Source organism: Lygodium microphyllum, chromosome 15 (assembly GCF_053477565.2).
Source record: "Lygodium microphyllum isolate KBCC chromosome 15, Lygodium_microphyllum_v1.1.10, whole genome shotgun sequence".
In the NCBI taxonomy this organism is placed as follows: Eukaryota; Viridiplantae; Streptophyta; class Polypodiopsida; order Schizaeales; family Lygodiaceae; genus Lygodium; species Lygodium microphyllum.
In genome coordinates this window covers 101062693-101639408 of record NC_141149.1, presented here as the reverse complement: position 1 = coordinate 101639408, position 576716 = coordinate 101062693, and the positions used below count along the sequence as shown (strand labels likewise).

At 42.7% G+C, this 576716-nt stretch overlaps 5 protein-coding genes across 17 annotated transcripts; 2 read left to right on the top strand and 3 right to left on the bottom strand.

Annotated features, from left to right (window-relative positions):
- Nucleotides 1-49522: 49522 nt before the first annotated feature.
- Nucleotides 49523-52998, bottom strand: LOC148024834 (protein ROOT PRIMORDIUM DEFECTIVE 1-like). 3 transcript variants are annotated; one of them, XM_087694498.1, is made up of 2 exons: nt 50788-52998; nt 49523-50703 (listed from the first exon to the last, which is right to left on the bottom strand). In XM_087694498.1, the coding sequence occupies exon 1, from the start codon at nt 52429-52431 to the stop codon at nt 51007-51009; it is 1425 nt and encodes a 474-aa protein (XP_087550624.1). In that variant the 5' UTR covers nt 52432-52998; the 3' UTR covers nt 49523-50703; nt 50788-51006. The 3 variants fall into 3 exon arrangements, with proteins under 3 accessions (XP_087550624.1, XP_087550625.1, XP_087550623.1); XM_087694499.1 differs by having other exon boundaries at nt 49524-50191; XM_087694497.1 differs by having other exon boundaries at nt 49525-50191; nt 50552-52998.
- A 25933-nt stretch (nt 52999-78931) lies between these two features.
- LOC148024833 (beta-glucosidase 25-like) lies at nt 78932-154688 on the top strand. Of its 3 annotated transcripts, none has more exons than XM_087694494.1 (14): nt 78932-79191; nt 79370-79467; nt 79572-79638; nt 92011-92069; nt 92155-92230; nt 92330-92401; nt 152474-152567; nt 152654-152912; nt 153007-153122; nt 153197-153417; nt 153517-153554; nt 153661-153784; nt 153877-153982; nt 154108-154688. In XM_087694494.1, exons 1-14 carry the CDS (start codon nt 79110-79112, stop codon nt 154454-154456), a joined length of 1761 nt encoding a protein of 586 aa, XP_087550620.1. In that variant the 5' UTR covers nt 78932-79109; the 3' UTR covers nt 154457-154688. The 3 variants fall into 3 exon arrangements, with proteins under 3 accessions (XP_087550620.1, XP_087550622.1, XP_087550621.1); XM_087694495.1 differs by having other exon boundaries at nt 78933-79191; nt 79287-79467; XM_087694496.1 differs by lacking the exon at nt 92330-92401.
- A 30220-nt stretch (nt 154689-184908) lies between these two features.
- On the bottom strand, nt 184909-230792 carry AMY2 (alpha-amylase-like 2). Of its 3 annotated transcripts, none has more exons than XM_087694491.1 (11): nt 211980-214645; nt 211758-211798; nt 187737-187863; nt 187426-187652; nt 187162-187307; nt 186925-187037; nt 186732-186820; nt 186105-186230; nt 185986-186021; nt 185657-185755; nt 184913-185542 (listed from the first exon to the last, which is right to left on the bottom strand). In XM_087694491.1, the coding sequence occupies exons 1-11, from the start codon at nt 211987-211989 to the stop codon at nt 185342-185344; spliced, it is 1215 nt and encodes a 404-aa protein (XP_087550617.1). In that variant the 5' UTR covers nt 211990-214645; the 3' UTR covers nt 184913-185341. The 3 variants fall into 3 exon arrangements, with proteins under 3 accessions (XP_087550619.1, XP_087550617.1, XP_087550618.1); XM_087694492.1 differs by lacking the exon at nt 211980-214645 and adding an exon at nt 230495-230792 and having other exon boundaries at nt 184914-185542; XM_087694493.1 differs by lacking the exon at nt 185657-185755 and having other exon boundaries at nt 184909-185542; nt 211980-214654.
- A 14325-nt stretch (nt 230793-245117) lies between these two features.
- LOC148024831 (uncharacterized) lies at nt 245118-539583 on the bottom strand. Of its 7 annotated transcripts, none has more exons than XM_087694487.1 (12): nt 538914-539391; nt 503170-503289; nt 502589-502667; nt 403330-403433; nt 402929-402991; nt 387842-387971; nt 387602-387727; nt 313502-313650; nt 312732-312809; nt 312593-312649; nt 245813-245893; nt 245118-245711 (listed from the first exon to the last, which is right to left on the bottom strand). In XM_087694487.1, the coding sequence occupies exons 1-12, from the start codon at nt 539358-539360 to the stop codon at nt 245679-245681; spliced, it is 1467 nt and encodes a 488-aa protein (XP_087550613.1). In that variant the 5' UTR covers nt 539361-539391; the 3' UTR covers nt 245118-245678. The 7 variants fall into 7 exon arrangements, 5 of the variants coding, with proteins under 5 accessions (XP_087550613.1, XP_087550612.1, XP_087550614.1 ...); XM_087694486.1 differs by having other exon boundaries at nt 245119-245715; XM_087694485.1 differs by having other exon boundaries at nt 245122-245721; nt 538914-539389.
- A 32292-nt stretch (nt 539584-571875) lies between these two features.
- Nucleotides 571876-572325, top strand: LOC148024830 (uncharacterized). The gene has a single exon (XM_087693618.1). The coding sequence runs from the start codon at nt 571876-571878 to the stop codon at nt 572323-572325; it is 450 nt and encodes a 149-aa protein (XP_087549744.1).
- Nucleotides 572326-576716: the final 4391 nt, after the last annotated feature.

The window sequence follows — 576716 nt, the reverse complement described above, 5'->3', positions numbered from 1 at the left end:
ATGGCATGGCCTATCAATGAAGACTAGGTCTATAGTTTGTATTTTGACAAAGCTTCTAGAGGGCCCACTAAGAATGCGAGTGTTGGTGTGGTCATTAAAGATCCCCAATGTAGAGTTGTTATGAAAATGGGAACATATCTTGGCATTGCTTTTACGGGGCATAATACAAGGCCTTAATTATGGGACTGGATCTAGCCCGATATGGTGATATCCATCAATTATTGGTAAAAGGTGACTCGTAGCAACTGATCAATCAATTGAATGGGACCTAAAGTGTGAGGGATCCTATTCTACGGATGTTCCACCATGTAGCCTTGGATATGATGCATCTTTTTGAGGAAGTGAATCGCCAACTTATTCCTTGATAGTGGAATCACTTTGTAGATTCCCTGGCCAATTATGCTTGTGTTAAGGATATCTTTTTCAATTGTGGTCCTAGGGTGCTCTTACAATTTCCTCCTAATATTAGCTTAGGGCTACTTTGGGGATTTCTTACTGATACATCATATTTTGACCGCCACTAGTTTGTATGGATTATGAGTCAAGTGGCAGTTGATCACCTTTCTATTTTGTCATGGATGCATAGGATTGTTTATCATCATATTCGTCAGACACCCCTTGCTGTTTATGTAGAAGGATTAGCCAATAACCTGATGCACTTAATGTAGGGCTAGAGGAGCCCTCAGCCTTGGTCAGCTTTATGCTTTAGTAGAGTTACATTGGGACCAAGGGTTTGTTTCAATAGTACATTGTTGAATGGTCTTTTCATAAATTATTTTGTTAGGCCAAGAGGGCTAGTTATTCTATAGTGAAGTGCTATATTTCGTTAGGACAAAAGGGCCATCTGTCTATCTAATGCAAGTACGGTTAATGGTTTTGTTTTAGTGATGTGCTATACAAATTCAATGAAACCTGAGGGAGCCTTTTGTTGCATAGAAGTTCTTATGGCCAAATCCACGTGATATTTTTCCTTTACGAGTACTTTCTTTCTATTCTATGTGTTTATGTACTTGTGGGGGATTTTTCTTTTATTGGGGATTGTCAATCAATGCATGAAGTCCCAGGGTTAGGTTAGGTGTATCTTAGGGAGGTCTGAGTAGTTGTCTGGCATCAAGACATTATCATGCATTCTAAGAATTGTTAGGTGTGCCTGAGGGAGGTCTGAGCAACATCAAGACATTGTCATGCATTCTAAGAATTGTTTAAGAAGATAGTCCTAGTGACCCTATTCTGCTAGCCTACTCACTAGGCAGTCGTTTCTATTTTATTAGTAGTGAGATAGTTAGAGAATCTTGCCAAGTAAAAAGAAGAAAATTTTTAATATACTTAAAATACCAAAAAAACAAAGGTGTGTAAAAAGGGGTTCTAACCCCCTAAAAATAAGAAAAAAGAAACGAAAATAAGAAAATTCATAAGAGCAATTGATCATCACCTTGTGAAGGCCTAGTAGGTGCTTGGGGATGAGTCAAGACCTAGGGCCAATGCCTTGTCTTCCCAGGGGTGGCATCTAGCTAGAAAAATACTAAGAAAGATTGAAGAAAAAATAAAAGTGAGAATAAGAAAAGGATTAAGTGTCACCTTGCAAGGGCTTGCTAGGTTCTTGGATACCAAGTCAGGACTTGAGGCCAATGCCTTGTTCTCCTTGGGTCACTATGCTCATCTCCCTCCTTTTTACATACCCAAGTCCTCACCTAGTAGAAGTTCCTAGTCTAGTTGTCCTAAGTTGGATAGGTAGTTCAAACCACCACCTAGGATGACTTCTTCGATGGCTCTTTTTAGCCAGTCTATATTGGAGCACTTGCTCTAGATTTCTATCAAGCTATGCTAGGCCTATCTCTTGGGGTTTCATGCCTTGATCTTGTTGAAAGGGAAGTGGAACCCGAGAGGAAGAAGCTTGGTGATGAGAGCTATGGCAGATGGAGAGCAAGAGCCAAGAGAAAGAGAGACTCAAAAGTGGGAACTCCAACAACCACAATGTGTGGCTGAGCCTTCCTTTATTCAAACTGTCACTAAAAGAATAAAAAATAAGTGACTATGACGGCCGCCTGCCACCTACAGTGTACAATGGCGGGTACAATCAGTGTAGTAATACACGGATGACTAGGCGGAGGTGCCTTTACCCCCAACAACCTCCCACTTAAAGGTGAATATGCCCTAGGAAGAGAGAAAAAGAAAAGACAATACAACATGCACACATGTACAAGAGGATGAGGAAAAAGACATTATCCCATCCAGTGCCCATCAATCTCCTGAGGAAGGCAAAGCGCTCGGTAGTGAGGCTTTTTGTGAGCAAGTCTATAGGATTCTGCTCAGTCGGAATCTTGACAAGGTCAACAGACCTGTCCTCAACGACCTCGCGAATGAAGTGATACCTCACCTCAATATGTTTCATCTTCGCATGGAAGACCGGATTCTTGGCCCGGGGATTCTTGGCCAACTGAATGGCACTCATGGAATCCGAATGCAGTGTAGGCATAACATCTGTCATACCAAGTTCTGCAATCAATCGGCCTAACCAGAGAGCCTCCTTGCAAGCCTTTGTGGCTACAATATACTCAACCTTTGTAGTAGAAAGAGCCGTACACTTCTACGCCTTGGACATCCAAGAGATAGCCCCTCCAAAATAAGTAACACATAGCCAAAAGTGGACTTCCTACTATCTGCATGTCCTGCATAATCAGAGTCAGTATACCCCACGACTCCTATATCCTGGCTGCCATACCAAAGGCACATATTTGATGTGCCCTTCAGGTACCTCGTGATACCCTTTACGGCATCCCAATGTTTCTTGCCAGGTGTAGCCATATAACGTGCCAGAATCCCAACTACAAAAGCTATATCTGGACGGGTGGCTATCATGGCATACATAAGACTGCCCACGGCTGATGCATAGCGAATCTTGGCCATCTCGACCCTCTGCTCATCTGTCTACCGACAATAGGCCTGTGAAACCTTCACATGAGAAGGTAATGGACAGCCAATAGGCTTAACATCCTGCATGCGGAAGTGCTCAAGGACTTTATGAATGTACTTCCTCTAGGACACATAGAGTAGTCTCTAAGATTGATCGTGTGTAATGTGCATACCAAGTATATGAGAGGCATGTCCCAGATCTTTCATCTCAAAGCACTTCTTGAGGTGAGCCTTAAGAGCATCTAGCTCCTCATGAGCTGTCCCTGCTAAAAGCATGTCATCCACATAAAGTACCAAAATCAGTAAAGAACCGTCACCGGCTTTCTTCGTGTACAAGCATGGATCCATAGCACTGTGGCTGTAAGCTTGTGACTATGAATGCATCAAACTTATGGTACCATTTCCTAGATGCCTGCTTCAAGCCATATAGACTCTTCTTTAGCTTGCACACTAGGTGTTCCTGCTTCAAGCCATATAGACTCTTCTTTAGCTTTCACACTAGGTGTTCCTTGCCAGGGTCTACAAAGCCCTTAAGTTGCTCCATGTAAATCTCATCATGCAAGTCCTCATGTAGAAAAGCCGTCTTGGCATCCATATGGTACAAGTTGAGGTCAAGCTGTGCAACCAAGGCCAAGACTAAGCATAGGGTGGTCATCTTGACCACAGGAGAAACGACTTCATCAAAGTCAACACCATGCTCCTGCTTAAAACCCTTAGCAACCAATCAAGCCTTGTATGCCGGCTTGGGGTGTCCAAGGGTACTTTTCAACTTGTACACCCACTTGCATGGCAAAACCTTCTTACCCTGAGGCAAGGAAACCAAATCCCAAGTCTGATTCTTATGCAATGAGTCAAGCTCAGACTACATAGCCCTCTCCCAAGAGTGACAATCACCCCTGCACATAGCCTCATCATAAGTGAGAGGCTCTCTTGCATCTCTAACCAGTACATAATCCATAGAGGGTGCAAAATGGTCAGGAGGTTGTCTACCTCTAGTAGAACGCCTTAATCCAGGCTCTACTACTTGACCGACATCCTGTCTAACATCAGCATGTCTAGCATTTGGGCCATGAGCATCAGGTGATGCTGCGCGCTGTCTAGCTGGCCATGGAGCGGGCTGAACGGGAGCAAGTGGCTCCTCCTCTTGAAAGATCACTCTGCGTACCTCAACCACTTTCTCAAGCTGCATATGCATTTTGTCCTCATGAAAGATGACATCATGGCTGTGGATCACTTTCCGCACCTGCGGATCCCATAGACGGTAACCCATCTCTCCTGCATCTCCATAGCCAATGAAAATTCATTTGACACTTTTAGGATCTAGCTTATTGCATTTGTCCTTGGGCACATGTTAGAATGCCTCACATTCAAAGACATGCAAATGATCATAAGAGGGGGGCTTGCCTGCCCATACCTCCTCTGCAACCTGAAAGTCAATGCCACTGCTAGGCGACCTGTTAATGAGATGCACTGCAGTAGTAACTGCCTTAGCCCAAAAGTGTTGCGATAAGCCAGCCTAGCTAAGCATGCTACGGACCCTTTCCTAATGGTCCTATTCATGCGTTCAGTCACACCATTCTGGGGTGGGGTGTAAGGGGCGGTCAACCGATGCTTAATACCCCACTCATCACAAAACTACTCAAAAGCATGTGATACATACTCACCCCCATTATCTGACCTTAGGCATTTGAGCTTTTTCCCAGATTGGTTCTCTACCAATGCAAGCCAACGCTGAAATGTATCTAAGACATCGTATTTTCTCTTTATGGGATAAGCCCAAACCTTACGTGAGTAATCATCTATGAAAGTAACAAAGTACTTTGCCCCACCAAGTGACTGATAGGGCATGGGCCCATATACATCTCAATGCACAAGAGCCAAGGGTTCACCCATGCGTTTCTTACTAGACTTTTTATGCGTATTTCTAGTCGCCTGCCATACAAACAATGATCACAACAATCAAAATGCGAAGAGTCAAAGGCGGAAGATACTACAAAGCACTGAGCATTTTCATTCCTTTAAGAGACATATACCCCAAACGAGCATGCCAAAGGGATACATGGGGAATAGAACCCACAGACAAAACATGATCTAGTGTAGCTCCAGATACAAGTAAGGGATAGAGACTGCCAAACTTGGCACCTCTTGCAAGTACAAGCCTCCCACGAGTAATCTTCCATACAGAGTCTTCAAAAGACACAAAATATCCTGCATCATCGAGCTATCTAGCTGACATAAGGCTGCGAGTCAACGTAGGTACATGGCGTACATCATGCAAAACAAAAGGACTGCCAGAAGGAAACTGCCGCCGCCTAACATCTCCAATGCCCACAATGTCAAGAGACGTGTCATCACCAAGACGCACAGAACTAGACATGGTAAGATAGGTATGAAACCAATCTCTACAGGGTGTCACATGAAAGGACGCACCCAAATCCAAGATCTAGCACTGCACATACATAGAATGTATCTCAGAAGCTTGTAAGGCATCGCATGAAGAAGCTGCAAGTATGTAATCATCATCTGAATCAATGACCTACATGACATTAACCTCTTTGATCTTCACACTGGACTTTATAGGTACAATACTGTGCTCAAAAGACTTTTCCTGCACTTTTTCTTTTCCCTTTTCCTTGCGCTTATCATTGCGCATTTTATGACACTGCGGCCTAATATGTCATGCTTTCCCACAATAATGACAGGTAAGATCAAACTTCCATCCACAGGACTTACTACGACCACGTGACTTGGACTTGGACTTTTGAGAGTCCCTACCCTTATGATCATTATCATGCCTGCCATTTCTGCCACCTCTAACGGTCAATGCATGTGAAGAGCGGGAAGCATCATTGTTTCTCTTGTTGATTTCCTCAGTCAATAAAGCACTCTCAATATCTTTGATTTTCAGCCCATCAAGCTTGTTCCTGCATATGGCAATACGGAATACATCCCATGATTCAGGCAAGGTGCCAAGCAAAAACAATGGGTGCAAGTTGTCTTTGAACTCAATACCCTGTGACAACAGACTCTTCATGATAGCATGAAACTGATTGAAATGAGATGAAAGGGAGGTCCCCTCCTTCATGCAAAGATCCATTAACTGCTTCAGCCAATACATTTGTGACGCAGGGCTCTGCTGCGCATAGAGCTCCTAAATCTTCTCCCATAAATCCCATGCACTCTTATTCTCATCTTCAACAACGTTATGATGGACTTCTTCTGAGAGTGACACAATAATGGTAGACTTGCATAGCTCATCAACTTCCATCCAAATATCATCATCCATATCCTCAGGTTTAACACCCTTGAAACGTAAGGGTTTAATCTACAACTTTTGCACCAAAACTTGCCATATTTGGGACTTCCAATACCCATAGTTGATACCATCCAACTTGGCAATGTTAAAGAGAGCTATATCTTTCAGATGACCAATCATACTGTCCCAGATCCAAGCAAAAAAGCAAAATTGTAGGTTGTTGTAATTAGCAAAAAATGCACTAAAACCGTTGCTAAAACTGGGTGAAAGGATGGATTTCACCAAGAGAACCACCTGTCCACCAAATATGAGCAAGATAACATCAAATAGTAAGCATTACTCTCATAGAAGTGCTCAAAATCTGCTGATTTCAGCTTGCTATAATAAATGACGACAGTATGTAAAACTGTCCCAAAATGAAGCAATCACTGATACATATATCACTGCAACTGCCAGGTAGCAAGATACATCCAACAGTGAGTTTCCAAGGGCAAGAAGGTACCAAGAAATGTCAAACCAATAACCTATTAGGCAAGAGACATCTCATAGGTCCAAAAGTCATGAATGTAATGGGTCTCAGGGTAAGAGAAGAGACCAGGCACAAGCACAATTGATAGAGCAAGAAGCTCAATACATAACCATCCAAGATGCATGCAAAACTGACAAACCTATGACAAAGATAGGTGCTTGCCCCAATAGGCATATCAAATCATCCCACTACAGACAAACTGCAGACATAAAGCTCTCAAGAGAGCAAATGCATGTAACTGTCTCACAAGCTCAAGCTCATCTGTAAATAAGACTATGTGTACATCCGAATATACCAAGGGGCTCCCACTGGAAGTAAAGTTAGATGCAAAGAGAGCAAGCAATGCTCTAATACATTGAATACATAACATCAAACATGCCAAATCCTAGTAGGGTACATCCGAAGCATAAATCTCAAGCTATCTCAGACATGTAAAGCATAAGCCTGAAAGCATTCAAAGAGCATGTAACTGACAATCAAATGTAATGCCCAGTAGATCCAAAATGCTTAAATATATCTGAAGATGAAGCTCCAAGTAATTGTCAAGCATGGGCAAACCAAGTGGCATCCATATCTGACCAAAGCATAAATACAAGAGGCCTAAATGTCAAGCAGTGACAATAGGCATAGACCGGTCCAAAGCATCCCATACACCAAGTAAATGAGCTTCAACCCACTATATTAAAACAAGTAATTTATTGTTAAATGAAACTCAAACGGTGCTCAAATTTGCTCCAAATCAGTCCCAAAGCATAGACATAGCATCCCATAACATCCTGGCATCACCGAGCATCTATAGGCATCAAACGGGCAATGCCAAGAAGCATCAAACAATAAATGTCAAGTGCTGCCATGTTTTGACAGTCCTGGGACTGTGTATACAGCAAAGGGCTGAAGGGGGAAGCACTCGAATCAATCACCGAGAGTCAAGCACTAATGCCAGGGAGTCAAGCAATGCTCGAGAGGGTTGCCAAGAGTGTTGGGAAGCCTAGGAGAAGCAGGGAAATACCGGGAGCATATTAGCCCAACCCCCTAAAAATTCACCGAAAGTTACACTGGCTATTCTTGGGGGCTGGGGGATCTTCAACAACCCTCGAGGGCACTTGGCAATGTCAAGGAGACTCCAATGCAGCCTGAGAAGAAGCCGATGAAGGTCCGGAAGCTTAGGGAGGAGGCAGGAGATCAAAATATACCTGCAAATGAAGGTGCCATGGCTGCCATTGAAGCTCGGGTTGAAGCTCTTCAAATTTGGGCTGAAGAGAATTCCGGGCAAGCTCCAATGCCTTTGCTCTGATACCAGTTGAAAGAGAAGTGGAACCCAGGAGGAAGAAGCTTGGCGATGAGAGCTTTGGCGGATGGAGAGCAAGAGTCAAGAGAGAGAGACTCAAAAGTGGAAACTCCAACAACCACAATGTGTGGCCGATGGGCCTTCCTTTATTCAAACTGTCATTAAAAGAATAAAGAATAAGTGACTGTGACGGGCCCCCGCCACACCTGTAGTGTGCAGTGGCGGGTACTGTTAGTGTAGTAATACACGGGTGGCTAGGTGGAGGCACCTTTACCCCCAACACTTGTTAGGGGGTAGGGTGAGAGTTGTGGTCGTGCTTTATTGTGTATTTTGTTTTGTGGCAGCTCGATACTTTTTGTCATTGTTTTGTGTAGATCACTTCATGGATTCGACAAGCTGAGTCGCCCTATCCCATGGTCGCCAATGAGAGCGTAATTTAATTTCCAAGACATGTTAGAAAGGTGCAAAATTATACAAATTTTACACGAAATTCAAAGCCTGACGAAAGTGGAAGACACGAATTCGACGATTTTAAGTGATTGTGGAAGACGATAATGCAAATTTTGACCGTTGTAATGATTGCACATTTTTCATAGTTTTTTTGACTATCAGATCCAAGTAAAACTTCAAGCATTGGACACGAAGGATTTTTCAAATCTCAAATCGATTGCCAAAAGAAGGAATTGTGGTAGGAGGCTAGACATCTGAAGGGCTAAAATTTGGCCAAGATTGCAAAGGGCATGGCCTTTGGGCCTTTGGGCCTTTGGGGGGCCTTAGGCGTTGCCCCCTCCTTCATGACAATTTATAGGAAGAGTAGAGAGGTTGAGAACAAGTGATCAATCCGATCAGGGCAATGGGATCTTTGAATTTTTCACTCCCAATCACCAATTGTCTTGCATAAAATGGTTGCCCAAACAGAAACTTCAAAAATCAGTCTTTCTCTCTCCTCCCTCTCTCCTCTTGATGCATATTTCCATGATTCGATTTGTGAGAGAAGGGGGTGGGCTAATTGGAGAGATTCTGATTTGGAGATGATGCTGAGACATGATGGAGCATAGATCGATATTTGGAGGAGTGTTAGCGGCTATTAATAAGCACCAGTGACCTTCCAATGTAGATGTGTGTGAAATAAAGAGTGATTTCATAAGTGTTAAATTTCATTGTTTTATAAGAAATATTGGTTGCAAATGGTTAAAAATGGTCGTTCTTGATTGTCAATGATCTGTTTAATGAGAACCATTAAGAAAATCAACAAGAATATGTCGTCTATTAATTTTTCTCCATATACATGAAACTCGTAAATTACGATTTTAAGGCAAATTATGGATTTTGGGGGTTTTTATGTGTTAATAGTATTTGCATGGAATGAAATGAGGAATTAAAATATTATCAACAAGTCTAATCAAGTCACATCAAAAAATAAAAAATATTACTATTTATTGACAAATAAATTGAAAAAATAGAAAATAAAATAAAATAGGGTTTTTGCCCTTGAAAAATAGAAAAAATAATATATGTGTCTGTGGATGTATGATATGGCTAAAGCATGAGGTTAGTCTCAATTTAGCTTTATCTTTATGTTAAAGTGAGCATTTATCACTTCTTATGAAGAAAAATACATCAAAACGCTCTCTAAACCTACCACCTAATGCACAAACTTAAGCAATAGGGAGAGGACAGGGTAATAAGTGTTGATTACATGTTGAATCTGATTTTTTCTTATGTATGTTGCATATAGGACACGTGTTTTGAGAATTAAAGGGTTCAATAGCACGAGCATGCTTGGTGTTGATCCTATGCAACATGGCAATTATGTTTAGAATGAAAGCATAAAAAGAAATGGTTTTTCACTATCACAATGTTGTTTTAGATTAATAAAAATGGTTGAGCACTATGAATCATTCACAGTTGCATTGCATTCAACACATGGTATCATCCTGAATGCATGGCAATTGTCTTCTCATAAACATTGACCCATGCTAAGGGTGAGGTATCCCAAGCCGTAGAGCTAGATATTTGATTCCTTTGGGGAGTATTTAGTGAGGACTATATTTTATATCCTAGAACAATTGTTTAAATGAGAGGACTATGTATCATACGTACTTTATGTGTTCACGGTACATCTCGAGGCCAATCCTCCCTGAGGTGTAGGAGAGCCATAGGAGGGGCCATGGAAATTAGCTGAGGGGTACTCCATGTGTTTGTTTTCCATCATCTATAAGACCAATATGTGTAGGGACTCCCTATGAGAAGTTTGGGAAAGGTTAATAGTTGGATTACAAGCCATATAAATGCTTATTTGGTTAGACCAGTGTGTAGCCTCCGGATGCTCCTAGCTACAAGTCCGTGGGGTGTTTTGGTGAAGCATAAAGGCCTAGCTAGAGCCTTAGAGTGAGTGTTGGGCCCATTTTAGGTCTCGACATTGTAGCAAACTCTCCACTCGCAATTGTGGCCATCACCCTACTCTGGCACTCTGCAATTGACTATTCTTGCATTCTCTAGCATTTTGTGGTCTTGAACCAAAACCTCAAAGCCCCTAATAAGTTTCTCAACAAAAATTTTTTAGTAAAGGAAAACAACGTTAGTACCTCTCTTTCTCCCCCTCTCTCTCTCCCTCTCAAGAGCTTAAGGAACTTACTTCTTCATGTTACCATGGTACCCATTTGTTGCTCCTTGTCTAGATGTCATACACTATCAAGCTCTAGTGAGATCTACAAGGTAAGGAGGAGAACAAAATTATGGAAAAAAATATTTAACATAACTTAAAAGAAACACACCAAAGAGTTCCTTACCTCTCATTATATGACATCACAAGATACTTTACGAAATCCAAATTACAATCAGTATAAGATGGGCACATGTCCAAAAGGGATCTCTCTTAGATAAACACTGCAAATAGGAGAGAATCTATGAGAAAACATTCTCTTGTACATGAAAAGGAAGGTTTACAAGAATTAAGCTACAAAAGCAAATAAATAGTAAGTTTCAAGCCCATCTGCTTATAAGAAAATCATGTAAAATTTTCAAAGTTTACTATTTCACACTATACCTTAAAACAACATTCATCACATGATCGTTGACCTCCTTATGAAGGTATGCAAGGACAAGATTATCCTCATCATCACTAAAGTCAAAGGCACAAAGCTGCTCATGTTGTTGGTGTGGCCTTCTAAGAGGTAGCATAATATCAAAGCATGGGCTACTACAAGCATCTCTAGCGGCCTCACAATTCTTTTCGTGCATGCTAACATGTCTTTCTCTAATCTCTGAGGCCTCTCCCTCCCATGCCTCTCTCTCGTGGGCCTCTGTCTCCCCCACCTCTATCTCCTTGGCCTCTGTCTCACCTGTCTCCCTTTGGTTTTGGGTTATCCTCTGAGAATTTAGCCTTGTATTGTGGGGATCTAAGGGTCTTGTGACATCAATCACCTTCACCTTATTTCTCTATTTTAGGGGAGGGATCTCCAAAATTCCCTTCATTTTTCTATCATTGATGCCATCTAAGCTCAACAATTTATCTTATTTGAACATGCAAGCAATTTAATGCTATTGAGGAATGCCTATGGAAGTTCAAATTTCTCCTTTTTTATATATCTTTTACAATCCTAGTGGACAAAATCTCAGCAATGGCAGGCTTATGGACATTCAAAATCCTCCTTAGCTCCTTAAGGACAGAGGTGTCCTGCTATTATCGCTTCCATTCAGCTCTGGCCTACAATGCAAACATGCTCTTCCCAATACTCAGTTCTTGCTACAGGCTCGGTCTAGAGATCAATCATTGATTTGCAATGTGCAAGTCTCTGGAAGATACACACCTCATAGTCTACTTTTTTGTAGCCATGTCTATGAAAATGTAGAAAGATAGTATAAGAAATCCAAATGGAGGAAAGGGTGAAAAAGTAGAAAAATGGAATAAAAGAAGCTGAACCAACATGACGCAAGGGGGGTTCCAGAATTAGGAAACCCCCCCCCCCCCACCCCTCGCATTGTGTACCAAGGGGAAGGGAGACCACACAATGCAAGAGGGGGGTTTCAAAACTAGGAAGCCCCCTTTCCCTCACGTTATGCGGCTCTTGCCTGGGGGGAGGGGGGACCAAACAACACGAGGGGTGGGCCTCCTAATTTTGGAAACCCTCTCCCCCATGTTGTGTAGCTCCTTCTGGGGGGACTGCACAATAGGAGGGGGCCTCCTAATTTTTGGATCCCCCCTCTCATTGTGTGGTCGCTCCCCCCCCTCGACGAGAGCCGCACAATGTGAGGAAGGGGGTCCAAAACTTAGGAGCCCCTCCCCCCACATTGTTTGATTCCCCCTTGCTTTCCTGGTGGGAGACCACCCAACACAAGAGGGGGGGTTTCCAAACTTAGGAACCCCCCCCCCTCGCCGCCACCCCTCTTGCATTGTGTGGGTTACCACTTGGGGGGGGGGAGGAGGACTACACAACACAAGGAGAGGGGGTTCCAAAATCTCAAGGCTCCACCCTCACTTTGTGTGGCTTCCCACGGGGGGGGGGGGGGGGGGGGGGGTCTACACAATGTGAGAAGGGAGAGCTTGAGATTTTGGGACTCCCCTCCTTGCATTCTACAGGTCCCAAGGGGATCCCTCAAGCCCAAACAACATAAGGGGGGGAGGTCCAAAATGTAAAAATTCCCCCTTGCATTGTGCAGGGCTTCGCTAATGGGAGAGACTCAACATAGATTAGCAACGAGAATGTTTGGCATGATGTTGTTATGGAGGTGTGAGACACATGCAACATGTGAAATGAAATTTTGACTTTCAATTCGGGCTATATAAGGCCATTGCATATGCTAATATCAATCGATGCCACATCAATAAGAAACATTCACCCACACATGTGAAGATTAATGGTTCATGTACGTGCCATGTGTCCACCATTGAGGTCCCTTTGCACATGTGGAAATAATTGCGTACGTACCCACCACCATGGGTGTAATACCCAAGGCTATAAAGGCTCGAGTGTGGGGCACATCTATCCCCCATTTTCTCTCTCTCTCTCATTCTACTCTCGCGCTCTCTCTTTCTCTCTCTCCGCTTTGGCTCGTGTTGTGCACCTGCCCTCTTCTCTTCCTCTTTCTATCAAAGGCTCTCCCTCTTGCTATCAATTGTCCATCCTCTTTCTCTTCTTAGGCAAGGCCCTTGGTCCATTCTCTTTTGGACTCTTATTATTGTTTTGGTATTGTCTTTTTTTTCATCCTTTGGGATATTCATCTCCCCCTTGTGAGGGACCTAGACAATGTAAGGGTGAAGGAGGGGAAGGACCTATGCAATACGAGGGGAGGTCTCAAAATTTTTCACCCCTACACTCTCACATTGTGTGGGTCTTCCTCCTGTCCCCATTTGAGAAACCGCCACAATGTGAGGGGGGGCCTCGAGATTTGGGCGCCCCTTACTGGGTCTCCCCCGGCGGGGAAGGGGAGAGCTGCACAACACAAGGGGGGCCTCAAAATTTTGCACCCCCTCACATTATGTAGGCCCCCCCTCCCCCCTTGCATTGTGCAGATCCACCCTTGAGACCCCCTTTTCTAATTGGAGTTTCTCATATAGTTGTGTTTACATATGGATGCTACCGAGGTGCAACATGTGGAGGGATCTCAAGAGCTTGCAAGGAGTGATGGCACTCCTAACGCTCATGCACAAGAGCCTAGGAGTAATGGAGGAAATCCTAAGGATATGCTTTTAGATTCCCTTTCTCGAGTGGAACAAGAGTATTTGCTACCACAAGTATTGTAGGTGTTTTCTATCACTACCACTTTGGAGGAATGGATCAGGCCTCACGAGTCTACCTCAAGGATTAAGAGGCCACTTTTATAGAGCAACATCTACTAAAGAGGTTCATATTGAGGACCTTCGGTATGTTCATATGATTGATGTCTTAATTGAAAATCCCCTAAGGAAAAGGTTTAATAGGATAGTGGTGAGGGTTCCTAAGGGCATGAAGAAGACATATCTACAGTGCCATGCATACAATTAGAAGCGTAATGTCATCGAGTACTTTTATGGGTTTGTTTGCTTTTTGAATGTGTTGCTAGGGGATGAAGGAAACGAGCTTGTCCAAGACCCAGAAGATACACGATAGCTTGTTGAAGTGGAGACTAATGAGGTGCAAGAGGTCTCCCATCTAGTAGATGTGGCTAGTGAGAGGGAACAAAGTGCTCAACTTGATGTTGAAGTGTTGAGAAGGGAGAACATAGAGGTGGGTTCTGTTGATGGAAGAGACTAAGGAGGAGGATGGTGATGTTCCTACAACTTTACTCCCCACCTTCCCTATTGGCAAAAGGCAATATGTTCTCTTGACTGATATCCAAGCCCTTTTCAACATTAGGGAGGACTACTGCTTGGCCATTAGTGCACAAAATCTTGGAACATATTCTGACTTTATTATTCCAGATTGGGATAAGTATTTGCTTGTGGATTCAAATATCAAGGAAACAAAATACTACTCTGCAACAAAGACTTTGACCATGATATACAAGGATGTACTCCAATATGAGTCATCCCTTCCTTCTAAGGAAGAGTTTGAAGTAACACAAAAAAATTGAATATATTTCACTTGGGCATATCAAACAAGGACTTGACTCCTAAATCTTTCCAAATCGGCCAATCAAGCATTTAGATATGGAGTGAGGAGTTATCGGTTTCGAATGAAAATTAGAAATGGCTATGTTCATTTGGATACTATATTGATTTCCGTAAGAATTTTGCAATAATTTACTAGGTATGTTTGTTATTTTTCAGCTTGTTGTATACGAGCATGGGCTCGTTAGTCATGCAGGTGGCAAACAGAAGGGAGGTTTAGGCAAGGACTCTGCCTTGGGCCATTATATCAAAGACCTCACCTTTCCAAGTTTGTTATTTTTCATCACAAGTTCTCGAGGGACAATGCAAAGTTCCCTCTTTTTACATTGAAGACCCTATTAAGATATCTAGGAGGGTATCCTATTAGGTGGAACATAGAGAAGATAATGCTTTTGGAGAAACAATAAGCTCTATGAATTCTTGGTCAAGGCCTTGGTATGCATGTGACGTGGTAAATACCACTTAGCGTATGCATCATTTGGCCTAATGAGTGGGATCAAGGATCCAAATGTGCTTGTAGAATATGGAAAAAGGTGCCTACTTAGAACTAGATCAATTTCAAAAATTAATCAACAATCTTTTAAAGAACTAGAGCAATAATTACAAGATGAAGTTGGGCCATCTCAAAGAGGCCACGAGTAGAGGAGTGAGCTTTGAGCATTGATTGTATTGTCACTTTACTCAGAAACAATGGTTTTTCAAGAAAAAAATGAGATGTATTTTTATTATGTAAAAATATCATTCCAAAAATTGGTAAGTGTTTCTTTGTGTCAAGATTTCTCCAAAACTCCCCTTGTATTTATTTCATTGTGTATGGGCTTATGAGGAACTGTTGTTTATGGGTATCCAAGCCTTTCCTTGTCTTTGTCTAGTTTTTCTCCACATGCTATGTCTCATTTTGCTACATTAGAATTCTCCCATGATTTCTTTCTTCTTTGTCTCTCCAAATATTGCATTGCTTTATTAATTTCATATTTTCTTAGTGCTTCTTTTCTATTAGCTCTATGGACAAGTGCTCTATAGGTCCATTGGTGTAATTCTTCTAAACTATTAGATTTCTCTACTCCTCCACCGTGTCTTGTATGGTTGAAATAGTTGATACGAGCTTGATAATGGGTTTTCTCCATACCTTGAGTTGGCCATACTGATAGACTACCATATTCCTTAGCAAACCAAGGGGTGTGATTATATATAATGTGCTATCAAAGCATAAGAAAGGATGCTAGATTAGTACTACACTTTCAATTAAGCGATTATACTTTATCAAACATTATGAAAACAATGTACCATATAGTGGGTAATGTGTTGATTAACAATTGACTTTTAAACTCGTCCAATGCTATTTCAAAGCCTTGATAGTCGCATGAGTTCCATACCCACATGTCACAAAACTTAAAAATTATATCTAAAGATTTCCAAGTGTTGGCCTTGTGTAATCATGCTTCATCACTACCATCATGGTCTACAAGCGCATTATGGATACACTTCCACCTATTGAATTGAACTTTGAGTGGACTGTATTGCTTGACAAGGATTATTTGAGGTTGGTATAGGTTTAAAAACTTCATGCTTTCACACCCCATTAGAAAGTTTCTTTGGCATGTTTCCACTATCCTTTGACCTTTTGTCATCCTTTTCAATATTTACATTTCCACCATGCAAACCACCACCCCAACCATCTTCGTTTTTTATATTGATTTGGCCCCAACCATCCCTATTTGTGATGTTTGTGAAGTTGCTTCCAAAAAATGAGAAAGAATACATGGAATGTTTCAAAACGTAGTGTGGTGGGCACAACTCAAGGCTTCATTTTGTCTTTGGCTTATCTTTTGATAAAAAGAGACTACATCGTTAATCCCAATCAATCTATATATGAGCCGTCAAGTTCTTAGCATCGAGCACTAAATTCCAAGAATTGACCTCTAGACTCTTAATTAGGGTTGATTGAGAGCTTAAAGGCTATGGGCTAATTTATGTATTTTGGAAAAAAAAAGATAATATTTTGAATTTTGTATCATTTTTAATGATTTTTGAAAGGTGGAATTTCTTACAGGGCCCAAACTTGAGTCCAAATCTCTCCTAGTATTTATGGCTATTAGAAGCCTTTGAATGATACATTGATATCGTTAGCACTTGGTGATGGAGGTGTGGATGACCACAATGCAAGTAATACTTGTACACCTCATAATGAATTTCTCATTTTTGTTTCACTCTTTCAACATTTCTTATTTTTCCCATATAGATAAAACAAAAGAAAGTACCAATTGAAGCAACCTTCAAATCACCATTTGACAGTGTTGGTAATACTCTAAAATTCTATTCAACATTCTTCTCATGAAGTGTTCAGAGAACTCAATATTGAGTATCATTTTTTTGTGGATTTTTGAGTGCACTCCCAAGTTGGATCTTAATGAAAGTCCAACATTCATAGTGCATGAAATGGAGGAGAGGATAAAAGCACATCCCAGTAACAAGAATGGAGTTATCAAATGACAGGTGGAAACTACTTCAGAGGTCTTCACAAACATTTTGAGGAGCAAGAAGAAGAGGAAACCATTGAGTAGCATGCTACTCTAAAGAAGAAGGCTAAGATTGCCACAAAGTTGGTAGTGTTTGATTCAAAAGGTAAAAGGACGAGTGAGTGTTCGCTTGATTTCTTTGAAGAAGTTTGTTAGCATTATCTTCTAAGGGTAAGTTGCCTACCATTATTTACATATATATTAGCTTCTTGTTGCTTCTTTCTTCTTCTTTTATTTTTTCATCTTTTTCCTTGTTTTTTTTCTCCTTCCTTATTTCTCTTCTAGAAATGAAAATGGAGTCAAAGTCAATTGTCCTTAGATTAAAGTTAAGAGTAAGTTACATTAAAGAACAATTTTACTAGTTAGCATATGTCATTTGAAGCCATCCTAATGTCTTTTGGATTAGCGAATGCTTTGGCAACTTAAAATTACCTTATGAAAGACATTTTTGTCATTACCTAGACCATATAGATATTGTATTTTATATTTTTTAATCCTTGTATCTCTATTCTTAGGTATGTGGACCAACAATGGAATTATCTTTGGCAAAGCCTTGTCAACATCACCATCTTAAACTTCCATCTAGCAAGAAAGGCAAAGTAGATTCCTCACCTTCCATAACATAAGCTTTATGACCATGACCAACAACCATTGTTCCTCCACCAAACTCCACTACTAAAGTCCATGGCTATGATGCCTTCCATGATGGCATACCTTGATAGCAAGTGCCAAGGGACTGGCACTCATCTAGAAGGGAAAAAATGTCAACTAATTTCAAAGATTGACCAACAATTCTTAAAAATAGTAATTACCAAAAAGAGTAGTTGTTAAAGTCCAAATTTGAGAAGGAAGCTACCAAAGATACCAAGAGTTACTACAGCACTATTTTCAAACCTTGATATCACTAAAACCTTGTGAAACCATTCAAAAATAGTACGTGAAAGTTAGTCCTCGGATTTAGCAAGAAGAGACCAAAGCATGAGCCCAAAACCAATGGATAAATTTTTGGATATATTTAAGGTAACAATGTCTCTTTACATCAGTTCTCCATTCAAGTTTAAGTCCCATGACTAAGCCACAACATGTGAGAGTTAATATTCAAAATTCCCATAGCACATGGAGAATTTTTATTTTTAAATCCAAGTGCTTAGAAGTTGTATAAATATGTGGGTAAAAGTAAAATGTCCACCAAACTTGTGTACAATAAAAATCTCCCACATGCTAGATATGAGAATCCCATGCATGGATTTTCAAATCCCATGAAATGTATCCATTATATGGTTACAATTGCTTGATCAATGATTTCTCATCTATACAACTAAGCATGCATACATAAAAAATACAAGTAGAACTAACCGTGCAAATCCTCTAGGAGAGAGGCAAGCAAGGAACAAGCATATATGGGTACCCTATTCCCTTTGTAATTGTGCTCAATGGCTCCCCTTTGCTTCTCCACCAAGGAAAACCTTACCAACAATCTACCACACATCAATGAAGTACATTTGGTTCTTCCCCAACACCAACATTATGATCAAGCTCTCTAACACTAAAGGTATTAATTAGTGACCTTAACCTTGGATCACATTAGTGACTAATGTGGTCAATTTGGATGTCATTTACTTATGTATTTGCATGTGCTTGTACTAAACTTGAGAACCAATTACATCACCTCTATTGGAATTTACTTCAATCTCCATATAAAAAAGCATAAGGCATGACATAATGGTACGCAAAAAGAAAAGAATAAGCATGCATATTTACTACATTGCACATTGTGGTCCTCAAGTTAGTGATGCCCGATGGCCTTGATTGCCCAACTCTATGTCTAACCACCTAGTTCCTTTGCTCTACTCCCCCACATATGCTTGATATACTTAGAGATTTTTTGGGCACATCAAGAGTTACATATGCTTGGAAAGTTTTTGATTTCCTAGTGTTAGGCCCAACTCCTTGATTCACGTGCACGTTTCTTTCCCACCACTTCTCGCACCTACCCTAGTGCCAAAGGAACAAAATTGCACGTAACAAGGTGTGAAAAGCACTTCACAAACAAGAAGATTTCTCAACTGACATCTCAATTGGGGTTGAGTCACCACGTGAACCTATGTGTAAAACTACCAAGTGGATAGAACTCAAATGTGGCTCCATCCAAACTCGTCTCCTTACATTTTCTCTTTTATTCCTTTTTCCTTTTTATCACCAACATTTCCTATCCCTCAACCATAGAGAATGCCCTTACCACATGACCACCCATCAAACGAAGGACATCAAGGACCTATTCTTCTAGCTAATATATTAACTCGTGTAAGAATGTACACTCACTTATTGATTGCATTCAAACTTAAACATAGGTTGGGTGCTAGTGTGGGACATTACTTGGGATGATACTAAAAAATATTTAACATCCCAATCCAACAACCTAGTTTGCCTTATGCACGAGAAGATAGACTATCCTTAGGAAGTATTTGCACATTAAGGCTAATTTTAAGGCCAAACAAGCCATGAGATAATTTAATTTAATTTAATTTCTAAATCACATCCTTGCTGGATAAAATTTGGGGCAAATGATACTTTATTAATCGCTCATTCTTATTTAAATTTAGGTCTACATTTAGTGTTAAGTAATACTAGCACATAACTCTTTTTCTCTCTTTCCTACCCTTTTGTGATTAATAGTCTCATTCCTTAAAATTTTAATTAGGACTTCAAAAAAGTGTCCCATTCCCATAAAATTTTGACTACAACCTTAAAATTACAGTAATAAACTTTTATTGCTTTTTACTTTTGAGATTTAATATTTTCAATATGTTTCCTTTCCTACATCTTCTTTTGTTTGTTCTTTCTTCTTCTTTGTCTTCTTTCTTTTCTTGCCATGGTTGGAGTCTCACCCACCACAACTAAGTCTTTGTACGTATTTATATGCACCTTTGGAAAAAGATTAAGGTACCATGTGGATTGTAAGAAGCAAAAAACTAGTCAATGTATTCTTTGGAATGTGAAGAGCAAAATTTCTCTTTGTGTTTGCATTTATAATAGTTTTAAAAGTGCTAATAAGCATATATCTGATTGTTAAAGTCCTTTCTCTCTCCTTGATCTCTCTCATGAATTATTAAGCACTTGAACATACCATAAAGAGGTTCTCATTTAGCTCCAATTTTTTTACTTTTTTCTTTATGTTTGTAATATATTTAAGAAATGTTGAATGTTGAAACCCTTTCTCTTATTTTTAGGAGACATGAATAAAGCTCTTATGAAATGTAAGAGTCATATTTGCATACTAGCAAAAGAATCATATTCCACATGGAAAGGAAAAAACCACATAAGTTGAAGCCAAAAGGTCAAAAAATGAAGGCAAGAAGCACATTGATGTTGAGGTGGATGAAAGGTTGTATCCAATAAATCTATTAATAGGTAAGCCACCCAAATTATGTACACCTCATGATACAATTCAATTTCTTACATGAAGTAGTGGATTACTAGGATATTGTTAATTTTTGCACTCTCAACATGAAATCGAGGTTCATAATATGAGACAATGGTTTTATCAAAACCATTGTGATTATGAGGCAACATAGACAACTAGCAAGTAGGTTCGCTAAGGTAGAGATATAATTGTGGTCCTTGAAGATGCAATTGGAGAAGCTCAAATAGGAGAATTTTAAAAAAAATTGGATGTTTAGGATCTTATGAGAAGTAGCAACAACAAATCCATGCTTGTAAGATATGGAAAAAAATGAACTCCTAATAGCCCTAACATGTTTTTCCCCATGCATCAAATGTTATCAAGGCATGAACATCCCTTGTTAACAATTATGGACCATTCTCAATATGGAGTATCCTTTGTTGATATTTACAAACCATTGGAAATATGGAACATCTAAGGCATAGAGAAATCCTACTAGTCACGCAATATAGTTTTACTTTAAATCCATAAGACTTGGTAGTAGGTAAATAAAAGAAAATTCCTTATATGAGATGTTCAATACTTTCTAAAGAAGACAAATTTGATGCAAATGTTCATCAAGCACTCCACAAAACATTGAAAAAAATGTGGAAGAATATCCAAATGTTTCTCATTATGAAGTTTCTCATTAGTATGATGAGAGTTTGTACAATACATGTGATTTAAATCGCTTTAAGTTGTAGAGAATTCAATCAAACACTCTTCCCTTTTTGCTAGTTTAATCTTTCTTTTTTTGTTCTAGAAAGGGAGAATTTCCTTTGTATGCACAAGATATCTTTGTCTCTTGTAGCCTTTCAATGGAAGATTAGTTGCACAATTAGGAACCAAGGCATAAGTCCTATACTTCTTAACCTTTGAAGCTTGAAGCATAGCCAAAAATTCTAGTTGCAAAAAAATTTTCAGTAAGTATAATCTTGTCTCTATTTGGAGTTATGTGGGAAAAACCCAAAAATCTATACAATTTTTTAGCACATATAGTGGCAAGATTGCAATGGAGGATTAGTTGCATGATTAGTAGCCAAGGGATAAGCAATATAGCATAGGAAATGTCTACTTTTTAGACCTTTGAAGCTTGAAGCATAGCCACAAATTCTCATGGCATAAACTTTTTAATAAATATAATATTCTCTCTATTTGGAGACATGTGGGAAAAACACGATAGTTTAGACAATTTTTTAGTGCATATAGGCAAGTAGTTGGCAATGTAGAATTCACCCCAATCTTAGATATTGTGCCATAGAACTAATACATTTAAAATGAATGAAAGTTCAAGTTGGTATTTTCCAATGGATTACTTCTCAACAACTAGACAATTCATTCCATAAAGTAGTTTTTTAGTTTAGACAATTTTTTAGTGCATATAGGCAAGTAATGGGCAATGGACAATCCAACCCAATCTTCACCCTTATGCCAATACAACTAATACATTTAAAATGAATGAAAGTTCAAGTTAGTGATTTTCCAATGGTAGAGACTATAAAAAGTAATTATAAAGGAAGAAAGATAACTTCTCAACTAGGGATTCCTCTCCGTTAACAATTTATTCTCCAAACTAGTTATCCTCTATTGTAGCCTCCTCTTATGCTTCTACATCAACTCCTATTTCTCTCTAATATTGGGAACTTCAAAGGACTCTATATGACCAACTTCTTTGACCTCCATGCGTACATAAAGGAGAAAAACCATCCAAGAATAGGGTAAATTACAAAAACTTGGATTCTAAAGCTAATTCAAACTCTATGATGTAATGAGAGGCATTGTCGAATTGCCTCTAGCACACTATAGATTATAGGTGCACATAAATATTATTTCTTTATGTTTTGTATGTTTGAAGACTTACATGTATGTATTAATGTTATTTTGAATGTTGTACACTAATAAACAATTTCTCGACTAGGGATTCCTCTCAACTAACATGACAATCAAGCTAAAAATATCACTATTTCTTTATATTTGTTTTTTAAAGACTTGCCACTATGTACTAATGTAACAATCAAGTGGAAAATATCACTATTTCTTTATTGATTTTTAAAGACTTGCCATTGTGTATTGATCTAATTTTTGATATTGTATACTAATAAATAAAACAATATTGTGATAAAAATATGAGGAAACATAACAATGCACATAAAAATTTCCAAATTCAATGCTCCATCCAAAAAAAGATATGCTTAAAATCAAGTGGCAACTACAATGGAACCTCTAAAAATTGGAGTTTAGGTCCAAAGGTGTCTGGTCTCCCAGCATCCGTACTTAAGTATGCACTCTTCCATGGTTGATACTGCACAAAGCAAAATGGAATGGTGAAACTGCTCTCAAACTAGGAATAGTTGTAGGCATATGTTCCAAATGTAACTATGCTTAAGAATCTATTTCTCATAGGAGAACGATGGTAGTATGGAAAGAAAAATTGCAAAAGACATCGAATGAGTACCTACCATCCACTAGATGTTGCTGTCTATATAATATAACCAAGGAATAAATTATGGGTCACCCACAACCTACATTTGCCTATCAGCTATCCTCTCAAATGGATGTTATTTTCCCATATAATCTTGTAAAAGTTTGTGTAGCACAAGTTAGTGTTTTGAAACAAAATTTGAGATAGAAGCAATACACTAGTAGAAATTTCAAAATTCTTGATGTTAAATTTATCTTTAGGATTTTGAACATTTTAGGGTCATAGATTCCTATTTTTTTGAACAAAACATGACCCCATTAAGCTATCAAGTGAAAATATAGCATTATCTTTAGGATTTTGATCATTTTAGGGTTATAGATTCCTATTGTTTTGAACAAAACATGACCCCATTTAATTGGCTATGGAGTGAAAATTTAGCATTTTTTGGGATCAATTTGGTCCTTAGCACATCGTAGGGTATGGCCACACTACACCAAAATAAAGGCTATCCTGAGAACTCAAAATGGAATCATGTTTCTAAACAAGCTTTTTCAACTCATCCTATGGCCTTAAATAATTAAGATCCTTGCCAAAAAAATCTTGCATTAAGAATTTCTATGTTTTACTAGCATTTGTCTTAATCTCAAATTTTGGCTCAAATTTTGTATTTTTCTCCATGTAAATGTTCTTATCATGCCTATTAAAAAATATTATTTAAACATAACTACCTTCTTCTCCATGTAATTGAGGTCACAAGTATCTACAAATATATCATCTTCATGTCAAGAAGAGGACTAAGAGGTGAGAGAAGAGAGTGGAATAGGGAGAGAAAAGAGGAGAGAGAATGAGTGAAGAGGAGAGAGAAACACTAGAAAAATAGGAGAGAGGTGAGAGAAGCCATCAAAACTATGAACAAGAAGGTAAGGTAAAGCGATTATGATGAAAAATTACATGCCCAAACGTTGAAGTCTTCATTGATCAGCCATTTTAACTTGAAATGGTGCTGCAACAAGTCATTGCAATTTATATGCCACATATAGTTCTTCATGCAGAATATTAACCCCTGGACCTCCATCTAGTAGTACATCATCAAAATTACTACCCAAGTATTCAACTTGAATAGTTGGAACCTTATAATCTACCACCTCCGACTGTGTGGGAATTACTACTTGACACTCTGAGATCAATCCACTATCACCATCATGATGGTTCCATGCCCTATCCTGATTAGACATAATCTTTGTAATGAACTTTTCCTTAAATCCTAGAATCAAATCAAGAATTTGTTCCAAATTTAGCTATAAAGAATATTTAACTAATGCAACAAATAACTCATGGGAACCATGAAAGGACTCATATGGGTCAAAGCTTTAATGTTGGCCACTGGTTTGCTCTGCTATCAAAACCCTATCCTACTGTTTGTCCTCATGGGGCACTTGAGGTTGTTGAACCCCATGGGGCAATTCTGCATCATTTCACTGATTTGAGTCCTGCTTCTTCTACAACTTCATAACCTCCTTAGAGACCACTTCTCTAGCCTTTTCTTGATCCTCCCAATTAATCTTTTTTTTCTTAGCTTTTGCCCTAGTAATGGCCAAAATTGTTGTCTCATCCGAACAATCTTCCATAACTATGCAATTTGAACAATCACAACCCAATTGCGGTTCTAACCCATGATTGGGTACATCTAAAACATCCTTATTCAGCACCTCTTTATAATTGCGGTTCTAACCCCATTGTTTAGGTGGCTGACTCCCAAAACCTCTAAATCCTCTTTGTTGTACCATTTCTGGTACAATTTGAATTATCAGTGCCACTGGGGGGTGTTGTATGTTGTCTTGTATTCCGCACTATTGGGTTGTACTAGCATTCTCTAGCTTCATGGCCAACTTTCTGACATATACTACATGACTTTCCCTTTCTTGAAGAGGTCATAACTCCCATATCCAAGAGCTATTTCTTTATCTTCTTTTCCAAACTCTTTTCCAATGTTGTATTTTATCCTTTCTCTTTCCCCTTCTGCTTCTCCCTAGAAGAACTCTTATCCTTCTTAGATTTCTTTTTATATCGTCTTTGCCTCCTATTACTTCTTTCATAATCTGAAAACACCATATTGGGGAATATGGGAATTTCCCATAAGTTTGGAACACATGGTCAAATCTTTGGATTTGTCATAACTTGAACATTATAACTCCAAATCGAGTGCTCTATAGCTCAATAGATTCCATTTTTCAAGTGCTTTCCAATGATAGGTCATATTCATATGGTTTTGAGAAACTCATGAGCATGTTATACAGGTGCCACCTTTTTAGTATTCAAAAAATGGAAATCGGGAGATTCCCAAACTCACTAATATTGTGTTTGAATCACTTGATTCAAAATCTGTCTCAGAACCTGATGAGGTATCTTCATCAAAATCAGAATCATTAGAATCAAAATTTGAAGAATCCCTATTACTCTTCTTCTTAGGCTTGCTCATACCTAGCCTTTTTTCCACTTTTTGTGCCACTTTAGCCAATGCATCAATGGTATTATTATTTCCCACCTTTGCATTAGTAATAGCTCTTGCAATACCCTTATTCAACCCCTTAACAAAGTATGAGTATTGTAAATCCAATAAGGGCCTATCCTATTGATTCAATCTATTCACTAGGTTCTTGAATTTTTGGGCATAATCTTGAACTAACATATCCTTTTGCTTGATTTTCCTTAACTTTTTTAAAACATATTGAACAGTCTTATATTTTCTAAATCTACTTAGAAAAGCATTCTTAAGATTATCATATGTTGTGAAATGTCCAGTATCATGGGTATTGTACCAATCCATGGCTTTACCCTTGAAGGTTGTTGCAAACTGTTGTAATTTGACCTAATCCCCAAACATATTATTAAGACCATTGGCCACCCATCTTGTTTGAAACTGTGCAACATGGCAATCACGATCTTCTTTCTTTTTGCCAAAGAACTTAGATGCCCTAACCTTAGGGTTAAGTGGTGGATTAGGATTCATAGCTCTTGGCTTCTTCTTCTTTATTGGAGGTAAGGGATCAAAAGTAAGAGACTTCTTTGCTGTAGTTACTCTACTCCTCAATAAGATGATACTCCCTAACACCAAATGTTGCAGTCTTTCTACTGCTCTATCAAGAGGAGTTGAAAAAAAAATCCAATTTAGGTATTCCATTTTCATCTTCAATGGGACTTGGAGGAGATTCATTAGATGTGGCACAAGAATGATATGCTGTAATGGTACCAACAGAGGTACCAATATCCTAGGCCTCCTCTCTAAACAAGGAAAGCACTTCTTCATCCAGGATGGGATTTCCTCCTGTTTCCCCAACATCATTTTTCAATAACCCTTGTCAGTGTCCTGCCAATAACTCTCTGAATTCTCTAGATTTGCTGCGAGTTAAAATAACATTTGATGGGTATGGGCAATTCTCTGACATATATGTAGAAATGCAAAGTTAAACCTTTAATCTACATCATGATGCTTCAAGCAATCTACCACTCCTACTTCAAGAATCAACCAAATTCTCAATTTTATATCATCAAAGAATATTATTTTGATTATGCTTTAACATCCAAAATAGAGAGCAATAGAATAAGGTCAATTCCCCTGGCTATGATACTGCATAGTTGCTTCTTGCAACAATTCTGCTTCATATACGGAAAACTACTTCATGCAAGAAACTGCTTCAAACAAAAAATTCACTTCATGTAGAAATTGCACTTCATACAGGGATCCTACTCCATACAATAGTTTTGAATTTCTGGCCTCAACCTTTGCCATTTTTAATGGTGTTTGAACACAGAGGCACAGAGAATCAATTGTAGCATATACCAATAGAAAACCCTTCAAAATCCATACAAAAAATACATTTTTCATCCATAAAACAAAGTCGTTTTTCACAAATCTCAAGTATTTCTTCAGATCTCTGCACAAATTGTGCACCTAGAAAACCTTTCAAATTGCATATAGGAAATTAGGTTCTCTTCCCCAAAACAGGGTCATTTTTGACAAAGCTTCAAATTTATGGCATCAACAGAAGTCATTTTGCTATTAAACTTCCACACAAGAAATTCAGGAAAGCATGGCAGGATCGCCAAAGTGTTGTTGCCATATCTATACAAAATACATAACAAGACAATAGAGAATGCTTTCATGGGGTAAATCCAAAATCTCATAACCAAAACTCATAGAAACTCAAAACTAACCACATAGAGACATAGAATTATCAAATCCTCAATATATCTAGATAAATCCATCATACATCAAGCATAGACATCATAAATGATCATATTCACAAAAATGACACACAGAAATGCCTCTTTAGGTCACATTTTTTAACTGCGTCAAAAATGCACTTCATGATGCACTAAACTTCATAAGACAAATAAAGACTGCCTCACACATAAGACTAACATAACTAAGGTCAACCATGCTAAGGATATAATACATGATCCATAAAGTGTGAGACCATGACCATGGCTAACAAGTTGGCTGAAAATTATGAAGCAAAGGTAAACTTGATTGCCTTGGAAATGGGACCCATAGGTATAGTACTTTGGGTGTGATTGGCTAATGAATTTAGGAAGGATTGCTATGAATTTTTCACAGTTGTACATGAATTTTTCCATTGATGGATAGCATGTCCATCTATAGGGAATCCATAGTAAGTCTGATTTATAGCTTATCACCATTGAGTAGCTCAAGAAGGAGTATAAGAAGCAATCTTAGATTTTTGTTTTACACTTGAATAAAGACGTAGAAGATTAGTCCAAGGAATCAGTTTTTGATAATCCAGTATTGAAAGCTCTACTTAAGAAGTACACGGACTCCAAGTCAGTCAATAAGGCACCCTACATATTGTCTAAATGTAAATGCAAAGAAGTGGCCAAGAAAATTAAGAATCTTTTAGATATAGGTTTAATTGAGTTTACCATGTATTGTGATACTAGTGGCAGAGGCATAGGGGTTGTATTGTTACATGAGCATGGTGTCATTGCCTTTGAGAGTTGCAAGCTCACAGTGGCACCATTATTTGTATGGAATGTGGTTTAGGGTCAAGAGTGATCATAGGGTCTTAAAGCACTTCCTTACAAAGTCAAATCTCATTCTTAAGTAGTGCAGGTGGGTGGCTACCCTACAAAGTTATGATTTTGACATCACACACACTCAGGGAAAGGATAATATAGTGCCTCATTCTCTTTCTAGGATGTGGGCATATAAAGTTTTAGCCATGATTGAGCTACATAAAGATTGGGTTGAAGAGAAGCTCAACCATACATTTTAGAAAATTACAACAATGATTGATGCAAGAAAACTCACATTTTCATCTTAAGAATGGCTCCTATCTTAATGGTAGGATTGCTATTCCCTCTACTTCTCCATCCAAGCTGAAATTTATAGAGGAGATGCATTCTTCACCTACAATTGGAAATTTTGGTGTGTTGAAAACCTATGATAAAATTAGCAAAATCTTTCATATGAAGGGATTGTGGAAGATGCAAAAAATTATGTCATGATGTGTATTTCATGCCAATAGAATAAGGATAGCACTCATAAGCCAAGTGATTTATTGCAACCATTGCGCATTCCTAAAGGAAAGTCGATGTATATAACCATGGATTTTATTACCGGATTTCCTATGACTAAAAAGGGATGGGATGATATCTATGTGGTGGTGGATAGACTCATCAAGGCAGTCCATTTTATTCCCATGAAGTTGCAGTTCATCGTATCATAGGTGGCTAGTCAATTCATGGAGCGTGTCTTCAAATGACATGGATTACCACATGTGATTGTGCATGACATGGATACAAAGTTCATGAGTAACTTTGTAGAGTTATTTAGCTCCATGGATACTAATTTGACTCCTACATCCTATCATTTTTGTAGACTAATGGAGCTAGACAAAAAGGGTTAATAAGTGCTTACTAGAGACCTACCTTCGCCATTTCTGTCATGATGTGTAACATGCATGGGATTCTTGGTTACACTTGGCTGAGTTTGCTTATAATAACTCTACCCATGCTAATATTAGAGTTTCTCCCTTTGAGGCTTTGTATTGCTATAAAGTGCCCCTTTCCATATTTAGTTTTAGTCAAAAGATAAACCCTCATGGGAAGGAGGAATTAGAGAGGATGTAGATCCTTCTTCATCAGTAGTGCAAGGTGAATATTAAGAAATCCCAAGAGCAGATGGAGATGTATGCTGATGAGAAGGCGCCCTATGGAGTTCCAAGAAGGAGAGTTGGTTTTAGCGAAAGTACCCAAGTCTCGATACTCTACCTTGAAAGATGGTTCCAACTACAAACTTAATCATAGCTTTTATGGACTATACATGATATTGAAGTGTATAGGAGACTTGGCATATAGACTGGAACTACCCTCTTCCACTAAAATTCATAATGTGTTTCATGTCAATCAGATCAAGTGGATACAATAGATGAGCTCCCTCCCATTCACGAACTCATACAATACATTCCCAAAGAGATAATATGACAACATGAGAGGAAGCTTTGCTTGAGATTTATCATTGAGTACTTGAGTAAGTGGAGAGGTTTGACACTTGAAGAAGCTTCTTGGATGATTGATTCTATATTGGATTAGTTTTGGTACTTGTGGGATGCATTAGTGACTAAAGTATAGCTCTAGATGGGCCAGCTTTGGATTCTACCTAATTTTTAATAAAGTGACACCTACATAAGGCCAAAGTACTCTTTGAGAGCTATTTTTTTATGTGTGGCATGCCCCATTGTCGGACTACTCTCTACGAGGAGTTATAACAGTTGTTTGTCCAACATGGTCTATTTTTTCTAGCAAGCTATCTACTAATTACAGGTACCTTTTCTTGAATATTTGAAAGTTGAATTTCTCTTTTGAAGACATCTAGATGGTGTACATGGTAGAGACTTTTATTTTTTTCTTCATTCTAATCAAAAGATTTGATTTTTCTCATTCATTTCCTATTATTTGTAGGTTGAAGCTTCGAATTGCATTGCGTGTACTATAACAGCTCAATATCATCATCAGCATACTCTTGTCCTAGCATGATCAATGCAGAATCAACTCATTCGAGTAGCAAGATTGAAGTTCAAGGTCAGCTTTGTAGTTCTCCGTATGGAAGGCTTAGGAGATTCCTATAGTATGTTGTTGGGAAGACCTTGGTTCAGATTAGCCAAGTTGAAACAAGATTGAAGTTCTAATACATTAATTATCCTTCATGGGGGGAGGGAGGTCAATTTATCTACTGAGAATCAAGTGGTATTGAAGTCTAAATACCATCCATTAGTTGCTCAAACAATCAAAGTTCCCCTTGAGATTGAAGATGATTAGGATGAACTTTTTCTACAGGCTAATCCTACTGTTATACCAGTGTTTGAAGTGGATGTTGAAAATATTTTGTCTCAATATGATGTTTTTCCAACAATATCACCTTTAGAACACAATAACTCTATGCAGCAAAATAGTGACTCCATAGAGCAAAACAATTACTCTATAGAGCAGAGCAATGATTTCATACAGCAAAACAGTACTATGGTTGTGAAAAGCAATGTTACTCTTAGGGAGAGTAAAGAATCTGATCTAGAAACTCTTAAAGAGCAAAAGAAGTCTTCATTAAAGATAGAGGAGGATCTAGACAGAGCAAGTCAGCAAGCTATTATTGATGTAGAGTTGAAATATGAGCACACTATGAATAAGTCAGCTAGGGTGTTTGAGGATGATGTTCAGGAACATGAGCAACATACACTTAGCTAGGAATCCAATGTTCCATACTAGGACAAAACACATTGAGGTGCATTACCATTTTGTGAGAGAGAAGGTGCTTGTAGGAGAGATTGACTTGTGGCATTTTTTCAAAGGCATTGGGTGCAAAGAGGCTTCAAAAATTTCAAAGCTTACTTGGAGTTATACAGATTTGAGGGGGAGTATTGAGATGGCTAGCTCAACATGTACGAACATTCACAATCGACCACTTGGTTAGATGGGTCCACACATCTACACTTAGCACATGAGTGGTCATTATAATTCTCGCATGGCCACTAACTTATCACTTATTATATTTGGTTTGTTGCACCTACCTACAACTGGCATAGTTATAGAGCCGGTTGATTAGTATAGCCAGTTATGCATTGTTTGACTTAGAGGGCTACTTTCTTTTATGTTGTACCTTATCTATACTTTTTGTACATTATATTGTGTGTGAAAGAAGAAGAAGAAGAAGAAGAAACTAGCAAGAAAATGTTCTGGCCTCCATCTCTCTTTTTGTGTTCTTGATTGAGCTTCCTCGTGTGTATGGTGTGTGTTTGGTGTGATAGCTCAAGCAAGACCCCCACCATGCAATTCATGACATGGCAAGGGAGATTGAATCTTGATCAAGAACAAGAGCAACCTGAAAATAGAAGTTCAAGAAAGTTGCAACATGAGACTCAGAGGAGTTATTTTAGGCTTTAGTAAGATGTTCTTTCCAATTAACCTTAGACCAAATCTAGACTTGATACTTGGCTTTAAGGATAAGCTTCTCTTGAAAATTAGACAAAAGCAATAGGATGTTCTAGAAGGGAAATTTTTATAAGTTCAGGAAGTTTCTGATTGTCAAATAGTTATAGCTACACAAAGGAAGGTTGTGGACTACTAGGTCCCTACCATTCAAGTGGAATATACAAGAGAAAAGTATGATGATGTTCTTTTAGATGGGGAATCTGGAGTTAATATTCCTCCTGAATAGACATATGTGTCCACAAGTAGGATGAACTATTACCTACACCATTTTAGGTCAAGATGGTAGATCAAAGAAGATTAAAGCCACTAGGTATTCTCACGAATCAACAAATTAAGGTGGCTAGTTTGAAATTTAAAGTAAGTTTTGTGGTCCTAAGAATGTCAAAGATAGGGGAATCCTATCATAAAGAAGGACATGGTTCAAACTTGCCAAGTTGAGGCAAGATTGGTGGTGGCTGATTATGTATGCATTCCCAAAGCACCTAAGGAGATCAAATTATCTATAGTCAATCAAGTAATCATGAAGAATATGTCTCAACCTATAGTAGCTAAGACTATCAACTTAGTGGATGAATTTGAAAATGATGAAGACGAGTTATTTCTATAGAGAAACACTTCAATGGCACCACTATTTGAAATAGATGTGGATAACATCATTCAAGGATATCAAGATTAGCCCCAGCAATGCTAGAAATGGAATTCCTAAACACCAAGCTATTCAACTTGTGGTTTGATAGCATCCTGAAGAGTGTTTGGAAAATTGAGAGCAATTTGAATTTTAGTAAAGGTTAGAAGTGAGAAATATAAAGCATTTCAAGACCTTGGAACTATTCATCCTAAATTAACATAGCAAGGAAATTTTGAAAATCAAGGAATTGAGAAAGTACATTGTATGGATAGTTTAGATGTGTAGAATGAAGAAGGGTAGAAGGCTATTATTCAAGCTAGCAAAGATATGAGCATATAATGAGGAAGTCTACAAGAGTTGTGGAGGATGAAGTTCAAGAAGTGAACTTGAATGAATCAAGAGAGCCTAAACTAATCAAAGTAATTAGCTATGTGGAGGAAGAATTCAAGAAAGACCTCATTGAGTTTTGTAAGGAGTTTTAGGACGTATTTTCTTGGGATTACACAGATATGAGAGGGTTTGATCCAGTAGTATGTGTAGTGTGTTAGCGTAAGATTAACTTGAAAAAGGATGCTAAGCCTATTATCCAAAGAGGTATAGAATGAACCCTAATTATGCTAAGCAGGCTAAGGAGGAAATTGACAAGCTCTTGAGGGTTGGTTTTATAAAACCAATGAATGAAGTGACATGGTTTTCTCTTATTATAGTGGTACCTAATAGGAATGGGAAGATTAGGGCTTGTGTTGACTAATTCTTTTTTTAATGTGATGTAGCAAGACATGATATGCATAGCTTCTTAGATGGATTTTCTAGTTATAATTAGATTAGGATGCATCCACATGATATGGACAAGACTATATGTATTATAGAATGGTGAGCTTATGTCAATATACTAATGAATTTTGACTTGAGAATGGACCTCTAGAGTTTCAAGGAGCTTCGCAAATGATCTTTGATCTGTACTTGACAACCTTTATGAGACTATCCATTGATGACTTCTATGTGTTTGATAGCAAGGGGGACCATCTGAAGTATTTGAGATTACGTTTTGAGAGGTGTATGAAATTTGGCATGTTCTTAAATCCATTCAAGTATGTGTTTGCGGCTACGAGGGGAGTGTTGTTGGATCATATTTTGTCAGAAGAAGGTATGGTCAATTGATCCAAGGAAGATATCTATTGTCCAGAAAGCTAAGGCACAAACAAATGTTTAGGAAGCTATGAGATTTATAGGCCAATTCAAATGGCACAATAAGTACTTGAGGTATTTGTCTCATATTTGCTTTTCCCTCACTACTCTTACTGAGAAAAGTGCACAATTTGTTGGATATACCATTTCATGTATTTGTAGATGCATCTGACATTGCGGTGGGTGCAGTTTTAATGCAGGAAAGAGTGGCTGGTTGGTTTAGGCATGTTTACTATGCAAATAGAAGGCTTACATCAGCTAAAAAGAATTATACAATAACTGAAAGAGAGGCTCTTGGGATGATATTTGCATTGCAAAAAATTTCAGCATTATCTATTGGGAAATCAAGACATTTTTCATGTTGATCATTAAACTTTATTGTATCTCATTAACAAGCCACAGCTTACGAGAAGATTGGCAAGGTGGATGTTACTTTTACAAGATCTTGACTACAAAATAATACATAGACCAGGTAAAGAGCATGGGTAGCTGATTTTCTGAGCAGACTTGAGTCACTGGACCTTGCATTGGGGGTAAATGATCAGTTGCCTGATGGAGAGTTGTTCAGTGTGCAAGTAAGTCAATTCAATTCCTTCTATGATCAAATGTTGAATTTTTTGCTTCATGGAGTGATGCTTGCAAACTTAGCAAGAGACCATCGTAGAAGGTTGGCATTACAGAGCAAAAACTTTCAGGTTATTATGGGAGTGCTCTATAGGAGGGGCATTGATAATGTGTTAAGGAGATGTGTAATTGTGCAAGAATAGCCTGTTATTCTACATGACGCACATGCAGGACTCACTGGAGGTCATTTTTCGGGAGAACTTACAAGTAAGAAGATTCTTCAAGTTGGTTTGCGGTGGCCTACTGTACTTAAGAATGCTTATCAATATGCAAAGGAGTGAATTATATGTATGAACGAAGGTCAACCACAATCTAGGGATCGAATGCAAGATCATCTAGTTTTACCTTTAGAACCTTTTCAAAAGTGGGGTATTGCTTTTGTGGGTCCTATCAAGCCAACTTCTTGTCAAAGTAAAAATCAATATATTTTGGTTTGTATTGATTATTGTACTAAGTGGGTTGAAGCTAAAGCTTTGCGAGACAATAAGGTAGCAAGTGTGGCACAGTTTCTCTACTCTAACATAATGACTTAGTTTTGATGCCCCATAGAGTTGGTAAGTGATCGGGGTAAGCTTTTTCTGAATGAAGTGATTAAGGAACTAACTTCTAAACATATGATTCTACATAAGAAATATACCCCTTACCACCCTCAAGCAAATGGGCAAGCTGAAAGTTCTAATAAGATTTTGCTTCGGATTCTTAAGAAGATAGTTGCCAATAAGCGTAAGGATTGGGATCCTAAATTGGCCTCAACATTGTGGTCTTTCCACATAGCATATAAGGCGTCTACTGGTTTAACTTCATTCAAGTTGGTTTATGGCCTTGAGGTAGTTGTCCCCATGGAGTTCTTGGTTCCTAGTTTGAGAGTGGCAGTTACTTATAGGTTGTATCTTGAAGAATCAGTAAATGAGAGGTTGTAGAAGTTAATGCACCTGTTGCTGGAAGAAGATCGAATTATAGCTCATTATCTTTCAGCAATGATGCAATCAAGAAGACAGGCATGGGTAAATAGACACATCAAGAAAAAGATAATTAAGGAGGGAGATCTTGTTATGGTGTATAATTCAAGGCTTGGAAAGCATCCAGGAAAGCTCAAGTTGAGGAATACTGGCCCTTATGAGGTTGTAAAAGATGTGGATCAAGGTACTTTTGTATTGGCTACTTTGCAGGGTGAAATAATCAAGTCAGCAGTAAATGGGTTCAGATTAAGGAAGCTATTACAACCAATTTATGATGAATTGCCTCTTGAAGTTCAAAAGAAATCCAAATTTACACTTAATTTGATTCAACTTTCTACAACTTTGCCTCATAGAGCAGGCAGTGTAGTTTTGCCTCATAGAGCAGGCAATGTAGTTTTGCCTCATAGAGCAGGCAGTGCAGTTTTGTCTCATAGAATAGGCAATGCATTTTTACCCCATAGAGCAATTTTTGATTCCTTACACCTTATGATTATTTTTAGGGTTGCTTGGATTGATTCTTTATAAACATAACCATCATTTTATTGTCAGATGTTGGCAAATGTTGTTATCTTTTCTATTACTTGTGGTCTTCATAATAAGGAAGCTATGCAAATTTCAATGTTGCTTTGTGAAGTGCAGGATACTTTAGAGTTGTTATTTGTATTGGTACAAGAGTAAAGGAGGTTCATGAAGTGGTGGCACTTTATTATATTAGAAGTGGGCTATGGGAATTTGCATTATGGTGGTTATATTTTTAAAGCCTTCTAACAAGATATTATGACTTGGCAAAGTCATATCATGGCATGGAGGGAATGTGCATTGAAAGGCCTTTTACCTTTTAATTTTGGACTTGTGCATGATGGTTTAGTAGAGAAACTGATTTCAATTCAAGTTCTTGTGAGAATGGAACTGTGTGAAGACATTGAGTTTTAGTTGCATGAGGCTTATTTGAAGAGACTTCAGACACGTGTCAAACTCCTAGTAAGTACATTTTGTCATCACTCTGTGATACACTCTCTCTTTTCTAGGAGTGTAACTCATTGGGAAGTAGGGCAAGAAGAAAAAGGGCAAAGCATGGGAAAGAAGACACGTGTGTTGATGCCTGCGCCCATCCAATAGCATCATCCTACAACTCCATGCCATCTTCTTTCTTTGTATTCTTCATCTATTTACCTCTCTGGTTCTCATCAAGTTGTGGTAGCAGCTACCATGGTAAAAACGAGGCAAATAAAGGTTTCTAAACTTCATGTATAGAGAGGAAGACAACATCCGCAAGAGTTGTTCCTAATCATGATGAGGGTTGAAGTGATAGTCCTCCACATGTTACTCCTTCCAAAGCCAAGGATTCAACACCAAAGACATTGTCTACCATGTCTAGTGATGACGACGGTGAGCTATCCACACCAATGATTGATTGTTCTATTCTTATGGATACAAATGATCCCAATGCCAGGGGCTGGTTGAAGCAAATTGGTTTGCTTAATTTTTATGAGTTGCCTTGGGATGCTTGGGGTAAAAATGTACATGCCCAGTAGCAGTTGTTGATGATCCGAGAGAGTGGCAAAATTGGTGGTCAATTGGAATTTACTCATTCTCTTTTGGTTCAAGTATTCTCTGTTGAAATCAATGATGGACCAAAGCATTGAAGGTGTACCGATGAAGTCATGCAACATGAATTTGGATCTGCTAATAGTGCTCGAAATCAATATGTCTTGAGACATGCTGACCCAAAAAAGAAGATTCTTTATAAAGTGGTTTATGCAAAGGTTTTTATTGTTCATTAAGGCAGATGTCATTAAAAAGGATACATTCGGTATTTTATGATAGGCTGAAAATGTTGGAGTTCCTAATTGGCCTCGAACCTTGTATGATAAGTTGATGCAAGAAGTTCATGTACCAACTATTCAAAAACAACAGGTAGCAAAGTAGGATTGGATCTATGTTGGCAGCCTTGTATGCTCATATGCAGGTTGTGTGCCGAACCATGCATCCATCTCTTTGGGAATCTCCAAAAATGGATAAGGTTAGTGCATTTAAGAGGCAAAAATTGGTGGATGATATACGTGTTGATCTCTATGACAAAGATTTGTCTTGTGCTAATGCTTCGGTTGGATGCTAGAAATGATAAGGCAAAAGACTTGGTGGATCCTTTGTTCATGAATCTTTCCTCTCATGAAATCTCACATATTAATGCTTTGGCAACTTCTATGCCTTTGGACGTTTCAGATTGGTTGAATGATGATGTCAAAAATGCAAATGTTCATGAAGATGTATTGATTACAGGGGTAAAGAAAAAGGTAAGATTCTCCAAGATCAAGATGGAGAATATGCCTTTGTTTTGATTGTCTCTTGAGGGGATTATGCAACCATTCAGAAGACCATAAGTATCCTACTGGAGAGGCTCTACTTATGGTTTTTCTTTGTGGCTTACTTCATGGTGCAAGGATATGGTAGGTAAGGCATAATTCTTCTCATTAGATATGTCAAGTTTTGGATAAGGCATTTTGACTTTAGGGATTGTGCAAGGGTTCGTGTCATGGCTGTACCAGCCATCCACCAAGTTGTGCCAAGTGTTAGCCATGTTCATGGTCTCACACTTTATGGATCATGTATTATACCCTTAGCATGGTTAGACCTTAGTTATGTTAGTCTTATGTGTGAAGCAGCCTTTATTTGTCTTATGAAGTTTAGTGCCTCGTGAAGTGCAGTTTTGAGGTGGGCCATACTAGGTGGGCCCCACAAGGCATCCAAAAGTGGGAGATAAAAATTGAAAATTTTCCCTCCTCTCCCAAAAGGCCCCTTCTCTCTTAACTCATTTCATACTGTGCATAGTCCATTGTTTGGTGTGTTTCTCTTAGAACTATTACTTCTTTTGGCATTCTTCCTCTCCATTCCAGTAATCCATCCATCAAATCTTTCCATTACCTCCTTCCTTTCACATCCATAGCCAAAGCCCAAGGGCATCATTGTCTGTTGGTACTCAAGAGCCACCATTTCTCCCTTTCTTGCAATCATCTCCTCGTCTTCCTCACAAGAACTACAAGTTCCTTCTTACTGAATGATTCTAATGGCATCTACAAGTCATCAAGATGTCCTCAAGATTCCATCGAGGCTGTCTATGTTCGTAATACAAAGGATGAGCATGGACAATGGATAGGAGCAACATTCAAGAAAGATTCATGGATGTACATGCAACCAAGTGCAACAAGCCTTCACCGAGTAAGACGTCGTGATTTATTAAAGAATCACTAGAAAGGTAGATTGTTTGAGTTTAAGGAGGTTTAAGAGGGAGGTTTAGTTGCAATATTGCAACATATTGCACTACAAAGGATTTGAAATTTGGCCCCTCTAATTCACATCATATCTTCCCATCTAATTGTAAGTCTCCATGGTAATACCCTTTGTCTTGTTTTAGATGCTTTTTAGTCATGGATTTCATCTACTTACATGCATACTCTCTCCTTGCATATATTTTTTCATCGAATTTATAGAGGAACAACCTTTTGAGGAGCCGCCTAATCGGAACCTATGAAGCCTTGGGCTGATGAAGCCTAGGAGGTAAATCTAATAGCTTTGTGTGTCTTTATTTATTTTAGCGTATTTATCTAATGAATTTTCTTATGGTTCTAGGCTATGCTAGATATTTATGAGTTTGCTAGTAGACAGGGGGCCGAGGGGATTTCGAAAGAGATGCCGCCTAGCTCAATATATAGGGCACATCCCCTCTCATTATATTATTATGATACATGCTGGCTTTACCCCTATCACTTGTGCCCAACTTACCATCCTCAAAGCGCTTTTGAAGGTGCTCTGTGTCTCCAGTATCACTGCACATGCAAACAAGATCATGATTGTGAAGAAGGAGTTGGTGAGACACGTATTTGGCACATGCTTACATGGAAGAATGGACATCTCAATCACATTGAGGAGTGCATTCGAGGCTTCAAAAGTGGAGATGGTGGTTGGTGTGGGGGAGGGATGATTATCTGCAACTAAGAGATGATGGAAATAAGTGGGTGAAGCCATCAAAAAGTTGCCACTTCAGAGCAAGTAATGTATTGAAACTTATTGCCTTGTACTTCTTATGGTTATACACCAGTTTCAAAAGCTACTCATTGTAAAAACAAGTTATATATTAATACATTTTCCTTTTCATATGACTTATGTCGAAAACATGGTGTCATGTTATTGTTCCAATTCAATCGTATACATGCAATACGGTAGAAATTTGTTACCAAACTCATTGCGTAGCACTCAAAGAGCCCAAATAGTGATACTTTACAATGCAAGAAAATAGTTCTTTGCAAATTAGAAGGTCTGTGTTCTTTTGATATTTCCTTATCTCTTTAAGCACCTTCAAGTTGTAGTTTCTCCTCCTCCTCCTCTATTGCCCTAGCATTCGTGTTGTCGAAGTTCTTCTTTGGCATCATTGGGGAGGTGATGGATTTGGTGAAACCATTAGGGCTAGTTGTTGCTAAGGGGGTTGTTGATGTGGTGTGGGAAGTCCTGCACGTTCCTGCACAGGACCAGGACTTCACCACTAAGGATTCTCTCCATAAGACCTTTTTGTCATAAACATGGTGCAAGTTTTCATCTCCTTGCTCCTAATTAGCGTGTGTCTCCTCACTTGCAGAACCCTCCTCTTGATCTTGTTGCTACTCTTCATGCTCCTTATCTTCTTCTTACTAATCTTCGTGCTCTTCATCCCCACTCTCGTTGGATGGCTTGCATGTTTCATCCTCAGTAAAGGTGTCATCGTCGTCATCCTCCCACAGCCTTTTTCCCTTGTACTTTTTGTGCACAATCTTTCCTACGGTTAATGCATGACTATGCCCACATGAGGCTGAGGATGAGCCTTCATGGCATGAGAAGTTTGGAAAATCTCATCCATGCCATGGTGGTAGCTTTTGATTTTACCCAAGAAGTGGATGGTGTCACGTGGTTTGCTTTGTATGAGCCATCCTATTAACGTCAATTCGAGATAGCAGAAAAATGAAGGAAAAAGTGAAAAAATGATGGAAAAAGAGCAAAGGCGTAGAGGCAGCCCCTAAAGCTAAGCTGAGGCAAAAAGTGTAATTTTAAATGAAAGGCGCCTCAAAAAACTCTAAAAACTCTTGTAATAGAGCGCTAGGCTCCCTCCTATGCCATTTGTAAAAAAATAGATGGGTATAGGCTCAGGGCATGAAGCAAGAAGAGGAAATTAGAAAAAGGGACCTTGCAACAATGGTCAGTCATGTAAAAAGAGATAGGTGCCCATGGGATTTTAGGGCTTGTATATAAAGTTCAACAGGTAAATGGAAGCTCATTCTTTGGTGTGTGGCTAACAAGAGTCCTCTCTTCTTCTCTTCACCTTGCTTATGTGTGTGCTCTTGAGAGAGGGAGTGTGAGAGTGTGAGAGAGTGAGTGTGTGTGTGGGAGTGAGGGAGTGAGGGATCAAGAGGGTGAAGCTCTTCACCATCTCCTCTTCTCTCTTCTTCTCTCTTCTCTTCTCTTCTCTTTTCTCGCGTGGGCGGCTAGGGTGGATGGAGCTTCGAGATGGAGGAGGCTTGAGGATGCTTAAGCCAGCATCTAGGATCGTGGAGCTACCGGCGTGTGCGAGAGAGGAGGCAACTCATTTCGGCATCAAGGTAAACTCACTACATCCCGAGAGGATCGACGATGCGTCAGCTAGGTGAGAGATGGCCATGAGAGCTCACTTAAAACGCTTGAAACAATAAGCAATCTATGGGTCTTGGCAGTTGAGCGTGAGCTCCCACTACACATCCCTATGAAGAAAGGAAGTTTAAAGGGCTACAAGTGAATAAGTGTGAAGTATAAGAATGAACATCGTACTCTCCATTTAAAGGGAAAGTTAGTTTGGGGGGGGGCGGGGGAGGGGGGGTAGGGGTAGGGGTAGGGGTGTAGGGATGGTAATATATAGGATTTAGGGACAAGCCCATTTAGAGCCACGTCATCTTCTACTATGCCATGCAGCATGTGTATTTGCTACATTACTGGTCCACTATCTTTCACTATTGCAAGTTCATATTTCATTTCTAATAGATTTTGCTAGAGTAATAGCCCTTGCATTTTCTAATGTGATTGAACAATTGAATGTGTATCTATAGAACCAATTGAAAATAAAGTACAAAATAAAGTACAACAAAATTGAATGTGTATCTATAGAACCAAATTATACTCACAAAATAAAGTACAACAAGGGAAGTCGATTTGGTACCATGTAATGGGTGATGTTCATTTTTCCCCATGCGTTGATAATAGATTTTGTGAAATCATTAACTACATGATGAAATTTTGATCATATTGAAGGATTTGTTGAGGGATTCAACATGATAGACACAATCTTATCAAAGAAATGTCAAACTTTGGATCAAGTATTCCTAATGTTGGGATTCTTTTTTAAGTTTGTACTATATTGATGACAAAGAACTTTCCAAAGCTCCCACTTCAGCATTGATGACTTGCCACGGTCATATTACTTAGGAATCTTTTGGCCTTTGCCCCACTCATAAATATCATTTGGGCTAAGTCATGAGTTAGCCCTAATGCCTTTTAGTCTTTTTGGATCTTGACCTTGCCTTCACGTGCACCTATGGAGTTCAGTAACTCCTCAATTTTCTCCATAGCTTCTTGGCATCTAAGTGGAGGTTTCATTGTGTATACATAATTGATGTGCAACTTTAAGAGCTTGTCAAATATGCACATGAGACAATGTAAATTGCAAAAATGAATGTCAACAAGGAATATGGGTTTCCAATTCTTGTCTAAGAACGACCTATTGGGAAGTGCCTTTCTATTGCATGCCAAAGCTCCATCATTCTACGATGTATGTTCCAAGGACTTAGAACACTTGTTTGTTCTCATGCAGAGCATGGACATGGTAGTGATGCCATTGCCTTAGTGTCACAATTCAACATACACTTGAGTGTTTTGAGATCACCACCCAAGTGTCAATTGATATTAAATTCTCTTATGCCTTCCACACAAATCTTCTCACCATTTGTTTACCTAGCAATTAGGTTAGGATAAAGGGTTCACCGAAAAATCTATGGTAGGACGTTGTGTGAATCCTTAGGTACTTCGATTGCTGCTAGCCACCAAATTTCCTTTTCTGACTATACACTAAATGGAGAAACAAGTGTTTCATCATTAGCATAGACCATTGCATAATTCATAAGTGTAAGGCCTACTCTTTTCAACTTGCATCCCTTTACAATTTGGCATTCGTCCTTGGCATTTGTCCATTGACATTCGTCTAGCTTCACAAGGGACTCCAAAGTTGAACCATTGCATGTGATAAACATACTATATAATAAGCATATTACAATATAAGTGCATTTGATCATATTATTAATATTATATTACAAGTCCATACCTTTTGTGCATTGCATCTTGTTAAAACAAGCCATTGCACACTACAACTTAATTAGTTCAATAAAAATATTGATGAACTCATCATACTCAAAGGGAATAATTTTTTTGGGTTTGTTGCCTTCTACTTCTATCCACTCCATAATAAAAAAGTATTCCATGAATGAATCTCCAATTGATGCATTTCTTGTTCCTCACATGGATCTAAGTTGAAATGGATGAGACATATGTTTTATATCTTGTTGTGAGCTAGTGCACTTGCTATCATGTTGTATATGGCCTCGTAACCTTATCGACTAACCCCAGTTGTATCACATGCAATTTGAACTTCTTCCACTGATAAGCTATTAAGAATATTATTAAGAACCTCATTCAAAGTAGCAAGGCATTGGGTGTAATATCGAGGGCCTCTCAAGATTGCAATCAGACACTTACATTCTAAGAACACCTTTAGAAGCTCCAACTATTGGCCCTCACTTTGGCCTTCGGGATTATCAAAAATTTTCCTTTAAAAAAGATACAAATTATTAAGGAATGTAGTTATCTCTAAATTGAATTTTATTCAACAAGAGATCACAAACCTTAATGCTTGCACACATCTTTTTTGCACTCCACTGTTAATGAATAGTGATAACATTGGTGCTACTCGACGTTCTCTTTCCTTGTAATCCATAGAAGTTTACTTTCTCCTTTGCAACTTTGCTTCTATAATGTTCTTATCCTTCTCCATTTGCTCCAAACATGATTTCAATGAAGCATTATCCTCTTCCAAGATCGAAGTTTGTTGCATATCCTTTGCCATCTCTTGTTCCTTGTCTTTGCATTGCTTCAATTCTTCTTCAAGTTTTTACACTTTGTTTTCCTAATCTTGAAGGCTATTTGCAACACATTTAGAGAACCTTGGTATTGTAACAAAAATTGATGAGTGTTATATAATATTAATTGATAATATTGATGCAATTGAAGATTATCACCCAAGCATTTGCAATAGCCTAGTAGACCTTGTTTACCATCCCCAATAAAAGTGAGCAACAAAGAAGTGAACAACGAAGAAGTTGTTAGAATACAAGGAACCATCTATCCAAGTATTTATATTTTTCTTTTCCTTTGAACAATATTGGAAAGTGGTTGTTGCATCTAGGGCACGCTTGTTACAAGGGGTATTTGTAAGAGCATCGTCTTCATCCACTCAAACATGCAAATGCACTTTCCTCTTACAATTACCTATATCCCTAAGTTGTTCCCTTAGGAAATTCAAGTTAGATGGCATAATGGAGTAGAGTAAGTTTGTCATAATAATAATGATTTAGAATGATTAGATAGCAAAACAATGCATGAAAAATGCTTAGATGTATATATAATATAGTCAGGCACCATTAGAGGTGAAAAATACCACATTTTGAGAGGAAAAGAAAAAAATCAATTTTGGGGATCATAATCAATCCGCCCTTTTAATGTGGCACTTAGAAGGAGTAGTGGGTATAAAGAGGGTATGTAACTACCTCGGCAAGGTCCTAGGAACTACTTATAAGGATATAAAAAAGTATAATTTGATTTGGAGATTATTCAATGCAAAAATGTGTCCTAAAAATATTTTAACTTGCAATATGATTGAGCACTTTTGAGGGGGAAAAAATCTACTTTCTATGAGATTTTTTTTAAATCATTTTTTGGGCCAAAAATAAATCCAAGTTGCTAATGTGGCACTTTTGGAAGAGTGGTCAAAGCATGAAAAAGGCTAGTTGCTAGGGTAAAAAGAAAAGAAGACCCCCTCCTTTCTAAGTGGGATCTATAATAAAAAGTAGGGTCAAGCCTAGGAATGTTGGGGGGGTAAGGAATAAAAAAGCATGCAATGATGACCATGGAAGAGAGACTAATTCAAGATTAAGGATTCCTAATCAATTTCTTATGAGGCTTTTTTTGAGTCTATATTTCCCCTACTAATAAGACTGATTCTACTTAAGATCCTCGCATCATGATCCTAAAATTCAACTTGTGCACCTGTTGATTCTCTCTTTTTATGTACCTCCACCATGTATGAGCAAAGCCCTCAAGGAGAAGCCTAGTAAAATGGATATTCTGATCATTAGACCTAAGGAAGATGTCAAAGTAAAACTCTAATTTTGATGTCCACTCTTCCAATCTTCAACACAAATCTTCACATATTTAATAACTTCACTCCCAGTACCCATGTGAGGGATAAAGTGGTGGGAAGGGCTCCCTAAACTAGCTCAAAATCACTCAAAGGTGGGCAAAGTCCCCCGTGGGGGTGGGTTGGTTGCACCCCTTCGAGATCTTCAATAGTGAGGGAGGGTCACCTCTCTTTTGTCCCACTATCTCCCGAGACATCCACCTTTTTCCTCAATGGGTATATCCATGGCAAAAGCATTCTACTCTATGAAAACAAGGATGAAATGCATTTTTGAAATAATTCTTTCAACCTTTAATGGGATGCATAGATTAATCAATAAAATAGGATTGAAAATTGGAATTTCCTAATGGTATTACAACTACAAATCAATGACTCATTGATTGCAATACTTACCCTTTGCAATTTATTTCATGGGTACATGAGAATCAAAGGCACAAATCAAGGTTATGTATTAAAGTATGAAAAATTGAAGCAACGATTGAAAATGAAATGGAATCAATGCTAAAATTTGTTTTAGAATCTCTAATTAAAGAGGTAATGATCTCTAATGTATGGTTTATTAAAGAACTCAATAAACCTTTATCTCTCATTAAGAAGTGGATAAGCTTGAGCAAGTGAATAAAGCGAGATTTCAAAGATTAAAAGATGATGAAATACCTCTTTAAAGCTTGAAGAAGACGCATGATTCAAAGGGAATCAAGCTTTAACCCCGCTGATTGAAGAATAATTTCCCATTCAATCCATAATGCTCCATAATCCATAATCTTCATGAATCGGCCAATACATTGCTTAAAGACCATAAAGCCTTTGAAATAGAAGTTCCTTAAACCTCCTTGAATGCTTGAAGTTAAGAAATCCAAGCTCTTTACTCAAAATCCCCAAAATGTAGCTCCATTATGCTTGAAGTGCTGGAATCTTCTTGAATGTCTTCAATCTTGATGCTAATGTTGGATGATAATGGCAGTAGGAAAGCCTTGAAGGTTGGGAAGTAACAAAACTTGAAGAAATTTAGATATTCAAGGTTGAAGCTATGGCTTCCCTACTATGTATTAGGGTTTCTAATGAAAAAGATGAAGATCAAAGCTCAAATCTTGCCAAATCTTACTTAGAAGGCTTGTAACTAAGTGCTCAATGATTGATTGAACCATAGAGAATAGATCAAAGACAATAGTGAGCTAAAATTTTATGCAAAAAAATTAGCTCAAATCACAATGCAAAATTCAAGACTAATCCTAGAGACTACTGAGTGATGTGGTTGATGGTTGGTGGTTGTAATGATCAATAGAAGATGAAGAACCTTTGCCCCATGATCAAAGAATGAAATTTGGCTTCAAGAGAGCAAGAGATCATGACTAATGGATGGCCTCCATGAAAGCTTCAAGAGAGCAAGAGATCATGACTGATGGATGGCCTCCATGAAAGCTTCAAAAATCTTGAAGGGAAGAAGAGAGAGAAAGCCTTTCTTCAAAAAGTAATTGGATTTCTAACCTTAGCTAACACATATTGCCCTTTCATTAACCATTTTACCTCCAGAATGGCTTATTTCTTGACCGTGACGACCTGCTATTTTGTGCATTGTGCCTCTATCTTGGTCTCCATGTCCTGTATTTAGTACGTGAAAGCTCCTTGGTCTTTGCACATGTCCACTTCAAGAGTTGGACACCTTGTCCTTGTGAGAAACTAGAATGTAACTAATCTGATAGATAAATCTATGGTAAGATTGAAAATTTGGAATGTAGCTGATCTGAGAGAGAAATCTATGGTTAGATTGTGACCAAATGGATCAAAGACCAATGCTTTGATATAACTTGTCAAGAAGAGGACAGAGAGGTGAGAAAAGAGAGTGCAAAAGAGAGAGAAAAGACAAGACAGAATGAATTGATGAGGAGAGAGAAATACTAGAAAGATAGGAGAGAGGTGAGAGAAGCCATCAAAGCTATGAATAAGAAGGTAAGATGAAGAGACGGTTATTGTAATCATGTAAAGTGATGAAAATTTACAAGTCTTAGCATAATGTCTCTTCCTAGCTTCTTACATTTCATCTCCAAGATCACTATCCCAATAAGATAATCACCCATAATTTTCAAGACTTATGGAGTCTTTGGAAGTTTTTATGAATTTTTTGGAGCAAAAAAGTTAGACCCTACACCGCTTTGGGAGACAATCTAGAAGCATTAGATTGCCTCCCATTGTGTCATAGGTTACAACCAATTTTTTAAGAGTTTCTTATCCTCCTTGCATGAAATATCATTACAAATTTTGTCTCTCTTGCTTTTGCTATCATTGCTTCTTATTGGATACGATTTGGAGCTTTCTTAAACAAGGTAACTTGTTATATTCTTGGTCTCTTTAGGGATTAGAAATGCTTTCCATATTTATACCTACTTAATCTTTTGTAATATTGTCAATAATAGATATTTGAAGTCTCAATAAGCAACATGCACTTTCTCTTACAAGAAATAGATGTGAATGAAGTCTATTATGTTATACTACATTATCATGGGGAGTAAGATTTTGCAATGTGCAAATATGCTTTGGAAGAGTATTTCCACTATCCAATGGATCCTTATAAATTACTAAATCAAATTTCTCACCAACAAGATAGCATCATCCATGGAGAGAGTAATAGCAAATGCTTTCGAATGAATATTTATCCTTATAAAGAGGAGGATGGTTGCAAGTAATCTTAGTAGTTGTGGAAATTTGTTTTATTATTTTTAACATCCATGCTCTCATTTGCATAGTTTACATTAAATTGCTTCAAAGGTGATAATGTTTGACTTGTAAGATCCAAAGTAATCATGATTGTTACACTTACATGGATATTGCTAACAATTCGAATTCTACACACTTGGACCTTATAGAGGGAAGGTAACTTCCAAGACAATAAAGGCACAAAAGAATGCCAAGGTGGAGAGGTCAAGAGGAGCCAAAGAGAGTGCAAACACCAAAAAAGAACCCATAAAATTTCACTTGTCAATGACTTCAACAATTGCCATTCCACATTTTTGGATGGAAACACATTTATATAAATTTTTTGTGGTTTCTTCTAAATTTCATTTAAGATAATAATAGACAATTATTCTTGTAAAAGAGATTTAAAAATACTATGGCATAAAAGGCAATAGATGAGGATCCTTGGTAGTATATACATGCTTAATGTTTAGAAAGCTTTTTTTTATCTTGTAATTTGAAGCCCACAATCCATCCTTTCCAATGAAAGTTGATAATTTCTCTTTTTCATTTGTCAATTTTGTGGGAACCTTTGCAAGAGGGAAGCAATGTTTTCCAATCATAGAGCTCACTACTTGTTGGATCCTTTAAAGCATCCCTTCATGTGTTGTAAGATGTACATGCATGTATAGAGTTAGATGGTTGCCTAGAAGAATCCATGAAAGAATTATAGAGATTAAAAAGATTAATGAGATTGAAATAGAGTGAAGGCGTTCAAAAATGATATTAAATTGGAGTTGAAGTGCCAAAACAATGTACCTATGAGATGAATGCACACGAAAGGGTGCAAATAACAAAACATTCAAATGTCTCTTAAATGGAGTCAAAATTTTCTATTTTTGGTACTAAAAAGAGAAAAGAGTAAGGCAAAAAACATCACATCTTGTACAAAGCTTTTGTTGTAAGTGCCTCAAGAGGATTAAAAGCTCTTTATTACCTATATGCTAAAGGTAGGTGAAATTTGGCTAAAGTAGTAGAGAGTCATATTAGCTAAAGTAATAGAAAGTCAAATTTTACATTTGATCACATGTGACATTTTCCCATTTATCTACTCACTATTGTCACCATTGTTGAAAATTAATCAAATGGCTTGTTTGACCTCAAAATTAGCCCTAATATGAAAGGGGAATTTCCTAGATAAAAGCCTCTATTTGAATAAGTAAAGCCTATAGGATGGGGTGGCCACCCAAATTTTCTTAGCCCTACATTACCAAGTGGATGTATAGCATGGGGGCAACACTTCTATTTCATCATGAGGCTGAGGGTGGCAAGAGAGCAAGGTTCAAAGTCATCTCTATTATTGCACTTAATTAGTTGTTTCCATGTTGGGCTAGCCAATGCAATCATTTGGGAGGAGAGATCGTGAGCAATAGAAGACGTGGGCCAATCTTGCAATTGTTTGTTGTTACACTATTACTAACCCATAGTACCTTGTATAACTAGGGAGCATAGCCAAATATAATGATTGGCCAAGAAGACAAAGACTTGGAATAAACCATTAGAATGTAATCACAAACTAGGATGCTAATTTTGAGATAAACTCCCTCACATGAGGTGTCAAGGGTTATGCTACTAAACATACAAAAGACACCATACAAAAGAAGTTTAATCTAACAGAGGGTTGGTTCACTAAGACACCATACAAAAGAAGTTTAATCTATTGGTGATGATGACATGGTCATGCAAGTAGCCTTGGCAATCATAAGGGACAACAACATTACATATTGATACCTCTAAGGCGTAAGTGATTGTGAGTGGTGAATAGATTTAAGTTGCCTAAGCAATAGCCCATGGGATCCACCCATGACTAGCCATTGATCTAGGGTAGAAATGCCATTTAAAAATAACATAAAAGAAGACACTCTTCCCAAAGTTTCTAACAAATACCACTCTATGGGATGTCAATAAAAGTCAAAGAATGAGAACTTAGTCCAAACTTGGAACACATTGACTTAACTAGTGATCCTAATATTGGTTGATTTTTTTAAAACATGATATTATTTCAATTTATGAATTTAGAATTATAAACTTCAGACATTTAAATTATGTGATGACACCAACAAGCTCAAAACAAGTGTATGCTTGATCTCTACCTCACATCTTCATAAAAAGATCACCTTTTGTAGTATCAACCTCCTAAGTCTAGTCACACTACAATGGGCGAAATCATCTCCTCTGGATCCTCCTTTGATGAAGAGGGGTCACAAAAAGTCTAGTATGAACATTTAGAAGGCAAGAAAGTAATGGAATGAATATCCAAGCTTTGATGTATGCTCATTTTCAGATAATCAGGATTGTGAACATCAAATAACTCTTAGACATTGTGATAATCTGAATATAAATTAGAATCGTCACAAAACCCCATATACTCTAACCTACATTGAATCAATGAATGAACACTCCATGAACTTGATGTATGAATGTAGCACGTGTGCAGGAGGTGTGTAACTATAAATCATCTTCAAAATAATGGCATCTGTGTATAACACTACGTACATGTGTATCTCCATATAGATGAATGCATGTAAACACGCATGTGTCCAATGGCAGTCATGTATGCATGAACCTTTACAAATATGCATGCAGATGTGTGTAGGTGGGTGTGTGGCTATGAGTGGGCCTTTGTCTGGATGTGTGTGTGTGTGTGTGTGTGTGTGTGTGTGTGTGTGTAGTGAGACAAATCATTATGTAGATTGAAGCCTGCTTTGTTGTATATGGCAAACCTTTGTTTCAGTCAACGCCAGAGCTCCGGGCTTAACCAATACAATATGTACAGAAGGGCTCATCATTGGGTTGCTGCTCAGAATCAGACAGATCCATGGCTTTTCATGATCTTCACATAACAGACCAAAAACATCATTGTAATTTCAGACCTTTTCTGAGGTCGTACTTTTGAAGTTCACTAAAAACTTGCAGCAATTGGAGTTCCCAAAATCTGTCAGCCTTTAAACCATGTTTCAACATCTGCCTGGTTGATTCTGTCAGAGGCTGCAAATAGCACCCTCATCTGCTGCATGTTAGTTCTACAACTGATGCTTGGCATCCAGACGCCACCAACTAGCTCCATCTCCTGTATAAAATGTTCAACATTATCATATCTGCATGCGCAAGAGCAACAATACATCACCTTGATTACACCTGCAAAAAAGATATTTGCATGTGCTACGACCAACATCCCACATGCAATGTTCATTTAGAGAGTGTGTAACTGTGCCACTATGAACACAATCGAAACATAGCCTGCAAAGTTTTGGTTATTCTTCTCAGTAGAACCTATGCCCAAATGTTCTTGCAGGATTCACACAATGACATCGTGTGACCTGAGCAGTTAGGCAAGACAGCAAACAGACCAATAAACAGGTTTAACATCAACCATTTTAGATAAGACAACGATATCCATATTGAAAAGGAGGATATCCAAGCTGCTTGCCTTTATTGACATGCAAAGTAAGGCTGCTGTGCGGATATATTGAAAAATGGTTAAGATGATTAAGCTGGCTGTCATAACAGCGTCGTAGAATCATCAAAAATGCAGGGCACCCTGCTGTTTTCCATGCCCGTAGCGATATATGCAACAGTAATCTAGCCACATTCAGATGTAAAGGTTACTTGACTTACTCAATGAGATGTTCTCCATATGCAACAGAAAGTGATGATTCAACTCACCTCAATGCCTCTTCGTACTCTGGCTTTGCTAAACTGCAAGCTCGGGCACATCTTGCTGAATGAAAACAATTGCCCCAAAAAACTGAGTGCAACAGTCCACCTTACCTCTTGCATTGCTGGATGCAAGCATTGTGAACACTGACCAATTAAAGCAATATCCTGCATAGAAAGTCTCCATCTGCTACCAAGAGTCAACAAATTGAACTGATAAACCCCATTTCATGCATCAGTCACAGCCTCATCTCCACTGTCTGAAAACTCTAGTTCATTAAGAAATTCTTCAAGATCTGAAGGCGCTTCATCATCAATTAGTGTCTCATCATGAGCCTCCAACTCATCTTGAGAAGCATTAACATGTCCATGCATCTCATCACAAGTTTTGTCTTCCCCAGTGGCTGCATTTGGCATTCTAGCTGAATGCTTAGCTTTATAGTTCATAGACCGCAATCGAGGCCCATTTATCAGCATTCTGAAATACTTCATTTTCAAATTAATAAGAGGATGATCTACAATTAGCTGTTTCTTCGCATATCCCTCCCGTAGAAAAATAGTATGAATGTTACCCTTAAGACTAATGTAGAATACACCTGGGAAACGATTGAATGTTTTTGCCACTTTCAAAGGCAACTTAAAGTCTTCCTGGAAGTTAATCATGACCTCGAGTGTAATTTTTTTCTCAACAGTCAGGCTTACAATTTCATGTAGCAAAGCAACCATCTTTCTATCTGCAAGAGGTGTTCCCTCCTGAACCCAGGAGTTGTCCTGATACGGGGAGATATATGGAAGCCTTTGCCACTCATCAATTCGCTTTTTTACATGCTTTCGTAACTGTGTTCCTGGAGAATACCGTAGTGGAAAAGCAAGAGGCTGCCCATTTGTTACAATATCTCCCAAGCCATCCTCCCTTGCTTTTGCTTTTGCTTTCTTCTCGAATTCAGTGATGGCCAGGTTCTGGTCCCAGGCTACTAATCGTAAAGCTTGACTGCGCTTACCTTTACGTAACAGTCTGAAATGCTGAAGATACTTGGGAACAATGCTCTCCACAAAATCTTCAGGTATACCGAAAAATCTAGCAGCAAGTACAAGCTTCACTGTTGCAATTTCATGGTCCTTAGATAGCATCAGCAACTTTTGCAGCTTCTCCACAACAACTGGCTCTTGTTGCTTGTGGATCAGTCTCTCTTCCTCCAAGAGTTCAAATACTTCTTCGGTTAGCCTACAATACTGTTCTTCCTCGTCAGGATGTACAAAGAAGTCGAATATATTAGGGTACCTCTTCATCTTGGCAACAATTTTCTCGTCACTAACTTTCAGGCCCAATCGTCTGCGCAGCTGAAGAAGAACCTTCAAAGGTGCGGCTGCTTTCTTGAACCTCAGTAGTGCATCCCTAAGTACAATAATAGGCTTTAATTCCTTTTCCTTGGATGCAACAGTATCTAAAGGGCGGTCCTTCCGAATCCTGACCTTTGTCACAGGTCTATACGACTCAGGTCTATATGAACGTAGAAAACGAAGCAATGGCACAAGAGGCTGATGCTGCTGCTCATGAAAACTCGGCACAACCTGATGTATCAGCTGGTGTCCACGAACACGCCATACAATCAAGTTTGACACTCGCAAACCTAACCATCTGGCCACCATCATCACGCTACTTCTAGAAGCTAGCTAGCTCTCAGAAGTAGCTCTGCCGGATGCTTGAGATGCTGCTCCAAAAGACTCGGCACACCATAATGGGTCATCTCATGTGCATAACCATGCCGAATAATCGATTTGTCATCTCATGTGTATAGCCATGCCGTACAATCAAACCTGAAACTCGAAACCCTGATAGCCTGACCACCACGATCCTGACTGACTTCCCTCGCTGAAGCTAGCCACCAATCGGCATGATGAGGGCCGAGCATGTCAGAAAGGTCCGATGGAGCTCATTGCCATTTCAGGACATGCCGGAAGAGACTTGACAGCATTCGAGAGACTGCATCTGTCCGATATTGAGAGCATCTTTAGAGACTTGACACTACCAAGTAGACAGCATGGAGAATCCGCATCTGGCCGCCATTCAGACCATCCATGTCGAAGCTATGGAAGATAAATGTAAGCAACCCAATGATCTCTGCTCCACAAATTGACGATGGAACCCTAGCTGTCATCAACATTTAAATTTGAAAGTTGAAACTAGCCTTCGTTTTGGTAGGAGATAAGTATTTCCTCTTGTAGTTTGTGTCCGTCCTTAGGACACCTATCGCCCACATCATGGATCACAAAGAAGTTTAAACACATTCCCATTGTAATTCCCACATTGTGAATTGCGACACTATTATGACTCATGAGCTTCTTCAAGGAAGGAACCACATGCCTAACTTGTGATTGGGAGCAAGGGAGCTACCGATTGTGACCCACAACAACATTATCAACTTGCGTAAGAGGGAGGCACCACATACACCTTGGTGGTTGGCAGCACCCTTCCCCCAACTGCGCCTAGCTAGGTATGTGATGTACCATGGGGGTTAGCAACTCCTTGCCCTCAACAACATCTAGCTAGGTATGTGATGCCTCCTAAGCAAAAGCTCATGATGTTAAACACTATGGGGATAAACAAGGGAAAAGAGCCCCTTTTTCCACATTGTAGAGGCAAGCACAAGCTCAATCACCAGGACCCACAAACCGCTTATTATTCAAGCGTTTCAAATGAGCACTAATGGCTACCTCCCACATAGCCAACGCGTTATCCTTCTCTACGAGTGTAGTGAGCTTACCTTGATGCCTGATCGAGTTGCTTCCTCTCTCAAGTACTCCGATAGCTTCACGATCCTTGATGCAAGCTCAAGCATCCTCAAGCCTCCACCTCCAAGCTCTATCCTCCATAGTCGCACGCGAGGCAAGAGAAGATAAGAGAATAGGAGAGAAGAAGAAGAGAGGAGATGATGGAGAGCTTTACCTCCTTGATCCCTCACACTCTTACACTCCCTCCCTCAAGCACACACAAGCAAGCAAAAGAAGATAAGAAGATAAGAAAGTGAGTGTATTGTTGCCACACACCAAAAGAATGAGCTCTCATTCACTTTTTGAGCTTTATATACAAAACCCTAAATCCCTTTTGGGCAGTCATCCCCTTATCCCCTTTTTTACATGGCAAGCAACCCTTTTTCCCATTGTTCTCTTGTCTTCCTGACTTCCTCCCTACTGCCCATCTACCTATACAATTTGCATGGGTCAGAGCTCAGTGCTTTTAAAATAAATCATGGTGTGCCTTGCACTCTTTTACAAAAGTTTTAACTTGCGCTTTTCCATGTGCGTCTCTCCTTGATTTAGGGCTTTTTCACACTTCTTATGTTTCCCGATTTTTCTTGGTATGCCTTTGTCCTCCATTCCGCTTTTGCCTTGGCCTTGTCTTTTGCTTTAAATTTTTTGGATTTTCCACCTTATTCGTTTGAGGGTTAACACACATGAAAAAATGTTAAATACTTCATAACGATGATACCATTGTAAGATGGGATTTTATTCTTACAATCCTTAATAGCCTAAGTTTTAGTTTTGATTTTGGGTAAGATGGGTATTACAAGGGTAATCTCTCATGTAAGCTTTTGACTTAAGAGATCAATTGTGCAGGGTTGTCCCACACCTCCTTTCCTATTTGTTATGGTCACATAGCCTATACTAAGGGATCTTGATGTCAAGCCTAGATATTAGTCTTTAAAGGGTGCGAGGATGCCCAATGGAGAACTCTTTCATGCTCAACTCATTATGTATGACAGCTTGCATGCAATAGAAGCTATTAAACATTTTGTAGATCTTTTAATGGCTAGCTATATGCAATTTGTCATACTCTTAGAATCTATAATCATAAAATTATCAATTGAAAACAATGTCTCTGTGAGCATGACTTCAAGGTAATAGGAGGAAAAATCTTCAAAAACTTCGGTTGCCCTCTTCAGCGGCTAGGAACACCGCAAACCAATGTTTTCATTGGCTTTTAGACAATCTAAAAGTCAAGTTCCCAAAATGGGTTGGTCTTAGCCATGGTTTTAGCATGCAAGGTGGTCGTAACAAAAATAGTTATATCATTTGTGGTCATCTCTGTATTTGCAACCTTTTCCATTTTCTCAAAGCAATGGGCAAAAGATAGAATAGCTAATTAGAAGCTAGTGCAACCATATTGAATTCCAAGAGTTGGCCATGCTAGACCCTTATTCTCCTCCTTGAATGCATCGAAATACCCCTTCTAAAAAGAGCATGTTTTTCCAAGAGGAGAGAGAGGGGAGGGTCTTAAGACGTCACTTGAGTAGTTATTCCCAAACAACAATTGATAATTTTGGAAGGACGAGACTAAGCGAGGGTTTAGGGAATCGACCACATGGTCACCCTCCCCGTGCAAGCTTGGAGAGCAAGGGGGGAAAAGGGAGGGGGAGGGCCAAGGGTTCTATTTTGGGGACATCTGCTACCACCTTTAGTAGTGAGAGAGAGAGAGTGTGTGTGTGTGTGTGTGCGTGCATGCGTTGTGTGTGTGTGAAGAGATCAGCCAAGCACATGGGCAACTAACCTTCTTTGTTGAGTCTTGAATGCAACCAAAGCAAGGCCACCCCCAATGTTGCTACTCTAGCTAGTTGTACACCTTCTCATCCCCCAAATTGCAATGATGGTTGAGATATTGCTATAGCCACCTTCATTGCGTCACCATGTCATTGTCTAAAAGAGTTGCTTCTTCACCATTCTTTCATCACCAATCAAACATTACCTTTTGCTCCTCAACCTTACATCATCTTTATCCTTCTATAATGCAAGAGGTATTACCTTAGCTGTAATAACACTTATCTCACCCTTATAACCCTTTTACCTCTCCCCCCCCCCCCACCAAAAAAAAAGAAATGGGTTAATCATCTCCACTATCATGCCATTCTATCTTGATCAATCACTCCATTATCTTTATTATTGTTACCTTACGCATAAGAACCCTTGTCTCAACCTCATAAGCCTTATAACTCCACCCCCTCCAAAAAAAAGAGTTAATCATCTTCATTATTATGCCATTCTATATTGTTCAATAATTCCATCGTCTCTATTACTAACATCAAGATCTTGTAACACTCTTCATAATCCTGTATCATTATCTTCCAACATCTTGAATTGTCATTGTTTTTTATTCATAAAGGCTTGTTATCTCCCCTTTTTATAATATATGAAGGGTATACTTGTGAAACCTTTGATAAAAATAGTTGTGCAATGGTATTAAAATTTCCAATTCCCACCATTGGAATGATCCTTGGTATGTGCATCAAGATGGATACATTGCTTTATGTGTCATAAGGTGCAAATAAAGTATTTATCAGACATAGCAAGGCAAGCAATTGATAATCAATGTTGTGGACATCTTCTTGGTACACACAGGGCTTGCTCATTTGAGAGCATGAGAATTCCCTCGTGAAGATGTACATGTAGTATGTGATGTCATAGGAAGCCCCTCTAAGTTAGAATATATCTCTAAGTATCCTTGTGTGAACTTTAAGGCACATAAGAGACCATAGAGAAAGATTGCTCCAATGATAAATTAAACCAATAGACAAGCCTCCATCTAAAAGGGGAGTAGAACGTGGAAGCACAAACCAAAGCAAGAAGGGAGCTAGGGCTATGGAGGTTCAAGCAAGAAGAGAGAGATCGGTGTGTGGCAACTTCAACAATCACAATGTGTGACCTGCCTTCGCTTATTCTACTTAACACTTGTAGGTGGCTAGGCCAACCCTTAACCTCGAATAATCTCCTACTTAAAGGCAAATGTGCCTTAATGAGGAGTAAAAGAAAAAGAGAAAAGTACAACATGTACATAGAGTTCAACAAGATGAGAAAAGACGTCATCTTATTCTATGTTCATCATCTTCCTAATGAAGACATACCATTCCACTAGGAAACTTGTCGTAAGTAGATTTGTAGGATTCATATCTATAGAGATCTTGACAACTTTATGGATTTGTCCTCTACCACCTCTCTGATGAAGTGATAGTGCACCTCAATGTGCTTTGTCTTTGCATGGAAGACCGGATTACAAGCCAACTAAATGTCACTCGTTAAATGTGAATGCAATGTAGGGGATATAGTCATACCAATATTAGCAACTAAATGGCCTAACCGTAGAACCTCCTTGTAAGCCTCGATGGCAATGTACTCAACCTCGATAGTAGACAACATCATGCATTTTTGCACTATGAACATCCAAGAGATAGCATCTCGAGTATAGGTAAAGACATATCCAAAGGTGGACTTTCTATCGTTTGCATGTCCTACATAATCTTAGTCTATGTAACTCACAACTCCTATATCATGGACTTTCTATCCAAAGGTGGACTTTCTATCATTTGCATGTCCTACATAATCTAAGTCTATGTAACTCACAACTCCTATATCATGGCTAACATAGCAAATGCACATATTTATAGCTAGGGCTATGGAGATTCAAGCAAGAAGAGAGAGATCGGTGTGTGGCAACTTCAACAATCACAATGTGTGACATGCCTTCGCTTATTCTACTTGTCACTAAAAGAATAAAGAATAAAGTGACAATGATGGGTATCCGCCACTTGCAGTATACAAGTATGTGGATTTGTATACCAATGAATGTAGGTGGCTAGGTCAGCAATTAACCTTGAATAATCTCCTACTTAAAAGAAAATGTGCCTTTATGAGGAGTTATAAAAAAAAAGAGAAAAGTACAACATGTACATAGAGTTCAACAAGATGAGAAAGTATGTCATCTTATTCTGTGCTCATTATCTTCCTAATAAAGACATACCATTCCACTGGGAAATTTTAAGTAAGTAGATCTGTAGGATTCATATCCATAGGGATCTTAACAACTTAATGTCCTACATAATCTAAGTCTATGTAACCCACAACTCCTATATCCTAGCTACCATAGTAAATGCACATATCTATATTGTCTTTAAGGAATCTCATGATACTCTTCAAGGTGTCCCAATGTCACCTACCACATGTAGTCATATAATATACCACCACTCCCACTGCAAATGCTATATCACAACGAGGTAGTATCATGACATACATGAAGCTACCCACTGTGAATTCATATGGAACCCTGGCCATCTCAGCCCTCTCATCATTTGGCTGCAAATAATCAGCCTAGCTTACCTTCACATGAGAAGTTAAAGGGCAACTAATAGGCTTACTATCCTGCATATGGAATCGCTCAGGTACTCTATGTATGTACTTCTTCTGGGACAAGTAAAGAAGTCCCTTAGAGTGATTGTGCATAATGTGCATGCCAAGTATGTATGAGGCCCATCCCATGTCTTTTATCTCAAAGCTCTTCTTGAGTTGAGTCTTTAAAGCATCCAACTCACCATGAGCACTCCCAGCTATAAGCACGAGTCCCATGTCCTTCATCTCAAAGCTCTTCTTGAGTTAATTCTTTAAATGTATAGACACAAATTCATATCACTATGGGAATACCCCAGTGAATGTATGAAAGCGTCAAACTTATGGTACCATTCTCTAGGTGCATGCTTAATCCCATAAATAATATTGTTCAATTTGCACACTATATGTTCCTTGTCTTTCTCCACAAAGCTCTTAGGCTGCTACATATAAATGTCCTCATACAAGACCCATGTAGAAAAGTCATCCTCATATCCATCTCATAAAGATCCAAATCTAACTAAGCAACCAAGGCTAAGACCTAGCATAGGGTAGTCATATTGACCACGTGAGAGAATATCTCATGAGAATCAACTCCCTTTTCATACTTAAAGCCCTTTTAGTAACCAATTTGGCCTTATATGTTGGCTTCAGGTGACCACGGGTACCCTTCAACTTGTACACCCACTTGTATGGCAATGCACAATTTTCAATAAGCAAGGAAACTAAGTCCCATGTACAATTGTTCTATAGTGAGTCAAACTTAGACCTCATATCCATCTCCCAAGAATGAGAATCCCCTTTGTGCATAGCCTCCACATAGGTAACTGGCTCAATAGAGCCTATCACATAGCCTCCACATAGGTAACTGGCTCAGTAGAGCCTATCACCATGGCATGATCCATAGAGAGCTCATAACAATCAGGAGGACACGAAGCTTTAGCAGAGCATCTCAAAGCTGGATATGGGGCAGGTATGACATGTCCTCTCTGTCAAAAATCATGATTCTGCATAAAGGCAAATCCTGGGCCACTACATCATCAACAACTATAGCAAGTTGTCTCTCTGGGGCTAGCTGTACTGTAAAAGGAGGCTCCTCCTAAAAGATTACCTATGTATCTCAAACACCTGCTTTGGTCTCATATGCATCTTATCCTCATGGAAAATAACATCATGGCTATGGATAATCCTCCAAGTCTACAAATCCCAAAGATGATAGCCTATCTTACCTGCATTCCCATATCCAAGAAAGATGCATTTGATAGACTTTGAATCTAATATTCAGTGTGTGCCCAATCAATTAAGAATGTAGTTAGGACAATCACCAAACTAGCATGTTTGCTATTCCAATAGTGTTAAACCCAAATATGGCTAACAATAGCTCACTTGATAGATTCACAATGTTAGATTTTGAGAACGTGTAAACATGCAATACCATTTAGGAAAAATAGTTGTTTATGTGACAATTCAATGTCGTAAACATCATTATGAAAATATTGTTGTTTATGTGACAATGTAGTATTATAAACATCGAGCATAATTTAAAAAATATGCCAATGATATAATCAAATCATGGTTTTTTGTGTAGCAATGCAATGGTAACTTATCATGCTTGTATTTGGGAATATGGCAAAAAGCCTTACATCCAAACACTTGCAAGTGTGCATATGAGGGAGGGTTACCAAACCATACCTCCTCTATAATTCTACCACCAAGAGTAGTGAATGGGGATCTATTAATGAGATGCACAATAGCAATAACTACATCAACCCAAAAGTGATGCAATAAGCTTGCCTAAATAAGCATACTATGAACTCTTTTATGAATAGTCATGTTCATATGCTCTGTAGTAATACCATTATGGAGTGGGGTATATGGAACGGTCAATTGATACTTAATACCCCTCTCAACACATAGATGCTCAAAGGCCTTAGATACATATTCACCCCCATTGTTAGACCATAGGAATTTCAGCCTATACCCAAACTAGCTCTCAATGATGGCGAGAAAGCATTGAAACATAGGCAAAACATCTAATTTCTGCTTAATGGGATAGGCCTAAATCTTATGCAACAATCATCTATGAATGTAACGAAATAGTTTCGCCACCCAAGGAAGGACTAATAGGGCATGGGCCACAAATATCTAAATGCACAAGAGCTAAATGCTCATCCATACACATAAAACTATACTTTTTATGTGAATTACGAGCTAGCCAGCCATACAGACAATGATCACAAATCAAAACAATAGTAATCCAAGGACAAGAAATACTGCAAACGAGTCAATACTTTTATTTCTTTCAAAAATATATACCTAAGGCAATGATGCCATAAATATACATCTAGAAGATCAGTCATAGCCAATACATGGTCAAAGTGACCCAAAAACAAGCAAATGATAGAGGTTACCAACCTTAGTACATCTAGCGAAAACTAAGACTACCACATGTGATTTGCCCTGAGAAGTCTCTAAAAGATACATAGTACTATTATCATCCAACTGTCCAACTAAAATAAGACTTTTTGTCAAAGCTAGGACATGACGTACATCATGAAGCACAAAGGGAGCACCAACACCAAACTGCAGTCTAACATCACTTATGCCAATGATATCCAATGCAATGCCATATCCTGGTCTAACTAAACGTGTAACAGTATGGTAGCTATAAAACCAATGATGATGCGTATAACATGAAAGGAAACCTCTAAATCAAGAAGCCAACACTGAGAGTAAGCAAATAATGCATCAGACAACTGAGTAGCATCAAGAGATGAAGCTACAAGAATGTAGGCATTAGAACTATGCTCCAATGCATTTATCTCCTCTATCTTTACACTGGACTTAGATACAAACTTAGTGGACTGTTTATTTTCATGTACTTTCCCCTTACATTTATCATTGCATTTTATGGCTTTGCAACCTAATGTGATCCTACCATCCACAATAATGACAAATCAAAGAGGACTTATAACTATGGGACTTACTACAGGATGGCCCAAGAGACTAAGACTTGCCCCTATTAGGCCACGGGTCTCTACCATAGTTGTTATTACCATTTCTACCTCTAATAATAAGTGCAGACACCCTTTGGGAGATTAGCACTTGTAATAGTATGAAATGTATCCCATGATTCAAGTAGTGTGACAAGCAAGAATAAAGACTTTTATGTTATCTTCAAACTTGATGTCTTGCAAGATAAGCTGGCTCAAAATAGAGTGGAACTCATTCAAATGAGTAGATTTAGGAGTGCCCTCCTTCATAAGAAGGTCCTCAAGCTTTTTCAACCAATACAATTGAGATACAAGACTCTGCTTGTCATAAAGATCAAGGATCTTCATCCATAACTCGTGTGGACCACCCTCAGTAGAGATAACATGGAAGTACACCTACTTAGACAAAATGATAGTGGACTTGCATAACTCATCAAGCTCATCAAGTTGTTAGCTTTTCAATATTGAAAACATTACTATCAGCTAATGCATGAGAAGTACCTACCATAATGAATGCAAATGACCACAGAGGACAAGAGTATGGGCTGCTATAATTACAACAAAATAACCCCAAATAAACTAAGCCAAAAGGGTGGGAACAAAAGAGGGTATAGCTATCCACAAATTGCAATTAAGAAAGTGCCAAATTAAAGTGTCTACTCCAAAAAGAATTCTAAAAACATTAATTATAGCATTGTTGTAGTAAATGCAACAATGTATTCAATCCAATCACATGCAAATTGACAAAATAGCAAGCTCCCATTGCTAGGAATCTCCAAATAGCAATCGATATATAAAGAATGAAACTAGCAATTAATCATCATAAACCATCGGTACCAAAGACCGTCAAGAACTCAAAAGTGTCAGTAAACCATACATCCCATAAGCATATATACATCGTGCATGCAAAATATCTCAGGAGCAACTTGAGGGATCCACCAAATGCACAACAAATGGGTCAAAGAGTAATGACACTCAATACATAAGCAATATGTGTGTATACATAATTGATAAACTACAATTAGAGGTAAGTGTGAATGTCCAAAACATACAGAGTCAAATCAACCACAAGCGAAGGTAACTGCATCAAATAGCATACATGAGAGCATAGACATAAGTCAAAAGAGTTCCATAGTCTCAAAGAACCGAGATCTATCAAGTAAATACAAGTGTCTCCCACTGGAAGAAATTTTGGATTGCAAAGTGAGCAAGCAAAGCTCAAGTCATAAATGGTATAGCACCCGGGAAGCCCAAGTACATCATAAATACATTCAAGAGTATATGCATCCAATATGCCTTCAACCTATAAGTGAATAATCACTAAAGCAACTATGTAAAGCTCAAGTACATCAAGTGTGGCTCAAATCCAAGCCTCAAAGCATGCCATAAGCATATCCATACATGTAGATCAATGCTAAGCCTCACTATAGCCAAGTAGCATACCCGAAGCACATGTAGACATAATAAGTATAAACCTTCTTAAATAAAATGCTCGTTGTCCACACTATATACAATAGTAAAACCCTATCAAAGCTTAGCTATGCAAGCTCAATACATCCCAAATAGCACCTCAATACATCCACTAATGATCCCAACACCAATACATGAGCATATGAGCATTAATGAAGCTCAAATAGTGAATAGATTTTTGTCCTAGACTTGTATATAGCATGTTTGCTATGTATTACAACAATGACAGACCAATACCACTTAAAACTAGGGCTCAAGACCAATCCACCAATGTTGGGAGAAGTGCCAAAGTATTTACCTAATAATTAGAAGTAATAGGGAGTGATCTAGATTAGTAGGAGTGTAAAGCATAGGAGTCTACCCATTAGGCACAAATTATGTTGAGCAGCCTAGGGGCTATGGTAGCAGCTACTAACCACACTAGGGCTTCAAGCAATGCTTGAAAAACTTGTTTGAAGTTCTAAAATAAGCCTTGGAAGCCCTAAATCAAACCGAGACCTAATGCATTCCTTAGGAAGAAGAGACAATGGCTGCCATGAAACCTTTAATTGAAGCTTCTTCATAAGTTGAAGCAAGTGATGATGAAGCTCCTCCAATGCCCACTCTAATACGAGTTGAAAGGGGAGTGGAAGGTGGAAGCATGAGCGAAAGCAATGAGGGAGCAAGAGCTATGGAGGTTTAAGCAAGAAGAGAGAGACCGATGTGCGTGAATTTCAACAATCACAATGTGTGACCTACCTTCCCTTATTCTATTTCTCACTACAAAATAAAGAATAAAGTGACAGTGATGGGTGCCCACAACATGCAATGTATAGGTGTGTGGGTTTGTATATAAGTAAATGTAGGTGGCTAGGCACATGCGGCCTTTAACCCCCAACACTATCTAAACACAGAATATAAATACACATGCAACTTCAATTAAACTTCATAACAATACTCGATTGGGCATACTAAAATGTTATTTTTATGATTTACTATGCATGGTAGTTTAACAAGAAAACCATATGATAATAATGAGCATATTACATACCTCACATAAATAAGATGATGAGATCAAATACCTTTGTCACGTGAATTGATCAAAAAATGTGTTGTGTGCAATCTTTCTTCTTAATAAATAAGTGCTTAATATTGAAGGCACATTATCTTTAAGTGCATAATGTAGGCATGGTCTCATTGTAGGTGTAGGCATAGGCTAAGCTAGGCCTAGGGATTGGTGTAGGGTAGGGTAGGGTAGGATAGGTAAGCACAAGATAGGCATACACTTAGGTGTAGGCTAGGCTAGTAAGCATAGAATAGACATATGCTTTTGTAGGCTAGGAGCAAGCTCTATAGACATAGGTTGTTCTATACTATAAATGCTTAGGCTATGCTAATCTAGCCTAGATTTTTCTAAGTATAAGCTAATAAGCTAAGTATAGGTTGGGCTAAGTGTATGCTTAGGTGTAGGCTAGGCATAGGCTTAAGCATATGTGCCCCCCTTTTCATAACAATAACATGCAATGGGGTTAGAGGTTTCCCTTTATTAGGTGACTTGTCCCTCTCTCCTCTAATGGACATACATATAGGGGGTTGGATGTGAGCTATGGACACTTTGGAGCATCTTGAACATTATTGATACTAGAAGGTAAGGGCATACCTCTAGTAGTTTGTTTACCCTTGCTCCATTAGGGCTATAGGGGGCATTTAGGACTCAATGGAAGGGTCTCTCTCTCTCTCTCTCTCTCTCTCTCTCTCTCTCTCTCTCTCTCTCTCTCTCTCTCTCTCTCTCTCTCTCTCTCTCTCTCTCTCTCTCTCTCCTTTTTGGCCTACTCCTCTTATGCCTTAACAATAGGAAAATTTGATGTAAATGCCATTGTTGGTTACAAGAGGAAAACATTTCTATCATATAGAGGAAAGCTTCATAAGGATGAAAAGGGCATGTATACTTTAGAATAGTAACTTTGTATACATATATTATGAATGCAGTGGACATTTGGGTTCTCCATTTGTCTATCTTGTGGGTTGCCTTCTAAAAAACTAGTTGAATAACTCTACAAGAGCATTGCTTTTTCTTGATATTGTGACTTTTTCATACCTAGGCTACTATATGTTGTCAAGGGGCCTTGCTCCTCCACAAAATAAGGCCCATAAACATGAAGCCTACAAGAAAACAAATTTTAAGAGTATAGTAGTTGCATTAATTATGTAATAATTTACAAATGTAAATAATTCTATCTTTCCAAATAAAACCAAAAAAGTATACTTAACAAACGACTTGTGTAGAGGTCATTATAATGATTGGAAACTCATTAAAAGGAGAGGCAAAAGCCCTTCCATCAATTGCTCTCAAGAAGCATTTGGGATACTTGTAAGTAACTTGGGACAAGAGTGACACAAAATACCAAATCTTGTAGCCAAAGCACAATGGCCTATTGGTGCGCAAAACAAATATTGTATGCATACGTAGCGAGCACCAGAAGGTCCCCAAGAACAAAGAACTCTACTTTAAGCTCAAAATTCAAGAGAATAGACTTGCATGACATGAGGCAAAAAGACCAATTGGGTACAATCTTCCCCCATATTGCCTTGTGTGAGTGCTCCACAAAGCATGTATTTAATAATTTATTCATCTCCAAGCTAAAAAACATCCCAATTTTTACAATTACCATGCTTTAACTTTTGTGTTTGCTTTTGTCCAAATAAATAATAAAGCGGTTGGGCGGCCCAAGAGTCGAGGAGTGCCCAAATACAATGTCCAATAATGAATATTTAAACCGTGCGTCCATGTGCATACAAAATAATAAATATATATCAAGCGCGCCTAAATAAATATTAGTGCCACGCCTAAGACGTGCGCCCATCAAAAATGATAATTTCTTCTAAATAACTTTAATACACGCTATCGTCCAGTGCTTCCCAGCGTCACCGCCGCTTGCTCTATACATCAACTGAAGCATTCACAATTGTTAGAAAATAATAAAATTAAATCGACAAAAGTGAATACCTAGCAGTCTTCAGCTGCTACAAATAAATAAATAGGTTGGAGCTCTGTCCTAACCTTAATTTAATACGAGTGCGCACTATAAACTCATAAATGTCCAATTAATTTAAATATGTATTTTGCAGAATCACCCGCTATGGAATCACCCACTTGCACATTAAATTAACGTGATGCCCGAAAAGGACAGATGTCCCTGCCAACGTTTCGCACAAAGAATCAACCTTGTGTAGGAGCCTCCTAGCATCATACCCCTGGCGTGGGATAGCAATTGTCCTCAATTGCTATTAGCTCAATGTGGAGCGAGCAGTGAAGGGTAAGTACTTAGGTCACGAGCGTGCATCCATTGGGCCTCTTCAATAGGATGATTTTTAAATTTTACCAAATATCTAGAATATCTACGGTCAGTTCTAGTGGTCATATAATCCGTATTTAAAATAGTTTCGAGTTCAAGGATTTCAGTTTCTTCTTCTAACAAATGAGGATTTTCATAGACAGGGTGGATAGGTAATTGGCCTTTGAAAGGTCGTAACAAACTGATATAAAAAGTATTGTGGATTTGCCAATGTTGGGGTAGTTCTAATTTAAATGCATTGTCATTGATTTTGTGAAAGATTTTGAAAGGTCCATAAAATCTAGGAGCTAACTTTACAAGAGGGTGTTTCTCAACACTTTGTAGTCTTCTCTTTTCAATGTGTAACCAAACATAATCATCAACTGTAAAACTCATAGCTTTTCTTTTCTTGCTAGCTTGTTTTGTGTACGATTACTGGGCTTTTGCAATCATGTCTTTGACTTCAACAAAAATAGTAGCATGCATATTGGCAATATCATCAGCAGCTTTAATTTTGTCTGACAATGATGTAACATGTGTAGGTAATCTATATCCATAAATGATTTCAAAAGGTGCTTTCCATGTAGCTGTATATGGGGTGTTATTGTATGCAAACTGAAGTAAATGCAAGTGTGTATCCCATGTTTGTGGTTTTGAAATTGTGTATGTATGCAAAAGATCCAAAATTGTACTGTTTGTAGCTTCTGTTTGCCCATTTGTTTCAGGATGAAATGTAGATGAAAAATCAATATTTGTACCTAAATTAGCAAACAAAGTAGTCCAAAAATTATTGCAAAATCTAGAATCACGATCAGAAATAATAACCTTTGGCAAGCCATGGTTTTAGTGAAAACAATTTTTATAAACAATTGAGCAGCTTGAGATGCAGTTAACGTTTTCTTACATGGAATGAAATATGCTTGTTTGCTAAACCAATCTACAATAGTCCAAATCATATCATGATTAGCTTGAGTGTTAGGCAAACCAATAATAAAATCCATTGAAATATGTTCCCATGGTTGTTTTGGAATTGGTAAAGGCATTAACAAACCATATTGCTTACCATGGTGTCGTTTAACTCTTTGACAAATTAAACATTCAGATACAAAGTTAGAAACATCAGATTCCATCTGTGGCTAGTAAAAATCTTCAACCACTATACGTAAAGTGGAAATAATACCTCTATGGCCTTGATATGGGGGACAATGAATTTCGTGCAACACAAATGATCTGAATGGAACCGTTATACATAACCTTTTCTCATAAAACATAAATCCATCAGCATAAGGCAATGAATCAATTGAAATCCAATTATTTGCAATTAATTTATTCCAATCAGCTTGAAAACTAGGGTCTTGATCATAGGTACCTTTCATAGGGATAAGGGAATCAAAAGATATCACAGAGATATTATGAATAGTTGGTCTTCTACTCAAGGCATCTGCAACAACATTTTCTTTTCCGAGTTGATATTGGATAAGTGGATGAAAACTTTAAATAAAAGCAGCCCATTTAATATGACAGTCAGAGATTTATGGCTAACTAAGGAGATCTTTGATACTTTGTTGGTAAGTTTTGATCATGAATTTAGATCCCATTAAATAGTGTTTCCATTGTCGTAAAGCCTGTACTACTGCTAGCAATTCCTTATCATAGGTAGAATACTTAAGTCCAGAGGGTTTAAGTTTGCAGCTAGAGTAGGCTATGGGATGTGAATCTTGCATAAGGACAGCTCGTATTCCAGATCCACTAGCGTCAGTGACTACTAGGAAGAAAGGTCTATTAAAGTCAGGGAGTTGCAATACATGAGTATGTGTTAAGGCATGTTTCAATAAATCAAAAGACTTTTGCTAATTTTCAAACCAATGATACAAAATACATTTTTTAAATAATTTTGTCAAAGGTAATGCAAGCAATGAAAAAATTCTCATAAATTTACTGTAAAAGCTAGCAAGACCTAAGAAAGAATGTAATTCATGTACATTTTTGGGTATCGGCCAATTCAAAATTGCTTCTATCTTTTTAGGATCAACTTTAATACATTCACATGAAACAATATGTCTTAAGTATTCAATGTGGGTTTGGAAAAATTCATTCTTTTCAAGATTAGCATATAATTGATTCTCTTTCAATAATTTGAAAACCAAGGGTAAATGTTTATAATGCTCATTCTTGTTTTTACTAAAAATCAATATGTCATCAAAGAAAACAATGACACAATACTAATGCTTCAAAAATATGCAATTCATCATATGACTGAATGTGGCTATTGCATTAGTTAAACCAAAAGGCATAACAAGGAATTCATAATGTCCAAATTGAGTCCTAAATGCAGCTTTGAAAATATCAGATGTGTCCAGTTGTACTTGATAGTATCCAGATTTAAGATCTATTTTACTAAATATTGTAGCCCCTTGTAGTTTATCCATGAGGTCGTCTACCCTAGGGATCGGATATCTATTCTTGACAGTGATTTTATTTAGGGCACGATAATCAATGCACATCCTATAGGTGTTCTTTTTCTTATTGACTAACAGGACAGGTGTACCAAAAGGAGAACTACTAGATCTAATGAGTCCTCGGGTTAACAATTCTTCAACTTGGTTTTGAATTTCTTTCTATCCAATTTGATTATGTTGATAAGGTGCTTTACATGGTGGTTGAGAACCTGGAATTAAGTCTATTTTATGATCTTCAGGACGTGTAGGTGGTAAACCAGGTGGTAAGTCAGCAGCAAAATAATCTTTAAATTGTGAAAGAAATTGTGCATGCCTAGGATAAATCTAATTTTCCTTAACTTCAATTTCATTCACCCATATTAAGTAGGATTTACTATCTTTTCTTAATGCACGTTTAGCCTATGTATGACTAAGCAATGGAAATTTATCAAAAGTGTGCCATGAAATGTGATTTATTTTTCATTAAATGAATCTTCATTGAATGCGTGGAATAATCTATATCGAGATTATATTGATGTCGCCAAGGCATTCCTAAGATAATGTTACTAAATTGCAAAGGCACAACTAAGAAATTTCTACGCTCGACATATCACCAATTTTAATTTCTAAGTCATGCACTTATTGTGTTCCATTGTATCTAGTGCCTAAGAATGCAGCCTGGATGCAGTAATGAGTCAAAATAGTATGTAAATTCAATTCTTTGACCAATTTTGCAGAAATAAAATCATGTGTGCTCCCGTCATCATGTAAAATAGTCTTTTCTCTACCATGCACAAGACATTCCATCGTTAATAAAGAATGGAGATTTAGCATACCTGGTAAAGTATTTGAAGTAGTACCGATATCGTTGTCGTCTTCTGTGAAATATGGCATTTCTTCATGGTCTTCATCTCCAGTTGCTCCCAAATAGTTGATGTGAACAGTTGGCTTTTTGGATTGACAATTCACCGCTAGATGTCCAAGTTGATGGCACTTATAATAGACTATGGATTTGGCTTTAGAAACATTGTTGGTAATAGCGGGAAGTTTAGGAATGTTGGGATTTGGCTGGAAAGATGGCCTATCATTTGTGTTTGTTGGTAAAGCAGGGGGTCGTATCCAAGATTTATGGAATGAAGATGGAACAAAGCGGCTTTGATTGAATCTTCAAAAGTTAGAATTGAATTGCTTTGTACCGAAGTTATCGTTATTTGGAAATTGTTGTGGTCACTTCTCTTGTCCTCGAATTTTGTCTTCAGCATCATGGGCCAAGGAAATCGCATCCTCGAGAGTCGTTGGCTTGAACATGTTCACTTCCACATAGAAGTGACTAAGCAAGCCTAACATAAACTGGCACTTATGGGTCACCGCAGGTACATCTTCAAGCATTTGAAGTTGCAATAAGGCATTCCAGAAACGCTCGGTATATTGTGAAATAGGCTCGCGATCTCTTTGTTACAGAAGATCCCAGTGTTTGATTGCTTTTTCGTGGAATTGAACTGGAATAAAATTGTGCAAAATTTTCATTTGAAAAGTTTCCCAAGTAGTAGGACAATCAATGCTTTTGCGGACAACAGTCCACCAAAGCGATGCTCTGTCCACTAAATGATAAATGACACACTTGAGTTTGTCTTTTTCAGCATACTGTTCTTCATGAAAATAATCATCAAACTGACTGATAAAAGCGAGAACATCCTTTCCATCGCGTAACCCATTAAAAGTACGGAATTTGAAATTTCTTTTACTTATGTTGGCTTCTTTTCAGATAGATTGTGCTTCAATGTTGCATCGATCGTATGTCATATCTTCAAGTTGCGGTCCATCTTGATCGGCAGTAGATCATTGAAGAGTGGCCAATTGAGCTTGCAAAGTTTGACGTGCTCTTTGTTCCTCTTGAAGTTGCATCATAATTAGGTCCAATTTTTGCTCCATCGTTGGTTCCGGTAAATCACCTTCAGCCATAAAATCTTTTATATTTTGATCGGTCATCCTGCAAAATTTCAAACAACCTCACACACTCGAAATCTTGTTACCGGGATGAGCGTAGCTTAAAGTCGGGTTTATAAGGCTTGCTCTCTCTTTTTTTTATAAATGGCTTTTAGCGATATTTCTTCTTTGTGGATACAAAAGTTGCTGAAATCCTTCTTTAATGAATTCTTTGCCTGTGAAGACTACGTATAGCAATCTACTTGTTGAAAATTATCTATGTCACATCACGAGTGTGAACAGAGGCTTGCATGGAAGTATAAAATCGATTCGGGAGTATGGCAATAAGAACAGCTATTGAGGAAGAGATTTAGAGAAGTAAGGTCTTTAAGCTTTAATAAAGCTTAGCCTTTAACTTAAGCTTTTTAATTAAAAGCTTCAACTAATCGTTTGAAAATGTGCACATCGAGAGGATGTACTCGTCAAATTTGATACCGTATAGAACGTGCTGCCGTCGTGATTACTTGAATTGATAGGATTAAGCTTTTTAATAAACTTATTAATCTTTGTAACCTCCAAACTAATGAAAATTGACTTATCTTCTTCTCTAAGAAAAAACAACTTGATGAAGGAGCTTGGAAAGTGGTCCTCCGCTGCCAGAGACTGGTCCTTCACGATCTAACAATACGGCAAGGGGGTTCTTCACTGCCAGGAACACGCTGGTATTGATGGATTGTAGTGAGACTAACTATAGAGTCTGTTCGTTCCAGGAGCTTCGCCTTTGCGCGAGATGGTAAGCAATTGGAAACCCTTGATCTCAGCTTCGCTCTGATACCATTGGTGTGCAAATAGGATGTTGTATGCGCACATAGCAAGCATCGAAAGGTCCCCAAAAACAAAGAACTCTACTTTAAGCTCAAAATTCAAGAGAATAGACTTGCACGACATAAGGCAAAAAGACCAATTGGGTACAATCTTTTTCATGCCATATGTGAGCACTCCACAAAGCATGTATTTAATAATTTATTCATCTCCAAGCTAAAAAATAGCCTAATTTTTACAATTACCATGCTTTAGCTTTTGTGTTTGCTTTTTTTCAAATAAAGAATAAAGCGATTGGGCGGCCTAAGAGTCGAGCAGTGCCCAAATACAATGTCTAATAATAAATATTTAAATTGTGCACCATATGGATACAAAATATATATGTCAAGCGCTTCAATAAATAAGTACACTTAAATAAATATTTGTGCCACGCCTAAGACGTGCGCCCATCAAAAATGATAATTTCTTCTAAATAACTTGAATACACACTATCACCCAGTGCTTCCCAGTGCCATTGCCGCCTGCTCTACACATTAACTGATGCATTCACAATTGTTAGAAAATAATAAAATAAAACTGACAAAAGTGAATACCTCGCAGTCTTCAGCTACAAAATAAATAAATAGGTTGGAACTCTGTCCTAACCTTAATTTAATACGCATGCACACTCTAAACTCATAAATGTCCATTAATTTAAATATGTATTTTGCGAAATCACCCACTTGCACATTAAATTAATGTGACACCCGAAAAGGATAGGCGTCTCCGTCAGCTTTTTGCACAAAGAATCCACCTTGTGTACGAGCCCCGGCAAATAAATATAATTTTATGGAATCCACCGCAAAACCTCACGGAATTCATCGTGGAATATGCCTCCTAGCATCACCTATTGCCTCGACAAGGGCTAAGAAGGCACGTATCTTTTCACCCAAAGTAAAATTAACATTCAACCACCCAAAGATAGCCTTCAATGATGCTATCTTCCCAAGGGATTGCTTCCTTGAAGTAACCTCCATCCCATCCTTGATTTATTTAATAAAAAATCTCATCAACTAAGAATCTTCTCTCTCTCTCTCTCTCTCTGTGCACGCATTCTTGTGTGTGTTTGAGTACTAAGAATATAGAATCCATATTGGTCTTAGCAATGGAACACAAATGTTGGCCTCTATGAGCTCAATACAACAATGCTAAGATAAACACTTGTTCTTTCAAGTGCTTCTGCTCTCTAAGCTTAAGCTACCTCTCATATAGTTAAATTATACTCTAGCTCTGAACCAATCGTGACCTCTCTCTACTCAATCCCATGAAAACAAGAAAATAAGGAGGTGGAGAAATCAAGTTTAGTAGACTCATTGTATTCTACCTCTCTCATTGTGGTTTGATCCATCAAGAGGAAGCTCCAATGGTCTCATGATTCTCTCATGTGCTTCTTTAATTGCATGTAGCTATCTCTTCCACTCTCTTGCCCTTGCAACACCACCATGCAAAGAAATGGAAGAATTGATTGTAATAAAATCATTGTATTCTACCTCTCTCATTGTAGTTTGGTCCATCGAGAGGAAGTTCTAATGGTCTCGTGATTCTCTCATGTGCTCCTCTGAATGCATGTAGTCGTCTCTTCAACTCTCTTATGTGTGCAACACTACCATGTGGAGAAATGAAGAAGGAGGGATAAATGAAGCAAACTAGAAAAACCATTTGTTCCTTCAAGTGATTATCCACACTCGACGTTTGACCTACCTCTCACATGGCTTCCTCAAATCCTACTCTATCTCTCTTACTTCTCCTACTCTATTTCCTAAAACATGCAAAAAAAAAAGATCAAGAGAGCAAGGAAAGACTCATCATTATTGCAACATTTGCTATTGTACTCAAGGTGGGTTGGAAATTGCGCTTATGGTCTTCCATGTCAAATGGAAATGTTGATCAATGATCTCATTTGAATGTAGGATCTTCCCAATTCCTAATCATACAATAAGTAAGCATGTCTCATCCATGGACATCCAATAATGATTCATAATTGACATACTTAAGAAGTGTTTATGAATCTTAAGGTGTTAATTTTAACTAGTTAGCCATAAAATATTGAAATGGGCTATAATCAAGAATCATTAGCAACTCTGGTGATTTCTCTAAGTGCAACTTTTTTCACACCATAAATACCCTATCACTAAGGACATCATCCCTTGCTCTTGTCTACATAATGGCTTGTGCCTAGCACAACCATGTAGGCATTCTTTGTTTCCCACCAAGTTATCTTGATAGGAATGGATACCCATCAACCCCCCTCCCTTTCAATGAGCTTGGCTTCTATAAGTCTGCTAAATGTGTCCCTCAACTCAATATCTATTAAAATGCATATATAGGTAATTTTAATTGTGTTTAAGTTTGATACAAGGCCTTTTAGACATCTCTTAAAGGCTTGCCATAGAGAGAGATTATGCTTAAGAAGGGTCCCTATGGGCAATGACACACTAATTGAAGTGATTGCTACCTATTAAAGATGGATCCACACCTCTAAGTTATTCTCTTAGCTTTGGAAGGTCAAAATTCTTAGGAGTTCCCATTTCCATTGGTTATTCTGAGCTACACAAAAGAGGTATCTCAACTCACTATTGGTATCTCTCTAAACTCCAAGACACTTACATTTCTTGGCCTCCCCCTTGCTATTAGTTGTTCAAAAGAGGTTTCTTGGTTTGCCTAGTATCTACATTGCTTCGAATGGCTTTGTTGATGGCTTAAGCTCTCTTTGAACTTGCTCCAACCAATCACTAGTTTACATGGTTAATCTAACCTTCTCATCTATGCTGGGGTATTCCGTAGATAGGTGTCTAGTTCAAGATATCTTCATGGTCGGTTCATTGTTTTGGGACTATTTGGCTTGCTCTTGGTTACCAAGGTAGAGGCTATCTTAGGATTTGTCTACTCTCCTTGGCTCTATTCCACCTCTTTTTTCTAATATTGGCTACATATCAAGGGTATGTGGCTCTAAATGGTGGCTATTTGGGGCTCTTGTCATTATATGTAGGTATCCCTCTTTTCTTTGGACTCTTTTGTCTTTGGAAAACTTGTGGTAAATTTTCTAGTTTATTGAAATCGGTTTAGTAGTTTAGATATGCGTAATGAACAACCTATTTGTTGACCATTTTTCTTTGCTTGCAAAAATTAATTATACACTATTGTATTTCAATTATCCCACACCAACCAAGCTATACAAATCAATTTGTACACAAAATAAAACCTCCTAGATGTCAAAAACCTACAACTCAAAGGAGAAGTTGAAACATGAAAACTGAAGTACAATCATCGAGTTTAAAAATAGAAAAATCTAGCCAAAGTTAAGTAACCATGGATAAGCATCTTGAAAAAGGCAAAAGGGATTAACCCCATCACGGAAGCATTTGAGGATGAAAACGTGTTTTTTTCATGGAAACTTGACCCACCTTTAGCTTTTTGAGAGCATGTTCCACAAATGGAAGAGGCCTAAACTTGGCTAAGCTAGCATACAACAAATTTGGGGTCTTGTTGCATCATAATAACTCTACAATTAAAGCTTGAGTTGGTTAGAATAGGAGCTAACCTATCTAGCTCTCACAATTTGTGTTGGGATTGTGTGGCCTTGAAATGTCGCAACTTGCATTTTTCTTGAGCTTCAATAGACATGTTTTTACACCTAGAGTGAAACTTTGGCGGCATTAGGCAATAAAACAATCAAGAATATATGATAAGCCAACAAATATGTCCAAACATTACAAAGATTGGGAGGCAGATTTATTTTAGGATATTCTTAAAATTTGATTTGAAAAGATTTGGACTCTAAAGTTCCCTCTCAAAGATAGACTCTTCTTATGGAAGGTAGTGGTTGTCATGCTCTTTACTCGAGAAAAGTGAAATAAAAATATGCCTATTTGATGGAAAATACCGATGTAGCCAAGAGGAAATTCTTATCCATCTATTCTAGAATGGATATTTGGTAGAGGGTATCTAGGATCAAGTAGAGGAGCATATAAGCAGTCAAGGAGATGAGTTTTAATGCTTGATTTTGGAAATTTTGGAGATATGCATTGTAGTAGTAAACACAAGTATCTTGCCGTCCAACCACTTAGGCTATTTACTCTGTAGTCAAATTGGGAAGCCAAAATTAGAATTGTCTTTTAAGGAGGAAAGTAGGATGGTATCTTGGTCCAAAAAATAACCTTCAAGATTCTATGCTATTGGGAAGTTTTCTGTGAGATTGGTGAATTAGGAGATTGAGCTAAAATAGCATGCCTCTGAAATAGACGGATCTCTTTTGTAATTATATACATTATTTAATATAATATCCTTTTGTGTCTAAAGTACACCTCTTGCAAATTAGATGAAGCTCTCTCTCTCTCTCTCTCTCTCTCTCAATGTCGTGGGGTGCAAATTGTGTGCAAATTTCACTCAAACCTTGTTGTAAGCACACATTTTTGCCTCTTGAGATTGGTTGGTGTTTGGACATCATTGTGTGAAGTGCATTATCATATCAAGTTTAAACACTCCCACTTTCATTTATCATGAAAAATGGGAAGCAGCTGTATGATATGTGAAATGGTCAACATGTAGCATCTAGAGCTTCACAATCATGCAAAATCATGCCACAAGGATAGCTAATTATTATTGAGGTTGCTTTTGCTCCATAAAGAATAGAAATTATATGCATATCTGAAGAGGATTTTGATGTGTCTCAAATATCTCTATTGAAGGGTTTAAGACATCCCCATGGCATCTACATGTTGGTTCAGTGTTCATGAAAAACCAAAGTTTAATATAAAATGAGATACAAAATTTTCAAAAAAACCTTCAAATTTTTAAAGAAAGTTCAAATCCATGAATTTTACAAAATTTTCTACCTTCTATCAATATTAATAGGAGGTTTGAGGGGGGGAGTCCCATGTGGCACTCAGCTAGCCTCGCCCCAAACCTCCTCCCCCTCTCTCTCTCTCTATCTCTCTCTCTCTCTCTCTCTCTTTATGTGTGTACAGATTGCACTCCCTTTCTCTTCTTGGTCTCGCATGTGGAATTTCCCTCCCATTCTCTTCCCAGTCTTGCACGCATGCACACACACACACACACACACACACACACACACACACACACACACACACTCTCTCTCTCTCTCTCTCTCTCTCTCTCTCTCTCTCTCTCTCTCTCTCTCTCTCTCTCTCTCTCTCTCTCTCTCTCTCTCTCTCTCTCTCTCTCTCTCTCTCTCTCTCTCTCTCTCTTTTGTGTCGTGGTATGAGGCGATAGGGCTTGTATAAGGCACAAGATGAGAGCCCGACTCTCTCCTCTCCCCTCCCTCTCACAAAAGTGGCATATAAGGCGTGAGAGCGTAGGACTTGCTTGATGGTAGTCTAGGTAGGCATAGGTGCATAGAGAGCCTCTCTCTCTCTCTCTCTCTTAGTGTGGAGGTGCCGTGCTACAAGTATGCAAGCTCAGAAGGAGCTCTTAGAAGGAGCTGGCCTTGTAAATAATCTTCACAACATAGAGCTCCCTTGAGTGAGAAACATCATCAATTTGCCATTCTTTGAGAGTATGAACAGTAAATTGCAAGCTTCTCCACACTAGAATGCCCTAATTGGAATAGAGTAAATCCTACTCTTCTCTCTATAAACTATGTTCTAGATCAACTATACAAGATGCCAAGCCCTACAACTATCTAAGCATCGATGATTAGGACCCTCAAGAAGGTGAATCATCAATGAATCTCCAAGTCTCCTACTTCTTCTTCTTCCTTCATCGTGTTGTCTGCTTATCTATACATTACTATTTATAGTCTCTTCTTCTTTTGCACATTTGCTTTTGTTGTTGTAAATAATCGATGAATCTAGACTAGACGAATAGTATGGGCCACAAACACCAGTGATACCATGGAAACATCAACACACTTATGGCTATACTCTTTGAATTGTCTTTAGCTGGATGGAACAACTACATACAAAATATTTGCAAGGCTCAACTTTGCCTAATAGGCTTCAAGGTACTACACGAGACTTTCGAGGTAATGTATAAATAACGTGTATACATATGAACTCCCTATGGTACATCTATGTTTGATAATGTATAAAGAGTGTACATGTTTAGAGATTCTTAAACCTATCCTTGCCCAAACCCCCACCACAAAAAAGACAATTAATATCTCACCTCTAATTCTTTTCACTCTCTCATATATGAAATCCTCAATCCTCTACCTAAAACCCTTGCATAACCTTTAAAAAACCCTTGTTGCTTAGAAATCCTTAAAGCAATTAGGTGACTACCAATAAGGGATGGAACTGATAAGCTTTGAAGTTTAAAGAATGTGATGAGGCCATGTAATCCATGAAAATGGAATCAAATTCCAAACATACTAAATCGATTTTTATGTGGGTGGAAATGAGAGAGAGAGAGAGAGAGAGAGAGAGAGAGAGAGAGAGAGAGAGAGAGAGAGAGAGAGAGAGAGAGAGAGAGAGAGAGAGAGAGAGAGAGAGAGAGAGAGAGAGAGAGAGAGAGAGAGAGAGAGAGAGAGAGAGAGAGAGAGAGAGAGAGAGAGAGAGAGGGGGGGGAGGATGTGAGAGTAAGCGAATCAATATGTGTGTTTGTGTGTGTGAATATACACATAATAAACACATTGATTATTAGTGCATATATGCATGTGCGTGTGCATACATGTGCAAACATGGATTGCTTGGAGGGAATGGAGGAAGAAAAGGATTGTATGCATTTGTTACTATGGAGAGTGTGCACACGAGTGTGCGCAACCTACACAAAGGGGTAAGTTTGGAGAACACGACAAGGAGGATCAATTTAAGCATATATTGAGAAAGTGTCCATTGGAGAAACATTTGCAAGGCTATAATACTATTCTCTTAGATGAGTGCTTTCAAGTTGAATTCTTAACCTTACCTCTCTTCTTTTGAGGGCTCGAATTCTAGTTATTACATCCTTAATTCATAAAGCTAAACACTTCTATCACTCTTAGTCACACACACACACACACACACACACTCTCTCTCTCTCTCTCTCTCTCTCTCATAGGTAATTGTGATGCTACATACAAAATACATTGAAGTTGTTAGAGTGTAAATAAGCGGGGGAAAATAATTTGATTATATTAAGCCCATTATATTCAAGTGTAATATATTAGTTTGCATAGTGATCAGAGATATGGTAAGGAGATGGCGCCTACATGTGGTTACTCATTTTACTTTTAAGCTTCACATGAAAAATTGAATCCTCAAAAGAAAGGTTATGTTCTACATAATCCATGTTCAGGCGATAGAATGAGTGTTATGGATGTTCAAGAATCTAGGTGTGGATTTGAATTTTCACGTGTTACACAATCCATGTTCAAGTGTAATGTGCTAGTTTGTATGTTGAGTAGAGATATTGAACTCTCTCTCTCTCTCTCTCTCTCTCTCTCTCTCTCTCTCTCTGCTCTCACATACACACATGCTAATAGAACACCTTCCAACTTATGCATGCAAAGAAAACTTCACTTTTATGGTCTATTATACTATGATATTAGTCTCAACTTCTTACTATAGTGAAAAAAATTGAAGATTATAATGAGTATTCCAAATTTGCCTTCAATATAAAGGGTAGATATTTTTGCCCACATTAAGAATTGATACAGAGTTACATGCTTCACACATGATGTCTAATACTCAATAAGCTTATACCTTACACTTTCATGATTAAAACCACATTTTGATACATGTGTAGCAAGGGTACCAATCATTTGTCTTTAAATTTGTAATGACCAAGAGAGAATATGGCATGGTTTTGTATGCAAGCCATAGAACCAAAATAAGATGCCTTTGCAAGAACCCTTTTGCCACATGAAATATGCATTGGGCCCACAAAATGCCCTCATGGTTACTAACATTGATGCAAAGCATTAGCCTAAAACTTGATACGATCGGAGAATATAAGCATGTAACTCTAGTTATAAAAACAGTATAAAATGTAATTGGACTCATTAATCCTCTCCCACAAACAGTGCTATGAAAAATGTTTATTATTATGAGCACTGTGTCAGTCGTATTCACCTCACGACAAATTTGGGACGGGATCGGGGTAGATTACGAGGGAAGTGGGAGATCTGTCATGTCAGCTGTGCCTGGTAAGGGCAAGGGAAGCAGAATACAGAAAAGATTCGCAAGGTCGCAGTCCCTTCAGCTAAGCACAATTTTTGCAGCTTCAGCTTGTGCACGATGGCTGCAGGCTTGTCTGTGGTCATTACCGATGCATCAGGTCACTCTACGGCATGGCAAAGCATCACAAATCTTATCAATGGTGATGAACAATCTAGTCGACCTGTATAATCTCTCTTGATTTTTGTCTTTGCAAGAGCATAGTTGAGAAAATTTTCATTTTTCTCGTGTTTCCAGATGCAACTCGTAGAACTTGAATATTCTGACCATGGCCACACCGTTCGCAACTATGTTGTCTTCATTGTGGACCAACTATGCAGGCAAATACTCACATATTTTACACTCAGAAGACGAGGAGCTGACTCGAAACGACTTCCCGTCTGGATTCAGATTTGGAGTTGCCAGTGCTGCTTATCAGGTTCTCCTTATGATGTTAGGGTTTATGGAGTTGGTCGTGCAGACATTTATCAGTACGGATCCTTGTTGTGCCAATGTTAAATCAAATATGTCTGTGAACTGTAGATTGAGGGAGCAGCTCTAGAAGATGGGAGAGGCTTAAGTATTTGGGATGTTTTTTCACACATTTCAGGTATCTGCAATGAATGCATATGTCAACTGTGACTTTGTTAAATTTCAGATGAAACACCAGCAGAGTTTTCCTGGCAGAGTTTAATAGTAAGAAGCCAATGACATTCAGTTTTTGTTGCTCATAGATGTCCCCTTCTAGGATATGAGACTGGTCAAGGAAGAGGGCCTTTTAAATTGCTAAGCTACATTGAATAGCCAAGGTCCTGATGGAGTAAGGCACTCTGTTGATGCGATCATACTGAAAAATAGCATGAATTAACTCATTATATTTGACACGGACCTCTCTCTGTCCCCTTGTCCTCGAAATTGCATGGTCTTTACGTAATTCCAGAGGAAGTCACTAGGCTTTCAACCTACAGCCCTAGGTTCAAATCCTCCTTTGTACTCCTTTTTCTAGACAGCTGGATGGACATACAAATTGAACCCAGTCTACTGATCACCATGCATTCAACCTACCAACTGAACTACACCGCTTTGGTCTCTGGTCTCTCTCATGCCCTCTACGTGCAGAACCACCATAGACTACCCCCCACCCTTGACAAAATAGAGTTCGGCTTCCAACATGAATATGAGCAGGAAGAAGAAAAAGCAAGCCTTTTTCTTGGCTTTGTGGTTAAAAGAGCATCACAATTTATATGTATTGCATAACAAATCAATCTCGACTCTTTTGCATGAAAAATGTGTGTTTGATTACTTTCTCAACATCAAAGAAGTACAAGGGTTCAAGAGTGAAATTGGAGCTAAAGGTACATCAAAAGATTATAACTCCTCTCAAGGCGGTTTGGGAGGGTTGGGAGAGGGAAGTTGTAACCAGCCTTCCTTTCGTAGATGGGTGGTAATTCCCTAATTACAACCTAGTTAAAGCAGTAACATTTATTACAAAACTGAGAAATGCAAATTAACTTACAATCTTGGACAATGGATACCTTGTTGGCCCAAAATTAGCGCCGCTTTCGGTATTTATTTAACTTAATTGAAGGAGAAGTTGATGTACAATGGGATTCTCCCAATCCCTTTCGGTATTCCAACTCCCCTTGCTGTCCAAAATGACTAATAAGTCTTCAATCTGATTTGCCCCTTGATTCGGACAATCAATTGGCCTTCACCTGCTTTGATGGAGATGGAAAATGTCCCAAATTCATTGATTTGTTAGTCCCTCCACTCGAATTTAACTAAAAATAGCTTCAGCCTTGTTGAATCTAAGTCTTGGAGCTTTCAATTTCTGACATGTTTCTTCGAGGCTGCTACTAAATCCTAATTTTTGTTGTAGATTAGGATTTACAGTAGAGAAATCTGAAATTTCTCAACCTCTAGTGATCTCAATGTTGTAATCTTTGGAGCAAGGCTGTAGAAAGGCTAGAAGACGAGAGAGAATGTTGAGGAGAAAGGAAATTCAGACTTTGTGCGCACGAAGAACTGAAGAAATTTTGTCATTTATTACTGTTGACTTGTCTCAATACCCTGTATATGCTGTCACCTATTGTTGATTGGTCTTCTACTGTCCGTGACTGCATCAGAAGGTTCTCCAATGACTGCAAATTAGACTAGCAATATCTCCTTCCTCTCTCTTGTAGACTAAATACACTAAAATGCCTCTCTCCAACCTCTAAAGATGTTTTTCAGTCTTGCATGGGTGTTTTTGACAAGTGGTAGCCTCCCAAATGGTTTTTTCAGCATATCCATAATTAAATATTAATTTTCAGTCTTTAAATATTAAAAATTAATCTAATAATTATTTCAGTGACTTGAAAAATAATTAGGCCAGCAACTGGTACTAGATACCACCAAGTACTTGTGCGGCATAACTTATAGCAACTTTTGCCTTTGACATCCTGGGATTTCCTTAGATCTCGGGCTCGTAAATTTACTCTAACTCCTATTATACCTCATATATGCAACATTTACTTAACCATGTGATAAAAAATTAATCCATATGTTAAGTGAGGTTTCAAAAATACACATCTTCCCCTTAAAATCCTTGCAATCGTCCTCGATTGCACTAACAACATCAAAAGCAAAATAGTGGATTGGAATTTCCATAAGGCATCATAGTTAACACAACATTGCGCACTGTTGCTCAATCATTCCATATGTCCAACACATGCTAAAAAGTACTAACGAATCATAACATAACATAAGACTCACAAAGAATCTTAAAAACATTGTCAGATTATCATGTCACATGTCTATTTCTCATGAGCTCAACTCATTTGGTAAAACCAAACCATAGCATAGCATAAGCAAGCATAAACCATGGCTAAAACATCAATGGTATCATAACATATGCTGTTGTTTATGGAACTCGATGTAAACCATTAAAAATTGAGCATAATCTTATCATAAACTGATGACTGATCTGAGAACTCATCACAAGTTGCAGCAAATGTGACCCCAAACTAATTACAAACTCGTTGCAAAAACTAACCAGTAATCAATGCAAAAACTGATGCAAAACTGATCCCAAAAATCCATAAATGGTTCTCGGGCTGATCAAAAGCTGAGCTGAAACTGATCAGAATTTTTGTCTCAAAATTGAGGCAAATTTCACGCCAAATTGATCATAAGCTAATGTAAAAGTATAGTTCCAATGCTCGGGTGAAACTCGTACTCATTTGCATGCATCTCACAGTGACTAGTACACTAAGTAGTGACCTCATGGCAAACATAAAGTCAGTGCAATACCTTGGATGCATGCTGAATACATCTGAGATCCACTACATACGAGAGTTGTCCATAACTGGAGGAGTGGAAGTGCTATTTTCCCCTTGAGCATCACGTAATACTTCGGACCCTTGCTCTACTGAACCTGATGGAGGCCAAACTAAAGTCGGCTCTAATTGAAAGGCATCTAGGTAAAGTTGCAACAATTGAGGATGGTCTGCCAAGTCATCCTCTTCCATCCATTTGGCATCCATTCGTGAATAATTCTAAAATTTTACGAAGTATCTCTTGGAAACTTTACCTTTGATCTTTCTTTCCTTATGTGTCAAAATCTGCCTCGGGTACCAAAATTTCATTCAGCTCCTGAACCTCATGCTGAATTTCAGCAGAGATATCCTCTAGCACATCGCCATGAAAAGGCCTCAACAAGTTGACATAAAAGGCATTGTGTATCCCCCAATGTGGAGGTAATTTCAGTTGATATGCCACATCGCTGATCTTCTCCAATACTTGGAGGGGCCCATAGTTGCAATGATAAAATATGCACTTCAGAGGTCACAAGAAAAGCAAAAGAAGGCAACTGATTGCCACAGATGTGATTTGCAGCTTGTAGAGGGTGATTATGTATTGCTGCATTTTGAAAATGCGAGGCTCAAAAAGCTCAAAGGAAGAGAAAGATTGTATCTCAAGTTGAGTATGAGATACTATGGGCCCTTCCAGGTGTTGGAGAAGATCAGCGATGTGGCATATCAGCTGAAATTATCTCCACATTGGGGGATGCACAATGCCTTTCATGTCAGCTTGTTGAGGCCTTTTCATGGCGATGTGCCAGAGGATATCTCTGCTGAAATTAAGCATGAGGTTCAGGAGTTGGATGAAATTTTGATACCCGAGGCAGATTTTGGCACATAAGGAAAGAAAGATCAAAGGTAAAGTTTCCAAGAGATACTTCGTAAAATTTTAGAATTATTCACCAATGGATGCCAAATGGATGGAAGAGGATGACTTGGCAGACCATCCTCAATTGTTGCAACTTTATGTAGATGCCTTTCAATTAGAGCCGACTTTAGTTTGGCCTCCATCAAGTTCAGTAGAGCAAGGGTCCAAAGTATTACGTGATGCTCAAGGGGGAAGTAGCACTTCCACTCCTCCAGTTATGGACAACTCTCATATGTAGTGGATCTCAGATGTATTTAGCATGCATCCAAGGTATTGTGCTGACAATATGTTTGCCATGAGGTTACTACTTAGTGTACTAGTCACTGTGAGATGCATGCAAATGAGTGCGAGTTTCACTCCGGCATTGGAACTATACTTTTGCATCAGCTTATGATCAATTTGGCGTGAAATTTGCCTCAATTTTGAGACAAAAATTCTGATCAGTTTCAGCTCAGCTTTTGATCAGCCTGAGAACCATTTATGGATTTTTGGGATCAGTTTTGCATCAGTTTTTGCATTGATTACTGGTCAGTTTTTGCAACGAGTTTGTGAATAGTTTGGGGTCACATTTGCTGCAGCTTGCGATGAGTTCTCAGATCAGTTAGTGATCAGTTTATGATGAGATTATGCTCAATTTTCAATGGTTTACATCTGGTTCCATAAACAACAGCATATGTTATGATGCCATTGATGTTTTAGCGATGGTTTATGCTTGCTTATGCTATGCTATGGTTTGGTTTTATCAAATGAGTTGAGATCATGAGAAATAGACATGTCACATGATAATCTGGCAATGTTTTTAAGATTCTTTGTGAGTCTTATGTCATGTTATGATTGGTAAGTAATTTTCAGCATGTGTTGGGCATATGGAATGGTTGAGCAACAATGCACAATGTTGTGTTAACTATGATGCCTTGTGGAAATTCCAATCCACTATTTTGCTTTTGATGCATCTGGTAGTGCAATCGAGGATGATTGCAAGGATTTTAAGGGGAAGGGCTGCCCACAAGGATATGTATCTTTGAAACCTCACTTAACATGTGGATTAATTTTTAATTACATGTTTAAATGTTGCACATGTGAGGTGTAATAGGGGTTAAAGTAAATTTACGAGCCCGGGACCTAAGGAAATCACGGGATGTCAAAGGTAAAAGTTGCTGTAAGTTATGCCGCACAGGTACTTGGTGGTATCTAGTGTTAGTTGCAGGCCTAGGTCATTCATTTGGCCATAAGTGTCAGTTGGTGACACTAGAGAAGTGACATTTAATGATACCTAACACCAATCTGTGTCAGAATCTGTGTCAGAGTGCAGCGATGTAGAAGCGTAGAACAAAGATTGAGAGAGAGTAAGCACAGAGAGGAGGGAGAGAGAAAAGGAGAGAGTGAAATGCAGGAAATCTGCAATGTAGTATGCTGTATAGGAGTGCAGAAATATACACGGGGGCAGAGGAAATATCTGCGTGTGTCTCCGCCTTGAAGACCTCGACCTCCGTTAGCCTGAGCGCAGTTAGTCTTAGTAGACCAACTTTGACAGATCTCAAGATTAGAATAATGACCAAGAGTGTGCCACAATCTGACTATAAATAGTCAGGCAAGGAAATAATGCCAGCAGCAGGTTTAATGCAGCCGATTGAATAAAATAATTCAAAACACTGACCGACTGCATAAGGGACTTGGACTTGAAGACCGACTTGACACCATTCACCTTCTTGTGAGAGGGACGAGGCACAAGAGACCAAGTACCATTCCTCTCAAGAGTCTTTAGCTCGCCTTCCATAGCCTTTCGCCAATCAGACTGCCTCCTTCACTGAAGTGGGCTCACGATCCTCCATAACACGGGTCATCAAATAATAGTTAGAGCAAACAAGCTCCGTAGAATGTGCCTGGTTCCTCCGTGACCTCCGCGGTCCATCCTGCGGTTCCCACTCTGTAGGGACCCCCTCGATCCTTGAATCTCGAAGGTTGTCACGGGCCCAACGAGGAGGAGGCCGGACCTCTTCCCGTCGCTCTCTATCTGCTGAAGACTTGGGAATATCCACTGGCGGAAGCTCTATTGCGGTGGCCAGTGGAAGAGAAGACTCTGAATTAGAAGAAGAATCTCCATCAAGAGGCTCGGGCTCCAAAGGAACTGTCTCGAGAGCTCAACTCTCGCCTGGATCTCCAAGGACGGGGTGTTCCTCACCTCCTTTATAGTCGGAACTTCCACGAGAACCGCACATCTCGGCTCGTGTAGACATCCCGCTTAACGGGATCAAATAGACGATAACCTTGGGATTGAGAGTTGTAGCCAACAAAAACCTATCATAAGAAAGCCGCCTTGAACTTGTCATGTTGTGGCTTCAGGATGTGCACATAGGCGTCACACCCAAAGATCCTGAAATATGAGACATCAGGCTTGGTCCCAAAGTAAGCCTCAAAAGGTGTCATCCAGTCAATGGCCGAAGTGGGAGATCAATTGAGGATGTGAACTGTGGTAGCCATTGCCTCGGCCCACAGAAACTAAGGTGTCTGTCGGTGCTCCATCATGGTGTGCGCCATCTCGATCACACTTTGGTTCTTCCGCTCCAAAATGCCATTCTCTTGAGGAGTGTTGGTGTTAGCAAACTCCTGGTGAATGCCTCTATTTGCACAAAAACGAGAAAAATTATACATAAATTCACCGCCCTTGTCTGAACGCAAGGTCTTCAGTCGCCTGCCAGATCGGTTCTCCTCAAAGAGAAGCCAATCCTTGAAGTGAGAGAAAGCCCCTGACTTCAATGGCAAGAAATAGGCCCATGTCATCCTACTGTAGTCATCTACGATCAACATTAAGCTCCCCTTCAAGGACTTGGTCCTCATCGGGCCACATAGATCCGTAGATACAAGCTCCATAGGTGAAGTAGACCACCTCGAAGCTTTGGTGGGAATCGCATCCCAATGCTGTTTCCCATGAATGCAGGAGACACATGGCTGATGGCTTACCACTATATCCGGCAAACCTCGGATACAAACGATCCTCATGACTCCTTCCGAAGGTACTCATAGTTCAGGTGGCCAAACCGAGCATGCCATAGCTCGGACTATGGCTGAGAGATAAGAAGAAGAGAGGTAAGAGCTGTAGAAGACTTCAATTTGTAGATGCCATTCTCCTCATACCCTGCAGAGAGAACCTTCCTCAATCCACGATCAAGAACTCGAACAGTATCACTGTCAAACTTCACAAAGAGGCCAAGAGCACAAATCTTATGGACCGAAAGTAAATGATACCCCAAGCCTGGCACATGCAACACCTCGGAAGTGTGGGTACCACCACGTCCATTTGGAATAAGTTGCATCTCATCCTGTGCAGCAATAGACACAGAAAAGCTCTCTCCAATGAGAATCTTCCCATGCGAAGGTCGCAAATGGGCAACACCAACGAGAGGAGTCATGTGCCATGAGGCTCCATTGTCCATGATCCATTCTCGAGCCTGGGGAGCTATCATCGCAGCATCAGAAGTCTTCGGTGTAGAGTCCTCAATGACTGCTAAGTGTAGTAAAGTAGTTGATGAGGGTACAGCCACCGCTCTAGAATCCTTTGTGTCCTCTTCTTGGTGTCCTTTTTGTCTTTGTCGGGGCAATCCTTCTTCCAATGACCGGTCTTAATACAAATATGGCAAGTTGATTCCTTCTCCTTGTCCTTCTTGGATTTGTTGTCCTCCTCCTTCTTTTGGTTCTTCCCCTTCTTGTGAGAGGTGTGACCAACCAGTGCCTCCGATTTGGAAGCATTCTGTCCCTTCAACTGTTCCTCTTGGTCCAAGACCATAGGAACCAACTCTTCCCACCGAAGAGTCGACTCCTACCTTGATGCAATAAGAGCGGAATAAAAGGTACCGAATCGTGGTGGGAACTGGGACAACAATGGGTCTTTGGAGGAAATAGACTTCCCCGCATTTTGAACCTGCATTTGAAGCTGCCGAAGCGAAGAAGACTTATTCACAGATAAGGTCTGCATCTGCACCTCCAAAGAAACTCTCTTCATCAGGGTCATCCGGTTATATATCTGGTCGAGCTCCAGCTATATCTCTTGAGCCACTGTCAAGTGCTCGATGTGGGCTATCACAACTGTAGTGTAAGACAGAAAAAGAAAATAATGAATCTTGGCATTCAGTTTGTCCCAATGAGACCGAGCTTTGGTCAACTCTGCGCACGAGCACTGGAAGAGAGGTTGGACTCATCTATCACCGACGACCAATTGATCTCCTCCATCACAAGCTCCGCCAAATCATAAGACTCCAGAATGGCCAACATCATCACGCGCCAAATGCAGTAATTGTCACCATCAAGCTTCCGATCTGATGGAAGAGCCGGTAGAATAGGCACCTTCGTGTCCATGATCGCCTGGAACTCCAAGTCAGTCTTTGAAGACATGTTCACCTGCAGTGCTTGCACAAACACAAAATCAGCCCCCTCTGACTGTGTAAACGCAGCCTATTAGGGCTGTTTCCTCTGCTGCCCGAACCTTCTTCACCCGCCAGAGGCAATGAAAAGATAAAATCTGCAATGGAAGACCTAAAACACAGTCTTCCTCCCCTTCAAATAGCAACAACCTGCAGCAAATTCACCAGTTGGACTCCTTTCCCGCACGCCCACGCTTGCTTCAGCCTTGTTCCGATGCGCAGCCCTCCTGCTCGCCCTTGAACGCTGAAAACGCAGCCTTGTGTCCCTCTGAAATCTCTTCTTCAGGTAGGTTCTTCAATCAGCCAGTTTGTTTTCACCGCTCTGATTCCATGTCAGAGTGCAGCGATGCGAAAGCGTAGGACAAAGACTGAGAGAGAGTGAACACAGAGAGACGAGGGAGAGAGAAAAGGAGACAGTGAAATCCAGGAAATTTGCAGTGTAGTATGCTATATAGGAGTGCAGAAATGTACATGGGGACAGAGGAAATATCTGCGTGTGTTTCTGCCTTCAAGACCTTGATCTCTGTCAGTCTGAGGGCGGTCAGTCTCAGTAGACCAACTCTGACAGATCTCAAGATCAGAATAATGACCAAGAGTATGCCACAATCTGACTATAAATAGTCAGTCAAGAAAATAATGCCAGCAGCAGGTCAGCTGCATTAAATGCAGCCGACTGAATAAAATAATGCAAAAAACTGACCGACTACATAACTGCAATGTCCGACTACTGACGTGTCCTCTGCGCTGATGTGGCACTGTACTGCCTGCTGACGTGTCACTTTGTTGTACTCTGTTGACGTGGCATTGTGGCTGTACGACTGTCTAGGAAATGACTGTCTAACAATCTGATGGTCAAAGATGGTGCAGAGACGCTCAGGAATGGAAGTTGCCTAGCCAATTTAATTATTGGCCAGTTTGATATTTCATGGCATCGAAATAATTATTAGATTAATTTTCAGTATTTAAGGATTGAAAATTAAAATTTAATCATAGATAATGCTGGGAAAACCATTTGGAAGGTTGCCACTTATAAAAAATGCCCATGCAAGATTGAAAAACGTTTGTAGAGGCTGGAGAGATGCATTTAAGTGTATTTAGCCTGTAAGAGAGAGGGAGGAGATGCAGTTGGTTTGATTTGCAGCCATTGGAGGACCTTCTGAGGTAGCCAGGGGTAGTTAAGACCAATCAACAACAAATAACATCTACAGGCTGTTGAGATAGGGCAGTAGCAGTAAGCGACTGATTTTCTTCAATTCTTTGCGTCTACAAGCTATTGAGACAAGGCAGCAGCAGTAAATGATAGATTTTCTTCAGTTCTTCGTGAAGAAAGTCTGAATTTTCTCTCTCTTCAGCATTCTCTCTCATCTCCCAACCTTTCTACAGCCTTGCTCCAAAGATTAGGCCATTGAGATCACTAGAGGCTGAGAAATTTTGGATTTCTTTGCTGTAAACCCTAATTTACAGGCAGAAATTAGGGTTTAACAGCAAACTCGAGAGGCGTACCAGAAATTGGAGTCTCCAAGACTTGGATTCAATAGGACTAAAGCCGTTTTCAGTCAAATTCAAGTGGAGGGACCAACAAATCAATGAATTTGGAGAATATTCCATCTCTATCAAAGCGGGTGATGGTCAATTGATTGCCCGAATGAAGGGGAAAATCAGATTGAAGACTTGCTAGTCATTTTGGACAGCAAGGAAGTTGGAATACTGAAAGGGATTGGGAGAATCTCATTGTACATCTTCTCCTTCAATTAAGTTAAATAAATACCGAAAGGGGTATCCGTTTTGGGGCCAACAGGGTGTCCAATGTCCAAGATAAAATGGTAAAGCGTGCATTTCAGTTTTGTGGATTTGTTCATTGTTGTAAATAGTGCTTAATCAGGTTATTTACCACCCTATCTGAAGCAGAAGGCCGGTTTCAGTTTGAGAGAGAGAGTGGAATGGATTAAGGGGTTAGTGGTGGAGAGCCATTGGAATGATTGCTTCTTGATTTGGGACACAAAGTGGTATTAAATTACTGCCGTAACATTTAATGTATAGTAGGCAATGCCTACATATGGAATATATTTCCACAAATGGGCTTTCAATGTATCCGGGTTCGGAATGTAGTCGAATAATTGTGGTGTGAAGGCTAGTGCGTATTCGTAAATCAAGCATGTTGTTTGAAACTTGCTGTAAATAGTAGTTTGTCCAGTTTGGGCAGCCACTTTAGTAATTTAAAGAAATACCAAAAGGGGTGCCAAGCTTGGGTTCAATAGGTGCCACTTGCTTGTATAGGAGCATTCTAGCTTCCTTTTATGAGTATTATTATTTTATTTGATTACTATTATGTTGCCATGTGTTTGCAAATCTAGGGTTTATTGTCCTTTGGGTTCCTAATGGCCAGTTTCAAGAGGCATATACAATAATTTCTGTGCTATTGTATTGTGGATTGCAAATTTGCAAGGGACCATGAGATCAAGAGTTCACAGTTTTTGGATGTGTCATCTAGTTGTAGGGAGTAAAAAGGAAATATGTGTTGAACTTGGGTCTGTAGGTTACTAGCTCAGCAAGCTTACTATTGGGAGCATGCACTATAGTATGCTAAAAAGGCAATGTTTATCTTGCAAAGAAAAGTTAGGAAAGTGGGAAGTGACTTTATATATGAGATAAATGGGAGTCCATGTCAAAAAGTGAGTGCTGAGTGTGTACAACAAACACTCAGAGAAAAGAGAAACTCAAAAAACACAAAAGAAGAAGATCAATGATGAATTACTGAAGCATGCTAAGTAAATCAAGCTGACATAGTCGAGCCGAAGCTTTGAAGTTAATGCATTGTCCTGTCTGAATTAGGCAGTAGCATCTGTAGGGAATATGCACAATGAAGGGAGCGAAAAGTAGTCCTCTAGTAGTAGGATATCGAGGGTGAATGCTGAAGGGTGAAAGATAGGACAGCCAGCTGTAGAGGGAGCGAAACACAGTCCTTAGGAGCTGTTAGAGATGAAGGATATGCTGAAATCTCTTTGAGATGATGGCTACTATAGGTGACTATTGGGCAGCCAACTAGAGAAGAAAATACAAGAATATCTGATGAAGATCTCTCTATGTAAGTGGTTGCAGATGGGCGATAATTGGGCAGCCCTTTAGGAGTGAAGAAAGCACAAAAACGTAGGTATCTGATGAAGGGTTGATAAAGAGGGTGTAACCTGCTGTAGACTGCCTGGAACTGCTGCAAGTGCAAGCCTAATGATGAGGCCAGGTGAGATGGGTAGAGGTTAGAGGATGTAGACTGCAAAACACGAAGTGAAGATGGATGCAGAAGCCACGAACCGTAATGTTCCCTTTGCAAGGTATGAACAGTAGTGGAGAGGATGGAGAGAAGTAAATGGAAGAGAGTGACAGTGTCAAAAGGAATGAATGTGTGGGATGAAGAATGAGGGAAGTTAGTGCCACATTTATAGGCATAGACTGTCTTGAGTGGTGCCCACTGAAGTCTATCAGTGGCTCCTAGACTCTCGAGAGTGGTGACCCGACACTAAATAATGATCCACATAAAGCCCTTTTGGGGCTATAAATGGAAACCCAAATAGGAATGAAGTAGGGGAAATGTATTGAATGACTTGGTTTTTGAGCAGCCACCACTTGTCGCAAGAAGCAGGAATCGACAATGGAAGGACTACCTAAGAATGCAAATAAAATGTGTACCAAAGGTTTGTGAGGAGAGGAACCTAAGAATGAACTTAATGTGTGTACCGGAGGTTGGTGAGGAGAGAAAAGTTTGGATCAATAAGCCAAATAAATTAAAATTTCCAAAAGGGTTCGTCCCCATCCCTCAAAATCGTACATGCCCAGAGGAAGGCGGTTACAAGTGCTGTTAGAGTAGCATTTAACTATTTGGGTAGATGAAGCTAAATTGATGACATCAATGGGACACAAAGTACTGTTTTCATAAATTCCTTGAGGTTGGTTCATTTCTTCCCATCCCTTAAAATCCTATGTGCCTTGAGGAAGGCCGTTACGACTGCTGTTAGAGTAACATTTAACTATTTGAACAGATAGAGCTTCAGCACACGTATCTAATTGATGACACCAATGGGACATGAAGTACTGTTTTCTTAAATTTCTTGAGGTTGGTTCTACTAGGTCTTAATTGTGGTTAGATGATATTAAGGCAGGGAGATTGTTATATGTCTACTTTAATGAATCACTAATGTTTGCTCTTACAATTCTTACAATGTATGAGACTATCTCAAAATCATCGTTCTTACATTCGCTTGATAGCGATAATATTTTTGTGCTGCTTTCTTGGATGGATGTTCCTGTCATAACCAAAAAAAATCAGTTCTGACATGAAGGTAGATTGAGTTATGATGCAGGAAACATATACGATGGAAGTACAGGAGATATTGCATGCAATCACTACCATCTTTATAAGGTCATGACAGCTAAACAAAGTTCTCTGTCTTTTTCCTATTTTTGTTTGTGCAATGCTTATGTGTTTTCTCTGTTTCATGTTACAGGAAGATATTCGACTGATGAAACAGTTGGGAGTTGATGCGTATCGTTTTTCTATCGCCTGGCCTCGTTTATTTCCAGGTCAAGCTTAATTTCATATCAGGTTCACTGAAAATATTGCACGCAGACAATTAAAATCCTTGGACAGTATCCTCACAAATGCGTCTGGGCCTGTCATAGATGGAAGTGAAGAATTGAATTTGGATGGTGTGTCATTTTACAATAGTTTAATTGATCACCTACTTGAAAATGGTAAGAGAGCATTGTTTTTTGCAGATTTCAAATTTGCAAAATGTGAAACGGTTCCTTTTTGTTTTCCTCCTTTCTCAACGGTCAGTTGAATAATTTGAAGTGATGCATAACTTTCTTCTCTGTGCAAAACTTGTATTCAAACATGCAACTCATAAGCTAAATATGTAAGTTTCTCAAATGGAAAATGACAGAGAGTCAAATCAATATAGGAGTTGACCATTTTTACATGTATCCAAATAGAGGTGCTCAATAAGGTAAAGACTGTAAAGATCCTCTTTCTCTGGACTGCTTTTGCTCCCTCCCACCTTCTCATTGCAAGTTTGCCACACTGGTGCTATGGCTTCTCTTCCATAGTATGCAGCACCAAACACTAGGTGCACCTACTGTGGCAAGACATCTCACTCCACCTCAGATTGTCGTCATCAATCATTGCTCCTTACACCACTAGTTGTGAGCTCTGTCAAAGTTTGACAAAGACAGAGGAGCTCTGACTGTTTGGCATTGCATTTCTCAGTGCATCAGCCTGATTGTATTTATGGCAGCCTGTTCACACTGTTCGTGCAGGCAGCATTTTGCTTTTGCCTCCACTTTCTTGCTTTCAGCCTGCTTTTGCAGCAGTCACTGCCCATTCCAGTGTCCTCATGGATGCATACCGGCAGCGAGCAGGGGCTGATCAGCACAGTCTCATATTCAGCCTCCTTTTTCAGGACAGTGCAGTTTCTTTATATCATTCTCTGCATTTATTTCATCTTCATCTTCCCTTCTTTCTCTGTGTTCACAATCTTCTACCATTCTGCACTCTCACATGGTATTGTTGCCAAATGAGAAGAGCTGGAGCAGGTTTGAAGGGGAGTTCACATCAAATTGCTGTTATAACACCAGGTTTGTTGTGTTTGCAGCCCTATGAGGTCTTTGTACAGCAAGGTGATATCAAAGTGCAAGCCTTCCAGTGACGATTTTTTCATCTCTGGAGCTGATAACCCTTCTACACTCAGCTGCCCTCTTTCCTTAGCCTTTGTAGCAAGCCTTTTCATCTTCCAGAGTCATCGGAATGCAGCAATTATTTGTGTTTCTCTTGTATTTTTGTTTGCTTGCTCTTTGAAGGACAATGAAATATGGCTGACCGGTACGATTGGCAAGGTTGAGTGGACCATCAATCCAACAGAGACGGTGAGGACTGATGTAGCAACGATTGAGATCATGAAGGGTAGCGTGACAATTATTGAGATCAAGACGATTGTAGTGAAGACCATCACGATCAAGAAGATTGAGAGGATTGCCTCAAAGATCAAAGAGTTCAGAAATTGGATGGAGTATCAGATTGTCTCCACTCCATTCACTTTGTGTTTCTACCCTCGGTGGTAAGGAGGGACCTGGCCTAGCTATCATGGGACCATTTGTACAGGTGTGTGCACTTTCTTCTGTTCCCAGGATAGCCTTGTGGTCTTGCAAGGTGGAGTGCATCCAAGATACTTTTGCGTTATCGTACTTCGTCAACACTCCAATTTACCAATCAAGCCACCCTCTAGGATGGCTCAACTCTAGAGCTGAGTCTTCTCCATAGATGAGCTGTCATGATTCAGCCCTTGTGCATGTGAGAAGAATTCAGTCCATGGCTGATGTGTGGACCCGACTTGCATCCCTTTACCATGTTTGCAGCCTTGCCCATTGCATGACTCTTGGGATGTGGTTACATCAAATGTCAGTTGCCAACTCGCCAACTATGAAGGATCACATCAATAAGATGGAGGAGATATGGTATGAGTTAGCATCCCTTGGCAAGATGACCTTTAACATCTTCCATGTGTAAAGTATGATCTCTTCTATATTAGCCTTCATCCCTATAGTATAGAACACTAGCATATGGGAGGAGCTTGTGCCCATGATATTGGAGTAGGACGCATGCCATAAGGAGACTAGTGCTTGCAGTGCTAGGATTGCTAGTTGGGCTTTCATCTTTTCTTTGAGAGAAATATTTAAGCACTTTTGTAGTCAGTATATCATTAAGTGGTAGCAATCAAAAGTAGAAGAAAGGTAAGAAATATAAAGGAGAACTGAAGAAGTAGGACAATAATTCCAATGATTATCCTAAGTGTTTGCACTGTGGGAAGACAACCTCGTTAGTAGTTGGTTAAACATGTCATAGTTTCTAAAGAGCTACTTTTTTCTTCATCCTCTAGGTTCTACTATGACTGATCTACATTGGCCATGACAACGGAGTAGGTCTTTATCAATCTCTAACAAACATTTTCCCCTCTGTCATGAAGGTCCTTGATTCAATCTCACCGATAGGTCATATGTGAAGACATGTCGTGATTCACAAGGCAAGGCTTCTTCAATGAAAAAGCAAAAGGCAATGTTATCTACTTGGTGTTATCCATCTCATAGAGATGGACAAAGACCTACTCCGTTGTCATGGCCAATGCAGATCAATCATAGTAGAATCTAGAGGATGAAGAAAAAAGTAGCTTTTTAGGAACTATGACATGTTTAACCAACTATTGACGAGGTTGTCTTCCCACAATGCAAACACTTAGGATAATCATTGGAATTATTGTCTTGCTTCTTAAGTTCTTCCTTATATTTCTTACCTTTCTTCTACTTTTGATTGCTACCACTTGATGATATACTAACTACAAAAGTGCTTAAAATTTCCTCTCAAAGAAAAGATGAAAGCCCAACTAGCAATCCTGGCACTGCAAGCACTAGTCTCCTTATAGCATGCGTCGTACTCCACTATCATGGGCACAAGCTTCTCCCATGTGCTAGTGTTCCACACTATAGGGATGAAGGCTAATATAGAAGAGATCATACTTTACACATGGAAGATGTTAAAGGTCATCTTGTCAAGGGATGCTAACTCATACCAGGTAGATAACATTGCCTTTTGTTTCTTCATTAAATAAGCGTTAGCTTGTGAATCACGACATGTCTTCACATATGACCTATCGGTGAGATTGGATCAAGGACCTTCATGACAGAGGGGGAAATGTTTGTTAGAGAGCAATGGGGTAGTGGATGTACATGCTGAGTGAAAGAGATGAACGCACGTGCACACACACACACACACATAAAAGTTCCACTAAAGACCAAATCGGCCTATGAGATATATCCATGTACAAATGAATATTCTCACGATCTCATGAAAGTGAAAAATGAAAAATGAAAAGTCCTATTTAAATGTGCAATAAGTGTAGGCATCATCATCTAGGCAAAGCCACAATGTACACAAATATATCCTTTTTGAGACGTGAAGCCATGTGGATGTGAGATACAACGATGCTATGCAAATCTAATACCATCCAGTGATTATAGGGGTCTGCCCACCTATTGGTTGCCCATCCAATAGGTGCTATGGGCAACACCCCTTCTCAAATCATGGATATGGCATAAGGCTCTAGGATTTGGAATGTTGAAGAGATCCACCAAGTTATAGCACTCCATAGTGATTGTGCCGTCCAAGATCTTCTCATGAGTGTAGTGATACTAAATCTCAATGTGCTTCGTGTGTGCATGAAACATTGGGCTCCATGCAGTGTCTATTCAACTCAAGTTATCGCATAAGAGAGGAGTGGTATGGCTTTCAGGACAACCAAGCTCTCTTAATGATCTTAGAAACCATATGGCCTCACATGTGGTAGTTGATGCCACCCTATATATGTTAGAATTTGCCAATTCTATGGGTAGTGCCCAACGTTTTAGTCTTTAGTTCTTTTTTAGTTCTTAGTGTGAACACAACTAGAGTTATAAGTTGTGTCACCACTATTAGAGGAGTTAGGGTCAATTAACTCTAGTTGGCTAGAGCTAGGTCTATCTTAGACCTATCTTGTACCTTTCATTCTCTTTCTTTCAGCTTAGCAAGTACACTTGAGGCTTTTGTCAAATTTCGCTCTCCAAGTTAAAATTGACAACCAATTTGAAGAAATTTCACAATTTCTTTGACATTTTCACAAAAAATTTGGGGCTTTTGCCCAATTTGCAGTCTCATGTGTGAATCTTCATTGAAAACACTGACATTGCACAATTTCATCGACATTTGTGCAAGAAATTTTGGGCTTTTTGTCCTAGAGGCTTCCACAAATATCACGAGGCAGATTCCAGCTGCTATTTGCTGTTGGCATGCACCTTGAGATGACATTACTGCAGAAATTCAAGCTGTAAGGTACAAATTTATTCAATTTCTTTGAAATTTTAGGAAGAAATTTGGAGCGCTTACTTGACACGCATTCCAAGGTAGCAAATAGTAGTATAGCAAAATTTAATTGCTGTTACAGTCAAATTGATCAGAAAATTTTGGAAAAATTCAGTAAATTTTGGTAAAAATCGGTATTAAGTTGCTGTAATTTGTATTTCTGAGGGTATGCAGTACGTGGCAGGTGTGGTACAGTAGTGCATTCGCTATTATGGCTGAGTGTTGATTTGGGTCAAATGGGGCACACTTTGACATTTGTGTGATAGTTTGGTACTTGTTGCATAACCTCGAGGGGATTTTTGGTACTCTGAGGAATACAATCTATACTTCAGCAAAGAAGTATTTGGCTACATATTTTTGTCCATTACGGACAACATGGCACATCAAGGGATTAATGATCAGGGCAACATCCTTGGTGTTCTCACTCAGGAGGACAAACTTGATGGATCAAACTACCCGTTGTGGAGTTTTATGGTCTGCAACCTTCTTGTAGCAAAGGACTTGTGGGACTATGAGCTGGTGATTTACAACAACTAGGAGGTCTTGCGTCTCTAACACCTCAGCGTAATACTAGAGGATAGGTTGCTGGTGCTGCTGCCCCTCCTCCCCCTCCTATTGCGGATTAGAGGAGATGGGACTTAAAAGATGCACATGCACTTTCTTTGATTGCCTTGTCATTGAAAAGATTTATCATTCCACACATTTGGTCTGGTAAGACCTTAAAATCAGCATGGGATGTACTTGAGCGTATGTTTGTAGCACGTAACGAGGCCAAAATATCTTATCTCCATAGAGAGTTGGCCAATGTAAACATGGATGATGGTGATAGCATGATAGATCATCTTACTCACATTGAGGATTTGCGCAAGCAGTTGCTCAATGTGGATGAGATAATTCAGGATGCTAAATTTGTAAACATCACATTGAACTCTCTTCAAGAGTCGTATCTTGGTTTCCACACCTCTTTGATGTTGTCTTTGGGGGGGGGGGGGGGGGGGGGGCGCCGGGGGGGAAGGAGACAACAACTCCTTACATTTGTGGAGTTGGAAGGCCTCTTGTTGCAAGAGGAACAGACTTAGAAGACTGTTGCGTGGCATTCGGGGGATGTGGCTATGCTTTCCAAGTTCAAAGGTGAAGGAAAAGTCAAGTAAAATGCAGAAAAAGGGTGATGCTGGACAGCCATCAAATAAGGCTGTCCAAGACATAGAAAAGTCTAAGAAGAAGGGGAAATGTCATTATTGCAAGAAGCCAGGTCACTGTATTGATGAATGCCATAAGAGGTTAGACAAAGAGAAGAAAAATGACTTTGGTTTGATTGTTCAAGACACATTAGACAACAAATCTATTGATGGTGATGCTTCAGCCAACTTTGTGGAGGACTATGCATTTTTGACTTGCAGTTATGATTCTTCAATGGCTGATTCAGCATTTAATGCTTTTGAAACATAGCAAACATGGTATTTTGATAGTGGAGCTTCAAAGAGGATCACTTGGATACCTTTGCTTTTAACAAGCATGGCTTTTAGGTCATCTTTGAGGATGACAACATTGTTAGAGACATGGAAATGGATTATGCACTCAAGCTATCTGGGACCCTATATAAGGGTTTGTTTTTGTTGGATATCTATGATGCATAGTCTCATGATGCTCTAATAGTCACTACTTTATTGTCCACTATGCGGAATGCAGAGCTATGGCATGCGTGCAATGGACATATGAGTTTTAGGAGTTTGATGACCCTTCAGAGGTGTCATATAGTAGATGCATTGCCTCTAGTGGAGACTCCACCTCATGCACGCGAGGGATGTATCTTGGGCAAGATACATAGATTTGCCTTAAAAAAGGATGGTGCAATGCGTGTTGTCCGAAAATTACGGCTTATTCACTCTGATGTTTGTAGTCTCTTGAGGACATGTGTACTTGGAGGTCATCTTTACTTTGTTACATTTATTGATGATTACTCTCAGTATACATGGGTGTATGGGCTAAAAGGAAAATCTAATGCGTGTATGCATTTTAAACATCTTGTTGCGAAGCTTGAGCTAAAACTGGCTTGAAAGTGCACACTTTGCACGGATAGAGGGGGGGAGGGAGTACATGTCTCCTGCTTTTGAGACATATTTACTTGATCATGGCATTATGCATCAAGCCATTGTTAGAATGACTCCTTAGCAGAATGGTGTTGTTGAAAGGAAGAATCACACTCTTATGGAGATGACTCGTTGTATGCTCAAAAGCAAGGGGCTGCCTCATAAATTTTGGTTAGAAGGCCTTCTGTGTACAAAACATGTGTTGAATCGCGCACCCACTAAGGCACTAAAGACGATCACCCCGTTTGAAGCTCGGCAAGAAACCCAAGGTTGACTACTTCTGGGTGTTTGGCTGCATAGCCTATGCACATGTTCTGAAAAAGCTTCATGGGAAGCTTGATGACAAGGTTGTACAATGCATATTTACTGGCTACAGTTCGGAAAGCAAGGACTATCGCTTGTATGACCCACACAGAAAGAAATTTTTTGTCAGCAGGGATGTCATATTTGATGAAAATGCTGCATTTTCACATGATTAGTTTCAAATGCCAGCCATCATGACATTGGTGATGTCTTTGAGAGTCTCTTGCCACTTTCTTTGGAGTCTGTGCCTGCTGTAAATGGCCGAATAGACATAATATAGCAAGCTGTTGCTGCACCATATAGGCCTGAACAGTAGGGTATTGATGATGGTTTGCCACATGGAGTGGAAGATGCAGTGCAACATGAAAAGGTTGCTGTAAATGCAGCAAAAAACAGTCCTGAGATGGCTGTTACAAACTCTCTAGGAGAGTAAAATGGATGCTCCTTTCGCTCAACACATGATAAGGGTTGCTAGGTATGCAACACATGATGCAAGGGGACCCCATTTGGCTGATTTTACGGAAGTAGATGATTGTGATGAGCATGTATTTATGAGCTCACTGTTGGATGATGATGAGCCTAGTTCCTTTGATGAAGCTCAACAATATGTACATTGGATGCATGCCATGTAGGATGAGTTAGACTCTATTGCCACTAACTCTACATGGGATATTGTGGATTTACCACTTGGCAAGAAGGCCATTGACACAAAATGGGTTTTTAAACTCAAACGCAAGGCTGATGGTACCATTGATATGTACAAAGCATGGTTGGTAGCAAAAGGCTATGCATAGAAGAAGGGCATAGATTATGAAGAGACTTTTGCTCCTACACCCCTTATGAGTATGGTGAGATGTGTAATTGTTATGGCTGCAAATTATGGTTGGAAGGTGTTAGAAGTGGATGTAGTGATGGAAGTGTGTGGAAAATTATTGTAATAGATTGTTGTACACAAGAGAGAGAAAAGAAAAAGAGAAAGAGAAACACTGCAAAAGAAAAAAATAATGCACAAGGAACTCAGAAACAAAGAGATACTTGGGAAATGGAATCCATATACCAAGATATAAGACAATACAGAACCAATGTGAGTCATTGACTGTGAAGGCACTGGCACTAGCACCTGCTCCTCTCCCTCCACCAAAATCAGTTAGGTGATGAATGATCATGATGTGGAGGAGAAGCCTAAATAAATAGACAAAAATATGCCATAAATAATGTCAGGTTGGCCAACATTTAAAGCTGGTCGACCAACAATAAATACTAAAATGAACATCATAAAATGCCAAGAAAAATGCCTAAATAATTTGACATGCATAGACTCACCCATGATCTGAGAGAGGGTGTTAGCAGATATGTCAGTTCATGGCTGAGTTTGTGCATGTCAGTGGGCTAGGGCACCACAAACTCACCCATGATCTGAGAGAGGGTGTTAGTAGGTATGTCAGTTCATGGCTGAGTCTGTACATCTTAGTGGGCTAGGGCACCAGGATATTATCCTGATTATTTAGGCATTTTTCTTGGCATTTTATGATGGTCATTTTAGCATTTTTTGCTGGCCGATCAGCATTAAATGTTGGCAGACCTGACATTATTTATGGCAAATTTTTGCCTATTTATTGAAGCTTCTTCTCCACATTATGATCATTCATCACCTGATTGATTCTAGTGGAGGGAGAGGAGTAGGTGCTAGTGCCTTCACAGCCAGTGACTCACATTGGTTCTGTACTGTCTTATATTTTGGTTTATGGATTCCATTTCCTGAGTATCTCTTTGCTTTTGAGTTCCTTGTGTAGTTGTTCTTTTCTTTTATGCAATGTTTCTCTCTCTCTCTCTCTCTCTCTCTCTCTTTTCTTTGTCTCTTGTGTACAACAGACTATTACAGTAGTTTTTCACACACTTCCATCACTGCATCCACTTTTGACATCGAGAGAGTCGTCACCCATCATCACCGTCCACACTTGCTCTTGGCGTAAAGCTACTAATGTCTTGTAGTCCTTTTGGAGGACTTCTTGCCACAATAATAGCAGTGAGACTTTTTCTTCGGCCGTAATGCACCCCTCTCTGAAATTGGAACCTTTGAAGTACCTAGAGATAGCATCCTCATAGAAACCTAAAGTTGAACATAGCAAGTCTCCAACATAACACGTGTAGATGAAGAAGTAATGTCAGCATGTTGACCATTGGGAGGAGATGCTGGAGGAGCCATGATGAGGGAGATACAGAGAAGATGAAGAAAGACAAAGGATCTGTAGGGAGAAAAGTATCCAAAAATACAAACTCACAAGGGTTACATGAGTTCCAAGCAACAAAGAAAGCACATAGAGAAAAGATCAACAATAACCAGAGCGTAGGGATGAGGTCACGACAATCGGATTCACATGATCTTATCTAAAGTTGAGTAGTGTATCTCAAAGTGAGAAGACGTACCAAAAAGAACCAAAATCAGCTTGAAAATACTGTCGCCCAGGTTTGCACAGGAGCAAACAACCAAAACACAGGTGTTGATCAGTAAAATGCAGGCAGTAGACACCAAAACGCAGATTGGGAAGGGTCAATAACAGGTCCCTAGCCTTGAAACAAGCCCAAAAAACTGAAGATGAAAATGGCAGTCAACAGAACGTTGAGGAGACAAGCTGAAAATGATCAAAAGATGGTCGCCCAGGCTGGAAATCAGTTGTAGTAGTCAAAACAGGTCCAATCAGCAGACAAAAAGTCAAAATTTTGACCCTGAAACAATGGACATGCACAGACTCAACCATGAACTGACGTATCTGCTAACAGAAGGCACATTAATTGGACATTAAGACAACATTCTTGAATGGGGATTTGCATGAGGATGTTTATGTGTCACAACCTCTTGGATTTGTGGTGAAGGGGAAAGAGCACATGGTATGCGAGCTAAACAAAGCTCTTTATGGTCTCAAATAGGCTCCTTGTGTGTGGTACTCTAAAATTGATGCGTATTTGGCCAACAAAGGGTTCAAAAACAGTCCAACTGCTCCCACTCTATACATAAAGAATGAAGGGGGGGACTTGCTAACTATCATTCTTTATGTAGATGACATGCTACTCACTGGACCTTTAGAAGCAAAAATTGCAGATTTCAAGGCTGAATTAAAACATGCATTTGCTATGTCAGATATGGGCTGTCTACACTATTATTTGGGGATTCAATTCGTTCAAAATCAGCATGGTATCATCATGTCACAGTCACAATATGCGGATAAGTTGTTACATAGGTTTAATATGCAAGATTACAAAGCTATGTGCACTCCTATGGAGCCAGGCTCAAAGCTATCTATGCATGATGGTGAAGAGATGTCTGTTGTTGCAATTTATAGCTAGGCTGTTGGCTGTTTGATTTATCTTTGCAACATACGCCTTGACATTTAGTATGCAGTAACTCAGGTGAGCATGCATATGCATAGCCCACAGACTATACATTGGCAAGCTGTTAAGTGGGTCTTCAGATACTTACAAGGTACTTAGTCATATGCATTATTATTTCCTGGGGGGGAGACTTACAATTACAGGCTTACACTGATTCAGACTGGGGTGGTGATGCAGACACTAGGCAGTCTACTAACAGACAGTTTCTTTCTGGGCCGTTCATGCATTTCATGGCTAAGCAAGAAATAGCCTACAGTGTTTACCTCTACTTGTGAGGCTGAGTACAGGGCAGCCTTCACGGCAACAATGGAATGTGTATGGTTGCATAGATTGTTGGTTGACCTACATTTACCATTGGAGGGTCCTACACCCATTTTTTCTGACAGTCGGAGTGCTATTGCAATGGCATGAAATCTTGTGTTTCATGCTCACATGAAACATATTGAGTTGCATTGCCATTATGTCATAGAGAGATGCTATGCGGAGAGATCAGCTTGATGTATGTTCCTACATAGGAAAATGTTGTAGATGTTTTCACCAAGGCACTATCTCGTGAGAAGTTTGAGACTTTTCGCAAGTCCTTAAACTTGCTATCCTTTGATGATTGATCATTCCTGTACTTTACCACATTGGCATTGCAAGGGGGTGTTAGAATTTGCCAATTCTATGGGCAATGCCCAATGTTTTAGTCTTTAGTTCTTTTTTCAGTTATTAGTGTAAACACAACTAAAGTTAGAAGTTGTGTCACTACTCTTAGAGTTAAGAGTTAGAGTCAATTAACTCTAGTTGAGTTAGAGCTAGGTCTATCTTAGACCTATCTTGTACCTTTCATTCTCATTCTTTCAAGTCAACAAGTATGCTCTACTCTTTTGCTTCAACACACTCTCATTGTCTCTCTTTTCTCTCCTCCATAGTTGGTTGTCATTTTCCAACAGTATTGTGCTTGTGAGAACGCATGACGGAAGAAATAGAAACACAAAGACAAAGGAACAGAGAGAGACTACAAGAAAAGAAGAATGAAATGTGCACTGAACAAGAAAGAATGTTGATACAAATGGGAAAGTAGAAGGAGACTGATCAATCCATGCATGTAGCTCGCATATTCAGTGAGGGCATCGGATCAGGCTAATGACAATGGTAGCACCAAGCATGGAGGAGATCGATCAGTCCATGCATGTAGCTCATAGCGTCAGTGAGGGCACCAGATTAGGTTGATGACGATGGCGGCACCAAGCACGGAGGAGACGGAGTGTGGGAGTGTGCACTTGCTAAGGAGGACAAAAGACTGGAGAGAATGAATGACTGCCAAGTGGGGACGGTTGGCTGTAAATAGCCATAAATGCCCAAAATTTGCCAACCTGCCCTTGAGAGATCCATAAATGTTGGCCCACCAGCATTTAATACCAGTTACACTGAATAAAATGCTAGAAAAATATCAAGAGGCCACAAAAAAATCCCAGTAAGTAAAATGTCCGGTAGGTGGAGGCTAGATTGGAAAAAGCAGAAGTTGACCTAGAAATGCACACAAAAAGCTGACAACTAAAGAAAATGCACAAAAGGGCAGGCTCTAATAGAGGCGACTTCTCCATCAAAACACATGACAGACATGTCAGAGCTCCTAATGTGTTCGTCTGACTTAGATGGAGACTCACAAGTAGGAGATGACAAGGCATGACAATCATGATTGCTAACACCTTCTCTCAAATACTGGATGTGGCGAAAGGCCAAAGAAGACATAGATTCAAGGGTGGTGAGTATGCCAATGTTGCAGCATCACCAAGATCGTCCCCCCTTTGAAAGCGATGGGGGATATGAGGGTGTCAGAATAATAGGTTTGCTCTGATACCATATCAAAATATGTGATGGTGCAGAGATACAGTAGGGTTTGTGGGGAGAAACATAGTGTATACAGTCAACACTGAGAGAGAAGAAAAACTTAGAAACACAAGAAGAATATGGTGATGATGCACTGAATCATGCTATGAGAAGCGAAGTTGATACAACGGAGCCAAAGCTCAAAAGATGATTGCATTGTCTTGTTTGAATCAAGCGGTAGCACTTGCACAAATTTGCACAGTGAATTGAGCAAAACGCAAGTCCTTTGATGTCATCAAGGATGAAAAAGATCATCACTAGCTATTGAGGGAGCGAACTGCAGTCCTTTGATATTGGGGAGTGGCCTCCGCAACAAAATGCAAATCCTAGAAACCTAAGTGGTGAAAATGCAAATGTCTGATGGAGATGAGCTGCAAGCGTAGATGAAATCACTGACATCAGGTTGTGGATGTTATCATTAGGCGAAGACAAGTGACTCCAAGTTGTAGAAGATGATGCTAGCTGGAGGAAGGACTCCAAATTGCAAAACGCAAATGCCAGATAGATGGAAGTTGATGCCTACTAGTGAAGAGCCTCTAGATGATGAAAATGAAAAGTGGATGATGGCGTCAATTGGAGAAGATCGATGCTTGTGTGAAAGAATTTGACGCGGAGTTGGAGAAACCTGTTGCCAAGATGGGGGAAGCTTCCAAATATAGACTTGATAATGAGGAAACAGGGCGCTCGAAGGAGAAGCGGAAGGGTGACCACGAACTATGATGTCCTCCAGTAGGGGTATGGGCAATAGTGGAGAGAAGAGGGAAGAGTGTCGGAGTGACGGAGGAAGAGGGGTGAAGAATGACTGAAGTGGTAGAATGAATGAAGTGATAGTCCTTTTTGGGGCTGTTAGTGCGAAACCCTAACTAAAGTGTGTAAATTGAAGAAATGGTTTCTTGACAAAGAGAACCATTGGAGGAGAGAGTGGCGGATGGGAACCTATGGAATAGATGGTGCACAAGTGGGAATGGGTGTAGCAATAGACCGCCTCGGAGGACCTTGCATCATAGAAGGGAAGTGGAGCCTGTAAAGCCCTCTTGTATTATTCCCATGCTCCCCATAGGAAACCCCCCCCTCCCCCCCCCCCCCCCCCTAGACGGCGGGAGCGCCATCTTTCCCCATACATCCTCCCTCTATAAAGCCCCCCTCCCCCTCCCCAGGCTACGACGGGAGGAGGGAGCTCTCCCCCACCGCTTGCAGCATGCGCCACCCCCCTGGGCTCGTCGATCTGCTCAGTAGCCCAGCAGGCATCACCCCGCGTTTCAGTAGGCAGTTCGCCTTTTTCCCCTCCGTTGTAGCACGGCGACTCCCTCTCCAGCCTGATGTAGAGGCAACGGCCCCTCCAGCGTCCCCTCCTCTCGGCGTCAGACAGAGGTCCCCCCCATCTTCTGTGCAGGCGGCCCCCCTGCTAGCCGTGAGCAACAGCGGCCTCCCTTCGGTTCTGCAGCGAGCCCCCCCCCCCTCCCCAAAACCCCATCGCTTGCAGCAGGCGTCACCCCCTGCCCCGTCAACCTGTCTAGCGGCCTAGCAGTACGGCCCCCCCTTTTTTCCGTGAACAGAAAAGAGAGGGAAGGAGAGAGAGGAGAAGAAGAAGAGGAAGGGGAAAAAAGAAGAGAGAGAAGAGGGAAAGAGGAGGAGAAGAAGAAGAGAAGGAGAAGAAGAGGGTGAGAGAGAAGGAGAGGAAGGAGAAGAGAGAGAGAGAGAGAGAGAGAGAGAGAGAGAGAGAGAGAGAGAGAGGAGGGGGGAGATCTAAAATGATTGTTGACCCAAGTTATGCTTGGTTGTTTGAAAAGGTTGTAAATCCCTTGAGCAAGTGTTTTGATACGTCCAAGTTAAATTTTGACTGTGCATGCAATGGGATTGCGATGCCTTGAAGCAAGAAGTTGTGCATTCAACCGTTTGTTAATGTGGTTTTGGATGTTAACCCAAGTGGGGTGTGTTTGATGATTGCATGATCGGGTTTGAGATGACTGATTGCCATGGAAACAAAAGGGATGTTTTCCCTAGTGATTGTCTTTTTAGCTGGGTGCTTCAGCTGTGGTTGATTTCCTAAAGGGATAATTAAGGAAGGATGGCGCTAGTTACCCCCTGCGAACCGCCAAACCCTATCCAAGGGGGTTGTGAATCCGTGTCGGGAATGTGGAACGAACCCGCCGTGAGAGGTCTCTCCGTGGAAATTACTTGGCGTAGGAGGACGCTTGGGTGCCAGTGGGGGGCTCTGGCCGTAAATCCCAATGCCTCCGGGCCCTACACAAGTGTTCTACGTGACTCGAGATGGGATCTTGAGGCCTTGATACTAGTTACAATGCAGAATCTTGGTAGGATAATCCTTCGGGGTTTGTTGCCGGAAGACGGAAGGATTTTTCTGTGGAGGCAAAAAGGAACACTTAATTCTCCTGTATGGGCGGGAGATAAACATTAATCTGAAGATAAGTTAAGGAAGTGTTTGATCTTGTTTTATCTTGTCTTCGTGTCTGTGCTCTAAGTTACGTAAAAGAACCTGTGATTAATGGGTTAATTAAGGAAGCTGCTTTTATGTGTCAAACATAATGTGGTAGGTAATTAGATAACTAAAACAACCCCCGAGGGAAGCGTGGTGGATGTGACCAATGGGTCTATCCTACGGAAGGGTGGTCTCGGTTAGCCGAGAGCTTTCCTCAAAGGAAATGTTAACGGGAAATGTTAGGAAAAAGTCGTTCTATGACCTTAGACAATGTTGGCTAGGAACCCGGACTTCAGGTCGATCCTAGTGGGAACGGCCGGATAAGTTCCGTTGGGGGGCAGACTCGAGAGATCCTAGTTGGCAAACCCCGTGTCATTCCTTGGGAGTGCCGGCGGCGACTTCTAGATATGTCTCTCGATGGACTGCTAAGACGTGTCCCGCGATTTGAGGAACGGGGGGCACGTTACAGTTGGTATCAGAGTAAAACTTCTTAATGATACTTGATTGATTAATGTTCAGTTCATAGACATATTGTAAACAGAAATAACCTAAGTGGTATGGCTTGATTGGCAGGTACCTTCTGCAACCACGAATGCTGACATGCAAGAGAAGAAGTTCCTTCTCAAGCAAATTAAGCCACCGGAGTTTGATGGCAAGGGAATGACTGTTCAAGATGACGCCGAGATCTGGATTGAGTCCATGGAGGACTATTTTGAGGCAGCAGGAACGGCACCTGCTAACCAAGCCATGCCTGCCAAACTTAAGCTTACAGGCGAAGCGAGACTTTGGTGGAACAGTGATGCAGAGACCAAGCGATCTCGGAGGGGACAGTCACTTGGAATAAGCTTAAGGAAGCTGTGCGAGGGAGGTATCTGCCACCTGCCTACCGCACACAAAAGATGAATGAATTCTACGACTTGAAGCAGCTAGGATTATCCCTTGAATTATATTATTCAAAGTTTGTTTCACTCCTAAAGTATGCACCCCCAATGGATATGACACAACAGGTGTCAAAGTTTTGTGCTGGGTTGAATCCACCCATAAATACTCGATTGGAATCAATGCGCCCAATGGACTTGCAAGACGCATTACTCCGAGCGAATCCAATCGTCCAAGAACTTAAATCAGGCAACTATGATGAAGATGACTCACGAGATTAAGACAAGAGGTGCCACAAGTGCGGAGAGATAGGACACATCCGTAAGAGATGCCCTAACCGCCGATGTTTCCACTGCAATGGACTAGGACACATCCAAGCAGATTGTCCTGAGTTGGACCTTGAGAATCAGGAACGTGCGGTCAAACAAAGCCGTCTAAACTCTACTTTTGGCTCATATTATGAACCACATGATGATGAAGGCTTGGAGCCTTTTGTAACCTTTGAGGATGACTAGATATCCTAGGAAAATCTTCTTGAGGTAATAAGTCTTGTACTTGGAATAAATCCTATTGAATCCTATGAGTTGTGGTAAGTTGTTATTTTAAGTTGAGAATTTGAGTATTCAGAGTTGTGTAGTGGAAGCATGATGGGTCCTAACCCACAGGTTTTAGAACCCAATGATAACTTGTTATCAGTGAATCACATGATGATGAAGGCTTGGAGCCTTTTGTAACCTTTGGCTCATATTATGAACCACATGATGATGAAGGCTTGGAGCCTTTTGTAACCTTTGAGGATGACTAGATACCCTAGGAAAATCTTCTTGAGGTAATAAGTCTTGTACTTGGAGTAAATCCTATTGAATCCTATGAGTTGTGGCAAGTTGTTATTTTAAGTTGAGAATTTGAGTATTCAGAGTTGTGTAGTGGAAGCATGATGGGTCCTAACCCACAGGTTTTAGAACCCAATGATAACTTGTTATCAATGAACCCTAAGCGCATTCGAGATGAGGACATCTCGATTTCTCTAAGGTGGAGAGGATGTAATATTCCCGTGCTCCCCGTAGGAACCACCCCCCCTTCCCCCCCCCCCCCCCCCCCTCTGCTGGCCGTGAGCAATAGCAGCCTCCCTCCAGTTCTGCAGCGGGCTTCCTCCCCTCGCCGCTTGTAGCAGGTGCCACCCCCCTGCCTCGTCAACCTGTCCAGCGGCCCAGCAGTATGGCCTTCTCTTTTTTTCCGTGAACAGAAAAGAGACGGAAGGAGAGAAAGAGGAGAAGAGGAGAAGAAGAAGAGGAAGGGAGAAAAAAAAGAGAGAGAAGAGGGAAAGAGGAGGAGAAGAAGAAGAGAAGGAGAAGGAGAGAGAGAGAGAGAGAGAGAGAGAGAGAGAGAGAGAGAGAGAGAGAGAGAGAGAGAGGAAGGGATTATGTAAACTTGTACCTTTTTTTCGTAATTAATACAATTACCTTTTATGAAAAAAAAAGGAGAGGAAGGAGAGAGAGAGAGAGAGAGAGAGAGAGAGAGAGAGAGAGGAGGAAGAGAGGGGAAGAGAGTTGGATAGTGAAGACGGTTTGAGGAGCCATACTCAAGCCACCCCCTCATCAGCAAAGGATCCTTCCTCCTGAACCGGTCACCTTGAAGGCCGCTAAGGCTCGGACTATCCAAATCCCGAGTAGAAATGGCTCCCAAGAAGAAAATCGCGGGAAGCGTAGGAGCCAAAGCTACCGTTGGTACCGGAAATGTGGGAGAGGCGAGCGGAGTGACCAACGCAATAAATGCCCCTACGAATACGAATCAAACCCAGGTTCTTTAAGCGTTATAATTAATTTATTTCTCGTGGAAGAGATAAAAGGGTTAGCTACGTGCATGGAACAAGGACGAGTCGTAGGATTTTTGTTTACTCTAAGCGCTCGGTTGCATGCATGAAATGGTAGGGTATGAAGTTCGCATAAGTTTAGACGCATGAAATGATAGCTTTTACACACATAAAATGATAAGGTTTTCACATTATTTCACATAGAATAATAGCCTTTAAACCAGTTCAGTGCATGAATAGTCATTTAGAATTCATGCTTCGCGATCATGACTAAAAGAAACACATGAAATGATAGTTTCCGATGGATAGAAACCTAGACCTTCATGGGATCCGGTGCATTAGGAATAAGTATAATTGCCTGCGAATTGTTTTATCGATCATGCTGTGGACTATCGCAAATGGATACGCTCCTAGCTAAATTGAAGCTGGTGACCTAACCCTAAAAGGATTGTTGACCCAAGTTATGCTTGGTTGTTTGAAAAGGTTGTAAATCCCTTGAGCAAGTGTTTTGATACATCCAAGTTAAATTCTGACTATGCATGCAATGGGATTGTGATGCCTTGAAGCAAGAGGTTGTGCATTCAACCGTTTGTTAATGTGGTTTTGGATGTTAACCCAAGTGGGGTGTGTTTGATGATTGCATGACCGGGTCTAAGATGACTGATTGCCATGGAAACAAAAGGGATGTTTTTCCTAGTGATTGTTTTTTTAGCTGGGTGCTTCAGCTGTGGTTGATTTCCTAAAGGGATAATTAAGGAAGGATGGCGCTAGCTACCCCCCGCGAACCGCCAAACCCTATCCAAGGGGGTTGTGAATCTGTGTCGGGAATGTGGACCGAACCCGCCGCGAGAGGTCTCTCCGTGGAAATTACTTGGCGTAGGAGGACGCTTGGGTGCCAGTGGGGGCTCTGGCCGTAAATCCCAATGCCTCTGGGCTCTACACAAGTGTTCTACGTGACTCGAAATGGGATCTTGAGGCCTTGATACTAGTTACAAGGTGGAATCTTGGTAGGATAAACCTTCGGGGTTTGTTGCCGGAAGACGGAAGGATTTTTCTGCGGAGGCATAAAGGAACACTTAATTCTCCTGTATGGGCGGAAGATAAATATTAATCTGAAGATAAGTTAAGGAAGTGTTTGATCTTGTTTTATCTTGTCTTCGTGTCTGTGCTCTAAGTTACGTAAAAGAACCTGTGATTAACGGGTCAATTAAGGAAGCTGCTTTTATGTGTCAAACATAATGTGGTATGTAATTAGATAACTAAAACAATCCCCGAGGAAAGCGTGGTGGATGTGACCAATGGGTCTATCCTATGGAAGGGTGGTCTTGGTTCGTCGAGAGCTTTTCTCAAAGGAGTGGAAAGGGCCAGATAAGTTCCGTTGCGGGGCAGACTCGAGAGACCCTAGTTGGCAAACCTCGTGTCATTCCTTGGGAGTGCCGGCGGCGACTTCTAGATATATCTCTCGATGGACTGCTAAGACATGTCCCGCGATTTGAGGAACGGGCACGTTACATCTCTCTTCTCCTAACCTGTTGTTAAGATAGCTCTTGTAAAGGAATCCTCAATAACAATGGTATGCTCGACGTGTGGTCCTGCAATAACGGCAAAGTGCCAATACCTCTAATAGGCATTGATACAATGTCACCAATAGTAATTGATCCCTCGGATGGATATAGATCCTGTAAGAAATCACCTTGTGGAGTCATATGACTCGAAGGACCATTGTCCACCAACCAAGGTTACTCAAAAGATGTGGTAGCCGCCGTTGAAGAAGACTCCTCCTTCAAAGCATGAATGTGAAGGAACACCGTGTCATGAGGACATGTATTTTTGAAACCTCACTTAACATGCGGATTAATTTTTAATCACATGGTTAAGTAAATGTTACACATGTGAAGTGTAATTGGGGTTAGAGTAAATTTATGATCCCTAGACTCGAGGAAATCACGGGATGTCAAAGGAAAAAGTTGCTATAAGTTATGCTGCACAGGTACTTGGTGGTATTTGGTGTTAGTGGTTGGCCTAGGTCATTCATTTAGCCATAAGTGTCAGTTGGTGACACTAGGGAAGTGCCGTTTAATGGTACCTAATGCCAATCTGATGGTAAAAGATGACGCAAAGACACTCGGGAATGAAAGTTGCCTAGTCAATTTAATTATTGGCCAGTTATATTATTTTTCAAGGCACCAAAATAATTATTAGATTAATTTTCAGTATTTAAAGATTGATAATTAATATTTAATTATGGATAATGCTGGAAAAACCATTTGGAAAGGTTGCCACTTGTCAAAAATGCCCATGCAAGACTGAAAAACGTCTTTAGAGACTGGAGAGAGGCATTTTTAGTGTATTCAGTCTGCAAGAGAGAGGGAGGAGAGGCTGCTGGTGTGATTTGCAGCCATTGGAGAACCTTCTGAGGCAACCAAGGGTGGGTAGGAGAAGACCAATCAACAGCTGGTGACAACATCTACAGACTGTTGAGACAGGGCAACAGCAGTAAATGACTATTTTCTTGAGTTCTTTGCATCTACAAGCTATTGAGATAGGACAGTAACAGTAAATGACAGATTTTCTTCAGTTCTTCGTGAAGAAAGTTTGAATTCTCTCTCTCCTCAGCATTCTCTCTCATCTCCCAGCCTTTTTACAGCCTTGCTCCAAAGATTAGACCATTGAGATCATCAGAGGCCGAGAAAGTTCGGATTCTTTATTGTAAATCCTAATCTACAGTAGAAATTAGGGTTAAGCAGCAACATTGTGAAGTGTGCCAAAAATTCGAAGCTCCAAGACTTGGATTCAACAGGGCTTTAAGCTATTTTTAGTCAAATTTAGGTGGAGGGGTAAAAAAAATCAATGAATTTGGGGAATTTTCCATCTCCATCAAAGCGAGTGACGGCCAATTGTCTGCCCGAATCAAGGGGAAAATCAGATTGAAGACTTGCTAGTTATTTTGGACAGCAAGGGAAGTTGGAATACCAAAAGGGATTGGGAGAATCCCATTGTACATCTACTTTTTCAATTAAGTTAAATAAATACCAAAAGGGGCACCGGTTTTGGGGCAAACAAGGTGTCCAATGTCCGAGATAAAATGGTAAAGTGTGCATTTCAATTTTGTTGGTTACACACAGACTCGTGTGATAGTGGGGGTAGAAGTAGTAGAAGGTTACGATGGAGATCCGCCCTTCTCTCTCTGATGAAGCTGAGGGCACTTCTTCCAGCATTTCTCCTCAAGATATGCTCCCTTTCCACAATGTGGGCACTTTGGCTTCTCTAAATGCGAGTCAGAGCTCGAAGAACTTTTGTGCTTCTTTACCTTTGACTTTTTCTTTTTCTTCTTTCCTCCTCCCGAACCTGCAACAAAGGCTTTAATGGAGTTGGCTACACTAGCATTGACCTCTTTGAGGCACTCATCATGCTTCAAGACAAGCAGTGATAACTCCTCCCATAGAAGTGCCTCGCGGGTTCTAGATGTGGTAAGGCTTGTGTAGAAGACATTGAATCGAGAAGATGGCAATTGAGTCAAAAGGATCATAGCCATGCCTTCAGAAGATATCATCTGACCAAGAGAGGCAAGCTCACCCCTCATATCCTCCATCTTAGTGATGCGCTTCTTCATGGAAGAGGAGTCATTAATATTGAGTATCCACAATTGCTTTTGAAGGGAAATCTTGTGGGCAAATGTCTTCTATTGATAGAGAGATGCAAGCTTACCCCACACTTTTGCTGTGATCTTCAACTTGTGAACATAAACAAGGACAGAATCTTGCAAACTAATAAAGATGAAGGGTTGGCCCCAAAATTGAGCCTATTCCATAAGGTTGTGCAATCCATAGATGTCCCATATGCGGGATCCTCCTTAGGGTGAGGGATAGGTTCAGAAACAAGCTCCCAAAGATTGAAGGAGTCCAAAACGCACTCCACCTTAGAGGACCATAGAGGATAGTTGAGAGAGCCATAAATGTTGGCCAACCAGCATTTAATGCTGGTCACAATGAATAAAATGCCAGAAAAGTATTAGGAGGATAGAAAAATCTCGACTCGCAAGGACAATGTCCGATAAGTGGAGGGAGAATGGGAAAAGTAGAAACTGACCTAGAAATATGTTAGCAGAGTATTTGTCAGCTCATGTGTGAGTCTGAGCTTGATCTGGGCTGGGCATTTTTATTCGGTATTTTAGGTTTTTTCTGGTGTGGCATTTTATGCCATTGGGGCATTTTTATACACCAGTCGGCCAGCATTAATGCTGTTCGACCAGCATTAATGCTGTCCGACCAGCATTATTGCTGTTCGACCAGCATTAATGCTGTCCGACCAGCATTATTGCTCCCCACTTTTTCAGCCTATTTATACTCAGTGCTCCTCCTCAGTCAGTATCATCATTATCATCATCTTCACCATCTGCAGACTCTGTGGAGAGAGGAGCCAGAGCCAGTGCCAGTGCCCACGCAGCCAGTGACTCACTGTTGTATGTGACTGTCTCGTGTTCAGATATATGGATTCCATTTCCCGTGCATACATCTGAGTTCTCATCTGTATCATGTTCTTTCTTTCTTTTCTCTTTTTGTCTTGTGTTTCAGCAGTTTATTTCAGCACATGTTTATGCTTCCACCGCTGCTCCACTTCTGACATGGTATTAGTTTTCAGGATGTGTGTTTCTGCTGTGTTTTATTGCTGATTTCCAGATTGTTTTGTACCCCTGCTGATCAGGCGACTGCTGTAGCAGCCAAGCGACCTGTTTTGGGGCTGTTTTCAGCCTGCGTTTTTTGCCGTTTTGCAATCGTCTGCTGCCTACGCACCCTTTGTTGCCTGCATTTTTCATCTGCAGCTGCTGGTGACAGTTTTCTACCTGCTTTTCTCCAGTTTACAGCCTGCGTTTTGCTGATTGAGCGTCTCTCGTGGCTGGGTGACTGTTACTTCAGGCCGTTTTTGCTGTTTTTGACTGATTTTTTGACTTTCTGCAGCAGATTTTGTCTTCTATTGATCAGATTTTGGGTTATATTGCATGTGAACTCTCATTTTCTGTAGTCTGTGCTTGTGTTTTGACTGTGTTTCCTCTCTACATTCCATCTCTTCTCTACTTCTCTTCTTATCCTCTCCATATGGCTCCTCCGTGCACTTCCACTGATGATAAGTTACATGGATCTGATTATCTCACATGGAGTGCTGTCATGAAAGCTTGGTTTGTGCAGAAGCGGTTATGGTACATCGTTTGTGGAGCTATTGCTCGACCTCTCCGTCCTTTTCCTCTTCCTGAAGACTTTGATGAGGACAACCATGAGGAAGCGGTGCTCACATGGGACTCGGACGATGCCCGTGCTTACTCGGCGTTGCTTCGGTGTATTTCTAAAGCGGTCTTACTGGTGGTTACCTCCTGTAGGACATCTCCTGAAGTATGGCAGAAGTTGCAGCAGATGTACGAGGCACCTTCCACCATGCGGGCAGTCACACTTTATGGCCAGCTCCAGCAGATGAAGTTTGAGCTGAAAGATACTATTCAGTCTTTTCTTCTTCGTGTTACGTAGGTACAGGACCAGCTTCGGCACATGCAATCTGCTCTTCCCGAGGCACATCTCGTTGGGACGGTCCTCTACAAGCTCCCCCTGGAGTTCGATGGAGTGGCCAATGCTTTGCGGGCGCAGACATCATCGACTCCTGTCAGTTTTACATATATGACCTCGATGCTTCTTGAGCATGAGACATCCTTGAGATTACAGGGGCGACTTCCGGCACATTATGGAGGCGAGGCTTATGTAGCTTTAGAGAGGGGTGACGGGAAGAAGAAGTTGAAGGCCCAGTGTTACCACTGTGGCAAGAAGGGACATTTGCGGAAGGACTGCAAGACGTTAGCGGCTTCCAGGAAGAAGGAGCAGAAGAAGAAGCGGGATGTTGACTCTACCGATGAGTTATCTCCTTCATCAGACTCCGACTCAGATCCTCCGACCAAGGTGAAGTCCAAGGCACGGAAGGGATCCTCTTCTTCGGATCGTGGGAAGGGCTTGGTGGCCCCTTCCTCGGCTGCTTTCTAGTGGTGGTGATGAGGTCATCCCTCACAACTCTCTTGTGCCAGAGAGGAAGTGTGAGCAGGTGTTCAGATGGGGCAGCCGCGCCTCATCTATACTTTTATACAGGTGCACAGGTTCCAGAGAGGGACGTCCCTGACGCATCGACTTCAGTCTGGCGGACTCAAATCCTGGAGCTGGGATTGAGATCCAGGTTCATGATGAGCTGGTTATCTGACAGAGAGCGGGAGGCTTTTGTCTGGAGCTCACATGAGGGGACACTTTGGTGGTCTGGCCAAAGGCGGGGAATCCATGGTCACCTCTGTTCAGGGGCATTTTTTGACAGGATGGTCTTGTATGCTCCTGCGAGACATTGATGATGGATATAGAGACATTCTATGATCTTCTCTATTTTCAGGTGTTTGGTACGATCGACATCGACATCAGGTTCTCTCCGAGGCACCTTGGTGGTGGCTTGATGACCCACTGCTTGGGTATCCATGGTTCTACTTGGTGGTTCTATGTTGTATAGTTTCTGATCCCTTTTCATTATCCTATTGTATTGTATCAGATCACCCATGATCTGAGAGAGGGTGTTAGCAGAGTATTTGTCAGCTCATGTGTGAGTCTGAGCTTGATCTGGGCTGGGCATTTTTATTCGGTATTTTAGGTTTTTTCTGGTGTGGCATTTTATGCCATTGGGGCATTTTTATGCACCAGTCGGCCAGCATTAATGCTGTCCGACCAGCATTATTGCTCCCCACTTTTTCAGCCTCTTTATACTCAGTGCTCCTTCTCAGTCAGTATCATCATCATCATCATCTTCACCATCTGCAGACTCTGTGGGGAGAGGAGCCAGAGCCAGTGCCAATGCCCACGCAGCCAGTGACTCATTGTTGTATGCGACTGTCTCGTGTTCAGATATATGGATTCCATTTCCCGTGCATACATCTGAGTTCTCATCTGTATCGTGTTCTTTCTTTCTTTTCTCTTTTTGTCTTGTGTTTCAGCAGTTTATTTCAGCACATGTTTATGCTTCCACCGCTGCTCCACTTCTGACAAAATATACACAGGAAGTCGACAACAAAAGAAAATGCACATAAAGGCATGCTCAAATAGAGCTGCCTTCATCAAAACATCTGATAGACATGTCAGAGCACCTAATGTCCTTGTTTGACTTAGACTGAGGCTTAAGAGGTAGGAGATGACAAGGCATGACAATCATGATTGCTAATAGTGCCTTCATAGAAGATGACGCTAGTTAGAGAAAGGACTCCAAACTGCAAAATGTAGATGTCAGGGTGATGCAAGGCAGATGGAAGTTGACGTCTACTAGTGGAGAGCCTTCAGATGGTGAAAATGCAAAGTGGATGATGACGTCAACTAGAGAAGGCTGACACCTGCGTGGAAGAAACCGATTCCAAGTTGGAGAAACTTGTTGCCAAGATTAGGGAAGCCTCCAAATGCAAACATGATAATGAGAAAATAGGGCGCTTGAAGAAGTGGAAGGGTGACCACTAATTGCGATGTCCTTTAGCAAGGGTATGGACAGTAGTGGAGATAAGAGAGAAGAGTATTGGAGTGACAAAGGAAGAGGGGTGAAGAATGATTGAAGTGGTAGAATCAATGAAGTGACTATCTATTTGTAGGCATAAGTTGTTTAGGGTGGCGCACCATTGTGCGGGCGCCCACTAAAAAAGTGGCCAAAATACGGACACCAACCCTTTTTGGGGTTGTCAGTGTGAAACCTAAACTGAAGCGTGTAAACTGAAGAAGTGGTTTCTCAAGACCCCCTTTGAGGCCCAAAAAGGGATGAAAAAAGAGGAGCGAAGAGAGATATGAAGAAATGGAGAGGATCCTGAAGATCCAAGATTTCCACTTGAAAGGTAACATGTAGTAAGGAACAATAGACAAGATGAATTGGAGAAGTGATTCCATCTGGGAGAGAAGTCATCAGCTCTATAAGTCCATGTTGGAAGGAATTTGAAGACCTCGTCACCAATTCACGGTTGAACCTCCAAGGCCCTAAGCTAGGCGATACTTGAAGATCTTGGGTATTAATAGGAGAAATGACTGCTTGAAGACAACTATCTGCAAGGAGTAAATGGTGGGTGACAAACTTCATGATGAGTAGGTGCCCTCCCTGAGGCTGGAGATTCAAGGACCTCCTCTAGAGCCGAAGAAGAAATAGGAGTCCCCTCAGAGGGCAAAAAGAGTACATCCCCCTTTGAATCCCCCTCTATGAGAGAGAGGGAATCTAAAATCTCATACTCCTAATCATCGAATGATGAAGGAAGTGCTGTTGGTCGTGCCGAAGAAGGTATTTGGGGTATAGAAGACGTCGAAGAACTCCTAGAGGTGGCTTCTCGAACTTGAGTAGTCGAGGGTGGGGAAAGGTGAGGCTTATGCCCACTACCCACATTTGGAACATCATGCTGTTGTATTGGCTCTTCCTTCAATGCATCTTGTTGTCTTGAAGCTCTTCTAGATGGTTTCCTCTTCTTGCTTTTGTTGCCCTCTTTTAAGGGGTACAAAAAGTGCATGAATTGAGAATCATTTGCCAATTGCATAAATATTTCAGCTGCTGTCTTCAGCTGATCTTCAAACTCATCATCACAATCCTCTTTCTCTTGCTTATCATCAACATCTAGAGACCTAGAAGGACCCATTTCTTGTCCAATTGTCTAAGTTCATGCATTGCATTTTGCCCAATACTTTGGGAATTGTCAGATTAAGAGGCATCATCCCTGCTTGATCCCATCTCACTATCTGAAGACATTCTTGCTGTAATGCGCTGCTGAATATAATTTCAGTACTAGAGCAATGCTTGTGATCTTTAATTAGGTGCCCTGGCCCTCCAATTCAAAGGAATTAATGATATCCTAGTGATCGAACCTTGAATCCAACCTTCCTCCTTGGATAGAGTGGTAAATAACTTGATTTAACATTAATTATAGTAAGCATAAAATTCACATAAATTGAAATGCACACATTACTACTTTAATCTTGAACAACGGACAACTTATTGGCTCCAAAATTGGTGCCCCTTATGGTATTCCTTTTTCTTTTATTGCAAATGGTTGGAGTATAATTGAGATCCTCTAACCTCCTCCGCTAATTCAACTGCCACTTGCTGTCAAAATTGACCAGGAAGCCTCCAAACCAATTTGTCCCTTGGTTTGCTTAAGGATTGGCCTTCATCTTGCTCCTTGAGAGACAAATTCAGCTCCAAATTTGACATTGGCTAGCTAGCCTCTTGAATCTCCTTGAAATTCCTCAATTTCAGCTGCTTGAATTTAAGTCCTAGGCCCTCAATTTTGAGCACGCATCTTGAGGTGGCTGCCAAACCCTAGTTTTTTCTGTAAATTAGGGTTTACAATGGAGATCTCAAATGACTAGATTTTGTTGAGAAAACTCGAGAGATGGCCGACGGTTGAGAGAGAATGCTATAGAGAGAGAAATTTTAGAGTTTCATTGGGAGAAATGTTGAAAAATTGCTGTTGCCATGCTCAAACAGCTCTAAAAGTTGCCACCTATAGCTTAGGAGTACTAGAAAGATTGATGTCCCCTCTTGTATGGTGTCACTTGCACCAAAAGGACATTGGGCTATTGTCACCTGTCCTTGGAGAGCTTAAAATTGCTGTCACCTGATGTAGGTATGTTCCCTGGTGGCTGCAAATCACATCAGTAGTAACTCCTTGTGCTTTGACAATCTCCTTTTCTCTCACAATGGTTGGAATAGACTTCCACGAGCCCCAAAAGTGTTTTTCCCACTTGCATGGGCAAGTTTTGCCAAGTGGCAATCTTCTAATCCCATTTTTCAGTATTATCTGGCTTTTTAAATTAATTTTTAAAATATTAATTTTTAAAATTAATTTAACAATTATTCTAGTGCACAAAAAAAAATCCCACAAGCCAATAATTAAATTGGCTAGGCCAATTTGTCTTTCACATTTCTCAGAGCAGTTATTGACGTGTAGACTAGCATTAATTAATTAATTAATGCCTAGTCTCTAATGTAACCACTGATATAACTGGCCACTAAATTGGTCCAGACTTAAATTTGACATTAGTACCACGTGGTACATGTTAGACATAACTTATTACAACTTTTGCCTTTGGCACCAATTGATATCTTGGGGTTATGGGTCCTATGTTGTAAAATAATTGACGTGCACCTCACATGTATAAGTCACATTTGCACATTTGATTAACTTTCAATCAAATGCTAAGCAAAGCAATAAAATTTCACGTCCTCGTGATAGAGTGCTTGTGTCCATAAGCTCAAGGCTAATTTGGGAGGATCCACTCATCTATAAATAGACATGTTGCTTGCTAATCAGCCCCAATCTTGTTTTGTAGATTGTTGGGGCCTGTTCTTTGGAGCCCACACCTCTTTGGGCAGATATCTCAGTTTGAGCTTGCTGGCCATTAGGTGGCACCTGCATCTAGCCCGTCTTCATCAGCTGGTGATCAGTCCTTAGACTTCTAGACCCTATATTTGCTGTTGGGTGACAGTCTACAGGAAAATGTTGATGGAAAGGAAGGGATAATCCAGCCAACTGCTGAGTCTCAAGTAGATGTGTTGACATGGAGAGAATCGGATGGATAGCAAGGGCAAAAAACAGAGAATTTAAGAGCCCTGTTTGATCGATTGTGCAAGAGTAAAGGATTCACGGCACCGCTATTCAACATAACACTGGAAGAAGCATAATTGCTAATGGTGTATATCAATTGGGACATAGATGGCCTAAAACCCATGGCTTGCATAAGCTTTGCAAGAAGAGACCATTCCAAGTAATCATGACCAGTCAGAATTCTACTTGCTTCATGTGACTTTTATGTTTAACAACACATAATACATCCCAACTATTCTCATGCAAAATGCATCACATGTCATGTTGCTTGCTTTCAGAACAGATTCCACAAACATTCCAAGTGGCGATCTTCATATATTGATAAAAGAAAATCAGGTTCAAGATTGATCCTACCTTGATTTAATGCTCTCTACCAATGCCTCAAATACCCCATCATCCAAAATGTCCACGAACCTTGCAAATACATTTTGTTTGTGACGATTAGACTTAGAAGTAGAGGGATTATCCCAAGCCTTAAGTGCTAATCTTGGATAGCAATGATCCCAAGGAGTGATCACCTTTCTTGTCACATGCAAGATGGGCTGACAGATCCCTAGGATGATTAGTAGACACTTTAGCATTTCTTGACCTCCATTGACCATAAGGAATCACTTCAAAAACAATATGATCAAAAGAAGGCTTATTCTTTCTTTGCACATATGTATGTAAGGGCTCTTGAGAACTTGTATGCATAGCAGCTAGCAACTCAACATCAACCTTTTTCCTTTTTTTGACATCTACCCAACCAAGTTCAGATCGATCCAAGGTTTGCATGGGCTGTTTACTTTTATCCATATTTCTATGCACAAGGGGCTCTTCATTAAGTCCCTCAACCATCATATTTGCAGAAGTGACATGAGCAACCTTGACATCCAATTTTTCTATACACTTAGACATAGAATGACCCAATTTTCTAGAATAAAAGTAGTGGCTTGTGAAAGTGTCCCATTTGTGATGAAAGAGCAGTGGATGCATATCCATTCAAACACAACCAATTGGGCCTTTTATGAGAAGTATCCCACAACATGCACATGCGATTTTGATTTGCTCATAGTGGGGGAAACCAAAACTGTGCCAACAACCGCCATGGCATCTTTTGAGAAAGGCCAATAGATTGTGAGAGAGCCTTCAACTTCTATCCAAATTAGGCATTCCTATTGAATCGGGCACTGGAAATCCGCCATAGGTGATAGGCCTCCATGGCACAACATGCACTACTTGGGGATTGAAAAGCAAAGGCAACCTTGTTAAGAGGGCATCATGATTCTTAGATGATTTGAGTGGCACCTCATAGGAACCCCTTGGTCCCATAAGAATTTCATCTGTACATTCTTCATGCAATGGTGAATGCAACTACTGACATATCCAAGAAAGCATAGGGATCTTGCCTTTGAAAAAGAGAATAATACCTCTTTATAAAATCATGAAAAAGAATGTAGTGCTACCTTCGTATCCACATGAGCATCCAAAATATGATCCTTATGAGTGTCAAGAAAAGCATTATGATTATGCCAAACATAATCGCTAAACAAAGTATTGGCGAATTTCAACGAGTGCTCCCAATCCAAATTGTGAGATTCGTCGGAGCTAGTGGTGACTTGGGCAGATGAGGGTGACAGCATGATGGATCACCTTACTCATATACATGATTTTGCGTGAGCAGTAGCTCAGTATTGATGAGATTATTGAGGATGCTGAATTGGTGAACATTACCTTGAACTCTCTTCTAGAGTCATATCTTGGTTTTGACATCCCTTTGATGTTGCCATTGGTGTGGGGGGGGGGGGGGGACAGTAGCCCCATTTGTGGAGTCAGAAGGCCTCTTGTTGCAAGAGGAGCAGACTCGGAAGAATGTTGCATTGTGTTCATGTGATATGGCTATACTTTCCAAGTTTAAGGGCAAGGTTATAGCTAGGCAAAATGCAAAAAACTAGCAAAAGGTTGATATTGGACAGCCATCAAACAAGGCTATCCAAGACTCAGATAAGCCTAAAAAGAAGGGAAAATGCCATTATTGCAAGAAGCCAAGTCATTATATTGATGAGTGCTGAAAGAGATTGGCCAAGGAGAAGAAGAAAGCTGTCCAAGAGGCATCAACCGGCAAATTAGTAGATGGTGATTCTTCAGCCAACTTGGTAGAGAAGGATTATGCTTTTCTCACATGTAGTTATGATTTTTCTTTGGCTGATTCAGCATTAAATGCTGCTGAAATGCAGCAAACATGGTATTTTGACAGTGGTGCTTCAAAGCACATCACTTCTAGGAAATGTTTGTTTATTCTTTGCATTAGCACTTATTAGGAAGCATGTCACATGTGCAAACAACAACAATTATTATGTTTGAGGCATACTATTGCAGATGGTTCAGAGTTCATGCTTCTAGATGTATTGTTTGTGCTTGACATTACAAAAAATTTGTTGTCTATTTCTGTCTTCAATAATCATGACTTTCAGGTAATCTTTGAGGATGACAAATGTATTGTCAGGGATAGAGAGATGAAGTATGCACTCAAGCTGCTCGGTACCTTGTACAAGAGTTTATTCTTGTTAGACCCTTATGACCGACTTTGGTAGTCTCTAGTCTTTTGCCTGCTATGTAAAATGAGGAGATTTGGCATCCCCGTTATGGACATATGAGCTTTGGGAGTTGATCATCCTTCAGAGGTGTCATATGGTAGATGCATTGCCTCTAGTGGAGACTTCACCTCCTCATGCATGCAAGGGATGTATTTGGGCAAGATGTACAGGTTTGCCTTAAAAAAGGATGGTGTTGTCCGAAAAATGCAGCTTATTCACTCTGATATTTATGGTCCCATGAGGACATGTGCACTTGGGGGTCACCTTTATTTTGTTACATTTTTTGATGATTACTCGAGGTATACATGCGTGTATGGGCTGAAGGCTAAGTTTGATGTTCATGCATTTTAAACATCTTGTTGCAAGGCTTGAGGCTGAAATTGGTTTAAAAGTGCAGGCAATTCGCACAAATAAAGGGGAGGGGGGGGAGTACATGTCTTGTTCATTTGAGATGTATTTGTTGGATTGTGGCAGTATGCATCAAGCCACTGTGAGAACGACTCCTTAGCAAAACGGAGTTGCTAAAAGGAAAAATCAGACTCTCATGGAAATGACTTGTTGTATGTTAAAAAAGCAAGGGGCTACCACATAAATTTTGTTTAGACGGACTTAAGTGTGCCAATCACATATTGAATCAGGTACTTATGAAGGCTTTGAAGACGATCACTCCGTTTGAGGCGTGGCATGGCAAGAAACCCAAAGTTGACTACATTTGGGTGTTTGGTTGCATAGCCTAGGCACATGTTCCGAAAGAGCTTCGTAGGAACTTGAAGCTCGATGATAAGGTTGTAAACTGCATTTTTATTGGCTATAGTTCTGAAAGTAAAGGCTATCGCATGTATGATCCACACACGAAGAAGGTGTTTGTCAGTAGGGATGTCATATTTTCTGAAAATGTAGCATTTTCTCATGACCAGTTTCAAATGCTAGCCACAGATTATATTGGTTATGTTTTTGAAGGCCTTTTACCACTTCTGTTGGAGTCCGTTCTTACTGTAAATGGCAGGACAGATCTGTTACAAGGAGTTGTTGTTGCTCCATATGCTCTTGAACAACAAGGTATTGAAGAGGGTTTGGCACATAGAGTGGAGACAGCGGTTTAGCATGAAAGGGCTGCTGTAAATGCAGCAAAAACAGTCTTGAGATGGCTGTTACAAACTCTCCAAGAGAGTAAAAGGGATGCCCCATTACCTCAGTGTATTAGAAGGGTTGCTAAGCATGCAACACATGATGTAGGGGGGGGACACATTTGGCTGATATAATGGAAGTAGATGATTGTGATGAGCATGTGTTTATGAGCTGACTGTTGGATGATGATGAGCCTACTTCCTTGGATGAAGCTCAGCAAGATGTACATTGAATATAGGCCATGCACGATGAGTTAGACTCCATTGCAACTAACTCTACATGGGATCTTGTGGATCTACCACCTGGCAAGAAGACCATTGATACTAAGTGGGTTTTCAAACTCAAACGTAAAGCTAATGGTACAGTTGAGGGGTACAAGGAGGTTGGTAGCAAAAGGCTATGCGCAGAAGAAAGGCATAGACTATGAGGAAACTTTTTCTCCTACATTCCATATGAGTACGATGAGATGTGTGATTGTGATGGTTGCACATTATGGTTGGAAAGTACATCAATTGGATATTAAAACAACATTCTTGAATGGGGATTTGTATGAGGATATTTATTTGTCCCAACCTCCAGGGTTTGAGATTAAAAGGAAAGAGCACATGGTATGCAAGTTACACAAAGCTCTTTATGGTCTAAAACAGCCTCCTTGTGCATGGTACTAAAAAAATTGGCTAGTAAAGGGTTCAAAAAGAGTCCAATTGCTCCCACTCTATACATTAAGAATGGGGGGAGCGGGGGGGACTTGCTGATTATCATTTTTTATGTGGATGACATGTTGCTCATTGGATCTACAGAGGGAAAAATTGCAGATTTTAAAGCTGATTTAAAACATGCATTTGCTATATTAGATATGGGATGTTTAAACTATTATTTGGGGATTTAGTTGTTGGTTTTGGAAATGGAAGCAATCGGCTCAGCTCAGTGTGTGTAGATAGTAGAGAGAGTGTGTGTGTAGTCACAGCTCGACACATGATTAGTTGAGAAGTGTGTAACTCCAAGTACAAAGTACAACCCTTAGGCTTTAGGGTCGTGTAAGTGCCTTAAGGTGCGCTCACGCACGAAAGTGTATAATGTGTGGTAAGTGATTGAACTGTGTAACATAAATACACATAAAGAATAATATGACTGGGGAAAAAAAATCTCTTATGAAGAGTAAAAAGTGATTCAGTGTCCTACGTGTAGATCATCGACACTCCTGTGTGAGTGTAGGTATGAGTAAAATCCAACAATCCCCTCTGGAGTGAAAAGTGATCAGCATATAAGGATCATCCACCAAAGGAGATCAAATTTAAAGCATTGTGAAATGCTTCAAATTTATCGCGAGAAAGAGCTTTGGTGAAGACATCTGCCACATTGTTCTTGGTAGGACATTAGACAAGGCTGATATCCCTTGCATGTAGCCTCTCTCTGACAAAGTGATAATGTTTCTCAATGTGTTTTGTGCGTGCATGAAACCTTGGGTTTCGTGCCACTGCAATGGCACTCTGACTATCAGTAAACAAAGGACTAGGCTTCATGATAGATACATCAAGATCAGCCAACAAACGTCTTAGCCATACACATTAGACTGTAGTAGTGAAAGCTGCCTTGTATTTAGCTTCACAAGATGATGTGGCAACAATGGATTGTTCCTTGCTAAGCCAAGAAATGCAAGAAGAGCCAAGAAAGAAACAATTTCCACTTATAGAGTGATGAGAATTAAAATCTCAAGCCTAATCAAAATGCACATATCTATAGCGTCCCCCCCTTGGTATAAGTAATCCAAGAGTCCTAGTGTCTTGCAAGTAACGAAAAACACGCTTCACAGCTTGCCAATGTGACATACATGGGCTATGCATATATGTGTTCAGGGCTAAAACTGCAAATTGAATATTTGGCCTTGTGTTGCATAAATAAATGAGACATCTAATTGCTGGAGCATATGTATGAATGCCAAACATGTCATTGTTATCATGTAAAGACAACTTAAATTCAGTCTCTATCGGTGTACTTATTGGCTTGCAATCCTGGAAGCCAAATCTCTCAAGGAGTTTACCAATATATCTGGAGTGTCACAATCCAATGCCTCTAGTATCATGAATAAATTGAATGCCCAAATAGTAATGCAAAGCCCCAAATTTTGACATTTCAAAAGTTTGCTGCAATTTTTTTAAAAATGCTGAAGTCTTGTTTGTCAAAAGGTGACGTACCAGCGAGACAGTAGGGTTTGCGGAGAGGAACACGGAGTGAACTCGACAAACATGGAGAAGAGAAGAGAAGAGAGAAAAAACTCTGATGAATGGAATGATGAAGTTCTGAATACTGGAGTGAATGTGATACAAGGGAACAAGGGTGCTGTAGCACAAGGAAGATGATGAAGACAGCCACAAACCACAAACCACATTGTCCTCCTGAAGGGGTGTGAGGGTAGTGGAGAGGCTGGAGAGAGGAGGTGACGGACTGAATGAATCAGCCGTAAGGAATGAATGAGAGAGTGGCCTATAAATAGGCAAAGTTAGTCTAGGATGGCGCCCCTTTTTGGGGCTGCAAACCCTAAACACAAAACGCAGAAACGCAAAAACGCAAACTGCGGATGAAGGGTTTCTCAACACCCCCTCTCAGGCCCAAAAATGGGAACAAGAGGAGTAAGGTGGAGATGCAATGCTACATGTTGAAGAATGCTCATGCAGTAGGTATCGCTTGGATAGTGTTCCTTGTGGGGAAATTGTTCACTTGCCCGAGCACCCCAATACAAAGATGATGAAAACATGCAATGCATAGGAGGAATGTCGGACTTTGTGTGGTGTCGAGAACCATAAGGATATGCCCGTACTCGATCTTGGGAGGTGGCTCCATGCTGACCAAGTGACGAAGAAGATTCACCCTGTAATCTGAGAATACCACCTGAAAGGAGACCTTTGAAGATAGTCAGGAGATTGGATGAGCTGTAGAACCCAAAACTCAACCTCGGGAGAGAAGCCACTAGCTTTGTGACTCCATGCTGGAAGGAATACGAAGGCCTATCTACCAAGTCGCTGCCGAAGACCCAAGGGCCCTGATCTAGGTAGACCCTCTAGATCCTGGGTATCAATAGAAGAGATGATTGGTCGAAGACAGCTACCCCAAGAAAGTAGAGGATGGGTGAAGAACTTCATGTGGAGTAGGTTCCCCCTCTGAGGTGGGAGGTGGAGGGGCCCCTACTAAAGTTGAAGAAGTAGATGCTCCCCTGAGGGCAAAGAAATAACATCCCCCTCAGAATCCCCCTTTGAAGTAGATAGGGAATCCAAAACCTCATGGATCACAGACTTCAAAATGTCTGATGACGAAGGAAGTGCCGCTGGTCGTGTTGAAGAAGATATCTGGGGTGCCGAAGAGCTCCCAGAGGTAGCCTCTCGAACCTAAGTAGTGGAGGGTGGGGAAGGGTGGGGCTCAGAATAAGCAAGAGGTAGGCAACAGTCGCTATCTCTCAGTGGAGCGGATTGGGTAGCTGAAGAAGAGGAAGGAGTCGAGCAGCCATTGTCTCTCGAAGGAGTAGATTGACGAGGAGACGGTATCAAACAATCACTGTCTCTCGATGGAGCGATTGCAGATCCGTAGGTCGTGGAAGCCACTATACCTGAAAATAAGTGGGAGAAGATTGCCGTTGGCATTGCGACGATCTCCAGGAGGTCGTACGCCAATCGATCCTCCATGTGCTCGAAAGGACTTAGTGCGCATTGGATGCATCTTATTGCCTTGAGCATAGTACTCTGATAGGCGATGCAGAACGATCTCTGTGGCCTGGAAAGGAGAGGTGGCACAAGGAGTGCCTGGTGGAAGACGCATGTACTCCGGGGGGTGGGGGAGCAAAGGTCAAAGTCGGCAAGCATCGGTGGTGTGTCTGGTGATGTCACAATAGGAGCATCCAATAGTCTGGTCATTTGTTGGTAAAGAAGCCATGGATACCAGTGTGCCTTGCTAAAGAAGAAAGAGGTCAGTCACCATGAACTAGGAACCGTAATGTTCGTCTCAAGGGGTGTGAGGGCAGTGTGAAGCACAAACCGCAATGTCCGCCTCAAGGGGTGGGAGGGTAGTGCAAGGGCTAGAATTGAGCTGCCAAAGGGAGGAGGATGTGACCAGCAGTAAGAGGTTGCAACCAGTAGAAAAACGCAGGTGAGGAGAGAGAAAGACTAAAAACGTAGGCAGGACAGCCTGCAGGAGAGAGAAATCTAAAAACCTAGGCAACAGGTGAGAGAAAGACTAAAAAACGCAGCAAAAAGCAGCAGCTGCAGTCAATATGCTGAAATCAGCTCCGAACAGTGTGTGATAGGCTGGAAACAGGCGCCAGGCTGTTGTAGACAGCAATGGCCAGCTTGGACCGCAATGTCCTCTATGTTTGGGGTGTGGGCAGCAAGCTGAAATACATGAAATCTGCAAAAACGAGATTGTTTTCTGAATGGAGAGTGATCAGCAACAGTTGTTCTGCTGTAAACAGCTGCAAACTGCGGGTGGAAGGCTGAAAACAGGCGCCAGACTGTAGATAACAGCAAGGAACAGCTGAGACTGCGATGTCCTCCACGAAAGGGGTGTGGGCAGCAAGCTGAAAACACCTGAAATCTGCAAAAACGAGATTTTGATGCAGCCAAAGAAGAAGAGAAGTGGATGCTGAACCCGCCACCGGTCTTTGCCTTCATTGGAGTGGAGGATCTTTACCGTTGTTTGAGTAGATCCGGCTCTGATACCATGTCAAAAGATGACGTACCAGCGAGACAGTAGGGTTTGCGGGGAAGAACATGGAGTGAACTCAGCAAACATGGAGAACAGAAGAGAAGAGAGAAGAAACTCTGATGAATGGAATGATGAAGTTCTGAATCATGGAGTGAATGTGATACAAGGGAACAAGGAAGAAGGGGTGTGAGGGTAGTGGAGAGGCTGGAGAGAAGAGGTAACGGACTAAATGAATCAGCCGTAAGTAATGAATGAGAGAGTGGCCTATAAATAGGCAAAGTTAGTCTAGGATGGCGCCCCTTTTTGGGGCTGTAAACCCTAAATGCAAACTGCGGGTGAAGGGTGAAGGGTTTCTCAACATTGTCAACTTGTATTCCTATGAGCCGAAGGTTATCCACATAAAGACAAATGACTAGCAAGGATCCCCCCTCTTTGCATACGTAAAGAGTAGACTCTGATGGGCTGTTAATAAACCCTTGGTTGAGTAAGAAGGCATGAATTTTGTCATATCAAGCTCGTGGAGCTTGCTTCAAACCATAGAAAGCCTTTTTCAGCTTGCATACCAAGTGTTCGGATCCTTCAATTGTAAAACCCATGGGTTGCTAAACATACACTTCTTCCTGAAGTTCCGATGTAAAAATGCAATTTTAATATCAAGCTGGTGCACAATCCAACCATAATGGGCAACCAATGCAACCATACACCTAATAGTGGTCATATGGGACGTAGGAGCAAATGTCTCCTCATAATCAATGCCTTTCTTTTGCAAATAGCATTTTGCCACAAGCCTGGCTTTGTGCTTATCAATGGATCCATTCGCTTTTTGTTTCAGCTTATAGACCCATTTAGTACCAATGGCTTTCTTTTCAACAGGCAATGGAACTAAATTCCATATTTGATTCTTCATGATAGAATTAAACTCAGTTGTATTGTTGCCATCCAATGCACACGTTGTTGTGTATCCTCGAAAGAATCAGGCTTATCATCATTAAGTGTGTTTGCTGCCATAACGAACTCCATAGCATTAGTATGATCATGCAGACGTGTTTGTCTTTAAGTGCAACCGGCAAGAGGAGTATCCAAATGACTGTCTTTTTGTAAAGTTTGCGAATACCATCTAGGTATTTGTCTAGCCTTCTGATTATGTGCATGCTCTTGATGAACCTTAAGTTCAGCATCTTGCTGAATATTCAGATCAGCCATAGGCTGAATTCCTACATTATCTAATGGAGTAGCTAGTTGAACATTTTGTTTATCTAATGAAGCTCCAGCTATATCACCAAAAGAAATAGGTAGCAGCCCTTTAAACACATCATTTGCAGCCTGATATGTGTCATAACTAGCAAGAGATAATTTTGATTTTCATCAAAAATCACATCTCTAGTGATGAAAAATTTCTTGAAAACAGGATCGTACAATGTGTATGCTTTGCTTTTACTACTATACCCCACAAATATATACTTGACAACCTTATTGTCCAACTTTTTTCTCAATACTTTGGAAATATGAGCACCCAAAAGTATGAAGAGACCATTTGAAGGTTTTCGGCTCTTCCAAGCCTCAAAAGGCGTTATATTTCTCAATGCCTTAGTAGGACACCTATTGAAAAGGTGACAAGCACACATATTTAGCTTTCAGCATACATCCGGCCATCTCCATGAGTGATCGATTCTTCCTTTCTGCAACCCCATTTTGCTGTGGAGTATATGGAGTAGTATACTAATGTGCAATGCCTTTTTACTTCAAAAAACTATTCAGTAAGGAAGACATGTATCCCCTCTCTTGGTCCGAATGGAGAGTTTTAATCTGATAGCCAGATTGATTTTCCACAAGTGTAGTAAAAGCCAAAAATGCATAAAAAATGAGTAAAGTCATCAATGAAGATGACAAAATAATAACATCCACCCAATGACTTTGTCTGCATGGGTCCACGTATATCTGAATGCACAATCTACAACTTGGCCGTAGCTTTAAAAGCAACATCACGAGGAAAAGAAAACCGATGCATTTTTTCCAAAATGCATCCCTCACAAATGTGCTCAGGAGGTCTCTCCAAGAGAGGTAAGCCTTCCAACATGTGAGTATACTACATAAGCATCAAATTGCCATAGTTCACATGCCCCATGCGAGCATGCTATAACTCTTCCTGTGACATAGTAGGAGTTATAGTAGATGCCAAATGTATTGACTTATCAGACGAATAAGCATCTAACTCATAAAGTCTATGATTTAATGTGCTAGTGAGTACCAAAGCAAGAATCCCTTATCCCTGACTATGCATTTATCATCATCAAATGTGACTTGCATTCCACATTTTGCTAAAGAAGAAATGAACATAAAATTTTTCTTTATCCTTGGCACATATAAAGCATCTTGCAAATGAAGAGTAGAGCCGTCAATGGCTTTCAAGACAATCTCTTCAACACCTCTAGTAGGATGAGATGCATTGTTGGCGTGTTGCATTGATTTGCCAACAGGAGCTCTAATAACAGAGGTAAACAAATCCTTGTGGGATGTAATATGCTTAGAAGCACCATTGTCAAAGAACCAAGTGCTAGCATCCTCCGTAGAGCTGAATGCTCTATCTTCCCAAGAAAAATCATAATTGCAATTGTAAAAAGAGTATTCATGGTCAATGACGAATGATGCGAACTTTATAGCAGTAGCAATAGAAGGTGCATTTGAAATACACATCCTAGGCTTCTTTTTCTCCTTGGCAATGCATTTTTTGCGTTTTGTGATATAATGATCTGGTTTTTTCAATAATGGCACTTGCTCTTCTTGGCTTGCATATCCCCCTTGCTTCTTCTTGTTATGTGAAATTCCTGAACTTCTAGAACTTGTGGAGCATTCTTGGACTGCCCTTGCCCTTCTATCTTGCCATAAAATTCTATTAAGAAGCTACAATATCCACTCCACTATTTTTCCTTGTTTGCTTTTCTTCTAGCAATAAACTAACCAATTGAAGAAATGTAAGTCGCTACGTGGAATTTCGCGTTGAAAGATTCAATGCTGTGTAAAAGGCCAAATAAGAAGGTGGCAGAGAATTCAAAGTGGTAAAGATCATCTGAGCATTAGAATAATACTCATCTATATTCATCAACTGCGCGTGCAATTCGTAAATTTTAGTAAGGTGATCTTGCGTAGCATCGTCTTCTTCCATCTTTACATTTCAAGTTTCTTCTTCTCAAGAAAGAAATGCGAGTATCATTTTTCCCAGTAAACATATCCTCAAGTGTAAGCCATGCTACTTGTGAAGTAGCAACAAATTGGATACATGGGATTATAGACCGTTGAATTGCTAATGTAATAAGTGACAATGCTTGGGTATCCCTTGTTGTGCTAAGAAATGCACTTAGCCACTTAAACAACCCAAAAACATGCTTATTTTAGACTTATTTTAGCCAAAACCCTAAAATGGAGAGCATATCGAGAGAGTTAAGTGGAAGAGGATCTAAAACCCTAATTTTCTATAAATAGGTAGCCAGCCCTCCACTCTTGTTCAATCTCGTTTTTACAGATTTCAGGTGTTTTAGCTTGCTGCCCATATCTCGTTCGCGAAGAACATCTCAGTCGAAGCTGTCCATTGCTGTCTTCATTAGTTGGCGCCTGATTTCTAGGCCTCTTCATGCAGTTTGGAGCTGATTCCAGTCAGGTGACTAGTGTTCCTATGCAGACCTACTACCGTATAGCTTGCCACAGCATCATAGTCTTGCTGCTTACGTTTATAGTCTTTCTCTCTCCTGCAAGCTATCCTGCCTACATTTTTAGTATTTCTCTCCTGCAAGCTATCTTGCTTGCGTTTTTAGTCTTTCTCTCATCTATTGCCTACGTTTTTAGTCTTTCTCTCTCTTGCAAGCTGTCCTATCTACGTTTTTAGTCTTTCTCTCTTCTGTAGGCTGTCCTACCTGCGTTTTTAGTCTTTCTCTCTCCTCACTCCTGTCTGCATCAGATTCAGCTTCTCACTGCTGTGTTTGCTAGTGTTCGACATTCGGAGGTTGTCTTGCTGCGATTTGGGATTTATTCAGAGTACAACACACTCTCCAGCTCATTACCTCTGCTCTGATCCTTGGGATACAAGAGTTCGAGGTTCAGTATTCATTCACTGCATAGTGTGTTTGCTGTTTGAGCATCGTATTATTCAGTAGTTATATCACTTCATTTATTCACTTTGTTCATTGTCTTTGAGTTACCCTAACCCTAACTATGTTCTTTTATCAGTTTGTGCTTTGTCGTACGGTTTCTGTTTATGTTTCTGTGTTAGGGTATTTCTTTACATGGTATCAAAGCCTAGTACTCTTTGAGAAACCTAGGCCTTTGATTTGAAAGCTCTACACAGGAAGCAAGAACAACAGTAGGTTCAAATAACTTCGAGCACAAATACACTGATTCAGTCTCCAGAATCAATTATGCCGAGAACTGAGCGAGAGTGGGCCGATCAGCTTGCTCCACAAAGTTCTGACATGGTGGAAGACACTTCTGATTACATGGAAGAAAAGCTAGGCAAGCTGACCTATGAAGAATACAAACTGATTATAGCTTATCGACGAAAGAAGATTGAGGAGCTCGATTGAAGGATTGCCCTTCAAGAAAAGCTTCTAAATGAAGGCATGCATGAATTTCTCTCTTCAGATGTTGCGCATAAATCTGATGATGTTGCAGGGCCATTGAGACCTCCATCAGGGACGGGCCCCTCTCTTGGAGAACAAGACTTGGAGTATATTCCTTTCTTTCATCCTCTTCCGTCCACTCCGGTGCAAGGTACTTTAGATTCGTCTTTTGTTTCTTCTTCTTTTATCTCTTCTGCTTTGCAATATTCTGGTAGAGATCTTATGGAAGAAAGAGTGTAGTCTGTTGACTAGCAAAATGCATTTGCACCTCACATATCACATTTTCAAAACCCACCCATCCCACCACATTCTTCCGCTACTTCTCGATTTTCATTCACACCATTTACATTTTCATTTCAGACACCTCATGTCGCATCGCACATCACACCGGGGGGTTATGGAAACATAGACACATCCTTTAAGACCTCATTCTTATCTCTGCTGGGTGGTGTTCCACCTACTTCACACACACTTTCGGAATCATGTAGCCTGGGTTTCCCCCCCAGTCTTCCTTGAGTGTGGATCAATTGACTCCACAGTTTGCCTCCATGGCTTTACCTAGTGGATCTTCTGGTCATATTGCTGTGCCCCGGCCTCACTTTGGACCGGGCTTCCGTGTCCGAGTGCCTCCACCTACATCGACACCTTATGGAAACATTCATGTTCCAGTGTCTCTGCCTCAATTGGCACTCATTGGACACTCACAACCTACTTCTGCCTACCCATCTTTTCCTCCTTCTCCTTATCAGACATATCCACCTCCACCATCTTACCCTCCATTATCTTATCCCCCACATCCATTTTACCCTACCTATCCAACACCTCATGGTTCTAGCTCATCTTCTGCCAAGCATGCATTTAATGACAAGACTCTTTTTAATGGGTCAAACTTTACTACTTGGTCGAACTTGATGTGACATATCCTTGACTCTAGAACCTATGGAATCTTGTACGAGGGTTGGAACCCCAACCTGATCTCGCACTTGTTCCCTACGAGGTTGTCCGCCCATGGAAGGCTAGGAATGCCTCCGCTATTGTCGAGTTGATGCAAGGCTTAATGCCTGAGTTTCATTCTCAGCTTCAGCATTTTGACTTAGCGTCAGAGCGATGGGCATGCTTGATTGACCGCTATGCGGCTCGAGATAGGACTCATCGTATTAATCTTGACCATGAGCTTCATCTTTTCAAAATCACTGACTGGGATGACTTGAAAGTCAAGTTGGCTAAGTATCGGTGTCTCCTCGCTGAATTCTCCACTACGGGGACTCCTAAGTTCTCTGACGATCAGGTCACATTGTTCCTAAACAAACTCCCTAGGAAATACTTCAATTTTGTGGAAGGCATAGTTTCAAAACCTACCATACCTACATTCTATGAATTTGAGTGTCAGCTGTTGCGTTACGTACGGTTGTTCGATCAATTTCATTCGAATTTCTCTTTAGAGAAGGCTCTTGTTGCTCATTCTCTGAAAGGGCAATAAGGGAAGGGCAAACAAAACCAAACCTCCACTCAAAATCAAAATCAAACTCAAAAGCAAAATCAATTCGGAGACTCACAAGGAATATCCCAATCCATTAAACCTGGGTGATAGAATGTACCTAAAAAGAATAGGTATTGTCAACATTGTCAAAAGGTTGGCCATTTTGATGACAAGTGTCGATCAAAGGCAAGAGACACAGTACCAAAACCTAAGTCTCAGACCTCTGCCCCTCAATCAGGCAACCCCTAGCAGGGGAGGCAGGGTGATGACAAGGGGCAGTTTAAACGTCAGACTCACATTGCCACCGCGTAGCCATCTTAGTCGACAACATTCTCAACTCCAGAGGGTTTGTTTGGCTGGTTTGTAAAGGCCCACATCGTCTCCATAGAGACATTAGATACGAGTCTTGTCCATATTTGTGAGTACCCTCCCGACGACGAGGTTATCGCAGAGGCCCACTCGACACAGCCAAGCACTTCAGCTCTTGTTTGGATTGTGGACAGTGGAGCTAACATTACATGACTTCTATAGAGGACATCTTTCGTACCCGAGTCCCTGCAGTCAGGCGGTTCTGCATAGTAAACAACTTCTCGATCAAGATTGAGGCACAAGGTTGCGTTAGTTTTGCCACTGACAAGGGTCCGGATTTGACTACGTTGGACAATGTATATCATGTCTCTCAGCTTGGGGTGTACTTATTATCTATTCAGCAGCTTTGCCGGTTGGGGCGAGCGGTTTTCTTTATAGCGACCACAGTCGAGATGCTTGACTCTCTGACTAGTTTAATGATTGCTCGCGGTGAGTCACAACCTAATGGCCTATACCATATGACACACTTTCTGACCGAGCCGACAGCCGACGACTTTGTGTTCCATAGCTTATAGGCCTTAGCAATATCTCGGGAGCCTACAAACAATGACCGTCTTTGGCATTTTCGCTTAGGGCATCTTGGTTATGTCTCACTTTATGAGTTGTCACGTCGTGAGTTGGTTGAGGGCCTTCCATGCGTGAAGCTCGCTCGAGATGCCTGTAAAGCTTGTCAGCTCGGGAAGCAACACCATATCCCATTTCCTCAGCAGATCTCACATAGAACTGAGGCGCCTCTTAGATTGATTCATGTTGATCTTTGTGGGCCGACATCCACTGCTGCCTTGAATGGCGCACTGTACTTCTTTTTTATAGTGGATGATCATTCTAGATACATGTGGATGTACTTCCTCAAGCATAAGTCCGATGCTTTCACATACTTTTATTCTTGGGTGCTGTTGGTTCATAACCAAATTGGTCGTCGTGTCGGTTGTATGAGGAGTGATAGCGATGGTGAGTTTATCTCCCACGAGTTCTCTGAGTTTCTACAGTAGTATGGCATTTCTCACTAGCTCACCTCTATCAACTTCTCTTATCAGAATGGAGTCGTAGAGTGTAGGAAAACCGGAGAGTCATGGAAATAGCATGCTCTATACTATTCGCAACAGAGCTTCCTGAGCGCTTTTGGGTTGAGACTGTTAACACTTCGGTGTATATCCTTAACCGGTACCCAACTGCGGCTCTTCCTCAGAAGACCCTATATGAGGCATTCTTTGGCTCTTGGTCTGTTATTTCCTGCTTCAGAGTCTTCGGGTGTTGTGCGTACACACACACACACTTGATAACAAGATAGGAAAGCTCACTCCTCGAGCTGATCTCCTTATTTTTGTGGGATAGGCGAAAGACTATCATTTGTTCGATCTTCGGACAAACAAGGTGATTGTTAGGTGGGATGTCGTCTTTGACGAGAGGGATATTGTGCAGTCTTCTGCAACGGATTTCGATCCGATTCCTTCTTCCACATCATTGGATATCATGCCTACTGAGCCTGGTCTACTTTCCACTGTTGACCTTCCCGCAGATTCTTTAGTTTCTAGGCCTTCCTTCTCGAGACCCGTTACCTCGTTGGTACCAGTAGACCATGCGAGATTCGGGGATCCTACCACTAGATTCCACTCCGGAGGAACCTAGAAGATCTACCCGGCTTGCTTCTCATGCATCATTTGCATCGCTGTTTACAGTTGATTATATAGCACATTCTGAGCCGGATATATGGTAGGAGGCTCTTCAATACCCTCAATGGCGAGCGGCCATGGAGAAGGAGCTCAAGAGTATTGACCGAAATGATACTTGGACATTGGAGAATCGTTCGAGCCACAAGAAAGTCATAGGGACAAAGTGGATTTTTAGGACTAAGCTAAAAGTTGATGGGACTTTAGACAAGTACAAGGCTCGCCTTGTAGTGCAAGGGTTTCGAGAGAAGCATGGCATTGATTATGAAGAGACCTTTGCTCCTACTGCACGGTTGACTTCCTTTCGATTGCTACTCGCGCTAGCCGCTCACCATGGTTGGCCGATACATCAGATGGATGTCAAGAGTGCCTTCCTAAATGGTTTTCTCAAGGACGAGGTCTATGTAGGGCAGCCACCAAACTTTCCTTTTGGAAACCCGAGGCATAAGGTATTCCGCTTGCATAAAGCTCTTTATGGGCTGAAGCAAGCGCCGCGGTCTTGGTTCCATAGGATGGATGAGTTCTTACAGACTCATGGATACCATTCTACCCCTTATGACCTGAACTTATATGTTCGATCTACTGTAGAGGGGGTTAGTTATATCTTGCTATACGTTGATGACTTACTCATCACAGGTTCAGATTCTGTTGTCATAGCGGAAATTAAGGCTAAGGCTTAAAGCTACATTTGAAATGATAGACCTTGGTTTGTTGTCCTATTTTTTGGGGATGGAGGTAGTTCATTTTGGGGGCTGTATTTTTGTGTCACAGCAGAAGTATGCACTTTAGCTCGTGGAACAATACACTACGGATTAGATACGGCCAGTGGCAACGCCTCTTGATCCTACTGTCCACTTGTTGAAGGATATCCTAGGACAGCCCTTCGATGATTATACCTATCGCTCTGTTGTAGGAAAACTTCTTTGGTTAATTCACACTAGGCCAGATTTAGCTTACTCAATTAGCATATTCAGTCAGTATTTCACAACACCTAGGATGTCACATTGGATTGCATGTCTTTGTATGTTGCGTTATTTGCGGTGTACTTATTCTTATGGCTTGACATATGGTTCTGGTTTATTATGTTTACACGGGTAGACTGATTCTGATTGGGCAGGAGATCTTGACACCCGGCGTTCCCATGGTGGCTACCTCTTTACTTTGAGCATGGCTCCCATTTCTTGGTCCAACCATAAGTAGGAGATGGTGGCGGCTTCCACTACCGAGGTTGAGTATTGGACTCTCTTTGATGGCACCATTGAGGCCATCTATCTGAGGAGTTTACTGGCGGCACTTCATTTTCCTTGTGTCTCTCCCACAGTCGTCTATTGCGACAACCAGAGTGTCATTGCCCTTGCGAGTAATCCGGTCATTACACCACAGACACAACATGTGGGAGTCCATTTTCACTTTTCTAGAGAGTAGGTTGAGCTAGACACTATTCACCTAGAGTTTGTGCCTTTATCAGATAATTTTGTAGACATTTTGGCCAAAGCGGTCAACTGGCCGGTTCTTCAGTACCTGCTACCCAGGATCGGCTTGGGTACACCCTTCCCTACTTCTTTCGATTGACGGGGAGAGGGTGCTTCCCTCTTGCTTTCCCTTCCAGTTTGAGAGGGGGCGGCTTCTACTCTTGATAGTGACAGTGATGATGCTTACAATTTTTAGACATTACATTCACATATTTTTTTGTATTGTATTATGGTTATTTGTAATTTCATCCGCAGTGTCAGGATGATATGATTGTAAAAGGGCACTTGAACAAGTGAACAATTTTCTTGTGAGAGCACTGTCCAAGTGGCACCGTTGCATAGAATATTACATGAGCATGACATATTGCATCTCCCTTTTGCATTACCCCATGCATTGACATTCTGTTCATATAAACATGCATTTGTGCGCATTTATCCCTCTTCAGTCTTTTGGAGTGGTCGACTCTAGGATCCACCATATTCGTGGCATAACACATTGCAATTCTCCTGAAGGCAGTTTCCCTATCCTTGCTTGCTTGCTTGTCTTTCTAAACCCACCATCATCTTTTTTGCCTCTCCACATATTCACCACATGATTGGCACAAAAACACACTTTTATCATCCTTAGGCACTTATCCTAGTCAGTGTGAGAGATTGGCTTTCTAGTTTTGTGAATGACTTGGTTTTAAAACTCTCTTTATCTTTTTCTATTTGTCACTTAATTAGCCGCTGTCTCTATATTACTTATGTATTTTCAAAACACTTAAAAAAAAAAAAAACCAAAACAAAACAAAACAAAACGAACAAGTTCATTGTTGTCTCCATCCACCTTTGTAGGACTTGGTGGGCCCTTGGGCAGCCGACGAGCACCCTTGGTCCGATGACCTGGCCTCTCTAGGGTGATCACTTGGGCTTCCTTGGTAAGATAACCATTGCCTCTGTAGTCTTGGTAGGCCACTGGGTAGCCGACATGCACCCTTTGTCCGATGCCCTAGCTGCTTTGGGGTGGGACGCCTTGGGGTCAATCAAAATATAGGATGGTCTACTTTTCTAGCCCTATTTTGGGCCTGAGAGTGAGTGTCGTGCTAAGAAATGCACTTAGCCACTTAAACAATCCGAAAACATACTTATTTTAGGCTTATTTTATCCAAAACTCTAAAACGGGGAGCAGATCGAGAGAGTTAAGTGGGAGAGGATCTAGAATCCTAATTTTCTATAAATATGCAGCCAACCCTCCATTCTTGTTCAATCTCTTTTTGTGGATTTCAGGTGTTTCAGCTTGCTTTCCACACCCCGTTCGCGGAGGACATCTCAGCCAAGAAGCTGTCCACTGCTGTCTCCATAGTTGGCGCCTGATTTTCAGCCCTCTTGACGTAGTTTGGAGTTGATTCCAGTCAGGTGATTGCTGTTCCTGTGCAGACCTGCTACCGTACAGTCTGCCACGTCATCACAGTCTTGCTGCCTACGTTTTTAGTCATTCTCTCTTCTGCAGGCTGTCCTGTCTGCGTTTTTAGTCTTTCTCTCACATGCTGCCTACGTTTTTAGTCTCTCTCACATCCTGCCTACGTTTTTAGCCTGTATTTTTAGTCTTTCTCTCACATGCTGCCTACGTTTTTAGTCTTTCTCTCTCCTGCAGGCTGTCCTGCCTGCGTTTTTAGTCTTTCTCTCACTTGTTGCTTGCGTTTTTAGTCTTTTTCTCTTCTCATTGCTGTTTGCATCAGATCCAGCTTCACACTACTGCGTTTGCTGGTGTTCGACATTCAAAGGCTGCCTTGCTGCGATTCGGGATCCGTTCGGAGTACGACACACTCTCCAGCTCATTACCCCTGCCCTGATCCTTGAGATACAGGAGTTTGAGGTTCAGTATTCATTCATTGTATAGTGTGTTTGCTGTTTGAGCATCGTATTATTCAGTAGTTATATCACTTCATTTATTTACTGTGTTCATTGTCTCTGAGTTACCCTAATCCTAATTGTGTTCTTTTATCAGTCTGTGCTTTGTCGTATGGTTTCTGTTTATGTTTATGTGTTAGGGTATTTCTTTATATCCCTAGTGTCCCAAGCCTTATGTGCAGCTGTTCTTTGGGGTGGCGGTTGCGAGCTTGCCTTTGACCCGACCTCCTTGTGGAGGAGTAGCAAAAGTCATATCTCTAGGACAAACTTATTCCCCATTGACATAATCCAAAAGATGTTTTACAACAAGTACATTCTTCATCATGAAGGACCATAGAGAATAGTTATTGCCATCCAATCTATTCTCTTTAGACACATAAGTGAAGACATCACTCTGTCCTTGATTTGCCATGATAAATGTCACTTTTCCAAATGCACAAGAGCAATAACAAAAGCTGGCCAGACCTGGAAATCTGCAAATTTCCAGAAATTACAGCAAATGCCAAGTTGTAATTAACTAAACTGTATCACACTTGACCACTACTGTCTCATGTGGTGAAACTTTTACAGATTTCAGTAAGCAACATGCTGTCCAATGCAAGAACAGTGCTCAACAGCACAAAAACACAAAAGCCGCAAAATTTGACTGTCCAATGTGCAAGATTTCAGTCAATTTCGGACTGAAACTACAGTATATATGCCAATGTTTGCCAAACATACAAAAGGCCCGAAATTTTTGACCCAAATTCCAACAAATTTCTGCAATTTGTGCACGTTACCACCTATTGTAGTAGAAATGGATCTTTCTTTGCAAAAGCCCCTTGCTTTGGCTTTGATATTTTGAATAAAACAATAATATATACTTGTGACAATTGAGGACAAGCCATATGAATGCTGATGTGGCAAAAGGAGCTTTCGGGCTACTCACGGGACAGGCAGAATGACTAGCGAGGCTTGCAAACAGGGCGTCTGAGGTGCAGTGCAGAAGGCAGGTGGATTGGGCGGAACTTGCGGCAAAGCTTGGTAGTGGTGGACAAGTTGCAGGTGGCCGGTGGACAAGGTGGCGGCGGTGCAGCTTGAACAAGCTGCAGGATAGGCGGTGCTGCTGGTGTTGCTTGGGAGGGTGGCACAGTGGGCTATGAAGGCGACGGGCCACGTGCAGCCTTTTGTGCTGCAGGGTAGGCGACGATCTGGATAGGATGACAGTGCAGTGTAGTTGTTGACTGGGTGGCATTGCAGCTATTGGTTAGTAGGGTGGCTAGTGTTGTTGAAGCAGACAGAGTGGCCTAGGGTGGGAGCTGTAGGGCATGTTGAAAAACCCTTCATCCTTCACCCGCAGCTTGCCTTTTTTGCGTTTCTACGTTTTGCGTTTAGGGTTTCCAGCCCAAAAAGGGGCGCCATCCTAGACTGACTGTGCCTATTTATAGGCCACTCTCTCATTCATTCCTCACGGCTGATTCATTCAGTCCATCAACTCTTCTCTCCAGCCTCTCCACTACCCTCATGCCCCTTCAGGAGGACATTGCGGTTCATGGTTCGTGGTTATCTTCATCATCTTCCTTGTGCTATGACACCCTTGTTCCCTTGTATCACTTTCAATTCATGATTGAGATCTTCATCATTCCATTCATTAGAGTTTCTTCTCTCTTCTCTTCTCTTCTGAGTGTTTACCGAGTTCACTCCATGTTCCTCCTCGCGAACCCTTCTACCTCGCTGATACGTCATCTTTTGACATGGTATCAGAGCTAGATCTGCTCAAAGAGTGGCAAATATCCTCCACTCCAACGAAGGCAAAGGCCGGTGGCGGGTTCGGCATCCACTTCTCTTCTTTTGCTACTGTGTTTTACTTCCGTGTTTTACTGTTGCGTTCTACTGCGACATTCTATTGCGGTGTTTTGTTGTTGCGTTCTATTGTGGCGTTCTACTGTGATGCTCTACTATTGCGTTCTACTGTGGCATTTTCTTACGGTATTCTACTGCTACGTTTTATTGTTGTGCATTGGGAGATATCCTTTTTCTCCCCCCACCCTCCCTTATCCAGTTTACCACACCGGTACCATGGCGTCTCCACCGACAGATTGCTCTTCTACTGGGTGCTCCTACTGCGGCATGAACGGTCATCCCACCGAAGATTGTTGATATCGACCTTTGCTCCCCACCCCTTCGGAGTATATGCGTCTTCCACCAGGCACTCCTTGTGCCACCTCTCCTTTCTGGGCCACAGAGATTGTTCTACATTGGCTATTAGAGTATTATGCTCAAGACAATAAGCTATACCCGACGGGCACTAAGTCCTTTCGAGCACACGGAGACTCTAAGACCTTACGAGGCAATAAGCTCTCCTAGAGACCACCCCACTGCGCGGAGGTTTCCCCCACCTACTTTTGGGTATAGTGGCTTTCACGGCCCACATCTCCTCCACAGTCCACTCTCTTGAGAGTCCGCAATTGTTCCCCGCCCTTGGCTCATATTGAACCTCCTTCTTCTCCACCCTCTTTCACTCAAGTTCGAGAGGCCACTTCTGGGTGCTTTTCGACTGCTTCTTCCGAGCCCCAATTACCTTCTTTGACACAACCGGTGGCACTTTCTTCGTCATTAGATGCTTCACAATCGGTGAGGCATGAGTGGTTGGATTCCCTCTCTCTCTCGGACTGGGATTCAGAGGGGGGTTTTCTTCCTTTGCCCTGAAAGGGGGCTCCTAGTTCTTCTTCGGCTTTAGAGGGGGCTTCTACTTCTACTCCTCCAGATTCAGAGAGGGACCCTATGTGCCATGAAGTTTTTCACACACCACCACCTTTCACTTTCGAGAAGTGGCTCTTCTTTGAGTAATCATTTCCTCTACTCATATCCAGGATCTAGAGGATCTACCTAGATCGGGGCCGTTGGGTCTTCAGCAGCAAACTTGGTGGCTAGGCCTTCGTATTCCTTTCAGCATGGAGTCACAGAGCTAGTTGCTTCTCTCCTGAGGTTGAGTTTCACATTCTACAGCTCATCCTGTCTCCTGACTATCTTCAAAGGTCTCCTTTTAGGTGGTATTCTCAAATTACAGGGTGGATCTTCTTTGTCCCTTGGTTAGCATGGAGCTAACTCCTGAGATCGAGTACGCGCATATCCTTATGGTTCTCGGTACCACACAAAGTCCGACATTCCTCCTATGCATTGTATGTTTTCGTCATCTTTGTACTAGGGGCGCTTGGGTAAGTGAACAAATTTTCCACGAGGGACACTGTATTTTTTGGGCTTGAGAGGGGGTATTGAAAAACCCTTCACCAGCAGTTTGCGTTTTTGCGTTTTTGTGTTTTGCATTTAGGGTTTGCAGCTCCAAAAAGGGGTATCATCCTAGACTAACTATGCCTATTTATAGGCCACTCTCTCATTCATTCCTCACGGCTGATTCATTCAGCCTGTCACCTCTTCTCTCTAGCCTTTTCACTACCCTCACGCCCCTTTAGGAGGACATTGTGGTTCATGGTTCGTGGCTGTCTTCATCATCTTCCTTGTGCTACGGCTTCCTTATTCCCTTGTATCACTTTCACTCCATGATTTGGATCTGCATCATTCCATTCATCAGAGTTTCTTCTCTCTTCTCTTCTCTTCTCAGTGTTTACTGCGTTCACTTCGTGTTCCTCCTCGCAAACCCTATTGTCTTGCTGGTACGCCGTCTTTTGACAGGGCAGGCGGTGATTGCTGCTACAATTGATGAGTGTGTTGAGTGGCTGCTGAGGTAAACTAGCTCTGATACGAGCTACTGCTGGTTTTGGGAATGGCAACAATCAGCTCAGTGCAGAGTGTGCAGACAATAGAGAGAGAGCAACTCGACACTTGATTAGTTTGGAAGTGTGTAACTCAGTACAAAGTACAACCTTGTTGTGTAAGTGCCTTAAGGTGTGTTCACACACGAAAGTGTGTAATGTGTGATAAGTGACCGAACTATGTAACATAAATACACAAATAAAGAATAATACGATTGGGGAGGGGGGAAACCTCTCTTACAGAGCTCTTACAGAGAGTAAAGAGTGTCCTAGTGTCCTACGTGCAGATCACCGATACTCCTGTGTGAGCGTAGGCGTGAGTAAAACCCAACATTAGTTCACCCAAAATCAGCATGGTCCTCATGTCATAGTCACATTATGTGGATAAGCTGTTACATAGGCTTAATATGCAAGATTGCAAACCTATGTGTACTCCTATGGAGCCAGGCTTAAAGTTGTCTATGCATGATGGTGAAGAGATGCATGATGTTGCAATTTACAGCCATGTTGTTGGCTGCCCATTGATCTTTGCATTACATGTCCTGACATTCAGTATATAGTATCTTAGGTGAGTAGATATATGCACAACTTATGGATAAGACATTGGCAAGTTGTTAAGCGGATCTTAAGATATTTGTAAGGTACTTAGTCACATGCATTATTATTTCCCGCGGGGGGAGGGGGGGGGAGAGAGAGAGAGACTTGTACTTATAGGCTTACAATGATTTAGATTGGACTGGTGATGTAAACACTAGGCAGGGACACTCTTTCTTTTTGGACTGCTCATGCATTTCATGGCTAAGTGAGAAACAACCTATTGTGGTATTGTAGTGGCACGGAATGCTGTGTTTTATGCTTGCACAAAACACATTGAGATACATTACCATTATGTCAGAGAGAGATGCTATGCAGGAGAGATCAGTTTGGTATATATCCTTACATAGAAGAATGTTGCAGACATTTTCACCAAAGCACTTCCTCGTGAGAAGTTTGAGGCTTTTCGAAAGTCCTTGAACTCGCTACCCTTTGGTGATTAATCTTCTTGTACTTCTACCATAGTGGCAATGTAGGAGGGTGTTAGAATTTGCCAGGTCTATGGGGAGTGCCCAATGTTTTAGTTAGTTGGTTTCTAGTGTGAACATAACTACATTAATAAGTTCACCATTTCTAGAGTTAGTTTTAGAGTTAAATGAACTCTAGTTGAGTTAGGGATAGGTCTAACTCACTTAAGACCTATTATACTTTCATTCTATCATTCTAGGACTTGGATATTTTTGAGTGTGGAACTGTTGTCCACTCTTGCTTACTGTCTTGGGTTCACACACTCTCTCTTCCTCCATTTCCAACAACAAGGGAGAATACCTTGGTGATTGCCATGAATATGGTGGATCCAGAGTTGACCACTCCAAAAGACCAAAAAGGGATGAATGCACATAGATGCATGTTTACAAGAACAGAATGCCAATGCATTGGAGCTATACAAGAGGCAATGCATGTGTGATCATGCTCATGCAAAATGCTATGCAACGGTGCGACTTGGATAGGGCCCTTGTAGGGGAATTGTTCACTTGCTCAAGCACTCTTTTAATCATGTCATCTTGATGATGGAGATGAAGATACAAAGTATAATATATATAAAATTTGAAAAAAAACCTGTAAACAATATTTTGTCACTACCAAGAGAAAAAACCCACTTTCTCTCAAATTGGAAGGGAAAGTTGGAGGGAAGCATCCTCTCCCTGTCAATGTGAAGAAGTAGAGGAGGTTATACCCAAGCCGATTTTGGATAGTAAGTATTGAAGCTCTGATTGATTGACCACCTTGGTCAATATGTCTACAAAATTATCTGAAGAAGGTATAAACTCTAGGTGGATGGTCTCGATGACTTTTTTGTGCCTTGGACGATTCATTGAGGTTCAAATCTCATTTTGGTAAATACTCTCTAGCTCCTTTTCCATGGCCTCTTGCCATTGGGGGTGTTGAAGAGCCTCTTGCTAACTATTAGACTTAGAATATACCATGTAATCAGCTAAATAGTGATGCAAATCATGCTTGAGGTGCAAACCAGACAAATCTTCTAGGGTCCTCTGGGATGGAATCCGGTGGAAGAATCCTTGAATTCTAGATGGTCTACTGGTATTAGTGAGGTAACGGGTCGCCTCGTAGAGGGGGCCTAGGAGCTGAAGAATTTGTGGATGGGTCAAGAGTGGGAAGTAGACCCGGCTTAGAAGGCACTATCTCCAAGGGAATAATGTGAGAAAAGGGCTTATAATCCGGTGCAGAAAACTGCACAATATCCCTCTTATCAAATATTTCATCTCTTCTAATGATCACCTTATTTGTCGGAGGGTTGAGCAGACAATAGGCTTTTGCTTTGGAGGAGTATTCTAAAAATATTAGAAGATCAGCTCGGGGAGTGAGCTTGCCTATCTTATCATCAGGAGTATGTGTGTAGACACGACTCCCAAAGACTCTAACGTGGGAAACTAAAGGCTGAGAAACTTTAAAGACCGAGAGGCAAAAACGCCTCATATGGAGTGTTTTGAGGGATAGCCACAATCAAGCATTGATTGAGGATGTACAACGAAGTGTTCATAGCCTTGACCCAAAGGTGCTTAGGAAGCTTTGTTGTGAATAGTATAGAGGGTGCCATGTTCATGATGGTCCGATTCCAATGCTCTACGACTCCATTCTGTGAAGGGGAGTTTGTAGAGGCAAGCTGGCTTGAGATTCCATGTGTCTGTAGAAACTCGAAAAACTTGTGGGAGGTGAACTCGCCTCCATTGTCACTCCTCATGTATCCTACACAATGACTAATCTGGTTATGCATCAGCAATACCCAAGCGGAGAAATATGTAAATGCATCGAACTTATGCTTGAGAGAGTACACCCACATGTATTTGGAATGATCATCCATAATAAAAAAGTAGTAAAGTGTATCGCTCAAGGCGGTAGTAGATGTCGGCTCACAAAGATCAGCATGAATCAATCTAAGAGGTGCCTCAAATCTATGTGAATACTGCTAAGGGAATGGGATACAGTGTTGCTTTCCGAGTTGACAAGCTTTACTCCCGTGATAGCTTCAAGCTTGGAAGACCATTAACCATTTGCCAATGCGGCAACTCATAAAAAGAGTCGTATCCGAGATGTCCTAATCGAAAATTTCAAAGACGCTCGATGCTCTTAGACTTGTGTAGTGGCTAAAGCCCAGAAGTGGTGGAACTTAAGAGTCCTCGGTTGTTAGCTCGGAAAGAAATTGTCATGTTGTAATAGCCCCGAAACAACGTAGTATGCTTAACAATTATGATATTCGCTTGTTTTCGAGATTTAATATTAAAGAGAATGAACACTTAAAGCTGAAAATGAAAATTACTCACAAAATTACAGCCATGAAAATGTAAAAGTAATGGAGACAAGATTGAGGGTTGAAGATGGGCAACCCCCCCTCCCGAAGGAATATATTTCTGCTCAACCCAAGTCCCTTAGGGAAGAGCTTAGTTACAATCAACCTGAGAGTGAGGAGAAGTAATTCTCACTCTCACAAGATCATGCAAAGATGTCAAACACACATGTATTATCTATTATGCAATGATAAGAACTGATTTCTTTACAATATGAGAGAAGAAAGAGGGAAAATCAGCCTTTCTTCATTGTTGATCAGGAGTACATGGATAGGGCTTGCTTCTTGTTGCTAAAATGGAAGAAAGAGCTCGAGAAAGAGGTGCTGTAAAGAATTTACAGGCTTGCTGTCTTGTAAAACAACAGTGATAGAAGAGGGAATATGGAGGAATTTGATAATGGAGAAGTGGGGGATGATGATGGGGATGGATGGGGCCAGTTTCTGGCCATCTGTGGGTGCTGTACATGAGTTTACAGCAAAGAAAAATGATGCTGAATGAAGAAAAACGAGCTCTTATTTATAGGAGAGGGAAGAGCTAGTACAAAAGGGGAAAGTGGAGTAGCACAAGACAAGTGTCCAGCCACATGTCATGAGATGTGACAAGTGGTGGGACACTTGGAAACTTGTGTGACGAGTGTCTTGACACTTGTCTCTTCTCTATGGCCTTTCTTTTTGGGCTGAATACTGTCAAGAATAGAAACAACCAAATTTAGTAAGCATAGCCAGAGTACAGAATTTACTATTTTTAGAATGACATCCCTATTTTTTAGGACTAGCATTTTAGGCTAATTCGAGGCTCCTAAAATTTAGGGACCTCTTAAAAGTTAGGGACTCCCCCAATATGGGTGTCATATGAAAGCTTTTTCCGTGTACATCGCAAAAACGGTATCAGAATCTTCATGTGACTTTTCTATGCAAAGAAATGTGCATTTCAAGCTTTCAGCCCACACATGCACATTGTACAAGCATTTCATGATCATGCCATCTTGTTGATTGTAACTGTCTGTTCTGGCGGATCTAGCCCACACTTCAAGGCATCAATCCTTTCTGTGTGCGAGTCTTAACCCTGATATGCGTGAGTTTTGGTCACAGGCGCCCAATCGGGCCATATAGGTGGAAGTGTGAACTATCTTTTCTCTAACCCACCGCGTGGGTCCACCATAACCTGTGACCACTCATCAGTGGCCAGCTCCAATGCTTTTCTTTATATCTAATTAGTGCAAAGGAAACAAATTTAATAAATCATTATATAGACAAATTAATGAAAAAGGATACAAATTCTGTTTCTATAGAGTTGTGACACATGCAAGCCACTAGGCTATGTTTCATTGTGAACAATCACTAAACTAGTCTGAGAGTCTAGGACCTCGACTATGGTCACTACGAAGAAGACAACTTGACCTAATTGGCAAAGCTGTTGAACAGATAACAAGTTCATTGAGGACATAGTATACATCATCTAGCGTGGCGCAATTTGGACCCTAGTTAGTTGCAAAACAAACGCGATCATGAGCCTAAATTTCGACTAAGGAGATATTCCCAATACGGACTCTCCCGACTACAGGGGCTTGGAAAATGAAAATGTTCTCGATGGGATCATATGATGAGTATCTCCATTGTCCATAATCCAAGGAGTAGCTGAAGTACTTGGTTGTGATGGGTGGGCTTCTGCAGTCACCTCGTCAAGAGGCAACTAACAGATGTGGATGAGACTCGCATCCTCGAATGTCTCTAAGGAGATGATGTGGGCCTTTGTAGACCAGTCACATAAGCTCTTTGGTGTTGAGAATGTTATTGACTGTGATGGCTGAGGGCCTTGCCTCGCCATTGCCCCTGTTGAGGGTTGCCACCACCTTGTCTCCCTTATTGGGGATTGCCCGCCGACTAGGGGGTGGGGATTCAAGTCTTTGCTTTTGATGTTGCGCCTCTTGCCTTTGATCAAAACTCATCATCAAAGTGACCAGCCTTTTGACAATGTTGACAATATCGATTTTTCTTCAGTACATTTTACCATCCGGGTTTTAGAGATGACTGGGAGTTTCCTTGGGTCTCACTAGCTTGATTTTGATTTTGAATTTAGTTTAGTTTTTGATTTTGATTGGAGTTTTTATTTTGTTTACCCTTCCCTTGCTGGTCTTTCGAAGAAGAAGCAATGAGAGCCTCCTCGTAGAGGTGATAGTATGAAAGTGATTGAACAATAGAGTGTAACGTAGTAATTAACACTCAAATTCATAGAATCTGGGCATAGTGGGCTGTGAGATCACCTATTGCACAAAATGGAAGTATTTTCTCAGTAGCTTGTTGACCTGATTGTTTGAGGACTTATGAGTTCCCCTAGTAGAAAACTCGGCAAGAAGGTGCCGATACTCAGTCAACTTGACTTTTAAGTAATCTTGGTATGTGATTTTAAAGTTTTGAAGCTTATGATTCAAATTGATTCAATGGGTCCTATCTTGAGTTGCATGGCGGTCAGTCAAGTGTGTCCAATGCTCGGATGCTAAGTCAAAATGCTGAAGCCATGAATGAAATTCAAGTAATAGACCTTGCATCAGCCTGACAATAGCGGAGGCATTTCTAGCCTTCCATGAGCAGATAACCTCATATGGAACAAGTGTGGGATCAGGTTGCGGTTCCAATCCGTGCACAATATCCCATACGTTCTCTGAGTCAAGGACTTGCGTCATCAAGTTTAACCAAGTAGTGAAGTTCAACCCGTTAAAACGAGTCGTGTCCATAGTAGCTAAGAAACGCGTTTCTTTGAATTTGAAACTTACAAAACGTTTGTTTAAATACGAAACGTTTTTGATAGTAAAAAACATGGGCATTTAAAAAAAATAAATTATTTTTTTGGTGAGTTGAAACCCAAAACATGGTTTTTTGATAAAAACTATTGGGCAATGTTGAACATGATGATGATGATATGTAATGACTCGTGAGGACTCAAGATTTTGGACAAGAGATTGATTTTTTTGTGATTTTGTTTAGTTATTGAACTTTGTCAATCTAGTATCTATTCTTGTCTTGAGATTTAAATATTATACAACTTTAGTCTCATTTATGAGTTATTTATGATATATTATGATTCATTCTCGATTTTGACATTTTGTCAGTTTGTTTTGAAATGAGAATCATGATGTTGCAACTTGACTTAGTCCATATTATAGATAGGCTATTTACATGTTAATTTCAATTTTCTTTGTATGATATGCATGAATTATAATGTTTGAGTTCTAAACCATTGTATAGCTTGTCCAAAGACTAACTTTGACATAAGTGACAAGTCAATAATGAATCATGGATATATAACGTATAATGTATTATTCTCAATTGACTCTATTATCACTCGAGCTCAATTAGCCATTCTTTGTTTAAGAGAGAGTTCCATAGAGGTTTAGACCCTTTTTCCCTAGTCAAAACTATTAAGAATCCCTATATTAAAAAACCCGCGTTTCTTATTTTACCCCCTCTTGAAAGAAACTTAACGAAACAAGTTTTTGACGTTTTGTTTCTAAACGTTTCCGACGTTTTTGGCTGCTACGGTCTCGTCATTAAAGGCATGTTTGGCTGATGAGAAGGAAGAACCATGAGGTGTTGGATAAGTGGAATAAGATGGATAAGGAGGAGGTAGATTGGAATATGAAGGAGGTGGAGTAGATGGGTAGGCAGAATTAGGTTGAAAATATCCAATGGGTGCCGACTGATGTAGAGACACTGGAACATGAATGCTTTCATAAAGGGTGGAGGTATTGGGGCACGTAAGCCTTGTCCAACGGTCTGCTTGGGCACAATAAAATGACTAGAGGGTTCACTAGATAATGCCATTGAGGTAGATTGTGGTACCAATTGATCCACACTTGGTAATGGCTGGGTGGTATTCCGCCACGAAAAATGCGGAAGTATTAGCCAGCAGGTACAAACGTGGCAGTACAATGCCATGTGGAGCTGGCAACAGTAGATGGACAAATAGCAGCAATAGTTGGGGCTGGACAGCAGTTCTAGAAAGTGTAGACTGTGCAATGAAGGTGGGAAACAGGCCCCGGATGGGTGTAGACAAAGTCGGGCAGCCTCGGTTGAGATCTCCTCTACGAACGGGGTGTGGGCAGCAAAGCTAGAGGGCCTGAAAACTGCAAAAATGAGGTTGGCTTGAATGGAGGGCAGCCTACCTATTTATAGAAAATTTTGGGACCTCAAACCTCTCCCCGTTTAAACTCTCTTGAACCACTCCTGATTTTAGGGTTTTCATCAATTAAGCATGTTTAGGGCTGTTCAAGAGGCTAATTCAGCATGTAATGCATAATTTAGCTCAACAACTACTTGGTCAATAAAGGCCATGTTCATGCCAGTCATCTCTCTCACTTCTTGATGCACTTGTAGTGATGGTCTTGATGGCCTTTATCTGGACTGTAGGGCTGCACTGCAGTCAACCCAGGAACACACACCTGCTTGCAGTAAATCCCCAGGCCTCTGCTGCAGTAAATCCCTAGTTCTCTGCACTGTCTACAGACTCTGCACACTGACTTCTGAAGTACTGGCAGATTCTCTCTCTCTCTCTCTCTCTCTCTCTCTCTCTCTCTCTGTGTCACAGATCTGCAGGCCACACAGACTGCAGTTACACGGCCCTGCAATCACACTGGACTGCTTGCCAGGCAGTTGCTCAGCTGCAGAGAATCTGTGTGTGTGTGTCTGTGCATGCAGTCACACTGGTCTGTTGCTGCAGGTCCCACTGGACTGTCACCCAACAAGCCACATACCTGATGGTAATGTGAAGGCTCTCTCTCTCTCTCTCTCTCTCTCTCTCTCACACACACACACAGTTCCGTTTGCCATAGCTGCTGGTCGTCACGCAAACTCTTATACCCAACATTGAAAAGCACTCTCCTTATACTATCTGGTGAAAATGTTAGTATCTACAAAAGTGTCTATTTCTATTTGCATTTTAAGGTTCAAATCTTTTGGATTTAGCTGGTCACTGGTTCATGAGACCCACCACTATCAAATATGACAAATGGACCCTCTTGCAATTTATCCAAAGTCACCATGGGCTCTTTTATGGAGATTACTCAGAATTAATGTAGTATCTTGTTGAGTAGTATAGCACTTCTTTTATGGCATAAAGACAGGCTATCATATTACTTTGAAGGATCATGGCTTGGCAAATGTAAAATCGTTGTATGCCATGTTTATGAATAGAACATGGCATTTCTTAATAGACTTGATGGGGAGGCATGCATACACCTGCATAATGGTAGAATTTACATGAGTTCATTTGGCTACCGATTGAGTTTACTGAGAGGGGCATGCTTGCTGTAGCTGGAGTTTCACTTTCTATGGACAATTCTCAAACATGTTCAGGAAGTAAACCTTTATGTGCCCTATTCCAGCCACAGAAATTTTCTCCTTGAATTGGCTGTCCAGGCATCGAACCATATGCAACCTTATACCATTGGGACTTGCCACTATATCTTGAAAATGATGAAAAGATTAAAGGATGGCGAACCAAGGAAATAGTGTGAGTCATTTCTCCTGTTTAAACTTTTCTCTCTTGAAAGTTTTAAATCCAGAGTTAAGTTCTCTAAGTTTGCACTTGCATGCCAGGAAACACTTTGCTTACTATGCAGAAACCTGCTTCAAGCTCTTTGGCGACAGGGTTAAAAGTTGGATAACTTTTAATGAGATCAGAACTTTTGCATCAGAGGGTTATGGGAGTGGAACAAAAGCACCTGGTAGATGCTCAATTATCAGTAATGTGGCAGGAGAAAGGACTGGTGATTCTGGCACAGAACCATATATTGTAGCTCATAACGCCCTCCTTTCCCATCTGGCAGCTGTCCAAACATACAGGGAAAAATTCCAGGTCTCTTTTATGGTTTTACATTTTCTCATTATTATGTCAAATGGCAATTCAACACAGTTTGTCATCATCAATGTCTCACAGTGACAGCATGCAGGCTGAGCAAAAAGGTAGGATTGGCATGTCTGTTGATGGCAAATGGTTTGAACCTTATACTGATACTAACGAAGACATAGCTGCAGCTCAAAGATCCATTGAATTTGAAGTAGCCTGGTAAGGTATTTTAAGTTTGAACATCAGATCACTAGCTTCCAAGTGTAGCATCTAAGAGATGATGTCTATTTCAGGATTTTGGATCCTATTATCCTAGGGGATTATCCGGAATCAATGAGAAATGGAGCAGGAGATCGTCTTCCACACTTCACTGAAGATGAAAGTAGACAGTTACAGGGAAGTGTAGATTTCATCGGTTACAATTTCTATACAGCTTATTATGCTAAAAACGCTGAGGAAAAACCAGCACCCAGCCAGAGGTGGTACGGAAATGATCGTCTTGCCATCACAGAATGTAATCGTTGAACTCTGGCATTAGTTTCCCTTCGTAATCAGCATAATGTGATATTTATATTTTACTGAGACAAATTGTAAACCAATTATCTGTTTGCAGATTCCAATCCTGAGGGAAAACTCATAGGAGAACGAATTGTATGTTCTGCATGATCCCAAATGATAGTGCAACTTCTGATTGATTGTTTATATTCTCATCACAAAACTAATATGGTAAGTTGGAATTCCAATGCTTCGTATGCAGGGGCCACCTGAACTTGGCTGGGTGTATAATTGTCCATGGGCTCTTCCAAAAATGATAGCTTGGATTGAGCACCGATATGGCAAAGAACGGATTCGAAAAACACCAATCCTCATAACTGAGAATGGTACAATAGCACACGGCACATGGAACTTCATTTGTATTTCTCAATGGCAAGAAAGTGATGTACTGTTTGGACATGTAAACTTTTATATTCAGGTACAATGGATATGGATTGGAATCTATCAAGGGACCAAGCATGCAATGATCTAAAGCGTGTAGAATATCTTAGAGACACGCTTCAACAACTGGCATATGCTCTGAAGTTAGTTTTGATTTTCTTTGCAGAGACTTCACCTGCATGAACTTTTCTTTGCTAAACATGGTTTTTTGTATCAGCTTCCCGCTTGATGGACCCAGTTAAGCAAAGTTTTCCTTTCTGACATGCAGGGAATACGATTACAATGTACAAGGGTATTTTGCTTGGTCTATCCTGGACAATTTTGAATGGAGTTCAGGGTTGGCATGTAGATTTGGTCTGTATTATGTGGATTTTGAGAATCAACAAAAACGATATATGAAGTGCTCAGCTGAATGGTATCAGAAATTTCTGCAGAAGACCACATCACCAACTAAATCAGAGAAATCAAGGGGGTGCTTTATGGACTGTCAGTTTGACTGTTGGCTAGAATATCTTCTGCATTTTATCAGGCGCTCCTCAGCATTGTACAATCCCCTTGATTATCACAGGAGAAAACATGCTAGTAGGATGTTCTTCTTGCAAAGTGCACCACCTTGAGCGAGACGATTAGCAAAAACAAAAATGGTTGATGTGTATGTGATTGTAAAAAATGGTTCATTTTGTACAGTTATCTGGGGTCTGCATGACAGCAAAATATTGTGCAGTGTACTGTTTGCTTTTCAGTGCTTGTGACACAGTGCTGTAGCATAATGTGTATATACTGAGCTTAATCTGCATAGACCTTGTGTGACATGTATAATGAAGGTTGATGAAACACATCTCAGAGAAATTGTGGGTAGTTTGTATGAACATTCACTTCTCGTTGTAGTGGGCTGTATGCCCAAACAGTTTGTGTCAAAGTCCGGAAGTCTTGAAGTCACCACCTCTTGAGCTTGTATGCTCTCCTTTATCCATTGGAGAGGACATGGCCTGTTATTTACTTGCTAAACAAGTGAGGTCCTTGCCCACTTTCGAATGAGAAGTCTCTCTTGCCCACTTTACAAAGTGACAGGTATCAGTGCACTATTTTTTGTGCAGCCAATCTCTTTGTTTCTGCAAAGTGTCTCCTGGTGTTTAAAGGTGTCACACTTGTCTATGTTTGTCAGTGTGTAAGCACTTAATATTGGCCATACCTTGAGCCAAGGCTAATACTTGCTATGTAGGGTGACATTCTAGAGCAATGATGCAATTATTTTTGGGAGGCTCTTTTAATGTGCTTTTTTGCAGTTTGGAGGTTGCATGTGTGGACCGTGAGATTTGGAGCAGTAGCCATATATCTTGTACATAAAGTTTCTAGACTTAGAGATCTTTAGATGTTTAAATGTTAGCCTTATACTAGAACACTTTTCTTACACTTTACAATGAGATGACATTGGTCATAGATGTACTTTGGTCTCGTCGCATAGGAGATCTTTAGATGTTTAAATGTTAGCCTTATGCTAGTACATTTTTCTTTCACTTTATGATGAGATGACATTGGACATATATGTACTTTGGTCTTGTCTCGTAGGCCACATTGGTCTTTTGTAGATGTAAATATATATTTCCTTCTTCTTCTTCTTCTTCTTCTTCTTCTTCTCTCTCTCTCTCTCTCTCCCCGTCTTCCTCTCTCTCCTCTCTATCTACATATTTTATCGTGCAAGTCACCTTCATCGAGCCACCATAAACCACAACTCAATCTCTTTGCATAGGAGTTGGAAGTGATACATTGTTGGGCCACCTATTTAAGCGGTAGACCAAATGCACCATTGACTTGGATATGCAACACATTCACTTGGAAGTGTGCAATGTACAAATCATCACAACTTTCAGTAAGGGCTCATGTACTTCAATAAAAGCAGAGCCACCAATAAATAGCATGGTAGTTCCATCCAAAACGGCCTAAGTGAAGTGGATACCAAGGATCATGTGCAATGACATGGAGGTTTAGATTTTCACCCAACCACCACCACATAATTTTCAGGCTTCACAAGTAAGATCAAAATACCAATGGCATAGCCAAAAGCAGACTAGGTGGGTCCATAAAGATTTCTGAGAGCATAAGGCTACTATGAAGGCAAAACTTGGGTGTGGTTACTTAATCACCACATTCCAAACCCACAAGGCTACAATCACTTTTCACACCCAAACATTTCATACACAATGCTGGTCTCCTAAGTCACAAAGATACTCTAGAAAACAAAACACATGGGCTTTAGTAAAGCCTCAGAAACCCCAACTGGTCTACAAGAAAAAACTGAACTCGTTGACCCACACACTCTAGATGAGAGCCAATGCTCAGTAAGGAAATTCAATTGATACTAAGTATAGACCCTCTCTTATGCATGAAAGTTGGGTAGAAGGCTATGGAGAGGACCAATACATGAACCACCTTACCTCAAACCATCACTAAAATCTAATGAACAAGAGGTAAGACCCCTTGATGCTATTGTTCCTTTACGCCCCACTCTTTAAGAGGTCCAAGTTTCTCTTGTCACAAAACTTGACTCTAATCCTATCCATGCAATCACTTAGCCAATCACCTCAATGCAATTAGCTCGCCATATTAACCAAATCGCTTGCACCAAACCAAATCCACCTCTTGGCTTAAGAACCCCTTATAGAAGACCATCAATTTTGTTGTTAGCTACTAGCATGGCCTTAGAAACAAGATAAGATATCATCATGAGTATTTGAAAGTTAGACAACACCTTCACCTTGTTTGCCTACAGCTACATGAGGCTAGATATTGGTCTCTTAGATGAAACCACTATGGAAGATGTAACATGTCTACCGTGTTGATGGGAAGAATCTAAGCTCATCTTTACAAAAACCTCTTCCATTGTTGAAGAGTTGATCACAAATTAAAAATCATGAGAGGAAGCCCTTTAGAAATGGCTCGTCACCTCCTTTAAGCAGAGTTGCGTGGAAACTACTCCCGAGAATCTCATGGAATTGGATAGACTTATGAAATCTTAGTCTAGGTTCTTACAACAATGGTTCAGTCTACAAGCCTAATAGGAGTGCGTTGGTTGTCAGATCATGACCAATGCCAAAGAACATTGTTCGGTGAAAACCTCTGAATATGATCAAATTTATGTTACCCCATCATTTTGGGTCCTTGCGTTGACCCATAATAAGGCCAATTGAGGACAACATTCTACTCCATGCTTACTTACCTAGACAGACTTCTCAATGAGAAAGAGCTTCATATTGTGAGCTCAATAGGTTCTAAAGATGTCTTGACCTATATAACGCATATTGGTATTCGGCGGCATGACATGGAACCCTCACTTTTATGATTGGTTTCTGCAATGCTCATCGTGTGACACATCACCTTGTCTGTAAATAAATGTGCAAATATGCTCGGACTATTATTTGCAAGTTATTTAATTTAAAAAAAGAGGAAGCACTTACACACACATAATGCATGAATTTGTGATTAAATGCACTAATTTAGATTTTTTTTAAAAAGGGACTTATTCAAAAGTACCAATGTTCACTCCCTTTTTCTATATCATGGATCAAGTTCTTAATTTCCACTTAACTGGAATGTCTTCACACTAAGCAAGTTCCCTTTGTAGATGGCAACTCACATGCCACAACAAGGAGTCATGCCAAATATGATGAAAACAATAGTATCTTCAGCCTAGAGCAACAATAATTGTTTGCCTGTCAAGTGTAGCAATGGAGTGTGGGGGAGCTAAAGTTTCACATCTTGGGAAATTTAGATAAAGTGATCAAAAGCAACAACATGGTTAAGAAACTCATAGCAAACTATGGGCTTGCCATTTATGTCAAAGTAATGTGTGGACTAGCACAATTATTAAGATGCTTTACCTTCATCCAAATCTTCACATCAAAAGCTAAGACAGGAACATCAATATCGAAGAAGAAGTTGGAAGAACAGAATGGGTGGAGCTTGTCCTAGGCCTAAAGAAGAGAGAAGAAAAGTACGAACCAACAAAAAAGGCAATGTTTGTGGAACCACTAGGTGGAATGAGCACATATAGTTGAACAATGACATCTTGTTGTTCAGTGCTATTTAGGATGAAGATTTAAGAGTCACAACCCAAGTATTCCATTCCATGTTCACTTATTGCAAACCTGGTGCATCAGCTAGTAGGATTCCAAAAGGACTCATTAAAAACATATTGTCCAAGATCATCCTTGAGCAAGATTTGAATCATTTTTGGATTGATAATATGGTGGAATCACTTACAAAAACTAGGATAGCACTAAAAAAGACCCCAAGAACAACAACAAATGTAGGACCAAGTTCTGCACAATAACCTACGAGTTTGCACTCACTCAGCTAGTGCGTGCTACCTTGGGGGATCTTGTTGCATGGATCTTCACTAGGCCTGGCAATAAGTGTAGAATTTAATCCCCTTGAAGTACAACCATTGCAACCACAACAACCACTAGCATACAAGATAGAGAGCAAGCCACAAAAAGGATAAGGCACAATAGGGACAAACATAGTAGAATGAGGAAAAAGGAGAAGTGAAATGGAGGAGGTTGATATGGCAACATAAGGCATGTTAGAAGATGCAATGAGAGAGGAAATAATAAAAGCACGTTGGTCAAGGTTGAAAAAGTCCAATCTCACTCCAACTATAATAGAAGCTTTAATGAATGTGCAATGAGGGCAAGTAGCACGCTTAAAGGAACATGAAGATTTCCTCATAGACACTCATTTATCTTGTTAAGGAGATCTATGTAGGAGAGAAGAAGAGTTGCATAGAAAGGAGGATAATCTATGTAGAAGGGAAGTAAGGAAGATTGATGTGTAGTTGGCATAGGTGGAGATGAAACTAGGATTATGGGGAAGGAGAAAGTTAGTGAAGGACAACTAGAGCTACAATTGATGCCGACTACCCTTCAAATAATGCAAGTAGAGTTCCTAGAACCAAAGAAAGGGTGATTTGGAGAGGAAAAAGATGGGTAGCAACTAGATGATTCCACAGTTGGCTCTCATGAGTAAGGTGGTCAATTAGTATGTGCAAGAGAAAGCCAGCAAGTGCTAGAGCAATTATGGCATGAGTTGAAGAAAGAGAAGGCCAAAGTACTTAGAGATGACTCAAAATTACAAGCCAGTAGGCTGGATAATGTACTAGAAGCATACCAAAAGTATTTGAAGCAAACTAAAATGCAACAACAAGACCTCCATGCTCAAGTAGAACGTAGAAGTAAAGAACTGAAAGAGCTAATGCTACAAGTCCAAGGGATGGAAGAAGGTAAAAGTAGGCTAGAAAAAAATTGGTGGAAACTATAGTGCAAATGGAATAAGATAGGAACTAGGTAGCGAGACTTACCAAAGAACTCACAAATATTTAGCAAGCCCACACCCAACAACAAATCATGTGTACAAGCTTGCAAACCATCCTGGAGACTAGTCTCATGAAGGTACATAAAAAACGACTAAGAAAGCAAATTAGGCTTGCTTGGAGACATTGTAGCGCTTGGCTACTAATCTAGGTGGTGCTCTCTTGTGAGAGGGTCAATACAAAGTACATGTAGTTGTGTGCAAGGATGTCATCTCTTCCCAGCAATGAATGTATCATGGGACAATAACCACTATAGTGAAATTTCATATAGATAGTGTTGAGGAACTTAAGCCCCAATTGGGAGTGGCCATTGCAACATTGTAAAAGTATGGCTTTGGAGCATAATTTAGGTTGTTGACCTATGAGCCGATAAAGGAAAGATTGATTGGTATCTTTATCATGTGAGGTATGCGGAGCATAGATTGAAGGACATGGGGTTTTGGGTACTTACCTCTTTGTCATCAAGTGAAGGCCATCAACTATCAATAGTGAAAATCTGGGAGCCACCCTCATTGATGATCCCTTTTGAGGATTAGACAAAGTTGTTAGATTATGATGCACCTTCAAAAGGAACTAATGATGAGGTTCCAAATCCATGAAAATCCATAGATGCCACCCCAAAACAAAGGGAAGCCTATGAGAGGATCCTAAAGATATGGAAAGCTGAACCACAGAAAGTGACACATGCCCCTTTAAACATACAAGTGATAGAAGAGTAAGGGGAGAGACCAAAAGAACCTATGCAGAGGTGTAGTGAGAGACAGGAATAAAGTGCCACAACTATATTAGATTTTAAAGTGTATGAGGAATCTAAATTCAAGAGATCCCTCCCCTTGAGAATAGTAAACTTATTAAGATATCCCAACGATAGCTAGGGACCAATAAGATATGAAAGCCCTCTACCAAAGCTACAAACTTATAGGCACTTGAAGGAGCAACTGCTACATCAAAAAACGGCCTAGAGAAGTGTCCCAAGTGTTGGGGGTAAAGGCACTTGTGCCTTTGCCACCCTTGTATTCACTACACTTACAATATCCATACACTTATACACGACAGGTGGCAAGACCCACACAATGGTACATTGCATGTGGTGGGCACCCATCATTGTCACTTCATTCTTTGTTCTTTCAGTGATGACTAATGAATAAGGGAAGGCCGATCAAACATTGTGACTATTGGACTTCCCACATCGAGTCTCTCTCTCTTACTCTCTTGCTCTATCCACCATAGCTTGCTCTCTTGCTCCTCCCTTGCTTCTAGTTGCTCGTACTCCCACTCGGGCTTCTCCCTTCAACAATTGGTATTAGATCCCTTGATCGGAGAGCTTCCTTAGCTTGATTTTAGTCTAGATTTGAAAGCTTTAACTCATTGCTTTAGGGCAACCATGTCTTCATCCATTCGAGGTAACCATTTGACCTCATCTTGCTCTAGGGTTGTTTGAGCTTACTTTAGGGCCTTCCAAATGCTTTCTTAAGCACTAGTAAGTGCTTCCTACTCTCTACAAACAAAATTAGCTTTGGTTTAGCTAGTATGGACTACACCTATTTCTTAGGCTGGTTGGACAACAAGGTTAGTCCTATTTCTTAGGCTAGTTGGACAATAAGATTAGTCCTATCTAAAATAGCTCATCGCTTGCTTGGTAGCCCTCAAACACTTGGAAAATCTTGGCATTACTCCTAGCATTGGTCTTGTGCCATTTAGTATTGGTTTTGAGCTCATATGCTTCAGTCGTTCACTATATGAACATGGAAAAATATTGTCATAAAACATGGATATCCATTTTACCTACTATTTGAGCTCATACCTATGCTTATTGATGTTGGATTATTAGTACAATTTGGATGATGTCTTGAGATGCTCTTGGCTTGACTTGAGCTACCATAGTTTAGTTTATATAGGGTATTTCACTGTTGTAATAGTGGGCAACAAACATTTACACAAGGATAGTTTATGCCTATTGCTATTTGATGCTATCTGGTTATACCATTTGGATGTATTGATGCTTGATACTAATTAATATGCTTGAATATGATCTTGAAAGATTTTGATTTTTGACTTTGAGCTTAATGACATTCGTATTGGCCATGGCTACTTGACATAGTGCTCTTGTACTTATGGGCTTGAGTATTTACTATATGTATTGCTCTCAAATGTATGGTCTTGATATATCTTAGCTTTTGAATGCTTATATATCTCATGTGTTGAGCTTGTCTTGGTTAGTTAGCGTTCAATTTTGTTCCAGTGGGAGTCACTTGACACTTGGATATTTTACATTCGAGTAGAGCTTTGGGTTTTATGCAATTGAGCTTAGTCTATTAAGATAGTGGGATTCATTGAGATATGTACATGCTCTCTTAATGTCTATTGGATGTAGTTATATTTTAGTGGCATGATTTATTCATTCTTTACACCCGACACCTATTTCTCTCAAAGTGATGTCAATGATGTATACACATTGTTGCCTATGTATTGAGCTTTGTTACCCTTGATCGTTGGTTGTGCATTTGGAAATTCTATTTTATTCGTTGTGAGACCTATTTCATGCATGATGTCTATGTCTACTAGATATATGGTTTATTGACACATCGAGGTTTTGAAAAATCTTGGTACTAGTTGCATGCCTAATCACTAGTAGCTACTCTTACATATCTTATTTGTTGCCAAATATGCCTAGCATTGGGAGCTTGGATTTTCTTGATTGATTGCCTATGGTTGATCTTTGATTCAATGCTACATTATTACATCAATGTTGTAATTGCAGGTTTATGCATTATCTATAAGAGTAGGTGCTTTGATTTGATAGTTCATTACTGGCAGTTATTGGACAATCCTACACTTTGGTACTACACGATGCCATAATGATACTTAAGGCCATCAAGGCTCTTTCCATTGGATAATGGGTGTAGTACCACATGTATCCTACCACATGCTACTACACTTTGATAGTTCATTATCTAAGTGTCTACTTAAGGCTATCAGGGCTCTTTCCATTGGATAGTGTAGGATACATGTGGTACTACACAATCCTATCTAATGATGCCATAATGGTACATGTGGTAATACACTCAACCACTACCAAAACATAGTCAATAGACCTAGATGAAAGTAAGGAATGAGAGTGTCAAACTTGGTATCATGTGTAAAGACAAGATTCCCATAGGTGACCTTCCATTAGGAATCACCAAAAGATACAAAGTAACATGCAGCAACAACTATCTAATGGAAAGAGCCTTGATGGCCTTAAGTAGACACTTAGATAATGGTACACAAGTTTGATACTTTCATTCATTCATAGGGATATACTGGGAGTGATATGGATCCATGTTTATACACGAAGAAGACTCGTGATGATAACCTTATGATTTTGATACTCTATATGGATAATATGTTGATTACTAAGAGCACTCATGATGAGCTAGACACCTTGAAAAGTTAGCTCAAGAAGAGCTTTGAGATGGACATGGGACATGCCTCACATTTTCTTGGCTTCTTTACTTATTCAAAGGAGTACATCCAAAAGGTACTTGAATTGTTTAATATGCAGGATGTTAAGCCCATTAATTGTCCTTTACCTTCCTAGGTAAAGGTTAGTCAGGGCGATTGTACACAATGTGATAAGTAGAAGGCTCAGATAGCCAATATCCCTTATGCATCTGTAGTAGATAATTTGATGTATGCTTTGATCGCCACTTGTCCTGACATAGCATTTGCAATGGGAGTTGTGGCATACTATATAGCTACACCTAATAGATAGCATTGGGATGTCGTAAAGGGTATCATGAGGTACACTGTAGATATGTGCATATATTATGGGGTCCAGGCTTTAGGAGTCATGGGGTACACTAACTCTAAATATGCAGAATATGCAGATAGTAGAAAGTCCACCTCTAGCTAGATCTTTACCTTTGTTGGAGGTGCTACTCTTGAAACAATAGGAGCTCTGCACTTGTTCCATCATTGAGCACAATGTCGACAACTACTACGTACAACCACTATTGTTATTCATAGAACAACTACTAAGTTGTTATATGAATAGCAATTATAGGAAAAGCACAATTCATGGGCTTGCATTTTATCATGTTATGAGCAATATGTAGTTTTGAATGCAAACAAAATATGTAGCTATCCCCTCACTTAATTTCTTATGACAAAAGTGAGCTTTTTTTGATATTGCATTAGATTACTTCAAGGAGCTTGGATCCATTTGAGATGTTGCATTCAAATGATTCACTACTTGAGTCAATTTTTTTTCCAAGGGCCTATTTAGAAACATTCTTTGAATATTGTTGCCCATAATGAGAACTAAAGCTCTCTTATTTTTATGAGTTTTTTGAGATTTGGACATTACATCTTTCTCCAAATTAGGAATCTCTTGCAAAAAAAGGAAAAACCAAGACGAACTACTATGTTAAGACTTCGAAGAGACATCGTGCATTTTTTTCAATCCTACAAACAATTGATGAGGTTTCTTCTAGATTGCTTTTGGGTGAGTCATGAAGGTTCTATGCAAGTCTAAGGAGATGTGAGTGAACCATTAAGAAAGCTAGTTCTTGTTGAGGATTAGTAGAAGTGGATGAGCAACAAGAAATTTGGAACCAAAACAAGTGATGCATTTCAAGCTAAGTAGATTGTTAGACAAACCTAATTAAGTGACACAACATGCTTGATGATTTTTCCCATAGTAAAAGAACCATTTTCCATATTGTTAAAAGTGGATCTACACCTCAAGCATTTGCTAATGCTTCAGTATGATTGTTACATTGTTTTGAAACATGGAGGAAAATAAGCAAGAAAAGAGAAAAAGCCACAAGCTACAGAGAAGAAGCACTAGCCATCAACCAAAAGTTCATGAAGAAATGCATTTTGATGAATGCATCCTTCTCAAGGAGCAAGTCATGATGCTAGGGCATCTAGTAGTAGTAGCAGAGTGGGAGCGCCTTTTCAAGGCAATCTAATCAACAATAGCTCCCATTCAAGAGGATGAATTTAACACAAATTAAAATTGGAAAATGTGTCTTGTAATAAAGCTTTGTCTCCTTGATATAAGACAATCTAGAGACCTCAAAGGGAGATGATCTCAAAATACTTAGAAAGGCAAGTTATTTTGATCAATTCCACCTGCTAACTCCACAATATCTACCATCTCCTCTCATTTCAACCTATTGAGGTACACATTCAATCATTCAAATTTTCTCCTAGAGGGAGAGGGAAAGGAGAGGAGAGAGAAAGAGGAAGAGGGATAGAGGGGTGGAGAGAGAGAGGGAGAGGGAGAGGGAGAGGAGAGAGAAAGAGGAAGAGGGATAGAGGGGTGGAGAGAGAGAGGGAGAGGAGAGAGAAAGAGGAAGAGGGGTCTGTCTCATAGAGAGAGAGTGAGGGGGAAGAGATAAGGGCGGGTAATTATGGTCAATATTTATTTGAAAATTAATAATTCAAAAAATAATTAAAAACAATCATAAATCAGTTAAGGTGTGTCTTTTTTTTTTTTGTTTGAAAGCTAATAAAGAAACTAAAGAGGGACTCTCCCCCTTTGAGTTGGACAGGAGAAGAAAAGGGTGGGGGCCATGGGGTGACAAAGGGCATGTGTGGGGTGTGTATTTTGTTTTTTAAAATGACAAAAACACCACAATAAAGTAAAGAAATTTGTCAACACAGTAAAAAAGATATGATGTCAATAGAAGCGCTAAAAGAAAGCGTTCTCTCTTTGTCATCGATGATGTCGTGAGCCTTGGAGTGACGGCTGCCCGATGATGCACCGTGCTGTGCTCGCCGATAGATTCGTAAATTTTTATCTTGACACTACAAAAATGGGTCTCCCTCTCTAGCGTCATCAATGATGTCATGAAAAGCACTAAAAGAAAGCATTCTCTCTTTGTCATTGATGATGTCCTGAGTCTTGGAGTGACGCTGCCCAAGGACGCAACGCGAACATGCAGCGAATATGATGGAAATTAATAACTAGAGTTAGAAACCCAAAAAAAATGTTGCTAAAATGAAAAATATACAATTTGAAAATAAAAACAATAGTATAAGGAAAATATCTTCTTCCAAAATCAAATAAAGGCGTTCATATGAAAATCACACAAAATCCTGAAAAAGCCATGCAAAATATGTTGAAAATTCATATCAAGAAATCTGTAACTCGGAATGAAGTGTTGTAAAAAGGAAAACTCGCCCATTCAAAGGGGGAAAATAGAATTGTAAACTCAAAACCCACTTGTAAGGTAGGTAGCAGGCATTCATATGGGTTGAAATGAAAAATAAGGAAAATTAAATACACAAGCTTGGGAGCTTAATTCGCAATGGAGTAAAAAGGAAACATGTCCAATTTGATGAGATGTGGGTGATGAAGTCCATGAAAACAATCTTAGGGTGGGCATTTACATGGGACATAGAGAAAATACACAAAATGCAATTAATAGTAATCAAAAACACCATTTGGGATTCTAGGAAAAGACAAGATCATGCGAAAAGACACTTAAGGGAAGGTGCTAAAGTCACAAGGAATATTGGGTGCAATGTTGTACATGAATTTACCTATGAGGGTATTGACATGCAAAACAGGTTGTTTGTATAGAATAATGCGTGATCAAGCATGGTTGTAAACCGTTTAAGAGACACAAACAAATCAAGAAAGTAGTCATAGAACTAGTCTATCCTAAATGTCCCCAGACTTAAGAAGCTATCCACACACGAAGATACAAACATGAGAGAATAGAATAGGACACTTAGCTCGAGTGACCCCAATAGCTTGACAAAGCATTCGATCTTGCATAGTATAGGACACTTAGCTTGAGTGACCCCAATAGCTTGACAAAGCATTCGATCTTGCATAGTATTGGACAAGAACTATGGAAGGGACCACATAGGATCAACAAGTGGTGAATGATAGCTACATCACGAACCATTAGTAGACACCAATCTCGTCACACACTTAATCGTCCCATTGTGTAGTTGAATAAAAAATTAGGTGTGCAATGACGTGTACAAGCCTAGCCAACTCCAATTGGCACGATTCCCTATACGAAAAATTGAACTACCAAAGGATCTGAGGAGAAAATTCTTGTTGTTGCTATTAGTGTTGTCAAACCACTCAACCTCACTGGTCACTCAAATCAAATGGTAGAACATGCACCCACCCTGCCCACTAGCCACACTCAATTTAATGTAAGCATGAAACCAATCTCTCACCTAACAAAGAATGTGACATATTCTAATAAATAGAGGGACTATGCCAAAATACATAATTGTGCTAGTGCAACAATGTAACATAACTTGGCTAGCATAGATGCAACATTGAAGACTAGGGAGCCTCGCAGTGTAGTGCACAAAATATAAGTGTTGTGTTATACTTGAGAGGCTCGTCCCCTATATGGATAGGGAAAAGAGAACGCACATGTCTCGAGTTGTCACAATATCCTTCAATACTCAAATCTCATTTATTTGAAAGGAGGACTAGTCACGCTCAAACCTTGCTATCTCACGCTCTATTGAGAATAGATTGGACGATAATCTGATTCCTTGTATCCATTAGTTAACTAGTATACTCACTTGTGCAAGATTTTGTATGCCTTGTATGCAATTGATGGTGCAATGCACATCCCACCCAATGCTAGCATACTATGCAAGAAACAGAAGGCCAAGGATCATTATGATGTTATGCATAGGAAAGATCATGCTTTATGCATTGAGAGGCCCATCTCATGGGTGCAATACTCAATATTCAAACATCTCGCCTCTCATTTGAATGGAAAAGGCTAGTCACTCACCCCACCCTTTGTCTCACACTCAATTGATATAAATATAGAGGAGGGTAGGCCTTATATTCCCATCTAGTTAGTATAAAAGCTCACCTCGCTCAATTGTTTGTTGATGAAGAGGCATATCCCTAGAGGTAGTCAGTATATTAGGAACTTTTTCTAGGGATCATATGATACAACAACATTCGGATTATTAGTGTGCCTAAGAAGACACAATGGGTTCTATGATGTACTACAGATAACATGATACAACAACACACAAAAGGAGGTGACTAGGAACAACATTCAAGATTATTGATAAAGGATCACCACATGCATCGAGGTGAACAACATGCATGGAATATCTAGTGTTGGATCAAACAGTCTAGACGACTAAGGGATGTCGCACCTTTTCCTTGGTCATCTTCCCACCCCAATGCTATTACCACCTTTTCTTGGAGCACAACCTATTATGATAGGGACTTTCTTCATTTTCTCTCACAACACTATTTTTTTTCTCTTTTTTTTTTAAATTCTCTTTTTTTCCATCCCTGATCCTCAAGGTGTTTCCATATTTTCTCAAAGAATAGGTCGTTATGGTAGTGCCAACTAAAGTCATTTTCTCCCATAACCCTTTTTTTTTCAAGGAAGGTACCAATACCATTTTTGTCAGAGGAATGAAGGAGAGAAAAGGATGCCAATGGCTAGATTTTAGAGATAATGGGATAGGAAAATTGTACCACACTGTCAAAATGAGCATGATAGCTATAATTAGAAGTGTTGAGAGAATTAATATCCAAGAGACGTGATCAAGTAGTACATGGAAAAAACCATGATTTGTTACCACTTCAAATTAAACTTCTAGAAAAGTACTACCCATCGCATCATTCATCCTTTTACATCGGTTTTGTTCATTAAGAAAGACACATAGAACTTGAAGTGGGTTGATAGCATGTAGTGCCAGAACTTTTCCAATGCGAACACCATGGCAAGGCATTTTAGTTCTATCACTATATAGTTCCTTTATCTTTTGTTAACATTGTGGCTTGTATAGTAGATTGGTTGACCCAACTTTAAGGAACCTTTTTGGCATAAGACAATGCCTAATACTCTAAAATTTGATACATCAATGTGTACATGGAATTCCTTTGTTTAATGAGAAGGCTATAGAGTAGGCACTATTTCAAAGTATTAAAGGATTTTTCACATTCAAGCATCCAAATAAACTCCTAGAAATCCTTACAATTGTTTGAGGTTGGTAGATACTACCAAAGTTGCAATCTTTGCTATCTTCATTGGATTTGTTGCAATCCCCTATGCATGTAGCCTACATGGCCCAAAAAAACTCCTCAAGATATTCCAAAGATGCATTTTTCAGGGTTGAGAGAGATTCCATACTCTCTGCATCAATCAAAGCACTGTTGCAAGTGTCCGCAGTGCTTGTAGAGTAGATTGAAGACATAGGAGTCATCCAAATAAACCTCAATAAAAGCATGCAAATAATTTTGAAAAGTTATCATCATTATGCATTGAAAGGTGGTAGGAGCTTTGCACAACCCAAACAACATCACTCTATAGACATAGGTTCCCCATAATGTTGTGAAGGTTTTCTTGAACTTAACTTCTTCTACAATTGAAAGATCCTTGTATGACAAAGAAAACACATCCAAATTCTCCTTTAATAGGTCACGTAGGGCCAATAGCTTCTCTTTGAGAAGACCATTACCCACCTTGAGATGATGCTCGGTTCCATCTAGATCTGTAAAGGTCAATTGCTTCTCACCTTCCACTTCTCTTATGAATGTGCCTCACATAGTTTTAGGATATAGGTTGGACTCCTTCATGAGAGTTATCTCTTCTTTTGATGCTTTAGTAGAATTGACCTCTATTGCAATGCAATTTAACTCTTCTAATGCTAAGAGAAGGGTTGAAATGGAATGAGAGTCATTTTCTACTATACCTTAAATGGAACCACCTCTCGATTGGATGATTCATCTTCTAATAATGTGTTTAGACATATCACATAATAGGGAACATATGAGCTTCTATCCTTTTTCTAGTTTGGTGCTCTTAGGCAAGGGTCATTGAAGGGTTGGTGGTCAGGGTAACAAGAACCACTGATAAATAAAATCTTAGTTTGTTTGATCCACTTCTTGTATGTCCTCTCCATACACCCTATATGTACTTTGGAAACATTAATCGATTTGAAGGGAACCATCATCATTCCCTCCACCATTTTGGGGTCTTCAATCACTAAAATCACTATTACCTCTTCGTTATGTCATTTTCTAACTATTTTGATTCCTATCAATTTCAGACTTATCATCTTCAAATTTAATTCTATTTCTAGAGGGATTCTATAAGAGAAGAATGGGATTTTCACTTCAACTATCTTTGGTTCCAAACTATCCATGTAACAGGGGGGAATAATGCAACCATGCTTCAATCTTCATGTCAAAACTACCTTCAAAAGTTACTCTTGGATTAGCCAAGAGGTATTCACCCATTGATAAAAACTTTACTTTTTTTATAATTGGCTTAGAATGCCCATGTTTAGGGATTTTTCCTATATTTTCTTGGGAAGGATTTTCCTTATGGGCCTCTTTTTCTATAGAGGTTCCATCTTTAGTTTCATTAGTAGATTCCAAAAAACTTCTAGGGAGGTGGATGTGTTTCCTTTATGAGGGTTATACAATTTCAAGACTATATTTTCTCCCCCACCTAGGTTTAGGTTTACTTTGAGCCAATTAGTCCTTGCCCTTACTTCAAATAATCATGGTCTTCCCAACAATAGTGGGAAAGATGTCGCATTATGGTTTAACTAATACCGAATAGCTCAATCAATAATCTCTTCCTGCTAGGGTTGTCTTAACATATGGGAGGATGCCCAAAGGCTTCATCCTACTTTGATCTACTAGTTGGATGAGCCATTGCATTAGTTACATGCCCTGCAAGCCTAAGTCTTTCATCGTTACTTCTATCATTATATTTACTGAAGAACATCCATCAATCAATGCATCTTCTAGAGTGCCAAGATCTAGGAAGGCATTAGCGACATCCACTTCCTTCACAAGCTCTGTTAAGTTTAGTTACAATTGTCAAATTAGTAATCCTCAGTCCATGTCTTCTTGTCAAAATGCTCTTGAATCTTTTTCGATAGATAGGGGACAACATAAAAAACTGAGCTAAAATTTCTAGTTATGGTGGAATGTGTCAAGATCCTCAATCAAGTCATAGTCCTTCCATTGGCTTTTCCAAACGCTTGGGAATGGAGTAATACCCATATTCATTTTCCTTCTCTCTTTGAGAATGGACTAGAATTGTACCTCTCCCAAAGTTGGAGGTATATCCACCTCGATCTCTTGGTCTACCTCCAAGACTATCCTTGGAGTCATTTGTTGCGCTACATTTCTCTATACTACATTGCTCTATGCTCTATTATGTTGTGGCATTGTTGAAAGTGCAAACTTTACTATCTTTGTTTGGGAAATATTCTCTTTTAAGATTGTTGCTTCTTTTTTTTGGCATGTGTAATCACAACTACTTCCAATTCCACCATTAGAGGTAGATTCTTTTATCTTTAGCTAGCTTTTAAAGGCATTGGCATTTACATGGGCTCAATCTTTTGTAGTGTGTCCCTATTCTTTGCATACGCTACACAACAACTTATAGCCCATTGACCTTCTCGAATTATGACGATTTAGGAAAATATGACCTTTCTCTCCACACCTATAGCATTCCACTTCGGACCTCTGACCACCATTAGATTGTTGTCCTCTATAGCTTTAGGACGAGAATCTTCTAGGACTCAAGTTGGACCCAAATTCTCTAGGTTTTGGCCCAATATCTTGGGTCCTCATCTTAGACTCCAATAGACTAAACCTTGCTTCCTCTTCTTTCTTTCTTTTGTCATGCATCTCTTCGCAGTGCAGATATCTTCTATGTGGTTCTTCATCAAGCAATATGAAGAGAAGGCTCTTGGAATAGTTGATTTTTGGGTACATTTAGTAGCTAAATGTCTTGCTTGCTAGCATTTTTTGCACCAAATGTTTGACCTGAGGATATCTTTGGTTGAGCCTATGGCATTGGAAACACTAGTAGTTTAACAAGTAGTCTTTTAGAATTTCTCCTACTATTACAAATATAATCGGATTTTGAGGTATCTCTATGATCATCGCATGCACAAATTGGGTTGATAAAGAAGGATCTCTATTCTAAGTTTGATTTGGATTGGCTGTTCTAGTGACTCCAATTGGCAGGATTCCATCGTCGTTACTGTGGGATTGTCAAAGGCCATTGCAATTGTGGTTGAGCCATCATTCGAGGCACTATTTGCACCCACTATTGGGTTGGAACACCATACTAGGGCATTGTAGGCCTTTGTTAATAGGGGCAGGGTATAGTCTCTAGAAGTAGATTAGATGGATATGCTACTCTTGGCATTGAGGGAGATAAGACTCCTCTTTCTTGATTCATAGATAATCTAACCTCTACTTGATAGGAGTAGGATACACTTTGGAACTAGATTAGATGGAAGACTAGATGTTGATGTCCATGGAGGTGAATCTTCTCTTTATAAATCTTGGGTTTTTAATTTAAAAAAGGGATAGTGGGGGATTTAAGAAAGGAAGAAATGAACGATGAACAAAATTTTAGTTTCTCTAACCTCGTAATCTCCCCTCCTTTTTTGGCCTTTTTTTAAAAAAAATCCCCCTCACAAAATTAGTTTGACCCAAAACTTGAGTAGCAAATCACTTTCTCTCTCTTCTCCATTCTGGTAAATTTATTGCCATTGAAGCTCAATGGAGAGATAATTGCAATTTTAATCTCTTGACTTACCTCTACAATTTCTTCTCCATACAAATGTAAATTTTGAGCAAAACACAATTGCCAATCTCTCTCTATCTTTTCTCTTTTGTGTCATTTTTAAGTCCTCTCTCTCTCTCTCTCTCTCTCTCTCTCTCTCTCTCTCTCTCTCTCTCTCTCTCGTTTTCTTCCTACTTTTTTAAAGATATCATTTTGGCCAAGATTGCATAGGTGCCCTGTCTCTCTCTCCCTCTATATTTGTGTTCTTTATTAGTTACTATTTTTCAATAGAGCTTTATGTCAATTCTTACTCTTGGCATTATCTTCTTACAAAGATCGATTTGTGCAAGTTTGCATAGATGCTCTCGTTTTCTTCCTACTTTTTTAAAGAGATCATTTTGGCCAAGATTGCATAGGTGCACTATCTCTCTCCCTCTATCTTTGTGTTCTTTATTAGTCACTATTTTTCAATAGAGCTTTATGTCAATTCTAACTCTTGGCATTATCTTCTTACAAAGATCGATTTGTGCAACTTTGCATAGATGCTTGTGTGCATGTGCGTGCGTGCGTGCGTGTGTGCGTGTGTGTGTGTGTGTGTGTGTGTGTGTGTGTGTGTGTGTGTGTGTGTGTGTGTGTGTGTGTGTGTGTGTGTGTGTGTGTGTGTGTGTGTGTGTGTGTGTGTGTGTGTGTGTGTGTGTGTGTTCTCTTTTCTGATATTGGTACAATAGGATTTGGTATCGGTTCTAATTTTAGAATCGATTGTTATTGCAATAATCAATGAAGGATAGAGCAAAGATTGTCCCTTCTTTTCTGCAAAATTCCTTACATGTAAAATTGCCCGCTTATATGTTGTCAAAATCCATATGACTGATTAGATATTTTTGGATATGAAGAATTGATGTTTTTCAATATCTATCATTTTCAATAGTTTTTATTGATCATAACTGTATAATCAAGTGTTCTTGCAGTGATAAAGTATAGACCATAGATTTCATCTTGTTTTCAACAAATTGTTTTATAAGTAAATTTTCCCTATATTTGTGTTGCCATAACTCATGTGTTTAAGCAGCCATTTTTCATTTTTATTGAGATAATATGTTTTTCTAACATGCAAGTGCAAATAGGGTTTAGGTGTATATCATGTAACTTTTGGTCTACTTTGTCGTGATGAGTTATCCTTTTGTATTAGAAAGTTCTTAGAGATGGGGTATTTTGGAGATCAAGGCTCAAAAAATTCTCTGAAGTGTCAATCCCTTGAACAAATTCGGATCTACATACCATTTGGTTGCCAACTCTATAACTGTTATGTTATACTACACATATATCACACAAAGTATTGATTCTTATCATATCTCAATTGCCAATCAAAACTGTCCACTCGAATCTCCATGCCATTTGGCTTCATCCTTGTAAGTATAACTATGTATTACCCGTCTATTCATCCAATGTATTGAGTCATGAGACAAACTTTATTCAATACAATTAATTTTCTTTCTTAAAAAATATCTTTTTAAACATTTCTATGCTATTCAATTCATTCTATTTTGTGTAAACATGTTGATCAATGTGATGATTTCAAATTCAATCTATGTTTGTGTCGATATATATAAGGATATGTGTTTTTTTTAAAATGTGTGGGTCATCTTATTAAAAAGGGTTGATACTTCTTGGTTCCATGGTTGATTTGTATGGCATAATTGTGATTATTGATTTGTATTAAAATGATTATCATTTAGGGTTTAACATATAATTCTTTACATGAATTGCCTAGGCCATAATGCTATAGAGAAGAACAAATGTTTTCTCAATGGAAGAGCACAATAGGAAAATACATCGAAGCATCTATGATAAGAGATATATCAAAGCACTTTGTTGCTTAGCTAAATTTTCTTTCCAAATACAAGTACTTTGTCATATGCCAAACTTTATGCTTGTTATTCAAGTATTATAGATGGATAATGCTAAATGGTGAATATTTGTGCCTTAGCTAAGACACATGTGGTAGTGCTATTGTGGGTGTTATTGTCATTTCCGAGATTCATTAGCTCCAAGTGTTGCAGATAATGGATGATTGGCCCTTAAGTATAATGCGTCGAGAAATCATGATGTTAATGGAGAATCAACCTCCTAACATCTAATTTCAAATTTGATGGTAGTAAGTTTGAAGCCGATCTCAAAGTACAATTACTAGTTAAAAGCGTATGGCTCCACACATCTTAGAAATTGTGGAGTCCCCTTACATATCCCAACTCCATATGTTGTATTACCAATGCTTATACTTTTTAGAATTTTGGCTAATAGAATACAAGTACTTTGTAATGTGCTACACTTATAATATACAAGTACTTTGAGATATCTTGCAATATCCTATGCTTGCAATAGAATACAAATACTTCACAATATTCTATGCTTACAATAGAATACAAGTACATGTTTTTTTTTGCTAATAGAGTACAAGTACTTTACAATATCATATACTTGATATCTTCCAAGTTTTTGTTATTTTCCAACTTGTCATATGCTCTACACATTATTCGAAAATATTTGAACATGTTTACACAAATTCCTTTTTTTTTTCAAAATCACATGCATCGAATGTCCATTGATGAAGAAGAGATACCTCCATGAATTTGTATGTTTCAAGTGTATATACATGCATTTTTAAATTGAGATAAGAAGCATATCACTAATGCCCAATAAGAGAGAGGGGAGGAATACATCTCCCCCCCAAAATTAGTTGATAGACTACTTGTATATTCTCACACTATACATTAATTTTTTTAAACATGTACACACTTTTTTTTATACTTATGATGTATATAGGCACACCCATGTTGTCGAGGAAGGAGGGTGAAAGATACCACATTAGTAGTTCTTACTATCGCTTACAAGGAACAAAATCCTATCAAAGATCCCATTAACCTTGAAGAGTACCATATGGTGATAGAGCAAGGCTTGGCTCTCAAAGTGCCATCATTTTCGGAAGAGCCAATTTTGGACAAGTCCAACCATGCCTCCTTGATGCTTATATAGATAGAGACCAAACAATACTTGGTACACTCTAATGTACACGAGTATTTGGAGATGAAGAAGGAAGAGCTCTTCTTGAATCTCATTATAGATTTGATGGATGACATCATTAACTACAAATATGTGGATGTGCATCCAACAAGGGTAGAGGCTGGGAGGTACAACGGCACAAGTGTGGACATAGAGTGTTATCATACTACCCAGGAGGCCATTGTTGTAATTGAGGCAGATTATAATGTTTTTGATGTTGATTTTGAGGATTTACAGCATGACCTCTTTGGATCAAGGCTTGAGATCTCAATGACAAGGAAGTCTCTTGATCTCTCTACTCAAAAGGGTGCTTTATTAATGAGTGAGGAGATGAAGATGTAAGACGAGGAGTTGAAGATCAAGTTTTGTTGCATTTTGATAACTCTAGGTCAATTAGTAATCGTCTTTTTATTTGGACAATTTGATCCATGGTATACTTTACATTGATGAGTTTGCCTCACATTAAGAAGCATGCGGACCACACAAGGACTTAATCCCAAAGGAGTACATTGGCCATGTTACTACTAATGTGGTCATCTATCACAAGAATTGCTCACCTAGAGGGGATGAGACAATTATGAAGATTCGAGCATTGAAAAAATTTGCACCACTCCGCACTATGCCTAAAACCTCTAGCATGGAGAAGGTGGTTCTTGTGAAATGCAAAAAGCTTTTGCATTTGTTCGATGAAGCACATGGTGAAGCAATTTACATGGTCGCTGCTTTTGGTGAGCTTGGCAACGTGTCCGATCCACTTCTCCTACACAAGAAGAGTTGAAGGGAAAGCACCTTATGATTGAGTCAAAAAACTACTCTTGTTTGCATCTAAAGGCCCCTCATCTCTACCATCAAAGAAATCAAAGAGACATTGAGTTTCTTTGCTTAGGGTCTACATAAATGTCTTTTGTATTAGTCTCACTATCAATAATACAAACTATTTTGCTTCATCTAAATAACTCTAGATTCATTGAATAAATGTGTCATGCACATGCACGTGATAATTATGTGACGTACTAATATATATTTACATACAATAGCACATAGTATGTTTTCATACATTAGTGTAATGCAACTCCATTGCATTGTACATTTAGTTGTCATGAAAGAGAATCAATTAGGTAGATGCATGGTACTTGTCTATGCAATAGCGTAACCTTAATTTGATCATATGTGATTTGTGTTAAGACACCAACATGTGGTTACACCCAATGCGGTCGTACGTATTTTGATGTGTGGCAGATGCATGCATTAAAGTATGCTTATTTATGGCTACGTGTGGCAATTAAATAAACACAACAATTAAATCTACTCAAAGCAAGGGTAATGAATACACAAATAAGTGAGACATAAATAAAAATATATAATTCATCATGATAATATTGTACAAGGCAATGGATTTCAAGATTTTCTTAACATGGTGATATACAACAAAATCTCATGCCTAAGTACCATGAGATCGAGGTTCACCATGCTTTCACCCACCAAGAGCTAATTTTCCCTTGGATTGATTTTTTTTCCCAGTGGTTTATTTTATAAATTGCACATCACTTTCTCTCTCAATTTCTTACAAGGCCAAAAATTGATCTCAAATCTCCCTAATGTATGCATCCTTCTCTCCAAACCAAGAAAGCAAGAATACAAGACTAGCTTTGAGGTGTAGTGAACTTGCCAACTTACCTTCCCGCATTGTAGTCTAAAAGCTTGAAGGCTTTGAATCCCATAGAATCTCTTGAACAAGCTTTTGGAATGGCATCTTGGGTATTAGGAGCTCATACCCACACTTTATTTGTATGATCTCTCATAGGGCTACAATACTTGGTCTCCATCTTCTCTTTTTCTTTTGTGGAGGTCTACGTGGAGTCTCAGAGGATGCTACACCTACTATTGCTAATACCCCATAGGACAACACATAATGTTTGAAAAAATGAGATGTTTTCTAGTGTGTAGAACATAAATGTGTCCTTGGTACTCCAATCATCACATAGGGTGATGATTGTTGTCCCCTTGTTTTGCTTATGCTCATTAGTGATGTGAGATGTATATGGTCATTTTTGTGTAAATATTAATGGATAAATCTTGCCGCTATCCACGAGATGAATTATAATAGTACAATACGCTAAGTGAAGCTTCATGCCTTGTTTGCATAGATGATAGGATGTACATATGCCAATTTGATCAGTTCCTTGTCAAGATTCCCTTCTTGTGAAAAAGATATTGCCTAGCTTCATCTTCGCTACCATAATGAATGTATATTGTGTAACATGTAGGATAGTTTGGGATGTTTCTTTTCCCACTTGTGAAGAGGTAATGCTGGAGGGATATAAACCACAACTATAAGAACCACTTCATCCATGTATATCTTCAATGAGTGAAGAATGTGCCCCAAATGCCAACATTGAAATGGTTTTTGGTCTTCTATTTGTGCAATTTAGTACCCTCTTGCAAGAATATACCATCCCTTCCGTAATGGAAAATAATATCTTTTAGGGCCATTCTATGCAATTGTCCTCAATATTAGGAGTAAAAAGGAACATTTAGAGAGACCTAAATCCTATCTTTGATACTTAGTAAAAGCAAGGCACTTAATCTTGTATTTAGGTGTCTGCAAGAGGTGACAATAAATCCATTTTTGACTTCCTATGTGTCTTTTAAATCTCTCAAGTAGACCTCTCATTTGCACCTTTTTGAACCTTCAAAGACACTTTCACTCTTTTTTATCTTTCCACATTGCATAGAGTTTTCCAATTTAGATTTGATAGCTATAGGTTGTGTAGAATTTTCCAAATTATAAAACATGTTAAAAATTATATTTCACATAGAAGCCAAATTCAAGAACACTACTAAGAAGGCTCTAGAATTTGTGATGAGACTTATTCAAAGCTCAAAGGTCAGTTAAGAGAGAGTAAATGTGCATCTCAATGCTACAAGAGAATAGTTAAGAGATTGTGCATCTCAATGCTATAAGAGAAATTTGGTAGGCACAAAAAGCTAAATGTGTACTCTTAGGATCTTTTTGTTATCTGGCAAACTAATGCCTTAAATTGCCTTCAAGAAGCAACAAATGATTCCATAGCTGAATTTCTACAATACAATTATTTTTGTGCTACCCACGCCCATAGGGTAGTGACATAAAGGTATAAAACATATTGAACATCCCCCTTTGCAAGAAAGCCCAAAGAAAATATTGTCCACACAAAGCACATAGTACATATATAGGACACAAAGCAAGCTAAGGAATAATGAATGAAATTGAAGATAAAGATAGAGAAGAAAATTAGGAAACCAAAATTATTGAAAAACAAGAAGAGAAGGAAGCTTTGTCATGTGAGTTGATTAAACTTGAGGTAAAGAAAGCTAGTTTAGTATTGGCATGGATAATATGTCAAGTTACCTTATCACCTTACCTAAAGATGCAATACTATTACACATGAAAGACAAATAGATCAATGACACTAGAATATTTGTCTTTCTCTAATAGTTATTTCATGGTTTATTTTTTACAAGTCCTTAGATAGGTCTGTGCAAACCATAAATTTTATAACATGTGCTTGTACCATATCCTTTGATGCTTTCAGTTTATCATCTCAAGATGTACAAATGTCAATTAGAGAGATGTGTTTCCTCAACTCCATGATTGGATTCATAATAATGTTGAATTTTAAGTAACTATCAAGTTTTGATTTTTGTATCTTTTCCATATTTTAGCTACTATCTCTATAATTTTGATCTAACCACTGAACAAAGGCATCTCCCCTCAAAAGAGCTACAAACATCTATCTTTATACTCTTCATTTTCATATGCAATAATATGGTTATAGTTTTGGATGGAGAATCATGTCCAATACTGAAAGGTTCTTTGAAGGAAAATATATGTTTGCTTTTTTTTTTGTCTAGTTTGCTCACCATGGACTACTACATGGGTACTTATGTATGGTAAGTCCAAACTAAGCTAAAATTATTTTACTAAATCAGCATGTTGAAGTTCCTATTAATCGAGATTTAGGTCCATCTCCTCCAATATCGAGAAGAACAAGTTATTTCTACTTAGAGGTTTCCAAGGTTTGAAAAGGTCTCTAAGTCTAGAAGGGTTTAAACATGGACAAAAAAGGGCAAAATGACATGTTCAAGAAATGAAGCTACAGTAAAGACACCTAATAAGAAAAATCTAGCAACCAAAAAAAAAAAAGAGCTAGCTTCAAAATAAGAGAGAAATAACAAAAAAACTAAAGATGTCTCCAAAGAATATGGAGAATAGTAAGCAAAGGAGACACCTAAAAGTCCCAAAAGAAGAAACAAGGCACAACTTCAAGGAGAAAAGTAAGGTAAAACTCCAAAAAAGGAATAGAAGGATCAACCACTTACGGAAACTAGAAGGAGACATGGAAGTCTACCCAAAGCAAGGAAGTAATTGATGGAGTAGATATCATTTATCCACGATACATGTACTAAATAGAACAAGGCTTGTACATTCTTACACATGGCATGTACATAATGAAAGTTTTTATATTGATGTTTTGTTGAGGCCATGTACTTCTACATTTTGACTTCAAATAACACAATTAGACACATTTTATTGTATTCAAAAAAATCTCAACGTAAACTTTAACATGATGCTTATGTTTTATCTTTATCTTGCTCTAAAGTTATGAATGAACATAAAAAAATGGACACAAAGGACATATTGTATTCCTTTGAAAAGTGTACAATCACTTTTTCACAAATGACCTTAGATTGATAGGCTTTTCCAACTCCTCTTTGTATCACTTCTATATCGAAACAAAGTTGATATCTTTCAATACCTATTTACAACTTACTATCAAAAATTGGGCATTCAATTTGAATGCTAAATTCATAGTGCTCATTGCTTTCCCACAGTCTAAAGGAACCAATGTGCCACGATTTTTTTCCATCATGCTTATTCTAAAGATGTATATAAGTGTTTGCCATAGGTATTTATGCAAGCACATTGTAATGTTTATGAGATCTTCTTTGTCTTCTGTATATTTGCTTCTTAGAAAGAAGCTAGGAAAATGTGAATTGAGATGAACCATGACATTTGTGGTGAAATATTCTTCTAATATTGATTATTAAACATCTTTCCAATCACCAACAAGTAAATCAAGGTGAGGCAATGGAGCCTCATATTTTTTAAAAATGCAAATTTGTGTTTTTTAGGCTAAAAACAGGGATATCTATAAATTTGGTTTTAAAATAGGTTTTTTAAAAGCCTAAAAAGCATAATGATCACCTTAAAATTCAAGTGGTTGAAGGCATTGCTTTTGATTGTTTAGAAGTACTAATATCATAGGGAAGACATTTTGGTCTCTACACAAAAGCACATAGAATAATACAAATTATGCGATAAGTTGCCTCTAGATGGTGATTATGTCATGAACTCCTTTGTATATAGAAGAAGGAGGGTGATTGGGATATATAAGATTTTAAACTTTAACATGCTATGCATATTCATGTGAGAGACTCCATTGATATCATTCTGTACTAGCTGATGGAAATACATCTTAAAAGTCACAAATAATAATGTACATATACAAAAATACTTAAATTAAATGGCATCATGGTCATCTTACAATGAGGTGACAATAACTGAATACTAAAAGGCTGTCATAATTCTTGTATCCTAGAACCTTGAATTCATCACTTCTATTCAAATGAATATTGTCCATATTTTTTCTCTTTATTTCACAATAAGCACATGTTGAGCATTGTCATATTTATTGTATCCTAGAACCTTGAATTCATCCCTTCTATTCAAATGAATATTGTCCATATTTCTTGTCTTGACTTTGTGAAGACCTTGCGAAAAGCTAGCATTGTACATATTTCTTGTCCATATTTCTTATCTTGACTTTGTGAAGACCTTGCAAAAAGCTAGCATTGTACATCTGGGTGTTGTTCGCTTCCATATATTTGTGTTAAATAAATTACATGTGCTTAAAATATTAGATGATGACATGGAAAACGCCAGAAAAGAATTAAAGAATGCAAGGTTGAATGGTCATATAGGGGGGAAATTTGTAGAAGCCCTAAAAAGGCTAAGGGAAAAAGTAGATTTCTTTGGGTGTAATTGGTGGTCTTAGAAAAAAAAAGTAAATAATATATTTGATTTGAGAAAATATTAAAAGAAAATTATCAAAATATCAAATCAAAGGGAAATTTTATGGAAAGGGAGTCGCATCAAGGGTCCAAAATTTTCACTTTAACTGCCTTCACAAGGAAAATTTGGAGACAATTTGTTTTCCTTTTGCAAAAAGTCACTCAATATAGAAAAATTTATGTGAAAACTAAATGTGCATTTAACCATGCACAACACTCTTCAATTGAGATTAATGGGCCAAGCTTTGGCATTTGCCAATTTCACGTTTATTCATTAGAAAGATTTCCTTATTGATTGGTTTAAAGTTGTTTTGTTTGGTTTATGTATTGCATGATAGGGAAATTCTCATAGGTTCCAAAAAGGATAGACTAGATTTGCATGGCAAAGGCAAGTAATTCAATGAGAAATGACTACATTGAATGTAGGCATGCCTACTTAGAGTAGCACATGTGATAATCATTGGCATAAATTCTTTCCTTTTCTAGTTGTTTCCATGGTCAAACAAAGCTCTTCAAGAATATGTGAATCTATTTAGTTTTTTCTTTTAAACAATCATGGAAACAAGTGTGGTCAAACATGCATTCTTGGAACTATCTTATGACCCTAAATGCTCATGTAGTAGCTTGCCATTTGGCTCGTTTCATTATATGCAGAAACTCAGGTCACTTTTCTTGTGACTATCCTTAAAGGATGGGCGTGGAAGAGCAAAAAAGAAGAAGTGGGCTCTGTTTTGTTTAAGGGTTAGAAAAACCAAGCACCAATGGTGTCACAATAGATTCCAAAAATTGGGCCAAAGGATATTGATTGGAGTCCTCCAAGTATTGATGGTGGTGAAGTTAGAGCTATAGCCTCAGGAAACAAATCCTTAGGAGAAAAGCTACCTCCTAACACAAATAATTGTAGCAAGAAGTGCAAAATAAGATACAAACACAAGCAAAGCCTCCTATAGACAAAAATGATGTGAAGCATAACATGCATGTGCCTTAGAGAGCAATGAGGTCCTTTCTCAAAATAAGCACAATGGTAAACAAAAGGCTTCTCTCACATAGATGGCATGTAAGCCATTGATTGACAAGAATGTGTTTGCTCTATTGAGAGAGGAGAATGTGGACTTCTTTAAACCTTACTCTACTAATTATATAAAGGGTTTCTAGGGAGATTACTTGTTTATTGTGGAATGTTTGAGGCTTGTATTGTCTAGATAGGGAAAAGAGTGTGGTCTTCTTATTAAAGAAGCTTAAGTTGAATATAGTGGTGGTGGAGGAAATTAAGCGTGGGGTGGAAGACTATGAGACCTTGTGTTTTGATGGGTATGATTGCCTCTACGAAGGATTTTGTGGCAGGAAATTGCATGTCATTGTTGTTCCTCCCTTCAAATTTAATACTTCTTTTCTAGATGATACAAAATTTATGGATGGGAAAAAAGTTGTAGATCTCCACTCCTCAAGATATCTATGATCTTAGATAGTGATGGATACAATGTATATTCTCTATAACAAAGTTATCTAAGAGGAATGATTGCCTTAAATCTTGAAATAGGAGACAATTGTTATCTTCTACTACAAGGTCTTAAAAAGTTATTCATAACTCCCTTAATATGGATAGTACTAATGACATTTTGTTGCTCCTCTTACAACATGTTTAAAGTTAACTTGCAAGAGCAGTCTTCAGTTGACTATCCAAAAGTTCAACAACGCAAAGTGGCATGTTATGCCTAATGCTCCCTAATCATTTGTTCTTTAAGGCATTTAAACCCAAGCATAAAAAAGGTTCTATTACTTGTATCCATGATGATGATGGGCCATGTGAGTTCTCAGCTTTTCGGCTAAGAGACAAGGAGTGAAAGCTAGGGGACAAGTAGTTTATGGCAAGGCTTCTCCACACTTGATCAGATATTCACTATTTGAGTTATCATTGAGGAGAGGAGAGCACAAGGGAGGAGGATCTACTAGTGCTTTGTAGAATTTTGGAAAGCTCTCTCTCTCTCTCTCTCTCTCTCCTCTCTCTCTCTCTCTCTCAAACAACTCAATAAGACTTTCATTGCAAAATTCATAAGATAATTCTATATATGCACTTAGGATAGGCTAAAATTCACCCCTTAGTAAAGCATATTCTAGCTTTTGGCAACTTTTGTTCAAAAATTCTCTATGCTCACGCTCTCACTCCATTATCAGAAACCCTCACAAATCTACATGATTTAGGTTCAATAAGCAATGTTGAAACCTTAGCAAGACAATCCACTAAATCCCCTCATCAAAGGGATTTTGTATTTCTAAAAGTAGTATTTAAGCATTATGGTAGATCATCACTTCTAGAAGTAGTATTTAAACATCATGGTACATTTTAAGTAGCATACTGCCTACTTCTTAACTTCTTTGTTGTTGTTTGTTGTGAACAACATGGCTTTGTTCCAAGCCAACCAAACTTAAAAGCAAGGCTATGCTAGGGGAAATTTGGACTTGCTTTTGGTCCTTTTAAGCTCTTTGGGATTCTAGGTAATATTTCATAAGTACAAATGAGGGTGAGGCTATTGTTACAAAACTTTTGAGGTTCTTTTTTTGTCGATAGACCATTGTTTGAGCATATAAACTCCAAATTTGTCAATAACCCCCCTTTTTTAATAAGATAATGACATGGCAAATCTTACAAGGCCCAAATGTGAGTCCAAATTTCCCCTAGCTCAAAGTCTAGCTTGTGTCTACCTCTAAGTAATTTTTCCATAATTATTTAGTTGTTTGATTATGGTTCAAACAATGTATTTTCTAGAGATGGAACTAGTTTTGGATATCCAATTTTAAGTAAGGCTTGAATAGTGAATATGGTCATCAACTTTGAACATCTCCAAGTATCTAATATAAATTTTATTGAGGTGAGAAATTAAATGAACAAACATCTAGCAAAAGGTAAGGCCTGCTTGGACACTCCTGCTCGCCTAATTTATATGTGGAAGTGGATTTCCCTAAAAATTTTACTCTCTAATGATTACGGCTTCTCAAAGGTAACAAATCTTGGTATGCGGAGGTGGATTCCCCTACAATGGTTGTTCTCTAATGATTAGGGCTTCTCAAAGGTAACAAATCTTGCTATAGTCTCTTTAAGTATTGATCTATTAAAGGTTACATAGGTTTCACATGTTAATTTCAAGTTAGGTTAGTGATTAAGCATTAGGCAAAGCTTTGAATCTTTAGAGATGGTTCTTAGCAAAACCTAGGCTTTGGAATAACTATCATAATAACATGATTTGAGTCATCCTTGGGGATATATGGTTTCTTAAAATTACTTTAAGATTCTTTATAGATTTGGGATGAAATTCAAAACCCAACCTTAAATTTAGGTTACTTTATGATTGCATCATGTGCATTCCAATAGTACATTTTTTTGTATAAATTTTTGTGTTATGGCTTAGCATAAAAGTTAAAAGTATCTTTAGGACTCTCTTGGACTATTCTATAATCATCACGTGATGACAATTATTTAAAAATACCTTAAAGTCCTTTTGAACTTGAAAGACCTAAATGAAATTTGCTTTTTAAGTCTTTTCAATGGCCAACTTTAAATTTTAAGATGTAGACACAATAAGACTACATTCTAAACAATGTAGCAAGCGATGAATTATGAAAGTAGGAGCATTAATATGATTGTGCCAATGGATTGCTCTATCTTGGATCTAAACAAATACTCCAAGTTTCTTTATTTAATCAAGGATCTAGATTTATTAAATCTTTTTTATTTCTATATACTTAACTATCCATTTTGAACTAGAAATTGAAAGTGTATGTAAAATTAAAGTTGTTTTAAATTAATGCTTCAAGTTCAAGACTTCCAACATTGTTTTAGCTTTCTACATTGTTGGACGGTTGCAAGTACAATGTTCAAAACTTGCAATAACAACCTTTCTATTCTATTTTTTAAAATTTTATTGAATAAGAAACACAATTTGTTGATTGACTAATTGCAACTATTATATACATTGTTTTCAAAAACATGTGCGCGCATGCATGCGCGTGGTGTGTGGGGCATATTTGGAACTTTTAACTCCTTGTTTTAAATATGTATTCTTTTGCGAAAGGATTAATACACTAAGGGAACACACGTGGACAAGGGTGGAGGAGAGGGATGCCCCTTGAATGTAGGTTCCCAAATATTGCACGTCACATCACCATTGGATGAAGTTTAGCAGTGAAGACAATCCCTGGAACAAGACTTTCAGATAGGAAGGGTCATGAGTTCCAACAATGGAGGATTTAGTAACATCTTGTGGACTCAGAGATGATGGCCTGTCATTGGGACTTAGCATTATATCTTCACAAAGCATGTGTATCATCTTACTTGTCAGCATTATAGTGAGATGTTTAGCATTACAATCCCAAAGGTGTGATAAATATATAAAACAGCACGACCAAGTTCTGTTCCTCAATCATGAAACACTCTTCTCCCAAACTGCATACTCGTTGCCAAAGGCAGACAACTCCCAGAACTGATCGTGTGGATGCCAATCACCAGGACCAATCTTTACACACACTTTGTCATCTATCATTGCAGCATAAAATGAGTTATTTGCCTCTATAATTCTGATAGATGACCTACTGTGCAAATCTTGGTGCTTCCTTATTGCCATCTGGGAAATCGACAGCAAGAGCATGAGGCAATAAGCATCAAAAGCTGTCCATTATATCATATGAGGTTATCTACAGAAATGCAAAGAAAACTAGCACTAGAGTACACCACTCACGAGCCTGCAGATCTCCTCTTGAACAGAATGTCCCCAGTCAAAAAAATGATCATAGAAGACAGTAGGGATGCCTGGATGTGTCAAAATGTAGGCATAACCCTACAGAAAGAAAAATGAATTTTTTAAGAAAATGCACTCTACAGTCACTTTCATCAATCATGTGTTAATCAAAAATTTCGGTCAGTGGTTTCCCTCCTTTAATATGCTCACACATAACGTGACAAACGGACATGGAGATGCTACTGTTACAAGTAACATGTTTTTGAGCATAGTAACACGAGATTGTTGAAAGCCTGTTCCCCTAAAAATACTGGCATAAGCAAACATACCTTCACAATCTGCTCGCCTGGAAATGGCCAATGTGCCTGCATAGGATGATGTTTCAAAGCATTAAAACAGGTTACTTAAAATGATTAAGCAACGGCCTCATTTACAATGCAGCAGTCACCTGGGTCGAGCCTGTATCATGATTGTCAATAAAAGTTACTGCCCGGGATGGCCACATTCCCACAACACCAGGTGGCTTCCCACAAGAATCACGCAACCGCCACCACTCTCCCCTTTTCATTGCCTCCTGTTTACCACAGATTCACACCTACAAACTAAGTTCACGCATGCAATTTGCAGGCACACCCCTCATAGACCCAGGAGAGGAGAATGAGACTCAGAACAAGAAGATTCATAGCAGACAAGATAAACTGATGCACGAGTATGCATGCAATCTCTAGCATGTCAATTTGAAAGATGCTAGCTTTGAGTCACAAGCATCAGCTTCGACTGTACCCTATAGTTGAGAGGAGTTTGTTCATAACAGTAAAGGTTAAAGTAAAATCCATTCTCCTCTTCAACAATTTCTCACTTAATCTAGCCATTATGTAAATCCTTGATAGCTCCATAGTGCCAATAATAGCTTTGCAAATAGCTCCTTGTGAGACACTATTCCAAGGGATATCATGTAGGATCCTTCCTCAAGCTAGATTGGTGAACTGCACCTTGTACCAAATACTTTTTAAGTTCAAATATCTTAATAGGAAGTGAAGAGTGTAACCAATTTTATGTAATTCAAAGAGTATACCTGAAGAATAGCCTTTGAAGTAAAGTCAAAAGCAGCAGACAGGCAACCAGTACCATCTATCCAGTCAACGATCCTTTGTCGATGACTATCTGAGCCATCATGAGACAAAAAATAAAAACCAAACCAGAACAAAGAAATCATTCAGATAGCTTTTGCATTTGAAGTAGTACGATTATAAAAGCCTTCAGGCAACCTTGGTTATAGTCCAGTTCACTTCCATTATAATTGCATGTGTCCCAGTATTCTCCCACACAAAATTCTGGATTGCTTCCCTCAATGTATTCTTTTACAAACTCTGGCTTATAACTGCAGGATATCCAAAAAATAAACATCTCCATAAATAAAAGGACTGCTAAATCAGATTAAGTACAGGTTGAAACAGACTCTATGTTGCCATTCCTAGGATAAGCTGCTCCTCAAATATCCTCACCCTTTTGCAAAATCAAACCGCAAGTCATTATAGCCCACATCTTTCAGAAGCCATCTCAGCCATTTGATGATATCTTTCCTCACAAACTCCTGTGTGTGATCTATATTTGGCACACCATCAAATAGCTTTCCAGTGCTGGGACTACCCTGTAGCAAAAACCAAAACCATCCAGCTTTATTCTATACTAGCTGAATAAAAGAATTATAACTACAGATCTTGCACTTCTTTGAAGTGGAGTTATGTTTGGTATGCATCGTCCCTCACATGCCCACCAGTATCTGATGTTACTGCTTTCTCATCCCATGGTACTGATAAACCATCATATCTGTTGTAAAAACCTCCTGCACCCCGAGTGCTTCCTACACGGTGGTTAATCACAATATCTGCCATAGCCCTTAAGCCATGAAATCTAATTGTCTGAAGCAAGCTTCGCAGTTCACTTTCATTGCCATAAGCTGAATTGAGGCAATATAAGTCCTTTGGTAGATAGCCTGAAATAACCCCCCAAAAGGAAGTAAAATTCAGCTCAAGATGCAAGTGAAGTCATTCTTTGAAGGAAACATAATGACACCTGCCTTGTGGTGCAAGAGAGTCTGATGAGGGAGGAAGCCACAGTGATGTGAATCCTGCGTCAGCAAGGGGTGCAATTATACCCTCTAAATGTCTCCACCAATTTCTGTTATGTGACTCCCAGTTAAATGCCTGTATGATCCTCACCCAATCAACATGGCATCAGGTTAGCTGCACTGTCAACCCAAGACGCAGAACATCTCAATATCCTATCATACTGACAGCAGATAACCTATCGTACTAACATTTAATTTCACTAATAAGTTCAACCTCTAAGACATTAAAAGCAAGTGTTGATCATTCCTAGAATTATACAGGAAAGTGCTTTCTTCATCACCTTGATCCAGAAATGTGGACTACAAATTTTACATTTGGTGGTCATATTTCATTCTTTAATAATCTGCAGGAACAGTCTGCAATGCATAGTCCAATCTACTGCCACTTGGTAAAAGGGTAGTATTGTGACCTATATGCATTATACGGCTAATATTTGGTGCCAAGTAAAGTGTTAGACCATGTGACACACAGTTCCCTAGCAGGATGTATGAGACCTCCATTGAGACCCAAGGATTTTAAAGGAGATGAGTATTTGACAGTAAAAGCATTCGAAAACATGAAGATGAGCCAGAAGAGTTACTCGGCTCTTTCCCTTGACTAGAGTCAAAAAGCTTCACAAGTACTACTGATTAACAATGTTATCAACATGACTTAGAAGTTGAAGCATGCTTTTCACGTTGATTTCTTTTAATAAGTTCACGTAACTGCAAAGAGGTTTTGTCATTAATTTCGTTATCAGAACATGTCTTACAACAACAATGGAATTACTATCAAATCCACATCTATCTCTGATTTTCTATCCTAGTGAGATATTTTGAGCTAATTCTCCCATACGAAGATAAGCAATTCACTCTTCTATGCCGACTACCCCCAAACTTACATCACAATGAAAGGTGGGACCTATTGCAATTTGCCTACAGCCATTTCATCATGTAGAAATCCCTACTAAGAGTTTCAAGGCTGACTTGCCAACAATCATACCCATCCCTTCAACAATTACCTCTACAATCCTTCATTTATACATCTGTTACTACGTTTACATGTGCCTTTGATGGAGCAATGGTAAAAGCAATTGACTTCCTCTATCACCCAACTATTCTATAGTACCAAGCCATATGTACCCTTTTGAATACTTGAATCAAGTGTCTTTCCTTCCATATTCAGCACTTCCCAAGAAGTGAGTCTATTGTAGTTAGAAAACCTCTCATGGCTTCTTTGTATAAACCATGGGATGCTGAAGTCTTGGGAGGAATTGGTGGTCCCCCTGAGAAATTTATATTTTGGATTAAATTGTTCTTCTTAAATTGTGTCTTTTTGTCGGTCGTCCATTTTGTATCCCTCTTTTCAGCATTGGGGGTTGACTTTATGCAGTCCTTCAGAATACTAGGAGATATCACCATTGTAAAGTCCAATAAAGAACAAAAAACCTCCTTCAAATTTGCTGATATTCTGCTGTTCAGAAAACTTTATTGTGTCTGATATTCTGCTGTTCAGAAAACTTTACATGCTTGTTCAGAAAACTTTACATGCTTGTTCAGAAAACTTTGGTAACTTTACATGCTTGTCCACAATCCTACATAATTGTCCTTCCACACTTGCATCAACTAATTTCTCATGTCTACGACCTGATTATCAATTTTCCCTTTCTATACAATGGGTGAAACTCCTAGCACAAAATTAGAGTTGCATACTTATGCCTTTGCCTGCATACTTTGCTAAACGATCCAGTGGCTGTAACTTGTTTAGTAACAATCTAAGCCCTTCTGCCTTCGTATAAAAAACCAGCTTCTCATAAAGAATGTAATGCCTGAACTTTTTGGTCGCAAATACCATCGCAAGGCACAACTTCTCCATATAGGTATAGTTAATTTTCGATATGGCCAGCTTACGACTAGCAAAGGCTATCGGATAGTACCACTTTTCCTCCAAAATTTGGGATAAACAGTAGTCAGCTGATACTAAACATGGTGGCTACTGAAAATATATAGAACATTTCGCCCCATTTAGGTCCTTTGGCAAGCTCCTACTTCACATGGTCAAAAGATACTTTGCAAGCATTACTCCATTCAAACTGACAATTAAAAGACAATAGGTTCGTTAGTGGCAACGTTCTTTCTACCATGGCATTTATGAACCTTCGATAATACCCTACCGATGACAGATTGCTATGCACTTCCTTTGGAGTACGTGGCAAACTCATGACGACTATGACCTTCATCTTTTCAAGGTCAGTCGCGATCCCCACTGAACTGACCACATGGCCTAACAATAGCCCATAAGGCACTCCAAAGACGCACTTCCGTGGGTTGAGAGCTATGCAAAATTATCTGCAACACTCAAAACACTTCCGCAAAATAATCAACTGCCTTTCTCTTGTGGTGGCTGCCCCCAGTGTGCATGTACGCATGCATACATGCATGTCTATCGGTCTGGGAGAAAAAATTGAGTGTATGTACATAAGAATGCCCGTGTGAGCAGCACCAACCATTCTAACTGTGAGAGTGCACAACAGTAGAGGAAAGATGAACATGAAGAGAGAAGGAAAGAGAGAGACTGTAATGAAAGAAGATAATAGAAGGAGAAAATCTGCACTGAACTCCAAAAGAATGCTGAATACAAAGAGGACTGATCAGTCCCTCCCTGCCCACAGCCCAATGTATCAATAAGGGCACCAGATCAAGCTAATGATGGAAGATAGCACCGGAAAACAGAGTCCTTGTACATTGGAGTGTGTTCAAACCTGCAAAGGTTGAATCTGTGAATGATTAGGCCAACTAACTGGGCCTGCTATAAATAGCCAAATAACTCAAACACTGGCCGATCTGATCAATGGGTTGCCATAAATGCTAGCCAACCAGCATATAATTAAAAAATAACCAAGAAGATACCAATCACCATCATAAATCTTGGTTGCCCCATCTTGGCCAGTGTGAACGCATCCAATCCCACTAAAGAAAAAATGCACTGAGCTGGAAAATAACCAGCCCATGTAAACACTCCTAAATCTGACTCGAAAAGAAATGCATGCTCTAGAAAGAGTTGCCTCCTCCATCAAAACATAGGATAGACCGAGTGTCAAAGCTCCTAATGTCCTAGTCTAATTCAAACTAAGACTTATAGGCAAGAGATGATAGTGCATGACACACATGATTGCTAACACCCCCTCTTAGATCTTGGATATGGCCGAAGGCCAAAGAAGATGGAATGGATCCAAGGGTGGCAAAAGAAGCGCCAATGCTGACGAAATATGTGGATGAAATCCATCGACAAAGAAGCTCCTCACGATCTTGGGAATCCCCCTCTAAAACACAAGGGGCAAGTGAAACAAGACACAACACAAACCGATCCACAAATATAAGGGAATGGATATCACACTCACCTCCCTACCATAGAGCCAAACCAGCTCACTCCGAGCCTAGGAGCTAGCAACACTACGAGTCACAACCATATCCCTAGGGTTGGCACCCCATACCACCAACCCACACCATCCTAGTGTACACATGCATCAGCCAATAGGCCAAAAGTCCAAGAGTGGTGATCATACAATGTGTACACCATCCCAATGTACACATGCATCAACCAATAGGCCAAAAGTCCAAGAGTGGTGATCACACAATGATGTACTCAATAGGGCCTTGAGCCCTATAAATAGGAGTTGGCTTTCCTAACCCCAAAGTGTCCTTAGTGCATTCGCACTAAGTTACTTCATGACCACTGTGACCAATGCCGCTAGTGCCCATCCAAATGTCCAAGGACATAGCAGCTAGAAAATCCATATCTACATCACTGATATCGTCCTCCATATCTACATCACTGATATCGTCCCCGTCTAAAAGAGATGGGGGTATGAGGGAGCCACTAGAGGAGATGGTGGAGAATGGGATGGAACCTATGGAATAGATAGTGGACAATCGAAAACGGGTGCAACAAGAGACAACTACCTCAGGTACAGCAAGAGACGATTATCTCAGAGGACCCTACACAAGGGAAGGGGAATGGAGTCTCTATAGCTCTCACTCCTACCAACTTGTCACTAAAATAGCTCGTGAAGAATAATCCTAACAAAGATGACCCACTCAGTGAAAACAACCCGAGTATTGAGTCTAATAAGGCCATGAACAAAGAGGAGAGAAAAGCCCCAATCTATCGGAAGTGGGTGTTGGGATGAGTGCACAATGGAATGCGAGACAAAAATGAAGCAAGAGCAGTGTTGAGAGTGAGAGTGAGAGAATCCCGAGCTGAGTGTACTAACAAGTCACGGTACACAAAAAATGTACTTATACGTTAGGATACAAACAACAGTGTGTTCACACCCATATAAGTTTATACACATGGAGATTAAGAGACTTTACACCCGAAGGAACTTTACACCCAACCTCCCACTTAAAGACCCGAAGTGATACCTTTAAGCTAGCCAACTCCCACTAATCAGATGCAATGCTCATGCTGAGCCTTTGCAAGACTCTTAGTGAGAATATCTACACGGTTATCTTGGGTTGTGACCCTAGTCAGTGTGACAAGACCATCATCCAAGACCTGTTGAATGAAGTGGTACCGAACATCTATGTGTTTGGTACGTGTATTAAGCATGGCATTCTTAGCCAGACATACGGCACTCTGGCTATCACAACCAAGCATTGGAGTACGTGAAGAGAGAACAAAATCCTTGACCAAACGGCCAAGCGAAATAGCTTCCTTAGAAGCTTATGTGACTGAAATACATTCAACCTCTATAGCACTCAATGCCACAATTTTCTGCAACCTTGAACACCAAGAAATAGCCCCACCAGCCAAAAAAAGGCATACCAACTGGTAGATTTTCTAGTGTCAAGATCTCCTGCCATGTCCGAATCACGAAATCCCTACAACTCTGGTGTATCCTTTCCATAGCATATACACTTCTCTTGTGTACCTTTTTAAGTATCTAAAGATACATTTCACTGCTTCCCAATGTGGCTTGCCAGGGTTAGACATAAATCTACTACCAACTCCCACTACATGAGCAATGTCAAGGCAAGTTGCAACTATGGCATACATCAAAGAGCCATAAGTTGACTATGTTTAAACCCATGGTTGAGCATGAAGATATCAAACTTTTTATACCACTATCTAGGGGTTTGTTTCATCCCATATAAGCTACATTTCAGGTTACAAACCAAATGCTCTTTCCTTGGAATAGCAAAACCTTCAAGTTATTTCATGTACAGCTCTTCATCCAAGTCACCATGAAGAAAAACAATCTTCACATCCATTTGATCCAACTCTAAATCCAAGGATGTAGTGAGAGCAAACAAAACACGGAGCGTAGTCATTTTCACCACTAGTGAAAAAACCTCCTGGAAGTCTATGTCTTCCTGTGAGAGTGCGCAACGGAAGAAGAACACAAACACAGAGGAGGAGAGAGAGACAACAGAAAATGAAGGAAGAAAATCTGCACTGACTGTAATGAATGCTGAATACAAAACTGTGGACTGATCAGCCCCTGCATGCAGCCCGAAGCGTCAGTGAGGGCACCAGATCAGGCTGATGATGATGGCAGCACCGAAGACGGAGGAAGATGACGGAGTCAGAGTGTGCACCTGCCAAAGGAGGGAAGATGATAATACAACTGACTGCCAAGTGGGAAATGGCTATAAATAGCCAAAAAAACCCAAAAATTGGCCGACCTGAAATTTGAGGCCATAAATATGTCCGACCAGCATTTAATGCTGATCTGACCAGCATTTAATGCTGGTAAAAATGCCAGGAATACTCAGAAAAATCCCGGAAAGGGTGGACAATGTCCGGCAGGTGAGGCAGGCTGAAGAATGCAGAAACTGCCCCAGGAAATGCACATAAAATCCCGACTGGAGGAGAAAATGCACTGAAATGCAATAAACTGAGTGCTCTAGAATGAGCTACCTCCTCCGTCAAAACAAGTGATAGACAAGTCAGAGCTCCTAAAGTCCTCATCTGACTCAGACTGAGGCTCACAGGCAGGAGATGACAAGGCATGACAAGCATGACTGCTAACACCCCCTCTCAGATCCTGGATGTGGTAGAAGGCCAAGGGAGAAACGGATCCTGGGGTGGCAAGAGGAATGCCAAGGTCAATGAAGTCCGTCGATGTAGACTGCTACTGAAGAAGCTCCTCACGATCCTGGGAATCCCCCTCTAAAACACTAGGGGCCAGGGAATCCACAGCCGCATCACCGAGATCGTCCCCCTCTGAAAGGGATGGGGGGTACGAGGGAACCACTCGAGGAGAAGGTGGGGGATGGGAAGGAACCTATGGAATAGAAGGTGCACAAGCGGGAACGGGTGTAGCAATAGACTGCCTCGGAGGACCCTGCATCAAAGAAGGGGAATGGAGCCTGTAAAGCCCGCTCTCCTGCCAACCTGTAGATAAGACAGCTCCTGTAAGAGAATCCTCAATAACAACGGCATGCTCGGTGAAGATCACTCGTGTGCCAAGCCTCGTAAGGCCATAAACTGAGAGGAGGGGAAGGCCCAAATCCGGAACATGTAGGGCCTGTGAAAAGGAGCTCGAAGGTCGGTCGGTAAACAAAGGCAATGTGCCAACACCACTAATAGGCACGAATAAAATGTCACCAACAGTGACTGAACCCTCTGATGGACGGAGATCCTGTAACAAATCACCTCGGGGAGTCGTATGACTCGAAGCACCACTGTCCACTAACCAAGGCTGCGCAGAAGACACTGCAGCCACGGAAGAAGGATCCGCCTCCAAAGCATGGATATGAAGGAACGCTGACTCATGGGTAACAGCTGGTGTAGAGGTAGAAGAAGGCTCCGATGTAGATCCACCCTTCGCTCCCGGACGAAGGTGAGGGTACTTCTTCCAGCATTTCTCCTCGGGATGTGTCCCTTTCCCACAGTGTGGGCACTTCGGGCTCTCTGAATCTGTGTCAAAGCCTGAAGAACTGTCCTTCTTCTTAGCCTTTGACTTCTTCTTCTTCTTCTGTCCTCCTGAACCTGCAACAAAGGCTCTAGTGGAGTCGGATCCACTAGCACTGACCTCTCTGAGTCGCTCATCATGCTCCAAGACAAACGGGGATAGCTCCTCCCATAGAAGCTTCTCATGGGTCCTCGATGTAAGAAGGCTGGTGTAGAAGACATCAAACCAAGGCGATGGCAGCTGAGTCAAAAGAATCATAGCCATATCTTCAGAAGATATCGTCCGACCGAGGGATGCAAGCTCATCCCTCATATCCTGTAATATGTTGATGTGGTCCTTCACGGAAGGACTATCATCAATAGCGAGCATCCGCAACTTCTTTTCGAGAGATATCCGGTGGGCAAACATCTTCTGTTGATAGAGAGACGCGAGCTTTCTCCACACGTCTACTGCAGTCTTCAACCTGTGAACATGAATAAGGACAGAATCCTGCAAACTCAGAAAGAGGAAAGATCTGGCTCTAGAATTAAGCCGATCCCATAAGGCTGCACGATCCATAGATGTCCCATTTGCGTGATCCACCTTAGGCCGGGGAATCCTGCAAACTCAGAAAGAGGAAAGATCTGGCTCTAGAATTAAGCCGATCCCATAAGGCTGCACGATCCATAGATGTCCCATTTGCGTGATCCACCTTAGGCTGGGGAATAGAAACAGAAACAAGCTCCCAAAGATCGAAGGAGTCCAAGATACACTCCACCTTGTAGGACCATAGAGAAAAGTTGGAGCCATCCAACCGGTCCTCTTTGGGCAGCTGAGGAAGTACGGGTACCTGTACAGGGGGTACCAAAGGCTGCATCTTCGGCCCACTGGAAGGGGATCGCCGAGATACATGAATAGAAGGGGGACAGGAAAGAGGAATAGACTCCGGACGACGGTCCTCGTGATAGAAATCACGCCTCCGTTCAGATGAGTGTCCAGACAAAAGCTCGTCATCTGAGTCATCAAAGCCCGTAAACTGATGAGAAGACATCTTCGATATCTGCAAACACCAAAACACAACAAGGGAAGGTTGTCGGTGCCGAAACACAAACACCAGAGGCTCCTGAGCTGGCCGCCTTACACAGAACGCAAGGATGATGTCAAACGCAAGTGCTAACGATGCAATCACCATAGAAAAACAGCCTCCTGCCTCAAAACGCAGCCTGGGAATAGGTCGCCAGCAGGAAAAGAGCCGCCTGAAGATGGAACAACAGCCAGAACAGCAAGGCGCAGGCTGGAGGAGTGTCGCCCAGCTGGAGGAGGGCCGCCCAGGCTGAAAACGCAAATTTGGGGATGATGCCAACAGCAAACGCAAATAGATGGACACCAAAACAGGCCGCCTTGATCAAGGAGATGGTGCTGAAGGTGACGCCTCAGCTGTTGGAGACGTCTTGACCAGCAAACGCAAGGTTGTGGGTGTCCTCCCGCGTAAAACTCAGCTCCGTGTACTCTCCTTCGGCTCTGATACCATGTGAGAGTGCGCAACGGAAGAAGAACACAAACACAGAGGAGAGAGAGACAGCAGAAAATGAAGGAAGAAAATCTGCACTGACTGTAATGAATGCTGAATACAAAACTGTGGACTGATCAGCCCCTGCATGCAGCCCGAAGCGTCAGTGAGGGCACCAGATCAGGCTGATGATGATGGCAGCACCGAAGACGGAGGAAGATGACGGAGTCGGAGTGTGCACCTGCCAAAGAAGGAGGGAAGATGATAATACAACTGACTGCCAAGTGGGAAATGGCTATAAATAGCCAAAAAACCCAAAAATTGGCCGACCTGAAATTTGAGGCCATAAATATGTCCGACCAACATTTAATGCTGATCCGACCAGCATTTAATGCTGGTAAAAATGCCAGGAATGCTCAGAAAAATCCCGGAAAAGGGTGGACAATGTCCGGCAGGTGAGGCAGGCTGAAGAATGCAGAAACTGCCCAAGGAAATGCACATAAAATCCCGACTAGAGGAGAAAATGCACTGAAATGCAATAAACTGAGTGCTCTAGAATGAGCTACCTCCTCCGTCAAAACAAGTGATAGACAAGTCAGAGCTCCTAAAGTCCTCATCTGACTCAGACTGAGGCTCACAGGCAAGAGATGACAAGGCATGACAAGCATGACTGCTAACACTTCCTTCTATGAGAGCAAACAAAACATGGAGCGTAGTCATTTTCATCACTAGTGAAAAAACCTCCTGGAAGTCTATGCTCTTAGCAACCAAACGTGCCTTGTACTTGGGCTTCCCATCAATATATTTCACCTTGTAAACCCATTTGTTAGGGATAACTTTCCTATCCTTGGGCAAAGGTACAAGATCCCATGTGTTATTCGCATACAGAGACTTCATCTCTTCCTGCATAGCAAGCTCCCACTTTCTCTTGTTTTCACATGACTATGCCTCTCTAAATGTCAGAGACTCACCTTCATCAGTCAACAAAATGCAATCCAAAGATGGCTGAAACCTCTATGGCTCCCTTCTAACACGTGTAGACCTTACCCAATGATCTGTATTGTTAGGCAATAGCCCTACATCCTCAGGTATGTGCACACCACCACCTAGTGGCTGATTTTCAGCATTTTCTTACTGTTGTAACCTGTTTTCAGCATGTTCTTCTTGCTGTCCTATTCCATTCTGTGCATCTATTTGTTGTCCATTATCTTCTACCTCTATAGGTTGCTGCTCATTTGCAACATCCAAGGGAACAGAAAATCAGCTAATGGCTACTAAATGGCTAGCTGTTCACGCTAAAATTTGACCTTCTTTTTGTCAACGTCAACCTATGTAGCATTTTTCAGCAACTTTGCCTCATTAAATACTACGTCTCGATTGCGTACCATCTTCCTGTCCTGAGAAAACCAAACTCTATAACCCATCTCTCGTTCATGTCCATATCCCATGAAGATGCCCTTGATGGATTTCATGTCTAGTTTAGTCCTCTAATTTACAAAAACATGCACAAAGGCATCACAACCAAAAACACACAAATGATCATATGAAGTAGGTTTGCCAAACCCAACCTCTTCAGGAATGCCATTTTCCAATGCACAATTGAGAGAGCGATTGCATATCAAGGCTCGCCTTGTAGTGCAAGGTTTCAAGCAAAAGCACAACAATGACTATGAAGAAACCTTCACACCTACTGCTTGGTTGACATCATTTCATCTATTGGTTACACTCGCCACTCACCATGGTTGGCCGAACTATCAGATGGACGTCAAAAGTGCCTTTTGAACAGCTATTTAGAGGAGAAAGTCTATGTGGAGAGCAACCTCCCATCTTTTCTTATGCTGACCAACCTGACCAAGTATTGTACTCACGGAAAGCTCTTTATGGACTGAAGCAAGCACCAAGGTCTTGGTACCACAGGATAGACGAGTTCTTACAAACTCATGGATACCATTCTACCTCTTATAATCCTAATCTATACATGCACACCATTAACGTGAGGGACCAGCTATATCCTGCTAGATGTTGATGATCTATTACTCATTGATTCAGATTTTAAGACCATAGAGCACACATCAAAGTATACTGAATCAAGAGCATTGAACTTTTTAACAACACCAAAGTAATAAGGAGACTTCACATGTTTTTCATATATGCAATCATTGCAAAAGTCAAGACTGGAGCCTTTTACATAAAATCTCCCTAAAGAGGAGAGAACCTGAAGGCCTTTCTAGCTCATATGGCAAAGTCTTTTGTGCCAAAGTTCACTTTAGCCACAACCAAAAACTTGCCGAATAATGCTTTACAATGCAAATAGTACAAAGTCCCCTTTTTACTGCCTTTAACAATCAGCATAGAGCCCTTGTGGACCTTCCAAGATCCACCACCAAAGGTAGTAAAATATCCTCTTGCATCAAGCTGCCCAACTAACAATAGACTTTTCTTTATGTCAAGTACATATTTGACATCCTTTAAAATCAACTCTTGGCTGTTTTCAAGAGCCAAGTGAATGGTACTTACACCCTCTATCTCACATGCATAATTGTTGCCCAAGTAAACCTTGTCTAGGCAACCTGCAATGTATTCAAAAAATGACTCCAAAGAGGGAGTAACATGAAAAGAGGCACCGCTGTCCACTATTCATGATTGGGACAGCCCATCATGAGCTGAAAGTAAGGCATCAATCACCTCCCTTTTGGTGATGTGCATATCACCTACTGCTGCCATAACATCTACATTATTGCACGAGGCTACAACAAGTCTCTGTCCAGTGTCAAAGAGCTCTTCAATGACCACACTAGATGCAACACTTGCTGTTGCAACTTCTTTTGAGGGAGAGTTGTCATCATATTTCTTGTCATCCTTCTTTTTCTTTCCTTGTTTCTTTCTTTCTTGCTATTTATTGTAGTACTGACAATGGGGCTTTTTATGCCCGGCAATACTAATAGCAAGTAATGTCCTGTTGTTTGCTCTTGCTTTTAATCCTGCATTACCCCTCTTTTTTGACTTGCCTCTAAGATGATAGACTGAATCACTGCTTTCTCCACTGGACTTTCTTCCCCTAACACCATCAAAGGTTAAAGCAAGGTTGTTGCTTAGTGAAACAACCAAAGATTCCCAGCTATCAAGCAAAGTCATCAACAAGAAAATAGCCTTCAATTTATCATTGAAGGGCCGCAAACATGAGTCTTGCAACTGACTCAAAATCCCTGTGAAAGCACTCAAATGCTGCGATATTGGCTTAGACTTATCCAACTCCATATTCATAAGCTTGCGCATAAGATGCACTTGATTTACTAGAGTTGTATTTTCATAAGTGTCCATCAACTTTTTCCATATGGCATAAGCTATATCAAGACGCTTAATGTTTGTAAGTACATCATCAGATACAATCATTTTAATGTATGCAATGGCCTTCTTGTTGAGTCTAGCCCAATCCTCATCAGTCATAGCTGCAGGTTTGATTTCCAAGAGAGTATCGTAGTAGTCCTTGAGAAACAAAATGCCTTGCATCCTGTCCTTCCACAAATCAAAGCTAGTGCCATCAAACCTCTTGATTCCAAGAAGGGATTTAGCATCACTGCTGCTAGAAGCATTAGTGGCTGTTGTTCAACAAAGTGCCAAGTACCAATGCTGTATTTTATGACAGTAAATATTAGGCTGAATATTCAGCTAATTTCAGCCCAAAATTTCAAGAGCTAAGAGCAAAATTTGATCCAAATACATGTACAGCAGTAGAAAGGATGACTTTCATCAATATATCTAAGGTTTCAGCATACAATCAATGCATACACCACTACAAGGTGACTCCCACTTCAGCAATATCACCAAAAATACATTTGCAACAATCCTAGATCTGCAAATGATCATTAAGACTATTGCACCATGAATATTTAGCAATATATCAACTCAATAGGAGCTACCTAACATGTGTACTGCATACATATGTGCCCAAAAGCATTCTGATACACAAAAACACCAAAATTCTCGCAATTTCTTCAAAATCTCACAAGTGCGAGATAATAAACTCGAATTTCACTATTCACAGCACCAAGATTGCTCTAACAATGTCTCCAATGTGCATTTTACACATCAATTTTACCAAAATTCACAAATTTCAGCAAAAACCCCAAATTTCCATTGACCAATCTGCCCCAATTGCATTAATACATGTTAGCGTAAAACAAGCAAATTTTGCAAAAGCTCCAAATTTCTAAGGTCCAAATGTGCACCAATGTCAGTAAATTTGGCTCAACTGAGTAAAATTTGACTAATACATGACAAGCCCGAAAATTTTCAAGGCCAATGTGCACAATTTCTGCAATTTCCAGGTCCAATGTCACTATTATGCATGGACAACATCAAATTTGGGAAAACCCCCAGATTTTCGGGCATAAATTTGCACAAATATGAGAACTTTGCTTATACGTGTGAATCCCCATTAGTTAAAAGGGAAACTAATTGCAGAAATTAATTAAAAATCTGACAAAAAGAAGCTGCTGAAACGTGATGTCGTTGACTTGCCTACATTTTGCTTGCTATCGCGTGGTCTCCGCCAGGCCATCGCCTACCTACGATTGACTATCACAGGCCAAAAAAGTTATTGCTTGCTCACACCTCACCTATCGCAGCTCATGTCTGATCTGCCTAGTCAAAAATTGACCTATCGACTGCATCCACTAGTTAGCCTGGTCAAAACGACCTATCACCTACCTCGCTTGGTCACAACTGACCTATTGACGGCCTCGCCTAGTACACGTGTTTGAAAAATGACAATCCGACCTATATGAGCCGAAAACGAGCTTGAAGTATTGGCAAACTGTCGCCTGCCTCAAGAAGCATGCACACCTTTGCTGCATCTCTGATACCAGTTTGTTGAGATGAGTGCACAATGGAATGCGAGACAAAAATGGAGCAAGAGCATTGTTGAGAGTGAGAGAGAATCCCAAGATAAGTCTACCAGCGAGTCACCGTACACAAAGAATAAAGTGTATTTATATATTAGGGTACAAATAAGGGTGTATTCACACCTGTATAAGTTTGTACACACAAAGATTAAGGGACTTTACACCCCCAACAGTGGGTGCATCAATGGAAGCGTAGAAGACTATTGTAATAGACTACATATCACCAAAAAGGAGAAACTAAAGAAAACTACAAAGAAAAACTCAGAAGAATGTTGAAGAAATGGAATCCATATACTAAACATGAGACAATTATATACAACAATGAGTCATTGGCTATGTAAGCACTACCACCAGCTCCCTCTCTCCAACAAGACCTACTCTGGAAGACTCCAAGTGAACGAATCACTGAGGAGAAGGAAGCCCAAATAAATAGATATAAAATAATGCCCAAAATAAATCAAGTTGGCTAGCATCATTATGGCCCAAAAATAAAGTCTGCCAACAAAAAAAGCCTAAAAATAAGCACCAAAAAATGCCTAATATAAGCTCCTATGCCCAACCCACAAATACACATGCATAAACTCACTCCATGAGCTAGCCAATCTAGCACATGGAGGACATCCAAAACCAAACTCAATGGACAGCCAAGCAATAGCGGCAAAATGCCAACACCACTAATAGGCACCGAATAAATATCACCAACAATGACTATGCCCTCTGATGAATGAAGATCCTACAACAAATCTCCTCGAGGAGACATATGGCACAAAGCATCACTACCAATAAGCGAAGGCCTCTCTAAAACCAATGAAGAAGGCTCCTCCATCTCATGGATGAAGTAACACAAACTCGTGTGTAACAGTGGGTGTAGAAGTAGAGGAGAGCTCAAATGTTTTAGCTCCATCCTTCCCTCCTAGATGAAGGTAAGGGTACTTCCTCCAACACTTCTCCTTGAAATTGATGCCCTTCCCATAGTGTGGGCATTTAGGCTTCTCTCAATCTATGTTAGAGCCCAAAGAAGACTCTGAATATTTAACTTGCTTCTTCTTCTTGTTCTTGGCCTTCTTGTCCTTTGTGTTGCCCCCTCCCAAAACTACAATAAAAGCCTTAGTAAGACTAGATCCTATCAAAATAACATGTATCCTCTCATACCGTGTCAAAATAAGCAACAATGCAGAGAGACAATAGGGTTTGGGGGAGTAACACACAATGTGTACGGAAAACACTGAGAGAAGATAAACTTAGAAACACAAGAACATAATGATGATGCATTGGATCATACTATGAAAAGAAAAGTTGATACAACGCAACTAAAGCTCAAAAGATAACTGTATTGTCCTATCTAAATCAGACGGCAGCACCTGTGGGAAATCTAAATAGTGAATGGAGCAAAACGCAATCCTTCGAGCAATGGGCTATCGAAGTAATGACTCGAAGATGAAGGACAGCTGTCAAGGAGAGAACCGCATTCCTCTGATGCTATCGGAGATGTGGAAGATTATCACCAGCCGTCAAGGGAGTGATCCATAGTCCTCTGATGCCAAGGAGTGACCTGGATAGCAAAACCCAAATCCCAAAAGGGTCGGAGCTGTCAAACGCATGGAGAGAAGCCCAAATGCTAACACCATGTGGATATTAATAACACCAAATGATGGAAGATGAGCCGAGCCACAAAAACGTAGGTCTCAACAACCTTTGTGATGATAGACAAGTGATGGCAGGTGATGGAGGAGAAGCCAAGCTGCAAAAACACAAGTCCTAGTAGCCCCTGTGATAGGGAGTGATGCCAGGTGATGGAGGAGCCAAGCTGCAAAAATGCAAGTTCCATCAGCCCCTGTGATAAACGAGTGACGCCAAGTGACAGAGGAGGAGTCAGGCTGCAAAAATGTAGGTCCCAACAACCCCTATGATGGATGAGTGATGAGATCACTGACACTCCATGATGAAGACTGTCACCAGAGGCTAAGATATTGATGCCAAGCTAGAGATGATGACGCCTGGCAAGGAGAAGATCTCCACAATGAAAAACGCATGTGAAGGTGGAGCCTAATGGAAAAGGATGCTGACGCCAAGCAGATGATGGCGACGCCAGGTGAAAGATGCTCCAAACACAAAGCCTAATGATAGAACAAGGCACCAAAAGCAAAAGAGAAAGGGTGAAGGCAGCCACAAGCCACGAGCCACAATGTCCCCTTGAAGGTGTGTGAGGGCAGTGAAAGGGGCTGGTGAGAGAAGAAAAGTGGTGGTGGCGACCGAAGAAGGTGGTCAAGAATGACTGAAGAGAGAGAGGTAGTAATGAATGAAATGACTGCCTATTTATAGGCATAAGCTGTCAAGGGTGACACACCACTATGTGGGTGCCCACTGAAAAAGTGAACAAAATATGGACACCAGTCCTTTTGGGACTGTCAGTGCAAAACCCTAAATAAAGTGTGTAAACTAAAGAAGTGGTTTCTCAACAGATCCACTAGTATCAATCTCTTTGAGTCACTCCCATACTTGGGAGATGACAATTGAGCAATGAGAATCATCACCATGTTCTCTGATGAGATCGTCCTATTAAGGAATGCAAGCTCATCCCACATGTCCTCAGTCTTGTCGATGTGATCCTACATAGAGGGGGAATCATCAACAAAAAGCATCCGAAGTTTCTTCTCTATGGTGATATGGTGGGCAAGTGTCTTCTCATGGTAGAGATAAAAAAAAAGCTTCATCCATGCCTCTATTGCAATCTAAAGCTTGCACACATACACAATGACACAATCCTGCAGACTATAAAGAGAAAAGATCGCACTCTAGGATTGAGCCGATCCCAAAAGACTACTTTGGTAGAACCAGTGTGAGGATCCTCCACTGGACATGGAATTGGGGTGATAACAAACTCCCACAAATCTAAGGTGTCAAGGATACACTCCACTTTGCAGGGCCAAAGGGAGTAGTTCACACCATTAAGTCAATCTTCTTTAGGGAGAGAAGGAAGCACAAGCACTTGAACACAGGGAGCCATCATAGCCATGGGAGGACATGTAGTACGGGCCCTATGAGAGACATATAGAGAAGTAGGGGAGAAGAAGGGAGCTCTGATCTTCACAATCTATCAGAGCGAGAACAAGGCTCTAAATATCAATCTTCATGATGCTCCAATTAATGTGTGACTGCCTATCGACATAAGACTGAACAATCTCTGCATCAAAGTCATCAAAAGCATCGAACCAATGGTAATCCATAACTCTTCAAGAGTTAGGTAGGCAGACCAAACATAGGAAAAATCAGCTACATCCTGCAATGAGAAGTTGTACATGCCTTGCACACTTCGTAGAAGGCCCGAAGCAGATTTTTTGCAACAAATCTGCTCCAGACAGCAAGCTGTGTTGTCTTTTCATCATAGAACCTCCGCATCCTTACTTTTGTGATGATACCATGTGAGTGTGCAATAGAAGAGGAAACACGAGCATAGAGAGAAGGAAAGAGAAAGATTGCAATGAAAGAAGAGAATGATAGGAGAAGGTCTACAATGAACTCCAAAAGAATGCTAAATATAAAGAGGACTAATCAGTCCCTGCATGCAGCCCAAGGCATCAATCAGGGCACTGGATCAAGATGATGATGCAAGGCAGCACTAGAAGATAGAAAAGTGTCCCTATACATTGGAGTGTGCTGAAACCTGCAAAGGATGAATCTGTGAATGATCAGTCAACTAACTGGGCTTGCTATAAATAGCCAAATAACCAAGGGCCAAACACTAGCCAACGTAATCAATGGAATGCCGTAAGTGCTGGCTGACCAGAATATAATAATAAAATAATCAATAAAATCAAGATCGCCATCATAAATGCTAGTCACCCCATCCTAGCCAGTATGAACACAGTCCAGTCTCAGTGAAAAAGAAATGCATTGAGCTGGAAAACAACCATCCAGTGTGGGTACTCCTAAATCTGACTGAAAAGGAAATGCATATGCTAGAAAGAGCTAACTCCCCCATCAAAACACATGAGGGACTGAGTGTCAAAGCTCCTAATGTCCCCAACTAACTCAAACTAAGGCTCACAAAGCAGGAGATGATTGTGCATGACACAAGTGACTATTAGCAGTGACCAACCTTCAAGGGAGTTAAAGGACAATAGAAACTTCAATTTACAAACATAATTAAAGTAAACAATAAATCAGCAAGCATAATTCTAAAAGTGGAGCTAGAATGCTCCCACAGTGGCATGATGACACCTATTGGCCCCAATAAATATTGGAATCTCTCACGGTATTTCATTAGATTAACAAGAGGAATGGTTGTCTAGAGTAGAAATAACTGATATACAGCTGGTTATGGTTCTAGGCTTCAAGATTTGTGAATGGCCATTAGGTCAAGTACCATCTATAGCAATCCAGATAGCATATCTAGCAAACAACCCCAAAAACGCAACAACAAACCAATCAATAATCCTACCCCAAATCCACATAGCAAGCTCTCCAAAACATATCCAGCTTTGTCTCCTTGGCTCTGTCCATTGTTCCTCTCACAAACTAAGACAATTTTCATGATAGAACCATCCAAAAAGCTCTCAGAAGAAGAGAAAGCTGAGAATGAAGAAAGAAGTCACCTCTGATCTGATCCAAATTACCATTTAATGTCAAAGAACAAGACACACAATCAAATGCTTTTGAAAAACAGTAATAAATGATGTCCACCATGTCTCAATACTGCCATATTGATCCTAAATGCATATGTTTTTTATCATGAACATCTACCAACCATCCACCGTGTTGCCCTTGCATTTAAAAACAGCAACAAAATGCTGTCCACTATATCTCAATGCTGCCATGTTAAATGCCAGAAAGCAAGGAGGGAGATGACAACATGGAGGCAAAGCAAAAAAAACGAGCTGGCTGTGCTGCTGGGCAGAGGTGGCAGAGCAGAAGGCAGGGCGGTGGGTCTAGACAAAGCTCAGGCAGGTCACCATGTGCTTGAGTAAGTTCTCTGATTTGTTTATTGCATCTTATGAAGAAGTTTGTGTTTATGAGGAAGAAGATCTTCAAATTGTCCTAAAAGGAGCTAAGTAGATTTGTCAAAGGTTGAAAAATGAAAGTTTTTTTTCCCTATTTTAATATTAGAGATTCGCAGTTTCAAATGTTCTGGCTCATTTGTTAAGTCACGTTCTTAGGCTGCAAGGCCTTGACTTTGTAGTGTGCCGTGTCAATCAACCACAATGAAATGGTCATCATGCTCAAAGTTAGGGACACCACAGTTCAGATGTCTTAATAATTACTAAGTGAGAAATGTTGTGTCAATTCCCATTTCACATTTTGGTAACACTGTCCTGAGAATGGGGCAAATCTTGAGCCCTCTACTATATCATTCACACAAAACAAGGTAGTCTCTACTTCACAAGACAAGCCTCTCTCCCTCAACAAAGCACAGCCACCCTGGCACTCCACTCTCTATAAATATTTTTCCCATACCTCCCAATCCATCCCATTCAATCCATTCCTCAAGCTCCCCAAGTGCCTCCTATTCCATCTACTCCACCCACCCCTACTTCACCATCAAGCATGATCAAACCCCATTTGTACAAGCATATAAGTAGGCCCTTCGCATTCATAGCACAAAAATTTTCCGATGACTTTACTAAGCCCTCCTCATTGTTTCATATTGTTGTGTGGCAGTACCAGGTGTGCTCCTTTTATACAAGTCACGCATGTGTGAGATCACTCCTCCCTCTTCACTTTCAAAGACTTTTTTTGCGTGAGATGAGCATCTAGTCAAGTTTTTCACTTTTTTCAAAACTTGTCAAGCCATACGACGTGTTAGATGAAAAATGAGTTGCTTAGACAATTTTATAAATAGTCTAATCTGAGAGTTTCTTCACATAACGAATTCTCACGTTAAAATATGTCGCCAGTATACACATGAGTTTTAGAGATTTCATCTCAACACCTAGCAAATGGAACTTTCGATTTCTCCTATTCATTTGCGTGAATCTCTTGCCTAGCCTTCAAAAAATATTGTTATCCCTCGTACAATCCAAGCATACATGACATGAAATAACAAATTAATTAAAGTACTTACATCACAATGGCAAAAATATTATCGATAGCTAGCCTCAATCAATGAATAGACTTTATCTTCCAACATATTTTGTCCAATGTCTTCGAGGTCAATTGCTAGTAGACCGCTACTCTAGATACTCAATCGACAATCTCAACAATCTATTTTGGTCAATCACCAACTAACTAGCATTTCTTGCCAAAAGAAACATAAGATTTTGGTGGCTAGCCCCAGCTAGACAATTATAGACAATACATCTCAACTGATCGTATCAAGGGGATAATTAATCTATAATCATTAATGACTAGGTACCCCTCAAAAAAGTGTCATCTAGTCAACTAGAACCCTTTCAAAAGAAGTGTTATCCAACTTTTCCTATGAATCAACATGGAAATTTAACTAAAAATACATCTTCCATTTTTTTATGGCCCTATCGTTATTGAACAAAGAAATAGCTTATATTGTTGTGATCAAACATTGGAAAATAAGGGTTGGTAAGTGACACATGGCATGCCACATTGATGCACACACAACACAATCCAAACCACCATTAAATCACTAAGTATCATTTTATCCAATTTTATAGTGACATGAAATTTTCATTGTGTCTCTAGTTACTTGAGGAAAAAAAGACATGTATCTCAATTCAAGATAGCACCTTTGCCACGTGTCCTAAATGCAAGCACATGGTCATAACACTTGTCAAATTGTGTGTGTGTGTGAGAGAGAGAGAGAGACATCAACCCTTTGGTGAGTCACTAAGGGTTGATGTCTTTTTGCACCGCCAAGCGGCTTTTTCACATCCCTCAAAATTATCGGGACTTGTGGGACCACATTTTCATGATATTGCAGCCCAAGGAACCATTGCCTGCCCTTGTTTCTAATTGTCCTTGGCAAGATTGGGACCTTGCAAGTCGACTCCACCTAGGAATGGTTTTAGCTAATCAAGTGTCCCACCTTACGATTAAGGACCACCATTGGCTGGTCACTAAGGCCAATACTATCTAGGATTTGCACAAATCTTAGGATAGGTGGAAAATGACTATCATGGAGGGAGGGTGTGGAGAAGCAAAGTTGCAGCATTGGAATGCATACTCAAAAAAGTCGATCTTCAGATGGATTGGAGGCATAATTGGCCACCACTTCTTTGGGTACATCAAGAGTGTTGGGGCATTTACTAGTTATATGCTCTGTCTTCTTGCATTTGTTACATTTCATTTTCTCGGGATACTTCTTCCAACAGTTGTTTACAAGATGTCCTTTTTTCTTATAGAAAAAACATCTAGTGAGAATTGTATGTACCAATACTTGATCACGGAAAGTTGAAGATGCTTGACTGGTGCTGCCTTCTTTGTGGTTCCTCTTTTCTTCATCCAAACAGGATTGGATGGTACTTGCCAATGTAGGATCTGGAATGTTGGTAAGAGTGGTTACAAGGGTAGAAAACACCTTTTTTACAGCTTTTAGGAGAATAGCAATAGCATCTTCTTCATGTATTGGAGCTTGTACTAAGGCAAGCTGTGCCATAAGTCCCTTCATGTGAGAGAGAAATTTTCCCAAGTCTTCTCTTGATCTATATTCCAAGCTAAAGAATTCAATTTTAAGGAAGATTTTAGTATTTTTACCAGTGGCTCCATAGAGCTTTTCAAGCTCATCCCATTTTTCTTTAGCAATATTTAGTTGATCAACATGATGAATCAATGACTCATCTAAGTGTAACATGATGATTACCTGGGCATGTTGGTCATCCTCTATATCAATCAGATTTGCAAAGTTTACAGCTCTAGTGCCTTGAATGAGAGGCCAATACCCTCTCTCCATCATCTTGAAATTGATAAGTACTTGCCATGGTGGAAATCTTTGCCATCAAATTTTTTAATTTGAGAATGGACATCAGCATATGTTGTGGCCATTGAGGGAATCTTACCACTTGCTAGAACAAGGGCAGTGTCTAGTCCCTTACAAGCTTGCCACTAAATGCGGAAGCAAATCAAACACTTGATATCAAAGTTGTAATGAGGAGAAAGGCTGAAAATCATACATATGTAATATTTCAAAATATGACTTTGGTGGTCCTTTCTTATGAGCAATCTTCTTCCGAGGTTTAATGGTCTTTTTAGGCTTCAATGATCTGAACCTAGACTGGACTTCGGGCTTCTCCTTGTGGTATGGCTCAATGGATGACCCTTGTGTTGGACAAGGACGGTCTATGATTTCAATGCTTGTTGTTGATGATTCCGAGGAGAGTACAATGACATTCATCCCTCTAATTTCATTGACCAATGTACTTAAGAAAAAATCACTTCAAGATATGCAATACAATTCTAGTGTATGCTAGTCTATGTGTTTATAATTGTACACATAGCCTTAGAACTTGAAGCAAGGTACTTAGTTGTTTTAATTTCTTGATGAAAACATTCAGATTGTGTAAGTATTAGCAGCAATGATGATTAAGCAATGTGCCTTAGTGCTTACAAGCACTCATCTGTAGCTCATGTTGCTAGAGATGGTAAATGTCGGTCTTGATAAGCTTGATGATGACTTTTCAAGTGCATTAACCTCTGAGATTAGGTTCCCAGATTAGTAACTGACTCAAAAGGAGTTAACTCAGTGATTAAAATCACTGTTAATGACCAAATATTGAGAAATCTGAAAGTTAAAGAAGGCTTCCTGACTATGGCTGCCAAGAAACTGTCAGTTAGGGTTTGGCTTCTAGCAACCAATAGAGATCAAATTTCCCAATTGGGATGGCCCACTAGGGGGGCTATAAAAGCCCTATGGTGGCCGCCATCACTGCGTCTCCCACAACCCGCGCTACTGTATGAACTGCCCGCCTATCCAGAACTGCGTCATTCTGGCACAGAACGCAATGTCGTGCTTGATGCTGCCCAATGTCCCGTTTTGAAGTGCCATGCAGTTGTGCCCTGAGGTGAAGAGAAGGTTTGTAGAAGATGGCAAGAGCTGAAATGTCCTCCTTTGCATGCAGCAAGTCCACCAAAGTCAAGGGGTTCAAAAAACAAGCTATGGAGGTGAAGAAGATGGATGAAAGATGGAGTTCCTTTTGTGCACTTAGTGGAGCTGAGGTTCGAGAGAGGGATCAGAGGAGGCTCTGATACCATGTGGAGAAGCAGAGTTGCAGCATTGGAATGTGTGCACAAGAGGGAGAAGAGAGCTCAAAGTAAAAAAACAATATCTTGTTTACTAAGTTGCTTACAAGTACAACTTGGGTACACTCTCCCACACTTGATAGTGACCCATAGGCTGTTTATATAGCCTCTGCCAAGCTAGGGTTAGGGTTTCCCCTGCCCCTAAGGCTATTCACACCCATCTGCCCTCATACACCCTTGCTTACAATGGGATCCTATGCCTATCTTCTAACAGAGGGTTGGTTCACTAAGACACCATACAAAAGGAAAGTCTTCCTCTGGCATGCCATGGTTCATGGGCTGCCTCTCGCCGCAACACTTGCAAAATGCCGCATTTTCAATGGCTCCTCTTTTTTTTTGACTCAGCAATGCTAAATCTTCTCACCAACATTTTCTTTCGTGCCCTTTGGCGCAAAAAATCCGGTCCCTATTGCGTGCTATTAGGAGCGTTGTGGTTAGCATGTCATTGCATCCCTTTGATTGGGTCTTTGCTCGTTGACCCAAATACCCTACTCCAGCACAACATATAAAACAATGTTTCAAATAACACTCCAGGTCTCAAATGAAGTCCAAGATTATGAATAATAAGAAAGTAGAGGTGAGAGTTTTTGTTGTTGTGGCAACCCCGAAAGAAAACATTTCTTCTAATGGTTTTCTTCATCTTCACCCCTTCTAAAGGCTAATTTAAGCGATAATCTATGGCTAAAGGATTTTGTGTCTCATCCAATGAATGCTGAAGAGTAAATATAGCCAGTGGCAATATAAAAATGCAATTGTTTACTCATCTTAGTGTTGCATCAAGAACTTTCAGCAAGTCCTCTAGCTATCACGAAGGGCTTGGGACTCCTTGCCTACATAAGGTGATGTTCAAGAAATATTATTTGTTGATATGATTACCTATACTCTAGGGTAGAAGCTTAGACACAAAGTAAGCAATAACACCATGTAGCATACTAATAGAAGCAAGAACATGAATGAGTAAAATATTGAGCATGAATACAAAAACATTGAATGCCACAGATGAAATGAGAGCCCAAAAGCTAGACTTTGCTTGTGATTACCATGTGCATTGCTTAAAAAAGCATTAAGAAGAACACGACCAAGTATGGATGCCATGTTAACAGAACTTGGACAGCCCAAAAAAAAAGCCAAATGACTAAAAAGTAGTCAATTACTCAAATCAAAAGCATATAAAAAAAGAGCTCCCAATATCCCCTACTAGCTCAGACATTGGACTCACAAGCAAAAGATACCAAACCGCCAACACATATATCTCCATTAGTTTGCCCTTAGACCAATATTCTATCATGGCAAAGCAATGCTCACCCTTTGAGCACACATACACATAAAACTTTTCCCCCAAGCCAACACATTCAAGACAAATGTTGAAGGTAATACAGCCAACAAAGTGTTGACCAATAATTCCCCTCTTGACTCCGATATTAACACATCCTCATGATAACAAAACTTGTTCAATGAACCATATACTTACTTGGAACAAGATTTCTCTTCCCCGACGTATCACGCTTTCACCTTGCAAGAAATATGTAAACAAGTGAGAAAATTGCATGATTCAACAATAAATATGACTATAAAATGTGATCCAAAATAATCATCCACAAAAGGAAAACCAATGCTAACAACAATAATAGCCCCAAGAAGTGGATTGCTAAAATTTAATAGCATATCAAGGTTTAGTGTATAGAAAAGTTACCTATGAACATGATTTAAGCCAACTTATAGATTGTTGCAAGATATCAGCATTCATTACCAACAGTCATCTTCATTAGATATTCTGCATTTTGCTGCTGTATCAGGCCACCCAGCATCACACAACACTCCTACAGCAGTGGCAATCTGCACCAATCTGCATTTTGCTTCTCAAGGTCTTTCACTTGCTGCCACAGCTGTGTTTTCTAGACAGGCTGGTTGCCCTGCTGTTCCCCCAGCCAGCTGCCTTCTTTTGAAAAGCTAACTTCAACATCAGGTCAGCATATTCTGTGTTTTGCTGTCCCAGGGACTGTGTACACTATTGCCGCCTTCATCCATCATCATCCAACATCTGTGAACTACTACAACTGTGTTTCAGGATCCATCTCGAGTTACAACACACTCCGACACCCCTCTCAGATACCTCTGCCCTGCCTTCATTTGAAGAGATAACATCACCATCAGGTCAGCATATTCTGTGTTTTGCTGTCCCTGGGACTCTGTACACTATTGCTGCCTTTGTCCATCACCATCCAACATCTCTGGACAGCTACAATTGTGTTTCAGGGTCCATCTCAAGTTACGACACACTACGACACTGCTCTCAGACACCTCTGCCCTGGTCCTATAGAGATGAAGGTTCAAGGTCCCCTGATTGTATCATCTTCACTATCATTCATTCATTATCATTCAGCATTCTACAAATTGTGTTCTCCATGGTGTTTCACACTTTGTCTTTTCTGTGCTTGTCATACCCTTTCTTTACATTTCCTTGTCAGAATTAGATTCTAAAGAAAATTGATCAGCCACAATGTCAAAGTGCTCATCTATTCCCTAAAACATTTTCCTCTTGAATGAAGAAAAACCTAAGCCTAACACCATTGGCAAGGTTAGTATGACAAATATATTTATACCCTATATCGAACATTATGAGCGATAAAATAAAAGACTAAAGAAAAAGTTAAGGAGATTAGAGGCACATGATAAAATATTCCAAAAGATCTTCATTGGGTTTCTCAATTAAGACGTCAAGCAGCGTTTTAGCAAGTTTCTCAATAACTTGATGAAGAGGTCCTCCTCCAATTTCAGTCAGGCTCCCCAACTCAACCTTTAGCCAAATGATAAGTCCTCCATAAAAGGGACATTAAGGTTCCAAACCAGGTATTAGCCCAGAATCCAGATCTAGAAGCTTGAAGACGATTAAGATTATGTAGCCAACAACACAGAAATATGTCATCAAAAATCTATTTCAGATGTAAATCATGAAGCTAGAGCCGATGTTTCTTAAAGCAATGTTGCAAAGACTTGTTTGAAAAAAACTAACACTCCAAATGTATCATTGGCTGAAACAATGTTGTTTTGATCCTTAGATGAAAACATAGAAGGAGCTGATGCTCTGCCTAAGGATGGCATGACAGTTCAAAGAAATTCAGCAGCTTAATCAAGCCTGGAATACATTGCAGCTGTGCAATACCTTTAGATGAAGAATCCAAGTTTGTATTCTGCCTTCGAAAGAGTTTTTAGCTCTAACTTTTAAGTATCCAACTTTTGGTGTGACTTTCAGCTTAAATCCCATTATCTCCTACACCTAGTTTTTGCAGGAATCTGACCTTCCCCAATGATCCACTTAAAAGGCAATACTAAATAGGGGTCTTGTGACTGAGATGTTTCTATCTAGCTAGTAATTTTCTGATTTTGAAACTACTGGAAATGGAAGAGAGACCTTTTGAAGTTGGCCCAATATCTAGCCTCAAAAAGAAAGCAATTATTAGGTCATGTCCAAATCACTAGATGCATTATTAGGAGCTCCATATGTCTAGGCATAATCCCTCAAGCCCACAATCCATTGTGAAGATATGCTAGGTTTAGCACTAAGAAAACAAAGAATGTATGAGCACGGTTGAAACAGAATAACTAAGACAACAATGCAATGAATGCAAAACGCAAAACGCAGAAGCGAAAAACGCCAACGCAAAAACTCAAACACAAATAGAGAGAGAAGAAGAACTCTAAAGTAAATGAATCGATTATGGGCAGATCTATCCCAACAGCCAGTGGCTCTCATGGGAGTGGTCGGCTAAGGGAGGTGTTCATGTGTGTTGTCCACCAAAGACAAATCCTAAAACCAGCCTTCCTTCCATGGATGGGTGGTGATTCCTTGATTACAACTTAGTTACAGCAGTAACATTTATTACCAAACTAAGAAATGCATATTAACTTATAATCTTAGACACTGGATACCCCATTGGCCCCAAAATCGATGCCCCTTTCAGTATTTCTTTAACTTAATTGAAGAAGAAGTTGATGTACAATGGATTCTCTCAATCCCTTTCAGTATTCCAACTCCCTCGCTGTCAAAATTACTAGCAAGTCTTCAATCTCATTTGCCCCTTGATTCGGGCAATCAATTGGCCTTCACTCGCTTTGATGGAGATGGAAAATGCCCCAAATTCATTGATTTGCTGGTCCCTCCACTTAAATTTGACTCAAAATAGCTTCAAACCTGTTGAATCCAAGTCTTGGACCTTCCAATTTCTAGCACGCTTCCCGAAGCTGCTATTAAACCCTAATTTCTACTGCAAATTAGGGTTTACAGCAAAGAAATCTGAAATTTCTCAGCCTCTAGTGATCTCAATGCTATAATCTTCGGAGCAAAGTTGTAGAAAGGCTGGGAGATGAGAGAGAATGCTGAGGAGAGATAAAATTCAGACTTTTTTTGTGAAGAATTGAAGAAAATCAATCATTTACTGCTGTTGCCCTGTCTCAAAAGCTTGTAGATGCAAATACCTAAAAAAAATCAATCATTAACTACTGCTGCCTTGTCTCAACAGCCTATAGATATTGTCATCTGCTGTTAATTGGTCTTCTCTTGCCCTTGGCTGCCTTAGAAGGTCCTTCAATGGCTACAAATCAGACCAACAACATCTCCTCCCTCTCTCTTGTAGACTGAATACACTAAAATGCCTCTCCAACCTCTAAAGACGTTTTTCAGTTTGCTAGGCATTTTTAACAAGAGACAGCCTTTCCAAAAGGATTTCCTACTATTATCCATAATTAAATATTACTTTTCAATATTTAAATATTAATCTAATAATTATTTCCATATCTAAAAAAATAATTAAATTGGCCAGGCAATTTCCATTCCCGAGTGTCTCTGTGCTATCTTTGACTATCAAATTGGCGTTAAGTACCATTAAACATTACTTCTCTAGTCACCAACTGACACTTATGGCCAAGTAAATGACCTAGGCTAACAATTGGCACCAAATACCACCAAGTACCTGTGTGGCATAACTTATAGCAACTTTTGCCTTAGACATCCTGTGATTTTCTCGGATCTCGAACTCATAAATTTACTCTAATCTCAATTACACCTTACATATGCAACATTTACCTAACCATGTGATTAAAAATTAATCCACATGTTAAGTGAGATTTCAAAAATGTATGCCCTCATGACAACCCTTCCCCTTAAAATCCTACAATCATCCTCAATTGCACGCAAGATGTATTAAAAGCAAAATAATAGACTAGAATTTCCACAAGGTATCATAGTTAGCACAACATTGTGCACTACTACTCAACCATTCCATATGCCCAACACAAATTGAAAATTACCAGTCAACATAACATAACATAAGACTCACAAAGAATCTCAAAAACATTGCCAGATTATCATGTGACTTGTCTATTTCTCATGAGCTCAACCCATCTGGCAAAACCAACCATAGCATAGTATAATCAAGTAAAAATCATGGCTGAAACATTAATGACATCATAACATATATTGTTGTCCATGGAACTAGATGTAAACCATTGAAAACTAAGAATAATCTAATCATAAATTGATCAATTGCTAATCTGAAAACTGATCACAAACTGTTATATTCAGCATGCATCCAAGGGGAACCTGGTGGTGTATAATGTTAGTTTTTATGAAGCTCACTATTTAGTGTACTAGTTCTATGAGACGTATGTAGATGAGTATGAGTTTCACCTGGGTACTGTAACTATACTTTTGCGTCAACTTATAATCAATTTGGCAAAATTCATGCCAAATTGATAATAAGTTGACGCAAAAGTATAGTTCCAGTACCCAGGTGAAACTCATACTCATCTACATACATCTCATAGAACTAGTACACTAAATAGTGGCCTCATGGAAAACATATTATCAGCACAGTACCTTGGATGCATGCTGAATATATCCGAGATCCACTACATATGAGAGTTATCTACCATAACTGGAGGAATGGAAGTGCTATCTCCCCCTTGAGCATCAAGCAATACTCCAAACCCTTGCTCTACTAAACTTGACGAAGCCCGAACTAAAGTCGGCTCTAACTAAAAGGCATCTAGGTAAAGCTACAACTAAGAGTGTTCTGCCCAGTCATTCTCTTCCATCCATTTGGTATCCATTGGTAAATAATTCTAAAATTTCACCAAGTATCTCCTAGAAACTTTACCTTTAACCTTTCTTTCCTTATGTATCAATATTTGCTCGGTACCAAAATCTCATCCAGCTCCTCAACCTCATGCTGAATTTCAGTAGACATTCTCTAGCACATCACCATGAAAAGGCCTCAACAAGCTGACATGACAGGCATTGTGTATCCGCCAATGTGAAGGTAATTTTAGCCAATATGCCATATCGTTGATCTTCTCCGACACCTGGAAGAGCCCATAATATCTTATACTTAGCTTCAAATACAATATTTCTCTTCCTTTCATCTTTTTCAGCCTTACCTTTCCAAAACGCAACAACACATAATCAACCTCTGCAAACTGCAAAGCACATCTGTGGTGATCAGCTGCCCTCTTTTGCTTTTCTTGCGATCTCTAAAGTACATATTTTATATTTGCATAGCCTACATCCAAGTTTTCCACATAACGATCGGCCTCAAAGATCTTATCCTTAGTTTACAGAATAGGTGGTACCTTCTTGCCACCCTGAACCACCTCAAATGAAGCTTTGCCCGTGGAACTATGCATTGTGTTATTGTAAGCAATCTCAACCAAGGGCAAATTACTACTCCCACTGTGTCTTGTGATCTGAAACATAGCACCTCAAAAGATCTAATACTGTGGAATTTGCTTCCTCAAACTGACCATCTTTCTACGGATGGAAGAATGACGAGAATTTCAACGAGGTATCCATATTCTCAAACAACCCCTTCCAAAAAAAACTGGTCATCCAAGGGTCTCGATCACTAATGATCGACTCTAGCATACAATGGTGCTTAAAGATGTGCTGCAAAAACAATCGTGCTATGTGATTAGCCTTAGCCTTTATTTTCTTCCTCACCAAAATAAAATGGACTTGTTTGCTAAACCTGCAAATGATAGTCTATATCCCTTCATTTTCTGTAGATGCCTTAAGAAGCTAAAAAATAAAGTCCATTGCAATGCTCTCCCAAGGTCTATCGGGAATAGGCAAGGGTTGCAACAAACTTGGCATCTTTTGCCTATCATGCTTTACCTTCTAACATATGATGCATATCTTAACAAATTGTTCTACATCATGTCTCAAAATGCTCTCCTGTCTTGATCGTGGCATCAATATCTCTGTGTCCTACATACAAAGGAGCATGACTTTCAGTGATAACTCTAGGCCTTAACTGCTTTGTGACACACTCATCCATGCATCATCAGAAATCCATCTCTTAGCATAAGGTATTCATGCCTTTGGCCATTGCAAAGCTGATCATAAACATTAGCAAAGTCTGAATCAACAACATATTGCACTTTCATGGCATCCAACTCAATGTGATAAACCATGTTGACAGCTGAAATTTGTGGCTTACATGACAGTCCATCAGCCACAACATTGTTTTTACCATCAATATGTACAATCTGAAAATAAAATATAGAGAGAAAATTTACCTATCTCATATGCTTCTCTGACAACTTTGTCTGCGTCAAAAATTACCTCAAAGTCAACCCCCAACAAATAATGTTTTCACACAAATCGTGTATTAATTACAACCAAGAGCTCTTTCTCATAAACCTACAAATTCTTTTCTGCACCGTGGAGAATTCGGCTCTCATAAGCCACAACTCGGCCATCCTGCATAAAAAGAACCCCAATGTTGTTACCACATGCATCACATTGAACTACAAATGACTTCCTTAGATCCCCGACAATACAAGCACAAGATCTGAAGTTGACTTTTCAAATGCTGAAATTTCCACTATTGTCTATCTAAATGGCATATCCTTCTTTGCAAAGTATACAATGAAGATGCAATTTCAACAAACCTACGTACATACTTCCTGTAGTAAGAACGTAAACCCAAGAAGCTATAAATCCCATATACATTTCTCAAAGGTGCCCATGATTGTATTGCCTCAACCTTTGCAAGGTCCATGCAAATACCATCAGCCAATATAATATGCACCAAAAAGTGGATTTCATACAAGAAAAATTCACTTTTTTTGTCATTGATGATCAATTTATACTCACACAGTTCATTGAACACAATGTGTAAGTGTCTTATATGCTCTATCATGTTCTTTGAATAGACAATCATGTGATCAAAGAAAGTGTCCACAAATCCTCCATGTGGTCTGAAGACGTGACCCATCATCTGATTAAAAGTGACAGGAGCATTCATAAGTTCAAAAGGCATAACAAGAAGCTCACACAATCCAAAAGATGTCCTTAAAGCTGTCTTAGGGACATCTTCCGATCTAATGCGTGTTTGATGATACCCACTTTTCAAATCTATACGACTGAATATGGTTGCTCCTTGCAATCTATCCATAACATCATCGATCCAAGGAATCGGAAAGCAATTCTTTATCGTGATCTTATTCAGAGCATGATAATCAATGCACATGCATCACAAACCATCCTTTTTCTGCACCAAAAGCACTAGAGAATAAAAAGGAGATGAGCTAGGCTGAATCAACCCTTTTTCTAATAGCTCATTCACCTAACTCATAATCTCATCTTGTTGGGCTACGTTGACTTTGTACGGTGGCTTATTAGGTGGGCTTCTTCCAAGGATAAGATCTATGCCATGATCTTCTGGCCTTTCAAGCGGTAGCTACCTTGAAAATGACTGAGAGAAGCAATTAGCATACATTTTCAAAAATAACATGCGATCATTCTCTAACTTAGACATGTTTACAACATTCTCACTATCATCTTTATCCTTAGTAAAAACCAAGTACATTGAAAGATGATATTTCATTAATTTAGAAATGGTAGCTACAGATATAATAGGGACATATTCGCCTTTCAACTTTACATCAAGTGTGAGTATCTTTCCCTTACCCTGAATAGTGACCTTTTTTGCAAGAGAATCAATCCCTGCATGCATACGGTGACACCATGGCATACCAAGCAATACATCACAACCCTCAAGTGGAGCAATGAAAAACTATTCATTGTCCACATATCCCTGTATACGCATCCGAAGCTTTCCAATGAGCGGTGTGACGGACTCAATATGGCCTTTACATGCCATTCCAACTTTCCCCATGGGTCCCATCTCATCCTCTCTGATGCCTAGATGGGCTGCCATATCAATAGAGATGAAGTTGGCTTGTGCACCATTATCAAAGAAAATCAATCCATACCAATCCCTAATTTTGCCCCATGCTTTGCACAACTCAATAGATACATCATTGGGCTGATCACTAGAAACATCAAGCATCAATCCCACTGATGATTTGGGCTTCTTTCCTTGAGGATCAACCTAATTTTCTGATTTTCCAGCTTGCTGCCTATCGGGACAGTCCCTTGTAATGTGACATTCTTGTTCACAAATAAAACATTTATTTGCAGCCATCAATTCCCTAATTTATGCCAATGTTTTCGAGCCCTTTCTTTGTTGTTTTGGCCTCTTTTCAGACTGATATTCAAATTTGCCCCTTTTCTCAATCTTAAACAACTTTTTATTCAACTTCTCCCCACTCTCTAGGAAGCCAAAATCCTTTCCATGCAACAAAGCATCAACTGTAGCAGCAGTCTCTATGAGCTGAGACATGCTAGACATGATGGATTTAATGCAAAAATCCATGATTCCTTTGGGCATCCCACAAACATATTTTTCCACTTGCTCATGAAGGGGTACGGGGTGATAAGAAGTAACAAGCAACAATGCATCCCAAACTTCTTATTATATTGCTCTAAATTCTTACATTCCTTAGCATCCAGCTTATTCCAAGCTGTCATGATGTCCACCTCAAAGGTACTGTCAATCAATTCAATGCAAACATTTGCTTGAATTATACCCACGTTGGTGGTGCTCTAACTTGCATCAAAAGAGGAGACCACCACTGTAATGCATTCCCTTTCAAGAAAGTGGCTGCCTTTCGAATCTTCGAGGACTTAGTGAAGTATCCCCCTGAATAGGTTGCAGCAAACTGCTGAATGAAAATCAAAGCTTTCAGCCTACCTTGTGCACTACTGAAGGACTCAAACTTCACTGCTTTTCCATCCTCATCATAGTCTTTTGCTGCCCCTTTGGGTGTCAAGTTGTCATACACTGGCTACTGCAAAAAGGGTACATTTGCTGAATTTACATCAAAACCAAAGCCAAACTGAGCATTTGCGTGGCCAGCATTCATTCCTTGAGCCCCGTAAGCATTCGGGGGGGGCAGATGCAGTACCAAACATGCTACTTTGTGCCCCACGCATCAAGCCAATGCTGCCATACATAGGGTTTTGCATATTTCCAGCCATACCCGAATAAATTGGGCCTTACACGCATCAAGCCAATGCTACCATACATAGGGTTTTGCATATTTCTAGCCATATCTGAATAAATTGGGCTTTACACACCATGCATTGTTTGCTGCAAACCATAGGGATTTGTGCCATACATTCCGGTATGCAATCCTTGTCCAATCATAGTATGAAAAATCGTGTTTCCATCAAAATATCCTTGCTGCCCCATCATACCATGCATGCGCAACTATCCAAAATCCATTGGATTGACACTTTCGTAATGGCCTTGCATTTGCATGCCTTGCCTCGAAGGTACCAACTGTTTTATTTCATTGGCATCTTTGGAAGCTTCAAATGAAGGGTTTGGCATTATCTTCGATGCATCTTGCTGCCCGAAGGTGTAGAAGACGTCTTATTCTTCTTACCTTTACTGTCCTTCTTCGAAGCATTCAAAAATTGAGTAAATTGAGGATCCTTGGCCAATTCAGCAAAGAGATTTATTGTTGTCCTCATCCAATTCTTGAACATTAAATTCCTCTTCACTTTGCTGGTCATCAACCTCCTTATGCCCCCTGAAGGCCATGCATCTTGCCCAACAGCAATATTTTCAGCTTGTTGTCCATGGTCTGAGCCTTGTCCAAGGTCAAGCATTGCATTTCCTTCATTCCTATGTGAATGTTCATATTGAGAGGCATCATCACTGCTTGAGTCCATCTCACTATATGAAGACATATTGTTGTAATTTCTCAACTAAGAGTAAAAATAAGTACTAGCACAAAGCTTTGCTTGTAATCAGGTGCCTCCGGTCCACCAAATCAAGGGATTGAGTGGTATCCCAGAAATAGAACCATGAAACCAGTCTTTGTTCCGTTGATGGGTGGTAAGTCCCTAATCATAACTTAGTTACAATGGCAACATTTATTACAAAACTGAGAAATGCAAATTAACTTACAATATTGCACAATGGATACCTTGTTGGCCCCAAAACTGGGGCTTCTTTCAGTATTTATTTAACTTAATTGAAAAAGAAGTTGATGTACAATGGGATTCTCCCAATCCCTTTTGGTATTCCAACTTCCCTTGCTATCCAAAATGACCAGCAGGTCTTCAATCTACTTTGCCCCTTGATTTAGGCAATCAATTGGCCTTCACCCACTTTGATGGAGATGAAAAATGCCCCAAATTCATTGATTTGTTAGTCCCTCCACTTAAATTTGACTCAAAATAGCTTCAACCCTATTGAATCCAAATCTTGGAGCTTCCAATTTCTAGTACGCTTCTCAAGGCTATTGTTAAACCATAAATTTTTGTTGTAAATTAGGGTTTATAGCAAAGAAATCTGAAATTTCTCAACCTCTGGTGATCTCAATGCTATAATCTTTGAAGTAAGGCTGTAGAAAGGCTGGGAGATGAGAGAGAATGCTAAGGAGAGATAAAATTCGAACATTCCTTGTGAAAAACTGAAAAAAATCAGTCATTTACTATTGCTGCTCTATCTCAAAAGCTTGTAGATCCAAAGACCTAAAGAAAATCAGTCATTTACTACTGTTGCCCTGTCTCAACAGCCTATAGATGTTGTCACCTGCTATTGATTGGTCTTCTCCTGCCCCTAGCTCCCTTAGAAGGTCCTCCAATGGCTACAAATCAGACCAGTAACATCTCCCTCTCTCTTGCACGCTAAATGCACTAAAATGCATTTCTCCAACCTCTAAAGACGTTTTTCAAGCTTGCATGGGCATTTTTAACAAGTGACAGCCTTTCCAAATGGTTTTTCTAACATTATTTATAATTAAATATTAATTTTCAATCTTTAAATATTAAAAAATTAATCTAATAATTATTTCGATGCCTTGAAAAATAATCTAAATGGCCAATAATTAAATTGGCTAGGCAACTTCCATTCCGAAGTGTCTCTGTGTCATCTTTGACCATCAAATTGACGTTACGTACCATTAAACATCACTTCTCTAGTGTCATCAATTGACACTTATGGCCAAATGAATGACCTAGGCCAACAACTAGCACCAGATACCACCAAGTACCTGTACGGCATAACTTATAACAACTTTTGCCTTTGACATCCCGTGGTTTCCTTGGTTCTCAGGCTTATAAATTTACTCTAACCCCAATTACACCTCACATGTGCAGCATTTACTTAACTATGTGATTAAAAATTAATCCACATGTTAAGTGAGGTTTCAAAAATACATGTCCTCATGACAAATCACAAGTGTTATAACCACCAATCAGAGCACTGGCTAATGAAGTAAAGTGCTTAAAACACAAAAACGACCTATTGTAGATGTAAATGCAAATCATGCTGATGCCGAAAATAAAAGGGTAGCAGGCTGAAAACCAGAACCTAGAAATCTTTGGGGCTTGAACTAGTAAACACAGCAATGTAACCAACTAAAGATGATGGCAGCTAATCACCAACAAAAGTGGAAGGCTAGGCAATAGCTACAGGCCATGTAACAGCATTCATTGGAGGTTGGACAGCTAATGAAAGAGGGTTGATGGCTAAAACCTGTAAGACAAGGATGAATTAAATGGTGGGTAGTGTGTCTATCTTAGATGTAGAAGAATCTTTCCAAATCAAGGTTTTACATATGGGATACAAAGACTCTCTAAAACCACTCTTCGCTTAATAAAACTTTTGGTAATTTACATATTTTGGGGCTGTTTTAAAGAGTTAATCTGTATGGAATGAATTTTTAGCTCAACATCCCCGCTTAAGCCCAAAACTAGAACCAGAAAGAAACTGTAAGAAAAGCTCGAGTCCATTATTACCCCAAGGTATCCCACCCCAAAGCAGCTAGGGTATCAGACAAAGGGTGCATGTCGACTACCCAATAGTCTACCAAGACTACAAAGGTGATGGCTATCTTACCAAGGGAGCCCAAGTGATCCACCCAAAGAGGCCAAAGCATGGGATAAAGGATGCTCATTGACTACTCAATGGCCTACTAGGCCCTATAAAGGCGGATGAAACCGCATTGAACTTTTATCTTTCTTTTCTTTCTTTTTTTCTTTTTGGAGAACAAATATGGCTTGCAGCCTTTCAAGTAATTGTGCGCCACGTGGGGAGAATGAAAAGGGATGGTTAAATCCAATACATCACAAAACAAACAAGCTATACCACTTGTGGATATCAATAAACGAGAAAAAGGGGTGAAGAAGTATATTGATGTAATGGTAAAGAACTGCTAGTGGAGATAGCTCAAGATCCGCTCATGTGTGCTCTATACAATGGGATACTAAAAAGTGTACTACATGATGAGAATGCACATGCAGTAGGTGCCACTTAGACAATATCCCTCGTGGAGGAATTATTCACTTGTCCAAGCACCCTTGTACAAAGATGGTGATGATCATGCAATGCAAAGGGTAGGTACAAGAGGGAAGAAATGCCAATGTTGAAGACAAGTGCCAAATCTTGTAGAATACTAAGAAAGTTCAAAGGATTGGAATCCCCTCTCAACCCTGGATGTCGAGGCTGAAGGAGGAAGAGGAGCTTGATGTCAATCTTCATGTGGTACTAAGAACCACGATGATGAGAATGAAGTATCCCGACTGAAAAAGTAAGGTAGAAGTCACCGCCACGATACCATCAAGAGAGATGCTGCATGATCTGCCTCAAGAGGGAACGCCTCCAATACTAGTAAAAGAGTAAATCTCCTAGGAAGATAAAACCATCTTCAGATCTCTCCCAAAAGTAACCTCTTACAAGCAAGCATTTTTAGCTAAAGGCATCCATGAAGAGGTAGAATCACTTGTCTTTTACTTTAGCCCTATTAATCAAACCAACAAATCACTTTTTTATTTACCCAAACCTATAACAATGGTTCGAATCTCTATTTATAACCATTTACAACAGTTCAAGCATGCTTCCACTATTGCTATTCATGATTTTTGCCTTCCAAACTCTTGTTGTTTGCTTTTCCTCTATTCGTTTTTTTTTTTTTGCCTCGTTGCAACTTGTTTCGACCATAACTTTTACATCTAGACACTCAAATCGAAAGAATGCAGGCACAATTGTGAAAATCCTCTTAGAATAACCAACATGGGCAAAATTACGAAAATCCTCTTAAAATAGTCGAAAATGCCACTTTTTATAAATGCATCACTTTTTGATATCTTTTAGATTGGAAGACTTATACCACTCAAAATAAGTCCTAGCACACCGATAATGGTCTCTGACACTTAATTTTGGTCACTAACATGTCCGGCATATGAACAAATACGTTATACTGTGTCATACACTAACTCTCAACAAGTCACATAAATCACTAACGCATCCCATAAGTGCATACTGAAACCCTACAACATTGAAGAACCTATTTGTTTTCACACATTAGACACGTACAGTCTTAACATCTACCCCCTCTAAATGTGCATGACCTCAAATATGTGCCACAGTATGCAACATGCCTGGGTCAAAAGGCCACATAGTAATCGCCCAAAGTATTATGCTTATCAATATATGATTACCTTTAAGATCAAAAGTCCAAATAATCATTTTGCGTAAGTCTTGAATATCACAACATCCACTTGGATCATAAACCTATATACTTGTCCCCCTCATAAGCATGCATTCAAACCATTTTTCTTCTCCCAAATCCTACGACGTCATAAGTTCATGTAGCCCACATAGCATATATTCATTTGGATCCTGATGCATGGAATCCATAGACCCTCTTGGATCAAATGGTAGAGGTAACCCATCAAACATATCACAACTTACAAATCCCCCTAGATCATAAGTTAACTTTGAGTATTCCAACATCCATTTTACAATCTACTCAAACTCTTGTAATCCATACAACATATTCATATTTGTTACATTAGAATGTACATAAAAGTATACTTTCCCTCGATCTATCATCCATGTTTGCGTACTCTGTAATATATGTAGAAATGCAAGTAAAGTGGTTTTACCCCCTCTAGCTTTATGACCATCATTATGCATCCATGGATAGGTCAACTGTATAGCATAGGTTATCACCTTGAAGAGCACATTCTTTGGCTTGCATAAATTGAATAACATATGCAATCTTCTAAATTGCATCCACAATCTTAGCATTCATGTCTTCTACATCCACATTCAAAACATCATCTGTATTCTCTATCAAACTATCATCTTACACACCCTCAAATAATATGTCTATATCACTGGATAACTCTTTCATATAATGAAAATTAATTAAATGACTGGATAATGCTGAAAAATGGGTTTAGAAGGCTATCACTTGGCAAAAATACCAATGCAAACTAAGAAACGTTTTTGGGGGTTGTCTCAGCCATTCTATCAGTTTACAGCTTTTGGACGGGGGGGGGGAAGGGAAAAGACACACAGAGAGAGAGAGAGAGAGAGAGAGAGAGAGAGAGAGAGAGAGAGGGGGGAGAGCTGCTGGTTCATTTTCTGATCAAAGAACAGCAATTTGCTCCAGAAGATAGCCATCTGGGGACCTCAGCGAACAGGGCACAGCAAGAATCACCTTCCACGGCTAGCGACAGCATTGCTAGTCAGGTGACAGCATTTTGGAGGTGTCTGGCAATAAGTGACTGCATTAAATGCAAGCTGGAGTAGACAACAGGCAGAATTTAGAATTTTCACACAAAGAAAATCAGATTTCTCTCTCATCTTAGCTTTCCCTCACCTTCACCAACCCATTCTCAGAATATCTCAACATTTCTCAGCAAAATTTGGTGGACAACAAAGAGATCTTTGTTATAAACCCTAAATTTCTGCAAAAATTAGGGTTTGACAGCCACCTTAGGACCCGTGCCAATTAGTGAAGGCATTGTATACTGAATTTAGCACCTAAAATTTGTGTAATTGTCACGGAGTTCAAATGCTAATCCATTCATTTGGGGCAGCAATTGTCTAGTTGGAGGTTCCATTCGTACAAGTCTTGGGTGAAAAATCAAGGGGCAATTAACCCGAATTGATTGTTGATTGTTGCTATAGGAAAGAGGCTTTTGAAACAACAAAGAAGATCGTAAATCTCAGCTTGTACTCATTCCATTAGCAATCAAGTTAAAGAAATACTAAAAGGGGCACCAATTTTGGGACCAAAAGAATACCCAATGTCCAAGATTATTAATATAATTTGTGCATTTCAATTTATGTTTATTTATTGATTGCTGTAATTAGGCGCCTAATCATGGAATTACCACCCTCTCCAAGAAGGAAGGAAGATTTCATACCCTCTCAATGCATTGGTAATGTGAATGATGGATGGGATTAGCATAACCCAAAATGAGAGAAGAAGAGGGTGAAATGGGTGGGACTTGATTGTAAGAAGAAGATGCACCAAAAGCAAACTCATCCAAAGAAACATGGGAATAAGAACTATTCCCTATCCTTCTACCTCTAGGACCACCTCTTCTCATATTCACATACTAATATGGGATTGGTCTCCATGGTAACTTGTTCCCATAACATGCATGTCAGTGGAAATAACAAAAGGACAAGCAAGATATGAGCCATATATAACTTACACCAATTCTAGTGAAAACAAAGATATTGGATAGCTTATTATGCCCATGTCGGTATGTCCTTCCTTTAGCCTCAACCATGGTGAACCTCCCTCTTGACTATAGTTGGGGCAATGGATTGATATATCAAAGGTATTTACTTTTTTAAACCAAGTAACAAACAATTATGTAAGCAAATTGAAACTATATTGATGGCAATTCGGCTCTCCATAATTACTTTCCCTAAGCATGGGTTCAATAAAAGGAGTACTATAAGGTGAAGTGGTGCACAAGAATGCTTTTTCTGATCGTCTTTGATTTCTCCGTCTCAAGACTTTGCTATACTCTTCACAAGTTATCGAAAATCCAACACTCAGTTTAATGCAAAAGCATTTAGGACGTTTGATCAACCAACAAAACCAATGATATTCTTTTCCAAGCATTGCAAAATTAGTCGCGATAACCTTTCCATCGCAGATTTGCTCTCCCCCTTTGGGATCAAAGAGCAATACTAGGCAGAATTTTAACTTGACTTTATCTTCCTTTCACCTAAGGCGAAGAATGCGAGACAAATGTGTAACCATGCAAGGCTATCTTCCAATGTAAAATAATCCCTGAATTATTGTGCAAGTTGTAATCAACTCATAGTTTGGTAGCACACGGTAAACTCTTTAACCGTTATTCAATGTGAAACCTTCATAGGATGGATGCAAGACTTTAATGTAAGATCCATTCATGTACCATCGATATATGTTTCATAGAATCATTCACATGCATGCACCGTCTATGTGCATAACCGTTAAGGTAACCTTGCGAACTCTAAACAATATTGCCCTAAGTATAGACTAATCAAAGACTTATCGATGCTTAATACTTTAGAATCTTATATGTTGCTTATGCTATGCACGGATTTGTCGCATAGTAACTAGATACAATTAACTTCCCTTGATACAAGCACTTCGCAAACTTCATCTTCGAATATTTGAGATAAGATTTATCCTTTTCAATGACCTATTCTAGCGCGGCATAGTACGAAGCCTAACGTATCTCATGTGGAAATCAAAGCAAGCATCTTATTAATTTGGAAATTCATTACTTACAACCGGTATTGCAGTTGGATTGGAAGTAATGCTCTCATCTAAGGTTGTGTTGCTTGTTGAGAGATTGCCATCCGCACGCGACATTTTCTGCTTGGAGGCCATCTTCGATCTTCTTCTCTTTTAGATGTGACTCATATAAGACTTCAGCAGCCACTTGCTCGAAAAGAGGGCGATAGGGGAGAATCGGCTCGCAAGTTAGGGAATGAGCTAGGAGAAAAGGAAAAGGAGAATATGCGTGTGGCCATCCTCTAAGGAGGGGAAGAAAAGGAGACCCCTTGGATTATTTCTTCTCTCTCTCTCTCTCTCTCTCTCTCTCTCTCTCTCTCTCTCTCTCTCAAGCGTGCCTGGGCGTCAAGGCCCCTCCTTTTCCTTACGATTGGGGGGGGGGGGGGGGGGCGGGGTTGGTGAAGGGAAGGTGGAGTGGTGGTGGCCGGGAGTTTTGTAGGCCCGTGGCCTCATCCTTGTCCTCTCCATCATCATTGCAATCTTCGTCATCGGCCCTTCTTCTCCCTCGACAACGTCATCTTCCTCTTTGTCCACTTCGACTACTCCTCCCCAATATCATCTTCACTTCCTCTTCTTTCCTCCCCCGCCACCTGTCAACGACAATAGGGGAGGGAAGGGCAAAAAAAATTTCAATTTCTTTCAATGAAAATTAAGGAAGGGGGGGTCCTATGCGGGACGGAATGGAATATTACAATACAGTACCATGCTCCGTCCAAGTCATCCCCTCGTTAGGGATATTTTTGACATGGTATATTTTTGCCCCCTGGGAGCTTTCAGCCTTCTTCTTCCAAACCTTTGAATATGTTAGGTATCTTTGTTTCTTCCCTTTTGTCACTGATATACAAATACAAAATCAGCATGCTCTCATACCAAGTCATACGAAATCAGCCTATACCACACATTGAGTTTTTCAACAATGGAAAGCACAAGTATGTGTGCATGCGCATCCAGGTGTTGTGTGATAGTACATATTCACCCACACCTCCATCCACCGCACATGCATACATGTGGTGACTATGAAATTTAAAATAATTGTTTATGTATGCTGTCCACCCAAGTACCTATCCCTTACTTTTGGCTGTGGCCTATCCCACATCCCAAATTAATATGAAATTTTCAAATTTTGTAAATTTTTGCATGCAATATATGAGTCCAAATAGAAGTCATATGTTGCATGGAAACCCCTACATTGAGGTGTGTCCCCCATCCTCCCCAACCTTCTTGTTAGAAATTCTAGTTCTAAGGCACCTGCATGTGCAAGTGAGCTAAAAGTTTGGGCAAGCCACAAATGTAAGAATACCCTAGATTTTTGGTGTTTGGGCACCAAGCCCACAGCCAGAGTCTGTTCACTTAAGATTTCCTTAGGATGCAATAAATGTTGTTTACACTCCACACTTCAATTAGTTCAAGTTCTTCTCCATGTTCATTTTGCTTTCTATGCAATAGTAATGAGATTAGTAGTACTAGCACCCTTCCATTTGCTTGAGTTCTTCCCTCTTCAAAAGCCATTTAAGCTGGCCATGAATGCTCATGACCTGCATCACCGCATAAAGTGGCAAGGAAAAACTCCATTTTCTATCAGTAATGTTGCCACCAAGCAAAATTTTCTAAAGTGTGTCCTGCCTACAGGCGCTTTCTACAAATCATTTGGCAGTTTTATGGCTGATAGTAGCTGGTCCTGCATGCCTGGTTACTGCATTTAGCAGATGTTTTTGCAGGTTGGTGTGTGCATGGCTGCGCTTTGCATTCCAAAAGTCGCTCAATCTAGTTTGGAAAACTATTGTAGATTGGATTTAATAACAGGAGGTGTGATCCAATCGGATGATCGTACCCTAGAGATAGCCATACAACCACCATGATGTGCTAAACTGAAGGACAAGGCAAGTGATTCGGTGTGTGTTCAGCAATAAACATCTAATAGATGCTGAAATGCCAGGAAAAAAATGTGTGCCGTTTTATGATGACATCTTAAATTAGAAAAAATGGCTTCAATACTGCATTGGAAAAGCTACCTTTCTTCCTCCTACTTATCGATCTTGCAGCCATGGTCACAGGGACCTTGATATAGACTTAACAGCGAAAGGTTTGGCTGCCTAAAGACATGTTGTATTGAGGTTTTATAAGACATTTGAGTCTTAAGTCTGTTCTGATCGATTGAAGTAGAGCATCAAACTCAAACAGTCTTCTTGGCCATACTGATCAGGGATACAGAAATGCAAGTGATATAAAGGACTTTGAGAGAATGGAAAAACCTACCTTCCATTGTTACAGACCGGCGATAGCGAAGGCGTGTCTATGAAGCTTAGAAGAGAACCTCAGCTTCCTCACGCTCTCTGTGTGAGTGCTCGCGTGTGTGCGTGTTCCTCCATCCCTCCTAGAATTTGGAAATGCAAGGTCGTTTGCTTATATTGTTCGAATTTGTCTATCGAGGTGAAAGCCGGGAAAAACGACCATGGAAGATTTGATAAGAAGAGCAATTTAGGATTTTAATAAGAAGAAATTAGTAAAAACGTTATCAGACAACGCTTTCCATACAACAACAAAACCAATCTCCCAAGGCTGCTGTTGCGAAGCGGCTGGTGTAAGGTAAAGAGTACGCAAAGTGAGAGCGTGGAGAGTGAAGCTAATGCCACTATAGGGAGTAACGAATCTATATTTAGTTCGAATTTAAAATCTACTTTTGGGTTAAACTACTTATTTAATGCACCAAAAGAACCCTTGTGGATAGATCGAGTGACAAATTTGGGACTACGTTCTTTGTTTCGTATTCCCCATCAAAGAGAGAAATTAAGAGTCGTATATAACTTTGGAGGAATGCTAGTTTGGTTAAATGTGCTTGTGCGAGTAAAACACTAATGGTATATTGGAATAATCCTATGTTGTATGTATATGCACAATCCCATATCACAACTGCCTTACCAAACCAAAATTAAGGTGATAAAATTCACCATTGGAAAAGAAAATGAAGATTTTTGGTAGTCGATATATACCAAATATACTAAGACAAAACCATTTCTAGCTATAGGGATATTTGCCTACACATCAATGGTAAGCGTGGTCAAGTTCACAATTGGGGAAGAAACTAAAGACTTTGGGTAGTTTAGTGTATATTAAGTATAGTAGAACAAGGTCATTTCTAGTTTATAGGAATATTTGCCTGCACATTGAAGATACTAGTGGTCAAATTCACAATTGGGGAAGAAAGATTTTGGATTAGCTATAGGGATATTTGCTTACACATCAAAGGTAATAGTGGTTAAATCCTTAACTTAGCTTTATAAGTATCAAATGGTGCTCTCATGACACTTTTACCATGTCAAAATCAATAGGGACCCCAATGGCAATAAGCGCAAAGCTTTAGCACACAATTTTAATAAAGAATCAGGGATCTCCAAGCTAGTGATAATGTTTGTGTTCAAAGGATGGTATTCAAAAGTGTGATTAATTATTTCAATCAAGGAAAGATAAATAGTTTGTGTAACACTCTCATCACTTTAGAGACTAGCTCTTTACATGCGCAACCAAATGATTTGTTTGTAGCTTATGATAATTGTGTAAATCAACGTGCTTGAATGCTAGCAATTGTATTTTATAATGTAATTTTTTTATGCGACTTGAATCACTTTGACAAGAGCCCAAATTTGATTGGTTTTTTCACTTTCTTTGTAAGGTAAGCTTGGTTGGCCTTTTGAGCATGTAGCCTCTATTTCTCAACAAGAATCCAGTCCAAACATGATGTCTTACCCTTCTTCATCTTGCTAAGAGCAAACTTAAGCTCTTCCTCATTGAATGGCCAATCTAATTAGGGCGATAATGGGTACGCCATGAAGTTGAGACTTAGGGCATTATTCAAATGATTCCTAAGAGGGAACAAAGGATCAAGCCTAGTCATGATAGGCCTTTGACAATGATGACTATGTTATACAGAACCATTGCAAAAGACTTGGAATGAGGATAAAGTTCATCATACCATAGACTCTAGACAAAAGAAAACATGGGTCACCCCCTCTAGAAAAACACATGATGTTATTCTCAACCGACTTATGGGCATAGCCCTTACTATAAAGACGTTTGCTTCGACCATAGTTCTAGGAGCAAATCCAATCAAATATGTCAAATACGTTTTTCCCCCTTCAAATCAAAATTACTTAGCCAAATCCTCCTAAGTTTCAAAGCTTTAATTATTCCAATCCTATTTAGTCTCCTCATTAAGCCCCCCAGAGTCACCCAAAATCTTCAGCTTCCAAAAGATCAAGCTACGTAACCTAGCTTCTTTCATCGTCTTCATGAGCTTAAACCAAAGGGCTTTGGACACATTGTCTTCCCAAAACAAGTGCATCACATATCCTCTTTTCCACCACACATAGTACATGTAGGAGGAATTGACTTAAATTTTCCAAGCCAATTCCTTGTATAAGTTGTTTATTGGCTACAATTCTCCAAAGCAAGACATCCACACAACAAAAAGAAGTAAAAGTTCAAGCCCCTTTCAATATTCTCTTCCATGTCTTCATAGTACCTCTACAGTCATATCTACTCTGAGCTTCTTTATCTCAAGTGCCACTTTGCATCAAACTTTTGAAAATCGCTACAAACTTTTAAATTGTTAATGGGCTTTCCTTTTAGGGAGACCCAACCATTGCTTTAGAGACTCCTTCTCAAAAGGACTAATAAAAGTTGGCCAATTTTTTCTATTTAGTCTAAAATTGCTTGTGTCCATTGTTTCTCAACAATAAAGAGGTTAAATCTTTTAGTAATTACATTAACAACAATGTGAGTGTTAAATCATCAACAAAAGCTTCACTTTGAAGCCAAGTCACTTCTGATAAGACACTAGAACTTCTACTTAAAGAAAACAAGAAGCATAAGATTTGGCACATATCAGAAGAAAAACAATCAAAAAATTTATTAATAAAAATTTATTGTCATATGGTCAACTTAGAATTAGCAACTTCAACTTCATTAAGTAATATGAGAAAAGCTTTAGATTGTTTTTGAATGACACACTTTGTGTAAGTATGACTTTGTAAGGGGTATAATTTAGTGTCTATTGGTCCTTCAAGAAAAAAGAGTTTTACATTCATGTTGAATATGCATCGAATGTATGCCATAATCAATATTAGGATTAAATTGATGCTACCAAGGCATTCCTAAAATTACATCAATAGATTATAACAGTGCTACTAGAAAATTTCGTTTTTCTCTATAAGTTCCAATGTAAATTTCTAATCCATATACTTTTTTAGTTCCGTTATATCATTGCCCTAGAAATGTAGCCTTAATTTTATAAGTAGACAGAATAGTTTTAAGTTGCAATTTTTTGACTACTTTTTTTTCTGAAACAAAGTCATAAGTAGTGATGTCATCATGCAAAACAATCATTTCATTGTTATGGATTTTACATCTCATTTTCAATAAAGCATAGATAGAAATTTTACTAAGAGGTTCATCAATGTTGTTAAGAGTTTTTTCCCATAAGTGTGGCTTCATCAAAACTAGAAGGTCTTCAGCAAGTTGGGAATAATTTCCAAACAATGGATATTTTTACTCTCTAGGTGGCCCACTTTCAAAGTAGACAATAGGGAACTTGATCACAAGCATAGTATTTATGCTTTAGCAAGAAGAGCCTGTGCAAGTTCTTTGATATTCTACTCCTTTTAAAGGATTAACAAATATTTGCACAAGAAAACTCTAGTTATTATATCCCTTGTCGTTGCATCTCCACAAAAAGGTGGTCCAAGAGAAAGAGAGACTTCACAATACTTTAGGAATTAAAACAATACTACTTTCTTAAGAATCTCTTTATTTATCTTTCTAAAAAATGACCCTAAATCCAACAATCCAAAGGTGACTTAATGTTACTTGCTTAAACTCCTTCTAGAAAATGCTATTTAACCATTCAAATCTTATCTTTGGAATAGGGACAAGGGCCAAAGTCCCTTTGTAAAATGTCAATTTCCAAGGTTAATGTATAAGACGTGCTTAATGTTTCTTTGTTTTACACCCACTGGATACTATGAGTGGAAATAGATTAACTTAACTTATGATGTTAGAAATTTAGAATACTTGTTTAACAAAGCTAGGGAGTACAATAGGAAGAGTTGGTAAGAGTCATTTTAGGGCCTTAGAAAACTTTTGTGGAAAACATTATGGATCTAACAAGTAAGAGGAATGGCATTCAAAAGAAAGTGTTCTTTACTTTTCATGATTTTGAGATGTTTATACAATATATGAGCTAACTTGACAACTGGATGGTTCCCAACACTTTATATTTTTTCTCAATGGGTCAAATCATGCAAGGGTCTAAATATTAGGTGATTAAGACGTGTTTCCCATTTTTTAAGCCACATGGTGCTTTCGAATAAGTTTGTATGCATCCCATGTGTATGATTTGACCCCATGGAATCTCGAAAAAATCTCCCTTTTAAAATATTTTGTCCTATTTTGTCACCTTATTGAATGTATATTTACTATGTTTGGAGAAGAGATCGATGAGTCTTAAGAGAAAAGTGTTGAGTGATGTTGCACAATCCCATCAACCTATGGAGATTTCATTAGGTAGTCAAATGAGAAAAACCATACGTTAGTTTAAAATGTTCTCTTTTAAAGACAAAAGCCTCAATAACTAGTTGTCAAGTTAATTGACTTGAGACTAGTTTTTTTTTTAAATAATGTAGTTGTGAAATTATATTATCAAAATAGAATGTATACGTACATAATATTGATACTAAGTTGAAGGAGAAAAATCATACAAATAACAACTCTAAAAGGTCTCTTTTAAAACCAAAATTGTCAACAAGTTGCTTTAACAAAAGATTATTGAGACTAACATCACCAAATACACATTTTATTCAAATCTTTAGGGAGACCTAGGCATATTTATATAGAAGTATAAATTTTGATGAGCAGATGAGAAACATGGCCTAATGTAAACACATGTCATTGCGTAGGTTAGAGATATGAAAGGCATTTGTTAATTTAGAATAATAAATGCAAGTGGAAGAAAATTTGTGAGTTAGAATAATAAATACAAGTAGAAAGAATTTATGTGAATTAGAGTTATACATGCAATTAGTCTAAGTTAGAAATATAAGTTTTAAAAATACTCTTGGTTATAGCTGCTGATGATGACTAAAAGATCTTTGTGATGGTGATGGTGCATAGTAGCCACTAGGCTAAATATATTGTTGCTAATATAGTGTGGTTAAACACGTATTAAAGAAATCATATTATGCTAACAACATTGTCATGAAAATTGTGTTACTTCAATAATATGTAGCAAAAATTGCAAGATGCTTATTTCAATATGTAGGGAAATTAAATTTTATATGTTCCAATGGATAATAGTTACACTTTAACAATGATCACCAAAGGTATCTTTCTTATGTCATATACCTTTATCTTGTAAAAAGACGAGTGAATCAAATCTATGAGTCTTGTGGACTAAATACATAGTTTCTAGCAAGTATTTTTGTACACAAAATACTACATTAGTATATGTGCAATATCATTAATGATGTAGACTCGAATAACAAAAAACTCACAAGGCTCTATAGAATCCCTTATATGCAACCTTAAAAGGAGGACCCTTAACCCTTTGTCGCAAAAAAGAAAATTCAAAATTACAACTAAGTCTAATTAATTTCATGCACCCTAATGACATTCCAAATGATTGAGATCTCCTCGTCAAGGCCACCGCTATTGCTAATATATCCATTGTAGACAATTTATGTTCGGGGTAAAGCCGCGTGTTCCTACGTGGTTGGAGGCGTTTAAGTTGAAAGGTTGTATCCACCAAGGATTAAAGAGAGAAGGAAATAGAGAATAGGAGATAGAAGATAAGAAAAAGAATGGGCACGAGATCTAAATGAATCCCAAGAATACTGGAAATCAAGTTCTCTTCAAGACATATCCATATATCATAAATCAATCATAAAACCTTCTGCCAAGTTTGCCAAAGCCTTTACACAAGATAAAGACAAAGCTCAATAATTCAGATTTTGCATGTATTATATGTAAACTCTGTTGTACATCCAAGACAAAAGGTCCAAACAATCCAAATGTCAATAGGTTTAGATTATTTCTTGGTAGGAGAAGCCCAAGGACTTCTCTCGGGAGCACTATGTATTGATAGAACCTAAGAAGGTAAACAAAATCTTTGTATGGGACTCCAAACACACTTCATCCCTATGTATTTTTTGTGATTACAGTAGTCATAAACTGATCGTTTGATGGCTAAACTCCAAGACAAATGGTTCTTGGATTATCCAGACAATTTCTACTACTACTCGAAAGCAATCTCCAAGCATTAGATCTCCTGGAGTTTCCTGTTATACCAAAAATGTGCACCAAACACTAGCTTATTCTCTACTACTCAAATAACAAATTTGATGGTTCTGTTGACTTTAAAAGGGGGCAAAATTCTAGGATACCCAGTTAGAATCCTCTTGGATTGTTCCTTCTCCTCTCTTCCTGTCTAGAGTGTTGTTTGTTACTTAGAAACTGCGATTGTGCCCCGCATGAATTCGCGAGCCCTTCTTTTTTTATGAGATTTCTCAAAACTGGTTGAAAAGCAACTTGCTTTCTAGGGTAAACTTGTCCAAAAATCTCGTATTTTTGAACCATCCATACTATAGATACTAACACTAATGATGACTAATGCGACATTGACTCTCTAGATTAATTAGAAAGTTGGATGATAATGCACTCTAGGGTTTTTCACACTATGTCTATGTAGTGGCACAACATCCACCCCCTTTGAACCTTCATATCCTCCGATATGTGCCAAAGTCCTAGTTGTCACCAGATTTAGAGTCCTCCTCATCCTCTGCAACCACATCCTTTGCCTCTTCATCTTCCATATCTTCTTGGCTAGCCCTTGTATCATGGCCACTATTTTCATCCAGTTCCTGGCAACTCATAGGCAGTAGATTCTCGCCTCTTGAATAATTTGATTCTTTTCCCTACTATTGGAATTCTTATGGATGTCCCATTTGGAGACTTTACGCATGGCTATGCTAGTTTCTCATATTGTTGTATAAACCAAGACCCAATCCCCATCTTGTATGGTTCTTGGCCTCAATCTATGTCTTTTGTCAAACTATTTCTTGTTTTATATCCTTGCTACCCTTAACTTTGCAACTGCTACCTCTATGTCTTCTAACTTCCTTTCCAACTATCCAATATGTAAAGCTAACAAGTCCTCTTGATTCAACTCCTCTTCCCAAGGTAGCACACTCCATGTGGTTATCATCTCTTTTATTGGCATGATATGTGTTTGACCATAAATCAATTTAGCAGGTATATATTCTATAATAGCACTATGAGTTGTTTTGTCAGTCCACAAAGCATAAGGGAGCAATTGTGGCCACTTTTTTAAAATTTTTCCACATGCTTTCGCCAATGCCTTCACAATAGGTGGGTGATCTCTTTTACTTTTGCAATTACCTTCAGGGTTATGAGCTGAAGTTAAAGCAAGCTTTATCCCCAACCATGCAAAGAAATCATGGGCTTCATTTGCATCTAGTTCACTCCTATTTGCTGTAATTTTTTCCACATAGCCATACCGACAAAAGATCTATTCTAAGAGAAAAGTACACACTGTATTTGTTGTCTTGGTACGTAGGGCTCTCCCTTCCACTTGATTAGTTAAGTAGGTAAGTACAAGATACCTCATTTGCCAAAGACTTGTAGTCATTGTGACTAAATCCACCACCCACTTAAAATGAAGAGACAAGGGATATATGGGCTACAATCTAGTCCTAATGTCTCACAAATGAATACATTTGACATGTCATACATATTTCCACCAAGTAAGCAACATCATTATACATGCCCTGCCACCAATATCTTTCTTTGATTTTTGCAAAAGTACCCCAAATGCCTCTATAGCTAGCCCATAAGCTTTCATGAAACTCTTACATAACATTTACTTGTGAAGCTCTGTCACCCATGACTCGCAATGGCATACCTTGTTTCTTCTTATCATGTTTCCACAAGTAAACATCTTTTAAGAAAAACCCATAGGCTTTCTTCTTGATATTCTTAAACTCCTCATTCGACCACTCTTCTCTCTTTGTTAATGTGTTGAGGTATTGACAAATTCTTAGCCACTCTCCTACATATTTGTCTTCCAGAAACACTTCTACACAAGATACATAGCATCTAATGTGTTGAGGTATTGACAAAGTATTAGCCACTCTCCTACATATTTGTCTTCCAGAAACACTTCTACACAAGATACAGCATCTAAAGTGTTTTCTCTTTGCTGTCCAAGCTTTTGTTAAACTGTAGCAACTCCTTGTATTGCTAAATTCACTATTACAACTTATACTTAACAAACCATTTGTTGTACTTACTACATGTAATGTTGTTCTTGCATTAATGTAAGCTGTACTTGTAGTTACAATAGCTATCAATTCAATTTTACCAATCAAAACATCATTTTCAACAGTAAGAAAGTAATCTTCTTCCTCCTCATCCATCGTCCCACCTTCATTCTCATAGCTTGCCACTTGAGATAACATGTCTGTCTCACTAGGTTATTACTTCTTGCAATATGCAAAAATTCAGGGTTCAAAGATTTAATGTATGCAATCCACCAGAGCATAGCAATGTCCGAGATAACACATCTAGTAATCATATTCAATACCAGTAAACAATCAATCTCAATGACTACATGAACACCCATAAAATATTGCTTATCACATGTAAAGACTGTCACAATTTTTCATAATTCTCTTTTCACGTGTGAATACCTTTCCTGCCATTTGGTCAATACTTTAGCACCAAACCGAATTGCATATCTTTGCCCTTCCTCATCATCTTACTGGATTACCCATCCAATCCTGATTGGGCTTGTATCAACAATAATAATGATAGGCTTCCCACACAAATATCAACCTTTCTCAATGTAGGAGCAAATTTCAAGAGCTGCTTTAATTTCATCATTGCTTTCTTATGCTTCCTTTACATGGATAGGTATAACCTCACATGGAAAGTGTATCTAAAACGGTCCTTAATGTTGGACTAGTGCAAAGCCTCCTTTTTAAGTAGGGTTTCCTAATCCTAACCCTCACCATAAGGAAAGAAGGCTACTCATTCTCTCTCCTACTTTCTTCCTCCTCTCCATTGTGACAGAGCTCTATTGGGAATTGCCAATACTAGACCTCTCTAGTTTCTCGTGCGGCTTGATGATGGCATCTCCACCCTACAACACTACCCCTTATGCCCACCATGACGCTTGACTCAAGGTATGATGTTCAACTTCTTATTGAGAGACCATGGTTTCATGGTTAGCTGTGCAGGCATACCATTCAATTCAGACATTATAAGATACTTTGAAATGCCCCTTAGAACCACATCTAATGATTTCCCCTCTTGCAGAAACCTACATGGATTATTTCAATGGTTGCACATGTTGCATATCATATGTACATTGTTGTATGATTAATCCATGTTTTACCCTCTAATTAACATCTTTACAAAAATAGCCACAAAAGGAGACTTGCTTGTGGCTAATATTCAACCTCTAAAACCATGTGTCTTAGCAAGTATTAAACCAAGAGCCATCTACATAGGTACAGTAATCTTGATAAGGGTATATACAACTACTTGTTCACATTTATGTTCAACATTCTAAATACATGAGTATATTGCATATATTTACATGAGCCATAAAATATGGATTGCCCACTCTAATTACCCTTACTATTTTGCTTGTGCAAGCATGAGCAATTAGACTAAGTTTGATGTGATGGAATGACTATCACTATTGAAATACTAGCACTTGCAAATTATGATGATGTGTACATTGTTAATAACCCATTATTATAGTTGGGTTTTGTAGGTACCATGTTCAACCTGTCATTAAAATCAGTTTATCCTAACTTGTTTGTGGAAGATTGGAGAGGTTATTAGTCTCGGGTTAAATATTACTTTATACTTTTGTTCTTGATAATTCATGGAATTGCAACATCACGTAAATGTTGTATTGTCCATTCATCACATACCCCAAAAATAACAAATCACTTATTATTAAGTCTTGTGTACATTTTGGAATTCATAGTTGAATGAGGTAATGGTGCGCAAACCCGATGCTGGATGTGTACGTAGCGAGCACCAAAAGGTCCCCAAGAACAAAGAACTCTACTTAAGCTAAAAAAGCAAGAAGATAGACTTGTACGACATGAGGCAAAAAAACAAATTGGATATAATCTTCCCCCATACCTTGTGTGAGCGCTTCACAAGGCATGCATTTATAAATTTATTCATCTCAAAGCTAAAAAATAGCCCAAATTTTACAATAAACATGCTTTAGCTTTTGTGTTTGCTTTTGTCCAAATAAAAAATAAAGCGGTTGGGCGGCACAAAAGTTGTGTTGTGTCCAAATACAATATCCAATAATGAAATATTTAAACCGTGCGTCCATGCGCATTCAAAATAATTATTATTTATCAAGCGCTTCAATAAATAAGCGTACCTAAATAAATATTAGTGCCACGCCTTTAATGATAAGACGTGCGCCCATAAAAAATGATAATTTTTTCTAGGTAATTTGAATACACGCTATCGCCTAGTGCTTCCCAACGCCATTGTTGCCTGCTCTACACATCAACTGAAGCATTCACAATTGTTAAAAAATAATAAAATTAAATCGAAAAAAGTGAATATCTCTAGCAATCTTCAGCTACAAAATAAATACATAGGTTGGAACTCCATTCTAACCTTAATTTAATACGAGTGGACTCTAAACTCATAAACCTCCATTAATTTAAATATGTATTTTGCAAAATCACCCACTGTGGAGTCATGGACGTGCACATTATATCAACATGACGCTCGAAAAGGACAAGCGTTCCCACCAACTTCTCGCACAAGGAATCCACTGCAAAACCTTACAAAATCTATCGTGGAATAAAAACTCACGGAATCCACTGTGGAATATACCTCCTGGCATCAGGTAACCATGCTGGTATATGGGGATTCTCTGCGTGCACCTCCAATGTTGGTGCATGGATTTTTCATGTGCATCAAAGATACAGATTTCCATAAGGTAATCATCATGGAAGTGTTTTTCTTATTGCAATTCGATATAGCATGTTGGTTGTAGCTATATCCAACCACATCTCACCAATCCACAATCAATCATTGCGTCATAGTGTTAGTGCAAGGTCTCCACACATTTATGGAAGATGATAAATATGCAGATATTGAATGGCTTGAAACTTCAAAAAAGATCTTGAAAGATGTGTTCCATATCAATAATGTACCCTTTGCATTTGAAAATCCAAGGCCATGCCAATCTTTTAAAATCCTTTCTCCTTTCAATGGCACGAGAACAATATGTACTTCCTTGATTTCTTTGCCATTTATGAAAGAGGAGACCAATGTTCTAGCTACCATTTGAGAAATACTTAAATGGGGTGAATGCTTTCATTCCCTAAGAAATCTTGAGATTCCACTTACAACAAAAAATAACAAGGTACAATGTTGGTATGAATACTTTGTTGGCACCCATCCCTATTAAATTTGGCTTCTTTTGTTAGGAGAAATAGACCAACAATATGCTGCCCTTGAATACTAAAGGTTTCTACAAGACAGTGTCTCATCTCTTAGGGGTATAACTCATTTTTTGAGCCCATTCTATGTACACATTTGAAGGAGGAAGATGCCCATCCCCATGTGAGCTATGTGTCACTACTAAGGTAGATAAAGTAATTGATGGCAAGAAAGTGACCAAATTCTTTTACGGTTGTGAAAAAAGTTTCAAACCATTGATAAAATGTGCATGTGATGCCATTGGATGTAGAGTTGAATGTAAAAATAACTCTATATTGTGGTGTGACCATGCTCTATGGTACATTATTCACAATGTGGAATGAATCTTTATGGGAAAGTCACTTCTATGAGTGCCCTTTTCAAATGGGCCAATGATGCATATGATTTCCTTACTTATTACAAAAAATTGGTCCTCATGACCATCAAAAACCTCCTATGCATAGGGGTGGAAGCTTTACTTAGACACCTCAAAGGAGATGGCATAAAACTCATTGACAAATGTATCCTCCCACTACAAAGCAACAACTTAAAAGCTACTCTAATATACAAAGAGAGGGAACTCTCAATTAACATTTCCCTCACATGGAAATAGATGAGGATCCTATAGTGCAAAGTCAAAAAGTTTAGGCAATAGAATGGAGATACATGAGCCTTCTGTTAGGAGCTCCTCCTCTAGCAATCTCAAAAGAAAGGGCGTTCTATGTCTTGTACCCCAACCACCTCATGAAAAGATTTCATTGCAAGTCCTTATTAGTGAATTTTTTCTTTTTCTAAGACATATCTTGGCCTACCAACATTTGGCTTTCATTTTCCTTTGAATGGTTTTTTGTCCCTTGTTGAAGGATACATTGTATAAACCTAGAACATGTTTCTTGAATGCTGATGAACAATAATGCTTTTGCCATCTATATTACTTAGATTTTATTTCTCCCATAATGAGAAACATGTTCTAACTTATGATTTAGAAATTATATCTAGCCCGATGGAGAAGTTAGTTCTTAAAAAGGATCTTAACCACATCCCTTCACATTTCCCTCACATTCTTATAATCCCTAACTTGCGGAAAAATCTTTAATTGAAGCATTGACTAGCTTCCTTGAGTTATGTAAGACAAATAAAATGTACTCGATCCCTCTATTTAGGACTTCTATTTGTAACAAACTTGAATACATCTCATATGATGATCTATATCCCTAGGGGTTCTCCACAATCTCAACTATGGTGTAATCTTGATCTATTCTACTTTGAATTTTTATTTTGCAAAAAACTAGTTAGAAATCAAAGGTGGGATATGATCAGATGGTTTTCTAATTGTTATAGATATTATGATGATATTGTTTTACTAAATATCCCTAACCCAACTATTTTCTTGAACGTAGTCCACAATGATAAGGGTTCCTACTTTTGAATATATCCAAACGAATGCATAAATCTTAATTTCACAGAAAAACCAATTCCATGTCTTTCCAACACGTCACTTCATTTTCACATGAACAACATTTCTCAATTAAAACTAACCACTTGATAAAACCCTTTGACAAAAAAGTTCTCCTCTCTTTACCTTGCATTAAATTCACTTGTGATGTTGGTCACACAATATCATCTTATCACAAACTTATGCTCACATTTACTTTGAAAATTCAAATTTGAAAGCAACATTAAGGATCAAAAAGCCATAAATACATTTTGCAATAATGGTTTTAATAAGACATACATATGGATGCTAGTAACTTTATATCTAGAAAAAGACTTCCTTGGATTCTCTTTGATATTAGAAAATCCTAAAAATTAGACTAGTGTAAATCCTCCTTTTTGGGTTGGGTTCCCTAACCCTAACCCTTACCATAAGAAAATAAAGCTACTCATTCTCTCTCTTACTTCTTTCTCCTACCCATCACAACGACTAAGCTCTCATCGGAGCTAATAATGCTTGACCTCTCCCCCCCACTTTGCCCACATAGCTTGATGATGGCATCTTTGCCCTACAACGCTACCCATTTTGCCAAGCACACTACTACCATGATGGCAAGAACTTCAAGGAGTGTAGAGATTGTAGTTAGAGTGGCATGATATGGTCTTAGAGACAAAGGAACATGCATTTGGTACTTGCTTCTATATGAAAGGGCTAACATACTGTATTATCCCTACCCAAGGTGGCACAACTATGACTATGGTCCCAAAATACATGGTAGATACAATTTTCTAAGTATCCACAATGTGTAGGTCAAGACTGCTTAAAAAATATACACTTTTCAACCCAAGGATCTAAAGAAGTCTTTTGCCATTTTTATCAATAACTTTAGTAACTACCTTGTCCAGTCTTCACCACCACTTGCAACTATGTATAGCTACTTGTAAGAGTACTGAAACAAATACCCCCTATATGAATATAGCCTATCACCATTGTTGTTTGATGTGAACATAGGCATATATTGTGCAATAATGGCACAACTTCTCCAAGATCTCCTCCTTCCATCTTATTATGTCATTGTGCTAGAGGATATAGTTGACTACAGGTTCACTTATTGCACTTGTCCTTTTCTGAGTCATTCATTGAGCTGTAGTAGTTAGTAATGAAGTACTCCTTGAGCAAGAGTTTCCTATCCCAAATTGAAGCCTCTCCCTTAATCATAGATATCATTAAAAAAAAATCAAAAGAACAAAAAATAGAGAAAATGCTCCAACCATAATGGGCAAACACTCATAACTACTTTACTCAAGGGTCCTCAAGTGTAGAGATCCCCAATGGTTTGATTAGTTGGCTTTATCTCTAGCTACCCAGCCCCTTTCCCCACCTCAATAACTTAAGGCGGCTGTTAAGGCCACTATCCTACCACTAATTGGGTCTTCAATTGTGGGACACACACCATATGTAGCTTCAACAATTTGGTATTAGAATCATCTCCCACTTCTCCTACTTGCACGTGCACGAGCGCACACCCACCACCTCACCAGTCAGTGAGATTATCCAAATATACACGAAATATACACCGTGTGACTAGGGTAAAGGGGTTAGTAGATATCCACCTAATTGGCTGGCAATCTTATAATCCCTCAAATAATGACCTCAAAATCCCCTTTGAATGGCCAGAGTGCTGGGTAGACACTTTGCGAATGTGAAAAGAATATGTGATATTTTTTAAATTACTTGTCAAGGAGGCCTCCTACGTGTGCATGGGAATGTGTAAGATTCTAATGCAAGATCTACATATAACATCTTGCGTTGGCTATACTGGATTTAAAGCCAGAAAACAACTTCTATTGATGTGATTACTTACTTTTTCATTTGCTGCTCTGCAGAATTTTGCTGGAGACCAAAGAAGACAGCTCTTTGATAATTTAGATCATAATCATACTAAGGTTGGGTTCACACACTATGGTGGTGGAAGTTTTAGCAATTGGAGAACATCTACCATAGGTGTTCACACTAGCGATGGCAGAAGTGCATGGAAATATATTTTTCATTATTTAAAAGCAACCAATCACCAAAGTTTATACACAGTTTTTGTTGAATTGAATTTTGCCACTCATAAAGTAGAACATCTTCCATCTGCCAATTTTTCCTTTCAAGGGTGTGCGGTGGTAGCCCAGTAGAAGTGGTGGTGGGAACCACCCTCTTGCTTTCAAATGCAAAGTACACACATTGGTTTAACACCCCTTCCCTTTTTTTCCCATGCTGAGTTTGAACCCAGCCTAAGCTTGATTTCCTGCAAGATAAGCTGTATTAAGTATACTTAGGACCTCAGATTGAAGGAGATGAACTACCTTTTGGTGTACAGCATGGAGAATCCAGCAAAAGTCTGCTTGGAGGCATTGAGACTGATTATCTACTTCACAAATTGAAGTATATGCACACCGATGAGACATCCAATTGCAGTCCCTATTGTGTAGCCAAGAGTTCCAACCAGAACTGCTGCCTTCACCTGATGTCAGTACTTTGTAAGCATTCAGCAAGGAAACACAATTAAAATGAAAGGCCTGCTACGGCCCAAAAAAGGGAGAAAAAGTCCTGACCAGATCTCTCCAACCACAACAGGTGGCCATTGCTGCCGCTGTTCCTGGACCTCCAATATTAGCATTGGATGCGACTAGAACCTGCAATTTGAACCCCACATAATCCTGATTATTGTTCTTGATAAGTAACCACTTACAACTCACTGGGAAATGCTGAATGCTCTGTAATCGCAGTACGCAATTATTGCAAGTGTAACCTTTTCTATTGTCACTCTGACACTCTCTCAACACATAGCCTGAAATCTTTCAATAGAAAATAATTGCCTATAGCTCTCCCAGTAGATAGTGTGAAGCAAGAGCTTAAATACAAGATTTGACAGAAAATGCTTTCCAGTAATTCTTTACAGCATCCATTAGGGTGAGTCCATTCGGAGCACTATCCAGTATTCCCCTGGTGGTACTAGAGATCAAAATTGGCAAGCAATAGAAAGATGCCATACAATGAGCTGTGCTCAAATTAAGCACAAAAACCTTTAGAATAAAGATGGAAGACAAATATATTTAGATGAATCAAGAGGAGAACAGAGGACATGAAGAAATTCTTGTTTCACTTTACTGCCCCCTACATGGATGATTGGGACCCTAGACTGTTTAAACTAACAAATTATTTTCAAAGAGGGATTGCTGCAAAGATTACCTGCAATCTTTTCCTTTTCTTGGCAATGTCCAAAGCTTCTAGAAGCCTAAACCAAAGAGTTGATTGATGTTGACTACACTAATGACAGAGCCCTATTGCAGGGAACTAACCAAAGAGCAATGGAAGAAGATAGTAAAAGCCATTGTCAATGTGGGTGCATTTGTCACCTACAATGACAATGAAAAGGAGAGGATTGATAGACCTCTCAACCCTATCTGAGCTACCATGGACAAAGTATGGTAGCTCCATTCTCACTGACAGATGGAGCAACCGAAGGAAATGGGGCATCATCAATATACTTGTGTCTTGTCCGCTTGGCACATACTTTTTGGTGGGCCATAGGCACACTAGCAAGAGGGAGAGAAAAATGATACGCGTGTTCTTCTACCACCACATTTGACAAGCCATCTTTGAGTTATGTATTGTGTTTCTAAATTTGTTACTTGCTTAAGCTATTAAGTATCTCCTCCCAAGCCTCTCTTTCTCTTGAATCTTAGAAAGCTCAACTTTGTGTGTGTATGTGAAGTATTGTGCAAGTAGATGGGCCCCTCAAATGTGGAGCAAGTTGTTATTGGCAATGCATTCAATTGTCAACGCATGGGCTGCTTGCTTGAAGCAAGTTTCCCACAATTTTATGGACTCCATGTGCAAGTCATTGTCTTGACTTGCTAATGAAGGACATTGGGAAGCTCAAAGGAGTAAAGAGGGTGGTGCTTAAAGCTACATAAGTCGTCACTTTCTTCACAATAAAGGTAATGTGCTTGCAATGTTTCACAAGCATAGCAAGCTTCAGTGGAACAAGCCTTCTTTGACTTGGTTTCCTTTCATGTGGTTACTTTTGGAGTGCCTTTATGAGATGTGGTTTGCCCTTCACTAGACAATGGTGTTCACTCTATGGAACGAGTGGAATGAGCATAGACAAAGGAGGCTAAATCCATGTAGCACTTATGCCTAAATGAAGAGTTTTGGTGGAAGGTTCATGGTATTGTTAATGCGGTGACTCCCTTTTATAGGATGTTGTGCATGGGCAAATAATTATGAGGGGTCTACCATGGGGCTTCTCATTCACTTCTTTAGAGTAGCATTGGTGGAGGTGTGGGCTTACACAGTGGTTATAGAGACAGTGTGTCCACACCTCATTGATATAGCAAAGAGGAGATGGAAATGTATGCATAAGCCCATATATGCCTTTTCAGCTTTGGTGCATCTAGCCTACAACTCGCCCGCCATCATGAATGAGCATGAGACACAAGAGGCCACAACTATGTAGCACTTGTGCCTAAATGAAGAGTTTTGGTGGAAGGTTCCTGCTATTGTTAATGCAATGACTCCTTTTTATAGGATCTTGCACATGGGCGATTATGAGGGGTTTACCATGGGCTTCTTTTTCACTTCTTTAGAGCAATATTGGTAGAGATGTGGCTTACACATTGGTTACATTGACTGTGTGTATATGTCTCATTGATATAGCAGAGATGAGATGAAAATGGATGCATAAGCGAATGGATGCTTTTTCAGCTTTGGTGTGTCTGGTCTACAAGTCACGCACCATCATGGATGATAAAGAGCTCTTATCAGGCCAGCTTGTGTACTTGAGTCATATTGTGCATGTAGATGCCCACAATGTACTATTGGAGGAGCTTGGGTGCTATGTAGATCAGAGAAGGCATGTGGCATTTACTTCTCCCACTTGTTGGAGAATAGATTTACTTGTAAAGCCTCTCTTTTGGTGGTAGAGCTTTGGCTATACAATGAAGACTCTTCAGCCCTTAGCTTTGAGAGTTCTTGTCCAAGATTGCTCTTTGGGTGCACGTGAGAGATTGAGGTCACACACACAGAGTCACAATGGACTTAGCACATGATAGTTAGAGTCACTAGTCTTATGCCGCATTAACTAGCACATGATGCGGGCGATCCTTAGTATGGGCAGTCCCAAGCGAGTAAATGTTGAGCTAAAATGGCATTAACTTCTTTAAAACAGCCTTGAAACACGCTTAATTAATGAAAATTACCGAACTTTATTAAAAGCAATGCGATCCTAGGGAGTGTTTGTGTCCCACATGCAAACCCTAATTTGGGAGGATCCAAAATTTCCATAAATAGACATGCTGCCCTCCATTCAGCCCAATCTTGTTTATGCAATTTGCAGGTGGTAAAGCTTCAATGTCCACACATCGTTCGTGGAGGATATCTCAGTTAGAGCTGTTCATCATCATCACCCTGTACTTCCATTCCAACCTGGCTACACCAGCTAGGAGCTATCACCCATTGCTGACGGCTGCACGCCAGTCTGTGTTTACACCAGCCACCTGCTGCCAAGTCTCAAACACGAATCAAATTGCTGCGTTTTGACCATTTGCTGCCGTTCAATCCCTTGTATGCTGCGTTTTGCTGCCATGCCATCATTTGGAATTGGGTTTGCTGTTTTCAGCCTCCTCTTTGCCTGACATTGATCTAGCCGTACCCTTCTGCATTTCCTCCTGCAAGACAACTTTAGATGCTGCCGTGCTATGTTTCGGGATCCAGTAGAGTATGACACACTCTCCAACTAATTATCTTTGTCTCAATCCTTGAGACACGAGAGTTTGAGGTCCGATATTCGACACTCATCACTACGTAGCGTGTCCGCTACATTGAGCATTAACTCTGTTTTGCTATTAGTCTATGCTTTGTTGTACGGTTATATTTGGGTTTTTCTGTTAGGGCATTTCTTTACATGGTATTAGAGCCAAGTACTCTTTAAAGAAACCTAGGTTCTTCACCTAAAAGCTCTTCTCAGAACCAAGAACAACAAAAGGGATGATGACTTCGAACACAACACCATCACTTCAATCTCCTAAACTAAGCACGTCAAGAAATGAGTAGGAATGAGTCTTGCAGCTTGCCCTGCAAAGTTCTGGCATGGGAGGAGAGATATTGGACTACCATAGAGCCCAAAGACCTTATGAGATCACTCAAGTTGAGTACAACCTTGTTTTGATGCATCGAGCTCGATGATAGATTGAAGGTAAACTTGAGTTTCCTTTAGATTCAGTGCATTGGTCTACTGACTATGCATGAATGAGGGAATTCCCACTAAGGACTAGCTATCCTCATGTGGAAAACTGCACAAAGTACACACCTCTTCCTTCGTATCTCTTCTCTAATTCTGTGTCAGGTATGCTTATTTCTACTTCTCAATATATTGAAATTGATTCCTCTTTTGGGCATGGTATGGGAGATACTCTTGATGAAGAGTCCTGAGGAAGACAAACACTTTTACATGAACTCAAGAGAAGGTAAGCAAAAGATGAAAGAATCTCTTGTAAGTCTTCCTTCTCAATCTTTTCCTTCAAATTCATTTACTACTTCTCAAGGCTATTTTGAGCTGGTACTTCTTCATCTCATTTTTACACATTCACTATTCCTTCCACACCACATTTCTCATTCCCACCTATTTCACCCTCTTCTTCCAGTGCATTTCCATTTCCATCATTCACTTCTTCATTTCAATCATCACATGTGTCATTATAAACTACACTAGGGGATCAACATAGGCACATCCTTTAGGATCTCACATTGATCTCCTTATTTTTGTAGGGTATTCCTTTTGAGGCAAAAGCCTATTCTTTGTTCAATCCTTGGACAAACAAGGTGATCGTATGAAGGGAGTTTTTTATGAGAGAGATATTGTGCAGCCTTTTGCACCGGCCTTCAAGGTGGTTCCTCAATATATACCATTGGAGATAGTGCCTTCTAAGCTTAGTATGCTGCCTACTCTTTGACCTTCCCGTAGATTCTTCAATCCCTAGGTCCCCTTTGCCACGAGACTCATTACCTTGCTGGTACCAACAGACCATGCTAGATTCATCCTTCCATCAAATTCCACTTCGGAGGGCCCTAGAAGATTTACCTGGCTTCTCAGGGTTCATTTACATCTTTGTTTATAACAAACTACATAGCACATTCTGAGCCGAAAAGTTGGTAGGAGGCTCTTCAGCATTCCCAATGATGTGAGGCCATGGAAAAGGAGCTAGAGAGTATTGACCTAAATGAGACTTGGACCTTAGTGGATCGTCCGAGTATAAGAAAGCCATCACAACCAAGTGGATGTTTAGGACAAAGCTAAAAGTTGATGGGACTTTAGACAAGTATAAGGCTTGCCTCATCATGCAAGAGTTTTGACAAAAGCAAGGTATTGACTATGAAGAGACCTTTGTCCCTACTGCGTGGTTGGGATCATTCCATTTGTTGGCCACGCTAGTCACTCATCACGGTTGGCTGATCTACCAGATGGATGTCAAAAGTGCCTTTTTGAATAATTATCTAGAGAAGAAAGTCTATGTGGAGCAGCCACCTAGATTTCATTTTGCTGACTGAAAAGACAAGGTTTTTTGTTTGGGAAAGCCATCTATGGGCTGAAGCAAGCACCGTGGTCTTGGTTCCAGAGGATGGACAAGTTCCTTAGCACTTAGGATATCATTCTATCCCTTATGATCCAAACTTGTATGTCCGTATCACTTAGGAGGGGATCAACAACATCCTACTATACGTAGATGACGTACTTATCATTGGCTCAGATTCTATTGCCATAGCAGAAATTAAGGCCCAACTTAGTGCCACATTTGAGATGATTGCAGTTGTCTCCTTTTTGGAAAATGGAGATAATTTGATTTGAGGGTTGTATTTTTGTGTCATAGTAGAAGTACGGTCTTCAATTTTGGTGAAACAATATTGCACAGATCAGACACGGCCTATGGCCACACCTCTTGATCCCATAGTTCACTTATCCAAGGATGCTCTTCGTTAGCCCTTTGATGAGCATACCGTAGCTTTGTTGTTGGGAAGCTTCTTTGATTGATTTATACTAGACCAAATTTAGTATACTCAGTTAGCTTGCTTAGTTAGTGTTTCACTATACCTAGGATGTCACATTGGACTTCCTATTTACATATTTTGAGATATCTTCGGTGTACCTATTCTTATGGTTTGGCATATGGTTATGGTTTATACTTGTAGGGTTACATTGATTTTGATTGGGTAGGAGATCTCGATACTCCATGTTTCCACGGCGGCTACCTCTTTTTCTTGAGCATAGCTCCCATCTCTTGGTTAAGCCATAAGTAGTAGAAAGTGGTGGCTATTGAGCTAACATAAGCATTACATGCTGAATTAGGCTCTTAAATAGCCCAAAAAATGCTTAATTAATGAAAACCCTAAAATGGTGCATGGTTTGAGAGAGTTTTAAAATGGTGCGCTACCCTCCATTCAGCTCAATCTCGTTTTTGCAGGTTTCAAGCCCTCTAGCTTTGCTGCCCACACCTCATCCACGGAGGACATCCCAGCTGAAGTTGCCCATTGCTATCTATATCCATCATGCGCCTATTTCCAGACTCCATTGTGTAGTCTACGTCGATTTTTGCTCTGTCTTCTGATCAGCCACATCATCTATAGCTGGTGATCTTCTGAACTACCGCGTTTGTGATCTGTGGTTGCTGTTTGGACTGCCACATCATCATACTAGTGTTTTACTCCCTTTAGCAAGCCACATAATCGTACTTGTGTTTTTGCTGCCGTTAGCTTGTCATGTCATCATTAGCTTGCTATGTTTGCAATTTTCTCTCTCCTCTGCCTATCCGACACTGATCCAACACCACACATTGCTGCATTTGCTATTGTCTAACATTTGGAGACTACCTTGCTGCATTTTTTTGTTAGGAGTACAACATACTCTTGCTCAACACCTCTGCCTCAATCCTTGAGACATGAGAGTTCAAGGTACAATTTTCGTTCTTGTACGGTTGTTTGTTGCATGAGCATTGTATATTTAGTATTCAGTCATTCATTTAGATTTCTACTGTGTTCATTGTCTCTGAATTACCCTAATCCTAATTGTGTTCTTTTGAGTTTATGCTTTGTCATACACTTTCATTTATGTTTTTGCATTAGGGTATTTCTTCACACTCTATCTGAGCAAGGTTCTCTTCCACGAAAACTTGGTCTTTGATTTGAAAGCCCTTCATAAGAAGCAAGAACAATAGGAGGACAAGGTGACTTCGAACACATCTTCACCACATCATCATGATGCTTCCGAGCCTAGCACATTGAGACATGCAATGGAGTGGGCTTCACATATGAGATTTCATGAACCGCATACAATCTCATTCTCATGTATCCTGCTCAACAACAAATTGATGGTAAATTTGAGTTTTCCCCTTCAGATTCGGTACACCAATCTAATGATTTTGCACAAAGGATGGAAGCTCCACAAAGAATTGGCCATTCTAACATGGAAATTGGCATGGAGTACAAACCATTTTCCTCTCTACCACCATCATTTCCATCCTTACCTCTTTTATCTTTTACACACACTTCTCCACCTTCATTCACTCCTATGTTAGATACACGTGTTACTACTTCACAATATTTTGATTTTACTTTCTTTTTCCCATAAGATATTGGTGATGCTCAGGATGAAGGAACTCTTCATACCAAGTATTGGTTCATAAGCCTTGAAGAGGATATATTTTTCTTTTTGAACTCAAGAAGACGTAAACAAAAATTGGAAGAATCTATGATGAGTGCTCCTTTATATTTTAATTCAGATTTTACATCTCATGGTCAATATGATTTTGGTGATTCATCTTTTTCATCTTTTGCATTTAATGGACAAAAGAACCTAACACATTTTCCACATCTACACAAATGACAAATCCATTTATTCTCCCATCCATCCTACCCATTAGTTCCACTACACTCTCCTTTCAACCTCCATTAAGTGCACGTTTCATGCCTTCGCACATCACACTAGGGGGGTCCTTCACCTTTAGGCATGCCTTTTAGGGCCTCCACTTGGCGGGTGGTGTCTCCATGATGGAGATTCATCCTCTCATCCCCACAACTTTGGGTTTTTCACAGCTTCGGAATGCAACCTAGCCCTCATTGAGTGTGGATTAGTTTGGTACCACAGTTTGTCTCTATGGCATTACCTAGTGGGCCTTCTGGTCTTTCACAGCTTGGGAATGCCACCTAGCCCTAACCGAGTATGGATCAATTTGGTACCACCGTTTGGCTCTATGGTACCATAGTTTTTCTCTGTGGCATTACATAGTGGACCTTTTGGTCAATTTGCTATGCGCCACTTGACCATTGGACAGGGCTTACGTGTCCCAATGCCTCCATCTCCACTAGCGCTTTATGGAAACATCCATCTTTTAGCGCCTCTGCCTCAATTGGCACCCATTGGACATTATCAGGCTATTTTTGCCTACCCACCTCCCCCTCCTACTTATACCACTCCACCACCTCATTCTTATTCATGCTTATTCTTCCTCATCAACCAAACATGCCTTCAATGATAAGACTCCTTTTAACGGGTCAGACTTCACTACTTGGTCCAACTTGATGAGACATGTCCTTGACTCACACAACCTATGGGATCTTGTGTAGGAGTTGGAACCCTAACCTGATCCCATATTTGTTTCATATGAGGTTGTCCGCTCATGGAAGGCTAGGAATGCCTCTGCTGTTGTTGAGCTAATGCAAGGTCTATTACCTGAATTTCATTAAATGTTAAATAATGCAAGGTCTATTACCTGAATTTCATTCACAGATTTAGCACTTTGACTTAGTATCTGAGCGTTGGGCACACTTAACTGACCACTATGTGGGTCGGGATAGAACCTGTCGTATCAATTTGGATGATGAGCTCCAAAACTTTAAAATCATTGATTGTGATGACTTGAAGGTCAAGTTGACTGTGTATCGACGCCTTCTCAACGAGTTCTCTACCATGGGGGCTCTATAGAGAGGGCTTCAAAAGAAACAAGTTCAATTAGTTTCATAGTTTGACCTCTACAGAGAGGGCTCTTGTTGCTTCTTCTTAGAAGGGGCAACAAGGAAAGGGTAACCAAAATCAAATTTCCAATCAAAATAAGAAACAAACTCAAAACCAAAATCAAATCAAACTAGTAAGACCCAAGGAACCTCCTAGTTACCTCTAAAACCTGAGTGGTAGAATGTATCGAAGAAAAATTAGTATTGTCAGCATTGTCAGAAGGCTGGTGGCCACTTTGAAGAGGAGCGCTGATCAAAGGCAAGAGGCATATCATCAAAAGCTGAGACTCAGATCCCCGCCCCTCACTCAGGCAACCCCCAACAAGGGAGACATGGTGGTGGCAACCCTTGGCAAGGGCAATGGCAAGGCCAGACCCATACTGTCACTAGTTAGCCATCACAAATGACAATGTTCTCAATGCTAGAGGGCTTGTTTGATTGGCCTGCAAAGGCCCACATCGTCTCCATAGAGATATTTGAGAATGCCAATCTCCTTCACATCAGTAAGTTGCCTCCTAATGAGGTGACTACAAAGGCCTACTCGTCACAATCGAGTACTTCAGTTACTCCTTGGATTGTGGAGAGTGGAGCTACCCATCATATGATCCCACTGAGGATATTTTCATTTCTTGAGCCCCTATAACTGGGCACATCCAAGTTGGGAACAACTCCTTGGTCACAATTCAAGCTCACAATAGTGTCAGTTTTGCCACTAACCAGGTCTTGGATCGTGCTACGTCGGATGATGTATACTTTGTTCCCTAGCTAGGGGTGAACTTATTATCCGTTCAGCAACTTTGCCATATGGATTTAGTAGTCTTCTTCATAGCAACCATACTTAAGGTCCTTAACTCTTAAACTGGTTTAGTGATTACTTGTGATGAGGCACAACCTAGTGGCTTGTACCACACGACAGTCTCTTTTCAAGCTGATAGCCACGAACAAGGCTCTGAGTTCCATCACTTCCAAGCTTAGCTGCTATTAACCCTCAAACGAACAAGGCGGAAAATCCAGAAAATCTAAAGTAGAAGAGAGGGATAAGGCAAAAGTGGAATGAAGAATGAAGGCATGCCAAGAAAAATCGGGAAACACAAGAAGTGCCAAAAAGTCCTAAATCAAGGAGGCACTCAAGAAAAAGTGCAAGTCAATACTTTTGTAAAAGAGCGCAAGGCGAACTATGATTTATTTTAAGAATATTGGGCTCTGACTTGTGCAAATTGTAAATGTAGAGGGGCAATAGAAAGCTAGGAAGATTAGGAGAACAATGGAAAAAAAAGGGCCTAGCCGGCCATGTAAAAAGGTGATGACCGCCCAAATGGGATTTAGGGATTTGTATATAAAGTTCAAAAGATGAATGAGAGCTCATTCTTTGGTGTGTGGCAAAGTGGACTCTTCTTCTTCTCTCCTTTTCTTCGCTTTGCTTACTTGTGTGTGCTTGAGGGAGGGAGTGTGAGAGTGTGAGGGAGTGAGTGTGTGAGGGTGAGGGATCAAGGAGATGAAGCTCTCTACCATCTATTCTCTTCTTTTTCTCTCCTCTTTCCTTCTATTCTCTTGTCTCACGTGCAACTATGGAGAATGGAGCTTGGAGGTGGAGGTTTGAGGATGCTTGAGCTTGCATCAAGAATCGTGGAGCTATCGGAGTGCTTGAGAGAGAAAGCAACTCAATCAGGTATCAAGGTAAGCTCACTACACTAACTCGGAGAGAGGGATAGCACGTCGACAATGTGAGAGGTAGCTATTAGTGCTTGCTTGAAACGTTTGAACAATAAGCGGTCTGTGGGTCTTGGCAGTTGAGCTTGCGCTTGCCTCTACATTTTGGTTCCGTTATCGGGACCAACGGATTCAAGCTTGAGCGTTTGCGAGCTTCAAATCGAGCATCGAAGTAAAGCTTTCGTCCTTGAACCGGAGTTTGAGATAGATAGAAGGTTTTGGGTTTTAATCCGTGCTACAAGTAAGTATTTTTGGTTTTTGATAATTGGTTGAGTAGGAGAAATCCATTCAGTATCCTGCTTCTGATCTTTGTCGCATTTAGAGTAGGAAAGGTAGAAGAAATCAGAGAGGGAAGCTTGAAGTTCACTGCTGTAAACAATTCTAAATAGGGCAATAACAGGGGAAAATGAAAACAAAAGAGTGCTCAAATGTCTCGGAGTCGAAGGTCGAGTGATTCGAAAGGCTAGGGCAGGGCAGGCCAGTGAGGGCTTAAGGTCCTAGACCAGGGAAAACCTCATTTACAATTCTGGCTTTGTGAGAGAGAGAGACACAGAAAGAGAGAGAGAGAGAGAGAGAGAGAGAGAGAAGAGAGAGAGAGAGAGAGAGAGAGAGAGGCGACGGGATTTACGAAAAAAAAGAACGCGACGGGATGATGCCGGCTGCCGTTTGACGCGCGTCGCCTGTCCGTCACACGTGGGTCGTGCGGTGGTCGCGGCTCCGTCTCGCCTGTCACGCCTCGACTCCTTGCAGATGTCACTTGCCGCTGGTCATTGCTGGTGCTGCCCGACTGTTGCTGTGGTCCACGGTGGACCTGCTGTGGTCCACGTTGGACTTGTCGTGATCCTGCCTTCCGCTTGTGGGTTGTTGCCTGTCACCTAGAAGTCTTGTCGATTGCCTGTGTCAGCCTGTCGCCCGACGGCTACACACTCAACAGCCAGCTTGTCGTCCGACGGCCACACACTCAGCAGCTCCGCTGAACCTGTCTGTACCTGCCGTTGCTGCGCCCGTCTGTACCTGCCGTTGCTACGCCTGTCGCAGGTCTGCGGGACCTGCAGAGCGAGTGAGAGAGAGAGAGAGAACGAGAGAGAGAGAGAGAGAGAGAGAGAGAGAGAGAGAGAGAGCTCGCCCTCTGTGTGAAGACAGCAGTATGGCTGGCCTGGATTTGGATTTTCTTGACCGGACGGTGGCAGCCCTTGGCCCTGATTCCGATGCAGAGGAGCCGGAAGATATGGTGCCATGCACGGAGGAGTTGCCGCCGAGTTCTGAACAGCCGCCTGCCGGCAAACGCTCCAAGCATACGCCTGATGAGCCAATGAGTCCTCCGGAACGCTCCTATGCGCAAGTGGCTTCTGATCCTGTGGATTCGCAGGAAATCGACTGGGAGCATTTGCTGGACTTCGCCAATACTCTGCTTGGCGATTATGTCCAGCATAATACCGAATCTTTTTCTGTTGCGGGAACGGATGATGTGCTGGAAGCCACGGTGGACCCCAAATCAGTCTTGCGTTCCTTCTCGGTGTTCTATGACCGTGCAGTTATACTTTTCTTCACTGGCAGGATCCCAGTGCTTTCGCATATTCGCCAATGGCTGCACCATCTATTGCAAGGGGAGTCTGTTGAGGAGATCTTCCTTGGACCTCGCGGGTTTTATGAGGTCCTGCTGAAATCGGAAACGCATCGCGCTGAGCTCCTGTCCAAGTTGCCGCTATTCTTTGATCGCCGCTTGGTTCATGTTGTGCCATGGCGCCCCATGGCCGACTTCCAGCGTCTGCTTCAACGCGAATGCCCGGTGTGGGTAGAGGTGGAAAACTGTCCGGCGGTCTATTGGCCCATGTTGAAGGATGCGATGGCAGTTGTGGGAACAGTGCTGGTTCCCCCAAGCCTCAGGGCGATGAACCGCAACCGTTTATGCATGCTATGGGACACGGCCAGGAAAAGGCCCGCGTGGCTTCGCCTCAATTGTTCGGGCATGCATCCTTTGTATTTTCGCCTAAAATGGGGTAACTTTGCGGGCCACTGCTTTTCATGTGGTAAATTGGGGCATTTCATGGCCGAATGCCTTGAAAAGCAATCGTCTTCGGAGGATGCGCAGGTTGTGCTGCCCAAGGACGACATGGTGCTGGATGCCATGCCCCAGGAAGCCCTTCAGTCTCCTCATGTCATGGATAAAGGCAAACAACAGGTCCTGAGTGTGGATTCCCGTCGCACTGACTGGATTGAGGCACGTCCTAAAAAAGGTAAAAAGTTGGATGCAGGCCTGGCGGATCCTGGGCCTCCCGCTTCCCAGGATTCCGTGCGCACGTATACGCGCCGGAAAGAAATGGCCACTTCACAGCAGGCTGCGCGTCCTATGGCCCCGTCGGGCCCCCGCAACCAGTCTCCAAGGAGAGCCTATACCGATGGCCCCAGAGGCCCACCTGCCAAGCTGGCGTTCGATGCCAAAGGAAATGTTATTACACCCTGGGATCGGCGTTATCCCCGCCCCTCTCCCAAGCCAGTGGATTTCCCTTCTACCTCCAAAGCAGGTCGCCAGAATTCTTTTGCAGTATTGGCTGATTTTCTGGATGAGGGTGTCCTGGATGCTCTCGCGGAAAAGGTGAAATCGAGGCAGCAGGTGCCTCGTTCCTGACTTCCTTCTTTGAGGATACATGAAGATAGCCACGTGGAATGTGCGAGGCATTTGCTCTCGCCATAAGCAACATGCCATGTGGACCGTCTTGCACGAGAACCAGTGGGATGTATTGTGTGCAGTTGAGCACAAAAGTCACGGTGAAGCAGGAAAAGTGATGGATTGTCATGGATTCCGTCTGTTTTATGCAGGGACCCATGCTACGCACTATTCGGGCGTGCTGATGATTGTCCATGAGAAATATCAGCCTGTCCTTGTTAAAAATGATGTGCAGGGCCGCTTTCTGGTGATCGAAGTCTTATTTGAAGGAGAGATTTTATGGCTGCTGGGCCTCTATGCTCCGAATGATCCCGCATCCCGACGGGATCTTTGGTCCACTTTGCAGGGTTCCATGTCACTCGGCCGAAGGGGGTTCTTGATGGGAGATTTCAATATGTGTGTTGACTCTTCTCAGTCCACTTCAGGGCATTCGGTAATGGATACGCCGGAAAGCCGAGTGTGGAGTTCCTTTGCTTTGCACGTGCTCAAGCAAGATCTTTGGTCGTGGCTTCACCCTTCTTTTTCAGGGTTTACTTTTCATTCCGCACAATATGCAACTACCTGGTCGCGACTGGACAGAATGTATATCATGCAGGGCGATGATTTTCTTCCCGAGATGCTTGAAATGAAGGTCTTGCGGCAATATGCGTTGTCGGACCATTTCCCCCTCCAGCTTGAGATGCGGGCACACTCTATTGCACCTTTTGTGCAATTCCTGGATAGGCTCCCTTTACGTTTCAACTCCTCTTATTTGAAGCATTCAATTTTCCAGGGCTATATGCAGCAGCTGATTGAGAGGTTCTTATTGGACTTCGCCTCTGAGGGCTGGCCTTCATTTGCACGGCTGCTCTCTAATGTGCAGCGGGTTGCTCGCCAGTATGGGATCCATCATGCCTCGCTTTGCCGCCGACGTCGACATGCAGCAGAAGACTTACTGGCTTTGGTCCGTTCCTTGCTCCTGGATTCCCCTGATGATGATTTTCTGCTGTCTCTGGAGAGGCGGTTGGCCCATCTTATTCAAGTGTTTCAGTTGAAATCTTATCAACAGGCCAAGCTGCACAACTTGATGGACACAATGCAAGATAGCGCCTGCCAGTCTCATAAGTTCTTTCGCGCCTTGCATGCGTCTCCGGCTCGCGAAAATATGACCAGACTCCAGGATTCGGAAGGTCGCATGGTCACGGATCCACAGACCATTGTCAATATGTGCACAAACTATTTTATGGAACTTCTTGGTTCCTCTTCCTCGCCTTCTAGCCAGGTTACGCATGCCCGCTCGGTCTTCTATCATCTGGTCCGCCAGCAGGTTCCAGTTGATATGCAAGCCGCTTTGGAGACGGATATTTGCGAGGAAGAGGTTATGGACGTTTTGTTGCACCTGCCGAACGATAAAAGTCCTGGCTGGGATGGTCTCACTAATGAATTCTTTCAGACCTCGGCCACGCAGTTGGTGAAGCCATTGGTGGCCATGTTTCAGCAGGTATGGGAAACGGGGGTCATGCCCTCCTCATGGAAAGAGGGCCTTATCAAACTAATTCCAAAGGTCCCTTCGCCGTCAAAGTTGCAACACTGGAGACCAATCTCTTTGATGGGCTCCATGTATAAAATCTACTCCAAAGTGCTGGCGAATCGGCTCCACAAGCACCTTCCAGCTATTGTGCATCCTCTCCAATATGGTTTCATTAAGGGCCGCAACATTCTGCATAATATCTTAAATGTGCAAATGGCTATTGACTATGCACGGCACTCCGGTCAGGAAGTGGTATTGATCCAATTGGACTTGGAAAAGGCGTTTGATTATGTGGATTGGTCTTTCATTGCAGACCTCATGTCGGCTATGGACTTTGGTACCCGAATGTCCCGATTGATCTACACCATTAGTGCTGAGGCTTCCTCCAGAGTTATGCTTAATGGTGGAGTTACAGAGCCATTTGTCCTTGCACGCTCGGTCAGACAGGGTTGTCCTTTGAGCCCTCTCTTCTTTGCCCTGGCGACTCACCCGGTCCTTTCAATGTTATCCTCCATGGCAGCCTCTGCTCAGCTGGCCGGGCTGTCTCTTCCGTTGGGTCAGCACTTCGTTAGCCAATCTTTGGCTGATGACACCTTTATGATTTTGCAGGCGGACAGGGACAACATTCGAAGGGCATTAGATGTTTGGACACTCTTTGGTCAGGCCTCTGGGCTTCGCATCAATGCCCTTAAGTCAGCCATTCTCAGTTGTACGGAGCCTGATTTGCAGTCCTTAGGCTGGCAAGGCCAGGTGGTTTCCCGTGGCTCCATTGTCAGGCATCTTGGATACCCATTGGGGGTGGCTGTACGGCCAAAAGCCCTGCTGGAGTGGATTTCACAAAAATTGGCGGCGAAGTTTATGTATTGGAAGTCGCAAGCGTGGCCATTCCATGTCCGCCTCAAAGTGGCCCAGACAATCATGCTTCCAATGCTAACGTATTTCCTGCCTTTGTTGCCATGGACGCCTACTACTTTGAAGGCCCTCACTCATCCCATCCGTTTCATGCTATGGAAGAAGGATTCACTGCAGGCCGGCATTTCCTGGATTTCATGGTCACACGCATGTACCCCTAAGCGCATGGGTGGAGGAGCTATTTTGGATGCACACACTCATATGTTAGCTCTCCGTTGGTCCCTTTTTCGTGCCATGTGTGTGGATCATCACCCATGGACCATCATAGCCCGTTATTTTCTTGAGGACAGCGGGCTCCGCCATGGCAACACACGGCTTCGGGCCTCCTGGTGGCATGTCCTTAATGCTGACTCTCGTGTTTCCAGTCCCTCTTCCTCTTTGTTACTGCACTTGGTCGGCTCTTGGAAAGTGGTGCTCCAAAAGGCCCGTTGGCACCCAGTAGGGGACCGCTTGCAGACTAACTCCTTTCAGCTGGAATTGTTGGCAGTATCGAGACTCCTTTCATGGGAAGATAAACATCAACTCAGACCAAGATTTAATCGCATGGCCCGTTTAGGTGTGACGTCGGTTGCGGATGCTACCCTTGCCACTCGCAATGTCCTCGTATCATTTCGGACTGCTCGGCGACTCTTTAAGATCCCGCGTGGATACCGTGATTTGTGGGAGCAGCTTTCGTCGAAGCTTCAGGGTCGGCAACCCTTTCCTGCCTTGACTGTGGATCGCCCTTGGCAGGACTGGGACCTTGCAGGCCGCCTGAGTCTGGAAAAGGCCTCTACTAATCAGGTGTATCATCTTCTTGTTCAAGATCACCAATGGCTGGGAGAGAAAGCTAACACTGTTTGGGGACTGCGGAAATCGCTGTCATGGTGGCACAAAACGCTGATGGAGGGCTGGCTAAATAAGACACCTTTCAAATGCAAGGTTTTTCTTTGGCGGGTGATGATTGGTGGTCTTCCTCTGGCCTCGGCCCTTGCCAAGCGTCGCATCTCGAATGGCAATTGTTTCTTCTGTACCACACCGGCGGAATCGGCCCGACATCGTTTTCTCTCTTGCCCACTCGCCAAGAATATCTGGTCACTCTTGTCGCACATTTGGCTCGCGGTGGTGGGATCCTCGCTAACTCCTTTCGACTGGGTTTTTGTGCGCCCGAAGTATCCCGCACCGCCACAGTTGCATGAGAAGATCTTATTTCACTTTTTCAGATATTGGGGATGCTGGCACATTTGGACCACGCGCAATGCTTTTCTCTTTGATTCGGCCTCTAACGTACCCCGACATGTTGCCAGGCTTAAAGGGCTCTTGCATTGGCAGCTAGATATCATCCGACACTCCGACTTGCTCCCTCGGGAGGATTTGCATCCGTGGCATATGGCAATTGCCTCTGGGTCGTTGCCATGATTGGTGTAACCTTTTCAGTGCATTACTACGGGGCTTCCCCACACGTTGGCCAAGGGCCCTCGTGTATCTTGTAATCAGAAAAAAGAGAGAGAGAGAGAAAGAGAAAACCTCTTCACATGATGGCTTTGTGTCATCATGTATCTTGTAATCCAGTAATCTTGTATTTTTTTTCGTAATTAATACAATTACCTTTTACGAAAAAAAAAGAGAGAGAGAGAGAGAGAGAGAGAGAGAGAGAGAGAGTACGAGAGAGAGAGAGAGAGAGAGAGAGAGAGAGAGAGAGAGAGAGAGAGAGAGAGAGAGAGTACGAGAGAGAGAGAGAGAGAGAGAGAGAGAGAGAGAGAGAGAGAGAGAGATGGCGGACCTGGAGAGCACAAAGATCGTGATCGTGATGGTGAGGAGTCTAGTGCGTGGGCGATGGCGGATCTGCTTCCTCGTCTAGCGGACGTGTCTGCTGCCTTCGTCAAACGTTTTGCCCTTCTCGTGTCATCGCGCCCAACCCTCGTCTGCTGCCTTCGACCATCGTTTCGCCCTGCGCGTGTCCTCGTGCCCAACCCTAGCCCGCGACCTGCTGTCTTTCTGCCGTGCGATCTTCTTGCTTACGTCGCCCTACTCTGCGACGGACAGGTCACCAGCATAGGGTCTGCGCCTTGGTTGCGATGTCGCGTCCTGCCTGTCCGTTAGCCTCCTGTCCCTGCTGACGTCGGCGTGGTGATTTGCATCGCCCTATCCTATTCTGTCATCCTCAGTGCCTGACAGCGAGGGTGTGACAACAGGCCCCAATCTGGGTTGCCACATAGCGAGTGCGAGAGTGTGAACCAGCAAGGGAACGAGGCCCTCTCTGCCTGTGGACGTGCGCACGTGCGGCTGTCTGTTTCTGCGCACGCGCTTCCCAAGCTTCTTCGTCAGTCCAGTGCCGGGTCCGTTTTGCCTGAGAAAGAGGAAGAGCGGCCTGCGCATTGCTGCCTCCCATGAGATCTTCGTTCGGCCTCTGACCGGTATACCCAGTGATACACCATGGCTGGCCTGGACCTAGATTTTATAGACCAAACGGTGGTAGCGCTTGGTCCGGACTTTGATACCGAGGAACCCGACGATATGGTTTCGTGCAATGAAGAGATGCCCACTGCTCTTGACTTTCAGCCTGCAGGCAAACACACCAAGCACACTTCGGAGGAGTCAATGGATCATGAGGATCGTTCCTATGCTCAGGTTGCTTCGGACTCTGCAGATTCTCAGGATGTTGACTGGGAGCATTTGCTAGAGTTTGCCAACACTCTACTTGGTGATTATGTTCAACATAATCAGGAAGTCTTTTCTGACTTTGCACCGGAAGATGTTTTGGAAGCCACTGTTGACCCCAAATCTGTCTTGCGCTCCTTTCCAGTATTCTATGATCGCGCGGTGATACTCTTCTTCACTGGTAGAATCCCCCAGCTTTCCCGTATTCGCCAGTGGCTGCACAGTCTGCTACAAGGGGAATGTGTTGAAGAGATTTTTGTGGGGCCCAGAGGTTTTTTTGAGGTGTTGTTAAAATGTGAGACGCAGCGTGTTGCTCTTCTGTCTAAACTGCCTCTGTTTTTTGATCGCCGTTTGGTCCATGTTGTACCATGGCGCCCAATGGCAGATTTTCAGCGCCTGCTGCAACGGGAGTGCCTTGTATGGGTTGAAGTAGAAAAATGCCCGGCTGATTATTGGCCACTGTTGAAGGACGCCATGGCTGCTGTGGGCACTGTTTTGGTCCCTCCAAGTTTAAGGGCAGTGAATCGTAACCGCTTGTGTATGTTATGGGACACTACCAGGAAAAGGCTTGCGTGGTTACGTCTCAATTGCTCTGGCATGCATCCTTTACACTTTCGTTTGAAATGGGGCAATTTTGCAGGACACTGTTTTTCCTGTGGAAAATTAGGGCATTTCATGGCCGAATGCCCAGAATAGCAACACACTTCAGATGCTGGGCATGTTGCGCTACCCATGGAAGATATGGTATGTGATGTCCCGTCGCAGGATGCTATTCACCCACCTAAAGCTCTGGATAAAGGTAAACAACAGGTTTCGGGTTTAGATTCCCGTGGCACAGACTGGGTTGAAGTATGCGCAAAAAAAGGTACCAGGGTGGTTGCTGGCATGGAGAGTTCTGTGCCTTCTGCGTCACAAGATTCCATGCGTACTTATATGCGCAGGAAAGAAATGTTGCCGTCGGAGAACTCTCCTCCTGCGATGGCTTCCTCAGCCCCCCGTCCTCAGCCCACTCGGAGAGTGTATTCGGATCGTCCAAAGGGTCCACTAGCTAAGCTGGCTTTTGATACCAGAGGCAACGTCATTACCCCGTGGGATTGTCGTTATCCCGCTCCATTCCCAAGCCCGCAGATATGCTGTCTACCTCCAAATCTGGTCCGTAGAACTCTTTTGCCGTGTTGGCTGATTTCTTGGATGAGGGAGTCCTGGACATTCTCGCAGAAAATGTCAAATCGAGGCAAGCTGTGCCTCGTACCTGATTTTCTGTTACAACATGTGGAATGTGCGAGGAATCTGTTCTCTCCATAAGCAACATGCCATGTGGACTGTATTGCATGAGAATCAGTGGGATGTCTTGTGTGCTGTTGAACACAAGAGTCACGGTAAAGCTGGAAAAGTTGTGGATTGCCATGGCTTTCGTCTGTTCTATGTAGGGACACAGGCCATGCGTTATTCTGGTGTGCTCATGATTGTACACGAAAAATATCAACCTCTTCTTATTAAAAATGATGTGCATGGCCACTTTGTGGTGATTGAAATTTTATTCGATGGAGAAATCTTATGGTTACTTGGTCTCTATGCTCTGAATGATCCTTTATCGCGCCGGGAGCTTTGGCATACTTTGCAGACTTCTTTGTCACTTGGCAGACGGGGCCTCTTCATGGGGGATTTCAATATGTGTGTTGATTCTTCGCAGTCCACATTGGAGCATTCGGTAATGGACGCGCCGGAAAGCCGTAGGTGGGATGAGTTGGCTCTTGCTGTTCTTAAGCAAGATCTCTGGTCCTGGCTGCACCCGTCTTCTACAGGGTTTACTTTCCATTCCGCTCAGTATGCAACAACATGGTCGCGGCTGGACCGCATATACATCATGCAGAATGGTGATTTCCTCCCTGAGATGCTTGAAATGAAAGTGTTGCAGCAATATGCATTGTCGGACCATTTTTCTCTGCAGCTTGAGATGCTCGCACAACCCATTGCACCTTTTAAGCGATTTCTGGAGAGGCTCCCTTTGCGTTTTAACTCATCTTATTTGAAGCATGCAATTTTTCAGGGTTATATGCAGCAATTGATTGATAGATTCTTACTGGACTTCTCCTCTCAGGGCACTGCTTCGTTTGAACGATTGCTCTGTAATGTGCAGCGGGTTGCTTGGCAGTATGGAATCCATCATGCCTCTCTTTGTCAACAGCGTCGGCAAGCAGCGGAGGACTTGCTGGCTTTGGTCCGTTCTCTGTTGGTGGACACTCCAGATGATGCATTTCTACTAGCACTGGCAATGCGTGTGGCTCATCTTATTCAAGAGTTTCAGTTGAAATCGTATCAACAGGCCAAATTGCAGCATCTGACGGAGACTTTGCAAGATAATGCGTGTCAGACTCATAAGTTCTTTCGAGCCCTCCATGCCTCTCCTGCTAGAGAGAATATGACTAGACTCCTGGATGCAGAAGGGCACCTGGTCCTTGATCCGCAGACTATTGTGCATATGTGTAGGAATTATTTCATCGACCTTCTTGGTTCCACTTCTCCACCTTCAGCCCAAACTACTCAGGCCCGTTCAGTTTTTTATGACCTGGTCCGTAATCAGGTTCCGCAGGACATGCAAGCCACTATGGAATCAGATATTTGTGAGGCAGAGGTTATGGATGTTTTGTTACACTTACCTAAGGATAAAAGTCCTGGCTGGGATGGTCTCACCAATGATTTCTTTGAGGTTTTTGCTACCCAATTGGCGAAACCATTGACGGCTTTGTTTCAGCAGGTGTGGGAAACGGGGATTATGCCTTCCTCATGGAAAGAAGGACTTATTAAATTGCTTCCAAAGGTTCCTTCGCCGTCTATGCTGAAACATTGGTACCCAATTTCTTTAATGGGTTCTATGTACAAAATCTTTTCCAAAGTAATGGTGAATCGGCTCCACAAGCATCTCCCTGCCATTGTGCATCCTCTTCAATATGGTTTCATTAAGGGCCAAAACATTCTGCACAATGTATTAAATGCGCAACTCGCGATTGATTATGCAAGGCATTCTAATCAGGAGGTCGTACTGATTCAATTGGACCTGGAAAAGGCTTTCGACTATCTGGACTAGTCTTTTGTTGCAGAGCTTATGCCTGCTATGGGTTTTGGTGATCGGATATCTCGACTGATCTACATCATCAGTGCAGCAGTGTCTTCGCGAATCGTGTTGAATGGAGGCGTTACCGAGCCATTTGCCCTTGCCCGCTCTGTCAGACAGGGGTGCCCATTGAGCCCTTTCTTCTTTGCCCTTGCGACTCATCCAGTTCTTTCGATGTTATCTCATATGGCAGCTTCCACTCAGTTGGCTAGATTGTCGCTTCCTTCTGGACAACATTTCATTAGTCAATCCTTGGCTGATGATAGTTTTATGATTTTGCGGGCGGATAAGGATAACCTTCGCAAAGCATTGGATGTTTGGGCTCTCTTTGGTCAGGCTTCCGGCCTTCGCATCAATGCGTTGAAATCAGCCATTCTCAGCTACACGGAGTCGGATTTGCAGTCATTGAACTGGCAGGGTATCGTTGTGCCTCGTGGCTCCATTGTCAGGCATCTTGGCTATCCCTTGGGCGTTGATGTTTCCCCAAAGCAGCTTCTACAGTGGACTTCTCAGAAACTGGCGGCTAAGTTCCTGTATTGGAAGTCTCAGGCTTGGCCATTCCATGTTCGCCTCAAACTAGCCTAGACAATTATGTTGCCGATGCTCATATATTTCTCGCCCTTGCTGCCCTGGACTACTACTACTCTGAATGCTCTGACTCAGTTTATTCGTTTTATGTTATGGAAGAAAGATTCCTTGCATGCAGGCATTTCCTGGATTTCTTGGTTGCATGCGTGCACCCCCAAACGCATGGGTGGAGGAGCTATTTTCGATGCCCAAACTCACATGCTGGCCCTCCGTTGGTCTCTTTTCCGCGCCATGTGCTCAGATCATCATCCGTGGGTCGTTATAGCCCATTATTTCCTTGAGGAGCATGGGCTTCGGCATGGCAATACCCAAACCCAGAGTTCGTGGTGGCATGTTCTTAATGCCGATTCCCGATTCTCTTGTTCCTCTTCATCACTGCTTGCCCATTTGGTATGTTCCTGGAAACTGGTCCTTCGGAAGGCTCAGTGGCATCCGACGGAGGATCGCTTAGCTGCTAATTCTTTTCAATTCGAATTGCTGGAAGTCTCGCGGTTACTTTCATGGGAAGGTAAACAAGAGCTTCGACCACAATTCAACCGTATGGCACGTTTGGGCTTAACTTCAGTCGCGGATGCCACCCTTGCCAGTCGCAATGTGTTAATATCATTTCGTATAGCCAGGAGGATCTTTAGGATCCCTCGTGGATATAGGCATTTATGGGAACAGCTTTTGATGGTACTCCAGAGCACACAACCCTTTCCTGCCCTTGCTTCGGATCGTCCTTGGCAGGATTGGGACTTTGAAGGCCGGCTGAGTTTCGGCAAAGCTTCCGCTAACCAGGTCTATCATTTTCTGATTAAAGATCATCACTGGCTGGTCACTAAAGCTAATGCTCTATGGGGATTGCCTAAATCCCGGTCATGGTGGAGGGCAATTGTGATGGAAGGGTGGCTGAACAAGACACCCTTCAAATGTAAGGTCTTTCTTTGGAGGGTGATGATTGGGGGTCTTCCGCTTGCTTCGGCTCTTTCCAAGCGACGAATATCCAATGGCAATTGTTTCTTTTGCACCACCAGTGTCGAATCTGCCTGTCACCGATTTATGTCTTGCCCTATCGCTAAGAAAATATGGTCGTTCTTGTCAGCCGTTTGGAGAGCGGTGGTTGGTTTCTCGCTAAGGCCCTTTGATTGGGTCTTTGTGCAGCCCAAATACTTCTTTTTGATTCCGCCTGTAATGTTCAGCGGCATATTGCTAGGCTTAAGGGTCTCTTGTATTGGCAGATAGATCTTCTTCAGCATTCTGACTTACTTTCCCGGGAGGACTTGCGTCCCTGGCATATGGCAATTTCCTCTACATCTTTGCCATGACCTTGTAACTCTTAGTACTAGAACCGTTTCACATGATGGCTTAGTACCATCATGTATCTTGTAATCAAGTAAACTTGTACTTTTTTCGTAATTAATACAATTACCTTTTACGAAAAAAAAGAGAGAGAGAGAGAGACGCGACGGAAAGCGATGGCGATCCCTGTCCGCTCATCGACGTTCGTGGTGCAGCCGCCTCCTGAGTTTCAAGCGTAACACTCTTCTCGTCGCGTCTGTTTTGGGGGCGTGCAGACGGTGTCAACGCTGCTTGCCCGTTGTTTGTTCTGGGGGCGAGGGTCCCTGCCGTCGCCTTTAAGTCCCGTGGGCCCTCGTTTCGTCCTGGTCCTGAGCGCCCCCCTGCTTCGCCCAATCGCTCTGTCCCGCCCTGTCTTCTGCTTAATCGCCCTGTCCCGCCCTGTCTTCTGCTTAATCGCGCTACCCAATCGCCCTGTCTTCTGCCCATTCGTCGTGCTGGTCCTTTTCTGCCGAGGTGCTCAGCTGCGGTAAATCCTAAGCCAGACAGTTGCCTTCTGGTTCTGACCTGCCGCCTGCGGGCAAACGCTCCAAGCATACTTCCGACGAGACAATGGATCCTCAGGAACGTTTCTATGCGCAGGTTGCCTTTGATTCTGTGGATTCGCAGGAGATTGACTGGGCGCATTTGCTGGAATTTGCAAATACTCTGCTTGGCGATTATGTCCAGTATAATCATGAAGCTTTTTCCGACTCGGGAACTGATGAAGTACTGGAAGCCACGGTTGATCCCAAAACTGTCTTGCGATCTTTTTCGGTGTTTTATGACTGTGCGGTTATACTCTTCTTCACTGGCAGGATCCCAGTGCTTTCCCATATTCGTCAGTGGCTGCACCATTTATTACAAGGGGAGTGTGTTGAGGAGATCTTTCTTGGACCCCGTGGCTTTTATGAGGTGCTGCTGAAATCAGAGAAGCATTGGGCTGAGCTCCTGTCCAAATTGCCATTGTTCTTTGATCGCCGCTTGGTCCATGTTGTGCCATGGCACCCTATGGCAGACTTTCAGCGCCTCCTTCAATGTGAATGCCCGGTGTGGGTTGAAGCGGAAAATTGTCCGGTGGTCTATTGGCCATTGTTAAAGGATGCGATGGCAGCTGTGGGAACGGTGCTGGTTTCCCCAAGCCTAAGGGCCATGAATCGAAACCGTTTATGTATGTTATGGGACATGGCCAGGAAAAGGCCTGCGTGGCTTCGCCTCAAATGCTCTGGCATGCATCCTTTGCACTTTCGCTTGAAATGGGGCAACTTTGTAGGACACTGCTTCTTGTGTGGAAAATTGGGGCATTTTATGGCTGAATGCCCAAAGCGGCAACCGTCTTCAGATGATGCACATGTTGTGATGTCTATGGATGACATGGTGCTTGATGCTCCGGCACAGGAGGCCCCCCAGCCACCTAATGTTTTGGATAAAGGTAAACAACACGTCTTGGGTTTGGATTCCCGTAGCAATGACTGGCTAGAGGCACGTCCCAAAAAAGGTAAAAAGTTGGATGCAGGCCTGGCGGATTTGATTCCGGGCCTAATGTTTCACAGGATTCCGTGCGCACGTATATGTGCAGGAAAGAAATGTTCTCTTCACAGCATGCTGCGCGTACTATGGTTCCTTCTGCCCCCCGTAATCAGTCTACAAGGAAAGTATATACAGAAGGTCCAAAGGGCCCACCTGCTAAGCTGGCCTTTGATACTCGAGGTAATGTGATTACACCCTGGGATCGTCATTATCCCCGTTCCACTCCCAAGGCAGTGGATATTCCCTCTACCTCTAAAGCGGGCCGCCAAAATTCTTTTGCAGTGTTAGCTGATTTTCTGGATGAAGGTGTCCTGGACATTCTTGCGGAAAAGGTGAAATCGAGGCAACAAGTGCCTCGTTCCTGATTCTCTTTTTTGAAGATATATGAAGATAGCCACTTGCGGTTGAGCATAAGAGTCACGGTGAAGCAGGAAAAGTTGTGGATTGCCATGGGTTTCACCTGTTTTATGCAGGGACACATGCTATGCACTATTTTGGCATGCTTATGATTGTCCATGAGAAATACCAGCCTGTTCTTATTAAAAATGATGTACAGGGCCGCTTTGCGGTAATCGAAGTTTTATTTGAAGGAGAGATCTTATGGTTGCTGGGCCTCTACGCTCCGAATGACCCTGCATCCCGACGGGATCTTTGGAAGACTTTGCAGAGCTCCATGTCACTTGGCAGAAGGGGTTTTTTGATGGGGGATTTCAATATGTGTGTTGACTCTTCTCAGTTCACTTCAGGGCATTCGGTGATGGATGCTCTGGAAAGTCGGGTGTGGAATGCCTTTGCTCTTCAGGTACTTAAGCAAGATCTCTGGTCTTGGCTCCACCCTTCTTCTTCAGGGTTTACTTTTCATTCCGCACAATATGCAACTACCTGGTCGCGGTTGGACCGAATGTATATCATACAGGGGGATGATTTTCTTCCCGAGATGCTGGAAATGAAAGTCTTGCAGCAATATGCCTTGTCGGACCATTTCCCTCTCCAGCTTGAGATGCTTGCACAACCTATTGCACCTTTTATGCAGTTGCTGGATAGACTCTCTTTAACGTTTCAACTCGTCTTATTTGAAGCATCCAATCTTTCATGGCTATATGCAGCAATTGATTGAGAGGTTTCTATTGGACTTCGCCTCTGAGGGCTTGGCTTCCTTTGCACGGCTGCTCTCTAATGTGCAGCGGGTTGCTCGGCAGTATGGGATCCATCATGCCTCTATTTGTCGGCGGCGTCGACACGCAGCAGAGGACTTACTGGCTTTGGTTCGTTCGCTGCTGGTGGACACCCCAGATGATGAATTTCTGCTCTCACTGGCAATGAGTTTGGTTGATCTTATTCAAGTATTTCAGTTGAAATCTTATCAACAGGCCAAACTGCACAACTTGACTGACACATTGCAAGATAGTGCTTGTCAGACTCATATGTTCTTTCGCACCTTGCATGCTTCTCCTGCTCGAGAAAATATGACTAGACTCCAGGATTCAGAAGGTCGCATGGTCACTGATCCGCTGACCATTGTTAATATGTGCAGGAATTATTTTCTGGATCTTCTTGGTTCTTCTCTGTCGCCTTCTAACCAGGTTACGCATGCACGCTAAGTCTTCTATGATCTGGTCTGCTAGTAGGTTCCACTTGATATGCAAGCTACTTTGGAGGCAGATATTTGTGAGGAGGAGGTTATGGATGTTTTGTTACACCTGCCTAAGGATAAAAGCCCTGGTTGAGATGGTCTCACCAATGAATTCTTTGAGAGCTCGGCCACCCAACTGGTGAAGCCATTGGCGGTTATGTTTCAGCAGGTTTGGGAAACAGGGGTCATGCCTTCCTCATGGAAAGAAGGCCTTATCAAACTACTTTCAAAGGTTCCTTCGCTGTCAATGTTGCAACACTGGAGACCAATTTCTTTGATGGGTTCGATGTATAAAATCTTTTCCAAAGTGCTGGCGAATCGGCTTCACAAGCACCTTCCAGCTATTGTGCATCCTCTTCAATATGGTTTCATTAAGGGCCGCAACGTTCTGCATAATATCTTAAATGTGCAAATGGCTATTGACTATGCAAGGCATTCCAGTCAGGAAGTGGTATTGATTCAATTGGATCTGAAAAAGGCTTTTGACTATTTGGACTGGTCTTTCATGGTAGAACTTATGTCTGCTATGGGTTTTGGTACTCGGATGTCTCGATTGATCTACACCATTAGTGTTGTGGCTTCTTCACGCGTTATGCTCAATGGTGGGGTTACAGAGCCATTTGTCCTTGCACGCTCGGTGACACAGGGTTGCCCTTTGAGTCCTCTCTTCTTTGCCCTGGCGACCCACCCAGTTCTTTTAATGTTATCTTCAATGGCAGCTTCTGCTCAGCTGGCCGGATTGTCTCTTCCTTTGGAACAGCACTTCATTAGCCAATCTCTGGCTGATGATAGCTTTATGATTTTGCGTGCGGACAAGGACAACATTCGCAAGGCATTAGATGTTTGGACGCTCTTTGGTCATGCTTTTGGTCTTCGCATCAATGCCTTCAAATCAGCCATTCTCAGTTGCATGGAGTTTGATTTACAGTCATTGGGCTGGTAGGGTCAAGTTATTCCCCGTGGCTCCGTTGTCAGGCATCTTGGATACCCATTGGGGGTTGATGTTCGGCCAAAGGAACTACTAGAGTGGATTTCACAGAAACTGGCAGCTAAGTTTATGTATTGGAAGTCGCAAGCGTGGCCATTCCATGTCCGCCTCAAAGTGGCTCAAACAATTATGCTGCCAATGCTCACATATTTCTTGCCATTGCTGCCGTGGACTCCTACTACTTTGAAGGCCCTCACTCGCTCCATTTGTTTCATGTTATGGAAGAAGGATTCATTGCACGCAGGTATTTCGTGGATTTCATGGTCACATACATGTACCCCCAAACGCTTGGGTGGTGGAGCTATTTTGGATGCTGAAACTCATATGTTGGCTCTTCGTTGGTCTCTTTTTCGCGCTATGTGTGTGGATCATCACCCATGGACCATTGTAACCCGTTATTTTCTTGAGGACAGCGGCTTCGGCATGGTAATACACGACTTCAGTGCTCCTGGTGGCATGTCCTTAATGCAGACTCTCGGTTTTCCAGTCTCTCCTCCTCTCTGTTAATGCATTTGGTCGGCTCCTGGAAAGTGGTGCTCCAAAAGGCGCATTGGCATCCAGTGGGGGATCGCTTGCATACTAACTCCTTTCAACTGGATTTGTTGGCAGTCTCGAGATTACTTTCATGGGAAGACAAACATGAGCTCAGACCAAGATTTAACCGCATGGCCCGTTTGGTTGTGACTTCAGTTGCGGATGCCACCCTTGCCAGTCGTAATGTCTTCGCATCGTTTCGTACTGCCAAGAGACTTTTCAGAATCCCACGCGCATACCGTGATTTATGGGAACAGCTTTTGTCAATGCTTCAGGGCAGGCAACCCTTTCCTGCCCTGGCTGTGGACCGTCCTTGGCAGGACTGGGACCTTGCAGGCCGCTTGAGTCTGGAAAAGGCCTCTGCTAATCAGGTGTATCATCTTCTGATTAAAGATTATCAATGGCTGGGTGTGAAAGCTAATACTGTATGGGGATTGCGGAAATCTCAGTCATGGTGGAAGACAACTGTGATGGAGGCCTGGTTGAATAAGATACCTTTCAAATGTAAGGCCTTTCTTTGGAGGGTGATGATTGGTGGTCTTCCTCTTGCCTCGGCCCTTTCCAAGCGTCGAATCTCGAACGGCAATTGTTTCTTCTGTACCACTACTGTGGAATCGGCCCGACATCGATTTATTTCTTGCCCGCTCGCCAAGAATATCTGGTCGCTCTTGTCACAGGTTTGGCGCGCAGTGGTGGGGTCCTCACTAACCCCTTTCGATTGGGTTTTTGTGCGCCCAAAATACCCCACACCGCTACAGTTGCATATGAAGATCTTATTCCACTTTTTCAGATACTGGGGATGCTTGCACATTTGAACCACTCGGAATGCCTTTCTTTTTGATTCAGCCTCTAATGTACCGAGACACATTGCCCGGCTTAAAGGTCTCTTGCATTGGCAGATAGATCTCATTCAGCACTTAGACTTGCTTCCTCGGGAGGACTTGCTTCCTTGGCAAATGACAATTTCCTTTGGGTCTTTGCCATGACTTGTGTAACTTTTTCGTGGCCTAGTGCTGGGATTTTACACACGTTGGCTTAGGGCCCTCATGTATCTTGTAATCATGTAAACTTGTACCTTTTTTTCGTATTAGCTTGCAGGTCCAGGTCTACATTAGATCGATCAGAGCATATCGGGACTTTCAGTGAGATTCAGGTATGGAATGCCCTTGGTCTACACTCCTTGATTCTTGGAAGTTCTAGTAGCTACTAGCAACATTTGTATCTAGATTTTTGGTAAACAAGTGATTTGACATGCGTTTCGGCTGGCGAAATCGGATGCCTCCCCTAGTGTTTGATTCCTAGAATCGGACCGAGCGAATTGTTCGATTCCCAGAATCGGACCAAGCGACCTGTCCACCTCGTCCGATTGGACATCTTGTCCGATTTTGAAAATCGGACAACCCATAATCGGACCAACTTCAATTGGACACACAACCTGCCCGATCGGACACTCGACCTGTCCGATCATGACGATCAGACAACAGAATCGGACCAACAACCTTGTCCGATCGGACACACCCTAATTGGATCATCGAGAATCGGACCGAGTGACCTGTTCGATTCCCAGAATCGGACCCTCGGACAAACCAACGTGGTCTAATTGGACACCCCTATCCGATTGTGAGAATTAGACTAACTCCAAATCGGACATACCACTTCTATCCGATCGGACACACACCTGTCCAATTGTGACAATCGGACCCGGCCCTGTCCGATTCCCAGAACTAGATAGTGGTAAATCGGACGTCTGATTTTCAAAATCGGGCACTGGTAAATCGGACACAGCCTGAGAGAAAAAATCTGGGAAATTGACAAACCCTGGCTGATGAGAAGTGTGACCCGCAATGGAAGAACCCACCCAACGCTTCACAGGTGGTTACAAACCTAGAAATCATGGCCGAACAATCTGGAATGATGTCTAGCGTTGTAGGCTGATTGCAAGACCCCAACTCGGCCCTGAATGAGCCAAACGGGATAGTGCAATAGAAAAACCGAGAAGCCGACTAGAACAGCTAGGAACCAAACACATGACCCTATCAAGTCAACCCATAAACACAGGTGCCGGAGCTACACACGCTTTGTTTTCCTGCTCACTCTGATTTCCATCACTTAAAGCACACTTGGAAAGAGCTAAAAGCCTGATTTCACACAATGCATGGAAAAGATCACACACACGTACACACGCATAGGGTGAGGATAAGTTGAGCACTAGTTGTAATTAACAAGGAACCCGTCTAGACTTAAGAACTTGAAGGAACCCACTAGTAAGAGTAAGACCCAAAGACACATATTTTTCATTTCTCATAAAGTCCCTGAATATGACCAAACCTCTTAACAGCTAGTATTTTTTTGAATAGGGCATGATTGGATGTATATACGACATAATTACACCTGGATCATACGCTAGGACATGATATACATGTATAGGATCATACGGACATGATATACATGTATATACGACATGATATACATGTGTAGGGCATATACATGCATAGGACATGATATACATTACCAACTTTACTTCTTTCTAAGTATTACAAATATACATCCAATCATTCAAAGCTAATTACATATATGTGATTTCATGCCCTATATACATCCAATCATGCCCTATACAAATGTGATTGGATGTATATATAAATCAAAGGTTGACTTGTGCATTTGCAATATATATATATATATATATATATATATATATATATATATATATATATATATATATATATATATATATATATATATAGAGAGAGAGAGAGAGAGAGAGAGAGAGAGAGAGAGAGAGAGAGAGAGAGAGAGAGAACTGGTCAATACACTCACATGTCTCATTTAATGTTGTGCACTTAACCTAGCCATGCATGCCAATTCATAGCATGAGTAGATTGATGTAAATCAGTTGGCTTGTGCATATGCAAGCTATTCCAATCATGTCAAGGTGCACTTATAGCTCACATATAATTTTAGATAAGGTGGACCACATGTAACCAATGTGCACATGTCCTCTTTTCATCATCTTTAGCCAATGTGTCCACTTGTTGGTGACTAATATCAACAAGCCAACTACAAATCTCTTATCTATGAAATGTATAAGTAAATTAACTTGGTTAATTTGATGAGGCCAAGTTTTCCTTCCATGGACAGTGTGGTTGGCTATATTCTACTTCAAGGTTATAGGAACTTGCAGAAGTCAATGGAGCATCCTAAAAATGACGATACTTTAATTACTATATCAAGTCACTTCATGACAGTCAAGTAGCGACTGCATTTGATGAATCCAAGACATGCTCATGCTATCCAAAGAGGAAATTGATAAGCTGATAAGAGCTTGATTGATGGATAATATGCATTTCTCTCTCTCTTTCGTGTACACCTTCATTGCATTATCTCTCTCTAGCTAAAAACCATTCGTGCTTTATCCACCTATTGATACTTGCAAGCAATTGTAAGTGGGATAGTCTAGTAAGTCACTACATATGTGCCAATTGACTTGCCAATGTGTTATCTCTTATCCTCAAGCTTTGTTATATATGTCACCACATAGGTCAATTGATTCCCTAAATGCATGCATTGATTCCTTAAATTGTTCCTGCGCGTCTATAAGCGTGTGTAACAGGAATTATCTGCGTATATACACGCGCAATTACACGCGCTGACAGACGCGCCACGCAAGTATAGAAAAATTTAAAAAAAGTTGTGGCTTTCTTTTCAAACCTGTGCTTTCCTGCGTTTTTTGCACGTTTTCTACAGTTCGAGCTTGACATCACTACTCGTGTCTATCTATCACTTCATGAAGACAATGAGGCAAGGAAATAAGAGTAAAAAGAGGACACGAGGAAAGAAGAGCCAAAGAGTAAAGAACAAGAGCCAAACAGCAAGGAAGAGAACAAGATTCAAGCAACTTACCAAGGAAAGGGAGAAGGAGGACAAGGAGCTTGCAACCTAGCCGCCATCCGTTGGAACAAGCAAAGAAGGTGAGTTCTTCTTCTCTCTCTCAATCTTGTTTGCTTTCTCTATTTGTTTGTCTCTCTCTTCTCTCTCTTCACATGCTGGATCTTGTCATCTATGGAGGTTTTTTTGCACGTTTTTTAAGCAAGTTTGAGAAGAAATGGTGTGACTGTGCGCGTCTGTCAGCGCGTCCAGATGACAGTGTAGATGCAGCTATAGACACAGAAATAGACGCGCTGACAGACGCTCACAAAGACGCATGTATAGACGCGCACAGAGACGCAGGTATAGACACTGCATGTAATATGTTTTATTTGCACAGGGTAATATGATTTTTCTTGTGTAGATGTGGAATCCTGGATCCTCCAGCACCCCATTCAACAAGGAGCAATTCATGGGGGAGATGACCAATTATCTCGGTCGCCCTCCCACTGCAGAGGAGGTTTTCAATGTGATGTCTGGGACACCTATCACATCTTTGCCTACACAGGGATCAGCTGAGGTACATGGATCGGCCGAAGCACGTGCATCTGCAGAAGCACGTGTATCGAGTGAGGTAGAGGATAGTGTACGTCGAGGGAGGAGGGAGAGTGGTGCGGGAGGACGAGGAGATCGAGGGCTTTGTGGGGGTTGCCTAGGTGGTGGCTCTCGATCACCCTCACCGAAAAATGAGAGAGGTGAGCCTTCACAAATGTACTACTCTATCACTGATGTTGGTGGTATCTTGCATGACTTTGAGGGGAGGGAAGTGATAGCCTACTTGAGGAGTGTCGTGCATGCCACATACAAAGTATATAAAAGGTACCCTAATTCCGAGAATTCACGATTCTCAGATGATTGGGGACTGTCAAAGGTGAGAGACGCGCTTCATAACAAGAGGTCTCACCTTATAACGCGCGCCAAGGAGTCATTGCGGAGACAAGAGCAGGGGCGTCCTGGATATGGCCAACTACCCAATTGCCACCGCAAGGAGTGGAAAGAGGCCAAGAAGAGAGCAGCGGAGAAAATGACAAGTCGCCAGCATGAAGAGGCCCGCCGACGTATCGAGATGGCAACCATGGGATCGTCGCATTATGGATCGGGTGGCAGGGAGTCATGGGAGGCTGAGTTTGTAAGTATTATTTGATTTCTTTTTTTAAATTAAATTTTGTAATTTGTTTCACTTCATTATGTAGTGTGTTTTAATACGTTGTATGTTCAAATTGTTTTGTAGTATCATATCGTTGGTAGGATGTCTACTCCTAGAGAGGTAGGCTACCATCAAGGTCATAACCGGTCCACTTGGCAGCATTTCTACGAGGAGGGACTCATCACGGAGAAGCAATATAATCGCGCCTTGAGGATTCCACCACCAGAAGAGGTATGTTTTATTTTTTACATGAAAAGTATAGATAACTCTAATTTATTGTTTGTAATGGTATTTATATACCTTAATCCTTTGTGTAGGCGAACCCTGATGCAGTTGAGGATAGCGAAGGGGGGGACTAGCAGTAGCGGTGGCGGCAATGGCAGCGGCACAGGCAGCGGTGGTGGTAGCGATGATGATGCCTCTTCTGAGGAGATATAGAGGAGCCCCATGCATGCATGCCTCCCCTTGGCTTGTAATTTTCATTTTTGATATGCATTACTTTCAGCTAGTGCTTGCGACCATGACGTCACAAGCACTAGAACTCATAATGTAAAAACGTTTCATCTATATATATGAAATTTCGTGTGCTACATACATTGTTTTGTTTTCAGTATCCAATCTTCGAAATAATCTTTCTCTGTTTTCCCTAAGCATACAATTTGATGTTGATGGGGGGAAAAAAATGAGAGAGCATGTGGCTTGCAAAGCCACATGCTCTCTGGTTTTTTTTTCATACCTTTGTTTTGCGCATCTATCAGTGCGTCTAAATTGCTGGATAAATGCGCGTCTATTCTCGTCAAAAATTTGTAGAGTAAATGCGGTTTTAGACGCATAGATACACGCGTGTATAGACGCACAATATGAATATGTCCATTTTTTTATAAATATGATTATATATTTACGTAGTGCGTCAATATGCGCGTCTATATGCGCGTCTAAGTGTGCGTGTAACTCTGATCATAAGCGCGCTTTTAGACGCGATTTTGTAGACGCAGAAATAGACGCGTTAATAAACGCGCCCGACATTTTTTTTCACAATTCAAATATTGCGTCTACAAGCGCGTCTATGGAGCCTTTTTGTTGTAGTGTCTCTAAATTGTGGTTTATAAATCTTAAATGTCATAGAATAAGTGCATTTGGTTTGCCTCGACCTCTTGTAGTTTCAACTGCTAGGACAGCTATGAATCATAGGATTCTAGATGTTTTTGGGGAGTATATTCATATAGAAGGATCCATGCCCTATAAAAAAATGCATTTTTTGAATACAACACATTTAATAATATTTGGATTGATCTTAAAAGAGTCCAAATTGCAATGGTCCATATGTATAAATTTACTGTCCAAAAATGTTGTGGTATTTTGAAGTTTGCACTAAAATTGGATGAAGCACATATTCAAAAGGGACAAAAGATGGAAAGAGTCAGCATCTGTATCATGAATAGGGCATTGAATTACAGTACCGGTAGGGAGCCATAACAAAAAGTTAAGATACAATCCGAGATGGAGCCTTGGTGGATTGGTGCGGCCCAAGTACCAATTGAAAGTCATGAAATCTTGAAATGGTTATTCTCTCATAAAGGTATTCCTGATATTATAAAGTCTCAAAGTGAAGGTGAAATGTTGATAGTCGATGGTGTTGGTAGTTTTAATGTGGAAGGGCATATGAGTGGTGACTTAAAAACTATCAAATGTATGCTTGGAGTAAGTAATGGGGCCAATGTAAAATATCTTTGTATTTATTGCATGGAGAGTTTGGATCCAAAGAATGGAGTACTTAGAGGCCAGCAAGAAGAGCCTCGACTTGAAGCTCTATAGATTTGAGTAAGTTCAAAAACGTGGATGGCTTATGGGATTCTATTCTCTCAATCTCTCTAAGGAACGTTCATATTTGTACATTACATGTAGAGATTATAATAATTGATAAGTTGCTTAGATTGCATCTTGACTATGCATATTCAATAAAACTAGTATCTTTGTCAGATGACTGTATTAATAAATGTGAACTTCAAGGCCTAGGACCATATTGTGTTCATCAAATTAGTAGGACATGCAATGTCAAACTTGGTATTCTAGAGGGGGAAGGCATTGGGCACTTTAATGGTAGTTGTATTAAGAAATATTCTCCCCTAGGTCACTACTTACATGAATGCCCCATGCACCTTCCTGATGTTCTTGGCCACATGATAATGGTTGCTTGAACAAACATGGTACGAGCAACTTGAGCAGAAGGTTGATGCTTATTAGTTACTTCCACCAAGCCCTACACAGAACTCCCATTTATTCTTTAATGTCTAGGCTATTTTTATTTCTTTAGTGGAACTTGAGGATTACCTTATCATTCCTCCAGCCTTCCTTTGAATCTAGCAGATTGCTACAAAGCAAGTCACTATTGATGCCCTCTCATTGATGAGGGTTATGACTATAAGGCACTTCCATGTAACATATGGATGCAGTTTGGGCCAAACCCATTTGATCCCTACTCACACCAAACTCCATCCCTATGGTGGCCAATCCTACTCACTCTTGGGAAAATGTAAGCTATTGATTAACCATCTTTTTTATGTTCCTTTGGACTAAGAAGACATGGGGAAGGTACTTCTCTTGCATTGACCCTTTAAATATTAGGCTCCTTGCAATATCAATTATGTTGATTGGTGCATTCATTTGGAATTCCCTAGTGCCCATGTTTTTTTTCTTTCAACAAAGTTGATCTTCCTACTGGGTAAATGCCAACCCCTTCTCACTCCAATGGCTCATTTCTCCATCAATTGCTTATAGACCACCACATCCACACCACTCCTATAAGTTGAGCCTCCACTCCCCAATCTAAGAAGTCCACTAACTTTTAGTGGAAACCTCACACCACTTTGTTGGTTCCACCTCCACCTCCAAAAACCTCATGAGCCTTGCATAGAAATCCCATTTGACATTCACTACCCCATTATTTTGTTGTGTTGGGTGTCCCATTCCCTTTTAGAGGCTCAAGGCTATTGTAAGGGTAATGCCCATATTTGGATCCCCAAACACTCTAAATCCCTATCTATCCTTGCACCTTCCACATTCCCTAGGGTTGCACCAAGAAAATATGAATGCTGGACTTCCTATCAATGGTACCCTTGCTAGTCTTAGCCCCCAACTAAACCATCTCAAGTAGAGCTTGCTCCTCTTGCCTCTCCCTCTCCACTTGAGCAACCACTTTCTTTGTAGTCTACTATATCCTCCACCTCCTGACCCATGTCCTCCATCTCCTGCTACTTTCCATTGCTAGGGCCCACCTCCTCCTCCTACTCCCTCACCCTCCCTTGAAATATCAAAATCATCTACAACCCCCTCTTCCACTCCCTCTCGGCCAGGGCCACCAGTTGGATCAAGTGACACAAGCCAAAATACAACATGCACATAGGGAACCGATACACCCTCATCTTGAGATGAGTTCCATAGCTCCTGATCCTCCTCTAGGTCTTAAACATCAACTTCTTTGTTATTCTCTTAGGGACTTGATAGCCAACTTGGCCACGAAGGAGAATTCTTCTAAAGCTAGTTGATTACTCTAATTTGATTCCATGTTTACCACTTTTTCCAAGTTAATTGCTATGATCGACCACGACCTTGCTATGATAATGAGGAACTCAAACTTACTATACAATGGAATCCCACATGCAGGAGGAGAAGGAGCATCTCTTTTACAAAAGTCTCCTAGTGTAGGTTGAGAAGTGTTTCCAACCCTTCCAATTCATCCAATCTTATGCTTCAGTGAGATCAAGTGCGATGTTGGCAAGGAGATTGCAAAAATTATGAATTAAAAAAATACTTCTAGTCATTTTTTACACCAGTAGTTTGGCCATCACTTGAAATCACTCAGGCTGGTACGCCCGAACACGGCCAAAAATCTGAATGCAACAAGGATAGACAATACCGCGGAAGTGGATTTGCCCAGCCTTATCAACTTGATTGACAACTTGGCAGAACAAGAGATCCTAGGCATGGAAGAAAGCAGCTCAGGCCGTAGAAGCAACGAGAAGCTTAACCTAGGAAACTTTTTTGAGTTATCCAATAGTTAGTGTACAAATACGGCGCTCAAACCCGGCTAGAACACTGCGGCAGACCAGTCGAGGACATCATGGCAGACCTAGAGGAGGAAAGAAAACTGGCTCGCAGAGCTCTGCAAGGTCTAGCAGCGTACAACTAGGATCAGCAAAATAGGAACTTACGCCAGAGCTTAGAAATGCGAGAGATCCAAAGAGTGCTAGTCTTAGCAGGCAGGAATCGGTTAGAGAGCGAGAGAGTGCTAGAAGGAGATCTCACGCTGACCGAGCTCCTGACAAAGCGGCTACTAGATAACACGGTCACAGAACAAAGCGCTGCAGCACTGGCAACATCACTACTGATAGGGTTGGGAGTCAACCAAGGCTCTGGGAGCCAATCGAAAATCCCTATGGTAGCAAAGTAGCTGGATAAATACCAAGCAACTAACGACCCATACAGCTTTGTGGAGCAGTTTAAGCAGGTCTGCGAGGCCAACAGCCTCACTAATTCTACTCAACGCTCCCAAACCTTTAGACAGTGCTTAGGCGACAAGGGTCGGACCTGGTACACAAGTCTAGATGTTGCGGAGCGTGCCGATTTCAATGGCCTGAAAAATCTCTTCATTAAGAGATTTTCAGAACCAGGATACTCCGATAATCTATTAGTGCGGCTTATGAACGCCAAGCAGAAGAGAGAGAGAGGAAATTCGAGATTATGTGACCCACATAAGGAGCCTCTTCAAGAGAATTTCCCTGGGTGAGAGACCAACCGAAAGGACGGTATCCACGGTATTCATCAACGGAATACGAGGTGAGGAGCTCTACAAAGCCTTGGCTGGCAACTCAAGCTTGCAATGAGATGCACCGGCAAGGGTCTTTCAAGAAGCTATTAGAGTGGACGACCAGCTCAAGGAAAGAGGCTCTAGAGGCTCAAATCAGGAAGAGTCCAGTGCCAGAAGTTCTGAGAGAGTCTCAACGCCGAGTGAGAGAATAGAATCAAGCACTCAGGACAAAGGAAAGGGCACTAGGTCGGGGCAAGAGCTAGCAGAGATTAGGATGGACATAGCCAAACTACAAGAGATGATGAGATGACCAATGTGCCCACACATCCAATGTGTGCATTGTGGCGGGAACCACTTGCTAGATAAGTGTCAGGACCCTAGGTCATGACCTTGTGCTAATTGTGGTAGGTAAGGCCATGACACCATGCATTGTTGATCACCTCGGAGGCTCCCATACCCGTAGCTTTACGGTCAACCCCACCTTGCGAACAAGCCACCAAAATTCTTTGGAAGGGGAGCCCCATTGACTCTTCCGGCACCAAATGATGCTAAACCTACCATCCCTAGGATGGAAATCAATCCTACAGGTATCCCTAGACCACCTGGGCCTAGCAACCTTGACACAACCTCAGTTGGAAAGAAGAGCCGGAGACGAAGGAAGAAAAGACCAGATGCTAAGGTCACCCTTAAAACCGAAAGTGCCACAACACTGTCGGTTGGAAGGAAAGTCATTGACGCTGAGAAAGAAACGTTTGCTCCATGGATGGCTGAGAAGGAAAGTGCTAAGATCAGTGAGTACCCCAATCCGAAGCGGCAACTCGAAACCATCAAGAAGGTGAAAGAATGGGTGAGGGAGGCCCAGGAGCACCTAAAGGACGCTGAGCCCATACTGGAGGACGAGATCGACGATCTCTCGAGCATAGGCACCCCAATCTCTCTCCCACAACCAAGGAAGGCGATGGAATTACAAGTTGGGCCGCCTAGACAAAGTCTAAATGCTTCGGACTAGTAAACTAGTCAAGGCCATTGATCAAGAACCACAGACTTAAGAGAGAGGCAAGAGACTAACAAGCTCCTCAATACATTGGTGGCCACCCTTGTAACTCTAAGGTTAGGCGACCTGCTTAGGCATCACCCAATGCTATGGCTAGAGCTGAAACAGTGGGTTGAAGAACCACATGAGCCAATTACCACAAACCTGCCTGAGCATGATGCAGAAAATCAAATACCAAGTCTGAAGCTGCACTCCATGCCTAAATCCTTGCACATTAATGCCTTTTGGAAAGGCACAAAAATGCACGTAGTCCTGCCAGTCTTAGCACTGGGGGATGTCACCAGAAAGGGGATCGTGGACACGGGGGCAGGAGTGAGTGTGCTGAGCCAGGCGGTACTCCAAACTTGGCGTAACCCACCGGTTGAGTTTGCTAGATTCAACGTCACACTGGCTAACGGAATGAAGGTGAAACCGTTCGGAATGTTAAAAAATTGGCCAATGAAGATTACAGAAAATCCAGTTTTCGGTTGAATTTATAGTCATGAAGGGAGTGGACTACGACATCCTACTAGGCCGACCTTGGATGCGCAACGTGAGGGTCGTAGAAGATTGGGGCAATGGTGCCATCTTCTTAGGCAATCGAACGGAGGATGTGAGAGTAGAGATGGACACTTGGAAAACTACACCGGTTGATCTAGATGTCATCTCTAGCATGTTGAAGGGTGAGGGATAGATTAGGAGATCCTATGGGACCCTTACCGAGTATATCCCATGCCCTGAGGACAAGCGAGACTAGATGCATGTTCTTGCCACTATCGACCTACCGTTCTCAGACATTGAGGAGTACGAACAAACCACCAAGGCAACTGGCCACCTTCAGTGCCAGTCTGCATGATGACTAGAAGCCTAGGTGGAAGACCCAACCTTGTTACATCCCAAGTCCTAAACAATAGACGAGAGCTCTTGGAGATCCTAGGGTACTTAGACCAACAAGTTAGCTAGCAATCTAGCGACTAATCTTAAGCCACTCCAAGACCTCTTGAATGAACCTGAATGGCGATGGTCCAAGGTACACGATTTAAACTTGAAGTACAACTGGGCCTTAATCCTCGACCAACAAGAAGAGAATTCTTAGAACCAGGAAAATGACGAGCAACCGAACAAAGACAACTCTAATGACGAATATGAGGACTGTTGTTCCTTCAGTGACGAGAGCGAAAGGGAAATCGATACCATAGAATACGACATTGGGGAACATATAATCGAACAAATACGAGTAGACTCCAGACCACGCAAATAGAGTGCCCTTAGAATAGACAAAGGAGTCAGACACAAGCATTGCGATTGAACTTGGTTGGAGCATACGGGAGCAATCGATTACAAGCGGGTAGGCCTAGCCCAACCAAGTGACGCACCGTTCCTGCGAACGGACTCACCTTCTGAGCTACGACCACCAGGAGAGAGCCCCTCTTCTAGCAAAAACAGAGAGTTCGACTCCGAATCGGAAGTAAGCTCAGATAGTGACCTTGAAATACCTCGGCCTCCCAAGACTAGACATACTAAGGGGGACCTACCCATTCACCTACGACACCGACGATTAAGAGAGGAACGACAAATGCTGAGCAAAAAAACGCCGACAAAAGAACAATGAAAACTGCAAGACCTGCCAAAATGATTCACGAAGTTCAAAAAAGGAGATAGGGTGGTGATCTTGCTGGGAGCCAAACGACAGGGGCAAGCAAGCGAATCAATTGAGGGACCCATCAAGTTTAAAAAGATCAATTTAGCTAAGGAAGGGGCGACCCCACAACCTGTCTTTATAGTAGATGACTTGGCTGAGCAAGATGAGGCAAGTCTCGTTACTCTCCTGCGAGAGTATATAGACGTCTTTGCTTGGTACCTAGAAGAACTTAGAGGGGTGGACCCGAGTGTGGTGACTCACAACATATCCATGACACCTAACGCAACGCCCGCCAAGCAGCGACCATATCCCATGAATCCAAAGCACACTCATGTTGTTTAGGAAGAAATTGACAAAGATGAGAGCAGGATTTATCTACGAAATTGAACACACCGATTGGGTCTCGCCCATAGTCATCGTCCTAAAGAAAAATGGAAAGATTTGAGTGTGTGTCAATTACAAGAAGGTAAACGCAGCTATGAAGAGAGATAATTACCTGCTGCCGTATACATAGCACATGCTTGAGAGAGTAGCTGGCAAGGAGGCCTATAGTTTTCTGGACGGGTTCTCTGGGTACAATCAGGTGCAAGTGCATCCTAACGATAGGCATAAGATAGCATTCGCCACTGAATGGGGAGCCTTTGCCTACATAGTCATGCCTTTTGGATTGACTAACGCACCAGCCACTTTCCAACGACTGATGTGTACAATATTCAAAGACATGCTAAGAAAGGAGTTAGAAGTCTTCGTGGACGACTTGTGCGTTCACTCTGCTTGGCGAGAACACTTAGGCAGGCTCTGAGCGGTCTTTGAATGATGTCAGCTATACCGCCTCTCATTGAACCCCTTGAAATGCCAGTTCTGGGTGAAGCATGGATGTATCCCAGGACACGTGGTGTCAAGGAATGGCATTGCCACAGATTTCTCCAAGATCAAAGTCATTGTCGATCTTCCACCCCCAGCTGATTACAAGGGTGTTCGGTGCTTCTTGGAACATATCAAGTACTATCGACGGTTTGTATTAAACTATGCATTGATTTCTAGACCTCTATATAAGCTATTGATTGTATTCAAATGGACCGTAGAATGCCAACGTGCGTACAAGAAACTAAAAAAGGCTCTAACATACTACAAGCCCTAGATTGGACACACGTTCCATGTGCACATCAATGCTTTGAAATTCGCGGTAGGAGCAGTGTTGTGTCAACCTGGTGAATACCCAGTGAGCTTTGCTAGCAGACAACTCACTGATACCTAAATGAATTACTCAACAACGGAGAGAGAGGGCTTGACCATGGTGTTTGCTGTAAGGAAATTCTAACATTATCTTTTGGCTACGCCTTTTACTTTCTTTGTTGACCATCAAGCCTTGTTGTATCTTGTTAACAAACCGTGCGCTACAGGACGCATTGCTAGATGGCTTCTTCTACTTTTAGAGTTTGACTTCTTGGTGGTAGTGCATAAAGGGAAGTAACATTACATGGCTAACCATCTGTCTCGCATCCCCACGAGCGAAGCTTCTCGACATGGCATTATGGATGAACTGGCAGACGCACATCTATTCTGCTTATCTAGAGAAAAAGATTTGTTTAGAGCTGACATGACGCCATATTGGGTAGATGACATAGTTCAAGTACTTGAACACGGACTACCGGAACGATCGATAGAAAGGCCCACCTTAGGTGGCTTATCTTGAAAATCCAACCCTATCAATTGATAGCTGGCCAACTTTACAGGCTGGGGCAAGCGGGTTGCTATGCAGATACATGTGTGAGTATGAAATGCATGACGTATTGACAGAGGCACTCACAGGAGGACATTTCAGTGGAGATGTGATAGCCCGCAAAGTGCTGCAGTCCTAGCTATGGTGCCCTATCCTCTTCTGAGATGCGATGCGATTTGTGAAGCATTGTGATGCGTACCAACGAACTAAAGTCCCTATCCGTAAAGATCACATGGAGCTAACCCCAATTATCGCATGACAACCTTTCGAGAAATGAGGGATTGACTTCATCGGACCCATTAGTCCTGCGGCACAATATTCACAGGCTAAATATATCATTGTGGCCACGGACTATCTAACCAAATGGGTAGAAGCACGAGCTACGAGAAAGAATGATGCTAGGACCACCGCTAAGTTCCTATGGGAGCAAGTAATCTCACGATTCGGCTACCCCATCGAACTAGTCAACGACTAGGGCACACACTTCATCAACGAAGTAATAGTTCACCTCCTGTCCTCCTTCCTAATCATCCATCGAAAATCCTCACCCTATTACCCACATGCAAATGGTCAAGCTGAATCAACAAATAAAATCCTACTAAACGTCTTGACCAAGGTCATCTCTGCTTCATGCAATGATTGGGATAACAAATTAATGGCGGCCTTGTGGGCCTACTGCACGGCTTACAAAGCAGTGGTAGGACAGACCCCCTTTAGATAGACATATGGTACAGAGGCAATCCTTCCCTTGGAATTCTTTGTACCAAGCCTTAGAATCGCCCTTTAAGGAAGATGGGATGGGAAGGGGGCATGGACGGAACACTTGATTGAACTCGAATGCTTAACGGAAACCTGGCTTCTAGCCACCCGTGCGCTCATATGCGAGAAGGCAAGACACAAAAGCTGGTTTGACAAGCATGTCAAGCAGTGCAGCTTTGAATAGGGTGACTTAGCACTGCTATACTTAGTCAAAGGACATAAGCAAAAGCTGAAGTTTCAGGGGCTAGGACCTTTTAAGGTGTGAACCATCAGTCGAACTGGCAACGTCCAACTAGAAACCCTAGAGGGTGAGGATATAGGCTTCTTTAATGGCAGCCGCATAAAGAAGTATTTTTCTCCCACGCACCCATTGCATGAGCCCCCAATGCTAGCACCCCCTATCCATGTGCGAGTAGCTACTATCACTGAGGTGAACGGTAGGGATGAGGAAGCAGTACCACCAACTTACCTATGCATGACAGTCATTGCTAAACATACATGTACCATTAACGCATTGATCGATGAGGAAGCTGATTTTAATATCTTAACTCATGACCATTGGACCCAAATTGGCAAACCGCAGTTGCAGCCCACTAATGCTAGTCTCACCCCTTATGGAGGTCAACCCTACAAACTTCTAGGAAAGTACAAGGTTGCAGTTTCTATTGAGTCTGAGAGCATGCCGATAACTTTCTATGTGTTGCCCAGCACTAAGGATGCAGGCACAGAATCACTGCTAGGACGATCTTTTAAGAAGCAAGCTCGTTGCAATGTCGACTATGAGTCGTAACGCATCTACCTAGCCGTGGGTAACATCCGCATTGTTACAGCTTTCAACAAGGGCAGTGTGACTCCTTTCATGTCCACAAAGCCACCGGTAGAGAAACCCACCACCAAGTCTCAGGAGGGGGATTGTAACTTGTCACAGCCTACCCAGCCTCGAGGCCAACAAACCACTAGAACCGACACTAAAGCCCATGAACCCCAGTTCAAATGGGCACCTAAACAGGGAGCGCCACCTAGGAATAGAAATCCACGGCCTCGCAAGGCTAACCATCTGCACTCAAAATCTAGTCAGCCAAGGCCGAACCATAAACATTGATGCACGGTCAAGCCGCGATGGGCCCCCAAGACCTTATTGCATGCGCAAGGCTACTATGCGGGTAACACCTAGATTTGGCTACCTAAAGCCCAAACATCCAAAGGCACTACTCAAACGCCATCTTCTAGCTTGACTACACGAAACGTCCAGTCAGAACCACTCAAACCACAAGTGACTCAAGCGGTGGAACCTCTAAAGCCTAGCTCAGTAGGGCATAAGCCAATATATTGGCCAAAACCGCAACTTGTTACTAATAAACCGACCACATCTAGTCTCGGTGATGCCCCCCCTCAACTCTCAAATGCACCAAGTAGTACGTCAACCGCAGCCACAACCACGCCCATCGAACATAAGGCCAAGCTACAAACTCATGAGCAAACCAAGTGACAATCATTAGCTACTGACCTCTCTAGCGCTGTTGAACCTCAACCACTTGCCGGGCGTAGACCCTCTTATGAGCGGCGCTCAATTCTAACCTTGGCCGTGGATTTAGCTTAAAAGACTGGGGATGGCTTGGTTGGCTGCCTTTGATGTATGGATACTACTTTCATGGCATTGGCTAAAAGCTACGATCAACTAGATCTAGGACTCTTGGAAGAACCTATAGCAACGGAAGTATGAACGCTCCCTTGCTCTTGGTAGGAGTTAGAATTCGTATTCGTTAAAGCATCCGAAGCAACTGAGGAGTTGATTGCAACCGAGTTATCCAAGGAACAAGCAATCAAAAAGTGTCTCATCACGTCATATAGCAAGACTACGATCAGGGCCACAAACGAGGAGATTGCAAACTTACAATAGCTTACTGACAACAACTCCTTGCGGAAATGGTACGCTCTACGATTGCAATGGGAGCTAGAGGGATGCCAAATAATGACTAATGCTGAGCAATGATGCGCGATCAAGGTGACAGAGTACGATCCCACCTATGCAGCCCCAACTTTGTATAGGGTATTGACTACCCTCCGTAATCGACCCTTCGAGGAACACATTGCGGGACATCCTCATTTAGATCACATCCTCACTGAGGAGGAGTTGCATGTTGCTAGCCGACTTGACTTCGGTGACTTCTTACTTGATGTCCTCACTTACATTACGCATGTAGGCATCCGCCCTTCCGATATAGATGGCTATGCAAATTTAGAATATAATCCGAAATTCTATGATTGGCTCATGCAGAAGTAAAACACTATGACTATGCACTAAGGGCCTTTCATCCTCTAACCCTTTAATCCTAGAAAGGATTCTTCTCATTTCAAAGGGGGAAAGAGTAGGATGAAACAACTTGAGACTGAAGGAATTGTCAATAAAATTTGGTGGAAGGAATTGCCAATAAAATTTGAAAACAATAGACCACGGGGAGGAAGAAGTCTACTTTTGCACTCAAGCATTTCAGTTTAGCAAATATGTAGTTGTTTCTCATTGCTTGTAATTATTTTGAAAATAACTAACGGTGAATCCATTCATGACAGGCACCCATCATGGTAGGCCAAGAAAAGGCCAGCAAGCTGCCTTTTTTAGAGGAAGAACAAGCAAAATACGGGCTTTTGGTGGAAACACGAGCCTTCAACCAGTTCAGGTTCCGGCATATCTTCAACCTAGAAGACATGGCCATGGAAGAATGAGCAATGAGGCAGATCATCGAGCAATGCAATCTACAGAAATATGTGGAAGCAATGAGCTGGGGGATGGACTACTTCCACTATGCAGAGTTTCTGAGAACTTTCCGTAGAAATCATGGCGCCATAACGGTGCATGAGGGAGAGGAAACTCGCCAAGTGTAGATTGAATTGACCTTGGAGCTGGTGGAAAAGACATTGGGCTTGGCAAACAAAGTAGAAAGGAAGCTGAAAAGAGACGTATATGCCTTGCTAGGGATGGACAAGGTAAAATTCCACACCAATGACGGCATCAGCTTGGCTAATATTCCCTTGAAATCCAACTCCAAGCCAAGATGATGCACGCGCTATTTTCTAGCTAAAGATACAACTCCATAATGAGCCGCATCAACGTCCCCCTGCTAGAGAGTGTCGCAACAAGGTCGCTGGATGAGGTCAACAACCTCAATGGGTTTGTGATGAAGACCATTGAGAGCTCAGTAAAAGCCTTGGCAATGAGAGGACAGTTTGTTGGAGGAGAATCTCCCGCCACCAAGGCTAAAAGGAAAGCTTCGTCTTCAAAGGCTGCAACCACCGGATTCGGTGGGGTCCTCACCACGATCATTCGGGAAGCTCTGGGTCAGGAGCAAGAAGAAGGAGAAGAAGGGGTGGATGGAACACTAAGCAGGTCGCCACCCCACCATGAATGGGAGGCACAGTCCAGTGAAAGGACACTGAGTGAAGAAGAAGAGGGCAAGGAACAAGAAGAGCAAACTAGCTGGGGAGAGGCCAGGAAGACAAAGAAGAAAACTACACAAGAACAACAGGAGGAGGAGAGGAGGAAACAAGAAAGGGCGGACTTGCAAAGGGCCCACAGTGAGTCCAAATGGGCCGAGAAGGAGAGAGAAAAAGTAGGAAAAGGAGGAGTTGAGGAAAAAAGAGGAGAAAGACATGGCCACACGTGCAGGTCCATTGAGCAGTAGTCGAGGTATGATGAGCCAAAATCCGCAAGCCCCATTAGAAACGAAGGGCCAAGCTCAAGTGCCTATATGCCTGAGTTCGTGCCACCTGCAGTGCAAGAAGGCAAGGGCAAGGCTCCGATCACCCCCATCCCTACCCTCTTGACGCCCGCCACTACCACCGCCATCTCCACTCCCAGGTCTACGACTCAAGTAGATGCCAGTAACCTAATGGCTTGGGTCCAGTACTTTGTAAATAAAGAAACGAGCCAAGGAGTAGGAAAAAGAATCCCTCTGGTAGGAACCAAAAGGCCGGCTGCGGCAGACGCCGAGTCAAGGCGAGACCCTAAGAGGCAAAAGGTGGCCGGCTCTATGACCTCTGCCCCAGCAACAGAGAGGCTGCCCGAAGAATACGATGAGTACGTCAAAGAGCTCATCTCTCAACTAGAGAGAGTCAAGGAGGAGAAGAGAACCACGGTAGCAGAGCTTGAAGCTGAAAAGGAGGCCATGGCAACATTCCAACTGGAGAGAACACGTCAAATGGCCATGGCCCAAAGGGAAGTCCATGAGCTAAAAGAGCAGCTACAAGCTAAGGAAGAGATAGAAGTTGAATGGCAGGTGCGCTTGAATGGAGAAACCGAGGCCACACGATGCCTACGACAGCACAATGAAGAGATTGTGGTACTCTGCGAAGGTCTGCAAGCTCAAATGGAGAAACTCACTAAAGCCACAAAAGAGTTGGAGTTGAGGGAGGAAAGAGCTCGCAGGTATGAAACAGAGGCGGAGAGACTAACCCAAGAGGCTACCTCGGCACAGGAAGAGCACCAAAAGCCAAGGGTAGAAATGGAAGACCAAGAACGAAGGCTGGCAATGCTAGCCTAGAGGCAGGGGGAAAGCCTCGAAGACATGAACAAAAGGGCAGAATAATGGGCCAATTAGAACGAAAAAAGGGTCAAAGCCTTGGCACGTCGCCTCACTTAAGCCGAAAAAGAAAAGATACTTGTCGAAAGCAGAGCGGCAGCCGCCCAAGTGAGCTTCCACGCCCAACAACGCACCTTCCTAGAAACCCTATTGGACATCACCCAGGCAGAGGAGGGAGAGTTCATGGAGGCAATGAAAAAGAAACTAGGAATGGCTCGTAGGGCATTGAAGACTGGACTGTAGATGCCACCACAACCTAGTGGAGTTGGCCCAAGCTTGGAGGAACAACGCCATTATCTCCTATTGGCAGGCCTAACTTCACAGGAAGTGGACGCACTCGGATTCCTCGAAGAGTAGTAAGAGCCAAGCAGGGAAAGGGAGGTGGATGTGAACTTTGAAATGGGACCACATGAAAACGAGCTTGTCCCACTACATCCTTTCCCGAGGCTTGAAGAGCAACAACACGTAGACACCTCTACCCAAAGAAAGGCGACACTAAGAGAAAGAAGGAAGTAAATGGTGGAGGAGACAAGGAGAAAATGGAATGCGAGGGGAGCAAGGGCACCCTAGGTACCTATCCCACCATGTGCGGATGACACCCTAGCAAGCTTTCACGCCGACCTCATAATCTGGAAGAGGCAAGAAATGGTTGCAACCCCTTCGACCTTAACTTCAATTTCCTGCCACCCTGCGTAGAGTGTTACCTATCAAGGTGGTGGAGGAGGTGATTAACATCAGAAGTAGGCTCAGACAAAGATGGCTGGAGGAGAGAGAGCAGAACCCCACATTATGGGCCACATAAGACGTTGAATTTTGGCAGAATAAAGTTTTTGAAGTACCACGGTTTGTGCTCGGCTACGAATGCCAACCTACATGGAGAAGAAGGGTCTGCAACACCAACCTAGATACTTGGATGGCCTTTTGCAACACTCAACCCTTCGAGCGGAATGACCCAACCTTTATGCCCTACCCTCGAAGGGTTGGAGTGGATTTTGACTCTAGTGTCCACAGCCCTTATGACTTCCCTGTAATCAATAATCCTCATTGTACTACATATGAAGATGCCCTCATCTTCACGTCAGAAAACTTGTATGATACTCTTATCCAATTCACTAACCAATTCTCTTCATGTCCTGACCCCGCCTTTATTATCACTTGTAATTACCTTAGATTGCTTAGGATACTCCTTAGGCAAGATCCCACCCCGCAGGAGTGCGGCCTCCCAGTGCTCCATTTTGATCCTAATGCTATAGATAGTTACACGATGGCTCGGCTAATGATCCGAGCCACTCTATTGCCTTCATTTTGCTTAGCTCTACTAGAGGACATGAATGATAGCCGCTTCACCCGTTGCAATCATCCATTCCTCTCCACCACCACCCTTCAAGTCCGCCTAAACCTCAAGGGGTATCTCCAAAGCCGCCGATTCCTTAATAAATCTATTAAGCCCCCTTCTTCACCTCACTCCGATGACGAAGATTAAACTTTTGTCACAACTATGTAACTTTATTAATATTATTATTATTATTAAAAAAGGAAAAAAAAGGCAAAGGAAAAGAAAATGGAAAGGATATCACACGTCGCCACCGCAAGTTGCACATCCACCACAGCCACTGCACCTAGGGGTCCTCAAGTTAGGTGCGTCCGGTGGCCCTGGTCGGCCGGCTCCGTTCCTAACCCCCTAGCCTCATATTGATCCCACACTTCCCGCTTAGGGCACATCAAGGGCAGGACACATCCAGGGAGATAATACTCACCTGTCGTTAGACCTGTCACCCTAAGCTCCATCCCACTAGCATGTGCACAATGCACCACATGACAATGGCACATATCCACACGTAATGCACCTTTTTTTTCTTTCCAAGTACAACCGAAGGCCCCACCACCAGCTTCAGTGACCCATCATCCATGCAATGTGCTCCCCATCTTATGAAACATCCTACCATGCCAGCCCAACAAACCAAGGGGCGGGATGCACCAACCCCAATCGAAAAGTGAATGAAGAAGCTCATTTTGAATAGTGTATAAGAAGGTCACTACAGAGGGCCAGACGATGGATCTATCCAACACAATATTTAATTTCAATGATAGATCTGCCCACTAGCCTCTCTCCACAACCAGGGCTAGTTCAAACTCAAGGACCTTTCAGGTCCATAAATCCCTCCAAGACAAGGGATCATCTCCAACTCAAGGACCTTTCAGGTCCATAAATCCCTCCAAGACAAGAGATTATCTCCAATGCAAGGGCCTTTCAGTTCCAAAAATCCCTCCAATAGGTCCATAAATCCCTCCAAGTTAAGGGATCATCTCCAACTCAAGGGCCTTACAGTTCTATAATCTCTCCAACACACCTTCCAACACGACTCGTACACAAACTCAAAAAGCTATTCGGCTACTCTGGCAATAGAGTCCGACTCATCACCCAACAAGTGCCATGGGACTGGCACTCAACTAGGAGGGGGTAATGTTAACCCTTAAACGAACACGGCGGAAAATCCATAAAATCTAAAGTAGAAGAGAGGGCCAAGGCAAAAGCGGAATGAAGAACAAAGGCATGCCAAGAAAAATCGGGAAACACAAGAAGTGCGAAAAAGTCCTGAATCAAGGAGAGGTGCTCAAGAAAAAGTGCAAGTCAATACTTTTGTAAAAGAGTGTAAGGCCAACCATGATTTATTTTAAGAACACTGGGCTTTGGCCTGTGCAAATTGTAAATGTAGAGGGGCGGTAGGAAAGAAGTTAGGAAGATAGGAGAACAATGGAAAAAAAAGGGCCTAGGCTATGGCCGGCCATGTAAAAAAGGGATGACCGCCCAAATGGAATTTTGGGCTTTGTATATAAAGTTTAAAAGATGAATGAGAGCTCATTCTTTGGTGTGTGGCAGCAAAGTGGACTCTTCTTCTTCTCTCCTTCTCTTCTCTTTGCTTGCTTGTGTGTGCTTGAGGAAGGGAGTGTGAGAGTGTGAGGGAGTGTGTGAGGGTGAGGGATCAAGGAGGTGAAGCTCTCTGCCATCTCCTCTCTTCTTCTTCTCTCCTCTTCCCTTCTCTTCTCTTGTCTCATGTGAGGCTATGGAGGATGGAGCTTGGAGGTGGAGGTTTGAGGATACTTGAGCTTGCATCAAGAATCATGGAGCTATCGGAGTGCTTGAGAGAGGATGCAACTCAATCAGGCATCAAGGTAAGCTCACTACACTCGGAGAGAGGGATAGTGTGTCGGCTATGTGAGAGGTAGTCATTAGTACTCGCTTGAAATGCTTGAACAATAAGTGGTCCGTGGGTCTTGGCGATTGAGCTTGCACTCGCCTCTACAGCCGCTATATGAGAGCCTACGAGCATTGAGCATCTTTGGCATTTTCACTCAAGACATCTCAGATACAACTCTCTCTATGAGTTGTCGCGTCGACAGATGGTTGATGGCCTTCCATGCTTGAAGCTATTACAAGATATCTATAAAGCTTGTCAACTCGAGAAACAATCTGGATCCACCATATTTGCACATTGCATGTGGCAGTTTCCCTTGCTTGTTTAGCTTCGCTAGCTTGCTTTCTGCACATCTTTTTTGCCTCTCCATATATCTACCATATTTGCTTCATATACCACTAGCCTCTACCTTCGTCATTGACATCTAGTAGTGATATGGATAGCCTGTTTATTTTGTGAAAGCCTCTGGCTACTAGTCTCTCCTTTGTTACTTAATCGACTGCCATCTCTACTTTTTGAAGTGAACATTATTAAAACGATGCCTTAGCCTCTTTAGGGTGACCATGTGGACTCCCTTGGTAAGATAACTATCTCCTTTGTAGTCTTGGTAGGCCATTGGGCAGCCATTATGTACCCTTTGTTTGATGCCCTAGCTGCTTTGGATGGGGCACCTTGGGGTAAAAACACATAAAAATAGAAACACTCAAAACCTTGGTTTGGCCTTCATTTCTAGCTCAGTTTTTGGGCTTAAGGGGGGGGTATTGAGCTAACATAAGCATTATATGCTGAAATAACCTCTTAAACAACTCTAAAAATGCTTAATTAATGAAAACTCTAAAATGGTGCGTGGTTCGAGAGAGTTTTTAAATGGTGCGCTCTGTGTGATGCGAGGTCCCGAAACTTTCTATAAATAGGCATGTTGCCCTCCATTCAGCCCAATCTCGTTTTTGTAGGTTTTAGGCCCTAGCTTTGCTGCCCACACCCTATTTGCAGAGGACATCTCAGCCGAAGCTACCCGTTGTTGTCTAAATCCATTAGACGCCTATTTCCAACCTCCATTGTGTGGTCTACATCGATTTCTGCTGCGTTTGCTGATCAGCCACATCATCTACAGTTGGCAACCTGCTAAATTATTGCATTTGTGATTTGCGGCTGTTGTTCAAATTGCCACATCATCACATCTGTGTTTTTACTGCCATCAGCTTGCCATGTCATTATACTTGCGTTTTTGTTGCCGTTAGCTTGCCACATCATCATCAGCTTGCTATGTTTGCAGTTTTCTCTCTCCTTTCCTTGTCTAACACCTTGCACCACACTACTACTACGATTGTTGCTATCCGACATCTGGAGGCTGCCTTGCTGCGTTTAGGGATTCATTAGGAGTACGACACACTCTCCTGCTCAGCACCTATGCCTCTCATCGAGACAAGAGTTTAAGATACAATTTTCATTCCTGCATGGTTTGTTTGTTGCATGAGCATTGTATATTCAATATTTAGTCATTCATTCAAATTCCACTGTGTTCATTGTCTCTAAGCACCCTAACCCTAACTATGTTCTTTTAAGTTTATGCTTTGTCATATGCTTTCATTTATGTTTTTGCGTTAGGGTATTTCTTCATAGTGGCTTTCATGGCTAACCACAGAATATTGGCCTCTTTAAGATGGCACCACCAATCCCATCTATTTGAGGAGCTTGCTGGCGGTGCTTCAGTTTCCTTGCGTTGCTTTAACTGTCATCTAGTGTGACAACTAGAGTGATTGTACTAGCTGGTAAACCCATTATCACCTCGTGGACAAGACATGTTGGAGTTAACTTCCACACTATACCAGAAAACAGGTTGAGCTAGGCACTGTTCGCCTAGAGTTTGTGCCATTATCCCATAATTTTGTAGATATTTTGACCAAGGCGATGGGGTCAATGGGCCGACTCTTCTGTACCTGCTACCCAAGATTGGCTTGGGTAGACCTTCCCCTACTTCATATTGTTGAGGAGAGGGTGACTCTTTAGCTTTCCCTTCCACTTTGAGAGGGGGATAACTTTCTTCTCTTGATGGTGAAAGGGCTTTAATTACAATTTGATTCAGTCCCTTTACAATTTGATTCAAACATTATGTATATATTTTGCACTTTGTATCATCATCCACATCATTAGGATGGCCATGATTGTAAAAGAGTGCTTGGGTAAGTGAAAATTTTTCATGTGAGAACACTATCCAAGTGGCACCGTTGCATCGCATCTTGCATAAGCATGATCACTTGTATTGCCTCTTGCATGACTCTAGTGCATCAGCATTCAGTTCTTGTAAACTTCAATTGTGCACATTTATCCGTCTTCAATCTTTGGAGTAGTTGACTTTGAATCCACCATATTTGTGGCATCTTCCATGGTAGTCTCCCTTGCTTGCTTTGCTTACTTAGCTTGCTTAGTTTGTTCCCATCTATCTTTCTTGCCTCTACCACATGCTCCCCATAGCTTCACCATAGCACTTTTCCTCATCATCCACACCTAGTAGTGGTAGGGATAGCTTGTTTGTTTTGTGAAGGTCTTCGATCTAACCATCCCTTATCATTCTCCCTTTGGGACACGAATACTCAAAAGAATGAAAACCTATTACTCACTTAATGCTAAATCTGGAAAACAAAACAAAAAGCCCTTAAAAAAAAAAACCAAAATAGTCTACCGTGTTTCCATCTACCTTTAAAGGACTTAGTAGGCCATTGGGTAGGAGACATGCATCCTTTCCCTGACACTCTGGCCTCTCTGGGTGAACATTTGGGCTCCCTTGGTTAGATAATCATCGCCTCTATAGTCTTATAGGTCATTGGGCAGTCAATGTGCACCCTTTGCTCCATGCCTTGGTTGCTTTGGGGTGGTATGCCTTGGATTTAAAGAAGAGAAAAAGGGCTTGGGCTTATTTGAGGTCCCTCATGGTAGCACTTTTGGGCCGGAGAGGGGGTGTTGAGCTAAAATGGCATTAGTTTTTTTTTTAAACAATCCCAAAACATGCTTACTTAATGAAAATGACCAAACTTTATTAAAAGAAATGTGATCGTGAGAGTGTCTCTGTCCCACATGCAAACCCTAATTTGGGACGACCTAAACTTTCTATAAATATATAGGCTACCCTCCATTCAATTCAATCTCCTTTTTGTAGTTTGCAGGTGTTGAAGCTTCACCATCCACACCCCGTTTGTGGAGGATATCTCAACAGGAGCTATCCATCATCATCACCCATCATCTAGTACCTGCTTTCAAGCCATCTATCATTGTTCTTCGTGCTCCAACCTATCTACACCAGCTAGGAGCTATCACCCACTGCAAGTGGCTGCATACCAGCTTGAGTTTACTCTAGCCAACTGCCGCCCAGCCTCAAGCATGACTCAAACTGCTGTGATTTGAACATCTGCTGCCGCTTGATCCCCCCTGTGTTGCATTTTGGTGCCTTCTCATCATCTAGGACTACGTTTGCTGTTTTCAGCCTCCTCTTTGCCGTTTGACATTGATCTAGGCCTAGATTGTTGCGTTTGGTGTTGCCAAACACCTTTGGAGACTACCTTGCTCTGTTTTGCCATCCATTGGAGTATGACACACTCTCTAGCTCATTATCTCTGCCTTGGTCCTTGAGACACAAGAGTTCAAGGTTTGGTATTCATCATTGTATAGTGTATTTGTTGCATTGAACATCATATTCTATTTAGATTCATTCATTTCATGATTCATTGTGTTCATTATCTCTAAGTTACCCTAACCCTAACAGTGCTTTGTTATCAGCCTATGCTTCGTCATACAATTGTATTTGCATTTTTGTGTGAGGGCATTTTTATATATTAAATAGTAAACCGTAAGTCTTAAGAATGTATACTTAAACTCAATTTGTTGTTTTCAACTTCATGCCTTTAAGTTTCCAATTTACAAATTTCACCTTTAAGTATAGGTAAATGTTGATACCTTCAAATCTTTGCGGAGCTCTATAAAGATTAATAGTAGTTGACACTCGTGCCACTCTTACTCAAAGTGCTTGTGGGCGAGGGATTTAGGTGGTAGGCAAGGGCTTGGTCATTTGATGCCCTTTGACATTGACGGGGAGTTGTCTAAGTGGTTTGTAGACATATGTGAGTTGGGGCTCTAGTAGCTCCAATCCCATGCTTCATGATGATATCCCCTTGCCTAGGGATCCATCATTTGATGATGATGGTAGCTTCATCAATAAGGATGAGCACAAGAGTTGTTGAGAAACCACTTCTTCAGTTTACACACTTCATTTAGGTTTCACACTGATAGCCCCAAAAAGGGCAGGTGTCCACACTTTGGCCATATTTTCAGCGGGTGCCCACACAGTGGTGTGCCACCCTAGACAAATTATGCCTATAAATAGACAATCACTTCATTCATTCTTCTCTCTCTTCAGTCATTCTTCACCACCTTCTTTGGTTACCACCACCACTTCCCTTCTCTCACTAGCCCCTTCCATTGCCCTCACACTCCTTCAAGAGGACATTGTGGTTTGTGGCTTGCGGCTGCCTTCACCCTTCCACTTCTGCTTCAGGCGCCTTGTTCCATTATCAGACCTTGCATTTGGAGCATCTTCCACCTGGCGTCACCATCATTTGCTTGGTGTCAACACCCTTTTTCTTTCGGTTCCACCTTCACCTGCGTTTTTTAGTCTGGAGGCCTTTTCCTTATCTGGCGTCAAAATCTCCAGCTTAGCAGCATCCTAACCTTTGGTGACAATCTCCATCACCTAACCTCAATGATTTCATCACTTGTCTATCATAAGGGCTATTGGGACTTGCGGTTTTGCAGCTTGGCTCCTCCTCTATCACCTGGCCTCACTCGTCTGTCATAGAGGTCTGCTAGGACCTGCGTTTTTGTAGCGCGGCTCATCCTCCATCATTTGGTGTCATCATTATCCACCTGGCGCTAGCATCTGGGCTGCTCTCCCTCTGTTTGACAACTACGACACTTTGGGATTTGCATTTTGCTATCTAGGTCACTCCTCGACATCATAGGATTGCAGTTCGGGCGCTCCCTCGGTGATTACTTCAATAGCTCATTGCCCGGAGGACTGCATTTCACTCCCTTCATTGTGCAAATTCCCATAGGTGGTGCCACTTGATTTACACAGGATAGTGTAGTTACCTTTTGAGCTTCGGCTCCATTGTATCAACTTTTCTTCTCATAGCATGATTCAGTGCATCATCACATGTTCTTTTTGTGTTTCTGAGTTTCTCTTCTCTCCTAGTGTTTTCCGTACACACTTTGTGTTACTTCTCGCAAACCCTTCTGTCTCTCTACACTGCCTCTTATTTTGACATGGTATCAGAGCATACCGATTATTTTGACATGGTACCAGAGCGCAGGAGCTCAGAGAGCTAAGAACCCTCTTCATCAGAGAAGACAAAGACAAGTTGCGAGTTTGGCATCATCTACTGATTTCCCCCTTCATGTCCACTGCATCACCAAGAGACAAAGATATCCTTCTCTTCCACTCACACCCACCCACCCTTTTGCAAGCTAACACTCCGGTGCTATGACTTTTCCATAGGTAGATGGACAGACCACTGGGTGCTGCTCTTCTGGCATCATTGGAACCCCCACTGATGCTTGCCACCATGGACCTTTGCTCCCTACCTCGCCGGAGGGTATGCGTCTACTCCCAGGCTCTCACTGTGCCACCTCTCCATTCTTGGCCAATTTATTTTGCACCACCTTTCAGATTTTTATGTTTAAGACAGTAAGACACATCCGATGTACACTAAGCGCTTTCAAGCCCTAGGAGGATTGACTGGTACCACAACCTCCTTGCGACTACCACAATGTGATATGGAGGTTGCTTATTCTACTTCTAGGGTTTAAGGAATGCCGCCTTGACAATCTACGCTTCTGCAATTCACTCCATGGAGAGATAGTGATTGTTGGCTACCGTCCCCTCAGCAGTTCGCTCCTTTGAGAGACGGTGATTGTTTGACATCCTCCATTACTTTGGCTCCCTTTTCCGCTCCACTAAGAGATAGTGGTTGTTGCCCACCCTTGGCTCCAACTTGAGCCTCCCTTTTTTCCACCCTTGACTACTCAGGTTCACGAGGCCACCTCTAGGAGTTCTTCGCTACCCTCTCTCTCATAGAGGGGGATTCAGAGGGGGCTATACTCTCTTTGCCCTCAGAGGGGGATTCTACTTGTTCAGCTTCAGAGGGGGCCCTTGCACCTCCACCCTCAGGGGGGGCACCTCCTCATCACAAAGTTCATCACCTACCCTTTACTCTTTTGGGATGGCAGTCCTAGAGCAGTCATTTCTCCTCCTAATACCCAGGATCTTCAGAGACCGCCTAGATTGGGGCCTTGGACGTTCAGCCACGATTTGGTGATAAGGCCTTCAAATTCGTTCCAGCATGGAGTTACGGAGCTTGTGGCTTCTCTACCGAGGTGGAGTCGAGTTCTGTAGTTCATCCCATCTATTGTTCCTTACTACAAGTTACCTTTTAGGTGGAAATCTTGGATCTCCGGGATCCTCTTCTTCTCCATCGTATCTCTCTTCACTCCTCTTTCTTCATCCCTTTTTGGACCTAAGAGGGGGTGTTGAGAAACCACTTCTTCAATTTACACACTTCGTTTAGGATTTCGCACTAATAGCCCCAAAAATGACTGGTGTCCACATTTTGGCCACTTTTTCAGTGGGCGCACACATAGTGGTGCACCACCCTAGACAGCTCATGCCTATAAATAGGCAATCACTTCATTCATTCTTCTCTCTCTTCAACACCACCACTTTCCTTCTCCCACTAGCCCCTTCCACTGCCTTCACACTTCTTCAAGAGGACATTGCGGTTCATGGCTTCCTTCACCCTTCCTCTTTTGCTTCAGGCACCCTGTTCCAGCATTAGGCCTTCCGTTTGGAGAATCTCTCACATGCTGTCACCATCATCTACTTGGCATCAGTACCCTTCTCCTTCAAGCTCCACCTTTACCTGTGTTTTTCAGTCTGGAGGCCTTCTACTTGCATGGCCTCAACATCTCCAACTTGGTGTCAACATCCTAGCCTATGGCGACAATCTCCATCACAGAGACTACTGGGACCTACGTTTTTGCAAGCCGGCTCATCCCCCATCATCTGGCATCATCATTATCCACTTGGCATCAGCATCTAGGGTGCTCTCTCTGTGTTTGACAGCTCCGACACTTTGAAATTTGCATTTTGCTGCCCATGTCGCACCCTGGCATCAGAGGACTCCGGTTCGCTCCCTTGACAATTGGTGATCATCTTCCACATCTCCAATGGTATCAAAGGACTGCAGTCCGCTCCCTTGACAATTTTCTTTTACCTCCAGTGATTACTTCGATAGCTCACTGCCTAGAGGACTGCGTTTCACTCCCTTCACTGTGCAAATTCCCATAGGTGCTGCCACTTGATTTAGATAGGATAGTGCAATTACCTTCTGAGCTTCGGCTCCATTGTATCAACTTTTCTTCTCGTAGCATAATTGAGTGCATCATCATCGTGTTCTTTTTGTGTTTCTGAGTTTCTCTTCTCTCCTAGTGTTTTCCGTACACACTTTGTGGTTGCAACCTCCACTTCTCTTTTCTCTATCCACTCCTAGCTATGTAAGCTGAAGCACAAGTTGTGCATGCAGCCGCCAACATATGTGATAGAGATTTTGGCTTGTGACTTCATGCATTCATCTTATATACTCTAATGGCATTGCTATTTTGACTTTAACATAAGCTCTAGGAAGTATGCAAAAGTATAAATTGGCTACTTGGGCATTACAAATTCCAGTGGAAAAGGATCAAAAAGCATGTATTGCCGCAAAACCATCTCCTAGATCTCTTGCAAGAAACAATTATCATGCATAATACGCATATGATCCAACCAACTCCAAGTTTCCAAATGTTGAGTAGAATGGAAAATACAGCCATGAGCAAATGGGCACAACCAAGACCATAGATCTTGTTTTATAACCATTGATGCAAATTTATTTCAATCATGACGTTCAGGTGCATCCATAATGCAATGTCTCAAGGTGGAATGAGGGCTCCACAGAGAGGTTGAAATCCCCCATTGGTAAACTAGTCTTGCCAAGAGAAATATACGATTGTAAATCAACTATCTCCATAAATCATGACAATGAGAAATACTATTTGGTGCATAAATACCAACCAACCACAAAATCTCACCCTCAAATGTGATTTCAACCATAGGAAATTTGCCACATATATCCCTTTTAACCAAGACATGGTAATATTTCTCATGCACAATCATCAAAACACTAGAATACTATCGTGTTGAGATTTCTACATAAAAAAACTTGAAACCATGACAATGAATTGTCCTCCCAACTTCTTTATGAATTTTATGCTCCAATGGCATAGAGAATATCCCAAGCGTTATCATGCAAATCCTTTGTTATTGATGAATTTCTTTGTAGATGATTTATCCTTTCAAAGTGCATAAGTACGAAAGGCATCTTGAGGACCCATTGGAGTTCCTACATGTGCAATATCATGGCTTCTCGATTTTTTGTTATGTACATCTATCCAACAAGGTTCCATATTAAATGATGACAAAAGAGGTCGTTTGTCCTTTTCCATGTCTCACTCAACAGGAAGAGCATCCATGCTCAAAGCCAAGCTAGAACTATTATGTTGTATGCTAGAATCATTATTCAATTCAATGCAACCTTCTTGCTTATTAGGGCATATAAAATGACCTAGTCTTCCACAAGAGCCAATGACCAACAAATGCTCTCCATTTGAGTCGAAATCTCAAAGGATACATGCCTGTAGAATTAATGCCCAACCAATTAGGCCGCTTTTGTACTTTGTCCCAAAGTATACACAATCAATTTTTGTTAGCTACCCAAAGACTTAAGAGGGACTAAATTCTTTCCAATAGTAGCTATGGCATCTTTTGATAGTGGCTGGGAAATCTTTAACCTCCATCCAAACGAGACATTCTTTTTTCCAAAGAAAAGTAAAAATTCTATTAATGCTCCTCGTGATAGTATCCTAAGGCAAAAAGCAAAATACAAAGTAGCCCTGTAAGGGACTTCCATATCAAGAAATACTTAACAATAGGAAGTCTATTACAAAGCTTGAATGAATAGCCAGTTGGGAGGTCTATAATACTAGACCATGTGGGTTTGGAAAAGAAGGAAAGTGCCAGAATTCCATATCTTGAGAAAAGCATCTTTCCTACTCATAATCTCTCGACTACCTTGTATCCTCTCCCATCTCTAGTGGAGACTATGCACAATTTTTGTCCAAATCCTAGAGAGGGTCTCTGCAATAGATATGTCCAAAAAACCAATAACTTGTCTACATTTGGCTCTCCATACCCAAGCAATAATGCTAGCTATGAGCTCCCATCTGTGACAATGCCCACGAGTCCACACTATCTATGAGAAATCTAGTATGCTAGTCCTGCTCACAAGCTGCCTTGAAATAAGATAAGCATGACACCCTTGTATATCCTCATATGCACAAGTTGGGCCTCTATTTGTGACCCAAGCAATGGTCCCCCACATAGCAATCATAGAGTCAGCAGTGCCATGGAACACCATCCTAAGGGATCTCCTCTAGACCTCTCGAGCCCTTGGGCAATCTCGTATGCAGTGCCTTCGAGTCTCCTCATGCTCCCCACACCTAGTGCAAGGGACAGAGTCTACCATAGCCAAGCAACACCACTAAGAGGACCCTCCTACCTTGGGGGAGATTCTCTTCATAGGTAGCTTTTGTAGTGGGGGGGAGTGGTTTGCCTTTCTTGAGCTGCTGGTTCATATACATAGACAAAGACTTCTAGGTATCAGGGGGGCTAGAGACATAATGGAGAGCATTAGGGAGGTGGTACCCCCTAAATGGAGGATTAATACAATGCATAGAAATAGGAAACTGTTGGAACAGCCCCCCCATACACTGAAATATCGTCCATGGTGCGAATCCATCGTGAATTGCTTCCCTGTGTTGTGAAACATTTCCTGTCCTGTTTTGCACAAGAAACGCCACGTGGCATGCCACTTACCCGGTCGACTCCTGCTCCTGTGTCTCATTTTTCTTTTGCTTGCTCCTTTCACTCTAGCTGACATGCTCCCGCTTGCAACTACCAATGCCATCACCTCCTCTTCTCTCTTCCTTCTTCTCCAACTTCCCACTTCCCTCTTCCTTCTTCCTCTACTTCCCTCTTCTCCTCTTCTCTTCTTCCTTCTCCCTTCTCTCCTTTCCCCTTCTCTATTCTAAGTTCTCAATTTCTCCCTCACTCTTGAGCCTTCTCCCTTCTCTCAAGTCTCTTTGCAGCAGCTAGCCCTTTAGGCTTTTCTTCAGCCATTTTAATTTCAGTTTTTAGCCTCATCTTCCCGCCTCGGTCGTTGTGTTGGTGGTCAAGGAAGAAGGAAAGTAAATGCTGACCACCCATTAAGTGGTGGAGGATCTCGACTATGGGCTTGCAAGCTTTTCCCATACAAGCGAACTACTGGAGCAAACAAGGTTATCCATTGAACCAAGCATTTTTATTTCAATTTTTTATTGATTTCAATTTTTCAAAGTTACTTAAATATTAGAATATGGAATACCAATTGCTGTGTGTTTTGTCTTATGCATAATTAGGTCTGAGCTCATCTCCTACATGAGCCAACTTCAAAGGTACAGTTTTGTCCTAATGTGACCTTGGAAAAGCAAAGGGAGCTTCGTGACCGTGTATTAGGTCAACAAGCTTATCTTGCATCTAGACCACAAGGTGTTATAGTTAACCTTGCAACTTTTGTGCCACCATCCCCATCAGATGTTGTCTAGAGGAGGATCAATATCACGAAGTACTACCTCCACACCTATTGCAAGCATTGCATTGGCCATGGTATCAACAGAGCCACATGTTGCACATAGACAAAGCACACTTGATGCTAGTTGGGATTCCAAGAAAAGGAAGAGGTGGATATATCAGTGGCACGTTTTTTCTATCATGACCACATTCAGTTTCATGTGGTCAGATCAGAGTATTTTAAATTGATATGCAAGAAGATTGATAATATGACCCTTTGTATGTACCTCCATTATTAGAGACCTTACACACCACTTTGCTCGACAAGCAAAAGTGCCTTATTGAGCAAGCAACAATGACTAGAAAGAGCTTGTGGGCTACAAATGGCACCAAATGATAAGGCATATGAGGAGATAAGCCATTTAGTTGTGACTAGGTGAAACTCCTATAGCTCACCCATGCATGTAGTTGCATTTGTTGTGGATCCTGAGTTTCAAGGCAAGGATCAGGAGAATGACACCAAGGTTATGAATGCATGGAGACTTATATTGTCTCATCTAGTGCTTGATCATGGCACTAGAAGAAAGATTAGAGACCAACTTTCATGTTATAGGACCTTTCGGGGTTCTTTTGGTTGTGGGGATGCAGAGGAGGATTGTTGTAAAATTGGGGCAGCTTTGTGGTGGGAGGACTATGGTTTGGATGGTCCTGAGTTCCAGCAGCTAGCCATCCATATTTTGAGTCAGTCAGTTAGCTCCTCTTGTTTGGAGCAATTGTGGAGCAGAGGGTAAACGATCTAGTATTTGTTAGTACTAATTTGAGGATGTTATGTAATAGTATGACAACAAAGCCTGATCCATTCATAGAGTGAAAGATGCTGCAAGAAGAGGAGACACATGCTGATGTTGAGGGAGATGCAATAATTCATGGTACACATGATGATGAGGCTAGCACTTTAGGAGGAGCTAGAGCAGCCTCAGATCATGATGATGATCTTTGATTTAATTTGCTTATCATGAGTCTCATGATACATGTACACTGTATATGATATTATGATCATTGATGACAATGTGACACTTGAGCCATTGTGCCATGCTGACATTATATTTGTACTTGCAGTCTTGCAATTGCCCTTTGGGCTCTTTTGTCTTGCCGCATTTTGCTTCAGTCTAGAGATTAGACTTCATATTTGTAGTCTTTTTTAGGGCAATGAGCATGTGCTTTCAGAGATTAGACTTCATATTTGTAATCTTTTAAGTTTTTTGGCAATGGGCATGTTCTTTTAGCTTAGACTTTAAAGTTTAGTTCATTGTTCATTGTTTTATGGCATATGTATTATGCGTTTTATAATTGACTAGCTTGACTCTTGAGCCTTGTAAGTTGTAATTCAATTTGTAATGACTAGTTTTAGAATGATGCATGATATCTTTAAAGTTAAAACTTAAAATGATTTGTCCTTGTGGATTATATACCTTGGTTTTAATATTCCACATGGATTATTAGTGAAATATTAAAAAAATTTCATGAATTTTAATTTTTTAAATGTTGTTCCCATTCCCACGTCCCTGTTCCCCGTTCCCGTCCCCCATTTCATGTTTCTATGATACAATGACTTATCAGACATGGATTGGGCTCTTTACTAGCGGAGAGATCCTTCTTGCAGTGATAGCCACCTATGAGAGAGAGTGTTTACTTTCTCAATGGAGATGGATGGCAGATTTACACAAGAGGGTCTAGATAAGTCATAGTTCATAGAATGCTCTCAAAGGAGGATTAGGCTTGTGGCTCATTGTGACAAGACTTGGTATCTAGACCCAAACCTTCACAGTTGTATGGTAGATGGATGGAGATATTGGACATACATGGGGAGACTGCTACAAAGACTTAAGTAGGATCCTGGGGAGTGGGTATGGAGAGATCCATTTCTTTCACTATATCACTAGGTTGGGGAGGAGAATACAGATGAGTAGGATTAGAGTAGTGTTAGTTGCAACTAAGCATTGGACTCCCTTTCCTTGCAAAATTTTGGAGGAGATTGGAGGAAAGCTTCAGACTAAATGGGACATTCTTGCTTAAGCAATTGTTGAAAATCAGCCATAGGCCACCAAGGAACAACATAGACCAACCGCTTATCAAAAGAATTGAGGGAGCTTGCTCAAGAGTATGTCACGGTTATGAGGTGATTTTGGCATGACTCCATAAAAACCTCAAGGACCCCCAAAGATTTCCTCCACTCAATCCTCTTGCAAAATGACTTGTAGCAACTGGCAAATCCAACAGAGCATGGGGATTCTAGCAGTGAAAAACAAATAAACACCTTGTTCATGGAAAGAAGAAAAGGAGTGTGAAACCTTCTTTGCGTCTACATGTGTATCAAGAACATCCTGTTTATCAAAGCCTAGAAGATTATGTTGGTTATGTTCCACATATTCTCCAAGCAGAGTATTTGTGAATTCCAGTAAATGTTCTCAATCCAATTCCTATGAGTCATCAAACTGACTGGCAGCTTGAGCATAAGATCACATCTAGGCGTGTGCGAAGATGAGCCATCAACACCACACATATGATCATCCACGGCATGCTTGCGTTTAACTATTGGCTCCAAATCCATACATGACACCATCTCTTCCTCTTCCGAGTCTGGACCTAAAGCTTCCACAGCTTGGTCAATAAAAGACATGTTCAGGTCTGACATCAATCCGTCAATCTGCCCAAGCCTGTTTGTCTGTTGCACTACTGTCCGTGAGACAATCAGCATGTTTGTTCTGTAGATTACACTGGCTGGTCTCAACATGCAGCCATTCTGCCACCACTGGTCTCAATTGCTATCTCTCTCTCAGGTCTGCAGCTGTGTTTTCAACTCTCTCTCAGGTCTGCACTACCCATGCAGGTTTGCAGCCACGACATCAACTCAAGTCAGCTCATCTGAAGATCATGAAGGTGTCCAGGTCATACAGGCTCCAGGGTCATGTAGATCTGCCCTCAGTCTGCTGCCCTCAGTCTGCTCGTCTGAAGGTCATGCAGGGTTTGCAGGTCATGCAGGAACCAGCTCATGCAGATCTGCCCTCAGTCTGCTTGTCTGAAGATCACGCAAGGAGTGCAGGTCAGGACTCGGCAACAACCAGCACCATTGGGCTCTTTGATGACTGACAGCTTCTTGGTATGGCTGAAATACATGGATGTGCATCTATCTTATGGGATTTAGTACTCTATTGGCCAGCTCCACACATCCACATACCATCTCCCAATGGAGACAGCTAGATACCTCCAGAGAGAGCGCACTCCAATGGTAACCCTATGCCAGCTTTCCGCGGAGGAGATAGAGTCAGAGGACCATTGCATTGGCATTGCCTGACATATCAGAAGATTCGAGATAGCTACAATAGTCTCTTCACTAAAGGGACTTCCTTTTCCCACTTGGTGAAGGGTGATGGGCCACCACCAACTTGGACTCTACCTACTTGCGTTGTGCAGACACTGATTCCTAACTATCCCTGTGGCAGTTGAGCTTACACAAGAGGCCCACACAGAGAGCCCTCATAAACTTCTTCTGCCCCATAGGGGCTGTTGTCTGATACCAACCATACTCCAGTGCCACCGACTGCAATTCCTCCTCTAGACCTAGCGACACACCCCTGCCCTAGGGGGTACTCTTGGATAGAGCCACAGAGATTGATACAATCTATCCCCCATGGCCCAGAAGTCGAGATGTAGGATGCTACCATGGATGCATCCAAGCCATCATTATGTGCTTTTGAGGACTACCACCTTGTCATCTTAGTGAGGAGGACATATTCACCATGCTTCAGCAACCCATGAGGTCCATACTCAGATGACATATAGTTCCTTGCATGAGCCAGTTGTTGCTCACAAGTCTTGTTCCCCCTTGGCTTCATCATACTCTCTCACGAGATTTTTGTACATGTACCCGGTTACTGCCTATCATGATTGTAGATCTAGAATAGTCTAGTGTGGTTTTATCAGTTTCAGCATTTTAGGAAACTTTTTTTTTTTTTTTTGTTTCTTTTATCCTCTCTCTCTCTCTCTCTCTCTCTCTCTCTCTCTCCTCATGAAGAACTTTAAATTAAATGCAAGTATTTACATTAGGCCTTCTAGCTCAAGGCTGGATTGGTCTCTTTAACAGAGGAGACATTCTTATTGCAATGGTCAACACTAGTGGAGAGAGAGTATTCACCTTTTCATTGCAGGAGGATGGTCGGCCTGGGAAGTTAGAGTTCACAAGATGCTCTTGACAAAGGATTAGACTGGTGGCCCATTGTGACAAGAGTTGTGACTTAAGACTTGAACCAGAGACATACATGATGGATAGTTTGAGTTACTTGGCCTATCCAAGTAGACCTCTTTGGAAATTATAGTGAAACCCAAGGGAGTGGGTTTGGAGAGATCCCTTCATAGAGAGACTCCGAGATGTGTACTTTCTCGGATACACTACCAGATTGGGGAGGGCTGACTTCAAGAGGAGATTGGATGCTAGTTTCAAACGCAGAAAGATTTTACTCTTTCTATTGTCACTAGCACACATAAGCTTAGCAATTGGCACTTGTATTGGTTATGGTCGGGGCTCTAGTCACCTATGCTAGATGTGGAGACCCGGAAGAGACATAAAGACCTTGTATATGTGATTGGACCATGGCTCAAGAGGTTTGGAGGAGAGCCATGAGGATGGTATTTGATGGCACAACAGAGACTATGATAGCGACACGGGACTATTGCCACGGGTCACCGTAGAGGCCCAACCTGTGGTTATGAGCATGTCCAGGGGAGACATTCCTATCTCATCTCTAGTCAGCTCTTGAGTAGAATTGCTACACCAGATTTTTCGCAGTCAGAGTGGATCAACTAGCATCGTCACAAACTGAAGCTAATAGCTAGCATAAATGCTTGGTTTATTTGGACTGGCAGATATAGCCATGATATGGATTTACTGGATATAACGAGTGCACAGACTTTCTCTAGGATTTGGATATAGATTGTCAATGGTGTCTGCAGGAAAGGTTCTAGCGTGATGCAACAATTGAGAAAAAGACCTGCTTTTTCTCAAGATTTGAGATTTAGGCACTTTCTTGCATTGTCAGTCACACATAGTTTTGCATTATAGACCTCCTGACCAGTTATCGAGCCTTGTAATAGGCTTCCTTTTTTGTTTTATATTTCTTATTTATTTTGAAGTGTGTTTATTTTTAAAGGAAAAAAAACAAAACAGAAAACCAAAAGTAAATCTGCAATGCAGACTACTTCTAGAGGTCTCAGTGGCAATTGTTGTAAATAGGTTGCATACGTTCCATTTAGAGTCCAACGCAATTGCTGCTTGCATGTGTCTTACAAAAACACATCCTAGTTAAAGATTCTCAAGACTACTTGAGGTCTCAAGCTGAAGGGACCAAACTTGGAGTTTAGTAAGTTTTTTGAGTTAAGCAGACATAGCCTGGAACCTTTTGCTAAACCAAACATCTCTTTCAAATTACAAAGGTCAGTGTTTGAGAGCATATTGAGCTTCTCAGCCTGCAAACTTTAAAATTTGATTCTTTTACAACCCTATGCAATGCAACTTCAAGTTGAAAGAGAGTTTAGTGGCAGGCTTGTTTCAGGAAACAGAGCCTTACCGTCCGAGTTGGTAATCCAGACAAAGCACCAAGAGAGAGGACTACAATTAGATGAACCTGCAAAAATTATACTGTAAGACAACCTGATTTCAAATCAATCCAACTACCCAAGCCATTAAACCAGATATGTTCCACTCACAGTTATAAGTACAACAATAAAAGCAAGAAGTGGCCATCCCCCGAGGAAAGCTTCTCTAAAACCTGCTGAAGCACCTACCTGTGAAATGTGCATTGGAAATTGGTAAATCTTACAGTTACTGTAATCACAGTTGTGTGTTGTAGATGTAATATGTTGGAAAAGCAGAATTTTTCGAATTTTGCATTTGACGAAACAATCATGCATAATTTAGTGTAGCTTTGGAAAATAAAGAAAATAAGACAGAGTCTCAATTTGAGATTTTTTGATAATATTTATATTGGTTTCTCAAGGGGGGGAGAGACAGATTGGAAGTGTACATTGTAGAGGAAAAATAGACCCTCTTTACTTCTAGCTAGGCCAAGGAGATCCATGTGATCCAGGGATAAGGTCCAAAAAGGTCAAAACTTTCAATAATTCTTGACCTCATGGAGAATCCGAGGAAATGAGAAAAAATGGGTATGAAAAGTTAGACAAACTTTGGAGAGGTCCTTAATTGATGGTGTCCCACATTTATTTGCATTTTTCTTGGCACTCATTGAAAAATTGCACAAATTCTTTTCCAATTACTTATAATTTTACAGTATTTCTCCCACTCCTAAATGCAGAGGACAAGGACTTAAAATCTCCACAACTTGGAAGTGCAGACAGGAGGTTAGAGGATAGCTGAACAAGAGGTTAGCATTTTTAATCTCATTCAAAGGATGGATTTTCCAGTCAATATTCAAACAATATACTGCACATAAAACATACTCTATACATCAATAGCTTACCACTGAAAAGTAGAGAAGCATCAAGGAAGCTCCAAGATTTTGAGATCCTGCAAATACTTGAATCTGTTGATTTTGAGAGCCTTTGTGAACTTGAGCGGCCACTGCTGAGAAGCAGGATGCAATAAGAGCAGTGATGGCAAGTCCACTTCCTGCTGACAGAAGAATGCTTTCTTGATTAAATATACTGCAAGTTATCTTTAACCATGATTGAAGACTTTATGGATTTTCTGTGATGAGCTATTGCCATTACCTGCAGTAGTCAGCAAGTAAAATCATCACTCACATACGTGCTCTATCCTATGATGCTGTTGTTTGATCAGATCCTTCATATTTCTTTAACATACTAGAGTTCCAAGTGCTAGAATCAAGTAAGAACACTGAAAAGTGCAAATAATATCAGTTCAAGAATGCTTACTGCCATGTTCAAGTATGGTCAAAAGGAATTGGAAAAGCACCCTTACAGGTGTTCCTGGATGGGAGCCCATAAACTGGTCACTATTAAGCTCACTGTTGAGCAATGGCTTTGCATGTTGTGAGTCCAAAAGTGACAAAGTCATGAGGAGCACTACCTAGGCCTCCTAGTGCAGCAATATCTAGTCCAGCAGTAGGTGTCAGATTCTCCAACAAAGAGGAATCCGAATATTTCTCCATAGTAAAACAAAGAGTTACTCAGGCAGGAATCCACAGCCGTTATTGAGAGTCTTAAGGCTATAATCAAATTGGCTGACACCCCTACTATAGATTTATGTTAGAATACAATTTAAGACAAACTTGCATTGAGGCACCAAGCAAATGCTACAATATCAATGAAGGGACAGTGAAACCAGCCTTCCACTTTGGATACGGTGGTAAATAACCTGATTAAGTACTAATTACAGCAAGCATAAAACTCACGGAAACTGAAAATGCACACTTTACCACTTTAATCTTGGACATTGGACACCCTATTGGCCCCAAAACTAGCGCCTCTTGCAGTATTTCTTTATCTTATATTGCAAATGGAAGGAGTACAACTGAGATCCTTTGATTTCCTCCACTAATCCAAGTGCTTATTGCTGTCAAAACTGACCAGCAAGCGTCCAAACCAATTTGCCCCTTGGTTTGCTTGGGGATTGGCCTTCATCTTGCTCCTTGAAAGACAAATTCAGCCCCAAATCTGATATTGGCTAGCTGTCCTCTTGAATCTCCATGAAATTCCCCAATTTCAGCTGCTGGAATTGAAGTCTTAGGCTCTCAATTTTAAGCACGCATCCCAAGGCGACAATCAAAACCCTAATTTCTACTGCAAATTAAGGTTTACACCAAAGATTGACTGAAATCTCTTCCTCTGATGGCTCAAACTATTGGAAAATGCTGAGATAACTTGAGAGATGGCTGGCGGATGAGATAGAATGCTGTATGGAGAGAAAATTCAGAGTTTCAGAAATGCTGAAAAACTGCTGTTGCCTTGCTCAAACAACCACCATGGAAACTATCACTTACAGCTTAGGATCACCAAAAAGACTGCTGTCCCCTCCTGTATGTTGTCATTTGCACCAGAAGGACCTTGGGCAACTGTCACCTGCTCTTGGAAGGCTCCAAATTGCTGTCACATGTTGTAGGACCGATCCTTGGTTGTTGCAAATCACATCAACAACCTCTCCTTGCTCTCTAACAGCCTTCTCTCTGACAATGATTGGAATTGATTTTTACTAGCCCTTAAAACGTTTTTCTCACCTGTATGGGCAATTTTTGCCAAGTGGCAGCCTTCTTAACCCATTTTCCAACATTATTCAACTTAATAAATCAAATTTTAAAATATTAATTCGAAACTTTAATTTAATAATTACTCTAGTGCTCAAAAAATTAATTTCACCAGCCGATAATTAAATTGGCTAGGCCAATTTGTTTTGCAAGTATCCTCAAGTAGTTATTGACCCTTAGACTAGCATTAATTAATTTATTAATACCTAGTCTTGAATGTTACCACTGACATTAGTGGCCAATAAATTGGTCTAGGTCAAAATTTGACATTGAGTATCACCTAATACCTGTCAAACATAACTTATTACAACTTTTGCCTTTGACACCCACTGCATCCTCAAGGTCCTTAGCCAAAATTTGACACCCACTGCATCCTCAGGATCCTTGGCTTGTTACCATGAAATAACTACCATGTGCATCACATGTACTAAAACACCTTGTACATTTGATTAATAACTTAATTAAATTTTATCGGCAAGATTAAAGCATCTTAAAATTTCACGTCCCCGTCACAGACAATCAACAAAGTATTTAGGATGGGCAAAGGGATAGTCAATAGATTAGGCTTCTATTCGTAAAAATAGGAATTTCTTCAAAGATTTCCATGCTAAGGCTTATAGAACTCAACTCCAATCAGGAATAGACCTAGCTGTATCATCGCAAACTCCATATTACTTCTCATAAGGCTGCTCTTCTAACTTGATTACGAGATGATAATAGCCTGCTTACTATCCATTTAACAACACAGAAAATAAATCGTGAAAAGGCTTATTCGGCCTACAGCATGCCCTTGATCTTATCCAAGCTCAAAACTTCTTTCTATAGACTTAGATAGGTTGTAAATAAATCCTTTCCAAACCAGTTATAAACAAGAAGTGGGGCTTATATGCGACAAAACCATTGGCAAAATTACAAATGTATTCTAAGAGCAGCTACAACATACTGACAGGGTGCAAAGGGGATAGATCTCCAGGACTTTGAAACACCATTCCAAAATGAGATTGGCTTGGGGAAGAATCCCAATTCAGGGATGTGCCCTTTCTCATCCCTAACAAGAGGATGGCCAAGAAACACAATCCCCCCTTATCAAGGACCAATAAGAGGATGGCTAGTAGATGGTTAGCAAGAGTTCACATGGACTCCCTCTGGCACAACAAATATGCATATTGACTATATTGAGAAATATCAATAAGTGAGTGCACTTTTAAAGATAGTGTCCGTCTGAGGATAGTACATATCCTCACATCAAGTGACAGAGACGGATTGCTATCGAGAAATATAAATAAGTGAGTGCACTTTTAAAGATAGTGTTCATTTGAGGATAGTACACATCCTCACATCAAGTGACAAAGGCGGATTACTATGGAGAAGATTCTCTTCCCCTTAACAAGTAGATCTACTAACATTGACAGCTTGAGGTGGAGAATAAGGAGCATTATCTAGTATACTATGAGATTAAAGGCACTTTCACTGTTTGTTGAGAGGGATTTGGACCATTGGGTGATGGACCTGCTAGATTAGCATTGCTTTGGACTCTTCCTCTTAAAGAGTTGTGCAAACATACAAAGCACGTCTTGCAATCTTGACATAGGCACCTTGGGGGATGTAGGGCACTTCAATCTTATGGACTATTTCAGAGCTGCAGCTAGATCTGATATTTCGGAGCACATCCTAGATAGACCTGTGGATCCCAAGAGGGAGTTACCTTGGATAGAGCCATATAGAGATGCAAATTGTGCCATGCATGGCTTCCTTGGTCCACATTCCTACTTGAGGTACCATTAGAGTATACAAATGATAGTAGCAATGCCATTAAAGCAGAAAACCTAGAGGCTTTAGTCTACTATGCTAGATAGACCCATGAAAGGCATTTTGCTATGATTTTGGTCCTCTTCCTATCTCTCCAACTTGTCATATCGATTCCATGCTGATTTAGTGTTGTATCTCTTTGTTTTGTAAAGAGTAATTTTATTTGTTAGTGTTGCCTCTCTCTCTTTTTTCATAATGGTGTTGCTTCTCTCTTTTTGTGAAGATAATCGAATTAGGTAGTGAATATTTACATCAAACCATCAGGTCAACATTCTCTCTGTATCTCTTACTTTCTATTACATCAGACCATCAGGTTAGCATACTCTGTCTCTCTCACTCTCTCTATAACTAATATTTACATGAGGCCTGCATGCTCTCAGAACAACCTATTACATGAACAATACTAATAGATCACACAGAAGGAACAACTGGAGTAGAGTGAACAATCGCCAACCAGGGAGCAGTAATATCCGGAAGAACTAGGTCCGCTGACATCATAGAGGAGATTTTCCATAACACTATTCCACGCACACGGGCCACATGCACATGGATGCCCGATGTTGAATAAAAAATAAAGGCATTGCGTGTACGCCATATATGCCACAGGGCTGTCCATCTAAGGAAATGGTATAGGCAGGAACAATCTAAACTCAAAGAGGGCATAGAGGACATATTTCCCATAATCCACGAACGAACTGTTAGGCGGTGCTGAGTCATCAAGGACCACACATGGGAAATGAAATTCCAGATCTGTCGCACAACAGGGCAAGAGACAAAGAGGTGAAGCAACGTCTCATCCCAAGTAGTGCAAAAAACACAATGCCCATCAAAGATCTTTCGGGCACAGAGCACTTCTCCCGTTGGAAGACCCCCAATTAGCAGCCTCCACACGACCTTAGACTTCCAAAGCTGGATAAATCTTTCCTGCCACTTCTTTTAGCTGTCCCTAAGATACCATAACTTATTCACTTTCCCCGTGACCCATCTCTTGGCTTCCACCATTTGATGATATATCTAATTAGCTGACATTTTCTCAAAATCATCAGGAAGCACAAACATCCAGTCATGCCAAGGATCCAGTGGTTGTAACGCATGCAAAGGAAAAAACCTTTGAAGACTGTCCTGTATGGACGACCAAATGTCCTTGTATCCATGAGGCACCCTAAAGTACTGACGAATACACCTAAAGAATTAAAGATAGGGCTGCCCAGGAATAACACCATCACGGATTGTCTTCAACCCCAACCTAGCCATCCGATTAAACTTGTCTCGCTGCAAATCTTTTTGTGGCCAATCCAACAACCATGAGGCCAGTATTTCTCCTTGCAGCAAATTTTCCTCTTTACGAATATCTGGGGGATGCCAAACTGCAAAACGAAGCACTCCTGCCAGGAAGCTATCAAATGAGAAAGGAGAAAAGACTGAGAGACCTTTATAGGCCTCATAGAATTAAACGCATGCCACCAGGAAGCATGAATAACTGTGCTACCATGAGAGATGTCAGTCTTTGCTATAAAGAATTTGGCAATATCTGATGAGGGATGATACTGAATACATAGACTCTGCAACATGGATAGCCACAAAGTGGCCATATGCAAATTAACATCTAGCAAAGCTGCATCCCCCATCCTTTTCGGAGTGGTCACATGCTGCCAGGAGATCCATACCTGCCCCAAACGATTGCCTTTCTTTTTCCAGAGCATAAATCTGATAGGCTGAACCAAATCCAAAATGGACTTCTTAGTCCAAGGAAGCAATGGCAGAAAGAATGAGATCATACGGATCATAATGCATTGAGCCACTTTTAGTCTAACATGTAGTTGGCCCTGAGATTTCTAGTACATGAACCTGTCATGAATTCGAGAGGCCATTCAATCCAGCAAGGCATGGGAAGCAACCTCCGCACCAATAGAATATCCCAAGTGTCTGGTTATATTGCCCCTTGTGATCACAATTCCATTTCAGCCTAAGGCCTACAAATCATTCTCCGTACAAGAGAGAGGGGTGGATTTCTGAGTATTAATGTGAAGACTCGATGCCAAAGTGGCCCCATTAACATTAATACAATCTGCCTTAAGGAACATAAAAGAATCATCTACCAAAGATTGACCCACAAGTTGGTCACCGCCAGGAAGAGTTAAGCCAACTATCTCACCTTGAGCTGCCAACTTATCCAATAATGAGAGCATGGGGTGAGTTACTAAAGCAAACAGCAAAGTGTTGGGAGGACAACCTTGCCGAAGGGACCGAGATAAGGCAATTTCCTCCATAATCCCTCCATTAAGAGCAATACGGACCATAGCACCCTAACTAATGGTATCAACTAGAAAAATCATACGGGGCCCAAAACCCATTGTAGACATTAATTGCCGCAAAAATGACCAGCTAACATGATCAAATGCCTTCTCAATATCCAGCTGAAGCATAACAACCTGCTGGCTAGAAGCTTTGGCATAGTCAAAGCAACATTCAAAATGTTGTGGATTATATTCCAACCTTTAATAAAACCGTATTGACGTGGATGAATGAGGTGTGAAAATACTTTCTGTAATCTGTTGGCATCTCTCTCTCTCTCTCCCTCTCTCTCTCTCATAGACTACTAATGTCTGATGTGAATGTACTGGGACTTGGAAAACTTCCCCGACATTTTTTATGTAACCTTTTGGTCTCATAGACCAACTTGGCCGTAGACGTTAATATTCTCTCTCTCTCTCTCTCTCTCTCTCTCTCTCTCTCTCTCTCTCTCTCTCTCTCAGACGACTGATGTTTGATGTGAATGTACCTGACACAAATGCACTTGACGTTGATGTCTGACGTGAATGTACTTGATGCGAATGTACTTGGGCATGAATGTCGACGTGAATGTACTGATGCGACAGTGATGGCTCCGACTGACAAGGGGATACTGACAATGATGGCTCTGACTGACGTGAATGTATTGATGCGACAGTGACTGCTTTGGGGGTAGTAACATGGATACCTGTCATGATCAATGCATTGATCGACAGATAGAGAGTCTGGTCCTAGCAGAACAGTGAGTGTTCCCAACACGGGGTTGCTCATTAGTCAAACATGCAGAAGGGCGTACTTTATTGGCATTGAGTGGATGTCTTAGATTGCTAGATGACAGAGACTACTGAAAGAGAAACTAGTGGGCATGAGACTAAACTTGACACACAACCAATTGGGCTGACCACAGGAGACACTGCATCAGAGGGGCGGTACAAGACTGCAACTAAAGATGAAAAGTTTTACTATAGATAAAACAGAAGGAGAGCTCGTGAAAATGCCACCCCCACAAGTGCCAAGAGATGGACAAAGATGCAAAGGCTGATTGCAACAAATGGTTTGGATGACGTGAAAGCCATAAGAGCTAAGATTGCAACAATATGTATAACAATGATTGACAAGGTAACAAGTGACATGAATGCAGTGCATGAAACATGGGGAAAGGAATTAAAATTTAAAATGGATGCAAATCTGAAAGCATGTATGAAGGTGTGGGGCAGCATGCAATAAAAGTGATGAATGACATGGATACAAAGCAAAAAGACATATATGACAAAGTGCAGGAGACTTTCAAAAGGGAGCTAAGTGCTGCTATAGATGCAAACAGCAAACCATGCATTAATGCTGGGATGATGCAAAATAGAAAGAAATCAAGGCTGACTTGCAAGTTGATATGACAAATAACTTGAACAAAGTAAGTGATGCTTGGAAAGTAGATATGGATGCATTGAAATCTGATACAAATGCACGCATAGCAGCCAAGGATATGGAGATTGCTGAACTGAAAAGGCAGTTAGAGGCATGTAAGAAAGAATTAGTGACACACAAGTCAATGATGGATGCACAAACAGCAATGCCAGTGGTACTGGAATTAAAGAAAGAGGTGGAAAGTTTAAAAAAGGACATGCACACATGGATGAATGTGATAGAGGGAGCTCAGAAGAAAGTAGAAAATGTCGAGCATACAATGAAAGAAAATGCACAATGGATTGAGGTAGTCAAAAGAAACAAAGGGATGCCTCAGAACAAAATAGAAATGATGAACACAACACTAGAAGAGGAAGCAAAAAGGAAACTCCATGCATTACGCGTTCGTGTGGTGGGATGGGCTGAAAAAGGAACCCCTCTAGAGGATGCTAAAACACCTTGTGCTAAAATGGGCGTGAATGAGACGTGCATTATGGATGCTTGGAGGGTGGGTGATCCAAGTGACAAGAGAGTTCGGATCCTCATGCTGAAATCTGAGGATGTAACAATTACTGCACTATTATGATTGGCCACATGCTAGCAAAGATATATGTCTCTATTGTGGAGCATATTGTATATTGACGAGATTTCAGATAACATACAGAGATGGGGTGGTATGGAAGCCAACTTGGCAGGGATATTGATACCGATTTTGCTATATGCAGATGATATTGTGCTCATCTCAAACTCACCTAAGGGGCTTCAATGACATCTGAATGCATTGCATGTGTTTTGTGAAGAGAAAGGCCTCAAGGTTAATCTTGGTAAGACTAAAATTATAGTCTTTAACACCTCAGCAGCTTGGGTGACATGCTCAGAGCATCACTTTATGTATGACGATCAGTTTGTGGAAATGGTTAGACAATATGTATACCTCGGGGTCACTTTCAAAGGGCCACATTTTTGATGGAAGGAGACTTCAGAGGCTAGGCATGCATGGGCATATGTAGCTCTGGGCACTCTAGAGTGACATTGTGCACACATGCAGTTCCAGGAGCCCCGTACCAAATTGTGGCTCTTTGACACTTTAGTTATGCCCACACTACTCTATGGAGCAGCCGTTTGGGGCCCAAGCCTTTATCATACTAGACGGGTGCCTCTCATGGACTGTAACTGACCTGAAGCACAACATTATGATGGCTGGGAACATATGGAGAGACCGTTGGTCATGATGATAGCATGTATGGTAGGGGCGAAAGCCTCCGTACCACAAGAGATCATCCAAGCAGAGTTGGGTGTAGCACCCATGGTAGTGGAGACACTACTCCAGGCAATCTCTTTCCTCTAGAGGATATAGCAATTACCTAAAGACCGATACCCTAGGCTAGCTTTGGAGTCTTCAAGACAGCTTGCAGGAGAGGGAGATAGACAATGTTGATACGCACATATGAGCACATGGTTGAACTTGCATGACATGAATATACATAGATTTCCACCGTTAGATTACAACCTTGATTGTCCCACTTTGAGTCTTAGCCATTTAGAGTTGAATAGAGTGATCAAAGCAGACATCACTAAAGTGGAGACAAAGAGGACTTGGTCCAAGTCCCCCTTTCCCATAAGGCATGAAGATAGCACAATACCAGTGTCACTTCTTGCAGCTTTCCCATGATGGTTTCATAATGAGGCTGAGATATATGGATGCTCAACTCGCTCATGGGCTTCGAGTTACTATAGGACAAATCCGCACCTTATCACATCAGCTAATGATTGAGACAAGTCGATGGAGTTATATTGCAACAAATGAGAGGATATGCCAGCTTTGTGGATGGGAGGCAGAGATGGAGGAACACTACATTTGTAGATGTATTGTATACTATGATATCCGAGGCCGCTACCATTGCCTCTTTAAGGAGGGCTTTGGACCATTGAGATGGATGATGGACTGTGAGGACCAGAGATGTCTAGGTCTTTTCATATGGGAGCTCCAACGGCGCAGAGTAGCATTGTTACGGGATCAAAGCCAATCCCAGCCACATCCACCCCTCCAGAGAGTGTTACAGACTTTTTTAGTATAGCTAACCCCCCGGCCCTTGCCACCTTAGACACTATATCTCCTACTGACACGCACCATCAAGCGACATCATCACGTGACATCACAGTAGACAGAGCTACAACATTATACATAGCACAACGCCCTCAGTAGCTACTCGGCAATGTAGGCATGCTCATATGTGACACATTCACGCCACAATTACTCACTACAGACGAAGATTACCACGCTGACCGAGTTGGAGATAGTTGGCAGAGTTTTGGTGGATTCCAAAGACTGAGAGGGAGATACTCTATACTCTTTCCTTATTTTTCATTTCTCATTTCAGTTTATCATGTAGATCTAAACATAATTTTGTTTTTCTTCTCTGATGAGAGATGATGATACCAATTATATTGGTTATGGTCTCATAGGCCATCCTGGCCTTCTAGAGATGTTAATAGATATTTCTTTCTTTCTCTCTCCGTAATGGGCAATTATATTAATCACATGAGAAATACGAGAGTCATGGAAATGCAGTAGAAGGAACTACCATATGCCAAGGGACTAAATCCTCCACAAGGACAAAACCAGCATGTTGAACAAGATCCAGCTGATGACTTTGAACCCTCGAGGCAGAATCAAAGATGAAAGCATTCCAAGTGACCCAATTGTGCCAACCACCCGAAAATATAAGATAACAAAATAATATTTTCATATGCGATTGCATTGGAGTAGGATATTTTAACTTGCTGAAGACCGGATCTGATGGACAGAGGGAAGGATTCACCACAGCCCTTTCAAAATGTCAAACAACATGGACCCATAGTTGCAATCATACGTAGTACGAACTGGTTCGTACTATATGGTTAGTACCGTATGAACTCGTATAAAAAAACAAGCACTTTTTTTTTTGTGGTTGTTGTTGGTGGTGGTTTGGGTTGTTGACTGTTGTTGTTGTTGTGGTGGTGGTGATTTTGTAGCCTTGATCGATCAACCAAGAAAGGGGGTGGAAGCTTAATTAGACTCGTCATACATGTTTTGTTACGATTTATCCTAGAGTCAAAGGCCATACATAAGGTATTCAAGCAGTTCCAAACGTTTCTAATTGATGTCCCATCATTTTTCACAATATGTTCGTGTCATCAATAAATAAATTCAGCACCATTTGAGAATCATCAAGTAGCTTAATCCTATAGATTTTACCTTTGTTCACAGCTCATTTTGCACCACCCAACCCAAAGCATTAGTACACATTGCTAATAAAACTAGGCCAAAGGATAGCTTGGCCTTATGTACCTTCTGAGAGAGTACACGAATTAGTGAATGTACCATCGGTAGCTACTTTAGCCTTAGCAATGTCAAACAAAACCATAACAAAATTCATAAATCTTTTACCAAAACCTTTGGTGGTTTTTTTGGTAACTGTTGGTCTCACAAGTCATTTTGGCCTCTTGTAGATGTTAATAAAGCATCTCATGTCGTTTCATCTCTCTCTCTCTCTCTCTCTCTCTCTCTTTTTTCGTAAAGATCTCTCTCTCTCTCTCTCTCTCTTTCTTCGTAAAAGGTAATTGTATTAATTATGAAAAAAAGTACAAGTTTACTTGATGACAAGATACATGATGACACTAAGCCATCATGTGTAAAGGCTCCAGTACTAAACTACAAAAGTGTTACAAAAGTCATGGAAAAGACGCAGAGGAAATTGCCATATACCAGGGAAGTAAGTCCTCCCGAGGAAGTAAGCCCCCAGTGCCGAATGAGATCTATCTGCCCATGCAAGAGACCTTTAAGCCTCACAATATGTGCCGGGACAATAGAGGCTGAATCAAAAAGAAAGGCATTCCGAGTGGTCCAATTGTGCCAGCATCCCCAGTATCTAAGAAAATGAAACAAGACCTTCATATGCGGCTGTGCCGGTGTGGGGTATTTTGGTAGTACAAAAACCCAATCCAAAGGGCTTAGCGAGAAGCCAACCACTGCGCGCCAAACCGCTGACAAGAGCGACCAAATATTCTTAGCAAGAGGGCACGAAATAAATTGATGACGGGCCGATTCCACAATAGTGGTGCAAAAGAAACAATGGCCGTTAGAGATTCGACGCTTGGAAAGGGCTGAAGCAAGTGGAAGGCCACCAATCATCGCCCTCCAAAGAAAGACCTTGCATTTGAAAGGTGTCTTGTTCAACCAGCCCTCCATCACAGTTGTCTTCCACCATGACTGAGATTTCCGCAATCCCCATACAGTATTAGCTTTAGTAACCAGCCATTGATGATATTTAATCAGAAGATGATACACCTGGTTAGCTGAGGCCTTTCCCAAATTCAACCGACCCGCAAGGTCCCAGTCCTGCCAAGGACAATCCAAAGCAAGGGTAGGAAAGGGTTGCCTACTCTGGAGCACTGACAAAAGCTGTTCCCATAAATCACGGTATCCACGAGGGATTCTGAAAAGCCTCCTGGCTGTTCGAAAGGATATGAAGACGTTGCGACTGGCAAGGGTGGCATCTGCAACTGAAGTCAAGCCCAAACATGCCATCCGGTTAAATTTTGGTCTGAGCTCATGTTTGCCTTCCCAAGAAAGTAATCACGAAACTGCCAACAATTCCAATTGACAAGAGTAAGCATGTAAGCGGTCCTCTGCTGGATGCCAACGCGCTTTCTGGAGAACCAATTTCCAGGAGCAAACCAAATGAACAAGCAGGGATGAGGAAGGAGTAGAAAACCGCGAGCCTGCATTAAGAACATGCCACCAGGAGCTCCGAATTTGTGTATTACCATCCAGAAGCCCGTGATCCTCAAGAAAATAACGGGCTATAAGGACCCACGGGTGCTGATCCACGCACATGGCACGAAAAAGAGACCAACGAAGTGCCAGCATATGAGTTTTAACATCCAAAATAGCTCCACCACCCATGTGTTTGGGGGTACATGTATGCGACCAAGAAATCCATGAAATGCTTGCCTGCAAGGAATCCTTCTTCCATAACATGAAACGAATGTGCCGAGTGAGAGCATTCAAAGTAGTAGTAGTCCAAGGCAGCAATGGCAAGAAATATGTGAGCATCAGCAACATAATTGTCTGAGCCACTTTGAGACGAACATGGAAGGGCCAAGCTTGCAATCTCCAATACAGAAACTTAGCTGCCATTTTCTGTGAAATCCAGTTGAGAAGTTGTTTCGGCCGAACATCAATACCCAAAGGGTACCCAAGATGCCTAACAATGGAACCACCGGAAACAACCTGTCCTTGCCAGCCCAACGACTGTAAATCGGACTCCGTGCAACTGAGAATGGCCGATTTGGAAGCCTTGATATGAAGACCAGAAGCATGACCAAAGAGCGTCCAAACATCTAATGCTTTGCGAAGATTGTCCTTGTCGGCACGCAGAATCATAAAGCTGTCTCATCAGCCAAAGATTGAGTAATGAAGTACTGTCCAAAAGGAAGGGACAATCCAGCCAACTGAGTAGAAGCTGCCATGGAAGATAAAATGGAAAGAACCGGATGAGTCGCAAGGACAAAGAAGAGAGGACTCAAAGGGCAACCTTGTCTCACAGAGCGTGCAAGGACAAATGGCTCGGTGACACCACCATTTAGCATAACTCGCGAAGAAGCCGCAATACTAATGGAGTAGATCAAGTGGGACATCCGAGTACCAAAGCCCATAGTAGACATAAGTTGTGCAATGAAAGACCAATCTAAATAATCAAAAGCCTTCTCCAGATCCAATTGAAACAAAACCACTTGTGATTCGAGTGCCTTGCATAGTCGATAGCCATTTGCACATTTAAGATATTGTGCAGAATGTTTTGGCCCTTAATGAAACCATATTGAAGCGGATGCACAATGGCCGGAAGATGCTTGTGGAGCCGATTCGCCATCACTTTGGAAAAGATTTTATACATCGAACCCATCAAAGAAATTGGTCTCCAATGTTTCAACATCGACGGCGAAGGGACTTTAGGAAGCAGTTTAATAAGACCTTCTTTCCATGAGGAAGGCATGAGCCCCGTTTCCCAAACCTGCTGAAACAGAGCCGTCAATGGTTTCACCAGTTGGGTAGTAGAAGTCTCAAAGAATTCATTGGTGAGACCATCCCAGCCGGGACTTTTATCCTTGGGCAGGTGTAACAGAACATCCATAACCTCTGCCTCACAAACATCTGTCTCCAAAGTAGTTTGCATATCAAGTGGAACCTGATTACGGATCAAATCATAGAAAACTGAACGTGCATGAGTAACGTGGTCAGAAGGCGAAGGAGAAGAACCAAGAAGGTCAACAAAATAATTCCCGCACATATTCACAATCGTCTGGGGATCAATGACCATTCAACCTTCTGGATCCTATAGACTGGTCATATTGTCTCGAGCAGGAGACGCATGTAGAGCTCGAAAGAACTTATGAGTCTGACAAGCACTGTCTTGCAAGTTGTCATTCAAATTTTGCAATTTGGCCCACTGATAAGATTTCAACTGAAACTCTTTAATAAGATCAGCGAAATGCATCGCCAATGACAGCAAGAATACATCATCTGGAGTGTCCCCCAGCAGAGAACGAACCAAAGCTAGTAAGGCCTCCGCTGCAAGCCGACGCCGCCGACAAAGAGAGGTATGATGGATCCCATACTGCTGAGTAACCCGTTGCACATTAGAGAGCAATCGTTCAAAAGAAGCATTGCCCTCAGCGGCGAAGTCCAATAAAAATCTATCAATCAATTGCTGCATATAGCCCTGAAAGATTGCATGCTTCAAATAAGAGGAATTGAAGCGCAAAGGGAGTCTATCTAGGAATTGCTTAAAAGGTGCAATGGGTTGTGCAAGTATCTCAAGCTGTAGAGGGAAATGGTCCGACAAGGCATATTGCTGCAACACTTTCATTTCCAACATCTCAAGAAGAAAATCATCATCCTGCATGATGTACATGCGGTCCAACCACGACCATGTAGTTGCATACTGCGCAGAATGGAAAGTAAACCCTGTAGAAGAGGGGTGTAGCCAAGACCAGAGATCTTGCTTAAGTACAGCTAGAGCAAAAGCATTCCACACACGACTTTCCGGAGCGTCCATCACCAAATGTTCGGATGTGGACTGTGAATAATCAATACATATTAAAATCCCCCATAAAAAAACCCCGTCTGCAAAGTGACAAGGAGGTTTGCAAAGTATTCCAAAGATCCCGGCGGGATAACGGGTCATTCGGAGCATAGAGGCCCAGCAACCATAAGATCTCTCCTTCAAATAAAACTTCAATCACCACAAAACGGTCATGTACATCATTTTTAATGAGAACAGGTTGATATTTCTCCCGTACAATCATAAGGACACCAGAATAATGCATGGCATGTGTCCCTGCGTAAAACAAGCGAAACCCATGGCAATCTACAACTTTTCCTGCTTCACCGTGAATCTTGTGCTCAACAGCACACAAGACATCCCACTAATTCTCATGCAATACAGTCCACATGGCATGTTGCTTATGGCAAGAACAAATACCTCGCACATTCCACGTGGCTATCTTCATGTGTATTCAAAAGGAAATGAGGAACGAGGCACAGCTTGCCTCAATTTAACCTTTTCTGCCAGAATGTCAAGGACTCCCTCATCCAAAAAATCAGCTAACACGGCAAAAGAGTTCTGATGGCCGGCTTTAGAGGTAGAGGGAATATCCACGGTCTTGGGGGTGGAGCGGAGATAACGACGATCCCATGGGGTAATCACATTACCTTTATTATTAAAAGCCAACTTAGCAGGTGGGTCCTTTGAACCGTCTGAATAGACTTTCCTAGTAGACCGATGATGAGGTGCAGAAGAAACCATAGGATGAGCAGGATGCTCTGAAGACAACATCTCTTTCCGGCGCATATAAGTGTGCATGGAATCCTGTGAAGCATTAGGCCCAGTATCTGCCAGGCCAGCATCAAGCCTTTTAACTTTTTTTGCACATACATCCACCCAGTCATTGCCGTGGGAATCCAAACCCGAAACATGCTGTTTACCTTTATCCACAACTTTAGGTGGCTGGGTAGCATCGTGCGACGGAACATCGCACACCATATCTTCCATAGGCAGCGGAACATGCTCAACATCTGAAGTCTGTTGCTTCTCTGGGCATTCGGCCATAAAATGCCCCAATTTCCCACACGAAAAGCAATGTCCTGCAAAGTTGCCCCATTTCAAACGAAAGTGCAAAGGATGCATGCCAGAGCAATTAAGACGTAACCAAGCAGGCCTTTTTCCTAGCCGTGTCTCATAACATACACAAACGGTTACGATTCATGGCCCTGAGGCTCGGGGGGACCAGCACAGTGCCCACAACAGCCATGGCATCCTTTAACAGTGGCCAATAGATAGCCGGACAATTTTACACTTCAACCCAGACAGGGCATTCACGTTGAAGCAGGCGCTGAAAATCTGCCATTGGGCGCCATGGCACAACATGGACCAGACGGCGATCAAAGAACAATGGCAGTTTAGACAGGAGATCAACACGATGCTGATCGGATTTCAACAGCACCTCATAGAAGCCTCGGGGCCCAACAAAAATCTCCTCAACACACTCCCCTTGTAGTAGATTGTGCAGCCACTGGCGAATATGGAAAAGCACTGGGATCCTGCTAGTGAAGAAGAGTATAACAACACGGTCATAAAACAGCGAAAATGAGCGCATGATATTTTTCGGGTCCACCGTGGCTTCCAGCACATCTTCAGTTCCAGAGTCAAAAAAAGCTTTATGATTATGTTGGACATAATCGCCAAGCAGAGTATTGGCAAAGTCCAGCAAATGCTCCCAGTCAACATCCTGAGAATCCACAGAATTAGAGGCAACCTGAGCATAGGAACGTTCCTGATTCACTGTCGCTTCCGAAGCATGACTGGAAATCAGGACCAGAGGGCATCTCCGCTGTGCAAGGAACCATATCCTCTGGGCCCTCTGTATCAGAATCCGGACCAAGGGCTGCCACCGTTTGGTCGAGAAAAGCCACGTCCAGACCAGCGATGTTGTATCACCACTTGTGCAGGTCAGATGCAGAGCCAAGAGCTCACGGGTGGTAGAAATGAACGCAGGCCGCTCTCCCTCTCTCTCTCTCACACGCGCTCGCTTTTTCTTGCTCTCTCCCTCTCTCTCTTTTTTGTACAGAGGCGTTGTCCAGGGCTTATTCGGCAGGCACAGCCGATGGAACCTGTTTGTTACCTGTCAGCCTCAGCCGTGGCTTGTCTCGAGGGAGTGTAGATAACGCGTGGGGCTGAGCGCAACCCTAACAGTGCAGGTTCAGGAGGGCGAGACTTAGGGCCAACGGGCAGCGACAACGGTCAGAGCGTTGAGACAGAGGGCTGGCAAATGATGGCAGGGATCAGGCGACGGTCCATAGGGCACAGGTCTGACGGCGACGGCAGGAGCCCTGACACACAGGACGGATGGGCGTAGGTCAGGGCGCAGGTCTGGCGTAGGTCAAAGGCGCAGGTCAACAGGGCGGGTCACGCAGGAGGTCAGGTTAGGCACGTCACAGTAGATCACGCATACGACAGCAAGGCGGGTCACGCAGTCGAGGAGTCTCCAGATGTAGGCGACAATGACGGGACTGCAGACGACGAGGACGTGGCGCAGGCGACGGAGCAACAGGCGATGGCGACGGGGCGTAAGCGACACATTCTCACTTCTCTCTTCTCTCCTCCTCTCTCTCTCTCTCTTTCTCTATGATTTTGTGGAAGCGACCTCACACATATACATGAAGCACAGTCACATATACCAAAATTACCACGCTATGATTTTGTGGAAGCGACCTCACACATATACAGCATTACTGTGCGAGATGCATTGAGGGAGCTAGACACACAGGCCTCTCTGGATGAGTTTACAGGACAGTTGGCCGAGATAATGCACACTTCAGCAGCATACGCTTTCCCACACACTACACCGTCAGATAAACCTCCACGAGGTAATGCTCCACAGAATGGCTGGTATGATGATGAGTGCAGAGAGACACGAGCACGTTTTCAGCGAGAGCTGGCACTTGGTATATGCACCCATAAGCATGCTCGAACACTCTTCAGACGGTTGGTACGCAAAAAGAAGCAGGAATACCTGAGCAGACTAGAAACAGAAATGTATTCCATGTTCTTGGGGCAGGACAGCAAGAGAGCATGGAAAAAGATGCATGAGAGCCAGCCACCCCTACAAATTACTAGACCGGATGATTGGCATGGATATGCTTGCACACTCTATGATATCCCTGGCCAAGAGCCTATGCCACTCCCCTCAACCTCAAGACCAGCAAATTGCAGATTTTTCACAGAAAAAAAAGTGAGGAATGCCATATGGAAGCTGAAAAATGGAAGAGCCCAAGACCATGAGGGTTTAGTGGCTGAACACTTCACGCATGCCTGTGATATTCTGGCACCAACGCTGGCTCACATCTTTAATAGGGCAGTTTGTGAGGGATTTCCAACCTGTTGGTCAGACCATATTATTGTGCCGCTCTTTAAGTGTGGAGACCCCGCGCTACCTAGTAACTACCGAACTATCATGATTGGACACATGCTGGCCAAGATATATGGCTCTATCGTGGAACAAGCGTTGAGTGAATGGGCCGAGATGCATGGCCTGAGGTCAAAAGGCCAGGCTGGCTTCAGGAGGGGATATACAACTCTAGACCATATCTTTACGTTGAGGGCAATCATTGAAGAAGGCAAGGCATTCAAGAAAAAGATCTATTGCTGTTTTGTGGACTTTCGCAAGGCCTTTGACACAGTGCCACGTGCTAGACTCATGAAAAGAATGCAAAACATCGATGTGCCCGTAGAGATACAGTGGAGTATCTATGCCCTATATGAGACAGTGACAGGCAGAGTACGAACACCTGAGGGCATCTTAGATACAGTCAATAGCACCATTGGGGTGAAACAAGGCAGTCCACTTTCACCGACACTTTTTGGGCTGTATATAGATGAAATTTCAGAATATGTGGATAGGACAGGTGGGGCCGGAGCCAGCCTAGCTGGAGTGCTGATACCATTACTGCTTTATGCCGATGATATTGTACTTATATCTGACTCACCTGAGGGACTAAATAGACACTTGGATGCATTATCAGCTTTCTGCAGAGATAGAGATCTTAAGGTGAACCTTGGGAAAACTAAAGTTATGGTATTTAACACTTCAGCTGCTTGGGTGACAAGAGCTGAGCACCAGTTTACTTTTGATGGAGAGCCAGTGGAGATGGTTAGGTAGTATGTTTATTTGGGGGTCACATTGAAGGGACCACAGTTCTCTTGGAGAGAGACATCAGAGGCTCGTTTGGCAAAAGCATATGCAGCCTTAGGGGCATTGGAGAGGCAATGTGCTCACATACAATTTCATGAGCCGCGCACCAAACTGTGGCTTTTTGACACCTTGGTTACACCCACACTCCTATATGGGGCAGCTATTTGGGGTCCGAGTCTGTTTCACACGAGGAGACAGCCTTTGGGAGACCAGGATGGACCAGAGAAGGAATACTATGATGGATGGGAACATATGGAAAGACCACTGGTCATGATGATCTCACGCATGGTACGAGCAAAGAGCTCGACCCCACATGAGATTATCAGAGCTGAGTTGGGGGCATCACCCATGGTGGCTGAGGCCTTGGTTCAGGCAGTGACTTTCATACATAGACTATGGGAGCTCCCCCAAGATAGATACCCATGGCTAGCCCTGGCCTCTTCTAGACAACTAGCAGCAGACGGTGACAGACACTGTTGGTATGCTCAGATGAGTACATGGATGCGTCTACATGGTCTGCAGATTGACAGACTACCCCCCTTTGACTATAGCCTGGATTGCCCTACACTTGACCTAAGCCGATCAGAGCTAAACCATGTGATCAGAGCAGACATACTGAAGTTAGATACGGAGAAGACCTGGATCTGACCCCCCTCGCCCCATGGCACGAGGATGGCACACTACCAGACCCACTTCCTCCAGGTATCTGAGGATGGTTTCATCACCCGACCCAATTACATGGACACACAGCTGTCTCATGGACTACGCACAGCTATTGGTCAGATCCGCACCTCATCCCACCACCTGAGGATTGAGACAGGAAGATGGGAGGGTATACAGACAGAAGAACGCATATGCCCACTATGCGACAGAGAGCCAGAGATAGAGGAACACTACATCTGCCGATGCACTGTATATTACGACATACGAGGTAGATACCACTGTCTGTTTCGAGAGGGTTTTGGACCCCTGAGACGGATCATGCAATATGAGGATCAGAGATGCTTGGGATTTTTCCTCTTGGAGCTCCAGAGGCGTAGAGCAACAATTCTACGGAGTAGGAGGCCCCCACAGCTCGGCTCACATAGACAGAGAGCAGTCACTGACTTTTTCATGGATACACGACAGAGTATGGCAGATACCACTACTACTGCCACACAGCCTACAGGAGTACATCATCTTTGGACCTCATCTTCTGTAGGTGTCCCTTTGGATAGAGCAGTGGCACTTAGCCGGTCTAGGCGCCCACGTCCACCCGGACGAAGGCCTAGACATCCACACCACAGACAAATTAAAGCCATCATTGAGCGCCACAGGAGACAAATGCCAAGACGCCTTAGCTATGCAGAGATACACCTCCCTAGAGAACAGACATATCATTGATGGAGAGTTTTCCTTTCTCTACTCTCACTTTCAGTTCACTGACATGTTTCCCTCTTATGGGACACTATTTCATTTCCTTTTCAGTCTTATAGGCATGTTTTTCATCTTTTTTCTCGTTCTAGATGAGAAACACACCATCATTGTATGTACTGCTTTGGTCTCATAGGCCACATTGGCCTTTTAGAGACGTTAATATACTCTCTCTCTTGCTGAGGCTAAATGCACTGAATGGCTCTCTCCCAACCCCAGACACCTCTCTCTCTCATCTCTCTCTCTCTCTTTTTTTTTCTTTTCGTAAAAGGTAATTGTATTCATTACGAAAAAGTACAAGATTATATGATTACACGAGTACAAGAGACACGAGGGCCGTAGGCCAACGTGTGGGAAATCCCCAAACTAGTATACTAGAAAAGCTACACCAATCATGGCAAGGACCCAGAGGCAATTGCCAAATGCCAGGAATGCAAATCCTCCCGAGGGAGCAAGTCAGAGTGCCTGATGAGATCTAGCTGCCAATGCAAGAGCCCTTTAAGCCTTGCAATATGTCGCGGTACATTAGAGGCCGAATCAAAGAGAAAAGCATTTCGGGTGGTCCAAATGTGCCAGCGTCCCCAGTATCTGAAAAAGGGAAATAAGATCTTCATATGTAACTGTGGCGGCGTGGGATACTTTGGGCGCACAAAAACCCAATCAAAAGGAGTCAGTGAGGGCCCCACCACTGTGCGCCAGATTTGGGACAAGAGAGACCAGATATTCTTGGCGAGCGGGCAAGAAAGAAAACGATGTCTGGCCGATTCCGCCGTAGTGGTACAGAAGAAACAATTGCCATTCGAGATTCGACGCTTGGAAAGGGCCGAGGCAAGAGGAAGACCACCAATCATTACCCGCCACAGAAAGACCTTGCATTTGAAAGGTGCCCTATTCTGCCATCCCTCCATCAGCGTTGCCTGCCACCATGACAAGGATTTCCGCAGGCCCCAAACAGTATTAGCTTTCACACCCAGCCATTGGTGATCTTTAATAAGAAGATGATACACCTGATTAGTAGAGGCCTTTTCCAGAGTCAACCGGCCTGCAAGGTCCCAATCCTGCCAAGGGCGATCCATAGCCAGGGCAGGAAAGGGTTGCCTACCCTGAAGTTCCGACGAAAGCTTCTCCCATAAATCACGGTATCCGCGCGGGATCCTGAAAAGTCTCCTAGCGGTCCGAAACGATGCGAGGACATTGCGAGTAGCAAGGGTAGCATCCGCAATCGAAGTCACACCCAAACGGGCCATGCGATTAAATCTTGGTCTGAGCTGATGTTTATCTTCCCATGAAAGTAATCTGGATACTGCCAACAATTCCAGCTGGAAAGAATTAGTCTGCAAGCGATCCCCTACAGGATGCCAACGGGTCTTTTGGAGCACCACTTTCCAAGATCCGACCAAGTGCTGTAACAAAGAGGAAGAGGGACTGGAAAATTAAGAGTCAGCATTAAGGACATGCCACCATGAGGCCCGAAGCCGTGTATTGCCCTGGCGGAGCCCGCTATCCTCAAGAAAATAACGGGCTATGATGGTCCACGGGTGATGATCCGCATACATGGCACGAAAAAGAGACCAACGAAGAGCCAGCATATGAGTTTCTGCATCCAAAATAGCTCCACCACCCATGCGCTTAGGGGTACATGCATGTGACCATGAAATCCAGGAAATGCCTGCCTGTAGTGAATCTTTCTTCCATAGCATGAAACGAATGGGATGGGTGAGAGCCTTCAAAGTAGTGGGCGTCCATGGCAGTAATGGCAGGAAATACGTCAGCATTGGTAGTATAATTGTCTGAGCCACTTTGAGGCGGACATGGAACGGCCAGGCTTGCGACTTCCAATACATAAACTTCGCAGCCAGTTTTTGTGAAATCCACTCCAGCAGGTCCTTTGGCCGTACATCCACCCCCAATGGGTATCCAAGATGCCTGACAATGGACCCACGGGAAACCACCTGGCCCTGCCAGCCTAACGACTGTAAATCCGGCTCCGTGCAACTGAGAATGGCCGACTTAAAGGCATTGATGCGAAGACCAGAGGCTTGACCAAAGAGCGTCCAAACATCTAATGCCTTGCGAATGTTGTCCCTGTCCGCCTGCAAAATCATAAAGGAGTCATCAGCCAAAGATTGGCTAATGAAGTGCTGCCCCAAAGGAAGAGATAACCCTGCCAGCTGGGCAGAAGCCGCCATGGAGGATAACATTGAAAGGACCGGGTGAGTCGCGAGGGCAAAGAAGAGAGGGCTCAAAGGGCAACCCTGTCTGACCGAGCGTGCAAGGACAAATGGCTCTGTAACCCACCATTAAGCATAACTCTTGAAGAAGCCTCAGTACTGATGGTGTAAATCAATCGAGACATCCGGATACCAAAGCCCATAGCAGACATAAGATCGGCAAGGAAAGACCAGTCCACACAATCAAATGCCTTTTCCAGGTCCAATTGAATCAAGACCACTTGCTGATTGGAGTGCCGCGCATAGTCAATAGCCATTTGCACATTTAAGATATTATGCAAAATGTTGCGGCCCTTAATGAACCCATACTGGAGAGGGTGCACAATAGCTGGAAGGTGCTTGTGAAGCCTATTTGCCAGTACTTTGGAAAAGATTTTATACATCGCGCCCATCAACGAAATCGGTCTCCAGTGTTGCAGCTTTGACGGCGAAGGGACCTTGGGAATCAGTTTGATAAGGCCTTCTTTCCATGAAGAAGGCATGACCCCTGTTTCCCAAACCTGCTGAAACATGACCACCAAAGGCTTTACCAACTGCGTGGCCGAGTGCTCATAAAATTCATTAGTGAGACCATCCCAACCAGGACTTTTATCCTTAGGCAGGTGCAACAAGACATCCATAACCTCCTCTTCGCAAATATCCGCCTCCAAAGTGGCTTGCATATCAAATGGGACCTGCTGGTGGACCAGATGATAGAAGACCGAGCGGGCATGCATAACCTGGTTGGACGGCAAGGAAGAGGAACCAAAAAGATCCATAAAATAATTTCTGCACATATCGATAATGGTCTGTGGATCAGTGACCATGCGACCGTCCGAATCCTGGAGTCGCGTCATGTTTTCGCGGGCCGGAGAAGCATGCAAGGCGCGAAAGAACTTATGAGACTGGCAGGCACTATCTTGCAATGTGTCAGTCAAGTTTTGCAGCTTGGCTTGCTGATAAGATTTCAAGCTAAATACTTGAATAAGATGGGCCAAACGCCTCTCCAGGGACAGTAGAAAATCATCATCTGGGGAGCTCAGGAGCAAGGAACGGACCAAGGCCAATAAGTCCTCTGCTGCATGTCGACGACGGCGACAAAGAGAGGCATTATGAATCCCATACTGCCGAGCAACCCGCTGCACATTAGAGAGCAGGCGTGCGAACGAAGCCAAGCCCTCAGAGGCGAAGTCCAATAAGAACCTCTCAATCAATTGCTGCATATAACCCTGAAAAATTGGATGCTTCAAATAAGAGGAATTGAAGCGTAAAGGGAGCTTATTCAGCAACTGTCTAAAAGGTGCAATGGGTTGTGCCCGCATCTCAAGCTATTGCTGCAAGACCTTCATCTCCAGCATCTCGGGAAGAAAATCATCCCCCTGCATGATATACATTCTGTCCAGTCGCGACCAGGTGGTCGCATATTGTGCAGAATGAAAAGTGAAACCTGAAATAGAAGGGTGAAGCCACGACCAAAGATCTTGCTTAAGTACGTGCAAAGCAAAGGAGTTCCACACCCGGCTTTCTGGCATATCCATGACCGAATGCCCTGAGGTGGACTGAGAAGAGTCAATACACATATTGAAATCTCCCATCAAAAATCCCCTGCGACCAAGTGCCATGGAGCCCTGTAAAGTCGACCATAGATCCCGTCGGGATGCGGGATCATTCGGAGCATAGAGCCCCAGCAACCATAAAATATCTCCTTCAAATAAGACTTCGATCACCAGAAATCGGCCGTGCACATCGTTTTTAACAAGAACAGGCTAGTATTTCTCATGGACAATCATCAGCACGCCCGAGTAGTGCTTAGCAGGTGTCCCTGCATAAAACAGACGGAATCCATGGCAATCCACAACTTTTCCTGCCTCACCATGACTTTTGTGCTCCACTGCACACAATACATCCCACTGGTTCTCATGCAAGACAAACCACATGGTATGTTGCTTCTGGCGAGAGCAAATGCCTCGCACATTCCACGTGGCAATCTTCATATATTTTCAAAAAAGGAAGTCAGGAACGAGGCGCCTGTTGCCTCGATTGCACCTTTTCCGCGAGGGCATCTAGGACACCCTCATCCAGAAAATCAGCCAATACTGCAAACGAATTCGGGCGACCTGCTTTAGAGGTAGAAGGGAAATCCACTGCCTTGGGAGTAGGGCGGGGATAACGCCTATCCCAAGGTGTAATCACATTACCTTTTGCATCAAATGCCAGCTTAGCAGGTGGGCCCTTGGGGCCTGCTGAATAGCCTTTCCTTGAAGACAGATAACGGGGGGCGGACGGGGCCATAGTACGCGCATCCTGCTATGAGGTGACCATGTCTTTCCTGCGCGTGTACGTGCGCACAGAATCCAGAGAAGCATTAGGCCCAACATCTGCCAGGCCTGCCTCCAACTGTTTACCTTTTTCTTGTCGTGCCTCAATCCAGTCAGTGTTAGGAGAATCCAAACCCCGGACCTGTTGTTTGCCTTTATCCATGACAGCAGGTGGCTGAAGGGTCTCCTGTGCCGGGGCATCGAGCACCATGTCATCCTTGGGCTGCACAACCTGCGCCTCCTCAGAAGACGGTTGCCGTTCCGGGCATTCGGCCACAAAATGCCCTAGTTTACCACATGAAAAGCAGTGTCCGGCAAAATTGCCCCATTTCAGGCGAAAATGCAAAGGATGCATGCCTGAACAATTGAGGCGAAGCCACGCAGGCCTTTTCCTGGCCGTATCCCATAGCATGCATAAACGATTTCGGTTCATGGCCCTGAGGCTCGGGGGAACCAGCACTGTGCCCACAACCGCCATCGCGTCCTTCAACAATGGCCAGTATACCACTGGACAGTTTTCCACTTCCACCCACACCGGGCATTCTCGTTGAAGCAGACGCTGGAAGTCAGCCATAGGGCGCCATGGTACCACATGGACTAAGCGGCGATCAAAGAATAGTGGCAACTTGGACAGGAGCTCAGCTCGATGCGATTCCGATTTCAACAGCACCTCATAAAAACTGCGAGGTCCAAGGAATATCTCCTCAACACATTCCCCTTGCAGTAAATGGTGCATCCATTGGCGAATATGTGAGAGCACTGGGATCCTGCCGGTGAAAAAAAGTATAACTGCACGGTCGTAAAACACCGAGAAGGACCGCAAGACTGATTTTGGGTCCACCGTGGCTTCCAGCACATCATCCGCAGCCGCAGCAGAGAAAGTATCATTGTTATGCTGGACATAATCGCCAAGCAGAGTATTGGCAAAGTCCAGCAGATGTTCCCAGTCAATTTCCTGCGAATCCACAGGCTCAGAGGCAACCTGCGCATAGGAACGGTCCTGAGGACCCATTGGCTCGTCTGAAGTGTGCTTGGAGCGTTTGCCTGCAGGCGGCAATTCAGAACCCGGAGGCGGCTCCTCCGTGCATGGCACCATATCCTCCGGCTCCTCTGTATCGGAATCAGGGCCAAGGGCTGCCACCGTCCGGTCGAGAAAATCCATATCCAGGCCAGCCATACTGCTGTCTTCTCGCTTTCGCTCGCTCCCACACTCTCTCTCTTTTTCGCGCTGTGCAAGTCCCGGAGGGCTCTCTCTCTCTCTCTCTCTTCTCTCTCTCTCTCCCTCTCTCACTCTCTCTCTCTGTACAAGAGCAGATCAGATCTCGGAGGCGAGCAGGGTTGCAGTCACGTGCTGCCAGATTAGGGTTCCCTTTCCCTGTCACGGCACCGCAAGATGCAGAGGGCAGGCACCCGCGGGCAGCAGGCGTAGGGCAAGGGGCGGACAGGACAACTGCGGTCTCAGACGAGCAGCTGTCGACAGCAACTGACGGAACGCGGGCAGAGGACGGGAGCTCAGGCGATGGAGGCGCAGACGACGGAGCCTCTGACGGACGACGGGGGCCCAGGCGACGCGGGCTGAGGAGCTCAGGCGACGAGGGCACGGACGACGGGAACGCAGACCAAAACGACGGGGGCCCAGGCGACGAGGGCCGAGAGGTTCAGGCGACGAGCGCACGGACGACGGGGACGCAGGTCAACAACGGGGGCTCAGGCGACGGGGACGGGGGCTCCATCGCCATCTCTCTCTCTCTCTCTCTCTCTCTCTCCCGGCGGGCGGGTCTCTCTCTCTTTTTCTCTCTCTCTCTCTCTCTCTCTCTCTCTCTCTCTCTCTCTCTCTCTCTCTCTCGCCTCTCCCTCTCTCTCAACCTTCTCTCTCTCAAGCATACATGCCTCTTATTTGTATAATCATTCATGTATGATGTATCCACTCCTATGTATGTTGTAAGGTGTAGCGCATGTTGCGCATGTGGCATATGCCATAGAGGTTTTGGCGTGTTACCCTCAAGTATTCATCTTATATACTCCAATAGCATTGCTATTTAGACTTTAAACATATGTTCTATCATCTATAGTTCAAAATAATGAAGTTAAAATTTTTTTTTGTACTAATATCGTATCGTACCTTATAAAATCTTAAGGTACCATTTAGTACCGTATTTTATCGTACCGTACTTTTTGTACTTGACAACTATGCATGGACCAAATGTTCCTAGCCAATGGGCAGGAGATGAATTTATGGTGGAAAGATTTCACACTAGTAAGTAGTACCAAAAAAGCAGTTACCATTTCAAATATGGTGCCTAGAGAGGACAGAGGCAAGGGTAGGCCACCTATTAGCATTCTCCAAAGAAAAGACTTTGCATTTGAATGGGGTCTTATTAAGCCACCCTTCCATAACAATTGGTTTCCACCATGTCTTGCTTTTGTGTACGCCCCAAACAGCATTGGCCTTGACCACCAACCAATAACAATCTCTAATCAAGAGATGATAGATCTAATAGATTGAAGCACGATCTAGATGCCACCAACCGGCAAGTCTCCAATCTTGCCAAGGATGATCCGAATCAAGAGTGGCGAAGGGGTCACGATCCTATATGCATGCAGATTACGGCCCACAGGTCATGCTATGCACGAGGGATTTGAAAAACCTCTTTGGCTATGTGGAAAGACATGAGGACACTACAAGCTGATAGGGTTGCATTTGCATGTCTTATTTTCAACCAAGGCATTCATTTCTTCGTCCATGGCTACACATCAGTTCTCATCTTTCACTGCTTCAGCATATGTACCTGGTTCTTTGATCTCCATCACTTTTGTCATGTAAGCATAATGCTTTGCAGAGTAGCCACTGTATGTCAACCTGTCAATAGGGTATCTGACCCTCTGCGAGCGTTTAGGCTGTGGTGCACTACTCGATTCCCCTCTCTCATGAGGCGGAATGTACCTGCTTTGCCTCATGCCAGGCGTATAGACAGTCGGAATACCAAGTTCGCTGTCTAAAGTATCAGCAGACTCATAGCTAGAAGTCATTCTGCCAGGTGTCATCATACCAGATGCATCCTCAATAGCTTTCTCTTTTCCTTTGCTGTCCAAGACATCATGTCTCCCCCTCACTGACATATTGATGTCAGTGGACGGTAGAAACTAGGCCATGGCACGCCATTTGATTGAACTTAACGGTCATCTTGTTTTTCTTCCCAGGAGAGCAAGCAAGATATAGCCATCGATTCCATCTACAAGGAATTAATATGCAATCTATCCTTTTGGTGGATGCCAATTCACCTTCTAAACGATTGTTTTCCATGAGCACACCAAATGCATCAATAGAACAGAAGACGAAATTGAGAAAAGGGAGTCATTATTGAGTATGTGCCACCACGAGCCTTGAATTTTAGTATAACCATGCACAACTCCTTGATCTTCTAGAAAGAAGCAAGCGACAAAGACCCAAGGCTAATGACCTGCACACATGGCTTGAAATACTGACCAATGGAGAGCAATCATGTGAATCTTAGCCTCTAAAGACAGCCCCTCCACCGATGCTCTTTAGAGTACAGACATGGCTCCAAGAAATTCATGAAATACCTGCACATACTGAATCTGTTGTGCAGGCTACTCTTGGGCCAAGGTAAAAGAAGCAAATAATAAGCACGGGCAGCATGATAGGGTGTGCCACTTTTAGGAGGACATGAAAAGGCCATGCCTGAGATTTCCAATAAATAAACTTGGCATCCAACTTCTGAGAAATCCATTGCAAGCTGGAGGGCAGTCCCTCAACCCCACTTTGATCTTGCTATTCCTGAGGGCACGGGAATACGTCAAGTCCACGACTTGCAAAGGACTCTGGGTGCCCCCCTATATTTCCTTGCATTTGGCTTATAAAATCGAGTTGAGATTAGGATTGTCATATGGTTCCATTCTAAATCATAAGACCACTTTGCTATTGCATAGAAATAAAGGTTGTTCATGGGTTTAAAACACAAAGAGTTGTGCATGGATTTACCTTGTGAAGTAGCAATTCATATTGCCAAGTAATACCCAAATTGGTCATCTTATATTGAATTTTAGTGACCTAGGGAGTTATTATTATTTTGCACCATTGTTGAGTTCGGAGAACTATAAATGAGACATGAAAGTGCTTGAAGCATTCAAAGAAAAGAGATTGCATCTTCTTTTGCAAAGCATCTAAAGGATGTTGTTTTGGATTGTTAATTTGTCTTTTAAGAAAGGCTGATTTTTATGGAATATTCAAAGAGATTGTTTGGATTGATGTTATGGAAAATGAATGTTTTTCCTAGTTATTGTTGATAAGCCGATTGCTTGATTGTGTATTCATACAAAGTTCTTGTGCCCTCTTGAGCAGATTTTTGACTACGCATGAAATCTTGCCCAAGATTAATGGCGGGAGCCCTTCACCAAGAGGCTATTTGACCACACTGGAGGTTAGGACCGACCCCAGATGTGAGAGGTCTCTTCAAAGAGAACCCTTGTATAGGAGGAGGTGAGGGTGCTAGGGGGGCTCTGGCTAGTAAACCCTTCATGCTCCTAGGAACCACCCAACCCCTATATGACCCACGATGGACTTCCTAGAAGACCCTAATATTAGATAAGGGTGGATTAGTGGATTGTGTGCCTGAGATTGGACACGAGTCTCGGATTAAGGGATGAATTTGGATTGCATACATGTTATGCATGATAATTCCTTTTTGCAAGAGGCTTTGGAAATTATGATTTTGTAGTGCTATGTGCTTTCTAATCAATTTCCTATGGTGTTTGAGATGCTTACATACCACCCTTTTTCCTTCACGTAATTTATGGTCACAGACACAAAGACAATGCCAAACAATCCTTTGAAACCAATTATAAAACAATGTATTTATCTTGCACCTTCTCCAACGTGCAATGCCGACCTAGCATTCCACTGCGCTGAATGAAAAGTGTAACCCTGATCATGAGGAGACAACCAAGACCATAGATTTTGTTTCAATATCATAGATGCAAAAGCATTCCAATCCAAACATTCATGTGCATCCATCAACCCATGCTTGAATGTAGAATGGGATGGATTCACACACACATTAAAGTCTCCCATTATAAGGCCTCACCTTCCAAGAGAAAGACGTGAGTAGAACTATCGCCATAATGCAGGCGACGGCGAAAAACATCATGCACAATCAGCAATATACTTGAACGCTTTCTTGCAGGGATTCTCGCGTAAAACAACTTAAGAACGACGGTAGTATACTATTCTACCAACTTCTTTATGGATTTTATGCTCAGTAGCACATAAAGCATCCCAATCATTAGATTTGCAAAATTCTCCACATAGCATGTTGTTTGCTACGAGAGTAGACACCAAAAATGTTCCATGTAGCTAATTTCATGGAGAATAATGACAAGAAATGAAGTATCTCTAGGAGTGGACCAAATGATTCAATAGCATAGAAGACTTAAGATGGATAGGTTGTTCAACATTAACGACATGCCACCATGAGATAGAAATCTTGATGTTCCCATACTTAATACCTTGAGTCTCAAGGAAAAACTTGGCAATCAAAGACCAGGGTTGCTTACCCTTGCATAAGGCTTCGAATAGTGACCAATAGAGAGCAATCATATGTGTCTCCAAGTCCAAAACAGCCCTTGAATGCGATGGGTCAACACACATATTGAAATCACCCATAATAAACCCACGCCTTCCAAGGGAGATACATGCTCTCAACTTGAGCCATAACTCGTGACGACTAGGAACATCATTAGGAGCATAGAGATCCACCAACTATAGCACTTCCCATTCATATGTAATTTCCATAGCTATCAATCTGCCCGATACATCTCTCCTGATCACTACTGGTTGAAATTTCTCTCTAACAATTAGCAACACACTGGAATGGGTTCATGTTGAAACATTACCATAGAAAAGCTTGAAGCCATGATAGTGTAGGATTCTCCTTGCTTCTTTGTGACTCTTGTGATCTGTCACACACAAAACGTCCCAAGAATTAGAGTGCAAGGTTTGCCACATAGCATGCTGCTTGCCACATGGACAAATACCCCAAACGTTCCATGTAGCAATTTTCATGATGAGATGGGAGATCAAGGGTGGGGTTGCAATTGCCTCGTTGCAGCTTTATTTGCCAAAATAGCAAAAACATCCTCATCCAAAAAATCTGCCAACACGGCTAAGGCATTTGTTCCATTACCATGTGCATTTGACGTCGAGGGCTGATCCACATCCATTGTGCTACAATGTGGGTATTTGTGGTCCCATGGAGTAATGACCTTACCATGCTTGTCAAAGGCCAGAGACACCTAGGGGGTGCACGTAATGATTATTGTTGAGCCTTAGGATTAGAGGTTGCCTTAACGCTCAAAGGTGTAACACCCGTACCTTGGGACAAAGGCTTGTCCTTATGATGCGAAGAGGTGTGTAGGGCATTCTGTGTATCCTCCAAGGATTCAATGTTCTGAACATCATTTGACTTTTTACCCTTTTTCGACTGCACCTCTTGCCAACCATGGACACCATCATCAGTGAGGGGTGAAAGCAATTGTTTGCCTTTGCCCAAATTTCCCTCCATGGGCTAGACATCTACATGCATATGTGAGGCAAAACCATGCTGTTGTACAGCAGGAACTTCATTTGTTTGTGTTGTCCCTTCTTTGGTTTCAGTACATTTTGCCAAAAGTGACCAACTTACTGCAATCGAAGCAATGTCATGCAAAGGCTCTCCATTTGAGACTGAAATGCAAAGTGTGCATACCAAGGAAATTCACCCATAGCCAAGAGGGATGCTTGCGAGAGGTATTCCATAGCATGTACATTTTGTTTCTATTGATGGCTTGAGTACTTGGGGGTACCAACACATTGACAATCTTGGTCATGGCATCAAGCAAAAGGGGCCAATACACAGCATAGCTCTCCACTTCCACCCAAACTAAACATTCTTGCTTTAGCAATTTTGTGAAGTCTACTATGGGTCTCGCCATGCGACAACATGCCGCAATTCGCCATCATAAAACAATGGCAACTTACTTAAAAGCACCTCACGCTAATGAGGGAATCAGAGTAGGACCTCATAAAACAGCCACAAAGATGTCGTCCGCATAGTCCTCTTGCACAACACTCATCAACCATGAGTGTACGGAAGACATTGTAAGAATTCTAGTAGTAAAGAACAAGATGACAACTTTTTCATGGAAGGAAGAGAACAAACACAAAACCTTTTTTGTATCTGCAATAGTAACCATGACATTAGGTTCTTCATAGCCAATGCAATTATCCTAATTATGGTGCAGATACTTTCCAAGCAATGTGTTGGCAAATTCCAAAAGATTCTCCCAATCCAAGTCCTAGGAGTCATTTGATTGCCTTGTTGCTTGAGCATAGGACAAAGTGTGGCCCATCTCTAAAGCACAAGGTAATGTTTGTGATTCCCTGCAAGGCAATGCATTTGTCCCTTCTATACCGAGGAGGCCTCAACACACTTGGAATGCTTGACAGGGGGTGTAGCATGTTGCATGTCAGAATTTGGGGTGGGTCAAATTCATCCTCATCCATGTCTGGCTGCAAGGAGTCTACCACTGCATTATTGACGCCATCCGCACAGAGATCTCCTTGCATGCTGGTAGGTAGTTCAGCAATTAGGTATTCTACATGCTAGTTGTCTGCTACAGTCTACGCTTGTCTATTGTTGCAAGTGGGACCTATTGTAGATGTGACCTACAATAGTCGCAGCCTCTATAACCGCTTTCTATCTTTTGCTTCTGATTTGTATTGCTAGGCACTCTCTCCCCCTCCCTCCCTCCCTCATATACATCATCCTGCATGATGTATATGCGGTCTAACCGCGACCATGTTGTGGTATACTGGGCAGAATGGAAGGTAAACCCTGTAGAAGAAGGATACAGCCAAGACCAGAGATCTTGCTTAAGAACGGCAAAATCCAACTGCTGCCACGTACGTCTTTCCGGCGCACCCATGATTGAATGTTCTGATGTGGACTGTAAAGAATCAACACACGTATTAAAATCCCCCATCAAAAAACCCCGTTTGCCAAGGGACAAGGAACTCTGCAAGGTATGCCAAAGCTCCCGACGAGATAGAGGATCATTCGGAGCATAGAGGCCAAGTAACCATAAGATCTCTCCTTCGAATAAAATTTCAATGACCACAAACCGGCCATGTACATCATTCTTGATAGAACAGGCTGATATTTTTCATGTACAATCATAAGCACACCAAAATACTGCCTGGCATGTGTCCCTGCATAGAACAAACGAAAACCATGGCAATCCACAACTTTACCTGCTTCACTATGACTCTTGTGTTCAACAGCACACAAGACATCCCACTGATTCTCATGCAATATTGTCCACATGGCATGTTGCTTGTGGCGAGAACAAATTCCTCGCACATTCCACGTAGCTATCTTCATGTGGATTCAAAAGAGGATCAGGTACGAGGCATAGCTTGCCTCGATGAGACCTTGTTGGCGAGAATGTCTAGTACACCCTCATCCAAGAAATCAGCTAACACGGCAAAAGAGTTCTGACGACCAGATTTGGAAGTGGATGGCATATCTGCTGACTTGGGGATGGAGCGGGGATAACAACGATCCCATGGGGTAATGACATTACCTCGCGTATCAAAAGCCAGCTTAGTGGGTGGACCCTTAGGACCATCTGAAGACACTCTCCTAGCTGTCTGTTGACGGGGAGGAGAGGAAACCATAGCAGGAGCAGAGTGCTCTGAAGACATCATTTCTTTCCTGCGCATATACGTACGCATGGAATCTGGTGAGGCAACCGGCACAGTATCCATCATGCCAACAGCATGCTTGTTGCCTTTTTTCGTGCGTACATCTACCCAGTCATTGCCACCAGAATCCAAACCCGAGACCTGTTGTTTACCTTTATTCAAAACTTTAGGTGGCTGGGTGGCATCTTGCGATGGCGCATCACACATCATATCTTCCATGGGCTGCGCAACATGCTCGGCATCTGAAGTGTGGTGCTTCTCTGGGCATTCAGCCATAAAATGCCCCAATTTTCCACATGAAAAGCAATGTCCGGCAAAGTTGCCCCATTTCAAACAAAAATGTAAAGGATGCATGCCCGAGCAGTTAATGCGTAACCAAGCAGGCCTTTTTCGAGCAGTGTCCCATAACATACACAGGCGGTTGTGATTCATGGCCCTTAGGCTTGGGGGGACCAGAACAGTGCCCACAGCAGCCATGGCGTCTTTTAGCAGTGGCCAATAAACAGCCGGACAGTTTTCCACTTCAACCCACGCAGGGCATTCACGTTGCAGCAGACGCTGAAAATCTGCCATAGGGCGCCATGGCACCACATGGACCGGACGGCGATCAACGAACAATGGCAGTTTAGACAGGAGAGCAGTACGGTGTGTCTCTGATTTCAACAGCACCTCAAAAAAACCCCGGGGGCCAACAAAAATCTCTTCAACACATTCCTCTTGTAGCAGACTGTGCAGCCACTGGCGAATACGGGAAAGCAGCGCGATCCTACCAGTGAAAAAAAGTATCACAGCACGTTCATAGAATATTGAAAAGGAACGCAAGACATGTTTCGGATCCACAGTGGCTTCCAGAACATCTTCCGTTGCAGAGTTCGAAAAGACTTCCTGATTATGTTGAACATAATCGCCCAGCAAAGTGTTAGCAAACTCCAACAGGTACTCCCAATCGACCTCCTGGGAGTCCACAGAATCAGAAGCAACCTGAGCATAGGAACGATCCTGATGATCCATTATCCCTGCCGAAGTATGCTTGGTGCGTTTGCCAGCTGGCTGGAGGTCAGGAGCAGGGGGCATCTCCTCTGTGCACGGAACCATGTCCTCTGGTTCCTCGGTGTCAGAATCCGGACCAAGAGCTGCCACCGTTTGGTCTATGAAAGCCAGATCCAGCCAGCCATATTGTATCAGTACGTATGTCGGGCAGAGACCGAGTGAAAAAGTCGCGGGGGCCAGAGACACGCAGGCTTCTCTCTTTTTTTTTTCCGTAAAAGGTAATTATATTAATTACGAAAAAAATACAAGATTACTTGATTACAAGATACATGACGACAATGTAAGCCATCATGTGAAGAGGTTCTAAGTTCTACATGTTACAATGTCATGGCAAGGACGCGGAAGAAAGTGCCATATGCCAGGGACGGAAGTCCTCCCTAGAGAGCAAATCAGAACGGTGGAGAAGAGCTAACTACCAATACAAGAGGCCCTTAAGCCTCGCAATATGCCGCTGAACATTATAGGCGGAGTCAAAAAGAAAAGCATTCCGAATGGTCCAGTTATGCCAACAGCCCCAATATCGAAGAAAGTGATACATGAGCTTCATATGTGGCTGTGCCGGAGTGGGTATTTGGGCTGGCCAAAAACCCAATCAAAGGGGCGCAGGGTGATACCAACCACCCCTTGCCAAACAGCCGACAAAAATAACCAGACTTTCTTAGCGACGGGGCAAGAAATAAATCGGTGGCGGGCGGATTCCATAGTAGTGGTGCAAAAGAAACAGGTGCCATTGGAGATTCGTCGCTTGGAAAGAGCTGAAGCAAGCGGAAGACCACCAATCATCACTCTCCAAAGAAAGACTTTATATTTGAAGGGTGTCTTGTTCAACCAGCCCTCCATCACAGTTGCCCTCCACCATGACCGGGATTTACGCAATCCCCATAAAGCATTCGCTTTAGTAATTAGCCATTGATGATCTTTAATCAGAAGATGGTACACTTGGTTAGCAGAAGCTTTGCTTAAATGGAGCCGGCCTTGTAGGTCCCAATCCTGCCAGGGATGATCCGAAGTAAGGGCAGGAAAGGGTTGTCTGCACTGGAGCTCCCTCAAAAGCTGTTCCCATAAAGGTCTATATCCGCGAGGGATCTTGAAAAGCCTCCTAGCTGTATGAAACGATATAAGCACATTGCGACTGGCAAGGGTGGCATCCGCAACCGAAGACAAGCCCAAACGTGCCATCCGGTTGAATTGTGGTCTATGCTCATGTTTACCTTCCCACGAAAGTAAACGCGAGACTGCCAGTAATTCCAATTGAAAAGAGTTAGTAGCTAAGCGATCCTCCGTTGGATGCCACTGAGCCTTCTGAAGGACGTGTTTCCAGGAACATACCAAATGAGTAAGCAGCGATGAAGAAGAACTGGAGAACCGCGAATCAGCATTAAGAACATGCCACCAAAAAACTCCGGATTTGGATATTGCCATGCAGAAGCCCATGGCCCTCAAGGAAATAACGGGCTATATCGACCCACGGATGATGATCCGAGCACATGGCGCGGAAAAGAGACCAACGGAGTGCCTGCATGTGAGTTTGGGCATCTAAAATAGCTCCGCCACCCATGCGTTTGGGGGTGCACGCATGCGACCACGAGATCCAGGAAATACCTGCATGCAATGAGTCCTTCTTCCATAGCATGAAGCGAATAGACTGAGTAAGAGCATTCAGAGTCGTAGTAGTCCAAGGCAACAATGGCAAGAAATATGTGAGCATTGGCAACATAATTGTCTGGGCTACTTTGAGGCGAACATGGAAGGGCCAGGCCTGAGACTTCCAATACATAAACTTAGCCACCATTTTCTGAGAAATCCACTGCAGAAGCTGCTTTGGGGGAACATCAACACCCAAAGGGTACCCAAGATGCCTGACAATGGAGCCACGAGGAACAACCAGACCCTGCCAATCCAAGGACTACAAATCCGACTCCGTGCAGCTTAGAATGGCTGATTTGAGCGCATTGATACGAAGGCCAGACGCCTGACCAAAGAGAGCCCAAACATCCAATGCTTTTCGAAGGTTATCCTTGTCCGCACGCAAAATCATAAAGGTATCATCCGCCAGGGATTGGCTAATGAAGTGCTGTCCTGTAGGAAGCGACAGTCCGGCCAACTGAGAAGAGGCTGCCATATGAGATAACATGGAAATAACTGGATGTGTCGCAAGGGCAAAGAATAGAGGGCTCAAAGGGCACCCCTGTCTGACAGAACGGGCAAGGACAAATGGCTCAGTAACACCTCCGTTCAGCATGACTCGCGAAGACGCCGCAGCGCTAATGGTGTAGATTAGACGAGACATCCGAGCACCAAAGCCCATAGCAGACATAAGTTCAGCAATGAAAGACCAGTCCAGATAGTCAAAAGCCTTTTCCAGGTCCAGTTGAATCAGTACTACCTCCTGATTAGAATGCCGTGCATAATCAATTGCCAGTTGAGCATTCAATACATTGTGCAGAATATTTCGGCCCTTAATGAAACCATACTGGAGAGGGTGCACAAGGGTAGGGAGATGCTTATGGAGCCGATTCGCCATTACTTTGGAAAAGATTTTGTACATTGAACCCATCAAAGAAATTGGGCGCCACTGTGTCAACTTAGATGGCGAAGGAACTTTTGGAAGCAGTTTAATAAGTCCTTCTTTCCATGAGGAAGGCATGATCCCTGTTTCCCACACCTGCTGAAACAAAGCCTACAATGGTTTCGCCAGTTGGGTAGCAAAAGCTTCAAAGAACTCATTGGTGAGACCATCCCAACCCGGACTTTTATCCTTGGGCAAGTGTAACAAGACGTCCATAACCTCTGCCTCACAAATATCTGACTCCATAGTAGCTTGCATGTCCTGCGGAAGCTGATTGCGGACCAGGTCATAAAAAACCGAACGGGCCTGAGTAATTTGGGCTGAAGGTGGAGAAGTGGAACCGAGAAGGTCGCGGAAATAATTCCTGCACATATGCACAATAGTCTGTGGATCCAAGATAAGGCGGCCTTCTGCATCCTCGAGTCTGGTCATATTCTCTCGAGCAGGAGAGGGGTGGAGAGCTCGAAAGAACTTATGGGTCTCACATGCACTATCTTGCAAAGTCTCTGTCAGATGTTGCAATTTGGCCTGCTGATATGATTTCAACTGGAATTCTTTAATAAGATCGGCCACCCGCATGGCCAGTGCGAGCAGAAATGCATCATCCGGAGTGTCCACCAGCAGAGAACGAACCAAAACCAGTAGGTCCTCCGCTGCCTGTCGACGCTGCCGACAAAGAGAGGCATGATAGATCCCATACTGCCAAGCAACCCGCTGCACATTAGAGAGTAATCTTTCAAATGACGCAGTGCCCTGAGAGGAAACGTCCAAGAAGAATCTGTCAATCAATTGCTGCATATAGCCCTGAAAAATTGCATGCTTCAAGTAGGACGAGTTGAAACGCAAAGGGAGTCTCTCCAGAAATTGCTTGAAAGGTGCAATGCGTTGTGCAAGCAACTCGAGCTGCAGAGGGAAATGGTCCGACAAGGCATATTGCTGCAACACTTTTATTTCGAGCATCTCAGGAAGAAAATCATCATTCTGCATGATATATATACGGTCCAACCGCGACCATGTTGTTGCATACTGGGCAGAATGGAAAGTAAACCCTGTAGAAGATGGGTGTAGCCAGGACCAGAGATCTTGCTTAAGAACAGCAAGAGCCAACTCATGCACATACGACTTTCCGGCGCATCCATTACCGAGTGCTCCGATGTGGACTGGGAAGAATCAACACACATATTGAAATCCCCCATGAAGAAGCCCCGTCTGCCAAGTGACAAGGAGGTCTGCAAAGTCTGCCAAAGCTCCCGGCGAGATAACGAATCATTCGGAGCATAGAGGCCAAGTAACCATAAGATTTCCCCTTCGAATAAAATTTCTATCACCAAAAAGCGGCCATGAACATCATTTTTAATAAGAACAGGCTAATATTTATCATGTACAATCATGAGCACACCCGAATAATGCATGGCCTGTGTTCCTGCATAGAACAAACGAAGGCCATGGCAATCCACAACTTTTCCGGCTTCACCGTGACTCTTGTGCTCAACAGCGCACAGGACATCCCACTGATTCTCATACAATGCAGTCCACATGGCATGTTGCTTGTGTCGAGAACAAATTCCTCGCACATTCCACGTGGCTATTTTCATGTGTATTCAAAACAAAATCAGGTACGAGGCACAGCTTGCCTCGATTTGACTTTGTCGGCGAGAATGTCCAGGACTCCCTCGTCCAAGAAATCCGCCAACACCGCAAAAGAGTTCTGAGGACCAGATTTGGAAATAGACGGCATATCTGCTGGCTTGGGGTTGGAACGGGGATAAGGACGGTCCCACGGGGTAATGACGTTGCCTCTGGTATCAAAAGCGAGCTTAGCAGGTGGACCCTTTGGACTATCCGAATACATTTTCCTGGCGGGCTGAGGACGGGGGGTTGAGGAAACCATAGCAGGAGCAGAGCGCTCGGAAGACAACATTTCCTTCCTGCGCATATATGTACGCATGGAATCTTGTGAGGTAGTAGGCACAGTATTCTGCATGCCAGCAACAACCCTGTTGCCTTTTTTTGCACGTACTTCAACCCAATCCGTGGCACGGGAATCCAGACCCGAAACCTGTTGTTTACCTTTGGCCAGAACTTGGGGTGGGTGGATAGTATCCAGTGACGGAGCATCACACACCATATCTTCCATGGGCGGCGCAACATGGCCAACATCTGAAGTGTGTTGCTGCTCTGGGCATTCGGCCATAAAATGCCCCAACTGTCCACAGGAAAAGCAATGGCCTGCAAAATTGCCCCATTTCAAACGAAAGTGTAACGGATGCATGCCAGAGCAATTGAGGCGTAACCAAGCAGGCCTTTTCCTTGCAGTGTCCCATAACATACACAAGCGATTGCGATTCACAGCCCTGAGACTGGGAGGGACCAGAACCGTGCCCACAGTGGCCATAGCATCCTTCAATAGTGGCCAATAAACAGCCGGACAATTTTCCACTTCTACCCACACAGGGCATTCACGTTGCAGCAGGCGCTGAAAATCTGCCATCGGGCGCCATGGAACCACATGAACCAACCGGCGATCAAAAAATAAAGGCAGCTTAGACAGGAGAGCAGCACGATGCGTCTCAGATTTCAAGAGGACCTCAAAAAAACCTCGGGACCCAACAAAAATCTCTTCAACGCATTCCCCTTGTAGCAGACTCTGCAGCCATTGGCGAATACGGGAAAGCAGCGGGATTCGACCAGTGAAGAAGAGTATCACAGCGCGGTCATAAAACACCAAAAAGGAGCGTAGGACAGTTTTTGGGTCCACGGTGGCTTCCAGAACATCGTCAGGTGCAGAGTCAGAAAAGACTTCCTGATTATGTTGAACATATTCGCCAAGCAGAGTGTTGGCAAATTCTAGCAAATGCTCCCAGTCAACATCCTGAGTGTCCACAGAATTCGAAGCAACCTGCGCATAGGAACGATCCTGAAGAACACCTATCTCTTCCGAGGTATGCTTGGTACGTTTACCCACAGGCTGGATGTCAGGACCCGGAGGCATCTCTTCGGTGCACGGAACCATATCCTCAGGTTCCTCAGCATCAAAATCCGGGCCAAGTGCTGCCACTGTTTGGTCGATGAAATCCAGATCCAAACCAGCCATCTTGTATGACGATTTGATCTCGAAGGAGGACCGACGCACAGTGCAGATCGCTGTCGGCTGAGTTAGAAACCTGCATCCCTGTAAGCTGGTTTCTCACACGGCGGAGGACGACCCTCAGGACGTCACACGAACAGGTTGCAGGCGTTAACGGGCCGAGGTCGCGAAAGGCAGGTACAGACGACAGGTGGCAGGCGTGCAGGGATAGAGCTCACAGGAGGACAAGGCCAGAGCTCTCCCAAGGCAGAAACGGCACAGGCGAACACACAAAAGCGGGCGGCCGTAGCGCTGCTCAGGCGGCGCAAATCTGGACGAGATGCTCTATTCGTCTGACACCCGTCACGATTAGGGTTACAGCAGGAGATCGGCCCTTCTGCAAAAACGAGCGGACGCGAGCAGGAGGACCAACGGACAGCAGGACGATCGCGTCAGGGAAGGCGTCTGTGAGGTGGCAACGTGATGGGGCAATAGCAGATAGGCGTGACAGGCGACAGGTCCCGCAGGTCTGACAGGCGTCAGCAGCAGGCAACGGTCGCGAGCACGACCCGCAGGTCAGATTGGCGGCGGTAGGTCAGACGGGCTCTCCTCCCGCCATCGCAATCTCTCTCTTTCTTTTTCTCTCTCTCTCTCTCTCTCTCTCTCTCTCTCTCTCTCTCTCTCTCTCTCTTTTCGTAAATCTCTCTCTCTCTCTCTCTCTCTCCCTCCCTCCCTCCCTCCCTCCCTCCCTCCCTCCCTCCCTCGCTCTCTCTCTCTCTCTCTCTCTCTCTCTCTCTCTCTCTCTCTCTCTCTCTCTCTCTCTCTCTCTCTCTCTCTGTGTCACTATTTCTATTGCACAACACTGGTAGGGTTTTACTACAGAGAGGTGCCACTGCACATTTGAACAAAAACAACTATTTCTTTTTTTTCGTAAAGATAATTGAATTAAGTAGTAAATATTTACATCAGACCATCAAGTCAGCGAAGAAAGAACAGACCCAAATGAAAATCTACGAAAACCCTAACACAGAAATATCACACATAAAGGACAGCTGGTGTGGAGTGAACAATATCCAGCCAAGGAGCAGCAATGTCAAGAAGAACCAGCAAGAGAGAGAGAGAGAGTACGGCGTTTATGCTTCTGGTCTTCATATCAATGCTTTGAAATCAGCCATTCAGTTGCATGGAGTCAGATTTGTAGTCATTGGACTGACAGGGAATGGTTGTTCCCCGTGGTTCCATTGTCAGGCATCTTGGGTACCCTTTGGGTGTTGATGTTCGGCCAAAGCAACTACTAGAGTGGATTTCTCAGAAACTGGCAGCTAAGTTTCTGTATTGGAAGTCACAGGCTTGGCCCTTCCATGTTTGCCTCAAAGTGGCTTAGACAATTATGTTGCCAATGCTCACATATTTCTTGCCATTGCTGCCTTGGACTACAACTACATTGAATGCTCTTACTTAGTACATTCGTTTCATGTTATGGAAGGACTCCTTGCATGTAGGCATTTCATGGATTTCTTGGTCGCATGCATGTACCCCCAAACGCATGGGTGGTGGGGCTATTTTGGATGCTGAAACTCATATGCTGGCACTCCGTTGGTCTCTTTTTCGTGCCATGTGCTTGGATCATCACCCGTGGGTCTTTATAGCCCGTTATTTTATTGAGGATCACGGGCTTGTGCATGGTAATACCCAAATTCGGAGCTCCTGGTGGCATGTTCTTAATACAGACTCTCGGTTTTCTAGTCCTTCATCATCCCTGCTTGCTCATTTGGTATGTTCTTGGAAATTGGTTCTCCAGAAGGCTCAGTGGCATCCAGCGGAGGACCGCTTAACTACTAACTCTTTTTAACTAGAATTGTTGGCAGCCTCGCGATTACTTTCTTGGGAAGGCAAACATGAACTCAGATCAAAATTTAACCGCATGGCACGTTTGGGCTTGACTTCAGATTGCAGATGCCACCCTTGCCAGTCGCAATGTGTTGATATCCTTTCGTACAGCCAGGAGGCTTTTCAGGATCCCTCGTGGATACCGTGATTTATGGGGACAGCTTTTGATGGTGCTCCAGAGCAGACAACCCTTTCCTGCCCTTGCTTCAGATCATCCCTGGCAGGAATGGGACCTTGCAGGCTGGCTGAATTTGGAAAAGGCCTCAACTAACTAGGTGTATCATCTTCTGATTAAAGATCATCAATGGCTGGTTACTAAAGCTAATACTGTATGGGGATTGCGTAAATCTCAGTCATGGTGGAAGGTAACTGTGATGGAGGGCTGGTTGAACAAGACACCTTTCAAATGCAAGGTCTTTCTTTGGAGGGTGAGGATTGGTGGTCTTCCTCTTGCTTCAGCCCTTTCCAAGCGTCGAATCTCCAACGGCAATTGTTTCTTTTGCACCACCAGTGTGGAATCAACCCGTCATCGATTTATTTCTTGCCCTCTCGCTAAGAAAATCTGGTCACTCTTGTCAGCGGTTTGGCGAGCAGTGGTTGGTTTCTCGCTAATCCCTTTTGATTGGGTTTTTGTGCGGCCCAAATACCCCACACTGGCACAGTCCCATATGAAGATCTTGTTTCACTTTCTTAGATACTGGGGCTGTTGGCACAATTGGACCATTCGGAATGCTTTTCTTTTTGATTCAGCCTCTAATGTTCAGGGACATATTGCTAGGCTTAAAGGTCTCTTGCATTGGCAGATAGATCTCATTCGGCACTCTGACTTACTCCCTCGGGAGGACTTACTTCCCTGGCATATGGCAATTTCCTCTGCGTCTTTGCCACGACTTTTGTAACTCTTTTGTCGTTTAGTACTTTATAAATATAACATCCATTATGAAAAAAAAAGAGTATGGCGTTGGGACTTCATATTAATGCTCAGAAATCCACACTGCTCTCTTGTACAGAAAATGATTTGCAGGCTTTGGGCTGGAATGGTATTGCGATTCCTAAGGGAAATACAACTAGACATTTAGGTTATCCTATCGGCGGTTGCTCCTCAAGCCTTGTTGGATTGGATGGCATCCCGTATCCATGATCGGTTTATGTACTGGAAGTCTCAAGGCTGACCTCTCCATGTGAGACTTAAAGTTGCTCAATGCATTATGATCAGCATGATTTTGTTTTTCTTGCCATTGCTTCCTTGGACCAAGAAATCCCTATTGGAATTGGTTCAGCCTATCTGATTCGTACTATGGAAAAGAAAAGGAAATCGTTAGGGCCAAGTGTGGATTTCATGGCAGCATGTGACTACTCCTCAAAGGATGGGGGGGCCAGCTCTATTGGATGTTAATTTTCATATGGCTGCTTTGAGGTTAGCTCTTCTGCAGGCACTTTGTGTAGAGAGTCATCCTTGGACAGATACAGCAAACTATTTTATAGAAAGGACTAGCATTTCTCATGGTAGTATGGTTATTCAGGCTCCTTCGTAGCATGTGCTTAACTCCACAAGATCTATTAAGGTCTCCTAGTCTTTTCTCCTTTCCCATATGATCACCTCTTGGCAGGTGATGTTACATTGTATAGTTTGGCACCCCCTGGATTTTCGAAAGGGAAGGAGAATTCCATGCTAGGTAAAATACTAGCTTCCTCCAGATTGTTGGATTGGCCTGATAAAGATATGCAACGGGACAAGTTTGACCGAATGTCTTTTTTGGGGGTTACAGATAGTTCTGGATGATATCATAATATTTGGACAACCATACAGGACAAACTTGGGAACTACTATCCTTTGCCTGCATTACAGCTTTTGTCTCCCCAGCGTGATTGGATGTTTGTAATTCTTAATGATTTCGAGAAAAGGTCACCTAACCAGATATATCATCAAATGGTGGAGGCCAAGAGATGGGTCACGGATAAGGCTAATAAAGTATGGCATATTCGGGACAGCAAAAAGAAATGGCAAGATACATTCCTCCAGCTCTGGAAATCTAAGGTTCCATATCAGGGAAAATTGTTTATGTAGAGGCTACTTATTGGGGCTCTTCCTCTACTAGGAATGTGTTGCGTGCTCATAAAATCTCTACTGGCCAATGTATCTTCTGTACCACATGTGATGAGACAATGCTTCATCTTTTTGTCTCCTGCGCTGTTGCAAAAGACAGATTTGGAATTTTGTTTTCCGTGTGTGGCTCTCTGAAACCAGTCTTCCTCCTCAGATAGGGTGGTAAATCCCTGATTACAACTTAATTACAGCAGCAAACAATAAATGCAAATCTGAAAATACAAATTTACCTACTGATCTTGGACAATGCAAACCCAATTGGCCCCAAAATTGGCGCCCCTTTCGGTATTTCTTTAGCTTTATTAAAGAAAAAGTTGACTTACAATGGAATTCTCCCAATCCCTTTCGGTATTTCAACTTCCCTTGCTGTCCAAAGTGCCCAACGAGTCTTCAATCTATTTTGCCCCTTGATTCGGGTACTCAATTGGCCTTCACCCACTTCATAGATGATGGAAATGCCCCAAATTCAATGGTTGGCTAGTCCACCTGAATTCAGCTGAAATTCACCTTCAGCCTTGTTGAATCCAAGTCTTGGAGCTTCCAATTTCTGGCATGTTTCCCAAGGTTGCTGCTAAACCCTAATTTCTACTGTAAATTAGGGTTTACAGCAAAGAAATTTGCAATTTCTCAACCTCCAAGGGTCCAAATGCTGAGATCTTCGGAGCAAGGCTATGAAATGGTTGGGAGATGAGAGGGAAAGCTGTAGAGAGGAAATTCAGAGTTTTGTCACGAAGAATGACTAAAAATCAGTCAAGTGCATTTGCTGCCCTGCCACAACAGCATGTAGATGCAAAGAACTGAAGAAAATCAGTCATTTACTACTGTTGCCTTGCCTCAACAGCCTATAGATGCTGTCTACTGCTGTTGATTGGTCTTCTTTTGCCCCTGGCTGCCTTAGAAGGTCCTCCAATGGCTGCAAATCAGACCAGCAGCCTCCCCTCCCTCTCTCTTGCAAGCTGAATTTATAGAAATGCCTCTCTCCAGCCTCTTAAGACGTTTTTCAGTCTTGCATGGGCAATTTTGACAAGTGACAGCCTTCCCAAATGGTTTTTTCAACATTTTTCATAATTAAATATTAATTTTCAGCCTTAAAATATAGAAAATTAATCTAATAATTATTTTGATGCCCTGAAAAATAATCTGACTGGCCAATAATTAAATTGGCTAGGCAACTTCCATTTCCGAGTGTCTCTGCACCATCTTTGACCATCAGATTGGCGTTAGGTACCATTAAACGCCACTTCTCTAGTGTCACCAACTGACACTTATGGCCAAATGGATGACCTAGGCCAACAACTGGCACCAGATACCACCAAGTATCTGTGCGGCATAACTTATAGAAACTTTTGCCTTTGGCATCCCGTGATTTCTTCAGGTCCCGGGCTCGTAAATTTAATTTAATCCCAGTTGCACCTCACATGTGTATCATTTACTTAATCATGTGATTAAAAATTAATCCACATGTTAAGCGAGGTTTCAAAAATACATGTCCTCATGACACTCTCATTGACCCAACGGATATCACCTCGTTCATGGATTATGGGAAAGATGACCTCCATGAACTTTTTGAGTTCAGATTACCCCTGATTTTTCCATTTCCTTCGATGGACAGCCTTGTGAAATATTTGGTGTACTCAGAATGCCTTCATTTTTTATTCGATATCTGGCATTCATGGTCATGTGGCCCGAATCTAGGGTTTAGTGTTGTGGCAAATCTCCTCTATGGTGTCTGCTGATCTGGTTCTTCCTAACATTGTTGCTCCCTGGCTGGATATTGTTTGCTACACACCAGCTGTTCTTTCAGTGTGACATTTCTGTGTTAAAGTCTTTGTAGACTTTCCTTCATGTCTGTTATGTTCAATGCTGACCTGATGGTCTAATGTAAATATTTACTACTTAATGTAAATATTTACGAGAGAGAGAGAGAGAGGAAATAAAGAAAGAAGGAGAAGAGATGGCGGAACTGGGGACGCATTTGATTGCCGGCGCTTGTGCTCTGCTTGTCTTGTGGGCATCCGAATTTGCCTCGCGTGCGCCTAAGCCCTTCCATCTCTGTCCTGCGCAGGGTCCGTTTCAACCTTTCGTGAGCCTTGCTCCTGCACACCTGTAATTCAGTCGTTGGCGAATACTCCTGCCCTGCGATTTGTGGTTTGTGTGGCATCCTGATCTGCTCCTGGTAAACAAATGCTGCATAGGGAGAAGGGACAGCTCTGCCCTGCCTCTGTATGGACAGCTTTCATGCACCCTGGTAGAAACAGACCTGGTGTTCGGGCAGTCTTCACCGCACTCTCTAAGCGCCCTTATACAGGCAGGTAATGGTAGCACCATATTCAAACAAAAACGACCGGATCTATACCTAGGCTGAAGATTTCTGATGAGTAAAGCCTGCGGACCGAACATTCTTCTATTGCACGTGCAATCTGCCCCTATGCACCGATAAAGAGAGTAGACCTGCCCCTATACAGAGAAAGAGTGAGTGAGAGAGAGAGAGATAGATTTTTGTGATCGGAATCTAGTTCTGCTATGGCAAATCTGCACGAATCTAATGGTATCGATATGGCCTTTCTCGATCAGTAGATTGGGCAAGGGAATGACAAAGACTTGGTAGACTCAGATGGGGATTCGTTGGCTGATGAACTCGGGCCGTTGCTGAATTGGGCAAACGTCGTAGGATGTTGGTTGAACTGGTCTTAGGCCCGAATTTGCCTCAGCTTGAGGTTCATGTTTCATGTTCACAACCTAATGGGTCTTTACAATTCATGCTAGCCACTGCCAATCATCTTATGTCGGATTATGTCCATTGTAATGAGGATAAAGCTAACGCATTACCGGATGGGGATCAAGTAGTTGTAGACAGATAGCTACTTTTCATGAGAGGGCAGCCATATTTTATTTAACTAGAAGAACTCCTTTGATCACTAGAATTCATGCTTGGCTTCAATCCATGTTTGTCAGTTTTGAACAATGCTCAGATGAGGGCGTATGCAGGTTCACCTGGTTGAAGAGATTTATGATGGCCCGAAGGGGTTGTTTGAGGTTCTTTTTCGTTCTGCAGAAGTACGGGCTCTTATTATACAACACATTCCTTTGTTTATGGATGGGCAGCTAGTTCATGTGGTCCCTTGGAGGCCCATGGGAGGCCCATGGCTGAGTTTCAAGAGGTGCAAAGACAAGCATGCCCAAGTTCGGTAGAGGTGGTGGATTTCCTTGTGCATCTTTGGAGACTCCTCCCTCTAGTTTTGAGTACCCTTGGAGAGGTTTTGGTGGAACCTCAGTTGGCTTCCCGCAATTGGAACAAGACGCATATGCTTTGGGATACAAGGAAACCTCACCCGACAAAGATTCGTTGTGAGGTTCCAGGGTTACAAACGTTGGTATATGAGTTGAAATGGGGTACTTTTGTAAGACACTATTTCAGGTGTGGCCAATTGGGCCATTTCATTTCAGAATGCGATAAAAATATGGAGGTAGGGCAATGCCCTATGGATCTAGACATGGAAATGCAAGACCACCTTCCTCACCAGACAATTCAGAAGCCGGTAGCCGATCCAAAGCAGCTTTCCCAACATGGTCGTAATAAAGGTAAGAAGGATGTTTCCCATGGTGGTGGGGAGCGTGCTTCACTTGCGGGTGGGTGGAATCTATCTCTTCAGGAGGATTCTTGGGTCACTGTGGTTTGTCGTGATGCGAGACACGATTCTCACTCCACTTCTGCCCATCCTCCGCCACCCCCAATCACTCAAACCTTTCAAAGCAAAGGTAGGGGGTTTTATATGAAACCTCAATCTTTGCATGCTTCGGCAGTAGAAGATAAAAGGCCTTCTGATTCTGCTTTGCGCTTCGATGCGCGTGGGAGGCTTGTGCCTCCTCGGGGTGTTTTCCGCTCCCAGCAACAGCAGTTCCCTTCCCATGCTTCGATTATTGTGGGTTTGCAGAGGGCAGATCTTGTTGATGTTATCCGAGGTGAAATGGAGAGATTCTAGGCTACCAAGGCTATTGATGTAAAAGGGAAAGGGAAAGTGGCAGTACAGTAGTTTTTCTCATTTTGTGATTGATCATGAAAATTGCTCTGTGGAATGTGAAAGGTATTTCTTTGGGTAGTAAGCAATATCGGTTGTGGAAAGTTGTGCTAGCTGGAAAATGGGATGTTTTCTGTGCTGTGGAGCATAAACAACATGCTTTGGCTGGATCTTCTTATGTATATAAGGATTATGCGGTTTTTCTTAGTGGTTGACCTCCGCACAGATCAGGAGTTATGGTGGCTGTCAAATCCTCCCTACAACCATCGTTGGTCTCTCAGGACCCTCATGGCTGTTTTTTGATTCTCAAAAAAATTTATGAGGGAGAGGTTTTGTGGATTGCAGGCGTGTATGCTCCTTCTAATGCAAGGGAACGTCGTCAGCTTTGAAATGACCTGCACTGCCTTGCCATGGCTCATCAAGGCAATCGTTTGGGTCAGGTATGGATCTCCTGGCAGCATGTGACTACTCCGAAGAGGATGGGGGGTGCAGCTTTGTTGGATGTTAATTTGCAAATGGCCGCTTTGAGGCTATCCCTTTTGTAGAGTCTATGTATTCAGTGTCATCCTTGGTCAGATATTGCTAAATTCTTCATCGAAAAGACTGGCATCTCTCATGGTAGCACGGTTATTCATGCTTCTTGGTGGCATGCGCTTAATTCTACGAGGCCTATTAAGGTCTCCTAGTCTTTTCTCCTTTCTCATTTGATTGCTTCCTGACAAGAGATGCTTCGTTTTGCAGTTTGGCATCCTCTAGATTTTCATAAGGACGAAAATTCGCTCCAAGGTGAAGTACTGACTTCCTCAAGCTTGTTGGATTGGCCACAAAAAGATTTGCAGCGAGACAAGTTTAATCGGATGGCTAGGTTGGGGTTGAAGACAGTCCGTAATGATGTTATTCCAAGGCAGCCCTGTCTTTATTCTTTCAAGCGTATTCGTCAATACTTTAGAGTGCCTCATGGATATAGTGACATTTGGTCATCCGTACAGGACAGTCTTTAGAGGTTCTCTCCTTTGCTTGCGTTACATCCATTGGATCCATGGTATGACTGGATGTTTGTGCTTCCTGATGATTTTGAGAAAAGGTCAACCAATTAGATATATCATCAGATGGTGGAAGCTAAGAGATGGGTCATGGGGAAAGTTAATAAGTTATGGCATCTTAGGGATAGCAAAAAGAAGTGGCGGGAAAGATTTATCCAGCTTTGGAAGTCTAAGGTTCCGTATCAGGGTAAAGTGTTCATGTGGAGGTTGCTCATTGGGGGTCTTCCAACGGGAGAAGTGCTCCGTGCCCGAAGGATCTTTGCAGGTCGTTGTGTTTTCTACACTACATGTGATGAGACATTGTTTCACCTCTTTGTCTCTTGCCCGATTGCGCAACAGATCTGGAATTTCATTTCCCAAGTGTGGTCCTCGGTAACTCGGCACTGCATACCAGTTCGTTCGTGGATTATGGGAAATATGTCTTCTAGGCCTTCTTTGCATTCAGATTGTTCCTGCCTATTCCATTTCCTTAGATGAACAGCCCTATGGCATATATGGCGTACTCGCAATGCCTTTATTTTTGATTCAGCATCAGGCATCCATGGGCATGTGGCATGTGTGTGTGGATTAGTGTTATAAAAAATCTCTTCTATGATATCAGCTGACCTAGTTCTTCCGGATATTGCTGCTCCCCGGTTGGCGATTGTTCGCTCTACTCCAGTTGTTCCTTCTGTGTGATTTATTAGTATTGTTCATGTAATAGGTTGTTTTGAGAGGTTGGAGGCCTCATGAAATATTTTCAGTGTGAGAGAGTTTGTCTGTTAGCTCTATGCTAACCTGATGGTCTATTGAAAATATTTACTTCTTAATACAATTATCTTCACAAAAAGGGGAGAGAGAGAGAGAGAGAGAGAGAGAGAGAGAGAGAGAGAGAGAGAGCACAACGGATCGATCTGACGCGGACGGAGCGATGGCGACCTGACCTTCCGTTGACCCCGTCGACGCCTGCAACCTGCGGTGTCCTGTGCTGTGTCAACGTGCAAAGAGAGAGAAGGGCGAGCGATCTGCAGGATTGATAGTGACTTGTCGCCACTGGCCGTCTTCACACAGACCCTCGCTTGTTCCACCTACGCGCAGTTGTTTTTGGCCTGACGTCTCGCTCGCCATACCTGCACGCCTGGTTGTAACCAGTCTTGTGTCGATTCACAGAGAGAGAGAGAGAGAGAGAGAGAGAGAGAGAGAGAGAGAGAGAGAGAGAGAGAGAGCCTGCTGCCTTGTCTGACACCCAGACCTGTTACTCGCTAAAGAGCAGACCTGCCCCGCTGCTCCTGTGCTTCTACACTAAAGTGCAGAGATAGACAAAGGACGAACGCCACTCAGACAGCCAGTAGTCTACCCCTGCTTGGCGATGCCTGTCTGCCCTGCAGACGAACGGCCTCCCTCAACAGCCACACCCGGCCTTCCCGGTTTCGTCTAGCCTACGGTGACCTCCTATGTGACTGGACTGTGTTTGTTTCTACCTTCCGTGTGCTCCTGGTTCTGCATCTGACCTGCACAAGTGGTGATACAATATGGCTGGTCTGGATATGGCTTTTATCGACCAAACGGTGGCAGCCCTTGGTCCGGATTCTGATACAGAGGAACCAGAGGAGATGGTTCCTTGCACAGAGGAGATGCCCCCTAGTCCTGATTTCCAGCCTGCGGGCAAACGCACCAAGCATACTTCGGAAGCGACAATGGATCATCAGGAACGTTCTTATGCTCAGGTTGCCTCTGCATCTGTGGATTCTCAGGATGTTGACTGGGAGCATTTGCTGGACTTTGCCAACACTCTGCTTGGCGATTATGTCCAACATAATCATGAAGCTTTTTCTGACTCTGGAATTGAAGATGTGCTGGAAGCCAAGGTGGACCCGAAACATGTCTTAAGCTCATTTTCGGTATTTTATGACCGGGCTGTTATACTCTTCTTCACTGGCAGGATCCCAGTGCTTTCCCATATTCGCCAGTGGCTACACAATCTACTACAAGGGGAGTGTATTGAGGAGATTTTTGTGGGGCCCCGAGGTTTCTATGAGGTGCTGTTGAAATATGAGAAGCACCGTGCTAATCTCCTGTCTAAACTGCCAATGTTCTTTGATCCTCGTTTGGTCCATGTTGTGCCATGGCGCCCAATGGCAGATTTTCAGTGCCTGCTTCAATGTGAATGCCCTGTGTGGGTTGAAGTGGAAAATTGTCCGGCTGTCTATTGGCCACTGTTAAAGGATGCCATGGCCGTTGTGGGCACTGTGCTGGTCCCCCCGAGCCTAAGGGCCATGAATCGCAACCATTTGTATATGTTATGGAACACTACTAGGCAGAGGCCTGCTTGCTTACGTCTGAATTGCTCTGGCATGCACCCTTTGCACTTTCGTTTGAAATGGGGCAACTTTGCAGGACATTGCTTTTCGTGTGGAAAATTGGGGCATTTTATGGCCGAATGCCCAGAGAAGCAACTCATATGCTGAGCATGTTGCACTGCCCATGGAAGATATGGTGTGCGATGTTCCGTCGCAGGATGCCACCCAGCCACCTAAAGTTTTGGATAAAGGTAACCAGCATGTTTCGGGTTTGCGGGGAATGACTGGGTGGATATATGTGCAAAAAAAGGTAAAAGGTTTTATGCTGGCCTGGCGGATACTGGGCCTAATGCTTCACAGGATTCCATGCGCACTTATATGCGCTCGAAAGAGATGTTGTCTTCAGAGCATCCTGCTCATCCTATGGTTTCTTCTGCACCTTGTCATCAGTCTATTAGGAAAGTCTATTTGGACGGTCCAAAGGGCCCACCTGCTAAGTTGGCTTTTGATAATAAAGGTAATGTGATTACCCCATGGGATCGTCGTTATCCCCGCTCCACCCCCAAGACCGTGGATATTCCCTCTACCTCTAAAGCCGGCCGTCAGAACTCTTTTGCCGTGTTAGCTGATTTTTTGGATGAGGGAGTCCTTGACATTCTGGCAGAAAAGGTTAAATCGAGGCAAGTTGTGCCTCGTTCCTGATTTCCTTTTGATTACACATGAAGATAGCCACGTGGAATGTGCAGGCATTTGTTCTCGCCATAAGCAACATGCCATGTGGACTGTGTTGCATGAGAATCAGTGGGATGTCTTGTGTGCTGTTGAGCACAAGAGTCACGGTAAAGCAGGAAAAGTTGTAGATTGCCATGGGTTTTACTTGTATTACGCAGGGACACATGCCATGCATTATTCTGGTGTGCTTATGATTGTACATGAGAAATATCAGCCTGTTCTCATTAAAAATGATGTACATGGCCGTTTTGTGGTGATTGAAGTTTTATTTGAAGGAGAGATCTTATGGTTGTTGGGCCTCTATGCTCCGAATGGCCCGTTATCCCGCCGGGGTCTTTGGAATACTTTGCAGACCTCCTTGTCACTTGGCATACAGGGCTTTTTTATGGGGGATTTTAATATGTGTGTTGATTCTTCACAGTCCACATTAGAACATTCGATGATAGATGCTCTGGAAAGTCGTGTGTGGAATGCTTTTGCTCTTGCTGTACTTAAGCAAGATTCCTGGTCTTGGCTACACCCCTCTTCTACAGGGTTTACTTTCCATTCTGCACAGTATGCAACTACCTGGTCGCGGTTGGACCGCATGTACATCATGCAGGATGATGATTTTCTTCCTGAGATGCTGGAAATGAAAGTGTTGCAGCACTATGCCTTGTCGGACCATTTCGCTTTACAGCTTGAGATACTTGCACAACCCATTGCACCTTTTAAGCAATTCCTGGATAGTCTCCCTTTGCGCTTCAACTCCTCTTTTTTGAAGCATTCAATCTTTCAGGGCTATATGCAGCAATTGATTGATAGATTTTTATTGGACTTTGCCGCTCAGGGCAATGCTTCTTTTGAACGATTGCTCTCTAATGTGCAGCGGGTTGCTCAGCAGTATGGGATCCATCATGCCTCTCTTTGTCAGCGGCGTCGGCATGCAGCGGAGGCCTTACTGGCTTTGGTTCGTTCTCTGCTAGGGGACACTCTAGATGATGGATTCCTACTGTCATTGGCGATACGTTTGGCTGATCTTATTAAAGAGTTTCAGTTGAAATCTTATCAACAGGCCAAATTGCAAAATTTGACCGACAACTTGCAAGACAGTGCTTGTCAGACTCATAAGTTCTTTCGAGCTCTACATGCATCTCCTACTTGAGAAAATATGACCAGACTATAGGATCCAGACAGTCGAATGATCATTGATGCCCAGACAATTGTGTGTTGGGTATTTGACTCACGCCTTACTTACGCCTACGCTCATATGGGAGTGTCGGTGATCAGTAGGACACTCGGGCACTTTTTACTCTTGGTAGGAGAGGTTTTCTCCCCCAGACTTATGGTCTTATTGTCATATGTACTTATGTGCTTATGTTACACACATTTGGGCACTTAGTGTGTGTCGGGTGTGAACACCCCCTACAACCCTAAGGTTTAAGGGTTGTACTTTGTACTTTCAGGTTACACTCATTCAGTCTATTCTCTTGGGTGTCGTGCTTCAACTCTGTCTCTCACTCTCACACTGTCTACTGAATCCCAGCTGTACCTCGATCCTCTGCTCTCACATTTGGTATCAGAGCTCAGCTCTGAACTCAGTTTCAGCCTGTAGTTTGTTGTCTGCAGTCCACGCCAGTTCCGCTCCAGCACGTTCGCCAGTCGCCACCAGTCTGAAGGGCGACGCCAGCTCCAGCCCACGTCCGCAGTCAGTCTGCCTGTCGTCAGTCTCGCCAGCAGTCAGTTTCGTCAGCACTGAGGCGCGCTGTTCACCAGCGCGCTGTTCCTCTGTGCACAGCCTTCGTTCGACTGTCCGCCTGTCGTCCGCCCGTCATACGTTGGTCAGCTCCTTGTCAGACAGTCCGCCCGCCCGCCAGACGACTCAACTGTCCTGCGTCGCCTGTCGTCCACATCAGCAGCACTACATCAGACAACACCCGCCAAACGACCTGCCACTGCGCAGCCTGCTCGTCCGACGACCACGTCAGCCCGTCTTGCCCGCCGTTTTGAAACCTCCACGTCAGCAGCTCGCGACTGTTCTCCCGCAGTCTGACGTGTCCACGTCAGCAACCTGCGTCTGCTCGCCAGCCTGCTCTGCATCAGGTACAATTTTAAACAATTTTTTTTTTAAATTTCAGCCCAGAACACAGTTCTGGAAGAGGAGGTTCACACGCGGCAAGCACAGAACAAGTGGGGGGTAAATTTCATGCAAATTTCTGGACTAGATCATCAGAAATTTTGGGGCTTTTGTTTATTTTGTGGGCAGTTGCATTTGAACTGCTGGTACAGTCAGAGAAAGACTGTTTTGACAGAAATTTTGGCAAAAAATTTTGGGGATTTTGAGATAACAGTGTTGCAGTGCACTGTTTGCACCTTGGGAAGCGTGCATTAAAAGACAGTTTTCTGACAGAGTACGCCCTTGGACATTAATTGCAGAAACGTGTTTGCTGCAATTTCTAGAAATTTGCAGGTTTCCAGTTCATACTGCTTTGACATTGCTCATTTTGTCTTTGGAAATTTGTCATCATGGCAAATCAGGGAGGTGATGTCTTTACGTATGTATCCAAGGAAGACAGACTGGACGGAAACAACTATTCCCTTTGGTCATTCATGATGAAGAATGTATTAGTGGCCAAGAATTTATGGGATTATGTCAGTGGAGAGGAAACTCGACCGGGAGTTGTAGCTCCCGTTACTCCTCCTCCCCATGGCGCACGTGGACAGCGGGGACCTCAGCCCGCTCCACCTCAGCCACTTCCTCCAAGAACTGCAGCTCAAAAAGCTTGGGATACCCGTGATGCACAGGCCTTGTCGCTGATTGCTCTCGCAGTTCAGCGGTCCATCATACCTCATATCCGTTCGGCATCTTCTTCACGAGATGCATAGTTGACTTTGGAGCATATGTTTGCAGGAAAGAATGAGACTCGGATCTCTTTCTTGAAGAAAGAGTTGGAAACTCTAAAGATGCATGAAGGTGATTCTATGCAGGATCACTTAAATAAGATTCAGGACTTGAGGGAGCAGCTCATGAATGTAGATGAGTATTTTTCAGATGCACAGTTGATATCCACCACCTTGAATTCCTTACCTCCTTCGTACTTGTCTTTTCATACTGCATTAAACCTCACCATGAGGATTGCTGAGCACCCACTCACTTTCATTCAGCTGGTTAGTTTGCTTCTAGAGGAGGAGCAAACACGGAAAAATAGTGGTGTGGATGCTATAGTCTCTCAGGAGGCTTTTGTGGCAAGACAGAAAGGCAAGAACAGCAAGGTGAAAAATGCTCCACAGAGTTCTGGCACTTCGGGCACATCGCAGAATCAGTCACAAGGGGGGACGCAAGCAAAGAAAGGAAAATGTCATTATTGTAAGAAGCCCGGCCACTATATCATTGAGTGCAGAAAGCGCATTGACAAAGAGAAGGAGTCAGGAATGTTTGTTTCTACTACTCCTTCCACTGCTAGTGAGTCCGCGTCCTTTGTTGTGGACAGGGACTATTGTTTTTACACTTGCAGTTATGACATCTCTTGGGCCGATAGAGCACTTAGCTCTACAGAGGATGCTGATACTTGGTTCTTTGACAGTGGTGCTTCTAGACATATTACATCTCACAAAGATTTGTTTGCTTCCGTTAGTGCACCTCCCGTTGGGAAATCGGTACAGTGTGCCAATAATGCATCATACCCTGTTCGTGGTATTGGGGAGATTCAGCTCACAGCCATTGATGGCTCTATTCTCCGCCTGCAGGATGCTTTTTTGTGCCTGGAATAAAGAAGAATTTGCTTTCTATTTCTTCTTTGGCACGTTGTGGTATGCAGGTCACCTTTGATGATGACCGTTGCATGGTTAGAGAAAAAGAATGCATGACTTTGGTCTTGACAGGATCTTTGTGTCATGGTTTATATGAGTTCGATGCTCTTTCAGTAGATCAGTCAGCATACTTGACATCCACTCTTACTCTTGCTATGATACAGGTGGAGTTATGGCATGCTCGTTTAGGGCATGTAAACTTTGGCAGCTGGATGCTTTTGCAGCGTACTCAGATGCTGGATGGCTTACCTCTCTTGGAGAGACCTCCTGATCACTTATGCGAGGGATGCATTTTGGGGAAAATGCATCGGTTCTCATTTCCTCGTGATGTTGCTTTCAGAGCAACAACCAAATTACAGTTGGTGCATTCAAATGTTTGTGGGCCTATGCAGACCATGTCATTGGGTGGTTGTTATTATTTTGTGACATTCATTGATAACTTCACACGTTTTTGCTGGGTCTACTATTTGAAAAAGAAGTCAAAAGTGTATGATGCATTTTTGGCTTTCAGTGCACTTGTTGAAAACCAATCTGGATGCAAAATTAAGACTCTCCGTTCGGACCGAGGGGGGGAATACATGTCCTCTATGCTGAATTCCTTTTTGCAGCAGAAGGGCATAGTCCATCAGTATACTACAGCTTATACTCCACAGTAGAATGGGGTAGCAGAGAGGAAAAATCGATCACTCATGGAGATGGCCAGATGTATGCTGAAGGCAAAGAGCTTGCCTCATAGTTTTTGGATGGAAGCAGTCATGTGTGCTTGCCATATTTTGAACAGATGCCCTATCAAAGCCTTGAAGACCATCACACCATTTGAGGCTTGGAACAGCCGTAAACCTTCTGTTGGTCACTTTCGTACCTTTGGGTGTCTAGCCTATGCCCATATTCCATAGGTACTTAGAAGAAAATTGGACAACAAGGCTGTTAAGTGCATTTTTATGGGATATAGCAATGAGAGCAAAGGCTACAGACTCTATGATCCCGTTACAAAGAAGGTTTTTGTCAGCAGGGATGTTGTTTTTGATGAAAAATCAGAATTATCCTTGGCTGGTTTGGACACATATCAGGCTGCCCGTGATGTTTTTGAAGGGCTGCTGCCCATTACTTTTGGTGATTCAGCTGGAGGTTCAGAAAATGAACCTAATGTTCAGCCAGCTGCTCCTATGGAAAGTGCAGAAATTCAGCCATTGGCTGATCGAAATATTCAGCATCATGCTGAAACTGAAATTCAGCAAGAGCTTGCACACAGCCAAGATGCTAGACAGCTACCTAGATGGTATTTGCAGACTATACAAGATAGTCCTTTGGATGCATCCATGGCTGGTCGTACTAGAAGGCAGACTCGTTTGCATGATTCAGCACATACTATGGAGTTTATTATGGCAGCAAGTACTTTTGATAATGAAGAGCCTGAATGTTATGAGGATGCACAACACAGTGTGCATTGGATGGCAGCTATGCAAGCTGAATTAGATTCTATTACTAAGAATCAAACTTGGGATTTGGTGTCCTTGCCATTTGGGAAGAAAGCCATTGGAACGAAATGGGTCTACAAATTGAAAAGAAAAGCAGATGGATCCATTGATAAATACAAGGCACGGCTGGTAGCTAAAGGCTACGCACAGAAAAAGGGCATTGATTATGAAGAGACATTTGCTCCTACTTCCCGTATGACGACCATCAGGTCTATGATTGCTTTGGCTGCACATTATGGTTGGACAGTACATTAGCTAGATATCAAGACTGCATTTTTACATGGGGAACTTCAGGAGGAAGTTTATGTACAGCAGCCCATTGGTTTTGCAGTTGAAGGCTCAGAACATTTGGTATGCAAGCTCAAAAAGGTACTATATGGTTTGAAACAAGCTCCTAGAGCTTGGTATCAAAAGATAGATGCTTTCTTGCTTGGTCAGGGGTTTCTAAACAGCTCATTACGTATGTAAAGAAGGGGGATCTATGCTGATTTTATGTCTTTATGTTGATGACCTTTTGCTCACTGGAACACATGCTGATCAGATTTCAGCATTCAAACAAAATTTGCAGCAAACTTTTGACATGTCTGACTTGGGAGTTTTGCATTACTACTTGGGCATCCAGTTCATACATAATGCTCGAGGTATTGGGTTATCACAGTCAAGGTATATTGGGCAGCTTCTTGAGAAGTTTGGCTTACAGAATTGCAAGCCACTTTGTACTCCCATGGAACCTGGACTGAAACTGTCATTACATGATGACAGTGATTTGTTTGATATACATACATATGCTCCTGCAGTTGGATGTCTTATCTATCTATGCAATACTAGGCCGGACATACAGTTTACAGTTTCAGCTTTGAGCAGGTATATGCATCAGCCACGTATGTCACATTGGCAAGCTGTCAAGCGTGTTTTTCGCTACTTGCAGGGTACTCGTTCTCTTGGGTTGCTTTATGCCAAGGGGGGACCACTGCAGTTACATGCTTACAGTGATTTTGATTGGGCTGGTGATTATGATACACGTCACTCCACTAGTGGCAATTTTTTCTTTCTTGGCTTAGCAAGAAACAATCCACTGTTGCCACATCGTCATGTGAAGCTGAATACAAGGCAGCTTTCACTACCACAGTTGAATGCGTATGGCTTAGACACTTGCTAGCTGATTTGGATGTATCTATTACTGAGCCTACTCCATTGTTCACTGACAGTCAGAGTGCCATTGCAATGGCACGGAACCCAGTGTTTCATGCTCGCACGAAACACATTGAGATTCACTATCACTTTGTCAGAGAGAGGCTACATGCAGGTGATATCAGCCTTGTCTATTGTCCTACCACCAGTAATGTAGCAAACATCTTCACCAAAGCTCTTCCTCGTGACAAATTTGAAGCATTTCGAGATGCTTTAAATTTGATATCCTTTGGTGGCGGATGATCCTTGTACTCTTGATCGCTCTTTGTGAAAAATGCGGGATCTAGAGCATGGCAGTGAGTTATGGTGGATGAAAGGAGAAGTGTGGACTCATGATGGGGAAGACAAAGACACTGCTTGTTACACAAGTGAATTAGGTTCCAAGATTGAGACTTGGACTCATAAACACAATCTTGTGTATGTGGACAATGACATTGACACTTTACTGAAAAGAAAAGAGTACTATCATTGCATTTAGAAAAGGAAGCAAGTACAATGCTTTATAGGAAAGTAGGAAACTGCAGTAGGCACCATTGTGCATATGGGATAAGTTAGCCTGCATATCCTTGACCGTGAAGCTCCATACAAAGAGGCTGTTTTGTTGAGTGTGATTGCTGATTCTCAACACCCCTCCTCAATCACAGCTAGAAAGGCACAAAGTGTGTAGAGGCTGTAATGAGAACCACCTGCAAAGTGTGGGCACACCACAAACATGGTAGACACCAGAGGCTGTTGTAGAAAAGGCTAAGTGTAGGCACCAAAACATGATGGACATCCAGAGGTTGTAACAGGGGCCTCACAAAGTGTACAGGGACTGTAATGCCAAGTTACATGAGGAGTTTACAAAGCTTATGGCAGGAAGCATTAGGGCAAGGAAGTACAAGGCTTTTAAAACAGTCTATCAGAGTTATGAGAGTAGAAGGACTGATGAGTCTTGTCCTTCCGATCCTGGTGGTCTTCATCTTCATCTTCATCTTCATCTTTTGGTCCATGGTCTTCTTCTTCTTTTACAGCTGCAAGATAGGCCTTTTGAGACCTCTTCCTAGCATGACAGAACTTTTCAGTATGTCCGATCCTTTTGCAGAAGTCACAGAAGAGTGTTCCTTTTTACCTTTGTATCCGTTGTTTACATATAACATTTGTTCATCCTTTGAAGTGCTAGGCTCTTCTTTGCTTTTAAGTTTCTTTTCTTATTCTAACAGAGATGCTTGGATATCAACAAGTTCAGGATTTGGCATGTTGATTAAAGTTGTTGATACATTATTATATTCAGGAGGCAAACTCTTAAGTAGAACACCGATGCAAACATCTTCATCCATTTTAATGTTGATTCCTGCAAGTTAGGTTAGGAGTCCTTCCATGTAATTGAGATATGTGGCAAGTGATGTGCTGGACTTCATTTCAAGCCTGAAGAACTCAATCAGGAGACCATACTTTGATGATTTAGATTATGCACCGAACAGGGTGTCAAGTCTTTTCCATGTATCCTGTGAGGTCCAACAGTTATCCACATGATGGATATAACTGTCGTCTAGCTCCAGTTTGATAATGGCCTGGGCTCTGTCATCATTCTTTTGCCAAGTAGTTGCAAGGTCCGCGTCCCGAGGTTTCTTCTCTTTGCCATTTGTGATGGCCCAGAGACCCTTTTTCATCAAGATGAGCTTGATGCGGGTTTGCCAGGTATGAAACCCGACTCCTTTGAATCGAGCATTTGGAGAGTCTTTTCCCATGTTGAGGTTGCAAGATCAGCAGCAAATCAACACCAGAATTCTGAGATTTTATCAGTAGAAGAGCAGAATGCAATGTGTCAAGAGACACAGTTAGTGACAGTGTGAAAACACACTACACACTATGTCAGTGTTGATGTTGAGCTTGATTCTTCTTGTTCGGGATCGTTCGGTCGTTCTTCAATCTTCTCAGGTCCTTCCCCTCCTTGATTTGATGCTGGGTCAATGGATTAGAGTGACAGAGGCTTGGGTTGAGTGTCAGGAGAAAGAAAAACTGAGGAAAAAAAAGCTTGAGAAATTTTGGCTATGGTGGAATTAGGGTTTCTGAGACAGGGGCCTGGTTTTTCTCAGATTGCAGGAGCTATACTTGATCATTTTCAAAAATTTTTATATGCCTAGGAAGCTGACTTCATGAGCTATCAAAGCCCCATGATAATCGTCAAGATCGTGGACTGTATGAAGCACGCAGGCAGCTCGAACAGATTCGGCGCAGTTCAGGACAGCGATGACGAATTTGTGCAATGCTGGGGTCAGGGCACAGCAATGTGATCGATTTTCGTGCCAGGATGAAGCGCCTTGAGTAGAAGAACAACTCCCTAGAAGAAATCAAGAGCTGAAATGGCCTGGTTGAGAAGTTATTGAAGCTCCAAGTGAGGTAGGTCCTGTCTGGCTATGGCAGACACAGAGCAGAGATTGAGAATTTTCACAATGCTGAGCTTCAGATGGTCAAATGTCCTGGATTGATGTGATACGGGGAAGCTTTGTGAGTTGGGGAATACTTTTCCAGAAGGAAGCTCCAAGAGATTTGACCTGTGGAGTGAGATATAAGCAGCTCAATCTGACAGGGTGCTGCTGGCTATGGCTGCCATGGAAGCTTCAGTGAGAGTAGAGTTGGGAGATGAAGTCATGAGCTGACATTGAGCTAGATTGAGGTTGAGAGGAATCAAGTGAGGCTGGAGAAGCAATGCCAAGCCCAACCTGGCTCTGATAACATGTGAAAAATGCAGGATCTAGAGCATGCCAGTGAGTTATGGTGGATGAAAGGAGAAGTGTGGACTCATGATGGGGAAGACAAAGACACTGTTTGTTACACAAGTGAATTAGGTTCCAAGATTGAGACTTGGACTCATAAACACAATCTTGTGTATGTGGACAATGACATTGACACTTTACTGAAAAGAAAAGAGTACTATCATTGCATTTAGAAAAGGAAGCAAGTACAATGCTTTATAGGAAAGTAGGAAACTGCAGTAGGCACCATTGTGCATATGGGATAAGTTAGCCTGCATATCCTTGACCCTGAAGCTCCATACAAAGAGGCTGTTTTGTTGAGTGTGATTGCTGATTCTCGACACTCTTCACTCCAAGGGGGTTTGTTGGGTATTTGACTCACGCCTTACTTACGCCTACGCTCATATGGGAGTGTCGGTGATCAGTAGGACACTGGGGCACTTTTTACTCTCGGTAGGAGAGGTTTTTCCCCCTAGACTTATGGTCTTATTATCGTATGTACTTATGTGCTTATGTTACACACATTTGGGCACTTAGTGTGTGTCGGGTGTGAACACCCCCTACAACCCTAAGGTTTAAGGGTTGTACTTTGTACTTTCAGGTTACACTCATTCAGTCTATTCTCTTGGGTGTCGTGCTTCAACTCTGTCTCTCACTCTCACATTGTCTATTGAATCCCAGCTGTACCTCGATCCTCTGCTCTCACATTGTGAATATGTGCAAGAATTATTTTATTGACCTTCTTGGTTATTCTCCCTCGCCTTCTAACCAAGTTACTCATGCACGTTCAGTTTTCTATGAGTTGGTCTGCAATCAGGTTCCACTTGATATGCAAACTACTTTGGAGACAGATATTTGTGAGACAGAGGTTATGGATGTTCTGTTACACCTGCCCAAGGATAAAAGTCCCGGTTGGGATGGTGTGACCAATGAATTCTTTGAGACTTCTGCTACCCAACTAGTGAAACCATTAACGACTATGTTTCAGCAGGTTTGGGAAACGGGGTTCATGCCTTCCTCATGGAAAGAAGGTCTTATTAAACTGCTTCCTAAAGTCCCTTTGCCGTCAATGTTGAAACATTGGAGACCAATTTCTTTGATGGGTTCGATGTATAAAATCTTTTTCAAAGTGATGGCGAACCGGCTCCACAAGCATCTTCCGGCCATTGTGCATCCGCTTCAATATGGTTTCATTAAGGGCCGAAACATTCTGCACAATATCTTAAATGTGTAAATGGCTATCGACTATGCAAGGCACTCGAATCAGCAAGTGGTTTTGATTCAATTGGATCTGGAGAAGGCCTTTGATTATTTAGACTGGTCTTTCATTGCACAACTTATGTCTACTATGGGCTTTGGTACTCGGATGTCCCACTTGATCTACACCATTAGTACGGCAGCTTCTTGGCGAATTATGCTAAATGGTGGTGTTACCGAGCCATTTGTCCTTGCACGCTCTGTAAGACAAGGTTGCCCTTTGAGTCCTCTCTTCTTTGCCCTTGCGACTCATCCGGTTCTTTCCATGTTATCTTCCATGGCAGCTTCTACTCAGTTGGCTAGATTGTCCCTTCCTTTTGGATAGCACTTCATTACTCAATCTTTGGCTGACGACAGCTTTATGATTCTGTGTGCCGACAGGGACAATCTTCGCAAAGCATTAGATGTTTGGACACTCTTTGGTCATGCTTTTAAATCGGCCATTCTCAGTTGCACGGAGTCCAATTTACAGTCGTTGGGCTGGCAGGGACAGGTTGTTTCCCGTGGTTCCATTGTCCGGCATCTTGGGTACCCTTTGGGTGTTGATGTTCGGCCAAAACAACTTCTGGAGTGGGATTCACAGAAACTGGCAGCTAAGTTTCTATATTGGAAGTCGCAGGCTTGGCCCTTCCATGTTCGTCTCAAAGTGGCTCAGACAATTATGTTGTCGATGCTCACATATTTCTTGCCATTGCTGCCTTGGACTGCTACTAGTTTGAATGCTCTCACGCGGCACATTCGTTTCATGTTATGGAAGAAGGATTCCTTGCAGGCAAGCATTTCATGGATTTCTTGGTCGCATATATGTATCCCCAAACGCATGGGTGGTGGGGCTATTTTGGATGTTGAAACCCATATGCTGGCACTTCGTTGGTCTCTTTTTCATGCCATGTGTGTGGATCAACACCCGTGGGTCCTTATAGCTCGTTATTTTCTTGAGGATCGCGGGCTTCTGCATGGTAATACACAAATTCGGAGCTCCTAGTGGCATATTCTTAATGCAGACTCGCGGTTTTCTAGCCTTTCCTCATCCCTACTTGTTCATTTGCTGTGCTCCTAGAAATTGGTTCTCCAGAAGGCGCGTTGGCATCCAGCGGAGGACCGCTTACATACTAACTCTTTTCAACTGGAATTGTTGCCAGTTTCGCGATTACTTTCTTGGGACGGCAAACATGAGCTCAGACCAAAATTTAACCGGATGGCACGTTTGGGCTTGACTTCAGTTGCAGATACCACCCTTGCCAGCCGCAAGGTCTTCATATCCTTTTGAACAGCCAAGAGGCTTTTCAGAATCCCTCGTGGATACCGTGATTTATGGGAACAGCTTTTGTCAGTGCTCCAGAGTAGGCAACCCTTTCCTACCCTTGCTTTGGATTGTCCTTGGCAGGACTGGGACCTTGCGGGTCGGTTGAATTTGGGAAAGGCCTCAGCTAATCAGGTGTATCATCTTCTAATTAAAGATCATCAATGGCTGGTTACTAAAGCTAATACTGTATGGGGATTGCGGAAATCTCAATCACGGTGGAAGACAACTGTGATGGAGGGCTGGTTGAACAAGACACCTTTCAAATGCAGGGTCTTTCTTTGGAGGGTGATGATTGGTGGTCTTCCGCTTGCTTCAGCCCTTTCCAAGCGTCGAATCTTTAACGGCCATTGTTTCTTTTGCACCACTACTGTGGAATCGGCCCGTCATTAATTTATTTTGTGCCCCCTCGCTCAGAATATCTGGTCGCTCTTGTCAACGGTTTGGCGCGCAGTGGTTGGCTTCTCGCTAAGCCCTCTTGATTGGGTTTTTGTACGACCAAAATACCCCACACTGGCACAGCTGCATATGAAGATCATGTTTCACTTTCTTAGATACTGGGGATGCTGGCACAATTGGACCACTCGGAATGCCTTTCTTTTTGATTCGGCCTCTAATGTCCCGACACATATTGTGAGGCTTAAAGGTCTCTTGTATTGGCAGATAGATCTCATTCGGCACTCGGGCTTACTCCCTCGGGAGGACTTACTTCCCTGGCATATGGCAATTTCCTCTGCGTCTTTGCCATGACTTTTGTAACACTTTTGTAGTCTAGTACTGGAGCCTTTACACATGATGGCTTAGTGTCATCGTGTATCTTGTAATCAAGTAAACTTGTACTTTTTTTCGTAATTAATACAATTACCTTTTACGAAAAGAGAGAGAGAGAGAGAGAGAGAGAGAGAGAGAGAGAGAGTTGGAGAGAGAGAGGAAGAGAGAGAGAGAGAGAGTCGAGCGATGGCGGGAGCGGGACGAAACCCCTACTGTCGGCCCGTCCTCTCAGCGCCTGTCTGGTCCGTCGCCGCCGTCGTCTGACACGCACGCAACAGTCTCCCCCGTCGCCTGACACGCCCGTACCGGTCGCCCCCGTCGTCTGCCTAAGCCGCGTCAGTCGCCGTCGCCTTTGCTCGTCTGCGACCGCAGGTGCTCGTCCTCGCCTGTCTACCTCTGCGCGTGCCCGTGAGAGAGAGAGAGAGCGCGACAGAGAGGAGTCGCCTGCGCCCTGAAGCCATTGCCTGTGGCCCCGTTGCCTGCTCCTCTCGCCGTCATCTGCAGTCCCGTCGCCTTCTCCTGCAGGCCCGTCGCCTGCATCTAAGAGGCCCGCCAGCTGCGTGCTTTGCCCTGCTGTCGCCCGAAAGATTTGCGGGCTCCGTTCTTGCTCGTCGCCTGTCCGCCCTGTGTGTCAGGGCTCCTTCCGTCGCTGTTGGACCTGGGCCCTGTGGACCTTGCTTGCCCCAGCGCCTACCCCATCGTCTGCCCCGCCGCCTGCCCACTGTGCGTCAGTCCTCCGTCGCCCTCAGATCGTGATCCACGATGGCTGGTTTGGATCTGGATTTCATCGACCAAACGGTGGCAGCACTTGGCTCGGATTCCGATGCTGAGGACCCTGAGGATATGGTTCCGTGCACCGAAGAGATGCCCCCTGGTCCTAACATCCAACCTGCGGGTAAACGTACCAAACATACTTCAGAAGAGATAGGTGTTCAGCAGGATCGTTTCTATGCTCAGGTTGCTTCAGATTCAGTGGACTCTCAGGATGTTGACTAGGAGCATTTGCTGGAATTTGCCAACACTCTGCTTGGCGATTATGTTCAACATAATCAGGAAGTTTTTTCCGACTTTGCACCTGATGATGTTCTGGAAGCCACCGTCGACCCAAAAACTGTCCTACGCTCCTTTTCCATGTTTTATGATCGCGCTGTGATACTCTTCTTCACTGGCCGAATCCCGTTGCTTTCCCGTATTCGCCAGTGGCTGCACAATCTGCTACAAGGGCAATGTGTTGAAGAGATTTTTGTTGGGCCCCGGGTTTTTTTTGAGGTCCTGCTGAAATCTGAGACGCACCGTGCTGCTCTCCTGTCTAAACTGCCTTTGTTTTTTGATCGCCGGTTGGTTCATGTGGTTCCCTAGCGCCCAATGGCAGATTTTCAGCGCCTGCTGCAACGTGAATGCCCTGTGTGGGTAGAAGTGGAAAATTGTCCGACTGTTTATTGGCCACTATTGAAGGATGCGATGGCCGCTGTTGGAACTGTTCTGGTCCCTCCCAGTCTCAGGGCTGTGAATTGCAACCGATTGTGTATGTTATGGGATACTGCAAGGAAAAGGCCTGCCTGGTTACGCCTCAATTGCTCTGGCATGCATCCGTTGCACTTTCGTTTAAAATGGGGCAATTTTGCGGGACATTGCTTTTCCTGTGGACAGTTAGGGCATTTTATGGCCGAATGCCTGGAGCAGCAACACACTTCAGATGTTGGCCATGTTGCGCCGCCCATGGATGATATGGTGTGTGATGCTCCGTCGCTGGATACTCTCCATCCGCCTCAAGTTCTGGCCAAAGGTAAACAACAGGTTTCGGATCTGGATTCCCGTGCCACTGATTGGGTTGAAGTACGTGCAAAAAAAGGCAACAGGGTTGTTGCGGGCATGGAGAATACTGTGCCTACTACTTCACAAGATTCCATGCGTACATATATGCGCAGGAAGGAAATGTTGTCTTCTGAGCGCTCTACTCCTGCTATGGCTGCCTCGGCCCCCCGTCCTCAGCCCGCCAGGAAAATGTATTCGGATCGTCCAAAGGGTCCACCTGCTAAGCTGGCTTTTGATACCAGAGGCAACGTCATTACCCCATGGGACCGTCGTTATCCTCGTTCCAACCCCAAGCCAGCAGATATGCCGTCTACTTCCAAATCTGGTCCTCAGAACTCTTTTGCGGTATTGGCAGATTTCTTGGACGACGGAGTCCTGGATATTCTCGCCGACAAAGTCAAATCGCGGCAAGCTGTGCCTCGTACCTGATTCTGTTTTGAATACACATGAAAATAGCCACCTGGAATGTGCGAGGCATTTGTTCTCGACACAAGCAACATACCATGTGGACTGTATTGTATGAGAATCAGTGGGATGTCTTGTGCGCTGTTGAGCACAAGAGTCACGGTGAAGCCGGCAAAGTTGTGGATTGCCATGGCTTTCGTTTGTTCTATGCAGGGACACAGGCCATGCATTATTCGGGTGTGCTCATGATTGTACATGCCAAATATCAGCCTGTTCTTGTTAAAAATGATGTTCATGGCCGCTTTTTGGTGATAGAAATTTTATTCGAAGGGGAAATCTTATGGTTGCTTGGCCTCTATGCTCCGAATGATTCGTCATCTCGTCGGGAGCTTTGGCAGACTTTGCAGACCTCCTTGTCACTTGGCAGACGGGGCTTCTTCATGGGGGATTTCAATATGTGTGTTGATTCTTCCCAGTCCACATCGGAGCATTCGGTAATGGATGCGCCGGAAAGTCGTATGTGGCATGAGTTGGCTCTTGCTGTTCTTAAGCAAGATCTCTGGTCCTGGCTACATCCGTCTTCTACAGGGTTTACTTTCCATTCTGCCCAGTATGCAACAACATGGTCGCAGTTGGACCGTATATATATCATGCAGAACGATGATTTTCTTCCCGAGATGCTCGAAATAAAAGTGTTGCAGCAATATGCCTTGTCGGACCATTTCCCTCTGCAGCTTGAGCTGCTTGCCCAACCCATTGCACCTTTCAAGCAATTTCTGGGGAAACTCCCTTTGCGTTTCAACTCGTCTTACTTGAAGCATGCCATCTTTCAGGGCTATATGCAGCAATTGATTGACAGATTCCTCTTGGACTTCTCCTCTCAGGGCACTGCGTCATTTGAACGATTGCTCTCTAATGTGCAGCGGGTTGCTCGGCAGTATGGGATCTATCATGCATCTCTTTGTCGGCGGCGTCGACAGGCCGCCAAGAACCTGCTGGTTTTGGTCCGTTCGCTACTGGTGGACACTCCGGATGATGCATTTCTGCTTGCACTGGCCATGCGGGTGGCTGATCTTATTAAAGAATTCCACTTGAGATCATATCAGCAGGCCAAACTGCAACATCTGACGGAGACTTTGCAAGATAGTGCGTGTCAGACCCATAAGTTCTTTCGAGCTCTCCACGCCTCTCCTGCTCGCGAGAATATGACCAGACTCGAGGATGCAGAAGGCCACCTTATCCTAGATCCGCAGACTATTGTGCATATGTGCAGGAATTATTTCCGCGACCTTCTCGGTTCTACTACTCCACCTTCACCCCAAATTACTCAAGCCCGTTCGGTTTTTTATGACCTGGTCCGCAATCAGCTTCCGCAGGACATGCAAGCTACTATGGAGTCAGATATTTGTGAGGTAGAGGTTATGGATGTCTTGTTACACTTGCCCACGGATAAAAGTCCGGGCTGGGATGGTCTCACTAATGAGTTCTTTGAGGCTTTTGCTACCCAACTGGCGAAACCATTGCAGGCTTTGTTTCAGCAGGTGTGGGAAACGGGGATCATGCCTTCCTCATGGAAAGGGGGACTTATTAAGCTGCTTCCAAAAGTTCCTTCACCATCTAAGTTGTCACAGTGGCGCCCAATTTCTTTGATGGGTTCAATGTACAAAATCTTTTCCAAAGTAATGGCGAATCGGCTCCATAAGCATCTCCCTGCCATTGTGCACCCTCTCCAGTATGGTTTCATTAAGGGCCGCAATATTCTGCACAATGTATTGAATGCTCAACTGGCAATCGATTATGCAAAGCATTCTCATCAGGAGGTAGTACTGATTCAACTGGACCTGGAAAAGGCTTTTGACTATCTGGACTGGTCTTTCGTTGCTGAACTTATGTCTGCTATGGGCTTTGGTGCTCGGATGTCTCGTCTAATCTACACCATTAGCACTGCGGCGTCTTCGCGAGTCATGCTGAACGGAGGTGTTATTGAGCCATTTGTCCTTGCTCGCTCTATCAGACAGGGGTGCCCTTTGAGTCCTCTATTCTTTGCCCTTGCGACACATCCAGTTCTTTCCATGTTATCTCATATGGCAGCCTCTTCTCAGTTGGCCGAACTGTCGCTTCCTACAGGACAGCACTTCATTAGCCAATCCCTGGTGGATGATAGCTTTATGATTTTGCGTGCGGACAAGGATAGCCTTCGAAAAGCATTGGATGTTTGGGGTCTCTTTGGTCAGGCGTCCGGCCTTCGTATCAATGCGCTCAAATCAGCCATTCTTAGCTGCACGGAGTCGGATTTGGAGTCCCTAGACTGGCAAGGTTTCGTTGTTCCTCGTGGCTCCATTGTCAGGCATCTTGGGTACCCTTTGGGTGTTGAGGTTCCCCCAAAGCAGCTTCTGCAATGGATTTCTCAGAAAATGGTGGCCAAGTTTATGTATTGGAAGTCTCAGGCCTGGCCCTTCCATGTTCGCCTCAAAGTAGCCCAGACAATTATGTTGCCAATGCTCACATATTTCTTGCCATTGTTGCCCTAGACTACTACGACTCTGAATGCTCTTACTCAGTCTATTCGTTTCATGCTATGGAAGAAGGATTCATTGCACACAGGTATTTCCTGGATCTCCTGGTCACATGCGTGCACCCCCAAACGCATGGGTGGCGGAGCTCTTTTAGATGCCCAAACTCACATGCAGGCACTCCGTTGGTCTCTTTTCCGTGCCATGTGCTCGGATCATCATCCATGGGTGGATATAGCCCGTTATTTCCTTGAGGCCCATGGGCTTTTGCATGGTAATACCCAAATCCGGAGTTCTTGGTGGCATGTTCTTAATGCTGATTCGCGGTTCTCCAGTTCGTCTTCATCGCTGCTTACTCATTTGGTATGTTCCTGGAAAGTGGTCCTCCAGAAGGCTCAGTGGCATCCAGCGGAGGATCGCTTAGCTACTAACTCTTTTCAATTGGAATTGTTGGCAGTCTCGCGTTTACTTTCATGGGAAGGTAAACATGAGCTTAGACCGCAATTTAACCGGATGGCACGTTTGGGCTTGTCTTCAGTTGCGGATGCCACCCTTGCCAGTCGCAATGTGCTTATATCATTTCGTACAGCTAGGAGGCTTTTCAGGATCCCTCGTGGATATAGACCTTTATGGGAACAGCTTTTGAGGGAGCTCCAGTGCAGACAACCCTTTCCTGCCCTTGCTTCGGATCATCCCTGGCAGGATTGGGACCTACAAGGCCGGCTCCATTTAAGCAAAGCTTCTGCTAACCAAGTGTACCATCTTCTAATTAAAGATCATCAATGGCTAATTACTAAAGCGAATGCTTTATGGGGATTGCGTAAATCCCGGTCATGGTGGAGGGCAACTGTGATGGAGGGCTGGTTGAACAAGACACCCTTCAAATATAAAGCCTTTCTTTGGAGAGTGATGATTGGTGGTCTTCCGCTTGCTTCAGCTCTTTCCAAGCGACGAATCTCCAATGGCAACTGTTTCTTTTGCACAACAACTGTGGAATCCGCCCGCCACCGATTTATTTCTTGCCCCATCGCTAAGAAAGTCTGGTTATTTTTATCAGCTGTTTGGCAAGGAGTGGTTGGTTTCCCCCTGCGTCCCTTTGATTGGGTTTTTGGGCAGCCCAAATACCACACTCCGGCACAGCCCCATATGAAGCTCATGTATCACTTTCTTCGATATTGGGGCTGTTGGCATAACTGGACCATTCGGAATGCTTTTCTTTTTGACTCCGCCTGTAATGTTCAGCGACATATTGTGAGGCTTAAGGGCCTCTTGTATTGGCAGCTAGATCTTCTCCAGCATTCTGATTTGCTCTCTAGGGAGGACTTACGTCCCTGGCATATGGCAATTTCCTCCGCGCCGTTGCCTTGACCTTGTAACTTGTAGTACTTAGAACCTCTTCTCATGATGGCTTAGATTGTCGTCATGTATCTTGTAATCAAGTAACCTTGTATTTTTTTCGTAATTAATATAATTACCTTTTACGAAAAAAAAAGAGAGAGAGAGAGAGAGTTATACTAACATCTACAAGAGGCCAAATCAGCCTATGAGACAAAATGTTACATCTGAAAAGTCAAGGAATTTCCCATGTCCCAAAATAGCTATCATCTAATGTTGTGACTAACTAAATGGAAAATAAACAGTGAACAATACATAGATAATGAGTACAAAATGATCTCTAAGCCAAATACAATGTGAAATTACTCAGGAGGCACCCTCATCCCAGCATATCTCTCATGGGTCTATCTAGCATAGAGAGGCTGAGAGACAAGATGATGCTGCCCCATGGGTGCCTGCACCTGGCACACCCCTGTGACCTACACCATCTTTGGCGTCCTCTTTGTCAGTCACCCCGTGCACAGCACTTTCCTTGTGCGTCTGCACCAACCGTTTCCTACCTGCCCTGTGCTCATGTGGGGCTGGGATCCGTGCACCGTCAGATTGCACTTCAGCCTCCTAATGCTTGTTTCTGTAGTGTGCAAGGCAGGTTGTGTGGCACAAAGAGAGAGAGACGAAGTTTGAACTAATGTATAGAAGTATCTACACCAAGCCTTCTGGCCAGCCAAGCATAATCAAAGACCGGCAACAAACGCTCATGAAGCCAAAAGGCTATGAAAACACCATGCTATAAGAAAAAAAGAAGGGGATCATTAGCTGTGCACAACAGGGGTGGAGTGAACAATATCCATGCATGAAGCAACCACCTCTCTGAATATCAAGACAACCGAAACCATGGAAGTAATCTATGCCATAAAAGCAATCTTCACACGTGACCCTAGACATCTACTGCGAGTGAATCCTCGGCCCCAAAATCTAAGGAAAAGAAATAGTATTTTCATGTGTAGCTGTTTCACATTAGGATATTTTGCCTTGCCGAAGACCCAATCTGATGGACAGAGGGAGAAACCCACAATGCCCCTCCAATGTCAGATAGTATGGACCAAATTTTCCCAACCAATGGGTGGGAGATGAATCTATGGCACAAAGATTTTACACTTGCAATAAAAGAAGCAATTACCATTTGAAATATGGCACCTAGAGAGGGTGGAAGCGAAGGGTAGGCTACCTATCAGCATTCTCCAAAGAAAGACTTTGAATTTGAATAGGGTCTTATTAAGCCATCCTTCCATAACGGTTAATTTTCACCAAGCTTGCTTTTGAGCAAGCTCCAAATAGCATTGGCCTTAGGCACCAATTAATAACAATCTCTAATCAAGAGATGATAGATCTAATTAACCGAAGCATGATCTAGATGCAACCATTTGACTATGTGAAAAGACATGAGCATGCTATGAATTGATACGGTTGCATTTGCAAGAGAAACTAGCCCCTCTTGCACCATTCAATTGAACTTGGAACAATCATGCTGTTTCCCTTCTCATGAGAGTAAGCCCAAGGCCGATGACCTATGCACATGGCTTGAAACAGTGACCAACGGAGAGCAACCATTCGAGTCTCAACCTCCAAGACAACCCCTCTACCCATGCCCTTTGGGGTATAGACATGGATCTAGCAGATCTAAAAAATACCAGCATGCATAGAATCTTATTTCCATAGCATGAAACTGATATGCTTTGTAAAGTCAGGCAGATGACTTTTGGGCCAAGGTAAATGAGGAAAAGGATGAGTAAGCATGGGTAGTATAATATGCTATACCACTTCAAGGCAGATATGAAAGACCAAGCTTGAGATTTCCAATACAGAGACTTGGCATCCAACTTCTAAGAAATCCATTGCAGTAATTGTTTAGGCTGCACATCAACACTCAAAGAGTAGCCCAAATGCTGGGCAATATTACCATGTGGAACTACTTCACCCTGCCACCCAAATGCTTGTAAATTTGATTCAGTGCAACTGAGCAGTAACGATTTAGTGGCATTAAAACGAAGGCCCTAAGCATGGCCAGAAAAGTCCCAAATGTCCAATGCTTTATGGAGGTGGTCCTTGCTAGCTTACAATATCATAAACATGTGATCAGCCAGTGCCTGCCCAATCAAATGTTGGTTTAAAAAAAGGGCAAAAACCAGTCTCCACAAGATGGGACAACATAGTGAGAATCAGATGGGTAGCAAGGGAAAAAAACAGAGGGCTGAGAGGACAGCCTTGTTAGACCTATCTTGCCTGAGTAAAGGGCTGAGTAACACCTTTGTTCAGGATGACACACGAGAGGCATTGCTACTAGTAGTGTATATCAGCCAAGACATATGTGGTTCAAAACCCATGGTTTGCATAAGTTCCACAAGAAAAGACCATTCCAAGTAATAAAAGGCCTTCTCCAGATCTAACTGGACAAGAACAACCTCTTGGTTGGACTGTTGCACATAATCAACACCCATCTGCACATTTAGTATATTATGTAAAATATTCCTGCCTTTAATGAACTCGTACAGATGGGGATGCACAATGAAAGAGATGTGCTCATGAAGACAATTAGCTAGGACCTTTGAATGTGTGTGTGTGTGTGTGTGTGTGTGTGTGTGTGTGTGTGTGTGTGTGTTCATTCCTCCCTCGCAATTCCCTTTCACAATTCCATTATAGTGTGTATGTGGACATAGACCATCTTTACCAGAACATATGGCAGATATTGTAGAGTGGTAATCGGTTCCTAGAATATGATGAAAAGAGACTTTCTTGCCATGCGGGATACCATCACCTTCTATTACCTTGATTCTCCCTATGCAGTTTGAATTATGGATAGCTTTCCATTCACAACCTTGTACTACTGGTGTGGCCTTTTCCCATGCCCACCTGTTGTAGGATGGCCATCATTGAAGCAGGAAGTTCTTGTAGGCAAGATGGTCCAACTGCATATGCCATGGTTCCTCGTGCATATTGTAGGCTGTAGCAAAGCATGCTCATTTTCTAGAGACTATTTTCTTCCATATGACAGCATAATTCTGTAGTTACATTTCTCAAAGTACAAGGATGTGGTCTTCTTCATTTTCTTCCTGTCTAGCTGCTTATCATCATGAATAAAGATTTTCTAGTTACCTTAACACACACGTGCATTTAGTCTGATTCAACCTTCACGTTTATGCCTTGCCTGATTCTTGGCAGACAGCACTTAGGCCAAGGTTGGATTGTGGACTGTAGACTGCTAATGCTTACTATGATGACATTTTCTGGTTGTCTGTAAACTGTCTGAATCCTACGCGAGGTTGGTTGGCCCAGTTTTCTTGTATTCTCTCTCAGATTCAACAGGTTGAGTGTGTCATTGCACTTGCAGTGCCCTGTGATATTGAATACGAAAGAGTGTTACTTGAACCTCTCTACTCTGCTGCAAAACATATTGTGACGTGTTTAATTGCCATAAGAAACTTCACAAGCATCATTAACAACAACCTGCCAGGGAGGAAGGAAGAAAATTTGCAAGTGCATTTCCAGTCACACATGCAGCTGCTGCAGCAGCCAAAGAAACAGCTATTGTCTCCACTGTAGGTGTGTTATTGCCATAAGAGAGAGAGAGTTCTGCAAGAAGCATACCCAAAATGAAAGCACTTCAGTGGTGAAGAACAAGGATTATTACCCATTTATCTTTGCGATGGAAATGTTCCACTTGTGTCAGTAAAAATTTGTTATTACCATCCATCGTATCAGAAGATTTATGAGAGTCATCAGGTATGGACATTAACACTGCAAAGTATGCAGCCATGGCCAAATTGTCTGCTGCCATTCCTGCTGCTAATGTGCTCGCTGAAGACAAACCTAAGGCCTGAGCTATGGATGGTTTAGTTTAATATGTGTGAGCACATGCCATTAGCTGAGATATTTTATTGCATTTGAAAAGTCTATGTTCATGTAAAATTGCAGATTTACATTCGAATCTCCAGCAGAAACTGTATAACTATAATACATAAATAGAAAACTGGATAATAATGGACCCCACTCACCCCCACTCCCAACCTGGCCCCCTCTCTCCATCCCACACCCCAATTGCCTCCGGAACACCTCTCCCCACTCTAATTCAACAAAGGCCAATTAGGCCACAATGACCACAAGGAGCCTTGCTTCTAAAGGGATTGATCTCTTTTACATTTCTCCGACTAGAGAAGCATAAGTGAGGATGAGTGAGAGATGCTCGCATGATGGTGAGGTGCACTATATGCTTCCTACTGTTTAACATATGCAGAATCTCTTGCACATATGTTATATTGTTGCAAAGGAGGTTACGTTTTGAAGTATTAAGGTCTATTGTTTACACTCAAGCAGACTTGATGTTCAAATATTACCTTCATGTCCATGGTGGATATTGGCATGACCAAGCAGTCTGCTTTTGACAAAATAAAGCTTGACTTCAAACCCCAAAAAAGTTTTTGAAACTTGAGAACTCCAACTCCATCAGTGCAAGTGAGAATGAGCATCAGTACGAGTCATGAACCATAAGTAGCTCATTAAGAATGACATTTCCACTATTTCATATATATTGGTATTTGGCAAGGTCCATGGACCTTGTTTCATATTTTTATGACATATGTCCATGTTGTGCACTCTGTCTTCGTTTGAAATTTGACATTTATGAGCTGCCCTGATTAAACCTTCTTTCCTTTTACAATATAAGGTCTGATTACTCAGAAAAAATAACAACAAAGTACAAGTGCTCAAGATTCTAGCTAGGGCTGAATGCCAATCAAATCAAGTATATACATGGACTCTTAGGGTGGACTTGGGGGGGATGGGGGAAAGAAGTCATGATGGAGGATTGTAATACCACCAGGATTTACCATCCCATAATGGGGAAACAAGCTATAGCAACCATAGGTGTGAGGAACTGCTGTTGAAGCTCCTGTTGATGCCAAGATTCCCCCTAAAGTTTCTCCCATTGGCCTTTGAGGGAGTAAATGGACGAATACAGCTTCCCAAAGTGGCATATGCTGAGAAGCTCCCTCTGCTGAAAAACAATTGGCACCTTGTGAGGCTGCCGATAAGCTCCCACACTCTGCTGAAAAACAATGTGCCACCTCATGAGGCTACCGATAAGCACCCACCCTCTGATCCTGACATAGTAATCTCTAGTACTTGTCTGTTGGGCAAAGCCTCCATGTCCACAATCGCACATGAATCAGACTCAATGATCAAGATCATGTCATCCACCTCCGTGTCAAAGAGTTGGTGGCATCCCTATCTAAGTGACTGCCAGTAGAAAGCATTGTAGGTAACACACTTGAGGCTGGGCTCAACTCAATAGAGGATCCTACAAACTCCACTCCAAACTAGCTGCACAGCCTCACTAGACCATAAATAATGCTCCAAGGTCTCCAAGTATTGCAGTGGGCAGTGCTGGCCAACCCCATCATCGGAGCCAACCACTTCTCAACTGCTAAACCTCCATGAGCCACTAGCCACAGGAAGTACGAGACCCTCCTCAGCTGCCAATTACCCCATAGGCATCTCTAGAAAGCACGTGTGAAGTGTCCATGACGCTACACTTTGCCCAATGTCTAGTGCATGTGGGGGCCTAGTGCAGAGCATCCTGCATCAAAATATGCTTTCTCATCTAAAGTATGTAGATAGAGAAACGTGTGACCTCATGCAAAACTCAAGAAACAAGCTAATTCCACTCTCTTAGGTCCCAATCCAACTCATCCAAGGCTCCGCCCTCCCAGATCCATGCCAGCACTCTTGGATATCCGACTAAGTGAGGTGCTAGACAAGCTTCCACAGCTTGCCTTGTGAGTCCTGTGACTCAATTTCCTTACAAGGGAGGTTGGCAAAAGCTAGCCCTGCTACTCTCTATCCAATGTTAACTGACCACCCTCATGTATAATGAAGAATTTGTCTAGGGGGGTCCTGCTAGCCCTACTTCTACCTGCATAGGGTCTCCTAGGGGTGAAAACTAGGCTGCCCACCAGCCAAGGTTCTTAGTGGGGGGGGGCCAAACCCCTACTAAGATAGATGACATGCAAAACACCTCCTACTACTATTGTGCTTGCTGAAGACAACCAATTTTCACTTCTATTACCATGCAAAAAACCTCCAATGCCAACCTCACTCTCTCTAGCATCAACTCATCATCCTTGACATGTAAGGCTATGTCATCTTCATAGTCTAAATCCAAACTCTGCCTACATCCACATAGGCAGCTTGAGACCCCTCAGTCCACTAACTCTCAAGTATACGAAATAAGACATCTCCTTTGCCAATAATAGAAAGAGATAGAAAGCCAATAGGCAGCCTTGTCTAATTAGTCAATCCATGCAAAACTCTAGTCCTTTCTACCGTCCTATGATCACCTTGCTTCTAGTCATCTTGTAAACTGTTGAAACTCCATTGATCCAATGATGAGGAAAGCCTAGCTGTCCATGGTACCCTCCAAGAAGTCCTGATCAACCCTGCCATAGACTTTCTCGAAGCCCGAAAGAAGCACTCCAATCTTCTTCCCATTGTGCTAGGCACAATCAACCTTGCCATAGACTTTCTCGAAGCCCAAAAGAAGCACTCCAATCTTCTTCCCATCGTGCTAGGCACAATCTATGGCTAGTGAGTAAGCTCCAATTGGTAAACCCTCCCCCCCCCCCCTTCCCCCTTGAGGGAGAAAAAAGAAAAACCCTTTTGGTGAGAAGGCTAACTATGCCAGTAAAAAAAATACATGGCATCCACCTGGAGCTAAAGATCCTGGAGCCGTTCCATCCTAGGCACTTTTTCCCATCTTGTGTCTTAGGGTGTGAATAGGGAGACCCAAGACCAGCTCCTATTAGAATAGATATGTTACATTAGTGAATGTAACTTATGGGGAAACATCATGAGAGATGGCCGTCCGGGAGCCTTGGGCGCCCATACGAGGTTCGGGGGGCTTAGGAATGAAAGTAGGAACAAGGCAATTCAAAAGAGAGTTATTAATTAAAATAACTCCTAAGAAATCGACAGCTGGCAACATGCTAGACATGCACGATTCCTGAATCCTCCTAAGCATGGCTGGGTGGAAAACGAAGACATATCTCTCGTAACATGTGCTTCCTCAGAGGATGAGCAGAACATAGAGGACTTCTGCAGAAGATAGTCCTGTATTACTTTCAGACATGTTATATTGGTATCAAAGCCACTCCGATCACGTCCCATGCTGCCGATTGTAGTCGGGCCACGCCAATCGCTAATTCCCGTGTTGGCGACTCTAGTCGGGCCACACCAATCGCCACTTCCCGTGTTGGCGACTGTAGTCAGGCCACGCCAATCTTACCTTTGATGCCGCGCTGGTTTCTCGCCCCTAGTCGTTTCAGCCACGTCCTACTTCAACACGGGCTGCACTAATCATAATTCCGGCCACGGCACGCCCAGATTTTTCATAATTTTCAGGGCCGCGTTCAGTCACACGCTAATCTAGCGTTCCTGCCGACAGGCCTTGTTCCCACACGACCTGCACACAACCAGTGTAGATCTGAGGAAAGCCACATTGTTCCTCACGTTGTCTTTACCACTGAGCTATAGAGGCCGTAGACATCTGTCCTACCTTTGTAATTAGGGAAGTACCCCACATTTGTCTGCAAATTTCTTATATTTTCTTTCCAATTCCAATGTATAGATGGGGGGGAAAGAGAGAGAGGGGGCAACGGAAGGCTCTAGTTTCGGGGACCACCCTATGGTGGATCCCCATGAAACTGAAATGCAAGAAGAACATCGGGAAGAATTTTTTGCTACATGAGAACAATTTGATGATTTAATTGCTCGTGTGCAAGCACAAGGGGTTCAAATGGAGTTGCTAACTCAAACACTCACCGAAATAAAATCCCAAGTAGCCTTATTACTAGAAAGGGATAAAGATAAGATAGAGACCTCAGATATTCCATCTTCATCAAAAGCCTCAAGGGAACCCCACCAAAAGCTGAGGGATAACCCAGTGTTAAAATATATGAAACCCCCTCAGTTTCATGGGGAGGAAAAAGATAGAAATGAAGATACTATCTTTAACCTCCTCCAAAAATGGGAGGATTTGCACAAATTAAAGAATACTCCACCACATCTCCAAGCGCTGGAGGCCAGTTTAACCTTGGGGCCAAAAGCATATAAATGGTGGAGAACTTTAAAGGAGGCAAATAAAATACCTGAAACTTGGGCTCAATTTGAATCGCTCTTTTTGAAATAATTCCTTCCTGAAAATGAAATGGAAAGAAATTGAGAAGATTGGTATTTTGTCAGACAAAAGGGAAGAACTTTGTTGACATATCTAGAGGAATATCGTGAGATAATCCTCAAAGTGGAAGGAATAGATGAATTTCAAAAGACAAAAGGATTCATAAGGAGCCTAGATAAGGCCCGCAAAAAGGAAGTGAAAAGGAGCTCACCCAAGACGCTTGAAGAGGCAATTAAATTTGCATTAATCAATGAAGATAATATGCGTCCATGTGCACTCACTAGTCTCACTGATACGGAGCCCAAGACTAAGGAATTTGAAGCCTCAAAATTTGTAGGAAAATCCAAAAGGAAAATGCCATTCCTTAAGGGTAAGAAACAACCCTTTGAAAAGAAACAATATGTACGATCGAAGCTAAGTTAAGTTGACTTTGATAAGGCCAAAAAAGAAAGGCTGTGTTTCAATTGCCTATCCCCTAACCATGCTGCTTGGAATTGCCCTCAAAGAAAGAAGGGGGAAGATAAAGGAAAGGATAAGAACAAGGGCAAGGAAAAAGAGAAACAAATCCATATAGTGCAGACCCTGGAACTAAAGGGGCATGAAAAGTATAAATCTTTAGAGGTCTTGCACAAGGATGTACAACACAGGTGTTGTATGTCAACTTCTATGTGGCAACCTACCTTCGGGCTACATGATTTAGTTAGAGTGCATGGATTGATAGCTAGAAAGAGGGTTAGAGTCATGATTGATGACTCTGCCACCCACAACTTCATAAATTATGCACTTTCCCAACAAAAGAGTGAGCATCAATACATTGTTCGCATGATTCAAGGCCACGATAACAAAATATGGGATACAATGGTATCCAATTTGGATATCGAGATCCAAGCATATAAAGATAAGCTTGATTTCCAGATTATGAATATGGAAAGAGCTGATATTGCTTTAGGGAGGGAGTGGCTATGGGGATTGGAACTATCCTTAAAGCGTAGTTATCATTATAATACACAGGAATTTGAAAGGGATGGTAAGACTTTTGTGATTCAAGGTGAACATGAAGTATCTGATAACCCTTTGATATGTTCCTTTGAAGTTCAGAAGCTGATAAAGAAGGAATCTTGTTAGGTATATGTGTTATGGTCCCTTCCTGTACAAGACATTTTTACTTCTTGTAATATAAAGCAACAATTTTCTTATGTTTGTGAGTTGAATGTAAATAATGAATTAAGTGGTTTGTTAGACGAATTTAAAGATGTGTTCCCATTTGACTTACCTAGTGGCCTTCCACCAAATAGGGGTGATATAAATCACTCAATTGATATAGATAGGGATACACACCCTATTTCTAAACCACCTTACAGCCTAAGTGAAACATGGCACCAAGAAGTCGAAAGACAAATCAAAGATTACCTTGATAAGGGGTTTATACAAACCAGCAATTCACCTTGGGCTTCGCCAATTTTATTGGTGAAGAAAAAGAATGGTTCTATGCAACTTTGTGTTGATTATAGAGCACTTAATAAAATAACGGTGAAGAATAAATTTCCTATGCCTAGAATGGAAGATCTTTTTGATCAATTACAAGGGGCAAAATTCTTCACAAAGATTGATTTAAGATCAATTCACCAAGTAAGAATTAAGGCCTAGGATGTTCCTAAGATGGCATTTCGTACTAGATACGGGCATTATGATTTTTTGGTGATGCCTTTTGGCCTCACTAATGCACCAGCTACTTTTATGAAGCTGATAAATAGTGTGTTACGGCCCTATCTAGGACGTTTTGTAGTAGTCTTCTTGGATGATATCTTGATCTTTAATAAATCAAGAGAAGAACGTTTGGAACACTTACGGTTAGTATTCCAATTGCTAAGAACCCATTCCCTTTATGCAAAGAAAACTAAATGTGAATTCTTCGCACAAGAGGTCAAATATTTGGGGCATATTATCTCGAGAGAGGGAATCAAGATGGATCCAAAAAAAGTAAGGGCAATTATTGAATGGCCATCTCCAAGGAACCTGGAAAAGCTGCAGATCTTCCTACGTTTATCTGGATTTTATCGTAAATTCATTCAAGATTATGTCAAGTTAGTTGTTCCAATGATGGACCAACTTAAAGGGAAAGGGAAGAGTTTTAATTGGGGAATAGACCAGAATAAAAGTTTTCAAAAACTTAAGGTAGCTATTGTTACAGCTCCAATATTATTAATTGTGGATCCCAATAAACCATTCGTGGTTGAAGCTGATGCCAGTGATAGGGCAGTAGGTGCGGTCTTATTACAAGAGGATCGACCAGTTGCTTTTGAAAGCAAGAAATTAGACTGTGCAAAACGGAATTATTCCATTTATGAGAGGGAGTTGTATGCAATAGTACATGCAATGAAGAAATGGAGATACTATTTGTACGGTGCCAAACTTTTAATCTTGTCGGATCATGAAAGCATTAAGTGGCTTAACGACCAACCGGATCTACAAGGGCGTAAAGCCAGATTGGCCAAACTCCTTCAAGAGTTCGACTATGAGGTAAGGTATAGAAAAGAAAAGTACAATATAGTGGCTGATGCACTCAGCAAAATGCCCATCATAAATAAATTGAGTTTTACTCAATTCTTTTCCGATTTGCTTGAATCCTTAAAAGGAAAATGCCAGGTTGATCCAGCATATTCCAACATATGGGAAGCAATTGAAAATAGAAATCCAAATGGAAGGGCCTCCACTGAGAAAGGAACATCTGAGGATGTTCAACAAGGAAATGGAACATCAGGGGTTGCTCAAATGGGATTCAAGTGGAAGAATTTTACCATTGATAATGGTTATTTACTCTACAACGGTAGGGTATGTGTCCCGAAAGATGAAGAAATAAGGTGCCAGATACTCTTTGAGTGTCATGATACCCCTAGTGCGGGACATCCAGGAGTTAATAAGACTTATAGTCTTATTAAAAGGTAGTTCTATTGGCCTGGAATGAATAAGGACGTCCTTGAGTATGTGGTCAAATGTAATAAATGCCAAGTTAATAAAGCTGAAAGATTGAAAATGGGAGGACTTCTCCACCCATTAGAGATTCCTTCAGGAAAATGGAAGAGTATCTCCATAGAATTTATTGTCACGTTAACTAGAACACAGAGGCGGCACGACTCTGTGTCGGTGATTGTGGATAGGTTAACCAAAACGGCTAGGTTTATTCCAACTGATGTTAAACACCAGAATTGACTAGATTATTCATAGAGAACATATACCGATTGTATGGCCTTCCGGCAAATATAGTTTCTGATCGGGATAGAAAATTTAATAGTCAATTTTGGCGTGCTGTATTTAGGAAGTTAGATACTAAACTTAGCATGAGCATGGCAGAACACCCGCAAACTGATGGGCAAACTGAAAGGGTTAACCAAATCCTTGAAGATATGTTGAGAGCATATGTAAGTAAAAGGCAAACTAATTGGGAAGAGTATTTACTGATAGCAGAGTTTGCATATAATAGTGCCAAACACTCTTTCACTGGATATAGTCCATTTATGCTCATGTATGGGTTTCAACCCAGAGCTCCTCATGCAGGAGGACTACGTAAGGAAAAGGTTCAGGCATCTAAGGATTTTTTAGAGGATATGAATAGTATGTTAAAATTTGCTAAAGAAAATATTAAGAAAGCTCAAGACTGAGCTAGAGCTTATGCAGATCCTCACCGAAGAGACATCTCCTTTGACGAAGGGGAATTGGTCTATCTTAAGGTGCCTAAACAAACTAAAACCATGAAAACGGGACGATGTCCAAAGCTTTCACCCAGGTATTGTGGTCCTTTCACAATACTTAAGAGGGTGGGAAAACAGGCTTACAAGCTCCAACTACCTACTGGTAGTAAAACACATCCAGTTTTCCATGTAAGCAAGCTAAGTAAGAAGCTGGGTGATATGGATAATCTAATCTTAAATGATAACATTGAGGAGCTATTAGGTGACCAATCTATTCCACATGAACCAGAAAGAATTTTAAATGTTTGTAACAGACGAACAAGGCATACTATTTATCAATAATATCTAGTAAAATGGAAAGATTGTTCAAAAGAAAGCTCAACATGGGAGCAAGTACTTTAAGGAAAAGGTTTCCCAATTTACAGTTAGACCTCCCAAGTATCATTTGTAATGAAAGTAGGAGCAAGGCAATTCGAAAGAGAGTTATTAATTAGTATAACTCCTAAGAAATCGACAGCTGCCAACATGCTAGACACGCACAGTTCTTGAATCCTCCTAAGCGTGGCTGGATGGAAAACAAAGACATATCTCTCGTAACGTGTGCTTCCTCAAAGGATGGACAGAACACGGAGGACGTCTGCAGAAAACAGTCCCGTATTACTTTCAGACATGTTATAACATATCTATAGAAGTAAGTGGACTAACTTCCCCATATTGATCTCGAAGGCTGCAAATCTGGTCCCCCACTCATATTGGGCAAATATATGTGGAAGAACTCTCACACATAGTAAGCTTCTTTCTGTGCTCAAAAAGCAGCCAAGGTGTAGGGCACTATCATCTTGTCCTTTGTGCTTGCTAAGGCAGCTTGTGCTACCTCCCAATCACGTCTAACCCAAATAAAATTCTAGTGACTCATCCTACTGATAGAAGGCTGGATATCTCTAAACATCATTAGCACCAATTGTGAAAAAGGCCTCCTAGGCCCCCTACCCTCCATTTGCAATGTCCCGAAAGTATGTGCTTGCCCTTGCCTTGCTCATTTTCTAGAGTCCCTAGATTCTTGAACTCACCATAAACAATCCAAAAGTCCACCTTGAGTAAGCCAACCACAACCTCTAGCCAAAAAGCAGCCCATGCTTTTTGGTGACCTCTGTCAACGCATAGATGTTGAGAATTCTAATGCAAGGGCCCTCAACATCTAACTTGACCCACAAGGGCCCAACCTACGACAATGGTCTAGTGATCTCTCACACAAGGCAATATACTTGGGCCAATCATAGTGCACACTTCTCCATTCCACCTTTGGGTGCCAATCAAGTACTCCCAATAGGTGAAAGATCCTCCTAGGGATCCATTCCCAAATTTACTGGCCTGAGAGAAGGAGAGCTTATGCTCGTGAAGTAACAAAAGAATGATAAGTCCAGCAAGGGTTGGTTGTAGCTCCTACCAAACAATTAGCTTCTTGGGACCCCATGCTCCACTATAGTGTAGGACATTCATATTCCAAGATGCTAGGTATATGCTCATGGAAAACCTCTAGGTTTTGCCGAATACCTTCCTATTTTGTTCAGTGAGGTGATTGGTGGGTGGGTGGACAGCAGTCTAGGACAACTCCGACTGAGATATCCTCTGTGAACGGGGTGTGGATAGTGAAGCTTCAGCACCTGCAAACTACAAAAACAAGATTGGTTCTATGGGAGGGCATCCTATCTTTTTATAGAAAGTTTAGGGCCTCCCAAAATAAGATTTTCATATGGGGCATAGAGAGTCTCTAGGACTACGTTTCTTTTTAATAAACCAATTTAATTCATTAATTAATTCGAGTTTTGGGGCTGTTTTATTAAAGATAATGCATTTTTTGCTCAACACCTTCCACAGTCAAGATGGATCCTTGGAGTTCTCTTTGGGATATATGCAGATGGGTGGGGTTCTCTTGGAGCAGCTAGACAAGTTCTATGTAGGGTAGTGAGGGGGCTCTAGATATAAGGCAGCTAGTAAGGACCACCCTATCTTATCATAGCCCAATGTTCCTCATGCTCGATGCCTGTACTTCATCCCTCGACCCTTGCTCTGAATACACCCCGAATTCAACCTATGGGTGTGAGGAGGCAAATTGAGCAAATTTGGACCAAAGAGTGGGCACAGGATGGCTGGATTGCAGAGGAGATTGCAAAGACCTTGGGGGAGTCAAGACGATTTGTTAGAATGTGGCCCTCCAAGCTCCAAGCTCGACAACAATGTTGGAAGGAGGAGAGGGCACTTCGGTAGGATCTAGCAGCCATTCAAAGGTTACTCCAAGAGTCGCCTCATGATCTTGCTCTTCACACGTAAGAGTTGCATGTTGAGCTAAGAAATGCATTCCATGCTGATTAGCCACTTAAGCAACCCCAAAACAAGCTTAATTTAATGAAAAACCCTAAAATGGAGAGCAGTTCGAGAGAGTTTAGTGAAACCCTAATTTGGGAGGGTCCATCCTCATCTATAAATAGACAGGCTGTCCCCATTCAGTCTTATCTCTTCCGTACAGGTTTCTCACCCTTGTGTGGATATCTCAACCATCAGTCTCCCACCATGTGGCATTCCAACCTTCGCGTCTGCTGCCATCACCTCGTTTGCTCCTCTACTGCTGCATTTTATTGTGGTGTTCTACTACAGCGTCTTATTGCAGTGTTCTGCTACAACGTTTTACTGCCGCGTTTTACTACGGCATACTACTGCTACATTTTGTTGCTTCGTCCACATCATCAGGCATCATCTTCTGCAGTCGCCTCAATCTCCTCACTCTCTAGTGATCAAAATTTGGTGTTTCTCTCACACTGTCACTCCAACTGGTGGTCACACCACTTGGGATCCGTCTCCGGTGAACATCACTCTCTGACACACTACTCTCCCCTTGGGCACACTATGTACTTTTACATTCATTTACAGCATTCATTCACTTCAGAGTTGTGTTCTTTCTATCCCTCCTTCTGTTTGTGTTTGAGTTTTGAGTTTTGCATTTAGGGTTTGAGTTTTGCTTTCTGTGTCTATGTTTGTCTTGTTGTGCTTCAATCGTGGTCGTATACTGTGTTTCCTCAACGCAAACCCTAGGAGTGCCTCCACACTCTTCTTCACATGGTGTCAAAGCTGGTGCTCTTATAAAGAGTATCCTACGGATATTGTGGAGTGCTATTGCACAAGGTACACAATACGACTCGTAACTGAATCATAATGTCACAGACACCTTCTTCTCGTGACCTCATAATGTCTTATCAGGCTTCTCCATCATTGAAGGCCCTGAGGAGGCATTATGGACTCGGCGAGGAAGACAACACTCCATATTCACCCTCACCATCACTCTCTATGTTTACATCCATGCCAAATATTCCAGATTTCATTAACCTCGCAAAGGAGGAGTTTGACGAGTACCTACGCAACAAGTATGGACCAGAAGACATCCCTTTTTCCAGTTTTGCTACTCCTTCCGGACCCGTTGGTGAGGCTGGCCACCTTTCTGATCATGGAGACAATACGACATTTGGGATGACTAGCAATCCATCTTCATCATCTTTGCCAAGCCTTGTGTCAAGTTCATACAACCCTTTTGAGTCATTCGAATCAAAACCCTCTCCTATTTTGCCTTTCGGTGTGCAAGATCCAGATGGCTAAATGTATGTAAATCTTAATAGAGGGGACTCAAGAAATAGACATTCATCATCAAGTATATCTACATCTTCTATTTCATTTGATCAAGTCAATTACTCTTCTTCTCTCCCTCCCATCCCACCCTCTTCTCTTGAAGCCATGTCACACTCATTTCAAAACCTCGGATTACATTCCACATCCGCCTCTACCGCATTCATAGAGGGGACTCAAGAAATAGACATTCATCATCAAGTATATCTATATCTTCTATTTCATTTGATCAAGTCAATTACTCTTCTTCTCTCCCTCCCATCCCACCCTCTTCTCTTGAAGCCATGTCACACTCATTTCAAAACCTCGGCAAATCCACATCCGCCTCTACCGCATTGGGAGTTGGACCTTTTGTCTCTGCTCCTAGCACATTCTCATTCTTTATTCCATATTCACATCATGGTGCCTCATTAGGGGGCATTCCACCTCTTAACACTGTCACCTACCATTTTTCACAACCCATTCCGCACTATGGGACTTTGTTACAGGGAATGCCATCCTCTAACACAGTTTCCTCTACCTTTCCTCATGTGGGCACATCTTTTCCTATTGGGACGACTGTGATGGGCATCCCCCTCACTACCGCAAACTACACACACCCCATGACCTCTCAGATGTAAGGATTTCCTTCCTTTGCTTATAGTGCATCGTCTCACTTTCCATGGGTCACTCCTACGCAAGGATTTCCATCCTCTACTCCACATGTCCCTATCCCTCCACCATGGGGTCCTCATGCAGCGACAATGCCCATGCCTAGTCATCCCATGCACACATTTGGATCCACTGTGAACACTTCTCGAATGCTTAGTGGGCACTATGGGACCCATTTCCAAGTGTACTCCTTTCCACTACAATACCCACCCTATCCACCTTATCCGAGCACCATCACTCCTATTGCCTCGGTCAAGAATGCCTTCACGGACAAGACTCGTTTCAACGGGTCCCAAAGTTCACTACTTGGTTGAACTATATGCAGCAAGTGCTTGAGTCTCACGGTCTTTGGGACCTTGTTGTTGGTCTTGAGCCTATGCCTAATCCTCACCTAGCCCCCTTGATTACATCTGTCTATGGACAGCTCGCAATGCCACAGCCATTGTCGAGGTGATGCAGGGTTTGCTTCCTGAGTTTCACAAAGAAGGAACTAGCCCATGTGTTCCACACACAAGATGGGTAGCAATGCCCTCGAGAGGATGGGTTATCTAGGGCCTTTTTCTCTACATACTAGGAGGTGGTGAAGGACCCCTTGCTATGGGCATTTCAGGAGATCTTTATTTCTAGTGGGCAGCATGTAAGTAGGTCTAGTTAGTCTCCTCCCCAAACTTCAAAGGGGGAGACCACTTGGAGCTATCCCATTGGAGACCGATCACCTTGTTGTCAATTGCCTTTAAGGCACTGACCAAGATAATTGGCAGCAACCTCCAACCCATCCTATGGGGACTAAACTCTAGAGACCATCTTAAGATGGAACTTCAAGTCAACTCAAACTACACCACCCAAATCCTCCTTCATTTGCAACTTGCTCTAGGTTTGGCAAGGCCTGCATAAGGCCCTTGTTCAAAGGCCCCCATTGGTCAGGAGGAGATTGACCGCCAATCTATGTTTTGGATCTCCCAAGTCCAAGACCGTGACAGGCTTCAGATTGGAGAATGCCCTCACATCCAGTGGGCTGGCTGGGGGACTAGCCCTACCCACACTGTTAGGGTGTGGCAAGAGGTTTACAAGATGGTGGATTAGGCTGTTTTACACTAGGCATCTGGCTATCAGGAAGGAGCTTAGGCCAAGAGGAGGGAGATTGATGATGCGGTCACAAGGAGTGGTTGGAGCCTCCTGTCAAAGAGCTGGTGCAGCCTAGAGAGTTGTGGACAGTTAGATTCTCACTAGTGGGCATCCCCTTGTAGGTTTGGTAGGCAGAGTGGGTGATGCCCCTAACAATGTTTTCGTCATAGTATAGGCTGGTGAACAACTAGTGCTTGATAGAGGTCAGCGAGATGAGGAGCTATTAGCTATCCCCTAGAGGAGCATCCATGTTATCAAACTCCAGGGGGAAGCTTGGGTGCTTGACCCCTATGTATCCTGCATTGAGATCCGAAAGTAGCGCCTCTGGGATTTGGGAGATCCAGCCTCTATATGAGCTGGAGTGGAACCCTAAAGAGTGACTTTGGCTGGCCACAGCAGTTGCCAAGAAGCTACAAAGCTTCTTGGCCTACATAACTAGGATTGACAGACATGTGCTCACTGCTGATGTAAGAGGACATTGTTTGGGGGGGGGCGTGGTGGGGGCGGGGGGGGCGTGGGAGGGTTTGTCTTTTTGTTGACAGGTGGGTAGCCACGGGTTCCACCTATTGTATGAGACTAAGATGCATGACACGATTTTGATCAAGGCAAGTTCCTGTGCTATGGTCGACTTGGATGCACTGCCCATCGACCAAGTATTGGATCCCACTGCAGAGTGCTCAAAGGCATGGGAGATCATTGGGGACCTCACAGGGTGGCAACAGTTGGAAGGCACATTGTCAAACGATATTTGACACTGAGTGCCTCTCAGTATACACGACCATGGCAAAGCTCTAGACTTCCATCATCCACTCCCTCCACAGCCATTGGTAACAAGTGTAGGTCAATTCTCAAGCTCCCCTAGGAGCTCCATCATCATTTTTTGCTCACTTGGGACAGCCATGACCTATTCTTCACAATGCAAGCGAGCAGCCAAAAGGTGGCGGTATACTCCTCCGTGGCTTCTTGCCCCCATACCCCCCAGACTGACTTGAGAGGCTTGTCCATGTGATTCGTTTGTGATTTGGTATTGTTTCCAGCTAGACTGTGGAGCACATGTTCTTCGTTGAAAACATCTTCTAAGTAATATAATTAGCCACATTTTTACACCCAAACAAAGGAAAAAAAAACAGCCATCCGTCAAAGCACCCAGTGAAACCAAGCTTCTAGCAGTTAGTTGAGTAGAAGCAAAGCACATAGTGAAGCCACGATTAGCTTGTTTATTTATATCAATAAGCTTGAGAGCTTCTGCATACTAAAGTTCAGAGAGCTCTTTGCCTTTTGAGATCATTGTGTGTTCAGAATCAAGGCAGATAATAATATTCTAGTCCATGTAAACATTGATGACGAACTGGGATGATGACATGTATTAAGATAAGTGAACTCTAAACAGGTTAAAAACGTAAAGCAACAAGTCTTTTCAGCAAAAGGCTGGTCAAATTAATGTCCCTTACACTGAAATTGTACCTGAGCTGTTGCAGCATAATTGATAGTTCCCCCAATATAGCTTGCACAAAGGGATGAAGCTACCTGTTCAAACAAATTTTAAGCATGGGCATGTTGAAATGATAATGATACTCCTGTGACAACTCCTCTATAGGAAATATGCAACAATGTGTATATTTCTGTTTGCGAATCGATCTAGAATGCAAGCTACTTGCAGAGAAACACTAAGTGCAGCTCCTTTTCAAAGTAGGTGCAAATGCAGCTGTTCACAAAGAATCAGCTTAGTGGCAAATTTTCTATGGTAGAGCAGGAAAAATAAGTGTAACTCACAATTATTGTTTGTCATCTAATATTGACTATAATCTTCTTCTAACATGTAAGCAAATGTTTTTAAGCTGTTACAACTTTGGTTTTTTAATTACCTTCCAGCCTTCTGTACCTAAAGCAGGGCCAACAATTTTAAAAGAAACCAGCGTCCCAATGATTGTCCCAAGTGCACCATACCAAAATGCTGTAAGCATTGACCCTGCTTATTTCCAAACGAACACTTTGAGCAAACAATTGTCTACAAAGCTCTCAAAACCACACGAGTACACATGCCTCTATCTTGCAAGGAGATGTTTCATAAACATGATGAGCTTTACTTTAGACCACAAAAGTTTTATGAGTATGGAAGGTAACAAAAAGAGTTCCTGATTGCTTCAACAAAAACTAGTGTGTTCCTAAAAGTAATTAGCATAAAAGACAACACACCTGCTCAACATTAAGAGCTTCACATGCAGCCAAGCATAAACAGGAAGCATCACAGAAAAGGCTTCATTGTGGAATATTCTTCATCTTCTTCAACTGCCCTCTTCATGACAAGTCAATTGTGTTGCATCATGGTTAATACCAAAACTTGGTCCTAGTTACAATTTCCTTGGTTCAAGGTGCATAAAAGGGTTAGGTCAATGGGTGGGTTGGGATCATGCATCAGGTTCCCTTTGCTTCATTAGGCACTAGTTCCCTGTTCAAACCAACAAACCTTCAATTATCTCAAACAAGAAAAGTCGAGCAATATAAGTTGCACCACAGGAAGGCTATCAGGTGTTTCTCTTTGGTTTTTGTTTTGGGTGGCCTGTGAGATCTGAGCATGTAGTATAATTGTGGGTACAACCAAATAATGACGAGCAAGTACATCAAAATGTAATGATCTATGATAGAGGGAAAGTTACAAATATGAGAAGCTGAAAGTAATAAATCCTAAAAGCCAAAATAAAATAAGATGTCCTTATGTCTGTATGTCAATGCACTATTTGCTAATCTTAGGATGTTGCAATACCTGCTCTAGCATAGGAGGGCTAAAGCATCCTATGGCAGGAAATAATGGCTCAGATTTCTAAATGCTGAGGATGGTTGGGTCATTGCCATGGGGGACAAGGACATTGATTAGGCATAAGGCTATGGCTCGCTCAATGGTGACCCCTCATGGACATGTTCCTCAAACAAGAGAGGTAGCCATCGAGAGGAGAAGGGGTGGGACTCATACTCACCATCATGCACAAAGGGCCTGAACATTCTCCCCTCCTATCTCTAATTCTATCTCCATCTCGCATCACTTTCATATATAGTCCTCTAGAACAATCCCCTTGTACCTCCTTATCTTTGTGTGCAACGGGTGTGATGAGGTGCAATATTGACCAATGGTGCATTTAATACAATGTGAGAGGTGTGTGCCCATGCATATTGAGAGTATTACAAATCCATTTTGTAAGAAATGGAGATGGCAGCTCTCAATTGGAAACACACACTGAACAGTAGAGAGAGAGTGAAGATAGCTCGACACACGATGCTATTCCCAAGTGTGTGAGTGAAAGTACAAAGTACAACCTTTAGACCTTAGGGTTGAGTAAGTGCCTTAAGGTGCATTCACACCCGAAAGGTATAAAGTACGATAAGTGACCCAACTGTGTAACATAAACACACAAATAGAGAATAATGTGACTGGGGGAAAAAACCCCTTGAACGGAGAGTAAAAAGTACCCCAGTGTCCAACTACAAATCACGGACACTCCTTTGTGAGCGTAGGCATAAGTAAAACCCAACAAACCCCCTTGGAGTGAAAAGTGATCAGCATACAAGGATCATCCACCAAAGGAGATCAAATTTAAAGCATTGTGAAATGCTTCAAATTTGTCGCAAGGAAGAGCTTTGGTGAAGATGTCTGCCACATTGTTGGTAGGATAGTAGACAAGGCTGATATCTCCTACATGTAGCGTCTCTCTAACAAAGTGATAGTGGATATCTATGTATGTCATGCGTGCATGAAACACTGGGTTCCGTCCCACTGTAATGGCTCTAGCTGTCAATAAACAAGGGAGTATGCTCCATGACAGATACATTAAAATTAGCCAACAAATGTCTCAGCCATACACATTCAACTATAGTAGTGAAAATTACCTTGTATTGAGCTTCACAAGACAATGTGGCACCAGTGGATTGTTTCTTGCCAAGCCAAGAAATGCAAGATGAGCCAAGAAAGAAATAGTTTCCACTTATAGAGTGACGTGAATCAAAATCACCAACCCAATCTAAATCATCGTAAGCATGTAATTGCAGTGGTTCCCCCTTGGCATAAAGCAATCCAAGAGTCCTAGTGCCCTACAAGTAACAAAAAACACACTTCACATCTTCAATGTGACATGCGTGGGCTGTGTTTATTAACAACTCATTAGAGTCTACTCTTCTACTCTTTATGTATGCAAAGAGGGGGGATCCTTACTGGTCGTTTGTCTTTATGTGGATGACTTTCCACTCACATGGACACATGGTGATCAGATTTCAACATTCAAGAAAAATTTGCAGCAAACTTTTGAAATGTCAGATTTGGGGCCTTTGCATTACTATTTGGGCATTCAGTTTATTCATGATGCTAGAGGCATTGGATTGTCACAGTCCAGATATATTGGTAAACTCCTTGAGAGATTTGGCTTCCAAGATTGCAAGCCAGTAGTTAGCACACCGATGGAGACTAGACTTAAGTTGTCTTTGCATGATGATAATGATCTATTTGATATCCAGTAGTTGGATGTCTAATTTATTTATGCAACACAAGGCCAGATATTCAATTTGCAATTTCAGCCCTGAGCAGAAATCAGCAATTTTTGCATACCAAGATCGTGAAGCATGCTCCAAACCATACAAGTCCTTTTTCAGCTTGCATACTAAGTCTTCGGATCCTTCAACTACAAAACCCATGGGCTGCTGAACATACACTTCTTCTTGAAGTTCCCCATGTAAAAATGTTGTTTTAATATCAAATTGGTGCACAATCCAACCATAATGGGCAGCCAAAGCATCCATACACCTAATAGAGGTTATACAGGATGTAGGAGCAAATGTCTCCTTATAATCAATGCCCTTCTTTTGCGCATAGTCTTTTGCCACAAGCTTGGCTTTGTACTTACCAATAGATCCATCCACTTTTCTTTTCAACTTATAGACCATTTAGTACCAATGGATTTCTTTCCAACACGCAATGTAACTAAATCCCCATGTTTGATTCTTCATGATAGAATCAAATTCAGCTTGCATTGCTGCCATCCAATGCACTCTATTGTGCATCCTCAAAACAATTGGGCTCCTCATCATCAAGTATGTGTGTTGCCATAACAAACTCCATTGTATTAGCATGATTGTGCAAGCGTGCTTGTCTTCTAGTTATCTACATGCTCCTAATGAACCTCAAAATTCAGCATCTTGCTGAATATTCAAATCAGACATAGGCTGAATTTCTGCATTGTTTAATCGAGCAGCTGACTGAATATTTTCTTCATTTAATGAAGCTCCAACTGTATCACCAAAAGAAATAGGCAGCAGCCCTTCAAACTCATCATTTGCAGCCTGATATGTGTCAAAACCAGCAAGAGATAATTCTGATTTTTCATCAAAAATCACATCCCTACTAACAAAGACTTTCTTGGAAACAGGATCATACAGTCTGTACCCTTTGCTCTCACTGTTGTACCCCACAAATATGCACTTGACAGCCTTGTTGTCCAACTTCTTTCTCAATAATTTGAGAATATGAGCATATGCAAGACACCCAAAAGTACGAAAGTGGGCAATTGAAGGTTTACGACTGTTCCAAGCCTCAAAAGGCGTGACATTTTTCAATCCCTTGGTAGGGCACCTATTCAAAATGTGACAAGCACACATAACTGCTTCCATCCAAAAACCATGTGGAAAATTTTTAGCTTTTAGCATACATCTGGCCATCTCTATGAGTGATCAAGTCTTCCTCTCTACAACCCCATTCTATTGTGGACTCTGGAGTATATGCAGTAGTATATCAATGGGCAATGCCTTTTTGCTTCAATAAATTATTCAGCAAAGAAGATATGTATTCCCCTCCTCAGTCCGAACGGAGTGTCTTAATCCAACAGCTAGATTGATTTTCCACAAGTCCAATAAAAGCAAAAAATACATCATACACCTTTGACTTTTTCACGAATGACTAGACCCAACAAAAACCATAGTTGTCTCTGTACATCGTACGGTATTGATCGTACCGTATGATCCGTAACGTACTGTACTATACGTATCCGTACAGATTCGTACGATAAAACAAGGCCACTTTTTTCAACGCGTCTGCGCCTCCTCCCACATTCATCTGCGCTTTAATCCGGCGTGTTCCGCCTGCATGGCACTTTTTGGGGGGGTGGAAAGCCTTTGATACCTCATCTCACCCCCCTTTTCTAGCTATGCACTCCTCCCCCTCCCTCCAAAGCCCTCCTTAGATTCCATCCAGCTCGCAGCCCTCTTTGACTGTTTGAACCTTGACCCTTCTCTCATCTACAAAAAGTGCTCCTCTCCTCCATGCTTCCACACCAATTCAACAAGCATTTACCATTCTCACTTGCTCTCTTGGATCTTGAATTGACTTGTGATTTGTCATTCTCATCTCCCATCCCCTCTTTCCTACACCCTATCAAAGCATTTGCCATTCTCAAATCTCATCTCCCATCCCCTCTATCCCGCACCCTATCAAAGCATTTGCCATTCTTATCTCCCATCCCCTCTCTCTCACTCTTGCTCTTTCAACTTTATCCCAACCCTTCGGGCCTCTCCCTCTCTTTTAATTTTCAAGTTTCAAGAGTTGAGACTCAAGCATCTCACTCTCCCCCCTCTCTCTCTCTCTCTTCCTTGGGCCTCTTCATCCGTCATCAGCACCATGACTCGTGAGAAGCACGAGGCCTTCAATTTGCATGCGATCCATGTGGACAGGGACACAAAGAAGTCCAACTCCCACCATTGGATATGCAAGTATTGTGGGAAGCACTATACAAGTGGTGAAACTCGACTTCTCCAACACCTTTCCAAGACGGGGGGGAGACAAGTGGCTCCATGCAAGGAGATCCCTCAAAACATCGCGAAGGAGATTCTCTCCAAGATGAGAGGGGGATCCACAAGAGGAGGAGGAAGTGGCTTGTCGGCACCAACTCTTATGCCTACTAATAAAGGAAGAATCGAATGTGGGCGTATCTTCAACCGATGTGGGAAAGGCCTCTACCATTTGGTGGTGGGGACTCTGTTGAGCTAAAAATGCATTAGCTTTACTAAAACAGCCCCAAAACATGCTTAATTAATGAAGAAACCTTGTTTATTTAAAAGAAATGCATTCCTAGAGAGTGTCTGTGTCCCATAAGCACAAACCCACTTGGGAGGGCCCAAACTTTCTATAAATAAGTATCTTGCCCTCCATTCAGCCCTTAATCTCGTTTTTGCAGGTTTTAGGTGTTTTCAACTTGCTGCCCACACCCCTCTCGTGGAGGATATCGCAGTCTCAGCTGTCCCTTATGTCATCTACGATCTAGTCTGTTTGCTGTTATTTCCAGCCAGGCAACTGCTGCTAACCACCTGCACAGCTGTCGTACAGCTTGCCACATCAGCATACTGCTGCGTTTGCAGGCCCCAGCAGCCGCCAACACAGTTTTCTCTCTCTTAACTGTTGTCGCTGCAGTTTTCTCTCTCTTGACTGCTGTCACTGCAGTTTTCTCTCTCCTGTCTGCTATCACCATCATTTTCTCTCTCCTCACAGCTGCATTTGACAGTTTTCTCTCATGTCTGCTGCATAGCAGATTTTCTCTCTCCCCACTGCCTACATTTCCTATTTTCTCTCTCCCACAACCTGCATTATTAGTCTTTCTCTCTCCTGCACTGTCATCTACATCAGATCTAACCTTCCTTGGCTGCGTTTGCTAGTGTTCGACATTTGGAGGTTGCCTTGCTGTGATTCAGGATCCGTTCGGAGTATGACACACTCTCCAGCTCATTACCCCTGCCCTGATCCTTGAGATACAGGAGTTTGAGGTTCAGTATTCATTCACTGCATAGTGTGTTTACTGCATGAACATTGTATATTCAGAAGTCATATCATTACATTTATTCACTGTGTTCAGTGTCTCTGAGTCACCCTAACCCTGTGTTCTTTTATCAATCTATGCTTTGTCGTATGATTGTTATTTGTGTTTCTGTATTAGGGTATTTCTTTACATGGTATTAGAGCCTGGTACTCTCTGAGAAACCTAGGCCTTTGATCTGAAAGCTCTTTGCAAAAGCAAGAACAGCAATAGGTTCAAATGACTTCGAACACAACAATACCAATTCAGTCTTCGGAACCAACTATGCCGAGAATCGAGCGAGAGTGGGCAGATCAGCTTGCTCCACAAAGTTTCGACATGATGGAAAACACTTCTAACCACATAGAAGAAAAGCTATACAAGCTGTCCACTAAAGAATATCATGTGATCATGCCTTTTAGACAAAATAAGATCAAGGAGCTAATCGAAGGATTTGCCTTCAAGAGAAGCTACTCAATGAAGGCATGCATGAATTTCTCTCTTCAGATGTTGCGCTCTAATGATATTACAGGGCCATCGAGACCTCCATTAAGGACGGGGCCCCCTATTGGAGAAAGAGATCCGGAGTATATTCCATTCTTTCATCCTCTTCCATCCACTCCGGTGCAAGATACTTCAGATTTGTCTTTTGTTCCTTCTTCTTTTACTTCTTCTGCTTTGCAGTATACTGGTAGAAATCATAAGGAAGACAAAGTACAATCCGTTGACTACGGAAAAGATTCTCTCGAGAACCAATTCTTGTATGTTAACACATGTCACAAGGATTATAAGAAAAAGCAAGGTACCTCTTCTTCTACCCTTCTTTTCAATTTACTTCTCAAAATCGGAATGAATTTGGTGCTCCTATTCCTTTATTACATGGTGCATCTTCATCATCATCTTTTCATGTTCAATCATTAAATGGTAAAAATGAACAAAATGCATTTACACCTTTCACATCACAAATTCAAAACCCACCCATCCCACCACATTCTTCCGTTGCTTCTCCACTTCCATTTATACCATTTACATTTCCCTTTCAAACATCTCATGTTGCACATCACATCGCACCGGGGTTTTATGGAAACATAGGCACCGTTTTTAGGACCTCATCCTTTCCTCAGGGAACCAGGTGGTGGTCCACCTTCTTCTTAGACACTTTCAGAATGATTGCAGCCTGGGCATTCCCCCCAGTCTCTCCCAAGTGTAAATCAGTTGGTACCATAGCTTGCCTCTATGGCATTACCTAGTAGACCTTCTGGTCATTCTGTTGTGCCCCAGCCGAACTTTGACCAGAGAGCTTCCATGTCCCACTGCCTCCGCCTCCATTGGCACCTTATGGAAACATTCATATACTTGTGCCTCCACCTCAATCGGCACTCATTGGACACTCACAAACTAATTCTGTTTACCCACCTCTTCCCCTTCCTCCTTCCTATTAGCCACCTCCACTACTACCTTCTTACCCTCCCTATCCATCTTACCCCACTCTCCCGACATCTCATGGTTCTACCTCATCTTCAGCTAAGCATGCATTCAATGACAAGACTCGTTTCAATGGGTCAAACTTTACCACTTGGTTGAATCTAATAAGACATCTCCTTGACTCAGAACCTATGGGATCTTATGCAGGGGTTGAAAACCCAACCCGATCTTGCACTTGTTCCATATGAAGTCGTCCGCTTATGGAAGGCTAGGAATGCCTCCGCTATTGTCGAGTTGATGCAGGGCTTATGGCCTGAGTTTCATTCTCAGCTTCATCATTTTGACTTAGCATCAGAACGATGGGCACTCTTGACTAAGCCCTATGCGGCTTAGGATAGGACTCGTCGTATAAATCTTGACCGCGAGCTTCAAAATTTCAAAACCGGGATGACTTGAAAGTCAAGTTGGCTGAGTATCGGCATCTTCTTGCCAAATTCTCCACTACAGGGACTCCCAAGTCCTCTGACGATCAGGTCACACTATTCCTAAACAAACTCCCTAGGAAATTCTTCAATTTTGTGGAAAGTATAGTCTCCAAGCCCACCATGCCTACTTTCTATGAATTTAAATGTCAGTTGTTGCATTATGCGTGGTTGTTCAATCAATTTCATATGAATACTACCTCAAAGGGGGCTCTTGTTGCTCATTCTCAGAAGGGGCAACAAGGAAAGGGTAAACAACATCAAACTTCCTTTCAAAAACAAAATCAGTCCAAGGATTCACAAGGAAACTCCCAGCCACAACTCAAACCCGGATGGCAAAATGTACCTAAGAAGAATAGGTATTGTCAATATTGTCAAAAGGCTGGCCATTTTGACGACAAGTGTCGATCAAAGGCAAGAGGCACAGCACCAAAACCTAAGTCTCAAACCCCCGCCCCTCAGTCGGGCAACCCCTAACAGGGGAGGCAAGGTGATAGCAAGGGGCAGTTTAAAGGTCAGACTCATACTATCAATGCTCAGCCATCTCAATCGACGACATTCTCAACTTCAGAGGGCTTGTTTGACTGGTCTGCAAAGGCCCACATCATCTTCATGGAGATATCAGATACGAGTCTCATTTATATCTGGGAGTTGCCTCGCGACAAGGTTACCGCAAAGGCCCACTCGTCACAGCTGAGCACTTCAGCTCCTGTTTGGATTGTGGACAATGGAGCTACCCATCACATGACTCCTATAGAGGACATCTTCCGTACCCAAGCCCCTGCAGCTGGGTGGGTCTGCGTAGAAAATAGCTCCTTGGTCAAGATTCAAGCTCAAGGTTGTGCCAGTTTTGCCACTAACAAAGGTGCAGATCTGGCTTCGCTAGACAATGTATACAATGTCCCTCAACTTGGGGTGAACTTATTATCTATTTAGCAACTTTGTCGGTTGAGGCGAGCAGTTTTCTTTACAGCAACCACAGTCGAGGTCCTTCACTCTCAGACTAGTTTAGCGATTGCTCGCGATAAGGCACAGCCTAATGGCCTATACCACATGACACACTTTCAAATCAAGCCCATAGCCGAGAGCTCCATGTTCCATAGCTTCCAGGTATTAGCCATATCTTGGGAACCTACGAACAATGAACGTCTTTGGCATTTTCGCTTGAGGCATCTTGGTTGACTCTCTTTATGAGTTGTCACGCCGTGCACGCTGGTTGAGGGCCCTCCATGCCTGAAGCTAGCTCAAGATGTCTGTAAAGCATGTCAGCTCGAGAAGCAGCACCGTACCCCATTCCCTGAGCAATCGACACATCGTGCTAAGGCACCTCTTAGATTGATTCATGTTGATCTTTGTGGGCGGACATCCACTGCCGCCTTGAATAGCGTGTTGTACTTCTTTTTGATAGTGGATGATCATTCTAGATACATGTGGGTGTACTTCCTCAAGCATAAGTCAAATGCTTTCACACATTTTTATGCTTGGGTGCTGCTAATTCATAACCAGACTGGACGTCGTATTGGTTGCATGAGGAGTGATAGCGGTGGTGAGATTATCTCCCACAAGCTTTTCGAGTTTCTACAACAGCATGGCATCTCTCGCTACCTCACCTCTACCAACTCCCCCTCTCAGAATGGAGTTATAGAGCGTAGGAACCAGACAGTCATGGAAATGGCACGCTCTATGTTGTTCCCAGCTGAGCTCCCTCGAAGTGCCTTTGGGTCAAGATTGTTAACACTTCGGTGTACATCCTCAAACGGTGCCCAACTACGGCTCTTCTTCAAAAGACCCCGTATGAGGCATTCTTTGGCTCTCGGCCTATCATTTCCTACTTCAGAGTCTTCAAGTGTCGTGTCTACACACACACACCTGATGAAAAGATAGGAAAGCTCACTCCCCAAGCTAATCTCCGTATCTTTGTTGGATATTCCTCTGAAGCAAAAGCCTATTGTTTATTCGATCCTCAGACAAATAAGGCGAACGTTCAAAGGAACGTCATTTTTTACGAGAGGGATATCGTGCAATCCTTTATACCGGATTCTGATCCGATTCCTCCTTCCACATCATCGGAGATTGTACCTATTGAGCCTGGTCTACTTCCCACTCCTGATATTCCTACAGTTTCTTTAGCTCCCATGCCCCCTTCGCGAGACCTGTTACCTCACTGGTACTAGCAGACCATGTGGGATTCATGAATCCTACCACCAGATTCCACTCCGAAGGGACCTAGAAGATCTACTTGGCTTGTTCCTCAGGCATCATTTGGGTCGCTCTTTACAACTGAATACATAGCGCATTTTGAGTCGGATACATGGTAGGAGGCTCTTCAACACCCTCAATGGTGAGATGCCATGGAAAAGGAGCTAGCGAGTATTTACCGAAATGAGACTTGGACATTGGTGGATCATCTGAGCCACAAGAAAGTCCTCAAGACAAAGTGGATTTTTAGGACCAAGCTAAAAGCTAATGGGACTTTAAACAAGTACAAGGCTCGCCTTGTAGTGCAAGGGTTTCAACGAAGCGTGGCATTGATAATGAATAAACTTTTTCCCCTACTACAGGATTGACATCTTTTCGGTTACTTCTTGTGCTAGCCAATCGCTATGGTTGGCCGATATATCAGATGGATGTCAAGAGTGCCTTCCTCAATGGTTATTTGGAGGAGGAAGTCTATGTGGAGCAGCCACCAGGTTTTCCTTCAGGGAACCCAAGGGATAAGGTATTCCGCTTTGGAGAAAGCTCTTTATGGGCTGAAGCAAGCACCACGGTCTTGGTTCCACAGAATGGACAGTTCTTACAAACTCATGCATACCATTCTACCCCTTATGACCCGAACTTATATGTTCAATCTACTGTAGAGGGGGTCAGCTATATCCTGCTATACGTTCATAACTTACTCATCACAGGCTCAGATTTTGCTACCATAGCAGAAATTAAGGCCAAGCTTAGGGCTACCTTCGAGATAACAAACCTTGGTTTGTTGTCTTACTTCTTGGGAATGCAGGTAGTTCAATCTCGGTGTTGTATTTTTGTGTCACAACAGAAGTACGCACTTCAGCTCGTGAAACAGCACAATTCGAATCAAACACGACCGTGGCCATGCCTCTTGATCCTACTGTCCACTTGTCGAAGGATACCCTAGGTCAGCCCTTTGATGCACATACCTATCAATCTGTTGTAGGAAAACTTCTTTGGCTAATTGACACTAGGCCAGATTTATGGTGTACTTATTCTTATGGCCTGACATATGGTTCTGGTTTATGTTTGCAGGGGTACACTGATTCTGATCATCACACCACAGACACAACATGTGAGAGTCCACTTTCACTTTTCCAAAGAGAGCAAGTTGAGCTAGGCACTATCCGCCTAGAGTTTGAACCTTCATCAGATAATTTTGCAAACATATTGACCAAAGCAGTCAACCGGCCAATTCTTCAATACCTGCTACCTAGGATCGGCTTGAGTACACCCTCCTCTACTTCTTCAAATTGACGGGGAGAGGGTGCTTTCCTCTTGCTTTTCCTTTCAGTTTGAGAGGGGGCGGCTTCTTCTCTTGATAGTGGCAGTGATGATGCTTGCAGTTTTTAAGACATTCATTTATTCTTTTGTATTGTATTATGGACAGTTGTAACTTCATCCGCACTGTCAAGATGATATAATTGTAAAAGGACGCTTGGGCAAGTGAACAATTCCCCAGCAAGGGCATTGTCCAAGTGACACCGCTGCATTGCATTTTGCATGAGCATGACATCTTGCATCTCCCTTTGCATTATCCCATGCATTGGCATTCTATTCATGTAAACATGCATCTATGCACATTTATCCTTTTTTGGTCTTTTAGAATGGTCCACTCTAGATCCACCATATTCGTGGCATTGCACATGGTAGTCTCCAAGGCAATTTTTATTAGCTTGTCTTGCTTGCTTCACATATTTGCTATATGCACACCTTAGCCGTTTTCCTTCTTCACCGACACCCAATAATGGTAGGGATAGTATGCTTGTTTTGTGAAGGTTTTGGGTTTGACCATCCCTTATCACTCTCCCATATTGGGACACGGATACTCAATATGACAAAAACTGATTTGCAACCCTCATTCAATGCTAAATCTATCAAATCTAAAAAGCCCTCAAAAAACAAAAGTCCATAGCGGATTCCATCTGCCTTTGTAGGGCTTGGTAGGTTACTGGGCAGCTGATGAGCACCCTTTGTCCGATGCCCTGTCCTCTCTGGGGTGATCACTTGGGCTCCCTTGGTAAGATAACCATCGCCTCTGTAGTCTTAGTAGGCCACTCAGCAGCCAACGGGCACCCTTTGTCTGATGCTCTGGCTACTTTGGGGTGGGACGCCTTGGGATAAAATATAACGAAAAAGGGCTTGGCTGGCCTTCCTTCTTATGGCACCGTTGTTGGGTCTGAGAGGGGGTGTTGAGCTAAAAATGCATTAGCTTTACTAAAACAGCCCCAAAATGTGCTTAATTAATGAAAAAATCTTGCTTATTTAAAAGAAATGTGTTCCTAGAGAGTGTATATGTCCCATAAGCACAAACCCACTTGGGAGGGCCCAAACTTTCTATAAATAAGTATGTTGCTCTCCATTCATCCCTCAATCTCGTTTTTGCCGGTTTTAGGTGCTTTTAGCTTGTTGCCACATCCCTCTCGCGAAGGACATCACAGTCTCAGTTGTCCCTTCTGTCATCTACAGTCTAGCGCCTGATTCCAACGCTCCACCTCCCGTTTACTATTGTTTCTAGCCAGCCGACTGCTGCTGACCACTTTCCAACTATCGTACAACCTGCCACATCAGCATACTACTGCGTTTGCAAGCCCACCTGCAACGAGCACAGTTTTCTCTCTCTTGACTATTATCGCTACAGTTTTCTATTTCCTGACTATTGTCGCTACAGTTTTCTCTCTCCTATCTGCTATCGTCAATCTCTCTCTCTCTCTCTTTTTTTTTCGTAAAAGGTAATTGTATTAATTACGAAAAAATACAAGATTACTTGATTACAAGATAGTTGATGACACTAAGCCATCAGGTGAAGAAGTTCTCTCGCTCTCTCTCTCTCTCTTTCTGATTACAAGAGGCACGAGGGCCCTGGGCCAACGTGTGGGAAATCCCCGTAGTAATGCACTAAAAAAGTTACACCAATCATGGCAACGACCCAGAGGCAATTGCCATATGCCAAGGAAGCAAATCCTCCCGAGGGAGCAAGTCGGAGTGTCGGATGAGATCTAGCTGCCAATGCAAGAGGCCTTTAAGCCTGGCAATATGGCGCGGTACATTAGAGGCCGAATCAAAGAGAAAAGCATTGCGCGTGGTCCAAATGTGCCAGCATCCCCAGAATCTGAAAAAGTGAAATAAGATCTTCATATGCAACTGTGGCGGTGTGGGATACTTCGGGAGCACAAAAACCCAGTCGAAAGGAGTTAGTGAGGACCCCACCACAGTGCGCCAAATGTGCGACAAGAGTGACCAGATATTCTTGGCCAGCGGGCAAGAAAGAAAACGATGTCGGGCCGATTCCGCCGTTGTGGTACAGAAGAAACAATTGCCATTCGAGATGCGACGCTTGGCAAGGGTCGAGGCAAGAGGAAGACCACCAATCATTACCCGCCAAAGAAAGACCTTGCATTTGAAAGGTGCCTTATTCAGCCAGCCCTCCATCAGCGTTGTCTGCCACCATGTCAGCGATTTCCGCAGTCCCCAAACAGTATTAGCTTTGTCACCCAGCCATTGGTGATCCTGAATGAGAAGATGATACACCTGATTAGTAGAGGCCTTTTCTAGACTCAACCGGCCTGCAAGGTCCCAGTCCTGCCAAGGGCGATCCACAGCCAGGGTAGGAAAGGGTTGCCTACCCTGAAGCTCCGACGAAAGCTTTCCCCATAAATCACGGTATCCGCACGGGATCTTGAAAAGTCGTCTAGCAGTCCAAAACGATACAAGGACATTGTGAGTGGCAAGGGTAGCATCCGCAACCGACGTCACACCTAAACGGGCCATGCGGTTAAATCTCAGTCTGAGCTGATGTTTATCTTCCCATGAAAGTAGTCGCGATACTGCCAACAATTCCAGCTGAAAGGAGTTAGTCTGCAAGCGGTCCCCTACCGGGTGCCAACGGGCCTTTTGGAGCACCACTTTCCAAGAGCCGACCAAGTGCAGTAACAAAGCGGAAGAGGGACTGGAAAAACGGGAGTCAGCATTAAGGACATGCCACTAGGAGGCCCGAAGCCGGGTGTTACCATGGCGGACCCCGCTGTCCTCAAGAAAATAACGGGCTATGATGGTCCACGGGTGATGATCCACACACATGGCACGAAAAAGGGACCAATGGAGAGCTAGCATATGATTTTCTGCATCCAAAAGAGCTCCACCACCCATGCGCTTAGGGGTACATGTATGTGACCATGAAATCCATGAAATGCCTGCCTGCAGTGAATCCTTCTTCCATAGCATGAAACGGATGGGATGAGTGAGAGCCTTCAAAGTAGTAGGCAACCATGGCAACAATGGCAGGAAATACGTTAGCATTGGGAGCATAATTGACTGAGCCACTTTGAGGCGGACATGGAAGGGCCACGCTTGCGACTTCCAATACAAAAACTTTGCCGCCAGTTTTTGTGAAATCCACTCTAGCAGGTCCTTTGGCCGTACATCCACCCCCAATGGATATCCAAGATGCCTGACAATAGAGCCACGGGAAACCACCTGGCCTTGCCAGCCTAATGACTGTAAATCAGGCTCCGTGCAACTGAGAATGGCTGACTTAAAGGCATTGATGCGAAGCCCAGAGGCCTGACCAAAAAGCGTCCAAACATCTAATGCCTTGCGAATGTTGTCCCTGTCCGCCTGCAAAATCATAAAGGTGTCATCAGCCAAAGATTGGCTAATGAAGTGCTGGCCCAAAGGAAGAGACAACCCTGCTAGCTGAGCAGAATCTGCCATGGAGGATAACATTGAAAGGACCGGGTGAGTCGCCAGGGCAAAGAAGAGAGGACTCAAAGGACAACCCTGTCTGAGTGAGCGTGCAAGGACAAAGGGCTCTGTAACCCCACCATTGAGCATAACTCTGGATGAAGCCGCAGCACTAATGGTGTAGATCAATCGGGACATCCGGGTACCAAAGCCCATAGCAGACATGAGATCTGCAATGAAAGACCAGTCCACATAATCAAACGCCTTTTCCAAGTCCAATTGAATCAATACCACTTCCTGACCGGAGTGTCGCGCATAGTCAATAGCCATTTGCACATTTAAGATATTATGCAGAATGTTGCGGCCCTTAATGAAACCATATTGGAGAGGATGCATAATAGCGGGAAGGTGCTTGTGAAGCCGATTCACCAGCACTTTGGAGTAGATTTTATACATGGAGCCCATCAAAGAGATTGGTCTCCAGTGTTGCAGCTTTGACGGCGAAGGGACTTTTGGAATCAGTTTGATAAGGCCTTCTTTCCATGAGGAGGGCATGACCCCTGTTTCCCAAACCTGCTGAAACATGACCACCAATGGCTTCACCAACTGCGTGGCCGAGCTCTGAAAGAATTCATTAGTGAGACCATCCCAGCCAGGACTTTTATCCGTCGGCAGGTGCAACAAAATATCCTCCTCGCAAATATCCGCCTCCAAAGTGGCTTGCATATCCAATGGAACCTGCTGGCGGACCAGATGATAGAAGACCGAGCGGGCATGCGTAACCTGGCTAGAAGGCAAGGGAGAAGAACCAAGAAGTTCCATAAAATAATTTCTGCACATATTGACAATGGTCTGCGGATCAGTGACCATGCGACCCTCCGAATCTTGGAATCTGGTCATATTGTCACGAGCCGGAGACGCATGCAAGGCGCGAAAGAACTTATGAGACTGGCAGGCACTATCTTGCAATGTGTCAGTCAAGTTATGCAGCTTGGCCTGCTGATAAGATTTCAACTGAAATACTTGAAGAAGATGGGCCAAACGCCTCTCCAATGACAGCAGAAAATCATCATCTGGGGAATCCAGGAGCAAGGAACGGACCAAAGCCAGTAACTCCTCTGCTGCAGATTGACGACGGCGACAAAGCGAGGCATGATGGATCCCATACTGCCGAGCAACCCGCTGTACATTAGAGAGCAAGCGTGCAAATGAAGGCAAGCCCTTAGAGGCGAAGTCCAATAAGAACCTCTCAATCAATTGCTGCATATAGCCCTGAAAAATTGAATGCTTCAAATAAGAGGAGTTGAAACGTAAAGGGAGCCTATCCAGCAACTGCATAAAAGGTGCAATAGATTGTGCCCACATCTCCAGCTGGAGGGGGAAATGATCCGACAACGCATACTGCTGCAAGACCTTCATTTCCAGCATCTCGGGAAGAAAATCGTCCCCCTGCATGATATACATTCTGTCCAGCCGCGACCAAGTAGTTGCATATTGTGCGGAATGAAAAGTAAACCCTGAAAAAGAAGGGTGAAGCCACGACCAAAGATCATGCTTAAGTACGTGCAAAGCAAAGGAATTCCACACCCGGCTTTCCGACGCATCCATGACCGAATGCCCTGAAGTGGACTGAGAAGAGTGAACACACATATTGAAATCTCCCATCAAAAACCCCCTTCGGCCAAGGGACATGGAGGCCTGCAAAGTGGACCAAAGATCCCGTCGGGATGTGGGGTCATTCGGAGCATAGAGACCCAATAACCATAAAATCTCTCCTTCAAATAAGACTTCGATAACCAGAAAGCGGCCCTGCACATCATTTTTAATAAGGACAGGCTGATATTTCTGATGGACAATCATCAGCACGCCTGAATAGTGCGTAGCATGGGTGCCTGCATAAAACAGACGGAATCCATGACAATCCACAACTTTTCCTGCTTCACCGTGACTTTTGTGCTCAACTGCACACAATACATCCCACTGGTTCTCATGCAAGACGGTCCACATGGCATGTTGCTTATGGCGAGAGCAAATGCCTCGCACATTCCACGTGGCTATCTTCATATATCTTCAAAAAAGGAAGTCAGGAACGAGGCGCCTGTTGCCTCGATTTCACCTTTTCCGCGAGAGCATCCAGGATGCCCTCATCCAGAAAATCAGCCAGTACTGCAAACGAATTCTGGCGACCTGCTTTAGAGGTAGAAGGGAAATCCACTGCCTTGGGAGTGGGGCGGAGATAACGCCGATCCCAAGGTGTAATCACATTACCTTTGGTATCAAACGCCAGCTTAGCACGAGGGCCTTTGGGGCCGTCGGTATAGACTTTCCTTGGAGACTGATTATGGGGGGCAGACGGGGCCGTAGTACGCGCAGCCTGCTGTGAAGTGACCATTTCTTTTCTGCGCGTATACGTGCGCACGGAATCCTGGGAAGCAGTAGGCCCAGGATCCGCCAGGCCTGCATCCAACTTTTTACCTTTTTTGGGACGTGCCTCAATCCAGTCAGTGCGACGGGAATCCAAACCCAGGACCTGTTGTTTGCCTTTATCCATGACATGAGGTGACTGAAGGGCTTCCTGGGGCGGGGCATCAAGCACCATGTCATCCTTGGGCAGCACAACTTGCGCATCCTCCGAAGACGGTTGCCTTTCAGGGCATTCAGCCATGAAATGCCCCAATTTACCACATGAAAAGCAGTGTCCCACAAAGTTGCCCCATTTCAAGCGAAAATGCAGAGGATGCATGCCTGAACAATTGAGGCGAAGCCACGCGGGCCTTTTCCTGGCCGTATCCCATAACATGCATAAACGGTTGCGGTTCATTGCCCTGAGGCTTGGGGGAACCAGCACTGTTCCCACAACCGCCATCGCATCCTGCAACATTGGCCAATAGACCGCCGGACAATTTTCCACTTCCACCCACACCGGGCATTCTCGTTGAAGCAGACGCTGGAAGTCGGCCATGGGGCGCCATGGTACAACATGGACCAGGCGGCGATAAAAGAATAGTGGCAACTTGGACAGGAGCTCAGCTCGATGCGTTTCCGATTTCAACAGCACCTCATAAAAGCCGCGAGGTCCAAGGAAGATCTCCTCAACACACTCCCCTTGCAATAAATGGTGCATCCACTGGCGAATATGCGACAGCGCTGGGATCCTGCCAGTGAAGAAAAGTATAACTGCACGATTATAAAATACCGAGAAGGATCGCAAGACTGATTTGGGGTCCACCGTGGCTTCCAGCACATCATCCATTCCCGCTTCAGAAAAAGATTCATTATTATGCTGGACATAATAGCCAAGCAGAGAATTTGCAAAGTCTAGCAAATGCTCCCAGTCAATTTCCTACGAATCCACAGGATCAGAGGCCACTTGCGCATAGGAACGTTCCTGAGGACCCATTGGCTCATCAGAAGTATGCTTGGAGCGTTTGCCAGCAGGTGGCAGTTCAGCACCCGGCAGTTCAGAACCCGGAGGCAGCTCCTCCGTGCATGGCACCATATCCTCTGGCTCCTCTGCATCGGAATCAGGGCCAAGGGCTGCCACCGTCCGGTTGAGAAAATCCATATCCAGGCCAGCCATACTGCTGTCTTCTCGCTCTCTCTCTCTCTCTCTCTCTCTCTCTCTCTCTCTCTCTCTTTCTTTTCTGTACAGCGGCGGTGTCCAAGGGCGGATTCCACAAGCACAGCCGATGAAACCTGAGCTTTACCTGTCAGCCTCAGTCGTGGCATGTCCCAAGAACGCGTGTGGCAGGGCGCAACCCTAACAGTGCAGGGGCTTGAGGGTGGAACACAGGGCTGGCAGTCGACGGCAGAGTGAGATAGTCGAGGGCGCAGGGCAGCGGCCTCGCCAGCAGAAACCCTAACACACAGGGCGAACGGGCGAAACGCAGGTGCAGAGCCCGCAGCTCAGGCGGGCGATAGCAGGGCGAGGGACGCAGTCGATGGGCCTACAGGCAGCAGGGTGGGGGACTCAGCCGCAGGCGACGGGCCTGCGGGCGACGTCGGCTTCAGAGGCAAGCGACGGGCTTCAGAGGCAGGCGACGGCGGCTTCAGAGGCAGGCGACGAGCCTGCGGGCAACGGCCAGACGGCGGCTGCAAACGACTACGATCAGGCGCTGACGACGGCGGGCTCCAGAGGCAGGCGACGGGCCTGCGGGCGACGGCGGCTTCGGAGGCAGGCGACGGGCCTACGGGCGACGGCCAGACGGCGGCTGCAAACGACTACGATCAAGCGCTGACGACGGGGCCACATTGGCCTTTTAGAGAAGTTAATATACTCTCTCTCTCTCTCTCTCTCTCTCTCTCTCTCTCTCTCTCTCTCGCATGCACATGTTCTCTCTCTCTCTCTCTCTCTCTCTCTCTCTCTCTCTCTCTCTCTCTCTCTCTCTCTTTAAGAGTGGAGACCATATTATTGTGCCGCTCTTTAAGAGTGGAGACCCCGCGCTACCTAGTAACTACCGAACTATCATGATTGGACACATGCTGGCCAAGATATATGGCTCTATCGTGGAACAAGCATTGAGTGAATGGGCCGAGATGCATGGCCTGAGGTCAAAAGGCCAGGCTGGCTTCAGGAGGGGACATACAACTCTAGACCATATCTTTACGTTGAGGGCAATCATTGAAGAAGGCAAGGCATTCAAGAAAAAGATCTATTGCTGTTTTGTGGACTTTCGCAAGGCCTTCGACACAGTGCCACGTGCTAGACTCATGAAAAGAATGCAAAACATTGATGTGCCCGTAGAGATACAGTGGAGTATCTATGCCCTATATGAGACAGTGACAGGCAGAGTACGAACACCTGAGGGCATCTCAGATACATTCAATAGCACCATTGGGGTGAAACAAGGCTGTCCACTTTCACCGACACTTTTTGGGCTGTATATAGATGAAATTTCAGAATATGTGGATAGGACAGCTGGGGCCGGAGCCAGCCTAGCTGGAGTGCTGATACCATTACTGCTTTATGCCGATGATATTGTACTTATATCTGACTCACCTGAGGGACTAAATAGACACTTGGATGCATTATCAGCTTTTTGCAGAGATAGAGATCTTAAGGTGAACCTTGAGAAAACTAAAGTTATGGTATTTAACACTTCAGCTGCTTGGGTGACAAGAGCTGAGCACCAGTTTACTTTTGACGGAGAGCCAGTGGAGATGGTTAGGCAGTATGTTTATTTGGGGGTCACATTGAAGGGACCACAGTTCTCTTGGAGAGAGACATCAGAGGCTCGTTTGGCAAAAGCATATGCAGCCTTAGGGGCATTGGAGAGGCAATGTGCTCACATACAATTTCATGAGCCGCGCACCAAACTGTGGCTTTTTGACACCTTGGTTACACCCACACTCCTATATGGGGCAGCTATTTGGGGTCCGAGTCTGTTTCACACGAGGAGACAGCCTTTGGGAGACCAGGATGGACCAAAGAAGGAATACTATGATGGATGGGAGCATATGGAAAGACCACTGGTCATGATGATCTCACGCATGATACGAGCGAAGAGCTCGACCCCACATGAGATTATCAGAGCTGAGTTGGGGGCATCACCCATGGTGGCTGAGGCCTTGGTTCAGGCAGTGACTTTCATACATAGACTATGGGAGCTCCCCCAAGATAGATACCCACGGCTAGCCCTGGCCTCTTCTAGACAACTAGCAACAGACGGTGACAGACACTGTTGGTATGCTCAGATGAGCACATGGATGCGTCTACATGGTCTGCAGATTGACAGACTACCCCCCTTTGACTATAGCCTGGATTGCCCTACACTTGACCTAAGCCGATCAGAGCTAAACCATGTGATCAGAGCAGACATACTGAAGTTAGATACGGAGAAGACCTGGATCCGACCCCCCTCGCCCCATGGCACGAGGATGGCACACTACCAGACCCACTTCCTCCAGGTATCTGAGGATGGTTTCATCACCCGACCCAATTACATGGACACACAGCTGCCTCATGGACTACGCACAGCTATTGGTCAGATCCGCACCTCATCCCACCACCTGAGGATTGAGACAGGCAGATGGGAGGGTATACAGACAGAAGAACGCATATGCCCACTATGCGACAGAGAGCCAGAGACAGAGGAACACTACATCTGCCGATGCACTGTATATTACGACATACGAGGTAGATACCACTGTCTGTTTCGAGAGGGTTTTGGACCCCTGAGACGGATCATGCAGTATGAGGATCAGAGATGCTTGGGATTTTTCCTCTTGGAGCTCCAAAGGCGCAGAGCAACAATTCTACGGAGTAGGAGGCCCCCACAGCTCGGCTCACATAGACAGAGAGCAGTCACTGACTTTTTCATGGATACACGACAGAGTATGGCAGATACCACTACTACTGCCACACAGCCTACAGGAATACATCATCATTGGACCTCATCTTCTGTAGGTGTCCCTTTGGATAGAGCAGTGGCACTTAGCCGGTCTAGGCGCCCACGTCCACCCGGACGAAGGCCTAGACATCCACACCACAGACAAATTAAAGCCATCATTGAGCGCCACATGAGACAGATGCCAAGACGCCTTAGCTATGCAGAGATACACTTCCCTAGAGAGCAGACATATCATTGATGGAGAGTTTTCCTTTCTCTACTCTCACTTTCAGATCACTGACATGTTTCCCTTTATGGGACACTATTTCATTTCATTTCATTTCCTTTTCAGTCTTATAGGCATGTTCTTCATCTTTCTTCTCGTTCTAGATGAGAAACACACCATCATCATTGTATGTACTGTTTTGGTCTCATAGGCCACATTGGCCTTTTAGAGACGTTAATATACTCTCTCTCTCTCTCTCTCTCTCTCTCTCTCTCTCTCTCTCTCTCTCTCTCTCTCTCTCTCTCTCTCTCTCTCTCTCTCTCTCTCTCTCTCACTCTCTCTCTCTCTCTCTCTCTCTCTCTTTTTCGTAAAAGGTAATTGTATTAATTACGAAAAAAAGTACAAGATTACATGATTACACGAGTACAAGAGACACGAGGGCCGTAGGCCAACGTGTGGGAAATCCCCGGACTAGTATACTAAAAAGGTTACACCAATCATGGCAAGGACCCAGAGGCAATTGCCAAATGCCAGGAATGCAAATCCTTCCGAGGGAGCAAGTCAGAGTGCCTGATCAGATCTAGCTGCCAATGCAAGAGCCCTTTAAGCCTTGCAATATGTCACGGTACATTAGAGGCCGAATCAAAGAGAAAAGCATTTCGGGTGGTCCAAATGTGCCAACATCCCCAGTATCTGAAAAAGTGAAATAAGATCTTCATATGTAACAGTGGCGGTGTGGGATACTTTGGGCGCACAAAAACCCAATCGAAAGGAGTCAATGAGGACCCCACCACTACACGCCAGATTTGCGACAAGAGAGACCAGATATTCTTGGCGAGCGGGCAAGAAAGAAAACGATGTCGGGCCGATTCCGCCGAAGTGGTGCAGAAGAAACAATTGCCATTCAAGATTCGACGCTTGGAAAGGGCCGAGCAAGAGTAAGACCACCAATCATAACCCGCCACAGAAAGACCTTGCATTTGAAAGGTGTCTTATTCTGCCATCCCTCCATCAGTGTTGCCTGCCACCATGACAGTGATTTCCACAGGCCCCAAACAGTATTAGCTTTCACACCCAGCCATTGGTGATCTTTAATGAGAAGATGATACACCTGATTAGTAGAGGCCTTTTCCAGACTCAACCGGCCTGCAAGGTCCCCAGTCCTGCCAAGGGCGATCCATAGCCAAGGCAGAAAAGGGTTGCCTAGCCTGAAGTTCCGACAAAAGCTTCCCCCCTAAATCACGGTATCCGCGCGGGATCCTGAAAAGTCTCCTAGCAGTCCGAAACGATGCGAGGACATTGCGAGTAGCAAGGGTAGCATCCGCAATCGAAGTCACACCCAAACGGGCCATGCGGTTAAATCTTGGTCTGAGCTCATGTTTATCTTCCCATGAAAGTAATCTGGATACTGCCAACAATTCCAGCTGAAAAGAATTAGTCTGCAAGCGGTCCCCTACAAGATGCCAACGGGCCTTTTGAAGCACCACTTTCCAAGAGTCGACCAAGTGCAGTAACAAAGAGGAAGAGGGACTGGAAAATCCAGAGTCAGCATTGAGGACATGCCACCATGAGGCCCGAAGCCGTGTGTTACCCTGGCGGAGCCCGCTGTCCTCAAGAAAATAACGGGCTATGATGGTCCACGGGTGATGATCCACACACATGGCACGAAAAAGAGACCAACGAAGAGCCAGCATATGAGTTTCTGCATCCAAAATAGCTCCACCACCCATGCGCTTAGGGGTACATGCATGTGACCATGAAATCCAGGAAATGCCTGCGTGTAGTGAATCTTTCTTCCATAGAATGAAACGAATGGGATGAGTGAGAGCCTTCAAAGTAGTGGGCGTCCATGGCAGAAATGGCAGGAAATACGTCAGCATTGGTAGCATAATTGTCTGAGCCACTTTGAGGCGGACATGGAACGGCCAGGCTTGCGACTTCCAATACATAAACTTCGCGGCCAGTTTTTGTGAAATCCACTCCAGCAGGTCCTTTGGCCGTACATACACCCCCAATGGGTATCCAAGATGCCTGACAATGGAGCCAGGGGAAACCACCTGGCCCTGCCAGCCTAATGACTGTAAATCCAGCTCCGTGCAACTGAGAATGGCTAACTTAAAGGCATTGATGCGAAGACCAGAGGCTTGACCAAAGAGCGTCCAAACATCTAATGCCTTGCGAATGTTGTCCCTGTCCGCCTGCAAAATCATAAAGGAGTCATCAGCCAAAGATTGGCTAATGAAGTGCTGCCCCAAAGGAAGAGATAACCCTGCCAGCTGGGCAGAAGCCGCCATGGAGGATAACATTGAAAGGACCGGGTGAGTCGCCAAGGCAAAGAAGAGAGGACTCAAAGGGCAACCCTGTCTGACCGAGCGTCCAAGGACAAATGGCTCTGTAACCCCACCATTAAGCATAACTCTTGAGGAAGCCTCAGTACTAATGGTATAGATCAATCGGGGCATCCGGATACCAAAGCCCATAGCAGACATAAGATCTGCAAGGAAAGACCAGTCCACACAGTCAAACGCCTTTTCCAGGTCCAATTGAATCAAGACCACTTGCTGATTGGAGTGCCGCGCATAGTCAATAGCCATTTGCACATTTAAGATATTACGCAAAATGTTGCGGCCCTTAATGAAACCATATTGGAGAGGGTGCACAATAGCTGGAAGGTGCTTGTGAAGCCGATTTGCCAACACTTTGGAAAAGATTTTATACATCGCGCCCATCAACGAAATTGGTCTCTAGTGTTGCAGCTTTGACGGCGAAGGGACCTTGGGAATCAATTTGATAAGGCCTTCTTTCCATGAAGAAGGCATGACTCCTGTTTCCCAAACCTGCTGAAACATGACCACCAATGGCTTTACCAACTGCGTGGCCGAGTGCTCAAAAAATTCATTAGTGAGACCATCCCAACCGGGACTTTTATCCTTGGGCAGGTGCAACAAAACATCCATAACCTCCTCAAGCAAATATCCGCCTTCAAAGTGGCTTGCATATCAAATGGAACCTGCTGGTGGACCAGATGATAGAAGACCGAGCGGGCATGCGTAACCTGGCTAGACAGCAAGGAAGAAGAACCAAAAAGATCCATAAAATAATTTCTGCACATATTGATAATGGTCTGCGGATCAGTGACCATGCGACCTTCCGAATCCTAGAGTTGAGTCATATTTTCGCGAGCCGGAGAAGCATGCAAGGCGCGAAAGAACTTATGAGACTGGCAGGCACTATCTTGCAATGTGTCAGTCAAGTTATGCAGCTTGGCCTGCTGATAAGATTTCAAGCTAAATACTTGAATAAGATGGGCCAAACGCCGCTCCAGGGACAGCAGAAAATCATCATTTGGGGAGTCCAGGAGCAAGGAACGGACCAAGGCCAATAAGTCCTCTGCTGCATGTCGACGTCGGCGACAAAGAGAGGCATTATGAATCCCATACTACCGAGCAACCCGCTGCACATTAGAGAGCAGGCATGCAAACGAAGCCAAGCCCTCAGAGGCGAAGTCCAATAAGAACCTCTCAATCAATTGCTGCATATAACCCTGAAAAATTGGATGCTTCAAATAAGAGGAGTTGAAGCGTAAAGGGAGCTTATCCAGCAACTGCATAAAAGGTGCAATAGATTGTGCCCGCATCTCAAGCTAGAGGGGGAAATGATCCGACAATGCATATTGCTGCAAGACCTTCATCTCCAACATCTCGGGAAGAAAATCATCCCCCTGCATGATATACATTCCGTCCAACCGCGACCAAGTGGTTGCATATTGTGTGGAATGAAAAGTAAAACCTTAAACAGAAGGGTGAAGCCACGACCAAAGATCTTGCTTAAGTACGTGCAAAGAAAAGGAGTTTCATACCCGGCTTTTTGGCGTATCCATTACCGAATGCCCTGAGGTGGACTGAGAAGAGTCAACACACATATTGAAATCTCCCATCAAAAACCCCGTGCGGCCAAGTGCCAAGGAGCCCTGCAAAGTCGACCATAGATCCCGTCGAGATGCGGGATCATTCGGAGCATAGAGTCCCAGCAACCATAAAATCTCTCCTTCAAATAAGACTTCGATTACCAGAAAGCGGCCCTGCACATCATTTTTAACAAGAACACGCTGGTATTTCTCATGGACAATCATCAGCACGCCCGAATAGTGCTTAGCCGGTGTCCCTGCATAAAACAGACGGAATCCATGGCAATCCACAACTTTTCCTGCCTCACCGTGACTTTTGTGCTCCACTGCACACAATACATCCCACTGGTTCTCATGCAAGACAGACCACATGGTATGTTGCTTATGGCGAGAGCAAATGCCTCGCACATTCCACGTGGCAATCTTCATATATTTTCAAAAAAGGAAGTCAGGAACGAGGCACCTGTTGCCTCGATTGCACCTTTTCCGCGAGGGCATCCAGGACACCCTTATCCAGAAAATCAGCCAATACTACAAACGAATTCGGGCGACCTGCTTTACAGGTAGAAGGGAAATCCACTGCCTTGGGAGTAGGGCCGGGATAACGCCTATCCCAAGGTGTAATCACATTACCTTTTGCATCAAACGCCAGCTTGGCAGGTGGGCCCTTGGGGCCCTCTGAATAGACTTTCCTTGAAGACGGATGACGGGGGGCGGACGGGGCCATAGTACGCGCAGCCTGCTGTGAGGTGACCATGTCTTTCCTGCGCGTGTACGTGCACACGGAATCCGGGGAAGCATTAGGCCCAGGATCTGCCAGGCCTGCGTCCAACTTTTTACCTTTTTTCTGTCGTGCCTCAATCCAGTCAGTGCTAGAAGAATCCAAATCCCGAACCTGTTGTTTGCCTTTATCCATGACAGTAGGTGGCTGAAGGGTCTCCTGTGTCGGGGCATCAAGCACCATGTCATCCTTGGGCTGCACAACCTGCGCCTCCTCAGAAGACGGTTGCCGTTCCGGGCATTCGGCCACAAAATGCCCTAGTTTACCACATGAAAAGCAGTGTCCGGCAAAATTGCCCCATTTCAGGCGAAAATGCAAAGGATGCATGCTAGAACAATTGAGGCGAAGCCACGCAGGCCTTTTCCTGGCCGTATCCCATAGCATGCATAAACGGTTTTGGTTCATAGCCCTGAGGCTTGGGGAAACCAGCACTGTGCCCACAACCGCCATCGCGTCCTTCAACAATGGCCAGTATACCGCTGGACAATTTTCCACTTCCACCCACACCGGGCATTCTCGTTGAAGCAGACGCTGGAAGTCAGCCATAGGGCGCCATAGTACCACATGGACCAAGCGGCGATCAAAGAATAGTAGCAACTTGGACAGGAGCTCAGCTCGATGCGATTCCGATTTCAATAGCACCTCATAAAAGCCGCGAGGTCCAAGGAAGATCTCCTCAACACACTCCCCTTGCAATAAATGGTGCATCCACTAGCGAATATGTGAGAGCACTGGGATCCTACCGGTGAAAAAAAGTATAACTGCACGGTCATAAAACACTGAGAAGGACCGCAAGACTGATATTGGGTCCATCGTGGCTTCCAGCACATCATCCGCAGCCGCAGCAGAGAAAGTTTCATTATTATGCTGGACATGATCGCCAAGCAGAGTATTGGCAAAGTCCAGCAGATGCTCCCAGTCAATTTCCTGCAAATCCACAGGTTCAGAGGCAACCTGCGCATAGGAACGGTCCTGAGGACCCATTGGCTCGTCTGAAGTATGCTTGGAGCGTTTGCCTGCAGGCGGCAGTTCAGAACCCGAAGGCGGCTCCTCCGTACATGGCACCATATCCTCCGGCTCCTCTGTATCAGAATCAGGGCCAAGGGCTGCCACCGTCTGGTCGAGAAAATCCATATCCAGGCCAGCCATACTGCTGTCTTCTCGTTTTCGCTCGCTCCCTCACTGTCTCTCGTTCTCTCTCTGTGCAAGTCCCGCACACCTGCAAAATCCGGGAACCACCCGACTGCAGCAACAGGGCAGTGAGGCTTCAACGCGGCTGCAACAGGCTTCCACGCTGACGCAGAGCAGCCAACCACAAACGGAGGGCTCTCTCTCCCTCCCTCCCTCCCTCCCTCCCTCCCTCTCTCTCTCTCTCTCTCTCTCTCTCTCTCTCTCTCTCTCTCTCTCTCTCTCTCTCTCTCTCTCTCTGTGTACAGGAGCAGATCAGATCTCGGATCTGTGCAGGGTTGCAGTCACGTGCTGCCAGGTTAGGGCTCCCTTTCTATGTCGCGGCACAGCAAGATGTAGAGGGCAGGCACCCGCGGGCAGCAGACGTAGAGCAGACGGCTGACAGGACAACTGACGAAGGGTCTGTACTCTCTCTCTCTCTCTCGACTCCTGTCTGTCGAGCTCTGTCTCGCTCACGGGCACGCGCAGAGGCCTCCAGGCGAAGACGCGTACCTGCGGACGCAGACGAGCAGAGGCCGACGGCGACTGACGTAGCGCGGGCAGACGACGGGGGCTCAGGCGACGGGGGCGCAGACGATGGGGGCTCAGACAGACGACGGGGGCTCAGGCGACGGGGGCTCAGGGGCTGAGGCGACGGGGGCACAGACGACGGGGGCTCAGGCAGACGACAGGGGCTCAGGCGACGGGGGCTCAGGCAGCCGACGATGGTCCGTTGCCGCCATCTCTCTCTCTCTCTCTCTCTCTCTCTCTCTCTCTCTCTCTCTCTCTCTCTCTCTCTCTCTCTCTCTCTCTCTCTCTCTCTCTCTCTCTCTCTCTCTCTCTCTCTCTCTCTCTCTCTCTCTCTCTCTTTTTCATAAAAGGTAATTGTATTTATTACGAAAAAAAGGTACAAGTTTACTTGTTTACAAGATACGCAATGACGCTAAGCCATCATGTGTAAAGGCCCAGTACTAAACTACAAAAGAGTTACAAAAGTCATGGCAAAGACACAGAGGAAATTGCCGTATGCCAGGGAAGTAAGTCCTCCCAAGGGAGTAAGCCAGAGTGCCGAATGAGATCTATCTGCCAATGCAAGAGACCTTTAAGCCTCACAATATGTGCCGAGACATTAGAGGCCGAATCAAAAAGAAAGGCATTCCGAGTGGTCCAATTGTGCCAGCATCCCCAGTATCTTAGAAAGTGAAACAAGATCTTCATATGCGCCTGTGCCGGTGTGGAGTATTTTGGTCGTACAAAAACCCAATCAAAAGGGCTTAGCGAGAAGCCAACCACTGCTCGCCAAACCGCTGACAAGAGCGACCAGATATTCTTAGCGAGAGGGCACGAAATAATTCGATGACGGGCAGATTCCACAGTAGTGGTGTAAAAGAAACAATGGCCGTTAGAGATCGCTTGGAAAAGGCTTAAGCAAGCGGAAGACCACCAATCATCACCCTCCAAAGAAAGACCTTGCATTTGAAAGGTGTCTTGTTCAACCAGCCGTCCATCACAGTTGTCTTCCACCATGACTGAGATTTCCGCAATCCCCATACAGTATTGGCTTTAGTAACCAGCCATTGATAGTCTTTAATCAGAAGATGATACACCTGGTTAGCTGAGTTCTTTCCAGATTCAACCGACCCGCAAGGTCCCAGTCCTGCCAAGGACAATCCAAAGCAAGGGCAGGAAAGGGTTGCCTACTCTGGAGCACTGACAGAAGCTGTTCCCATATATCACGGTATCCACGAGGGATTCTGAAAAGCCTCCTAGCTGAACGAAAGGATATCAAGACGTTACGACTGGCAAGGGTGGCATCTGCAACTGAAGTCAAGCCCAAACGTGCCATGCAGTTAAATTTTGGTCTGAGCTCATGCTTGCCTTCCCAAGAAAGTAATCTCGAGGCTGCCAACAATTCCAGTTCAAAAGAGTTAGCATGTAAGCGGTCCTCCACTGGATGCCAACGCGCCTTCTGGAAAACCAATTTCCAGGAGCAGACCAAATGAACAAGCAGGGATGAGGAAGGACTAGAAAACTGAGAGTCTGCATTGAGAACATGCCACCAGGAGCTTCGAATTTGTGTATTACCATGCAGAAGCCCGTGATCCTTAAGAAAATAACGGGCTATAACGACCCACGGGTGATGATCCATGCACATGACATGAAAAAGAGACCAACGAAGTGCCAGCATATGAGTTTCGGCATCCAAAATAGCCCCACCACCCATGTGTTTGGGGGTACATGTATGCGACCAAGAAATCCATGAAATGCCTGCCTGCAAGGAATCCTTCTTCCATAACATGAAACGAATGTGCTGAGTGAGAGTATTCAAAGTAGTAGTAGTCCAAGGCACCAATGGCAAGAAATATGTGAGCATTGGCAACATAATTGTCTGAGCCACTTTGAGACGAACATGGAAGGGCCAAGCCTGCGACTTCCAATAGAGAAATTTAGCTGCCAGTTTCTGTGAAACCCACTCGAGAAGTTGCTTTGGCCGAACATCAACACCCAAAGGGTGCCCAAGTTGCCGGACAATGGAACCACGGGGAACAACCTGTCCCTACCAGCCCAATGACTGTAAATCGGACTCCGTGCAACTAAGAATGGCTGATTTGAAAGCATTGATATGAAGACCAGAAGCATGACCAAAGAGCGTCCAAACATCTAATGCTTTGCGAAGATTGTCCCTGTCCGCACGCAAAATCATAAAGCTGTCATCAGCCAAAGATTGAGTAATGAAGTGCTGTCCAAAAGGAAGGGACAATCCAGCCAACTGAGTAGAAGCTACCATAGAAGATAACATCGAAAGAACCGGATGAGTCACAAGGCCAAAGAAGAGAGGACTCAAAGGGCAACCTTGTCTCACAGAGCGTGCAAGGACAAATGGCTCGGTAACACCACCATTTAGCATAACTCGCAAAGAAGCCGCAGTACTAATGGTGTAGATTAAGCGGGACATCCGAGTACCAAAACCCATAGTAGACATAAGTTCTGCAATGAAAGACCAATCTAAATAATCAAAAGCCTTTTCCAAATCCAATTGAATCAATACCACTTGCTGATTCGAGTGCCTTGCATAGTCAATAGCCATTTGCACATTTAAGATATTGTGCAGAATGTTTCGGCCCTTAATGAAACCATATTGAAGAGGATGCACAGTGACCGGAAGATGCTTATGGAGCCGATTCGCCATCATTTTGGAAAAGATTTTATACATCAAACCCATCAAAGAAATTGGTCTCCAATGTTTCAACATTGACGGCGAAGGGACTTTTGGAAGCAATTTGATAAGACCTTCTTTCCATGAGGAAGGCATGAAACCCGTTTCCCAAACCTGCTGAAACATAGCCGTTAATGGTTTCACCAGTTGGGTAGCAGAAATCTCAAAGAATTCATTGGTGAGACCATCCCAACCGGGACTTTTATCCTTGGGCAGGTGTAACAGAACATCCATAACCTCCGCCTCACAAATATCTATCTCCAAAGTAGTTTGCATATCAAGTGGAACCTGATTGCAGACCAAATCATAGAAAACGGAACGTGCATGAGTAACCTGGTCAGAAGGTGAAGGAGAAGAACCAAGTAGGTCTATAAAATAATTCATGCACATATTCACAATAGTCTGGGGGTCAATGACCACTCAACCTTCTGGATCAATTCCTACATATAGCCCTGAAAGATTGAATGCTTCAAATAAGAGGAGTTGAAGCGCAAAGGGAGACTATCCAAGAATTGCTTAAAAGGTGCAATGGGTTGTGCAAGTATCTCAAGCTGTAGAGGGAAATGGTCCGACAAGACATATTGCTGCAACACTTTCATTTCCAGCATCTCAGGAAGAAAATCATCATCCTGCATGATGTACATGCGGTCCAACCGCGACCATGTAGTTGCATACTGCGTCGAATGGAAAGCAAACCCTGTAGAAGAAGGGTGTAGCCAAGACCAGAGATCTTGCTTAAGTACAGCAAGAGTAAATGCATTCCACACACGACTTTCCAGAGCATCCATCACCGAATGGTCCAACGTGGACTGTGAAGAATCAACACACATTAAAATCCCCCATCAAAAGACCCCGTCTGCCAAGTGACAAGGAGGTCTGTAAAGTATTCCAAAGATCCCGACAGGATAACGAATCATTCGGAGCATATAGGCCCAGCAACCATAAGATCTCACCTTCAAATAAAACTTCAATCACCACAAAACGGCCATGTACATTATTTTTAATAAGAACAGGCTGATATTTCTCATGTACAATCATAAGCACACCAGAATAATGCATGGCATGTGTCCCTGCATAAAACAAGTGAAACCCATGGCAATCCACAACTTTTCCTACTTCACCGTGACTCTTGTGCTTAACAGCACACAAGACATCCCACTAGTTCTCATGTAATACAGTCCACATGGCATGTTGCTTATGGCGAGAACAAATGCCTCACACATTCCACGTGGCTATCTTCATGTGTATTCAAAAGAAAATCAGGAACGAGACACAGCTTGCCTCGATTTAACCTTTTCTGCTAAAATATCAAGGACTCCCTCATCCAAAAAATCAGCTAACACAGCAAAAGAGTTCTAACGGCCGGCTTTAGAGGTAGACGGAATATCCACTGTCTTGGGGATGGAGCGGAGATAACGACGATCCCATGGGGTAATCACATTACCTCTAGTATCAAAAGCCAACTTAGCAGGTGGGCCCTTTGGACCGTCCGAATATACTTTCCTAGTAGACTGATTACGAGGTACAGAAGAAACCATAGGATGAGCAAGATGCTCTGAAGACACCATCTCTTTCCAGTGCATATAAGTGCGCATGGAATCTTGTGAAGCATTAGGCCCAGTATCCGCCAGGCCAGCATCAAACCTTTTACATTTTTTTGCACGTACATCCACCCAGTCATTGCCACGGGAATCCAAACCCGAAACATGTTGTTTATCTTTATCCAAAACTTTAGGTGGCTGGGTGGCATCCTGCGACGGAGCATCGGACACCATATCTTCCCTGGGCAGCGCAACATGCTCAGCATCTGGAGACTATTGCTTCTCTGGGCATTCGGCCATAAAATGCCCCAATTTTCCACACAAAAAGCAATGTCCTGCAAAGTTGCCCCATTTCAAACAAAAGTGCAAAGGGTGCATGCCAGAGCAATTCAGACATAACTAAGCAGGCCTTTGCCTAGCAGTGTCCCATAACATACACAAACAGTTGCGATTCATGGCCCTTAGGCTCGAGGGGACCAGCACAGTGCCCACAACGGCCATGGCATCCTTTAACAGAGACCAATAGACAACCGGACAATTTTCCACTTCAACCCACACAGGGCATTCACGTTGAAGCAGGCGCTGAAAATCTGCCATTGGGCGCCATGGCACAACATGGACCAAACGGCGATCAAAGGACAATGGCAGTTTAGACAGGAGATCAGCACGGTGCTTCTCAGATTTCAACAGCACCTCATAGAAGCCTCGGGGCCCAACAAAAATTTCCTCAACACACTCCCCTTGTAGTAGATTGTGCAACCACTGGCGAATATGGGAAAGCACTGGGATCCTGCCAGTGAAGAAGAGTATAACAGCACGGTCATAAAATACCGAAAATGAGTGCAAGACATTTTTCGGATCCACCGTGGCTTCCAGCACATCTTCAGTTCCAGAGTCAGAAAAAGCTTCATGATTATGTTGGACATAATCGCCAAGTAGAGTGTTGGCAAATTCCAGCAAATGCTCCCAGTCAACATCCTGAGAATCCACAGAATCAGAGGCAACCTGAGCATAAGAACGTTCCTGATGATCCATTGTCGCTTCTGAAGTATGCTTGGTGCGTTTGCCCGCAGGCTGGAAATCAGGACCAGGGGGCATCTCCTCTGTGCAAGGAACCATCTTCTCTGGTTCCTCTGTATCAGAATCCGAACCAAGGGCTGCCACCGTTTGGTTGATAAAAGCCATATCCAAACCAGCCATGTTGTATCACCACTTGTGCAGATCAAATGCAGAACTAGGAGCACACGGGGGGTAGAAACGAACACAGTCCAGTCACACAGGAGATCACCGCAGGCTAGACGAAACCGGGAAGGCCGGGTGTGGCTGTTGAGGAAGGCCGTTCGTCTGCAGGGCAGACAGGCATCGCCAAGCAGGGGCAGACTACTGGCTGTTTGAGTGGTGTTGGTCCTCTGTCTATCTCTGCACTTTAGTGCAAAAGCACAGGAGCGGCGGGGCAGGTCTGCTCTTCAGCGAGTAACAGGTCTGGTTGTCAAACAAGGTAGCAGGCTCTCTTTTTTTTTCCACAAAAGGTAATTGTATTAATTACGAAAAAAAGGTACAGCAGCGGGCTCTCTCTCTCTTTTTTTTTTCGTAAAGGGTAATTGTATTAATTACGAAAAAAGTACAAGTTTACTTGATTACAAGATACATGATGGCACTAAGCCATTATGTGAAACCGTTCTAGTTCTAAGAGTTACAAGGTCATGGCAAAGATATAGAGGAAATTGCCATATGCCAGGGATGCAAGTCCTCCGGGGAAAGTAAGTCAGAATGCTGAAGAAGATCGATCTGCCAATACAAGAGCCCCTTAAGCCGAACAATATGCCGCTGAACATTACAGGCGGAATCAAAAAGGAAAGCATTCCGAATGGTCCAGTTGTGCCAACAGCCCCAATAGCGAAGAAAGTGAAACACTAGTTTCATATGTGGCTGTGCCGGTGTTGGGTATTTGGGCTGCACAAAGACCCAATCAAAGGGCCTTAACGAGAAACCAACCACTGCTCTCCAAACGGCTGACAAGAACGACCATATTCTCTTAGCGATAGGGCAAGAAAAAAAGCAGTGATGGGCAGATTCAACACTGGTGGTGCAAAAGAAACAATTGCCATTAGATATTCGTCACTTGGAAAGAGCAGAAGCAAGCGGAAGACCCCCAATCATCACCCTCCAAAGAAAAACCTTATATTTGAAGGGTGTCTTGTTCAGCCACCCTTCCATCACAATTGCCCTCCACCATGACTGGGATTTACGCAATCCCCATAGCGCATTAGCTTTAGTGACCAGCCAGTGATGATCTTTAATCAGGAGATGATAGACCTGGTTAGCGGAAGCTTTATCTAAACTCAGCCGGCCTTCAAAGTCCCAATCTTGCCAAGGACGATCCGAAGCAAGGGCGGGAAAGGGTTGTCTGCTCTGAAGCACCATCAGAAGCTGTTCCCATAAATGCCTGTATCCACGAGGAATCCTAAAGATTCTCCTGGCTGTAGGAAATGATATTAGCACATTGCGACTGGCAAGGGTGGCATCCGCGACTGAAGTTAAGCCCAAACGTGCCATACGGTTGAATTGTGGTCGAAGCTCTTGTTTACCTTCCCACGAAAGTATCCGCGAGACTGCCACCAATTCCAGTTGAAACGAATTAGCAACCAAGCGATCCTCCGCTGGATGCCACTGAGCCTTCCGGAGGACCAGTTTCCAGGAGCATACCAAATGGGTAAGCAGGGATGAAGAGGAACAAGCGAATCGGGAATCGGCATTAAGGACATGCCACCACGAACTCTGGATTTGGGTATTGCCATGCCGAAGCCCCTGCTCCTGAAGGAAATAATGGGCTATAACGACCCATGGATGATGATCTGAGCACATGGTGCGGAAAAGAGACCAACGGAGGGCCAGCATGTGAGTTTGGGCATCCAAAATAGCTCCTCCACCCATGCGTTTGGGGGTGCACACATGCGACCAAGAAATCCAGGAAATGCCTGCATGCAAGGAATCTTTCTTCCATAACATGAAACGAATAAACTGAGTCAGAGCATTCAGAGTAGTAGTAGTCCAGGGCAGCAAGGGCAAGAAATATGTGAGCATCGGCAACATAATTGTCTGGGCTACTTTGAGGCGAACATGGAATGGCCAAGCCTGAGACTTCCAATACAGGAACTTAGCTGCCAGTTTCTGAGAAGTCCACTGAAGAAGCTGCTTTGGTGGAACATCAACACCCAAGGGGTAGCCAAGATGTCTGACAATGGAACCACGAGGCACAACGATACCCTGCCAATTCAATGACTGCAAATCCGACTCCGTGCAGCTGAGAATGGCTGATTTCAACGCATTGATGCGAAGGCCGGAAGCCTGGCCAAAGAGAGCCCAAACATCCAATGCTTTGCGAAGGTTATCCTTATCCGCCCGCAGAATCATAAAACTGTCATCAGCCAAGGATTGACTAATGAAATGTTGTCCAGAAGGAAGCGACAATCCAGCCAACTGAGTGGAAGCGGCCATATGAGATAACATCGAAAGAACCGGATGGGTCGCAAGGGCAAAGAAGAGCGGGCTCAATGGACACCCCTGTCGGACAGACCGGGCAAGGGCAAATGGTGCGGTAACGCCTCCATTCAACATGACTCGCGAAGACGCCGCTGCACTGATGATGTAGATCAGTCTAGACATCCGATCACCAAAGCCCATAGCAAACATAAGCTCTGCAACAAAAGACCAGTCCAGATAGTCGAAAGCCTTTTCCAAGTCCAATTGAATCAGTACGACCTCCTGATTAGAATGCCGTGCATAATCAATCGCCAGTTGCGCATTTAACACATTGTGCAGAATGTTTCGGCCCTTAATAAAGCCATATTGAAGTGGATGTACAATGGCAGGGAGATGCTTGTGGAGCCAATTCGCCATTACTTTGGAAAAGATTTTGTACATAGACCCCATTAAAGAAATTGGGCGCCAATGTTTCAACATAGACGGCGAAGGAACCTTCGGAAGCAATTTAATAAGTCCTTCTTTCCAGGAGGAAGGCATAATCCCCGTTTCCCACACCTGCTGAAACAAAGCCGTTAATGGTTTCGCCAATTGGGTAGCAAAAACCTCAAAGAACTCATTGGTGAGACCATCCCAACCAGGACTTTTATCCTTGGGTAAGTGTAACAAAACATCTACAACCTCCGCCTCACAAATATCTGACTCCATAGTGGCTTGCATGTCTTGCGGAACCTAATTACGAACCAGGTCATAAAAGACTGAACGGGCCTGAGTAGTTTGGGCTGAAGATGGCGAAGTGGAACCAAGAAGATCAATGAAATAATCCCTGCACATATGCACAATAGTCTGCGGATCAAGGACCAGTTGCCCGTCTGCATCCAGAAGTCTAGTCATATTCTCTCGAGTAGGAGAGGCATGGAGGGCTCGAAAGAATTTTTGAGTCTGACACGCATTATCTTGCAAAGTCTCCGTCAGATGCTGCAGTTTGGCCTGCTGATACGATTTCAACTGAAATTCTTGAATAAGATGAGCCACACGCATTTCCAGTGCTAGTAAGAATGCATCATCTGGAGTATCCATCAGCAGAGAACGGACCAAAGCCAACAAGTCCTGGGCGGCTTGCCGACGCTGTCGACAAAGAGAGGCATGATGGATTCCATACTGGCGAGCAACCCGCTGCACATTAGAGAGCAATCTTTCAAAGGAGGCAGTGCCCTGAGAAGAGAAGTCCAGTAAGAATCTATCAATCAATTGCTGCATATAACCCTGAAAGATTGCATGCTTCAAATAAGAGGAGTTAAAGCGCAAAGGGAGCCGGTCCAGGAATCCCTTGAAAGGTGCAATGGGGTGTGTGAGCATCTCAAGCTGCAGAGGAAAATGGTCCGACAATGCATATTGCTGCAAGACTTTCATTTCAAGCATCTCAGGGAGGAAATCATCATTCTGCATGATGTATATGCAATCCAGCCGCGACCATGTTGTTGCATACTGAGCGGAATGGAAAGTAAACCCTGTAGAGGACAGGTGCAGCCAAGACCAGAGATCTTGCTTAGGAACAGCAAGAGCCAACTCATGCCACCTACGGCTTTCCGGCGCGTCCATCACCGAATGCTCCGAGGTGGACTGCGAAGAATCAACACACATATTGAAATCGCCCATGAAGAGGCCCCGTCTGCCAAGTGACAAAGAAGTCTGCAAAGTATGCCAAAGCTCCCGGCGCGATAAAGGATCATTCGGTGCATAGAGACCAAGTAACCATAAGATTTCTCCATCTAGTAAAATTTCAATCACCACAAAGCGCCCATGCACATCATTTTTAATAAGAAGAGGTTGATATTTTTCGTGTACAATCATAAGCACACCAGAATAACGCATGGCATGTGTCCCTGCATAGAACAGACGAAAGCCATGACAGTCTACAACTTTTCCAGCTTCACCGTGACTCTTGTATTCAACAGCACACAAGACATCCCACTGATTCTCATGCAATACAGTCCACATGGCATGTTGCTTATGGCGAGAACAGATTCCTCGCACATTCCAAGTGGCTACTTTCATGCTTGTTGTAAAAGAAAATCAGGTACGAGGCACGGCTTGCCTTGCTTTGACCTTGTCCGCGAGAATATCCAGGACTCCCTCATCCAAGAAATCAGCCAACACGGCAAAAGAGTTCTGCGGACCACATTTGGAGGTGGACGGCATATCTGCTGGCCTGGGAATGGAGCGGGGATAACGACGATCCCAGGGGGTAATGACATTGCCTCGGGCATCAAAAGTCAGCTTAGCTGGTGGACCCTTTGGACGATCCGAATACACTCTCCGAGGGGGCTCAGGACGGGGGGCAGAGGAAGCCATCGCAAGAGGAGAGTGCTCTGACGGCAACATTTCTTTCCTGCGCATATAAGTACGCATGGAATCTTGTGGCGCAGAAGGCACAGAATTCTCCATACCAGCAGTCGCCCTGTTACCTTTTTTTGCGCGTACTTCAACCCAATCGGTGCCATGAGAGGCTAAAACCGAAACCTGTTGTTTACCTTTATCCAGAGCTTTGGGTGGATGAATAGCATCCTGCAATGGGACATCACAGACCATATCTTCCATGGGGAGCGCTACATGCCCCGCATCTGAAGGGTGTTGCTGTTCTGGGCATTCGGCCATGAAGTGCCCTAATTTGCCACAGGAAAAGCAGTGTCCTGCAAAAGTGCCCCATTTCAAACGAAAGTGTAAGGAATGCATGCCAGAGCAATTGACACGTAACCACGCGGGCCTTTTCCTGGTAGTGTCCCATAACATACATAAGCGATTACGATTCACTGCCCTTAAACTTGGAGGGACCAGAACCGTGCCCACAACAGCCATGGCTTCCTTCAACAGCGGCCAATAAACAGCCGGGCAATTTTCCACTTCAACCCATACAGGGCACTCCCGTTGTAGCAGGCGCTGAAAATCTACCATTGGGCGCCATGGTACTACATGGACCAAACGGCGATCAAGAAACAAAGGCAGTTTAGACAAAAGAGCAACACGGTGCGTCTCAGATTTTAACAACACCTCAAAAAACCCGCGGGGCCCCACAAAAATCTCTTCAACACATTCCCCTTGTAGCACGCTGTGCAGCCACTGGCGAATACGGGAAATCTGGGGGATTCTACCAGTGAAGAAGAGTATCACCGCGCGATCATAGAATACTGAAAAGGAGCGCAAGACAGATTTGGGGTCAACAGTGGCTTCCAAAACATCTTCCGGTGCAGATTCAGAAAAGGCTTCCTGATTATGTTGAACATAATCACCAAGTAAAGTGTTTGCAAACTCTAGCAAATGCTGCCAGTCAACATCCTGAGAGTCTGCAGAGTCCGAAGCAACCTGCGCATAAGAACGATCCTGATGATCCATTGACGCCTCCGGAGTGTGCTTGGTGCGTTTGCCTGCAGGCTGAAAGTCAGGAGCAGTGGGCATCTCTTCATTGCACGGAACCATATCATCGGGTTCCTCGGTATCAGAGTCCGGACCAAGCGCTGCCACCGTTTGGTCGATAAAATCCAAGTCCAAACCGGCCATGGTGTATTGCTGCGTATACCGGTCAGAGGCTGAACGAAAATCTCACGGGAAGCAAGATAGCACCGGCCGTTCTACCTCTTCGCAGGCAGAGACGGGCTCATTCCCGTTACTGACTCACGCTGTCGCACGCTCTGTGTGGCAACCTGGGGGTGACTGGCTGCTGGCCCTTGGTGGCTCAGGGCGGGCAGCAGGCAGGGGGCGACGGAACGTCCTGGCAGAGGGCGAGCTAGGTTAGGTGAGGTCGATCCTGCGCAGGGTCAGATTGCTGGGCCCCAGCTTCACGCAGGGTCCAGTCAAGCCTGCGCTGCCCTGGGGGAAGGGGCCAGGCGGCACGCAGGACAGGGCGGCGAAGAAATCGCAGGGCACGGCAGCGCAGCACGCAGGTAGGTCAAGGACGTCACGCAGGCGACGAAGGACGACGGGGCAGGGGGCGACGAAGGGCGCGCAGGGGGTAGCGACGGGCGACAGGGCAGGGCGGCGCGCAGGGCAACGCAAAGGGCATCCGAAGCAGGCGCACGTGCTCTCGCTCTCGCTCTCTCTCTCTCTCTCTTTTTTTTTCGTAAAAGGTAATTGTATTAATTACGAAAAAAGTACAAGATTACTTGATTACAAGATACATGACGACAATCTAAGTCATCATGTGAAGAGATTCTAAGAACTACAAGTTACAATGTCATGGCAAAGATGCAGAGGAAATTGCCCTATGCCAGGGACGTAAGTCCTCCCTAGAGAGCAAATCAGAATGCCGGAGAAGATCCAACTGCCAATACAAGAGGCCCTTAAGCCTCGCAATATGCCACTGAATATTATAGGCGGAGTCAAAAAGAAAAGCATTCCGAATGGTCCAGTTATGCCAGCAGCCCCAATATCGAAGAAAATGATACACGAGCTTCATATGTGGTTGTGCAGGAGCGGGGTATTTGGGCTGCCCGAAAACCCAATCAAAGGGGCGCAGGGTGAAACCAACCACTCCTTGCCAAACAGCCGACAAAAATAACCAGACTTTCTTTGCGATGGGGCAAGAAATAAATCGGTGGCGGGCGGATTCCACAGCAGTGGTGCAAAAGAAACAGTGGCCATTGGAGATTCGGCGCTTGGAGAGAGCCGAAGCAAGCGGAAGACCACCAATCATCATTCTCCAAAGAAAAACTTTACATTTGAAGGGTGTCTTGTTCAACCAGCCCGCCATCACAGTTTCCCTCCACCATGACCGGGATTTACGTAATCCCCATAAAGCATTCACTTTGGTGACGAGCCATTGATGATCTTTAATCAAAATATAATACACTTGGTTAGCAGAAGCTTTGCTTAAAGTCAGCCGGCCTTGTAGGTCCCAATCCTGCCAGGGATGATCCGAAGCAAGGGCAGGAAAGGGTTGTCTGCTCTGGAGCACCCTCAAAAGCTGTTCCCATAAAGGCCTGTATTCACGAGGGATCCTGAAAAGCCTCCTGGCTGTACGAAAAGATATAAGCACATTGCGACGGGCAAGGGTGGCATCCGCAACTGAAGACAAACCCAAACGGGCCATCCGGTTGAATTGTGGTCTGAGGTCCTATTTACCTTCCCATGCAAGTAAACGCGAAACTGCCAGCAACTCCAATTGAAAAGAGTTAGTAGCTAAGCGATCCTCCGCTGGGTGCCACTGAGCCGTCTGGAGGACGTGTTTCCAGGAACACACCAAATGAGTAAGCAGCGACGAAGAAGAACTGGAGAACCGCGAATCAGCATTAAGAACATGCCACCAAGAACTCCGGATCTGGGTATTGCCATGTTGAAGCCCCTGGCCCTCAAGGAAATAACGGGCTATATCGACCCATGGATGATGATCTGAGCACATGGCGCGGAAAAGCGACCAACGGAGTGCCTGCATGTGAGTTTGGGCATCTAAAATAGCTCCGCTACCCATGCGTTTGGGGGTGCACGCATGCGACCAAGAGATCCAGGAAATACCTGCATGCAATGAGTCTTTCTTCCATAGCATGAAACGAATAGACTGAGTAAGAGCATTGAGAGTCGTAGTAGTCCAGGGCAACAATGGCAAGAAATATGTGAGCATTGGCAACATAATAGTCTGGGCCACTTTGAGGCGAACATGGAAAGGCCAGGCTTGAGATTTCCAATACATAAACTTAGCCACCATTTTCTGAGAAATCCACTGCAGCAGCTGCTTTGGGGGAACATCAACGCCCAAAGGGTACCCAAGGTGCCTGACAATGGAGCCACGAGGAACAACCAGACCCTGCCAATCCAAGGACTGCAAATCCGACTCCGTGCAGCTGAGAATGGCTGATTTGAGGGCATTGATGCGAAGGCCGGACGCCTGACCAAAGAGGCCCCAAACATCCAATGCTCTTCGAAGGTTATCCCTGTCCGCACGCAAAATCATAAAAGTATCATCCGCCAGGGATTGGCTAATGAAGTGTTGTCCTGTAGGAAGCGACAGTCCTGCCAACTGAGAAGAGGCTGCCATATGAGATAACATCGAAAGAACTGGATGTGTTGCAAGGGCAAAAAATAGAGGGCTCAAAGGGCACCCTTGTCTGACAGAGCGGGCAAGGACAAATGGCTCAGTAACACCTCCGTTCAGCATGACCCGCGAAGACGCTGCAGCGCTAATAGTGTATATGAGACAAGACATCCGCGGACCAAAGCCCATAGCAGACATAAGTTCAGCAACGAAAGACCAGTCTAGATAGTCAAAAGCCTTTTCCAGGTCCAGTTGAATCAGTACGACCTCCTGATTGGAATGCCTGGCATAATCAATTGCTAGTTGAGCATTCAATACATTGTGTAGGATATTTCGGCCCTTAATAAAACCATACTGTAGAGGGTGCACAAGGGCCGGGAGATGCTTATGGAGCCGATTCGCCATTACTTTGGAAAATATTTTGTACATTGAACCCATCAAAGAAATTGAGCGCCACTGTGTCAACTTAGATGGCGAAGGAGCTTTTGGAAGCAGTTTAATAAGGCCTTCTTTCCATGAGGAAGGCATGATCCCCGTTTCCCACACCTGCTGGAACAAAGCCTGCAACGGTTTCACCAGTTGGGAAGCAAAAGCTTCAAAGAACTCATTAGTGAGACCGTCCCAACCCGGGCTTTTATCCTTAGGCAAGTGTAACAAGACGTCCATAACCTCTGCCTCACAAATATCGGACTCCATAATAGTTTGCATGTCCTGCGGAAGCTGATTGCGGACCAGGTCATAAAAAGCCGAACGGGCCTGAGTAATTTGGGCCGAAGGTGGAGAGGTGGAACCGAGAAGGTCACGGAAATAATTCCTGCACATATGCACAATAGTCTGCGGATCCAGGATAAGGTGGCCTTCTGCATCCTCGAGTCTGGTCATATTTTCTCGAGCAGGAGAGGCATGGAGAGCTCGAAAGAACTTATGGGTCTGACATGCACTATCTTGCAAAGTTTCCGTCAGATGTTGCAGTTTGGCCTGCTGATATGATTTCAACTGGAATGCTTTAATAAGGTTAGCCACCCGCATGTCCAATGCGAGCAGAAATGCATCATCCGGAGTGTCCACCAGCAGAGAACGAACCAAAGCCAGCAGATCCTCTGCTGCCTTACGACGCTGCCGACAAAGAGAGGCATGATAAATCCCATACTGCCGAGCGACCCGCTGCACATTAGAGAGCAATCTTTCAAAAGACGCAGTGCCCTGAGAAGAGAAATCCAAGACGAATCTGTCAATCAATTGCTGCATATAGCCCTGAAAGAGTGCATGCTTCAGGTAAGATGAGTTGAAGCGCAAAGGGAGTCGGTCCAGAAATCGTTTGAAAGGTGCAATGGGTTGTGCAAGCAGCTCAAGCTGCAGAGGGAAATGGTCTGACAAAGCATATTGCTGCAACACTTTGATGTCGAGCATCTCGGGAAGAAAATCATCATTCTGCATGATATACATACGGTCCAGTCGCGACCATGTTGTCGCATACTGGGCAGAATGGAAAGTAAACCCTGTAGAGGACGGGTGTAGCCAGGACCAGAGATCTTGCTTAAGAACAGCAAGAGCCAACTCATGCCACATACGACTTTCGGGCGCGTCCATTACCGAATGCTCCGATGTGGACTGGGAAGAATCCACACACATATTAAAATCCCCCATGAAGAAGCCTCATCTGCCAAGTGACAAGGAGGTCTGCAAAGTCTGCCAAAGCTCCCCACAAGATAACGAATCATTCGGAGCATAGAGGCCAAGTAACCATAAGATTTCCCCTTCGAATAAAATTTCAATCACCAAAAAGCGGCCATGAACATCATTTTTAATAAGCATAGGCTGATATTTGTCATGTACAATCATGAGCACTCCCGAATAATGCATGGCCTGTGTCCCTACATAGAACAGTCGAAAGCCATTGCAATCCACTACTTTTCCGGCTTCACCGTGACTCTTGTGCTCAACAGCGCACAAGACATCTCACTGATTTTCATGCAATACCGTCCACATGGCATGTTGCTTGTGGCGAGAACAAATTCCTCGCACATTCCACGTGGCTATTTTCATGTGTAGTTAGAACCAAATCAGGTATGAGGCACAGCTTGCCTCGATTTGACTTTGTCAGCAAGAATGTCCAGGACTCCCTCGTCCAAGAAATCTGCCAACACAGCAAAAGAGTTTTGAGGACCAGATTTGGAAGTAGACGGCATATCTGCTGGCTTGGGGTTGAAACGGGGGTAATGACGGTCCCACGGGGTAATGACATTACCTCTGGTATCAAATGCCAGCTTAGCAGGGGGACCCTTTGGACGATCTGAATACATTTTTCTAGCGGGCTGATGACGGGGGGCAGAGGAAACCATAGCAGGAGCAGCGCGCTCGGAAGACAACATTTCCTTCCTGCGCATATATGTACGCATGGAATCTTGTGAGGGAGTAGGCACAGTATTTTCCATGCCAGCAACAACCCTGTTGCCTTTTTTTGCACGTACTTCCACCCAATCAGTGGCGCAGGAATCCAGACCCGAAACCTGTTGTTTACCTTTGGCCAGAACTTGGGGCTGGTGGATAGCATCTAGCAACGGGGCATCACACACCATATCTCCCGTGGGCGGCGCAGCACGACCAACATCGGAGGTATGTTGCTGTTCCGAGCATTCAGCCATAAAATGCCCCAACTGTCCACAGGAAAAGCAATGCCCTGCAAAATTGCCCCATTTCAATCGAAAGTGCAACGGATGCATGCCCGAGCAGTTGAGGCGCAACCAAGCAGGCCTTTTTCTTGCAGTGTCCCATAGCATACACAAGCGGTTGCGATTCACTGCCCGGAGACTGGGAGGGACGAGAACAGTGCCCACCGCGGCCATAACATCCTTCAACAATGGCCAATAAACCGCCGGGCAATTTTCCACTTCTACCCACACAGGGCATTCATGTTGCAACAGACGCTGAAAAACTGCCATTGGGCGCCATGGAACCACATGAACCAACCGGCGTTCAAAAAATAAAGGCAGTTTAGACAGGAGAGCAGCACGGTGCGTCTCTGATTTCAACAGAACCTCAAAAAACCCCCGGGAGACAACAAAAATCTCTTCAACACATTCCCCTTGTAGTAGACTGTGCAGCCACTGGCGAATACGGTAAAGCAGCGGGATTCGACCAGTGAAGAAGAGTATCACAGCGCGATCATAAAATACTGAAAAGGAGCGTAGGACAGTTTTTGGGTCGACGGTGGCGTCCAGAACATCGTCAGGTGTTGAGTCAGAAAAGGCTTCTTGATTATGTTGAACGTAATCGCCAAGCAACGTGTTGGCAAATTCCAGCAAATGCTCCCAGTCAACATCCTGGGAGTCCACAGAATCCGAAGCAACCTGAGCATAGGAACGATCCTGAGGAACACCTATCTCTTCCGAAGTATGCTTGGGACGTTTACCTGCAGGCTGAATGTCAGGACCAGGGGGCATCTCTTCGTTGCACGGAACCATGTCCTCAGGTTCCTCGGCATCAGAATCCGGGCCAAGTGCTGCCACTGTTTGGTCTATGAAATCCAGATCCAAACCAGCCATCGTGTGACAATTTGATCTTGAAGGAGGACTGACCCTGTCTCTCTCCCGCTCTCTCTCTCGCCCGCTGGTCTGTACAGAGGCGCTGTCCAGGGGTATACTCTGCAAAGAGGGCTAATAAAAGCTGAGCGGTACCTGTCACCGTGCAGGGGCAGAAGGGCGAAACAACAGCCTGTCGGTCGCAACGGCAGGACGGGACAGGCTAAGGTGCCGGGCAGGGATCCGTCAGGTCAAGGGACAGGGCAGCAAGGGCGGCCGTGGACAGGGCGTTTGAAGCAGGGCGTCAGAGGCGGCTACGGACAGGGCGCCAGGCGAAGAAGGCGTTGGCGGCGGCACGCGTAGGGCGTCAGGGACAGGGCGCGATGGGTGTCGTTGGCGGCGCAGGGAGCAAGCACGAAGAAGGTCCAGGAAGAACGGAACTGCAGGCGGCGACGGGGCTAAGGAGGCGCGAGTAACCGGAGCGCAGCAACGGCACGTCAGGCGAGCAGCGACGGCACGTAGGGCAGCGACTGGGCGGAACGCGAGCGCGCAAGGAAGACAGACGGGTCTTCACTCTGCGACAGCGCACATGAAGGCGACGAGAGGGCGTGCAGGACCAGGCGAGGGCAAGGCGGCACGACGCAGGGACGCCATCTATCTCTTCTCTCTCTCTCTCTCTCTCTCTCTCTCTCTCTCTCTCTCTCTCTTTCATAAAAGGTAATTGTATTAATTACGAAAAAAAGTACAAGTTTACTTGATTACAAGTTACATGATGACCCTAAGCCATCATGTGAAAAGGTTCCAATATTAAGAGTTACAAAGTCATGGCAAAGACGCAGAGGAAATTGTCATATGCCAGGGACGTAAGTCCTCCCGAGAGAGTATGTCAGAATGCTGAAGAAGATCTATCTGCCAATACAAGAGACCCTTAAGCCTAGCAATATGCCGCTGAACATTACAGGCGGAATCAAAAAGGAAAGCATTCCGAATGGTCCAATTATGCCAACAGCCCCAATATCGAAGAAAGTGAAACACGAGCTTCATATGTGGCTGTGCCGGTGTTGGGTATTTGGGCTGTACAAAGACCCAATCAAAGGGCCTTAGGGAGAAACCAACCACCGCTCGCCAAACGGCTGACAAGAACGACCAGATTTTCTTAGCGATGGGGCAAGAAATAAATCAGTGACGGGCGGATTCCACACTGGTGGTGCAAAAGAAACAGTTGTCGTTGGAGATTTGTCGCTTGGAAAGACTAAAGCAAGCCAAAGACCCCCAATCATCACCCTCCAAAGAAAGACCTTATATTTGAAGGGTATCTTGTTCAACCACCCCTCCATCACAGTTGCCCTCCACCATGCCCGGGATTTACGCAATCCCCATAGAGCATTAGCTTTAGTAGCCAGCCATTGATGATCTTTAATCAGAAGATGATAGACCTGGTTAGCAAAAGCTTTGCCTAAACTTAGCCGGCCTTCAAAGTCCCAATCCTACCAGGGACGATCCAAAGCAAGGGCAGGAAACGGGTGTCTGCTCTGAAGCACCATCAAAAGCTGTTCCCATAAATGTCTGTATCCACGAGGGATCCTGAAAATCCTTCTAGCTGTATGAAACGATATTAACACATTGCGACTGGCAACGGTGGCATCCGCGACTGAAGTTAAGCCCAAATGTGCCATACGGTTAAATTGTGGTCGGAGCTCTTGTTTACCTTCCCATGAAAGTAGCCACGAGACTGCCAGCAATTCCAATTGAAAAGAATTCGCAGTTAAGCGATCCTCCGCCGGATGCCACTGAGCCTTCCGGAGGACCAGTTTTCAGGAACATACCAAATGGGCAAGCAGTGATGAAGAAGCACTGGAGAACCGAGAATCGGCATTAAGAACATGCCACCAACAACTCCGGATTTGGGTATTACCATGCCGAAGCCCATGCTCCTCAAGGAAATAACGGCCTATGACAACCCACGGATGATGATCCGAGCACATGGCGCAGAAAAGAGACCAACGGAGTGCCAGCATGTGAGTTTGGGCATCCAAAATAGCTCCTCCTCCCATGCGTTTGGGGGTGCACGCATGCGACCAAGAAATCCAGGAAATGCTTGCATGCAGGGAATTCTTCTTCCATAGCATGAAACGAATAGACTGAGTTAGAGCATGCAGAATAGTAGTAGTCCAGGGCAGCAAGGGCAAGAAATATGTGAGCATTGGCAACATAATTGTCTGGGCTACTTTGAGGTGAACATGGAAGGGCCAGGCCTGAGACTTCCAATACAGAAACTTAGCCACCAGTTTCTGAGAAATCCATTGTAGAAGCTTCTTTGGGGAAACATCAACACCCAAGGGGTACCCAAGATGCCTGACAATGGAGCCACGAGGCACAACCATACCCTGCCAGTTCAATGACTGCAAATCCGACTCCGTGCAGCTGAGAATGGCTGATTTCAACGCATTGATGCGAAGACCAGAAGCCTGACCAAAGAGAGCCCAAACATCCAATGCTTTGCGAACGTTATCCTTGTCCGCACGCATAAAGCTGTCATCAACCAAGGATTGACTAATGAAGTGCTGTCCAGAAGTAAGCGACAATCCAACCAACTGAGCAGAAGCTGCCATATGAGATAACATTGAAAGAACTGGATGAGTCGCAAGGGAAAAGAAGAGAGGGCTCAAAGGGCACCCCTGACTGACAGAGCGGGCAAGGACAAATGGCTCAGTAACGCCTCCATTCAACATGACTCGCGAAGAGGCCACTGCACTGATGATGTAGATCAGACGGGACATCCGAGCACCAAAGCCCATAGCAGACATAAGCTCTGCAAAACAAAAGACCAATCCAGATAGTCAAAAGCCTTTTCCAGGTTCAATTGAATCAGTACGACCTCCTGATTAGAATGCCTTGCATAATCAATCGCCAGTTGCGCATTTAATACATTGTGCAGAATGTTTCGGCCCTTAATGAAACCATATTGAAGAGGATGCACAATGGCAGGGAGATGCTTGTGGAGTCGATTCGCCATTGCTTTGGAAAAGATTTTATACATAGAACCCATCAAACAAATTGGGCGCCAATGTTTCAACCTAGACGGCGAAGGAACCTTTGGAAGCAGTTTAATAAGTCCTTTCCATGAGGAAGGCATGATCCCCGTTTCCCACACCTGCTGAAACAAAGCCGTCAATGGTTTTGCCAGTTGGGTAGCAAAAACCTCAAAGAACTCATTGGTGAGACCATCCTATCCAGGACTTTTATAATTGGGCAAGTGTAACAAAACATCCATAACCTCCGCCTCACAAATATCTGACTCCATAGTGGCTTGCATGTCCTGCGGAGCCTGATTGCGGACCAGGTCATAAAAAACTGAACGGGCTTGAGTAGTTTGAGCTGAAGGTGGAGAAATGGAACCAAGAAGGTCGAGAAAATAATTCCTACACATATGCACAATAGTCTGCCGATCAAGGACCAGGTGGCCTTCTGCATCCAGGAGTCGAGTCATATTCTCTCGAGCAAGAGAGGCATGGAGAGCTCGAAAGAACTTATGAGTCTGACACACATTATCTTGCAAAGTCTCTGTCAGTTGCTGCAAATTGGCCTGCTGATACGATTTCAACTGAAACTCTTTAATAAGATCAGCCACACGCATTGCCAGTGCTAGTAGAAATGCATCATCCGGAGTGTCCACCAGCAGAGAACGGACCAAAGCCAACAGGTCCTCTGCTGCTTGCCGACGCTGCCGACAAAGAGAGGCATGATGGATCCCATACTGTCGAGCAACCCGCTGCACATTAGAGAGCAATCGTTCAAACGAAGCAGTGCCCTGAGAGGAGAATTCCAATAACAATCTTTCAATCAATTGCTGCATATAGCCCTGAAAGATTGCATGCTTCAAATAAGACGAGTTAAAACGCAAAGGGAGCCTCTCCAAAAATTGCTTAAAAGGTGCAATAGGTTGTGCGAGCAGCTCAAGCTACAGAGGGAAATGGTCCGACAAGGCATATTGCTACAACACTTTCATTTCAAGCATCTCAGGAAGGAAATCATCATTCTGCATGATGTATATGCAATCCAGCCGCGACCATGTTGTTGCATACTGAGCGGAATGGAAAGTAAACCCTGTAGAGGACAGGTGCAGCCAAGACCACAGATCTTGCTTAGGAACAGCAAGAGCCAACTCATGCCACATACGACTTTCCGGCGCGTCCATTACCGAATGCTCCGATGTGGATTGCGAAGGATCAACACACATATTGAGATCCCCCATCAAGAAGCCCCGTCTGCCAAGTGACAAGGAAGTCTGCAAAGTATGCCAAAGCTCCCGGCGAGATAAAGGATCATTCGAAGCATAGAAGCCAAGTAACCATAAGATCTCTCCTTCGAATAAAATTTCAATCATCACAAAGCGGCCATGTACATCGTTTTTAATAAGAAGAGGCTGATATTTTTCATGTACAATCATGAGCACACCCGAATAATGCATGGCCTGTGTCCCTGCATAGAACAAACGAAAGCCGTGGCAATCCACAACTTTTCCGGCTTCACCGTGACTCTTGTGTTCAACAGCACACAAGACATCCCACTGATTCTCATGCAATACAGTCCACATGGCATGTTACTTGTGGCGAGAACAAATTCCTCGCACATTCCCGGTGGCTATTTTCATGTGTATTCAAAAGGAAATCAGGTACGAGGCACAGCTTGCCTCGATTTGACCTTTTCTGTGAGAATGTCTAGGATTCCCTCATCCAAGAAATCAACCAACACGGCAAAAGAGTTCTGAGGACCAGATTTGGAGGTAGACGGCATATCTGCTGGCTTGGGGATGGAACGGGGATAACGACGATCCCACGGGGTAATGACGTTGCCTCTGGTATCAAAAGCCAGCTTAGCAGGTGGACCCTTTGGACGATCCGAATACACTCTCCTAGTGGGCTGAGGACGGGGGGCAGAGGAAACCATAGCAGGAGCGGTGTGTTCTGAAGGCAACATTTCTTTCCTGCACATATAAGTACGCATGGAATCTTGTGATGCAGAAGGCACAGAATTCTCCATGCCAGCAACCACCCTGATACCTTTTTTTGCGCGTACTTTAACCCAGTCTGTGCCACGGGAATCCAAACCCGAAACCTGTTGTTTACCTTTATCCAGAATTTTAGGTGGGTGAATAGCATCCTGCGACGGAGCATCACAGACCATATCTTCCATGGGCAGCGCAACATGCCCCGCATCTGAAATGTGTTACTGCTCTGTGCATTCGGCCATGAAATGCCCCAATTTTCCACAGGAAAAGCAATGTCCTGCAAAATTGCCCCATACCAAACGAAAGTGTAAAGGATGCATGCCAGAGCAATTGAGACGTAACCACGCAGGCCTTTTCCTACTAGTGTCCCATAACATACACAACCGGTTACGATTCACGGCCCTTAGACTTGGAGCGACCAGAACAGTGCCCACAACAGCCATGGCGTCCTTCAACAGTGGCCAATAGACAGCAAGACAATTTTCCACTTCAACCCACACAGGGCATTCACGTTGCAGCAGGCGCTGAAAATCTGCCATTGGGCGCCATGGTACAACATGGACCAAACGGCGATCAAAAAACAAAGACAGTTTAACAGGAGAGCAACACGGTGCGTCTCAGATTTGAACAGCACCTCAAAAAAAACCTCGGGGCCCAACAAAAATCTCTTCAACACATTCCCCTTGTAGCAGACTATGCAGCCACTGGCGAATACGGGAAAGCCGGGGGATTCTACCAGTGAAGAAGAATATCACAGCGTGATCATAAAATACTGAAAAGGAGCGCAAGACCGATTTCGGGTCCACAGTGGCTTCTAGAACATCTTCCGGTGCAGAGTCAGAAAACACTTCCTGATTATGTTGAACATAATCACCAAGCAGAGTGTTGGCAAATTCCAGCAAATGCTCCCAGTCAACATCCTGAGAGTCCGCAGAGTCCGAAGCAACCTGAGCATAGGAACGATCCTGATGATCCATTGTCTCTTCGGAAGTATGCTTGGTGCGTTTGCCTGCAGGCTGAAAGTCAGGACCAGGGAGCATCTCTTCAGTGCACGGAACCATATCCTCGGGTTCCTCGGTATCAGAGTCCAGACCAAGGGCTGCCACCATTTGGTCTATAAAATCCAGATCTAGACCAGCCATATTGTATCACTGTGTATGCCGGTCAGAGGCCGAGTGAAGATCTCACAGAAGGCAGGAATATGCAGGCCGCTCTCCCTCTTTCTCGGGCAAAACGGACCCGGCACTGGACTAACGAAACGGCTTGGGAAGCGCACGCGCAGAAACAGACGGCCGCTGTGCAGAGAAGACACATCCACAGGCAGAGAAGGGCTCGTTCCCTTTGCTAGCTCACGCTGTCGCGCGCTCTGTGTGGCAACCTGGGTGTGAAGAGCTGCTTTCCCTTGGTGGCACATCCGTCAGCAGGAGGCCTCTTTCCCGTGCTCGCTCAGGGTCTCGCTCCCGTTGTTCGCTGAAAGCTGTTGCTCTCTCTCTCTCTCTCTCTCTCTCTCTCTCTCTCTCTCTCTCTCTCTCTCTCTTTTTCGTAAAAGGTAATTGTATTAATTACGAAAAAAATACAAGTTTACTTGATTACAAGGTACATGATGGCACTAAGCCATCATGTAAAAAGGTTCTAGTACTAAGAGTTACAAAGTCATGGCAAAGATGTAGATGAAATTGCCATATGCCAGGGACGCAAGTCCTCCCGGGAGAGTAAGTCAGAATGCTGAAGAAGATCTATCTGCCAATACAAGAGACCCTTAAGGCTAGCAATATGCCGCTGAACATTACAGGCGGAATCAAAAAGAAACGCATTCCGAATGGTCCAGTTATGCCAACAGCCCCAATATCGAAGAAAGTGAAACACGAGCTTCATATGTGGCTGTGCCGGTGTTGGGTATTTGGGCTGCACAAAGACCCAATCAAAGGGCCTTAGCGAGAAACCAACCACCGCTCTCCAAACGGCTGATAAGAACGACCATATTTTCTTAGCAATAGGGCAAGAAATAAATCGGTGGCAAGCGGATTCAACACTGGTGGTGTAAAAGAAACAGTTGCCGTTGGATATTCGTCGCTTGGAAAGAGCCGAAGCAAGCGGAAGACCCCCAATCATCACCCTCCAAAGAAAGACCTTATATTTGAAGGGTGTCTTGTTCAACCACCCTTCCATCACAGTTTTCCTCCACCATGACCGGGATTTACACAATCCCCATAGAGCATTAGCTTTAGTAACCAGCCATTGATGATCTTTAATCAGAAGATGATAGACCTGGTTAGCGGAAGCTTTGCCGAAACTCAGCCGGCCTTCAAAGTCCCAAACCTGCCAAGGACGATCTGAAGCAAGGGCAGGAAAGGGTTGAAGCTCTTCCCATAAATGCCTGTATCCACGAGGGATCCTGAAAATCCTCCTGGCTGTACGAAATGATATTAACACATTGCGACTGGCAAGGGTGGCATCCGCGACTGAAGACAAGCCCAAACGTGCCATACGGTTGAATTGTAGTCGAAGCTCTTGTTTACCTTCCCATGAAAGTAACCGCGAGACTGCCAGCAACTCCAGTTGAAAAGAATTAGCAGCTAAGCAATCCTCCGCCGGATGCCACTGAGCCTTCCGGAGAACCAGTATCCAGGAACATACCAAATGGGCAAGCAGTGATGAAGAGGAACCAGAGAACTGAGAATCGACATTAAGAACATGCCACCAAGAACTCTGGATTTGGGTATTGCCATGCCGAAGCCCATGCTCCTCAAGGAAATAATGGGCTATAACGACCCACGGATGATGATCTGAGCACATGGTGCGGAAAAGAGACCAACGGAGGGCCAGCATGTGAGTTTGGGCATCCAAAATAGCTCCTCCACCCATGCGTTTGGGGGTGCACACATGCGACCAAGAAATCCAGGAAATGCCTGCATGCAAGGAATCCTTCTTCAATAACATAAAACCAATAGACTGAGTAAGAGCATTGAGGGTAGTAGTAGTCCAGGGCAGCAAGGGCAAGAAATATGTGAGCATCGGCAACATAATTGTCTGGGCTACTTTGAGGCGAACATGGAATGGCCAAGCCTAGGACTTCCAATACAGGAACTTAGTCGCCAGTTTCTGAGAAATCCACTATAGAAGCTGCTTTGGGGGAACATCAACACCCAAGCGGTACCCAAGATGCCTGACAATGGAGCCACGAGGCACAACCATACCCTGCCAGTTCAACGACTGCAAATCCGACTCCGTGCAGCTGAGAATGGCTGATTTCAATGCATTGATGCGAAGGCCAAAAGCCTGATCAAAGAGAGCCCAAACATCCAATGCTTTGCGAAGGTTATCCTTATCCGCACGCAAAATCATAAAGCTGTCATCTGCCAAGGATTGACTAATGAAATGCTGTCCAGAAGGAAGCGACAATCCAGCCAACTGAGTGGAAGCTGCCATATGAGATAACATCGAAAGAACTGGATGAGTCGCAAGGCCAAAGAAAAGAGGGCTTAAAGGGCACCCCTGTCTGACAGAGCGGGCAAGGACAAATGGCTTGGTAACGCCTCCATTCAACATGACTCGTGAAGACGCCGCTGCACTGATGATGTAGATCAGTCGAGACATCCGATCACCAAAGCCCATAGCAGACATAAGCTCTGCAACAAAAGACCAGTCCAGATAGTCGAAAGCCTTTTCCAGGTCCAATTGAATCAGTACAACCTCCTGATTAGAATGCCTTGCATAATCAATCGCCAGTTGCGCATTTAATACATTGTGCAGAATGTTTCGGCCCTTAATTAAACCATATTGAAGAGGATGCACAATGGCAGGGAGATGCTTGTGGAGCCGATTTGCCATTACTTTGGAAATGATTTTATACATAGAACCCATTAAAGAAATTGGGCGCCAATGTTTCAACATAGACAGCGAAGGAACCTTTGGAAGCAGTTTAATAAGTCCGTCTTTCCATGAGGAAGGCATAATCCCCGTTTCCCACACCTGTTGAAACAAGGCCGTCAATGGTTTCGCTAGTTGGGTAGCGAAAACCTCAAAGAACTCATTGCTGAGACCATCCCAGCCAGGACTTTTGTCCTTGGGCAAGTGTAACAAAACTTCCATAACCTCCGCCTCACAAATATCTGACTCCATAGTAGCTTGCATGTCCTGCGGAACCTGATTGCGGACCAGGTCATAAAAAACTAAACGGGCCTGAGTAGTTTGGGCTGAAGGTGGAGAAGTGGAACCAAGAAGGTCGATGAAATAATTCCTACACATATGCACAATCATCTGTGGATCAAGGACCAGGTGGCCTTCTGCATCCAGGAGCCTAGTCATATTCTCTCTAGCAGGAGAGGCATTGAGGGCTCGAAAGAACTTATGAGTCTGACACGCATTATCTTGCAAAGTCTCCGTCAGATGCTGCAATTTGGCCTGCTGATACGATTTCAACTGGAACTCTTGAATAAGATGAGCGACACACATTGCCAGTGCTAGCAGAAATGCGTCATCTGGAGTGTCCACCAGCAGAGAACGAACCAAAGCCAGCAAGTCCTCCGCTGCTTGCCGACGCTGTCGACAAAGAGAGGCATGATGGATTCCATACTACCGAGCAACCCGCTGCACATGAGAGAGCAATCGTTCAAACGAAGCAGTGCCCTGAGAGGAGAAGTCCATTAAGAATCTATCAATCAATTGCTGCATATAACCCTGAAAGATTGCATGCTTCAAATAAGACGAGTTAAAACGCAAAGGGAGCCTCTCCAGAAATTGCTTAAAAGGTGCAATGGGTTGTGCGAGCATCTCAAGCTGCAGAGGAAAATGGTCCGACAAGGCATATTGCTACAACACTTTCATTTCAAGCATCTCAGGGAGGAAATCATCATTCTGCATGATGTATATGCGGTCCAGCCGCGACCATGTTGTTGCATACTGAGCGGAATGGAAAGTAAACCCTGTAGAAGACGGGTGCAGCCAGGACCAGAGATCTTGCTTAAGAACAGCAAGAGCCAACTCATGCCACCTGTGGCTTTCCAGCGCATCCATTACCGAATGTTCCGATGTGGACTGCGAAGAATCAACACACATATTGAAATCCCCCAGGAAGAGGCCCCGTCTGCCAAGTGACAAGGAAGTATGCAAAGTATGCCAAAGCTCCCGGCGAGATAAAGGATCATTCGGAGCATAGAGGCCAAGTAACCATAAGATCTCTCCGTCGAATAAAATTTTAATCACCACAAAGCGGCCATGCACATCATTTTTAATAAGAAGAGGCTGATATTTTTCATGTACAATCATGAGCACACCAGAATAACACAGGGCCTGTGTCCCGGCATAGAACAGACGAAAGACATGGCAATCCACAACTTTTCCGGCTTCACCGTGACTCTTGTGTTCAACAGCACACAAGACATCCCACTGATTCTCATGCAATACCGTCCACATGGCTTGTTGCTTATGGCGAGAACAGATTCCTCACACATTCCACGTGGCTATTTTCATGTGTTTTTAAAAGAAAATCAGGTACGAGGCACAACTTGCCTCGATTTGACCTTTTCTGCGAGAATGTCCAGGACTCCCTCATCCAAGAAATCAGCCAACAAGGCAAAAGAGTTCTGCGGACCAGATTTGGAGGTAGACGGCAGATCTACTGGCTTGGGATTGGAGCGGGGATAACGACGATCCCACGGGGTAATGACATTGCCTCTGGTATCAAAAGCTAGCTTAGCAAGTGGACCCTTTGGACGATCCGAATACACTCTCCGAGTGGGCTGAGGACGGGGGGGTAGAGGAAACCATAGCAGGAGCAGAGTGCTCCGAAGGCAACATTTCTTTCATGCGCATATAAGTACGCATGGAATCTTGTGATGTAGAAGGCACAAAATTCTCCATGCCAGCAACCACCCTGTTACCTTTTTTTGCGCGTACTTCAACCCAGTCTGTGCCACGGGAATCCAAACCCGAAACTTGTTGTTTACCTTTATCTAGCACTTTAGGTGGGTGAATAGCATCCTGCGACGGGACATCACATGCCATATCTTCCATGGGCAGCGGAACATGCCCAGCATCTGAAGTGTGTTGCTGCTCTGGGCATTCGGCCATGAAATGCCCTAATTTTCCACAGGAAAAGCAATGTCCTGCAAAATTGCCCCATTTCAAACGAAAGTGTAAAGGATGCATGCCGGAGCAATTGAGACGTAACCACGCAGGCCTTTTCCTAGTAGTGTCCCATAACATACACAAGCGGTTACGATTCACGGCCCTTAAACTTGGAGGGACCAGAACAGTGCCCACAACAGCCATGGCGTCCTTCAACAGTGGCCAATAAACAGCCGGGCAATTTTCCACTTCAACCCATACAGGGCACTCTCATTGCAGTAGGTGTTGTAAATCTGCCATTGGGCGCCATGGTACAACATGGACCAAACGGCAATCAAAAAACAGAGGCAGTTTAGACAGGAGAGCAGCACGGTGCGTCTTGGATTTTAACAGCACCTCAAAAAAACCTCGGGGCCCCACAAAAATCTCTTCAACACATTCCCCTTGTAGCAGACTGTGCAGCCACTGGCGAATACGGGAAAGCTGGGGGATTCTACCAGTGAAGAAGAGTATCACGGCGCGATCATAGAATACTGAAAAGGAGCCCAAGACAGATTTGGGGTCAACAGTGGCTTCCAAAACATCTTCCGGTGCAGAGTCAGAAAAGACTTCCTGATTATGTTGAACATAATCACCAAGTAGAGTGTTGGCAAACTCTAGCAGATGCTCCCAGTGAACATCCTGAGAGTCGGCAGAATCCGAAGCAACCTGAGCGTAGGGACGATCCTGATGATCGATTGTCTCTTCCGAAATGTGCTTGGTGCGTTTGCCTGCAGGCTGAAAGTCAGGAGCAGTGGGCATCTCTTCATTGCACGGAACCATATCATCGGTTTCCTCGGTATCAGAGTCCGGACCAAGCGCTGCCACCGTTTGGTCTATAAAATCCAGGTCCAGACCAGCCATGGTGTATCACTGCGTATACCGGTCAGAGGCCGAACAAAGATCTCACGGGAGGCAAGAATGTGCAGGCCGCTCTCCCTCTTTCTTAGGCAAAACGGACCCGGCACTAGACTGACGAGCACGTCCGCAGGCAGAGAAGGGCTGGTTCCCTTTGCTGGCTGACGCTGTCGCGCGCTATGTGTGGCAACCTGGGTGTGACTGGCTACTGCCCCTTGGTGGCAAAACGGGCAGATCAGGGCCGGCAGCAGGCAGAGGGCGACGGAACGTCCAGGCAGAGGGCTCTCTCTCTCTCTCTCTCTCTCTCTCTCTCTCTCTCTCTCTCTCTCTCATGAGGCAGAGGTGCACGTCTGTCTGCCTCAGTCGTGGCCTGTCCAGAGGTAGTGTAGGTGACGCAGAGGGCAGGGCGCAACCCTAACAATGCAGGTTTAGGAGCACGATGCGCAGGACTGACGGGCAACTGCAGGGACCACGGCGTGCAAGGACCACGAGGCTCAGGTCTGCTGGCGACAGCAGGGACCTCGAATCGCAGGGCTGACTAGCGATGGCTGCGACCAGGACCCGCAGGTCAGACAGCCCGCGGCAGGGAGGGGTGCTCAGACGATGACATCTCTCTCCGTTCCCTCTCGATTCCCTATCTCTCTCTCGCTCTGCCTCTCTATCACCTGTTCCGCCTGAGTCCGGCGCACAGGGGCCGCGCAGAGCTGCACAGACGTGATGTTGCGCGAGAAGGCAGGGGCGCGAGGCTGGGATCAAGTCGCCGTACAGGGAGGGTCACGCAGGGTTGCGATCGCCACGGTCACGCTGCTCGTCCATTGCCCGGCCCACAATCACGATCTCTCTCTCTCTCTCTCTCTCGTAAACTTCCTCTCTCTCTCTCTCTCTCTGCATCTGTTACATATACACATCGCACCACTTTATCACAGCCGACAATTGTTCCCCTATCACAGCCAACATGTGTTCCCCTTTTGTAGCCATTATCTGGAGTACCAGAGCTACATACGCACATACACATACACGACACTTATCACACTCACAGCACCGTATTTTCAGTTTCCAGTTTTTAGCTTTTCATTCAGCACTTTTATTTTGGATAGCTGGACCTCATCAGTTCTATCACAGTTTGTCTCATAGGCCAATTTTGGTCTTTAGAAGACGTTAATATAACTTTCTTTCTTTCTTTCTCTCTCTCTCTCTCTCTTTGTACAGAGCAATGGGCACCCTGGACGGGACGCTGCCTCCCTGACGCCTGTGGGGCTTAGGGTTGGCCACAGTTGGGCGCCTCTGCACAAGGAAGCAAAACGACCAGGCGCACCCGCGAACAAAAGAGTGGTCGAAGGCAGATGGGCGTCTGCAGTCGTGGCAACGCAAGCGGGCAGGAAGTCAGCGCAAAGAAACTCGTGACGTACCAGAAGGGCGCCGAGGAGCAGGACGCGCGAAACGATGACGAGGCGGAAGGACGATAGCCGGGACCCCAGCCGCCAGGAGGACGACAGATGGGCGACGGCCTATGCTGTCTGCATGCAGGGAAACCGGGCAGCGGACGACTCTCTCTCTCTCTCTCTCTAGACATCCACACCACAGACAAATTAAAGCCATCATTGAGCGCCACAGGAGACAGATACCAAGACGCCTCAGCTATGCAGAGATACACCTCCCTAGAGAACAGACATATCATTGATGGAGAGTTTTCCTTTCTCTACTCTCACTTTCAGATCACTGACATGTTTCCCTTTTATGGGACACTATTTCATTTCCTTTTCAGTCTTATAGGCATGTTTTTCATCTTTTTTCTCATTCTAGATGAGAAACACACCATCATTGTATGTACTGCTTTGGTCTCATAGGCCACATTGGCCTTTTAGAGACGTTAATATACTCTCTCTCTCTCTCTCTCTCTCTCTCTCTCTCTCTCTCTCTCAAGCGGCACAAGACTGGTTACAACCAAGCGTGCAAGTATGGCAAGAAAGACGTCAAGCCGAAAGCAGCTGCGCGTAGGTGGAACAGGCAAGGGTCTGTGTCAAGACGGCCAGTGGCAACAGGTCGCCATCGATCTTGCAGATCGCTCGCCCTTCTCTCTCTCTGCACGTTGACACAACGCAAGACACCATAGGCTGCAGGCGTCGATGGGGTCAACGGAAGGTCAAGTCACCATCGCTCCGTCCGTGTCTCTCTCTCTCTCTCTCTCTCTCTCTCTCTCTCTCTCTCTCTCTCTCTCTCTCTCTCTCTCTCTCTCTCTCTCTCGGATGTGATCGGATGCTATGGCGGATGTTGTGACGGGATGGCGTGACGGGACGTGTGATGAATGTTGTGTGACGGATGCTGACAGGCGTAATGGTTGTTGTGTGACGCAATGGCGTGATGTGTAACGCTGACGTGACGGGACGTCGAATGACGGACGGGACGTGCTTGGTGTGACGGACATGTCTGGTGCGAGTGACGGGACTGTCAAGTCCGTCCTCTAAGAGGCAACAATCTAAGAGCAGGGACGGCAGTCTGGCATGAATGCTGACGTGAAGGTGCTACGCAGAAGGGTCACGTCTCTGTGCAAGGGATAGCCGTTGTCCTACAGGGCCAAGTCCTTACACAAGAAGACAGATACTATCCTAGAAGCTGCAGAGGTATTGGAAGTTGTTTAGGGTTCTCTATAGGGTCAACATGGGGCTGTGCAAGGTACAAATGCACGTCTCTGTGCAAGGGATAGCCGTTGTCCTACAAGGTCAAGTCCTTACACAAGAAGACAGATACTATCCTAGAAGCTGCAGAGGTATTGGAAGTTGTTTAGGGGTCTCTATAGGGTCAACATGGGGCTGTGCAAGGTACAAATGCAAGCACACTAAGTGGATGTCTTGGATTGCGTGATGGCAGAGACTAGTGATAAAGAAACCAGTGGACATGAGACCAAACTTGACACACAACCAATTGGGCTAACCACAGGAGGCACTGCATTAGAAGGGCAGTACAAGACCCCCACTAAGGACGAAAAGTTCTACTACAGACAAAACAAGAGAGCCCGTGAAAATGCCAGTACCACAAGTGCGAAAGCAATGGACAAAGATGCAAAGGCTGATTGCAACAAATGGTTTGGATGACATGAAAGCCCTCATAAGAGCTGAGATTGCAGCAATATGTATGCCAACGATTCACAAGGTATCAAGTGACATGAATGCAATGCATGAACCATGGGGAAAGAAATTGAATGCTAAAATGGATGCAAACCTGAAAGTGTTCATGAGGGTGTGTGGCAACATGCAACAAAAAGTCATTAATGAAAGCATCCATGAGGGTGTGTGGCAACATGCAACAAAAAATCATGAATGACATGGATACAAAGAAAAAAGATATGTATGAAAATTTGAAGGAGACATTCACAAAAGAACTAAGTGTTATAGTAGAAACAAATGGGAAATCATGCTCTAATAGTTGGGACAATGCAAAATATAAAGAAATCAAGGTTGACTTGCAAATGGATATGATAGATAACTTGAACATGGCAAGGGATGCTTGGAAAGCATATATGGATGCATTGAAAGCTGATACAAATGCACACATAGCGGCCAAGGACATGGAAATTGCTGAACTCAAAAGGCAGTTAGAGTCATGTAAGAATGAATTAGGGACATACAAGTCAATGATAGATGCACAAACAACAATGCCAGATGCACTAGAATTAAAGAAAGAGGTGGAAAGTTTTAAAAAAAACATGTACACACGGGTGAATGTGGTAGAGGGAGCTCAAAAGAAAGTAGAAAATGTTCAGCAAACAAAACAGTGAATGAAAATGCACAATGGATTGAGGTAGTAAAAAGAAGCAAAGGGATGCCTTAGAACAAAGTCGAAATGATGAACGCAACACTAGAGGAAGCAAAGAGGAAACTCCGTGCATTGCATGTACGTGTGGTGAGATAGGCTAAAAAAGGAAACCCCCAAGAGGATGCAAAAACACTTTGTGCTAAGATGGGTGCGGACGAGACACGCATTATGGATGCTTGGAGGATAGGTGATCCACATGACAAAACAGGTCAGATCCTCATGCTGAAATTTGAGGACATGGATAGCAAAAGGGCCTTCTTATCAAAGAGAAAGGCTTTGAAGGGAGAAATAATTTACCTCTATGAGGATCTCACACCCACACAATTGGAGCACAGAAGGGCTAGCATGCCAAAAGTGTTGGAGGCACGTAAAGAAGGCAAGTATGCTGTGTATAGAGATGGCAGAGTAGCCATAGCAGAACGGAGGTCACAATGACAGTACGAGGCCTATGAGATGCGAAAGATGCCCCTTTGGAATTGTAATGATTCAATGAGACTTGATGCAGGTTATTTTGAGGATACTTTTCGTGGGATAGACATGGCTATGTATACAGAGACACATCAATGTATAAATTCTAGATTACCGGATGTTGTGGGATACAAATGGGAGAGCGTCTATAGACCTCAACCCTGCAGACCAGGAGGAACCAAGTCAGGTGGGGTGGCTATTCTTTATCGTGAGAGCCTCCAAGACATGATTCACGTGGTGTCACGAGATGTGCATGCTAGATATATGTGGGTAAGGCTGAGGATAGGGCACCCGAGGGATCTATATGTTGCAGTATGCTACTTCCCGCCTGCCTCTTCAACATTTGCTCTTGGGGAGGGATCACCATTTGAAGTACTACATGAGGATATTATGAGATATGCAAGCAGTGGGGACATACTACTAGTGGGAGACTTTAATGCTCGAACAGGAAGTGAGCAGTCCGCCTTCTATGATACTGAACATGAAATGTTTAAGAAATTGGCATTGGATGAAGTCTCAGGACATCTCAAGACAAGGAGGTGACAGCATATGGATCCCATCTACTAGCTTTAGGAAGTGCTCACAAATCGGCTATATTCAATGGCCTATTAAGATGGTCGGGGCTGGATGCTTTCACTTGTTGGAACAACAAAAACGGGGCTAGCATTGTGGACTATGTAATGGGCTCACCAGCGTTAATCCTAGAAATTAAACATTTTGAGATATCTGATAAGCTGATTGGTATAGCAACTGACCATGCGATCCTAAAATTTACTCTAACATGTGGTCAAAGACAAGAAACATGCACACACACACACACATTCCCACATTATGAATTTCTAGAGCAAACATCACATATCTATAGCCATGCAATACGAGATGGCTTAAGCCAGCTAGACCAACATGAAAGAGATGTCACTAGATCTCTAGTGAAGGTTTTATATGCTACAGCTTTAGAGGCATTCCCATGTAAGATGGGCTCTATATCAATACGCAGATGTACTACCCCTCAAAATGCTTGGTATGATGATGAGTGCAGACAGACTAGGACCCGCCTACAGAGGGATATTACACTAGAGACATGCACACACAAACAAGAAAGGAATATCTTTCTTCGTCTCGTGCGGAAAAAGAAGAGAGATTATTTAGCCAAACTAGAGTCAGAGATGTATCAGCTCTTTTTGAAAAGAGACAGCAAGAAGGCATGGAGGAAATTTCATGGGAGACAACCCCCAATTCAGTTGACATCACCTATGGTATAGCATGAACATGCTAGGGCATTGTATGATGTCCCATCACAAGAGTAGATACCCTGTCCATCAAACTCTGGGCCAACACAATGTGGTTTGTTTACGGAAAAGATGGTGAGATATGCCATTTGGAGGTTGAAGAATGGACGAGCACATGATCAAGATGGCCTTGTGGCAAAGCATTTTTCACATGCATGTTATGCACTAGCCCCTATCTTGGCGAATCTCTTCAATAGAGCCATATGTGAGGGGTTTCTAGTAAGTTAGTGTGACCACACAATAGTGCCAATTTTTAAGAGTGGAGATCCATTGGTCGCTTAACTACCGTACTATTATGATTGGCCATATGCTAGCAAAGATATATGCCTCTATTGTGGAGCATGAGTTGAGTTGGTGGGCTGAAACAAAGAAAATACGGTCTGCAGGACAAGCTGGCTTCCGCTGCAGATACAACACGCTAGAACATATATTCACCTAAGGGCCTTGATTGAGGAGAGACGATCACATAGACAAAAAATCTATTGTTGTTTTCTGGATTTTCACAAGGCTTTTGATACTGTACCACGTGCAAGATTCATGCAAAGGTTGCGAGCCATTGGGGTCCCAAAGGATATGCAGGGGTGTATTTATGTATTGTATAAAATTGTAACAGGGAGAGTACAAGTGCCTAGAGGTACAATAGACTTACTGTCTAGCATGGTTGGTGAAAAGCAAGGTTGTCCCCTCTCTCCTTTGTTGTTTGGACTGTACATTGATGAGATTTCTGATCACATACAGAGATGGGGTGGTATGGGAGCCAGCTTGGCTAGGGTACTGATCCCAATTTTGTTATATGCAAATGATATGGTGCTTATCTCAAATTCACCCGAGGAACTACAATGACATCTGGATGCATTGCATGTGTTCTGTGAAGATAAAGGTCTCAAGGTTAATCTTGGAAAGACTAAAATTATGATCTTTAACACCTCGGCAGCTTGGGTGACACATTCAGAGCATCACTTTATGTATGACGGTCAGCTTGTGGAAATGGTTAGACAATATGTATACCTTGGGGTCACTTTCAAAGGGCCACAGTTTTCGTGGAAGGAAACTTCAAAGGCTAGACTTGCACGGGCATATGCAGCTTTGGGTACCCTAGAGCGGTAGTGTGCACACATACAGTTTCAAGAGCCTCGTACCAAATTGTGGCTTTTGGACATTTTAGTTATACCCACAGTACTCTATGGGGCAGCCATTTGGGCCCCAAGCCTTTATCATACTAGATGGATGCCACTTATAGACTATGATGGACCGGAAGCACAACATTACGATGGCTAGGAACATATGAAAAGACCGCTGGTCATGATGATAGCACGTATGATAAGGGCAAAAGCCTCGATATCATAGGAGATCATCTAAGCAGAATTGGGCCCTGCACCAATGGCAGTCGAGGCATTATTCCAAGCAATTACTTTCCTCCAGAGGATATGGCAGCTCCCTAAAGAACAATACCCTAGACTAGCCCTAGAGTCTTGAAGACAGCTTGCAACAGAGGGAGATAGATAGTGTTGGTATACACATATGAGCACATGGTTGAACTTACATGGCATGAGTATAGACAGACTGCCACCATTCGATTACAGCCTTGATTGCCCTACTTTGAGTCTCAGTCATACAAAGCTGAATAGTGTGATCAGAGCAGATATCACTAAAGTGGAGACAGGAAGGACTTGGTCCAAGCCCCCTTTCCCATTAGGCACGAAAATGGCACAATACCAATGCCACTTCTTGCAACTCTCTCGTGATGGTTGTTGAGCTAAAATACGCATTACTTGCTGATTAGCCTCCTACACAACCCCAAAACACACTAAATGCTCTTTTAGAGTAAAACCCTAAAACGGGGAGCAGTTCGAGAGAGTTCAGTGGAAACCTTAAAACCAGGAACGGTTCGAGAGAGTTTAGTGGAAACCCTAATTTTTGGGGCGCCCTTCCACATCTATAAATAGACAAGCTGCCCCCATTCAGCCATTATCCTTGTTTGCAGGTTACACCAGCCCACACACCCTCTGCTGCTGTTGGCGCCCAATTTCCAGCCTGCAGCCCGCCTCCATCTGCTGTCCAGCCATCATCGACTGCAGCCACATTATCTTCAGCCTGTCCATTGCTGTAGGCGACAACCCTCAGCTGCTAGCGACTGCTCCAGACTGTCCTAGACTATTGTTCAGCCTGCTGTCCATCATCTCCAAGGTCAGCCAACCTGCGTTTACAGCATTGCAAGCCCTGACACTCTCAGACACTGTTTCAGCCTGCTGTTTACAGCAGACTGTGCACAGTTTCCAGCCTCTGATCGGGAGTACACTGCTGCGTTTACCAGTTTCCAGCCTCCAGACTACTACGTTTTGGTGACCAGCCTGCTGCCATTCACTATTCAGCACTCCTACACTCCGACTGGTGGTCACAGACTTGGGATCCGTCTTCGGTGGGCGTCACACTGCGACATTGCTCTGCCCTTGAGCACACTGCACACTCTTACATTCATTTACAGCATTCATTCACTTCAGAGTTGTGTTCTCTCTCTCTCCCTTCTTCTATTTGTGTTTGAGTTTTGAGTTTTGCGTTTAGGGTTTGAGTTCTGCCCTCTCTATCTGTGTCTGTGTCTGTCTCTTTGTGTTTTTGTCGTGGTCGTACACTCTCTGTGTCCTTAGTGCAAACCCTAGCAGTTTCCTTCACACGGTATCAGAGCCAATGCTCTTGTAAAGAGTATCCTGCGGATATTGTGGAGAGCTAGTCTTTGTGCAAGGCACACAATACGACTCATAACCAAATCACAATGTCCCAGACACCTTCTTCTCCAGTTCCTATGATGTCTTATTAGGCTTCTCCATCATTGGAGGCCCTGAGACGGCATTATGGACTTGGTGAGGAGGACGACACTCCACCTTCACCAGATTTCACTAACATGACAAAGGAGGACTTTGAGGAGTACTATCGCAACAAGTATGGTGATGTTTACACCCCTCCTACCAGTTTTGCTACCACATCCGGACCAGTTGGTGAGGTTGGCCACCTCTCCAATTATGGAGGACATACAGCATTCAGAATGTCTGGCGATCCATCTTCATCATCTCAGCCAGGTCCAATGTTAGGTTTGTACAATTCTTTTGTGTTGCATGAATCAAAACCCTCGCATGTTTCTTCTTTTGAGGTGCAGGATCCGGATGGCTTTGCGTATGTGAACTTCAATAGAGGGGGCTCACGAAGCAAACGAAATTCAGGTACATCTACAGCTTCTGTTTCATTTGAGCATATCACACACACTTCTCACTTCCCTCCCATTCCCCCCCTCTTCTATATCACACCTCTCATCATCTTTCCAAAACCTTGGATTACACTCCAAATTTGCATCACACACCATAGGGGTTGGATCTTCCATCTCCATTCCTAGCACCTTTTCCTTCTCCACCCCATTCTCTACCTCTTTACACCATGGTACTTCGTTAGGGGGAATACCACCCTTTAACACAATGCCTCTCACCTTTCAGCACATGAGCACACCCATAACTCCTAGGACGACTGTGATGGGCAACCCCTCACTATCCCCAGCTTCACATCTCCCATGACCACTCATACGCAGGGGTTTCCATCCTTAGCTTATGGTGCATCTTCACACTCTCATTGGGTTACACCTATGCAGGGATTCCCATCTTTTGCTCACCGTGTTCCCGTCCTACCTCCTTGGGTTCCTCATGTGGCTACCATGCCCATGCCTAGTCAACCCATCCCTACATATGGATCCACCTTGCACACTACACACATGCTTGGTGGGCACTCTAGGACACATTCCCAAGTGTACTCCACTCCCCCATCCTACCCACACTACACTTTTTCACACTATCCATCTCCGAGCACTACCACTCCTGTTGCAATGGCCAAGAATGCCTTCACAGATAAGACACGTTTTAACGGGTCAAATTTCACCACTTGGTCTAATTTCATGCAACAAGTGCTTGAGTCTCAAGGTCGTTGGGACTTCGTCATTGGTCTAGAGCCTATGCCGGACCCTCGACTAGGTCACCCTAATTACATCCGTCAATGGAGAGCCCGCAATGCCATAGTCAATGTTGAGCTGATGCACGGATTGCTTCCTGAGTTTTACTCTCAGTTACAGCACTTCCCGCTCGCGTCACAGCGTTGGAGTCACCTTCTCGACCGCTATACAGCTCGTGATCATACTCGGTGCATCAATATCAACTTTGAGCTTCAAGAGTTCTCTATTAAGGAAGGGGATGATCTGAAAGTCAAGCTTGCTGAATATAGGCGGTTACTTGCCAAGTTCACCACTACTGGCTCTCGGAAGTCAAATGACGATCAGATTACATTCTTCTTGAATAAGTTGCCCCGACAAGTACTTCAATTTCATTCAACACATCATCTCCCAACCTAGATTGCCAACCTTCTAAGAGTTTGAGTGCTAGTTCTTGCATTACGCGAGGCTCTATGATCAAGTCCACAAAAAATCCTCATCACAACCTTATTCAGAGCAGAGGGGGTTGGTTGCCTCTTCTTCGGGAGGGACAACCACTAGTATCAAGAACTCGCTAGATGCGAAGGCAAGCCAATCAAAGGGTGACTCCTCTTCCTCAGATGGAACCAAAGAATCTAGACCTATCTGGCAACAACTCCCTAAGAAAAACCGGTTTTGCCCACATTGCCAGAGAGCAAGCCATGTGAACGAGGAGTGTCGCTCCAAGGCCCAAGGTCTTCCACCTAAAAAGCCTCAGTAGACCGCTGCAACTGCACAGTCCAGTGGGGCTACGCCCTCCGCTCCTGCTTCATCTGGTTCTTCAGCACCGATGTTGTTACTGTTGCACATTTGGCTCGAGTTCAGCCTCAGCGGCCCATCTCTTTCACTACCCCTAAGGGATTGGCCGATTGGTCTGCAGGTTCCAACCCCATTGCACTTCATGCATCCATCTCACCTTCCTCTCCATCTCATTAGACGTTCCCTTGGCAAAGCCCTGCTACTGGACATACGTGATGGTAGCCACCTTCTTCAACTCGCATGCCTCTAGGACCTTTCGAATACCCTAGGTCAGTCTAGCATTCATTTTTTGCACTCTTAGAGTCGGGCTCATAGGATTCATTATCCTTAGTTTTTTCATTTTTTTGTCTTCCGCTGCATTTAGTCACATACATACACATTCATTACATTTATTTTGAGTTAGATTTTCTTTCTATTCCGTTTTTCTTTGGAGCATCTCACCACTAACCTCTGTGTTTGCAGATTCTCATCTCTTTTATAGGGTTTTGTCTTTCAGTGTAGGGCTAGCTTATAGATTGCTTTAGTCCTCCCTGGGCTAGAGACGTAGGGATGGGTACCGTTCCTTTCATGGTTTCATCATCCTAGAAGTGCTTGCTCTTCTTCCAGCACGGCGGTTTCCCCTCCCGAGGCGGATCGTGCAACATCTCTCTCGATGCTATCATCGCGGTGACTTCTACCTTGCTCTTCTAGCGAGATGCTTCATCCACTTCATCTTCTTTCATTCCTTATGGTTCTCGACACCATATGAAGACCGACATCAGGCTCCTCTTCCTTCTTCGGCATCTACATCCAGGTTGAGAGGGGTTTCCTACCCTTCTTGGTATTCTACAGGCTTCAGCACTTTTTCTTCGACATCAGCTTCTTCCCCCTATTGTACCTTACCCTTTACATTGCATGATTACATCATCCTTGTACTAGGACACTTGGGCAAGTGAACAATTTTCCCACAAGGGACACTATCCAAGTGGCACCTACTACATGAGCATTCTTCAGCATGTAGCGTACTTTGCATCTCATTGTGCAAAGCACCACTTGCGTGGATCCTAAGTTGTTTCCACCGGCGGCTGTTGTTACCACACCACTATTCTTCTTCATCACATAATATCTCATCACCTATTTTTCCTCGTCATCGACACCCTAAGTGAATGGGTTAGCTTGTACTATTTTTTGATGTGTTGGGTGTACCCTCCCTACTCCCCTCTTCTGGGTCACTTTTACTCAATCGGCCGTATCCCATCAAATTTACTTCACTTATTCAAAAAATAAAAATAAAAATAATCCATGTAGTTCCATCCGCCTTTGTAGGGCTTGGTAGGCCACTAGGCAGCCGACGTGCACCCTTTGTCTGATGCCCTATCCTCTCTAGGGTGACTACTTGGATTCCCTTGGTAAGATAACCATCGCCTCTGTAGTCTTGGTAGGCCACTGGGCAACCGACGTGCACCCTTTGTCCAATGCCTTGACTGCTTTGGGGTGGGGCCCCTTGGGGTACATAAACATCATAATGGCTGGCCTAACCTTTCAGCTCAGTTTTGGATCTGAGAGAGGGTGTTGAGCTAAAATATGCATTACTTGTTGATTAGTCTCTTAAACAGCCCCAAAACACACTAAAAATGCTCTTTAAGAGTAAAACCCTAAAACGAGGAGAGGTTCGAGAGAGTTCAGTGGAAACCCTAAAACGGGGAGCGGTTCGAGAAAGTTTAGTGAAACCCTAATTTTTGGGGCGCCCTTCCACATCTATAAATAGACAAGCTGCCCCCATTCAGCCATTATCCTTGTTTGCAGGTTACACTAGCCCACACACCCTTTACTGCTGTTGCCACCCAATTTCCAGCCTGCAGCCCGCCTCCATCTGCTATCCAGCCATCATCGACTGTAGCCACATTATCTTCAGCCTGTCCATTGCTGTAGGCAACAACTCTGAGCTGCTGGTGATGCTCCAGACTGTCCTAGACTGCTGTTCAGCCTGCTGTCCATCATCTCCAGGGTCAGCCAGCCTGTGTTTTTACCATTGCAAGCCCTGACACTCTCAGACACTGTTTCAGCCTGCTGTTTACAGCAAACTGTGCACAGTTTCTAGCCTCCGACCGGTGGTACACTGCTACGTTTACCAATTTCCAGCCTCCAGACTGCTGCATTTTGGTGACCAGCCTGCTGCCATTCACTATTCAGCACTCCTACACTCCGACTGGTGGTCACAGACTTGGGATCCGTCTTCGGTGGACGTCACACTACTCTGCCCTTAAGCATACTGTATACTCTTACATTCATTTACAGCATTCATTCACTTCAGAGTTGTGTTCTCTCTCTCCCTTCTTCTGTTTGTGTTTGAGTTTTGAGTGTTACATTTAGGGTTTGAGTTTTTGAGTTTTGCGTTTAGGGTTTGAGTTTTTCCTTCTGTGTTTGTGTCTGTCTCTTTGTGTTTCTGTCGTGGTCGTACACTCTTTGTGTCCTCAGTGCAAACCCTAGCAGCTTCCTTCACAATGGTTTCATAGTGAGGCCAAGATACATGGTTGCTCAACTCTCCCATGGACTCCAAGTTGCTATTGGTCAGATTTGCACCTCATCGCATCAGTTGTCGATTGAGACAGGTCGATTGAGCCATATTGCAGCCAATGAGAGGATGTGTCAGCTTTGTGGATGGGAGCCACAAACGGAGTAGCACTACATTTGCAAATGTACTATATACTATGATATCCGAGGCTGCTATCATTGCCTCTTTAAGGAGGGCTTTGGACCACTAAGACAAGTGATGGACTATGACGACCAAAGATGTTTGGGTCCTTTCTTATTGGAGCTCCAGCAGCGCAGAGCAGTATTGTTACGGGATAGGAGACGGCCCAAACCTCATCCACGCCTCCAGAGAGTAGTTACAGACTTTTTCAGTGTAGCTGAATCCCTAGCCGCTACAACTCCAAACACTACATCTCCTACTGATAGGCGTCATCGAGGACCATCATCACGCAGTATCACAATTGATAGAGCTACAACATTACGCAAAGCACGACACCCCTAGAGTACCTACTCAGCAACATAGGCATGCCCATATGCGTCGCATTCGCATTACGATTGCTCGTTACAGATCCAGATTGGCACCTTGACTCAATCGGAGGTAGCTTGCAAAGTCTTGGTGGATTCCATAGATTGAGGAGGAGATACTCTACACTCTTTTAATCTTTTTAAACCTAGTTTTTTTTCAGCTTTTTGAGATTTTTCAGTTTCCCATACCTCTCATACTTCTCATCCCAATCCACCATGTAGACCTACACATTTATCTCTCTCTTCTTCTTTGATGAGAGATGATGATACCAGTTGTATTGGTTGTGGTCTCATAGGCCATTCTGGCTTTTTAGACACGTTAATAGATCTTATCTTATCTTATCTCCTCAGAGCTGTGTTTGACAGTTCTCCCTCTCATGTCTGTTGTCACAGGAGGTTTTCTCTCTCCACTGCCTGTGTTTGCTATTTTCTCTCTCCTGTAGCCTGCATTTTTAGTCTTTCTCTCTCTTGCACAGTCGTCTGCATCAAATCTAGCCTTCCTTGACTGCATTTGTTGGTGTTCGACATTTGGAGGCTTCCTTGCTATGATTCGGGATCTATTCGGAGTACGACACACTCTCCAGCTCATTAGCCCTGCCCTGATCCTTGAGATACAAGAGTTCAAGGTTCAGTATTCATTCACTGCATAGTGTGTTTACTGCATGAGCATTGTATATTCAGTAGTCAAATCATTTCATTGTCCTCATTGTCTCTGAGTCACCCTAACCCTAACTATATTCTTTTATCAATCTGTGCTTTGTCATACAATTGTTATTTGTGTTTCTGTGTTAGGGTATTTCTTTAAAGCTCCACATCTGCATCCGGCTCCAGTAAAAGACAAAGAGTGGAGGTTCATGCAATGCCGGAGAGACAATCCTCTCTCTCTCAAGCTCCCGGTTATGTGCGTGGATCGGTTGCCTTTCTTAGAGAAACGCAATGCTTTGCAGACATTGAAATTGCACGCACGGTGATTGAGTGCAATCTTGTATTCAATGTCCTAAAGCAAGAGCAATGGAAGAAGATAGTAAAAGCCATTGCCAATGTGGATCCAAGTGAAGGATGGACCGGTGTCACATACAACGACATGATGACGAAAAAGATTGATCTAGAGAAGGAGAGGATTGATAGAGCCCTTGATAATATTCAGTCTGCATGGACAAAATATGGTTGCTCCATTCTCATCGACGGATGGACTGATCGTAAGAAGTGGGACATTATCAACATACTCGTCTCATGTCCACTCGCACTTACTTTTTGCGGGCCATGGATATCGGCAAGAGGGGGAGAAAAACAACGGGCACATTCATCTACTACCACATTTGGTAAGCTATCCTTGAGATATACATTTATCATTGACTTTTAAATTTGTTTCACTTTCTTTCATTATTATAATTGATTATGCATAACTATCTATCTCCCTATTCTAATTTCTCTCTAATATCTATCTCAATTCTCTTTTCCCCCGGGCCCCAACCCCACCTCTCTTTATTCTTGAATCTTGAAAGTTGAAACTTAAAAGACTCAACTTGTAGTTGGGCTCCTTGAATGTGGTGCAAGTTGTTACCGACAATGCATCGAATTGTCGGCGCATGGGTCGTTTGCTTGAGGCCGAGTTTCCCACAATTGTGTGGACTCCATGTGCAAGTCATTGTTTGGACTTGCTCATGGAGGACATTGGGAAGCTCAAGTGGGTGAAGAGGCTGGTCCACAAAGCTACATCAATTGTCACCTTCTTCACAGTAAAGGTAAAGGTACTTGCGATGTATCCTAAGCATAGCACACTAGAGTTGAAGAAGCCTTATTTAACTCACTTTACTTGCATGTGGTTATTGCTGGAGTGCCTTTATGAGGTGCAGTCCGCCTTGCACCAGACGATGGTGTCTACTCTGTGGAATGAGTGGGATGAGCATGAGACAAAGGAGGCCAAAGCCATGCAGCACTTGTGCCTTAATGGGCAGTTTTTGCAAAAATTCCCTGCCATTGTCATTGTCGTGACTCCCTTTTATAGGGTGTTACATATGAGTGATTGCGAGGGGTCCACCATGGGCCTTCTCGTTCACTTCTTTAGAGCGGCATTGGTGGAGGCACGTGCTTGTACACTGATCACAGAGACATAGCGTGCACTTTTTTTAGAGATAGCAAAGAGAAGATGGGCATGGATGCATAAGCCCATCCATGGTTTTGCCACATTGATACATCCAGCCCATAAGTCGCCAGCGGTCATGGATAATAGAGAGTTCCGTTTGGACCAGCTTGCTTATTTGACTAGTGTGGTCCCTGTGTATGACCACATTGCAGTGCTGGAGGAGCTAGGACGCTATGCAAATCAGAGAGGCCATGTGGCTTTTGCTTCTCCCACTTGTTGGACGAGAGAGTCACTTGTGAAGCCTTTATTTTGGTGGCAAAACTTTGGATATGCATAGGAGACCCTTCATACCTTAGCCATGAGAGTCCTTGCCCAAGATTGCTCTTCAGGTGCATATGAGAGAAACTGGAGTGTCTATTCTCTCATTCACACAAAGATTCGCAATCGGCTTAGCACACGGCAATTAGAGCGGCTAGTCTATTGCTGCACTAACTTACGCATGATAAGGGCTATGATGAGCATGGATAGTCCGAACCAGGTAAAGTTTAAACGCTTAACCATAAAATTTAAATTTTGTTATTTTAAACTTTGAACTTTTTAGTTTATACTTTACAATTTAGACTTGTATTTACAATCTTACGTGCATTGTATAGGTGAATGTTGATACATTCAAGTTGACAGGAAACACTCTTCCGAGTGTACATCAGGACGGGAACAAGAAGAAGATGATTTTTGCAAAGCTCTATAGAGAGCTTTTAGCAGCAGATACCCGTGACACTCGCAATCAGCGTGCTCATGAGAAAGGAGTTCGAGTAGGTGGTAGCAAGAGCATGGTCATTCGACACCCTCCAACATCAAGGAGGGGTGGTTCGAGTGGCTTGCACACATATGTAAAGCGGGGCTCTAGTAGCTCACATCTTGTGCCTCATGATGACATCCCCCCCTTGCCTACACAGTCGCTACCTAGGGAGCCATCATTTGATGATGATGGTAACCTCATCAATGAGGATGAGTATGAGTGTGTCTCATCATCCAATGCCGAGGAGTCATCTTCAAACTCTCTTGATGAGCACTCGGATGGTTTTGATGATAATAATGATGATAATGATAGCGATGCCTTATCATAGATTCACAGGTCTCTCTCTTTTTTGTATCTACTATCATTGTATCCACATGCATGATGCCACTATGACACATTAGAGTCTAGATAGAGTTGTATCGCATATTTTGCGTAGCCCTTGCGACCGCGATGGTCACCCTCATGTATTCATCTTATTTTGTAATGAAATGGCTACTTCCACTTTAAACATGTATTCTATCATTTAATGATTTATGGTTTTTTTTCAATCATGCCACATTTTTTTCATACTAATATTGTACCATACCTTATAAAATCATAAGGTACCATTTAGTACTGTAATTTATCATACCATACCTTTCATCCCTGACAACTATGATAAAAACGAGTAAAGTCATCAATGAAGGTGACAAAATAATAACATCCACCCAATGACTTTGTCTGCATAGGTCCACATACATCCGAATGCACAATCTGCAACCTAGCTATTGCCTTAAAAACAACATCACAAGGAAAAGAGAACCAATGCATTAATCCCAAAATGCATCCTTCACAAATATGCTCAAAAGGTCTCTCCAAGAGAGGTAAACCATCTAACATCTGAGTACGCTGCATAAGCATCAAACTGTCATAGTTAACATGCCCCATGCGAGCATGCCATAACTCTGTCTACGACATAGCAGGAGTAATAGTAGATACCAAATAGACTAATTGATCGATCGAATAAGCATTTAACTCATAGAGTCCACAACATAATATGCCAGTCAATACCAAAGTCAAGAATTCCTTATCCCTAACCATGCATTTATCATCATCGAATGTGACTTACATTCCACACTTTGCTAAAGAAGAAATGGACAACAAATTCTTCTTTATCCCTAGCACATATAATGCATCCAGCAAATGGAGAGTAGAACCATCAATGGCTTTCAAGACAATCTCTCCAATACCTCTAACAGGATAAGATGCATCGTTGGCACATTACATAGATTTGCCAACAGGAGCTGCAACAACAGAGGTAAACAAATCCTTGTGGAATGTAACATGCTTAGAAGCACCACTGTCAAAGAACCAAGTGCTAGCATCCTCTGTAGAGCTGAATGCTCTATCTACCCAAGAAGAATCATAACTGCAAGTGTAAAAACAGTAGTCACGGTCAACAACAAAAGACGCGGACTCTATAGCAATAGAAGGTGCATTAGAAACAAACATCCGAGACTCCTTCTTCTTCTCCTTGGCAATGCGTTTCTTGCATTCTGTGATGAAGTGACCTGGCTTTTTACAAAAATGGCACTTGCCCTTCTTGGCTTGCGTGCCCCCCTGCTTCTTATTGCTCTATGAAGTGCCTAAACTTCCAAAACTCTGGGGAGCATTTCTAGACTTTTTCCCTTGCCCTTTTGTCTTGCCATAAAAGCCTATTCAGAGACTACAATATCCACCCCACTGTTCTTTCTTAATTACTCTTCTTCTAGTAGCAATAGAGAAATTCTCATGGTGAGATTTAAGGCCATGTGAAAGGCCAAATAAGAGGATAGCAAGGAATTCAAAGTAGTAAAGATCAGTTGTGCATTAGAATAATACTCATCTACATTCATCAACTGCTCACGCAAGTCCTAAATTTTGTTAAGATAATCGTGCATGGCATCACCTTTGTCCATCTAAATATTTTCAAGCTCCTTTTTAAAGAAAGAAATGCATATCTCATTTTTTCCAACAAACATTTGCTCAAGTGTGAGACATGCTACTCGTGAAGAAGTAGCCGACAGTATATGCGGGATTATGCATCACTGAACTGCCAAGGCAATCAATGACAATTCTTGGGCATCTCAAGTGTCCCAAGCCTTCTCTGTAATTGTTCTTTGGGGAAGTGGCTGAGCTAGACCTGGCCTTTGACCACGTCCTTCTTGCAAAGGAGTTGCAGGAGCCATAACTTCAGGATGGACTTCTTCACCACTAACATACCCCCAAAGATTTTTAGCAATGAGCACATTCTTTATCATGAAAGACCATAGAGAATAGTTATCCAATCGGTCCTCTTTAGATACATAGATGAGTACATCACTCTATCCTTGATTGGCCATGATAAATCCACTATTTCAAAAAGCACGAGAGCAAGGAATAACCTGGAAATCTACCAATTTTCAGACATCACAGCATACACCAAGCTGTAATTAGCAAAACTGTGTCACACTTGATCACAACTGTCCAATGTGCTTATATTCCCACAGATTTCAGAGAATAACATGCTGCCCAATGCACAAACAGTGCTCAACAGCACAAAAAATGCAAAAGCCTCAAAATTAAGCTGTCCAAAGTGCACAAATTCAGTCAATTTCAAACTGAATCTTCAGTACATGTGCCAATGTCTATTAAACATCCAAAAGACCTAAATTTTCTGACCTGAATTCCAAGAAATTTCTGCAATGTGTGCCCAAAAGCACTTCCTGGAGTAGAAATGCACCTTTCTAGCAAAAGGCTTCTTGCTGTAGCTCTAATCTCCGAATAAGATAATAAAATTTACCTGTTACCTCTGAAATGTGAGCCAAAGTCGAGCTGGGTGAAGGCCCGAACTAATCAGATTGGTAGCAGCAACCTGGCAGAGCTCAAGCACAGCGGCTAGAAGATCTCACGCGGTGCTGCTGGCGGTGCTCAATCGGTGGCTGGTGGCACACGTGGAGCTGGCACTGGTGGCTCTAGTATTCCTACGGCAAGTGGTGCAGGCGGATGAATTGGTGCAGACACAGCGGCCTCTGCAGGCAGTGACGCTACACGATTGCGAGGCTGGGAACCAGGGCGTAGACGGCGCAGCTGCCAGGTGACGGCAGTGGTACAGGCAGGCGAGCCTACAGTTAAGGGTTGGACGAGGTGGCGACAGCTGGGGCGCAAGGGACAGCTCACCTGAGCTCTGAGGTGGCGAAGATGCTGACAGCACCTGCAGGTGGCGAACCTGCTGGTGCAAAACTAGACAGGGCGAGAGGCTGAGCTGGAACGGGCGAGCCTGTAGCTCTGATACCAAATATAAGAAATGGAGATGGCAACTCTCAGTTGGAAACACTGTGAAGACACACGATGCTATTCCCAAGTGTGTAAGTGAAAGTACAAAGTACAACCCTTACACCTTAGGGTTGAGTAAGTGCCTTAAGGTGCATTTACACTTGAAAGGTGTAAAGTACAATAAGTGACCGAACTGTGTAACATAAACACACAAATAGAGAATAATGTGATTGGGGGGAAAAAATCTCTCGTACAAAGAGTGTATTTGGTACTATTCCATCTTCATGCCCAATTGTTGCATAGGACTCACCAAGTCCTATCAAGACATAATCTCACAATGTCCATCCCAATTACTCTATTTAGCTCTAGGAGTGCAAAAAATGGTAGGACTAAATTTGTCGTCATCCCATATAGACTCAGCCAAGTGCACGCATGGGCATTACCAGCATCGGTATCACCCTCCACTAATTTTTTGGAAGATATGAATGCTAGTTGGGGGTATGTCTGCCATGAAGCTCCCATAGTCTTTGAAGGAATGTCATTGCCTTTACAAGGACCTATGTAACTATCATGAGGACACGTATTTTTGAAACCTCACTTAACATGTGGATTAATTTCTAATCACATGATTAAGTAAATGTTGCACATGTGAGGTGCAACGGGGGTTAAAGTAAATTTACGAGCCCGGGACCCGAAGAAATCACGGGATGTCAAAGACAAAAGTTGCTATAAGTTATGTTGCACAGGTACTTGGTGGTATCTGGTGCCAGTTGTTGGCCTAGGCTATCCATTTGGCCATAAGTGTTAGTTGGTAACACTAGAGAAGTGGTGTTTAATGGTACCTAACGCCAATCTGATGGTCAAAGATGGCGCAGAGAACTCAGAAATGGAAGTTGCCTAGCCAATTTAATTACTAGCTAGTCAGATTATTTTTCAGGGCACCAATATAATTATTAGATTAATTTTCAGTATTTAAATACTGAAAATTAATATTTAATTATGAAAAATGCTGGAAAAGCCATTTGGGAAGGTTGCCACTTATCAAAAATGCCCATGCAAGACTGAAAAACGTCTTTAGAGGCTGGAGAGAAGCATTTTTATAAATTCGGCCTGCAAGAGAGAGAAAGGGGAGGCTGCTGGTCTGATTTGCAACCATTGGAGGACCTTCTAAGACTACCAAGGGCAGGAGAAGACCATTCAAAGGCAGGAGGCAACATCTACAGGCTGTTAAGACAGGGCAGCAGCTGTAAATGACTGATTTTCTTCAATTCTTTGCATCTACAAGCTGTTGTGGCAGGGCAGCAGCTGCATTTGACTGATTTTCAGTCATTCTTCGCGACAAAACTCTGAATTTTTACTCTCTATAGCTTTCCCTCTCATCACCCAGCCATTTCACAGCCTTGCTCCGAAGATCTCAGCATTTGGACCCTTGGAGGCTAAGAAATTTCAAATTTCCCTGCTGTAAACCCTAATATGCAGCAGAAATTAGAGTTTAGCTGCCTTGAGAATCATGCCAAAAATTAGAAGCTCTAAGACTTGAATTGAACAGGGCTTAAGCTATTTTTAGCCTATTCAAGTGGAGGCATCAGCAAATAATTGAATTTGGGGCATTTTCCATTTCCATCAAAGTGGATGAAGGCCAATTGATTGTCCAAATCAAGGGGCAAATCGGATTAAAGACTTGCTAGTGATTCATCATAGCAAGGGAAGTTGAAATACCGAAAGGGATTGGGAGAATCCCATTGTAAATCAACTTATTCTTCAATAAAGAAATACCAAAAGGGGCGCCAATTTTGGGGCCAATCGGGTGTGCATTGTCCAAGATCAGTAGGTAAATTTGTATTTTCAGATTTGCATTTATTGTTTGCTATTGTAATTAAGTTGTAATCATGGATTTACCACCCTATCCGAGGGGGAAGGCTGGTTTCAATAACCGTAGGTGCAGCAGCCAACTCTAATCTAATGATATCATGGGATGCTAGAGCATGCTCCTAATCATTTTGTCAATCCCAAAATTGATTAGCAATATGATGAAATGTCGAGTATATGTTATCATCGTAACCAATGGTCTCTACATGGGATGCTATCCATCTCTGCATGGGATGCTCTCTTTGTTAGAATAGGATGTAGTGACGGAAACATGAGAATCTATTGTAATAGATTGCACAAACATGAGAGACAAGAAACACTATGAAGAAAGAACATTGCAAAAGAACTCAGAATAGAGATGCTCAAGAAATGAAATCCATATACCAAGATGAGACAATACACAACAATGAGTCACTGGCTATGTGGGCATGGGGCATTGGCACCGGCTTCCCCTCTCCAATGTGACCTACATGTAGTAGTGTATGTTGAATTGTCAAGAGGAGGAAGCGTTGAGCTGTAATGGACACTCAAGCAAGGACAGCCCTTGGTTCCTATGCAAGCATGGTACTGGTCCCATAAAGTTTCTAGAAGATTCCAAAGATTCTAGAACATTCTAGAAGATTTGAGAAATTACTAGACAGTTCTAAGAAGGTTCTAGATAATTCTTTACAAAGTTCTAGAATAGGCTTGTATCAACAGTTACATCAACATTGCTTATGTTATTACTTATGTCAATGATGCTTATGTCATCAATGATGTCATCATCTAGAAGCTTCCCATTAATGTCCTCAATTCCAATATAAATAGGGGTCTTGGCCTACAAGCCCTTCAATATTGCCAACACCAATTGTGAGGCTCCTGCGAGGTGAGTCCTCTTCTAGTTCTTGTCTTGTTCTAGTCTTGTCTTGTATAGAGTCTTGTCTTGTAATCAAGCCACGCTCTTGTGAGCATTCTCTTGGGATGAAGTTCTCTTGTAATCGAGTTATCTCGCAATCAAGTTCTCGTTCAATTTCTCTTTCAAGTTCTTCTCTTGTAAGTTGTGAGAGCAACTTCCTCACTCTCGAAGAGCATGTGAGAGAAATCTCCTCACTCTAGAGAGCATTTTCCATGCTCATAATAGTTCGGCAAGACTCTCCTACCACAATCTTACCTAGTCATGATGGAGTCCGTGATGGAAGGTATTGTTGCTTCTTTACAACTTCTTTACAAAGTATCTTACAAAGTATCCAACAGCAAATCCAAGAGCTTCAAGAAAGTAATGCAAACCTGCAAGCAGAGCAACCATAAGCTTTGTGCTTAGTTATGCACCTACAACAACAACTTCAAGAAATTCAAGAGACAAGCCTACATCAAGCCAAAGGTCCATTAGCTATTGGCAACCTTCATGGTCAACATAGGAAAGAGCTAAAGGTCAATCTTCCAGATAGATTTGATGGCACAAGGTCGAAATTCAAAGGTTTCCTCCAGCAAGTACGACTATTTATACGTACAACTAGATCGTTACTCAAATTATGCTTCTCAAGTTGGCCTCGTAGAAACTCTCCTCTCAAGTACAGCTCTCTCTTGGTTTGCCTCCTTGCTTGAGAAGGAATCCCCATTGCTATATAATTTTGAGGCCTTCTGAAACCAACCTTCCTTCTTGGTTAGGGTGGTAATTCCTAATCAAGCACTTAATTACAACAATCAGTAAATAAACATAAACTGAAAATGCACAATTCACCTTAAAATTCTTGGATAGTAGATACCTTGTTAGCCCCAAAACTGGTATCCCTTTCCATATTTCTTTACCTTTGTTGACTAATAGATTGGGTACAAGCTAAGATTCCACAATCTCCTTGGTTGATCGAAAAGTCCCTTGCTGTAGATGCAATCAGCACACAAAATGGGCCAATTGCCCCTTGAATTTCACCCAGGACTTGCTCTAATTGGACCCCAACTAGCCAAATGCTACCCCGAATTCACAATGGATGGGTTAGCATCTGAATTCTCTAATAATTCCACAAATTTTAGCTGCTGAATTCAATGTACGATGCCTTCTACTAATGGTATGGGTCCTGAGGTGGCTCTTACACCCTAATTTCTGCAGACATTTAGGGTTTACAATAGAATTCCCTCTGCTATCCGCCAAATTTGGCTGAGATTTGCTCCAAATGGCTGAGATCTCCTGAGAATGGGCTGGAATAGGTAAGAGAATGCCACAAAGAGAGAAAATTCAGAGATTCCGCACGGGAAATGGCCGAATTCTGCCTGCACTCTATCAAATCTGCCGCTATAGTTGCTGCCTACTGCCAAAGAGGCCCAAAACTGCTGTTGCTAGCATCAAGATGTTGTCATCTGATCCTTTAGGGCCTCTAGCTGCTGTTCCTACAGCAAATGGCTGAAAACTTATCTGAATTCTGATCTGCAGCACCTCTCTCTCTCTTTTTTTCGTAAAAGGTAATTGTATTAATTACAAAAAAAGTACAAGATTACATGATTACACGAGTACAAGAGACACGAGGGCCGTAGGCCAACGTGTGGGAAATCCCCGAACTAGTACACTAAAAAGGTTACACCAATCATGGCAAGGACCCAGAGGCAATTGCCAAATGCCAGGAATGCAAATCCTCCCGAGGGAGCAAGTCAGAGTGCCTGATGAGATCTAGCTGCCAATGCAAGAGCCCTTTAAGCCATGCAATATGTCGCGGTACATTAGAGGCCGAATCAAAGAGAAAAGCATTTCGGGTGGTCCAAATGTGCCAGCATCCCCAGTATCTGAAAAAGTGAAATAAGATCTTCATATGTAACGGTGGCGGTGTGGGATACTTTGGGCGCACAAAAACCCAATCGAAAGGAGTCAGTGAGGACCCCACCACTGCGCGCCAGATTTGCGACAAGAGAGACCAGATATTCTTGGCGAGAGGGCAAGAAAGAAAACGATGTCGGGCTGATTCCGCCGTAGTGGTGCAGAAGAAACAATTGCCATTCAAGATTCGACGCTTGGAAAGGGCCGAGGCAAGAGGAAGACCACCAATCATTACCTGCCACAGAAAGACCTTGCATTTGAAAGGTACCCTATTCTGCCATCCCTCCATCAGCGTTGTCTGCCACCATGACAGTGATTTCCGCAGGCCCCAAACAGTATTAGCTTTCACACCCAGCCATTGGTGATCTTTAATGAGAAGATGATACACCTGATTAGTAGAGGCCTTTTCCAGACTCAACCGGCCTGCAAGGTCCCCAGTCCTGCCAAGGGCGATCCATAGCCAGGGCAGGAAAGGGTTGCCTACCCTGAAGTTCCGACGAAAGCTTCCCCCATAAATCACGGTATCCGCGCGGGATCCTGAAAAGTCTCCTAGCAGTCCGAAACGATGCGAGGACATTGCGAGTAGCAAGGGTAGCATCCGCAATCGAAGTCACACCCAAACGGGCCATGTGGTTAAATCTTGGTCTGAGCTCATGTTTATCTTCCCATGAAAGTAATCTGGATACTGCCAACAATTCCAGCTGAAAAGAATTAGTCTGCAAGCGGTCCCCTACAGGATGCCAACGGGCCTTTTGGAGCACCACTTTCCAAGAGCCGACCAAGTGCAGTACCAAAGAGGAAGAGGGACTGGAAAATCGAGAGTCAGCATTAAGGACATGCCACCATGAGGCCCGAAGCCGTGTGTTACCCTGGCGGAGCCCGCTGTCCTCAAGAAAATAACGGGCTATGATGGTCCACGGGTGATGATCCACACACATGGCACGAAAAAGAGACCAACGAAGAGCCAGCATATGAGTTTCTGCATCCAAAATAGCTCCACCACCCATGCGCTTAGGGGTACATGCATGTGACCATGAAATCCAGGAAATGCCAGCCTGCAGTGAATCTTTCTTCCATAGCATGAAACGAATGGGATGAGTGAGAGCCTTCAAAGTAGTGGGCGTCCATGGCAGTAGTGGCAGGAAATACGTCAGCATTGGTAGCATAATTGTCTGAGCCACTTTGAGGCGGACATGGAACGGCCAGGCTTGCGACTTCCAATACATAAACTTCGCGGCCAGTTTTTGTGAAATCCACTCCAGCAGGTCCTTTGGCCGTACATCCACCCCCAATGGGTATCCAAGATGCCTGACAATGGAGCCACGGGAAACCACCTGGCCCTGCCAGCCTAATGACTGTAAATCCGGCTCCGTGCAACTGAGAATGGCTGACTTAAAGGCATTGATGCGAAGACCAGAGGCTTGACCAAAGAGCGTCCAAACATCTAATGCCTTGCGAATGTTGTCCCTGTCCGCCTGCAAAATCATAAAGGAGTCATCAGCCAAAGATTGGCTAATGAAGTGCTGCCCCAAAGGAAGAGATAACCCTGCCAGCTGGGCAGAACCGGGTGAGTCGCCAGGGCAAAGAAGAGAGGACTCAAAGGGCAACCCTATCTGAACGAGCGTGCAAGGACAAATGGCTCTGTAACCCCACCATTAAGCATAACTCTTGAAGAAGCCTCAGTACTAATGGTGTAGATCAATCAGGGCATCCGGATACCAAAGCCCATAGCAGACATAAGATCTGCAAGGAAAGACCAGTCCACACAGTCAAACGCCTTTTCCAGGTCCAATTGAATCAAGACCACTTGCTGATTGGAGTGCCACGCATAGTCAATAGCCATTTGCACATTTAAGATATTATGCAAAATGTTGCGGCCCTTAATGAAACCATATTGGAGAGGGTGCACAATAGCTGGAAGGTGCTTGTGAAGCCTATTTGCCAGCACTTTGGAAAAGATTTTATACATCGCGCCCATCAACGAAATTGGTCTCCAGTGTTGCAGCTTTGACGGCGAAGGGACCTTGGGAATCAATTTGATAAGGCCTTCTTTCCATGAAGAAGGCATGACCCCTGTTTCCCAAACCTGCTGACACATGACCACCAATGGCTTTACCAACTGCGTGGCCGAGTGCTCAAAAAATTCATTAGTGAGACCATCCAAACCAGGACTTTTATCCTTAGGCAGGTGCAACAAGACATCCATAACCTCCTCTTCGCAAATATCCGCCTCCAAAGTGGCTTGCATATCAAATGGAACCTGCTGGTGGACCAGATGATAGAAGACCGAGCGGGCATGCGTAACCTGGCTAGACGGCAAGGAAGAAGAACCAAAAAGATCCATAAAATAATTTCTGCACATATTGATAATGGTCTGCGGATCAGTGACCATGCGACCTTCCGAATCCTGGAGTCGAGTCATATTTTCGCGAGCCGGAGAAGCATGCAAGGCGCGAAAGAACTTATGAGACTAGCAGGCACTATCTTGCAATGTGTCAGTCAAGTTTTGCAGCTTGGCCTGCTGATAAGATTTCAAGCTAAATACTTGAATAAGATAGGCCAAACGCCGCTCCAGGGACAGCAGAAAATCATCATCTGGGGAGTCCAGGAGCAAGGAACGGACCAAGGCCAATAAGTCCTCTGCTGCATGTCGACGTCGGCAACAAAGAGAGGCATTATGAATCCCATACTGCCGAGCAACCCGCTGCACATTAGAGAGCAGGCGTGCGAACGAAGCCAAGCCCTCAAAGGCGAAGTCCAATAAGAACCTCTCAATCAATTGCTGCATATAACCCTAAAAAATTGGATGCTTCAAATAAGAGGAGTTGAAGTGTAAAGGGAGCTTATTCAGCAACTGCATAAAAGGTGCAATAGATTGTGCCCGCATCTCAAGCTGGAGGGGGAAATGATCCGACAACGCATATTGCTGCAAGACCTTCATCTCCAGCATCTCGGGAAGAAAATCATCCCCCTGCATGATATACATTATGTCCAATCGCGACCAGGTGGTTGCATATTGTGCGGAATGAAAAGTAAAACCTGAAACAGAAGGGTGAAGCCACGACCAAAGATCTTGCTTCAGTACGTGCAAAGCAAAGGAGTTCCACACCCAGCTTTCTGGCGTATCCATTACCGAATGCCCTGAGGTGGACTGAGAAGAGTCAACACACATATTGAAATCTCCCATCAAAAACCCCCTGCGGCCAAGTGCCATGGAGCCTTGCAAAGTCGACCATAGATCCCGTCGGGATGCGGGATCATTCGGAGCATAGAGTCCCAGCAACCATAAAATCTCTCCTTCAAATAAGACTTCGATTACTAGAAAGCGGCCCTGCACATCATTTTTAACAAGAACAGGCTGGTATTTCTCATGGACAATCATCAGCACGCCCGAATAGTGCTTAGCAGGTGTCCCTGCATAAAACAGACGGAATCCATGGCAATCCACAACTTTTCCTGCCTCACCGTGACTTTTGTGCTCCACTGCACACAATACATCCCACTGGTTCTCATGCAAGACAGACCACATGGTATGTTGCTTATGGCGAGAGCAAATGCCTCGCACCTTCCACGTGGCAATCTTCATATATTTTCAAAAAAGGAAGTCAGGAACGAGGCGCCTGTTGCCTCCATTGCACCTTTTCCGCGAGGGCATCCAGGACACCCTCATCCAGAAAATCAGCCAATACTGCAAACGAATTCGGGCGACCTGCTTTAGAGGTAGAAGGGAAATCCACTGCCTTGGGAGTAGGGCGGGGATAACGCCTATCCCAAGGTGTAATCACATTACCTTTTGCATCAAATGCCAGCTTAGCAGGTGGGCCCTTGGGGCCCTCTGAATAGACTTTCCTTGAAGACGAATGACGGGGGGCAAACGGGGCCATAGTACGCGCAGCCTGCTGTGAGGTGACCATGTCTTTCCTGCGCGTGTACGTGCGCACGGAATCCGGGGAAGCATTAGGCCCAGGATCTGCCAGGCCTGCATCCAACTTTTTACCTTTTTTTTGTCGTGCCTCAATCCAATCAGTGTAAGGAGAATCCAAACCCTGGACCTGTTGTTTGCCTTTATCCATGACAGTAGGTGGCTGAAGGGTCTCCTGTGTCGGGGCATCAAGCACCATTTCATCCTTGGGCTGCACAACCTGCGCCTCCTCAGAAGACGGTTGCCGTTCCGAGCATTCGGCCACAAAATGCCCTAATTTACCACATGAAAAGCAGTGTCCGGAAAAATTGCCCCATTTCAAGCGAAAATGCAAAGGATGCATGCCAGAACAATTGAGGCGAAGCCACGCAGGCCTTTTCCTGGCTGTATCCCATAGCATGCATAAACGGTTTCGGTTCATAGCCCTGAGGCTTGGGGAAACCAGCACTGTGCCCACAACCGCCATCGCGTCCTTCAACAATAGCCAGTATACCGCTGGACAATTTTCCACTTCCACCCACACCGGGCATTCTCGTTGAAGTAGACACTGGAAGTCAGCCATAGGGCGCCATGGTACCACATGGACCAAGCGGCGATCAAAGAATAGTGGCAACTCGGACAGGAGCTCAGCTCGATGCGATTCCGATTTCAACAGCACCTCATAAAAGCCGCGAGGTCCAAGGAAGATCTCCTCAACACACTCCCCTTGCAATAAATGGTGCATCCATTGGCGAATATGTGAGAGCACTGGGATCCTGCCGGTGAAAAAAGTATAACTGCACGGTCATAAAACACCGAGAAGGACCGCAAGACTGATTTTGGGTCCACCGTGGCTTCCAGCACATCATCCGCAGCCGCAGTAGAGAAAGTTTCATTATTATGCTCGACATAATCGCCAAGCAGAGTATTGGCAAAGTCCAGCAGATGTTCCCAGTTAATTTCCTGCGAATCCGCAGGTTCAGAGGCAACCTGCGCATAGGAACGGTCCTGAGGACCCATTGGCTCGTCTGAAGTATGCTTGGAGCGTTTGCCTGCAGGCGGCAGTTCAGAACCCGGAGGCGGCTCCTCCGTGCATGGCACCATATCCTCCGGCTCCTCCGTATCGGAATCAGGGCCAAGGGCTGCCACCGTCCGGTCGAGAAAATCCATATCCAGGTCAGCCATACCGTTGTCTTCTCGCTTTCGCTCGCTCCCTCACTCTCTCTCTTTCTCTCTCTGTGCAAGTCCCGGAGGGCTCTCTCTCTCTCTCTCTCTCTCTCTCTCTCTCTCTCTCTCTCTCTCTCTGTGTACAGGAGCAGATCAGATCTCGGAGCTGTGCAGGGTTGCAGTCACGTGCTGCCAGGTTAGGGCTCCCTTTCTCTGTCGCGGCACAGCAAGATGCAGAGGGCAGGCACCCGCGGGCAGCAGACGTAGAGCAGACGGCTGACGGGACAACGAACGAAGGGGCTGTACTCGAGCTCTATCTCGCTCACGAGCACGCGCAGAGGTATCCAGGCGAAGACGCGTACCTGTGGACGCAGACGAGCAGAGGCCGACGGCGACTGGCGTAACGCGGGCAGACGACGGGGGCTCAGGCGACGGGGGCGCAGACGACGGGGGCTCAGACAGACGACGGGGGCCCAGGCGACGGGGGCTCAAGGGCTCAGGCGACAAGGGCACAGACGACGGGGGCTCAGGCAGACGACGGGGGCTCAGGCGACGGGGGCGCAGGCAGCCGACGATCCATCGCGATCGGTTCCTCTCTCTCTCTCTCTCTCTCTCTCTCTCTCTCTCTCTCTCTCTCTCTCTCTCTCTTTGTGTGGCTGGAAGCTCCTTGAATGGCTGAAACTAGGCCCAAAAACGTTTTCTTAGTTTGCATGGGTATTTTTGCCAAGTAGCAGCCTTCTAAACCTAATTTTCAACATTATTCAACCATTAGATTAGTTCTCAAAATTAAATAATTCTAAAAATTAATTTCAGCTCTTCTGACCCTACCCAGAATCAAATGTGCCCATCCATAATCAAATTAGCTATGCCATTTGCAACTTGGAGTGGTACCCAACCTTTATTGACCCTTAGACATGCATTAATTAATTAATTAATGCTTAATCCCTTGTATCACCACTGACACTTGACCGCCAAACAACTATTCTTGGGTCCAAACTAGTACCAACTAATGACCAAAGCCTAGCTAGCATAACTTATCACAACTTTTGCCTTTGGCACCCACTACATCCTCGAGGTCCTTAGCCTATTACCACGAAATAACTACCATGTGTATCACATGTGCTAAACAACCTTGCACATTTGATTAGTAACTTAATCAAATGCTACCAGCAAGATTAAAGCATCTCAAAATTTCACATCCTCGTGACACCATACAAGAGTTTTCTGCCACATTTGGAGAAGTAGACAGGGCAAGAGTAGAGGTGCGATTTAACATGGCATGAAGATTAGTTTATTAGTCAATTATGTTGGGGATTGAAGGATGATGCTAAAGATATTTTACTCACCATGCCAAAGGTGCATACACTTGGTGAATTTCTCTCTCAAGCAATTGAATGTGACAACTGCTTATTTAAGAGAAGACAAGAAAGACATTGAGGAGCCACTTTGAATTCAAGTATGATGAAAACTTTTGAAGGCCCAACTACCCAAGAAGACCAAGTATCTGAGACAAAGCCTATGCAAATTGATATGATGCAGTTCAAGCCATTGACAGCTCGAGAGCATGTATTGCGGCCAGTGGGGACACAGCTAAATATTGTCCTAATAGAGAAAATATGAGAATTCATGGTGCCACTACTCCATCACTCTTAGGAAACGTCGACATCCAGCCTCACTAGAGACCATGCGGCTAGACAAAGCTTCAAGAAACCCGAAATAAGGTCTCCTTCTATTGGCCGATAGGTTTATATTACCAACAAGGATTCACCTAGAGGGAAGACAAGTAGATGGACAAGCTTTGTTAGACTCTAGAGCCACTACATGCTTCATGGACAAGAAATTTGCAGAGTAACATGGTATACCACTTCTAAGAAAAGCAAAGCTGGTATGTGCAAAAGTAATTGATGATCGACCTCTTGCTTCTAGAGATGTCAAGTATGAGACTCAACCCATAAAATTTACCCTAAGGAGTCTTGTATCAAATATAGCCTTCAACTTCATCCATTGTCCAAATAGTCCCGTTGTTATTGGGCTACCCTGGCTAGAATTACATAACCCCGACATCAATTGGAGGTCTAGAAAGATTAAACCAAGGTCAGTGCAAAATAATAAAAGAAAGAATTCTCGACCAATATACATTGGGGCAAAGGTGTTCATGCGACAAGCAAAGAAGAATCCATCCTTTCTTATTTATGTAATTCCAATGGAGAAGCCAAAGGATGAAAGCTTGGACACACTCCTAGCTCAGTATGCAAAGTTCAAGGATGTGTTTAAAAATAAGAATGCGGATATGCTACCGGAATACCAATCTTATGATTGTGCAATAGATTTACAAGAACGAGCTCGACCTCCTTTTGGCCCCATCTATAAGCCATCCCAAGATGAATTAGCAAAGCTCAGGAAATACATTGATAAGAATCTTGCCAAGCGATTCATACGTCATTCAAATCTCTAGCAGGTGCTTCAATTCTATTCGTCAAGAAAAAAGATGGATTCCTCCGTACGTGTGTGGATTATAGAGGACTCAATAAGATTACTATCAAGAATCGCTACCCTTTTTCCTTGATTCTAGAACTTCCTAAATGACTTGGCAAAGCCAAAGTCTTCACCAAGATAGATCTTCATGGCACTTACAATCTTGTCAAGATAAAGGAAGGTGATGAATGGAAGACGAATTTTCGCACAACATATGGGCATTTTGAATATATTGTCATGATAAAGGAAGGTGATGAATGGAAGATGACTTTTCGCACAAGATATGGGCATTTTGAATATAGTGTCATGTCATTTGGCTTCATGAATGCTCCAATAGTTTTCTAACATATAATAAATTATATCTTTCAAGAATACTTAGACGACTTTATTGTGATCTATTTGAATGATATCTTGATATTTTCCAAGAACCAAGAGGAGCATGAGCATTACATCAAAATAGTCTTAAATAAACCACAGGAAGTAGGCTTGTATGCAAAGTTGAAAAAGTGTCATTTTCATCAAACTGAAGTTGAGTTTTTGGGGTATGTCATTTCTAAGACGGGAATTTCTATAGACCCTAAGAAGGTACAAACAATTCTAGAATGGGAGACTCCTTCATTTATACAAGATGTTAAATGATTTTTGGAATTTGTAAATTTCTATCGAAACTTTACTAGAGATTACTCTGATATTGCTGCCCCACTAACCAACCTAACTGGAAAGGACAAGTTTGTATGGAATCAAAAGGTTGAACAAGATTTTCAAAGAGTAAGCAAGCCTTCACCTCAGCACCCATTCTCATCCATGCACATCCATTGAAGCCCTTTATCATGGAGACAAATTCCTCAAATTTTGTACCTGGATTTGTTCTATCCTAGATCGATGATGACAATCGAGTTCATCCAGTAGCTTTCCAATCCAGAAAATTCTCTGCTTAGTAGAAATCAACTATAAAATTCATGATAAAGAACTTTTAGTTATTGTGCACTCCTTGGAGACCTGGCGACACCTACTTGAAGGTGCCCCTCATAAGATCATTGTCCATACGGATCACAAGAATCTGGAATATTTTATGACTTCTTGTGTCTTGAATCCTTGCCAAGCAAGATGGAGTGGTTTCCTATCCAGATTTGACTTTGTCATTACCTATAGGCATGGTCATCAACAAGGGAAGCTAAATGCTTTATCTCGAAGATCTTGCCTAGTAGCAAAAGAAGGTGATGAAGCCCATGACTAACAAAATTCAGTAATCTTGAAACCTAAGCAACTAAAGTTAAGGGCAGTTATCAGCAAAGCCCCAAAAGACTTTGAATTCTTATTAAAGGTCAAGAACTAACTTAAAGGGATTTCCAAGACATTGATGGGCTGCTCTATTTAAAAAAACTCCTCTATATTCCTTCTAGTCCTTTGCAAGTGAATATGCTCAAAAAGAAACATAATCCCCCCTCAGCAGGGCATTTTAGGGTTACAAGACAATTGAGCTAGTTTTAAGGGATTTTGATAGCCGCAAATGTGGAAACTAGTCAAGGACTTTGTGCTTTCTTGTGATACATGCAATCGAGCTAAAGTCCCTCATCATCGACCTCGTGGCCTTCTTTAACCATTACCTATTCCAAGTAAGCCATGGTCATCTTTATCCATGGACTTCATTGTCAAACTACCCTCTTCTAGAGGGTATGATTCCATCTTGTTGGTGGTTGATCGATTCACAAAAATGGCACACTTTATCCCAACAACCAAGAGTATCAATGGGGAAGGGATAGCATGGCTTTTCCTACAACATGTAGATCAATACCACAGATTACCTGATGATATTGGATGATATTGTCTATGATCGTGGCCCCCAATTTATATTTGGGTTTTGGAGAAGCCTCTTTAAACTTTCTAGGAGTACAAGTGAATCTTTCTTCAACTAATCAGCCAAAAAGTGATGGACAAATAGAAAGAGTGAATCAAGTCTCAGAGCAATACCTTAGATGCACAATCAACTATCATCAAGACAATTGGGTGGATCTATTACCCCTTGCTGAGTTTACATACAATAATTCCTCCCATGCCTCCACTCAATTCACACCATTCTTTGCTAATTATGGTCAACACCCAAGGATAGACAATCATGTAAGATCAAAGGAGAAAAATCCAGCTACTACAGACTTAGCTCAACACCTCTTAGATATTCATAAAGAGTTGCAAGCACATATCAAACAAGCTCAACAGGAATATAAGAGAAATGCAGATAAGCTTCACATGCAACACCCATCATACAAAATTGGAGATCAAGTTTGACTTATTTGACATGATCTACGTTCCTCTCACCTCTCCCAGAAATTAGATTATCAACAACTTAGGCCCTTCAAGATTCTTAGCCAAGTAAATCCAATCACATATCGTCTCCAACTTCCCCCATCCATGAAAAGCCATCCAGTATTCCATGTTTCAATCTTGGAGCCATGTCATACATCCAATATCCCTAGAAGAATACCAAAGTCATTGCCTCCAATCATAATTGAAGATCACCAAGAATATGAAGTAGACAAAATCCTAGATTCGAGAATTTCAAGAGGTAGATTATAGTATCTTGTCAATTGAAAGAGCTATGATGCAAGCGAATGAACATGGGAGCCAGCTTACATCTTCAAAGAGCTCTTGTTAAGATTTGCAAATTTCATCTTCAATACCCAACCAAGCCAAGGCCTATTCAAAAGCACACCACTGCTCCTCATGAAACTCGGTGCTAGAAGGGGGGTAATGTGATGGACACTCAAGCCTCAAGCGAGGACAGCCCTTGGTTCGTATGCAAGCTGGTATAGCCCCTCGTTCCATGAAGTTTCTAGGAGATTCCACAACATTCTAAAACACTATAAGATTCGAGAAAGTACTACACAATCCTTGGTTCGTATGCAAGATGGTATAGCCCCTAGTCCCATGAAGTTTCTAGGAGATTCCACAACATTCTAAAACATTCTAGAAGATTCGAGAAAGTACTAGACATTCCTAAGAAGGCTCTAGCTAATTCTTTGGGAAGTTCTAGAAGAGGCTTGCATTAATCCTTACATCAACATTGCTTATATCATCACTTATGTCAATGATCCTTATGGCATCAATGATGGTATCATCTAGAAGCTTCCCCTTAACCTTCTCAATTCTAGTATAAATAGGAGGTCTTGGGCTTGAAGCCTTTCAGTCTTGCCAACACCAATTGTGAGGCTCTTGCGAGATTTTGCCTTATATCAAGTCTTGTCTTGTAATCAACCCACGCTCTTGTGAGCATTCTCTTGGAATCAAGTTCTCTTGTAATCGAGTTATCTCACAATCAAGTTCTAGTTCAATTTCTCTTTCAAGTTCTTCACTTATAAGTTGTGAGAGCAATCTCCTCGCTCTCGAAGAGCATGTGCAAGCAATCTCCTCACTCTAGAGAGCACTTGTTGTGCTCAACATTGGCCAATAAATAGGCCAAAAATGTAAATTGGTTGGCCAGAAAATATGCACCAACACAATGCACGTTGGTGTTGGTTTTCACTCACGCCTACGCTCACAAAGGAGTGTCGGTGATCTTAAGTAGGACGCTGGGGCACTTTTTATTCTCCGTACAAGAGGTTTTTTTTCCCAAATTTATTCCCTTTATTTTATGTGCCTATGTTACACAGTTTCGGGCACTTATCGTGTTTCACACACTTCCGGTGTGAACACCCTCTTACAACCCTAAAGTTAAAGGGTTGTACTTTGTACTTGCACCTTACACTTCAGTATTGCATTGGGTGTCGTACTTTCACTCTCCACACTGTCTACTTTACTCTCAGCTGAGCTTCGATCCATTCCTATTCTCATAGTTGGTATCACAACTAGCTCTTAGTCAGCTGAGCTGCCACTCCAATGTCAGCCTAGGGCCACCACCTCCAACTGAGCTACTCAGCTTTTGATAGCAGGACCGCCACACCTGCACCGCCAGATCCACTACAACAGTGTCCAGTTAGATAGTCTCCTCCCGCCAGTCTCCAGATGTCTGCGGCAGCTTTTGCCCATTCCCAGCTCGCCAATGCCCGCCAGACCTAGTCCGCCATCGCCAACCCGCAACTCCTACTTCCTGCATTGCCTGTTCCTTGCTGCGCCGCTTGTTCCTGCCTGTGTCGCTTGGTCCTGGCCACTAACCGTCAATCTCTTCGACCACCTGCCCTGTTCGCCACTGCCCACCAGTTGCCTGTGCAACCTACCTCCAGCTCAGCCGCCACTCGGCCACCACTGAACTGTTCAAAGAGGTAAAAGTAAAATATTTTACCAATTTTATAATTCAGGTTTCATTTCTGGGAAATGGGCTTTTGCTCGGGCAGGCAGTATCAGCTTGGATACTTGTCTGGGACACGATTATCGCAAAAATTTCTTGGCAAATTAGTCAAGAAATTTGGGGCTTTTGGATATTGAGCAGACATTGGTACATGTAGTACAGTTTAGTCTGAAAGAGACTGATTTTAAGCATTTTAGGACAATAAATTTTGGGGCTTTTGCTTCTACAATGTTGCTGAGCATTTAATGCACCTTGGACTGCATGCATTACAGACAGTTTTGATAGATCGTGCTTCAATTCGCTAATTACAGCAAACTAATTGCTGTAATTTCTCAAAATTCTGAGATTTCCAAGTTGGTCCAAGCTTGGGACACTGCTCTTTTGCTCTCTAATCAGAATTGTTTATCATGGCAAATCAGGGAGGTGATGTATTTACTTATGTATCCAAGGAGGATCGGTTGGATGGTAACAACTATTCACTCTGGTCCTTCATGATGAAAAATGTGCTGATAGCGAAAAATCTTTGGGATTATGTCAATGGTGAAGAAGTGAGGCCAAGAGTTGTGGCTCCAACTGCTGCTCCTCCAAGAGGACATGGACAACAAGCAACTCAGCCTGTTCAGCTTGCTCCAGCTCAGCCACTTCCCAAGAGATCAACAGCACAAAAGGCATGGCATACACGGAATGCACAAGCTTTGTCGTTGATTGCATTGGTAGTTCAGCAGTCTATTACCCTCACATTCGATCTGCAACTTCTTCATGAGAAGCTTGGCTGACCTTGGAACAGATGTTTGCTGGAAAGAATGAGACCCGCATCTCTTTCTTGAAGCTTGAAACAGTGAAGATGGATGAGGGTGATCTATACAGGATCACCTAAATAAAATTCAGGACTTGCGTGAGCAGCTTATGAATGTTGATGAGTATTACTCACATGCACGGTTGATATCTACTACCTTAAATTCATTGCCGTCCTCATATTTGGCCTTTCATACGGCCTTGAACCTCACCATGAGGATTACCCCACAGCCACTTACTTTCCTTCAGCTGGTTAGTTTGCTTCTAGAGAAGAAGCAAACACAAAAGAACAATGGTGTGGATATTATAGCCTCTAAGCATGCTTTTATGGCGGGCCAAAAGAGTAAGGGCAGCCAAGTAAAGAATGTTCCACAAAACTCTGGAACTTCAGGCACTTCACAGGGCAATAAGAAACAAGGGGGCAAGCAAACCAAGAAGGATAAGTGCCACTATTGCAAAAAGCCAGGCCACTACATCATTGAAAGTAGAAAGCGCATAGCCAAGGAGAAGAAGAAGGAATCAGGGATGTCTGTTTCTGATGCTCCTTCCACTGCTACTGAGTCAGCGTCCTTTGTTGCAGACAGGGACTATCATTTTTATACTTGCAGTTATGACTCTTCTTGGGCTGATAGAGCATTTAGCTCTATTGAGGATGCAAGTACATGGTTTTTTGACAGTGGTGCATCTAGGCACATCACATCTCGCAGAGATTTGTTTGCTTCTATTATTGCAGCCCTAGTTGGCAGATAAGGAACACATGAATTTGATCTTGACTAGCCCTCTATGTCATGGGTTATATGAGTTGGATGCTCTGTCGGCCTATTTAGCGTCCACTCTTACTATTGCTATGTTACAGGCGGAGTTATGGCATGCTTGCATGGGGCATGTAAACTATGGTAGCTTGATGCTTTTGCAACGTACACTGATGCTTGATGAATTACCTCTCTTGGAAAGATCTCCTAAGCACTTATGCGAGGGATGTATTTTGGGAAAAATGCATCGGTTTTTGTTTCCCCGTGGTGTTGCTTTTAGAGCCATTGCCAAATTACAGAGAGTGCACTTAGATGTATGTGGCCCTATGCAGACAAAGTCATTGGATGGCTGTTACTATTTTGTGACTTTTATTGATGACTTTACTCGCTTCTGCCGGGTCTACTCTTTGGTGAAAAAGTCAAAAGTGTATGATGCATTTTTTGGCTTTTCTAGCACTTGTTGAAAACCAATCTAGCTGCAGGGTGAAGACTCTCCATTCGGACCGAGGGGGGGAATACATGTCCTCTATGCTGAATTCTTTTTTGAAGCAGAAGGGCATTGTTCATCAATATACTACTGCTTATACTCCACAGCATAATGGGGTTGCAAAGAGGAAGAATTGGTCATTCGTGGAGATGGCCAGATGTATGCTGAAAGCAAAGAGATTATCACACACTTTTTGAATGGAAACAATTATGAGTGCTCGCCATGTTTTAAATAGGTGCCCCACCAAAGCATTAAAGAATATCATGCCTTTTGAGGCTTGGAACAACCGGAAACCTTTTGTTGGGCACTTTCATATTTTTGGATGTCTTGCATATGCACACATTCCCAAGGTACTTAGGAAAAAGTTAGATAACAAGGCTGTCAAATGCATTTTTGTGGGATATAACAGTGAGAGCAAAGGATATAGATTATTTGATCCTGTCTCTAAAAAGGTATTTGTCAGTAGGGAAGCGGTTTTCGATGAGAAATCAGATTTATCCCTTGCTGGTTTTGGCATATATCATGCTGCCTATGATTTATTTGAAGGGTTGCTGCCCATTTCATTTGGTGATACAACTAGAGTTTCAGCAAGTCAACATAATGTTCAGCCAGTTGCTCCATTGGAGAATGCAGAAAATTAGCCTATGGCTGATCTGAACATTCAGCAAGGTGCTGAATCTGAAATTCAGTAAGAGCTTGAGCCTTGTACACAGTCAGGAGACTAGAAAAATGCCTAGATGGTATTTACAGACTATGAAAGATAGTCATTTGGATACTCCCATGGCTGATCGTACTAGAAGGCAAGCTCGTATGCATGATGGTGCGCATACCATGGAGTTTGTTATGGCAGCACATACAATTGATGATGAGGAGCCTGAATGTTTTGAGGATGCACAACATAGTGTGCATTGGATGGCAGCAATGCAAGCTAAGTGTGATTCCATCATAAAGAATCAGACATGGGATTTAGTGTCTTTGCCTAATGGGAAGAAAGCCATTGGAACAAAATGGGTCTATAAGCTGAAAAGGAATGCACATGGATCCATTGACAAATATAAAGCCAAGCTTGTAGCCAAGGGCTATGCACAGAAGAAAGGCATTGACTATGAGGAGACATTTGCTCCTACCTCCTGAATGACCACCATCAGGACTATGGTTGCTTTAGCTGCCCATTATGGATGAACTATGCATCAGCTAGATATAAAGACTGCATTTTTACGTGGGGAACTTCATGAAGAAGTGTATGTACAGCAGCCCATTGGTTTTGCAGTTGAGGGATCCGAACACTTGGTTTGTAAGCTGAAAAAGGCTTTATATGGCTTGAAACAAGCCTCTCGAGCTTGGTATATGCAAAGATTGATGCCTTTTAACTCAGCCAAGGGTTCATAAACAGCTCATCAGAGTCTACTCTTTACGTGTGTCAGATTTTTCTATATGTTTATGATCTTTTGCTTGCAGGGACACATGCTGATCAGATTTCAGCATTCAAACAAAATTTACAACAAACTTTTGAGATGTCAGACTTGGGGTCTTTACACTATTACTTGGGTATTCAGTTCATTCATGATGCTAGAGACATTGGTTTATCACAGTCGAGATACATTGGTAAACTTCTTGAGAGGTTTGGCTTACAGGATTGCAAGCCAATCTATACACCAATGGAACCTAGACTGAAGTTGTCATTGCATGATGACAGTGACTTGTTTGATATACACACATATGTTCCAACAATTGGATGCCTTATCTACCTATGCAACACTAGGCCAGACATACAGTTTGCAGTTTCAACCCTGAGCAGATACATGCATCAACCACACATGTCTGCAAGCCAATCTATACACCAATGGAACCTAGACTGAAGTTGTCATTGCATGATGACAGTGACTTGTTTGATATACACACATATGCTCCAGCAATTGGATGCCTTATCTACCTATGCAACACTAGGCCGGACATACAGTTTGCAATTTCAACCCTGAGCAGATACATGCATCAACCACACATGTCACATTGGCAAGCTGTCAAGAGTGTTTTCCATTACTTGCAGGGTACTAGGACTCTTGGATTGCTTTATGCCAAGGGGGGACCACTGCACTTGCATGCTTACAGTGATTCGGATTGGGTTGGTGATTATGATTCTCGTCACTCCACTAGTGGCAATTGTTTCTTTCTTAGCTCATCTTGCATTTCTTAGCTTAGTAAGAAACAATCCATTGTTGCTACATTGTCATGTGAAGCTGAATGCAAGCCAGCTTTCACTACCACAGTTAAATGCGTATGGCTTAGACGCTTGCTAGCTGATCTGGATGTATCTATCACGAAGCCTACTCCTTTATTCACTGACAGTCAGAGTGTCATTGCAGTGGCACGGAACCCAGTATTTCATGCACGCACGAAACATATCGAGATCCGTTATCACTTTGTCAGAGAGAGACTACATGTCGGAGATATCAGCCTTGTCTATTGTCCTACCACCAGTAATGTGACAGACATCTTTACCAAAGCTCTTCCTCATGACAAATTTGAAGCATTTCGCAATGCTTTAAATTTGATCTCCTTTGGTGGCCGATGACCCTTGTATTTTGATTACTCTTCACTCCAGGGGGTTTGTTGAGTTTCACTCACACCTACACTCACAAAGGAGTGTCGATGATCTTCACTAGGACAGTGGGGCACTTCTTACTCTCTGTACGAGAGGTTTTTTCCCCCAGATTTATTCCCTTTATTTTATGTGCCTATGTTACACAGTTTGGGGCACTTATCATGTTTCACACACTTCGGGTGTGAACACCCTCTTACAACCCTAAGGTTTAAAGGTTATACTTTGTACTTGCACCTTACACTTCAGCATTGCATTGGGTGTTGTACTTTCACTCTCCACACTGTCTACTTCAGAGCTTCGATCCATTCCTATTCTCACACTTGGCCACATAAATGAATAATCAGCCATAAAATCAGACATCCTAAATCTGGCAACCCACATCACAACTGGAAAATAGTACCCAGACCACTAGGACATGCACACTCTCACACATGAGCTAAGAAAGAAACAATGGATTGTTTCTTGCTAACACTCTCACATAACTTGCTAAATCTGGCAATCCATTGGCTTAGCAAGAAACAATCCATTGTTGCACACTCTCACATAACTTGCTAACACCCTGTCTCAAATCATGGGTAATTTGATACAATATAATATACAATTGATAATGACTCGTCATAGTACATACAACAATGACCTTTAAAATGGACCATGGATACCCAAGTAGTAGATAATCAAGCCAACACCAAGGTGTCTCAGAGAGAACCTAACATCAATGTTGATCGTACTAGCTCCCAAAAACATAAAGTAGTCATAGCAACTCTCTATGCCTATCAGTAATGCTTTTACAAGTAGCATACATGATCATGGATTGCAGCTGGCCACATTGCCAAAGTGCCCCCTCATATGAACTCAAAGTAGAAGCAAATCTTGCTCTCTATCAAGCAAAACAGCTTATCATGAACTTGGATATCAATCCCACCTCCAGGATTTCAAAGCCTACCCGACTTTGTCCATGCGTAAGGGAAGACCCTCTCTAGGTCCATTGCACCTGCATATGGATTAGGCTTAATTGCCCCACCTCCACCACCCTCTCACACTCCCTCTTTGACACTAGAGAGTCATGATGGATGACCACATCACCAAAACAATAGAAGGTGGAAGAGGGAACTGACATGCCTTCCCCTTCCCTACAAAAGATGATCCTTTCTAGGCCATGGTCTTCACCTTTGCCTAAGCATTTGAATCGAAGTCGGATGACGATGATGACTCGTCTCAGAACAATGGTCCATTCTTTGGGAATCAAAGGAAACTGTAGTCACTGACAACAGTACTATCTAGTGGAGGCCTAAGCCATACATATCAGCTGATTTACAGCATTTCGGTTCAAGCATTATAAAATGGTGGAAACTCTGAAAAGTTGGGCCAATGAATAGACACAGATGTTAAAATGTGTTTTCGTGTATTTTGGTTTATACACTATTATGTGAATGATCAATACATAGCTGTAGTACATTGCAAGGAAAATGTGTGGTGTAAACAGTCCATTCGCTACTTATGAAATGCATTACTGGAACAAAGTGTAGCATTGAAAGCCTTCTGAGTTGAAAACCCAATGATCAATTTTGATTGAAGCTTGAACTCTTAGGATGTCAAGAAAAGCACAAACTCTACATTTTCCAAAATAAAGTCATAGCCTGCCTTGTTCCACCTCTTACCTGCGCCTATGAAAATACTTTGAACATCAGTCTCTAGCAGGCAAAATGACAGGGCCATAGGCATAATTGATGTGACGACCTGTTGCATGGATAAGCCAAATTTCCTTAGAAGAAATTATAAATCCTATTCTTCACACAGCCCTACACAAAATATTTCAAGTTTAAGATTTTATAAAATTACAAAAGACAAAACAAGAAACATAACCTGAACCTTAAAGAAGGCATCAGTATCGATGAATGAATATCAAAACAAAGTATTTTTATATTTTTTTAAACTAGTTTTTTAATTTTTTTGAAAAACCTCATGGAAAATGGTTGACACAAAAACTTGCAGCAGAAAAGAAAAAAAATGGAAACTAATGGAACAAGGCAAACTGTGGCCTTCTGGACCCTGGTTTTGGATCAAAAAGTTAGAAAGAAAGAAAATGAACTATCGTATGACATGTTTGCAAACCAAAACACACATTGGACCATCCAAAAAGCAGATGCATGGATGACACTACAGTAAACTCCACAAATGCTGATGCCAAATTATTGGAAATGAACACGCATGAAAAGAACAGCTTGCAGTCATATCTTACAAAATCATAAACTGGTGCTGTGCTTGGAATGACTCCGGCACTAGATAATACCATTCCAACCAATAAGGCAAGTAGAGGTGCTGATAATTTTGCTCCCCAACTTGTCTTTGTTTCCAGGATCTGTATACACAAACTAAAACAAATGTTCAGGTAACCAAATGTTGCCAAAATTGCTACAGTTTTATGCTTACAAGTCAATTTGTGAAGAGTCAGAAATGAACTGCATCCATGGCTACATCAAACCGTACTGGCGTAAGAGACCAGGAAAGTCATACCCAATGCCTCTTACACTCTTCAAAACTTCTCGTGACTACATCATCCTAAGATACCAGGAAAACCATGTTTTCTGCCTCTCACACTCTTCAAAACATCTAACCCTCAAATATCAACACCAGATTCTTTTAACCAGTCACTGGGCAAACTCTAGTTACCATCCCATTGTCAAGTATCAGCATGACTTGTTCATCACATTGACTGGAAAATCCACATACAAATCCCATTTTATGACAGTATGCTTCTGGGAGGATCATGCGCGCCATGTTGTGCAGGTGCATTCTCGCCTTGCATCCCCTTGTGCCTTTGTTGCTGACCTTCCTTGCCTGCTGGTTGCCTCTTTCTCATACAGGCAGCTCACCCTTTTTGCATGCCCACTCCTTTCAATCACTGCATCCTTCAAGTTTGGACATCATGGATGAGCATCTGCAGCACTGGCCACTAAGGGTCACTAAGTGTGAATGTTGTCCTAAAGGTTAGCACAGTCTTGAGGTGTGAAGTTTGAATTCACACAGGGCACTTTATGTTAGCTAAAGGGTTTTGTACTGTGAACAAAGCACTTTATGATTTGGATGACTATGTTATATAAAAAGGACCCATTACTCATTTGGGCACATTATTGTGCAATGCACTCTTGGAGCTAAGGCCCTAGGTGGCTCTACTCGCACACAACTAATGTGGGGCTAGCTGAATGGGACACGAGCTCTTGTGGTAGAGGCTTGGCCCCTATATCGCACAGTTCCAAAGCTCGGGGTTGAGCCCATATTGGCTCTATGGTTGGGAGGTGAGCACAATGTCTGTTCCCTTATGCGCATCTATGTGCTTGTATGGCTCGTTTTGTGTCATACATGCAAACTGGATCCTTTCCCTTTTTCCCAAAAAGAAAAGAAATTCCGATTGATAGCACCTCAGACCTCAAGGAAAATCCCCATGACATAGAATACAAAGTTTAAGGAACCCTGTCGAGAGTAGCTAAGTACATCAATACGATGGTTGTGTAAACAACCAATCTAGTGGGCTATAATGCCAAACCATCAAAGGAGTTGAGCGAAAAAAGGTGTCAAAGTCCCAGTTCTAGAAGTCAGCCTCCTTGTCACACAATCGTGAAATTTTAGCTTATTTCAATGGAACAATTAAGTTGTGCACATGTGCGGTACACATGAATAAGTTGGAAAACCCTAGCTTGGGCAATGGGGGACATGGGCATAAGTTATGGTGGACAAGTGCCAATGGGTGCTTAGTGTCAGATCTTGGCCAAAGATATCAAATGTGCCCTTGGAAACGACTTTTGGTGTCATAGGGGATTAGAGAATAAATAATTTAATGCTTTGGACTAAGTTTGATATAAGTTTGCACTGTTTCAAGTTTATTGGGTTTACGAATTTAAAATTGGGCTCGGCAGTGTGACCAATTCTTAGGTGCGGCCAAGCAGTTTTCCGATTTTCAATAACTAATTTCTGGAAATCTATTTCTAGAGACTAAGTCATGCATGGGTAGAGATTTGGCACTTGGCAACTAGAGAGAGAACATGCCATGCAAAACTGGGGCAGTCTGTAGGAGGTAGATCACTAATCTGCTATTGGCAACCAGTTTTGCCACATCTTCTAGGGCTGGGAATAGAAAGTGACAGCATCTAGTTGGGTTTCCACTGTAAGCAATTGCTCTAGGTGCATGTATGGCTGCTGGTGACATAAATTTGATGCACACGACCTGTCTTCTGTGTGAATTCAGGGCTGGAAATGCAGAATTTGCTATCTTGTGTCCTTTTATCATTCATGCCAAATGCATGTTGAATTTGGCAATAGAAATTGAAGATCCTCAACCCTGCAATTGCTGTTGCAGACCCAATTTCAGCAGAGATTAGCATTTATCAACCTCGCTTGGGGTGCATGCATGACAAAATTAAATATGCATGATGCCTTATTGCTGCAAATAAGAGAAATTACAGCAGATCTGAAGACATTCAACCATATACAGCAAAGATGAATTAGATGCAAAGGTTGAAGACTCAATTTGGCTCCCCGAGTGCTCAGAATCAAGAACCACATTGAGGATTATTGCTACTGGTCATTTGGGACAGCGAGAGGTTCCAGATTTTGTAAGAGATTGTGCTTGATTTGCTGAAGATTTTGGGAACTCTTGGACATATTCCTTGAGTTTGTGACAAGACCCACCAATTTCTTGGGGATCCAGCCTATTTGTTGGTTGTACAACAAACAATCGGATAAAGAATAAAGAAATACTACAAGGGTTGACAACTAACCACATGGCATAAGTTGGATGCTTCACGATGTAAGAACTTGGAACAGTACAATAAGAAGTTTTGGAAAGCATTGTTGCTGGTCATTTCTTATTGTGTAGTGCCTCTATCTACGCAAATTAAGAAGTATTATTATGGATTGCCTAAGAAAATACAGGACTTTTGCATAAAAATAACTAGTGATCAACAAATCTCAATTGATTGATGGAGACTGTGTGTACAACAAATGCATTGCTACTTGGGAAGTCATTTGGCTTCAAGTATCACAAAGTCTAATAAAAAAGTAGCAAAGGGAAAAGCATGGCAAGGATTCTCTTGATGCTAAAGGGAGATGAAATGGGCAAAATAGAACTTGGAGAACTAGGGATAAACATAAGGAATTGTTTGCTGCCCATAATTGCTATGCATGTGAATAGGAGGGACATATTGCTAGGGACTATCCAAATAGACAGCAAGCTGAAAATGATGAAAAGAAGGCTGTTCATAAGGGTACGAAACCCAAAACCACTGTTGATTTGGTCCCCAATGTACTTAATGAGTCGGCAATCTTGATGGTATGGAGTTATGCAAAGCATGGGGCAAGATCAAGGATCAATATGCTTATATACTCTTTGATCCTGGAGCTTGTTCAACCTTCATCTCTACCAATATGTCTGCAAAACCTAGTATCAGAGAGGATGAAATGGAGCCCATGGATGTCTCTTTTGTATCAGCTTCAGCCATTTCCAAAGTAATGAAGATTCATCTTTCAGTGTACTTAGTGTTGGCAAAAAGTTGTGACAATAATGAATCAACTTGTAATGTGTCTAATTTGGATAAAGAGCGCATAGAATTTCTAAAGGAATATGAGGATTGTTTTTTGCAGCCGAGCAATAGCTGAATGTAAAAGAATGGCTGCCCTTTGCTGGTATGTGATCTGAATCGCTCCTCTATGGAGTGAGCATAACGGGCCCTACACAAATCGATTGATTTCTAGAAATGGAGCGATTCATGACACAAATACCATGGATTCTATATCATATGAGAATGATTAATTTTTGCCCGAGGATCATGCCATTGATTTAATCCCTAGAGTAATCCACCAAACAAGCCCCCATACAAGGTGAGTGCAACCCGACAAGAAGAGATTATGAGACAAGTACAAGAGCTATTAGAAAAGGGGCTGATTCAGCCCAATTCATCTCCATATTGCTATCATGTTTTGTTGGTGCTCAAGAAGGATGGGTCATGGCGAATGTGCATTGACTATGATGCTGTGAATAAATTGCAATTAAGAATGGATTATTGACTCCTAGAATCAATGATTTAATGGATAAATTTACAGGGGTTTACTATTTTTAGCCACATTGATTTGAAAAGTGGGTACCATTAGATATGCATAAGGCCTGATGATAAACATAAGACAACATTCAAGCCTTTGTTTGGATTGTATGGATTCTCAGTAATGCCATTTGATCTCACAAATGCTCTATCTACATTTAATTAGATGATGAATCAAATCTTTCAGTCACGTAGAGCATTTGTGGATCCATTCTTTAATGACATGATAGTGCATTTAAAGAAAGAAATCAAGCCTTTTAAGCATTTGGCAATTGTGTTCAATGAACTCATGAAGCACCAACTGATCATTAATGATAAGAAAAGTGAATTCTTTTTGCATGAAATTCACTTCTAGGGTCGCATGTGATGGCCAATAGTATTCCTATAGATCTTACAAAGGTTGATAATCAACAGACTTGGCCTCATTTGAAGAATGTTCATGAGATTCCAAGCTTCATGGGATTATGATCTTACTAACATTGATTTATTTATCACTTTGCTGAAGTTGTATCCCCTTTGTATACTTTACAAAAAAGGGAGTGCACTTTTAATAGGTAGAGATGAAAACTCAACATCTAAAAAGCCAAAAGAAAAGTTGACTTTAGATATTATGCTTATCTTTCGAGATCAAAAGAAGTCATTAGTGGCACACTGTGATGCTTGTGGTAACAGCATTGGGGCTGTTCTTATGCAAGTGATTCATGTAGTAGCATAGATGTTTCGCATGGTGCTGAAAGAAATTTGTAGGTTTATGTTTACCGCAGCACAGAGGAGTGGGAAATGGAAAAAAGGAAATAGCAAAAGGCGCAGGACAAAAGGAAGAAAAAGGCGCCTTAACCGGTAACCAGACCCTGGAAAAATTAAAAGCACGGGCATGACCCTCAGGAAGTCTTAGAATCGCCCAAGGAAAGTAAAAGAGTAAAAAGCGCACCATTAAGTGTGAAAGCGCTCCCGAATCCTTGTAAAAGAGCGCCAGGCTCACTCCTGTCCAAATTGTATGCATTAGTTGGGAATAGAATAGATTAGAACGGTGGGAAATGAGAAATGGGCCTAGGCTAATGGCCGGCCATGTAAAAAAGGGGATGACCGCCCATGAAAAGTAAGGCATGTATATAAAGTTCAAAAAGTGAATGAGAAGATCATTCTTGTGTGTGGCCAAAACTTCTTCTCCTTCTTCTCTTGTTTCTTGCCTTCTTGCTTGTGCTTGAGAGAGGGATTGAGAGAGTGTGAGGAAGTGAGGGAGTGAGAGTGAGAGATCTTGGAGAAGAAGCTCTCCATCTTCTCTCTTCATCTTCCCCTCCTCTCTTCTCTTCTCTTGTCTCGCGCATGGCTATGGAGGATGAAGCTCATGGGAGAGGAATTGAGGTTGCTTGAGCTTGCCTCAAGGATCGTGGAGCTACCGATGTGCAAGAAAGAGGAGGATACTCGATCGAGCATCAAGGTAAGCTCACTACACCCGTAAGGTAGGCATTGTGCGTCGGCTATGTGAGAGGTAGCCATGGCCGCTCGGTTCGAAACACTTGAGCAATAAAGTGGTCCGTAGGTCTCGGGGTAGAGCTTGTAGCTCCCCTTCATTTTGGTTCCGTTGCCGAGACAGACGGAATCGAGCCTTGAGTGCCGCGCGCATCAAATCGAGCATAGAAGTAGGGTTTGCAGCCCGAACCGGTGCTTCGAGATAGCTAGGAGATTTAGGAGGTTTTAATCCGTGAAACAAGTAAGTGTTTTGGTTTATTGGAAGCATTAGTGTAGGACTACCATTCTGCATCTCTGTTTTGCATTTTGGCTGCACTAGATTAAGGTTAGATTAGGTGAAGAAAAGAGAAAACAGAAGGTTTTGGCTGCTGCTGGAAACAGGGAAACAGGGGACCAGATTCAAATTTTTGGGTAAAACAGGGAAAAGGGAACTAACTTTAAGGTTTTGCAGTGCTAGGAAAGAACCTTAAGAGGCTTGGGAGGCCAGGGCAAACCTCATTTCACTGGTAAGCTTTGAGAGAGAGAGAGAGAGAGAGAGAGCTTCTGGTTGCCAAGAAGAGGGAGCGCTATCACGATTCTGGGTGCCATCGATTTGTGCTACTCCAGGTGAGTCTGGTGCTTCTTAGTAGTGCCCTATATCTGGAAAGTCTCTTGTGATTGTGTGTAGCAGGCATCAAGTGGGATCGAAACGCGTCGAAATCGCGCCTGCCACCAGACGCAGTCGGACCAAGTCTCAGTGGTCCGATTCCCAGAATCGGACCACCCGAGTCCTTGAGTCGGACCGTCCGATTTCAAGAATCGGACCGTCCGACTACTAGAGTCGGACCAGCCCTGTCCGATTCCCAGAATATTTCAAGAATCGGACCGTCCGACTACTAGAGTCGGACCAACCCTGTCCGATTCCGAGAATCGGACCGTCCGGTCCCTGTCTGATTCCCAGAATCGGACAGTCCGATCGGACGTGCCATGTGGCACTCGGACCACTCTGTCCGACTGCAAGAATCGGACCGTCCGACCCAGAATCGGACCGTCCGACCCAGAATCGGACAGTCCGATCGGACGTGCCACGTGGCACTCGGACCGCCCATCATAGTCGGACCATTAGACTTTAGGATCGGACGCGACCTGTCCTACTGCTGGACTCGGACCGCTCTGTCCGACTGCAAGAATCGGACCGTCCGACTACTAGAGTCGGACCAGCCCTGTCCGATTCTGGGAATCGGACCATCCTGCCAGAAGGAAAAATAAGGATCTTTAGTTGACCCTGCCACAGACCTGACCCCCAAGACACAACCGTGAACACCCCCAAGACCCAGTTTAACCATTAGAACCTCAAAGACCAATCGAACTTAAAGCAGAATAGAAAACATAGCACAGACCTTCAAAAAGACCATAGAATAGCCGGGAACCGAGCTTAGAACTCAAATCAGGCTAAGAATGTGGAGAGAAACAGAGTGGAGTTCACATTAAACGCTTTCTACATCAACACTTCACTCTTGTATTCCACTAAGTTTGCACTGCAAGAAAAGAAAAAAGCATGTTCTTGCACCAAGCACCACGAAAGCACTAAGCATAACGTGTGAATAAGGATTGCAGCTGCTTTCAAATAACAAGGAACACATCAGGATATCTAATAACATTAAGAAACCCACTAGTAGGAGAAGACCCCAAGACTTAGACAGGTGCCTGAGTGCCCTACTAGTAGGACCTGGAGAAGACACGTAGACACGGAAAGCAACAATATAGAGGATTGGACGCTGCTGGAGCTGCTTGGATTTATTGACAACCTCGTGGAGCTGGAAGCAGAAACAATGTCGAGATCAAGAGGCGAACGAGGAGAGGACCAATTAGACTTAGGAGAATTTCCAACCTCAGTCCAGGAACTGGTCCACAACTACGATCTACTCACTAGGACCGTGATCCAGGGCAGACCTGTAGAGGAAGTGGTAGCAAACCTGGAAGAAGAGAGAAGAGCAATCAAGAGAGCGCTAGAAGGCATAATTGCCTACAACCATGAGCAAAGGGCTAGAAGGCTACAGCAAGACGTAGATATGTACGAGGCTAGACGAGTGCTAGACCTAGCTGGAGCAGCCAAATCTGGACCAAATGTAGAGAGGGAACAGGCAGCAGAGGCTGACATGACATTGAGCGAACTGGTAGCAAAGCGACTCTTGGACAATACGTCCGTTGAACAAAGCGCTACTGCCCTAGCCACCGCGCTACTATCGGGATTGGGAGTCACGCAAGGGACTAAAGGGCAGGCTAGAATCCCCATCATAGCAAAACAACTAGCTAGATACGAACCTAGCAGTGACCCGTACAGCTTCATGGAGCAGTTCGAGCAAGTATGTGAGACAAATGGTCTTACTGACCCTGCGCAGCGAGCTCAAGCTTTCGGCCTGTGCTTAGGCGATAAGGAGAGGACCTGATATTCTAGTCTAGATGACGCAGAACATACGAACTTTGTTCGCCTTAAGGGCCTCTTCATCAAGAGGTTTTCGGAGGCAGGGTATTCGGATAACCTCATCGTTAGGTTGATGAATATCAGTCAAAGGGAGAAGGAAGACGTTAGGGATTACGTCACTCAGATGCGTAGCCTCTACAAGAGAATCCCTGCCAATGAGCGACCTACCGAGAGGACAGTGTCTACAGTGTTCATGAACAGGATTCGGAGTGAGGAGCTCTACAAGGCTTTGGCCAGTAACTCCACCTTGCAACGAGACGTGCTAGCTAGAGTTTTCGAGGAGGCAATACGCGTAGATGATCAACTCAGGGAACGCAGCATGAGGACTACCAACCGAGAGAGTGCAAGCCAGAGGGACCCTCAGAGATCAACTACTTCGGGGGAAAAAGCAACTGCTAGTGTGCAGGATAAGGGAAAGAGTGTAGACCACGACCAGGGGATGGCAGAAATGAGAATGGAGATTGCACGGTTGCAAGAGCTGGTAAGGAAGCCTGTAAGATCGCATGTACAATGTATATACTGCGGCAGCAACCACCTCCCAGTTGAGTGCCAAGATCCTAGATCTCGGCTGTGCTCAAATTGCGGTAGATTCGGGCATGATGCAGTGCATTGCAGAATGCCGAGGAGATTCCCATACGCGCAGCAGTACAACCCTCCATACTTAGGTAATAGGCCACCCAATTTCTTTGGGAGGGGAGCCCAGTTAGCTCTCCCAGCACCGACTGACTCAAGACCTGCCATACCTAGGCTGGAGATGAACCCAACTGGTATACCCAAACCACCAGGGCCTTTTGTAACCCACCCATCTAGCGATGCTCCTGTTCACTTTGTGGAGGAGCCTAATGAGGAAGAAACATATGTCAACCCGTACATATCCTATGACGAGGAGGGCAACCCAGTACTAATGGACTATCGACTGGTGCCGGTGATGGCTTTAGGAAGAGGAAGAGGCAGAGGCCTTGGAGGGCCAAGCCAAGATCCAGTCACATGCTGGACTTGCGGCCACCCAGGCCACATTTCATCACGCTGCCCAGAATGAGAACAAGCTAACAAGGACAAAGCAGATCTCCGATGCACAGAGTGTGAAATCACACATCTGTTTCCTAACTGTCCTAGGTGGAAGCCATCAACCAACTCTGCCAACATGCCATCGGTGCCTTTGGGGCTTTTTGGAGTGGAAACCTTTGACAATGAGAATACACCCATCCCACTACATGTTATGACGTGAGCTCAAACAAAACAGGCAGGCATCTCTTTGCCAGGGCCAAGTAACCTTGACGCAACCTCAATAGGAAAGAAAAGCCGGAGGAGACGGAAAAAGAGAACTGATGCAAAGATAACTCTTAAAACCGAGGAAGCGACTACGTTAGTAACGGGAAAGAGGGTCACAGACGCAGAGGTGGAGACCTCAGCTCCTAAGACAGCCGAGCTAGGGAGTGCCAAGGTAGGGGAATATCCCCATCCCAAACGGCAGCTCGAGGCTATAGCTAAGGTCAAGGAGTGGGTCAAGGACGCCCAAAAGCACCTCAAGGATGCTGAACCCATATTAGAAGATCCTATTGACGATTTCTCTAGCGTGAGCACACCAGTCTCACCTTCAAAACTACAAGCTACGAGCATACCTGCACCACTGGGGACAACTCAGCAGCAAGGCCAAGAGGAAACTTGCCAGGGCAAACAGAACGCACGGCCTAGAAATGCTAGCCTCTGGGGAAGACGAGCCCAATAGCCTCCTCACAACCTTATTGTCTACTCCAGTAACTCTAAGCTTGGAAGACCTGCTTAGGCAGAATCATTCCTTATGGCAGGAGTTAAAAGACTTGATGGAGGGACACACAGGACTTGCAGGTGCTGATCCGCAAGATCATGATGCGGTTACACAGATCCCAAGTCTAACTCTACACTCAACTCCTAAGTCTTTGCACATCAATGCTTTTTGGGAAGGCATTGAAATGCATGCAGTTTTACCCGTCCTAGCCTTAGGAGATATGACGCGAAAAGGAATTGTAGACACAGGCGCAGGTGTTAGTGTATTAAGCCATGCAGTCTTAGAGGCATGGGGAAACCCTCCTGTAGAGACTCCTAGGTTTAACGTTATGTTAGCAAATGGAATGAAGGTAAGACCATTCGGGGTCTTAAAGAATTGGCCAGTAAAGATTACCGGTGTGCAGTTTTCTGTAAACTTCTTGTCATGAAGGGAGTGGATTACGACATACTATTAGGCCGACCTTGGATGAGGAATGCGCGTGTCATTGAGGACTGGGGCAATGGTTTGATTTTCCTAGGGAACAAAACTAGTGCAGTAAGGGTAGAGATGGACACTTGGAAGACGACCCCTGTTGACCTAGATGCCATCTCAGCTATGCTGAAAGGCGATACTCAAACGACCAAACCCTATGGATCACTCACTAAATATATTCCTTGCCCTGAGGATGAGCAGGATTGGATGCACATTTTGGCAACCATTGACCTACCATTCTCAGATGAGGAAGAACTATATCGGCAGGCTGCTAAAGCCGCAACCATGCCAATTGTGCCACTCTGCATGATGGCAGGAAGCTCACTCAACCCAGGCAAACCAGCCTCGTTCCATATCCCCAACAACAAACTAGAGCTTCAGGAAATCGTAGAGTATCTGACCAATAAACTGGAAGGCAACTTGGCTACTAACTTAAAACCTCTACGTGATCTATTAGCTAAGCCAGAATGGAAATGGACTAAGGTCCACGACCTGAATTTGTTATATAACTGGGCTTTAGTTACTGATGACAAGGAGACTGGAGAGGAAAGCTTAGGTGATGATGAGCAGTCAGAAGGACAGGACTCTGATGACGAGGAGTATGAGGACTGTCGCTCTATGGGAGAGGAGAGTGAAGAAGAGATAGATACAATAGAGTACGACACGAAAGGAAAAGCGATAGAACAAATCAAGGCAGACTAGAGGCCTAGGAGAGGAAGAACCAGTCAGAACGAAAAAGGAGTCATGCGAATGGAGTGTGACAGATCCTGGCTTGAACACATAGGAGCCGTGGATTACGAGCAACCCGGAGTGGCACGACCATGGGTAATCCCAGTGCTCAAGACGAATGCACCTACTGAACTACGACCCCCCTGGGGAAACACCTTCCTCAAGTGAGGGATGCGAGTTTAACTCAGAGTCGGAAGTCAACACTGAGAGTGATCCCGAGATACCACAACCTTCTAAAGTCAAACGCACCAAGGGAGACTTGCCAGTCCACCTAAGGCGTAGGAGGCTAAAGGAGGAGGCCAGGAAGCAAGCAAAGGACTCAGAAGCAGAAAGGCAAAAGAAACCGCAGGATCTACCCAAACGGTTTACAAAATTTAAAAAGGGTAACAGAGTGGTGATTCTGCTAGGTGCGAAAAGACAAGGCCAAACTAGTGAACCGATCGAGGGACCCGCCAAAGTCAAGGAAGTTAACTTGGCTGGGGAAGGTGAAAAGCCAAGACCTGTATTCATTGCAGATGACTTGATGGAGGATGAGGAGACCAAACTTGTTGCACTCTTGCAAGAGTACATTGACGTATTTGCCTGGACATTGGATGAACTTAAGGGAGTCGACCCTAGGGTTGTGACTGATAATATTCCAATGGTCCCTGATGGAGTGCCAACGAAACAACGACCTTATCCCATGAATCCCAAACACGCCCATGCAGTAAAAGAGGAGATTGATAAACTCATGAGGGCAGGATTCATATATGAGATCGAGCACACGGACTGGGTATCACCTATCGTGATTGTCATGAAGAAAAATGGAAAAATCCGAGTGTGCGTGAACTACAAGAAAGTGAATGCCGCTACAAAGAGGGATAACTATCCTTTACCTTACACCGAGCACATGCTTGAGCGGGTAGCAGGTAAAGAAGCCTACAATTTTCTGGATGGTTTCTCGGGCTATAATCAAGTGCAAGTGCACCCCGACGACAAGCACAAGACTGCCTTTGCCACGGAATGGGGTGTATTCGCCTACATTATCATGCCTTTTGGGCTGATGAACGCACCTGCGACTTTTCAACATCTAATGTACACTATCTTTAAGGACATGCTTAGGCGCAAACTAGAAGTGTTTGTAGACGACTTATGCGTACACTCTAGTTGGGCCGAACACTTAGAGAAATTGAGAGCTGTCTTTGAAAGGTGTAGGTTGTACCACCTCTCGTTGAACCCTTTAAAGTGCCAATTCTGGGTGAAACACGGATGCATCTTAGGACACGTAGTGTCAAGGAATGGCATTGCCACTGACTTTTCTAAAGTCAGAGTCATTGTTGACTTACCGCCACCCGATAACTACAAGGGAGTTCAGTGCTTCTTAGGACACACTGGATACTATCGACGCTTTGTACTAAATTACGCACTAATTACTAGACCATTGTACAAACTGTTGATAGTGTTCGAGTGGACCGAGGAATGCCAGCACGCATATGAGGAGTTGAAAAAGGCTCTTACTACTGCACCAATCTTACGAGCCCCAGACTGGAACATAACGTTTCATGTACACATAGACGCCTCTAAGTTCGCTATTGGAGCCGTGCTATGCCAGCCTGGTGAACATAACTTAGATTACCCAGTGAGTTTTGCCAGCAGGCAGCTCACAGAGACCGAGATGAACTATTCCACGACATAAAGGGAGGGGTTGGCCATGGTATTTGCGGTAAAGAAATTTAGGCATTACCTGTTGGCCACTCCCTTTGTCTTCTTTGTTGACCATCAAGCCTTGCTATATCTTGTGAACAAGCCTTGCGCTACGGGACGCATAGCTAGATGGTTACTCCTTCTACTGGAGTTTGACTTCTCTGTGGTTGTACGCAAAGGAAAGCAGCATTACATGGCTGACCACATGTCCCGCATACCCACAGGAGAAGCCGCTAGACAAGGCATACTTGACAATTTACCGGATGCTCATCTCTTTAACCTGTCTAGCGAGAGAGAATTGTTTAAAGCTGATCTGACGCCGTATTGGGCCGATGACATAGTGCAAGTGCTAGAGAGCGGACTACCTGAGAGACCCATTGAGAAGGCCAGGCTGAGAAGACTTATCCTGAAAATTTAGCCATACCAACTGATAGCGGGCCAACTCTACAGGTTGGGACAAGACGGTTTATTGCGCAGATGCGTATGTGAGCACGAGATGCACGATGCATTGAAAGAAGCACATGGCGGAATCGCTGGAGGACACTTTAGCGGGGACACAACAATTCGAAAGGTGCTACAATCCCAACTATGGTGGCCCACCCTTTTCCGCGATGCAGCTAAATTCGTAAAGCACTGCGATGAGTGCCAAAGGACCAAAGTACCTGTGCGGAAAGACAAGATGGAGTTGACCCCTGTCATAGCCCGACAACCCTTTGAAAAATGGGGCATCGATTTTATTGGACCTATCAGTCCTGCGGCACAATATTCCCAAGCTTGCTACATCATAGTGGCAACCGATTATCTAACGAAATGGACAGAGGTACGAGCCACGAGGAAGAATGATGCTAGAACCACTGCAAAGTTCTTGTGAGAGCAGGTCATTTCACGGTTCGGCTGTCCAATCGAACTCGTAAGCGACCAAGGTACGCACTTCATTAATGAGGTAATTTCCCACCTGCTCTTTACCTTCCTAATAATTCATCGGAAGTCATCTCCCTATTACCCTCAGGCTAATGGCCAAGCCGAATCCACGAATAAAATCTTAGTCAACATGCTTACAAAGGTAGTGTCTACTTCAAGAAGTGACTGGGACAACAAGCTAATGGCGGCCTTGTGGGCCTATCGCGCAGCTTATAAAACGGCTGTAGGACAGACGCCTTTTAGACTGACGTACGGAACTGAAGCCATTTTACCCTTAGAATTCTTCATCCTTAGCTTAAGGATAGCAGTCCAGGAGCGTTGGGAGGGAAGAGAGGCTTGGACCAATCGCTTAGTGGAGTTAGAGCGCCTAACGGAGACCCGACTCCTCGCCACTCACTCTCTTATTTGTGAGAAGGCTCGACGAAAGATGTGGTTTGACAAGTATGTCAAACAGCGAGACTTTGAACAAGGGGACCTTGTTCTACTATACTCTGTAAAAGGACATAAACAGAAGATGAAGTTTCGGGGGCTAGGGCCTTTCAGAGTACGCATGATTGGTAGAACAGGGAATGTTGAGTTAGAGACACTTGAAGGCGAAGGAATAGGCTTTTTTAATGGCAGCCGCATAAAGAAGTACTATCCTCCTCCCCATCCATTACATGAGCCACCCATGCTAAAACCCCCAATGAACGTCTGCATGGCTACTATAACCGACCTTACAGATCAGGACGAAAAAGCAGTGGCACCGGCGTGTCTACGAATCACAGTCACAGCAGAAGCGACGTATTCTTTCGATGCCTTGATTGATGAAGGTGCAGACTACAACATCTTGACGCATGACCATTGGACACGCATTGGTCAACCGAAACTACAACCCACTAATGCCAAACTCACCCCGTTTGGGGGTAATGCTTATTCACTCCTAGGGAAGTGCAAGATAGTCGTTTCTATCGAGTCTGAAAGTTTACCAGCTTTCTTCCATGTGTTGCCTGACACTAAAAAAGCCGGTAATATGTCACTATTAGGTCGTACTTTCAAGAAGCAAACGAACTGTAATGTGGATTACAACCTAAACCGCATTCATCTTGCTATAAGCAATGTGCGTATAGTGACGACTTTCAGCAAGGGCTGTCCTGTCTCCTCCACCATTACGAAGCCACCGGTAGAAACCCCTACGATCATGCTTCAGCCCAAGTCTAAACAGAAGAAAACTAAGGCCTCATGCCAGGCTCTCGACCCTAAACCCAAACCCACCAAGAGTGCTCACAAGGCCAAGGAGTCCAAGTTTATATGGGTGCCAAAACGGCAAAGACCACATCTGGGTAGACCACCCAAACGTGATTCTAAACGCCAAAATAATCAGCCATCATGGCCTAAGAGGCAGTCTAGACGCTATCGACGTAGACACACAACCACGCCGCGATGGATCCCCAAAGATCTCTTGCGAGCACAAGGATACTACGAGGGCAACCCCTGGATTTGGGTGCCTAAAAATGGCAAGTTTAAAAGCTCATCTACAAGCAATCTCACCCCAGTGAGGGAGGCTTGCACACATGGTGCCCAGGGCATAGTCAGCAAACCATTGCCCGCTGTGGCTAGTAAGCCCCAGCTCATCTATCGACCAAAGCAAACGCCACAAGCCTTAGACTTACCTAATCCAGAGAACTTAAATACCCCCATGACTGCTCACTCAGAACCCAACACAACTCCCATGCCCCCAGAGCTTCCTACAGCACCTCAAAATGCTTCGGAGTGCAAAGCCACACCTGTGACACCAATGATGGAGTCACCACTATCCAGTCCATTTGCACCATTCCCACCAGCAGGTCTTAAACCTTCCTACGCGGTACGACCTTTCCTTTCCTTGGCTAAAGACCTCGCCGCGACTTCTGGGGATAACTTAGTAACCTGTATCAAGATGTTGGACAAAACTTTCACTACATTCGCTAAAAGTTATGAGAGGCTAGACCTAGGTCTTCTTGACAAAACACTTGCTTCGGATGTTCGTGCATTACCATGCACTTGGGAAGAATATGAACTTATGACCGGTAAATTCTCCAAAATTGCTGCTGAACTGATAGCAAACGACGAAATCTCAAAGGAGCAAGCTGCCCTCAGAAGACTAATCACTTCATATCGTAAGCCTCCTCGTTCTGTTCCTGAGCACGAGTTGCAAGAGCTCATGCAGATGGCAAGCTCGCCTTCCACGTTCTTGCAGCAGTGGTTTGCTCTGAGAATCCAATGGGAGAAAAAAGGTTGCCGGATAATGACCAATGCTGAGCAACACAGGGCAGTTAAAACCATCGAATATGGCCCTACTTATATGGCAATGAAGGCCTTGCAGGACCAGCTAGTAGCAAAAGCAAAGGAAGCCCAGGACAACGAAAGCCGCCTTAGACAAAGGCTGGAAGACGAAGAGCAGAACCTGGTGGCAGAGCAAAGGAGTCTAAAGCTACTAGTGCAGCAATACAATGATCTACAGCAAAGGGTCGCTCAAGTGGAAACGCTAAGACAGGAGGTTCAGGAAGGCGAAGCCAGTACACCACAAGAACATACCATGGAGCTCCGTTTGTGGCAGGAGCTAGAAGAACAAAACAGATTAATAAGTGAAATCGAGTTTCTGAAGAGTAAAGGGCCAGGAGTCTCAGCAGCAGAAGCAAAACGGCTACAAGATGAAGCGCAAAGATTACAAGATGCGTTGGAGACCTCCCAGGAAGATGTAGAGGCCCTCATGGCCATGGCTTTCAATCAAAAAAGGCTATTCCTTGCTAAGATCCAAAGCCAAGAGCAGCTGGTACAGGAAAAATCAGAAGTATTGGCCGAGGTGCAACAAAGGCTCAGCATTGTAGATCAAGCCAAAGGGATTGCTGAAGAGTAGCTGGCTCGGAAGTCAAGAGAAATGAACCAGTTGTGATTTTTAACAAATGAGCAGCAACAGGTAGTGACCACCCTGGTGAGCCAACTGGAGGAAGAGAGAAAAAGGATGGAAGAAAGAGCTATGGATTGGGAAAGTAATAATTTTGACAGGGTGAGAGACTTAACCGAACGCTTGGCAGTGGCAGAATGCGAAAGGGTGCTTGCAAAAGCCAGGGTTGAAGCTGCCGAGATAACTACTAAAACATAGCGGCAGGCCTTCCTCAACACGGTACTCCATGTCACACAAGCTGAGGGCGATGATCCACTGGAAAAGGTGAAAAGAAAGTTGGAGCTGACCACCCGAGCTCTAAGATATGGTCTTCAAGAGCGGGAGCTCCCAACGAGTACATGGATCACTAAGGAGCAACAATTCCACTACTTACGCTGTACGAGCCTTTCCAATGCTGAGCTCAAGGAGCTAGGTTTTGAGGAGCATAAACAGCCACCACTGCCGCCGCCAGTCATCCCATCTGTGGTTGAGCGACATGTTGAAGAGAGTTCGGATTTCGAGCAAGGTGATGAAGAAGAGCAACAAAGAATGCCGAGTCCGCCTCAACCCGATCTCCCACAGGAAGAACCTGCAGATGCCCATCTACCTGAGCGTATAGTTGCAGCAAGGAGGAGAAGACAAGAATTAGCTGAGGAGGCCCAACGCCGAGCACGCACAATTCCAAGACAACTTCCTGAAGAGCCCATGCCACTGAGAGGTGATGCACATCTTGTAGACTGGCCCCAGGAGTTGGTCATCTGGCGTCAGCGAGAGTTCCAGAAAAGGCCGTTTGAGCTCTCATTTGCTTTCCCACGCTCTATAGACCGGGCCCTGCCTCTAGGAGTCTTAGCCAAGATCAAGGATCTGGCTAATGAACTTGCAAAGAGGTGGATTGAAGAGAGGAGCCTGATAATAACTAGGTGGCGACAAGAACCACAGGATTACTGGGAAGATAAGGTCAATCTGGTTCCCAAAACCATCCAAGGCTACGAGGCACGACCGAAATGGCGGAGGAGGATTTGGGACACCAATTTTGATGCATGGACCGCCTTTTGCAGTTCACTCCCCGAAGAGCACAATGATCCTATCTACATGCCCTACCCCCGTAGGCATGAAGTGGACTATGATAGAGACTTGCATGGGGATTACAACTTCCCAAAAATATATAATGTAAATGCTAAGAGCCCTGAGGAATGCTTAGTGTTTAGGTTAGAAGATATACTTCCTTCTATAAATCGTTTCCTTGCAGACTTCTCTTCCTGCCCAAATCCAGCGTTTTTGACCACTTGTAATTACCTCCGACTTATCAAATTCCTGCTACTCCAAAAACCCACAGCAGAGGAAGCCCATCTCCCCCCACTCTTCTTTGATATCAACCTAGGAATAGATAGTAGAGCTATGACTAGGTTAATGATGCGGGCTACTCTCATTCCTTCCTTCTGTCTAGAGCTCTTAGAAAATATGAGTGACACCCGCTTCACAAGGTATAATCACCCTTTCTTATCAACCACTCCTCTGAGAGCTAAGGCCAATATTAAAGAAATCTACAAAGTCGCGCATTCTTATCTCAATGCCTGCGACTGCCCCGTGATTAAATGGGTGTGATATGCCTTGACAATTGTACTCCCTCTCTCATTTTCAAAAAAAAAAAAAAAAAAAAAGCAAAGAGAGAAAAAGCCACAAGGAAACAAAGACAAGGTGACTGGAGAGAAAGACAAGAGCAAAAAATAGCAAAGCTGAAAGATGAATCTACTACTAAGCAAGTTAACAAGGAGAACACTTCACATGTGCTTGCAGTCTCCCTTCATTGTTATTGTGCACCACACTCACTGCATCTAGGGTTCTCCCTAGCCCCTTCCCCACTTCACGCTTAGGGCACATCAAGGGCAAGACTTTCAGACCTGTCACCCTAAGTTTTGCACCACACCTCCAACGACGCACGAACTAGGTCCTCAAGTGTGGGACATTACCAAGGGCTTGCTCAAGGTTAGACCCATCTCCCAGTTCCACTGGCACGAGCACCATGCACTACACAGTGAGACAGACACACCCCCTAGGAAGTGCACAACTTTTCTTGCAGGTTATGTTCGTGTTTCAAGAACTGGCTGCTTGGCTGAAGAAGATCATCCACTACATCCTCCAATGACAAGGAATTTTTCCATGAGTCGGACATAACTCCATTACGGCAACTTCAAGAGCTTCACTGTGAAGGTTTAAATGGCTCAACTGATTTCATGTTGCCAATCATCCGCCTACTGATGGCTGCCATGACTGAACCAAATCAAGCAGAAGGAAAACCCAGTGATGGATCTGCCATTGGCTTAGATTTTGGAACCTCATCTTCCAAAGATGCATGCCTACCGCCTCAAGATCTACGGATCGCTTATTGATTCCACAAGCCTGAAGATTTTCAATGCAAGGTTCAAGATCTTCAGCTCAGCACTGAAGATCTTAAAATCAGACCTGAAGATCTTGAAATCAAAGCTGAAGATCTTCAAATCGAAAACAAGGATCCTCAGGATAACAAGATCTTCAAAACAAAGACAAAGATCTTCCATGCGAAGACAAAGCAAACCTTTGTCAAGACAAAGTTCAGGGGGGTTTCTCTAGGATAAATCCCTCCAACACCATTCCCCATAGGGATTGCTTATTGATCAAGCGTTTCTGTTGACCAAAGGATAACCGGCTACCTATTTTCCACCAGCCAATTGGAACCTCTATCAGCCGTCGCAGAATGGGAACCACAACTGTGTGTGAAATCCCGAGCATTTTCATGAAGTCTAAAGCACGCCGGAATCTCTCCTGGTCATCGTCATCAAACTCCATCACCTCTCATTCACAAGCATCAATGTCATCTACCCACCAGTTCCACCTAGCAACAGCATCATCTATCCCACTACTTCCCACCACAGTGCCATGGGACTGGCACTTGGCTAGGAGGGGGGTAATGTTTACCGCAGCACAGAGGAGCAGGAAATAGAAAAAAGAAAATAGCAAAATGCAGGACAAAAGGAAGAAAAAGGCACCTTAACCGGTAACCAGACCCTGAAAAAATTAAAAGCACGGGCACGACCCTCAGGAAGTCTTAGAGTTGCCTAAGGAAAGTAAAAGAGTAAAAAGCGCACCATTAAGTGTGAAAGCGCTCCCGAATCCTTCTAAAAGAGCGCCAGGCTCACTCCTGTGCAAATTGTATGCATTAGTTGGAAATAGAATAGATTAGAACGGTGGGAAATGAGAAATGGGCCTAGGCTAATGGCCGGCCATGTAAAAAAGGGGATGACCGCCCATGAAAAGTAGGGCATGTATATAAAGTTCAAAAAGTGAATGAGAAGATCATTCTTGTGTGTGGCCAAAACTTCTTCTCCTTCTCTTGTTTCTTGCCTTCTTGCTTGTGCTTGAGAGAGGGATTGAGAGTGTGAGGGAGTGAGGGAGTGATTGTATGAGAGTGAGAGATCTTGAAGAAGAAGCTCTCCATCTTCTCTCTTCATCTTCCCCTCCTCTCTTCTCTTCTCTTGTCTCGCGCATGGCTATGGAGGATGAAGCTCATAGGAGAGGGATTGAGGTTGCTTGAATTGCCTCAAGGATCGTGGAGCTACCGGTGTGCAAGAAAGAGGAGGGTACTCGATCGAGCATCAAGATAAGCTCATTACACCCGTAAGGTAAGCATTGCACATCGGTTATGTGAGAGGTAGCCATGGCCACTCGGTTCGAAACACTTGAGCAATAAGTGGTCCGTAGGTCTCGGGGTAGAGCTTGTAGCTCCCCTTCAGTTTATGAGAATGAATTATTAGTAGTAGTTCATGCCCTTTCCACATGGAAACACACTCTTTCAGGAGTTGGTTTCATCACACAAACTGATCATTGAGCTTTGCGATATTTTCAGATTCAAACAAAGTTGTCCCAAACGCATCTAAGATGCGCAAACTTCCTCTCTACGTTTCATTTTCACATTGTGCATATTGAGTATAAGAAAAATGTTGTGGTTGATGCAATTTCAAGAAAACCCTAAATTTCAATAGTTACTATAGATTAGTATTCAGAGTTGGATGTCATAAATAACGGCTTTGCAAATGCGTATAATAAGCTTTGCAATGGCTTGAGGCGTGAGCACTATGCACTTAAGGACAGCTTTTTTATGATGCATGGTCTGTTGTATGTCACAAAGTAGTCCAGACAAAAAATGTTAATTGAAAGTAATGCTCCTCCTTATGCAAGGCATAGAGATATTTGATGCTACAATCAAGGCAATGGAGCGATTTTCTTTGGCCACTTTTGTGGCATGATACTAAGGAATTTTTTCGCACATACATTGTGTGAGAAGGTTAAATATGATAGACAAAAGTTTGCAAGGTTGTTGCATCCTTTGATTATTCCTGATAGGCCTTGGTAGAGTATTGCTATGGAATTTTTTGTCTTCTCATGACACTAACTAGCAATGATGCCATTTGGACTACCATTTGTGATTTCTAGTAAATAAGGACATTTCATTTCCATTCACTAGAAGATTGAGCCAAATCATATTGCACTTTTTGTTTTGCAAGTTATTTAAGTAGACTAAGTTGTTTTGGAAGGGCTAGTTTGAGAACATGGATACTACATTGAATTTCTCATCTTCCTCTCACCCACAGACAAATGAGTAGTCTAGAAGAGGAAATTGTATAGTTTTGGATCTCTTAAGGTGCCATGTATCAGAGCACACAGGCAATGGAAAGAAACAACCATTGGTTGAGTTTGCATACAACAAGATTGTGCATAATTCTACTAGTAAGACTCCATTTGAGATTATGAAAGGTGAAAAAAAGTTCCACCTATCTTGCAAACCAAAGATAAGGTATATTTGAGGCTGATATGAAATGGATGAGAAGTCTAATAGTGTGTGTTATGATTTGAAATTAGAGAGAACTCATAACAAAGGTCCTTATGATAGTTAAGGAGGATGTAGCACTTTCACTCCTCTAGTGATGGACAGCTCATGCATGTAGTGACCTTGGGTATACTTTGGTTGCATTCAAGTTATTGTATGCTGACAGTATTTTCGCCTAGAGAGGATCACTACTCAATATACTAGTCACTACTCAATATATTAGTCATTGTGGTTTGGTACGCAAATGTGTATGGTTTGCACCCATGCTTTGAAACTATACATTTGCATCACTATTGTGTGATATGGAATTGATGTACATGTTGCATGAGAGTCATGTGATACATCTTTGCTACAAGACATTGTTTATGCTCAATTCCCATATTATTTTGCTTGATGGGTCAGACACTGTTGATTTTTGGTGTGTGGATGCATTTCTTATGGTTCTAATAAAGATCATCATTCATGTCTGTGGATTATGATTTAGTGTTGCTGGCTGGAAATTTCAACATGCCATGGGCATGTGTATAGTTAAGCAATAGTTGCACATGTTGTTTGACTACGATGACACACGTTTTTCTAGTGGTAATTAATGCCTTTGTCACGATCATGAAATCAAGGGTAATTGCAAACATTCAAGGGGAGAGGTTTATGACAAGATCATGAATTTTAAACTTATTTCATTGAAATAATTAAGTTGTGCACTGTGTGCTGCTGTATATGTGTGAATAAGTTGGCATCTAAGTCACAGTGACACGCAAACCCTAGCTTTGACAATAGGGGACATGGGCACAAGTTATGGTGGATGGCTGCCAATGAGAGCCTAGTGTCAAATCTTGTCCAAATACATTAAATATGCCAAAATTTCAAGTTCATAGACCTTAGGAATGTAAAATAAGGCTTGGCATTGTCCAATTCTTTGGCAGAGCCAAGCAATTTTTAATTTCCAATACTTAATTGTTGGAAATTCATTTATAGAGGCTGGGTTATAAAAGGGCAGGTTTGACGCTTTGCAATCAGAGAGAAAACATGCCATGCAAGGCTGGGGCAGCGTGTTGGGGGCCGATTGGATTGGCTGGACAGCAGAGGAAGGTGCATTTGGCTAGGCAATTCCTGACCTAGGGATTTCCTATCTTACTGATCACTAATACGATACTGGAAACCAGTTTTGTTGCACCATTTAGGCCTGACAACGCCATTTTGGTGGGTCCCCATTGTAGGCCACTGCTGAGAATGGCTGAGCATAGGCTGAAGGAGATGAGAGAAAATTTTGAGATTTGCCGCAAAGAGAGAAGGGAAGAGAAAGTCTGCAATGGAAGAAGCAAATCTGCACTGGACCTTGAAACAATGCTGAATACAAGGAAGACTGATCGGTCCCTGCATGCAGCCCAAGGCATTATTGAGGGCATCGAATCAGGTTGATGGCAGAAGGTAGTACCAAAAGATGGAGGAGAGTCCCAAATGTTGGAGTGTGTCACGAGGACGTGAAAATTTGATGATTTGCTTATGTTTAATTGACAATTGATTAAAGGATTAATCAAATGTGCAATTAAAAGATGCACATGTGAGGTCCAAGCTACTTTTTCACAGTTGAAGGCCAAAGGACCCTGTGAAAAAGATGGGTGTCAAAGGCAAAAGTTGTAACAAGTTACACTTGTTAGATTCTAGGTGAATTTTGATGTCAGTTTGTCCCTAGGACCATTAATTGGCCATTAAGTGTCAATGGTGACACTGGTGACACTAGGGACTAGGCATTAATTAATGGATTAATGCTTGTCCAAGGTCAATTAATGCATGGGATCACTTTGGGTTGCAAATGGCCTAGCAAATTAATTTTTGGATGGGCAAAGCCAATTTTCTGGGCATGATAAGGGCTGAATTAATTTTCAGAATTAATTAGCCATTTAATTAATTTTTAATTAAAAGGCTGGAAATTGCTGAAAATGGATTAAGAAAGCTGCCACCTGGCAAAACTTTCCCATGAAAGTGGGGAAAAGGCTAAATAGGGCTGAAGGAAGAGGGAAATCTCGTTTTTTCATTTTGGAGCTGTTGGAAAGAGGTGTTGGATTGTTGCTGCCAACTTTTGGGGCCATTTCCCAACCATTGGAGACCATTTTGGTGATGGAAATTGTATATTCTTGACCTTGGGAAGCTGGCAATTGTTATTGATGCACTTTCTCCTGAAGATCACAGTCTCTGATGCTCCTATTGTTGTTGGTGCATCCGTTTGGGGCTGGTACAGCAGGGCATCAGCTGATTTTGATCAGTTCTTTGCGACAAATCTCAAAATTTTCTCTCATCTCCTTCAGCCTATGCTCAGCAATTCTCAGCTATTCGGAGGAGATCTCAGCCATTTTTGGTGGGCTGATCTGTAATTTCTGCAGTAAACCCCAATTTACAGCAGAAATTAGGGTTTAGCAGCCACCTTGGGATCCATGCAAGAGATTGAAGGCTCAAGGGACTGAAATCAGCAGCTGATAATTGAAGATTATCAAGGGATTTCAAGAGCCAGCCCATCCCGAATTGATTTGGGCAGCATTTGGCCAGCCAAGGGTCAAATTGGAGAAAAAGTCCTGAGTGAATCAAGGGGCAAATAACCCAAAAGGCTTGCTGGTCATTTATGACAGCAAAAGCAATTGGTTAGCAGAAGAAGATTGAAGAATCTCAAGTTGTACTCCTTCCAATTGAATGAAAGCTAAAGAAATACCGCAATGGACGCCAATTTTGGGGCCAACAGGGAGTCTATTATCCAAGAATGTTATGGTAAAGTGTGTATTTCATTTTATGTGCATTTATTTATTGCTGTAATTAACTCTTAAATCAAGTTATCACCACCCATTCCAAGAAGGAAGGATGGTTTCAAGGTTCCATTGCCGGGATACATCAAATCTCTTGATTTGGTGGGCCCAAGGCACCTGATTACAAGCCAAAGCTTTGTGCTAGTGTTGATCTTTGTGCTAAGAAATTACAACAAGATGTCTTCATACAGTGGGATGCAATCAAGTAGTAATTATGCCTCTCATGATGCACATTCACATGGGGAAGAAGGAAATGCAATGCCTGATCTTGGACAAGGCACGAATCATGGACAACATGTTGAAAATGTAGCTGAAGGCCAAGATGTTGGATCCTCAATGCAGAAAAAGGATGATGATCAACAAGGGGAAATGGAATTCGATGATGCATTTAAGAATCGAATGAGGGCAGCAGTCAATATCTTTGCTGAATTGACAAAAGATCCTCAATTTACTCGGTTTTTGAACACTCCTACGAAGGACAACAAGGGCAATAAGAGAAAATCCTCTTCTAGAACTTCGGGACAGCAAGATGCACCAAAGAACAAGCCAAAGCCTTCTCAAGATGCTCATGGTGAAAAGCAGTTGGTGCTAGTTGGGCAAGAAATGCAAATGCAAGTTCATGATGTAAATGCTAATACTATGGTTTTTGGACAGCAAGGTTTGCATGAGAATTTGGGGCAGCCAGCTTACTTTGGTGGTAGCACAATTTTTCATACTATGGTGGATAAGCGACCGAATGTGGGAATGTATGGCACACCTCCCCATACTTTTCAGCAACCAATGCATGGCTTGCATAACCCAATGTACTCGGGTATGGCTCATGGAATGCATAATCCAATGTATGGCGGCATCGGTATGATGCCTGGTGTGCAAAACCACGCATATGGGCAAGCATTGGTACCCCGTCGTGCTTTTGGGGCTCAAGGAATAAGTGCTGGTCATGCAAATGCTCCGTTTAATGCTGGCTATCATGGAAATTGCCTCTACACTAGCGGATACACTATGCCTTTCATGTGAGCTTGTTGAGGCCTTTTTATGCTGATGTGCCTAAGGATGTATCTGCTGAAATTCAGTCCAATGTAGAGGAGATGAATGAGATATTGGTATCCGAGCAGATTTTGGCACATAAAGAGAAAAGGTCAAAGGTAAAGCTTCCATAAGCTATTGGGTGAAGTTTCACAACTATTCAACAATGGATGCTAAATGGATGGAAGAGGATGACTTGGCAGACCATCCTCAGTTGTTGCAGCTTTACCTTGATGCCTTTCAGTTAGAGCCGACTTTGGATCGGGCTCTTTCAGGTTCAGCAGGGCAAGGATCCAAAGTACCACCTGATACTCAAGGGGGAGGTAGCACTTCCACTCCTCCAGGAATAGACTACTCTCGTGTATAGTGGATCTCAGATGTATTCAATATGCATCCAAGGTACTGTGCTGACAGTATGTCTGCCATGAGGTCACTATTCAATGTACTAGTCACTGTAGTATGTATGCAAATGGATATGGTTTTCACTGCAGCTCTGAAACTGTACATTGCATCAGGTTATGATCATGAGAGACTAATTACCGAGTGCTGGTTTTTAGTGTATGATCATTAGTTTCAATGGTATTCAGCTAGTTCTATGGACAGCAACATGTGTATTGAATGCCATTGACAATTCAGCCATGGTTTTGGCTCGGTTTATGCTTTACTATGGTTGTGTAGCTAGCATTGTTGAGAAACAAGTGTTTGGCATGCATCCGATGAGTTTCTGGCAACAGTTCTGAACTATTGTTGAGCTTTATGCTATGTTTATGCTGGCTGGAAATTTTCAGCAAATGGTGGGCATAAGAGATAGTTAGCCAGCAGTGGCCAATGTTGTGTTGACTATTATGCCTTGTGAAAATTCCAGTGCAATATTGTTTGCTTTAACACATTGCAATGCAATCGACGACGATTGCAAGGATTTCAAGGGGGTGATCTATTACGAGGATGTGAAAATTTGATGCTTTGCTTATGTTTAATTGACATTTGATTAAAGGATTAATCAAATGTGCAATTAAAAGATGCACATGTGAGGTCCAAGCTACTTTTTCACAGTTGAAGGCCGAAGGACCCTGTGAAAAAGATGAGTGTCAAAGGTAAAAGTTGTAACAAGTTACACTTGTTAGATTCTAAGTGAATTTTGTTGTCAGTTTGCCCCTAGAACCATTAATTGGCCATTAAGTGTCAGTGGTGACACTAGGGACTAGAAATTAATTAATGGATTAATGCTTCTCCAAGGGTCAATTAATGCATGGGATCACTTTGGGTTGCAAATGGCCTAGCCAATTAATTTTTGGATGGGCAAGGTCAATTTTCCGGACATGAATTAAGAGCTGAATTAATTTTCAGAATTAATTAATTCTAAAAATTAATTAAATGGCTGGAAATTGTTGAAAATGGATTAAGAAAGCTGCCACTTGGCAAAACTTTCCCATGCAAGTGGAGGAAAGGCTAAATAGGGCTGAAGGGAGAGGGAAATCTCGTTTTTTCATTTTGGAGCTGTTGGAAAGAGGTGTTGGACAGTTGCTGCCAGCTTTTGAGGCCATTTCCCAGCCATTGGAGACCATTTTGGTTATGGAGATTGCATATCCTTGACCTTGGGAAGCTGGCAATTGTTGTTGATGCACTTTCTCCTGAAGATCACAATCTCTGATGCTCCTATTGTTGTTGGTGCATCCGTTTGGGGCTGGTACAGCAGGGCAACAGCTGATTTTGATCAGTTCTTTGCGACAAATCTCAAAATTCTCTCTCTCTACAGCATTCTCTCATCTCTTTCAGCCTATGCTCAGCCATTCTCAGCAATTCTCAGCCATTCGGAGGAGATCTCAGCCATTTTTGGTGGGCTGATCTGTAATTTCTGCAGTAAACCCTAATTTACAGCAGAAATTAGGGTTTAGCAGCCACCTTGGGATCCGTGCCAGAGATTGAAAGCTCAAGGGACTGAAATCAGCAGTGATTGTGGAGGAGGACTACGCATTTTTGACTTGCAGCTATGATTCTTCAATGGCTGATTCAGCACTTAATTTTGCTGAAACATAGCAAACACGGTGTTTTGACAGTGGAGCTTCAAAGCACATCACTTCTAAGAAGTATTTGTTTTCCTCTCTGCATTCATCCCCTGCCGAGAAGCGAATTACCTGTGCGATTAGCAATAGTTATGATGTTTGTGGCATTGGGACATTCACTATTACTGCTGCATATGCTTCATGCTTCTAGATGTCTTTTTTGTGCCTCGCATTACAAAGAACTTATTGTCTATCTCTACTTTTAACAAGCCTGGCTTTCAAGTCATCTTTGAGAATGACAAATGCATTGTCAAAGATAGGGAGATAGATTATGCACTCAGGTTGTATGAAACCTTGTATAAGGGTTTGTTTTTGTTGGATACCTATGATGCACAGTCTCATGATGCTCTGGCAGTCACTACTCTATCGTCCACAATGCACGATACGGAGCTATGGAATGCCTGCTATGGACATATGAGTTTTGGGAGTTTGATGAACCTTCAAATGTGTCATATGGTAGATGCATTGCCTCCAATGGAGACCCCACCTCCTCATGCATGCGTATTTTGGGCAAGATGCACATATTTGCCTTCAAAAAGGATGGTGCAATGCGTGTTGTCCAAGAATTGCAGCTTATTCACTCTAATGTTTGTGGTTCCATGAGGACACATACACTTGGAGATCATCTTTACTTTGTTACATTTATTGATGATTACTCTCGGTATAAATGGATATATGGGTATGTGTTTATGCATTTTAAACATCTTGTTGCAAAGCTTGAGGCTGAAATTGGCTTAAAAGTACAGACACTTCGCACGGATAGAGGGAGATACATGTCTCGTGCTTTTGAGGCATTTGCTCGACCATGGCATTATGCATCAAACCACTATTAGAATGACTCCTTTGTAGAATGGTGATGCTGAAAGGAAGAATCACACTCTTATGGAGATGACTCGTTGTATGCTCAAAAGCAAGGGCCTGCCTCATAAATTTTGGTAAGAAGGCCTTTAGTGTGCAAATCATGTGTCAAATCATGCACCCACTAAGGTACAAAAGACCATCAACCCATTTGAAGCTTGGCATGGCAAGAAACCCAAGGTTGACTACTTTCAGGTGTTTGGTTGCATAGCCTATGCATGTGTTCCAAAAGAGCTTCGTGGGAAGCTTGATGACAAGGTTGTAAAATGCATATTTACTGGCTACAGTTCGGAAAGCAAGGGCTATTGCTTGTATGACCCATGCACAAAGAACATATTTGCTGAAAATGCTGCATTTTCACATGATCGGTTTCAAATGCCAGTCACCCATGAGATTGCTGATGTCTTTGAGGTCTCTTGCCACATTCTTTGGAGTTTGTGCTTGCTGTAAACGGCCGTACAGACATAATATAGCAAGTTGTTGCTGCACCATATGTGCTTGAACAGTAGGGTATTGATAATGGTTTGCCACATGCAGTAGAAGATGCAATATAGCATGAAAGGGCTGCTGTAAATGCAGCAAAAACAGTCCTGAGATGGCTGTTACAAACTCTCCAAGAGAGTAAACTGGATGCTCCTTTATCTCAACGCACTAGAAGGGTTTTTAGACATGCAGCACGTGATGCAAGGGAAGCCCATTTGGCTGATTTTACAAAAGTAGATTGTGATGAGCATGTATTTATGAGCTCACTGTTGGATGATGATGAGCCTACTTCCTTGGACGAAGCTCAACAAGATGTGCATTGGATGCAAGACTCTATTGCCACTAACTCTACATGGGATCCTGTGGATTTACCACTTGGCAAGAAGGCTATAGACACAAAATGGGTTTTTAAACTCAAACATAAGGCTTATGGTACCATTGACAGGTACAAAGCACAGTTGGTAGCAAAAGGCTATGCGCAAAAGAAGGGCATTGATCATGATGCAAGGCTGATGGTACCATTGACACGTACAAAGCACAGTTGGTAGCAAAAGGCTATACACAGAAGAAAGGCATAGATTATGCTTTGTACCATTGACAGGTACAAAGCATGGTTGGTAGCAAAAGTCTATGCACAAAAGAAGGGCATAGATTATGAAGAGACTTTTGCTCCATACATCCCAGATGAGTACGGCGAGATGTGTAATTGCTATGGCTACAAATTATGGTTGAAAGGTATATCAGTTGGACATTAAGACAACATTCTTAAATGGAAATTGCATGGGGATGTTTGTGTGTCACAACCTCCAAGGTTTGTGGTTAAGAGGAAAGAGCACATGGTATGGAAGCTAAACAAAGCTCTTTATAGTCTCAAACAAGCTCCTCATGCATGGTACTCTAAAATTGATGCATATTTGGCCAGCAAATAATTCAAAACAGTCCAACTGCTCCTGCTCTATACATTAAGAATGAAGGGGAAAAAGCACACGGTATGCAAGCTAAACAAAGCTCTTTATGGTCTCAAACTAGCTCCTCGTGCATGATACTCTAAATTTGATGCATATTTGGCCAGCAAAGGGTTCAAAAACAATCCAACTGCTCCTAATCTATGCATTAAGAATGAAGGGGGGGGACTTGCTAATTATCATTCTTTATGTAGATGACATGCTGCTCATTGGACCTTCAGAAGCAAAAATTGCAAATTTCAAGGCTAAATTAAAACATGCATTTTCTATATCAAATATGGGATGTCTACACTATTATTTGGAGATTCAGTTCAACCCAAAATCAGCATGGTATCATCATGTCACAGTCATAGTATATGGATAAGCTGTTACATAGGTTTAATATGCAAGATTGCGAACCTATGTGTACTCCTATGGAGCTAGGCCTGTCTATACATGATGGTGAAGAGATGTTTGATGTTGCAATTTACAGCCAAGTTGTTGGCTGTCTTATTTATATTTGCAACTCTGAGAGTGCGCAACGGAAGAAGGAATTTGAGCACAAAGGAAGAGAGAGAATCTACAAGAGAAGAAGAAAAGAAACCTGCACTGAACAAGGAACAAATGCTGAATATAGGAGGACTAATCAATCCCTGCACGTAGCCCAGAGCATCAGTAAGGGCACCAGATCAGGCTGATGATGACGGCAACACCGAAAACAGAGGAAGATGACGAAATCGGAATGTGCACCTGCCAAGGAAGGAGGGAAGTTGATAATCTAACTAGCTGCCAAGTGGAAAATGGCTATAAATAGCCAAAAATCCCAAAACTTGCCGATCTAAAATTTGGGACCAAAAATATGGCTGACCAGCATTTAATGCTAGTAAAAATGCCAAAAATGCTCAAAAGAATCTCGAAAAGGGTGGACAATGTCCGACAAGTGAGCCAGGCTAAAAAATGCAAAAGCTACCTCGAAAAATGCACATAAAATCCCGATTGGAGAAAAAAATGCAATGAAATGCAACAAGCTGAGTGCTCTAGAATGAGCTACCTCCTCCATCAAAACAAGTGATAGACAAGTCAGAGCTCCTAAAGTCCTTGTCTAACTTAGACTAAGGCTCACAAGCAAGAGATGACAAGGCATGACAAACATGACTGCTAACACTCCCTCTCAAATCCTGGATGTGGCGGAAGGCCAAGGGAGAAACGGATCTTAGGGTGGCAAGAGGAATGCCAAAGTCGATGAAGAAGCTCCTCGCAATCCTAAATAGGGGCCAAAAAATCCACAGCCACATCACCGAGATCGTCCCCCTCTGAAAGGGATGGGGGATACGAGGGAACCACCAGAGGAGAGAGTGGGGGATGGGAAGAAACCTGTGGAAAAGAGGGAGCACAAGCAGGTACAGGTGTAGCAATAGACAATTGCCTCAAAGGACCCTGCATAAGAGGTCCGCCGACCTAGGGATGCAAGCTCGTCTTGCATGTCCTCCATTTGATTGATGTACTCTTGCATAGAAGAGGAATCATCAACTTCAACATTTAAAGTTTCCTCTATAGGGTGATGTGGTGAGCAAAGGTCTTTTGATGATAGAGCGAAGCTAGCTTTGTCCACACCTCCATTGCAGTCTAAAGTCTATGTACATAAACAAGGAACACAATCACGTAGGCTCGTGAAAAGGAAAGACCGCCAAGCTCTAGAGTTCACTAGATCCCATAAAGAGGCTTGATCCATCGTACAACCAATGTGGGGTCCTTCATGGGACACGGAGCAAGGGTGGTAACAAATTTAGTAGGAAAGGAAGCACAGGCGCATAAACAAGGGGTGCCATCACGGCAATACAAAGATTGGAGGTACGTACCTTGCATGAAATATGGAGAGAAGCAGAAGGAGGTGAAGGGGGCTCAGATCTTCTCAACCTAAAAGAGTGAGAATGAGACTCAGAATGAAGATCTATGTGTCGCTCTTTGCAATGGTCTAACTAGTGTAACTGCCTATCAAGAGAGTTATAACTAGTGAAAATTAAAATTTGCTAGGTATCTTGATATTATTCTAGTTATACAACTTACTATATAATAATACCATGTGAGAGTGCGCAAAAAAGAAGAGGAAACATGAATACGGAGACAGAATGTAAGAGATTTAGTGAGAATCCTGACCGGATGGTCTGATGTATATATTTTTCAGAGAGAGAGAGTTCTAAGCCGACCTGATGGTCTGATTTAAAATATTTACTTAATTCAATTACCTTCACGGAAAAACAAAAAAAGAGAAGGGAAGAGAAGTGCCACAATGGAAGAAGAAAATCTGCACTGAACTCTAAAAGAATGTTGAATACAAGGACTGATCCAAGGAGTCAGTGAGGGCACCAGATCATGCTAACAATGGAAGGTAGCACCGGGGTCCAGAAGACGTCAGAGAGTGCTGAAACCTACAAGATAGAATGACCAGCCAACTAAGGGGACATGCTATATAGCCAAATCTACCCAAAACTGACCAACTGCATAAATCTGGGACCATAAATATTGGCCGACTTGAGAATCAACAAAATAATAATAAAGAAATGCTGATTGCTCTTATAAAACCTGATCGCCCCATCCTGGCCTGTGTGAATGCAGTCCCCCACTGAAAAATAAATGCAGAAGCTGGAAACTTACTAGTCAGTGTGAATGAACCTAAAACCCCACTAGAAAAGAAATGCATGCTTTAGAAAGAGCTACCTTCTCCGTCAAAACACATGACAGAATGAATGTCAAAGCTTCTAATATCCCAGCTCACATGCAAGAGATAATTGTGTCTAACAAACATGACAGCTAACATAAAGGTGATTTGCGTGTGAAGGTTGAAGACTCAATTTGGCTCCCCAAATGCTCAAAATCAAGGGGCAAATTGAGGATCATTGCTGTTGGTCATATGGAGCAGCAAGAGGTTTCAGGTTTTGTAAGAGATTGTGCTTACCCTAGAGCTTGGCCCATATTCCTTGAATGGTAAGGCCCACCAATTTCTTAGGGATCTGGCCTATCTCTTGATTGTACAGAAAATTCTAGAGTAAAGATTAAAGAAATACCACAATGAGCACCAATTTTGCAGCCAACCATGAAGTATGGATGATCTCTATCCAAATTCTCAAAAGAGTCTCTGCACTAGAGACAACTAGGAGTAGCATGTCCACCCCATGCAGAACGGATCCTAGCAGGGCCTATTAAAAAATCCATTGCTCGTTTGAGCACATTGTCGTGTGATGCACTCTAGAACTCAAGACCCTAGGCGGCCCTACTTGCATACCCATATTTGTGTGGATTGGAGGTATAGGATGCTACCTCTTGTGACAGAGGCTTGGTCCATTTGCTACATGGTTCATAAGCTCGAGGGTGAACCCATATTGATTTTGTAAACACCCCAAACAAGGTAGTATGCTCGACAATCATGATATCCATTTACTTCCAAGACTTAACATTTCAAGAAGATGGAGAGAACAAATACTTGAAGCTCTCAATATGACAATTATTTAAAAAAGTAAAGCCATGAACACAAAAGAAATGGAAACGAGTTGAGGGTTGAGGATGCATAAGTACATTGAGGCTTATTTGTTATCATTAAATGGCTTATTTTTGGCGGTAGATCAAATGCACCCCAAATCCTCTATAAATAGGGCCTCTGAGCACATCCCTTAATCCCTTATTCCATCATTCTAGCCAGCTATCATCACCATCTCCATGCCATCTGCTGTCTACATCCCTCTCCTGGCACATGCAGTCCTCCAGCTAGGCCACCTGATTTGGGAAGCTTCCATTGCATCTTCTTCATTAAAAACACATTGCCCAGTTGCCTACTGCCTGTCCTCATCCAGGCAACCGGTTTCAACCTCTACCTGCTGCATTTTCTGTTAAGAGGTCACCTCATGGATGGATGGGCATGCTAGGCCGGCACAATGGGCAGGGAGACAGTCACCAATAATGAGCAGTCACCAATGAACAGGCATCCAGGCATGGGCAGACTCAAGCTGCAGACAGTGTGGGCAGCATGTTCAAGGGCACAAGGAGCAGGCAGGCAGGCCTGACCAGATGACCAGGCAGTCAGACGGCCGTGTGGCAGTCCTGGCCAACTACATCTTGTCAGCCAGATCTGACTGACCAACTGCATTTTCTCTCCTCCATATCTGCCTATTTTGGTGCTGTCCCATTTGTGGTCCTGATCATTGTTTTACTTTAAGAGTTTTTGGTCTTAGGTTGAGTGCATACATGGGCAGGCCCTTGTATCTTTTCTGCCCCGACTTACTCAGTGTTCAGCATTCTTGTCTGCGCTCTCTCTCTCTCTCTCTCTCTCTCTCAGGGCAGTGAAGGGCTGATCTGAAGTGGACAGATTTGAAGGGGAGATTTCAGTGTGACACAATGGCTGCATTTTCACTTGTAGGCTGTGTAACAATATGAGGCTAGAGTGAGCGGAAGTGTGTGCAAACAGAGTAGCAGTATAAGGCTGGAGCAAGCAGAGGTGCATGCAAACAGACTTCTTTGCTGTTTTCTCGTGTGTAGGAACAGCGCGTGCCTTTGTCATGGTCATGGCCTAAGTCATGATGCATCCATCCTAGAGACAAAGTGCATGATTCAACTACAAACATAGTCTGACATTCATGAGAGTGCACTAAATGAAGACAATTTCTCAATTAGGACACTTATATCAACCCTTCGATTTTAATCATGTTTCTAACCACTTGAAATATAGTTAGAAAAGACACAATGTTACATGCAGAAACCGTGACTAGTGATTTGAGTCCACACATTGCCACAAATGTCAACTTGCTATCAAGCAAAGCTTCACAAAGTTCTCATACAATTCCTTAATTGTTTTGTCACTTGAATAACTTGAACTGCTTGGAGGATGTAAGGTTGGAAACTGTCAGACTGCATGGGATTCCGAACCTAATGCCACAACACCCTTCACAGCATCGGGAGTATAAGGAATCAATCCATATCCCCGAAGTACGAATTGGCGTAGGCCACACTTCAGCATCATTTGTAGCAGTCAAGACCCCTAGGGCCATAGGAGAGGAAAGATAGCAAGATCATGGTGTGAAAATACTTGCTCACACATTATGTCATTTATTTGCCAGAAATGTGATACGACTTTTTTATTTGAGTGACTTGCTTGCCAAGCCAATACAAGGTTGAACTCTCTATCTCTAGCTGAAGTGAGAGTATATATGGAACACAAGTCGCACTTTCGTAAGACCACTGCTATACATGAATGAATATAAACTGCACAAGAGGGATGGAACTCAAGGAGATGCCACAACCAAATAACTTTAAAAACTATGAGAGATCACAATAAGCCAGCTATACATTGTCCTATAGCTTGAAATGATACTAATTGCTGCATGAAACACGTCAAGTAGGCCTAGAGATCAAAAGGAAAACTCCAACACCCACTGGTTTGTGATTTTCCATATATTCTGTAATTCCTAGCACCTCCACACAAAACTGTGAATAATATACTCCAGAATCCATCCAGAACCAGAAATCCACAAGCTTCCCACTGGAGCAACAAGCAGCCAAAAAAACCAACTCTGGAAAAATGCACAAAACACGATATTAGCTGAATGCCTACTGATACAACATACAGCCACAAAGTGAACCTGGATCCTATACACCCTGGACAGCAGCAAAACACACATCCATCCACACCACGTCACATGCAAACGGTCTAAAAGCAGCCAAGCATAGCTCTGATTGGCCAATACAAATACAACCCAGACTAATTGCAGCTCTATGGGCCTGCAGTTCTTACAATGCACCAGACTAACTTAGTCAGGTAACTGCTGCAGTGCACACTAGAACTGACAGTCTCCCTCTTTGAGCACATGCACAATTCCTAAATATGCTAAATGAGATCTGGACTGCCTTCTCATAGTTGGGCACATACCTTCACTTTCTTGCCAATCTCCTAAATGTCTCCAATACGTGCAAACTGCCACCCAGCATCAAACCCCTGCCCAATCATGGTGCAGGTTGCAAGACCATGCCCTATGACTCTCAATGTCCTCACTAACAAGGTTCACGGGGGCTCATGAACACGCACCCAGGCTTACTAACACTGCACTCCTAACTGTACAGTCATGTCACTGTCACCCCAGATGGCAATGTGTGTGAGACCAGCATTCTGATAGTGTTGCACCATGCAGACACCAGGCCAATGTAACGTGCACTAAAACACCTGGCCATTCTAAATCCCAATACCATTTGTAAAAACTGCATTTGTAATAGACCTAAAATGCAACTAATACATCCAAAGGAGCAAATCACTTGGGAACCTACTCAAGAAGTTTATCCGTATTTTTAACAGCATATAAACTGATTCTGGTCATCACCGGGACAACAGACATGACACCGCCCTGCTTAACATTTGATACTCCCTACAGCATTGCAGTGATCTATTTGGTGAAAGGGAACCTGTCCAAATGCCGCACACGAAGCAATTATGCAGAAAAGAATCTTTCCAGATTCTGATGGTACGACCGTCATCGTCCATCGAGACTTGTTTCCTGTGCCTCTCATTGTTAATCGAGGCTTGTTTCCTGCGCCGCTGGGGCCACTTGTACATGGACCAGATACATTCCATGAAAGAGGAGGAAGACAAGGAGAATGTAGCTTTCGAGAACAGCTACGTCGAGCCCTGTGGTAGGAACGGATATTGGGGCTGGCCAAGCTAAACGCTCGGATGGCGCACTGCAGGGAGGTGGGGGGAGGCAAGCAGGGGCAAGGCCTCGATGGCATAATCAGAGAAACAGAACACATGTCTCTCTTTGCTGTGTGCTTGTTGCATCTCACAAGCACTAGTGACATTATACCACGGAGCCTCGCTTCCTCTCCACCCTCTCTCTCTCTGTGCGTGCGCATGTGTGGAGTCACGAGTGCTTATGAAGTACAACAAGCGGAAAGAACCTATTCCTTCTGTCTCTGTTCGCGGTCCCATGACTCCATCGTCATCTGACTATTCGTATTTCTTGGATGGCAAAAGACGTGCTGGGATTCGCGAAATATGTATCGCCATCCTCTCGTACACAAGCTGCATCTCCTCAGCTCACCATCAGTATTCCAATTTCCACCACAAAACTTTTTTCCCATCAATAGTTGAAAATCCGGAAGAGGTTGTTGAAATGTGACAGAATTGGCCAGTTTTTTGTCCCAAATAGCTTTTTAATGTGCTGAACCTAAGTAAGAAAGTTTTACTAAATAATGATATTTTACTTTTAAAAAACACTACAACCATGAGTTAGTGTAAATAAGGAATCCCATCTTTGTAAACAAGCTATGGCGTCTACCCTCAGAGTCGTGCAAGGAGATTAGATGCACTTATGACAAAGACACTACAACATATAAATTATGCCATCGCTTATTAAAACACCACATAGACGGCTAGCAAAGAAGGGATAGGGTGGGCAGTATCATAGACAAGCCATATCTTGTTTGCTTTTCACCTTCGATTCAATCCCATGCATAGTGAGCAAAGTTCTATTATCTTGACATGAGTAGTTGTCATCACCAAAACCATCAAGGCAAGGCGGCCTTCTCACAAGTTGTAGCAGTGCAAGAAAGTGAGAGGAGGCATTTGGGGGTGGGTATTAAATAGGAGAACACGCAGGGGAGGAAGCATCCAATGCCGCATTTCAACGTTCTTCTTCCTGGCATGCCAATAACGGCACTTGTGCAGATCGCTTTTAAGCAACATGAGGCTATACAACAACCTTCATCAGTTATTGTTTTTTGTATAATTATTATTTTTTGCTAACTATATACCTATCTTTCATGTAGACTCATCCCTACTTTCCTATTTATATGCTCAAATCTTATTATAAAATTAACCAACTATGCTAGCCTTATATATTTATACTACTATATTATTTTGGTTGTAGGTTTGGAAAGTTCCAACATACCTCCAAAGGGCTTTCCAAACCTCCCCTTTTTAATTAAAACCCTCTCTCTCTCATGTGTAATCTCTTCCTCTCTCTTCTTCCTCCCTTTTTAATCAAACCTCCCTCTCTCTCTCTCTCTCTCTCTCTCTCTCTCTCTCTCTCTCTCTCTCTCTTAGATTAAACTTTTTAATTTAAACTTCTAACACTTTTTTTTCCTTTAATTAAATATTTTAAAGCTTTTTAAATAATTTTAATTAAATAGTTTTAAAAAGTAATTTAATATTTTTATATAGTTTTTCACATACTTTGAGAAAGAGAAGAAGAAAAAGAGAGAGAAGGGGGAGAGAGAGAGAGAGAGAGAGAGGGAAAGATAAAATTAAAAAGAAAAAGAGAAGAAAACAGGAAAAATAAAAGAAGAGAGAGATACAAATGAGAGGAGAGATGTGGGAAGAAGAAAATGGGAGATAGAGAGAAAATATGAACAGAGAGAGAATAAAAAATTTAAAGAGAGAAAAAGAAGAAAAAAGGAAATCAAATGACGGGGAGAGAGAAGGGGGAGATAAGAGAGAGAGAGAGAGAGAGAGAGAGAGAAGAAAAGCGAGGAGAGAGAGGGGAGAGAAGAACAAGAAGAAGAAAGAGGAAAAGAAGGAGAGGGGGAAAAGAGAAAAGTATTTTTTTAATTAAACCTTTTTTTACATAAGTTTTGACTTGTGAGAGAGAAAGAGAGGAAAGATATAACTTGAGAGAGAGAGGAAATAGGGGGAGAGAGGGGGGAAGCAAGGAAAGAGGGCTTCTTAAACTTACCCCCTTTCCCAAACCTTCCTTTTTAAAATTAAAACCCCCTCTCTCTCATGTGGAATCTCTCCCTCTCTCTTCTCCCTCCCATTTTTAATTAAACCCTCCCTCTCTCTCATGTATAGGTGGGCACACGCATGCACGCGCGCGTGCACACACACACACATACTCTCTCTCTCTCTCTCTCTCTCTCTCTCTCTCTCTCTCTCTCTCTCTCTCTCTCTCCGTAAAAAGCGGGAATGGGAGGAGGAGAGATATTGGGACATATACCACCTTCTTATGAGCAGAGATTGTTCAGAGGCATGGAGGCAGATCAGAGAACCACGCTCACCCACACCGATACATGACCCTGCAGTATGGCATGGATACGCACAGAGTTTATATCATGTATCCGCACAGCCGCTGATACCCACACCATGTACACCGAGACCGGGTATTTCATCATTTTTCACCACTAGTATGGTGAAACATGCTATCTCACGGTTACAGCATGGCCGCACTCGAGACCAGTTTGATCTTCAGGCAGAGCATATTATATATGGCAGAGACACATTGGCTCCACTCATTACTCACCTCTTCAACCGTGCATTGTCTGAGGGGTTCCCTGACTCGTGGACAGAGCACACCATTGTACCTATCCACAAGTCAGGGGATCCTATGGATCCTAACACGTATAGGGCCATCATGATTGGGCCAGTTTTGGCCAAACTTTATGGCACGGTGATGGAGGAGGAGCTCAGCAGGCTGGCAGAGAGAGAGTGCATGCGCGCACCCGGACAGGCAGGGTTCAGACGGGCATTTTCTACCATAGACCACATATTCACTCTCCGTTGTCTGGTCGACCAGACACAAGTGAAGAAACAGAGATTGTATTGTTGCTTTGTGGATTTCCGCAAAGCCTTTGACACGGTTCTGAGAGAGAGGCTTTTCAGATGCCTACTTGATCTGGGGGTGGATGATGACATGATGTGGGGTATTTATGCACTATATGAGCGGGTTACTGGCAGAGTCAGATGCCCGGGAGGTATATCAGATCCCCTTGTGAGCACCATTGGTGTGAAACAAGGATGCCCACTCTCACCGACTCTATTTGGGCTATACATTGATGAGATAGCAGAGTTTATTCAACAGCGAGCCAGTGGAGGTATAGATCTCAGCGGAGCCACAGTTCATACCTTACTATATGCAGATGACATTGTGTTGGTCAGCTCAGGGATTACAGCAGCATTTATTAGCATTGGATGATTTTTGCATACAGAGATGCATGACAGTGAACCTTGGTAAAACCAAGGTTCTTATATTCCATACATCAGCTCAGATATACAAACAGAGTATTTTCATGGCAGAACAGGAGGGAGTATTGAGGTCACTGGATCATATGTATATTTGGGAGTCACCTTTACAGCAGCTTCATGGATTTTCTCGATGACACAGGCAGCTCGTGACCGCCTCACTAGAGGATACTCAGCATTGGCTCTTATGGAGCGACAGTGTCATCAGGCACATTTCCAGGAGCCCTGCACCAAGGGGTGGCTCTTTGATACTCTAGTCACTCCAAAACTGATGTATGGAGCAGCTATATGGGGGCCAGGCCTTGCCAATTATGTATGGACATTGATGGAGAGACCTCATGTGATCATGATATCTAGATTGATTCGTAGCAAGGCCTCAGTCCCACATGACATTGTGCGAGCAGAGCTTGCCACACCGCCCATGCTAGTCGAGGCATTATTTCAGACAGTCTGCTTCCTACACAGATTTCAGGATATGGACAGAGATCGCATTGCATACAGAGCATATATGGCATCTCAGGAGATGGCTCGAGCGGGGGATACCACATCATGGTATGCACTGACTAGAGCTTGGTTTGACAAACATGGGCTGGACATTGATAGACTCCCACCTCTTCTATATGATACTCAGGCTCCCACTTACACCCTCTCTCTCTCTGAGAGGAACAGAGTCATCAAACAGGAGATATGGCATATTTATATACAGAGGACATGGGTTAGCCCTGCACAGCCACTGCCATCGAAGATGGCACATTATTATACACAGTTCTCGAGCATATCAGAGCAGGGATTCATAGAGATTCCGAGATATATGCAAATCTATATGCCACATCAATTGAGAGTTCTTATTGGATAGCTCAGGGTATCATTACATCAGCTTATGATTGAGAGTGGCAGAGCCAGTGGCATCCCACGGGAGGAGAGGATATGCCCCCTTTGCAGATCAGAGGTGGAGAGTGAGGAGCATTTTGTTCTCAGATGCCCGGCATACTCAGAGTTGAGATCTAGATACACATTGAGCAGCTCACTTCAGGGATGTATGACTGATATGGATCAGAGATCATTTGGCCGTTTTCTGGGAGAGGCATGGCACATCAGAGAGTAGAGCACACAGCGGGTCCCAGTCAGAGAGGGGCCCACCCAGACGACTATTACGCAGTTCTTTCAGACAGACAGAGTGAGAGCTACTGTACCAGCCTCCAGCCAGACCTCCGGGCTCACACTACAACAGGCTGAGGACCAGCGTACCCGACGCCGCACGAGGATCCGTGGGTTTCGGACCCCACAGCCACACCGACAGGAGATCCGGAGGATTCTTGATCTACATCGACAGCAGATTGAGATTCGACGACACTCGACACATTGGATCTCAGACCTCTAGTTTGCTCTTTCTCCACCGCCGATGTACCACATCCTACATCCAGGAGGGATCACCTGCTATTAGTGACTTCGACGACTGCTACTACATCCCAGGATAGTATATCTCCCTGCATCTGTTACATATACACATCGCACCACTTTATCACAGCCGACAGCTGTTCCCCTATCACAGCCGACATTTGTTCCCCTTTTGTAGCCATTATCTGGAGTACCAGAGCTACATACGCACATACACATACACGACACCTATCACACTCACAGCACCGTATTTTTAGTTTCCAGTTTTTAGCTTTTCATTCAGCACTTTTATTTTGGATTGCTGGACCTCATCAGTTGTATCACAGTTTGTCTCATAGGCCAGTTTTGGTCTTTAGAAGACGTTAATATAACTTTCTTTCTTTCTTTCTTTCTCTCTCTCTCTCTCTCTCTCTCTCAATTAGATTAATTTTTTAAATTTAAACTTCCATCTCTTTTTTTCTTATTTTTTAAATTGAATATTTTATTTTTTATTAAAAAAATTTGACATAGTTTTTCACATACTTTGAGAGAGGGGGGAAGGGAGAGAGAATAAGGAGAGAGAGAGAGAGAGAAAGAGAAATATAGAGAGAAGAAAGATAAAATTCAAAAGAAAGAAAGAGAAGAAAAAGAGAGAGAGAGAGAGAGAGAGAGAGAGAGAGAGAGAGAGAGAGAGAGAGAGAGAGAGAGAGAGAGAGAGAGAATTATAAAGAGAGTAACAAATTAAATTCAAAAGAGAGAGAAAATAAAAAACTTAAAGAGAGAATAAAGAGAGAGAGAAGAAGAAAAAAAAAGGAAAAAAGAAGAGAGGGAGAGAGAAGAAGAGAGGTGAAAAGGGGGGAGGAGAGAGAGAGAGAGAGAGAGAGAGAGAAGAAAACCAGGGAGATGAGAGAGAAGAAAATGAGACAAATAGAGAGAGGAAGAACAAGAACAAAAAAGAGAAAAAGAGGAAAGAGAAATGTATTTTTAAAATTAAACCATTTTTTACAATTTTTTACTAGAGAGAGAGAGAGAATATATATATATATAGCTTGAGAGAGAGAAAATAGGGGAGAGAGGGGAAAGAGAAAAATAGAGAGAAAAGAAAAAATATAAAGAGAGAAAAGAGAGCAAGAGGAAAAAACTTGAGAGAGAAAGAGAGAGGAAAAGAAAAATGAGGAGAGAGAGAGAGAACAAAAAATTGAGACAAAGATACAGATAGAAGAAAATAAAGAAGATGAGAGAGAGAGAGAGAAAGGAAATATAAATTTTAAGAGAGAAAGAGAGGAAAAAAGGAAAAAACAAGGGAGGGAGAGAACAAAAAAAAAGAGAAAGGGGGGAAGAAGAGGAGGGGAAAGAGAGAGAAGAAAAGGAGAGAAAGAAGAAACAAAAGAAGAGAGAGAATATGAACACAAAGAGAGAGAAATATAGAGAGATGAAACATAAATTTTAAAAGAGAGATAAAATATTAAAATCTAAAGAAAAATAAAGAGAGGGGGAGAAGAAGAAAGAGAGAAAGAGGAGAGGGAGAGAGAAGGAAAATAGAGGGGAGAGAGAGAGAGAAGAAGAAGAAGAAGAGAGAGAATATGAACACAAAGGGAGAGAAAATGTAAAATTAGAGAGAGAGAGAGAGAGAGAAGAAATAAAAAAAAGAGGAGAGAGAGAGAGTAGAAGAATAAGAATAAGAATAAGAAAGAGGAAAAGAGGGTGAGAGGGTGAGAGGGAGGAAAAGAGAAAAGAGAAAAGTATTTTTTGAATTAAACCTTTTTTGACATAGTTTTGAGAGAGAGAGAGAGAGAGAGAGAGAGAGAGAGAAAGTAAAAATATAACTTGAGAGAGAAAATAAAGGGAGAGGGGAGAATAAGAGGAAATAAAAAAATAGAGGGAGAAAAAAATATAGAGCGAGAGAAAAAAACTTGAAGGAGGGAAAGAGAGAGAAAAAGAAAAATGGAAAGTGACGTAGAGAGAATGATACAAGAAGAGAAGAAAATAAAGAAGAGGAGAGAGAGAGAGAGAGAGAGAGAGTGAGTGAGAGAGAGAGTGAGAGGGAAGAGAGTGAGAATTATATGAAAGAGAGATAGAGAGAGAAGAAAAAAGAAAAAAAAGAAAGAGAGAGAGAGAGAGAAGGAAAATAGAGGAGAGAGGAGGGAGAAAAAATGGGGAGAGAGAGAATAAGAAGAAGAAAGAGAATATGAACACACACATAGAGAATTATAAAGAGGAGAGAATTATACTACTATATTATTTTGATTGTAGGTTCGGGAAGCCTCCAACCTCCAGAAGCTGAAACCTACCTCATTTCCCAAACCTCCCGTTTTTTATTAAAACCCCATCTCTCACACATGTAAATTCTCCCTCTCTCTTCCCCTCCCCTTTTTAATTAAATTCCCCTTTGTCTCATGTGTAGGCTCTTTCTTTCTCTCTTCTCTCTCCCTTTTTTAATTAAATCAAACTCCTTTCTAAATCAAAACTCTCTCTCTCTCTCTCTCTCTCTCTCTCTCTCTCTCAAATTAAGCTTTTTAATTTAAACTTTCATCTCTTTTTTTAATTAAATATTTTTAAATCTATTTTTATTAAATATTTTTTAAAAACTCTTTACTTAAACTTTTTTTGACATAGTTTTCCACATACTTTTCGAGTGGGGGAAAGGGAGAGAGAAGGAGAAGGATAGAGAGGGGAGGGAAACACGAAGAGAGAAAATATAAAATTAGAGAGAGAGAGAGAGAGAGAGAGAGAGAGTATATACTTTGAGAGAGAGAGGGGGCAAACAAAAAGAGAATTAAAAAATGAAAAAAGAGGGGGAGAGAGAGAGAGAGGAAAAAGAAAAAAATAAAGAGAGAGAGAGAGAGAAAGAAAAAAATGAAGAGAGAGAGAGAGAAGAAAAGTGGGGAGAGAGGGGAAAGAGAAGAAAAGGAGAGAGAGAGAGAGAGAGAAGAAGAGAGAGAAAAAGAGGGAGAGAGGGGAAAAAAGAGGAAAGAGAAAAGTCTTTTTTTAAATTAAACCTTGTTTGACATAGTTTTTAACAAGAGAGAGGGGGGAAGAGAGGAGAGAGAAGAAAAATATAGAGAGCAAGAGAAGAAAACTTGAGAGAAAGAAAGAGAAAGAAAAATGAGGAGAGAGAAGGAGAGAGGGGGAATAGAGAAAGAGAATCATAGAGAGAAAATATAAAATTTGAGAGAGAGAGAGAGAGAGAAGAAAAAAGGAAACAAAAGGAGAGTTAGTGAGAGAAGGAAAAGAGAGAAGAGAGGAGGGAGAAGAAAAGGGGAGAGTGAGAGAAGAAAAGGGAGAGAGAGAGAGAGAGAGAGAGAGAGAGAATAGCACAAAGAGAGAATTATAAAGAGATGAAAGATCAATTTAAAAGAGAGAGAAAGGAAAATTTTTAAAAGAGAGAATGGTGAGAGAGAGAGAGAGAGGGAAAAAAAAGAGGAGAGGGAGAAAGAAGGAAAAGAGAGAAGAGAAGGGGGAGAGAAAAAGGGGGGAGAAGAAAAGGAGAGAGAGAGAGAGAGAACAAGAAGAAGAAGAAAGAGAGAAAGAGAGAGAGAGGTGGGAAAAAAGATGAAAGAGAAAAGTCTTTTTTAATTTTAAACATTTTTAAAGAGGGGAAAGGGAGAGAGAGAGAAGAAGAGAGAGAGAGGGGGAAGAGAGAGAGAGAGAGAGAGAATTATAGAGGAAGGAAAGATAGAATTTAAAAGAGAGAAAGAGAGAAAGAGAGAAGAAAAAAAGGAAAAAATAGGAGAAAGAGTGAGAGAAGGAAAAGAGAAGAGGGGAGGAGAAGAAAAGGAGAGAGAGAGAGAAAGAGATGAAAAGTGAGGAGAGAAAAAAGGGGGGAAGAGAGAGAAGAAGAAGAAAAAGAAGAGAGACTATAAACACACAAAGAGAATTATAGAGAGAGAAAATGTAAAATTTAAAAGAGAAAGAGAATAAAAAATGAAAAGAGAGAAGAGAGAAGAGAGAGAAAAGAGGAGAGAGAAACATGAGAAATGGATTGTTGAGCGACTTCACTTACTGCTTTGTGGTAGCAAAGATGCCACGAAGTGGCCTAACGTTCCTAACACGTGCGGAATGTTAGTAATTGTTATTGAAATAAAGGTTGTTAGTTTTCATGTATGCAGATTATTATGTAGTCAATCTTCTTACAATTTTAGACAACTAGGTCTCATTAAAGACAACAAGTTATATTATTGTGCTTGTAAGGTTTTAACACATACCTTTTTATGTATAGACATGCCATCAACATTATGCAATATTTCCAAGGGTATATTTTAGTTAAGAGAGTACCACTTCATTATGGTGAATACAAACCCTCTCCTATCATGAGAAAAAAACAAATTTTATTACATAAGTGTTATCGTGGGAAAGTAGGACATATCAAGCCATACCACCATAAAATACACATTGACAAGCATAAGGAAAAGGGCAAAGGGAAAGCATAGGACAAGTCTGATGATCACAGCATTGTCCTTGCTAAGTCTAGTGTTAAGATCAAAGAGATCAATGTAGTGCAGCAACTTGACTCTGATGACGATTACATACTTGTAGCTTATTCTTTGGATGAGTCACAGAGCTGACTAATGTCTTGCCTGGTTTTACTCAGTGTTGGTTGATGCATTTAGGGGCTTCTTTTCATGTGACCCCTCATAGAGAGTCGTTCCACTCCTATCGCAATATGACTGGAGTCTGTTTGGGGAATGACTTGGCATTGCAAATAGTTGGTATTGGTGATATCCATTTGGTTTAGGCAATATGTTTACTTTGCATAATGTTGGACATGTACCGACTCTCACGAAGAGTCTCATCTCTATTGGCACATTGGATAATGAGGGTTACTTTGTTTCCTTTGGGGATTCTTTATGGAAGATCACCTGTGGGAACCTTGTTTTGGCACGTGATGCTAAGTCTTGCACTTTATACCCCTTGGTTGTATATGGATCCGTAGATCATGTTTTGTCTATGGATGTAGTTCCATATGTATCTCTTTGGTATCGTCACCTTGGGCACATGTCCTTAAAGGGAATAAAAATGCTTACTCATTTGTAGTATCTTCTACTCCTTAACTATAAGTGTTTTGAATCATGTGATCGTTGTTTGTATGGCTGGCAGACACATAGTATGTATAAGAAGTATGGCACTCTACGCATGGGTGAGCCTTTGGCTCTTGTTCATTCTGATGTCTATGGACCTATGCCATATCAATCGTCAGAAGGCGCGAAGTACTTTGTCACATTCATTGATGATTACTCACATAAGGTTTAGGCATATCCCATAAAGCTAAAATCTGATGTTTTGGTTACCTTCGTTGGCTTGCATTGGTTGAGAACCAGTCTGGGTATAGGCTAAAATGCCTATGGTCAGATAATGGCGATGAGTATGTCTCTAAAGTCTTTGAGTAGTTTTGCGATGAGAGGGGTATTAAGCATCAATTGACCACCCTGTACACCCCACCCCAAAATGGTATGCTTAGCTAGGCAAGCTTACCACTGTAGTTTTGGGCTAAGGCATTGACTACTACCGTATAATTGATCAATCAATCTCCTTACAGTACTATTAACTTTCAGATTGCAAAGAAGGTGTGGTCTAGAAAACCTCCCTCATATGCTCATTTGTGTATCTTTGGTTGTGAGGCTTTCTACTATGTACCCAAGGACAAGCATACAAAGTTGGATCCTAAGTTTGTGGAATGCATCTTTCTTGGTTATGGGGGTGCAGGTGAGATGGGCTATCGCTTATGGGATCCACATGCTCGAAATGTCATCTGCAGCATGATGTAGTTTTCCATGTGGAAAAGATGCATAAGCAACCTGAGCGAATAGTCAAGATACATAGGGTTATATTTCAAGAGGAGTCTCCTACTCCTGCACAGCCAGCTAGACAGCTTGTAGTAGCAGTTGATGCTCCAGTGGCCCATGAGTATGACGTTAGATAGAATGTGCAGTCTCCTCAGCCTACCCTTGAGACGCTGTGCTAGAGCCAAACGTCCTCTTAAGCGGTTTGAGCCCTCCATTGATTATGTGATGGTGACATATGCATGTAAGCCTCTCACTTATGATGAGGCCATACGTTGTGGTGATTGTCACTCTTAGGAGAGAGCCATGCAGTCAGAGTTTGTCTGTTTATAGAAAAATAATAGGTGGGAGTTGGTTCCTTTGCCTGGTGGAAAGTGTGCATTGCCATGCAAGTAGGAATATAAGTTGAAGAGTATCCCTGGATGCCCCAAGCCTGCCTATAAGGCTAGATTGGTTGTGAAGGGTTTTAAATAGGAGCATGGTGTTGGCTTCAAGGAAGTCTTTTCTCATGTAGTCAAGATGACTACCCTACGCCTGGTACTAGCATTGATTGCTCAGTTAGATCTGGGCCTTTCTTAGACAGATGTTAAGACAACTTTCTTACATGGGGACTTGCATGAGGAGATTTATATGTAGTAGTCTAAGGGCTTTGAGGAAAAGGTAGGGAACACCTAGTGTGCAAATTAAGAAAGAGCCTTTATGGCCTTAAGCAAGCACTTGGGGAATGGTACCACAAGTTTGATGCTTTTATGCATTCACAGGGCTATACATGCAGTGATATGGATTCGTGTTTATACATGAAGAAGGTTCGTGATGGCAACCTTTTGATTTTGACACTCTGTGGATAACACGTTGATTGCTGGGAGAGATTCTGATGAGCTAGATGCTCTAAAAAGTCAGCTCAAGAAGAGCTTTGAGATGAAAGACATGGAACTTGTCTCACATATTCTTGGGATGCACATTACGCATGATTGCCTTTACTTGGCACAAAAGGAGTATATCCAAAAGGCCCTTGAGAGGTTTCATATGCAGAATGTTAAGCATATTGACTGTCCTTTGCCTTTTCATGTTGTGAAGGTGAGCCAAGTTGATTATTCACAATCTGATGAGTAGAAGGCCGAGATGGCCAAGATGCCAAGATACCAACTACTCATTTTATCAAAAACAACATCCTTGCTAACTCTCAAGCTCATGTATAACATGGTTATAACATCTATATCTCTTTTGTTCAAGAGAGTATCCCACAAATATACATTTTTCTGCTTTGGGATCCAATTTATTGTGCAACTCATTAGGAATATGCACATAAGCATTACATCCAAATACTTTCAGAAGGGATAGATTTGGCTTTCTATATGTAAACTTCTCTTTGGGTCTCATACCATGTATAATAGCGCTAGGTTTCTTTATTTGACATCAATGCACAAGCCACCTTTGTATATGCTGTTTTTTTGCTCAGCAACTCCATTTTGCTACAAAGTATATTTATATGTATATTTTCTTTATATACAATTTTTATGTAAAAAACCAAAAAAATCATTAGAGAGATATTCTTCCCCTCCATCTGATAATAGACATTTAATATACAACAATGTCTCCTTCTCAGCCAAAGCCTTAAAGTTTTTGAAATGAGTGAACACCTCACTTTGCTCATGTATAAAGTAAATCCATACTTTGTGATTATGATAATCAATGAAGGAAACATAATACTTACAACTACTCAAAGTTGCAGTCTTTCTAAGATTCCACACATCAGAATGTATCAATTCAAGTGGCTTCTTATATACATGTTTTTCATGTGGAAATACATGCCTTGCTTACTTTCCAAATTGACATGCTTCATATACTTTATGAATCCAATCAATCTTAACCTTGGATAAGGCATCCACAATCTCTTTTGACTATATGTCTTTCAACCACTACACATTCACATGACCAATTCTCTTGTGTCAAATTTCAATATTAGCCATAACACCTGAACCTTGTGCAAATATGGTAGCATCCATTTCACACAAACTTACATCAAGAGTAAACAATATGCCAATACGTTTCCCCTTTGTAATCAATATGCATTCATTTTTTAAATCTACAAATCTGCAATCCCTATTCTACCATCTAACCAACAAAAACTAAATTTTTTGTAATATTTGGTACATGCAGCATAGTAGCCAAGTACTTAGTTTTACCATTTTACATACTCAAAGAAAGGTTTCCAATGTGAGTAATGGGGTGAGCTGTACCATCCCTTGTCTCCACATGGCCTAGAGACTCTAGATTACACATCTCTCCAAACTACTCTCCATGAGAATTCATGTGGTTAGAGACACTTGAGTCTACATACCATATATCATTCTTTTGATGAGCTATTAGTAGTCATAGTATTCATAAGTGATGCATAATAAATAATTATTACTTCTATTATCATCGTTCTACTATTGGATGCATAATCTCCTTACTACTTTTTTAAATTTCTAATTTCAATATTCTTTTTGAAACAATTTTTAGAAATGTGGTTTTTTTGACTACAATGTCAATACTCGCTACTATTACCAAAATTCTATTGCATGTTAGAATCTGCAACTTGCTCTCTTTGATTCCCCCTTTCTCGGGACTGTCCTTCTCTATTTTACTGTGCATCATAAACTTGACCCCAGGACCACCATCTTGGCCTCTACCATGACCTTTACCTCAACCAATAGAGTAAAAACCCTATTTAGACTTATTCTTTGAGAAGAAGAGGAATCCAAGTCAAGGTTTTCCTCAAGTATTAACATAGAAATCAATTCTACAAAATTAGGGATATCATCCCTCGTATTCATAGATGGCTTGAAGCTCTTGTATTCGTCTCCAAGTCCATCTAAGCATGCATGTACAACATCATCATCATTAACTACCACACTAATAGATCAAAGAGCTTCCACAATACTCTTGATCTTCAATGCATAATCATTAATGGACAGGTTCTCTTTTTTCACTTGATTCAACTCTAACTTGAGTTGTAAGCCTTTGCGTTTACTTCGAGTAGCCTTGCTAGATTCTTCCATGCAGCAATAGTGGGGGTTTCAAATTCCTTTGCAAGAATTTGAAACAGTACATGACTTTACTCTGTGTCTGCTCCCCATCATAATATCTATGACACTGATAGATAGTCAATACATGACTTTACTTTGTGTGTACTCCCAATCTTTCTTAGCCTTTACATATTCTATAGTAGCATTTTATGTAGGAACTTCAAGTGTTACTGCCATGTCTCCTTCAATGTAATTCCAAACATCTTTGTTCTTCAAGAAAATTGTCATCCTAAACTTCCATGCAAGATAATTATTCTTATCAACCTTCTCACTAATAATCTAGTTGAAATTGCTAGATATTTTGATAAAACAAATAACTTGCAAAAATTTGCAATTTGCAAGCAAGTTGATACCAGGTGTAGCACAACTAAACATACAACCTTTTTCATTGACTACACAACAATAACTACAATCTGCAATCTATATTCAAATGTCTTCTATGTTTGCAACCTAGAAAATACCTAAAACCTTACATATTCAAAATTCGTAATATGTGTACTTGTAAATGGCTAACACGGAGATTAAAATGACCTCAAATGCCAAAAATCACAACAAACAAACTCAAAAAGGGCTTGTCTGTAGTATATACGCTATTCTTCCTACTCATCAAGTTTTACTATAATCAGAGACTGTAGCCCTACCAACCTTAAGAGGCTTCTACAGCTATAACCCAAGGTAAATCGACCAAGGTGGAAGAGCTTCTTATCCATTGCTTGCTTGCTTTTTTACCCCAACTACTTCATCTTAGCCTTCAATTAAGCACTACGCAACCATGGAACAACTCTCATACCATGAAAATAGACAAGAGGGAAGAGATGTGAAGAGACCAAGAGTACACATACAAAAGTAATGGAGATTTGAGCACACAGAGAGATAGGGTTGAAATATTCATCTTCTTCCATACAAAAGAACTAAGTCTACAATATGATAAAAGACTAATATGGAAGTACCGCAACGTATGTATATGTGGTCACTAAGTGTGAACCAACTAAGGAAAGAAGAGGTGGCACAATGAATGTGCCATAACCAAGGATGGACTACATGGGTGTAGTTCAAGTGTATAATCACTTGTGTATCCTCATGTCGATCACCTAACATGCCAGTGAATCGTATATTGCCATATCACCAAGACACATAGTGGATACGAGCTTATGTAGAGCTTAATGTTTCAACAACATGAAGCTTGCAAGGTACATTAAAATTCAAAAATTCAAAATAGATTATTAGTACTTTATTAGTTATTATATTAAAGGCTATATAACACTTTAGATGATAGCAAATTTAGTTAAATCACTATATTGTTAAATTAAAATATAAGTAAGTTAAAATAATATATTAAATAAATTATATAAATAATATACATATATACATATATATATACATATATACATATATATACACATATATACATATATATATACATATATACATATATATACACATATATACATATATATATATATATATATACACACACACACACACACATATATATGTATGTATATACATATATTTATATGTATATACATATAAATATGTATATATATATATATATATATATATATATATATATATATATATATATATATATATATATATATATATATATATATAAATGTATATAAAAAAATTAAAGTTTGATCAATCTATTTTGTTAGAAAAAATCTTACACTTTAGAATGATACAATGATTATAAATCTATTTTTTTATGTTAGAGACTTTCTCACATTATAAAATAAACTCGTAGAAAATTGAAAGTTTTCAATTAGTCTATTATGTTAGAGAGTTTCTCATAATTTAGAATGAGAGAAAGTAGAGAAAGAAAAGAAAAGAATCTAGAATAGAGAGTAGAGAGAGGAGAGAGTATAAAAAAGTAGAGAGGAAGAGGAGAGAGTAGAGGAAGGGAGGGAGGAGAGAGAGGGAGTAAAGAGAATAGATAGAGGCGATAGGAGAGAATAGAGGAAGCAAAGAGTAGAAAGAGATGAGAGAGAAAGGAGAGAAATAATAGAGTACAAAGAGGGAGTAGAGAAGACAGAAAGTAGAGAGACGAGAAACAAGAGTAGAGAGTAAAGAGAATAGAAAGAGGCATGTCAAGGATTGAAGGAACATGCTCACCTCCAAATATGGTAATGAGAGTCTTGAAGTGATCCTTGAATGGTTCTTATGTTTTAATATTATGCTTAAGCTATAGAATACATAATAAGACTACATAGCTCAAATTCTTATTTCATGGTCAATGTCTATGTTTCACCCTAAGTCTATATAGAATGCATAACATGACTACACTGCCGCTATAGGTATTATAGCAAAAGTACACTATTGGTTCAGGAAATAAGAACATAGAGCAATAATATCATCATGAAACATGAGAAAGAGACCATATAACATTTATGACATCATAGAATAGAAAGAAGATAGAGAATACTCAGGAATAGAACATAAGAAACAGAGTGTAATCTTCCATAGTCTTTAATCTCAACATAAAACTCTGATCTCTCTTATCTTCTATATACAATTGTGGATAGTGAGAGAAATAGAATAATGCCCTCTTTCAAGCAATGCCTAGTATAACCATACAAATTGCTTGTCCCATTACATTTTGGCTCATTTATATAACAAACTTTAAGAACCATACAAGACTTAGGCTAATACATACTGTTAAGATAATCATATCCAAGGATCATGTCCAAAGCCTAGACTAACACCTAGCATAGCCTGGCAAGAGAGAAGACTTGCACGACATGAAGCAAAAAAACAATTGGGTACAATCTCCCCCTATGCCTTGTGTGAGTGCTCCACAAAGCATGTACTTGATATATTATTCATCTCCAAGCTCAAAAAATAGCCCAATTTACAATTAGCACGCTTTAGCTTTTGTGTTTGCTTTTGTCCAACTAAAGAATTAAAGTGGTTGGGCACCCAAAGAGTCGGGCTGTGCCCAAATACAATGTCCAATAACAAATATTTAAATCGTGCGTCTATGCACGTATAAAATAATAAATAAATGCCAGGCACTTCAATAAGTAAGAGCATCAAAATAAATATTGGTACCACGCCTAAGATGCGCGCCCATCAAAATGATAATTTCTTCTAAATAACTTGAATACACGTTATCGCCCAGTGCTTGCCAATGCCACCGCTGCCTGCTCTACACATCAACTGAAGCATTCACAATTGTTAGAAAATAATAAAATTACACTGACAAAAGTGAATACCTAGCAGTCTTCAGCTAAAAAATAAATAAATTGGTTAGAACTCAATCCTAACCTTAATTTATTATGAGTGCGCACTCTAAAATCATAAACGTCCATTAATTTAAATATGTATTTTGCGGAATCACCCGCTATGGAATCACCCACATGCACATTAAATTAACAAGATGCCCGAAATGGACAGGTGTCCCCATCGACTTTTCACACAAGGAATCCACCTTGTGTATGAGCCCCGGCAACAAATATAATTTTACGGAATCCACTGCAAAACCTCACAGAATCCACCATGGAATATGCCTCCTGGCATCAAATAGAAATCGTGACTAGAGCCCCTTTAGGATGTTCATAACCTACTAATGTCATTGCATAGCCCACTCTAAAGATTGTTACAAAATAAAAAGGTATATGTACAGTAGGATGAGAGTAAAAGCTAAAGACAGAAAAACCCATTCATGAATAGAGTGCTCATGAACTGCATGAGATCTAAAAGAGAATATGTTTGAGGTTACTCCTCATGTTTTACCTCATTGGTGGTCATAGTCACCAAATGTATATCAATATCATGCATTTTTTTGTAGTCAACTCTCCGATCTTCATTTGATGAATTGATATCAGATAAAATCTCATCGATATCTATCTTTGAGATATCCAAAGTCTACACTTCATCATTAAAATCAACCATTTTGTATGTTGCAAAGTAGAAAGCATTATAATCTTTTTGCATACTATCCATTCTATCCTTCAACCTACTCTTCTTCTCAACAATTAATGATTCCAAATTCTCATATACAAATCCTTATTGAATTAAACCATATGGATAGCCGATAACTTGAGACATCAAACTAGCAATAGTTTGCCATTGATCATGCATAAATTTTGTCAATGTAAACTTCATGGTAGTAAATATCCTCCTACATAAAGACAGAACCATCCAAATCTATATCCATATCATGTAGCATTTTCTTTTCAACTTGCAAGCATGGTTCAAGAAGAACTATGTTTACTCTCGAGCGAGCATTATCTTGTGCAACCATTTGAATTTCACTCTAAAATTTCTCTTCCGTGTTAGTTCTCCACTGCTTGAACAACTCAGAAGAAACTTTGCATTGTTGTAACATAGAACCATATTCATCAAGTTGATTTGTGAGAGCATCAATCTCAATGGGATTGGTCGTTGGGACAGTTTTTGACGATTATTATTTAGGTTGGTGATCTCTTGCCATGTTTTTTAGTTTATCTATTGTTTTACTTGGTTTGGTGTATGGGTTGGTTGGTTGGTTACGTTTCTCTTTCTTAGTTGGTTAGTTAGTTAGTAGGTTGGTTAGTTTAGGGTTAGTTGGTTAGTTTTGTTAGTATGTTAGTTGGTCAGGTAGTTACTGAGAAATCTATATGATATTAGTTAGTTGGGTTAGCTATTAGTAGGTTCCATCTTCTTCTCTCACCTCTGTCTCTACTTCTTCTCTAACCTCTCTCTCTCTCTCTCCTTCTCTCTCTCTCATCTCCTTTTCCTCTTCTCTCTCTTTGTGTGTCTCTTTCTTAGTTGGTTAGTTAGTTAGTAGGTTGTTTAGTTTAATTAGTATTATGTTAGTTGGTTAGGTAGTTACGGAGAGAAATCTTCATCTTCTCCCTCTTCTCTCACCTCTCCTTCGTCTTTGTCTTCTTCTTCATCCCCCTCCTCTCTCTCTCTCTCTCTCTCTCTCTCTCTCTCTCTCTACATCTCTTCCTTAGTTGGTTAGTTAGTTAGTAGGTTACTTTTTCTTACTTCTTTTTGTTGTTCTTTTTTTTCTCTCTCTCTCTCTCTTCTCTCCTTCTTCCTCTTCTTCCTCCTCTATCTCTCCTTCTCCTTCTTCTTTGTCATTTTTTCTTCATCTCCCTATTCTCTCTCAATGTCTCTCTTTCTTAGTTGGTTGGTTAGTTGGTAGGTTACTTTAGTTTAGGGTTAGTTGGTTAGTTTAGTTATTTACTTTATTATTGTCTATTGATATTTCGTTATTTAGTTAGGTGGAGAGAGAGAGAGAGAGAGAGAGAGAGAGAGAGAGAGAGAGAGAGAGAGAGAGAGAGAGTAGGTTGGTTGTGTTGGTTACGTTGGTTAGTTAGTGCATTGGTTGGTTGGTTAGGTGTAGAGAGAGGGAGAGAGAGAAGGAGCGAGAGAGGGTTAGTTGAACTTTGGCGGTATTAGATATGGGAGTTTTTACTGTTTCTAAATTTTGAGAATATTTTAGATATCCCTCAAGGTTAACACGTGCTTTTTGCCCAGTATGAAGGCTTTTGCAGCAAACAAGAATATGTCTGTAGAAGATATTATACAGTGCACTCCTATTGTGCAAATGAATGTGCGCAAAATAAAGGAGGTCACAAGGAAGAAGGCAATCTGTCATGCACTTAAGCATGTTGGATGGCATGATAGTTCCATTGGTTCCTTGAGGTTTATTCGTTGCTTGGATGGGATTGAAAAGCAAGTGAAGTCATTATTTCGGCGTCAAAAAGCTTTGATTTCTATTTGTGAGAACATTGAAATATGAAGGACACCTTGCTAATGGAGTAATGATACATGGCGAGTTAGAAGAGATCAGGGGTTATATAGGTGACATTTATGAACATATCCAGAAAAATTGGTGGCCACGTGCTGGATCTTTGGACGATCAACAAGAGAAGTTGAAAGATCTTCTTAATAGTGCAAGTCGTATAGAGGATGGAGAATGTGAGTTGATTGCTCACAAGAACGAGAGCTTGGTTGCATTGGAGAACATTGCTCTTGATGTGCAACTTACTTCTTTGAAAGTTTATCTTAATAGATTTTCAGCAATGTTAACGCAGATGAATCGCAGAGCAGGCTCATCTTCTGGCATTAGAGAACATTGCCCTTGATATGCACTAGAGAACATTGCCCTTGATATGCACTAGAGAACATTGCTTCTTTGAAGAGTGGTTCACAATAGGTTTTTGGCCATGTTAACCAATGCTTCTTTGCCGTGGTTTGCTTGGTATATGTAATCCCTACAAGACTTCTTAAATGAATTGTTTGATGAAAATCTCCATTTTGAAACACATTGTTTGTGTCTTGCAAATTATAAAACTACTTTTAAACCATTTTAGTAGTCCCTCTTTCTCTCTGTTTCTCTCTGTTTCTCTCTTATACAATTTTGCTAAGGTGCTTTTGTAACTTAGATTGGATTAGATACATAGAATGATTGAAGCTTTGATATGTTGGGACGTTTTGTATAGTTTGGTTTTGCAATTAGGGTACATATGCCTCCCTCCCTCCCTCCCTCCCTCCCTCCCTCCCTCCCTCCCTCACTCTCACTCTCACTCTCATATTTAGGTGGCTTATGTGTGGCTCCCTCATTGTGTCACACACACACACACAATCTCTCTCATTCTTCTCTCACATGCATACAGATACAATCTCTCCTCTCATTCTTCTTCGTGTTTTTTGTCCTCCTTTTCTTTGTGATGTTGGGATGCTTTGTATAGTTTAGTTTCGGCAATCAAGGTACATATGCCTCTCTCTCTTAGTGGGTTGGTACATACGCCTCCTCTCTCTTTGTTATTATGAGTTAGAAAGTTATTATAAGCCATCTTAAAATATAGTCCTATGGGATTGGCACCAATAACTATTTCGAGATTGGGGACACCTTCCTATATAGGACATGTTCTTTTCTCTCAAGATTGTGCAGATGTACATGAATGAAGATCCATTGGCAGGGCCTTTAGGCAATGCATGGCTGGTCCTTGGTGAGTGCCATGTGTGCATGATGGCACTCATGTGTAGCATACATATATTCTTTCATGCATTTAGGGTTTGTGGTTGCGAATGTGTCTATCGCTTATGTCTTGAATAGCTTTGAGATTGATTTATTGTGCGACTCTTATATTCTCTTTAAAGTCTGGTGTAGCCATGGAACAAAGCGAAGCCATGGGAGACATTCCCGATGTAGTGCTTTCGACTCCATTGAATATAGTGGATTTAGTTGAATTAAATAAAATAGCAACAACATCATCTCTTCGATGCTTGCCAGCTTGGAGCCATTCGCATGGGTATGGAAGATAGTTACTTTAATTGTGATTGCATCAAAGTGCTACTATATATATTTTTGGAGATGATTGTTTATATATTCATTGCAATCAATGTATGGGCTCTAATAGAATGAATGTGTGAAAAATGAAAGAGGTGGCATGGGGACAAGAGACGCATGTTGCTAAATGTACAAGAGCTACAAAGATTTGAAGAAATACGAGGGCTACTTCAAGTGTTTCAAACTTTAAAAAACTTGAGGCCAAGATAAATGAGTTGATGGAAATGCAGACGAGTTTATGTGGGCATGTTGATTGTGCACTTGCCATGTACTCAATGGAGTTATATGAATAGGCTAAAGGTCTGTATGGTGTTGTGTGTGAGACAAAGCACACATAGGGTATTCTCCAACAAGTGTTGACTGATTTGGGTGGTGAAGTAAGGGCACTTTCAACAATTATTTCTAAGGCAAGTAGATTAATGAATCTACTGGTGAATGATATGTGGGCTTCAGTTTGGGGGATTGAAGATGACCACGAACCTGTGATTTGCCAGAGGGGTTGTCCGTTGCCGTTCTTGCAATTTCAAATGAATGTTAGTAGGTTTAATGCTTTGCTACAACAATTGAGCCGTCAGATGAACAGTCGCATCTAGGGAGAAAGAATTGCTTAGGGTGTAACTTATAGGTTCAGATTGTCTTACATATTTTAAAGTGTGTGGGCTAGCACTTTTTATGATAATATATGCTTTCTTTTTGTAAAGCCTACGTGGAATGTGCTAAGATATGTTACACTTTTAATATAACAAAGCGTATTTGAGTAAAATGTATTGAGTGTGTATAACATGAGGTCTCTTTCTTGAGATCTATATGGAGCAGTTTTGATAGTCTAGTGATGGTTAGTATATTTACATTCGATGTATTGCGTACATCGAATGTACGCAATACATTTAGTTTTGAAATCAAACCATGCCTTTGATAAATTGTGCTGATAACCGTTTCTATGGTTGCATATTTACTTTATTTTGTTAGTTAATTGAAATGGATCAATTATACATGTAACTACAAAGATATCAAGCTATAGCGACGCCGATTAGCGATGATAAATAGCGGTGTCGCAATTTGCATCGTTATTAGTGTCGCAAAATGCGACGCTAATAGCGATGCTCCACAGAGAAAAAAAACGTGAGCCAAAACCTGAGTGCATTTCATTTTGTGCATTCGTGAAAGTTTTCGAGAGGGAGAGCGAGAGAGAGAGAGCGATCGTTTTGCTTAGAGGGAGAGAAAGAGAGGAAGAACGCTTCTCGCCCTGCCGCCGTCGTTTGCGAAGAAGAGGAGGAGCCACCGTCGCGAAGAGGAGCTGCCGTCGCAAAGAGGAGCCGCCAAACCCTCCTTTGAATCTTTACGGTGAGTCCATTCTCTCTCTCTTTTACTTGTTTAGGGTTTAATTTGTGTATATTGAGAGAGGGAGAGGAAATGAGAGAGAAAGAGAGGGAGAGGGAGAGGGAGGGGGAGGAAATGAGAGAGGGAGAGGGAGGGAGAGAAAGAGAAAGAGAGAGAGAGGGAGGGAGAGTGCATTCTCTCTCTCTTTTAATTTTTTTAATATAATTTGTGTATATTGCGAGAGGGAGAGGAAATGAGAGAGAAAGAGAGGGAGAGGGAGAGGGAGGAAATGTGAGAGGGAGGGGGAGGAAATGAGAGAGGGAGAGGGAGAGGGAGAGAGAGGGAGACATTAAACATAATAGGAAAATGAGAGAGAGAGAAAGGGAGAGGGAGGAAACGGGAGAGGGAGAGGGGGAGGAAATGGGAAAGGAAGAGGGAGGGAGACGGAGAGGGAGAGGGAGAGGGAGGGAGACATTAAACATAATAGGGAAATGAGAGAGGGAGAGGGAGGGAGAAGAAATGAGAGAGGGAGAGGAGAGAGAAAAAAGAAATGAGAGAGTGAGAGGAGAGAGAAAAAGAGAGAAAAGATGTTAAACATAATAGGAAAAGAGAGAAAGAGAGGGTGTAGGTGAGGGTGCGGGTGAGGGAGGGATTGGAAATGAGAGAGGGAGAGAAAGAGAGAAAAGGAAATGAGAGAGAGAGAGGAGAGAGAAAAATCATTAAATCTAATAGGGAAAGAGAGAAAGAGAGGGTGAGGGTGAGGGAGGGAGAGGAAATGAGAGAGGAAGAGAAAGAGAGAAAAGGAAATGAGAGAGGGAGAGGAGAGAGAAAAAGAGAAAAAAATCATTAAACCTAATAGAGAAAGAGAGGGTGAGGGTGAGGGAGGGAGAGGAAATAAGAGAGGGAGAGAAAGAGAGAAAAGGAAATGAGAGAGAGAGAGAGAGAGAGAGAGAGAGAGAGAGAGAGAGAGAGAGAGGGAGAGGAGAGAGAAAAAGAGAGAAAAATCATTAAACCTAATAGGGAAAGAGAGAAAGAGAGGTTGAGGGTGAGGGAGGGAGAGGAAATGAGAGAGGGAGAGAAAGAGAGATAAGTAAATAGGACCTTACAATAAGCTCATCCTAAGCTCATAGGGGTTAGGCCGATCCTCAACAAACCTAAGGGATATATGGCTAGAGAGCCCTAGTATAATTGTGCCTCCTAGCATAATGTTTTTCCTGCAAAGAGACCTCTCATACATGGGGCTTTTCCTAGCCTCCACCACGCAAGTATACAACGAAGGCAATCAACCTATCAGTATGAAAAACATTCATTTTTCATAACGTAAATCCAAAAATAACTTTGGATATTCCATAAAAATCAATCTCTTCTTAAAAAGACAAATACAAAAAACTAAAACAACATCATTCATATGCTTCGTAAAACTAAAACAGCATCACACAAGATCTCTTAGGAAACTCATCTTCAACTATCAATTTTAATTAATAAATATAATATAAAACCACTTGCAAGGAAGGACACTCTTTTATCATTAACCCTCTTTCTTCCTTAGAATAGTCAGGAACAAATTTCTGCTCTAACAAGCATATATTTGAGCATAATAACTATTTTAAGGTTTATTCCACGAGTAGTAGTAATATATATGCAACCATCAAGCTAGATATCATGCTTTGGTATCTGTGGAGATCCCAATCTCATGCCCTCATAGAGATTGTAGTGTGCAATAGTGTGGAGAGAAGGTGGGTGAGTTGTAAATGGTAAAGGAGAATTCTATTGATGAGGTGAATCACCAATCCTATTCTTAGTGAGTGCAACCTACCCATAATATGACATCCATGATCGATTGAAATCAATAAGACTTTGAAATCCTACCTGAAGTATTATAACTATTGTTTTGTGGTGGATTTTCTTGCCATAATTCAATGTCAATTTGTGCTTGTGTTTTCCACGGTGTGTTGACTATGGGTGTCAAATGCTCTAATCTGATCTCTCTCTCTTTCTCCTCTCTCTTCTCTCAACTCTTGTCTCTCTCTTCATCTCTATATAAGTAGTCGTGGTCGTGGTCGTGGTCGTGGTCATAGTCGTGGTCATGATCGTGGTCGTGGTTGTGGTCGTAGTCGTAGTCGTAGTCATGGTCATGGTGGTCGTGGGTCATGGTCGTGGTTGTCGTAGTCATAGTCGTGGTCATGGCCATGGCTATAGTCATAGTCGTAGTCATGGTCGTGGTCGTAGTCGTAGTCGTAGTCTTGGTCATCGTGGTTGTGGTCGTGGTCATCGTGGTCGTGGTCATAGTCGTACTCGTGGTCGTGGTTGTAGTCGTGGTCATAGTCGTGGTCGTGGTCGTGGTCGTGATCGTAGTCATGGTCGTGGTTGTAGTCATAACATAGAAAAAGAGAGAGAGATGGAAGGAGAGGATAACAATTTAAGAAAGAAAAAAAAAGAGAAAGATGGAAGGAGAGGAGAAAAATTTAAGAAAGAAAAAAAGAATGATAATAAAAAAAAATTGTTTGTCGTAACGTAGACAAAATGGAAAACAATGAAGGTCCTGTTGTTCAAAATCGTGAGGCATATCTTAATCAGCGTGTCCCATGTCCTTGCTCTCAATGCAAGTTGGCAATTAAATGAAAAAGTCGATTGTCTATAGAACACATACGACGATTTGGCAAGTTTCAATCTGAGATCATTGATCATGCGATTGCGGATTTTCAGCAAACGGTAAGAAAAGTTAATATCAATCATGCATTGTACTCGCAAGCTAATTGAATACTATATACAATAAGATTAGGTCTACACTTTGGCCGCAATTGAGTGCTGATGGTTGCATGTAGCTACCTCGCACTCCTTGGGTTTTGTCCACTAAAGAAGAGCGCATTGTGAAGCAAGTAGTCAAGTCTATCCGCACTTCGACGGGTATGATGCGTTCTCTCAGGTCTGCATTTTCTAAAGACGACCAATTATCAGGGCTAAAATCCCATGAGTGGCATAAGATATGTCAGGTTTGTACTACGAATGGATTGTAATTGGCGTGAGCATTTTGCTATTTAGAGTGTAGCCATTATTCATAATGCTTTCTCATTTGTGGCAGTTTGTACTACCGATCGTGATCGCATGATGTCTTACTCCAAAAATACGCGGGGCCATTTATAGGCTGTCGACTTTGGTGCAATGGATCTCATAGAAGGAGATTAAGATGTTCTCTATTGAATCCGCGAGGCGGGGAGCAGTGGAGACGGTCTGTCTCTTTGAGAAATACCTGCCTACCAGCATGCTCACGATACAAAATCCACCTTATTGTGCATCTTGTAGATGAAGTGGAGATTGCTGGACCTATCCATACGCGATGGATGTTCTTCTTGGAGCGCTTCATGAAAACCCTAAAAGGCTTTGTGTGACAACGAGCTCGACCAGAAGGTAGCATGGTTGAAGGTTGGTTGATGTTTGAGGTGCTAGTGCATATTTCACAATGGCTACCAATGGTGGATCCACACAACAAAATGCTATGGTTGCTGAAGGACAATGATAGACTGACTGGAGATGTGGTGGTTGGAAATGGGGTAGAAAAAAGAATGGATGCTACAATGGAGGAGAAGGTGAATCGCTTTTGTATGTTGCACCATGCCTCTATGGAGACGTGGCTTGCCAAGTACGAGATCGCTAGGCAAGATTGAGAGGAAGCGCGATCTGAATTCCGACGTAGTACATGTCATCGATCGATTCGATATCCCGAGGGCATGGAGAGATGCCGCGGTTCATATCAACACGATGGTTGCATGGAGCTTTGACCGCAGTGTCTCGCGAAAGGGCATAGGTCTCAATGGAGGAGTGGGAATTCTCAAGGGGATGTAGTCCAAAGGTGATGAGGTGTTTAGGATTTGTCACATCTATATTTTATATGCGACATCTAATTTGAGTGTTTCAATGTACAATACAAAATATATAGTGCAGCATGGTCACGCGAACGGCATTTTCGTGTGGAGCGTATTGACAAAATGCGTTCCACAATGGACTGTGATATCATGGCAAGGTTCGAGCAAGAGAGCTAGTGACGAGCAACGTATCCAAACACGATTATAGATGAGATGGAGTATTTTGGAAACTTGCAAAGTATTATTATGGTGGATTACCATAGCTTCTCCATGATACTATTCGATGTGCAGTGGTTCAAGTGGTACTTGAAGGAGCTGGAGCAACAATTCGACAAGGTCCATCTAGATTTCTCAAAATAGATTCTGAAAAAAATTAGAAGGATTTGCGGACACCTTTGTGTTGCCGGCCCATTGTGAACAGGTGCATGGACTCATTTGTTTGTTAATTGTATTACGACGTGGTACATGTCACAATAGTTTAAACTCTCTTGTACGTGTTTATGAACAGGTAATCTTCTATCCAAACCCCCGACAGCCTCGATGGTGGTATGTTATACCTTCAGCTCCCCGAAGTGCGAGAGTATATGATCAAAGCGATGTTCCGAGTATAGATGAAGACAATATGCAAATAGAGCTAGCATTGGCTAACAATGATGGAAATACATGAGTCCAAGAATTCTTTGAGAATGAGGTGGACTCATCTTTTTGTGGTGACATGTCTATTGACCTTCCGGTGTATGCGGAGTTGTGTCAAGAGATTGACATGGGACCATAGGATACCTCATACTTGGAGCATCCACTTACTCAATTCGTTGACCAATTGCTTATAAGGGTACATAAGATATACATTTTAAGTGAGATCATTTTTTTAGGATTTATATTAGCGTACTTTGTATGATTTAAATAGATTATTCTAACATCATTTTTTGTCTGTGTAGGTGACATTTTTAGGATGAGTCGAGGAATGAGCGATGAGGAGTTGCAGGATATCTTCACGCGTATGTCTCTAGACCAGATGGCAAGATTCAGAGACATGGCAGACCAAGAGCTGTCTAGGATATTGTCAAGCCGCTCTGCTAGATCTACTTCAGCGCAATCGGATGCTTTAGCTTCGAGTAGATGAGGTTGACGCTCCAGACTTGGGCTAGAGGGAGGGATGCTTCAGGGTTAGGGGGATGCTGTAGAGATACGGAGGTAGTGAGCTTGTGGTCGGCACGGGATACAGGTGTGACTCCTTGCTTGCGTGGCGGTTCCAGGGAGCATGGCTTAGGCTCAGGTGGATGCTGTGGAGGCACGGACGCGATGTCTCCATCTCTTCGTTCATCTGGAGTTGCATCACCTCTAAGATTTGTCACACTTGTGGGGACGTCTACTTCAGTTACTCAGACTTTTGCTCAGCTGTCTGCAGGTGGCATCCCTATGGGTGCCACTCCGATAGATATTACCCTGGTTGGTACACCGGATGGACAAGGTCTCTTGGATATACCCAGGAGTGTGGATGCAGATGGGAGAGGACCCATCTTAGGCATACCCCAGGGGGATATGCATATCTAGTCGATGATAGGTCAGGAGCCATCATCATGAATGATAAGGGGAGGAGGGTGATGGCTCGCATGAGAGAGTTGTGCCAACAAGTTTTTCGGCACAACGTCTTAGATCATTGGAAGAACATACCGAAGGGGAGCAAGGAATACATAGTAGCATCCTTGCATGAGGAGTTTTCGGTTTCAACCTCAGTAGATAGATTTTCTACGGGCTGGATGATGGATTGCATGCGTGCATATATGTCACACAGACAATCGGACGAACGTAAGGCACTCAAGAGTGGGGCTGCAAAGCTCGAGTGGTTAGACGCGGATGACTGGTGCCGAACTGAGGGAGGATGCTACATATTCTCTAGGATGTTGGAGTCAGCAGCACGAGGCGGCGAGGGCACGACTTGAGGTCGGAGTGGTCCATCATCTTGGGAGTGGCGGCTACATGACATATTTGGAGGACTTTGTAAGTTTTTCTTTTGTTTTGCTTGTTTATTTTTTTGCAATAGCCTTTGTACTGACAATCATGTTTCTAATAGTTAGTCTTTTGTTTTCTTTGCAGCACTCCATTACAAATCGCGATCCGACCGGCCTTGAGACTCGATATGCAGAGAGGCGCGGTCTCAGTGCATTGATCGACCCGATTGTATAGATGCAGTGGCCTTGTAAGTCACTCATCTTTCTTGTCCGTAGTTACCATGTTTAATTAGAATGCATTATTGTATGGTGGACTGATGTGTTGTTGTTTCTTTTTTTGCAAAGTCCGTTCGATGCTTCTTTGTGGTGGGACGCTTTCGGATGGCGAGGATATGTAGCTCACCCTTGGATCCCTGGAGCTCACACACCTTTCTTTTTTGGTCACCTGATCTGTGTAGACATTTTCTATGTATTAGTGATATCTTGTCATGATTATACCAATCGCTTTCATTATGCGATCATGTATTTATTTCATGTATCAGTGTTATGATTTCAATATACTTTGTTTTTGTTTGTACAAGCATTGTACACAGTGCAGAAACTATTTTGTATGGCCCAAATAAAGCACATTGTGCAAGTTGCCTTGCCACAATTTTTTTTCCTTGTTATCGTCGCCATTAGCGTCGCAAATTTACTGCTCGCGTTGTTATTGGCGTCGGTTTCAGCTGATATCGACGCCAATAAGGACGATGAGACCGACTGTTCTATGGCGTCGCCAATAACGACGCTTTTTGCGACGAGGGGGGCAAATTTTGTTATTTACATTTTCGTCACTTTTAATGTCGGTATAAGGCCTATATCTTGTAGTGTGTGTTTATATCTAAATTCTCTATCTCAGCACAACAAGGCTCTGTCTCTGTCTCTCTCTCTCTCATGGGCAGGTGCAACGTCTTTATAGACAGATACATTGACAGGGTTGTATGCATTAACTCAAATACGGTGGCAATGGTTTTGTGTCTTGATATTTAATATTAACATTTAAAATTTTAAAATTTTAAAAATTAAATGTGTCTATACGTATATACTGATCCATGCCTTCCATGGAATTAGTTGATAACAGATTTTGTGGCCATCCAATCAATATGGGGTGTTCGCATCGAGCAACCGGCAAAGACTATGTGGCGTATTCGTAGGGACGTACTTACATCCACAAGGTATGAGCAACGGCATATTGCTAGGCTTAGAGCTCGGGAAGGGATTTTAGATCATGGTACACCCATTTGTAGGGACATTGAAAACCTGCCTCTTCATCAGGAGATTCTAAGTGGTCATCATGAACTAGGCCAACCACAATTTGGTATAGATGTGGCTAATGTTTGGTCATCAACGGATAGAACCATTAGGGGATTTCAAGTCCGACGACAGTTTGGTGTAGATTTGATGAATGCTTTGCCATAAGTGGGTGGTTGCAATGGACTTAATCATGTGATTATTGAGTCACACATTAATAATGTTTCAATGTCTAAGTGCCAGAATGGGGGAAATCTTAATGGAGTGGTTTGTGAGAGTGTGTCTCACCATGTTGAATTTGTAAATGGGGATAATAAGCCAGTTGAACAGCATGTTACTTTAGATTTGGCAATGATGCATGTTGATCGTGTTGTGCTTGATATTGTTACGTCAACAGATGGTTGTGATTTTGGGAATCACCATAATGTGGAAAATTCCGTGGTTAATGGGTCACGTGTTCATAATATTGTTGTTTTTGATCTCTAGAGTGGTGGATTGTGCTCCATTTTACATGCTTTGCCTTACAGATGTTCACCCAGCAACATCGATACTGCTATTTCAAGAGGTGGATGTGCATTCCATGGGAAGTCTTTCTGAAATGTGTGAGAGGTGTTCAACTAAGTTGTGGAGATGCGAGATTCGGATGCAAGGGTCGATTTTGTTTGGAAGGCACTACTGTCGAAATGGAAAAGTAATGTTGCCACCATTGCAACGTCCACCACAACCATTGAATGATTTGTTGCATGGTATGTACCCTTAGAGTAGGATATTTAAAAATAACATATGAGCATACAACAGTGCTCTTGCATTTGTATCACTCGGAGCTAATGTTGATGAGCTACCTGTTATCGAGAATGGTTACACCTTTAGAGTGAATGGCTATGTTTATCACCGTATAGGTGCTTTGCTTCCTGATGTGCAATGTCAAGAAAGGCCAAGATTTGCATAACTCTATGTTTATGATATCGAGCATGAGTTGCTTAATAGGCTGGGGGTTATGCATGATTTATTACCAAATTTTCTAGGGGAGCTTCAATGTATGATGCATCAACACAACATGTATGCACATGATTTTAGATTTGTGGGTTTGCAATTGCAAAATAATATCGTGCAAGAACTAAGAATGAGTATTTTTGGTGTTCAAAGAACCAGTAAACATTACTCTACTCTTGCAGCAACGGAGGTTGCAGCTATCATGTCGGGACAGGGTGACGAGGATACTCTTGATCGTCGGGATATTCATGTTTACACTCGAGGTGATTGATGTGTTGCTATTTCAAACTTGCATAGAGCATATATGCCAATGCTATATGTCATATTTTTTCCTATGTGAGATGATGGTTGGCATGTAAAGGTTCCTTACAATAATGTCAGTGTTCTTGTTAACAATATGAATTGTCCAATAAAAATTGTGTTACCCAAATGCAATTTTATGCATTCCATCTTCAAGTGTGCAAAGATACTGAGGTGTGCATATTGCATGGTGTTCGATTATTGCAATAATTTATTGTTGATGCTTATTGTATTATAGAGCATTACAGGTTAACTTAGTGTCGCCAGAATCAATCAGTGTTGCGATCGGAGGCCTACAAAGGCCTGGAAAACATGGTGGGGGCAAATGATAATGGGCTAATGCAGATTGTTTGTGCCTCTGTTGGCAAGAGGATAGTTTTACTGTCGTCATTCACGAGTGGGCCAAGGCACATGTATCAATTATATCAGGATGCCATGGCTATAGTGCAATGCAAGGAAAAACCTGACCTTTTTATAACAATGACATGTAATCCAAAGTGGTTGGAGATAATTAATGCTTTATTGCCTGGGCAAAGTGCTTATGACTGTCCGGATTTGACAATTCGCGTGTTTTATAAAAAGCATGCTAGTTTAATGTACACATTGTTGCGAAAGGATCTCTTTGGAAAGGTTGTAGGCTATGTTACTGTGATTGGATTCCAAAAGAGGGGGCTACCACATTCTCATACTTTGCTAATTTTAGAGCCATCTTTTAAACCTTCTGAAGCATGTCACTACAATAGACTGGTTTGTGCTGAGTTGCCCGATAGAGTTAAGTTTCCAGTCTTATTTGAGACAATTTCAAAGTGCAACATTAATGGCCTTGTGGAGGATTGAACCCCAAGAGTCTCTGTATGGATAAGGGTAGATGTACTAAAGATTAAAAGCAAAAATTAGTGGACATGACAACGGTTGATAGTTCTGGCTATCCCATTTATCGAGGACAAGATGATGGAAACTCTGTGATTATAAATGGTAATGTTATTGATAATCAATGGATTGTTCCATATAATCAATGCTTGAGTAAGAAATACAATGCACACATAAATGTGGAGGTGTGCTCGACAGTTGCGGCTGTTAAGTATTTGTATAAGTATGTGTACAAGGGGCATGATTGTGCAGCCGTCAAATTTTCTATTGGGGTTGATTCAGCATGGAATGGTGGTGATGTTCACGAGGTGGACGAGATACAAAGTTATTTGGATGCACGATATGTTTCTGCCTCGGAGGCATGTTGGCAGATCTATGATTATGCATTACACGATGAAAATCTTGATATGCAACATTTGTAGGTTCACTTACCTGGTGAGAACTATGTGGTGTTTTGAGATACATATGGTATACCAGATGTTGTGCGGAATGAAGACCTCCAGAAAAATACTCTTACTGAATGGTCTGTGTGCAACTGCATTCATCTAGAGGCTAGGACTATTCGTTATCAGGACTTTCTAGTGTATTGGGTGTGGAATGTATGACATAAGATGTGGACTAGGAGGAAGTGTGGGAATACATGTGGTCGGATGTATTGGGTGTGGAATGTATGACACAAGATGTGGACTAGGAGGAAGCGTGGGAATACGTGTGGTCAGATGTATTGGGTGTGGAATGTATGACACAAGATGTGGACTAGGAGGAAGCATGGGAATACGTGTGGTCGGATGTATTTTGTGGCACCTACTTGTGGTGAGCTCTACTATTTGCGGATGCTTTTAACAGAGTGTCAGGGATGTACTTCTTTTGAAGATTTGCATATTGTTGATAATGTGATCTATGATACTTTTAGGGATGCTTGCATTGCAAGGGGCATGTTCGAGAGTGATGATGAATATGTTGTGTGCTTAGAAGAAGTTGCCTCTGTACTTTGTTTGTTGCAAATTTGGTCTTTTGTGAGCCAACTCGGCCTATCTATGGGAAAGATTTTTGGTGCCAATGGTAGAGGATATCATGTATAGATTGTAGCTACAGTACATGCACACCTCTCTTGGTGTTCTGCAGCATGAGGCATCTAACATGGCTTTGTTACATCTACAAGACCTTTTGTGTTATGTAGGGCGAAGACTCTTCAATTTTGATGGGTTTCCTAAACCTCATCAACCAAACTCACAACTGCATACTAACCCTCTTTTGCAGGATGAATATGGATATAGCATATCAGAACAACATAGGGTTTCTAAATCCATGGAGGGAATGTTGAATGAGGGACAAAGAATTGTATTTAGTGCAGTTATGGATGCAGTTGACACAAATACTAAGGATGTATTCTTTTTGGATGGTCCTGCGGGTCTGGAAACTTTCCTATATAAATGTTTACTTGCGAAGGTGCGCAGTGGCAGCCGTATAGTGCTGGCAACAGCATCATGTGGCATTGCTGCCTTGCTTTTACTAGGTGGTCATACAGCTCACTCACGGTTTAAAATCCCGGTAGAATTAAATAATCGATCCACTTGCAATATTCCTGTTCAAAGTGACCTTGCTCGATTATTGAGACAATCAAGCCTTATTTTGTGGGATGAGGCTCCTATGACCCATCGATATGCCTTTGAAGCGGTTGATAGAACTCTAAGAGATGTTATGAGTTGTGATAAGCCAATTGGGTTGAAAAGTTGTTTTGTTTGGAGGGAATTTTAGGCAGGTCTTGCCAGTTGTGGTAAAAGAAACATGTGAGGATATTGTTAATGTTGCATTGTGTTACTCTGATTTATGGCATAACATAAGGGTGCTAAGGCTATCTGGGAATATGCGAGTGTCAACAACTGGTAGTGTGGTGGACAATGGGTTCATTTGTTGGATTTAAGGAATAGGTGATGGAGTGGGTATTATCGAAAGATGTGATAAGTTGTGTGTTTCACCTAGCATGGTATTAAAAGGGCAGTCTATTGAAACCTTGATTGATAGTGTCTACAATGATGTGTCCAATGTGGGTGACTACACATTGTATTTTAGTGAGCGGGCTATACTTGCCTCGTGGAATACAGAGGTGGCTACTTTGAATGATCATGCATTGCAACTGTGCTAGGGGAGGTCAGGCATTATTATAATGTAGATTCGATTGCAGAGATCGATGACTCATTTTTGTACTCTGTTGAGTATTTAAATATATTGAACCTTGGGGGTGGATTTCCTCCTCATTTATTGTTGCTGAAGATAAATGCACCGATTATTCTTCTTAGAAACCTAAACCCAGGAAGGTGTATGTGTAATGGTATGTGGTTGATATGTAGAGCTTTCAATAGGAAAGTGATAGATTCTCAGATAATAACAGGGGCAAATGTGGGCGAACGAGTTTTTATTCCCCGGATTACTTTTATTTAGAATGCTATACAATTGCCATTTACTATGAAATGGAGACAGTTTCCCACCTGGTTGGCATTCGCTATGATAATCAACAAGTCACAGGGGCAGACTTTGTCGATTATTGGGCTTTATCTAAAGGCACCAGTATTTACATATGATTAGCTATATGTTGCATTTTCAAGGGTAAAATCTTCGCATAGTGTGAAAGTCCTATTGGGTGAAAAGGATGGGGCTATGACCACAAACATTGTATACAAGGATGTTTTTCGAAAGGTGCAGTAATGCGCATTACTTTCTTTGTGGAGATGTAGTTATTGACGACCATGTAGGGACACTAGTTTTACATATATTTGAATTGCTCTCTGTGGCATGTTTGGTTGGCATATACTCTCTTGGAAGTAAATTATTTTTCATATTTAGCTATTTATTTAACTTTTGTAGAGAGTGGCACTATTACCGAGCTTCTAACTATCAAAAGGAGCTACAATGCATGTTGCGCATAGTAGCTCCTGATGATATCGTAAGAAGGACACTTGCAAGGGTCATCGAGTGTTTATATGATGATGTTAATATTGACATCAAGCTCCCAGTTTTTATTGAAGTTGTACATTGTGGATACACACAATGTTTTCGGGTGCATATGTACGAGGTTGACCATAAGAAGAGATTTTAATGCTCTCATATTGATAAGATACTAAGGCATTGGTTCAAGTATGGGTTCAAGGATTTGGGTTGTTTTGTGACACTGCATCAACGTTTGTCAGTACCTACGGAATGGTTCACAAATATTCGACCAAGTATTATTATTGTTGGGATGAAATGATCTTTATTAGTTGTTCCACGTACTTATGTTGTGATTTTTATTCCAATGCAGGTGGTAAAGAGAGAGGTAGGACTATTGCATCGCCCATGCAATTACCAATGGAAACCGTGGGATCATTCCTTGCTTTGCCTTTGCATGTTTTGCTCAAGGAGGAAGATTTTGTTAATGATTCCTCAAAGAAGAGGAAGCTTTCTTTCTATTAGGTATCTTGGAGACATTGTCTTTTTTTGTTGGCATCGTCCATTTGCCTATGGTACTTAGAAACACTCGGGTGCCTTATACTTGGCCTTTGTGGCTTCATTTTGACTAGGTATCTTATAGAAATTCTTTTTGCGGTGCTTGGTCTTTGTCTCAATTATGACCTGTTTCAGTGTAATGTTGTTGTTCCACATACTTATATTGTGATTTTTGTTCCAATGCAGGTGGTAAAGAGAGAGGTAGGACTATTGCATTGCCCATGCAATTACCAATGGAAACTATGCGATCATTCCCTGCTTTGCCTTCGCATGTTTTGCTCAAGGAGGAAAATTTTGTTAATGATTACTCAAAGAAGAGGAAGCTTTCTTTCTATTAGGCATCTTGGAGACATTGTCTTTTTTTGTTGGCCTCGGCCATTTGCCTATGGTGTTTGGAAACACTCTCCTGCCTTATACTTGGCCTTTGTTGCTTCATTTTCACTAGGTCTCTTATACTTGGTCTTTGTCTCGATTATGACCCCTTTCAATGTAACGTTGTTATTTCTAAGTATTGCGCAAGCAAGCATGTGATTGCTTACATTGATGTCGAGAGGAAAGTTTGTAAGTATGGTGCATGGAAGAGATTGTTTCTATGTCTGGCATTCTGTGTTACAAATTTTATAAACTACTTTTAGTTTTAAGTTTTGTGTGTGTATGTGTGTGTGTGTGTGTGTGTGTGTGTGTGTGTGTGAGACAGAGAGAGAGGTAGCTTAGAGAGAATTGGGGGGGGAGAGAGAGAGAGAGAGAGAGAGAGAGAGAGAGAGAGAGAGAGAGAGAGAGAGAGAGCATCTTGGAAATGGAGAGGGGAAATAGGAGGGAGAAAGAGGAGAAATGGATTATTGAGCGAAGTTGTCGTGCGATAGCACGGCAACTTCGCATGTTGCTTCGCATGCGAAGCTGCCATGAAGCGGCCTAGAATTTTGTGTGCACGAAGCATGCATAGAATGCTAGTACTAGATCTATGTAGGGTTCTTCTTTCATTCCCCCCCTATACCACAATTTATGCTGGGCTAGTAGGTCTGGACATCAATCACGACCTTATGTTTGGTTATTTATCTTTTGCCTTGCTCTCTCCCATATAGCATTTCCCCACTTTGCAATAATGCTGGGGTGCATGATATTTACTTTGGTCTCTTGCTTAGTAGCTATGTGGTTACTTAGCCTTGGCCATCTCACTACATAGGCTATGTTTTTGGTTTATTATATATGAAATTGCCATTAAAAAGTTTATTCTCTTTGGTCCTTTTACTTCCCCTACTTTAATTTTGCATATAAAACTATCAATAATATGATGCTTGCCATGTTTAAGTGTGATCTGTCCTCTCCTCTCTTGTGGTATTCTGGCTTTAATCCTGTTAATTTAAATGATTTTTGTTATAAGTAATTGCTAGTACTTGTGTTAAAAAGCTCCAACTTATGATTTTTATGCTATAATATGTTCCTGGGCATGTTAGATACCTTCTCTTAGCTCTTCTCATCTATTAACATGCTATCAATATAGGTGAATTTAGATAATTGCTGGTTCTTGTCATAGAACCCTAAGTAATGGGTCATGTTGTAATCGATTGTTGTAATACAACATTCTAAAATTAATCATGTTAGATATTTTTAGTTAGCTCTTCACATGTATTAATGTGTTGTTTCGGATTGGCAAATTTAAATGAGGACCAACTCTCTCTCATTGAAATATAAAAGTGTTCATGTTAATATAAGTAATGCTCAACCTATTTCACTTTTCTCATGCCATAGTACCTTAATAGGGTGCTACAATAATAAAATTGAAATTATTCATCATTCTTTAGCTTTTTTGTTAAGTTATTTAAAAGTAATAAGAGAGATAGAGAGAAGTTTAATAGAAAGACTTCACACACACACACACACACACACACACACACACACACACACACACACACACACACACACACACACACACACACACACACACACACACACACACACACACACACACACACACACACACACACACACACACACACACACACACACACACACACACACACACACACACACACGCATGTGCGAACACATGCGCACACACGCGCCCACGCGCACGCACGCATGCACGCGCGCACGCACACACACATGCACGCATGCACGCATAGAGTTGTCTCAACTTGGAGAAATGAGCAACAAATTTTGTTATCTCTTTGCACATGATTGACATGCATATATCCATCTATATTTGACAAGCATTGTTTGCAATCTACAAGTACAATGAGTGACAAGTGCACTCATGCCTCTCACTACATTTTGGTCTTGAAGCTGAGCTTGTGTTAACTTATGGACAACCTTCAACCAATATTTCAAGTCAAGATACTTATCTACTTTGGAAATGGATGCCTTTTTAGTCTTAGGTGTCATAGTAGCACTCTTTGCATTAGAATTCGATATACCTTTGATAGTGCTATAGCTCCTTAAAAAAAAAAAAAAAACTTTGATGGAAACATGCTTCTATGTCTTCTTTGAGCTTTTCTCCCCAAATCAACAATCCATTAGCAATGGAAGGACCAAGTATATTGATGGCTTCTTTCCTATTTTGGACCCTTGTAATCACATTCATAGGAATTGAGATTGTGTTCTTATAATTAATCATCTTTACTCCAAAGAAGCTCAAAGGGAAAAATGGTATGATTACCTTACTTGTT

What these genes read in the sequence shown, in the direction of transcription:
- LOC148024834 (XM_087694498.1), bottom strand. Translation starts at nt 52,431, where the DNA reads ATGATGGTGGCCAGATGGTTAGGTTTGCGAGTGTCAAACTTGATTGTA.
- LOC148024833 (XM_087694494.1), top strand. Translation starts at nt 79,110, where the DNA reads ATGGCTGCAGGCTTGTCTGTGGTCATTACCGATGCATCAGGTCACTCT. An exon ending in CATACAGGGAAAAATTCCAG is followed by an intron (nt 152,913 to 153,006) that starts GTCTCTTTTATG and finishes GACAGCATGCAG; the next exon opens with GCTGAGCAAAAAGGTAGGAT. An exon ending in AACTCATAGGAGAACGAATT is followed by an intron (nt 153,555 to 153,660) that starts GTATGTTCTGCA and finishes CTTCGTATGCAG; the next exon opens with GGGCCACCTGAACTTGGCTG.
- AMY2 (XM_087694491.1), bottom strand. An exon ending in GAAGAGAAATCTTGTTCCAA is followed by an intron (nt 187,864 to 211,757) that starts GTAAGTATATGG and finishes AGGATCATACAG; the next exon opens with GCATTTAACTGGGAGTCACA. An exon ending in AAGAGGAGATCTGCAGGCTC is followed by an intron (nt 185,543 to 185,656) that starts GTGAGTGGTGTA and finishes TCGATTTCCCAG; the next exon opens with ATGGCAATAAGGAAGCACCA.
- LOC148024831 (XM_087694485.1), bottom strand. Translation starts at nt 539,360, where the DNA reads ATGCGCACGCACAGAGAGAGAGAGGGTGGAGAGGAAGCGAGGCTCCGT. An exon ending in CGTGTGCGGCATTTGGACAG is followed by an intron (nt 503,290 to 538,913) that starts GTTCCCTTTCAC and finishes TTGTGTATACAG; the next exon opens with ATCCTGGAAACAAAGACAAG. An exon ending in CAGCACCAGTTTATGATTTT is followed by an intron (nt 502,668 to 503,169) that starts GTAAGATATGAC and finishes TCCATGCAACAG; the next exon opens with GTCGTCACATCAATTATGCC.
- LOC148024830 (XM_087693618.1), top strand. Translation starts at nt 571,876, where the DNA reads ATGGAGGGAATGTTGAATGAGGGACAAAGAATTGTATTTAGTGCAGTT.